Source organism: Hippocampus zosterae, chromosome 9 (genome assembly GCF_025434085.1).
Source record: "Hippocampus zosterae strain Florida chromosome 9, ASM2543408v3, whole genome shotgun sequence".
Taxonomy (NCBI): Eukaryota; Metazoa; Chordata; class Actinopteri; order Syngnathiformes; family Syngnathidae; genus Hippocampus; species Hippocampus zosterae.
The window spans coordinates 21,904,480-22,474,773 of record NC_067459.1 but is presented as its reverse complement, the minus strand read 5'-3'; the positions used below and the strand labels follow the sequence as shown (position 1 = coordinate 22,474,773).

The 570,294-nt window shown below is 45.7% G+C and overlaps 24 protein-coding genes and 6 long non-coding RNA genes across 66 annotated transcripts; 14 read left to right on the top strand and 16 right to left on the bottom strand.

Moving 5' to 3' along the window:
• Nucleotides 1-49,493: 49,493 nt before the first annotated feature.
• LOC127608116 (uncharacterized) lies at nucleotides 49,494-51,971 on the bottom strand. Its single transcript, XR_007964183.1, has 2 exons — nucleotides 49,873-51,971; nucleotides 49,494-49,838 (listed from the first exon to the last, which is right to left on the bottom strand). It is a non-coding gene; the product is annotated as an uncharacterized LOC127608116 (long non-coding RNA).
• Nucleotides 51,972-52,007: 36 nt separating this feature from the next.
• tfap2c (transcription factor AP-2 gamma (activating enhancer binding protein 2 gamma)) lies at nucleotides 52,008-67,246 on the bottom strand. Of its 4 annotated transcripts, none has more exons than XM_052076989.1 (8): nucleotides 67,082-67,246; nucleotides 63,820-64,329; nucleotides 63,070-63,121; nucleotides 61,072-61,143; nucleotides 59,176-59,398; nucleotides 56,306-56,424; nucleotides 54,166-54,307; nucleotides 52,008-52,834 (listed from the first exon to the last, which is right to left on the bottom strand). In XM_052076989.1, the coding sequence occupies exons 1-8, from the start codon at nucleotides 67,109-67,111 to the stop codon at nucleotides 52,546-52,548; spliced, it is 1,437 nt and encodes a 478-aa protein (XP_051932949.1). In that variant the 5' UTR covers nucleotides 67,112-67,246; the 3' UTR covers nucleotides 52,008-52,545. The 4 variants fall into 4 exon arrangements, with proteins under 4 accessions (XP_051932949.1, XP_051932951.1, XP_051932948.1 ...); XM_052076988.1 differs by lacking the exon at nucleotides 67,082-67,246 and adding an exon at nucleotides 65,034-65,487 and having other exon boundaries at nucleotides 52,009-52,834; XM_052076991.1 differs by lacking the exon at nucleotides 61,072-61,143 and having other exon boundaries at nucleotides 67,082-67,240.
• Nucleotides 67,247-68,693: 1,447 nt separating this feature from the next.
• rtf2 (replication termination factor 2) lies at nucleotides 68,694-82,019 on the bottom strand. The gene is made up of 9 exons (XM_052077016.1): nucleotides 81,839-82,019; nucleotides 81,481-81,575; nucleotides 80,908-81,001; nucleotides 80,685-80,824; nucleotides 80,075-80,153; nucleotides 72,968-73,078; nucleotides 72,443-72,497; nucleotides 70,158-70,223; nucleotides 68,694-70,019 (listed from the first exon to the last, which is right to left on the bottom strand). Exons 1-9 carry the CDS (start codon nucleotides 81,905-81,907, stop codon nucleotides 69,817-69,819), a joined length of 912 nt encoding a protein of 303 aa, XP_051932976.1. The 5' UTR covers nucleotides 81,908-82,019; the 3' UTR covers nucleotides 68,694-69,816.
• Nucleotides 73,841-79,102, top strand: gcnt7 (glucosaminyl (N-acetyl) transferase family member 7). 2 transcript variants are annotated; one of them, XM_052077001.1, is made up of 5 exons: nucleotides 73,841-74,023; nucleotides 76,386-76,620; nucleotides 76,739-77,471; nucleotides 78,172-78,267; nucleotides 78,715-79,102. In XM_052077001.1, exons 1-5 carry the CDS (start codon nucleotides 73,980-73,982, stop codon nucleotides 78,939-78,941), a joined length of 1,335 nt encoding a protein of 444 aa, XP_051932961.1. In that variant the 5' UTR covers nucleotides 73,841-73,979; the 3' UTR covers nucleotides 78,942-79,102. The 2 variants fall into 2 exon arrangements, with proteins under 2 accessions (XP_051932961.1, XP_051932962.1); XM_052077002.1 differs by lacking the exon at nucleotides 73,841-74,023 and adding an exon at nucleotides 76,247-76,286.
• Nucleotides 82,020-86,734: 4,715 nt separating the features above from the next.
• Nucleotides 86,735-123,991, bottom strand: LOC127608117 (uncharacterized). Its single transcript, XR_007964184.1, has 4 exons — nucleotides 123,944-123,991; nucleotides 117,257-117,406; nucleotides 88,490-89,882; nucleotides 86,735-88,319 (listed from the first exon to the last, which is right to left on the bottom strand). It is a non-coding gene; the product is annotated as an uncharacterized LOC127608117 (long non-coding RNA).
• Nucleotides 90,364-109,634, bottom strand: wnt4 (wingless-type MMTV integration site family, member 4). Of its 2 annotated transcripts, none has more exons than XM_052077008.1 (6): nucleotides 109,133-109,634; nucleotides 95,444-95,525; nucleotides 94,946-95,099; nucleotides 94,682-94,813; nucleotides 94,018-94,160; nucleotides 90,364-92,981 (listed from the first exon to the last, which is right to left on the bottom strand). In XM_052077008.1, exons 1-6 carry the CDS (start codon nucleotides 109,207-109,209, stop codon nucleotides 92,511-92,513), a joined length of 1,059 nt encoding a protein of 352 aa, XP_051932968.1. In that variant the 5' UTR covers nucleotides 109,210-109,634; the 3' UTR covers nucleotides 90,364-92,510. The 2 variants fall into 2 exon arrangements, with proteins under 2 accessions (XP_051932968.1, XP_051932969.1); XM_052077009.1 differs by lacking the exon at nucleotides 109,133-109,634 and adding an exon at nucleotides 108,368-108,636.
• A 29,846-nt stretch (nucleotides 123,992-153,837) lies between the features above and the next one.
• svbp (small vasohibin binding protein) lies at nucleotides 153,838-155,912 on the top strand. 2 transcript variants are annotated; one of them, XM_052077028.1, is made up of 3 exons: nucleotides 153,838-153,963; nucleotides 154,316-154,441; nucleotides 154,527-155,912. In XM_052077028.1, exons 1-3 carry the CDS (start codon nucleotides 153,889-153,891, stop codon nucleotides 154,611-154,613), a joined length of 288 nt encoding a protein of 95 aa, XP_051932988.1. In that variant the 5' UTR covers nucleotides 153,838-153,888; the 3' UTR covers nucleotides 154,614-155,912. The 2 variants fall into 2 exon arrangements, with proteins under 2 accessions (XP_051932988.1, XP_051932989.1); XM_052077029.1 differs by lacking the exon at nucleotides 153,838-153,963 and adding an exon at nucleotides 153,984-154,228.
• Nucleotides 155,913-156,419: 507 nt separating this feature from the next.
• On the bottom strand, nucleotides 156,420-159,638 carry fbxo2 (F-box protein 2). Its single transcript, XM_052077021.1, has 6 exons — nucleotides 159,522-159,638; nucleotides 158,783-158,846; nucleotides 157,714-157,840; nucleotides 156,995-157,087; nucleotides 156,733-156,871; nucleotides 156,420-156,657 (listed from the first exon to the last, which is right to left on the bottom strand). The coding sequence occupies exons 2-6, from the start codon at nucleotides 158,817-158,819 to the stop codon at nucleotides 156,523-156,525; spliced, it is 531 nt and encodes a 176-aa protein (XP_051932981.1). The 5' UTR covers nucleotides 158,820-158,846; nucleotides 159,522-159,638; the 3' UTR covers nucleotides 156,420-156,522.
• A 1,241-nt stretch (nucleotides 159,639-160,879) lies between these two features.
• On the bottom strand, nucleotides 160,880-183,028 carry LOC127608074 (integrin alpha-5-like). Of its 5 annotated transcripts, none has more exons than XM_052076957.1 (30): nucleotides 182,666-183,028; nucleotides 179,147-179,271; nucleotides 178,144-178,244; nucleotides 177,550-177,673; nucleotides 176,778-177,038; nucleotides 176,522-176,647; nucleotides 176,361-176,405; nucleotides 176,189-176,232; nucleotides 175,942-175,998; nucleotides 174,708-174,760; nucleotides 173,759-173,967; nucleotides 173,049-173,240; nucleotides 172,915-172,960; nucleotides 172,718-172,831; nucleotides 171,669-171,724; nucleotides 171,256-171,413; nucleotides 169,012-169,149; nucleotides 166,931-166,998; nucleotides 165,533-165,683; nucleotides 165,269-165,361; nucleotides 165,023-165,102; nucleotides 164,625-164,705; nucleotides 164,434-164,539; nucleotides 164,061-164,219; nucleotides 163,849-163,953; nucleotides 163,106-163,219; nucleotides 162,536-162,637; nucleotides 162,322-162,444; nucleotides 161,702-161,808; nucleotides 160,880-161,325 (listed from the first exon to the last, which is right to left on the bottom strand). In XM_052076957.1, the coding sequence occupies exons 1-29, from the start codon at nucleotides 182,854-182,856 to the stop codon at nucleotides 161,725-161,727; spliced, it is 3,306 nt and encodes a 1,101-aa protein (XP_051932917.1). In that variant the 5' UTR covers nucleotides 182,857-183,028; the 3' UTR covers nucleotides 160,880-161,325; nucleotides 161,702-161,724. The 5 variants fall into 5 exon arrangements, with proteins under 5 accessions (XP_051932917.1, XP_051932916.1, XP_051932920.1 ...); XM_052076960.1 differs by lacking the exon at nucleotides 160,880-161,325 and having other exon boundaries at nucleotides 161,410-161,808; nucleotides 176,522-176,567; nucleotides 176,778-176,823; nucleotides 176,977-177,034; XM_052076959.1 differs by lacking the exon at nucleotides 160,880-161,325 and having other exon boundaries at nucleotides 161,413-161,808; nucleotides 176,778-176,823; nucleotides 176,977-177,038; nucleotides 182,666-183,027.
• Nucleotides 183,029-186,063: 3,035 nt separating this feature from the next.
• On the bottom strand, nucleotides 186,064-193,390 carry bin2b (bridging integrator 2b). Its single transcript, XM_052076984.1, has 13 exons — nucleotides 193,276-193,390; nucleotides 192,876-193,046; nucleotides 192,096-192,176; nucleotides 190,172-190,226; nucleotides 189,718-189,812; nucleotides 189,009-189,104; nucleotides 188,702-188,809; nucleotides 188,550-188,635; nucleotides 187,825-187,900; nucleotides 187,650-187,732; nucleotides 186,861-187,452; nucleotides 186,590-186,682; nucleotides 186,064-186,356 (listed from the first exon to the last, which is right to left on the bottom strand). The coding sequence occupies exons 2-13, from the start codon at nucleotides 192,969-192,971 to the stop codon at nucleotides 186,246-186,248; spliced, it is 1,572 nt and encodes a 523-aa protein (XP_051932944.1). The 5' UTR covers nucleotides 192,972-193,046; nucleotides 193,276-193,390; the 3' UTR covers nucleotides 186,064-186,245.
• Nucleotides 193,391-193,987: 597 nt separating this feature from the next.
• Nucleotides 193,988-204,114, top strand: txnrd3 (thioredoxin reductase 3). Its single transcript, XM_052076983.1, has 16 exons — nucleotides 193,988-194,346; nucleotides 194,590-194,650; nucleotides 195,547-195,656; nucleotides 195,840-195,947; nucleotides 196,071-196,143; nucleotides 196,769-196,888; nucleotides 197,016-197,158; nucleotides 197,551-197,666; nucleotides 198,979-199,204; nucleotides 199,289-199,381; nucleotides 199,561-199,637; nucleotides 200,723-200,879; nucleotides 201,043-201,150; nucleotides 201,591-201,686; nucleotides 202,613-202,747; nucleotides 203,178-204,114. The coding sequence occupies exons 1-16, from the start codon at nucleotides 194,230-194,232 to the stop codon at nucleotides 203,238-203,240; spliced, it is 1,803 nt and encodes a 600-aa protein (XP_051932943.1). The 5' UTR covers nucleotides 193,988-194,229; the 3' UTR covers nucleotides 203,241-204,114.
• A 1,622-nt stretch (nucleotides 204,115-205,736) lies between these two features.
• On the top strand, nucleotides 205,737-216,534 carry LOC127608099 (carbohydrate sulfotransferase 11-like). The gene is made up of 3 exons (XM_052077012.1): nucleotides 205,737-206,387; nucleotides 212,559-212,644; nucleotides 215,687-216,534. The coding sequence occupies exons 1-3, from the start codon at nucleotides 206,294-206,296 to the stop codon at nucleotides 216,527-216,529; spliced, it is 1,023 nt and encodes a 340-aa protein (XP_051932972.1). The 5' UTR covers nucleotides 205,737-206,293; the 3' UTR covers nucleotides 216,530-216,534.
• Nucleotides 216,535-217,397: 863 nt separating this feature from the next.
• On the bottom strand, nucleotides 217,398-226,199 carry LOC127608090 (solute carrier family 41 member 1-like). Of its 6 annotated transcripts, XM_052076998.1 has the most exons (11): nucleotides 225,194-226,199; nucleotides 222,870-223,034; nucleotides 222,720-222,791; nucleotides 222,227-222,371; nucleotides 222,008-222,154; nucleotides 220,938-221,082; nucleotides 220,785-220,864; nucleotides 220,186-220,320; nucleotides 220,008-220,055; nucleotides 219,907-219,917; nucleotides 217,398-219,322 (listed from the first exon to the last, which is right to left on the bottom strand). In XM_052076998.1, exons 1-11 carry the CDS (start codon nucleotides 225,323-225,325, stop codon nucleotides 219,158-219,160), a joined length of 1,245 nt encoding a protein of 414 aa, XP_051932958.1. In that variant the 5' UTR covers nucleotides 225,326-226,199; the 3' UTR covers nucleotides 217,398-219,157. The 6 variants fall into 6 exon arrangements, with proteins under 6 accessions (XP_051932958.1, XP_051932956.1, XP_051932955.1 ...); XM_052076996.1 differs by having other exon boundaries at nucleotides 219,907-220,055; nucleotides 220,938-221,058; nucleotides 225,194-226,197; XM_052076995.1 differs by having other exon boundaries at nucleotides 219,907-220,055; nucleotides 225,194-225,611.
• Nucleotides 226,200-226,806: 607 nt separating this feature from the next.
• Nucleotides 226,807-229,681, top strand: ppp1r3db (protein phosphatase 1, regulatory subunit 3Db). The gene has a single exon (XM_052077018.1). The coding sequence runs from the start codon at nucleotides 226,918-226,920 to the stop codon at nucleotides 227,812-227,814; it is 897 nt and encodes a 298-aa protein (XP_051932978.1). The 5' UTR covers nucleotides 226,807-226,917; the 3' UTR covers nucleotides 227,815-229,681.
• A 53-nt stretch (nucleotides 229,682-229,734) lies between these two features.
• Nucleotides 229,735-253,411, bottom strand: phactr3b (phosphatase and actin regulator 3b). 3 transcript variants are annotated; one of them, XM_052076978.1, is made up of 13 exons: nucleotides 253,125-253,411; nucleotides 246,284-246,442; nucleotides 246,104-246,178; nucleotides 245,823-245,963; nucleotides 245,394-245,588; nucleotides 245,089-245,296; nucleotides 243,961-244,151; nucleotides 242,717-242,870; nucleotides 232,347-232,402; nucleotides 231,031-231,092; nucleotides 230,780-230,920; nucleotides 230,617-230,693; nucleotides 229,735-230,286 (listed from the first exon to the last, which is right to left on the bottom strand). In XM_052076978.1, exons 1-13 carry the CDS (start codon nucleotides 253,231-253,233, stop codon nucleotides 230,271-230,273), a joined length of 1,584 nt encoding a protein of 527 aa, XP_051932938.1. In that variant the 5' UTR covers nucleotides 253,234-253,411; the 3' UTR covers nucleotides 229,735-230,270. The 3 variants fall into 3 exon arrangements, with proteins under 3 accessions (XP_051932938.1, XP_051932937.1, XP_051932939.1); XM_052076977.1 differs by having other exon boundaries at nucleotides 245,394-245,642; nucleotides 253,125-253,407; XM_052076979.1 differs by lacking the exon at nucleotides 253,125-253,411 and adding an exon at nucleotides 247,999-248,202 and having other exon boundaries at nucleotides 245,394-245,642.
• On the bottom strand, nucleotides 233,658-237,326 carry LOC127608119 (uncharacterized). Its single transcript, XR_007964186.1, has 6 exons — nucleotides 237,211-237,326; nucleotides 236,870-236,954; nucleotides 236,363-236,532; nucleotides 236,107-236,276; nucleotides 235,937-236,021; nucleotides 233,658-235,851 (listed from the first exon to the last, which is right to left on the bottom strand). It is a non-coding gene; the product is annotated as an uncharacterized LOC127608119 (long non-coding RNA).
• Nucleotides 237,324-240,133, top strand: LOC127608122 (uncharacterized). Its single transcript, XR_007964189.1, has 2 exons — nucleotides 237,324-239,070; nucleotides 239,554-240,133. It is a non-coding gene; the product is annotated as an uncharacterized LOC127608122 (long non-coding RNA).
• A 617-nt stretch (nucleotides 253,412-254,028) lies between the features above and the next one.
• Nucleotides 254,029-256,502, top strand: acot8 (acyl-CoA thioesterase 8). The gene is made up of 6 exons (XM_052077007.1): nucleotides 254,029-254,234; nucleotides 254,430-254,566; nucleotides 254,867-255,092; nucleotides 255,394-255,551; nucleotides 255,666-255,857; nucleotides 256,034-256,502. Exons 1-6 carry the CDS (start codon nucleotides 254,053-254,055, stop codon nucleotides 256,150-256,152), a joined length of 1,014 nt encoding a protein of 337 aa, XP_051932967.1. The 5' UTR covers nucleotides 254,029-254,052; the 3' UTR covers nucleotides 256,153-256,502.
• A 494-nt stretch (nucleotides 256,503-256,996) lies between these two features.
• Nucleotides 256,997-257,796, bottom strand: LOC127608114 (uncharacterized). The gene is made up of 2 exons (XR_007964181.1): nucleotides 257,646-257,796; nucleotides 256,997-257,553 (listed from the first exon to the last, which is right to left on the bottom strand). It is a non-coding gene; the product is annotated as an uncharacterized LOC127608114 (long non-coding RNA).
• A 194-nt stretch (nucleotides 257,797-257,990) lies between these two features.
• ift52 (intraflagellar transport 52 homolog (Chlamydomonas)) lies at nucleotides 257,991-262,460 on the top strand. Its single transcript, XM_052077003.1, has 13 exons — nucleotides 257,991-258,986; nucleotides 259,070-259,157; nucleotides 259,315-259,444; nucleotides 259,546-259,621; nucleotides 259,709-259,780; nucleotides 259,886-260,012; nucleotides 260,095-260,178; nucleotides 260,313-260,381; nucleotides 260,464-260,618; nucleotides 260,703-260,790; nucleotides 261,939-262,047; nucleotides 262,133-262,278; nucleotides 262,356-262,460. The coding sequence occupies exons 1-13, from the start codon at nucleotides 258,868-258,870 to the stop codon at nucleotides 262,398-262,400; spliced, it is 1,308 nt and encodes a 435-aa protein (XP_051932963.1). The 5' UTR covers nucleotides 257,991-258,867; the 3' UTR covers nucleotides 262,401-262,460.
• Nucleotides 262,461-263,396: 936 nt separating this feature from the next.
• Nucleotides 263,397-270,220, top strand: mybl2b (v-myb avian myeloblastosis viral oncogene homolog-like 2b). The gene is made up of 15 exons (XM_052075606.1): nucleotides 263,397-263,660; nucleotides 264,749-264,845; nucleotides 264,944-265,015; nucleotides 265,486-265,578; nucleotides 265,652-265,872; nucleotides 265,965-266,094; nucleotides 266,194-266,268; nucleotides 266,368-266,571; nucleotides 267,726-267,992; nucleotides 268,076-268,218; nucleotides 268,294-268,393; nucleotides 268,870-268,980; nucleotides 269,284-269,391; nucleotides 269,486-269,614; nucleotides 269,732-270,220. The coding sequence occupies exons 1-15, from the start codon at nucleotides 263,578-263,580 to the stop codon at nucleotides 269,858-269,860; spliced, it is 1,962 nt and encodes a 653-aa protein (XP_051931566.1). The 5' UTR covers nucleotides 263,397-263,577; the 3' UTR covers nucleotides 269,861-270,220.
• Nucleotides 270,221-271,061: 841 nt separating this feature from the next.
• rpn2 (ribophorin II) lies at nucleotides 271,062-278,596 on the top strand. Of its 8 annotated transcripts, none has more exons than XM_052075385.1 (18): nucleotides 271,062-271,145; nucleotides 271,443-271,633; nucleotides 271,770-271,865; nucleotides 272,244-272,419; nucleotides 272,506-272,581; nucleotides 272,682-272,816; nucleotides 273,327-273,503; nucleotides 273,593-273,711; nucleotides 273,897-274,002; nucleotides 275,118-275,209; nucleotides 275,290-275,404; nucleotides 275,474-275,668; nucleotides 275,751-275,837; nucleotides 275,926-276,021; nucleotides 276,291-276,366; nucleotides 276,890-277,019; nucleotides 277,520-277,618; nucleotides 278,049-278,596. In XM_052075385.1, exons 1-17 carry the CDS (start codon nucleotides 271,133-271,135, stop codon nucleotides 277,569-277,571), a joined length of 1,932 nt encoding a protein of 643 aa, XP_051931345.1. In that variant the 5' UTR covers nucleotides 271,062-271,132; the 3' UTR covers nucleotides 277,572-277,618; nucleotides 278,049-278,596. The 8 variants fall into 8 exon arrangements, with proteins under 8 accessions (XP_051931345.1, XP_051931343.1, XP_051931346.1 ...); XM_052075383.1 differs by having other exon boundaries at nucleotides 271,106-271,216; nucleotides 271,443-271,637; nucleotides 271,774-271,865; XM_052075384.1 differs by lacking the exon at nucleotides 271,062-271,145 and adding an exon at nucleotides 271,186-271,216 and having other exon boundaries at nucleotides 277,520-277,612.
• Nucleotides 278,597-279,189: 593 nt separating this feature from the next.
• ghrh (growth hormone releasing hormone) lies at nucleotides 279,190-281,845 on the bottom strand. Its single transcript, XM_052077319.1, has 6 exons — nucleotides 281,719-281,845; nucleotides 281,399-281,506; nucleotides 280,770-280,868; nucleotides 280,130-280,234; nucleotides 279,881-280,005; nucleotides 279,190-279,804 (listed from the first exon to the last, which is right to left on the bottom strand). Exons 2-5 carry the CDS (start codon nucleotides 281,473-281,475, stop codon nucleotides 279,888-279,890), a joined length of 399 nt encoding a protein of 132 aa, XP_051933279.1. The 5' UTR covers nucleotides 281,476-281,506; nucleotides 281,719-281,845; the 3' UTR covers nucleotides 279,190-279,804; nucleotides 279,881-279,887.
• Nucleotides 281,846-282,680: 835 nt separating this feature from the next.
• cdk5rap1 (CDK5 regulatory subunit associated protein 1) lies at nucleotides 282,681-288,937 on the top strand. Its single transcript, XM_052076088.1, has 13 exons — nucleotides 282,681-283,054; nucleotides 283,120-283,223; nucleotides 283,308-283,342; nucleotides 283,444-283,544; nucleotides 283,969-284,179; nucleotides 284,257-284,381; nucleotides 284,480-284,706; nucleotides 285,304-285,401; nucleotides 285,726-285,781; nucleotides 286,612-286,742; nucleotides 286,828-286,977; nucleotides 287,620-287,760; nucleotides 288,629-288,937. The coding sequence occupies exons 1-13, from the start codon at nucleotides 282,766-282,768 to the stop codon at nucleotides 288,743-288,745; spliced, it is 1,785 nt and encodes a 594-aa protein (XP_051932048.1). The 5' UTR covers nucleotides 282,681-282,765; the 3' UTR covers nucleotides 288,746-288,937.
• Nucleotides 288,938-289,009: 72 nt separating this feature from the next.
• On the bottom strand, nucleotides 289,010-432,793 carry LOC127607617 (lipopolysaccharide-binding protein-like). Of its 2 annotated transcripts, XM_052076107.1 has the most exons (16): nucleotides 295,544-295,613; nucleotides 294,728-294,841; nucleotides 294,167-294,281; nucleotides 293,962-294,093; nucleotides 293,726-293,881; nucleotides 293,569-293,632; nucleotides 292,078-292,138; nucleotides 291,755-291,846; nucleotides 291,491-291,667; nucleotides 291,324-291,383; nucleotides 291,075-291,242; nucleotides 290,089-290,156; nucleotides 289,929-289,971; nucleotides 289,797-289,860; nucleotides 289,504-289,580; nucleotides 289,010-289,419 (listed from the first exon to the last, which is right to left on the bottom strand). In XM_052076107.1, exons 2-16 carry the CDS (start codon nucleotides 294,828-294,830, stop codon nucleotides 289,378-289,380), a joined length of 1,422 nt encoding a protein of 473 aa, XP_051932067.1. In that variant the 5' UTR covers nucleotides 294,831-294,841; nucleotides 295,544-295,613; the 3' UTR covers nucleotides 289,010-289,377. The 2 variants fall into 2 exon arrangements, with proteins under 2 accessions (XP_051932067.1, XP_051932066.1); XM_052076106.1 differs by lacking the exons at nucleotides 289,010-289,419; nucleotides 289,504-289,580; nucleotides 289,797-289,860; ... (1 more) ...; nucleotides 290,089-290,156; nucleotides 295,544-295,613 and adding an exon at nucleotides 432,783-432,793 and having other exon boundaries at nucleotides 290,904-291,242.
• LOC127607592 (band 4.1-like protein 1) lies at nucleotides 299,933-340,648 on the top strand. Of its 4 annotated transcripts, none has more exons than XM_052076048.1 (25): nucleotides 299,933-300,093; nucleotides 315,751-315,860; nucleotides 316,155-316,322; nucleotides 318,938-319,042; nucleotides 320,666-320,708; nucleotides 321,675-321,750; nucleotides 322,037-322,255; nucleotides 322,532-322,619; nucleotides 322,694-322,846; nucleotides 323,380-323,477; nucleotides 323,977-324,152; nucleotides 324,232-324,452; nucleotides 324,635-324,670; nucleotides 325,303-325,347; nucleotides 326,774-326,923; nucleotides 328,045-328,131; nucleotides 328,319-329,674; nucleotides 332,893-332,943; nucleotides 334,370-334,732; nucleotides 335,039-335,167; nucleotides 335,997-336,050; nucleotides 336,167-336,262; nucleotides 336,393-336,473; nucleotides 336,547-336,657; nucleotides 336,731-340,648. In XM_052076048.1, exons 2-25 carry the CDS (start codon nucleotides 315,822-315,824, stop codon nucleotides 336,734-336,736), a joined length of 3,951 nt encoding a protein of 1,316 aa, XP_051932008.1. In that variant the 5' UTR covers nucleotides 299,933-300,093; nucleotides 315,751-315,821; the 3' UTR covers nucleotides 336,737-340,648. The 4 variants fall into 4 exon arrangements, with proteins under 4 accessions (XP_051932008.1, XP_051932007.1, XP_051932009.1 ...); XM_052076047.1 differs by having other exon boundaries at nucleotides 324,229-324,452; XM_052076049.1 differs by lacking the exon at nucleotides 325,303-325,347 and having other exon boundaries at nucleotides 324,229-324,452.
• On the bottom strand, nucleotides 341,991-420,339 carry LOC127607596 (contactin-4-like). Of its 3 annotated transcripts, none has more exons than XM_052076063.1 (23): nucleotides 419,931-420,339; nucleotides 411,074-411,212; nucleotides 403,509-403,641; nucleotides 402,475-402,650; nucleotides 396,763-396,858; nucleotides 389,560-389,763; nucleotides 388,695-388,797; nucleotides 386,877-387,061; nucleotides 383,806-383,945; nucleotides 379,261-379,390; nucleotides 377,519-377,669; nucleotides 361,854-361,981; nucleotides 354,784-354,959; nucleotides 353,227-353,347; nucleotides 351,537-351,695; nucleotides 350,824-350,973; nucleotides 349,685-349,755; nucleotides 348,127-348,361; nucleotides 347,786-347,901; nucleotides 345,152-345,338; nucleotides 344,931-345,043; nucleotides 344,672-344,840; nucleotides 341,991-343,751 (listed from the first exon to the last, which is right to left on the bottom strand). In XM_052076063.1, exons 2-23 carry the CDS (start codon nucleotides 411,126-411,128, stop codon nucleotides 343,660-343,662), a joined length of 3,090 nt encoding a protein of 1,029 aa, XP_051932023.1. In that variant the 5' UTR covers nucleotides 411,129-411,212; nucleotides 419,931-420,339; the 3' UTR covers nucleotides 341,991-343,659. The 3 variants fall into 3 exon arrangements, with proteins under 3 accessions (XP_051932023.1, XP_051932022.1, XP_051932024.1); XM_052076062.1 differs by having other exon boundaries at nucleotides 411,074-411,216; nucleotides 419,936-420,339; XM_052076064.1 differs by having other exon boundaries at nucleotides 353,227-353,344; nucleotides 411,074-411,216; nucleotides 419,936-420,339.
• On the top strand, nucleotides 349,721-357,218 carry LOC127607651 (uncharacterized). Its single transcript, XR_007964110.1, has 3 exons — nucleotides 349,721-350,027; nucleotides 354,803-354,893; nucleotides 357,071-357,218. It is a non-coding gene; the product is annotated as an uncharacterized LOC127607651 (long non-coding RNA).
• A 17,229-nt stretch (nucleotides 432,794-450,022) lies between the features above and the next one.
• On the bottom strand, nucleotides 450,023-506,309 carry chl1b (cell adhesion molecule L1-like b). 7 transcript variants are annotated; one of them, XM_052076051.1, is made up of 28 exons: nucleotides 506,143-506,309; nucleotides 480,295-480,483; nucleotides 478,201-478,218; nucleotides 477,311-477,419; nucleotides 476,970-477,160; nucleotides 476,481-476,603; nucleotides 475,995-476,165; nucleotides 475,754-475,783; nucleotides 475,490-475,601; nucleotides 475,237-475,418; nucleotides 474,783-474,914; nucleotides 473,376-473,516; nucleotides 473,001-473,112; nucleotides 472,384-472,550; nucleotides 472,141-472,306; nucleotides 471,932-472,056; nucleotides 470,599-470,700; nucleotides 470,151-470,348; nucleotides 469,872-469,942; nucleotides 469,079-469,301; nucleotides 466,376-466,491; nucleotides 465,942-466,146; nucleotides 465,715-465,837; nucleotides 462,566-462,745; nucleotides 455,615-455,746; nucleotides 454,887-454,959; nucleotides 451,611-451,942; nucleotides 450,023-451,287 (listed from the first exon to the last, which is right to left on the bottom strand). In XM_052076051.1, exons 2-27 carry the CDS (start codon nucleotides 480,401-480,403, stop codon nucleotides 451,738-451,740), a joined length of 3,516 nt encoding a protein of 1,171 aa, XP_051932011.1. In that variant the 5' UTR covers nucleotides 480,404-480,483; nucleotides 506,143-506,309; the 3' UTR covers nucleotides 450,023-451,287; nucleotides 451,611-451,737. The 7 variants fall into 7 exon arrangements, with proteins under 7 accessions (XP_051932011.1, XP_051932013.1, XP_051932012.1 ...); XM_052076053.1 differs by lacking the exon at nucleotides 506,143-506,309 and adding an exon at nucleotides 505,021-505,041; XM_052076052.1 differs by lacking the exon at nucleotides 506,143-506,309 and adding an exon at nucleotides 486,937-487,165.
• Nucleotides 506,310-532,570: 26,261 nt separating this feature from the next.
• On the top strand, nucleotides 532,571-569,478 carry cntn3b (contactin 3b). The gene is made up of 23 exons (XM_052076065.1): nucleotides 532,571-533,065; nucleotides 538,255-538,392; nucleotides 540,447-540,582; nucleotides 546,064-546,239; nucleotides 548,418-548,516; nucleotides 550,295-550,498; nucleotides 550,637-550,739; nucleotides 551,669-551,853; nucleotides 552,698-552,834; nucleotides 554,034-554,163; nucleotides 554,661-554,811; nucleotides 556,730-556,857; nucleotides 557,280-557,455; nucleotides 558,638-558,755; nucleotides 559,395-559,553; nucleotides 560,339-560,488; nucleotides 561,253-561,323; nucleotides 561,691-561,925; nucleotides 562,275-562,384; nucleotides 563,228-563,414; nucleotides 564,089-564,201; nucleotides 564,283-564,448; nucleotides 565,617-569,478. Exons 2-23 carry the CDS (start codon nucleotides 538,338-538,340, stop codon nucleotides 565,706-565,708), a joined length of 3,081 nt encoding a protein of 1,026 aa, XP_051932025.1. The 5' UTR covers nucleotides 532,571-533,065; nucleotides 538,255-538,337; the 3' UTR covers nucleotides 565,709-569,478.
• The last annotated feature ends 816 nt before the right edge of the window (nucleotides 569,479-570,294 follow it).

Genomic DNA, 570,294 nt, shown 5'->3' with positions numbered 1-570,294 from the left:
TTGCTACGATTTTTTAAAATTCATTTGTGCTTACTCCAAGTCACCAAATAATGCAATTAATTACATTTTATTTGATAAATTATTTTAATCTTTTTTCAAAAAGCTACATTCATTTTAAAATAATTAAGTGATTATTACATCTACGGCTAATGTCAAATGTTAGCGAAGCATCATTAATAGTTTTGTTTATTGTTCCACGTTTTTTTGCGATTCGCAGGCTTGCCTGATCCACATCTGCCATTAATAGCACAGGTACTAAGAATGATGGGTCACAGGATCACAGCTCCAGTCACTGTTATGATTGTTTACATGACAACACCTACGGCCAGAAAGTCATACACGGGAGACACCATCAAACTCACATTCATTTTACATTTGTTCCACTGCACCATGTAGTCATACTCCCTGCTTTCTTTCATCTCCACTCTCGGGCTTGACAGTAATTAAAGGTGCCCCCCCCCCGCCCCCCCACCACCCACACCCACCACACAAAAAAGGGCTTCTCACCTGGAGAATGTAATGTGGCCGCAGGCTGTTCAGAATAAGTGTAGCGCAGTCAAGAAGCTGAGAAGCCATCACGTTCAATGTGTGTGTGTGTGTGTGTGTGTGTGTGTGTGTGTGTGTGTCTGCTGGCAGCACATGAATGCAACACTCACTCACTTTTGCCTACAGTCATGTTCATCAAATCAATGTTATTTGGCGCACTGTGTTGACACTCCTCTACTCATCAATGTGTGTGTGTGCGTGTGTGTGTGTGTGTGTGTGTGTGTGTGTGTGTGTGTGTGTGTGTGTGTGTGTGTGTGTAGCTCAGTCGAAAGTTCACTCTGCATAACCTATCCTTAGTGTTATATTATGTCCAGCTTCCTGCCTTTTCGGCACTGCACGGGCCAAAAGAAAACATTGGTAGCTCAGGTTATAATTTATCAACGCAAAAAGTGGTCAGGAGGAAGTAAAAAACTAAACAGGTGGTGCAATGAATTCATATTGAAATTTGGTGTCCTCTTTTTGTCTTTGTTTTTTCTGAATTATTTTTATTTTCACAATATGCACCAGCTTTTGCCGCAACAGTCCGGCAAATATAGAAATTCTACACACCCCTGCTGCAATGCTAATAGTTGTGATTAAAAACTAATGAAGTGACGCTAAATAATTTCAGAAACAATTCCACCATTGATAAGACCTATAAACTACGGAGACCTTCAAGTGACATGGAAGGATAAAAAAAAAATGTATTTATTTTTATTTTACACTGGAACGCCTTTTTATAATGCGCGTTTATGTAGTTCCCGGTCATTTGGGAAGTTCATAAACGTGCATTGAAAAATAATAAGGAAAAAATAAAAATATAAAAACATACATTTTTTTGGGGGGGGGAGGGGCTGCTTTTCTTTCATGTCACTTTAGGGGCTCCAGATGTAAAGCAGTAGCAAAAATGTCAATGAAAGAAAAATGTATCCCACGTCAATGTTTGCTTGGCTGACACGGACGGATCCCAAAGTACCGAGTCCACAGGAGGCCATTGCAGTCAGTCACTGCGTCAACCCAACCAAACGGAAATATGAGGTTGCGTGATGTGGTGATACTTTGATGGTTGGGCCTTGTTTACGACACACCATGATGCCCATGACGGTCGACTCCAATCATCCGTTGGCTCATCAGACGGCAACAGATGTCAAGTCAGGCAGAGCAACTGTGTTTCATTAGCGTGGCTAAAATGAACTGACAACTGTCTTCCAAGCGTTTCTCTCAGTGCTCTCGCTCAGCTTGAGCCCGAGTGTTTGAAACTCAAAATGTGAGTTTGAAACGTGTTGAACATGGAGCGATGATTTCATTTGGGGAAAATAAATGCAAAACTACAACAACAACAAAATGCACATGTACATGAGGCGAAACCTGCCCACGACTTCCGCTAACAACCCAGGCTAAAGTTAGCTCCACCGATACATACAAAATTGCATCACTCCAGCGACACTTCCGAGAAGTCTTTTTTCATTCAAATGTTTCCCGTAATGATGACTATTGATCAACGTAGGTTAGTGAGTAAATCTCTATCGTTTCGTAAACCAAGAACCCTTTGTAATGCACTGTAATGAGTCGAAAAGCATTATTTTAGTTGAATGTAGCGTAGCGTTATTGTTGTTAAGGGCAGTTGGCTGTTGTTGTTTTTGTTATGTGGACATTGGCACACAAGGATGATCTCATAATGACAATGACAGGAAAATCGTCCTCGTTTGAATGTCATCTAGAGTCCCGTTTGAATTTCGTCCCAAGTTCTCGTGTGACGCTCTTGCGGTCCACGCTGCTGCACAACTGTGGTGGCAACGCTGAGTCCCATAAAAATCGTTGTCTTGATTGCCTGATCTGTGCCCCCATCTGCTCCGGTCTGTCATTTGTTCCAGCAAGTCTCTGGGAATACCGACCACAAGAAACCCCCTCAAGGGGGTGGTTGAGGTACCAAACATTAGGACTACATTTGATGTCGACGCGCAGTCAAAGGGGAGCATAGAGACGCATGCAAATGAAAAATGAGGGAGAAAAAGCTGAATGGATGGAGTGGAAATGTGTTTGTAGTATGCACCGCAGGGTCCTTCGGGACAAACGCAAATTGGAACAACGTGATGGGGGAAATGGGAGATTTAACAAAACAGGCCTTCGTTTGTGTCCACCAAAGCTTTGATTAATTTCAGGAAGCTACGCAGCATTTTTGTCCATTGCTGTCGTTTGTTACAGCCACTTACTGAAGAAGCTTTTACATGACATTTTTGTCAGGTATGCTCGGCGCAAATGTTATCAACTAATTTTGTTCTTAGGTTCCCTCTGGTTTTCTCGCCCTCTACCGGAGACCATAAACGTGTTCGGGATCAAACGCCAGAGGACACAGCTGTGGGTTTACCTTATAATTAACTTGACGTTGCTCGGATCATTTTACAACTCCCTCCTTGTGAGAGCTGTTACAGTTGCAGTTTGGCATTTCAGGCCCTTCACGGACCAACCAAAAGCTGGTTTATGGGAGTAACGTTTTATGACAGTTTTGGAGAACCCGCATCACCAAACAGTGGCTTTGGTCGGTGGCCATGCTGATGCGTACAAAGGTTTGTTAAAGCGTGTCTTACAGGATGATTATAATGAATGCTTTATTACCTCTGAATTTCTTTTTTTTAATTCAGATTCTGGTCTTAGGCAGGCCACAGCAATAAATAGTCTAAAGGACCTTATTCATTCATTCATTCATTCATTCATCTTCCGAGCCGCTTGATCCTCACTAGGGTCGCGGGGGGTGCTGGAGCCTATCCCAGCTGTCTCCGGGCAGTAGGCGGGGGACACCCTGAATCGGTTGCCAGCCAATCGCAGGGCACACAGAGACGAACAACCATTCGCACTCACACTCACACCTAGGGACAATTTAGAGTGTTCAATCAGCCTGCCACGCATGTCTTTGGAATGTGGGAGGAAACCGGAGCACCCGGAGAAAACCCACGCAGGCCCGGGGAGAACATGCAAACTCCACACAGGGAGGCCGGAGCTGGAATCGAACCCGGTACCTCTGCACTGTGAAGCCGACGTGCTAACCACTGGACTACCGGGCCGCCTCAAGGACCTCATTGGTAAATATATTTAAATCGACATTTCATTACATTCCCGCACAATAATTTGTTGACTGCGAATCGGCGGGTGTTCACTGTCGACGTGAGGACCATAGCTGGTCTCTGCACACGCAATTTGTTTCGTCATTGCGCAGCAGGTCAGACTGCAGGTGACAGGGTTAAACCTTTGACTCCGACACTGGGTCTGACCCCGCCCCCCCTGCCCCCCCTCCCCACCAGCCCCGCCCTGCACGCTCGAGGCCAGAGCGGAGAGAGAGAGAGAGAGGGCGGGTGGGGGAACGACTCATGCTGAGCCAGAGATTCACATCGGCAATTTGAGCTGTCAGCCGGCTCATGAATCACCTGGCTGGGGCGTCATTACTCAGGAAGATTTATTGGAGACACATAGGCCACATTTTCATACTAAAGCGGCAACTGGAGGAGAGCCCCCGGGGGCCTGAAAAGATAGCGTGAAAAGTTATAGATCTGAGTGGTGGTGATCATGTCAGGAGATCGGAACAGGAGCCAATTCAGGCAATTAAACAAATGTCGATAATGGAGTTCACCCATCTTGTCCTCAAGCAATCGCTCGATTTTGGTGACATATGTGACAAGATTTCCAGATCGCATTCTCTTGGACCAACGCGATTGATGTGTCGCACATGTTCTCACTTTAGGCCGCAGCAGCCACATGATCTGATGTCGGTTACCACAGGGGTCTTGTTTTGGCACATAAGAACGACTTCATTGTTTTGCATGACAGTGGGCAAACCTTTGACAGATACCAAATTGATCATATTTGAATCCAAATGGAATCTTTGGAGCTCGTTATTCGATGAGGTGGCCTTAGCACTCATCTCATACCGGTTGACTGGGGTTGCAGATTTACAGCAGAGGAAAATCCAATTTGCAGGTGGAAACGGAACGACCTGTCATGCAGCTCAAGGCAAAGCCGAGGGAACTCCGTCATAAAATGAAGACGACAAGCAAGTGTTAAATCCTAAATGTGATGGCTTCAGTCAAGTGTTGACCCTCTTTTCTGATTGAGACTTGATGCGCTGTCAACTCACAAAATGAGCTCTCTTTCGTCATTACAATAAGTAACGGGGCTGCTTATATTTGTATTATTACTACCGACCTGATTTGAAACCCGCGGTGATCCGGAGCCCCAAATCTCCCAATCCTAACACCTCAAATCCAACCCATTATCCAAATCCATGAACCTGAACCTAATCTGCAACCCTAAACCCCATCTTTGACCCGCCACCCTAATCTCCAAACCTAACCCAAATTTGTGACGGTGAGCCTAATCCTAATTGACCAAAAATCCAAAACTGACCCCACCCTTAACCTGTAACTCATAATGCTTATCCTAACTTTCATCTTCCAACCTTTAAAGTGCATTCCGTGTGGTTTAATATTGTTGCCATGGCACTGGTCCTGACTGAGGTAATTACAAAACACAACATTTTAAACACACAAGCAACCTCCCGACTTCAGGAACCAGTCCGAGCACCTCCGAGGCTACTTTGCGTTAATGAGCAACGTTTGCTTTTCACCGTTCAAATGTCCAAGAATTAGCTGCATTACGTGTGTCACGGATTGCCATCATCCACCTGACAGCTGCACTTAAACTTTTCACGCCTCTAATTAACTCATTCCTGTTCCAAAAATCGGAACCTGTTAGTATTAATTAACGCTAACAACTTCTCTGGGTCAACCAACAAGTGAACACACACACACACTCTTATAAACAAGGGCCATATATAACTGAGTCTGTTTTAATTCTTCACTGTTTTGTACTTTCAGAGGTTTAGGCCAGTTAATTAGGCGCAGTAAGAATGAATTTCCGTCGACTCCCACGATGCGTTTTAAAGTCTAAACGTAACTGTCGAGCCAATGCATTGAGTGTTTCATGAAACCGCTGTGAAACACTGTGAAGGTGTTGCCATGGTAGCCTGAGAAGCACAAATGAAACTCTGCCCATGCTGTTCAGTTCAACATGTCCAAATATACTGACCATTGGTAATCAATAATATCAAAGTCAGGTTGGAGCATCATGTGCATCCTGCAACAGATGGTGTTAAACCTTTAAAAGCCACTCGTTTGGCCTGTGTTCTACTATTGTATGGAGCTACAACATGCATCATTTGGTGATAGTGACGTTCGGACAGGAAGGTGTGGTATGACTTGGACCCTGTCGCATTACCAATGTGTGTTAATGAGAATAAATGTTGATTTTGTCATTTGAATTTACTTGAAGAATGACACTGATACCGTCTGCGCAGTCACACACTGCACCCAAAAGGCCTTCGGACAATGTACGTAGCAGACTGACATGTAATAATGATAGCCAAAGACAGGCCTGTCTGGAAACGTTGCCCTCTAATTATCCAGTGTGTGGCTAATTTGAATTAGCCACGTGTTGTGCCCTTGAGAGCCAGAGCCATCAAGTTGCACTTGCGAACACTAGTTGGCCAGAGAACTGGGAAACTAGATGAGGACATCGTGACGTAGTGATCGAACGAATTGAGCGAGGGCTCATTTATTCATATGGTTGTCATTGCACTTTAACACACTTGGGATTCTGATTGACCTTAACGGATGTCAAAATAGCGTTGCTTCATCAGTGTTCCCATTTGACTCGGGTGTGTAAAAATTAACATGGTGAAATCAACTCCACGCATTTCACTCAACACATTAACAAAATGTCCCTATTAAATGACAGAGGACCAAAGATGGAGCCCTGGGGCACACCTAACTAAATTTTTTCCAACTATCCGCCATCTATTCCAGAACCTATATCACAGGTGTCAAAGTCAAGGCCCCGGGGGAAGATCTGGCTCGGCGGATAATTTTATGTGGCCCGTAAAAGCAAATTTAGCATGTCAACTTCCATGATGCTTGCTCACATTTGAAACAAAGTTTCTCAAATTTTAAGCTTGTTCCCAATAGCCCCTTTCATACTGCTGATACATCATTTATTCACCAGTCGTTTTTAGATAAAACTCATTCAAGCGAAAGATGTTTGAAGTGTGCATTCATATAGCAATTGCAGCTTTGCAAAATGAGACGAGATGAAATGAGATGGTCATCGTGTCCGTCTTAAATGGCATGAACGGCTTTCAACATGAGCAAGCAATCTTACATGAGGGAGTGATGTACTCACAAATCCAACATCGGGAGCTTACATAATGGCCAGGAAAAAAAAAAAATCTTGCAGCCTTTGTGACTCACAGAAACATAAGTGCACATGCAGTATCTCTTTACTCATTCACATTTCCATTTAATTTCTCCTCTACTGGAAGTCCGTTGATGTGCATCATATCTACATGACCGATGACAAAAAGCTGGCATGTCGTAAGAAAAAAAAAAAAAATCCATCCTCTGACATTTCTCCCCGCTTCATATCATGCAGTGCGGAGCGACGAGTAGAAATGAATCACGCGGCAGATTCAACTCGGAGTGACATTTCAAAGCTGGCCCGCAGTGATCCACCGACAGATTCACGGGCATCGACGCCCAGGAAAGCGCTCGTCACCAGGGCTCTTCGCTAATCGTGTCACCACACTGATATGTCATTTTAAAATAGAAGCCTTCTTTTTTGTTTTTTTTGTTTAATTAAACATCATCCAGCAGACCGTAATAATTACAGAGAGACCCACCCATATCTAAGATTAAGATTAAGAAAACCTTTATTAGTCTCGCAATGGAGAAATTCCAGATTCACAGCAGCAAAGTTATGAAAGGAAGAAGTAGAACAACAAAAAAATAGGAGCTGCTGGAAAGGCAGCCACTCTCACGGCGCCATTTTGAAGTCAAAATAACAAAAATAACACAACACACACACAGAACGTCGTGCAATCTTCACCACTTTTCTGCATACACTTTGTTGTCTGAAGCAGTTATAGATGAAAGAGGAGAGGATGAAAGTGTCCTTTCACCAGTGGATCAGAGACGCCATGCTGAAAAATGTGCACACGTCTGCTACAAGCAAAGTTTTGAAAGCAAACACGAAGCTGTAGCGTCCATTGACGAAAAGAGATTAGTTCACTTCTCCTGTCCCACATAATCCGCTTCAAACTCCAAGCCGCGACTCCCAGCTCCAAATCTGCATCGGCACTCCGCGCCAACGCTCCTTTCTTCTCATCGTCGGCTATGACTATACACTTGGCGGCAAACATATTAATGAACCGCTCAGTGTGCATAATCATCAACCTTAATTAGCCCCCTTTAAAAGATGGAGAGCGAAGATACTTGAGTTTAGTTTAGTTTCATACTTTTCTGTTTTTAAGACTTCAAACGACAACATGACACCCCGTGACAGACTCACACTAATTATCAGAAGCGGTTCACACGTTTCACCTGTTCCGAGCAGATGCGTCATTTGCATGTGCGGCAAGGACGTTGACGACTGTTATTCACACGGCTTCTGTCTAGGCTCCGCGAGATTTACAATATTTTGCTCACAAACAAAGAACAATGAACTAATCACCGCATTCTCACCTGCGCCGTCATTCTGCCCGATGACAGCGGCTTGCTTACTTCGTTACTGCCTCGCGGGCAAAGCAATGACCTTGTCAAGGCAACAGAAAGGTGTTCGTTGCCTTGGGGGGCGGGTCTTCGTTCACGACGACGGTTTCACAACTCAAATCCACCAGAAATGACATTTTGTCGGCAGGAAACCTGAGACAAAGTACTTGTTGAAAGAAACCTTTTGCGTATCATTAAGTAAGAAAGGGGATCCATTATACTCATTAAAAACATTGCCATGTTTGTACTATCGACGTGTTGTTGTGCTGTTCATTTGAAGCAATAGGAAGTAAAGCAGTTTTATTGATTGTTTATTTTGTACAAACATTATTTCCGCGGGTAACTTCTTTTTTATATCTAAGCGAGGGTGACAAGATAGAACATATTTTTTAAAAAATGTAATTTCCGAGGGGCGGCCCGGTAGTCCAGTGGTTAGCACGTCGGCTTCACAGTGCAGAGGTACCGGGTTCGATTCCAGCTCCGGCCTCCCTGTGTGGAGTTTGCATGTTCTCCCGGGCTTGCGTGGGTTTTCTCCGGGTGCTCCGGTTTCCTCCCACATTCCAAAAACATGCGTGGCAGGCTGATTGAACACTCTAAATTGTCCCTAGGTGTGAGTGTGAGTGCGAATGGTTGTTCGTCTCTGTGTGCCCTGTGATTGGCTGGCAACCGATTCAGGGTGTCCCCAGCCTATTGCCCGAAGACAGCTGGGATAGGCTCCAGCACCGCCCGCGACCCTAGTGAGGATCAAGCGGCTCGGAAGATGAATGTAATTTCCGATACATGGAAAAAGGCAAAGTTATAACTGCTAATTTTACGAATTTCCCTCCCTGCATTTCCGAAGCCCAATAAAAACAAACACCCAGACAAATTATCCTCATATGTTAATGCAATCATCATAGCCTTAGGAAGATTTGCAATTGTGCCTGATTGGAAAAAGCTTCCTCTTGGCATTGGGAAGAAGTCGAGTCAAGACATGTTGCAATCTCTCTGAGTCTCTGTCCTTAAGAAAGAAGAATGCAACCCCTCGCCGCTGAACGCCAGACTGCTTAATTGCTGCAAGGGAAGTCACAGTAGAAGGCCGCGGCAACAACAGCAGGGCCCCCCTGAGGGCCGGGATCATTTTCATCATCCCAACCGCTCTGTTCTGCTCCCCCCCCCCCCCCACCCCCCTAGCGCCCTCTGGCTTTTTCACCAGCCCCACCAGTGCCTCGTTTTCACTGGAAATTCTCTGGCTGAGCTTCTGACAGTCCTGTCGGCAGCTGCAACACTCTCTCTCTCTCTCTTGTAACATTAAAGTGGATGTGGTGCAACGATCGCGACCGTCGTAACACCTCGGGGATCACAACAGGCACCTGACTAGGACTCAAAACCAAAGTCCCCTTTTGATTGCTGGCACTACCCCTCTGACACTCACAAATGAACTTTTTAGAAACCGGTGGGAATTTTTTGAATCACTTTTCAAGTTAGGGCAAATTCATACCATTGGATCTTGACTCAGAAGTCCATTTTCCACATCTTTTCCACATCGTAGGCACGATTAGTCTTGAATTGTGGCAAAAAATACTTTGCAGATTGAATGTTTGTCAAAGGTGTGATACAACAAACTAATACTGACGTTTTTAAGCATAGTTTCCAGTGCAAAGGTTTTTGGCTTCCAAGTCAGACGTTGCGTGAACCCATGAACTTCATACATAAATACGCAATGTGAATCTCGCTGCCTTTTCACCAATTTAAATTACATTTACTGACAAATCATTGACAGGCGCTCACGGAGCTGCGTGGATTTCATCTTTGGCGTTCCCCCCTGCGGCCGTTGGCGCCGCTGCTGTTTGGCCTCGGGGCCCGCTTGCCACTCACTCGGGAAGATAAGAAGAGTCCAAATGATGGGATCCACATACAAGTCCGCCCGATAGTAATTGTGCTGTTTTAAACTGTCAGCTTGTCAAAATGTTTTCCTATGGTAGTCATGCAATAATCCTCGGTGTAAATGCGAAGAGTTCAAACCAGCAAAAAAAAAAAAAAAAAAGGTCAAACTGAATTGTTTTCGCGCTACACATTACCTATACCCCTAAAAAGTAAAACTCAAAAATAAAAGATCTAAATATAAATAAATAATATATATATAAATAAATATAAATTATAAATTTAAATAAATATAAAATTATATAAATATAAATAAATTTATATATAATATAAATAAATAAAATAAATAAAAGATATTTTGAAAAAACGCTTTTATTTCAGAAGAGGACATGTGTGGATTTTACTGCAACTATCGTCAATCCCAAGCCTATATGATTTTTTTTTCCAATTGCTTCTTATCTTGCAAGACCGCAAATAAACATCAGCAGTTTTAACATGGAACCAAAAATAATTTAAGCCAAGCTGTTCACCAAAAAACTGAGCTGCTCGCTTTTGCGTTTGAAATTGTCGTCGTGCGTGTGACATTTTGCGTTCATGAATAACGCTTAGCCCGCATTTCGATTTTCAGACGTAGCGTTACACGTGTCCTTTGCACGCAACACAGCATTTCGTTTTGATTGAAGTGATGCATGAAGTTGTTTTTTTTTCCTCCCTCGTTCTTTGTTCATCCTTGGCTCTCTTGCCCGAGGGCCCTCTCTTGTGTGATGCCTATCACAGTGTTTATGGTAAACAACAGCTGAAAAGGGGGTTTCATCTGGCCACAGTGCATTCGTTAGCCAATCACAAGGGTAGTGGAGGAGGAATAAACCAAGCCAAAAGTCCCCCACAAACTGACTTTTTGTTTAAAACGATAACATCAGAAATGATTAATATGATGCAGGAGTGTTTCCTTCGGTCTGGTTTGTACTTTGAATCTTCCAATTGCATGAGAAATGACAAAGCAACTGCACGCTGAACTAAATCTTTTTTCAATTCTATTCCAATTTAAAATTTCTCTTCATTTTCATACAATAGATTTTTACAGTATTTCTTTTAGTTTGATGTATACTATACTGTACATTCTAATGCAATTTAACTTTTTTGGCATACCAACGTTACATTTTGAACTAAATTAAAATTGTTTTTTAAAATCGAATTCAATTTTTTTTTAATTCCACTTCCAAATTGTATTTATCACGCACATTCAAATTCTGTGAAACATTTTTTTGTTGTCCAACTCCATCAGATTCATTTTTCTCTCTCTAACAGAACACATTCATTTTTGAAATGACGATTATTATTGATTTATATTTTATATTAGCTCCACCTCCCAACTGTTTTCACATTTACAATCGGTATTAGTCCATATTGTGCACACGCACGAGGCTCGTTAAGAGTTTCTTTGGAGTCTTAATACATACTAAGCGTATTTAATTCACCAAAATGATGTTATGCAGTATATTTGCTGATACCACAATTCCACCCTCTTGCACTAGTTACACGTCTACTGCTTTGGCAAACTGGATTGTATTTATACTTCTTGATATCTATCCATCTATCATTTGTAGCTAGCTACAATTCTAGCTACCTATCTAGCTAGCAGGCACTTTAGCTAGCGGGCTAGCTAGCTCATATGACGTTGTTCCAATTTGTAAAACACAAAAATTGCGTTGGAGCTTTCCAATGGTGTATTTGAAGCACACGACAAAACGGGAAGAGCTGGAGGCTGATGCGCTCCCGCTCCAAAACGGCGCGTGATTGCCTCCGAGCACCAGTAAAGAGAAAGTAGGTGAGCAGAAGAGTCATTAAGTTACTGCTTGTTGGAGCGGAGAGCACCTCCCTTTAGGCATTCACGCTTTGCTCTTTTTCCATAGTTCTCATGGGGCCCCACTTGGTCAAAGGCACAAAATCGCCAAATAGGTACATTTTCAATGCACAAATTGGCCTTTGCGGGGTACATTCGCAATTCATTGAGTGTCCCAGTGTCAGGTTTTTTTTTTTTTTGGAATGCCGTTGTGTCTCAAGCGATCCCCAACCCCCTTCGTTTCGCCTTCCTCACACACGCTCGCACGTAAACTGAAATATCGGTGTAGGTCCTGGGTAATTAAAAGAGATGCTCATCTTTGTGACCTCGCCACACCCGCCACTTAACCTGGCATGTCGTCTGCATTTTGGAGCCCTGCCCAGCCGTGGGTGCATGACAAAAGAGAAGTTAACAATGTTTGTGTGTGTGACAGTGAGGACAGAGAGGACAGAAAGGTTGTGGGGGTACCTGCAGAACCTTTCGACCTCTTTTCCTGAACCCTTTTAACACTAAGTAGGGCCTGGAATTCCACACCTGCATGCTTGGGGTTGTGGTCGCATTCTCAAGTCTTCCTTTTATAACGTTGCCATGGCGTGAATGGTTACGCAATATGATGCGAAGGGATTTGCAAAGTTACATTTATGTCGCCTCGGTGCTTTGTGTTCTTGCTTTCAGTTATTTCGAGTAAAGAGACAATGATTGTGGTTTTTTTTTTATTATGCTGATTTCAATCCGTTTCGGCAAGTGACAAGACTTATCAAAAGGGTCGAGACGGATGAACGTGTTTATGGGCAGCGGGACAAGCGGTATTTTTTTTTTTCTTCATGGATGGATGGACAGTTCTTAAGGTGCCATTGCTAATGTTGGCTAATGTTGTATGTAAATTACATAAATGCATATTCATGTATGCATGAAACAGACAGATCTTCAGTATACATATTTGTGTTTAATTAAAATGCATGAAAATTAAAAAAAATTCTGCATGAAATTTGTAGTTTGTTCATTAGACAGGCTGCTATTAGTCCGAGTTACGCAACAAAAATGTATTTCATTATAAAGTAAATTATTTTGGCCACAATTCACTTTGCTACAGTATATAAAACGTTTTTTTTAGATCCATCCATTTTATATGCCACTTGTATCTACATGTAACATGTACATTAAAAAAAATACACATTGAGGTCTTAATATTTATGATGAGCATTTTTTTTAGACATGCTGTCAACATTCAAGAGTGTGTCGAGGTGGCCACCAAAACATTGTGCAGTCATGTACATAAAAAAAAAAAATCATTCATGTCTAGTTTACAAGCAAGGTTCTTTATTGTGAATTTTTAATGACTCAATTGAATGTGTTAATTTCTATGATTTATTATTATTGTATTATTAGTATTTAGAAGTGAATTGAAGATGAATGTGCTGCCACCCATCAACACTTGGGGGCTCTCTTTCTTTCAAATTCTTTCTACTGTCAAGAGAATTTTCAGCAATGGACTGTTTTGATCTTGTTTTGATCTTGTTTTTCACTTGAACCCATTGTTTTTTAACATACACTTCTCAGTGGGTACCAACAAAGTGTCCATAAACAAATATGGAGGGGGGGGGGGGATGTGTGTGGCCTGAAAGGGATTTTTGCCGAGTGTGAAGGAGGAAGGAAAGAGGGAGAGAATTCGAATCTCACTCTTGCCTTTGGGAATTCTCGAGACATTTCCCCCCGCAAAGAAGCCCGTGGCAAATTGGCATCGCGGGCCAGCCGCTTTTGGACATGGGCTCTGCGTGATAACAATTCGTGCAGCCGCAAGCCGAAGCGCTTCGCGGTTATGGTTATTATCAAAGCGAGGCTGCTGACAAGAAAAGTCATCTTTGATGCATGCCATCTCTGATTGAGTTGACGCGCGCCCAAGCTAACATTGGCGCTGGCAGGCACAGCGCCAGTCCTCAGTGTTCTTGCACTTTCGCTCGTCAAGTTGCAGTCTCAGGTTTAGAAAAAAAAAAGAAAGAAAGATTGCATTTTCTTCATTTTTAAATTTGGGTGTTCTTCATAGTCGCAACATTAGTGGTTGTCAAATTTCGACAATTCAAAACTAAATTTGTTACTGGCGCTTGGCCCTCCTCTGTTAAAGGGTCCCCTAGTGGTCAATTTATTTATTGTATTTTTTATTTTATTTTTATTTTTTTAATGTAACGTTTCCGCGATTGACTCTCACAGCGGCAGGTAGCACAGAATGCACCACCAGACTGGGTCACAATATTGTATTGGTGGGGGCAGGGGGGGGATATGAGTCGAAAGAACAAGATGCCGGTTAATTGGTTTCCTCTGTAGGCTCTGCCTAAGAGACACATTGGAAAATCTTACGCTTTTCATTTTTTATTTTTTGCAGTGAAGTGTTTTGTTTTGTTTTTTGGTAGCACGTTTTTACTGTGTGAACACTCCAAAAAAATTTTTTTTATATCCAGACCATCTGATGTCTCTAAAAGATTTCCCCCGAGTGACTACCCTGAGTCCTAGGACAGAGAGTGACTTTAAGTGTACACGTTAGACGGCTTCAATATTTTCAATCCCCCAAACTGTCAAGTGGTCAGCAAGACGTCGGACGTCAAGTGTCAAAAGCAGCGACTCGAGGCGGGCTTTGATTCTTCCTTCATGCACACACTGCCGCGGAGGCCGCGCGGAGCAGCGTTAGGGCAGGTTACACTCTCATGCTCGCTGTAATTCCCAGTGACAGCGCCAACGCTGCGGGCCAGGCCTTCACAAACAGGCCCCACGGACACCGACGCGCTCGTTGTCGCCCCCCCCCCCCCTCCCGTCTGGCTCACCCGTTGCCCTCGTATTTGCTTTTACCTGCCACTGGTCGGTTGGTTTCCTGGCGCTTTGTTTTGTTGACGTAACTCGCGTGATGCTTCGAGGAAAACAGCGGACCAAGCCCTGCCTCAAATGGCAAAAAATCCTCAACATTTTCTTTAAGCACTGAAAGAGAATAGGCGAGTTTTGTAGTGAATAACCCCCCGAAAATCTGCATATAGGCGTGAAAATGTGAAACCACAAATATGCGGGGTTCACTGTAAAGCGCTCCCTGCTTCTATTGCTGTCCATATTGCATTTTTTTTTTGTAAACAATCTTTTTTGGGGGGTTTTCACAGAAGAATTATTTAAAGGAGAAACACACAATGCACTTTCAGCAAGAGTTAAACACAATCACAATGAGCAAAGTCCCCAGTGAGCTGCTGTTGGCCACAGCTCACAACTCCCACCTAGACGCTAGCTTGCAATTTGTGTTCAAAATCGGCATAGTTACAGTGTGTTTATAAAAAATGTCTTTAAACATACATAAATGTGTTTAAAATGTGCGGGAGGTAAATTTTTTTTCATTTTTTGGGGGGGTAGGGGGGGTGGTTGGTATGTGTCTTTCAACGTCTCGATTTTCACCAACTGCAGGTGGTTCTGCAATAAACGCGCAGATATATACAATTTCATCCTGGTGAGGTGACGGATGGCTCCAAAAAATTATTTACAAAAGGCTTTACAAAACTCGGTTAAAGATGTTCAAAATCAGTAAGCGTCTCTGTAGCGGGATTTACTCTGTCCGGGTCCACCGCAGTTGACCCGCGCGCCAACCCGAGGGCAAGTGTTTGACTCCGCATCGCATGACAACACAGCTTTTCCGATCTGATTAAAGGCAGAGTGAGTCAGAGCTAGAGGGCCTTGAATGTTCCCTCCCACTCTCTTTTTTTTGTTGGTTTTTTTTTTCCTCAGAGAAAAAAAAAAAACGGGCCATTCGGAGCTACTATCAACTCCACTGTCTGGTCAAGTTCACTTTGCGGGACGTGAGGAACTGGATCCTTAGCGCACAGAACACCTGAGGCGCTGGAGAGGAATTCTTAATGTCAAAAATGAATATGCAAATACCACCAAATGTCACAACACGTGTCTTAGTCATGCTATGATCCGAGGGCACCAGGCCGGGCCGCGTACGAGACGCCCGAAGAATCCAAGCCCTACCGCCAACTAGCGCGAGATGTCGGTCCAGGAGCCAAAAGCGCACAGATCCGAGAGCAGCCCCAAAACATTTATCGTGATACATGCATCGGGAGTCACGTGCTCATCATAAAAGCCTTCTGGCGTGTTTCCCAGCAGTCTTCCTGTTTTACCGCCGCTTACTAAAGCAGAAGGGCGTTGGGGTTGGGGGGGGGGGGGGGGTCCAGAGGTGGGGGGTGCAGATGCATGACAGCATAACTGATTGTAAAACGAAGACCTGTACGCACGTCGAGGAACACACCTGCGGGAAGTCAGTTTGAAGACCGTAACGGTTGCAAAGGTGGAAATGTTTCAGGACCTCCGTTGAACTTTAGAACAAAAAACTAAACATCACACAACAGTGAAAAGGGATTTCTACTTTAAAGGGGAAATGCTATGGACTTGATTTCTTGGATGGAAATGCAATATTTGTATATACTGTATATATATATATATATATATATAGCAGCCCGGTAGTCCAGTGGTTAGCACGTCGGCTTCACAGTGCAGAGGTACCGGGTTCGATTCCAGCTCCGGCCTCCCTGTGTGGAGTTTGCATGTTCTCCCCGGGCCTGCGTGGGTTTTCTCCGGGTGCTCCGGTTTCCTCCCACATTCCAAAAATATGCATGGCAGGCTGATTGAACACTCTAAATTGTCCCTAGGTGTGAGTGTGAGCGTGGATGGTTGTTCGTCTATGTGTGCCCTGCGATTGGCTGGAAACCGATTCAGGGTGTCCCCCGCCTATTGCCCGGAGACAGCTGGGATGGGCTCCAGCACCCCCCGCGACCCTAGTGAGGATCAAGCGGTACGGAAGATGAATGAATGAATGAATGTATAGATATATTTATTTTTTTTATTTTTTTTGCCAAACCTACTAATTAAAATTACAACAAACTACCAGATAAATATTTCTGAAAATGTGCCTGTGAGCGAGCCGAGCCGATTGGCACTCCCGTCTCACTTTCATGGTACAGTGGGGCTATTTCAAGTTTCTTTGCCCGTGACTGGCGGGCTCGGCCAAGTGAAGATCCAGAGTCACTTTCAAGCGGCTACACTCCTTGAAACTGGATTATGCATTATGGAGCATGCACGATCCTCATTGGTGCCAACACCACCGTTCAAATGTGGAAAAAGGTAAGCAGAGCTGCACAGATTTAAGAAGTTGGCTTCTGCTAAACGGCATGTGCTTAATGGCTTGTTGGACGACAATCATGAGGATGGTGGGGTTGTCTTTGGTCATGTGTGCATGGAACACATGCACACGGCGAGTGGATGAAGTGCTGCCTTAACGAGTGATAAGTGTTTTATTTGAATCGGGATAACTGGGGGGGGGGGGCATTTTGAAAAAAAAAAATCACGTTATTTTGTATCATAGAACCATGGTCTAATACCATTTTATCTTCATGCTAGCACACTGCATCCTTTGCCCTCTACTTGTTCTAGATAATAATAATAATAATAATGATACATTTTATTTATAAGCGCCTTTCAAGACACCCAAGGACACTTTACAATATAGATGAGCTGACAGTCACATTTCAGGATCATTATATGATAACACAAATTCCAACAAAACCCCAAATTTCAACATCTGCCCAGAAAAGTGACTGTTTTGTTACAGTATGTACAGGCCTTGCACAAGCGCACGCAAACACACACACACACACACACACGCAAAGAGTTTAATGAAAACACAGTGGATGGAAGTCATTAGTGTGGAACAGAGCTGAGAGTTAAAGTTGGGTGGGGGGGGGGTGCATGTTAAAAAGTTTGCTAAATGCCCTCATAAACGCACTCTTGTACACCAAAACACAATGATCCCACTCTGTGTTTTCATGTTCTGTTGTTCTTGCCGGGACATGTAAATGACGGACATCAAAGCACGTCTTGGGCCCCCCCCTCCACCCAGACCCCCGTTCTCCCACCGTCAGCCCGACTTGGCTACGCTCACTCTTCATCTGGTCCTCATATGGGCTTCATTCGCCCCTTACTGCAATCCAGCCCCAAACTATTTCCTCTTTCAATTTCCAGGGGAAGTCGTTAAATGCGTTCTGAAGCAAACAGGCCTCGTTGCGCCCGTCCTTCTTTCTGTCTCGGCTACTTGATGCACGGCGACTCACGACAGATAAAAATATCCGCTCTGTGTTGCTGAGATATGAAGAATTGCCGCGGTCAGACGAGAGCCTTTGACCGCGCCGTTTTTGCGGAGCATTTTGTTTCAATATTTGCTGCGACAATCTTTGACGTTGGAGTGCTAAAGTGGCTTCACGTATGTACTGTTGCGGAGCCTTCTTGGACACTTTTAGCCACTCAAAGCGCTTTGGAATGTCACCTACCACTTTCACTGGTATTGCTATATCATAATAATACAATGATATGACAGGCACAAAGAAATGTATCGTTACATACATAGATCAATGAATACATACACCGTGTATAAATACATATGGTCTAAATTTCAGTCTAAACCAGCCAAGTTGCTTTTTGTGCGAGATGTACAGTATACCAAGCAAGCTAGCATTTGAACCGTTTTCTTTAATTACTATTTGAATATCAGACGAGTTGGAAGATTTTCATCAATCCGATTTTGTACTTTTTCCAATCAGGTGGTAATCTAGCTATTTATTAGCATAACAACTGCTAGTATGGTAGCATTATGGCAGAATTAATACTTGACTGCCCAGCAAGCAAATGTTATGTAATATAGTCATTCATTCATTCATTCATCTTCCGAGCCGCTTGATCCTCACTAGGGTCGCGGGGGGTGCTGGAGCCTATCCCAGCTGTCTTCGGGCAGTAGGCGGGGGGCACCCTGAATCGGTTGCCAGCCAATCGCAGGGCACACAGAAACGAACAACCATTCACACCTAGGGACAATTTAGAGTGTTCAATCAGCCTGCCATGCATGTTTTTGGAATGTGGGAGGAAACTGGAGCACCCGGAGAAAACCCACGCAGGCCCGGGGAGAACATGCAAACTCCACACAGGGAGGCCGGAGCTGGAATCGAACCCACGACCTCTGCACTGTGAAGCCGACGTGCTAACCACTGGACTACCGGGCCGCCCTAATATAGTCATGTATATATATATATATATATATATATATATATATATATGTAATATTTATGAACCAAAGGTTAGGTTCAGCAACAGGTGAATGTTTTTTTTAGCTATAAAACAGAATGCAAAGTAAAAATTAGGACTACAAAAAAAATGTATTGGTTAAACTGAAAAACTAAAAACGACATGCTCAAAAATCTGATGTACTAGAAAAAAGGAGAGACAAAATCAGTGTCAAAAATAATTTAGGGGAGACATCAAGCTATATGTGGTTGAAATTTGCTATTGATCATTGTTATTTTTGATCGGACTTAGCAACTCATATTGCAATCTTGCTGTGTCTCGGCATGTTAGTATTTTATCCAAATCTATCCTGTGATGTTTTTATTTTAGTTTTTTTTTTTTTTCCCCCAGTGACATAAAATGTTACCTGCACAATTTCTTGATTCTATATTCATCCACACAAAGAGAGGAATGAGGTTGACTACCATCTTAAGAAGGGATGTGGACGTGAAGACGAAACAGTGAAGGGGCTGTGGAGCATCCTCACAGTGCGCACGCACGCACACACACACACTGCTTCTTTGTCCCAAGCACACAGTCATGTGGGAAATCATCCCCACGGGGCCTTAAACGCATCATCTGAAGGACAAACCAGGCCAAGTTCCCTCATCCCTACGCTCCCTCCTCTCTGCACAACAATGTGCCCGCTAACCTTGCTATCAGTGGGGAGGAGAGAGGAGAGCGGATCTATTAATCTGCCTCCCCCCACCCCCTTCCTCCCTGGTATGATGGCGGCAGAGGCGAGACTGGAGGTGGTATGTAGCAGGTCTTCAATATAAGTCGCGATGACAGGTGTCACTGGGTCTCACGGGTGGACCTTTGACGGGTGTCCTGCTCACTTACAATCCTCACTGGGGCACTTTTCACAAGTCACACACTGATGAGTGCCAAAAAAAATTATATATATATACCTTATATATATATTTTTTTTTTTTCTAAACAAACGAACAGGCGATAAGCAGGACTCGTCAGAGTCTGGGATCCCATGGGAAGAAAAGTCTCAAGCGTGCAGGCGGAGCACACGGCCCTCCAGCTTGGCATTACACACACGCCGGCTGCCAAGCCAGTTTAGCCGAGTGCAAGAGAGCCGCACTGTCTGCGAGCTAAAAGAGGCCCGTAGCTCCCCAAATGCAGTGGCTCACAGTCGGACGAGCTGGAAGAAACTCACAGGCACGTCCGTCTTGGTTAACGTGAAGTAGAAAAAGAAAGGAACTTAAAAAAATAATCAAATAAAACCCGATCGGGGCACACAGGTTGTTCACACTCTTTGAAACAGGGTGTTTTAAGTTTGTTTGGTAAAAGGGGGGGGGGGGGGGTTAAGGGCCTCAGTATCTCAATCAATCAAGGTCTCTCAATCGTTGCCTTTACCGCTTGCCATTTTCATCTTTTCAACATTGTGTCATTATCTGCTCAGGCTGAAACAGTTCTTGGAACAAAACGGGGCGTGCTGATAGATATCTGGTTTGAAATGAAGGGAGAAGTCAAGTCATCAAAAAATAACTGTGCGCCGAGACAAAAAAAAAAGAAATCTGTAACCCCGTGCTCAAGGAAAGTACACATACCTGAAATGGATTTACGGACCTGATTAGCTAGCTTGCTCAGCTGACACCGCTTTCCTAAAAAAAAAATAATAATAATAATAATAATAAAAAAAACACGATCCCCTGAATAGCTCCATGTCAATACTTCAAAGAATATTTTTATTCACACAGACTTTCTTTTCAAATATATTTGTCCACCTAAAAATATCACCTCCGGTTACACGTAATGTGCATGCTGTTGCGCATCTGACCTGATAAATATTCATTCATTCATTCATTCATCTTCCTAACCGCTTGATCCTCACTAGGGTCGCGGGGGGTGCTGGAGCCTATCCCAGCTGTCTCCGGGCAGTAGGCGGGGGACACCCTGAATCGGTTGCCAGCCAATCGCAGGGCACACAGAGACAAACAACCATCAACGCTCACACTCACACCTAGGGACAATTTAGAGTGTTCAATCAGCCTGCCATGCATATTTTTGGAATGTGGGAGGAAACCGGAGCACCCGGAGAAAACCCACGCAGGCCCGGGGAGAACATGCAAACTCCACACAGGGAGGCCGGAGCTGGAATCGAACCCGGTACCTCTGCACTGTGAAGCCGACGTGCTAACCACTGGACTACCGGGCCGCCCCTGATAAATATGTGAAAAAGAAATAGCCGCATACGTTGTTATCATGTCTCGTATTCATTATTTTGACGTTGAATTCAAATGTCTTAGCGATGAAAATGAAATTGGCCTCACTGTTCCAATATGTTTGGGGGAAAAAAAAACGTTTTGGTTTTAAGCTCATGTAGTCTGTGTGGGGGCGGCCTGACTGTTGATCAGATCCTGGCCATGACAACGTTTTCTTTCGACGGTGACCCCCAGCAGAGAAACACACACCCATGAACGCCCTCTTTTGTGGCGGCGACACAGAGGAAAGCCCGGCCAGCCTCCTTTTATTCTCCCGCCTTGACTCGAGGAGGCGAATGATTGCAGGCCCGGTGCGGTGCGTCTCCTCTCCTGGGAGGCCCTTGCGTTCATCCAGTGAGAAATCCTGACCATTTACTAGAGGCCAAGCCTGTAGTGTGTCAACACTCTCACACAAATACGCACACACACTTCACTCCTCCCTGCACTGTAATATCTCACTCTCTCTCGCTCTGTCTGTCTCACACACTCTCGCTCTCCACTGTCGAAGCCCCGGCCCACCTTTTCACACTGCGGCTGGCTCAAAGGGAGGCTGGCGGCGGATGCGAAGGGAGTGGGGGGGGGGGGTCGTGTTTGTTTAAGCGCGCCTCTAAAAAGCGGGAGGGGAACTTGTTAAACGGCCGTCCGTATGGCCCCGCTCAGCACAACAGGACGCGGCGTGCAGGGCGTGGACGCTGCAGTGCCCCACCGGTGCTGATGTGTGACTGAGGGCCTTTTAGGTATCACCATCACACTCATAACTCTTGAAATGCCACAGAAGTTCTCTGACGTCGTGGCGTGTTCGTGCGTGTGCGCGCACAGCTACGAGGCGCTACGTTCACTTGCGTGAATGTTTCCATGGAAACTCATTCTATTTTGGTATTTTTTTTAAGGCCACAGTCTGTCCGGTTGACTGAAACGATTCACTTTTGCGTTCCTGTGTGCAGCCGTGTCTGTTTTAAAGGAAGAATTGCATCACGAAAATGTTTGAATATATATTATACATATATAATATATATTCATTCATTCATTCATTCATCTTCCGCGACCCTTGATCCTCATTAGGGTCGCGGGGGCTGCTGGAGCCTATCCCAGCTGTCTTCGGGCAGTAGGCGGGGGACACCCTGAATCGGTTGCCAGCCAATCGCAGGGCACACAGAAACAACCATTCGAACTCACACTCACACCTCGGGACAATTTAAAGTGTTCAATCAGCCTGCCACGCATGTTTTTGGAATGTGGGAGGAAACCGGAGCACCCGGAGAAAACCCACGCAGGCCCGGGGAGAACATGCAAACTCCACACAGGGAGGCCGGAGCTGGAATCGAACCCACGACCTCTGCACTGTGAAGCCGACGTGCTAACCACTGGCCCACCGGGCCGCCCTATAATATATATTATTTTATATATATATTTTTTTTAATTTCCAATTTCCGTTTGAAAGCTTTTTTTTTGTGGAAGTACTTTTTTTCCCCATTTTAAAATTGTAATGATTAATTGGGCCAGACATAATTTAGGAAGAGGGAATATAAAATCAATGTGTGCGGGTGGAAAACCAATTTTTAGTAGTAACTAGGAAAGGTTTGAACCATGTTCAGCCACGGCACTTTGCCAGGAGCGGTGGCGCTGTTATCAGTTTGAGCTGAGCACTACGAAGTCCAGATGAAGTGGAGAGTCAAGCGATCGAGTGACACTTGATGAGTACTCGGTGACTATCGGAGCAGTCAAAATGGTAATCTATGCTGCTTCATGTTAATATCGAAGTAAAAATGTTGCGCTTCACCTTTCAAGACTTTGGGCTCTATTTGCGTGACCGGCACGAATCCCACTCGAGCGCAGGTCAGCCGATTTGTGAGGGGGGTGTGGGGGGCTGCGCCACTGTGGGAGTAGTCACTGATGATCAGGATAATTATCAGGCTTGTGTAAAGCTTGTTTATGCCCAGCCCATCATTTGAATCAGGTGTGTTTGAGGAGGGAGACAAAACAAGTCTCGATATAGCACAAACACATGTGCGCCAGGAAGTGGCCACTTGGAGCTCCGCCCACCCATCCTCAATCACTCTTGTCACTGATGCAAAAATCACCACGGAAAATAGAGCCACTCGTCTTGAGATTAAAATAAAACTTGCCAGTGCAGTAATGTGAAGAGCCAAAGACTGGATTTACTTCGGACGCCCCAAATAATGAAGTGCACTCCTGGGTTCACAAAAAGCTCTTCGGCATGATTGTTCTTCTCTTATTGCACCTAACATTTTGAATGATATGTTGACGAACGCATCCACAGCGAAACGACGTCCGGTCACATCGGTTTGACAGATTCAAGGATAAGTGAGCCATCAGGGTGTTCCTTGGTGGATCGAAGCGTCCACGTGGAGGGCGGCCACTGAGAGTAAGCATGTGTTTCGTTGTTTTTGCATCTCATAAGGCATAGCTTGTTCACGCTTGAATTTGCGTGAGGTCCGCGGGCAGGAAGACGCCTTTTGTCACGCGCGCGCGCTCCGTCGCAGACTTCTGGGCGCCATCCGCGCTCGGGATTCCTTGTAGGATCCTCAAGAATTGGGTTACTAATGACCAAATTGTTCATCTTAATGAGGTCGTCAAGTGGTCATTGTCTCAAAGCAATTAGGCGCGCCGCCTGCCCGATACGTAGCATGCGTACGGCTGAATGGAGACAAAAAAGAAAAAAGGGGGGGAAAAAAAAAAGTCGTGATTCCGACGAACACGGCCAATTGTAATGTGCTCATGCGTGATACTCCATATTCTATTCCTCTGATTTTATTTTTTTTTTAATTGAGTGTTTTTAAACAACCTGTGGGTTAGCCTCAATGCTAACCACTGTCACATTGCGCTCGGGTTGCCCAAACGGGACATTTGCATTTATGAAGATTAAATTAATCTGTTGATCCCCCTATCTGTCTAATGAGCAAGGCATCTCGTGGTGTGTGTGTGTGTGTGTGTGTGTGTGTGTACAGGCGTGTATGTATATGAATTTGCGTATGCATGAAAAAGGACAGCTTAATTAGAGGGAAACTGCGCCCGGGCTCCCCCTAAAAAGGTCACACTTGGCCAGAGGCTTGAATTCATTCTGCTGTTTGACGTGCCACAAAGTGACAAGTGCAATGACAGATTTTATTTTTATTTTTTTCCATTTTATTTCATCTGGGCAAAAATAAATGAATAAATAAAAGACGAGCGAAAGATCTGGAAAGGCATTAAAGGGGTATTTATTGGGTCGGTGTACTTGGCCATTTGTTCCTCTCATTAATTTAGTGTGTTTGTTTGATGGCGCCTAGCAACATAATTTTTCTCTCTTATATATATTTTTTATATAGATATAACATTATTTTCTTGGGTCAATCTGACCCAATTCACTGATTCAATGGCATCAGAAATGAACAGACGTCTGAAAGTTACACATTTTATTTGTCAGGACTAACCCTCCTGGTATCGTCCTTTCTCAGGAACAGAAATAACCTTGATGGGTCATTTTGACCCGCATTATTGTCCAAAGTGTCTGAAATGAAAACGCAGCATATATAAAGATATATAGATATATCTATATATATATAGTATATATCCATCCATCCATTTTCTGAACCGCTTAATACTCACTAGGGTCGCGGGGGGTGCTGGTGCCTATTCCAGCCGTCTTCGGGCAGTAGGCAGGGGACACCCTGGATCAGTTGCCAGCCAATCGCAGGGCACACAGAGACGAACAACCATCCACGCTCATAATCACACCTAGGGACAATTTAGAGCCTCCAATCAGCCTGCCATGCATGTTTTTGGAATGTGGGAGGAAACCGGAGCACCCGGAGAAAACCCACGCAGGCCCGGGGAGAACATGCAAACTCCACACAGGGAGGCCGGAGCTGGAATCGAACCCGGTACGTCTGCACTGTGAAGCCGACGTGGTAACCACTGGACTACCGGGCCGCCGATATAGTATTTACTGTATATATAAACACAGCATATACCATATATATGTTGTTTATATCTCATTATTTCAATTGGAATTTACAGGTGAATAAACAAATTTTCATTCAAATTTTCAAAAGTCATTCATTATACGACTACGACATTTACTTTTATTTTTTTTTGAAGGGTTAATTTGACCCACAACTTTAGTTTCATCATGAGAAAGTACATCTTTTTGCAACTGTAAAACAAATATACTGTAACATAAATGGCTGGCAAGCAGTTCAGTGTGTGTGTGTGTGGGGGGGGGGGGTATCCCGCATGCTGCCCTGAGACGAACAGGATGGGCTCCGGGTAGCCCGTGACCCACGCCAAAATAAAGCAGTTCAGACAATGGATGGATGGATAGATAAAACAAATAGATTTGACCTGCAGTTTAACCCGATGGTTAAATATCATCCAATTACAATCACAGCGTCGAGAACTCTGAATTAATGACATAAAATGTCAAACTTGAGTGTGTGAAAATAGTCCCTTTTGCGCTGCATTTTCTGCAGCTGTCAAGTCTCATTGCCGCTGCTCCACTTCACAGTTATTGCTTCCTGTCTGGTCTCGTTATGCAAACGAGGCCAACCAGAAGGGCGGGGCCACGTGCTGGCGTTTGCTCGCGATGAAGCGAAACTAACTCAAAGTTCAGCCTGAGTCAGAACAGACGGCGATGAAGAATATTAGTGTGTGTAAGGCAGATTGGAAGTATTCGTTTCACTCTGCATTTAGTCTGTTTTCAGGGGGGGGGGGGGGGGGGACTAATCACCTCACACGTCTACTGTGGGGTCCATGCTGAGTCAGGACGTTTCGACGACTTGGGTCTGACCCAAAGTGTTCCGACCAGGTGAGCGGGAAGCAAAAGGTGTGCGCTGACAAAAACAATACAATCATGTCCCTCATATGTATTTTCACTCATCAGGGCAGCACTTCATCACCAAGCCGCCGAATCAAACTTTGCGTCGCTGTGAACCGTGCATATGGTGTGAGCAGCTGACCTGACGCAAAATGCAAATAATCCCCAAACATAATTCGGAAGCCGCAAGCTAACTGTGCTAATGCTAATTGTGTGCAAGACGATAGCTCTGCGTCGTTATTGGCGGTGTTTTGTCAATTAACTTGCGTTAGAAGACGGCCCAAGTCAGAACGGTTTGCATACCGATGCATTTTTCGACAGATGCAGATAACAAAACATATATATATACTCGGTTGTTTAGTTCCACACTTGATCGGTGGGCAAGGACGGCAGAGACTCAACTCATTGTAAGAAAATAATGATAAAGTCACTTTTACAGACCGTAAATCTGAGTTCACCACACCCTAAAATGAAATACTCAACGTCAGGAGTCGTTTCCATTTAGGACAGACAATAACAAGAAGCAAGGAATGACTGGACCCGAGGTTCGGCTTTGTGTATTTAGGAAATTCCGATGATGCACAAAAACAGCCCACCGATGCATTTTTTCCAAGGTTCATGTGCACTTTCAAATGCTCTCATTCTCGATTTGCTGTCAGTCAGCCTGTTTGTGTGTCTAAGTCGGGCCGCCTCTACAAATAATAATCATCCTACGTGAATTGCCTCGCACCTTAAAGGCGAGGCGCGGGACAATAGAGAGCGGGTTCGGTATTAACAGATTTCAGAGCAGCTGTTGTGGTGCGCGCCCGTGAATCAGGACGAACCAAATCCCTGCCCGGGACGAGCTAACCAAACCACAGCGTCTCGCTTTGTTTGACTCCCATCTAAAACGAGGCTTGTGCTGACACTGACGACGATGGCGAGCAAACAAGCGCGCGGCGTAAGTGACACAAAGGATCCAAAAGATAAACATGTAGCATGTAGCATTGAATAAATGGATTAGACGCTCGCCTTGACAAAGTACCTTTCTACACCTTGGGGATTTCGCCGTTTGCTAAGCGTTGACTGCCACTCCCGGCCCCGCTGAATAGATTCCGAGGAGACGGGCCCGTGCTGAATGACTGCTGTAAGTTTCCTTAATGCGCTGCTATTGTCAGCGGTCACTACATTTGTTTTATCAAGGAGACACTCTCACACCATGGCGCTGGATGTGCTTGAATATGCTTTTCAACACTTGTTTCCTGCTTTTGAAAGCACCAATCTAGTTATTAATGCACAAAAGTACAATACACTGTGGTAACGCAGCACAAACGCAGCAGAGGATAAGTCGACAGAATCACCTCCATCCCCCACCCAAAAAATAAAATACAATAAAAAGTTGCATTCTGTGCATTTTTCTTCCAAAAACGCTGTCCTTTGAAATGGGAAGAAAAAAAATGATGGCAAGGAAATAAATGGCCAGAAGAAGGAAGTGTGAGACTCAATTATGTTATATGCTAACAGGCTCGCTAGCGTTAGCCATCCGACCAAAATGGGTGGTACATTCATTCTACCACTGCCGCTAGCGTTAGCCATCTGACCAAAATGGGTGGTACATTCATTCTACCGCTGCCGTGAGACTCAATAGTGTTTAATCCTAACCGTCTCGCTAGCGTTAGCCAGCCAACGAAAATGAGTACATTCATTGTATGGGGCTGCCATGAGACTGAATTGTGTTTAATACAAACCGTCCCGCTAGTGTTAGCCAGCCAACGAAAATGAGTACGTTCATTCTATGGGGCTGCCATGAGACTCAATGGTGTTTAATCCTAACCGTCTCGCTAGCATTAGCCAGCCAACGAAAATGAGTACATTCATTCTATGGGGCTGCCGTGAGACTCAATGGTGTTTAATCCTAACCGTCTCGCTAGCGTTAGCCAGCCAACGAAAATGAGTACATTCATTCTATGGGGCTGCCATGAGACTGAATTGTGTTTAATACAAACCGTCCCGCTAGTGTTAGCCAGCCAACGAAAATGAGTACGTTCATTCGATGGGGCTGCCATGAGACTCAATGGTGTTTAATCCTAACCGTCTCGCTAGCGTTAGCCAGCCAACGAAAATGAGTACATTCATTCTATGGGGCTGCCGTGAGACTCAATGGTGTTTAATCCTAACCGTCTCGCTAGCGTTAGCCAGCCAAAGCGCAGAGAGCTGCGTGTCACCTCTGGATTAACTGTCAAAGCGGGAATGTGACTGACTCCTTAAGTTAATTAGAGTTAATAAGGTACAGTTCATTTTTTTGTATGGGAATGCGTCAGCGTTGGCAGATGATCAAAGTGCGAGGCAGGTTATAGCACGTCACAGTAAAATATACATTATCTCCACTTTAGTGGGAATCTGACAGTTTGGCCCGATACGCTACATATTATTCTGAGCGATTATCATGTGGTGTGTGGTGTGTTCGAGGTGCGTTTTCCTCCCTAATCTGCTTGGAAAATATTCCGGGCAGACGCAAATGGAAACCGATTTTGAGCCGACAGACGTGCTGCACAAAAACGTATCTTGTAGCTGATTTTGAGTTGCCTTGACGGGTCGCAACCCATGTAACGCGACATACTCGACAATTGGGAATCGGGCATCGAGTGCACTTCACCGCCACGACGACGAAAGTCTGCCATGTTCGAAATCTTCATCTTGCCACATAGTATGACAAGTCAGAGAAACGTGATACGCTTACTTATAATGAATGTTGCCTGTAGGAAAATGAACACAAACACACACCTCCTACCATACAAACGCACACACACACACACACACACACACTGTCCTCTTTGAAGTGTAGAACTGGCAATAAATTCTTGGGCTCTTTTATGCTCGTTCCCATTTCGATTAGTGGGGTTAACAAGCCACTGCAGCTCAGGCTAATGAGACGACACCCCAGAGAGGGGTCATCAGAGGTGGCGCTGGATTAAGCCATGCATCCTTCATCTCTGCCCTCCTAGGAAGTCATCTGTGAGAAACGACAACGGAAAATCCCAACAGGGACGCTTGTCTGCCAGTACGCGGGACGCCTTTCACGAATCCATCGTCGTACTGACTAACGCACATTGTTCATATACCTCTCCGCTAACATGGGGGCCCCGTGCGACCAATCCCGCTGGGGACAGATGGGTAGACATAGAGGGTGTGTGTGTGTGTGGTGGTGGTGGTGGTGGGGGGGGGGGGGGGGGGGCTCATTAAGGCAGGATGTAAGGATGTACCAGGATGCAGTTAAAAAAAAAAAATCCTTGGCTCTCCTCAAGAATCACACCCCTCTCCTTCCTTCTCTTCATAGAGGTCCAGTAGATCACTAACAGATGGGGGGAGGGGGGTCATTCGGAATGAATCATCCAACAGAACTGTTTGGTTCACTTGTGTAGGACAGATTATTTTTTATGTGCATTTTGGAACAATTAAAACAATGTGATTTTTTTTTTTTGAGAAACTGAATATTGGTGGTTATTTGTACAGCAGCAATCCCCGATATTTCTTGCGCAATGGATCGGTTTGACGTCAAGCAATACAGCCGCTACGTGAGGCTCTTTTTACACTGGCAGGCCAAATGTCCAGGAATCATGACAAGGATCCCACTCGTTTATATGTTTGATCCACTTAGCAACAGGACCCAAGAAAAACAAAAACACAAAAGCTGCTGCTTTTGTGTGAGTGTGTGTGGCGACGACTGTAAACAAGAAACGCAAACATCTTTCATCTTTAATCCATCACAACCCAGGGCACTTTCTCAACAAAAAGATCGTTTTCCTTCCATTCTGCAGCATCGCACACGAACACGCAAGCAGGAGGTCTCGGCTAGACAACGGGAGCTTTGTTCTTTCCAGTAACTACACTGCGGCTCGGAGGGCCCGTTTGTGATTTAATCGGATTATTCTGATGGTCTCCTAATACGGTCATGCCAAAATATCGTTTTGTCTCTCAGCATGCCGCTAATTCACAGAATTTTCGATTCAACACTTTAAAAAGCTACATACTGTATATTTACAGGGCGGCCCGGTAGTCCAGTGGTTAGCACGTCGGCTTCACAGTGCAGAGGTACCGGGTTCGATTCCAGCTCCGGCCTCCCTGTGTGGAGTTTGCATGTTCTCCCCGGGCCTGCGTGGGTTTTCTCCGGGTGCTCCGGTTTCCTCCCACATTCCAAAAATATGCATGGCAGGCTGATGGAACACTCTAAATTGTCCCTAGGTGTGAGTGTGAGCGTGAATGGTTGTTCGTCTCTGTGTGCCCTGCGATTGGCTGGCAACCGATTCAGGGTGCCCCCCGCCTACCGGAGACGGCTGGGATGGGTTCCAGCACCCCCCGCGACCCTAGTGAGGATCAAGCGGTACGGAAGATGAATGAATGAATGAATGTATATTTACAATGTGTTCAAAAACTGGAATGAGTTTCAATATGATTCGGGCATTTCTTATCTTTACGCTCTAAAATTTCATTTTGTAAATTTCCTACACATTTATTTTTTGCTTGCGTGTTTTTGTTCAAACATTTACAAAATTTTAATTCTTTACAAAATTCATTCTCACTGACCTGCAACAAGAAGTAGGTGACTGACAAAAGTATAGGAGGGAACCATGACAACAAAAAGATGATTGCGATGTTCATTTTTGACTTTGAAGGCCAATTTTCCCCCAAAATGTGGGGAATGGGCTCATTTAAAACCCTCAAATCAACTTTCTTGGACCAAAATAAGAAAAGCAAGACAACTGACTTTCCTTTTATGTATATTGGTAGACATCAAGTATATTGTGTGCCTGTTGCCTGGAGTATGCAAATTCCCAACTTGCATGAAGGAGGCAGCGAGACAAAGTAGCTTGCGGGCCCCCGGTGGACATTTGGATAACCATCCTAATTGAATTAAAATCTTCCTCACCTACTCGGAGGCTAGAGATGAACACCGCTCGCCAATCGGGCTCTTCCAGGCAGCTAATTGAAGCCCTGGGTGCGTGCGCCAGCCCGAACAAAAACAAGCTTGGGGGTGCCTCTAACACGCCCCAGGGGGACTCCGCTTATAATTGGTTAATTCGAGGCGGGAGGGATAACGAGGACTTTGATGATGTCCTTGTGGCTCCGAGGGCCACGTGTTGGTATGAGAGGCCGGCAGGAATGGGATTTACGACTGCCTCTCATATAGTACGCACGCACACACACACACACACACACACACACACACACACACACACCTCAAATACATGGATACACACAATAGAAACATTCACCTCCTGTCTCAGAGACTACCGAAATGCTTTTTTTCCGGGACTTTTTTTTTCCTCATGCGTCGGAGTGTGAGACCATCCTTTCGATCCCGGTTTCATTGTCGAATTTTAGAGTCGTGATGTTTTTGCCACATGTGATTTTGGTCTTTGGGTCCTCTCCAAAGACGGCCTCAGCGTGTTGTTTTGCAGACGAGGGTTGCAGCGGGCCAGAGGGAAGGGCAGCAGCCATGTATAGCGCTCATCTCCGTGATACTCACAGAAAGAGACAAGTTTGTAATTTGCCCTCAGATGCAACACATAATCGGCCGGGCTACGTGTGGGGCGAAGTGAGAATGCTCCGCTATAAGTTACAAGTGCCTCATCTTTTTTCTCGCAGCTTTTGTTTTCTGTAACAAAAAATACTTTCGTGAAATTACATTTTTTTGTCATATGAAACCTTTTTCGCCCCTTAAATTAAACGAGTAATAGAAAAACATTTTTTCATAAACTTGGGACTTTTGCTTGTGGTTTTGTCACATGAGGGCAAAAGGTGGACTGAAAAGCAGTGAAGCCGGAGCGTTTAAAAAAAAAAATCAAATGAAAAAACATTCAAGAAAAACAACCAAGGCTGGTGGATTCACCAAAGAAAGAAAGTCTATTAAAAAATAAATAAAAATCAAGTGCAGATCTTGCCGCCAGCCCGCGGCAAGGACGGCAAAGACTTCATGCGAGGCGACAGAGTTCGGATGGACACGCCGACTGTCGTCGCAAACAGTCCTGGCGTGCGCATATGTTTCAACGTGCACACGGGAATGGAGCTGCGTGCGCTTGCGCGCCTCGGGCCCCTCCCTCGCTGGTGCGGGTCAGAGATGCGGAGGCAAAAAACAGCCAGGAAGCGCAAAAAGAGACACGAAAGCTTTTTTTTTTTTTCCCAATATCCTTGATTTCAATTTTTATGTACGAGAATGCTCCTTGTCCTCACTTGTAGCGCAATTTACACATACCCGTTACGACTAACGACGTTAGTCATCAAGCAAAACCATTCGTCATTTTGGTGCTACCAACCCACGCGTAGTTTTGATGCGTTAAAAACATTAACAATACTCGTAGTAAGAAATCTGCTCTGGTCAGGCAATGAGAGCGTCTTACTCGTGAGGACTACAGACAAATTAGTCCGTGACGTTTTTTTTGTTGATTGAAATCAAATTTGACAGCTAAGATGTCATTCTACGAGTGCAAGAAGTGCATTGCTTCTTACACTGAATATCGGCGAAACATTAGAAAACATTAAAATGGCTTTCCATTAAGCCTTTTGAGCATTCATTGAGGAAAAAATTAAAATAAAAATAAAAAGAGTAAAGTCTTTCTACTATTGCACGGAATCTTACGCGAGAGGGCAAAGAGCTTCCGAGTACATGGACCTTAAGTGGAACATTCAATCACCAAATGGAGACAACGGTTTTAAATATGTGTGAAATCGGTTGCCTTTGCCACGTCTTTCTTCGCTTGTGTGTGTGTGTGTGTGTGTGCGAGTGTGTGTGTCCTCAGAGGTACAAGGCGAGGCGTGTCACAATTCATTTGGCCACGACGGAGCCAGGCGGCACGCTGCCATTCACTTCGAATCAAGCGCACCCTCAGAGATGCTGTGTGGCCTGGGGTGTGTGTGTGTGTGTGTGTGTGTGTGTGTGTGGCGTAACCACACACACACACACACACACATCTCCATCACCCCACCTCACTTTGCCTCGCAGACACACCAAACACAAGGTCCCCAACACGACTCATCACCCCGCCTCAGGCCCGCTCCTGACCTGCCTGGGTGCTCGCACACACACACACACACACACACACACCCGAAGTTTCCTATCCCAAGACATACGCTCACACTTAAGGATGTCACGGACCAGACGAGTCCTGAATCATCTTTTGACTTTGCCACTTCCTCCTTCCTTTCTTCTGTCCTTCCTTCCTTCCTTCCTTCCTTCCACTTTCCCCACCTCTCTCCCTCCTCCCATTTGGGAAATTTCAGGGAAAATAGCCAAGAGCCAGATTGGAGGTTGGCTGCCTCTTTGCATTACCAGCGAAGATAAATATTCCCAGGATGACTCCCATTACCCGGAGGATGTTTATGTGTGTACATGCTAACCCTAAGCCCTCCTCCTCTGCTCTTCCTCCCAAAAAGAGAGAGAGAGAGAGACCCACACCCACTCACACGTTGTCTACATGAAAGCCTCAACATACGATGGACAGAAAAAAAAAAAAAAAGCAAAGGCTCACACCGTAAGACAGGTGTGGGCAAATCGGGTCCTCGGGGGCCGCTGTCCTGCACCGTTTGAGATGTCCGCCCTCTTCCAACAAACTTGGAGCTTGCCGATGCGCTTTTATGTCACCCGTCTTTTGAAATAAGACTTACTAAACTTACTGTACAAGATTCAACGAACAAAAATGGCGGCCCAATAGGCCAAATAGACCAAAAAAAAATCAAGAAACCAATTCAATCATGACCCTAAAATTGAAAACTTGGGGTCAAAAACAGACGCATGTCACCAGTTGTGGGGTGGGGGGTGTGCACTTTTGCAACCACATGATCCCAGTGGTTGAGTTTTGCTTCCCCCCCGGTTTAAACTCCTCCTCTCCTTTCTTTGTTTCCCAATCAAGTTGTTTTTGTTACCAGGAATAAGTTGGAAATGATGAAACGGTCCCTCGAAGTACGAAAACGAGGATCCGATTGTACGTGCACCACAGCGCAGATGACCTGCCCTGTGAAAAGAGAGTTTGAATCCTTGGTCCATTCCGTGGCCTTTCAGGAGGCGTTTATAAGAAAAAAAATTCACCTTCATACCGCATGAGAAGACGGGAACAGCTCGCCCACGCGCGGTTCTCACGCTGCCTCGCCGTATACGTTGACTCGCGAGCGCAACACGGCGACGCCACGTGCGGCATCCCAAGAATGGTCATAAAGGAGACGCCCAAGTGCTGATGAATGCGCGCCACAAGCCCACAAACCCGAGCACGCCACAAACAATTTGCCTTTGCCGTCAGTCAGATATGTCAGAAAACAGGTCAGGGTTCAGGTTGGTTGACATGCTAAAGCAAACCAAAAAAAAAAAAAAAAAGAGATACACAATACAAAAGTTGGAGTGTCCCAAAATTGGAGGCCGATTTTTGATTGTGCTGCAATTTGACGATTTTTTTATTTTTTTCTTAAAACATTTCTTGAGTCAAGTCAAGTCAAGAGTATTTCTGGAGCACTTTCAAACAGCCATCGCCGCATACAAAGTGCTGTACATGGAGCGATTTAACATACACAATAAACAGTAAGACGGCGGCCCGGTAGTCCAGTGGTTAGCACATCGGCTTCACAGTGCAGAGGTACCGGGTTCGATTCCAGCTCCGGCCTCCCTGTGTGGAGTTTGCATGTTCTCCCCGGGCCTGCGTGGGTTTTCTCCAGGTGCTCCGGTTTCCTCCCACATTCCAAAAACATGCGTGGCAGGCTGATTGAACACTCTAAAAATTGTCCCTAGGTGTGAGTGTGAGCGTGGATGGTTGTTCGTCTCTGTGTGCCCTGCGATTGGCTGGCAACCGATTCAGGGTGTCCCCCGCCTACTGCCCGAAGACAGCTGGGATGGGCTCCAGCACCCCCCGCGACCCTGGTGAGGATCAAGCGGCTCGGAAGATGAATGAATGAATGAATGAATGAATAAACAGTAAGACGAATCGGTAATAAAGGCGGTATAAAGCACCAAGCAGTAAAATCAAGAACAAATCTAAGTCATGCTGAGTCCAACGCCAAAGAATACAAGTGAGTCGTATCAATGTGTCACGTCTGTTGCAACTGGAGCAAACGATGACTTGCCTAGCTTGCGTAACAGAGTCTAATTTCTAGCTTTAATTTTATTTTGAAACAAACAAATCAAGTCAAGTCAAGAGTATTTCTCGAGCACTTTCAAGCAGCCATCGCTGCATACAAAGTGCTGTACATGGAGCGATTTAACATGCACAATAAACAGTAAGACAAATCGATAATAAAGGCGGTAGAAAGCACCAAGCAGTAAAATCAAGAACAAATGTGTTTGGAATGAACAAAACGACGCTGTCACGTGAGGAGCAGAATCAGGACCCAGAAGCAGACATGACACGCGAGTAAAAGTTTTTGGCGATGAAAATATAACAAAGTAACTACAGAGAGCAGAGCTGGATGCAGAAGACACGGAAGAGAGCCGACGTTCGGCTCGAAAGCCCGTCGCACTGACAACGTGTCACTGACTAATCCAATTTTAAATACTGGAAGACAGAATTAAAGGGAAAATAATAAAGGACCGTCGCAACTGCAGAGTGATTGACACATCAAGCAACAACCAGGCACAACATAAATATTAAATCCACCATTTTTCTTTCCCTTTGGAGTCAAAAGTCCTTTTTTTTTTCCATTACAAAATACGGGTTTGGCTCGCATACCACAACAACAACAAAACTGTCTATTATTTGTTATTGTTGTTGTTGTTGTTTGCATGCTGCATCTTGATCCATCAGCCGCAGTGGCTGACCTGCATGCAGCAAACGCACGGCATCAAACGGAGGTGAGCCGAGATCTCAGTGATGAGACCGACCCCCCCCCAAAAAAAACCGAGACGGTGCTGCCCCGAAGCTCATCCCGAGATTACACCTGATTGGCCGAGGCGGTCGCAGCAATTATTTCAATTCCCTTCAGATTTGTATCGTCAAATGGAGAGGCCCGAGCGACGCGACTTCCTTCCTCCGCGACAAGTTCCAAGGGAACTCGCAGGAAATGGGAATCAGATGGCGATTAGAACGTCGCGAGGGCCTGCGGTTGCACCTCGCGGGTGCCGGTGACCTGCGGACATGGGGGAAATCCGCCCAATGCGGCGAAAACGCCTTCTACAAAAGAACTCGTCTTTGTATTGGCCTTTTTTGTATTGACTTAGATTTGTTCTTGATTTTACCGTTTGGTGCTTTCTACCGCCTTTATTAGAGATTTGTCTTACTGTTTATTGTGCATGTTAAATCGCTCCATGTACAGCACTTTGTATGCAGCGATGGCTGTTTGAAAGTGCTCGAAAAATACTCTTGACTTGACTTGACTTTTTTTGGACATGAGCGTGCTCAATGTCTTGATGGAAACATATTGTTGTTTGTAAAGATGAATTGACATTTCGCTTAATTTCAATTCACCTGCAAATAGCGTCAAGGCTCCACCGTGCCTCCGAAACGCTTTACCTCGTCTCTCCTTACATTCCATATCATGGAATGCTTTCAGTGAGTGATCCTGACAGGAGTAAATAAAGATGAATGGGCCCTAATTCCAAACTCTTGGGATTCTTCAAGTGTTCAACCCCCCCAGCCCCCCCCTCCCCCCAGTGGCGTGAAAACCCAAGCGAGGCGGTTGGCCCAAGAGCGCTAAATGATGAAACGTGTCGGAACAAGACAGATATTTTTGAGCAGCGCATTTTTTTTCCTCCTCTGTTGGAGACGAACGGCTGACTGTTTGGACCAAACACACACACACACACACACACACGCACGCACACACACACACACACACACACACACACACACACACACACACACACACACACGAGTATGCGAGCATATGTTCAAGCGTACACTTACACACGCGAGTGTAATCACACATTCAGTCTTGTATTCATGTTTGCTCATGCATGCAAAAGGGCAAAGAAAAAAAACCTCACCCCCCCTGCCCCCACCCACCGCCACACACACACACACACACACACACACACACACACTCATCCGTACCCAGCACCTATTTTGTTTACAAAACCCTTTGACAGAAATCAAAAGGAATGGATCCAGGTGGCAAGGTGCTTTGAGACCTGATCGAGACGTGCGTTGCGAAGACACTCGAGTTACTTGACCTCGAGTGTCTCATCCCAGCAACAGCGCACACAGTTACTCCCCCCTCCCGCCCCCCCCACAAACAGGTGCCAAGTCGGCATCGTGCGCCACGTAGCACGCAGGGCGTCAAATTTAAGGCCCATGAGCCAAAGACGACCCTGACGTCATATTTTATTTTTTTTTTAGAATTTATCTGTCCCGTTAACGCTCGGCACCATTTTTACGTGACGGCAGTTCAAAATTAGCCATAAAAAAGAACCGAAGGCCGAACTGAGGCAAGCGGACGTTTCTTCTTTGTGGAAGCTATTTCGCTAGCCCCAAGTGAGAATTGGAAACCACGTCAAGTGTTTCAATGACGTATCGTCACAAAGATTTAGCCTGAGAAGTCCTGGGAAGAAGCGAGTTCAATCTCAAGACGAATCAAATTCAAGCTTCGGAAAGAAAAGAAACGCAGCTCAAGTCTTGAATCTCGTCGACCCGAACCAGGTGATTTTCTTCCCAGTTGCGCGCATCCGATATCGTGTTTGATGAGGGCACGTGGTCCCAAACTGCCACCAAAGTCAAGCACCCGGCTGAAAACGTCTCGTTTGTTTATAGAGCTGAGGGACACGCTTTCAAAATCTACGATTCCTAAGCACAACGTACATTTGGAGGCCACGCCGAGCGACGCGGCTCCTCCTCGGACGCATGGCGGGACGCGGCGAAGAGCAGCGGTTGTGCACTGTAAACATGCTGAGATAAGAGCTTTTATCGCCGTTCCATCTCCCGCATCTGCCACGGGCTCACGCTCCTTCTCCCTTGCGTGTCTCCTTTTGTGTGTATTGTGATCGCCTTCACGTGCCAGTTTTGCGCAGCGGTGGTTGCGTCAGCACAACGGTTGCCTGCGTCGTGGAAGTCACGCACATTTAAACTCGCTCACCCACTTTTTTTTTTTTTTTTACTCAATGCCGGAGAGGCAGGTGCGTTTTCGCTGGCAACGTCACACCAAAAAAAAAAAAAAAAGGGAGAAGATGCTTGTTTTGGACCTTCATGCTTCATGAAGCTTCATATTTGCTGTAGCCGCAAACGCATCACGAGATCAAAAACACGGAGCGCTTTATTCAAATATGTCCGACTGGTTCGAGGAACAACGCGCCCAAATGTACACAAACGCAGCCTGAGGACATTCATTCTTCACCTTGTTCTTCCTTCATTCAACATTTCTGTCTGCAGTTCAAATCAAATGAGTTTTTCTCTCCGGGTTTGAAATGAATTAGTCGAAATAATTGTACCAGAAACAAAGACTAAACAATTGACGCAACATACATCTGAATATTTTTTTTTTCTATCGTGGACAAAGACATGCTGGTAAGTGCAAACGGTCGAATACGATCAATTTTGGTGTTGGATCACTTTCATTTTCACCAAAAAAAGTATTTAAAAAAAATCAGAAGTTGTTAGCCGTCAACAGTTCGCAATTCCAGCATGCGATCAGAGCTGTTGCGATATTTCTTTTTTTTTTTTAACTATTACTAATACTTTCATTCACCGATGGCGCTGGCAAAGAACGGGAATCTGGAGCGCCGGGAGACGTATTTTAAAATGTCACACGTCAGCTACGACAGGGATGTTCCTGCAAAAGTGCATCCCGTGCCTCTGTTTCAGGTCTCCCACGTAAGGTAGGCATTCATTTCCTTTTCACAAACTCTTGCATCTACTATATTTTTCTCTTTCGTTCCTAGCCGTTATGCTGGTCGTTGGGCACTCCTGATGTCCGACACGAGATTGAGGGCCTGATGAACGAATGCATTGCGCATGCAAAAAAAAAAATAAAGTATATAAATATATAAAATATAATAATAAAAAATATAATAATAATAATAATAAATCTATATATATATATAGATTGCGCGTCGTCCCGCACACGGTCTGTCCTTCCGTCTATGCCTTTTCAAAACGTACCTACTTCACCGCGCCGCCACTGCGCCGCTCAGGCAGTGGCTCACTACGATCGCGTGGGCATCTTAGCGAAAAAATGTTGTCTACCCACAAGCATTGCAATGAAATTGTTAGTTATTTAGTAGAGCTAAACATCTCTTTATTTTCGCGATAAGCAATGAAGATGAACAAAAAGTTGAACCAAGCAACAACACTTTTGTGGGCCGAAGGCCCACCTTACCAGCCTTCCGCAGGAACTAGCTGATGAGTCGCCCGGAGGGCGGCGAACCAGATAGTAATATATAAAACAATAAAAACAATCAATGCTCATGCAAAGAGGTAAGACGAAATTCCAATGGATGATTTTGCGTCTTTAACTCATTCACTCCCAAAGACGTTTTTAAACGTCTTTTCAGACTTGGTCTAGAATTGGCTGGTACCGAATGAGTTAAGTAGCGCATCCAAAAGGCGGGTGCAGACAAGCAAGCAGAGTGGCATTGGACATTCCGGAAACCAAAAAAAGATTGCAACATACGCTCCAGTCAGCAATGACATTTCGGGTCATCTGAATGACTAAAGGAGCAGATGGAGCCGGACGGTCTCAAGAAGGTGTCATGCCAAAGCGCGCAGTGTGCACAATCCGTTACGCAACTTGGCGCCCTGCATTTGTGATCGTTCGTGAATAGGGGCACGGGAAACACACCCAGGAAAAAATGCGGCGAATCTCAAAAGGCAACCCCCCCCCCCTTCCCCTAGACAAACCCCATCCAAAACGCCATAAACTGCAACTTGGAAATCCTGTCACTGAAACTGAGACTTCCCACTTCTGGTGCGACTTTCCAACAAAATAGTATACCTGTCGGACATTAGTCCGCCGATACGGCAAACAATAACCCCGAGCACTAAAAGTAACCCTAAACTCGGGGTAGGCAAGACAGTGGCGGTCCTGCTCGTGTCCCTCCAGTCTCCGACCTCCAACCTAAAGCTAACCCTCACCCAAAACCGTCAAATCGCATCTTTGACCCCTCAACTCTTCTGGGATGACACCACCATGACACAACAACTGTAGTGACAACCTGGGACTTTTTTTTAACTTTTTTCTTTATCTGTATCCGAGGTGCAAAGTGTTACTTCCAGTTGCTGAAGTGTGTCCTTTTCCCACAGCGGGATGAGTGCATCTCCCTTTCCACACTCAGGCACGCACACACACACACACACACAAAAGCTGCGCTGCACGCTGCAAACAAGTCTGGACCAGCTTTTGTATCTCATCCTCCTCTCTGGATAAACACATGCAGGAAATGCGGTTTCACAACATACTGGAAGCATTTGCCGTCAAAGAGCTCCATTCAAAGCGGCTTTGGCTTTGCGTGTTTCGCTTGAGATTTTTCTCTTTTGCTGTGGCACCGGCGTAGACTTTTTTATTTGCCTGCTTTCGGACCTCCGAAATGCACAACTGAGATGTTTGACTTTGAACAGTCAATAACAGTGAGCAACACCAAAGTCATCATTCATCCGCCGCCTGTCTCTCATTAATTTGTCAGCGAGTCATTCTGAATCTCGTTAGATCGTAATCAACGGCGATGTTAATTTCAAGCACGTGATGGCGCCCCCCCCCCCCCCACGTACCCACACACGCCGATTTTTCTCCTCCCGCGACAAAGCGGCTCGGCTGCCTGAAAAACTGCCCCCTTACGAGCCATCGACAGACGGCAAGGAGTGAAACTTTAATCCGTCCCGAGTCGCTACCTCGACGACATTGTACGCTCATTTACATTAGACGGGACCTCCCCTCGCCCCCCAGCCGCCTCCCTCTCTCATAACAAGCTAATATCAGCTGAATTCTTGGGATGAAAAGTATCCTGTACCTCTCAGTCCTTGGGGTGGTTTGACCAAATCATATCACAATGCTTCACACTCCTGCTTGTTCCTCCTGATCATTTGAATGAGGTGTGTCAGGCAGGGAAAAACTGTAAAGCGAGCAAGACCGCGGCTTTCTCGGATCGCGGTTGCCTACCGCAGCAATAAAACAACATGCTTGCGTCTCTCTGGTATTTGTCCAGCCGGAGTCAAAGCACCTGAGGCCAAAGCTGAAATGGCGGCGTGCAGCTGTTTAGCGACTGACAGCCACGATAATGAGCTTTACCTTTAGTTGAACCGTGCAGACCCATGGCCGCTGGTACACACACACACACACACACACACACACATGCTCCCGAGCCCGGTGACTCGGAAGTGTCGTATATTAGTGTCCGGAGGTCAAAACTTTCTCGAAAGCAAGAGGATTGGAAGGCATCCACAAGCTAGGTCTAATGCTAACCCCGACGCTAAAGCTAACCAGACGTGGGTGGGCACAGACTACATTTACCCCATTCTACCATTCAAGCCTTTGGGATCAATCGCACGTGTCGCGACACACGTTACTTTTACGTTGGTGATTTTGTTCAGACGTAGCATGATTTTTACTCGGTTACATTGAGCTTTATTCCACTTGCTCCCTTGATTTGTGTACGTTCTCATCAAGTCTTTCCGTACAGTAAACTGCAACCCACCGCGGTTTTCCGGGTTGGAAGCAAGGTTTGACTCCATTTCATTCAGGAAATGGAGGCAGTTGGTCATCGTTCATTGACTTTTTTTTTTATGATAAGTCGTTTTTGTCAAGTTTTCCTTGCATTATATGGCTCTCAACAAAGTGCCCTTTGTTGACACGACAAGTCAAGTCAAGTCAAGAGTATTTCTCGAGCACTTTCAAACAGCCATGGCTGCATACAAAGTGCTGTACATGGAGCGATTTAACATACACAATAAACAGTAAGACGAATCGGTAATAAAGGCGGTAGAAAGCACCAAGCAGTAAAATCAAGAACAAATCTAAGTCATGCCGAGTCGTACGCCAAAGAATACAAGCGAGTTTTGAGGAGGGCAAGTCTTATTTCACTCTTCAATCGCTGTTGCCGTTGTCAACCACATTCATCCTTTTGTTTCCTTTTGTAGTAAATGTCAATACATGTGTGATTCTTTACACTTTTTTTTGTTGTCGTTTTAAAATGTTTGCTGACATCGTATTTTTTTTTTTGTTATACGAGCGTCTTGTTCACCTTGCCTTGTCAATAAATCTCTTTTCTAGAATATTCCTAATCCCTGGTTTTGGGCCCACATTTTTTTTTTTTTTTTTTTTTTTTTGCCTACACGCCAACACCTTAATTATGGCACAGTCACTCAAGTAGCCGCACCCAAGCCTCTGCAGCAACACACAGAATCAACGTTTTCCAGGTGAACAATGTTTATGAAAGGCAACAGAAACAAACAATGGAGGAAACAACTGCGTGTGGTTCTCAGCAGAGGCACAACATTGATGTCATCACATTCAAGTTTTTGACAATTAAATCACTTCCTACCTTAGTGGGAGACTTGACGCGGAGGCACTGATCCGGACGCTCTTTTGCAGCGTGTTAAATGAATGAATAAAACCTTCGTAGCACACGTGAAAATAAAATGCTTCCCCTGGCACTCCAGATTCGCTTCTTTTCTTTTCTTTTTTTTTTTTGCCAGTGCCATCGGTGAATTGCAGATGAAACATACTGAATGAGAAGGGGGGAAAATAGATAAATCGTACCAGCTCTGAGTGCAAGGTGCAATTACGGACTGATGACAGTTAACAACTTCCGGTGACGGAGGTCCTGTGCGACCGTAAATTAATGGTAACCTGCTTTTCTTTTTTTTTATTTTATTTTATTTTGTAGGTACTTTTTTTGCTAACGTAAAACTATTAGGAGGCGTAGGGTGCACGAACACCAAAATATATAAAATTAATAACACTCACACAGGCACGCAAATATTTTTTTTCTTAAATACCGCCCCCCCCCCCCCCCCCCCCGCTCTCCCCCTGCGGAAAAACTTGGTCCGCACCCCTGCCTTACACAGTCACTGTCAAAAGAATGTCCACGTTTCAGCCTGCACTCTCAAGAACTTGATGCTTGGTGCTTGATAAAACAATAATAATAATAATAATAATAATTTCGGACCGGTGAGCCTTTATTGTGCCGAAAGAAGGAAATACTTTTTTTTTTTTAAAGTTGCTGCGTACCATCCAGTGTGTCGCAAACAACAACAGCATCGTCAGAGCCGCAGAAGTGGATGACAAAGTTCGTTCAACAGGATTTGCACAGTTGCTATCTTATGACCAGCAGCGTGTCCGTAAATCCTTTGTTAACGACACAAGTCAACATGACCGATTTCAGATTTCAAGGTCTGCAGCGTGGTGACATACGACACAAGTGAACGGTGGTGAGCGTGACCCAAACTGCGCAGCTCTTGGAGCACTTGGAGTCTTGTGCTCGCTGTTATATTATGTTATATTATAATTATTTTTCTTATATAACCCAATTGTCATCATGACAGCTTGATTTGATTTATTTGATTGCTTTTATGCCTATATAATCATGGCCTAATTAATCACAGAACCGAAGCACTGGCTTTCCTAAAAGGAGACAGAGCACATGAATCATTGTTCACAATTTAAAGCAGTTACAGTCAGTGCGGAAGAAAAGAACAACAAAAGCATTTTCGCTCGTGGAGCCAGCACTCCAGACAGGGTGCAGATTCATGGATGTGGTGCAAGCAGCAAACCTGGCGGCAGGTGTTTTGCTCCAGTGGTCGTCGGGAACATGTGTGAGGTCCCCATGAGGATAGAGTCAGATGCAGACAGATCAATAATCCCCCCCCCCCTGACCCCTCCCCGATAATCTCTGATCCTAACGCAGTTGACATTGATAGATAGATAGACAGAAAGATAGATAGATAGATGTCTATATATATAGATAGATATAGCATGTCAGAATAAATAAAGGGAATTGTTTTATTTTGTTGTCAACACAAAAACAATCTGTCAATTTTCATGGACGATTAAATAGATTGAAAATTATTTAATCATGGGCGTGTGAAATTCTGAAATTTTTACATTGATAAATGATTAATTAGTTATCAAAAATAATTATCGACTAATTTTATTTGATGCGGCCAACTTGGGTACTTGTCGATGACATTTTTGGGTGACAGTATATCTTATTTTATTTTATTCGACTGACTTTTTTGATACATAGACGTGTTGTTTTTTTATTATAATTGCTGTTATTATTCTTTCCGTTTTGATTTTGGCTGCTTGAGTCCCGATGGAGTCACTCCCCACGCCCTCGGATATAAAAACAGCCTGGTGGAGGTCTTCCTTTTTTGTCCAGTTTAAATAAGGTACTTGTGGATGCTGAGATGAGGCGGGCCCGCCTGGCAGACGATGATGTCACGTTTGACAGCATCCTGGCAGGAAGATGACGCACACGGCGAGGAGGCCTGCAAAGAGACGCGCATTCCCTGAGAACCCACAACATCTGTTGTCTGTGCGCAGAGGAGGAGAGCGAGAGCCGAGGGGGGTCCGGTGCTTCACTTGGCCACTAATTTGTTGGAGAAAAGAAATGACCCCCAGCACCCCACCCCCCTCTCAGCTCCCTTCAAACAAATGCCCCGATTCCCCTCCTTTTGAAGCCCCTCCAGACTCCAGACTCATTCTTGTAATTTAGATTAATTTCTTCCACAGTTTCCTCTGGGATTAGGCTGCGAACCCATTTAGAAAGCCCACCCCCACCCACCCAAACCCCAACAGCGCAGCCCATCCCCTCGCACCTTCCTCACCACAATCACAACAGTTCCTTTTTTTTTCCCCCCACCCGAGCCCACACTGATACCCCCTGGCATTCATGTGACTAGTCAGTGACGTTGCCAGTGATGGCATTCGGATTGGACAACGTCATTATCCGTAGAGCTTCGCCGTGGCGTGACATGTAATGTTTGGATGATTTTTTTTTTCAATCATTTTTGAAAATAGAAAGAACAGCAAAAGTCATGAAATGTAGACAATGGAGGAGAATCTTAATCATAATGCCCATCACTTTACATTGCTGGCATGGAATAGTGCTTAAAAAAAGTTTACACAACCGTGGTGAAATTATTTACAACAAAAAAAAACACCCCATTAAATTACAACATAAATTAGGAAAAATTTACATCCGGGGCAAGCTAGCAGGGCTAAAATTCTGTTTTGGAATTGAATATTCACAGTAACTGCACTTGCTCACAACAGACATACAAGCACACACGAACTTAACGAAATTAAACTCATCAATAGGTTGATTTTCGCCGAAAGAACGAGATCCCGGTTACAAGCGGCCGAAATGAGTTTTCTCCGCAGGGTGTCCGGGCTCTCCCTTAGAGATAAGGTGAGAAGCTCGGTCATCCGGGAGGGCCTTTGAGTCGAGCCGCTTCTCCTCCACATCGAGAGGAGCCAGATGAGGTGGCTTGGGCATCTGATTCGGATGCCTCCTGAGCGCCTCCCCGGTGAGGTGTTCCGGTCATGTCCCACTGGGAGGAGACCCCGAGGAAGACCCAGGACACGCTGGAGAGACTATGTCACCCAGCTGGCCTGGGAACGACTCGGGATCCCCCGGGGAGAGCTGGAAGAAGTAGCTAGGGAGGGGGAAGTCTGGGCTTCCCTGCTAAAGCTGTTGCCCCCGCGACCCGGCCCCAGATAAGCGGTAGATGATGGATGGATGGATGGATGAATAGGTTAATTTTTTTAACTTTTAACTTTTTTTAATTTACTTTTTTTTGAAATACTAAACCGATGAACATGAACGTGATGACATGTTATGGAAAAGTGACTTTTTAATTGTATACAAATTTTGGGTGCCTTCAACCCAGTTGAGTATGAAAAAAAAAATGCCACAGAGTAAATATAATATAATGTCTGTCTTCCCATTCTTCAAAATGTGTCGCGGGCATGTGCTTCAGAATATCAAATTGACATGAAAAACGACGCCCGCGGCAAATCTCTCCACCCATGACTCAGAGGTTCGGTCGGGTGAAGATCCTCCATTTTCAAGCTGACGCCAGACGGCGGGTGAGCGATGTATCTGGATGCAGGCGTGGGATAGGTCACTCTAGTTGAAATGCCAGATTTTTGTGGATTAAAAAGAATCGAGCCAAGATGAAAATCATTTCGAAATTTGAATATCACTGTATTTACTTAATTTAGTACAACTAAAAGTTTTTTTTTTTTAACTAGTGAGGACAAAACGCCGACTCGCACATGAACATTAAGATAGATATCAAGCGGACATAACAGATCCTGAAAGTCTTACCATAAGGTAAGGAAGAGCCGAGCGAGCGCAGACGCCAGGTGTTTCACCTGTGAGTCATGTTGCGGGGGCAGACAGGACGACTCCGAGGGGAAAGTCACAGCTGGAACAACGGCAAGCACAGGAAGCGCAAATATAACTCCAGAATTTCTCTTTTGGAGACGCCACTGCGGAATGTCTCAGAGTTGGAAAAGTTCCATTTTGAAAAGGAACTGAATGCATGACGTGTGTTGCTTCCGAGCAAACAATGTGACATTTAGTCAGGCTTGTCAGCTGTGCCTTCATGGTGAATTGAGAAAAAAAAAAAAAAAATTCAAACAACCCAACGGTGTCATGTGCTACGGCCTCCCTAACGAGGAGGATCACTCGGTTTCACAATAAGAGAGAGATTCTTTTGTATGACGAGTAAATGTGACGGCAAAACTCCACAAGTCTGCGCTTGCTCGCGCTGCTTTTTTGTTTGTTTTTTTTCCAAGTCTTCGTTTTATTGGGTGAGTCACAGTCCAATCATTCCCACAGCGCACACCTTCTTGCAAGAATTTGGAAAAATGAATGATGAGGAATGGGGTGTGGGTGTGTGGGGTAGGGGGGTGCGGGGGGGGTGTAAACAGGTGCACGTTGCACAATGGTTAATTTCATTTTTATTTTCAGTTAGATACATGAGGAATTAAAAAAAAAAAAACGGAAAGAGTCGGGAGAGTACTCGATCGCTACTTTGGGGGTTTGGTTCTTGCGGCTCCAATCTGTGCCGGAGTTTTGTGACCATAATTTCTCAAAAAGGAATAAAGAGTGAAAAATATTTGGAGTCCCAAATGTTTGGTATATTTTTTAATGTACTGTAATGTAATGGGGCGGCCCGGTAGGCCAGTGGTTAGCACGTCGGCTTCACAGTGCAGAGGTACCGGGTTCGATTCCAGCTCCGGCCTCCCTGTGCGGAGTTTGGATGTTCTCCCCGGGCCTGCGTGGGTTTTCTCCGGGTGCTCCGGTTTCCTCCCACATTCCAAAAATATGCATGGCAGGCTGATTGGACGTTCTAAATTGTCCCTAGGTGTGAGTGTGAGTGCGAATGGTCGTTCGTTTCTGTGTGCCCTGTGATTGGCTGGCAACTGATTCAGGGTGTCCCCCGCCTACTGCCGGAAGACAGCTGGGATAGGCTCCAGCACCCCCCGCGACCCTGGTGAGGATCAAGCAGCTCGGAAGATGAATGAATGAATGAATGAATGAATGAATGTAATGTAATGGATGAAAAACCAAGACTATTTCTATTCCAAAACAAATTAAATGTAATCGAATTTCAGCAGGTCAAGGGAGACCAAGAACTACTGTGGCATGTTGTATTTACAGTGAATATTATTTACATCTCAATCTGTCAGTCTCTCGATGTCTATCTACACTTCTTTCTCTATCTCGAGTGCTCGATCTATATCGACCGCATCTCTCTCTATTTGTATATCTATGAAATGCTTCTCAGGCAAGCAGAAATGGGCTCCACGTCCACCCAACTTGCATGTTATCGCTATCAACTCTTTTACTTAGTACAAGTTGATTGGCCATCGGTCTTGTAGTGGTTCGCTTAGCTGACTTGCTGAGTGGAGCTGGCGTGCGATCACTCAGCCAAGTGCCGATAGGTTCACTCACTCAGTCACCCAGAAAACTTATCGAGAGAGCTTTGCTCACTTGTTGAGCTCAACCGGTCATCAAAGGGAGGCCTCCCCACCCACCACTTCCACCGATACTTACCGTACGTCGTCGTCTTCCCGACCACCGCTTCCGCCTCCCATTATCTGATCTCGAACACGAGACAAGCAGTCAACTGCTGAGACAGCCATGCCGACACTTCTGGTTGGACAGGTTCTGAGGGGAGAGGCTCATCCTGCCAACGCTAATGGCTGGCTAACACGCCTTTGGCTTCTTTTTTTTTTTTTGGAACCAAATTGCTACTTTCAAATGGAGAGACTGTTGAGTGCAACTGACAGGCATGCGAATGAGCGGTTTCTCGGCGCATCGAAAAAGGTCAAGGGTCAATGTGACCTGCACTGTTTTCAACCAGCTTAAAGATTCAAAACCATCATTTAAATTAGTTTTATCCTGACATTTTTTTCCCGTTTGCATAAATTCTGGCGGGATGGTGGTGGACTAGTTAGCATGTCGGCCTCGCAATGCGGAGGTGCATGGTTTGATTCTGGCTCTGGGCCTTTTTGTGTGGAGTTTGCATGTTCTCACCGTGATTGCGTGGGTTTTCTCCGGGTACTCCGGTTTCCTCCCACATTCCAAAAACACAAATGACAGGTTCATGGAACACGCTCAGATTGTCCATAGGTGTGATTGTGAGCGCGAATGGTTGTTCGTCTATTTCTGCCCTGCGATTGGCTGGCAAACAGTTGAGGCTGTATCCCGAAGACAGCTGGGAAAAGGCCAAAGCTGGATGAATGGATAATTTTTTTTTCCCGATGCGCTTGAAACTCTTGGTATTTGTTTGCTGTGATGGTTAAACATGATGCGGGTCACACTGACCCGCAAAAAAATGGTTTGAAACAAAGGTCAAAATTGCTTTAAAATGGGTCGATTTTTTCCCCCCAACATAATGGGAGCATTAAAACGGGTCACTTTTACCTCCATCATACTCGGTGGTAAAAATGGGTCAGTTTGACCTGGAATTTAATGGGAGGGTTTAACGGTTCAATTTTACTCGCAGCATGTTTAAAATGGGGGGCCGTTTTGGCCCACAACTTAACAGAAGTAAAAACGGGTGAATTTGACCAGCAACATGATCAGATTAAAATGGGTCAGTCTGACTCACCACATAACAGGAGGGTTAAAATGGGTTATTTTGACCCGCTATGCAACAGAGGGGTTAACTTTTACAGGAGAGTATAAAACTGTTCATCCCTTCACGGCTCAACATGTTTGACCACCAAAACAAGTAACCTGAAATGGGTCGGTTTGACCCACCACATAACAGGAGGGTTAAAATGGGTTATTTTGACCCGCTATCCAACAGACGGGGTAACTTTTACAGGAGAGTATAAAACTGCTCATCCCTTCACGTCTCAACATGTTTGACCACCAAAACAAGTAACCTGAAATGGGTCAGTTTGACCCACAATGCGACTGACTGTTCGAAGCAACTTTGCAAGCCCGTATTTATTATTTGTCAGCTGGGAAACCATCACATGACGCCTGCAAGGAGCGAAGAATGCCTTCCCATCCCCCGCCCTGACTTTTGACTTATAGAAACACGTGACTGATTCCTTTCGGCAAATAGCGTTGAAAAGAAGCATGTGAGTCACTGTCAAGCATCAGGCTGGAATCGTATTTATTTTTCCTGCTCTTTTTTTGGTTTTATCTGTACATCATTTCCAAAATCCTAAAAGTATATCCTGCCCGCTTGCTAACCTCTCTACTCGATTGAAAAACTAACCCGTTTATTATAAAATAGGTCATGATAAAAATCACACACCAAAAAAAAAAAAAGGGACCATTATTTACACACACACAAAAAAAACAGCCCATTAAATTACAACATAAATTAGAAAATATTTACAACCATGGCAAGCTAGTATGGCTAAAAGTCTGTCTTGGTATTTAAATTCTAATTAGAAAAAATTATTTACAGTATATCCACTTGCTCACAACACTCACAGCACACACACGCACGCACACACACGCACACGCACACACACACACACACACACACACACACACACACACACACACGCATGCTTACAAGTGCACACACATAAGTAAACTCATCAATGGGTTGATTTTTTTTTTAAATACTAAAATGATGAACACGAACATGTGGTAATAAAACAAATTGAATACATTTTACCAGGAACATATTATGGAAAAGTGACTTTTTAATTGTATGCAATTGTTGGGAGCCTTTGGCCCAATCGAGTGTGAAAAACACACAATCAAAAAAAAAACTACCCCCGCAGCAAATTTCTCCGTCTCATGATTCAAATGATAGGCTGAGTGAAGATCCTCCATTTTCAAGATGCAGCCGGGTGGAGGGTGGAGGGTGCTGGGGGGGAGGGGGGCGTATCTATTTGCATGCGTGGGATGGGTCACTCTCATTGAAAGGTCGTTAGCCTAATAGGATGATTGCCAAAGGCACTCATTGCTTTCAGAAAGCCCAATAAAAATATACCAGTGTGGTCTATTGCTAAAAAAAAAGAAAAATTGTGCGTGAGTGTGTTTTCCAAAAGCATTCAGATATGACTTAGGCAACGCTATTAGGCTAAGAAAGCGTCATTCAACATGGTGGCGATGAAGTGCTGCTTCCTCGAGTGAAAAAGTATGCGGTCGTTACAGGATCTTGCATGCACTTGATTTTCAGTTGTTTTTTTTTTTGTTTTTTTTGGGTCCCCAGACACCACTCGGAGTAGTAACAAAAACCATTCCCGCATTGGCACACCCCACAGTCGAAGAGTCAGGGTGAGAACAACATCGGACAGGACAGCCCTGTCAAGTGTAATCTGAATCCATCTTCAAAAGGAGACATTGTGTATAAAAGTGTGCTCTATTTTTTTTTTTAATCCTTTGTATAATTTGCCAAAAGCACATCCCAGACACGTTATCAAGACACATGGGAAAACCTTTTAAAACATTTAAAAATCAAAAGAAAAGAAAAAAAAAAGAAAGAAAGCACAAGGTCTCCTTCAGGACAGTATGGCCGAGGAGGCTTCTGTTGTGTGACCCATTCAGACAGCACAAAACAACACCGGGCTCCTCCCCACACAGTCGGACAAACAAAGGACGAGCATTACTCACAGAAAAACGGTGGGCAATTGCATCCCTTTCTTTAAAAAAAAAAAAAAAAAAGAAAGAAAAAAAGTCCTTTTGCGAGTCCGTCGAGACACAGGAAATCAGAGGATTTGCCTCCAGACGCCACTGAGGAAGAACGGGGGGCGTGTGAGGGGGGGTGCACAACAACTCGAAATGATGTCCTCTTGATGGGGGAGGAGGGGAGATTGGGCAGGGGGGGGGGAGGGTAAAAACAGCATGCACGAATCCTCCAACCCCCAAGTTGCCCGGCAGGTTCCTGGAGAAATGTGTGTTTGGAATTGTTCACTCCTTTGCTACTCCCGAATCACTATTTGTGGACTTTTATAAAGTGGACTACTGTATATAGTTTTTTTTTTTTTAATCCATTCAAAATTGTTTAGGGATTTTTCTACAGTGGACTGGTACAGTTGGTGGGTAATAAATATTGAACTAGCAAATAAATTATAACACCATATTGTTGCAAGTTGAAAATCCCGAAAATTCACCTTTATCGGCGCAATGCATCGTGGGATGTAATTTGATCATCGAGGGTGCATCGTTGGTCACATGACTACTTTTCAAGATGCACTGAGGGCATTTACTTAGGGCAGTTTGGTCAAAATGATAGTCCGGCGGCATGGAATAAAAAGAATAAGGTCCGTAACACTTTAGATGCAAAAAAAAAAAAAGTACATTTACCACTAAAATATCAATATCTGTTGACACAACGGTGAATAAACATCATGCCGACGTAAAAACGGTTTGCTCCACCTTCTGCTTGATGTCCAGCTGCGATTTGTGAACATGAATCATTAATGATCCTCGAGTAACCATTTTGAAAAATTGCCAGCTTATTATTGTTTGTTTTTGGGGGGGGGGGGGGTTCCTCCTTAATTTGGAGATGTTCAAAAATTGTCACTGCCTAGGCGTGCAAAATTAACTCTCCGACCAGACAAGTAGCCTTCAACACTTTCAAAAAGCAAATGACTGGTTGACATTGTCTTCCCAAACTCATTTTCAAAGGCCTAAAAGGCTTTGAATGATCTTTTGGTGTTTTTTTTTTAAACGATGAACCGAGTGAGCAATGTCATCTGCGGCTTTCATCTGCACTTAAATTAGCATTGTGTTTCCTACTGCAACAAAGTTACACCACAAAACATCCTGACTTTCGATCTTGAGGCGACAGAACGCCTCCAGGCACCCGCGGGAATGACAGACCAAGTGCCCCAGAGAGTTAAGAGATTTCTTTTCAGGCTTTTTTTTTTTTTTGTTCACCAATTAAAATTGATTCAATGGGATCCATTTGGAAAATGAATGCGATAGGGCACATTTTGCCCCTTGCATCCCTCCATTTCTCTCTAAGTGGCTCTCGGAAGAATTTGGCCACCTCGATGGATAACTTCCGCTCACGTTCAGAGAGTGACAGAAAATGGCCATCTCACTATCTCGTGCATTAAATTGTGATTTGGGAGCGATTTTGACCACAGCCATGCAGGAAAGCACAATATTGTAAAGGGGCAGCCGGTGTTCTCGGAGTTCATGGGGAAAAGGGGGCCGGGTAAGGGGTTGCGGTCTCATTTCCTGTGCTTGTCCATTTTGTCTGCGGATTTGCCGCCGCCGTCGGAGGCTCCCTGCGCGTCGGCGCTCAGGTACATCTTGTCCACTTGTTTGAGGGCCTCGTTCAGGTAGTTCTGCAGCGAGGTCATGGCGGCGCAGATGGCCGGCGAGCCGAAGCCGTGGCTGATGAGGCTGAAGTGGGTCAGGCAGCCCTGAATGCCCGGTTCCAGGATAGGCGCCGGACGCGAGTTGCCCAGCGGGGAGCGGTCTTGGGTGAGCAGGTCGGTGAACTCCTTGCAGATTTGCCTGCGGGGAGTTGTGAAGAGGGGACGACAACAATTCAGTACACGTTTGGCTTCTGTACGTTGTTATGCAGCCCAGTTACTTTTTGTTTTGTTACTGAAAAAGCTCCATTTGTCATGTTGGAAAAACAAAAGGGCATGGTTGCAAAACCAGCTGTCACCCAAAGATTGCATAGTCACGATTATCTGTAATGGGACAAAAATCTTTCTTTTTCGAGATATTATACTGGGGGCGGCCCGGTAGTCCAGTGGTTAGCACGTCGGCTTCACAGTGCAGAGGTACCTGGTTCGATTCCAGCTCCGGCCCCCCTGTGTGGAGTTTGCATGTTCTCCCCGGGCCTGCGTGGGTTTTCTCCGGGTGCTCCGGTTTCCTCCCACATTCCAAAAACATGCATAGCAGGCTGATTGGACGCTCTAAATTGTCCCTAGGTGTGAATGTGAGCGTGGATGGTTGTTCGTCTCTGTGTGCCCTGCGATTGGCTGGCAACTGATCCAGGGTGTCCCCCGCCTACTGCCCGAAGACGGCTGGGATAGGCTCCAGCAGCCCCCGCGACCCTAGTGAGGATTAAGCGGTCCAGAACATGGATGGATGGATGGATATTATACTGCGTACATGAGGGGAGGTGCTTTTTGAAAGCTTTTGAAACTTGGCGGGAATCCAAAACACAAAAATATTTTGACAAGAAAGCCGCGAATCTGCGGGTGCTGAATTGCAAATATGAAGGCGGTCGCCTATAGTTTAAAGTTGTAATATCACCATTCACCACTAGATGGCAGACATGTTTTCAATGTGCATAGGGCTAAACATTTTTTTTTTGTGCTGATTTGGAATGATGTGCAGGACTAACGTCGTACCTGAATAGTATTGAAATCTTGAGTGAGTTGAGATTTTTGTGGGGAAAAAAAATGATTTCTTGCACTTAATGTTGGTTTCGTGTTGAGCAGTTTTGTGCCAACCTTGAATGGTTTGAATTTTGATGCAAGAGACTACTTTGCACTGGTGGGAAAAAAAATACAGCATGTGCTTATTTTGTTGTTTGCTTGTTGTTTTCTGAAGTCGCCCATTCTACATGATGCACGAGATTTACTGTATTGCTGCGTTAGATTTGTGAACGACAGTCAACAATAGCGGGTAGATGGCAGCTCAAACTTTGACTAAACACAGCATTAAAACCTGTGGAGTCTCTAATCACAGCTCAGACGATATACAAAAAAAAAAATTTGGCCTTCCTCCTTGAGATCAAGAGACAAGGCTGCAGGGAACCGGCAAATTCCATCAGCATTTCGTGAAAAAAAGTGAAAGGGAATATGTCCGCGCAAAAGATGACAACTCACTTGGCGGCGAGAAGCATGTTCTTGCGAGAGTTAACCTCGTTTCGTTCCACATGCGGCCTGCCCAGGTACTCAGCGATGGCCTTGGCGGGGAACTCTGTCTCGCACACGTAACCGAAGTCACGGGCTAAATGAACAGCTTCACCTGAGAGGAGAAACAGAAAGGGCTGCCGTCATGGGAAGAAAGCGCGCTAGGTAATGCACGGCATCAACAGCCGCGGTGGCGCACGAGGTGCAAGTCAGCTATTGGCTCCGAGCGCTTCGTTCTTGACGCTTTAATGTCAGCCGGCCCTCCCGGCGAGCGGCGCAGCAGATAACAAGGCCCGATTCAACTGGCGAGGTCCTGAAATAACAGCAGGCCTCCAGACATGTTCGCCGCGCAGTCATCGGACTTTTTAATCAAAGTGAAGCGAGCGAGAAGGCAAGAGGCCGAGCGTTCTCGTGATCACTGTGGGACGAAGATATGACTGGCCTAAGTTTAGCACAGAGAGTGACGAGGATGTGTTCGCTTTTATGGAGGGACTTGGGGGCAAAGAACTGAATACTGAAGCATATTGACTGCGTGTCAGCTGAGGGTCGGACAATCTTATGTCAGCTTGAGTAGCGGCAAAACATGTCGGAGACAAACTGCAGGCCGATGACTTGCACCTCCGTCTGTCATCGGTTACTGCGGGCCGCACCTTTGAGCAAGGCACTGAACCCCAAACGGTTTTGTGTCCCCTCTGGGCTGGGGCACTGGCCAAAGACATGAAACTAAGATTTTTTTTGGTATTCATTAACTATTACTGGGGCGGCCCGGTAGTCCAGTGGTTAGCATGTCGGCTTCACAGTGCAGAGGTACCGGGTTCGATTCCAGCTCCGGCCTCCCTGTGTGGAGTTTGCATGTTCTCCCCGGGCCTGCGTGGGTTTTCTCCGGGTGCTCCAGTTTCCTCCCACATTCCAAAAACATGCGTGGCAGGCTGATTGGACGCTCTAAATTGTCCCTAGGTGTGAGTGTGGTGAGTGGTTGTTTGTTTCTGTGTGCCCTGCGATTGGCTGGCAAGGGGTTCAGGGTGTCCCCCGCCTACTGCCTGACGACGGCTGGGATAGGCTCCAGCACCCCCCGCGACCCTAGTGAGGATCAAGCGGCTCGGAAGATGAATGAATGAATGAATGAATGAATAACTATTACTGCATTTGTCGAAACATTTGACTGTGCACTCTCTCATATAAGAATTTTAAGTGCACACCAAATGATTTTAATTTTGTGACTGTTTCGCCCAAATAATATTTGTTATTTGTCATGATTATGAGTGTAGTGTGCAAGAAGTAGACGGTCAAAATTGCTAGTAGAAAGTCCATTCAGCCAGCCATTAACTGAGACGCTGATCCTCATACTGCATGTTTTTGGACCGTCGGAGGAGGCCGGAGTACCCGGAAAAAACCCACGCAGGCACTTTGAGAATGTGGAAACGCCACACAGGAAGGCCGGAAGCCCCAGACCTCTGCGCTGTGAGATGGACGTGCTAATCAGTCGATTACCATGCCGCCGCTAGTAAACAGTAAGCAGTAATATTTTTTGTTCTTTGGGGAGGATAAAGAATATATGACTGTGAGAATTATTGTATTACCGTTCTAATTGTGTGCCTCCGCCATTTGTTTAGACATCTGTTGCTCAAAAGGTTATAATGCCATGACGTTGATGCAATTCGATCGCGTGTCGATGGCGTTTTGCATTGTTTAATAAGTGACTTAACTAAGGCAGGGCTTTCTTGTTTGGAATACAGCACATTTGTAATTGTCTTTGTTTTGTTTGGTTCAAGAGTCTCTCTGGAATAGTTAACATTTTTTTTGTTATATTTATGAATCCAGTAGATGTATTTCTTTATGTATAAAGAGGCTAACATGCATGTTTTTAGAATGTGGGAGCAGGCTGTGTTTCGGACAGAGAGTCACCATGTGTTGAAGAAGTTGTTGCTGTTTTTATTCAATTGCTAAGAATGCCAACGATGAGAGGCATTTAGCAGAGCGGCATTTAGACACTAACGCAAAGCGAGAAAAGATTGACGTTCCCACATTCTCGCTTTATTGGAGCGACATTCCGGCCCGAGAGTAATTACAGCGGACGTGGAAGACGAAGCAGCAGCAGAGTGATGCGGCGCACCTTCCACCAGTGAGGTAAGTAGAGTCACGTTGGCCGCCTTCCTTCTTCCCGCTGGCAAGTTGAGCCCAATTTTGTCCAGTTTCTCTCGCAATGAGCGTCCGCCGTTTTTCGACTTGGCTCTGTGAACACACACACACACACACATACACAAGCCACAGGGTAAGTAACCTTCAGCCGAACAGCAGAGCCAGCTGACGTTTATAGACATCTATTGACGGTGCATTGATAAATGAACATGACATTTAATATTCTACTTTGTCTGTTTTTGAACGGATTCCATCGAGCTGGCCATCCGTTTCTGAAAACGGTCATCCTCATTCAAGTCGCCGGTGAGCTGGAGTTTATCACATCTGCCTTTGGGAGCGTGAAACAGGGTAACACTCCAGACTGGTCATCGGCCAATCAGAGGACACCAATCGACAGACAACCATTCACACTCACATTGACCAATTGCCCATTAGTCGTCAGTTAACCTAAATGAATGTGTGGACGTTATCGCAGCGGATGTTTAGCAAGAGAAGCCAAAACAGCCGTCAATATACTTGGCGGTGTTCCACAGCCGAGTATGTTGACCAACTTCCCTCGTGAATGTCAAAATGTACTGAACAAGATTAATTGCATGTATTTGCTTTGGCCGAATTACACTATGTCCTTATTGAATGACAGAGGACCAAATATAGAGCCCCGAGGCGCACCTTATTGAATGACAGAGGACCAAGAATAGAGCCCTGAGGCGCACCAAAAACAATGTCGTGGGTACGCGGGTGAGCCCGAGCCCATCCCATGTAACTTTTGCCGAGAAGCAGACTACTCCCCTGGACTTGTCACACCGATGGACAATTTAGTCTTCAATTAACCTAGCATGCATGTTTTTGGAATGCGGGAGGAACCCAGAGCACCTGGAAAAAAAAAAGAAAAAAAACATGCAAGCAAGGGGAGAAACCAGAGCAGAGATTTGAACTGTGAGGCAGACATGCCTGGACTGATTCCAAGCATTTAATTAAAAAAATGAGAACATAAAGAAATGGAAATAACCTGCCAGTCAAGGACCTTAGCGTCTCGCCCATGCGGGATCTATTAAACGTGATTACACGTAAATTAACACGCTCTTTTGTTGAAGTGAAAAGGCCACGAAGCAATTGAGCGGTAACAGCGTGTGCCGTTCGCGCAAATAACGCAACTCCCTACGACTCATTTTCCGCATGAGTGGTAGTCCAGCTCTTGCTGTGAGATGGGCATCATCCTCGGTGTGTGTGTGCAGCCCTCACACCCTTTCGCAGTCCCTCCACGAACAAAAGCCCCTCCTCGTGCCATATGACCTACTTCAAAATGCTTGTAAATTGCAAGCATTGTCAGTGTCAGCAATAACGCGAGGCACATGGGAAGGAGCAAACGTGCGCTACAAGCACAAAATCTCCCATTCAGGGGTGTCTCGCATATAACCGGACTGTCCGACATGCTCGCATACACACACACACCGTACAAACACATTTTATATGTGGCATAAGTGGCAGACTACTCCCTCTTATCCAGCCCAAAGTGGTCATTGTCTGTGGTGGGGTGTCCCTCAGAAGAAAATTCACGGCAAACGACATATGCCGAATTCGTTTCGTGACCGCGCTTGTGACTCAATATGCTTTTCGCAAATCATCTTTTAAAATGAAAGGAAATGCCATTAATATGTTTCATTCATTCATTCATTCATCTTCCTAACCGCTTGATCCTCACTAGGGTGGCGGGGGGTGCTGGAGCCTATCCCAGCTGTCTCCGCGCAGTAGGCGGGGGACACCCTGAATCGGTTGCCAGCCAATCGCAGGGCACACAGAGACGAACAACCATTCGCACTCACACTCACACACCTAGGGACAATTTAGAGTGTTCAATCAGCCTGCCGCGCATGTTTTTGGAATGTGGGAGGAAACCGGAGCACCCGGAGAAAACCCACGCAGGCCCGGGGAGAACATGCAAACTCCACACAGGGAGGCCCGAGCTGGAATCGAACCCGGTACCTCTGCACTGTGAAGCCGACGTGCTAACCACTGGACTACCGGGCCGCCCTAATATGTTTCAGTCTCCCAATAAAAAAAGAAAATAACCTACAAAAATGTTTGTAGTGTAGTGTGTTGTGAACAAGAGTAAAGAAATAAGCAGGCTATAATACTGCACTTTATAAAAACTGAAAATAATAGCATCGAATGTGAAAAGGTTTTGCCGCATTTTAGGAGGCTTTACTTGGCCACCTAGGGGAAGCATAAAACAGACACGGAAAAGAGTTTCACAACTCAATAAGTTGTCCATGAGTAATTCGAGTACTCACTATTGTTTCTCGAGGAGAAAGTACAGTTTGCTACGAAGAGCAATTTAAATTTAGGGAAACAATATTACGATTGATCTGAAAATAAAGAAATGTGTTCTTTTCTCTTGTTCATTTGTTATTGTTCTTTTGACCAAGCAAAACATTTGTTTTCATTTCTTTGGCCTGAAAACGTGGTTATTTGATTTACTTCTCAGAAGGATAACCGGAAACAAAATATTTGATTAGCCGCGACTCTAGTTTGCTGTACCATGTCTGCCTGACATTCGGTAGATCCTGTGCTTGAATCTTGGGCTCAGATGTTCATGTGGAGACTTTCCACGTTCTCCGGCTTCCTCTCCGATTACAAAACCATGCGCGTTCGGTTGACTTGTTTGCCAACATGTGCCCTCGGGCTGACTGGCAACCAGTCCAGGATCTATTCCAATTCCCTTGCCTAGCTGGGCTCCAGATCACGACTCGAATGAGGACAAGCGCCACAGAGTATGCATAGATGAATGATTTTGTTTTTGTATGACGGCAAAACATATAAGTTGTGCAAGGTTTGCTCTCTGACCTGCGTAAAACACCTCCCAACAGCGACGCGTTCAGGCACTCGGGCGGCGAGAGTCGCCTCTGGACCTCGGCCACCGTCACCTTGTACTTGGAGGTGGAGCTCAACAGCGAGAGGCGACCCGGGACGGAACAGAACACCTCCGTGGGGTTGGACACCATGCCCAGCAGGGACTCCTTCTGGAAGGGGAGGCCCAGAGCATTGCCTTTCGGGAGAGTCACCGGCCCTGGGGGAGGGGGCAGGGGGGGGAATGTGAGTGACGTCCTGAAGATGAGACGGGCAGAGCATTTCGCTCTTCATCTAAACCGTCTTCATCATGCGGCACAAGATGTTTTCACTCCAATTTAGAAGGAAGTGGCTCAAATGTACATGGCAATTCTCACACCCAAATAAAAGCAGTCTGAAAGACACACATTTCATCAAAATGCACAAATGCAGTATTGTCCTTCTCCATAATTTCCAAGCCGCTCATGTTAAAGTGTTCTATTGTAATTTGAGCGGCCAACACGTCACACACAAGGCCGATGGATTGTATTTTCACCTTTTTTATTACATGGAGTGGTCAATTATTTTTTGTGTTCATATATACAGTATATATACTGTGTATATTTATATATTTATTTTTTCTTTGGTGGGGGGGTTCAAATTTGTGGCAAAATTGGGACGTGCATGTTACCATGAAAAGGTTTTCTTCTACCGTAGTTTCAACGTTAGTCTTGAAATGTGTGATTATCATTCATTGCAATTTTATTTTTTATCTAACTCACCTTAAAAAATATACAAATAAAAGTCTTGCTACATGGAAACGATTTGATGGGGGGGGGGGGACAAAAAAATGCACATTTTCCTACCGAAAGATTCCATTTTGCAGCTGTTTCAAAGGCAGACCGAAATTAAATGATTTGTAGTAAATTAAATACTCTCTCAATCCAAAAACTTGGTCAAAAAATTGCTATCAAAATGTTATGACTATTTTACACGTATTTTCATGATGCGGGTCATGTGTTAGTGTTCAATGATTTGATAATATTTGCAAACCGAACAGAATATAGTCTGTTCGGTTTAGCATGATAGTCACTTTCTTCCATGATTTCAAACTCAAGTTGTTGTTCAAAATATATGTCACAACAAAAAAAATGCAGTGGACATTTGGTGTATGGCAACAATGAGTTGATTCTATGTTTACCTGCATATGAGTTTCAGTCATTAGGGAAACCTTAGCTCAAAAGTGACACCCCATGTTGTTTTTATACGATTCAGCCCAAATAGTTTTTTTTAAATAACCTCAAATATATGTTTGTAAGCAATGAGACTAAATGTAAAAAATATTTTTAAAAAATATTCCTGCAACAACACACTCCCCAAACATGGTTGGCAATTTATTTTTCCTTGAATTCACAATGAGATTAAAAAAAAAAACGACAGTATCCCAAAAATAAAAATAAATAAATAAAAACACTCCACCAAAATGGCCGACAAGTTGTGAGGCAAAGGCGTTGCTGTTTATCTTGCTGTGGGAATGTGACGGTTTGTGGTTAATATTAGTGGCTTATGTATATATTTTTCATTTTGTTTGAATTGTACTAATAAAGGTTGGGGCAAAAATGCAAGTTACGAATAAACGTAAATGCAAAACAGTTACACAACCAGAAACTCTGGCTCGCTTCAATAGCCATAAAAACAGCAGTTTTAAACTTGGGCTTGCCAATTTCAAAAGCCAGGAGGGCCACCGTCCACAAATATGTACAGTACAAATACAGCCAGCCAGCCATCTACGTAAGCTGAAGTTCTTAGCCATCCTTGAAGACGAGAAAATGTGTGAGCACTGACAGTCACTGGACACACAACCACAGCACAGCACACTAACAGACACCACAAAAGCGAGGCGACAATCCTCACCGGCAAGGATGCCCCCCTGATAACAAGTCCTCTGTACGCGATCAAGGCTCCTGGCCCCTCGCAGTCCTAATACTGAGACAGAAATCACAAGAGTCACACATGTGCCTGCCTGCCTGCCTGCCTGCTCGGGGGAAGCCTACTTTGCCCACAGCGTGCCCTCGAGTGTAAGTACGGGACATGATGAGTCATCACTACTTCCTGACGAGAAATAGAAAGTCCTCCCCACTTTTTAAAGATATATTTATTTTTTTACATCGTTTAAGAGGTGTTCAAGACCAATATGTCGTCTTGGCCTCTCTACAACATCCCACAGGGGAGACATGTAACATGAAAAACAAATGTAACACGTGAATCGGTTAATATTCGGGCTGAATGACAAATCTGGGACACTTCGTAATTTACACTTCAAAATAGACTAACCGGGTTTATTTTTTCCATAGGAACAAAGGAATAGGTAGGGTTGTGGAAAACAACATTTGACCAAAATCAAACTATTAAAACAAATTTGAAACGTGAGTTTTGTTTTAAAATCCGTCAGGGATACGACACATGTTATGAATCAAGTTAAACTTTCCAGACCGATTTTGAGGCGTTCAAACCTCCATACTATGTCCTCTATACCAGTGGCGCTCAACCTTTTTTAGGTCACGGACCAGTCGAGATGAGTACATGCTGAATGCAGAACAGCAACCATTGAAAAAAAATGTTTTAATTCAAAGTATACAGTCGGGGTTGTCACCAAGTCGACTATTCAACCCGACTTAGAACTGAAGATCTTTTGGATTTCACTATCAACAAAATCTATGATTGAATGACGTCACTATTGGCGATCCCAATAGTTTTGTTTTTTTTGCACAAGTACCAGAACCAGTAAAGGGTGTAAAAAAAAGCCACGCTCAAGCAGCATTTTGAACAACTTCTCGTCCGAGAGTGGGGAATTGTTTTGACACTCGTGATAATTTGCAAACATTGCAAATTGTCATCATGCGGAACAGGTTTCCCCGTTTGGCCCAAACTGAGGAAGTGGCAATCCCAATGACAAGCTCGGCAAGTCAAAGGATTGTTCTCCCCTGGCTGGAAATACCATCACGCTACAGTGACGAGCCTTCGCCCTGCCCATGTGGAGGCAACCTGGGTTCGTTCTAACGACCGTCATTTAATTTTTTGTGTAGGTCTTTTTTTTTTCCAATTGACTGTTTTAGCCCCTCCCCCCACCTAAAATACACGCAATGTTTTTTTGACAGTGTCATTTCCCTGTCAATTCGAAGCGCGTTCATTGTGACGCGAACGCAAAACCATTGTCTCTTCTGGTGATTGACGTCATCAGCGGAAAAAGTCGGCTCGCCTGCCATTACTTTAAAAGTCTGTTGATGGAACTGCTCGTAGACGGCGACTGACAATGTTGCGGGGAATAGCAAACGGCCTCTTTTTTTTTTTTACGGCACGTTTTTTTAAGCCAACTTGACACCCAAATGGGATGAATCACATGCGACTTCGCGTTGGGTTGACATCTGGCGTGCAGAAAACGCCAGATAAAGAAACGGCATAAAAGCATAAACGAGCAGCAACAAAAACATGACGCAACACATCCATCTTTCTCTCTGCACGTAAGTCTACGATTACAAGCGCTATTAGTCAACGTTGCAGTGGCCGTGACTCAAAGCCCGTTTAATGGACTCCCGATGACAAAACATTGGGGAATTAAGATCCTTAATCAAAACAGTTCGTGTCCCAACAAATTACTAACCTGTCCTTCACATGCGAGCCCGGTGCCGCGCCCCGCACGGCCCGGCCCCAAGTGGGATCAACTCGGACGCTCATTTCCTGACGCAGAACCGAACGACTCAAAAGACGAGCCGCGGACTTTTGATTTCGACATACTGAACTCCTGATGTGCACTTTCAGCAACTTGTTTGTGGTTAATCCTAAACGAAGGCGTGAAGCCGCGGATACGAGCCAGGCGGGAGAAGGGTCCGGTTATTTCAGTTGGAAACTCACCTTTTTTGATGACCGTCTGATCCGCCATGATAATACCGTGGTCGTCCACGTGCTGATAAAAAAAACAACATAAAGAGAAGTAAGATGGTGAAGGTATTTTGCACACATTTCCCCATGCAAAAGCAACACCGCAAATATCGGCCTTAAAATTTAATACTGCTTCATTTTGGGAACGCGGAAAAAAATACGCGTTTGTACTTGCTCAAGTGCGTCAAAAAGGTTGGGCGCCACTGGTATAGACGACATAGTATGGAGGTTTGAACGCCTCAAAATCGGTCTGGAAAGTTGAACTTGATTCATAACATGCGTCGTATCCCTGACGGATTTTAAAACAAAACACATGTTTCAAACTTATTTTAATAGTTTTGATTTTGGTCGAATTTTGTTTTCCACAACCTACCTATTCCTTATGTCAACGGAATATTAAGACTTGACGCTTAGTGTTCATAGAAGGATAATCATTCACTAGGATATCGAGTAGAATTACTGTATTCCCCTAGAAAGGGAACATTTTTGATGCCGTTGTTGGGTTGCTTTCCAAATGATAATTTCGAGGGGTGAGGGTAGGTGGGAATTTTGAAAAGGATTAAAATCAGGGCCAAAATGGAAAAGTTCCACGTATACCGTAACTTCAAGGTTTTTTTTTTTTTTTTTGCTAAAGGTTTTCACTATTAAGCCCCCCCCCCCCCTCCCTGCCCCCCAATCCACGCTTGATAGTGTCTTGCGAAGTGTGCGGGGCGCCTCACCCACCTGCACGTCGTCCATGCCGTGGCCCTGCATGTCGTGCATGGCCATGCTCTCCCCGATCACCGCCGCCTCGATGCCGTGGGCGTGCTGGGGCAGCAGCTCCGGCCGGCGGAAGCCTTCCCTCCGCACTCCGGACGATCCCCCTCCTCCTCCTCCGCCGCCTCCGCCTCCTCCTCCTCCGCCGTCCAAGCCGAGGATCTGGCCGGCCAGGCCGCTCCTGCCGTGCCCCGCCAGCCCCTCCTGGCCCTGGCGCCCCGGCCACGACTGCTGCTGGTGGTGGTTGGACGACGGCGACTGGTGCAGGGAGTTGATGTTGAAGGGGTCGCCCAGGTGGGAGTAAGGATCCCCGGACTGCGGGTAGGAGATGGGCTGGTAGGGGGGCGGGAAGTAAGGCGGCTGGAAGTCGGAGCTGGCCGAGTGCGAGAGGGAGGGAGGCGGGCTGTACAGGTGCTGGCTGACCGCCGGCAGGTGGGGTAGCCGCGGGTTGCCATTGCTGCTGCCGTCGTGTCGCTCCTGGAAGATGGAGGGCCACTTGTTCAATTTGGGCAGTCAAATATTTTGGGGGGGGGGGGGGGGGGGGGATTCTACTCCCAACACGAAAAGCGCTCCACTTTGTTGGATTAACCGTCTATTATTGTTTGTTTTTGGTTTCTTTTTAAATAGGAGCAAATACCAAAAAGGTTGGGATATCACGGTTTTGAATTGTTTTTCTTCTTCCTTTACACGGTGCAAAAATTGGGGGACGCTGTATGTATTTTCGCGCATTGATTCAATGTGCCTTCCCTCCTGGCCGCCGACTCGATGGGATTTTTTTTAAAAAGGCGCAATTGTGGCAAAACCAGGAAGCGCTAATCATCGAAATACGAATTTCAAAGGCTGGGTGGCTCTGGGTTTAGACACAATTTCATTTTTCCCCCAACGAATGGGAATATTGCAGAAAATATGAAATGTACCAAATCGGCATCAACAGCACCTGCACCTTTAAATTCCACAACCGCAGCAAAAAAACAAAACATATGTCAAATTGCTTTTTTTGAAAAGGTCCAAACCCAAAGGCACTTATGGCCCATAAAATATCGTATTTGCTTTCTTATCCGCGCTTGTCTGATTGGCGACTAGTACACGAAAGTATACTTTAATCTGAAAAGTGAGTAACAACTTCCTACTTTTTCTATTTTCACTGTACTGTGCGACAGCCGAATTGTGCTCGAACTCACCTCGCAGTCATCCTCATACTTGACGTTGTCTGCTAATTTCCACAACATGACAGCCCGGGGATAAAGGGCTCGTCAGCCCCGGAGGAAAAAAAAAATACAAATAATAATAATACAACACACACACGCGCGCGCGTGCACGGTGAAAAAAAGGCTGCGTTTAACGTCTCGGGATTAATCCAGTTTGGGAGTGAAGATCCCGACGAGCGTCTTTTCTAAAGGCGGAAACAGTGGCCCGCGATCCGCAAGCCAACGGGAGATTGTTCCACGGTAAGCCAGTCAGAAGGAAAGTGAACAACAACAAAAAGAGTTCTCTCGTCGCCTCGGCGGCGGCGGCGGCTCGTCGCGTCTGTTGAGGAACGGGAGGGAGGCTGCGCATTTAGCAAAAGAAACTTGACTCCCTCTGATGGACGAAAAGAGCGCAGACGCGCACATCAGGCACAGGCGGGTTTTGCAGCTCCCCAAAGTCTGCACTGTCGCTTCGGGTGGGCGTTGCCCCGCTGACTGACGTCACCGGGAAAGAAACATTCAAGGAAGCGGCCTCTGATTGGCTGAAAAAATGGCCAATCGGAACTCTGTGCGCCTATACGTTTCAGAAAGGGGGCAGAAACTAATTGACAGCTACTTCTAACTTCTCATATATTGCTCTCTCTCTTTCCCTTACTCTTCCTTTTTTATTTGACAATTTATGATAAAAACAGTTAATATCACCTCAAATCATTTGCCAACTGAATAACTGTCATTTTCACTTGCTGCTTCACAATTGGAAATATTGTTTGTGTCTTTTTCTTATGGTGTACTTTAAGTTTTCTTTACAATATACGTCAATGATTTTTTATTTCAGGATATATTGGTGTCAAAGTTATACGCCTTAATTATTCTATTCTGCGTTTCGAGATACTGTACAACGTGGGTTCGTGCAATTGATTGAAATTCAGCAAAACCGTCGGTTGGAGAGCCTCGATTAAATAACGAGCATTCACGTTGTTTTAAAGACGGACTTGGTGCTGATTAAGAGACTGCTGAAAAAGCTGCAATACGCCCGAGGGGAGCGAAAGCATGCAAGCATTATTCGCCAACCACGAAGCTCCTTGAGCTCATTTGCATTTCTGGTGGAGTGCGGCGAGGTCCGACATGATTTGAAGCTTGGCCATGCAGACCTTTTTTTTTCAAAACGCATTTTGTTGGATTTAAAAACGTCCAAACTGCTGCACATGTGCACGATGAAATTTGGGAGAGAACAGCCGGTGTCGAACAATGCATGCGTACAACCCTGAATGCATGCATGGGAAAAGCAAAGATGCTCGAGATTAACTCAAGTACGAGTTGATTAAAATGTTATTTTACGTCAGAGTGGACAGAGGGGCGACTTAAAGACATTTAATCACGCTTGACCTCACGTTTTGAACGCCAGTTGTTGCGAGCGCGTGTGTGTGTGTTTGTGTGTGTGTGTGTGTGTTTGTGTGTGTGTGTGCGTGTTGTGAGTGAGGCCTTTCACGACATTTTGAATATCCATAATCCATTAAAAAAAATACATAGAGGATGGCTGTGTCTTATTTTCAAGCAGCCCTTTTATGCATAAATAATAATAAATTGTTTCTTTTCAAATACCACACTCGGTAATTATGGGGGGAAACGAGCATCAAGAGATGTTGACTAAAATGCACGTGCACGTATTTTAAATGCGATTATCGTTTCATTATTTTTTTTTATTTAGACTATGTTATTCTTATTAGCATAGTGGCGATTTTAAGTATAACGGCTGCTGCGGATTAGAAATCACTGCTAGATTAATGTACGTTGCGACGATTTCACAACGGCATCGTTCCGGAGCAAAATAATTGTATTTCATTCATTCATTCATTAAAAAAAAAGTATGCTATGCACTTTTTTCAAACAAAGAAATCGATACTTAAAAGATAATTAAACGCACACTCATAAACAGCTCAATTATTTTGGAGGTAAAAAAAAATTAAACTCAAATGCAAATTCGAAAAAAAAAATATAAAACGTTTTTAAAAAGTGAATCGGAGTCATTTGACGTCACTCACCCTCCAGTCGATCCTGTCCAGCACAGACATCTGCAAGGCTCCAGTCTCGGCCAGTGAGTGAAACACACGCTATCTTCACATGCTTGCAGCTCCTCGTCACCTGCTCACTCGCACTGCGCATGCGCCGCCCACGAGGACAACACACCTGAGCAAGCAAAATCCAAAACATCGATTACCCGCAATTCCCAATATTTCGTTGCACGTGTGTATATGATTTTCGTTGTTTTCTTCATCTTTAAACGAAGAACATTCGATTTATTCCAAAATATAGAAAAGCTTGTAACTTGACAATGGTCAGTCATATGTATCAATATAATTTTGGATGACTAATATCAGTCATATGATGCATGAATTGTCTTTTATTAATCCGGAAAAAAGTAGGCCATCACATTGGGTGAAATCACTCGCAGGGAAATTTCAAGATGAGGTCGCTCCAACCTCCACCACCCCCTCAGAAAACCGCATCGCCTCGGGGTGACCCAAAGAATCGGCTTTCAAAAGCCAAGCAGGCTTTTTTTCCCCCTTCTTTCTTTTTTTTAAAGCACCAAAAACTCCTCCTGTTATCTGATCTTGCAAATACGTTGGCTAATGAACACATCAAAGTGTCGTCACCACGCTGGGCTATTGGGTGTCCTCGAGAAAGAAAAAAGAAGCTTACTTCGGTGAACGCGCCAAACTGTCATCTCATTTATACGTAATTGACAAATTGAACCCTGGAAATGACGCCAAGAACAAAAGGAATGTTAAACATCGATTTGAGTTACGACGGTAATGGTAAGATATATGCGCTATCAAATAGTGTGCTGTTACCGCATAGTGTATGTTTGTTATCCTGCAGGACAAACCAATGGGCACCGAATATCGGTTTGAGCCCAAAGGTCAGTCGAAAGATTCTGAGGATGGTTCCTTTCAGGGGGCAAAAGATTATGGATTTAGTAATTTCCTGTTTATTGCCAGCCCCCTTCCTGAAAAAAACAAAACAAAAACAACACTTATAAATGCAGCCGTTGCCTATTATTGACTCAATATTAGTGTTTTTTTTTTTCAGTTTAAAATGATGAATAGAGACAAACATGATTGATAAACGTATACAATAGAATAATTACCCGATCGTAAACGTTTGGATGTCATTGTTTTATTTGCTGAAAAATAAAAATATAAATCCCACGGCAGTGTGTCTTACGTGTCTTGTTGGGACGTTTCAATCTGGCCTGCAGGATGAATTTGAAAGTTAAATAAAGTACTGCAGCGACCCTAATCAAAACGTTTGATATGAATAGAAAACCAAAGGGTCCAAGTGGCAGCATGTGTGTGTGTGTCGGTTATTTAGTCTGTCGTTGGGAATAAACGTCTCGGATAATGAGATGGATGGGATTGATTGAAGGGGACCTATTTTTTCACCAAGGACAGTGCGACAACTACAGACTAAAAACAAGCCTCTGCTGACCTCTTGTGGTTGCATTGGCACATTGCGAGTTAGCTCTCAACGTATTTCACCGTCCAGTACAAATTTCATCATGAAGGCCGTAAAAAAATAAAATAAGAATAATTCATTTATTAATAGGCAGCATATGCTATTGCAAATCAAAAATTTTATTCATGGGACACAAACTACCCAGTAGGTGTTTATTTGTCTCTCTAAAACAACAAGTGAATTCCATATTACGCTCACATTTACTTGCGGCTTTTCTGACACGGAAAGGAAGGGAAAGGGACGTGACATTATTCGGACACTTGCTAACAAAATGCGCCAACACAAACGACGCGCCTCCCTGTTCAAGGATGGTACACAAGAAGATCCCGAGCGATTAATCTAGCTGTGGTGTGGTCGAAAAGGTCGCACGTGGGGCCGCTGGCATTGGAAATATCGGTGACCGTGTTGTGAAAGATGAGATGATCTGAAAGCGTTTGCTCACCTGTCGTGACTTGCACACAATGTGCCACTTCTTTCCAAATCCATTGGGTTCGTTTAATGGGACCCTCTCCAGCGAAAAGTCATCCTGGAAGGCTTTTCACAAAGGTCAAGGGAAAGAAGCGCCTTGGTGAGCTCACACTCACACAGTGACTTGACATCGGACGTGACCCCTTTGACGGCATCCTAGAAAATCACAATGACTCATGTGGTGCTTGACTGCTACCCACGTGTGTGGCATCTGACACAGAATAGCAAAAATCTGTGTATAATTAATGGCCATGATCTGAGAGGAAATTTGATATATTTAGAGAGAGGGAGAGAGATTTTTTTTTTCCCCGGTGAAAAAGCCGAAAAATCTGCAAATTGGTGAAACCACGCATGCCGAGTACACAGAGCTCCACGGTCGTCCATAAACAGGGTGTTACATATTGGATACACACAATTCAGCAGGTTTTTCCCCCTTTAGTTTACTCCAAAAAGTACATTTTTTCAGATCGATACGCGAGTCAAGACAGGTGAGCGAACACTAAGTAATATCATGTATGTGCTGTGTGGGGGGGGGGGGGGGGGGGGGAGCACTGAAGCTTGGTCAATGCTGCTACTGAGGAAAGCAGAAGAAAGCAAAACACTCCTTGCATAATTCTCAAAGCACCTGGATGGGAGGCGGAGGAAGGGATTCATGTGTGAGCAGCCTGGGGAGCCATGAAAACTGTCAACAACACATCAAGAAAAAACACGGAGGTGCCGGGCAACACGCTCGGACCGAGTTGATGTGCAGCCGCACAGGTGCTGGCGTAGGTCGCGTTCGTGTGTGCGAGAGCTAGAAGTGGTATGGCGTGTGGGTGACCCAATTGGAGGTTTGGTCTTTGGTGCGCTTGGCGGAGCTGTGAGTGGTGAAGATGGACTTGAAAGCTTCCGACTTCTCCTCCATCTCTTGGATGGATCGCTTGGAGGCGACCGACGAAGGCCCGCCGCCATTGACGGCGCTAGAGAGGCGCGAGGCTCCCGAGCCGCCCGCCTGATCTGTGTGGGAGAAGAAAGGCCCCCAAAAAATCCAAAGAAATAAATAAATAGTGATGAGATGCTGCAAATGGAACCAAAAATGCGGATTTTGAATCGGATCGAGCCAATAGAACAGGTTGAAATTTCACAGATCGCTACCTGATTGGCTGCTTTCGCCTCCATTTTCCAGAGAGCACTTTTGCACCTTGTCCATTTGTGCGTCATCTGCAGAATGTAAAGAAACACAACATATGTTTCTACTTCTTCTTCAAACAGCGGCACCTTGAGACGACGGGAGACGAGCTTGCAGGTTTTGAAATACGAGCTGTGATGTGATGATTTACTGCTCAGTGGTGGCAGTGAAGTTAACACGTGCCGTTTGAAGCCAAATCCTCACGTTTTTCTGTATCTCCGTCATAATAGCTCAGGGCTGAGGGGGTAATGACCAATCACGGCTCACCTTTTTTCTGAGTTTGGTCACGTGACGTTTGGAAGCTGAGCCGTGATGCACGACACAATACAAGGCAGAGTCAATAGTCACGGGAGCGATAAGAGATAATGAGGGATGAGAAATAATAACTGAAGTGAGCACTCGGTTGAGCTCGGACCTCCACCGCGCAAGTATCATCGTGGCCACCTGCCTCCAGACTTGGAAAAATCCTGAAAAACAAGCTTCCTGTTCCGAGCCAGAACCCTGCCGAAAAGATGCGCAAATAAGCAGGAAAAGTCATTTTTGGTGTGGGAAAAAAAATAATAATAAAGAGCTGATAAATGTATTCAAGTATTGTATACAGACATGTAGGGTCCGCATTCAATCTGACGTGTTGCTAAAGCCACAATTAAAAAAAGGTCAAGAGAAGCCATACGTCTGCAGGAAGAGGAAACGGCGAACACGTGGCCTCGTTCCACTGAAACTCTCTTTGTGATTGGAGCTAAGCAAATAAACTGCAGGTGTTTGGCAGCCGAGAGCCAAACAGGAAACCACAGCGGTGGCGGCGCCGAGGAGCCGCGAGGCCTCTGAACTCAAACACGACTCTCTTTATCTCCTTACCTGGATATGTTCGTTTTAGCTCGCTATTGTAAAACTAGCAAGGCTCAAGCTCCTGCAGACATATTGCCTGCGCGTTTTTACATACTCGGCCAATAACGACGAGCAAGCGCAGTATTGATATTGATGCGGAAATGATGAGCGAGGTGTTAGGTCAGGGTGCGGTCAGTTTGATGAAAGGCATTTGAATACATCAACGTAATGGCCCGTCAAAAGCCAACCCCAAATGAGCATAGAAAATTGTTTGCGGCTTTGTTTTGCAAATTTGGGCACGAGGTGAATTTGAGCTTCTGATTTAAGGCTCTGTTCCCACTGCAGCTCATTTCAGATTTTCTTTTTTTTTTTTTTTTGCGCAGTGTGAAAAGTACAATTTTGATTTCTTTTTTTTTTTTTTTTTCCAATTCCAACCCGTGCCTCTTTTGTTCCGTATGCGTTTATAAATGGGACAGGTATGCGACATGTCTGGAGTATGAAGGGCTCAACCGCAGGCATCGGACTTAAACGTCATCGAAAGCCCAATATGCGTCTTCACATGGGCGGGGGAAGAGTGCTCAGCTCGGGAGATGACTACTGACAAGGATGTTAAAAAAAGCGGTTTGTTTGTACACCGCTTCTTGTTTGTTTGTTTGTTTTATTGTTTATTGAACATAAAACATATACAGTAATAATTTGACAGAAAATAAGGTAGATAAAAAAAGTAAAAAGAAAGAAATCAGTCTTCATTCAACACAGTTATTATGTTCAAGGGAGTAGGATGAAGTAAAAAACTTATCTAGTCCTACCCCGTTATGTGTTTATATCTACTAAATCATTTTTATATCAATCAGAAAAGAAAAAGTAAGAAGAAGTCTCCATTAAGGCTCATACTTTACCCTTAACCGTGATATTTTTACAACTTTTGGTTTGTATCGGGATTATATACATCCTCACCCTGGCACTCTTGTGTCAATTTTCTCTTGTATTCATAATGGCTATTACAATACCTTTCTCTATTTATCAACTTAGTTCTGATTTATCATTATATTTAATGTTTAGAATTTATCATTCTAACTCTGATTGATGTAGGTTGTTTGTACTATTTTTTTGAATTTGTTTTTGAACTCAGCAAGCGATTTACTCATTTTTAGGTCCGTTTCGAGATTATTCCACAGATGAACACCTTTGCTAGATACACTTCTTTGCTTGATGTTTGTTCTTGTTTTGAGTTTTTTTGAAGAAGTTGGTACCTCCTAATTCATAGTTGCTTACTCGAATTTCGAAAAACTTCTGAATGTTTTGGCAGACCGCTTCTCACGGTCTTTGTCAGATTTGTCAACCGTCCCGGCCTTTTTTTTTTTTTTTTTTTTTTAAACAAACGGGGTTAAAATGTAGCCTGGGTCGTTTGTGTCACACAAACCTTTTGACTGTGATGGAGTGGACACACTTTCAGCAGCTTTGCTCTTCTTTGATTTCTGTTACAAAACACACACACACACACACACACACGGACACGCAAAATGCATTCATGAGAAACCAGACTACAGACAGTATACATTTTAGTCCTGTACACTATCAAATATTTTTACAACAGGGAATCCTACTGATTATCCTGTCAGATAACGATTGGCTTTGCATTATTGCTATGGCTGGTTTTATCTCTTAAGAAGAAACAAACTTCATTCAAGTTGGACAGAAATGCCCTCCACCGATTTTACTGGCCCACCGTGATTCTATCGTTGACAATTCTAACCGCACACTTCGGTCACGCTCGGACCTGGCTGCCCTACTGGAAATTAAAAAGTTACGAACAAAAAAAATAATAAATCAGTGGCCAAAAGGAAGAAGTACATTGAATAAGCTAACGGTGTCTTGTGTAGGCGAGCACTGTGTCATGTGTGTGAGCCGAATTGTGCTTCGTTTCTGGATGTGATGCGGAGGTCACCTTAGTTTTGGCTTTGGCTCGCCTCTCCTCCATGTTCTCCCTCAGCTTTTCCACCTCCTCCTTTGTCCCATTGAGCACGACGACGTCCGCACTCTGAAAGGGGTCGCCGCACTGAATCCCACACAAAGGGCAAAGGACAGACACGGACCGCGTTACACCAACATCAGACAGTCGCCACACTAAATTCCACCGAAGGATATCTTATTATAAACCGTGTGCATGAAACCAAGCGCAACACGTTGCTGAAAAACATCCAGAAAAGCGCAGCGGCACTTGCCAAATAATTCCGCAGCCTTTTGTTTTATCTTCAAAACCCCGCCAGAGATACAATAGAACAAACGCGGGTCGGGGAAGTGCAACATGACGTGCGCCGAACTGATAAGTGTTAGAATGCGGTCTGACTCAGAAGACGGCAAGACAAATCCGTCGTCCGACACAAATATGGCAGCTCAGAGTAAACCGGTGGGAGGGCAGGGCCGGTTTCTATTGTGTCCCAGGAACACGGGCCCGCTGGGTGTCAACTGTTGCCATGTGCTCTGCGCAACACAGGAGGGATCATGTCAGAAGCTGAGCAAGCACCAAACAAACTCCGGATCGCAGACAGACAGACAGACAGACCGGTGCGGTCGTCATCAACGGATTGGCAACGAGATGCAGCGGGACTGAGGACACGGGCGCCTCGAACTTGAACTAAACGGAAAACATCTGAGGGGGGGGGGGATGCAAAGTCGTGAGTAGGCGACCATGTGTGGGATGATTGGATGAAGGGATTGTGTGCGAGTGTGTACGCGCAAGGTGTCAGTGGGTGTCGGGCGTGGGTAACCAAGCTATTATCTTGATCTCGCGGGTGGGCGGGGGGGGGGGGGGGGGGGGGGGGGGACAAGTGCGTGAGCTCATGTAAAGAGAGAACGTTCCATCCCACTGTTAATCATCGCAGCCGGCAGTCGACTAGATCGACTGCTGCTTCAGATTTTTCTTTTTTTTTTTTTTTTTAACCCTGAATGGACGACTCATGAGTTGCCTTGGTGATGAGGAAAGTCAGCTGTCCTGTCTGAGGTAACATTTTCCCCCCACATTCTTGCAATGTGTATTTTACAATGCATTTCAAACTGAAAAAATAAGAGTCCATCACATGTGAGATTGTTTCATTGACACCAAACGCTAGGCATTGTGTGCTCGGACTTTGACTTGCAAATAAGTTCCTATGTTGAATTACTGGCCGCTCTTATGGGAATGGAAGCCCAAACGGGATGAAATTCGTTCATATCAACTTGTATCGTTTGACTTGGCATTTGGATTTGAAGTTGCAGTGTGGCATTTAAATGATTAAATGATCGTTAATTTCGGACGGTGAGGATGTTGGCTATGGAAATACACGCCGGTAAAGCTTTTATTGGCAGAATATCGTCCGGGCACCAATTAGTTACGGACAAATGGCTGCGGTGGTCAGACGTGCAAAGATACAAACGATTCACAACATATTTATCTCATCGGAAGGGCGGTACCGAAATTTATGGTGTGGCATCGGAACTTTGGCATGTCGGCTTCACAGTGCAGAGGTACCGGGTTCGATTCCAGCTCCGGCCTCCCTGTGTGGAGTTTGCATGTTCTCCCCGGGCCTGCGTGGGTTTTCTCCGGGTGCTCCGGTTTCCTCCCACATTCCAAAAACATGCGTGGCAGGCTGATTGAACACTCTAAATTGTCCCTAGGTGTGAATGTGAGTGCGAATGGTTGTTCGTTTCTGTGTGGCCTGCGATTGGCTGGCAACCGATTCAGGGTGTCCACCCGCCTACTGCCCGAAGACAGCTGGGATAGGCTCCAGCACCCCCCGCGACCCTAGTGAGGATCAAGCGGTTCAGAAGATGAAAAAGGATCGGAACTTTGGTTTCTTCTGAACCGATTCTTAGCTTTCATCAACTGGTGCTCTGTGCATCTCCACAAGGTCTCCAGTAAGGTGTGTTTGCGTCAAGGAAGCAAAGTTTCGCTGCGGGTATGGGAAAGTTGTAGAGCGTGACTAAATATGGGCGACAGACACACTTCACTCGTATGTGCAACATCTTTAAAAACACACACAAGTGCATAATGTTTAAATATAATGTGTTTCCTTCCCTTAAACTCGACTCAACTGTATTTAGAGCACTTTCAAACAGCCATCGCTGCATACAAAGTGCTGTACATGGAGCAATTAACATATACAAGAGTAAAGCAATCAATCAGGAACAAAGATGGTAGAAAGCACCAAACAGTAAAACTAAAATGATGGTGATCATTTTTCTCAACACCGGTCGGTGTAAATGTTTTTTTCCTTTTCTCTTTCAATTGTGAATTGCACAAACAAACACAACGTATTACTATCAATTCTTGCCTTGGCAATTCACTCACTTTAAACATTACCAATTCACTGACCATACAATAACATCCTGAGTTGTATCGTGCTTTCACAACAGCAGCAGCTGTGACAAAGCGCTTCAGAAAACAGTTTGAGGTTTCAAAAACAGTTGATTATGGAAGATATTTTCTTTCGGTTGGCTCGCCGCCACCACCACCGTACCGCTTTTCCCGCACTTTCGGAATTCAGGGCACCGCGATGGAATCCACTCCGCAGAAGCCACGCTAATTCGAGCGCTGTCCTCGGATCAGAAACTCCGCAAAACACTGGTCTGAAATGGGCCGACAGCACATCAGCGACGGAAATAAACTACAGTAAATATGTCAAGTAAATGTAATCCCGGCGGCCCGGTAGTCCAGTGGTTAGCACGTCGGCTTCACAGTGCAGAGGTACCGGGTTCGATTCCAGCTCCGGCCTCCCTGTGTGGAGTTTGCATGTTCTCCCCGGGCCTGCGTGGGTTTTCTCCGGGTGCTCCGGTTTCCTCCCACAGTCCAAAAACATGCGTGGCAGGCTGATTGAACACTCTAAATTGTCCCTTGGTGTGAGTGTGAGATTGAATGGTTGTTCGTCTCTGTGTGCCCTGCGATTGGCTGGCAACCGATTCAGGGTGTCCTCCGCCTACTGCCCGGAGACGGCTGGGATAGGCTCCAGCACCCCCCGCGAGCCTAGTGAGGATCAAGCGGTTAGGAAGATGAATGAATGAAATGTAATCCCCATGTACTGCGAGACGTTATTCACAATGCTCGACTTAGAAAGAAAGTGACTTTAAACTCAACGCGCGGAACGTTCAAGCCTCTGAGTACACTCACTGCACAGAACGACACACTCTCCCCCGAAACATCTCTTTCGAGCAACCAAAGATTACGTCTGGTCGCGTTCAGGTCCCCGTCAGGAAAAAGAGAGCGAGAGATCGCGTACAAAGTCACAAAGGTGAAAAACGGCACCTCTCATTTGCCGACGCCCCACTATCCTACATACTTGTCCTTCTTCCAGAGCACTCACAAGGCTTGTTCCAATTTGGCTTTGCAGTTTCCGTGGCAACGGCGCAGTCAAGATGACAACGAGGTCCATCGTGCGCCAGTTAGGCTGGCTCAAATGCAGCTTCTTGCTGTGCCTCGTGATGAGCGGCAGCATCTTTTGGGTTCTCCGCCTGACGGAGTCGCCCGCCCCGATGCTAACGCCGTGCCGCCCCTTCTCTAACCGGTGTCGAGATGCTCTTCCTGACGCCGACGCATGGATAAAATGGCACCGGCTTGACTGCCAGGTACGGGGGGCGCGGCTGTGAGCTAATTGATACTTGGAGGTTTCTTATGACATCAAATGTTATCCGAGTTCTCGTGCCGTTCCGTTGTTGAAAATCGCGCGTTTGCCCCTCTCGACAGCTGCAAAGGTACGTCACGAACAAGAAGCTTCGGTGCTCAAGTCTGACGCGAGACCTTCACTTTGTCACGAGAGCTCTGAGCCACGAGGAGGAGGAGTATCCGCTGGCATTCATCTTGACCGTTCACAAAGAGCTGGAGCTTTTGCTACGGCTGCTGCGGGCCATTTACGCGCCCCAAAACGTCTACTGCATTCACGTGGATGCAAAGGCGCCACAGGAGTATCGGCTGGCCGTGCAGAATCTAGCGGGCTGTTTTAAAAACGTCTTCCTGTCCAGCCGCAGCGAGACGGTCACCTACGCTGGCTTCTCGCGCCTGAAGGCCGACTTGAACTGCATGGCGGATTTGGCCGAGTCCCAGGTCGGCTGGAGGAAGGTGCTCAATCTGTGCGGGCAGGACTTCCCGCTCAAGAGCAACCTGGAATTGGTGCGCCATTTGCAGAGTAAAGAGTGGCGGGACAGGAACATGACGCCGGGGATTAAGCAGCCGGCGCATTTCCGAAGACGGACAAATGTCCGATACGGGGAGATCGGTTCGCGCGTCGCGGTCATCGGAGGGAACAAAGACCCGCCTCCTCACAACCTCCAAATATACTTTGGGTCCGCCTACTACGCACTCACGAGAGGTTTTGTCAACTTTGTTCTTGAGAGCCCCAAAGCCCGAGACCTCCTGGAGTGGTCCAGAGACACGTACAGTCCAGATGAGCACTACTGGGTGACGCTCAACCACGTCAGAGGTAAACGAGAATGCGTATCAGGTATCCGGAGGGCGATGACATACAACGCCAAGTGATGAATTGAAGTTGACCCAGAAACTTCACGGCATGGCTTTATTTATCCCTTTTTATTAAGGTGTGTTGGGATTCAAACCGCAGAACTAACTGCGAGGCAGACACGCTTCCCACCAGCCAACCGTCGTGCCCATAGTTGAGCGATATAACGTTTAGTTCATGCAATGCAAACATAAGACGTTAAAGCTTCAGTGAGCGGCTTCGGTCGCTAGCCTCGAACTCTGCATTGCAACACTTGTGAGCTTGACGGAGGCCAGCGGCGTCAAACTCATTTCCGTCGCGGGCCACGTTGCAGTCGCGGCTTCTCTCACAGAGGGCGGTGATGCCCGCGACTGCGTAGAAATGTTCATCACTTCCAAGCAGTCATTTCCGGCACGTCCCTTTCAGCGCGCCGCCGCTGACCGAAAAAAAAATAAAAAACGACTCTTGGCTTTGATTCAGTCACAAATTAGATCAAAACATTGTGACCCATATCGCTGCGTGTTTCAACGCCCTCTTCCTCTATTTCTCTAGTAACTATTGTAAAAGTCATTCAATTCAAAGGCGACCTACATTTTCGGTGTCACGGTGATGAGATATGTTCAGCTTCCGCAAGGCGACACGACAATCTGACCCACTCTGCCCGGTTCTCTGTTCCCTCTAAAAGAGGCACCAGGCAGCAACGTGGATGGTGGCTGGGAAGGAGGCATCCGGGCTATCAAGTGGGAGGATCAAATAGGAAAGGCGCACGACGGCTGCAACGGTAATGTACAAAATTAAAAATTTTTTTTGGGGGGGGTGGGTTCTATTTTGGGCGGATTCGTTTCTTGAAACTGACTTGTCTGCTGTCACGGAAAAAATGACATGGCCAACTGGGGGCAGTATTAATACAGACATACAAATAAACAGCTCTTACTACTCGGTCTGCTTTTTTGCGTAGGTTAAAAAAAACACTCCTGAGAGTATTGTCATATATCATCATATAGTCGCGAAAGAAAATATATTGATATCATGTGTCAAAATGCCGCTTTTTGAGATGCGAGTTGAGCTGAGCTCATTACCACAATACAGTGCTGCCATCCCACATTTTTTGGCGCGCATTACGAATACCCCAAAAATTATTCCCGGGTCTGAAAACACTCATGGCAAGCTCCGAGTGTATTCGATTTTTTTCTGCATTAGAGCAAAAACGCCTCCTCTTCTTTTCCAGGCCGTTATGTGCGCTCAATCTGCATCTACGGAGTCGAGGACCTGCCGTGGCTCATCAGGAAAAACCACATGTTCGCCAACAAGTTTGAGAACGACTTCCTGCCAGAGGCACTGGACTGTCTGGAGCAGTGGCACAGGAACAAGTTGCTGAGCCACGCCAGCGTTCCCATCGAGTCGTCATGGCTGCTGGCCACACCGAGCGACAGTCACCGTGACATCGCGGCGTGAGACGCTGTCCCCGGGGGCACGGTGGGGGTGACAAACGCAGGAACTGAAGGGGTGATGCGCCCATTTGCCTTGTACATTGCTTATGATGGTTTCAGGGAACTTCTTGTTCAGTGTACTTTGGTGAAATTGGAAGGTTGCCTGCTTCGAAAGCGGACTATATCTATATATATATTGCGCGTCGTCCCGCATGCGGTCTGTCCTTCCGTCTGTCCCTTTTCAAAACGTACCTACTTCACCGCGCCGCTGCGCGCCGCCACTGCGCCGCTCAGGCAGTGGCTCACTACGATTGCGCGGGCATCTTAGCGAAAAAATGTTGTCTACCCACAAGCATTGCAATGAAATTGTTAGTTATTTAGTAGAGCTAAACATCTCTTTATTTTCGCGATAAGCAATGAAGATGAACAAAAAGTTGAACCAAGCAACAACACTTTTGTGGGCCGAAGGCCCACCTTACCAGCCTTCCGCAGGAACTAGCTGATGAGCCGCCCAGAGGGCGGCGAACCAGCTAGTTCTACATACAGCACATTTGACAATAAAGTTGTACTCGACTAGACAACACTCGTTTTGCTAATAAACGCTGCTAGTTAACAATTAGCACTGGCTCATAGGCGACGTTCTTTAAAGACACACGTTAGCTGATGCGTGCGCGAAACAATTTAGGGAGGAATGCAATCGTGGTTTCAAGCAGCAGTGTTGCGACCCTGTCTTTCGCGTGAGAGTGAACACACGTTGATTTGCTCTTAAGCCATCGGGCGTACTTTCTTTCCAGTTCGGGAACAAAGCTCACATATCAGCAACAGCTGCTCTTTCACTGCAAAACGGCTTCCCTTGTGTGTGCGCGTCACTTTGATGTCTATGTGTGTGTGTGTGTGTGTGTGTGTGTGTGTGTGTGTGTGTGTGTGTGTGTATATATACATAAATTCAAGGCATTGTTCTGAAAGAGCTGAAGCTTAATAAACCTACGCAGTTATGTTTAAGAATACATTCGAATCCAGTAAGCCATCTGACCAAATGGTGCATGTTACTGCAAATGCTGGATGCCTATACATTTCTGTTTGATGGGTGTTTTGTTTTTTTAACGCATATTCTAAATTACAAAACGTCATCGGCTACAAAGGAGAAATTGCATTTACCTTGTGGCAGATTTCGGTCTTGACTTCCTTGAGGGCGCGGTCAGAGAAGACACAACCACACGTGCGCAGATAACAGAACCTGACAACACAAACAATATTGGCAAATTTAGATCCCGCCATTTCCATTTCAAGTGAGACGCTGCGATGCAGATGAAAATTGCATGTAATAAAACCAAGAAGCATCAACACCAGGCAATGGCAACTGTAGTAAACGATGACAATAATACGTGGGCTGATTGACCTCAATATAACTCCACTGGGATCCAATATTTTGCTTATTTAAGGATGGTTAGATACAATATATTTAATTACCAAAATAGTTTAGAATTTTACGTGTTTGTGTTGTTTGAGCAGACTCGGGTGTAGATGCTGTAAATCTTCGATGTGTGTATTTTGATGACGCAAAGCTCACATCGATGAATAGCCAATCTATGCATTTAAGTCGCCCTCACATTGGCAGACGCTCAACATGATGGAAGAGGCTAGTAGACTGAGATACAAGTCCCTGCTTTGTTTTCTCTTTGCACTGTCATCGCCTATCTTCCACTTGTGCCACAGATCGGACTTGAAGCATGGAAGCGTGAATCCGACTTCAGCTCGTTTTCCTTACCTGTGCTTGCCGTTCATCTCGAGTCCAACAACGGGGCAAATAAACATTCCACAATGGATGTCCTCGTATCTGTCTCCTTTCGTGTTCCATCTCTCTCCCCCCCACTCTGGGTTATCGGTCAGGTTAAGTTCTCTAATGTCCTGCAGAAAGAGATGTACAAAAGGATCCCAAAGAGGGGTAGTAAAGCTCAGCAAGTGAGAAAGTAGACAAAACCTAAACATACCTTGGTTCCGCGGATGTGCGTTACAGCATCAGTGTTGGGCCTCTCAGCAGATTTATCCAGAAGGTACTCAATGACAGCATCTTTGTTGTAAAGCCTACAAAAATACAATCACTTTGTCTTAAGTGGACTCAATGTGTACTTTTTAGCGCTGTAGTTGTGTGTGTTTATATTTTTTTTTAAACAATGATCATTATGACACCTCTTTGGCCGGTGCATCCTTGGATTATTCTGTATGTAAGCAGGCGACAGAAAATAGACGGATGCAGGCTATACGACAGAATAACAAGTAGTAAATGAGATACTGTAGTTGTAATGTATGTATTTAAATATCCTCCACTGCTCAATATCATTTGGAATGAATAAAATTAAGAATGTTAAATTCTATCTTTTGTCATCTTTCATTCCATAGTTTTCGGTGGTAATGGAGATTTTTTTGCAGTGGTATATGGTTTCATGATTGGTATCGAGGTGATGTGTACCTTAACACAGGGACAGCATCAACAGCCAACAATCTGGCATTTGGTATTGTGAAAACACTCCGTATTGATGAACAAATACGAGGACATCACTGACCTTCCCAGTTCGCAGGAAACGATTGGACGTCTGAGTTTCTCCTGACTTAGGGCACAGTGCTTCCATTTGGCGGCCAACTCTGCATTTTTGTCAACCTGCGGGGGAGTTGGAAGACCACTTTCAATAGTCACACAAAACATTGAATGGACGCGCTCAAATCCGGCTAATGATGACGCCTAAATCACATTACGAAAGACAAACAAACCAAAAACTAAGCCAAGTACGTCAATTGCTTCCGATATGACAGCAACGGCAAAAAGCATTTTGGCGTTCGGCACTAGCTAACTAGCAGTTAGCAACCTGGCAATTTTGTACAGTATACGTAAGCGAGTGCTTAAAAAGAAGACGCGGAGCCAACCTTCTCGACTTTCTTGGGACCTTTCACCAACTCGTGTCGTTTAGGAATAGTTCCACCATCGCATCCCATTTTGGAAGCAGAGTGGAGAAATCTGAAATATGTCGTCGAAAATGTCAAATCGGGAAAAAAACAACAAACTGGGAGACTTCCTGAATTGAAACGGATATCCGGATCCTTCTTCTTCTTCTCATCCTTTCTCGGGCAGTTGGTAAACAACGAAATGGTGCATTTCCGCCACCTACTGGTTAATTGCGTGGACCAGAATACCAAGTCCGACAGCACGCTCTGGTTCCTGTTGATTTTAAATGCCGAATACAACCAAAGGTACATTTGTTTGGACCAATGTGTTCATGACTAAAAAAACGAGCTCATAAAAGTTGAATTCAGGATTTGATCGAGGCATTTTCCAAAGATGTTCTTGAAAATAACCAAAATCATCAAACAAATTGGTACAAAGCTATGACATTGCACTCATGGCAATCACATTTTTTCTTCATAATGCGAGTAGAGTGGCATTTTTAATAAAAATTGCAGACCATCCGCGATTTGCCTTTTTTCTTCCAAGATGATTTTTTAAAAAAATGATCAGCATCCAGGTAAGAAGAGTCCCTTATCAATCGCATTATTTAAAATAATTATTTTATTTTATATACTGTATATAGATATATATGTATATATGTGTGTGTACTTTTACGAACCTGCAGCAGTTTAATCACAATTTCTGCTTTGATCAGACACAAGTATCTGTTCTTAAATTTAACTCATTCACTGTCAGTCCAGTTAAAATGGATTTTTGCGTCTATAGTAGCTGTCGATGGCAGGGAGTTGAGTACAGAGTACTTTTGCCACCTCTTCAAATCTGTCAAGTCAGTACTTGTGGCTACACGATCTGTATTTACTACAGCACAACATGAGAAATTATCTTAGAATACTACACCCGTTCAAAATGGAGTTGCACAAAGTTTCAGTCATTGGCGTTGTGAGTAAGCACATAAGTGCGTGTGACGTCACATCACGTGAGGTGACCTGCATCGCTTGGTCAACGATGTTGAGCTGTTCTTCTCCTCGGGCGCTAACCTCCTTTACCCGCACAAATCACTGAGGGCTCCACACATTCCTTGCGTTTCTCAAGTGCTGTCTGTCAGCACCTTCTTCCACTAAAGAGACACTGACAGCCATTAATTATCACACGGGCTGAACCAAGGGCATCGCCGTCTGCTGTGTCTCTGTGTTATACGTCTCGTGCACACATTCGTGGAAGGATAACACCTGGCCTCCATTGGCCTTCATCATGTTTGACAAATGAGTCTAAATGTTTTGTCCTCTGGGAGAATCCAATCACCATTAAGTCTGCTCACTCAGCAGGCTCCAGACTCTGAAACTTGCAAAAGTGGCAGGGCATGGCAAGCTGATTAAGCATTTTTTTTTTCATGATCATACGAGTGTGCTGAATTGTACATGTGCTAATACGCTTCTCACCCCTTCACAAGTACGAGCATGAGAACCAGGTGGGCATTTGTTGTAGCCCCCTGTTGGGCAGGCAGGAGCTTTTGTTTTAGCCTGACTTGCGCTGAGTCCCATTCTGGCCGCCTATCGTATGGTGTTCCACAGGGTTCCATTTTGGGGTCCGTCCTGTTTCCATTGTTTTTGCTGCCCCAAGGTTCCAGTTTATGAAAAAAAAAAAGTATTTCCTTTCACTGCTTTGTGGATGACAGTTGTAATTTCTGTCCCACTAAACAAAACAAAAGACACTCTTCCCTCAAGGCCACTTTTGTCTTGTCTGGACGAAATCAAAGCCTTGATGGAATTAAACATCTTAAACTACAACGAAAAGAAGGTTATGCTGATTGGTCCCAGTCGCCCTAAAAAAAATCTTTCGTTATGTGGGTTTTAAAATGGACAATGATTTTAAAATTCCACTGCTAAATTGGTGCTTTTGTTAAATCAAGCTTTATTGTTTCTTTTATCTTTGGCAGCTAGCTAAAGTAGAGCCTGTGTCTTCACAACAACACTTAGAAACAGTAATGCAAGCCTTCATTACTTCTCAGCTGAATTACTGTAACACACTTTATTTTGTCTTCATCCAGGGGAAGGGGAACAATAAAGAAAGCAGAGAGGCGGTGGGCCTACGACTCCAGCGTCATTAACTCTAACCCTAACTTGTGATAAAATTAAGAATATTTAAAACCGGGGCTGCGATACAAATCACCTTTCGCAATAGGGCGCCTTCATTCGTCGTAGCCGCCTTAGTTATTTACAATGCCGTGACCAAAAGCCATTTGTGGCTTACTCCTTCCACCGTGGCTTGAACAAACCGTCAAGCCGCTGATATTCGTATTTGTTCAGCTGCATTTACCTCGGTGAAAATATGAAAGTCCACTCACTATCTCCACCCATCTCGCGGTGACCTGTTGCTGCTCTCTCTTAGAAATTACACGACCGCGAGTTTTGTGCAGTCCAGTACGTTCGGCTCAGCAGCCAGGTGGCCATCAGGTGACACTTTTACTGGTCACCGCAAGGATAATTTTGACACGGCCGATTGCTGTTGACTTAAAGATACATGTAATGCACACACACACACACACGCACGCACGCACTCACACCTTCTCCTTTCACCTGTAGCCACGCATGCCTTCAGGTGTACATTTACTATCCAGGTGTGAAAGCAAGGTCCTTTGTAGTTCATCTGAAATCTGCGTGGTGACAGACATACGGCTATAACATAAGTCGAGAGTGTGTATGTGGAGGCAAGGTGACTGGCATCCTCCATCTCAGCATGCAGAGAAGAAGTTACGGCAGGTAACGCCCCCATCAACATTCTGAAACAACTTGTCACTGTCACCCTTGAGACATTCCTTTTTCTCGCTCTGATCAATCCTAATCTCTTCTGTGCAGGCTGGGATAAATGTTGCCCTAAAAGCCTCGAGATGGGGGGCTTTAGATTTATTTGCGTATTGACCTCAAAAGGCCCAGCCAGTATACTTGGACTAGTGCGATTTACAGACCCGTTTGAAATTCACATTTGTTATGTCAGAAAGTTCAACGGGGTAGGCTTTGTTAGATTTTTGACTTTGGTCCTGTTCAAGTCTGCCATTATTCCAAACTTGGCAAAGTCCGCCTTATATATTATATATATAATATATATATATAATATATTAGGCGGACTTTGCCTATATATATATATATATATTCATTCATCTTCCTAACCGCTTGATCCTCACTAGGGTGGCGGGGGGTGCTGGAGCCTATCCCAGCTGTCTCCGGGCAGTAGGCGGGGGACACCCTGAATCGGTTGCCAGCCAATCGCAGGGCAAACAGAGACGAACAACCATTCGCACTCACACTCACACACCTAGGGACAATTTGGAGTGTTCAATCAGCCTGCCACGCATGTTTTTGGAATGTGGGAGGAAACCGGAGCACCCGGAGAAAACCCACGCAAGCTCGGGGAGAACATGCAAACTCCACACAGGGAGGCCGGAGCTGGAATCGAACCCGGTACCTCTGCACTGTGAAGCCGACGTGCTAACCACTGGACTACCGGGCCGCCCTCCGTTCTATATATATACATGTATATATATAGGCGGCCCGGTAGTTCTATATATATATATATATATATATATATAGGCGGCCCCGGGCCTGCGTGGGTTTTCTCCGGGTACTCCGGTTTCCTCCCACATTCCAAAAATATGCATGGCAGGCTGATTGAACACTCTTAATTGTCCCTAGGTGTGAGTGTGAGCGTGGATGGTTGTTCGTCTCTGTGTGCCCTGCGATTGGCTGGCAACCGATTCAGGGTGTCCCCCGCCTACTGCCCGGAGACAGCTGGGATAGGCTCCAGCACCCCCCGCGACCCTAGTGAGGATCAAGCGGCTAGGAAAATGAATGAATGAATATAGAACGGAAGGGTCTGTTTTCAGAAAATGCAAATATGAATCGCATTGGAAGCGAGGCCATGTTCATTTGTGTCGGAGTGCAAATGCATCCTTTTGCAGCTGTCACGGGACGGAATTACTGTTTATTCTGCATTATTTTTACAGATAATTTCCAAGATACCAAAAGTACAATGAGGTTTACACAAATTGATGATGTAATAAAAGCATGCAACCATCCATTTTCTATTATTGCGTATGCTCTCAAAGGTCAGGAGTCAGCTTGAGCCTACACCAGCTGACTTTGGGCCAGAAGCAGGTGACGCTCGGGACTTGTCGCCAGATCATCACAGCGCCCGCAAAGACAAACAAACAGTCACTCGCTTCACACCTCTGGACAATTTGGTTTCTTCTACCCAGGCGGTCATGCTTTTACTTGGTGAAAAATTAACACTCGCCTGGCGATTTGAAAGGAATTTGTAAATGGGGCACGGTGACACATTTCAGTTCATATCATAGTTTAAAGGTATGCATATGTCAAATTACACTGGAGTTGGTGAAAATATGCCTTTCTGGCCCTCTTTTGCGAATCAAGTTTGCTTGTGGCTTATTCTCTCAAGTCCCTTTATGTGTGCAGAAGTGTGTGAATTCCTGTGGCAAAACCAGCCTCCAAACAAAGATGTTTTTCGTATTAAACTAAATTGCCTCTGATTGCTGTTCATTGCTTTGCTTACTCTTCTCACAGTTTGTCGGTTTCACTCAGAAAATGGGCTGAGAAAGCAACCAGAAGGGACGGCTTGTCATGCTTGCTGGTCAAACTCAATTCAAAATCTACTTTGGTATTGCAGCGTTTAGTCAATGCAGAATGTCCATTGACCATGAATACCATTAATATTATTTGACATCACAATAGCAGTGTAATATGCAATGCTAGTTGTGAACACTTGTGACAACATGTCATGTTTTGTGCATGATAGAGGACTCAAAAGCAGGTTGCACTGGACAAACACCAAGTCCTGAAAAGATCCAAACCGTCACGATTCAGACTAACCGAATTAAGTTTTGGAACCCAAAAGTGAAGACACCAGACAAGGTCTCCGAAGCAAAAAATATTTTATAATGTACAAAATTCGCACCGACAAAGTAGTAACATAAAGCGCTGGTCAAAAGAAGGATCGGGGAAGCACAAAAACGAATAACTAAAGCGCTTGCACAAAAGGCAAGAGAGGAAAACACGAACCGAGAATACAAACGAAAAAACAATGAATCAACTACACGCAAGAAAAAGCCAAATCACAACACAAAGCCATACTTACGCAATAAATGGTAAATCACGATCAATAGTAAAGACTCTTTACTAAAGAGTCTGTGGGCGGGTAAGCAAGCATCAAGGCATAAACAGTACTCCGACAACCACCATTCAGATTGTTGGTCCTTAAATACACAGTTCCTTCATTGAAAGATTGGCAGCAGGTGTGCAGGCAGAAAGTCCACTCAGTCTGCCACCTGCTGGCCAGGCCAAGGACAGGAACATGACACACAAACTCTCAGTCACAACAAAACACAAGGAAAAAAAATACACCACGATCACAAATAAAATAACGTGACAGCAACAGAAACAAATCAACATGACATGCTGTCTGTGTCAAAGTGGTCGGCGTGGCGGCCCTTAAGTAGGGCAGGTGATGATGATGAAGCTGATGACAATGACAAACAGGTGCGGCACTGGAGGAAACGCCCTCCGATCCCGCCAACTCAAAGAACAAAATAAACACAACCATGACATAGCATTAGAAAAACCATCCCGATTGATGAATAACGCCAGTCGGTGGATTTCAATTTTATTGCTCGGTCTGGATATGATGCAATGAACAGTTTTAACCCGAATTTGTAGAACTGTGTTTTATTATCATTATATTATTAAGGAAACGTGTCCGTGCGCACCGCTCCAATTGTTTCTACGAGTGTGGTAACAAAGGAGCAAAGATACCAGAGAAAGAAAGCCGAGAGGGATAAGATGGAGGGTGCGTGGGTGCGGGGAGGGGGGTAGGTGGGAGAGCTGGAGGAGAAAGTAGTGCAACTGTCATCACAAACAAGAACCATCTGTCTCATTTGTGTAACTTGTTTTCTTTTAATATGAGAACTATGCCTGAGAAGATCTCGGAGTTTGAGAGGGGCCAAGGAGAAGGCTGGTTTAAAGCCAGTCTTATTCTGGAGTCTAAGCAGTTGGCATTAATATCCAGCCAACCTGCGCCGTTAACCCTTCAAATGCTGCACGGCTGTTCAAACGAGTGAAATACGGCTCGCTTGTGCTTGGCCTTCCTGGTTTTGGCCTCAGCACTGAAACAGGGGTGCCACCTCTCAAGTAGGACGAGGGTCATGAACTAAAGACATCCACTGTAGCAAGGGAGTGCAGAAAGTTTAACACATGGGGCGGGGGAAACGCTTTTCACGATAGTCAAATGTGCTCGTGGACCCGGTGTGCTAGTAAGCCATGGGCGGCTGTGCTCACACCCACAACGGTGGAAAGCGTCCTTTTTTTTTTTTTTAATGCTCCGGCTTGCGCACACCTGGGAAATTACAAGCACCCAGTCGAACCTTCTCCCGACCTGAAACGGTTTTCACGATTTTAGTCAAATGTGCTCGTGGACCCGTGTGCTAGCAAGCCATGGGCGGCTGTGCTCACACCCACAACGGTGGAAAGCGTCCTTTTTTTTTTAATGCTCCGGCTTGCGCACACCTGGGAAATTACAAGCACCCAGTGGAACCTTCTCCCAACCTGAAACGGTTTTCACGATTTTAGTCAAATGTGCTCGTGGACCTGTGTGCTAGCAAGCCATGGGCGGCTGTGCTCACACCCACAACGGTGGAAAGCGTCCTTTTTTTTTTTTTAATGCTCCGGCTTGCGCACACCTGGGAAATTACAAGCACCCAGTCGAACCTTCTCCCGACCTGAAACGGTTTTCACGATTTTAGTCAAATGTGCTCATGGACCCATGTGCTAGCAAGCCATGGGCGGCTGTGCTCACACCCACAACGGGGGAAAGCGTCCTTTTTTTTTTTAATGCTCCGGCTTGCGCACACCTGGGAAATTACAAGCACCCAGTCGAACCTTCTCCCAACCTAATTTACGCCGTGCGTTATGAATTTGCGCAGGTGATAGAGCCCGGCATTTTCTGAAAGTCTGTGCCAACACACACACACACACACACAATCAGTGTGGCCACCATCCACCCACGTCTTATGTAGGCCATCTTGGTGGCTTAATGAAGGACAGAGCCGAGCTGTTGCTGTTGTCGCAGACACACTTACCGCAGTGGGGGACCGCAATGGAACCTCTGAAATTCAAACGTATTGCGGAATATCATGTGCGTGTGTGTGCGCGTGTGTGTGTGATATCGACAGGGGCAGAAGGAGAAAAATCTTGTGCCATGTGGTCTGCATTTTGATGAAATCCCTGTCTATCCCAGTGTAGCCGCCTCGGTTCTTTCATGAATCCGACGAAGGCCAGAGAGCGAGCGGCTGCCCCGCTTCTTCCAAATACCACTTGAATATGGACAGTGTACGTGGTTTTTGTGGTCACATGGTGTGATATATTGACACAAACCACATTGAGGTTATATAGCGCGCGGCGTCGGAGTTATGAGTGCAGAGAGCAACCTTGGCTGGAATGCACCTCGCACGTGTTGCTGCGTGCTAGTATGAAGAAAGCCTCAATGGATTGTTTTGTTTTTTTGTTTTTAATTAAAACACGTAGACAGTGGAATGAGATCTTACATTTCATGATGCATGATATCCAAAATATGAAATTAACTGTCATGTACCGGAGAAATTTCCGCAGTTGTTTTTGCTTTATTTATGCGTGTGCGCCCCCCTATTTCCCATATTTGGATGATGTCAGGCTCATATTTACAGGGCAGCTTGTCAGTCACGTTAGCATGAATCAGATTTGTTTCTTTTCACATTTTTAAGAGGCCCGATTCCAATATCAGGATAGCTAATTCCACCATTCATTCATTCATTCATCTTCCTAACCGCTTGATCCTCACTAGGGTCGCGGGGGGTGCTGGAGCCTATCCCAGCCGTCTCCGGGCAGTAGGCGGGGGACACCCTGAATCGGTTGCCAGCCAATCGCAGGGCACACAGAAACAAACAACCACTCACACTCACACCTAGGGACAATTTAGAGTGTTCAATCAGCCTGCCATGCATGTTTTTGGAATGTGGGAGGAAACCGGAGCACCCGGAGAAAACCCACGCAGGCCCGGGGAGAACATGCAAACTCCACACAGGGAGGCCGGAGCCGGAATCGAACCCGGTACCTCTGCACTGTGAAGCCGACGTGCTAACCACTGGACTACCGGGCCGCCCCTAATTCCACCAAAGCGCCAAAATTGTGTCCCACGCGTAAATCCTGATGTCACGATGTCAGTTAGGTTCGTAATGGTCACAGTGACTCAGAAACATATTTGAATGCTTGTGACGTTTTATGTCAAAGTGGATTGGAGATCCAAACAAAACGAGGGTGGATCTGTGATCTCGGAGGTACCGCTTGATGCCTATGAAGCATGTCTCAGGTCTTTTTTGTCATCACTTTTCTCATACGCTTCCTTCATTTTGCATACAAACACACACACACACACATCCGGTTGAAAAGAGCAGTCAGTGACAACATATGTATTTGACACAGCATATATTCAACATAAACAGACATTCATAGGCAGTATAATCTTCAGTGTATAAGTCTTTACAGGTCTACATGATGATTATTATAATGAGCCCACATTATTATGATAGGCAAGCGTGGCTTTTGGGTGGTACAAATTGGCCATATGCGGTCACACGTGCGATGCTGCGGCGCGGCGGGGGGGAGGGTGGGGGGTGGTCTTTATGTGCGGTTGGAGAGAAAGTGCTTCAGTCATCATGCATGGTGAAAAAGGCTCAGCAACCATCCGTCAGACGACGTCGACTTTTCGTGGTGTTTGGTAAATATGCTTGGGGTTATTTTTTATTTTATTTTTTTTTAGATGTGTTTACATTGGCCTTTAGGAAACGAGGGAATACAAGAGCAATGTGAAAGCCAACGTGGATCTGGTGTTCGTTTTTCTGTGTCTGGCAGGATGAGGCCACAGTAGCGTGACATATGAATTCCAAAAAGAGGACCATGACCTGATGAGGGATCACCCTCCGAAAATTTTGCGTTCTTTAAATCTTTTTATTTCAAGCAATAGTTCTTAGGAATCTCACCTAGAACCAGATCCAAATGCATTTTTTTTCTAAGGAGACTACATCTCTTTAAAAAAAAAGGGATCTGGATCCAGGCCATTTGATGGTGTGCAACCACAATGGGAATGAAAATGGGAATGAAAACACCACCATTTTTCTTCAGTGCAACTTTGAAACCAATCATTCATTCCAAATCTGATTTTCAGGGAGATTTGTGAGCAAAGTGGGGAACGGTTGTCCTTGAACAAAGGTGTGCTCAAAAACAAACTGACATCCTTGCATCCTTTCATTTTCAGTGCCGCTGCGGGATTGGCTGTGGGATTCTGCAGTTCAGATTTGGGGACCCATCATGAAATGACAGTTAGGACGGCAGAAAAAATCGTTGGCACCGCCCTACCCACTCTTGAGGACTTGCACACTGCAAGAATCAAGACAAGGGCACGGAAAATCCTCCTGGACCCCCCGCACCCTGCCCACCACCTTTTTCAGCCACTCCCCTCAGGCAGACGCTACAGATCCATGCGCACCAAATCCAGTAGACACTTAAACAGCTTCTTCCCTTTAGCCATTAACTCCTTAAACAGTCACTGACGTAGTCACTCTTCTTGTACTACAAAATGGTACTACAAAACTCCTGGTTACTCTAAAATGGTTCAATGATTTTGTTGTTTACGATGATACTAGTGCAGCATGTTATACCGGAGACAAATTCCTTGTGTGTCTTACATACTTGGCCAATAAAGATGATTCTGATTGTGATTCTGAAAAAAAAAACTGAACCAAACCGTGCCGCTCGGTGTAAACGGGGTCTATTAGCTCTCCTTGCCATTGATCGGCAAGGATCTTTTTGAGCGGGAATGAGTGCTTCCGAGTGTTTCTTTTTTTTTCCCTTCCGTTAATGCTGGCGCTTTTTGAGTTTGAGAGAGAGAGAGAGACAAAGTCGGCGATAGTGGCTTTCGCGTGTCATTCATCGTCACCCTTCGGACAAGAATCACGTCGGCATGTGAAATGTGTAAGTAGAGCAGCGTCATGAAACCGCATCCGACGAAGACTTAGATCAGTGCAGCCATGCGCGCACGGAAAGCAAATCACATCAAGTCCATGTATGGCGGATTCAGTCTTTGCGATGTGTCTTTTATGGACGTGCAGCACTCCCATCGAGTCCCCGAAGCAGCAGCAGCAGCAGCAGCAAGGACAGATGGCTGCCAGCCCCCCCTCAAGACCCCAAAACCCTTAACGCCACCCACCCATGGATGCTGTTTGTCCCTCCTTATCTCCGCTAGACTGCTCGCTCCTTCTTAGTCAATCGCAGATAAGCTCCTCAGTCTCAACAAATAAGTTAAACATCACAAGAAGGCGCAGAGGGAGGACGACGATTGACAAGACACAAAGAGCATGACAAGGAAGTGGATGCCGGCGCCCTTCTCGGATGCTCGTCGCGTTTCCATTGGCGAGCGTTCGAAGCTTTGGTCCTATCCAGCTGAAGGAGGCGCTTCATTCATCCTCCTGTGTGCTCTCGAGTCCCGATCAGGAGCGCGAGGCATCTGTTCCGTTCATCAGCAGGACCCGTTTCATCATCGGCAAGTGTGCATCTCCTCCATTTTGCGGCACTGCTTGCACTTGACGTAGCAGCACCAGTGGAACTTACAGCTGCACCTGTCCACCACCTCAACCTGTTGCGTCTGAAAACCGCGGCCGCAGCACATCAGCTCGCAGCCGTCGATGGCTTTGGAGGTTCGGTTACACTGGCGCCCCACCGTGCCCAGCATACCCGGCGTGCGGGGGTCGTGGTCGCAGAAGTCCGGGCTGGGTTCTAAGTAGACCAGATCTTCATCGGTGTGTGGTTTGAACTGGGAGTTGCGAGGCACCAGGACTTTGGCGGAGCCCATTTTGCGCTGTTCCACCTCGGTGGCCCCGTCAAACTTCTCCTTGATGACGTTGCCCACTTTGCGGAAGGGGGGCATCGCTTTCCAGCAGGTCTTCACCTCGCACGAGCCCGACACGCCGTGACATTTGCACTCCACGCGCATGTGAGCCAGGATGGCCTGAAAAAAATGCCACAAACTTGATGCGCTTGGCGGGATGGTTTCATTCCAAATAGGACAGCGCAGAACAAACATGCTCACTTGACAGTTTCGCAAATCGTAAACCATGAGTGGAGATCAAATGCAAGCGCTGTACCCAAGAGTCCATCTTTACAAAAATAATGCTCATTTTGGATTGACGCCAAAGTCCATCCAGCGTCCATTTTTTTTTCATGCCGCTTATGTCCACTAGGGGCGGGAGTGAGCCTGCCTGTCCTGATTACGGACGTTGTCGTTTTTGTAGAACTGTGCCGCATCAAACCGAAAGCCCTTTATTCATTCATCTTCCAAACCGCTTGATCCTCACTAGGGTCGCGGGGGGTGCTGGAGCCTATCCCAGCTGTCTTCGGGCAGTAGGCGGGGGACACCCTAAATCGGTTGCCAGCCAATCGCAGGGCACACAGAGACGAACAACCATCCACGCTCACATTCACACCTAGGGACAATTTTTAGAGTGTTCAATCAGCCTGCCACGCATGTTTTTGGAATGTGGGAGGAAACCGGAGCACCCGGAGAAAACCCACGCAGGCCCGGAGAGAACATGCAAACTCCACACAGGGAGGCCGGAGCTGGAATCGAACCCGGTAACTCTGCACTGTGAAGCCGACGTGCTAACCACTGGACTACCGGGCCTTTAATTAATGTTAATAATAGTTTATAGTAGTTTAATAGTTTAATAGTTATAATTATATAGTAATAGTTTAATTAATAGTTTAATGTGGTAAAATGATTTCGGTACACCTCTTGTGTTTGACCACGTAAGATGAAACAATAAAACGTTGATGTGTGACAATTTGACCATCTTTTTTTCTTTTTTTTTTTTGTGCAAATAGACATTAATATTGTTCTGAACCTTACAGACTCCACTTCTACAACAAAACGCGGCTTTGACGAGGCTGCTCTACAGGAATCTCGTAATGACATCGTAATGACAAAACCCAAAGTTAAAATGAATAGATGGCCCAAGCACGACATGCGGTGAGAGCCCCCGAGTTACCTTCCTGCCGGCCTCATTGTTGTGCAGGTTCATGAGGGCCCGACTGGAGGACTGGCCTTTACTCCTCTCCCTCACATCCACAAAGGACTGAGAAAAAGCCACTCCGTAAGCAATGTTGTCACTGCATCCCGACCACTGGAATCCTGTGACAAGACATGAGAAGATCTTTTTTTATTATTTTTTTTATTTTTTAATAGCTAACCCCCCCCCCAAATAGGGTATCAAATGACACTGAAATGTCTGAGGTGATCCTCATAGTGTTGAACCAGCAAACCATTCGCCACAAGTCAGCAACTTTGCATTCTACTTATAAGAGGTCTCATTGTTTTGCCGTCTGGCTCCAACCGCAGTCTGACACCAGCGCAACACTGAGTCAGTGATAATAGGCCCGCGATAATCACACAAGCACCACTTTTAGTTCATGCACATTCAAGCAACGGCATTTATTTACTTTTTTTTTTTCTACTTGACTTGTTATTTTTTTTACATAGCTACGGCTTTATCGTGGAAGAATTAAACGACCTATTTTTCCCCCCGTCGGATGAATGACAAATGATGTAGAACAGATGCTCTCTTCAAATATTGGAAGTATAATCGACTGGATGCGTTGTTGTGCTTGCCAATTTTTTTTTTAATTATTATTTTGCACGCGTGTGATACGCACCCTCTGGACTGACTCCGTGCACGTTGTGGTCACAGCCACATTTTTCGAGCTCTCCGCTGCTGCAGGCCCTCGTGACCGCAAACGCCACACTGGCTGCTGAGATGGCATACACAAAGGCAGCCTCGCGGGTGCCTTAAAAAAAAAAACACACACACGCAGTCACATTGACTCATAATGCACAGAACGCACAAAAGACAAAGGTGTTGAATAAATGTTGTAATGAATAATTGCATCGAATGACTTGTCACGGCTGTGCTTACTTACCCTGGGTGACCACTTTGCCAAACACGGGCATGCTCTCGAGAGTGGAGCAATTCCACCGACGGTTACGGAACTGGAACTGACACTCGTCTATCGCCAGCTGAGCGCCGCGGCGCACCGCGTCCATCACCTCCACGCTGCGCTTGCAGATCTGAACCTGCAGCGGAACAGAAGGCGCGTCAGCGAGGTCAGGGCGCATTGCGCAAAATGCTTTTTCGGGACAAAACATCAAAACGGGAAAATAATAATAAGTGGCTCTACACCAGGGGTGCCCATTAGGTCGATCGCGATCGATCGGTGAGCTACGATCGTTCACATGCTAACGGGTCGATCGCAGGGAGGTTGGTTGATCGAAAAGTAGATCGTCGCTCAAAAAAGTTTTGGGCACCCCTGCAACACTGATCATTTTGAAAGGACACCCCTTGAACCAAATTAGGAAGTTTGTATTTCATCGCCGTGGTGTGACTGAACACCGTTTTGCCGTGCCATCGTTTAATGCACCTGTCTGTGGATGAGGCCTCGTAACCTCTCGCACGTCTCCTCATCCCGGATGCTTCCGACTGACGATAGCTTGGCCAGGTACCTGATGGGGGGGAAAACAAGAGAAATGATGGCAATGATTTGACTTTGTATGAACGAGCAACACCGTGTCGCAACACTGCGCTGACACGATCGAGCGAAAATACGTGAAAATACAGCCAGCGCGTGGTGGTTTTAGCTGGCAGTTGGAGTGTTAAGCGAGGATCGCGTGACTTTGCTAAAAAGCGCCGTTCACATTCGGTGGGGCAAGGCTCAGTTCCCATGATGTTGTGAGAATGTTTCGGATGAAGGTCTGGTTGGTGAGTACACTGTGAGGAGCGAAAGTGCTTTATCACAGACAGCACCTCGAGGCCAGACAGGTCAGAAAGATATACGGCATACACTCACATGCGCGAGCGTGCGCACGCACAATTGTGGACGTGTGAGAAAAATGGCATCGGTTTTGATGCCCTGACCGCCGACAAGCAACCGCAACTCACTTCACTCTCATATCTCCAGGCCCAGCTGCGCTTCACAGAAATAGGCTTTCACCATTTCCGACATCGAATTCCGCTTTGAGGTCGGGGCCTTGATTCTGTACTGTCTAAGCAGCCCAAAGGTTCCCGACATGTCATGTTTGATTGCTTGTTGAGTCTGAAACGAGTCCACTGCCATTGCGCACGTGTTTAAAAAAAAGAAGAAAAAAAAAGCTATTTTATGGCCAGAAGCAACACTTTGAACGATCCAAAAGTATGACAGGCAACGATGATTTAGTTAACTTTTTCTTTTTAATCAGGAAAACACAAAAACTTAAAGTATGTCACTTCTTTAACATTTCAATCATTTGATGACTCAATCTTATCTTTTGTTGTCAAAACCAGACGTTAGCAAAAATACCCCCCACCCCAAAAAAAAAAATTGCTTTAGTATTCGAGTTGCTTTTGAGACGAACGCACACAAGTGGTCCTCCAACGGACTTAAATGCTCTTATTCTGCCGCAGGACAGCCTACCAGGTTTTCCTTAAGGTCTCTGAAGCCCGTTTTATGAGTCCTGGGTTATGAGTTCCCAGGACCACACGTACCCTCCGCAAAGCCCTTGCGTGTCTTTTTCAGTGGAATAGAGTGGCGCATCGCCAGAGCTTGGGAAATTCTGCTGAAATGATTCAAAGCACTTTACTGGGATACTCAAAAAAAAAAGCAAGAATTTCAATTTCCATAGTCTGTAAAAAAAATAACAAAATACCAAAAGAAAGAAGACATGAAAAGAGAGAAAAGAGAAAGAATGATTGGGCGTCAAGGTCAAGCATGGTTGTTGTCTGGGCCCAAGTGTCGGGAGGCAAGGCAGGAACTCAAAACAAAATTGAGTTAATTTGTTTAGTTAACTCACTAATAGAGTTAAAATTGAATTAATTTTCCAAAAATTATACAAAAGGCCTGGGGAATCTAAATATACTCAATTCATAGAAGTCCAAATAACAGCGCAGCCAATCAAAATACGAAACAGAGTTAGAGAAGGGAACACGTCAGGTACACCAAAAAAAGTCATGAGACAATCAAGCCTGAGCAGGGAATTATATTCGAACAAACTGACAAGACAACACGAAACACCTGGACAAGTCGCCAGTGGCTTAAGGAGCTGATTGGTAGACATAAAAGTGACGGAGGGGGGTGGGGGGAGGGAGGGGTCTGATGAGGACACATGGACAGAAACCTAATGAGACAAACATGAAAAAAAAAACACAACAAAGTAAATATATTGGGAAAAAAAACAGATCATGACATTCAAATTCTGTTTCACCATCAACAGCAGTTCACTTTTTTTTTCACTTGTTGTGACTCCGTATTTTGTCCCTTTTACACATCTACGGCTATCGCGACTCATAAATTATCACCGTAGTTAATTCCGTTTCGATGAAAACGACAATTTGAGCCTGAATTGGATTTCCAACATTTCTTAACGGGCAAGAAAAAAACCCCCAAAAAAACAAATGAGAGAGCAAGCAGTTTCCCCATCGCCCTTTCAGAAGTCTCGGAGGTCAAACACCTCCTTTCTTTCCAGGTCCCCTTCTCATCTCATCCTCTCAACAGCGCAGATAATCCTCCTCTCTCGCCGCCTCTTTGAAGGCCGTTGCCCGGCCCCAACCAGACAATGTCCGTATTCAGCACTCATCACGGCGATAACCTCGCTCCCCTGCTACTCCGCAGCATCTCAGCCATATCCACCAACATACAGTCCACACTCGCAAGTGACCTCGCGGTGACTCACTTGTTGTAGATTGACTCGGACCGTCTTCATGATGAAGACGGACACAGTTTCCATGATGGCGCTCTAGTATGCAACCCGCACCAAGCATGTTTCTTGCTGGCTTTGTTTCCAGCATGTCAGTGGGTTGAGTTTGACGGCGGAGGACGGCTGACCGCTTCAGCATTAGACGCTGAAAAGCGTGAAAAAAATACTCTATGGAGCAACTTTTCTAATCAGTGATTCCATTTTGAGGAGCAAATTTCTCATTTCGAGGAGCATTTTTTTTCCTGGTTAATCCCATGGATTTGAAGCAAGGACTATTTTTTATGATGTAATAAACCCGGCGACAATGTCATGAATGTTGACGTGAATTCTCTTTGATATGATCAACCATTTTTAGTTCTTAAATTCACATGATGTGGAACAGCAACCTGTATTGTCTTGTCTGGAAACATAAATTGAATTTGTTGTCCAGAGTCCAGAAACTTATCCGCCTGCATTTTTCCTGTGCTAAATTGGATATATGCGCAACTTGAACATGGTTCCAGTCAGACATCTGCAAATTACTCGTTTTCCTAAGCACTTGATTCCCGTGTCTGGCGAATGCGTGTCAATCTTAACTCATTCACTCCCAAAGACGTTTATAAACGTCTTTTCAGACGTGGTCCAGAATTGGCTGGTACTGAATGAGTTGAATAGCAATTAGCAAGGCTTCTGCGTCTCCCCCCCCCCCCCCCACCATCGCTTCCTTCGTGAGAATGGTTCTTGTCTCGATTAGCGATTTAGGTGTGACTCCGTGCTTAACTCATTCACTCCCAAAGACGTTTATAAACGTCTTTTCAGACTTGGTCCAGAATTGGCTGGTACTGAATGAGTTCACCGGACTTGTAGGCAGCCGGCCGGCGCTTGTTGCGAGCTAGCTGGTGCGTCGTCAGTAAGAATCATTTTTCTCAACCCAACTGACATGTTTCAATAATGTCGCTCTCATGTAAATCGGTTGATTCGGGCAAATGACAATTCAGGGACAAATAAAGCTGAAAATGTCATCTCTTGTCTAATACCGAGTCCATACAAATGAAGGGCTCGGCGTCAGTCTTCCGATTCTTTTAGAAAGGATGGAGAAGCTTCTCATGCGTGGGGGGGTTTTAAATTTTCTTCTTTTTTTTTGTTGGTTAAGTCATGGGAAAGGAACAGACAGACCTTGAGCAAGCGTGTTTCATTTTCAGCCCTCCGTCCTGTTATCTGCTCATTCTGCGGCGCGTACCCTTGCTTCCCTTAGACGAGGTTAACAAAACATCTCACCCAACAGGCAGAGGAGTCAACCCATAGAAGGGCAGAGCAACACACACGCACACAGCGCCAGCTCACGTCTCTACCCCCCGTCTCACACTCCCTCTTTCCTGCATAAATCCCACCGGGCTAAACCCAGTGGAGCCGGCGCTGTTGCGCAGGCCGTGACGCCTAATGCAACGCAAACACACAAGCGCTGTCCGTAGATGCACCTCGGGCCAGGTGGAATGAACCAAGCCTCCCACTTGGAACCCCCCGCAGCCTTGTGAAAATAAGAGATAAATCCAAACAAGGGAGACTTTATGACATGTTATCTCGGACAGAAAATACTGACAAGGATGAAACTGGTCGCACATCGTGAGAAAATGACTTTGTCAAACCCTGACTCGACTGTTCACCAATAATTGTGCAATAATATTAAGATGGGCGACTCATATGGAACCGTTAAGGTCCAAAATATGTCCATGCCTCTATTTTGTAAATAATTTTGCCTGTTCATGGCCGGACTGGATCATATCTGTGCGGTTTTGGGTGAGATACCATTTTCTGGGTGTAGACTGTGCAGGAATGTAAGAGAGGGTTGTTGCTGTTGTGCAAGTTTAGCAGGAGTGACTGCAGTCAAGGTTTTCTTTCTGGAACTTTCTCCCATCTACGCTCAGAATGGTCACAAACCATCCATCCATCAATTTAGTATATTGCTTGTCCTCATTCGGATCATAGAGCATCACCCAAGCAGAAATTCAAACCCATGAGGTCAAGATTGCCAGTCTGACATGGTAACCATCGTCAACCTGCTGCCTGGTCACCAACCCATCGTTGCATTCCTTTGGTTAGTTTTTTTTTTTCTATATATTTTTTTGCATTACTTTCTACACTCTGACTTTACAACTGCTTAACTATCTACACAACACCATTTCAGTCTACCGTGGTAGTCGCGCAAACCAAATAATAAACAGTCGGTGGAACGGCAATGCCGTTGTTAAAAAAAAAATTGCAATGGAAAAAAACTAAACAAAAAAAAAAAAAATTTAAAATTATTAATCAGAAACTATCAGGCCCAAACAAATCCAGAAAGTGCAGCTAGAGATAATAATAATAATAATAATAATAATAATAAATTTAATTTATAAGTGCCTTTCAAGACACTCAAGGACACTTTACAACCAGCGGCCGGAGTTCATTGCGTATTTGGGTCACATGACCCTCCTCCTCCTTTTCATCAAAAGAAAAGCCATAATTTTGAAACAATCCTCCTGACAAAATGTGCTGTTTTACTGTGCGCTACATTACCGAGTCATACTGAAACCTGTAGAGGGCGCTATTTCACTAGTTTATTGTGATCCTTGCTCGTGAGCTGCTGTGTCATCTGCCTTGATCAAGTCTCCTCACAGGAAGACTCTGCTCTATGCAGTAGTTCGTTTAAAAATGACCTTCGTGGAGCTGAACGAATGTCAAGTGTACGGGCGAGTGTAGAAGGTCAAAGGGCATTGGAAAAAGTACCTTTTTCCAGTCACTTGTTGAAGAAATACCAATGGTTGAAAGTCAGGCGGTGGTGAATGGGCGGAAAAATGTGAGGCAACCCCGATACTATGGTAATATGTTTGTTTGTTAGTGTGTTTATGAGCTTACACGTGTGTCTGGGTGTATTTATATGCCGGTGGCTCCACTCGAGCTCATTGCCCCCCTAAAAATAACACGCTCTGCCAACACCACAAGCCTCACACGCAGAAACACAGACACGTTCACACATCCACCGTTTCATGCCAATTTGGGAAAAAACAAATGAAAGACGGGAAAATCCACGGACTAACCTTTCGCCCGGTATCAGTGCCATCACCCAATAAGGCTCGGAAACATTGTGTGCATGTGATCGGTGTGCGTGTGCGCGCCTTTGCGTGCTTGAGCCTACATCGACCGTAGCCTGCTATCGAGACAAAATGTTACTTTTCGTCTCGCACATCGGGTCGGAATTGAAAGCGGATGAAAAGGTATGTCAAGGTGATATCGCAAGAACACCGTCCGTCATGTTGTAGTTCCATAGGAGACAGCAGCTGATTGTTTCGAAATGCACTCTTTTGACACTTGACAATTTCATTGGAGAACGTGAACTGGGATATGATAGGATGGTGGAAATTGTGATTAGCACGTCTGTTTCACCCACGGTCGCCGCTACCAAATTGAGACCAGATGCAAAATTGTCATTGTGTGCCCACCGAAAGGCCATTTCTCCATCCATCCATCCATCCATCCATCATCTACCGCTTATCCGGGGCCGGGTCGCGGGGGCAACAGCTTTAGCAGGGAAGCCCAGACTTCCCTCTCCCTAGCTACTTCGTCCAGCTCTCCCCGGGGGATCCCGAGTCGTTCCCAGGCAAGCTGGGTGACATAGTCTCTCCAACGTGTCCTGGGTCTTCCTCGGGGTCTCCTCCCGGTGGGGCATGACCGGAACACCTCACCGGGGAGGCGCTCAGGAGGCATCCGAATCAGATGCCCAAGCCACCTCATCTGGCTCCTCTCGATATGGAGGAGAAGCGGCTTGACTCTGAGCCCTTCCCGGATGACCGAGCTTCTCACCTTATCTCTAAGGGAGAGCCCGGACACCCTGCGGAGAAAACTCATTTCGGGCATTTCTCATGTCCTGAAAATCTATTTCTTTGGGGGCATGTCCGAGTAATGATTCTGCTGACGAGGCAAGGACATTTGTGACGGGTTTCCGATCACGTCTGAATGAATAGACCAATGTCAAAAAGATCATTTTGGCATTTCTAGAGCAACGTATCCAACGTTGGCGTATGATTTATGCACTGTACTATAGATGCAATGGCTTTGGCTTTCGCTTGCAGTTATCCTGACAGCAGACGCTTTTTTTTTCCTTCCCTAAAATAGAAACAATATCACAGTATTTCATTGGACCTTGGACAGATTTGAGACACCTTGTGCCAGATGGAGCGAAGAATCCCGAGAACATTAGAGAGCTGACGCTGGCGTTTCACAGTAGGTGCAGTTGTCCATTTCTTTCATGGCTTAGCAAAAGAAGAAAAAAAAAACATGGCTGAAACTGACAAGCCTGGAATTTGCCAAAAGCCATAAATCTTGGAGAATGTCCGTTAGATAGCAAAGACGGAAAACTCGGTCTCATTTTTTGCTGGTAAAGAGTCCTCCAATAGTACCAAAGTATACAGCGAAAAATGACAAGAGTCAAAACTTTACTGGCCCTTTGATGAGCCCACATCTAAATCCTGTTGAAGGAGTTGAAACGTGTCGCCTGGACATACGGTACCCTTCAAACCTGAGACAGTTGGAGCAGTTTGCTTACAAGAGACTTTAATTTCATGGACAGCGCAACTATGACGGCGCACAAATGCTGGCGGATCCAGAATTCCGTGCCGGCGCAATCCTCTCTGCATATTTTTGCCAATATGGCCGACCGGTCTCCGCCATGTTCGGAATTGTTGGAAATCTCTCTTCATCTCGTGAAAAGGTAACATAAAAAATTGGGTGTGGAGGCGGACTCCCAAGTTCCCACTTCACTCAATTAATTACTTTCGGAACGTTTGTCCGATTTTTATTGCTCCCCTCAACAGCAAGGCGCCCGCAATTTGCAACGTTTTCAGCAGGCAGACTCTGTAAATCGTCGCTCGTGTCACCAGGCGAGTACTCATCTACCTGATTTATTCATACGGTCAGATTAGGGGAGCATGTTATTTGTACGCAATTAACATGATGAGTTGAAAGAGCTTTTCTATCATGTCAAAGACTCGCATTCATTCGCTTGCGAGATGTGGAAACGTCCCGGCTTGTGGCATTGCGATCATTCATGCAAAGTGGGCAAGTTTGGACACGCACCATCGAGCTTTCTATTTACACAGTTATCACACATGTGTAAACTATGTGTTGGACACATATTTGTATGGATAAAAGCATATCTGTGTAGGAGGCTAGAATACATATTTGGTGCTCGCCTCATCACCGCTGAGTCTCCTTCATTAAACGTTTTCAATGGTGGATGGGGACGAAACGCGGGCAAAGGTCACGAAAGGGTCAGGCATGTGTTCGCACACGAAGGCCGGGGCGTATCGATGGGAAGACAATAATGCGCATTCTTGTCCTGTACCGTCCTCCGCGGCCTCTTATGAGACATGATGAAACCGAGAATGTGCAGAATGAATTTAGTTTCATTCAACTTTATTTGGATGGCGCCGTACCTACCATACAAAATGCAACACAAAAGGGCTTCACCTCCCGAAACGGAGCTGCAATGGAGAACCCGGCAGAAACAAACAAGTACTGAAAGAGGACGCAGTAAAGGCCTGGAACATTATTTCAACTGAAGAAAGCAATGGTCCGCTAAAATCGCAGGCTCGATGCAGAAATTCCAAGTCCTTAAAGTCCTCAATTGCCCTTAAAAAAAGAACATAGTACAATCAGAGTTAACGTCACAGGAGAGAAACTCCTCGCCAGCACCAGACAGTTGGAACGGTGCGCGGCCCAGCCGCAATCAGCTGTTTGCAGCCGCCGTACCTACCATACAAAATACAACACAAAGGGCTTCACCTCCCGAAGCGGAGCCGGAATGGAGAACCCGGCACAAACAAAAAAGAACTGAAAGAGGACGCAGTAAAGGCCCGGAACATCGTTTCAACTGAAGAAAGCAACGGTCCGCTAAAATCGCAGGCTCGATGCAGAAATTGCAAGTCCTTAAAGTCCTCAATTGCCCTTAAAAAAAGAACATAGCACAATCAGAGTTAAAGTCACAGGAGAGAAACTCCTCGCCAGCACCGGACAGTTGGAACGGTGCGCGGCCCAGCTGCAATCAGCTGTTTGCAGCCGCCGTCGCCGCCTGAGCCAGCGTCGGCCCACCTTCGTCGCCACCAGAGGGTGTGTTATGTCTCCCGAAAGACTGGCGCACTTCTCCGCCGAGTGCCACGATCGTATCTCCTCTTTCAGCGGGCGGCCGCCTGCTCTTTTTCCCCCCGCTGTCGGTCCGATCTGCCCTAAACTAATCCTCGTCCCGATCTGGTCATCGTGAGCGATTCCCCCGCCGATTCAAGCGTGCCATGATAATTGCACACCCGGCGGTGACAAGAGGGCTTGAAATAACATGTCGCAAACCTCATTGCATGTCATGTGAATGCGAACAAAGTGTGAGGCGCCAGCGTGTGCTGCCAAGGTCTCCGCTTTCTCTGGTTACCCTGCCATCTCTTTCGCACCTCACCACCCTTATACGGGACATGCGCTTGACTGTCCCTACCCACAACACTTTGGTGCTACGAGTAAGGAGCGTCAGAGTTACCTGCTATCCGTTATCTGTATTTGTCCTCATAGTCATGTTTCGAAACATGCCGACAGTTTTCTTGCCGTGCAGATTGTTCGGAGCGTTCCGAGTCGGGTACTGAATAAAAACAATAATATGGAATATTGCTGTCCTTTAGCATTGTTTAGTACACCAACAAGTTGTAATCATGTCAATGATTGGCATCCGGGTGTCCAAACTATGGCCCGGGGGCCATTTGCGGCCCGTCATCCATGTGACTTGGGCCACAAGCTTAAGTCAAGTCAACAGTATTTATAGAGCACTTTCGAACAGCCATCGCTGCATACAAAGTGAATAAACATAACATAAAAGCTTAGTTCAAAAAGGAATTCAATCTTAGAGGCAAAATAGTTTCTTGCGCCCACGCTATCTCGGGTTTTATTATACCCCCAACCCCCCTAGCTAAAACATTGATCTATGATTTTCAGTTGCACGGGTTATAGATCTTCTACATGCTGAAAATGTATTGAAAGACTATGGCTTTGTCACGTTTTGTTCATATCACAACAATCTGGCATTTGAACGTTGCCGTTTCAATCCACCGTCGAAAACGTGCCACACCGAACTGGTGCAGTTCTTGGCAATAAATCCCAGTAGGATCAAATGTATCCTATAGTGTTAATGAACTCCTCAGTATTCATTTATTTCACTTTTTTTTTAATCGAGATCATCATGATTTATTTTTATTTATTTTTTTAAAAACACACACCGTACCTATAAAAATGCCTCTGAGGCCTCTTGGGTTATGTTCTTCTCTCTGTACGACTGGAGACCTAAAAGGACAGGATATTAATTTCCCTCCGGATCCCATAACTTTTCCTTTGCTTCGGAGCCCCGTACAGCTGTTGTATCCAACTTGAAGACTCCTTTACTGCCCTGCGTTTGGTTGTTTCTGTTGCATGACTGAAATGAGGCCCCACAGGTCCAAATTCTTCACCCAACACAGCTGTTACCTTATATTAGGTGGGCCCGGTCCACCTAATATTTACACCCCGACTGTAAAAACGGGCACATTTCTTCCACAGTAAATCATGATGTTTTTGAGTGAGCTCTACTGCCAGTACATTCTCCGAATCGCGGTGCGAGGCGGATGCGCACACAGACAAGTACACGATCAGATCAGGTGGTAATTAGCGGGCGTGTGCCACCATTTGCATAGACCCCAAATTGCACTTCAAGAAACGCACGGAGGTTGCCAGCCCATGACAGGAGAAAGTGAACGAAGCAAGAAAAAACAAAGGGTGATGAAATTGATGAGCGACTAAATGTGCATTATTTCGTCGACTTTGCCAATTTGTAGTCTTGGCTGAAGCTTCGTTTGAGCGACGTCCCTATCCAAAGTGCGATACAATATCAGCCTTCACACACAGCGCGATTTGCTTCCTGTTACTAGATGCGTTTTTTAGATCATGTAATCAGGAATGTTCCGTGCCTCAGGAAGTTTAACAATGTGCCGAGTCGATCAGTAGCGTTGCTAAGCAACGGAGGGGAATCCCGTGTTGTTCATTTTGTTAAAAAGCAAGGTCGTGACGGACGTTCACCACGGTTCATCGGAACAAAAAGCCTTTTCAATATCTTGTGGGGAAAAAAAATCTGGCCGTTATAATAAAGCTTACGTTATAAAGGTGTTTGTTGTAAGCAAACTCGGCTAATGGAAAAGGAATGACATGAAATCGGGACTTTGAAATGTGTCAAGATAGCCTCGGTCCGCTATCTTGACGCATGCCGCCATTCTTTCTGTTTTGCATGTTTGATCATTTTTATGCTGTTTTGAGGTTCCCCCATGACCCTCGGTGCACCAACAGGTGCCATGTTTCTCAACCGAGCGAACTGTGCAAAAGTGGTAGAAACAAAGACAGTTCTCAGGACACTTTTAGTCGACCTCCTGAACTCTGTTAACCACTCTCTCATAAAAAAATTATAATAATAATCTAATATAATAATATATAATATATAATAATATAATATATTAATCTTCATCATCTTCCGAGCCGCTTGATCCTCACTAGGGTCGCGGGGGGTGCTGGAGCCTATCCCAGCTGTCTCTGGGCAGTAGGCGGGGGACACCCTGAATTGGTTGCCAGCCAATCACAGGGCACACAGAGACGAACAACCATTCGCGCTCACACTCACACCTAGGGACAATTTAGAGTGTTCAATCAGCCTGCCACGCATGTTTTTGGAATGTGGGAGGAAACCGGAGCACCCGGAGAAAACCCACGCAGGCCCGGGGAGAACATGCAAACTCCACACAGGGAGGCCGGAGATGGAATCGAACCCGGTACCTCTGCACTGTGAAGCCAACGTGCTAACCACTGGACTACTGGGCCGCCCAATATAAAATAATAATAAATAAAGCACACATGTATGTTATGTGCAGTTTCAGTTTTTAAATGTCCATCAGATCCACAACTTTTAATGGACGTGGGGTAAAATATTGGAGGTCCTGTACAATACAATGACATTTTCTTTGTGTGTGTCATTGTTGGTCACTTTTGGAAAAGTTATAGCAAATTTCAGGGTGAAAGAAAGACTTGTGTGTATTTGTCATTAAATTTGTCAAAATGGATCCAATACGTAAGGCAATAGCTCTCATTTCTATAACATTGATCGATCGTGAAAGGAGTAATGGTAAGCATGCATTGACCGGCTCCTTGGTGCTCACAGCGTAGACCAGGGGTGTCAAACTCATTTTAGCGGCGGGCCTATTTGGAGTTACGTCTTCCCTCGAAGGGCCATTATGAAAATGATTAGTTGGACACAACAAATGAATAGATTACTACTTTCGAAATCAGTCGACAATTATAATATTTTGTTCAAAAATTGGTCACGTGAGTAGAAACTGGGCAAGAAAATTATCTGAAAATCTCAACGCTATTTATTACACATGACAATTGGACATTTTTGTACAAATTTTAGCAAGTTGACACACATGGTTTGCTTTCACGGACCAAATAAAATGACACGGCGGGCCGGATCTGGCCCCCGAGCCTCGAGTTTGACTTGACGGCAACTGAATCGCAGCTAAATCAGATGACAAAAAATTCAATTTGGTGAGTAATGATATGGAGGCCACAAATATAAAACAATCAAGTTGGGGGCGGGGGGGGGGGGGTCCGTGCGAGCTGATTGCACCATCACGCCGCTGGGCCGCGGAGGTGAAAATGAAGCTTCGGCGCGTACGCGGTCCACGCAGCCATCGCGGCGAGTAACCCCATCGAGCAGACTGCAAGCAGCTCCGCGAGCCTGCCCGTACACGTCTGCTGTCACCACGCCATTAGTCACAAACTGCACAATTAAAACTCCGCACTCGCTCGCTCGCTCGCTCGCTCGGTGACAGACTTCAAGGTGTTTGCCAAAGACTTTCGCGCGGAACTCCTTCTTCTTATAGCGGGTCCGTATGCGAGCGGCGCTCTTATCTTCGTGTCAACATCAACTTTCAAGAGTGCGAGCGAACCGGGAATAACGAATGGCACTAAAAGTCACGCACCCTGCCGTAACATGTTCTGAAAGTGGATGGGAATCGTCAGCAAGACCGAAAGACAGGCGCGCTTGGGGTGAAGGGTGGGAGGGGGGCTGCAGTGAATTTCGTGCAATTAATTGGCAAAGGTTCCTCCCTTAATGATCGACCCCGCTCGTAAAAAAAAAATGGATATGGGAGATCAGAGGTGGTGGAATCGAAGCGCGAAAATGTACCGAAGTGCGGAGGAATGCAGGAATGCCACCTCACCATCCCATCCGCCTCCACCGCGCGCAGGCGGAGCAGGCACGCACATGCGACCCGAGCGGACACTTCGCAATTGCGCAACGCAAACTGCGGAAAACAATCTTCGTTTTTTTTTTTTTTTGCACTTGATCGCTGTTCGCTTCTCATCTTCTTCCAGAGCTTGATTGCAAATTCATTTCACGTCGCGGGGTATCCTAAATTACAAAATGCTTGTGGGAATGCGTGACTTTTCATATGGTCAGCGACGCCGCCTTTGTCCATTTTCAGAAAAAAATAAAAAAATAAACATCCATAAATAAACGAAACTTTAACAGACGATCTTCCACTCACATCAAAGTCCGCGTGGCTGGCCGGGCTCCCAACAAGTGAAGAAGTGCTCTTCATTCCGCCATTTACGTGACGTTGAAGATTTGTGGCTTTAATTATCTGCTGTGTCTTCTTCATCGGTAAGTTTATCACACTCTTCTTGAAGCGTTAAGAGTTATCGGCGTGATGCAAGAGACGCGTCTCATCCATTCTGCAGCCAATTATCGGAATATACGAGTTTCATATTGTGGCTTGCAAAAAAAATAATAAAATAAACCGAGTTGACATTTGCGAAGACATGCACGCTGTTTTTTTTCCTCGAATAGTGGAAAGTTTAAACTGTTTTTATTTTATTTTTTATTTTTTTGCAGGAAGGGTGCATGCGGAGTTTTGCACTATTAAATCTCAGCGTTTGTGTTAGACTGAGCAACCCCCCCCCCCACTCCCCCACACACACACATTCTAATGAAGGCAGGCAAAAAAAAGTAAGAATACATGAGGGGAAAAAAAAGAAAAAAAAATCACCCGAGTTGACATTTGCGAAGACGTGCACGCTGTTTCTTCCCCCCCCCCCCCCCGAATAGTGCGCGCAAAGTTTTAACTTTTTTATTTTATTTTATTTATTTATTTTTTGCAGGAAGGGTGCATGCGGAGTTTTGCACTATTAAATCTCAGCGTTTGTGTTAGACTGAGCAACCCCCCCCCCACACACACACATTCTAATGAAGGCAGGCAAAAAAAAAAAGTAAGAATACATGAGAGGGTGGAAAAAAAGGGACTGAAACTTACAGCCAGTTGCTGGCATTGGCGGAGAGGAGCGCACAGCAGAGCATCAGCACGCAGCGCAACACGCACTCCTCTGTCATCTCAGCTCGGTGGGGAGGAGAAGGATCGTCGAGAGTGGAAATAATCCCGTGATGGAGAGTGCTTGTCCTGGGCTGGGAATGAAGGGAAACGTCTGCGACACGTTTGGGACGTGGCGGCTGCTAATCCATCGCATTCGCATCCAGCGCTTCGGCCATGGCCGCACGGGCGCGCAGCTTGGCGTCGCGTCGGCACGCTTCTCCCGTCCGTCCGCGCCTCCACTCCCGCGGGGGACCGAGGTGGATATGGCACGTTCTCAACAAATGACGGTCACACTTTGGACGAAACGTCACCTGCCTCGGACGGCACATAAGGGGACACTCGCCGCGCGGCTATCCTCTCATCGGGGTCCCTGAAACGCACCGCACCGCACCGAGCGCTCCAACTACGAGATCCACGACAGACGCCCACACCTGAACGCAATCACACACACACACACCTGGCTCTGTGTCGGCGCCTCTGGCAGAGAACGGAGTGTGTGTGCTGACTTTAGTTGAGGGGCGGTGCGAGGATGTGGAGGTATGGCAGAGAGAGAGATGGGAGTTTTTGGGTGCGGGGATGAGGGAGGCGGGTTCATGAGCCGGTGTGTGTGTGTGAGTGTGTGTGTGTGTAAGTGAAAGCGAGCGTGTTTATATGAGTGTTGGAGAGGAGTGGGGATAGCTGGGGAGGGCATTAGTGAATGGCTGTGCTATTGCATCCTCCCAGGAGAACTCTAAAACACATAGTGCCGACTACACACACACACACACACACACGCTCACACGCACGCACGCACGCACGCGCTCCCCAAACCACTTCTTGGCAGCAGCTCACGCTCGCTGTCACACACTCTACCAAATTTTCTGCGGTCAACAGGCTATTTAAAAGCTTGGCTGCAAAACGTCTGCGTTCGAACCCTTGCAAATCCCAAACAACATGACAAATGCGAGGGACACTCGTGACTGACGTGAAACGTATGGGGGGGGGGGGGGGGAAGAAGACAGTCCTCGTGTGCCGCCGCCACATGTATGTGAAAATGATGAGCGCAGATGAAAGACGTTTTGGTGCTGCACTGTGTTGGACTCATCATGAGATTTCTTGCACCTGAAACGCAATCGCACACACCTGTCAGTCTTGCACTCACGTGGTCATGAATGCATGAGTGAAAATTGTCATCTGCATCGAATGCTTCAGAGAGATGATGCTCGTGCTGCCAAGGCGACCGTGCAGATTTTTTTGCTTCACGAGTAGTTGGAAGCGAGCCCATGCAGCCCTCACCATCTCCGGGGTTGGATGGTCAGTGGTAGCATCGTCTATTTGACTCCACCCGAATCGTTTGACTGTTGTTTTTTCTTTCTTTTTTTTGTGGTGCTGTTTCTATAAAGCAACCAGCGATTAAAATAACAGTAGCATTTTTTGGGATATTTTATGTCAAGAAAAATGATGCTCTGAATCTGACCGTTGAATCAAAATCAAAATGCTGCATTTTACATCTCTAAATGTAAATGTGTCATCGTGTCGTGCGCGGAGGGCATTTGCTTTCACTGCTTTTTACAATAAAATGTTGACGTGAGTCGAATCATGACAAACACTAGAAGCAAATGAAAAGTGCCAGGTGAACGTTCACGTTGGTGGAGACCAAGTTTCCAAAGCAAACACGGTGAAGAGGCATTTAACTGTTATGCTGCGCATAAGATGCCAACAGAATTGTAGATTACTGTAAATCCAAGTGTTGTGTTTTTGGATGAGCGAAGCACTTTGGGAGTTGTCTAAAACTGCCCTGCCTTGCCTTTAAGATAATGTCTGTACAAAATATTCGTTGTTTTACATCCAACCAACTTCAATTAGGCTTAATCCGGGAGCTGGCGCCTGTCCCATCTGACCCATCGGACTTTAGTCCGTCCACAGGAAAAAAAAAGGCAGTCTGGTATTTGCATTTCTACACAGCCTTGAAAATTGTTTGAATATCTACTTCAGTGTAGCTTCATGGCCCAAATAAAATGCAACGAGTCGTCAGAATGATTTGCTGGCTGAATGCCGAAGAAGGGGCACCGGTATAAATACGTGAGTACAAATATGATTTATTTTTCCAAAAAGAAAGCACTCCAAACTTAGAAATGCTTATTTTGTGACACCTCGTCAAATTGTGAGAATATTATTTCAAATGCTGAATTGTTTCTTTTTTTTTATTCAGATAGTATGGAATAACATCCACTTTCTAACTTTGGGAAAGTACAGATGAATGTGAGCAGCAGCCACTTCCCTCTACCTGAAGTACACGTTTACTTTCATATGAGGCTTGTGAGGGTGCGCGAGTGTGTGTGTGTGTGTGTGTGTGTGTGTGTGTGTGTGTCTTATTTCACTTGCTGGGTGCTGGGTTTGAGGCAAGGAGCTAAAATACACCCCACTCTGATGAGAGACTGCACAACCGCACGACTAACACTAAAAGACACACACACACAGCACAAAACTCGCAAAGCTAACTGTACCGCTGCTTGGCCAACAGAGGGCGGGAGTGAGCAAAGCAGCCCAAATGATGAAGAACGAAATTCAATCGGGCTCCTTCATCATGGAATAAATCTGTGTGAGAAAAATGTGTCAAAGATGGTAAAACAAGAAACTCCCATATTTTAATGACCAGCAAATCTGCGACAGAGATGCTGAGAGTCAAACTAAAAATGGCAGGTAGATCGATGGATACATTGTGCACACAGACCTGGACAGAGATGATGATGGAGAATACAGTCGATGTTGCATTTTGCAGTAAAGTGGTGCTTTGACTTAAAAGTTTGATTAATTCTGTGAGCAAATTTTTTTTTCCCCCATTGATAAGAATGTTATGTTTCTGTTGCACATTAAAAAAAACAGTACTGCATTGTAAAATGCACACATAATAGAAGACAATGGAAAGATATAATGCTGAAAGTCTCTCTCTGTCTCTCGCTCTCACACACACACACACACACACACACACAAACACACACACACACACAACGGCAGGTACGCAAGATGTCCTGCAGGTTTTTTGGTAAATCTCACCATAGACTGGTGCCGTTCTCTTCCAAATAACGGGATCTTCTCAGTTACGATATCAGATCCAGATGTAAATTCCTACAAATAAAAGCTGGAATGGTGATAATGACGAAATGGTGTCTCATATTCATCGTTTGAAGTCAAACACAAATGGTTTGAATCTACAGCATAAAAAAAAGAAAAGAAAAAAAGGAATTGGACCAACTCTTCCAATTCCTTCGGAGGGGAACTTCACCCTGTAAGGCGGCCCACGTACACACATAAACAAGCACTTCTTTGTAAATTCAACACATCTAGATTTTAAAAAATAATAATAAATTCATATAACCTTTATTTAGTGAATTAAGAATCCAGTTCATTCCATTCCATAGACTGTAATTTTATTTTTTTTGGAGAGCAAACGTGTTTTCCCCCCTTGAAAAAGAAATCTTATTCCCTTTCCCTGACACCACAATATTTTATTGGTGTCTCCGAGGGGGGGCGTGGCCAAGCGAGTAATGTCTCAAACTCAGATTTTGGCTCCAGTCGGCCGTTTACTGTGTGGTGAGTTCCTCGCGATGGTCTTCTCCATGGCCCTTGTGAGTCTTTTCATTTTGCATTTGTGCGTTTGACTACTTTTCCTGTTCAACAAATGGCCGAAAGTGCATCGACAACTTCTTTTTTTTTTTTTGTGGATCTGAAAGTTGCTAACAAATCAAGTTTTCGGCTTGCAAAACATCCCCCCAAGTGCAAAATCATTTCTGAGGCTGTGATTTTCAATAACATAACTGTATTCGTCCGTATTGGGGGTGTGGGGGTTCTCAAATCGTCATTTTCGGAATTAATAGCGCGCGTTTACAGCAATTGTTTCAACTTCTCAATAGACCCCCGAATGATCATCTGCTGATTATCGTTTGTGTGTGTGTGACCGGTAAAGAGCGTGAGGACACGGAGGGGGTCATGAGAGAGAGAGAGAGGGGGTCCGAGCAGACGCGTTACCCTATCGACCTCTCATCGTCACGGCAACTGGATCGGGCACACATCGCCGGCACAAAAGGCATTCTGGTAAAGCGCAGGCTTTATATTGCCGTGGGGCTTGGCACCCCCGGGCCATCACCCCGGTAACATGGGCGCCTCTCACACCTCTAACATTTACTCGCCCGTGAGACACACAAACACAAGCACACATTCACATGTACACACCAACAATACGTGCACACAAGTTAAGAGTTATGTCACTTTTGACAAGTCTCTTCCTCTTTCACTTTCTGACCTTTTCCTAGTGTCACTTTTGGTCTCCTTTGCAGCATGCGCTCCGGAGCCTGCGGAGGACCACTGCCGAGTCGCCGTTCGGCACCCGCCGATCCGCATAGTTTGGGGGCTCGTATTCTGGTTTTGGTTTAACCGTCCGACAGCGCATTTGGATGGGAATCAATTTAGTGCAGATTTTTCACAATTTCACACTCAAACTTTTCTGATGGCCTCATGGGGCCCAAAATCCCCGGCCAGAAGGAGCTCAAGTGACTGAACCAAAGGGACGAAGCTTCAACTTGTGATGCTTCGAATTGCTTCGCAAAGATTCGCTTGCTGTCACCCAAATTCATCGGATTGAAATCAGAGTCCTCACTCCCCTTTTTCTGCCGTGCTGTGTGTTGTACAAAGCGTGGAGGTACTCATTAGCTAGGCTTGTTGTGTCCTCTGGCCCCCCCTCCCCCGCCCCACCAACAACGCAAAGGTCAGCGGGTCAAATGCCCTTTGACCTGCCCTTCCCTCGCTTTGTTACCCTTCCTGCTCATCCTCCTCTTGTCTTCATCCTCTGTTCTCCTTCTTGGAAAAGATGCGGAGACTTTCACTTGGTGCAGTGAGGTAGAAGAGTGTGAGAATGAGTCGCGCGCGTGTGTGTGTGTGTGTGTGTGTGTGTGTGTGTGTTGTCAGGGGTTAGGTCAGTAAATGAACAGCTGAGAGAGGTGATTTAGTCTGTATAGAAGCAGCCCAACTGTCATAACAAAGACACAATCTGACAGCGGCCAAGCAGAGACAAAGAGGAGTCCCTGGCCCCCGGGAGGCATCCAAAGACACACGCACACACACACACACACACACACACACACGCTTATGCAGACAATAGGGAGTCAACAGAGGGCTCCCAGAGGTCTTGTGAAGGTCTAGGGGCCAGACTGAGCTTGGTTGAAAGGCCCAAAGAGGTGTCCATTACAAAGCCTGTCAGACATCAGCAGAGCACCGCAAGTGAGACCTGTCGTGTCATCCATGAGCGGACGCCATCAAGCGCCGGTCTTAAATATCATGCCCGTAATCGAAAGATATTTTCTACTACTGTGTCACCGATGGCGTGACGATTCACTGCCGTGCCAACAGCGCGGCTTCAGGTCCCGCTCTGGGCCCTAGCGTAAATGTGAGCGGTGACGTTGTGCGTCTCTTTGCCCTCCGCTATTGAGTGGCGACCATTCGAGGGTGTCGTCTTTCACCTGAAGTCAGCCGGGGAAGCACCCATGGTTTTTATCCGTCACAAATCTGACTCGACTCACTCTTTTAAGTTTCAAAGCCCGCGACCCGTTTCGAAACTGAACTTTTATGGTCGACCTTGCCTTCAGTGGAAAGACGGGAAGCTTCTCCCTGCGACCAATCTGATAAAGAACCGAACAACGGCGAGATAAGGAGACAACTTCCCCACAAAAGTGCTTCACCAGTTTGTTAAATGGGTGCAAAAAAAAAAGTCCAGAAGCCAAAATGAAAGTGACCATTTAAATTCAGATGAAGCGCTACGTTGTTAGCACGTTGCATCACTTCACATTGTAACTAATCATTTATTCTCGCTAAGTAACGCGGGGAGGTTGGAATTCATCAGCGGTGGGCAAACGGACAACAATTCATATGCGATTATTGCTCCTGCTTCTGGTTCTAATCTCAAAATAGTCATTTCATGATGGATGAATGAGTCAGCATTTTACAGAACGGCGGCCACGTACCGCGTGATGTTGCGCAATCGGGCGCAGGGCGGATCTAAATTTAGGAATTGTTCGGCCTTGGCAAAAGGTTTGCGTTCTCCAGCGTGCCATTGGAGTTTCATTATGTTTTAAAAAAAGCATCCGTCTGCGCGCTCCGTTTTGTTCCGTTGTCTTTTTATTGCACGAGAAAGTGGGCCGGCTTCCTTTGCCAAAGCCGCGTTCCAATAAAGTTGTCAGATCCAATCACTTTGAGAGCTTGACATATGAAATACTTTACCCGCAGCCCCGGTAAGCATTTTCGTCGCTCCTCATTTTCAAGCAATTCGCCGACTCGTATAAATGACGTTTGGATTCATTTCGTTTGCCGTGTTTAATTCGGCGGACACGCTGTGGCAAAAGAAGGACTTTGTTGTTGATGGTGTGAGCGAGAGGAGAGTATTATGTCTCTGGTGTCCCACCGCAGTGAAAGGCCAAGTGTGGGCCCATCCATCCTATTAGGTTGCGATTAATCAACCTTTTCTTCAGAGTCGAGGAGCGTGATGTGGAGAGGCACAGAGCCTCCTGTAATCCATGACCACCGCCCCCCCCCTCCGCCGACCCTTTCCTCCGCACCGCAACCCATCCACCTGCTGTGGCTTTGTCTGTGGCTTTGGCTCCAAGCAAAAAGCCGGCGCTGACCACACAACTAACACGACTGCATGCACTCGAGTAGGCATGAAGGTTGGGGGAAAGGGGGCGGGGTTTTGGGGGGGGGTCTCCGTGCAAAGTTGTCCTGGTGATTTTGTCCGACTTTTGCACACAACACGTAAAACCGCGGTGTGAAAACAGCAGTCGGCAGCTGCGGGCCGTTGGGGCTCGGAGGCTTTCTTTTTTGCCATCCAAGCCAATGACATTTGGTGGGCCCCCACTCAAAAAACACACACGACAGAATTAAATTTTGTTCCGGCTTCTTGTTTTCTTAGGGCGGTGAACTGCGTCATTTCTCAGTGTTGCAAAGACACGGCCAAAGCGTGTTTACCGCAAGTGTGCATTTTTTTTGGGGGGGGGGGCACATGCACACAAGCGACCAAATAGACGTTTTAATAAAAGTGATTTACTCGTGCCGACCAACAGGGAAACCATAATGAAAAAAAACCCATTGAGAGTTGCGCCGCTGATTGTCCCCCAACAGGTAGTTTACTTTTGATTTTTTCAATCCGTCCCAACCTGAGGGGAAAGACAATACAATACAATACATGCTGACTTATATAGCGCTTTCACAACAGCGGCAGCTGTAACAAAGCGCTTAACAAAAATGTATAATCCAAAACAAAATTGGGCAATTACCAATTCCTAAAACACCTTGCATTGCCATAAATCTACTCACCACATGGGTAAAATGTTTGCATTTATTTGTTATTTAAGTAGTACTATTGGAAGCATTAGCATTCAATTTTAGCATTTGAGCAAGAACGGCGTCTTATTGCTCCGGACCTTGAAACTACATGGTTGTGAGAGTTCAGCGTTTTTATATAAACAAAGCAAACGTAGCTAAAGAGTTATAAATGGCACTTACACGTGAACGGAAAACAAAGGGCCAGGTTAGCTCAAGCTAAGTGGCTTAGGCTAATGTCAATAACAATGCTAACGTTTATGACAATCGCGGCAATTATAAACAACATTATTATTTTTAGAGTATACACTCTGGAAGTGTAGCCTATACACCGACCCCTCTCTGTTTTCATAAGGATAATAATAATAAATAGTCGCACAACAACGAATGTCTGTTCAGGCTGTCCGAGTAATTTGGCAAAACGGACTGATATCGCTCTGTCAGCTCTGTCGTGTGCTCGCCGTTTAACCATTGAAAAAAAAACAAACAAAAAAAACCAAACATCTGTGCCATCAAGCTAAATGACAGAAACATCCACAAATCAGCCAGTCCCTTCATTGATCATCACCTTCCGAGCCGCTTGATCCTCACGAGGGTCGCGGGGGGTGCCGGAGCCTATCCCAGCTGTCTTCGGGCAGTAGGCGGGGGACACCCTGAATCGGTTGCCAGCCAATCGCAGGGCACACAGAGACGAACAACCATTCGCACTCACACTCATACCTAGGGACAATTTAGAGTGTTCAATCAGCCTGCCACGCATGTTTTTGGAATGTGGGAGGAAACCGGAGCACCCGGAGAAAACCCACGCAGACCCGGGGAGAACATGCAAACTCCACACAGGGAGGCCGGAGCTGGAATCGAACCCGGCACCTTTGCACTGTGAAGCCGACGTGCTAACCACTGGACTGGGCTGCCACGAATAATAATAATAATAATAATAATAATAATAATAATAAACACACACAAGCGAGGTGAAGTTGCACCCAGAAAGTTTTGAAATTTCTGAAGCGTGAGGCAAGCCTGCTGCCCTTTTGCACAAATATCAATGAATATTTGTGTCATCTAAAAGTAGGCGCATGACTGATGCAAGGGCGGACGCTGCCGCTCCCCGCGCCGCCGTGTAACTTTGTGTTCCCGCTATCGGTTGGCACACGGGGCCCCTTCCATTTCGATCTTTGATGTCTGAGGTAACAGCTCTGGCATTCCCCGTCAGACTCACACCATGGAAAAAAAACGGAGCGTCAGTCAGACGATCCCCAATTACCACGCGCACACACACAGACACATGCGGGCGCGCGAGGCACGCGCACACACGGGGGTGGGGGGCGGGGGGGGTGGGGGCTAATATGTGTCATTCAGACTTTTTGGCAACAAATGTCGATATTTTTCCTTTTCTTGCAGTTTTTGTTTTGTTTTACTAATGCTGCTCATCGGCCCGGTAGCCCAGTGGTTAGCACGTCGGCTTCACAGTGCAGAGGTACCGGGTTCGATTCCAGCTCCGGCCTCCCTGTGTGGAGTTTGCATGTTCTCCCCGGGCCTGCGTGGGTTTTCTCCGGGTGCTCCGGTTTCCTCCCACATTCCAAAAACATGCGTGGCAGGCTGATTGAACACTCTAAATTGTCCCTAGGTGTGAGTGTGAGTGCGAATGGTTGTTCGTCTCTGTGTGCCCTGCGATTGGCTGGCAACCGATTCAGGGTGTCCCCCGCCTGCTGCCCGAAGACAGCTGGGGTAGGCTCCAGCACCCCCGCGACCCTAGTGAGGATCAAGCGGTTCGGAAGATGAATGAATGAATGAATAATGCTGCTCATGGAAAAATATATTTCGGGATAAACGACCGAGTGATACATTTCAACGTCACAAAAAGGCATTGATAATGGGGGGGCCTCCTTTTCTTTGATGAGAATCTGAAAATGGGAAATCACCCTGCAATCTTGGACTCGTGGGCGCACAGGAGCGAGCTCAGTCGGAAAACCGCCGGGCTCCAGAGAGAAAAGCCATGCTAGGCTCTGCCGGGGTCCTGTCGGTAATCCTGACACACGCACGCACGCACACACATGCACCTACAGACCGCCATTGCCAGGGTTTGTGGATACGACACACCTTCACTGTCTCGGTTACTTTTTCTCTCTCTCACTCTTGCTCCCTCACGCACACACGCGGGTGTTGTATAACCGACTGTCCGGGCGTTAAGGCCGAGTAGAGCTACTGGCGACAGGTTGGATGGCTGACTAAGCCTAATCATACGAGGGAATGTTGTCTGGGGCACCTGACCATCCGACCTCTCGCCTTGTGTTTGTTTGTGAACATACTTCTTCGCTTCCATGTATTTTTTTTTTTGCAAGGGTTGCGAACTCCCAAAGAGGGCACTCATAATTGGGGATTATCACCTTGAAATGGCAGGAGGAGAGGTGCCAAAGGAGGATTGGGCTCGTCTGACTGGACGGGCAGTTGCTTGCGATGGTGCTCATGAGTCATTCAGATATGAGCGAGGAAACTTGGGTTGGAAATTTGGACGTGGCTGCTTAGCATCCAACTGTATTATTTTCATCTGCAAATCAAAGCTATTTAAGGATCATGAAGTGATTTTCTCTCGACTGGTTCAGGTAGAGATCAGGGGCAGTTTTTTCTTATTTGTATATCGTCTGAGGGTTTTTTTCTCATATAGGACATGTGGATATACTTTTATTCCCCATTATAAGCATAAATCTAACCAACTGTTATGTTTCTTTGTTCTTGTAAAATGATTACAACTTGATAGCAAAATTCCATATTTTTTGCCCCCCCCTCAATAACGACGTCGCGTGTTTGGCTCCGGCCAGCATGAAGAGGACCATCGGCAGGATCAAACCATGCTGGTCAACCTTCCTGGGTGACTTCTGAAGGAATATGCTAAGGAGCTCAAAGATATGCTCACCAACATCAGTCGTTCCTAAGTGTTGCTAGGCAACGACAGTAATTCCTGTTTCTAAAAAGCCTCACGTATCCAGATACAATGGCTGTCGGACCGTAGAACCGACCTGCATCAGGGGTTGAGGGTGGTCTCAAAGTGGCCACTTCGAAGTGGTCAACTTTGACATCATCCACAAGTGGAGATCTTGCAGGTCCGTATAATCGAGAGGCTAAAACGCAGAATATAGCAATGTGAATCAATCAAACATTTAGCTTAACCCGTGCAAATACTGTTGTGATGGCTGATGTGGTCTTTGTGAAGAAGAGCTTTCAGGACAAGCTAGGGTCTGTTACCATTATAGTAACACACACACACACACACACACACACACTGTGGCATATACAGTATAGGGCATTGCTATACTTTGTCTTTTTTTTTTTAAGTTCCAGTACATGATAACTATCTGGATTTTCTCTCCTGCAAGTCTCCTTGACATCTGCTAAAATGTCCTGATTTTGCAGTCTTCGCATGACAACAGCCAGGCCTGTCCGCAGTTGAATGGGGAACGATTTTGGACGCATCCTTGGATTGAGTCAGATGATGCAGACACAGTAAAATGTCTCTGCAGAAGCAAACAGTCTGGTACACTCACTCGACGTTGGGGTGGAAGCCATTAGTGTGGTTGTAATTTAAAGCTTGCACACATCAGGTTGCAGGATAAGTAAGACGGTAGGCCACCACAGCTCCGCTTTGAAGAAGTTGCATTGTGGAGACATACTCCACCTGATATGATCGCTTATCTCAGACAGGATTCTCGACAGCTTCGGATGAATGTCGCCGAAGTCGTAGAATTCAGAACTCGACCCAAAATTATTTATTGAATGTAAGTATGGTTAGCACATCCACCTCACAGTACAGTGTTCCACGGTTCGATTCCAGTCTTCGGCCATCCTGTGTGGCGTTTGCATGGTCTCCCCGTGCCTGTGTGGGTATTCTCCGGGTACTCTGGTGTCCTTCCACATTCCAAAAACATGCACGGTAGGTTAATGGAACACACTAGGTTGTCCCTCGGTGAGATTGTGAGTTGTTCGTCTACATGTGCCCTGCGACTGGCTGGCAACCGGTACAGGGTGTCCTCCGCCTACTGCCCGAAGACGGTTGTGGTAGCGCGCCGGCGACTCTCGTGAGGAGAAGCTGCACGGATGATGGATGGATGAATGGATTAATGAGGCAAGATCAGTAATCACATTATTGCGATCCATAACCAAGACAGTGATCGTGATTTGTTGCAACATACACTCCGGGGATTGAAGACGAGAGGCTTTGGAAGGTCAATAGACTTTCACACTTCATCTTTTCACTGCAAGCCTTTCAACATATCCGGATGTGACGGCATGGCGAGGTAGAGAGCCAGCCTTATAACAGATCTTCTCCTTCCCTGAGAAGTTGACAGTATCATTGCAGAGTTAAACGGGGATTCGAAGATGAAAGCCCAGAGGACATTTTAGGGGAGGATGACTGGACGTGTTGGAGTCATTCTTGACTCTTCATGGAGATGAGTCGGAGAATTGGATCAGGCAGCACTTTTTATGTGATTGTAGATGTTCAAGGAGAAAAGGAGTACATTTCGAGGATGGGACTCATGTGACGTCTATCAGAATTCATGTGTTCAGTCGTTAATTTTTTTTCCACGTTTTGGCTTCTGCTTTTGGTTCAAGAAACATTCAGCCGGCCGCTGCAAAAAATTCCCTCTGCGACCGGGCTCAGCAATATGTGGGCTGGGGATGACGGCTGGCGTATCGCACAAGACAGATCCGCCATGAATGTGCGACATTTCACCATGGCAAGAAATGTGAAATTACTAAAATACACTCAAGGGCTCTGTATTTCCGTGCCTCATTTGGCACATTCTGGGTGGTTGGAGTCCAGAGAGAGAGAGCGAGAGAGAGAGATCCATGACAAGTCTGACTCAAAAATTCCATGTAACTGTGTAAAACGGGAAACTGACTGAAAACGTAAATCCACCCGGCCATCCATTTTCTATTCCTCTTCTCCTCAGTAGGGTGGCGGGCTTTCTGGAGCCAATCCCAGGAAGTCCCAGGAGCCTATCCCTACCCTGAACTGCGGTAGCCAGCCAATCGCCGGGCACAACACGTAGACGAACGGAAAATGTAAATGCCAGAGCGAAATCTCCATAACTCCTCCATTACAATTCAAGCAACGGTGTTCTCATCACCCAAGAGCCAAAGGACCACCCGTTATTCCTCTGCCCCATGGTCAAAATCTGTCGTTGCCTCGTCCCCTCACCTATATGGTTCTGATTAATCACACGACCAGTCATCACAGTCTTCCACGGGCTCCAGATGACTGTCTGGTGCAAAAGGGCACGAGGCAATAAGATCCAGATGCGTGATCGATAGTGGACAGACAATTGTTCATAAGCTATGAGGCATTGTGGTTTCAAGTTTCAGATATATGGTCCCATCCACTGTCCACGTCTGTCTCGTGGCTGCGCGGGGGTGATTAATGTGACTCTGCTGCTGCCAGCGTGAGAGACTCAGGCACAAAAGAGAATATTGTGTACAGCACGTACGAAGACGTTCTTTGATAGGTATTGGAAAACGCGCTAAAGACGGGCTAAGACGGGCTTGGTGACATTCAATACAATACAATACAATACATGCTGATTTATATAGCGCTTTCACAACAGCGGCAGCTGTAACAAAGCGCTTTACAAAACAGTTAACAAAGTAAAATAATAAACACAACACATAACATAAAACACGGACAGTCGTGCAGTCCTAACCACTTTTCCGTCACACGCTTTGTTGTTTGAAGCGGTTTGAGATGAAAGAGGAGAGAATCAAAGTGTCCTTTAACCAGTGGATCAGAGACGTCATGCTCAAAATGTGCACACGTCGGCTACAAGCTAAGTTTCAAAGCCAACAAGAAGCTGTAGCATCCGTTGACGAAAAAAGAGATTGGTTCACTTCTCCTGTCCCATGGAAATCCATTTCAATTCCAAGCGGCGACTCACGGTTCCAAATACGCATCGGCGCTCTTCGCCAACGCTCCTCTCTCCTCATCCTCAACTTCAGCGGCCATCCATCCAGCCGCACCAACGCCGACTGTCCAACAGCGCTGACATAGCCACTGAACAAATCGGGGTTGTGAAAAATGCTGCCCATTGCTGGCGCAAAAAACACAAGCGCCCCAGGTCTGTCCAGCACCGACAGTCAATGGCGCCGACATTCCTCCCAATCAAAATCTGTGCTGGTACAGGCGTGCTGCCGAGAAGGCGCAACCACCAAGCACAGATACTGCTCCTTTGACGAATGTCGTGGCCAAAAAGCGCTGAAAACAGTCCATATCAGGTCCACACAATGAAACAACAAACAACATGTGACAAAACAAAAGACAAAAACAGCAAAAAAGAACAAAAAAGCAAGGCTCTTGAAGAGCACTTGCCGAAGGCTGCCTACTCGGGCGCCATCTTGGAAAAAAAAAAACGATTGAATGAGTACATTCAGCAAATGGATCAAAAGCCACACGGGCAACTGGTGCTGGGTGGCCGGTTCGGTCATCGCTCCGGGTTCTGTCAGCCATGGCGTAACGTAAATCACACGGAAAAGTCCACCCGAAGCACACCCGCATGCCTGCAAACGTGATAAGCCTCTCGTTTGCGCCACTCTCGGCTTTCCTGGCACCTCGCGCTTGCTTCCGTCTCATCCCCCGGCGGCGCTATGCGGTGTCTCTTCCAATGACTCATTTTTGCCGGTGGATCAGCGAGCATAGGCCGACTCCCTTACGGCGGGGTACTGCACTCCATGTTATGGCTGCGCGGTCATATGCCGAGCAGATGTGCTTTTATGGAATATCTGGGTGGCTCGCATCGTAGCTTTTGATAAGCAAAGCATCACATCTGACTGCAATAAGTACAAATTGTAGATTTGACTTGTAATGAATCTGCCCTGTTTGGCATAGCCTAATAAACACTACGTTGTAAAGAGGCCATCAGAAAGATTCATGGTATACAGTTCAGCTATTGCGACAGCAAAAAAAAAAATTGCTACATTTGAAAAACAGCTTTTTTCTCTCTTTACGATAGACCTCTTCGGTTTGAATCTCATTCCTCTACGTAACGATGTGTAGGTGCCTTCAATTGGTTCATTCATTAGAACACGTCATTTGATTCGGTATTTATTCATTCATTCATTCATCTTCCGTACCGCTTGATCCTCACTAGGGTCACGGGGGGTGCTGGAGCCTATCCTAGCTGTCTTCGGGCAGTAGGCGGGGGACACCCTGAATCGGTTGCCAGCCAATCGCAGGGCACACAGAGACGAACAACCATTCGCACTCACACCTAGGGACAATTTTAGAGTGTTCAATCAGCCTGCCACGCATGTTTTTGGAATGTGGGAGGAAACCGGAGCACCCGGAGAAAACCCACGCAGGCCCGGGGAGAACATGCAAACTCCACAGAGGGAGGCCGGAGCTGGAATCGAACCCGATACCTCTGCCCTGTGAAGCCGACGTGCTAACCACTGGACTACCGGGCCGCCGATTCGGTATTTAATGTCAACATAATTTTTTTTTTTTTAAGCGTTCCAGGTCGACACACCAGATAGACTCGGTCAAGCCTTTCGTGGGGGATTACAATGGCAGGTTTTCTTAACAATGCATCCAGCCGGAAAATAGCACTGCGTTCATGTCATGTTGAATTTCTCTCCCAAATTGAATGACACGCCGTCTCACACGGACACATACCATCGGCGTGGGAGGCCGTTTCCAAGTGTCCACCTCACAGTGGTCGACTCGACATCCTGCACAACTGGAGATTTTCTTGCAGTTCCTCAGACGCGCACTTTGCGCACCTCCACCTCCTGCCTGGACTCCAGCAAGTCACGTCGGGTGCCGAGAGGTGCTGCTCAGGCCGGCCACCTGGTTCAATAATGCGCCAAGGTGCAAGCGTTTTTGCGAAAACATGCGGCTGTTATTACAGATACGGCATGTTCGAAGCAAGTGGTCCAAACCTCTGCGCTCCACTGACCCAAACCAAATGTTTTGCCCGAAGCCTGTTGGACAATCAAGTTTGCGCATCTTATAACAATATCGTTACAGCATATTTAAAACATTCCTTGAAATAACAATACTCTATTTGACAAATTTTTTCCTTGAAATCATCTGGAATACCTTTGAATGACTTTGCAAAGGCTTTATACAAATTCTCATTTTCATGTGCGTTGGCACCCGCATTTTTTTTTGTGCTTCGTTTTCAACTTTGCTGCAAAATCGAGTCAGTGTGTAAAGATACCGATATTTTCACAGATACAAAAAATATATATATACTGGGTGCGAGTGTGTGCGTGTGTGTGTGTGCGTGTGTCTGATATTTGTATGGGTTGCGGTTGACAGTGTTACTAGCTGTGGGTGTTTTGGCTGAGTGTGTGTTTTGGCTTGTGTGCGGCCTCAGGCAGGGGGGGAAAGGAGGTGAGGGTCAGTATGTGTTTTGGGGTCACTTTAAGGGTCTCGGATGGAATTACCAAAAGTCACCTCACACATTCACACACAAATCGACCGGATTCGTCATTGTTGTTGGTTACGTTGGGCCATCGCTGTTTTAACGCTATTCCTGGTGTTTGTTTTATCTTCGAGGTGGTAGCCGCACTTGCATCGGGAGCTTGACGGTGTGCGTATGCGTACACGATGTGCATTTTGCCACCCATGACAAGGCTCGACTCTGCCGCCGGTCACGGAACTCCTTCGAGCTTTGTCATCTCTCCCACCGGCGCTTCACAAACAGCCCAGATGTTGAACCGCTGAGGGGTTGTTGTTGTTTTTTTTTTTTGCGCGTGGATCCCAGCGTGTGGGTCAGTGGCGTTTTGGCATTGGCAGTGCGCAGATGCGCGATTTTATCTGTGCGCTTGCGTCTTGGTGGAAGTGTGTGCGGTGTATGTGAGTGTATGTGTGTTTTGGGCCTGCGGGGCAGATTTAGGATGACTGATGTGTTCTGAGTACCGCTGAGTGACACCCGAGACACTTTGCCGTGCAGATGGATATCACTCAATACATCGGCAATACGGTCTCTGGCTCTCTCCTCTCTCTTTCTCTCCGATACACACACAAACAGTGACGTGCACACATACTACACGCACGCACACCCACTCGCACACTGAAAAACACAAATCAAATGAACGGGAAACAATGAGATAGGATGAGACAGCGAGCCCGGGGAAGGCGGGGTTGGACATGCATGTCAGGTCGGAATGTGTGTGTTAGGCAGGTGAAAAATGAGGAAGCTGTTTTGTAGACAGAACGAGTGTAATTAGTACCACACACACACACACATACACACACACACACACACTCGCCCATCTTCCGACATTTGGGGAGGTCTGGGCTCATGGCGGTGGCTCACGGATTTATTGTTTGAAATTCAACACAGGCACAGAGGTGCCTGGTTTAGTTTCACTTTGTTGTGTTTCAAGTTCGAAACGCAAAAGGAAAATCAAGGTTGTGAGATGTTTTGGATTTTGAAGTCGTCCCATTTCTGCTCTGCATGAAAACCAAAACGGCATCCATCCATCCATTTTCTTACGCTTGTCTGGGGTGGGGTCGCAGGAGCAATAGCTTTAGCAGGGAACCCCTAGACTTCCCTCTCCCCAGCCACTTCATCCAGCTCTTCCCGGGGGATCCCGAGGCGTTGTGGGAGACATCGTCTCTCCGGCGTGGAGTGGGTGGTCCCCGGAGCCTCCTGCTGGTGGGACATGTCCGGAACACCTCACCAAGGAATCGTCCAGGAGGCATCCTAACCAGATGCCCGAGCCACCTCATCTGGCTCCTCTCAACGTGGAGGATAGACGTACAGTATAAGCTAGATTTCTTCGAAGAGCCTGCAAGGTTCTTTTTACCGTTTGACTCGCACTGGTCCATCTCAATAGCTTTTGCAGGGAAGCCCTAGACTTCCCTCTCCCCAGCCACTTCTTCCAGCTCTTCCCGGGGGATCCTGAGGCGTTGTGGGAGACATCGTCTCTCCGGCGTGGCCTGGGTCGTCCCGGCAGCCTCCTGCTTGTGGGACATGTCCGGAACACCTCACCAAGGAATCGTCCAGGAGGCATCCTAATCAGATGCCCGAGCCACCTCATCTGGCTCCTCTCAATGCAGAGGATAGACGTACAGTATAAGCTAGATTTCTTGGAAGAGCCTGCAAGGTTCTTTTTACCGTTTGACTCGCACTGGTCCATCTCGGGGAAACAAAAGTTCCACGAGACTCTGCGATAGGATATCAAGAGGAAACTAACGAGTTGTTGCTGAAACGTGTGAACTGGTGTTGATGAATGAATTCGACTTGTACAGGCTTACTGGCTTCCGACAATTGCCGCGCGTTGTGTTTGGTGCGTGTCAGACTGTGCTATTGTGTCAACAATCCCGAGGCGCACCAAAAGCCAGACGGCCCGAATCAGAGTGAGAGAAAGAGAAGGCGGAAGAAGTTACTAATTCGCAACAAATTGGCTCCTGTTCAGGACACGCAATCTCGTTGATGACAGACAGTCACGGGAGCAAGCCCGCCTCCGATGTCCTTTCGCTTTCTTCTTTTTGCTATTTTTCTCATTTGAATTACCGATTGTCTCTTCCACATTCCTGCACAAGTTTTCTCCTTATGCGATTCCAACCGGGCCCGGCCAGGTTGCAGTGATACCGCGGTGACACAGGCCCATTCACGGGCAGACACCCGACACTGAGCCACTGCGCTCTCACACAGATTAACACTGGCATTTATCCACAGCTCTTATATCACGCCTCCCCTCGCGACCACACCACTTTACCGCAATTCTCAGCTTTCCCCGCTAAATTGTTGTTGCTGGTCAGATTGTACAAGACATTTCAAATGATAATCTCCTGATATTCTACTTTTGGAAATTTCTAAAAGTTTCTTGCATTCCTAGGCCAAAAACATCAACACCTTCTGAGTACACTAAGCGAGTACGTACGGAAAAAGGACGAGTATTTGTCACAAGGAGAGAGGCTGGAATTCCACTTCTTTGGTGAAACGTTAATTATTTATGCGGCGTTTGCTGGGTCACTTTGAGCTGCGGAAAATGGGAATGAAAATATTTGAGTGTGAATTCTCTCTATGGCTCATCACTCTGTGTCTGTCTGTTAACACCTGAACCCTCTGCTCAGATCTTATCTCTCAATCATTGCATGGAGCGCATTCCTGTTAACCACACACACACACACACACACACACACACACCTGCATGTTCAGGGCAAAACATCAAAATATGAAGCATTGCTCGCTGAGCAATCTCGGGTTACTCTCACTCGAGTCTGCGCTCAGACTTCTTTTTAAGGACCTCTTTTCAGCTATTTCAAGGTCTCTTTGGACATGTCAAAATGTTTTTGGTCCCTCTTCTCAGTGTTGAAAAAGGTCCAAACCTCGACGCTCCACTGACCCAAACCAAATGTTTTGCCCGAAGCCTGTTGGACAATCAAGTTTGCGCATCTCAGAACAATATCGTTACAGCATATTTAAAACATTCCTTGAAATAAGAGCACACTATGTGACAACTTTTTCCGTGAAATCATCTGGAATACCTTTGAATGACTTTGCAAAGGCTTTATACAAATTCTCATTTTCATGTGGGTCGCGTTGGCACTAGCATTACTTTTGTGCTTCTTTTTCAACTTTGCTGCAAAATCGAGTCAGACTTCTTTTTAAGGACCTCTTTTCCGCTATTTCTATGACATTTTTCAAGGTCTCTTTGGACATGTCAAAATGTTTTTGGTCCCTCTTCTCAGTGTTGAAAAAGGTCCCCAAAAGCTGATACGCTCACATTCTCGCTGTAAGCGAGCTCAACGCTTACAGCGTGTGTGCTTTTTGTACAGACACACATATACGTGTGTGTGTGTGTGTGTATGTGTCTATATGCCACACTGTACTGTATTTGTTAATCACATGTGAGTCTTAACGGCATTGCGTGGGAACTACCACCCCATGGCTGACAACTTTCACTTACATGAAAGCTATTTCTCTGTTTGGTAAAACAGACACACACACACACACACATACACACACACACACACAGACTCACCCACTCAACTGACGTGACTGATGAGTAGCGGTATTATGGTAATGGGGACTCCGTCGGGCTACCTGAGACGAATTTGACCTGAGCTATTCATACTAGCTGCGGTCCCTGCAGATTTACAGGGAAATGCCCTCAAGTTAAAACATAATCCGACCCTTCAGCACCTTCTGCTTTTGCATGCATCCACGCATGCACAAGCACACATCAGCGCTCGCACACGCACACACGCACACATGCACACACATTCTATTTTTTTTTTTTTTTTTAGCTGAAAAGAATTATGGCACAAGTACATCTGATTCCTGCTTTGTGCGTGTTTTTCCTCTTGGACTACTGTTGCAACTCACTTTGTTAATTTTGTGATTTTTAAGTTGTAATGTAAAAAAAATAAAAATAAATAACAATTCTGTAAATTCAGGTGGCCTGTGAATGAAGCTTGAGGGGTTACTCTGAATAAGCAGAAGTTTAAGTCCCCACAAGTGATGCATATTTAGATGGATTATGACATTATGCTTCTCTGGAATGCGACCGTGCTCTCACACTGGTCCACTCATGTTGTCAGAACATTCAAATATGATCATTTCTCCCTACATTTGAAAACAAATGCAGATATTTTTGACCCCTTGTTTGTATTTCAGACACATAATTGATGTGGGATTTATTTGTGCCTTTGCACCTCATGAATCCCAAATTAATGAAATAGATGTAGGTGGGTAGTTTTTTTTTCCACGACTGCAGCATACTGAGAGGTGGTATTTAAAAAAAAATCGAAATAATTGGTGTGACTTAAGTATTCTCTTTGTATCTCCTTCGACAATCTGGTCGAGCTCATCTCCACCAACTTACATGGGAATCGCACTTTTATATGTCTTACCTCAGGGTTGGAAAAACGCGCCTGTGAGTCAGCTTCCTTTATTACGGAACTCATCACGAAATGTTTAATCGTTGTGTGTCTATTCTGGCAGTTGCGATTAAAGATGAAAGATGTTGTGGCAGCCTGCATCAAGGTCTGTCTGCTTTGTTTAGGCAAAACTGAAATAAACTTGGCCCGCCATCCCACTTGGTTCCATTTGGACCCATAATGTGAAATCCCTCTCTCATGATTTTTTTTTCTTTTGAACCCGTTTCTAAATTACCATCATTGGCACACGCGGGCATACTTATCCAATAAACAAACAAAACTGCAATCAAAATCCGTGACATGTTTACGACTGCGGCACTTCTTGTTGAAGCGAGAGAGAACTGCAAGGTGTTGCGCAGCTGCAACTCATTTCTGTTACATTTCCAAGGTGCCAAAATTAAAGTGATGTTCAGTAAACACAATCACATCTGCAGCAAATTAAGCAAGCTGGGGAATCTAATTGGATTGTGGTCAGCTACTGATGAGTAAAACGTTCTGCTTTTTTCCATTCTGTCTCGAATTGACCTTTCGGGGCCTCTGTCCAGAAGTTTGACAATCATTTCGGGGTTATTTCACAATTTCCAATGTCACTTTCAACAACTGTGGAAGAAGGAAATGGAAAGCGGTGGGGGTTCACTTCATGAGATCTAAAGCTGCCAGAGGTTGATTAAAAACCAATGTTAAGGAGACCAAAAAGAAAAAAAAAAAACAACAACAGCATTGACTGATGATATGAGCCATAGACTGGATAGTTTAAGGCAATTCGTGGGTTTATTTAAAGTGGCATGTGTTCTTTTTAAGGTGTTGACTCTGTATTAAAGGGTTCAATAAATGTTAATGTATTGTGGCTAACCAATTCGCACATCCACCTCACAGTGCAGAGGTGCAGGGTTCTCCCCGTGCCTGCGTGGGTTTTCTTCGGGTACGTGCCTGGGTGGGTTTTCTTCAGGAACTCCGGTTTCGTCTCACATTCCAAAAACATGTGTGGCGGGTTCATGGAACACTCGAAATTGTCCCTAGGTGTGACTGAGAGAGCGAATGGTCGTTCATCTATGCATGCCCTGCGATTGGCCATTTGTTTTCCTGTCACTTTTCTTGGACCGAGAGATGAAAACCAATTTAGCTTCAAATGATGATTGACACCATTTTTCTAAAAAGCTTCGTACAACAAAACCTTACATCACATTGATGATTTAGAAATTATGTAAGTTCATTTTTTTTCCCCCTGCAACTTCATTACGTTCGAGAAAGACCCACCATGTAAAGATAAGTGCACACTAGCCAGTAGCCGTAGTCCATCGTCTGTATAAGTCCAGACACGGAGAGAAGGGATCCAGCTGGACAGTAAAGAATAGAACGGGGGGGAGATAAGATACAGCTGGAGCCAAGCACTTAGCACAAGGTCTGACCCATCAATGTCTTATCACTGTACGAGGCATAAAAAAAGATTACGTGTGTGCCCCTAAATTTATGATAATAACACTGCAGGGACATATGGTGAGGAACATATAAATAATTCACAATCTAATTAAAACTATCCATTTTATAGACACGTTTTCTGTTTCGGTAACCTTGACCAGAAAGAATTTATTTGCAGTGAAAAGTGGAGGAAATTTACAGGTTAAAAACTACATGCCGAGCACTCCTTCTTTTTAGCGAGTTTCACGCATGCCTGACAAACATTTCGGGAGTCCCTGACGCAATCTTCAAATGTTGGGAGATCCCCAAAGCCTGAGTTTATGTCATTTTAACTTGATGTAAAGCCACAGAAAAGGGGTGAAACAATCCCATGGTGTGAGATCAGTTGAGCGGGTAGCCTATTAGATGTGACCATGATAACCAATCACTGATTCGTGAACCGCTCATCCAGGAATGCACCCAAACAATGCGCCCCGGCGCCATCTTGGTGGAAAAATAAAATTGCTGCATGTTAGCTTCAGTTGACAGTTCGGGGACATGGAAATCCTGAAGCATATGGAAGTAATTATCACCGCTGACATTCACACAGTGTCCTTCTCCATCACGGAAGAAGAATGGGCCAATTAAGCCAACGCACCAGACGAGTCACTTGGGCTCCAAGTTCACCTGATTTGGCCCATGTTGCAATAGCTTGTGACTTTTTTTTTTTTTACATGGACTCACGTAGTATAACTTAATACAGCCCTTACCAAAATCAGGGTTAGGGGTTAGGGTTAGGGTTAGGATTAGGATTAGGGGTAGGGGTAAAGTGTTAGGGTTGGGGTTGGGGTTGTGTGTTATTGTTAGGGTTAGGGTTTGTGTTTGGGTTAGGGGTTAGGGTTCGGGTTCAGTGGTTAGGGTTAGGGTTTGGGGTGAGGGTTAGGTTAGAATTCCGGGTTACGGTTCCAGGTTAGGGTCAGATTTAGGGGTTAAGGTTATGGTTAGGGGTAAGGGTTAAGGTTCGTATTCGGGTTAGGGATTAGGGTGAGGGATTAGAGTTGAGGGTTAGGGTTAGGGTGAGGGTTGGGGTTAGGGTTAGAATTAGGGTTAGGGTTAGTGGTAAAGGGTTAGGATTGGGGTTAGGTGTTAGGGTTTGGATTAGGGGTTAGGGTTCAGTGGTTAGGGTTGGGGTTAGGGTTAGGGTTAGGGTTAGGATTCAGGGTTATGGATTAGATTTGGGGGTTAGGTTATGGTTAGGGGTTAGGGTTAAGGTTCGTATTCGGGTTAGGGATTAGGGTGAGGGATTAGGGTTGAGGGTTAGGGTTAGGGCTAGGGCTAGGGTTAGGGTTAGGGTTAGGGTTATGGGTTAGGGGTTAGTGTTAGGGTTACAGTTACAGTTGGGGTTAGGGTTTACTGTTAGGGTTAGGGTTTATGGCTTTGAATATGTTTTAAAATAAAAAATATATGTATAATTTGGGCAACTCCTCTTTACAGAAACTCATTCACGTTTCTCAGAGACTGACGAGGCCACCCCATGACCTTAATTAATCTGCTTCTTCTTTTATCGGTTTCCCCGGCAGTACATTTTGAGCCAATGACATGCTGCAGGATCCATCCACGACCCATCTTCAGCGTTTTGCCAAGCAATCTGGTTTTCATCCAAGACTTTACTGTACATGGCTCCATTCGTTGGCCCCTCCGAGCAGTTAAGTCGCCCTGCACCCTCTTGAAAGCAAACCGTCCCAAAATAATCATGTTTCCACCACCATGCTTGACAGTGAGGGTGTTGATGCCAAAGAGCTCAACTTTGGTTTCATCTGACCACAGAGCCGTTGCAAGCAAGCCTCCTCTGAGTCATTCAAATGTTCATTGGCAAACCCAAGACGGCTCTTTACATGCGAGCTGGCATAACAGCGCAAGATTTCAGCGCATTGCGGCGCGCTCTTTTCTTGGTGACTGAGGTCCCAACACCAACCCTCACCCTGAGTAACCATCACCAAGGAATCGGATCGCTTTGGTTTTTTTGTTCTTCTTCTCCGTCTGTCTGCTTCTTTACCCCCATGTCCTAATCCTCCTTCCGAACATGTTTAAACCTGCACTCTCCACTATTTCATGTCAGTTAATTTTCAGCGGTGTTGACAGGTGGACGCCGTCCAAGCAGAGAATGAATTATGTGTTTATGTATGTATATTCATGTGTACGCTTGCATGCATATTTTCTTGCGAGTAAGATCTTCGATAAGGAAGAGAGGAAAAAGCCAAATTTTACATTTTGAAATGTACATCATGCAGCAAAAGTGCTTCCAAGCCTAAAATCCAGATAGTGTGTTTGTATTGCCAAGCTGCATGCAACTTGCAACTGTTGCGTCTGAATTTGCTGCTCCGGATTACTCGATTTATTCCCCGTGGAGTTCCTAGCACTGTGGGAAAACCCGAGGCATGAGTGTGCCTGGGAGCATGTGTGTATTTCTGGCGGTTTCAACTCGGTGAGAAAGGTGCGCTTGTGTGGAAGAAGTCGACCCGGTACAGACAAGGGCACAATACATCCTTTTCTCTGTCGCGCGGGTCCGCGGAGTCATATTAAGCTGGATCCCCATACGGCGGTGGTGTTGTTTACACATGCGGTAATCAATACCGGCTCATGTATGTGCTGCCGAATTATGATTATTACTCCAAACGTGTATGTGTATTTTTCTTAACCTTGTCCTAAAATTTTTAATTTGTTCTTAATCAATATCTGCCCTGCTTGATGTCCGCTACAGCCCCCGTCTTTTGTCGCAAGACGATTACATCGTTCAGTGCCGCATCTGTTACAAGATGCCTGGCCATAATTGATTTGTTTAAAAGGACTTTGACAAACAGAAGAATAAAGGCTGCAACTGCCTGGCCCGGGAATAGTTGCCAAATCTCCCAGGAGTCCCTGTTCAAAGCACTTGCGAGGAAAATGTGCCTTCTTGTGTTTGTCTGTTTCTCAAGCCATAAGTCTCTGTCATGTCAAGCTTGCGCGACTTTGTTGGGTAGTCGGACCTCCTGTGTCGGTCAGGTAAACGACAAACAATTCCAGTCATTTCCACCCCCATCTGCTGCCGCCCATAAATAATGACTTTGATGGCATGTCACTGAAGAATCACTTGCAGCAAATAAAGTTCCTCTTTTAACCACCAACGGTTCTGGCATGAAGATGTTCTGTCCATCAGGTTTTAGATTCAAGATTACGTAGCCAGGTTGCCCGGTGGACCAGTGGTCTCCCTGTATGGAGTTCTCCCCGGGCCTGCGTGGGTTTTTTTCCGGGTATTCCGGTTTCCTGCCACATTCCAAAACATGCATGGCAGGTTAATGGAACGCTCACTCATGAGGATGTTTGTTGGCCCACTTTTGATCAATGGCAGCAAAGTCCTGATCATGGGATAGCTCCAAAACAGTCCTCCAAGGGCATTCTACAACATTGGCATCCAGCCCCAAACTGACACTGTAACTGCCATAATGGAAAAAGGTTGGCAGAGGAAGGAAAAACTGCAGAACAGGTCACAACTAGGAAAGGATCAGGGCAGATGCGGAAGGACCTTGACAAGATCAAACCAAGACTTTGCCTGGTACGACCGGTAACAGTTTTCAATCCCAGATATTATCTTTATCGGTGTAGCTATCACCGAAAGGCTCGAGTGGGCCCCCTGCTTATAAGGCGGAATGAGAGCGGTGCTCAAACTGAGGGAGAGGAATGGTTCACCAGTCATTTGATTTACGGCCACCTTAATGAGTCTCTCTCCCTCGTGTTTGCGTCTTAGCGTATCACCAGAGTAATAAACGCTCTCACTCAAGTAACTCCTTACGTTCCCTCCATTTCTTTGACTGACATGTAGGCTAAACTCTTAAGTGACACAACAAACTGCAAGAGGGAGTTTTGCCAGTCACGCGTGGGGTCCGGTTATCGAGGTCACTCACTCATTTTAGTCAGTGTTGCCCTCGGCCAATCACTTAACTTCTAACTCTTAAACGTTAAATGTTGTGAAATTGTTCCACCGATTCTGGTCCTTGGTTCTTGAAATTCCAACTGGAGATGAGATTTAGGGGCAAAATTAAAAGAGTCAATGAAGGGATTTTTTTCCCAACACAATGAGAGGTGTAAATTATAATCTTAAAGGTATAATGGAGATCAACTGAGAATCCTGCACTGAAAATAGTCTTCATGACCAGTGTGTGCGCACTCGCGTGCATATTGGCTGTTTAACTTGGCTCGAGCATCTTGTACGTCATGCCAGCCAAGAAAGACATTGAGAGCGACCTCACACCACACCGATGCTGAATGTGCAGCAGTTTCCTTCTGCTGAGTGGCCCGAAAACCTCACCGAGCCCGAATGGTGACCTGACTCACCCTCCGACACTTGTCTTGCATAATATTTTCCCCTCTGTCCGCAGGTATTGTGCTTGCTTCCTCAAACCTGTTTTATCTTATTGCTTCACTCTAATACGACAGCCGTATTGCAACAACCTGAACCACCGTGACAAATGAAAAAAAATAAAAGTGAGACAGTCGCTTACTGCCTCTTTCTAATTTTATTAGGGAGTTGTCGCTCTCTGGGAACAGATTTTCAAAAATTGGGTATAGGCTTTTACTGAGCTAATTTTTGTGACATGTACTGCGGTGTCGTCGGATGTTTGACACAAATATATATAAAGTACATCGACTAATCAGGTTGATTTATAGAGTGCATGTACTCATGCGGAGATGGATCTGTTTAAAGAGTAATCTAAGGTATGCAGCTCAAGTCCTCTGTCATAAATTCTCAGTGTGGCTTTTAGGCAGAAGGACCTCACACTAAGGAGGGCAGTGAAAAATTGGCTGCGCATTTTAGAGAGCTGTAATTGAGCAAAATCAGTTGAACAATGCAGAAACGTTTTATTGGAATCCAGAGCCCTATGACAGACAATTATGAATTATGAATTCCCATTGTGGATGGATGAAGTATCCGTCTGTCTATGTAGCTAGCTAGCTAGCTAGCAATCGTACATGTGTTCTAAAAGCTACTGTTGCAGGTTTTTTTCTTTTGTGGTAAGGTTAATTCAGGTTGGTTGGAATACAAATCCCCCCCCCCCCCTCCCCGCCCGCCCCCTGCACCTAGCCAGCCTCCCTCAGTGAAATGAGTCTAGAACCGCCACTGCCAAAATGGACAGCTGGTTGTTCAGAAGTGCCCAACACTATAATTTTTTGGGTTGTGACCTCACTCTCAGAAACCTGTGGGATTTTTCTGGCAAGCTTTATCAGTCACAGCCTACACGCTAATGCCTCATCTTGAAGGGGTAGAACAAATTATAAATCCTTGTGGTGTCACTCAAGCTCAGTTCGTTTAGGCATATGCCACTTGACTTTGGGGGCGAGAAGCGAGGCACACCCTGGACTGAGCCCCGGGTAAATAAATATTACTTAAAAGCCTCGGATGAAATTTTTTTCTCAGGATCCTTATTGGTGCATTAAAAAAAAATTGAAGTCTGAAGGACAGCAGATACACTGCCTAAACTAGCTCAGTGGTATATACTTCTGAAGAAATAGCCATTGCGCGGGCAGTGGCATTGAATGAAAATGTTCTCCCACAATGACACCTCCGATTCCCAACTTGAGATCTTACTTGGGACCTTTGCCCACTAAAGCAAATCAATTCAGAGAAAGAAAAAAAAAACATCGAGACCTGTCCTTCTTTTCTCATCGCAACACAATCACCTCTTTAATTTCTTCCTCCTGCTTCCATTGGTCATGACTTTTTCTCTTTTTTCTTCGCCCCATCAACCTCCACCACCATTGCTTTCCTCTAAAATAAACTGACTAAACCTTCTTGTGAAACTCAATCCTCCATAGCACAACACTGAGAGAAGTACACCCCATAAAAGCCCTTGGGGCTTTACTCACTTCAAACACGGGCAACGATTAAAAGGTCATGTCTGTTTACTTACAAGCCTCTCTGTAGCTCTTTAAGTTCCCAACACTTCCTAATTCAATTACTGAGGGAAGCTGCAGTCGAGTCAGAATCTTTACCAAACGCATGACGCGCAAACTCCCTCAAGGTGAATTTGTGGGAATGTTGCGAGTTTAGATATGCCTCCATTTTTAGCTGTTGTTGTTTTTTTTGTGTAGTTGTTGTTGTTAATAATTAAGGAGGTCAAACTTCATCAGGGTCTACGTTTGCTCGACTTTCCGGTAAACTCCCGGTCACCATACAGAAGGACTGGGCTTTGGATAGCTGGGTTAATTGCTCACCAAATGTAATTTGCAGTTCGTTGAACAGACGGCGGAGGCCCGGTAGTCCAGTGGTTAGCACGTCGGCTTCACAGTGCGGAGGTGCCAGGTTCGATTCCAGCTCCGGCCTCCCTGTGTGGAGTTTGCATGTTCTCCCCGGGCCTGCGTGGGTTTTCTCCGGGTGCTCCGGTTTCTTCCCACTTTCCAAAAACATGCATGGCAGGCTGATTGGACGCTATAAATTGTCCCTAGGTGTGAGTGTGAGTGCGAATGGTTGTTCGTCTCTGTGTGCCCTGCGATTGGCTGGCAACCAGTTCAGGGTGTCCCCGCCTACTGCCCGAAGACGGCTGAGATAGGCTCCAACACCCCCCGCGACCCTAGTGAGGATCAGGCGGTTTGGAAAATGGATGGATGGATGGATGAACAGACGGCAGTATGGTTCCTGAGTACTACCAACGTGTCCGTCCAGAAGCACGGCTGCTGCGCCCAATCGCTCTGACCTCTTTCCTGCGGGTGCAGCCTCTCGTGTGTCCTGAAGCGACGACTGTAATAGAAATACTTACTCAAGTCGGCAACATTCACTGAGCTGTCACGCGCTCTGTGCGTTGTGCGGGGAAGGCGTGAAGAATGCTCCCCAAAGAAATCCGCGACCGCACGCAGTTTGATGCTATTTCTTATACATGGGAAGGGGGATTAGCCCTGAAGAAAGCGTAACGACACTTGCGCTCCCACACTGGGAGTCGCAGTTCCAAAGGCAGTAGCGGTCGGTCCTCAAATTAGTACAATTTATTGCTTTACTCCACACCGCGAGTGTAGAGTGTACACTGATGGGTGTAAACGTATTCCTTGGCCGCGTTTCCATTGTTTTGAAACAGTAAACTCCAAAGCTGTTTCCGCCACGCGGCGTAGACGTGAGATGGCAACGGCTCAATTAGCGAAGCTATGTAAAGTGCGCATACGGTGTCGATTATTATTCCGCCCATACCACCGTGCTGGATGGTTCGAAAATGCTGAGTATAAAAATGAAGGACGCAGCCACCTCAGAGCAAAGAAGCGGGAGCCTTCCAAATGCGATTCTGAATATCTATATATATATTGCGCGTCGTCCCGCACGCGGTCTGTCCTTCCGTCTGTCCCTTTTCAAAACGTACCTACTTCACCGCGCCGCCACTGCGCCGCTCAGGCAGTGGCTCACTACGATCGCGCGGGCATCTTAGCGAAAAAATGTTGTCTACCCACAAGCATTGCAATGAAATTGTTAGTTATTTAGTAGAGCTAAACATCTCTTTATTTTCGCGATAAGCAATGAAGATGAACAAAAAGTTTAACCGAGCAACAACACTTTTGTGGGCCGAAGGCCCACCTTACCAGCCTTCCGCAGGAACTAGCTGATGAGCCGCCCGGAGGGCGGCGAACCACCACCTTACCAGCCTTCCGCAGGAACTAGCTGATGAGCCGCCCGGAGGGCGGCGAACCAGTTAGTCTTTTCATATTTTTCAAGTATGTATGGCCCTTACCATCCATCCATCCATCCATCCATCCATCCATCCATCCATCATCTACCGCTTATCCGGGGCCGGGTCGCGGGGGCAACAGCTTTAGCAGGGAAGCCCAGACTTCCCTCTCCCTAGCTACTTCTTCCAGCTCTCCCCGGGGGATCCCGAGACGTTCCCAGGCCAGCTGGGTGACATAGTCTCTCCAGCGTGTCCTGGGTCTTCCTCGGGGTCTCCTCCCGGTGGGACATGCCCGGAACACCTCACCAGGGAGGCGCTCCGGAGGCATCCGAATTAGATGCCCAAGCCACCTCATCTGGCTCCTTGGCCCTTACCTTGCAATAGATATCAAATATACACTTAGTCGACCAGAGCTAATGAAAAACCTGTTTTAGAGCTAGACCGGCTATGGCGGAGGAACGTCTGTCTTCAAGCAGCCCTTTGTCGTAAGGGCGACGCCAGGCCCAGATTCAGCGGCGGGTTGCGGCTAGCATGCACAGCGCCAACAGCCCGCAACAGCTGAGAAAACAGCGCTCGTATGTAGCTCGGTGGGACGCTTGCATGGTTCATATTAGCATAGCGGCTGTTTATGCTGTGCGGTAATAACAGCAATGGCAAATCTGCCACATGCAGTAGGCTATCCTCCGCGTTGAACAATTGAGTCGTTTTTCCCCTCCTGGCATCAGCAAAGTGATTTGTTGGTCACAGTTTTCATTCCGGATAACCTTCCTGATGCAACCTTTCCATTTAACATGAGACAGCCCCTGGGCGACGGCCCCTTTCTGGGCGTTTGCGGCAACCAACCTGCGCCGACTGCACGGACGGCAGCACTAGCAGCGCATATCCTGTGTTTAACAATATTAAAGCCAAACCAAAATTATTTGGCCCTGCAGGCGAGTGAAACCACAGGCTGTTAACCTCTAGCTACAGGGAATCACACGCACGCGCGCACATACCGCTCGGCAGTTTTGTAAGAAGGAACACACAGCGCAGGAAAATGAGGCTCAGGTCGAAAGATCTTGGCACATGTGGGCTGTGCAAAGTGACGCTGGCGTTTCTTGCTGACCTGTCCTTGGGAGCGTTGTCGTCGGCCTTGGGTTGCTTCTTCCGTACCATTTATTGATATGGAACTGTTTCCACCTTCTCATTTGCATCAGAAGGGCGCGGTGCGACGGTGATGTAACATTCCGGGCCCAAAGATGCTGTTTAAAGGGACTAAAGAGAGGGACAGAGGAAGGCTGGTTTGTCATTAGGCTCTCCACACTCATATTTAGAGATTATCTGCAACACAAATTATGCGCTGTTATTAAAGTCAATATTTTCATTGGCCTGACGGGCTGAGCTTTTTCAGGCTGTCTCGAACGACGTCGGCAGAAATTGATGACAGTGTTAAAATGTCGGACGATGGAGAGAAGCTTGAGGGTTGCGCCCAACGTTAACCGTTTATCAGAGAGAAACACAGCATAAAACGTCTCCTGTGCTGAAGCTATGAGCACACTGTGGCGTCTCCTGACACTACCATCCATTTTGAAGGCCTGACGCTTATGTATGGACACACCTTAAATTCAGAGGAGCCAATCAGCGGATCGTATGTGCTGACGCTTACCTATGGACACACCTTAAGTTCAGAGGAGCCAATCAGCGCATCGTTATCGCCGACATGCCCTGCTCTGCCTGCTCGTCTCCAGTTCGTCAAACATTATACACAGTCGGCGCTGCTGCGTCCTCTGCAATACATCTGTTCGTGCACGCAAATAATACACCGGATAATTTTAACAAGCAATGCGCAGCTTATAGTTCAAAAATAGAAAATGTATAACGTAAAAAAAATCACTTTATTATTTTATACAATTTGCCGAGGGTCCGGACAGAGGAGGCCCGACAGAGTAGGTTGGCGGTCCAGTCGTGGATCGCGGTCCGCCAGTTGAGGAAGACGGGTCTACTTATTTAATTGCATATAATAATAACACAAACAACAAAATGGGGAAATGCTGCCTTGATCCCAATAGAATCGTAAATATACGCAATATAAGTGCGCCGCGTTACACTCAACACAGACATTCACACACACCAAACCAGATGAGGTCAAAGCTGAGTGATTCATTCATGAGGAGGTCCGGGGGGAGATAGGCTGTGCCCCGCGTCCTCATAAAGGACAATTTATTGCGTGTCCTGCGGCTCGTCTCAGCTTTTGACAGCTCATGACCTGTATGACACATCTATCTCTGTCTCAACTGGAAGCAGTCAAAATGCAACTTAGCAAAACGTTCAACCTGACCTCGCCACAAGAGGTTCCCATTTATTGATTGATTGAAGACCGTTGGTTAGTTTGTTTACCAAAAGGTGTGTGCGTGTGTGTGTGTGAACACGGAGCGGCAGCCCATACCGAATCACTGCCTGGGATGTCCCTTCACAGGCATGGGAAAAGAACGACACTCCTCATGCATCTGTTACAACCAAAGAGCATTTGGGGTAGGCTGCACCTTCAAAAATAAAAAATGAAAATAAAAAACAAGAAAAAAATACCGGATAAAAGCGGCCGAAATGAGTTTTCTCCGCAGGGTGTCCGGGCTCTCCCTTAGAGATAAGGTGAGAAGCTCGGTCATCCGGGAGGGGCTCCGAGTCGAGCCGCTTCTCCTCCACATCGAGAGGAGCCAGATGAGGTGGCTTGGGCATCTGATTCGGATGCCTCCTGAACGCCTCCCTGGTGAGGTGTTCCGGGCATGTCCCACCGGGAGGAGACCCCGAGGAAGACCCAGGACACGCTGGAGAGACTATGTCACCCAGCTGGCCTGGGAACGCCTCGGGATCCCCCGGGGAGAGCTGGAAGAAGTAGCTAGGGAGAGGGAAGTCTGGGCTTCCCTGCTAAAGCTGTTGCCCCCGCGACCCGGCCCCGGATAAGCGGTAGAAGATGGATGGATGGATGGAAAAAAATACCGCCTCGTCAAAAACGAATAAACTTTCAATTCAACACAACGTATTCAGTATTGTCTAGTACACAGAAATCACTTAAGTACATGCAATAATAAAGAGATTTAGGGTTTCTCAAAGTGCTGTTGAGAGGTGCCATATGAATCTCAATGATCATCATTATCAAGATGATCATCTGGCAAACATTCGCAAGACATGTTTTCTTCAGCCAGCGAGTTACACCGATCAAGACTGAAAGCCTCGCAGAGGTCCGGCCAACTTTTTTTAATTGGCTCGATCTTTCTCAAGCCAAACGTCTGCAATTACTCAAGAATTATGGCTTCGCAAAGCGCTGCTCGTGAAACGCTTGATGAAGTGATTCATGAGCACGTTAGTCTGACGTGAACACAGGCGTGACATTGCGGAGCACACGTCAATGCAATCAACAAAAATGTGATCAAATATTACAACGTAACCACCCATCCATTTTCTGAAATGAAACATCAACATTTGTCCAAGTGTCAGAAAAAAAAGAATAAATGGTAAGAAATGGCACTGTCTCGAGTCACCTCACATTTTGGCTTTTCATTTTCAAATGCATACCTTGGTTGCTTTCATCGATGCAATCTTTTAAAAAAATGGATACTTTTTCAGAATCAATCGGTAGAAGTTTAATTTCCTGGTACGAAATGTGTGTTTCTCTCGAAATGTGTTCTCATGATCATATTTTTTAATTGTGCAGAAAAACAAGATCCCCTCCTGATTGTTGCTTTGAGCGAAATATTTGATGAATGTCCAATCACTTCTGACGTGTTGTCTGAGCGGTTCCAGTTCAAGCATGCCTTGGTTTTTTTCTTTTCTTTTTTTTTTAATGTTTATAGTCAAAATGCCGTTTATGAGATGGAACCACATGATATGTTGAACGTTGCGCACTTCTGCGAAACACCGCCCGGATTTCAAACCACTTGGAAAAAAAAAAATGTTGGAAAGCCCAGACAGCTCTCACAGCTATCGCTCGCATCAGATGCTCGATGATTTATAGTGACTCACAAAGCACGGCTTGCCCTCATGTTGACGATTGCCTTACTGTAAACTGCATGGTGAAAGTAAAGAGGGGAAGCGGGGTGCGTTGGGGGTTGATCACGTTATTTTGAAATGACAAAGCACCCTTCAAACTCGCTCCCATCAAACACTCTCCAGTGGCATCCAATTGAAATTGATCAGAACGGCGTTCTTTTCGCGTCAACGTTAGCAAATGACATTGCTCTTTATCACTCCCATATGAAAGCGCACCTTTTTCTGAGCCCATATCTCAAGTGAGATACCTAATGTTTTGAAAATCTGGCATTTGTTTGAAAATAAATAATGGCCCGCTGTGGAGAGATGAAACGACGATAGTTCCACTACCGTCACAGGGTGAGGGGAAAAAAAAAAGCTGCTCGTCTCCATTCTTTTTTTTTTTTCTGGGAGGATTTGCGCATGCATCTATCCACCAATTTTCCATCCAGCTTATCTCCCTCATTATAGGCCAGGCGTCCGTGGTCCCTCCCATGTTGCAGCCACCTATGGTTTTTCTGGAGCTATCGGAGTTGTTATCTTGTGGCTTTAGAACTTGACACTAGGGGCTGTGGGCATGCCTCAATGCCAAAGGCCTCTCTGTTTGTGTGCGTTTGTCTCAAGCTGAGATTGAATGAGTGAGCCCGCCTGTCTTGCACACACTCACGTCCCCACTCGGAGTGCCCGTTTCACGCCGAGCGCCGTCAATTCGCTTTATCGGTTCATTTGCTTAATAGGCCCCCTCGCATTTCATGTTGAAGTATTTATCTGGGCCTCGTCCAGCCGACTCTGCTATTGCGTGACAGAGCCGACAGTCAGCAAAATATTGCCCATCCAACGAGCTTTGCAATCGCCTCCTAAGGGACCAGTTATCATTTTCTGCAATATATTCCCGACGTTGCTTTTTATGACATGATGCCTCGGCTTCAGCTCGTGTGCAATCGCCACCTCACATTACCGTTTCACTGATCGAAGATGTTTTCGGATGACCGCGACAAATAAGTTTGGGGAATGCGAATGCAAACATGTTTTGTCCAGAACGTCCGGTCAGGCCAGCGGTTCGGGTGAAAGCCGGGCCAAGAGAAGCTGGCTGAAGCACCTCCAAAGGAACCGTGACTAACAGGAGACGTCTGCGCAATAACTGAACTGGCGGGCCGGGAAATAAGAACATCGGCCATGTGTGTTTGGCGCCCTGTGAACATAACGCAATTATCAAAATATAAAATAAGAGCCGAACCTTGATTAAATAGATGAATTAGGCGGCAGGGTCATCCATTTGTGTCACGTAGCAAGGTTTCGGTGGACCCCAAAAAGCAGGGTGTATTTGAAGAAGTGTATTGATAAAACACAGAAAACTAAATCCAAAACAAAACGAATCCAAAGTAACAAACAAACACCATGGCAGAAACTAAAAACTCTCAATAACAAAAACATGACCAAAACATGACTGAAGCTAAAACATAATAATTGACTAAACATGACGGTAGTCCAGTGGTTAGCACGTGGGCTTCACAGTGCAGAGGTACTGGGTTCGATTCCAGCTCCGGCCTCCCTGTGTGGAGTTTGCATGTTCTCCCCGGGCCTGCGTGGGTTTTCTCCGGGTGCTCCGGTTTCCTCAGACACATTCCAAAAACATGCGTGGCAGGCTGATTGGACGCTCTAAATTGTCCCTAGGTGTGAGTGTGAGTGTGAGTGCGAATGGTTGTTCGTTTCTGTGTGCCCTGCGAATGGCTGGCAACCGATTCAGGGTGTCCCCCGCCTACTGCCCGAAGACAGCTGGGATAGGCTCCAGCACCCCCCGCGACCCTAGTGAGGATCAAGCGGCTCGGAAGATGAATGAATGAATGAATGAATGAATGAATGAATAACATAAAATAATAGAGGGCTGCCCGGTAGTTACAGTGGTTAGCACGTCGGCTTCACAGTGCAGAGGTACCGGGTTCGATTCCAGCTCCGGCCTCCCTGTGTGGAGTTTGCATGTCCTCCCCGGGCCTGCGTGGGTTTTCTCCGGGTGCTCCGGTTTCCTCCCACATTCCAAAAATATGCATGGCAGGCTGATTGAACACTCTACATTGTCCCTAGGTGTGAGTGTGAGTGCGAATGGTTGTTCGTTTCTGTGTGCCCTGCGAATGGCTGGCAACCGATTCAGGGTGTCCCCCGCCTACTGCCCGAAGACAGCTGGGATAGGCTCCAGCACCCCCCGCGACCCTAGTGAGGATCAAGCGGTTCGGAAGATGAATGAATGAATGAATGAATGAATGAATGAATGAATGAATGAATTAGATGGGCGACTGGTTAGCACGTCGGCTTCACAGTGCAGATGTACCGGGTTCGATACCAGCTCCGGCTTCCCTGTGTGGAGTTTGCATGTTCTCCCCGGGCCTGCGTGGGTTTTCTCCGGGTGCTCCGGTTTCCTCCCACATTCCAAAAATATGCATGGCAGGCTGATTGAACACTCTACATTGTCCCTAGGTGTGAGTGTGAGTGCGAATGGTTGTTCGTTTCTGTGTGCCCTGCGAATGGCTGGCAACCGATTCAGGGTGTCCCCCGCCTACTGCCCGAAGACAGCTTGGATAGGCTCCAGCACCCCCCGCGACCCTAGTGAGGATCAAGCGGTTCGGAAGATGAATGAATGAATGAATGAATGAATGAATGAATGAATGAATTAGATGGGCGACTGGTTAGCACGTCGGCTTCACAGTGCAGATGTACCGGGTTCGATACCAGCTCCGGCTTCCCTGTGTGGAGTTTGCATGTTCTCCCCGGGCCTGCGTGGGTTTTCTCCGGGTGCTCCGGTTTCCTCCCACATTCCAAAAATATGCATGGCAGGCTGATTGAACACTCTACATTGTCCCTAGGTGTGAGTGTGAGTGCGAATGGTGTTTCGTCTATGTGTGCCCTGCGATTGGCTGGCAACCGATTCAGGGTGTCCCCCGCCTACTGCCCGGAGACGGCTGGGATAGGCTCCAGCACCCCCTGCGACCCTAGTGAGGATCAAGCGGTACAGAAGATGAATGAATGAATGAATGAGTGAATGACTGAAACAAACATGACATGACATAAGCCAAGAGCAAATAATTATCTAACGACCAACAGGTGTGCAGCTGCAGGGAAAAGCCCCACAGTGCCACCTGTTGGTCACAAACCGAAACATGACAATTTGTGCTGATTGGCTGTTATATTAAAAGACTCTTTTTTTCGTGGCCTAAAAATCACCCAATACAGTTTAAAAAAAAATGTACTATTTACGTGGCCTAAAAACGCTCGGCACAGGACAAAATCATTACTTTCCGGTTTTGTTTCGTCGGGTTTGAGACGTCACAGTGCGCAATACTAACGTCATCTCCTTGTATATCGTGATGATTGAATGTTCATTACATCAAAGAAAAAGAAGAAATATGTTCACATGACTGACATGAGTTCGAATTAGGTCTGAATCTTATATTTACTGCCTCTTTTGTACGTTTGGCATTTTTTGCAGTAAATCGTCTTCGGGACCAAATCTACGTCCGAATCTGTAGCAGGGGTTGAAAGTGAGCCCGTGTCATCCACGGCCCATTTGTGCTGCCTGGCGGTGACCCAGGCCTGTGTAGCTGTGAAATCGGTGTGACTCTTGTTCTCTGTGGGCAGAGCGTCGACATTCCAGGATCTGTCACGCTCCCATCCTTAAGTAAACCCTGCTGGTGTAGTCGTCCGCTGGAAGCAGCAGCAGCAGCAGCCGGCAGAGCCGCCGAGTACGTACGCATTTACGGCGAGCGTTGTGCGTTTAGTTAGCTTCGACGGTGTTGACATGGCCTCCCTTGAGATGGCTCTAACGGAGCAGACATGCACGGATACGATACGCTCGTCTCCTCCAGATAATGAGCGAGAGACTCAACAAACAAAAGAAAAACAGAGACGACGAGTACTACTAAACTTGTAGGGGCTAAAAAAAATATATAAATGACTTGTCGCGCGGAGGCGGGATGCCGTCGCCTCTTGCCCTCACTAATTGACTTGACTTGTTTGAATTATGAAATGAAATTAGGATCCGTGTGTTTATTTGCGCCCCGTGTGTGTGCAGCTGCTTTATGCTACAGTCATTTCGACAAAGACACCCGTTTGTCTCGGAGTACATAATTCTTTGTGTGTAGGCTCGCGTGTATATGTTTTGACAGCTGGCTCCAAGCAGGCAGCGGCGTGTCCTCAGACGTCCCGCGGAAGGCGTCACCTTTTGACCTCAGGCGTCAATCTCGCCAGCCCACACGCTGCTGCCCAATTCAGCCGCAATTTGACCGGTCCGAGGCAAGAAAGTCACGCCGGCCAAATTTAAGGAGCGTGTGCCACAGAAGGAGTTGGACCAGATTTCCGAACCGAGTGTGCCTCGAGGCAGGTGCAATTCGGTCCATTTTGGCTTGGCTCGTGGCGGCCAAAATTGCCCCTGAAACGATCATAACAGGTCCATCCATCCATCCATCCATTTTCCAAACTGCTTAATCCTCAATAGAGTCGCGGGGGGTGCTGGAGCCTATCCCAGCCGTTTTCGGGCAGTAGGCGGGGACACCCTGAACTGGTTGCCAGCCAATCGCAGGGCACACAGAGACGAACAACCATCCACGCTCACATTCACACCTAGGGACAATTCAGAGCGTTCAATCAGCCTGCCATGCATGTTTTTGGAAGGCGGGAGGAAACCGGAGCACCCGGAGAAAACCCACGCAGGCCCGGGGAGAACATGCAAACTCCACACAGGGAGGCCGGAGCTGGAATCGAACCCGGTACCTCTGCACTGTGAATCCCACGCGCTAACCACTGGACTACCGGGCCGCCCTCATAACAGGTCAATAAAAAAAAATCATCACCGCTCGTCGTAAAAGTATTCTCACGATAGATTCTCTTGTCATATTTCCGTGTGGGTCGCTTCAGCCAGCTGAGCGATCCCCCCCCCCCCGGCCATCAAATCCTGGCTCGCAATCACAGTGATGCTGCGCTTGTGGCAAAATTGCTGACGAACCAGCGCGGCGCAAGCTGTATTTTGCACAGCCAGCTCTATCTGTATCAGACCTCATACCGCTCGTGTGTGTGTGTGTGTGCGTGTGTGTGTGTGTGTGTGTGTGTGTACGGGCCAGGATCTGAGAATACGTGTATTGTTTATCGTGTTCCTGGTGTGTGTAGGCAAGCAAGCGGGGGAAACTTAAGCCTAGCACAGGCTGGTAAGCTTGCTGTTTTCCACAGGCTGTCCCAGACAGAAAATTGGGGAGGGGGAGTGGGGGGGGTCTAAATTGCACTCGCTGAGAGAAGAGAACGCCGCATTTGTCTCCCTGCGGTGTGTGTTAGGCACGTGTACAGTAGTGGAGTGTGTGTTGGGCTAGTGGAAGGTGCTGCGTGGCATATGTTTTCTCTGACTTGGCCCACTGTGGGCTGGAGTAGCCTCGCAGTGACAAGCTCTTTAAGGGTTATTATTGATTCTATCTAGACTAAACGGCTTTCACTGTTCGCTGGAACGTAAACACGAGAAACACTGGCCCTGTGTGCATTTGTGAGGGCGAGATTGTGTGTGTGTGTGTGCGGATGGAGATTTTCACTTGAAGGTGAGCACGCGGGGAGACGAGACGGTAAAATGCTCCCGAAAAATGATTCGGCCTTCTCTCCACTCTGGCTAGAAACAGATGACAAATCGAAAGATGAGGATGAAAAGCGACGACGCGTGAACACCCTCGCATACCGTAATGTTCAAAAGTAACTGGAACGCGCAGAGAAAAAGTGGAGCGGACCTTCAATCGAGAAATAGAGAGAGAGATGTTAGGGTGGGGCCAGCCAGGCAGCCACCTCACACCTGAGACATGTCAGCTCATCACCTACCTGTTGCCTATCTGCTCGATTCCTAAAAAATAAAGACGGCCATGCAAAATAATGACTCTTTGGGAACGTCCAGACATTTTACTCACTTTGGTTGGCAGCGGTTTCGACATATGCACGATATCACAGTTCATAAGGCGCTTTAGCTCCCGTCGCCTGCGCTGCGAGTCGAACCGTGAACGCTGCTGTTTAGAGGCTCTTCTCAGTGGAACCTTTTCATTCATTCATCTTCCCAGCCGCTTGATCCTCACTAGGGTCGCGGGGGGGTGCTGGAGCCTATCCCAGCTGTCTTCGGGCAGTAGGCGGGGGACACCCTGAATCGGTTGCCAGCCAATCGCAGGGCACACAGAAACGAACAACCATTCGCACTCACACTCACACCGAGGGACAATTTAGAGTGTTCAATCAGCCTGCCACGCACGTTTTTTTGGAATGTGGGAGGAAACCGGAGCACCCGGAGAAAACCCACGCAGGCTCCGGGGAGAACATGCAAACTCCACACAGGGAGGCTGGAGCTGGAATCGAACCCGGTACCCCTGCACTGTGAAGCCGACGTGCTAACCACTGGACTACCGGGCCGCCCCTATATATTAAATATATTATATTAATTCATTCATTCATCTTCCGAGCCGCTTGATCCTCACTAGGGTCGCGGGGAGTGCTGGAGCCTATCCCAGCTGTCTTCGGGCAGTAGGCGGGGGACACCCTGAATCGGTTGCCAGCCAATCGCAGGGCACACAGAAACAAACAACCATTCACACTCACACTCACACCTAGGGACAATTTCGAGTGTTCAATCAGCCTGCCATGCATGTTTTTGGAATGTGGGAGGAAACCGGAGCACCCGGAGAAAACCCACGCAGGCCCGGGGAGAACATGCAAACTCCACACAGGGAGGCCGGAGCTGGAATCCAACCCGGTACCTCTGCACTGTGAAGCCGACGTGCTAACCACTGGTCTACCGGGTCGCCCCAGTGGAACCTGATCGGTGCCAAAACAAAACAAAAAAAACTGTGTGCGCTTGTGTACGTACCCGCGTACTCGTAACTAGCCATCTCATTGCATGGTGTCGCTGTGTGGCGGCCAAAACAAATAGGCCTAATGAGAAGCAACACTCGGGACAGAGAGTGAGAAAGAGAAATGGCGGCAAAAAAAAAAAAAAAAAACGAGCGAGGGGGAAGGGAAACACACTGACCCGCTGTTTGTCATACGTCGGGCTTAAAGGATCCACTGTTCCACTCTGTCCTATGGCACGGCCATCACCTTCATCCGCCGGCCCTCCTTCCTGTCCCAGACTTTTAGCCCCTCTATTCACCGCGGGTCCGAGTAAGCGGCCGAAGGGTTGAACGAGGTGACTGACGGCAATTAGAGGTCAATTTGTAACCATGGGGGGTGAAACACGTTGCTGTTATAATGCAAACAAGTTCTTTACCGCAGGATTTAAGCGTGACGCCGGACGAAAAAATGACAGAACGGGATTGTGAGCTCGTTACAATGTAAACAAGCCGCTAATCGCCCCAAGCCAATCCAATACCGAAGAGTGGCTCGGTGGGGGCTGCTTTATCTGCTTCATAAGAACGAGTATTAAGTTGTTTTTTTTTGGGGGGGGGGGGGGGGGGTCAATCAGAAATGAGTATGGCGGGGCAACAAATGTTCTTGTCCAGGGGTGCCCATTAGGTAGATCCTGATCTACCGGTAGATCTAAGACAGGTCCCAAGTAGATCCGAGGAGTGTCGAGAAGAAATAAAACAAACAACCATTTGTGTGTCTTTGTAAATGTTAGTAATATATTTTTTGTGTTAATATACACTGCACACTAATCAGTCTCATTTTCACTAAAAAATACAGTATATATTTAAAAAATAAAATAAAGCAGGGCGGCCCGGTAGTCCAGTGGTTAGCACGTCGGCTTCACAGTGCAGAGGTACGGGGTTCGATTCCAGCTCCGGCCTCCCTGTGTGGAGTTTGCATGTTCTCCCCGGGCCTGCGTGGGTTTTCTCCGGGTGCTCCGGTTTCCTCCCACATTTCGTTTCTGTGTGCCCTGCGATTGGCTGGCAACCGATTCAGGGTGTCCCCCGCCTACTGCCCGAAGACAGCTGGGATAGGCTCCAGCACCCCCCGCGACCCTAGTGAGGATCAAGCGGTTAGGAAGATGAATGAATGAATAAAATAAAGCAGGTAAATCTTTAATTTTTGTGTGCGCGCGCCGGTACGGGTAGATCCCGGGAGGTTAGTTGATCGAAAAGTAGATCTTCGATCCAAAAAGTTTGCGCACCCCTGTTCTTGTCAGATGCAAGATCCAAATTGTCTGACGCATGCAATTCCCGGGACAAAACACAAACACAATGTACAAACATTTAACAAAGACCGTCAAATCCTATTTGGGCCTCTTTGATTTTGTGTGATTTAAAAAAAATTTTTTTTTTTTTAGAAAGCTCCTCGTTTCGCTTTCAGGACCGACGGATGTTCAAAGGAATGTTTGAGCCCCGACTCTGTTGATGCGCAGCACACAGCGGCGCCGCCGCGACGGTAAGAGCACCTAATTCATTGTTTCGAGCACGGCTGGGGTTTGGAGATGACATTGTGGACCGCCGCCTTATGAAAAAACGAGTCTTCAAAAATCTGGTTGCTTTCATTATTCAAAACTAATAATAAATAATAAATAATAATAGGCGCACGGTAGTCCAGTGGTTAGCACGTCGGCTTCACAGTGCAGAGGTATCGGGTTCGATTCCAGCTCCGGCCTCCCTGTGTGGAGTTTGCATGTTCTCCCCGGGCCTGTGTGGGTTTTCTCCGGGTGCTCCGGTTTCCTCCCACATTCCAAAAACATGCGTGGCAGGCTGATTCAACACTCTAAATTGTCCCTAGGTGTGATTGTGAGCGTGGATGGTTGTTCGTCTCTGTGTGCCCTGCGATTGGCTGGCAACTGATCCAGGGTGTCCCCCGCCTACTGCCCGAAGACGGCTGGGATAGGCTCCAGCACCCCCTGCGACCATTCGACTATTTGGCTTGAAACTGGATCTTGAAAAGGGAGGCTTATGTCGGCGCATCCGTCGTTTAGGATGGTTCTGACCAATGAGGTATCAAAGACACGCACCGCGAGCAATGAACCGCTTTGAACAGCGGTGTAGGAATACTTTGTCCCACTTTGTACATATTGTAGCCCAAAAAAAGGGCAGACTCTGGGCCAAATATCAGCCGGCATTGGCCCCGGGTTCGCCAATGAGGAAAAAGCAGCGCAGAAAATGGACGGATGGCTGATCCAAAGCCAAGCGCATCCCCGTCGTTGTCCTCGCGTACAGTAAGTGCAATGTTTACGCACAGTTATTTTGGGCACAGTCGCCACAGTCATTTATTTTTAGTCACGAATGACATGTAAATGTCCACGGGGATTTGTACACAGCACACTTGGCATCTGAGAATGAATGCCGCGTGTGTCCGTTTTGGTGGTGGATTGGCGAGGCCAGTCGGAGATTGTGGTGTTGTTTGTGTGCTCAGGGCTGCTGGTGTGAAAGAGCAGTCAGAGCTTCGCTCCCCCCCCCCCACCCCCCCAGCAGCAAGAGTTTAATTTAGAAGGATAAAGCTCCTAACTCACACTCTGCCATCTCCGTGGCCCGTCTCCCCCGCACCTCATCGCTTCCACCCTCACCAGGACGTCTCTACCACCACCCCCCCCCCCAATCAAATCATCACTCTACTCTTCTCAACTAACAGTCGATTGACTCATTGGCCACGTCAGCAGAATGTAATGAGATTTCATCCAAGAGGGTGTTGATCTCATTTGTGACAGCGATAGCATGTCTGTACTGCAGAGAAGCCATAATAAGGAGCGCACACTGCTGGAGATGCCGTATGCCAATTCCTTTTCAGAAAAAAAAAAAAAATCTAGGCTTCAGCTACAGTGGGCTATTTCATTTTGGAATTGATGAAATTCAATGCTCTCAACTGCATTCAGTGGCTCTAAAAGGAACTGGAAGAGCTCCGGTGAAGGCTAAAGCGACAGCCGAAACCGTTTGCTAGGAAAGAGTTTTTCTCTTCGTCCAAAAAACAAAAACAAAAAACAAAAAGCAACAAAAAAAAAAAAAAAAGATCATTGTCTGGGGGAAAAAAAGAAACCTTAAACCCAATGAGCATCGATATATCTTACTGTCGGGAAAGTGAAAGAATTCCAAAGTGGCACAATGCGGATATGCGTGATGGCAGTGAAAATATGTCAGGAGCGTATCGAAACAAAAAACATAAACAAATTATTTACAGGAACTGGTTTCAGAGGACAGCACTGTGGCATTTCGACGCTGCTCTTCCAAGAAACTGCTTGTCACTCAAATGCGGCGGTTGACACAGTGACGTCTTTCACTTTAGGTTTTCTCTGAGTGCGAGGCATTTCTAACCGCGAGAACCTGCAATTACCCAATTAGTTTGCAACTGAACTTTGCTCCGCGCCACATTTACGTCCAATGGATGTAGTCAGTCAGTCTGGAACTTGATCAAGTCTTTTAATCAAAGTCAAACTGAGAAATCTATTTTGATTAATAATACCAACCAGGACATTTTTACTTAATCTGGAATCTAAAATACAATATTTTGTGATTATTTACTGTATCGTAGTCAAATGTGCTGCTCAACAAAGATCTGCCTTTATGTTGACCCATAATGCTGCAGGGGTAGTCGTTGCTCTGACGGTTGTTGGCAATGTAGTTTGCAGGATATTATTCCAAGGCAGTGCAGTCTCCTGCAGTCAGAGGATAAATCCAGGTAAACCGTTGGTATGCTCCACCATAAATCCTATTGTGGTACAGCACTGCCAGAGGGCACATATGCACACATTTAGACTTCAGCAACACCAGCGAAAAGAAATGGCAGCTAAGTTAGTTCTGAAAAGACGTTTTTAGCTGTTCTGTGCGCTCTAGTGAGTATTTTTTTTCTTTCTGTGACTGGTGAGAGACTCACTCAATACTTCGAGGATATAGTGCATAATTTAGAAACACCGCGTATGTACTTCATGAGGTTAAAACAATCTACCCTTTCAAACGTGAAATTTAAGGGAGGACACAACAGCGCGGGGGAAAAAAAAGTCAAATCGGTGAAATTTAAGTCAACTGCAGATATCCGGTTCGAATGACGTCACATGACAAACCTCTGAGTGAACCATTGTGCGAGACTGACATCTTGTGGTCAATTATAAGCAAACGGTTTTTTGTTTTCGTTTTTTTTAAACGAGTACATGTTACGGTGGTGCTGCATTTCAAAACGTAATATTCAACTTAGGTTTGTGTGTTGTGATCATCACTGAAAACAATGACACAGATCTGTACAGTGCAGTGAGATAATTTTGTGCTTCCGGTTTTCTTCAATCCTCTATCAACGATCACTAAAGCCTTGTGACATTTATTGATGTCCTTTTTCTTTTGGTATATTCGATATTCCTTCATCTAAAGTTCAAATGTCTGGTAAATAAAGGCCACATTGAGCTGTTTACGGCGAGACGATAAGCAGCAGTAGGCGGAACTCTTACGTTGTTTTCAAACCAGACGGACTTGTTTATGTGCAACACCTGCGTAACAGCTGTTTTTCATTCATCGGCGTCACTCTTTGGAACCGTTTCAGCAAATCTCCATGTACGTTTGCGTTTTTCTCGCCATTGCATATACATTTATGTGTCAATGTGTATCAGTCAGCTCTTTGTCGTGCAACACTATCCGCGTTGTCTTGCATTAGCAACTGAATGTTAGCTGGCTAACATTCAGGTTCGCAAACCAGCCAAATAGTCTGTGTGCGAGTACCAAGTGTGCGATTCCGACGGTGGCGTGACACGTGTTTGTGTGTTGAGACGATCAGATGGATGTTTTCCAGCAGCAAAAGATACATTCATCGCGTATAATTGTGTTTAACCAATCGTAGTTTAGAGTTGTTTTCATTTTGCTTTTACATGCCGAGTAATATTGTTAGCTCTCTATGTTGCTGGAACAGAAAACAATCAGAATGGAACCTGCTTGCCGTAAGGACAAGCCAAAGCTCAACTCGACGCCAACTAGAGGAGACCGATCCAAACAGAAATCTGCACAGCAGGAACTCAAACAGCGACAGAGGGCAGAGGTGACTTCCATCACGGGATGCAGGTATTAGTTCTGTCCAGCGATCTGTATTGTAATTAACGATCTACTATCTCACCTATCTTCAGATATATGCCTTGAACAAGGTGATGACTGAGCTTGAACATCAGCAGTTTGAGACCTTTTGTAAACAGATGCAGCAACAAGGAGAATGATTTATGCTGTCTGCGCTGCCTTCAATAGCGCTTTTCTTGGATGAACTGAGGCGGCGGGTGGTACTCACAAATATGCCTATGCCACACTGGGGACGTCATGGTATTTCCTTCCTAAATCTGACACCAGCATTGGACAATCCGTCTGAATCATCGTCAAGCTCATGTAATTGAACAAATTACAATCATTATCATCTGAAAAATAACAACACTCCAGCCATTATTGGGGGAGGGAGGCACACTCAAATGCATGATCGGGCCCACTCCGTCATCCGCAAGGGGAGACCTTGCAGTTTACCTGCCAATGTTATGCATGGACGCCAGGAGGTCTATTAGCTACTCTCTATCTGTGCAAAATCAAGCAAGATACCTAATGGAAGAGAAACCTACCTATGCGCACTGTTAGACAGCACTAGTCAGCACTCTGCTTGGCAAGAGAATTGAGCCCAACGTGTTGATTTTACGGCATGGTGGTTCGTGGAAACATTGCAGGGAAAATAGCACACAACTAAGGCAACTCCGGTGAGACTAATGTTTGCCTGATTTCAGAGGTGTTCCAGACCTCAAATTAGGCGGCCTCTCAATTTTATATGAAGTAATAGCCCTGCCTCAGGTGGACCCAGGATTGCCCTTCTTCCCCAAAACGCAAACAATGAACGACAAAGTTATCCAGAAGTGGTGAGGTTTTCTCTTATTGAATCGGGTGATCGTCCTTCAGAATGTGTTATCTTGAATATGCCCTGGAGTATTTCTCTTCTAAATGTTACGTGCATTGTTACCGTAGTATGGAACCGATTTGAGAAGGGTGAGCAGCGTTGGATATGATGTAATATTTCACCTTTGTTGAATTGGTTACAGTGAGCTATTCATTTGTGTGGTATGTGCAGTATGTCTCTATTCTCTGAGCAGGAGACCTTGGGGCAGTGTACAGCGTAGACTGTATTTTTTTATTTTAATTTTTTTTTTAACCTCTTCAATTCCCGAAAAAACACCTCATCCGTTTGAATCCATCCTCTGCATTTCAAAGTGTCCGGTATTGTTTGAGGCACGAGTGTTCTTCATCAGTATGTTGCTGTGTCAGTATGCTTCGAAGGTAGCTTCCTTTTAAGAATTTTTGTCTCGAGCATCTTTTTTTTTCATCAAGGCATTAGATTGTCTTTACTGATGACAAATGGCTTTCAATCTGTCAAAAAAAAAAAACAATGATGACATAAACACGCTGTATTGCTCTGAACTAACCTGTACCCGGGTTCGTTTTGTGTTCAACATTTTGTTTTTATTTGAATTAAAAAATCAATCCACTATCCAAGTTTGTTTTCTGCAGTTTTAATTGAGTTAATATTTTCAAATGAGGCAACACACAACACTCAGTGGCCATAACCGATACAGTGTAATGAGATTCACGTACCTTGCTGTTAAAAAAAAGGTCTTTATGCTCATTTTTCTTGACAGAAATGTGCCACGCTTTTTGTTTTGTGGCCGAGTAGCGCGACACTGCGTATTAGCAACGTGACCGAGACGACGACTATTATTTGAAACAATGCCGTATGAGCACCGTAAATAAACGACAGGAATAAACATACCAATTTTTTTTGGGGGGGGGGGGGGGGGTTCCCCCCCCCCCCCCCCCCCCCCCCCCCCCATTTGCAATGTTGATCTGATAGCGGATTGAAAACAACTTTCATCACAATTATGTACTGGATCTCATTAGATTGCACTTCAGGGGTCGACAACAACAATGCTTCATAAAGCTTCACCCGGCATACAAGTTGGAGATGATGCATTTTGTAGTTTATTCAATCTACTTGGAATATAGTCCGTTTGTGGATTTTATGACTACTTAGAAGCCTGCACCGGCACTCTAACCCTTCAAAAACGGCAGTAAACTTTCCCCGCCTAGCCTGCCTGTTGTCTACACCTGAACAGTAACAGAGCTCCCAGTAACCCTGACTCCAAACCAGCCCTCCCAGTACTTTGTATCTTGCCCTCCGTGTTCAAAGGAGATGAAACGGAGCCCGGCACCATATTCCGAAAAGGTGTGGCTGACCTGAAGATGACACAGAATGACAACACTTGTTGTCGGAGAGACACGCGGATCGGTACGGCGTCGCTTTCAAGTCACCTCTTTCCATGAACAGTCGTCACACTCGGGGTCGAGTGTCACGGGTTCGGGGCTGAACTCCTGCAGGACCACGTGATTCTCATCCAGCAGACACGCCGTTATTTGGTAGGTGCAGCCACAGTCCTGCCTTCCACAGTACCTGTGTGAGATTTGTCAATCGTTCGTCTTTATTATAGTCTAGTTAGTTCTGAATGCGGACAGTGTATCAGTATGCCGGTTAGCGGTTGAGTGAGGATATCTATTTGTTTTTTGTTTTTCTCACCAGTCTTTCACCGATACGACGGGTTGGGCGTCCAGCTGTTCACAAGTGAAACCTTCTTCAAGCAAGTCAATCACTTGTCTCTTCAGGCAAAGCCTAAAGGATCCACACAAGAAAAAGACTCCCTTTAAGATAAGATAAGATAATACCCCATAATGCAGTTTCTTGCAGTCAAACTAAAAATCACGTCTGCCGAGTCAAACACCAAAGATTAAAAATGAATTTTGAGACCAGTTTTCAAGATGGGCAGCGAGGCCTATTTCAAGATTTGAAAACAAATAACAGGATCTTCAGAAGAACTCTTAAAATGTAGATGGAGCCAGGGGAGGGATGCCAGAGTCGGAGTTATGTGCTCCCTCTTTCGAGTTACCAGTCAAGAGGCGAGCAGCGGCAGCATTCTGGACCAACTGGAGAGGCTTCATGGAGGATTGTCTGACTCCAAAGTCAAGTGCATTACAGGCGACATAATCAGTTGGGTAACTAGTTAAAAGAACCGCCATCACGTTTCACATTATTTTCGTCCTAATTTTCAGTTGGAGTCACTTATGACAGTTGTGCTGTCGCAGTACAACTTGCCTAACTTGCCTATCGGCATCTTTGGGTTCCGTTGCTCGTCTGTGACAATGTGAATCTGCACGTCAATGTTTGCCCGTCTCCAAATGGGACTCTCATTGCACTCACCAAGAGATGCATATGAAGACAAGTGTGTCATTCACACTCACTCGAAGGAGGTTGCAAAGTATTTCATCACTGCCGTATCACTGAAGTCATGGCCGCAGTCTCCCGGCATGTCCTCCACAACCCACTCGCTCCCGCCGTTCTCTGTCAGCTCCCAGAATTCCAGTTCCTCTGGGAGAGGGGAAATACGACATGATGTCATTCAGTCAGTATGTGATTGAGCCAACACCCAGCAGAGGTCAAATTCAGTCCGAGAGTGGAATTCGCTCCAAATTAACCCTCGTAGTGCACCGCTTGCGATAAATGTAAAATGATGTCTTTGAATCAAAGGTAAAGGCATTCAGAAAAAGATGAGCGAGCTGAAACTTATGGAAGGGTTCTAAAATGGCCTAAATTTCATGATGTCACCGGCTGATAATTCTCAGGCATTGCAGCAATAATAAAAAAAACGTTTTGATACCTTAATCTTCACAATTTACATATTTTGCACCATAGAGACCCATTATAATTCATATTTTTGAATGCATCGTAAACCTAATGTGTATACATGCATTTCACGCAATTTTTACGTCAATCGCTTTGTTTTCGCTTGGACAGACGTAAGCATGCCACATTGTTGGGTTGAGGTCATTCCAATTTTGCAACTTTAGGTGGCGTCAGAGGATCGCAAATGAGTTTGCCTTTTTGCAGGAGGCTTCAAACCAATGCATTTTACATGAACACGTCCGGTCGGGATTGTTAGTAGGGCTTGGTTGGGACCCCCAGACACAATTTTTTTTCCCCTTTTGCAAAAAATAAAGAATAAAAAATCCCAAAGAACTAATAAAAACTATATATGTATGGATAGCACAGATGCCTCTGAACATTTTGAGTGTTTGAAAAAAACACAAAATACATCATTACAAAAATTGTAAAATGCGTAACTTAAGGCCTTTTTAATTTGGAGCACACAAGGGTTAAGCTTGCAAAATGTTGCTTAAATGCCAGAACGGCCATTCACCTCATCAAAATTCATTCAAATTTGGGGTTGAACTTGTCAATCAGTGGCGTGGTTTGTTCACTTGCCACATTCTCAAAATCTCACCCCCCACTTTACAGCCGAAGATAACTTACCTTCACCGTTGGGATTCTTTATCAGATTCTTGGCCATGATCACGGCGGACTAACCAGGCAGCGTCTGGACAGAATAAAAAGCACTTCAGAAGATGCACTCGCATTTAATCTCATCCGAAATGAATGAAATGCTGCAAACTATTTAATTGATCACCCAAAAAGAAACACGACGACTCGACAAAGGACTTTTGACTGAATGCGGCCTTCGATCCATGCTTGGTGATTCCTTTATTCGTTAAAATGGACTATGTGGTTTTAGTAAGTTTGGATCCAGGGAAGTAAAGTTTCTAATTTGGTCTTGGGGTGAGTAAGTAGACCCACAGAAGGTTGACACGGGATGCCTGGAATAAACGGGCGCAATCTTTGGTCCCGCGTTGATGAAAACACTAATGCCCAGTGTGCTGACTCACTGCACAACCCATTGAGCAAATGTAAAGCCGCCCTGATTCCGAGCTGAATGGGGATGGGGGGGGGGGGGGGGGATATCAGTCAACCGAAAAGCACCGGGGATGAGTCATAGGAATCAGCGTCCGTAGATTGGTCTTCCACTTTGCATTTGCTCCTTTGGGATTGGTGTTGCTAAAAGTAAAATCTTTGAGTCGCGTTCTCTGAGGTGCCAAATAAGCAGCTGAGTCATCCACCCTTGATCATGCAAGCGTGATGCGCATAGCGACCGAAGAAGGGCGCGTCCTAACATCCGCTCCAGAAACCATTTCTGTAAAAACAGCACGTTACTCACGGCTCCAAAAGGGACGAGTCTGGCGTTCCGTCAGGACACCGGAGCTCCTCTGCAGTGAAGCGTTCTTGTGCCAGCTGGACTTTTTGCTTTGGGGTGGGGGGGGGGGGGGGCGTGCAGGCAGTGGGTCTCGGCAGAAACACACGCGCGCATCATCAGCAGAAATGGGTCCACCTCAACAAGTCGCCGCGGAAGTCAACATGGTTGCAACAATAGCGTTTACCGGTTTGATTTTGTGTTTGTATTCGATTGAAAATAGGTTGGAAAGGATTTGCACGTGGCTGTTTTTATTTACGTTTTACCTAGCGGTCAAACTTTGGGGTTGGCGAATTTCATCATCGGTGGCATCTGTGCGTCAATGCCCTACAAAAAATAAAAAAGTTGTGACAAGTGTAGAAATACAGGGATGGGTACACAAAATGATACTTTATTCTGACACATAAACACCACACACCGCGATAAACACAAAGTGCCTCCCAATATGGGAGAGGAAATTTCAAGTTCAACATTTGCAGTTTGTTCGGGATTGTCCTGCAGGCAGCACAGTACAACATTTCACAATCAACCGACACCAGGGCATAAATAACGACAGCATTATTGGGATGAACTAACAGCAAAGAAATACCAAACTGAAGCCGAAATTGCAAAATGGACTGAATCGTTTTGGAGACATGAAATACCAGAGCATGTGCACTTTTTTGTTTGCGTTTCCTGGACTGAAACATGTCTTGAGAGGACCTTTCATTCATTCATTCATCTTCCTAACCGCTTGATCCTCACTAGGGTCGCGGGGGGTGCTGGAGCCTATCCCAGCTGTCTCCGGGCAGTTGGCGGGGGACACCCTGGATCAGTTGCCAGCCAATCGCAGGGCACACAGAGACGAACAACCATTCGCACTCACACTCACACTCACACCTAGGGACAATTTAGAGTGTTCAATCAGCCTGCCATGCATATTTTTGGAATGTGGGAGGAAACCGGAGCACCCGGAGAAAACCCACGCATGCCCGGGGAGAACATGCAAACTCCACACAGGGAGGCCGGAGCTGGAATCGAACCCGGTACCTCTGCACTGTGAAGCCGACGTGCTAACCACTGGACTACCAGGCCGCCTTGAGAGGACCTGTGTGTCTCATTTTGGTGAGCAGACACACAAAGAGGCATTGACAGTCGCCTGGTGAAATAAATTGTTTAGGAAACTTTAAGGATTAGCAGATTTTTTTTTTCCTCCAAGACTCCTGTCATTTTGAGTGTAATTTTTAGAGGGGAAGTCCACCCCAAAAATGTTGATCATATGTTCTATGTACCGGTAACTCCACTAGTCTAATCACGACATTCTGATTAAACAGGGCGAGCTGACGGGGTAAACATACATGTTTTCGGAATATGGGAAGAAGCTGAAGTACCGGGAACTTCTTGACAGTGAAGACGCGCAAACCACGATAAATGCAGATTTGTTCACGAGCAGACCGGAAAGATTTTACCAGCAAATAGCCTTGTAACGTGATTATACAAACTTCATTTTGGACACTCCTGACAGCGGGCACCGCCCACTGCATTCACTAATTCCGTGCTTGGCGAATATCCAACAACTTTCCATGATGAACCAAAATGTGAAACTGAATGGAATGGGACCGCGTGTCCAAGCCAAAAGCCCTCCTCCTCATCTTTGTGGCTTATATTTTAGTGCAGCACCAGGGGGGCGGGTGTAGTCCAGTGAACCAACAGTTCCTGCTCATCATTAGAAAGTCTTATGAATTAATAATTTAGGAACGTAAATTATTAACGTAACATATTTCGGTTGTGTGGGCGGCCCGGTAGTCCAGTGGTTAGCACGTCGGCTTCACAGTGCAGAGGTACCGGGTTCGATTCCAGCTCCGGCCTCCCTGTGTGGAGTTTGCATGTTCTCCCCGGGCCTGCGTGGGTTTTCTCCGGGTGCTCCGGTTTCCTCCCACATTCCAAAAACATGCGTAGCAGGCTGATTGAACACTCTAAATTGTCCCTAGGTGTGAGTGTGAGCGTGAATGGTTGTTCGTCTCTGTGTGCCCTGCGATTGGCTGGCAACCGATTCAGGGTGTCCCCCGCCTACTGCCCGAAGACGGCTGGGATAGGCTCCAGCACCCCCCGCGACCCTAGTGAGGATCAAGCGGTTCGGAAAATGGATGGATGGATTTCGGTTGTGTTGAACAGCTGCTCCATCTTGGATTCAGGCTTCTGACGATGCCTGGGGTCTGAGCCGGGCCTTCTCCATGGTGGTACCATATGGATCGGACCTTTTGAAGAAGCCCATCTAAGGGGGGTGACAACAAATGAACACGTTAAGTCTCATTTGAAACAAAATATGGCCTCAGGTGAATTATATTGTCTCTCACTTCAATCGGGTTGCAGTAAAAACATTCAGTGTAACATGGAAAAGTAAGCGTCACGAATAAATCGGTTTGTGTTCAATTGAGTCAGCTCCAAGTGTCTGCAACTGGACAATATGTACTGCCTATCATGTCGGTTCATGTGACACTCAGTTGTGTTTGTTTTCCTTCGAGAATGTCATCTCACGCAAACATCATAAGGCAAAATCACAATTTCAAATGAGGTGAGATTTGGATGTTATAGAATCTGAGTTCTTTAAAAAAAAATAAATAGTCCCTATGTGCCATTAGGTGTCAACTCAGCGCAAATATTATGTCTGAGCACAAATGAGGCGATCTCGAAAATTGAGTAGAAAGACCACACACAGGAAAGAATGTCTATTTTGGCCTGGGAACACAAACACTTCTCCGCAGATGTGATTTGTTCAGATTATTACCTTGTACAGCAGAAATATCAGCAGTGAGAGTAAAAGCAGCCCAGCTAGAACAGCGAGTATGATGATCCACACAGGAACGTAGAACAGGCTGTCCGATTTGTTCCACAGCACGGCCGTCACCACCTGGGCAACGGAAAGCCATCGCTCAGCCAAGTCGACACAATGAAACTGAATCTCACGACGGCAAACAAAAGAAGCTGTCACGAAAACTGACCTTTTTAAATCCAGATTGTTTGAATTTTGGAAGAATGGAATAGGGCATCTTGTCCACGGTGAAATGAACGGAGCACTCCAAAACAAACTGCCTGTGGGCCCTCTGACAACAAAGAGAAAAGATACACATGAGCAACTATTAAACTGTCACCCTGTAGTGTCGAGCACTAAATCTACTTTTCTGATACACCGAGTAGAAGAGTGCCCCAAAGATCCAAATCTAATCTTGTTGTCTATGTGGGATAGCAGCGCTATTGCTAACTAACGCTTTGTGACATTTTTGGTTTTCATAACGCTTATTCACACGTGAGGACAATAATCTCATCAAAAAAAAATCTTCTTTCTTCTTTCTAGCTACATTCTTGCTGCTGGAGGCTGTAAATTTCCCCAGTGTGGGACAAATAAAGGATATCTTATCTTAAATGTCTCCTGTAGGCGATTCATTACATACGGTGTGAGTGGTCACACTCTCCGCCAGAGGGCAGCAGTTTTCGTTTTTGGGTCTTCCTCATCGAGTCTTCCCATGAAGGAATTTAATTAGGTTACCCGGTTGAGGAAATTGTAGACTCACCTCGAGGAAAGTCTCTGCCCAAAGTCTCGAGTGAACACTCAGGATAACGCTGGATCCTCTCTCCAGCGGCCCAACGTGACACTCAAGGCGCCAGCACTCCACAGTCGAGCATGTCTGTGATGGAACGCACGTGACCGTCAGTCACCAATACTGGACTGTATTTATTTCATCACGTAACTGAAGGACTTGTGTGGCTAATGATTTTTTTTAAAAGTCTATTCTCTCTGATGACATCTTTAATGTGGCTGAACATCACAAAAGATGGGCAGTGGAAAAATAGACGTCATGTAGACCGCGCAACAAGCAGGCAGCCCAGTAAACCTCAAAGATAATTAACTTCCTCCCATAAACACAGCAGACAGGAGCCCATGTGGACCATGGCTCGTTATATTCCCATTTCCAATGTTGATTGCAACAATCACATGCAAATGTGAAGACCTCGCAAACACAGAAGCGTTGCTCTGGTTTTGGCCTCAGTGACTCCACTTTCAATTGACATTTGTGTGAAAAAGGCCATGCGCTTAAACCTTCAAATGCAATACAGACTAGCTTAAAGGACACCTATCACACAACCTCTTCTACATTTGAAAACGGTCCCCAGGCGTCTTTGTGAAAATTCTCTGGCATGCTGTCAAAATACACAAACGGCTTTATTGAATGACTTTTCCAAGCCTTCTAGTGACTCATCTTCAAAAAAATTTTGTTTTTTAAGCAGCAAGAAATAATCTCGTTGTTGTAATCACCAAGTTTCCTTGTCCAGTCATGGGACCTTTGTCCTCCCTCTTCCGGATGCGATGCTCCAGGCTGGATTCCAACGATGAGGGACTCCTTGAAGTTGGAGACTGAAGCTGAAACGCATGAGGAGTCATTGGCCATCGCACGAAAAGGCCCGCTGCACGAGCAGGATAGTTCAAGAGCATGGCCGATATTTGGCGCGAGTCTGGCCATGTCTCACCTTGAGTTTCAGTGCATTGAGGGCGTGCTCTGAGGAGCAGCTGAGTGGCCCCTCGGTGAGCACCTCCACGGGGTAGAGCAGGTCATGGCTGTGAGTCCTGAGAGGACATCTCACCTCCAACGTGCATTGACTGACAATACTGGGGCCGCTGTTGACCAACTGAGAAGAAAGAAAAAAGTCATTTTGAAGGTTGCAGGAGAACCCCACAAAAGGGCGCGCACTAAAATCAACTGTTGGCGGAATTGTGGCTCTTCATCAACTTAAACAGTTACGGTAAGTAATGTACAGGATTTGTAAACAAGCAGCGTCTATCCCGATAGCTCTTTTTTTTTTTGCCATCGGTAAGCCTTTGAGGCTGGAAAATGTGGGAGACCTCGTAGATCTGTTCAAACGCAGGGCCGATGTCCTGTTCGTCCGTCAGAGTCTGACGAGCAACCCAATTGGGGGGAGGGAGGAAGATTCTGTCTGGCCGGGAAACACTGCAACAGACGTAAAATGTCAGCGCCGCCCCCCCAAGTCAAGACGGCAAAGAATGAATGTATAAAACAACGCGAGACGTCTCACCCCTGCAGAATAATGTCAGCCATCGCAGCGACCTCCAACTGGAACCGAACGACTTCACTCTCCGAGTTATTTGCATTTTTACTAAAAGACAAATAAAAAACGGGCAGGGGAAGAAAAATCTGGGATTGATTTCACTGATATAAGCATTTGAATGATTGGCAGTAATAATTGCTGCTCCCATGAAACAAAAACTTTGGAGGCAGGCACCGAAATAAACTTTACCACTGAATAAAGAAGAGCGTGTCATGGTTTGATGAGTACTTTGGATTATGACTGCACTTGTAGCCGCAGCGTTTCAAGGGCAACGTAAACGGTGCAATTCCCAGGATTTTTATGAAGCTGTTTATAATTTTACTGTGAGAAATTCAGGTCCTTAAAAAAAAAAAAATAGGACCAACCTTCTTAATTGGAGCTCAAATTCTACAGTGTTCTGAGTGTCTGCGAGTCTGGGAACAGTGAAGCGGAGACCTGCCCAAAACTAGGAAAGAAATATTTATGATTAATCGCAAGACGGAATGACACACGGTGTATATTACCCGTGTGAGTTCTCTCCGCGCGGCGCTACAAAATAACAACTGGCTTTGATTTTTGTTGTTGTGCAAGAAAAGAAATGTGGCACATGTGCAAAGTCGATGAGCTCTTACACTCGTGCCAGGTTTCATGGGGTTTCCCAGATCGCATTGGAGGAAGCGGGTCTCGTTTTGGGCCTCGTAGCTGCACGTTAGCTGACTCAAACTCTGAAATGGAGACACGGACAAAAAAATGGAATTGAGAGGCGGAGAAGAAAAGCAAAGGGAGTCACAAAAACAACCCCCCCACAAAAAAACAAACAAACAAACAATGAAATACAAAATGCAATGTCATCAATCCTGACAAGTAACTTTTGACATTGTCGTTGCCTTGCTCACCGCATTATTGCGCGTTATCCCGCTGTAGTCGGCCTCTTTAGGAAGCCGGACGTAGAGCTCAGCCTCGTAGGCTCCGCCTTCTCCCTCGTTTCTGGCATTGAAGGTGAGGCTCAGGGAGTTTTCGTCACCCAGGTAAACTTCTTTTCGGTCACTGGGTGATGAAAACACATCATCAACATCGTTCTCATTGTCGGCACGCTTGAAAGTGAAAAGTTGAGACGCCGACTAGTTTCATACTTTCAAGTTTCCAACAAACACACTTTTTTTTCTATTTTGCCAAAAGCTAGTCTTGTGAATCTCACTGAAAAAGTTCCTGAAAGCCTCTTTAACGATTTTGATTAAACCATTTTAACCCTTGCTCTCTGTAAACATGCGTGTTTTTTGGCAAAAATCAACAACTGGTATTATGCTGATTAAGATAAGAAAACATAAGAAAAGCTTTATTAGTCTCACAATGGAGAAATTCCCAATTCACAGCAGCAAAGTTATGAAAGGAAGAAGTAGAACAACAAAATACAGGAGCTGCTGGAAAGGCAGCCACTCTCGCGGCGCCATTTTGAAGTCAAAATAACAAAAAAAAACACAACACAACACATAGGACACAGACAGTCGAGCAATCTTCACCAATTTTCTGCATACACTTTGTTGTCTGAAGCAGTTATAGATGAAAGAGGAGAGGTTTTGAAAGCAAACACGAAGCTGTAGCATCCATTGACGAAAAGAGATTAGTTCACTTCTCCTGTCCCGCGTAATCCGCTTCAAACTCCAAGCTGCGACTCCCAGTTCCAAATCCGCATCGGTGCTCCGCGCGAACGCTCCTTTCTTCTCATCGTCGGCTCCTCATTGATCATACCGGGTGAAATAACTTTGACACGCAATGCCGACAAGCAAAAAGCACTCTTGCAAGTTTCCAGTCTTGGCCGAATGTGTTTTCTTGGCCACGGGGTCTTGTTTGAATCATTATTCTCTGCAGTGCGCTACCACAGTCCAAGTGGACCATGACTTTGTTCAAATCAAATCAAATTGGATTTATGTCGCACTTTGCAGATGTTAAAAATGCAACACAAACTGCTTTATGGAGATAAAAATAGAGGGGGGGGGGTTCCAACACCCCCTCCCCACCCACACAGGGCAACAGTGTAGTGTAACGCGTTCAAGCACATGCTTGTGGGAATGGAAGAACATGCGCGCGGGCGAATACGTCCTTGAAAAGACAAAATAGGGAAATCATGCGTCGCGTGAACAACAAACGCTTTTAACGGACGTTCTGTACGATATGCGCCTCGCACGCAACCATTTTCTTGTCCTCGCTCGGTGCCACGGCTGAGCTGGATCAAAGGCTCGCGTTAAGTTAATCGCCCAATCAGTTCAAGTCATCGAAAAGTGATTTCCTCTCACCCGTAAACTGCCAACTTGAGGTCAGGGACGCAGACGTTGTCGTCTCCACAATCCAGCTGAATCTGGGCCTGAGAAAGCGGGGGGGGGGGGGGGGGGTGGAGTGGATGAGAGGGGGTGGTACAGTTGAAACGTGAGTTCATGAAAGGACGAGCGCGGATCACGGCTACACACATCGGGCGACACACATCATAGCCGCAATCCGAAAAACTGCAGGGGGGGCGATAAAGAGGAGCGTGCTTAGGGAGGGAACGCAGACAACAGGACCAAGGAGAAGGACAATCAAAGATGATTGCAATCCGAACAGTGATTCCATCTTTGAGGGAAAGCTAATCTTTCCCATAACATTGGGCTTTCCCAGTGCAACGGATTACTTTTTTTTTTTTTTTTGTTTGAATTTGCCTCTTTTTCTGCCAACAGTCCGTCTCCGCGTCGGACTGTGCTGTTATTGTTCCCCTCTAGCCTCCCAGCATATGGGAGACATTAGATTCCAAGAGAAGGCCGACGGATCAGCCTGGCAATAGTTAAAATCATCTCGAGGAAAAAAGAAATTCACTTTCAAGTCTCTGCTTTTATTTGCACTCAAGGATATTGGCCATTTGACACCAAACACGACAGGGCGGCAAATACTCACTCCCATCATCTCGATTTTAATCCTTCCTTGTTGCCGTTGACCTTTTAAACTTTTGCCAGGTGAGCCACGTTTGCCGCCGGCGCGACCGACCGAAGTACGCGCCAGAAAACAACGATCACTCACTGATAGTTTATCGGTTCACTCGGCTGACTTCTGAGTCCGGTCGGGTTCCCGCTTGGGGACAATCTGAACGTGTCAGTCAACAGATGGATGCAGAGCACGCTTAATAGATTACCTTATGCAGCATATATGCGGTTGCATATATGCTTATATCTTCCATCCATCCATCCATCCATTTTCCAAACCGCTTGATCCTCACTAGGGTCGCGGGGGGTGCTGGAGCCTATCCCAGCAGTCTTTGGGCAGTAGGCGGGGGACACCCTGAATCGGTTGCCAGCCAATCGCAGGGCACACAGAAACGCACAACCATTCGCACTCACAATCACACCGAGGGACAATTTTGAGTGCTCCACGAACCTGCCACGCATGTTTTTGGAATGTGGGAGGAAACCGGAGCACCCGCAGAAAACCCACGCAGGCCCGGGGAGAACATGCAAACTCCACACAGGGAGGCCGGAGCTGGAATCGAACTTGGTACCTCTGCACTGTGAAGCCGACGTGCTAACCACTGGACTACCGGGCCGCCCTGCTTATATCTTATATTTTATATTTAAATCGCATTCTGCACTGTGTACAGTTCATTTTAAAATATATTTTTTTATATTGTTTTTCCGACTTTCTTCCCACCAAATCGTGCTGCCGTAAATTGGAAATTACTCCATTGCGAGATGAATAAAGGTTTTCTTATTTTATCTTATAAATGGAACACGAAGAATATATTTCATCCACAGGCAAGATTTGGCTACGCGTGGGTCGTGAGTCTTGCCTGCAGTAAAGCAAAGAACACGTACGGTCACGCGTCAGCTCTCGATGGCCAACATGAGGCCATCGATGCTTGGTGTGCTTCCGATCACGGGTAAACGACTCTGAAGGCTGTCATTCCTTTTCAAGTGAAAGGATGCAAAGAACAAAAAAAAAAAAAAAAACAGATGACTTTGATTGCGTTTCCTTGAATGTTCCGGCCAACATGCGCACGTGCTGACACTCCGCCTTTTGCCTCATGGAGGAGAGCACTTGGCAACATGAACAAGTAAACCACATGCAGATGTCTCAAAAATTGAGCGCCACCCCACCCCAAACACAGGTGGCAGGTCTCCCCTTGTTTTTTTTTTTTTTTTTACAACAAGCCAAGCTCACTAGTCCGCCATCAAACTCCATCAAATAAATGCGCAATGGGGGAAAAAAATGGAAATCGTTTCAACGGCCATATACTTGGATTTTAGAACGCAAGGTATTTTATTCATCCCCACTTACTTGGTCCAGTAGACCTTGACCTGTGTCCTCGTGGTCTTGTTAAATCGCATGGAAAAATATGAGAAACGGTACATACCTTCTCCTCTATGAGTTGCTCCGTGTGGTAATTCAAGATGGGTCTGAGGCCATATTGGTCTACTGGGGCTTGTGGATCCAGGCGAAAGGCCAGACTGATGAATATGGGGGAGAGTTTATCCCGAAACTCCTCTTCTGCCTGACACCAAAGAGATGCACTCGCATGAGGAACAGATTGTATTCTTTGGTGTTCGACTCAGCATGACTTAGATTTGTTCTTGATTTTACTGCTTGGTGCTTTCTACCACCTTTATTACCATTTCGTCTTACTGTTTATTGTGTATGTTAAATCGCTCCATGTACAGCACTTTGTATGCAGCGATGGTTGTTTGAAAGTGCTTGAGAAATACTCTTGACATGACTTGACTTGAGGGGGGGGCTTAGCTTGCACCCATCGCAATGAGAATCGCTCGGGATGTGCTGCACGGCGATATGGAGAGATATACATGTACGTAAATATGTACCAGATTTATTGTACGTGCGAGTTGCTGATAGGTAGACGTAGACAACATATCCTTGCAAATCGACATACTCTACCTCCATTTTTATCGTAGATTATTGCCTAATCGGATATAAGGACAGTTGCCGTACTTTGATATCGGCAGCAGATCGTCAACAACGGGGACCTTTGTCTGTTTTGGTTTTTTTTGGTTGTTGTTTTGTTTTGTTATGAGAAGCTAGTCGCTTCCTCCGTCCGCAGGGATGTCAGCAAAGAATGCGAATCCAGAAAGGTGCAGAAAAAGATACACGTTGACTGACAGCGGAGGGGACGGTTTGCCACCTGCAGCTCAAAGCGTCTCTTATCCCGTCAAAGAGCAAGAGACGGGCACTTGAGTGCTTTTTGTCGCTGGCGACGTTTGATCCGAGCGCCGCTGAGTGAGGAGATGATTGGTGCTGTGCCGACGTCACCTCGGCATTCGCTAAGAAGCGCCTCTGGAAACAAAACTTCTCTCTTCGGAAATGAGCTTAACCCCTCCCTGAAAGGGAATGACATTCACCCGCTGATGAAGAGGCCGGCTGATTATATGACGAGATAGAGAAGGCCCCATTTTTATGTAGTGGATATTTTGAATGCCATTCTCACGAAAAACTGGATTCGAATCAAGCTCCTTGGGGTGGGGGGGGTGGGGGGGGTCCCTTTTCCTTCAATGGGGCATGGCAAGATTTTCTGAGCATAGGGAAAAAAATGCTTGCAAAAATGCTTTAGGTGGTACTGCGTAAACAATACAGATGTTCGACCTTTACGCCATCTCAGTTACGCAGTTCCGAGAGGAGGCAAGAGATGGACCTCGAGTAAAATGCGATGCTGATCCAAAAAGGATTGTTTGGCATCAGTGGAGGTCTACATTCTACTGAGCGCAAATTCCATTTTATTAGATGGCCTGTTCACGGGCATTCTTCTTCCTGAGCTGGACCGGACCCAGCCCACATTTCTTGGAGTGGCACCAACAACAACATCAAGTCAAGACTGTTCTTGGAGGATGACCTTGTGCTTCATTCGAGGTCTTTGGAAGACATTGGCCCTGAACTCATTCACTCCCAAAGACGTTTTTAAACGTCTCTTCAGACTTGGTACAGAATTGGCTGCTACTGAATGAGTTCAATCCATTTCTGGGGTGGGCTTTTTTCTACCACACCATGCACACTGATTTGTTTGAAATACTCCAAGAGTAGGGGCGGCCCGGTAGTCCAGTGGTTAGCACGTCGGCTTCACAGTGCAGAGGTACCGGGTTCGATTCCAGCTCCGGCCTCCCTGTGTGGAGTTTGCATGTTCTCCCCGGGCCTGTGTGGGTTTTCTCCGGGTGCTCCGGTTTCCTCCCACATTCCAAAAATATGCACGTCAGGCCGATTGAACACTCTGAATTGTCCCTAGATGTGAGTGTGAGTGCGAATGGTTGTTCGTTTCTGTGTGCCCTGCGATTGGCTGGCAACCGATTCACGGTGTCCCCCGCCTACTGCCCGAAGACAGCTGGGATAGGCTCCAGCACCCCCCGCGACCCAAGTGAGGATCAAGCGGCTCGGAAGATGAATGAATGAATGAATACTCCAAGAGTTGAGTCCGAATTAAATACTTGTTAAAATGACCATCAGGCCAGTTAATATTGTGAAAACAAATTAGCATTAGCGCCGGTGCTCGTCCGTTTGAATGACGATGCAATGGTGTATATTACCACGTTTCGGCTTCGCCATGCCGTGCGCCCTCCCCTAAAAAAATTGCGAAAATGAATGAGGATGACTGACTGACCCGTAGATAGATCCTGGTGTCATGGCACTGGCGATGTCCGTTGGCCAGACTGAAAGTCTTCACCAAACTGGGCTGCTGACTATCCAGGAACAGGGTCCTCCTGACGGATTCCATCTGGCTCTGCTTCGAACTGTCCAACTGAATTTCCACCAGGAAGTCTAAAAACGGGCACAAACACGGCCCGGCAGGGTCAATTTGCGTAAAAACGCACACACGTGGACATGTAAAACAACAAACACGTTTCTTGAATGTCGGAGCCCAACAGGTTAGCCTCCGTTGACACAGTTGCACTTTTTTATCTTCAGGTTAGCGGCCAGTTTGACCGCAGTTAAATGCGGCGTACTTGAGGGCACACAAAGAAAGCAAGACGGTGTAATCGGGACCATCTGTGCGCTGGCGTGTGCGTTTTTCACCTAGATGAGATGGGAGATGTTTTCCATGAGCCAGCAGGCAGAAAGTGACGCCGGCACTGAAAAATGAAGAAAAAGACAATTACACACAGCGACGGCGTTATACTTTAGCATAATAATAATAATAATAATAATAAATTTTAATTATAAGCGCCTTTCAAGACAAGTCTTATTTATGTTTTCCTGTGTATTTTTTTTTTTTACACCCCACACCCCCCCAAAAAAATATGAGGGTCATTTTTTTTTTTTTTGTAGTCCACCCGTTTGCCTAATTCTGTGTTCGGCTTCCTAAGGCTTAAAGACGACTTTTTGGGACGCTCGTTGGATTAAGTTTCCTCTTCCTCATCTTGCTCTCAGAATGCCGCGCTTCTGCATTTCTAGTTAAGAACGACTTGGACGGGAAATCGGCAAATTCATTTGACGTTCTCGTGAGGGGAAACTTGAAAGTACTAAAATAGAAGGTGTTACATAACAATCGTCATATTTTCCATGTTTGCTTATTTCCAGACTTCTATTTAAACACCAGAGCTTTTGGTTGAAGAAGTAAGTAGGACTTCCACAACAAGGGAACACCCCCACACTATTTACGTGTAATTGTGCTAATACTGTATTCGCTGCATGTCAAGGTTCAAAGCAGAGGTGTCCAAACCATGGCCCCGGGGCCATTTGCGGCCCTCTGTCTATTTTTCAGTGGCCCCCGGCATATAGTAAAACTGACTTTTGACACGGCCACCAAAGAAAGACAAAATAAAGATAATTTAATCTGACTACCAAAATTTGTTTCTTTCATTCAACAAGGCTTTATTTTTGAGCATCCCCAAAATCTTGAAAAGACACTTTGCTTATTTGCCTCATCGCCTTTAACAGAAAGCTGTGATCAAATTCATTCGAAAATACAAACTGTCGAAAATACTAATTTTTGTGACTCCATTGATTTTCGCGTTCAAATTCAAGTTGAATTTTCAAAAGGCCTTTGCGTCCAACCATTTTTTTTTTTAATAGGAGTCAATTTGGACATCCTCCTTTTGGAGGAAAGCAGTAGGTGGTCCTACCAAGACACAGAAGTTGTTCCACTCCGAGTGGGAAGCTCACAGAGCTTCTCTTCTTGGTTGAACATCGTCGGATGTACAGTGAGAGATGCACTTGCAGTCACTATTGGTCGAGATCTGAGTGAAGACACACGACACAGCGAACAAGAAAACAGTTAGCAGGTATGAACCTATCCCAATGGCATATGCTTTCAACGCACCGGAACAGCACGGATTTGTCAGCCCCAAAAGCACCGACAAGTAGGTCTGCAACGAGAGAACATTTGAGAAAGAAAGTGAGCCATCCAAGAAGGGAATTCTGTTGAATATGGCCCAGAGAGTGGAACGCAGGGACCTGGATAGCCATTTAGATCCAGATCCGTGTTGCCTCGTAGCGCAAAACCAAAGTGGGAGGGGAAGGAGCTGGAGGCCCATTGGCCACAGAGAGTCTGAGTGGGCGTGTCCTTCAAGCCCTTGGCATCGCCGCGGTAAATCAGAACCAGTCCCTGTTGCTCTTCTCCTCCGTAAGGACAGCCGATGGCCATATCTGAGGAGCACACGAGATGAAGCGGCTTGTTGGTTTTTTTTGCTCGTTTTACGCAATTACCACTCTCGACACAACGGGAAATTTGCAAAGCAGCTCGCGGTGAGGACCAGACTCCACGTCATGCACGAGGACTGACTGACAATGCGTTTGGAAGAAAAACAAGGAACAGAGTCGTGATCATTTGCTGCGTTTGGTGTGCGTGATATATTTGATCGGGCTTTCCGTGAAGTCCCTGGAACAAAGCAGCATACCGGTTCTCGAAAACCAACGTCCAAATGATTGCATGAGTCATAAGCGCAGAGAAGCCTTCCACATTGAGCAGATGACATAAAAACGGCAACGATGCAGCGCTCTAACGGATCGCAGAGTCTGTCCGACATGGATTTTATGTTGAAGACAGAGTAGGGATTCAATTTGAAAATTGACACTTTTATTTTGAAACCCACTGATGAGCTCCCACTCACAGATGACGGTCAGACTTTGACGTAAAGAGCAAAGACGTCGTTTGACGCCGGTACCGTTAAATCCATCCTGGTCGAGGTCCCCCAAAGGCGCCAGCGAAGAGCCGAAGCGGCCGAACGGCTGCCGGCCGACGAGATGCGGTCGGCCGGGCTCCAGCTGCAAAGGTCCCTTCTGGAGGTAAACGTAAACTTTGCCGAGCTCCTCCAGCCGCCCGTTGGACCCCCGACTCATGAACATCGGAGCGCCCACCACCAGGTCATCTAGTCTGGGGAGTAAGTCGGAGGAAACTTACACGTACACTCGTCGAAGATGCGGGTGATATGAATGGAGGGACAAAATTTGGGGGGGAAAAGATTGAATGAGGGCGGCCCAGTAGCTCAGTGGTTAGCACGTCGGCTTCACAGTGCAGAGGTACCGGGTTCGATTCCAGCTCCGGCCTCCCTGTGTGGAGTTTGCATGTTCTCTCTGGGCCTGCGTGGGTTTTCTCCGGGTGTTCCGGTTTCCTCCCACATTCCAAAAACATGCGTGGCAGGCTGATTGAACACTCCAAATTGTCCCCAAGTGTGAGTGTGAGTGCGAATGGTTGTTCGTTTCTCTATGCCCTGCGATTGGCTGGCAACCGATTCAGGGTGTCCCCCGCCTACTGCCCGAAGACAGCTGGGATAGGCTCCAGCACCCCCCGCGACCCTAGTAAGGATCAAGCGGCTCAGAAGATGAATGAATGAACGAACGAATGAATGAATGAATGAATGAATGAATGAATGAATGAATGAATGAATGAATGAATGAATGAATGCATGAATGAATGAATGAAGATTGAATGAAAAATACGAGGCATTGAACCGTGGGAAATTGCCTTCATGCTTGACCTCGGTAATAAAGTCTTAACTTTAATTTCTTAATCCCATCTTGAATTTCTCTCCGTTTCCTCATTCCCCCCCCCCCCCCTTTTTCCTCTTTTTCGCATGTTTCCAACATCTGCGTGCAGTCACTCCATGTACTCACCCGTCATTGTTGATGTCGGTGGATGCCACTGCGTAGCCGAAGTAGGACCCCATCTGGAAAGCATTAAAAACAAGACTCACTTTGTCTCTAATTACATCACTCTGCATAGATTTCTTTATTTTCTCTCTGTGTCCTCTCCTTTTGTACCCTCTAACTTCAACCCTTTAAATCTCTCCATCCTACAATGCCCTGGGGTGCCCACGTCTGCGTTTTCAAGCAGTTCGAACCTTTCGAGCTTCTGTAAAGATGAGAAAAGGTGGCGCTGGCTTGAGACGCTGAACTCATTTAGCTCTGCTCATTCGTTTCAATTTCATACTTCACATGACAAATCGCGGGTTGCATTTCATCCCCGTTTGATTCGACTCGAGGTGATTTGTTGTTTTTCTACACACGAATCCGATTAGAGGCCGCGGTGAAAGAGAGAGATTGACTTACTGTCGCCAGCATGCGGAGCAACTCATATGGGGAGGGGGGCGGGGTCAAAGGGCAAAGGGCAAAGTTCAAAAATCTACAGAGACATCATATGACCACCGTTTCACTGAATTCATATCCGTTCCGTGAAATATGACCAGCACTTCCTGGAAAGGGTTGACACGAATGTTGTCTGGATGCGTCCTCGAACTTTTGAATTTTTGTCGATTGTTTTGAATGCTAGATCTAAATTGATCAACAATTCCTCAAAGGACTTTTCACAATGGTGTGAAAGTAAGCACCCACCTCCGTTGTATATTCAACAGTAGAAAGTTACGCTGTGACCAAAAAAAAAAAAAACTGACACCCTCATCGGCACGCAACACCGAAGCAGTTCAAATTCCACAGCTCTGAGTTCAAAGCGGGTCAGAACAACGGACGCAATCTGCGGTTTCATCCGCCAACGAGGGCTCCGGCCCGAGGTATTTTTGCAGCTGACTTGAAACAATTCGGTCCAGGAGACAGAGCAGAGAATTCACCCGCAGAGAGTCTAGCGGCCCCAACGTCACACCGTTCGTCACAACACTTCATGCAACGCTACTTGATGTCCCACAGACGGAAAATACGTGGTCTTGCATTCAGCAACACGATAAGTCGAAATAGGAATCGAAATGTGAACCACTGAGGGAGATGCGGCGGGACGCGCAGGTGAGCAGGTGCACGCGAGAACAAACGGAAGGTGCGCGGCAGGCTTATTTGTAGAAAAATCCACAAGGCGTACCGGACGGAAACTTGCTCGAGTTGCGGCGGGAATTGTACATACTTGCTCTCCTGTCACGTTGAGCAGTGAGCTCAGATCCCCTGCGTTGAATATGGACACCTACGAGACAGATATCGATGACAAATTATTGCTCGTGAGGCCGAAAAGAGATTCAGATGGACATCTGAATCATTTATTCGATTCACGAATCGAATAAATGAATCAAATAAATGATTCGTGAATCGAATAAATGAATCAAATAAATGATTCGTGAATCGAATAAATGAATGCATTTAGTTGTACTCCTTACTAAACCATACAGCATGAGTCCTTTCGGAACTCCCGTGATGAAATCTGCAACAACGACAGTGAGTAGCAACAGGTTAGACATACTCAGTCCTTTGCGTGGAGCCTAAGTACTTTTCAACAAACCCTCCGCCCGCGCGTGTTTTCCGACTCGACGCCGTCGACGAAACGCTCACCTTCCTCATCATCCCCACTGAACTTGCCAGAAGCCACGGAATAACCTGTCGCGGGATGAGGCACATTTGAGCGGGGGTCGCAAAACACCCTTGCGGCAGGCTTCCCGTCTTTCCCGACGGAATCGCAAAGAAAAATAACGACTCAGATCGGAATTCCTTACCCAGGTAACTGTCGTCGTAGCTTCCCTGCACCTGTCCTGTTTGAATCTGCCCAGCAACCGACAGTAAAAAATATGAAGGGTAGTAGGCCTTAACAATCTCGTCTGGCGTGGCCGATATCAGCTGACCTAGAACATCGTCGGGTAAAATGGCTTATCGGGCATTTCAACGACGGAAGGCTCGTTTCAACCGGTGAGTTTTCTGATGGATTTCAGTTAGTCTCTCTCTTTGAAAGATATTTGCATTCCGTGCGCTCACCTTGCCAGTAAAAGCTGCCCGGTCCACCAAGAACAACCCTTCCGCCCTGATACACGGAAGAGCAGGAATTTGTGAGAAACCAGGTTTCAGGTTTTGGTACCAGCCAAAAGTTACAACCAACTCTTGTAGGCCTTGAAACTCGGTTGAATCTCCACCGGCAAACAATGACTTTAGGATAAAGAACGAATATTGCTCTTACCTTGGTAAAGTCGGCACTAAATCCTCCTTGACAATAGCCCTGTCCTGCGGGTCCATGTCTTTCTGTAGCCAAAAGATAAAAAAAAACAAATTTCCCCCCACCCCCACCCCACGCCGTCGTCCTGTTATTAAGGTAAGTAAAACGACATGTTGACACAAAGCTTGTGATGATGTCAAAATATTGCATCGGGGGGGTTGCAATCAGAAAAAAAATCAGAGTTACGCGGCTAACTAATTTATTTGGACAATCATCACGCGCTCTTCTCAAAACATCACATTCATGACCCAAGTTAGTGAGCGCTCGGTTTATTAAGCTAGGCCAGTAGCGGTCAAGTCCAAATTCAAAGTGAGAGCAGCAGGTAAGTACTGTGGAGGAAAGTTGTTGTTGTTTTTTTTTTTTTTTCAAAAAAAGCTTCTCATTGGCTGCGTGGCTGCTCGATTCTAACCGTACAAGGAGGAAAATCATTGCGTCAAGTTGAGTTGAGTGTTTTCCCGCTGTACCGCAATTGCACACTAACACATTCTTTAACTCACCCGGGTTTTAATTAAAATTGCTAATGTTGTAGTACCTCACCTGTTCGACAGGGGGCGTACTCCACAAATGATTTGAGGCTGTCCACAGAGAGGTAACAAGTTCCCGTCATATCAGCAAGGGGTATGTCATGTTCGCTCCTCCAATAATACCGCGGAGCACAAGCCTGAAAGGCAAAGATAGCATTTTAAAAAATAATAATAATCCAAATCAGGGTTGGTTCTTTCTTTTTCTTTTTTTTTGTTGATACAGAACATCCGGATCATCGGTTACGTTCACATTCTGAAATATCAGTGGGCAGATTGCAGGAGGAGTATCATTCGAAACAAAAGACCAAATGGATGTCTTGGGTGTTCATGAGACATTTTCACACAGCATTTCTTGAAAATAGCAGCATTGGCAGCGTAAAAAAAAAAAAGTACAGCAGGGTTTGATTCGCCTGTCTCCTGAACTCATTCGGTGCCAGCCATTTTCAGACAATTCTCTACCCTGCTGTGTGGAAAAAATATATATAAATGCACGAAGAAGTACCTGGGACTGAATACCTGGATTCTATCCACGATTTCTTTTGAAAGTTAAAAAGGCCCACAAAGCTCAACTACCGAAGTAGACCAGCCACGGGAGCAGGATTCTTACCAGAATATTGTTGCCTTGGGAACGCACAGTCGCTCCAAACCACTGATGCGACTTGAACTCAACTTGAGTGTTCTCGTTGTTTATGTAGAAATACTGATCACCTATAAAAAGTCATAGAAGCACAAAGTCATTCAAAATCAGTGCAAAGTAGTCAGCGTGTCTCTTGTATAACATTTTCTGTCCCCACCCCCCAAAAAAAAATTTTTTAATCATATCACTCAACAAGCAGCCATTTAAAAACCGCAAAGTGAGTGCGCCACGAAGCCAAAATGTACAAATTGTGCCCAATTGGTGTCATGTGGCTCGTTCATCTTCCAAGGTCTGAATGCGGAAAAGTAAACGGCAGCCAATAAGCGAAAACTTGTCAAAATGCATTCTGCCTGACAGGAAGTGTTGCATACATACAATATGGCCTGAGTGTGTAAAATAAGGGAGAGCCCGTCATCCTCCAGTGCTGGCCCTTAATGGCTTCCTGCCATTCTGCTGGAGGCGATTATCGTTTTCGTGGTGGGGGCACAGCATCCGGGGTCCTTCCCCCCATTGGTGACTCGAGCCTAATTTGCGCTCAACACTCAGCTGGAGTCCAATTGGAAGCCGCGGTGGTTGTGGAAACACAGGCGGACATAATCCGTCGCCATCGAGCCTTGATCCAAACACACCGGACTGACATCAAAGAGCGGTTCTGATCCAAACACAACGACCGGATTAGGGGCTTCAAAATGGCAGGGTGCCACGCTCCCGACCTGCGGCTAATTCAAGACGCTCCCATAAGTCTTTCGAAGAAATGATCGCACGGATGGCTACACACAGCTGAGTTGACATCATGTCCGTTCTCTTTAATGCTAGCATTAGCCTACATGTTGTGTGTACTTGGAAAAGATAAGTCAGCGCTTTGATGGTGATGCTGGCTAAATATGATCCTGGAAATACTCGCAGGTGGTACTTTCCCATGTTGTGAAGGTGAAGTCACGCAATGTCGGCTTAATCGACACGAACACTCTACCGTTCTGGTCAAAGTTGATAATGCTGCAGTTGTTTTGGCTCCAGTGGCACAGGAAGACGGCTCCTCCTTCGGCGATTCCAGCCTGGCTGGTGTTGGCTTTTGGAGCCCCAATCAAAAGGCTCACACTGCGCAGCGGAGAGGAAGAACAGAATCACGGTGCGCTGAAGAACCGATTCAGAAGAGAAACATCCCTCACATACGGAAGAGTCATTTTGATTATTTTCCCATTAGCAATCAATCATGAGTTTCCTGGATTTTTCCATGACCGCGCAATGTTCATGAAAAAAACATTAGCTTATAGGTAGAGAGTTTGAATACGTCGACCATTTCATTTGATCGTGTAAGGTCCTACGTGGCCGAGTCTAAAACAACAAACAGGTTACGTGATTTCATGGGTTCACTTTACAAACCAAGTAAAGATTTGAGATTGCTGATATAATGACTGGCCACATCATTAGGCACACAGTCTAATGAGCTGTACGAAAAAAATTAACATAAAAAATTAATTTGTCTATGCCATGATAATAATGATCAGTTGTTTGTTTACTGAACATAAAATATACAATACTGCAACAAGTCTCGGATATTTCCTTTCGGGCTGCTCAAGCACACTTGACACTATACTGTGTCCAAGCACATGCGGGTTACGGGGTCACTCTTGATGGCAAAATGAAGCTTCATGAAGCACTTGCTGATATTCTTTTTTTACTCCTTGCTCTTGGTTTGAAGACAAAGGCTAGCTCAGAGTCAATTTATGACATCTCCACTGCAACTGGAAAGCAAGAGTGCCATCTCGAGGCGTCAAAAAGGATCACAAGTGTTTCATGAAGCTTCATTCGTCCATCACGAGCTACAGCCTATCGCGGCTGACCTCGGAGACAGAAAAATAACCAATAACCAAAGGCTAGCTCAGAGACAAACACATCATCCAATGCTTCCATCCTAAATTTCCTAAAGTGAATAGCACAACTTCCGATAATGGTGCCTTATGACGTTAACAGAGATCAGACAGGAATCTGGACTCCCAGCCGCCCATCTTCCCGGAGGAGCCGGAATACGAATTGAGTCATTTTAAATAGCTTCTGAAGCTCGCTAGCTTTACGGCATCAGGATAAAACCTCTCATTTATGAGGAAGAGACAAAAACATATTCATCGTGAAGTCTTTCAAAGTAATCCGCTATATGCTGCTGTGCATATAAAGGTCCAATGCCGCACCTTTGTTTTCTTTCTTTTTAAAAATAAAAAATTAAATAATCATTAATGTTCTTTTGTTGGGGTTGCAAGAGAATTTGGGTGGATGCCATTGGATGTCATTTTGAAGGGGAAATTGGCTCACTAAAAAGCAAAATGTGAACACGCTTTGCTCCGACTGCTCCGCTGTTCTCCTTAATTTGACATTGAAACGAGCTTTCCTGTGATTGGCGGTTGTCCATGTGGCTCTGATATGAAATTTAGCTAGCCGTCGGCAGAATTGTGGCAGCAGCACAGTGCCACAGGCCCAATGGAGGACCATTTTTTTTCTCCATTATTTTGGGATTTTTTTCCACTTCCATGGTGACACCCCGCGACCTGTGCGTGCGTACGCGTGTAATGTGAAGGAAGAGTGACAACCATAGAAAATGGACATCGAAGTGACAGGACAACACCAAAATGCGTCTGAGCCACTCAGTGCAACGGGAACAATGCAATTCATTCCATATCCGTTTTCCAATTGATTTAAAACATATTAGTTCTATTTGGTGGTTACTATTTGAGTTCTTTTTTTTTTTACACTTTTTAGTTTAGTTACTTAGGAATGGTGTTCTTATTTTGATTCAGTCAGCCAAATTGCTCCCGCTCCAAATAGTTTCTTGTCAAGTTTCAACAGTAGGTGATGGCGCAAATGTTTTGATTATGTGACCAACAGGTGGCACTGTAGCGCTCTCCCTGCAGCTACACACCTGTTTGTTATTATGTAATTAGTGCTTTTAAAGGACTCCCAGCCCGACCACTCATTGTCGGGTCATTGTTGCTGTTTGCTCTTGGCTACTGTCATGTTTTTTGTTGCTTTTTGTTTGTTGCTCTTTGCTACCATCATGTTTGTTTCAGTCATGTTTTTTTTCCTTCAGTCATAATTTTTGTTTGATACTTTGGACTTTGTTTGTTTAGGATTTAGTTTTCTCTGTTTTAATACAATTTATCAAGTAGACCCCGCTCCCCTCTTCTGCCTGCTTTTTGGGGTCCACCACCACCACCACCGTGAAACGTGACAAACATAACATTGTTGACACGCAAAATTATTATTCCCTGACCTAATTCCAGTCCATTGAAAATGCATGAAAATCAAGATGGTACGATTTGTAGCCCAGTGTGGGTCTTGGCTTCCTTATTACTACTTCTATCATTTATTTAAGCTATTTTAGCTCCAAAAAAAAAACATAACTACATCTGAGTCATGACTTGGATGCGTCTACTGCAGCAGATGCAACTTATTATCCTCTTGAGTTGAATAAAAACATTCTACTTTCCAACAACAGCTGGAAAGCAGCCTCTTCCTGTTGTGCTGTTTACCTCGCACACTGCAAGAATGGTTTGATTCACATTGGACGGTCACGAGCTAAATCATTCCATGTCAGCAAGCCACCAAATGCATCTCATTCAGCATTCTCAAAATTACCGGTAGTCCACACCAGTCAGCCCTCTTACATGCCTCGTCTGGTCAACTGGTAGAGTTCATCAGAAAAAAAAATATATGTGTGTACTGTATATATGCCCACGAGTCCGCACACACACAACAGCACAGTTGCACTGTCTCAATAAAAAAAGAAATCCAATAGTCATTCCGCTAAAAGAAGCTTCATATCTGCATTGTGGCCAAATCTTCAATCGCGTTCATATAAGCATTTGTGTGTCAAAATATTCAACACATACTCACATGCGCACCACAGATGTCTAAGTACCATCAGACAAAGCTGAGACAAACCCGAGCTGACTCCTAAATAGTGATTTCATAATCCCGATGATGTACAACCAGAGAATATTTAACTTTGACTTTGTCATTCTCGCCCTAAAAACGTTTCAAAATTCGAACAAAACGTAGGCAAGGGAGAGGCTAATGACTTGCTTCTCTGCACTTTCAACCAGTGCAACATTACTCACAGACAGACGTGCATGTCTGTTTCCAATCACTCTTGGACTGGAATCTGGATTTGCGCGTGCGTGAGTGTAAATGGGCGCGCGCACCGAGGGCGCACGTGTGCGCATAAAGGACAGATCCCATTCCTTTCAACTCGCTTCACTTTGCTAAATCGTTACTTTTGCTACGTTCATGAGTGGAAAAGTGCGTGAAAAGACATTAGTCACATGCAATGAATGAACAACGGTGAGACAAACAAACAGAGGACAAAACAAAAACAAACAAAAAAATCACAACCGGATGACAAGAAACTGTCATAGAAGCTGTTCGACTTTTCATATGCTTTAAACACGGACAAATCTGTCGATTTCCTACAGCTGATGAAATAATATAGAGTCTTAACCTGGATGAGTTGCTGCTGAAGAACTCCACCGAATAGCCAAAATAACTCCCCCGTGGTCCGGCGAAAACGACGCGATTCTCCGTGTCCAGATTAAAAGCGTCACAAAAGTGGCTCAGAACCACAACCACCAGCACGGCCAATGGACGTTTTCTCCATAGCCGCGTAAATGGAGGTGCAGAAAAGGTGCCCATCTCTCCTTTTGTGCGTCTGTTTCATTGAGTCTCTGTAGCGCAAAACACATCATCCGAGCTCGTTCTGTGCGCACCACACTTTGGTTCTGACCATCAAGTGATGTCGCGAGAGCTCCTTGCAGCTCGATCGGGCACCGTGCAATGATCCAGAGAGTCAATGGTGAATTGTGGAGAACGGCAAAGTCAAAGAGGGAAGGGCCTCAATGCGACTGCATTTGGGGTGGAGCTTCTCAATGACACCATGGACCGCACAGAGCAGCTTTTATATTTTAAATCAGGCATGTCCAAAATCCGGCCCGGGGGCCAAATCCGGCCCGCGGTCGAATTTCATCCGGCCCTCGGCCCCTGTCATAAAATCAGTGCCGTCTGGCCCGCAGGTTGGGCGCAATGGAACACGTGTTGCATTGACTGAGGTCTCGTAGACTGGTGAGTGATGTTTCATAGAGTACTGCTTCCCTCTAGTGGCTAAATGAGTAATATCATTCACTAAATGAGTAATAGCATTTAGACACTAGAGGGCATCACTCACGAGTTAACAAGACATCACTCCGTGTTTATATTGACTGATATGTCATATTTCAAATGATCCTTGCAGTTGTGGATATGTGTATTGCTTGTTCATTTCCCTGTTGTTCGAGTCAAAGGTTTTGTGACTATTGAAAAGTCATGGTGATACATTTTATGTTTCAAATCAATCAATTTGCACTCAGGAGACTTCCGTTTAAGAAAAAGTCAAGTGAATAAGCAGTTGCATGTGATATACCTGTTTCAAATGAACCAAAAGAAATTCATAAGATAAAAATGGAAATGTGAAACAGACTGGCTTACTAAAATTTGCTGAACAATATTGTTGTTCAATGTAAAGAATGTCAGCCAAGGTCGGCCCCCCGACATTTTACCACATAAAATCTGGCCCCCTTGGCAAAAAGTTTGGACACCCCTGTTTTAAATGATGGATTTTAATGTGGGGCGACCATTACCATCATTATCGGATTTAGGTACACTTGAGACCAATTCAACAATCCGGGGTTTGGTGCTGTTTTTTGTTTGTTTTTGTTTTTTGATTCCTGCTCAACCTTATTTTTCTCAAATGGACAAACTGTCTCTCAGTGCCCACTTTACAGATCTGTGATCTCCCTGGCTTACTTTGCTGCATCATCCGCCCATGCGCTGTAATCGCTTATAAATGTGTTTGCAAGCCTCAACCTGCCACAGGACTCGTGCAAAACAGTGTCGCCATGTTTTTCCATTTTGCATTTTAAAGACAAACAAATGTTGAATGTGCCAAGTGTGACAATTATTGCAAAAAATAAAAAATAAAGTGTAAAAAATAATAGTTGGATTTCAGTTGCATTTCATCGGATCATTCATTTTTATCTCATCCTCATTTTGCCTTGTGAAATTAAAAAAAAAAAGAAGTTCTTGTCTGATACAGGGGTGAGAATGCAAATCTGATGACTTGTTTTTCGTTCCGCTTTTCTTCCATGAAGAGTAGAGAACAGAAAAGGCACAGCAAGAACATATTTTGGGTCTTGGCTGGAAAGACGGTGAGTAAACCCGGAAAGCCCAGAGGAATCCGCCTATCAACGGCTTTGTTCCATCCTGTCGGAGCTGAAGGTGCAGATTGACAGGTGATTCATGCATAACTGGCGGGGCAGGATGAAATTTCGAACAGATTATTTCTGACTGTAATTGTTGCTTTCGCTCACCAAGTCCTAAATCTTGTCCTGGGCGTTACGGTACCCTAGCTATAATGAGAGAAGATCAACATTCCCAAATGATGACAGTGGAATCAACACTGTTTTTCAGTTATTTGAAAAAAATATATAACACATGTTGGTGTGATTCTTGGATATTTCCTTTCGGGCTGCTCAAGCACACTTGTCCATATACTGTGTCCAAGCACATCCGGGTTACGGGTCACTCTTGATGGCAAAATGAAGCTTCATGAAGCACTTGCTGATATTCTTTTTTTTACTCCTTGCTCTTGGTTTAAAGACAAAGGCTAGCTCAGAGTCAATTTATGACATCTCCACTGCAACTGGAAAGCAAGAGTGCCATCTCGAGGAGTCAAAAAGGATCACAAGTGCTTCATGAAGCTTCATTCGTCCATCACGAGCTACAGCCTATCGCAGCTGACCTCGGAGACAGAAAAATAACCATTGCCACCGAAAGTGAATCTCGCCCTCTATTAACCTAAGAAACATGCTGTTTTTTTTTTATGTGGAAGTCGAGGTACCACTGAAAAAAAACAACAATACAAAGCATAATTCTCATCACTGCTTCACCCTTCCTCCGACATGACCGACACTGCGCACTGCAAATCGCTCGGCCTGAAACCCAAAGTTGTTAATTGGACCAACAGGTAAAATCTTTCCGACAGACCATTGTTTCTCTTTTTCGATTCTATGAATAATACTATCTTGTACTGAGGGATGTCATTTACTGAGCATTTGTGTATTACAGGCACAAGATCTTCGCCATGGTCCAAATCCCAGCTGGGTTGGTCCAAATAAACTACAGTTTAGCAAAAGTACACTCGTGTTCTTTCGTCGTATGTGCGGACAAGCATTTTAATGCGGGTAGAATAGTTGTTCGAGCAGTGTGTCTGTTGTGAATGTAAATAATCTAGGCAACACTTTTCAGCAATTAACAAGACCAGAACCGACACTTCCGGAATTGGGTTGTGGCTGCAGGAGTGACGATAACGTAACACAGATGTTGGCAGTACACACGCCTCCTGTGGGACCCGCAAAGCGTTCGCCGGCCAGATGAGTACGGTAACTTAATCCCTGCGGTGTGTCGTGGATTCCCAAAGACACCCGGTTGGTTTTGGGACTTATATGGCTGACATTTATTCATACCATTGATGACAAAGCCTAGTGAGACCTTGAAATTAAGACTGGCAATAGAGTGGAAAATGAGTTTTTGTAGGACAGCGTTTTCATTTGAGCTTTGCAACTGGATGTCCACGAATTGTTCAGGTCATGTGACTCAGCTTGCAAGTAGCCACCCACAGACCAGATAAGCTTTTCTTCAACTTGACCTTTATTGACAAATATTACAAACTGCATTTAGAAAAAAAAATTCACCGTGTTTCATGAGACGAATAAAAATACAAACACTGAAAATGTTAAAAAGGGTTCACTTGAGTTATCCAAAAGTCTACAAAAATTCACATCAACTTCGCAGTTAATTTTTTTCCCCCCCACAAGTTACAACATCAAAACATGCGAAGTATTCACAGAGGACTTGGAAGATTTGTTTGTGCAGCTTCCACACCCAAAACAATTTGGACCATTTGCTCTCGCTCGCATGTGTGTGTGTGTGTGTGTGTGTATACACATGAATCACTCAACTACTCATGGGAGGAAGGAGCGAACATCAAGTCAATCTTTCTCAACGGGCCCAATGAGGTCTTCTGAGAAAGTTCCAGCGTGATTTTCGAGATCTCTGTGCAGTTGCCAGCTCTCCTCCCGAACTCCTTTCAACAGGCCTTCCTGTTGCAAGACACAGACATCATCCATAAACACGACACACTTATCCGATATCATGTTTGTGACTCTCATCTGCTCATCCGTTTCAATTGCCAGCAACCCCAAAAAGCAATTAAGAAAGAAAACAATGAAATCCTGCCCATTCAGAGCTTTCTTTGCGGTCAATTAGCTTTGACGGCTTATAATGTTGTGAAAGGAAAGAAAAAAAAATAGTTGACAAGGATTTCGAAACAGACCTGCTGCGTGTCGGCAAACACCAGAATTATTTCTCCCTGTTCACACTGGAGCTGGCCACCTTCAGACGCTGCGTGGCTCTTTAGCGCCACCCCCTGGTGTTGAGGTACAGGTCACATCAGTCAACATTCAGGACCGCTGCCTCGAATTACACAAATCCAACGTCGTCGCTATTCGTTACTTCTTTAAAATTCTCATTCTCCAAAATAAATTCTGCACGGGGATGAATGACGAGAACAAAAACGACACGGCAGCGAGGCGGCCTCTTTCTACCTTGTACAGAAAGCCAGGTGGGAAATGGCCGTCGCAGTCATCGCGTGCGCCCGCCGTGTCCTTGATGTCCGATGCGCCTTCGATCCCCTCCCGTTGCTCTCCGGCGGGCAGCGGAGGACCTTTCTCCGAGCGAAAAGATAGACGAGGGGCAGGAACCGGCGTCGTATTGGTTTTGGCTTCTTCCTCTGATGGCGCTTGGCTTGCACTTTCCTCCAGTTTCTCCGCGCCGGAGTCATCCGGCGGATTCGTCGATAGTCCGCCGACCGCCTCCGCCTCCTCGAGACTTTCAGTCGTCGCGCTCGGTTCACCGGGCTCGCTGACGCACACCGACTGCCTTTTGGGTGTGTTGGTGCCACAGGAACTCAGGTCAGACTCCGAGGATTGGCCGCTTTTGGTCGGGACGCTAGCATCCTCGACGACGACGATTTCGCCGGCGTTGCTTTGAGTTTGTGGCCCAGGAGAGGTGGGTAAAGCGGTTTTCCCGTTTTGGGCTGTGGAATGGAGTGACACGTGATCAGATGGGAAAGCTGTGTTGCACGGGATAGGATTGGAGATCACCAAGGACTTCCTCTTCTTTGACTTCCCTGCGGGGCTGTGCAAAGATAAACCGGCGTTACTTTTAATAATAATAACAATAATAATACATTTTATTTATAAGCGCCTTTCAAGACACCCAAGGACACTTTACAATAACAAAAAACACAAAACAATACGGGTTGAGCAGCGGCAGCCAAAACTTATGGACTTTTGAGGACTGTTGTTGGACTTTTCATATTCTTGGCATATCACCTGCTCAAACCCTTTATGATGAAAGCTTTTCCGGAGTGCTGATCTTCGAGTTTCTTCATCACGTTGTACAAATCCTTGTTCAGCTGCACAAAAGCACAAAATGTTTGAAAGACAACTTTGGTCTTCTGGTCAAATATTTCTCGACAGCACTGTGAGAAAAATGGCCTCATCTTACCACACTCATTTCTTTATAGAAGACATCTCTCAGATTGGAAACGTTTTGGAAGACTGTCACGTAGCAACCGATGCGGCTATAGACAAACAGATAACATTTATTTGTCAGTCAGCTTATCCTCGTGACATCCGTTCCGATATACATTCTGAAAACCTGACTTGGGAGTCGCTGACATTCTTTTTTCTGGGGGTATTGAAAGGCGATGTCAAATGGGTATGACCAATTTCAAGCCATTTTCTGACGGGCGATGTAACATTAAAGAGTCGCGATACATTTTAAAGAGTCGCGATACATTTTCTCAAGAGTAATCAATGAGTTGATTGTCAAAAGCTGTTTCAAGTTAACATTGACATAATGATTGTCTGTCTGTCTGTCTGTCTGATGCCAAAACTGACAGTCGGAGCAGGAAGAGTGCACATCGTCATCATCATGCTGGCAATAGGGAATCTGCATGGAAGTATTCTCCGAAATATTCATCATACAGCACACATGAGGAATATACACACAATGTTTTGATCATTCCGAAGGTGGATGGTTTATCGTAAAATTCTCCGCTATTTATGGTTTAGCGACACCAAATCGGCTGCTGTGAAAAGAGCCGAGCTATAAAAAATATTTTTGATGAAATGTCATATTTCTTTTAGTTTCAGACAGTCGAAAACCTGCCGGAATACAAGAGAAAAAAGATGAAGTGTACGCCCCCCCTCCCCGCAATACAATCATACCTCTGATATAGAAGAGGTAGCTCCTCCCTCAGCTCATTATTGATCTCTTCAAAGACAATCTGGGCTTTGTTGAACTCCTCCTCTGCCTAGTAAAACAAGACAGATTCCACAGCGCATGTGCTAAAGTCGTGAAAATATCTCCCAAAGACTACCTTCGCTATTTTAGCATCATCCTTTTTCTTGGCACCCTGCAGCGCTTCCACGTGATGCCGTGATGAATCGTAGTCCACCAGCTTTCTGCCACGCTTAGCGACTCTTTCCTGAAAGCCAAAATGTTCATTTTGTGTGTGAAATCAGTTTTGCAGGCAAAGATGATTAATTACCGTAATTAATTCAATTCAAGATAATTAATTACCGTAATTAATTCAATTCAAGATAATTAATTACCGTAATTAATTCAATTCAAGATAATTAATTACCGTAATTAATTCATTTTAAAAAAGCAGATACAAAGGATACCTTGACCTCTGGAAATTGGCTTGTATAGTTTTCCATGGTGCGCACAATCTGGTCATTCATTTTCTCCTCATAGTCGTTCCAGAGTAAATCTTCACTCTGAAAGATTTCGGATGAGCTCAAGTTCACTTTGGTGCTACTGAAAACTGGTTTAAACAAATAATGAGAATTATTTCAGACTGGGTCAGGCCACAAAAAAGGCAGAAAGTGCGGAGGATACACATTTACGGATAAAACCCAAAAATACGGTCCTGTAATGTAATACGGTACTTGTACGAGGCCGTCATTTGCCAGAGTCGCTTCAGATCATTCAAGAAAAGCAAAATCATGAAAATACTCAGGCGGCCCGGTAGTCCAGTGGTTAGCACGTCGGCTTCACAGTGCAGAGGTACCGGGTTCGATTCCAGCTCCGGCCTCCCTGTGTGGAGTTTGCATGTTCTCCCCGGGCCTGCGTGGGTTTTCTCCGGGTGCTCCGGTTTCCTCCCACATTCCAAAAACATGCATGGCAGGCTGATTGGACGCTCTAAATTGTCCCTAGGTGTGAGTGTGAGCGTGGATGGTTGTTCGTCTATGTGTGCCCTGCGATTGGCTGGCAACCGATTCAGGGTGTCCCCCGCCTACTGCCCAGAGACGGCTGGGATAGGCTCCAGCACCCCCCGCGACCCTAGTGAGGATCAAGCGGTATGGAAGATGAATGAATGAATGAAAATACTCCGATAATGACGGCGAGGTCCTCCATTCCGTTCCACTCGGCTTCGTAGACGTCTTGCAACGTCTGAGACAGCCGCTTCGATGTCTCGTGCACAGCTGTGGAAATGGGAATAGATATTGGATCATTAAAGTCACTTTGTTTTCAAGGGTCGCGGCAATGTTTGGCCCACAACGAGAAGGTCAAAGCCACACTTGCTTCCTGACCGGAGCTCACGTAGTAACAATTAACAATAAGCAAACCAGCGGTTAAACCGTTTCGTCAAAACAATATCCCAGAGGCCGAGGCTGTTTTTACTTTTCTCTGAGGCAACGCAGACATCATTGCAAAACAAGCCGCAGGCTCCAAGAATAGTTCAAATTCACTTCCCATTTACTCACGATCGTCCCATTTCAGCCGAACGTCTCCGTTTGTTCAAAGAACGGACTGCAGATAAATTAATGCTCGGGAAACTTGCCTTTCACAGCACTGTAGTAGGCCTTAACATCTTTAAGCAACCTGTTTCCATCGACCTGTGTGCAGACAAAAATAAGTGAGAAAATGAACCTCCATGAGTTGCAAGCTAGGCACTAATGTGCACCTGGTGATTTATTTTCAAACACTTGCAGGGAGGATTTCTGTATACTTTATTGCAAAGCACCCTTGCTATCTAAAGCCGCTAATACAGTCACGGCAAATTAATTCTGCAGACCACAAAGTAAAAATAACTCGTTCAAATAAAAAGTAGCTAGTGTGATTTCACTTCACAGTGCACCTTGGTATCGTTTGAGCTTTTTTTTCCGCCAAAATCAGAATAAAATGTGAGCAGAATAACATCACACACACACACAGCACTATTTTGATAATGCACATTAATATACAAATACATACACACACATATAGTGTATATATATATATATATATATATATATATATATGATAACCTTTATTAATCCCACACTGGGGAAATTTGCAGTCTAGGCGTATATATATATATATATATATATATATATATATATATATATATATATATCCATCCATCCATCCATTTTCCGAACCGCTTGATCCTCACTAGGGTCGCGGGGGGTGCTGGAGCCTATCCCAGCCGTCTTCGGGCAGTAGGCGGGGGACACCCTGAATCGGTTGCCAGCCAATCACAGGGCACACAGAGACGAACAACCATTCACGCTCACAATCACACCAAGGGACAATTTGGAGTGTTCAATCAGCCTTCCACACATGTTTTTGGAATGTGGGAGGAAACCGGAGCACCCGGAGAAAAGCAGGCCCGGGGAGAACATGCAAACTCCACACAGGGAGGCCGGAGCTGGAATCGAACCCGGTACCTCTGCACTGTGAAGCCGACGTGCTTACCACTGGACTACCGGGCCGCCATATATATATATATACACAAATATTTAATAGGATTTACTGAACCACAATTAATATAATTTGATATTTTTTCTACCACCATTTATATGTCGGTGTACAGTGTGCAATTGCAACCATGGACTGGTGTACAAAAATAAATATATATATATATATATATATATATATATATATATATATATAATATTTTTTTTTTTTTTTTTTTTTTTTAAAGGGGAGGGCGACAACAACCTTTTTGTCCCAGGTACTATTAATTGTGGTGTAACATCTCCTTTTAGATGCAGTGTGGATGCCACCCGTCGGACCAAAGGCGGATGCCAAACCAATTATGGAAACCAATTAGTGCCTCCTAAACTTCAAAATTGGCATTAGAAGGACGAACAACTAACTTTCGTTTGCCAACTTCACAGCATGTGTGTCTGCAAGATGACACTACATTGAAGCCCTAAAACATCGACAGGTTCTCTCATCGGTGCTGTAAATTCAAATAGGACACCTCGATGACAAATATTCTGAAGTGAAAATCGTGTTGTTAGCATTCAACATCCTTCCTGTTGCTCAATGGAAAGTAGTACTTCCAAAAACATTTGAATGTTTCCAGTGAAAGCGCTTTAAGGAACTGGAGTCCCTTCATACTCATGACTTAGCCAGCAAGTGAAGAATAAAAATGCACACTTTTGGATAGGTACAGAATGACTTTGTGATAGTGGGAAAAAACAGCAGCTTTAATTAAAAGGACAACAGATTTTATTCCCGGTAGTAGTACCAAGATAAAACGTTTTGGAGCTCATTTTAGGATACAAAGTAGCAAAAAGTAAGACGGTATTTCTCGACACCATCGCAGGCTGTGTAACTTGTCGCTAGAAAAAGTTGAAAGGACAAAGACGGTAAATTGTCTTTTATCTAGCTTTCACATTACGTAACAATAATAATAATAATACATTTTATTTATAAGCGCCTTTCAAATCCAAAGCCTAGACGGAATCCAAAGCATGTGGGCCCACTCTATGTACCTGTTGTTTGTTGAGGTTCTGCAAGCAAACCTCAAAATGTTCATCCTTGGTCTCCACGGTTTTGCCCAGTTTTTGAAGGACCTGCGTGACAGGAAAGTTGAGATTTTAACAGAATTTATTGGAATTTGGAAGAGTTGATCTGTCAAGTTACTGTCACCAAAGTATATATCGAACACTGTGCGTGTCTCTGCATCATCTCAAATGAATATTTAACGGCCAAAAGTGTTTGTTTCCCCCGCATTGCTCATGACCGTCACCTTTCAATCTGAAACAAAGCATCTGACCTCTCTGTCTGAACCACTAAAATAACACTGCGTCTGCAAAGAGCACACAGTAATCCACCAAAGCTTTGGGGGCGTTTGCTTCAACCTTGTTCTATCAAACAAATCAACCTCAAACTTAAGTCTCATCGAGTTCAAACAGAACGCAGAGGAACTTCACAATCAGGAAGTGATGGCTTGTGTGTTGGAACACAGCTGTGCCGTACTGAACAATGCTGTGATGTTCTCACACGGATCGAAGCGAGGTAAGGTCGATTCTGAACGAGTGGTTTCGTCACTGCAATTAAAAAGACAATATCGTACCACGGGCCACAGCACAGAAAATGATCACAGCATATTCCAGACACAACAGCAAATATTTCACTTGCTACTTTTGCAAAAACTAAATTAAACTATAGTACTTTCCCCTGAACCGCGATGCCATCGACACAATACTGTACAGCCAAGTATCGTATCGAGATTCGACACATTGGACAACTACAGTTGTACCTCCGCTCACCATTTCTTGTGCGCGATTCAATGACTTCTGGACCCTTTTGGCAAGGAATCCAGCACCGGCCTGCAGGTTCGGACCCGTCTTACTATTCTCGGCCATGGTCCTCTCCGGTTCGCCTTACAACGGTAGAAAATTGCCTCGTGTGCTTCCTCTTGAAAGACGACGTTCGCTTGCCTTGTGAGTGGAGGCGGCGATGGAGGTGGAGCAACAAGGCAAATGACACACACACACACACACACACACACACACACACACGAGTTTAAGTGAATTCCTGTACATCACTAACGGCCTGTTGTCACGATGGAATGTCTCTGCATGTCCCGGTTTGTTGAAACCACAATGTTTGACGTTCATCGTTGCAAAAGTAAAGTTGGCTTCAACCTCCACTCATCCATCCACTCACCTGAAAAGCATGCGCGTCGATTTCGTCCGTCCGATGAAGCGAAGTGACGCAAAAAAACCAAGCAGAGCAATAAATTGTCAGCATTACATTCAAAACATACAGAGAAAACTCGTATGCTACTTGTTTTCAAGTTTAAAAGAATAAAACGCGCAATAGTTGATATATATATATAAAGCTGGATGTTTCATGGTTTTCTTTTTTTTTAATCGATAAATATTTTATCTATCCATCAAGCAAATACAGGCCTATACATGCATGTATAGTTTATAAAATAAGATAAAATCACACTAACTTATTTAGCCTGTATAATAACGTTTGTCAAATATTTTACGCTCGGTATCATTTGCAAGATTTCCGTCGAAGAAATGCCAGAGGTTAGTGCCTGTCATTTGTCATTGCGTATTCTGACCAACAAACGGCGCCAGATACCAGCTATTCACCTGTTGCCTTCAAGGGTGTTTTTGTTGTCGGTTCTTTTAACTTTATGACACTTTCCTCCAACTGATGTTTTTTTATGACAAACGTGTAAGTGAATCATATTCCACGTTTATCTTATGCGAACATTTCGAGGGAATTTAATGTCGTCGCGCTTTTATGTCATGTTGCACGGCAACCCGGTGACGTTTTTGTTAGATGGGTTGGTTTTGAAAATCAGGATTAGCCGTATGGGCGGAGTCATTGTTGACAAACGTATATCGTGCAGGACGGTGGACTACGTGTCACAAATCGAGCGCACCACACAGATGGCTATAAACCAGTGGGAGCAACGTTGGCGCATTCAGGCGCGGTTTGGGCTTTTAGCGGACGCGAAGGACAGTCCAGCGGTCCGGTTGTTTGTCAGCCTGGTCTTCTGAAGAAAATCTCAAGAAACTGCGACATTTTTTCTTGTACTTTTCCCTCCGTGCGCATCGGCCATCTACTGACGGCGTGGACGGGAGTATTTCCACCTTGAAAATGCCTCCCATCGAAAATGATACCGGGAAGAACGAACTTAAGAGTCGGATACAATCGCTTATTGACTCCAGCAGAGTGGTGGTCTTCAGCAAAAGTTATTGCCCATATTGTGTGACGGTATGTTATTTGGTTTTATCGGGACCAAAGTTGATCGTGTCCTATCGATTTTGGAAAGCTCTACCGCGAACTAAACGGGCTTCGTCTAGTTTCTGGCATGTACCCCCCACCACCACTCTTGTAATGGAAACGTTCACATGTCGAGTTAGCCTGTACCACCGTTCATTGCCGATTGTATTTATTCATTGTTCCTATTTCAACTCAGACTCGGCTTGTGTTTAATGGTCGTGTTTTGCTTTCTAGGTAAAAGACTTGTTCAAAGAACTCAAAGTGGAGTGCAACGTGGTAGAGCTGGATCTCATGGGTAAGATCCATTTCCTCCTGCGGATCCCTACTATGACTCAGCATCTTTGGCACTGCGCGCCGCGAGCCGAGGCACGAGCACTTAATGTGAAAGGGCGTTTGATATTTGCAGCGTATTAACGCCTCAAGCTTGCTTAACAGTGGGCCGGCAAGTTCAAAAGACTGATGATAGTTGTGGGGGGGAGACACCAAAAAATGACGACTGCCTATAAATAATTCAAACGCTACGCGACTAAATCCTATCACGCTTCTAAACACAGTGACGCTTTAGCCGCATTTCTAAACCAAACAGCCTTTTTTACTTCCATTTATTTTTCTCGGTAGCATTCTTGTTTGTGGAGTCCTTTCCAACTCTCTAACGGGCACATTTTCACAATTAGCTGGCACTTTGGTAGTTTCACACCCGTGTACAGTATTGATGTATTTGTTGATTTGTTGACATAAAAGGATATGATGGTCAGGATACAATTGTTTTGACCAACCCATCAATTACCCTTTTTTTAAATTGGACTAGACAGTGTTGAAAGGGGGATCTGACTCTGTGGGCAACTTCATTTTTAATTACCAGTAGTATTTGTTAGAATTAGACATTGCAGTAGCATAGGCGTCAAACTCAGGTCCTGGAGGGCCGCTGTCTTGCATGTTTTCCAAGTCTCCCTGTTGAGCTTGAGAGCTTGCTTATGATTTGATCATTTGAATCAGGTGTGTTGCAACAGGGAGACTTGGGAAAACATGCAGGACGGCGGCCCTCCAGGACCTGAGTTTGACACCTATGCAGTAGTGCAATATAAACCTTAATTTGGATGTAGGAGTTTGTCTCCTGTTTTTGTTTGTCTGTGCTGCACAATTATATGTTCAAAACAAATTGGTATTCAAGACACTTCTGTTTGTTTTCAGAGGATGGAACCAATTATCAGGAGATGCTACTCGAGATGACTGGACAAAAAACTGTTCCAAATGTTTTCATAAACAAAACGCATGTCGGTGGCTGTGACAAGACAATGCAGGTAACATATTTTGAATACAATAGTTTTTTTGGTTCTGTTTTTGTTTTTTTACACTCGGCTACAGTGGCAAACAATTAATGATCCACAAAAAACACAGCTGATAATTCCAAGAAAATGTCATACTGGTTGTGCAAATTGCTCCTAATATACCATCAATATTAACTGTGCTTGCGTGTGCGTCAGGCCCATAAAGACGGCAGTCTGCATCAACTGCTGAATGGACAAACTGAAGCGTATGACTATGACCTTATTGTCATCGGAGGCGGATCTGGTGGACTGTCCTGTTCAAAGGTTAGAGCCTTAATTGCAGCGCAGTGAGTGGATGTCACTTTTTTTTTTAGTTTTCTGAGTGGAACTAATAGCTTCCAATGTAATTTCGCTCTCTCCATTTCCTATTCATTTTGTCTTTTGAAGGAAGCTGCGACTTTGGGGAAAAAAGTAATGGTTTTGGACTTTGTTGTTCCCACACCAAAAGGGACCACTTGGGGTAAGATATTTCTTCAAAGCTATCTGTTTGGGAGCGACACGATGGGTGAGTGGTTAGTACATCTTCACGGTGCAGAAGTGCAGGGTTTTATTCCGGGCCTTCCTGTGTGGAGTTTGCATGTTCTCCCCGTGCCTGCGTGGGTTTCCTCCGGGTTCTCCAGTTTCCTCTCGCATTCCAAAAACAAGCCTGGCAGGTTGATTGAACACTCTAAATTGTCCCTCAGTGTGATTGTGAGCGTGAATGCTCGTTCGTCTTTGTGTACCCTTGTGAAAACTGAGACAATATTTGAGTTGGTCCACTGCATCCACTACTTTGGGCCGTTCTACAATACATTGCATGTGTGTTCTGTTCGCTCTGTTATCCCAAACGGTAATTTGGTGAAGACGCAGCAATCTAAATATAATAGAATATCAAGTAGAGGATTAAATATGCGCTTTGGGATAAAAGTCTTTGATGTTATATGGTGAAAACGGGTTTTTTTTATTTTGTAATAGACACCCATCAAAATGTGTTTTGCTACGGCAGAATTTAAATCGATCGCCTTCTTTTTTTTTCTGGCGATGATCTGAGACCTCCAGGCTGTGACTACGGTACGTTAATGTGGAATCTTAACTGTGGTTATCAGGTCTAGGTGGAACCTGCGTGAATGTCGGCTGCATTCCCAAGAAACTGATGCACCAGAGCGCCTTGCTTGCTACCGCCATGCAAGACGCGCGCAAGTTTGGCTGGGAATTTGATGAAACTGGTAAGCCACTTCAATTCCGCTGACGACCAGAAGGAATGGAGAGCCTCTCGCCAGCAGCGGTAAAACGTTGGCGCTCTCCTCGTGCCACCGCCGCTCACTATTCTCGCCTTGTTCCGTCTGCGGTCAGTCAAACACAACTGGGAGACGATGAAGACGGCCATTAACGACTACATCGGCTCACTAAACTGGGGCTACAGGGTGGCGCTGAGGGACAAGGACGTCAACTACGTCAATGCCTATGTGGAATTCGTCGAACCCCACAAGATCAAGGTAAGGCGTCGATCGTCGGGCATTGCGTTACGACGGCTTTCAGAAATGCGTCGGTTTGGAATTGAGCAAAAAAAGAAGCTGCCGTTTGAATCGGCTTGTGTTTTATGGCATTCGTGTCATGGATGGTAAAATTCTAACATGGATTCACCTGAATCGGCTGACAAATGGTCACGGCGAAATGTAAATCGGCTCTGGTTTACAACAGAAGTAAAAGTCCCCTTTTGCCTTGTGTGGCCTGGAAGTCGCTTTCGTTTTTAGTTGTCCGTGCTTTTGAAAGCTTGCGGCGGTTCTAAATGTATTTCACGCGCCATCCATAATCGACGATGACATCATCGACGATGTTGTGCAAGCTTTCCACCAGCAGCCAAGTATTTAATGTCATTCTTCTGCAGGCATTAAACAAGCGAGGAAAGGAGACGTTTTACACAGCGGCTAAGTTTGTCCTGGCTACAGGTGAGCGACCACGCTACCTGGGAATACCTGGAGACAAGGAGTACTGCATCACAAGGTAAGAGCTCCATTTTATATTTCTTCATTATACATGAACACTGTGTGAATACTGAATACTGTGTGGGTTTTCTCCGGGTGCTCCGGTTTCCTCCCACATTCCAAAAACATGCGTGGCAGGCTGATTGAACACTCTAAAATTGTCCGTAGGTGTGAGTGTGAGTGCGAATGGTTGTTCGTTTCTGTGTGCCCTGCGATTGGCTGGCAACCGATTCAGGGTGTCCCCCGCCTACTGCCCGAAGATGGCTGGGATAGGCTCCAGCACCCCCTCGTGACCCTAGTGAGGATCAAGCGGTTTGGAAAATGGATGGATATACATGAACATATTGCATTTGGACCACGCGCTATGGCAGAACCACCCCCGTCCAGGTCCAGTTCAGCATGTTAGGGGAGATGAAAGCAATTTTCTCCACGGGGCCAAGGTGGCTTTATCTCAGGACATCCGAACCCTCTAAACCAGGGGTGTCCAAACTTTTTGCCAAGGGGGCCAGATTTTATGTGGTAAAATGTCGGGGGGCCGACCTTGGCTGACATTCTTTACATTGAAAAACAATATTGTTCAACAAATTTTACTAAGCCAGTCTGTTTCACATTTCCATTTTTATTTTAATTTCAACAATCTTAAGAATTTCTTTTGGTTCATTTGAAACAGGTATATCACATGCAACTGCTTATTCACTTGACTTTTTCTTAAACAGAAGTCTCCTGAGTGCAAATTGATTGATTTGAAACATAAAATGTATCACCATGACTTTTCAATAGTCACAAAACCTTTGACTCGAACAACAGGGAAATGAACAAGCAATACACATATCCACAACTGCAAGGATCATTTGAAATATGACATATCAGTCAATATAAACACGGAGTGATGTCTTGTTAACTCGTGAGTGATGCCACCTAGTGTCTAAATGCTATTACTCATTTAGTGAATGCTATTACTCATTTAGCCACTAGAGGGAAGCAGTACTCTATGAAACATCACTCACCAGTCTACGAGACCTCAGTCAATGCAACACGTGTTCCATTGCGCCCAACCTGCGGGCCAGACGGCACTGATTTTATGACAGGGGCCGAGGGCCGGATGAAATTCGACCGCGGGCCGGATTTGGCCCGCGGGCCGGACTTTGGACATGTCTGCTCTAAACGTTGTCAACCGTTCTATTTGCCTTTCGCCCCCAATCGAAAAACATCAACAGCTAGTCTGACCTGCTTGGCGAGTTTGACAGCTTCCCCCCCCAGGCCCCCTTGCGTTAAAGCAGCAGAGCAATTCACTGCCGATTTACCCGATGAACCTTTTGTTTTCCCCGTAGCGACGATCTCTTCTCCTTGCCGTACTGCCCCGGGAAGACCTTGGTGATCGGTGCATCTTACGTCGCCTTGGAATGTGGCGGCTTCCTTGCCGGCCTCGGTCTCGACGTCACCATCATGGTGCGTTCCATTCTCCTGAGGGGCTTTGACCAGGAAATGGCAGACCGTGCGGGTGAACACATGGAGGAACATGGCATCAAATTCATCCGTAAATACGTTCCTGTAAATGTGAGTCGAGACAATTCTTTATTTTTGTAGCATTTATGTTGCTGACAATTCAACGGCAACAAATGAACCGTTGGTGCTTGTCAGATCGAGGAGTTGGAAGCGGGCACTCCGGGCCGGCTGAAGGTGACGGCTAAATCCACGGAGAATGATGATGTCATCGAGGGAGAGTATAACACTGTAAGTCCGTCGGTCTGCTTTGATTTTTGGACATACTTTTGCTCTGTCTTGACAAACCTGTTTTATTGGACAACAGGTATGCAAAACCAAAACAAAAACACAGCTGACTGTTTAAAAAAAAAGGATGCGGGGATACCTGTGGATATCCATCAACCTTTCTACCATTCTATGGTCCTCAGGTGTTAATAGCGGTGGGTCGAGATGCGTGCACTGACAAGATTGGCCTGGACAAGATAGGGGTCAAAGTTAACCCTAAGTAAGTTTCACCTTATTATTTTTTTAATTTTTTATTTTTTTGGTGACCTGTGCCTTTAAGATGCACGCTGGCGAGTCATGATGAGTCAGCAGTTGTCATGGTCACATGTCTCTCGGTAGTATAGTGGGAGGAGGGGGCCTACTTGGAGTAAAAAGATTAGTTGGAACAGCAAAAGTCGTGCTCGGCCTTTTATTTTGAAGGACAAATATAGAGCCGAGATTTCGATCAGGTGTTTGGAAGCCCCGGCTACACTCTTTGCGTGAGAGCGCACGGTATCTTACCAGGGTCTGGGTGAATGTTTGATTCCAGTCGGCGTGGAAAATGTCATCGGCGTATTTGACCAGCTGGTTATGTACATTCTCCAAACGACTCATAAGTAGTTGCTGTGTAATCATTACATCGTTCCAAGCAAATGTCCTTAGATACAAGCAAACGGCAGACTTTCTGGTCGGCTTAATTGGGAATGTTGTTTGATTTGTTCAAAAATAAGTCTGCACGCCCTGTGGTTTAAGTATATGGTCTTAAATTGTCGCATTTTGTGAGGTGACTCGTCATTTTCCTCAGTTGTTCCATCTGCTGCTGTAACGTAATAAGTCTTGCGGAGGCAAGAATTTGTGCTTTCTTGAATTTGATTGGAAGGGACGTCATTTTGGCAACTCGTTTGATAATGTGGACGTTTACTTTGCATACATTTTGGATGGGCTGGCTGCTTGGGGCAAGGCAGTCAGCAGGGATTAAGATCACATACGGCAAGCCTAAAAGGGAGCTTTGAGTCATGCTTCAGTCTTGTGACGCTAGTAATGCTGCATTTCGATGAAGCCGCCAAATAACGCTAAGGCTTGCGGTGGTTAAAGAATTCTGCTACGTGCGCCATCGGACTCACATGACCTTGGTAGTTCAGTGTCTTACTCTTAGCTTTGAGTCAAATAACACTAGACCGGAGCGGCATTGTGATGACTTTGGCCTGTTTCGAAACGGTTGTATGGTGACCAAGTTGTCATTATATGTCTAATTTTAAGGCCAACAAAAGAATCATATTACAAAATGACAAGTTTTTTCGCTGCCGTCTTCTTGCGACTTCCAAGGAACGGGAAAATTCCCGTCAACGACGAAGAACAAACAAACGTAGCTCACGTCTATGCCATCGGCGACATCTTGGAGGGCAAGTGGGAGCTGACGCCGGTTGCCATCCAGGCCGGAAAGTTGCTGGCGCGTCGTCTTTATGGAGGTTCAACGGTCAAGGTGCGCGCACGCGGTCATCAGAAACTGCTTCTTTGTTTGAATTGAACAAACGCAAGACTGTGAGATAAAGGAAACGTTGTCTGATCGGTTTGAAAATGTTTCCCACATTGTTTAAAACCTGGGGGGTAAACAGTTGCCATATGACTCGAACTGTCTCTTTTAGTGCGACTACATCAATGTTCCCACCACTGTGTTCACTCCACTGGAATACGGCTCCTGCGGTCTGTCTGAGGAGAGAGCCACCGAACTGTACGGGCAGGACAACCTCGAGGTAACCTTGTCGGGCACATTCATTCATTCATTCATCTTCCGAGCCGCTTGATCCTCACTAGGGGGGTGCTGGAGCCGATCCCAGCTGTCTTCGGGCAGTAGGCGGGGGACACCCTGAATCGGTTGCCAGCCAATCGCAGGGCACACAGAAACGAACAACCATTCGCACTCACACCCACACGTAGGGACAATTTAGAGTGTTCAATCACGCATGAATACGCCTGCCACGCATATTTTTGGAATGTGGGAGGAAACCGGAGCACCCGGAGAAAACCCACGCAGGCCCGGGGAGAACATGCAAACTCCACACAGGGAGACCGGAGCTGGAATCGAACCCGGTACCTCTGCACTGTGAAGTTGTCGGGCACAGTCAAATGCTATTAGCATGTTAGCATTTCTTTGCTTGTTGATGTAGACTTGATTTTATTCGGTCCTATTCAGGTATACCACAGTCTGTTCTGGCCTTTGGAGTTTACCGTGCCCGGCAGGGACAACAACAGATGCTACGCCAAAATCATCTGCAACAAATTGGATAACGTAAGACTCGGCTCCGACGACTCTCCTCGGTTGTCAGTGGCGTTTTTTTTTTTTTTTTGCTCGCCCTTGCGTGCGTTGTATGTGATGCAGATACCTTGCGACTTTGCAGAGAGGAGTAGAAGCAGACAGAATTTCGGAATCGTAAGAGAGGCGCCCCGGAGAAAGTCTTTCACGGGGGAACTAGCTAGCGACGCAAACGAGCTGATGATGGCAGCTAGAAGCAGAATCCAGCCGTTGTACAAATGAAGAAAAAGGTGATAGCGAGCAAAGTCAGGAGAGTGCAGTCTTGAAGGTTACGTGGCCGCATTTGGTGAATTGTGTTCAAAATGGCGCAAGCTGTACTTCCTGAAGAGCTTTAGGAAGCCATATTTCAAGATGGTCCGGGGTTTTTTTTCCCTCTAACAAATTCACCTAAAAAAAAAAAATAAAAAATTGACTCGGAAAATAAACCGCCATTCATTTTCAACAATATCAATCCGATTTTGAGCAAAAAATTCCATTGCAAAATCTGCTGAAAGTGACCTCAAATACCCTACCAAGTTTGTTTTTTGTTTTTTTGGGGGGGCGGGGGCTTTCCGCTGACATCCAGACTCTAATAAATAAGATAAGATATCCTTTATTCGTCCCACACTGGGGAAATTTACAGCCTCCAGCAGCAAGAATGTATGTAGAAAGAAGTGAGAGAAAAAAAAATAACAAACATCTTTCAATTAAATGCAATATGAACACAAAATGGATAAATTGCAGTACTATTTACAATTTTCCTTCACATCATTTAATTATTATTATTATTATGATTTGTTATTTTTTTATTCATCAGCCTGACAGCAGTCGGTATAATAAGGAAATAAGTGTCAATCTTGTGACTATTAGAGAAACTTGCAACGGAGGTTGTTTTCCTGAGAGATTTGTTTTCTAACCTACAGGACCGAGTGATTGGCTTTCACTACCTGGGTCCCAACGCAGGCGAGGTAACGCAAGGCTTTGGCGCCGCGATGAAATGCGGCGCGACCAAAGAGCATCTGGACACTACCATTGGCATCCACCCGACGTGTGCCGAGGTAAAACGCACAAATGACCTTTTTTTTCAATCTGAAAGCAATCTTCTCCATCTCGCTTCCCAGATGTGGTTGACGCGCTAGTTCCCTTTGTCAACTTTTGAACAAAAGCTCCTTCAGCATGATGCAATTTTGTTCCGGTTTATCGGAATGACTGCAACAGGAAGTGGTGTGAAACGGTGCATTTCAAAATTCCAACACGATGACTTTCGTAGCCACATCCATAAAAGAAAGAACACTGTTGGGGGGGGGGGGGGGGGGGGGGAGTGCATTGATCAATTTGCTAATTTAACATTTTTCAAGTAGCAACTGCCATACCCTGGTCATTGTGGAGATATAATTTGCTGCTTTATGAAAGACTTGAGATCATGTCTCTATGTGGAATAGGAGCAGGACTTCCATTGTCTGAGTTGTCTCCATTCCCCGCCCGCAGGTCTTCACCACTCTGGACGTGACCAAAAGTTCCGGAGGTGACATCACCCAGGCTGGCTGCTGAGGTTAAGCCCTGCTTGTTTAGCAGAATGCTCTCACCGCGGTCCACCTCGCCGCCATCTTGTCTTAGCTTCCAAAGAACCTGAGCCTTCAACTCCCAACCGGTGCCTCTACTGGGCCGTCGTTTCTCAGGACAAATTATACAATGCGGCCAGCATCTGGATAAATACAGATGCTTGATTTGGGTTTCGTGGAAGCTAAGGTGCAGGTGCGAGCTCACTCTGGTTGAGCAAACTTGATCCGAGGGCATTCTGCTGAACAGCGGGGTTACTCTGCTGAAAACAAACTCCTGGGCTCTCTATTTGTGACCTTCTCAGAGGAGCACGGACAGCCATGCACGTCACTCTTGTGACGTGTCTGTGTGCGCCGGAGCTGTTCTTGATGTCCTTGCCTGGAACCCAAAATCTTTTGGTGGGCAGGGATTGATTCACCTCTGCAGAAGTAGCTCATAGTGTCCCAACCCCTTCATCCAAAACCTTTTTTTTCACCCAACCTTGTACTAGGCATGCTAGAATTTGTCACGGCTCCAACAGAATTAATTGCCACCCACGACAAAACCCGTTCTGTCGTCGATACTTGGTTAATTTAATGCGTCTTTTACTACATTAAACAGTGTTTGTAAATGACTGCTTGCCAGGTGTACTTATAGGAACATTATGTGGAGCGCTTTTGCACTGCCCTCAATTCCTGTGCAAAATTTACATTACACTCTTGAAATTATCTAAATTTACACATAATCACATAAAAGTCGATGTAAAAGATGTAGCCACTCTTGGGTGACCAATCTGTAGATCTCTTGTGATTTTTGTACGGTTTTTTTTGTGTGTGTGTGTGTGGATGCTTACGTTTCAAGGATAAATAAATCTTTTTGACAATGATTCGTTTTTAAATTTTTTTTTACCTTTTGTATGGTTATCAAGAAATTCTTTGTGTCAATACAGCCGTAGCTTGTCATGCAACGCACAGGTACGAGTGGATCAAAAATAACCCGTTTAAGTGAGCCGGCTATTCATATCCAACAGATCTGAGAGCAGGTGTCCTTAGGATGTGCGTGTTCTATACAACCTTCTCAAGTGATCAGTAGAATCGCCGCCGGTTGTCAGATGTGAGTGTTGAATGAAAGCTTTCATTCAACGCTCACATCTGACAACTGTGTCACCTGCATGGGTTGCCATGACCAACCGTGCTTTTGAAGGGTTTCTTTTATTTAGCCCGTTACCCATTTTGATGAGGACAATCTCCGATGAGCTCATTCAATGGAGTTTGTTATTCCAAAGGTCTGTTTAAAAAAAAAAAAAAGCCGAAACGGGGCCAACTGGTTACGTCCTGGACAGGTTCCAGCAAGAAGGCTGCATGTCAGTAACGTGCAGGTGATGAACAACAGTATTATTGCATATTTATAGACTGTTAACATTACTATTCATGTCTGGCCTTTCGAAATGGGCTTAGAAATTTATAGCATTCGCGTTTCATCATAACAGTAACTTTACATCCAATCTCTTGCTTTAAGAGTTTTATATGCATTGGTCCCTTCCCAGTCGAATTTCCCGGCAGGTCTCGTGAGCATTTCCTGCCCTTTGAGAACCATTAACCGAACCTGCTGACTGACACTCAATTGTGTAATCAAGACTGCAGTTCAGAGCAATCCTTGTTTCACTCTGACTTGCTGTTTAGCCCACACTCCTTATCACTAGCACTCTTGAGTCACTGGGGAGTGCCACTCTTGCATAACCTAACGTGACATGTTTAGTATGAGGTAAACATGACTCGACCATTCTCCGCTTTGTTTTTGTTTTTTTTCCATCGATTGGGGGCTTCAACAAAAATATGGTGCAAAAATAAGTTATTCGTACCCGTTAGGTGGTTCAAAACCAATCAATTTCAGTTGAATGTTTTGACCAGTCAAATTCAGTCATTTGGACCAAGGGTTTCATCTTTTCTACAACTCCAAGTTAGTCATGCCACAATTACAACTTAATTTCTGCTACAACTACCCATTTATTTTCAACAACTCCCAAGTTTCACTTGCTGCAACTGTGACACTTGTTTTCTACATCTACAAATAACCTTTGCACTAAATTTACCGGGACAGTTGCAGTTTAGATTGGCTATAACGACAAATTGGTTTTCTCAAGATATACACCCTTGCCGTTCTCACCAAATTAACGTCCATAATTAACGCCACAAGGTGGCATCGCAGGACCACGTTGCCTTGGTAAAACTCGGGTACACCCAAATCAGGACAGGGTAATATTAACAGGATATATATATATATATATATTTATATATGTGTGTATGTACTGTATATATATTTATATATGTGTGTATGTACTGTATATATATTCAAAACGTTGAAGTCGAACTGATACGCAAATGTGTATCCTGTGTGCATGTAGTTACAGTTGTCACCGGAAAACAAAATTGTTCAACGTATCAGTTTCAAAATAAAGGCGCACGGTAGCGTCTTGTGGAAACAGCCCAAATGGTTTAATTGCTTCATACACAGGAAAAGAAAACCCGACATTACCATTTTATCAGGCAGTCGCTCTAGTCCCGAATTGGCAATAAAATGTAATATCCAAACGGTGTTGACAAGAACTCACCGTAGCTTCTCAAATCAGAAATGAGTTCTGCGTTTCCAAACCATGTCACGCTGTGACCGGACTAAATGGCGATGTGAGCGTTTTACTTGGAAAGGTTCCACAGCTGTATCCGCCCTGGGGAGGGAAGGGTTAACTGGGCACGGACCCTTTGGAAAGAACTGAAGCCACCCGGGCGTCCAATGCACCTTTGAATAAAATGCCTCGCCTTCTTTGACACTCGTTGAAGCCTTTTACTCGGACTGTCTTTGGTACCGGAGTAACCTGCTCTTCCGATCCCGCGTCTTAATCTCCTGCAAACGCGAAGATGTACTGCAAGCCAAAAGCAGCAAAGGTCAGAAAGACGGATCGATGTCCGTGATCAAGTAGACAGACAGCCCGTCCGAACAAAAACACCTTTTTGCATGAACGCCGGCTGGGATTGGTCGTCAACTCGGTCTCCTCCCGAGGACTCAGGATGAGGAAATCGAAAATCATTCGAATGCTTTTTGCTTTGAGTCTAGGATGCTTCTTGATGGTCATTTTCTATTTCAACAGCAATCTAAAACCAGGTGAGTAGAACAAGGGCATCTCTCTCTCTCTAAAATATGTGTGAAATGTTGGCATTTATGTACACAGTTTATATATGTACAGTAATACATATACATACACTTTATGTGTATGTTTTGATAGTCTACACAGTATGTATGGTTGTCATGTCATTGTATATATGCTTAAACATCCTTTATGTATGTATATATGTATATGTACACACACATGTATGTATGTAATCCGTATACACACGTGGACAAGATTATTGGTATCCTTGTGTTACTAAAAGAAAAACACACAGTGGTCATAAGAATAACTGACAAAAGTAATAATTAACACGGAAATTACGAATATTAACTAGAATAAAAAAAAATCAACTCATGAAACAAAGTGGCAAGGTGGGTGACTGACTACTTTGCACATCTGCTCCACAGTTCTGAGCCCGTGGGTTCAAATCTGGGCTCTGGCACTCCTTTGTGGTCTTGGCATCTCATCATCGTGCTTGTGTGGGTTTTCTTCGAGTGCTCTCGTTTCCTCCCACATAACACCCCCCCCCCCCCACACACACACACACGGTTGATGATATGAACACTCTGAATTGTCATGGCTGTTTTCTCTATTTGTGCCCTGTGATTGGCTAGCAAGTGGGGACCAACTCGGGGTGTACCCCGCCTCTCACCCAATGACAGCTCCAGCACTCCGGCCACCCTGTTAAAGTTTATTGATTTATTTATCCTGGCTTGGAACCGACAATGGCTCCATATTAGGGGAATTGGCCGGGGAATCAAACCCAGGCTGTCTTCCTGAAAAGGAGCAGCATATACTTCTGTATTTTATTTATATGTCACATACTGTATATATTATGCAATACTGTGAAATTTATTCTCTGAGAAAATGGCTGGGGGGGGGGGGGAGTTTTCGTAACTGGAGAAAAGCCACAAAGTGGTTTGGGGTAGACAAAGAAAAACCCAAATAAGCCCTAAAGTTGAGTTTTCAGGGTGATCCAAGGTGGAATTGAACCTAAAGACCCCCCCCCCCCTCCCCTGTGAGGCAACAACCCCTCAAAACCATGCTCGGACTTGAACTCGGTGTATCTGAATGAAGAGGCCGTGTTGTGCAATAGGCCACTTGGACTTTGTATATTTTCCTGTCGTTCTGGTTGTAACCCGGTGTGTCACAGGAATCACAATTTCTGAAAACTTTTGTGAAGCTACACACTGCTAATGCTGATCTTTACACACACACACACACACACACCAAAAATGATGCACAGATGCTATTTTGCGTCAACGTTACCAAAGCGCCCCAGAGAGCCCTTTTTCGAGACGCAAGACAGCTGCGTTCATGCTTTTCATTTGGAATCATTGACGTCGCTGCTGCGGCTGTTGCTGTTGAGCAACCTCCAACTGGCTCCCAAAGCGGCTCCTAAAGCCGCAGCAACCCGGGTACCTGCAGACCCCAATTGCCGGCTGTTGACTGGGAACCGTTCGTAGCCCGAAGGGCACGCCCAACACCGCTTAGAGGTCGTTCCCGAGTTGGGCTGACGTTACTGCTGCTCGTTTGGCTCATGGGCACCCACGCTTGGGTTTTACACTACCTCCACTAAACCAAATCCAACGTAGAACCATCCAAACACGTTTATGGCCTAGAAATACGATGTAACACGCAGATATGAGGCGAGGAACCATTTTATTTGCAAACTGCCTAGCGGAATGATGACTGTTTCCTCAGCTGGGCGGGTAAATGCTAAAAGAAGTTCCAGCTGGCAGGTTGCGAGATTTGCCTGAACCCAACCTTTTCCAGGTCCTTTGGCCACGCACAATGGCCTCATTCAGACATACCTTGCAATATACATTCCCCCCGCTCCCCAAACCCCTCATAAAAAAAGACGTATGTATCCCATGCTGGTTGGAGGGATGTGGGCAGGGAGTTTGTGCTGAAAATGTGCAAAGTTTAACATGGGGCGAGAGTTATGTGTACAGTTGTGACAGATCCTGCCTCATGTGGTGCGCAAGAGCATACCATGCTGTCAGCCTCATCCCAAAATAGGTTGCTGCGCTTATGAAGTACTCTTTTTTTTTTTTTTTTAATGTGTGTGGCGAGTGGAAGCTCATGCATTCAATTTTGTAGTGTGCCAATGAAGTCAGTAACTATATCTAATCTAAAAGTCATTTCGTTTGAAAGCTTGAATGTTTTTTTATGACAGTTGTATTCAAAAATGAAAGGGTCTTTATGTCACTGGTCTCCAACCATCGGTCCACGGGCCGGTAACGGGCCGAGACCCTTATTGGTACCGGGCCACACATAGACAGACTAAGATCTTTTTTGCGTGCGTGTGTGTTTGTTTGTTTGTTTTTGCTGAGCGTCAAAAACAAAACAAAAAATGTAAGTCAAATTAAATAATTACCTAAGAATGAAATGGGCGGGCGGCCCGGTAGTCCAGTGGTTAGCACGTCAGCTTCACAGTGCAGAGGTGCCGGGTTCGATTCCAGCTCCGGCCTCCATGTGTGGAGTTTGCATGTTCTCCCCGGGCCTGCGTGGGTTTTCTCCGGGTGCTCCGGTTTCCTCCCACATTCCAAAAACATGTGTGGCGGGCTGATTGAACACTCTAAATTGTCCCTAGGTGTGAGTGTGAGTGCAAATGGTTGTTCGTCTCTGTGTGCCCTGCGATTGGCTGGCAACCGATTCAGGGTGTCCCCCGCCTACTGCCCGGAGACGGCTGGGATGGGCACCAGCACCCCCCGCGACCCTAGTGAGGATCAAGCGGCTTGGAAGATGAATGAATGAATGAATGAATATATATATATACATATATATACATATATATATAGGCCCGGTAGTCCAGTGGTTAGCACGTGGGCTTCACAGTGCAGAGGTACCGGGTTCGATTCCAGCTTCGGCCTCCCTGTGTGGAGTTTGCATGTTCTCCCCGGGCCTGCGTGGGTTTTCTCCGGGTGCTCCGGTTTCCTCCCACATTCCAAAAACATGCATGGCAGGCTGATTGAACACTCTAAATTGTACCTAGGTGTGAGTGTGAGTGCGAATGGTTGTTCGTTTCTGTGTGCCCTGCGATTGGCTGGCAACCGATTCAGGGTGTCCCCCGCCTACTGCCTGGAGACAGCTGGGATAGGCTCCAGCACCCCCCGCGACCCTAGTGTGGATAAAGCGGCTCGGAAGATGAATGAATGAATGAATGAAATGGGCGTACATGTCCAACATAAGCATTTTATTTCCATTCATCAAACCTTCCTTTTGTTCACTTTTGGCATCATCTGGAAAGCAAATTTAGTCTCACTTCGACTAAAGCTGCCAGAGAACAGTTACAGATTCAAATCAACTGCCTGTCTTGATCTTTGAAATTCCATTAAACGCGTTTAAGCAGCAAATCAGATTTTACACTGACAAGCGAAATTATACTTTCATTTGACAGAATATGAGACTTGGAGATATGGAACATATCTTTTTGGGAGACCAGATGTGGTTGCACCGATTTTGACATTTTCGCCAAGATTAAAGAGTAAATAGTCCGTGGTGCGGAAGGTGATGAGAAAATAAAATTCTGATGAATTAATATGTCATCAGTAACCTTGGAAGAAAATATAACCCGTGGTTCCGAGTATATTACCGGTGTGCCTGCCATATACTCACTTCACACATTCCTTGCCTGGAGGACAAGGAAGTTAAAATTTTAAAAATACGTTTACTTTCCCATAAATGCCCCCCAAACATTTGCAAGAGATGACATGTTGCATATGCATGCAAATGGTTTGGAATGTTACATCTGCATACAATCTTCTACACATCGGGACACACGCGCCACATGCTCGGCCTTCGCACTCACACCCTTAAAACACACACATTTGTGGCTAAAATGAGCAGACTTTCCCTTGTACAGTGTCTCTCTCAGTTAAGCGTTTTGGCAGGAACGGCCATGGAGAGGTGAGGGAGAGGGGGGGCTTCTCCCGGTGGGACCACCACCCCCCCCCAAAAAAAAACAAAACAGAGGTCCGTTTATGACTGAGAAGGGACTAACACACATCCTCTTCTATGTATTTTGCATTGCCAAAGTTCCTGTTTCTGAAAAGGTCGAGAGGAATGCAGAGGGAAAGGCCTTTGCGCGTTTGGGTCTTGACAAGACTCGAACCAATACGAATGCGCCTTCCTTGCAATGCTCTTTGGGTGAATCTCAGTGCAACGGTGGGTGGGATGGGTTGGGGGATTTCAGAAACGGCAGATATACTGCAGTCTTGGGGAAATGCATTCCACGCCCAAAAATTGGAAAAATGAAAATCCACCCCCCCCCCCCCCCCGCCCATAAAAAAAAAGGAGATAGCAGTGCCAGTGTTAAGGTGCTCAGGCAGTGGTACCCAAGTCCGGTTCCGGCGTGAGCCCTGTCCCTATCCCGCCTGTTTGAGATGCCTCCCTCTTCCAACACACCCGATTCATATCATCAGAATTGTTATCAGGCAGGGCGGCCCGGTAGTCCAGTGGTTAGCACGTCGGCTTCACAGTGCAGAGGTACCGGGTTCGATTCCAGCTCCGGCCTCCCTGTGTGGAGTTTGCATGTTCTCCCCGGGCCTGCGTGGGTTTTCTCCGGGTGCTCCGGTTTCCTCCCACATTCCAAAAACATGCTAGCAGGCTGATTGGACGCTCTAAATTGTCACTAGGTGTGAGTGTGGTTGCGAATGGTTGTTTGTCTCTGTGTGCCCTGCAATTGGCTGGCAACCGATTCAGGGTGTCCCCTGCCTACTGCCCGGAGACAGCTGGGATAGGCTCCAGCACCCCCCGCGACCCTGGTGAGGATCAAGCGGCTCGGAAGATGAATGAATGAATGAATGAATGTTATCAGGCAGAGCTTGCTGAGGACGCTACGGTAATTCAACTAATTCAAATGTAAACCTTTCACCAGTTCTTTCCATTGTGGAAAGGGATACAATTTCGTATTGCATGAGTTTGACAGCTCAGGGGGCATTTAAAACCGATTTGCCCTCCTGGAGCTTGTGCTGACTGCACTGAATCTTGTTTTATAGGGGAAAAAAAAGTGCATCTCTTTTGATTGAACGCAAGTATGAATGAGTTCATAACTCATGAGGCAACTTATTCTTTCCAGTTAGCTGTCAGCAGTGGATTGTTCCCCCCCCCCCCCCCCCCCCCCAAGTAGGTCATCCTAAAGTATCCCTTTCACTTCAAAATAAGAGCTCAAAAAATAGCCTCAAGCTACTGCGAGTACTGTAGTTTTTTTCTTTGTTTTTTTTTTTGTTCTCTGCATCCAAGCCACCCCTGTGCTCATTTTCAAAGGGAAAGAGCCCCCGTTTAAATGTATCCGTCCTTTTCCCTCAGTCCAAATTTCAGTTGAACATTAATAGTTGGGATTACACTTCTGGAAATTGCTTTGGCCTGTTTTCATCTTGCAGATTTCCCTAGAAGGGAGCTCTACCAGGTATAATTTTGTTTTTTGTGCGCTCACCATTACAGTTTTGGCAATGGTGTGTTTTTCTTCGACTTCAAAAAAAAAATCTAATAGAAATTGCAGCCCAAAAAAAAAACTATATTGTTTTTCCATGTCTATCAATAAAAACATGATGGTGTTTATGTTACAACATACCTGCACCCTCCCCCGTCTCATAATTTGCTGGGGCAAGTCCGACATTCTCATCTTCCGCCTGGTTCAAATAGCGAAAGCAAAGAAGCAAAGGCAGATTGTGCCAAAGCCAGCAAATCCAAGCCAGAAATTTGACCCGCGTGACCTCTCATGTACATTTCTCGACACAAACGCCTCCGCCACCTGCCTAGCTACCAATACCTCTCCATTGAGATATGATTTTTTTTTTTTTTTGGTTGTTGTAAACAAAATCAAAGTCAATTTTCCATCCCGCTCTGAAATATGTTTTATTTTTTCATATATAAAATATGGGGGAAAAAACGGATGGTTTTTTTTCCATATTTTATTATTTTTTTTGCTGTCTCTAATCCCACATAATTCATATATGGTGTGAGCTATAGACTTTAAATGGGAAGTCTTTTTTTTTTTCTATTGTTACACTACCAGTGTTGCGAAAAGCCACATCCTAATTTAACTTGATCGGCATATTTTCCTCACGTGGATCTACCTGATGCTTTCGCTCCACATGTTTTTTCCATTTTGGTTCCTATGGCATATTTTAATGACTGGTACTTTGTTTCCATCCCAGCCTCAGCCTCGGAGCAACTTGGGGAAAGAAGCGATGGGCAGAAGCCCAGGAGGAGTCCCCTGCAGACACTTTATGGCGGTGACCAGGTAAGTGTCACTTCGCGGGCTCCATCGCAGCCGCTAAAAAAAACGCTTGGCTTTTCATACACGGCATAACACGGAGAGAGCGTTCTCGTGAGATACGTGATTTCAGTGGCTTCCACGCTATCAGCAATTCCAATCGCCTAATGTGTCGAGTAAATAAAAAAAAAAAGGGATTACGTTTCAAATAATTGCCTCATCAAAGTTGTTTAATATATTTTAAAGTGAAATGTATTGAGGTGTTAGCATTAAAAGTCTACGCATGTGCCTGCTTATCTTCCTTCCTTTTTTAATTTTTTTTTTTTTAATGAATCCCAGAAACATTTGCCTTCACAGTGTGAATCCCGCGTTAAATATCCGTCCCGCTGTTTCCGCTGATGCGTTTGCTTGAGAGCACGCAGCTCTTGAGGGAGATTCAGATTCCTCCGCTAAGTTTCAGCATTTCCCGCCCAGAACATCCAGTGCTCGCTCAGTGGGGCCAGTCGCTCAGGACTCAAGTGTCCTCTCAGATGCAATGAACACAACAGAAATCTTTCGAACCAACCCCCCCCCCCCACCCCCCACCTCCCTCCACCCCCTTCCACTCTGTATTAGGAAACGAGCCATACTTCCATTTCAGCAACTCCCATGATTTATTGCCACAATTTTATTGGGCTCCTCAGTAGCTACAATTGGGCCCGGTACTGAGAACGGTCGGCATCATTGCTACCAGTGAAAATCATGCAGCATTTATCAATTCCATTCAGTATTGATCATGTCTATACAATTGATTTGTCTTACGGTACTTTACCTTTAATTATGAGTATTAAAGACTCACTTGTATTTTTTGGCGTTCGACTCAGCATGACTTAGATTTGTTCTTGATTTTACTGCTTGGTGCTTTCTACCGCCTTTATTACCGATTTGTCTTACTGTTTATTGTGTATGTTAAATCGCTCCATGTACAGCACTTTGTATGCAGCGATGGCTGTTTGAAAGTGCTCGAGAAATACTCTTGACTTGACTTGACTTATGTGCATTTCTAAATATCATCTCGCCAAACAGTTTTTTAAAACAGTTTTTAGCCCCTCCCATATGCTTAGTGTGCTGGTTAAACAAATATTAAAATGTACAGTATGTTCATCTCTTTTTTTTTTCTTAAATATAAGCGTGAGTGTGGTTGTATAAGAACCCGTGCTTTTGAATCTGAGTCGTGCATGTTTATGTAAAAAGGCTCTCAATGTCGAGTTTAGTCTCGGTTGTATTTTTCATGCCAGTCACTGACACATTTATACTTTTGTTTCGGAAAAAAAAAAAAAAGAGGCTCAAACATCTTTGCTGAATTAGCTCGGTGACATTTATTGATGTGTTTGACTTGGCAGTGTCAAGTTGCAGAGAAAGAAGAACTCGGCGGCTTTCCTGTGGGATTTAAATGCAAAGGAAAGAAAAAAAAAAGCTGACTTGGGACTTTTAGATGCATAGTATAGAAGGCACGGGCGGTGAGATTTATCTTTCATTGGCATATTCAGTGTCATGCTGCCAATTTCATTTGAAATGACCTTATTGTGCTGCGCTCTCGCGACACTTGACTACGTGCGGCTGGACAGACAGCATCCTTTTGTTCCAATAAAAGGCAAACGTGCGAGTGCGCTCAAAGGGCGAAAGCAGTGTAGTGGGGATTTTTTATGATTTTTTAAGTGGGTGTACGCGATTCTGGGATGTTCTACATATACATACAGAACACCAATCACAGGCTAAAACACCAGTTGAACGAACATTAAATTTAATGTTTTACTACTCCCAAAAAAAAAATCCTTTGCACTAGGAATGGGCCATAACATCGAATTGATATATGATCAAATATGAACTTATTCACAACTTTTCAATGAACACATTAAACTCGGGGAATCAATGTATCTTCCCAGGAAGGCATGCATGACACTCACAGTGTCATGAAAAATTGGAGGATTCCCAAGTGTTGACATCGTTCGACTCGGCATGACTTAGATTTGTTCTTGATTTTGCTGCTTGGTGCTTTCTACCGCCTTTCTTACCGATTCGTCTTACTCTTTATTGTGTATGTTAAATTGCTCCATGTACAGCACTTTGTATGCGGCGATGGCTGTTTGAAAGTGCTCGAGAAATACTCTTGACTTGATTTGACTTAGGCATTTGGAGATAACGTCAAGAAAAAGATGCTTCCAAACAAACCATTAAATGATTTAAATCAAATGACTCTACTTTTGGACTCTTTTGGAAACAAAAGAAGTGAGATGTGCGCAGATCTTGGCATGGCAGTCCAGCAGGCTAAAAGCAAATGAAAGAAGTAAATCGGTTGTTTGTGTCACACCAAGGACAAGTTGTACTTTTGAGAGCGGCGCGTTACGACACTATGAATGTTATTTTAACGGTTTGAAACATAAAATGTATCACCATGACTTTTCAATAGTCACAAAATCTTTGACTCGAACAACAGGGAAAGGAACAAGCAATACACATATCCACAACTGCAAGGATCCTTTGAAATATGACATATCAGTCAATATAAACACGGAGTGATGTCTTGTTAACTCGTGAGTGATGCCCTCTAGTGTCTGAATGCTATTACTCATTTAGTGAATGCTATTACTCATTTAGCCACTAGAGGGAAGCAGTACTCTATGAAACATCACTCACCAGTCTACGAGACCTCAGTCAATGCAACACGTGTTCCATTGCGCCCAACCTGCGGGCCGGACGGCACTGATTTTATGACAGGGGCCGAGGGCCGGATGAAATTCGACCGCGGGCCGGATTTGGCCCCCGGGCCGGACTTTGGACATGCCTGTTTTACATGTTGCAGCACAGGCACTCGCCCGCTTTACTCCAATATCAAAATACCGGCTGCAGAATTGCACGTTTCACGCTAACAGATTGCGCGTGCTCTTGCTTAGCGTGTTTTTGGTCTACTAAGATTACGATCTTTTGCCGAGATCCCAAATAACTCCTACTAGAGTGTTCGTTCGCTCACTGAAAGGTTACAGTTTTTTCTAAAGAAAATGTTTTTCTCCGCCCCGCCCCCTTTTGTAGGCCGAGTCAGCAGTACAGGCCATCCATCAAGGCCGACGGGAGTTTTTAGAGGAAGCCTGCCGCTCCTACACCCGAAAGCGTCGCGTCCTTATCCCGGAAGACCTTAAGCACGTCATCGTGGATGACCAGCACGGTTTGCTGTACTGCTACGTACCCAAAGTGGCCTGCACCAACTGGAAGCGAGTACTCATGGTCCTGACCGGCGCGGCCGGATCCCGCCGAGACCCGCTGGAGATACCGGCGAACGAGGCCCACGTCCCGGGAAACCTGCGCACCTTGTCCGAGTACTCGGCTTCCCAGATCAACCAGCGCTTGCGCTCCTACTTGAAGTTTGTGTTCGTACGCGAGCCGTTCGAGCGGCTGGTGTCCGCTTACCGCAACAAATTCACGCGGAGCTACAACACGGCTTTCCACAAACGATACGGCACCAAGATCGTACGCCGGCACAGGGCCAACCCGCAGCCGGACGCTCTGGAGAACGGCCACGACGTCTCCTTCGATGAGTTTGTGTATTACCTGGTGGACCCGGCCACCCAGATGGAGGAACCCTTCAACGAGCACTGGGAGCGGGTGCACTCGCTGTGCCACCCCTGCCTCATCCACTACGACGTGGTGGGCAAATACGAGACGCTGGAGCAGGACTCCAGCTACGTGCTACGGCTGGCCGGCGTGGAGGATCGGGTTCGATTTCCTGCCTCGTCCAAGAGCGCCAGGACTACGGGAGAGGTGGCGGCGCAGCTTTTCCTCAACATCAGCCCCTTCTATCAGAAGAAGCTGTATAACCTCTTCCGCATGGACTTCCTCTTATTTAACTACTCCGTGCCGGCGTACCTCAAGTTGTGACGAGCCAGAGGCCAATAAAGCGTACGATCGCCGACCAAGTGTGTACGTACTTTTGTTTGGCGAACCGTTGCATTGTGGGAGCAGCCGAGTTCAACCCAAGGTGAAACTCGCGACTAATTCACATTGGACTGTAAAGAGTGATCAAGCGAGTACTCGTCTGTGATTGTGTGAGCAATTTCGTTTCCGATTTGACGTGTTTCCCCCCCCCCCCCCCCCCCCAACAAATGTGATTTGTCTTTTGGAGAGGGGTGAGGTGACATCGCAATAGCACAATGAATGTTTACGATGGCATTTGGAATGTTTCATACGTGCCTTTTTGACGGTCAATCCCCCAGAGAAAATAATTGTGCCTGTGTTTCATTTTCGAATGTTGTTCGAAAAATTTTTTTTTAATTTATTGTGCTATTTTTTTTTTGACTGAATTGCATCATATCAGCCCCCAAAAAAATTCTTGGCATCATTCTCAAATCCCGGATACAAGCGGCCGAAATTTTCTCCGCAGGGTGTCCGGGCTCTCCCTTAGAGATAAGGTGAGAAGCTCGGTCATCCGGGAGGGGCTCCGAGTCGAGCCGCTTCTCCTCCACATCGAGAGGAGCCAGATGAGGTGGCTTGGGCATCTGATTCGGATGCCTCCTGAACGCCTCCCTGGTGAGGTGTTCCGGGCATGTCCCACCGGGAAGAGACCCCGAGGAAGACCCAGGACACGCTGGAGAGACTATGTCACCCAGCTGGCCTGGGAACGCCTCGGGATCCCCCGGGGAGAGCTGGAAGAAGTAGCTAGGGAGAGGGAAGTCTCGGCTTCCCTGCTAAAGCTGTTGCCCCCGCGACCCGGCCCCGGATAAGCGGTAGAAGATGGATGGATGGATCATTCTCAAATAAATGTCACCCAAGCAACACAATTTATTGGATGATGTATGACCGCAACAGTAGAGCATGACAATCCTAATATTTAAATACAATTCTAAACACAAACCTAAAAAATAAAAAAAACGTTTGTTTTTTTAAATACATCACACAGACGTGCATCAGCTTTGAGCAAACAGTTCAAAGAAGTGTGTGTACGCTCAAAACAATCCCTTTATTGACACAATAGTCTGAAACCATTTGGGTTTGTCATCGAAAAATGACTACGAGCTTTGCAGTTGATCTTTTCTTTCCAGGTACTTGCATCGACATTTGTTGTGCTGTTTAAAAGAACTGACCAATATTTTATGCGAGTTGATATTGTGGAACCTGTGAGTGACTGTGGAGAGACAACCACTCTACCACTGAGCCATCCTGACGCCCCCCCCCCCCCCCCATGACCTTTCAGATACTTTTGTTTTGAACTGAAAATCCGGTGTTCCTTTACCAATGCTATTCTATGGAAAACAGTAAACGCCCGCAACCAAAAGTGGAAATGTTGATTCTTCTTGTCTCATATTCTTCTTTTCACGTCAAACTCAATTGTTTTCGGTATACGCAACTATGTCAGGCTACGAATTGAGCGAGCAACTACGGAAACGAGTGCGCAATAACCTTATTTTGCGAGCGTTTCGCCACCTTCCACAATAAACACGTTGTGTATTCCACGGATTTTGGATTCGTATTAAAGTTGAGGCAGTAACTCTGAGACGAGCAAGACCAAACCAACTCTTCAAGTCTGACCTCCCCACTGACAGTCAACGGCAAAATAGTTCTGTGAAGCGCTTTGTTACTGCCCAAGTTGTTGTGAAAGCGCGATATCAATAAATATGTATTGTATTGTAAAATGCTCCATTTTCCCTTCCATCCGGTAAATGTCTTGTTGTGAAGTAGACCGTCATTTATACTAATGAGATATTTGTTTCTAGACACATTTATACTTGCGTTGGTTATTGCGATCGACTCTTATACAGCATTATTTTTCCGTAAGTAGATTAGCTTTGAAATTTAAGGTCAGCATCTACAAAGCTACGGTACTTTGAGTCGCGTGTCGGAGTCTACGGACCTAAATAGCTCTATACCAAGGCCTCCGTGACAACTAAAATATTGTCTCACATATCGTATTTTCCACACTAAAAGGCGCACTGGGTTATAAGGCGCACCTTCAATGACCTGGCCTATTTTATAATTACTTTAATTTATTGCATTATAACATGCAATCTACAATGCATCCACTAGATGGAGCTACGCTCAAGGAAACACCAAGAGAACGATCAGATGTCAGTAAAACCTATTTAAGAAAGCAGTGACACAGTTCACTTATAACATTGACTCGTTAATGTTGAACTTTCTTGCCCCTGCTCTATTATGCTCTATTTCCGTGTTCAACTGTGAAACCGATCGTCTTAGATTTTAACTCTGCGGTGTACGCATGTCTCTAGCAAGGAGCCATTTTGGGGTCGACATATTACCGGAATGGCCATACACAAGGCGCATCGGGTTTTAAAGCGCGCTGTGAGCTTTTAAGAAAATGGAAGGCTTTTAGGTGCGCCTTTTAGTGCCGAAAATACGGTAATTAACCGGCCAGTAGAAAGTGCGAGCATTACTCAACACATCCTACCGAAGGATGGCTTACATCACCCAGAAGGTAGCTCACTAACTCGAAAGTCCCGCATGATCGTACGGGTCCCAGTAGATCGATGCTGTCGATCAAATCCCGACCCCTCAAGAGCTGATCTGGTGAATCAGTCGGAAGCTTAGGGCCAGAAAAGCCGTTCCCAGCAGGTCACCCAGTGCTGTCAGGTAGGGGATGGAGAAGTTGTCTGGGTCCAAGCCCCTTCGCCACAGCCACCTCACCATCAGGTTGGCGGCGTGCAGAAGAATCACCACCTGGTCAATGACAGCAGCGATCGATGATAAGAACTCTCGCCAGGAGATCCTCAATTTGTTCGAGTCTGCTGTCAGATGTCGGTGGGGGGAGGGCGGGGGGGGATGGGGTCTCGGCAGCACATCTGTCAGGTTTATGGAATTACTGCGTCACCTATCAGACGTGAACTAAAAACTCGATGGGGGGAAGAATTTGTCACGTTTATGGAAATTCACCGTGGCTTGGAAAATATCTGTCAGTTCTAAGGAAGAACACCAGCAAGCATCATACGAGATGGTCTGAAAGAGCAAAGCATCAGACGAAACTTGGTCACAACGAAATGACATGAGGAGAGATCGACACTCAACGAGGTCTGAATATACGGCAGTTGTTGGTTTGTTCATGCCCTTCTTCAATTTAATTTGGATTATTCACATATCGCTAACACCGCACGTGACGCTAACACTGTACGTGACCTAGCATAGCATTAGCGGTACGCCACGTTTTTATTCATAAGTGTTACAATATGGAATACAGTGTCAATGTATTATTGACTCCTATTTCAGCAGAAACTAGAATTCCGCTGAAGCAGTATAAAGAATCTCACCTGAAGCAGCGCTGCAGACAGGTAACAAACCACAAAGGCAACCGTCATGGCCGCGTGCCCCGCCTGCGCAAGATGGATCACGTAGAGGAAAAGAAGGTGACCTGGGACGACCAGCATGGCTAGGACTCTGGCTGACTTGGAATTCAGATCTGAACAGATTCAGGAAGAAAAGTAACTCGATTTCGCTTACCTATACAAAGTGGTCAAAGTGCAATCCTACGACAAACGCACACAAACACATTTGTCAGTCAAGCGGCACGTATAATTGCCTCTCTTCACCTGAAGAAAAGAAAGTAGCAAAGGGTCCAGGACAGTCCGTGGTGATTTTGAATGGTAGAGCTCCAGGAATGCTCCAATAGTGAAGATAGGTAGACATCCTGCTGGCCTGAATGGCAACCAGATTTCCTCCAACACCTACATTAAAAGAAAAAATGTAACTCTAAATATAGCGATATCAGTGTTAGCCATCGAGAGAGCACTGGCTTACACCAGAGGTGCTCAAGTCCACACCTGAAGAGCCCGTATCCAGGCTTGGAACTCACATGGCCCTTTTCCAACGCACTTGTGCTAGTTCCGGGCCAGTGCCCAGGTTAGCACCAGTTCTTTCTTACCCAACCACCGAAATTGGCTCGAAGGTGCCCGAAGGTGCTTGAAACTGGTGTATAAACTGGTCTCAAGTATTTGTTGGACCAGACCGGCATTCATTCACAGTGCACATATCAACAAACAGCCGTTCACGCTCCGATTCACAAGTCATTCATGAACTTTGGATGCATGATTTAAGAAAATGGGAGGAAGACAGAGTACCCAGAAAAATACAGCATGCACGTCCGCGAGAGAATGCAAATTCCACACGGGAGCGATTAATCGCTACTGACCATTGATAACCGGAGTGAACACGGCCATTCCTTCGAAGTTTGGATTGCTCAAGGTCTTATCCAGAATCAGGCCACCCACACTGCACACAACACGAACCAAACCAATGGCACGATCTTGTCCGAGAAGGAGAGAATGTCAAATTGGCCATTCACCTGCTGAGTGACATGGCCAAAATAACGGGCTGCCAGCCTGACTTCAGGACTTCCGCGATGGGTGGAGACCGGCGGGCAACGAGGACCCACAATGGCGCAAGGAGCAGGAAAAAGGCACACACTACAACAGGCAGGTACCATGTGTCTGGATGTTTTAAGAGCAAAAAATCTCATATCACATTCTCTTTATAAATAAACAAACAAAAACCAGTGCACAACAAATCTCATGAATTTTCCCTGGAAAGTTTTCTGGGGAAGCGAGGCGTCAACATTCCATCCATCCATCCATTTTCCGAACCGCTTGATCCTCACTTGGGTCGCGGGGGGTGCTGGAGCCTATCCCAGCTGTCTTCGGGCAGTAGGCGGGGAACACCCTGAATCGGTTGCCAGCCAATCGCAGGGCACACAGAGACAAACAACCATACACGCTCACAATCACACCGAGGGACAATTTAGAGTGTTCAATCAGCCTGCCACGCACGTTTTTTTGGAATGTGGGAGGAAACCGGAGCACCCGGAGAAAACCCACGCAGGCCCGGGGAGAACATGCAAACTCCACACAGGGAGGCTGGAGCTGGAATCGAACCCGGTACCCCTGCACTGTGAAGCCGACGTGCTAGCCACTGGACTACCGGGCCGCCCCTATATATTAAATATATTATATTAATTCATTCATTCATCTTCCGAGCCGCTTGATCCTCACTAGGGTCGCGGGGGGTGCTGGAGCCTATCCCAGCTGTCTTCGGGCAGTAGGCGGGGGACACCCTGAACCGGTTGCCAGCCAATCGCAGGGCACACAGAGACAAACAACCATACACGCTCACAATCACACCGAGGGACAATTTAGAGTGTTCAATCAGCCTGCCACGCACGTTTTTTTGGAATGTGGGAGGAAACCGGAGCACCCGGAGAAAACCCACGCAGGCCCGGGGAGAACATGCAAACTCCACACAGGGAGGCCGGAGCTGGAATCGAACCCGGTACCTCTGCACTGTGAAGTCGACGTGCTAACCACTGGACTACCGGGCCGCCTGCATCAACATTCCCGCATCCCCTAATTGCAGTCTCACCTCTGTAGCAGAGGAAAAACCTGCTGAGCGCAGCGAGCAACGACAGAGTGATGACGTCGCCCAGGCTGGCAGCGATGGGCGTGGCTACGTTATCCGGGTTGACGCCCACTCTCCTGGAGCCGATGATCACGGCCACCGTCACGAGGCCTGCTCGTGTTGCAAGATCATGACCGTGCGGTTATTTTGGGATGTGTCTGCATCTTCCGCCGGTTGTCTGACCTAGAGACAGCGCCGCAAGGAAGGCTGCGGTGACGCTGCTGGCGCACAGGATGGCGGCGTGGACAACATCCACTCGACCTCTCGTCAGGCCCCCGAGACTCACTGCTGCCACAGCCGCCAGGAAACCGACCACTGTGGCCTGGACCTTCATGAGAATACATTGTGTTACCTTTTTCCACTATTTTTATGACAGTGAAACTCCTCTACAATGAAACCTACATGATTTCGTTGTAGAGGAGGAAACTCCTCAAAAATGATGATGCGCGGTGAAAGTATTTCTATTGAGGTCAGGGATGAATGGGGTGATACAGTGAAACTCCTCTACAATGAAACCTACATGATTTCGTTGTAGAGGAGACTCCTCTAAAAGATCATGTAGGTACCGCGCATCATCATTTTTGACTTCCACAAGGAATGGACAGATGGATACCCATAACCGGCCTTATTTGAACATATTGAGCACGGTCGAATCGGCATGAGAAGCGTTTCTCACCTGGATGAGAGCCAAATTGCAGCACAGTGTTCTCCACTGCCGCTGAGGTTCCTCCAGCTGCCCGGTGTTGGCCTGTACGTGGAAGCATTTTTGCAAAGCAAATTTGGGGACATGTTACATTTGTTCTACAAGACAATACATCCTACGCACTGTGGATGTCAACATTTTTCTTTGTGTGTCTGTGTGTAGAATTGTGTTTGCGCTCACTGCTGTCGACAGTCTGGATGCCAACGTCATCTCCAGATTCCCTTTCAGTCCCACCAGGGCTGGAACCAAGATAAAAACCTCGGAGATCTCTTGAAAGACCGTCCAGTGCTGGAAAAGAAACGTCGCAAAAAATAGAAATCGCATGTCTTTTTTTTTTTTTTATTAGATGAAAATTGAGCGAATCGTGTCTTTGTCAGTTCCAAGGTGACTTGGATCATCGGTTAAGCAGCCTGAAAACCTTCATCTGCTATTATTAGCCAAAGTCTGCGTTCTTGTACAACCTTTGCAGTAGGCTAAACGCAAATGAATTTGGTTAGCGAGGAGTCTGCCAATCCTGTGGAGATTTTCTCAATTCCGATGACGCACGCAGGTCGCAAAAGTACTCAAACTCTGTACTTAAGTAGCGGTTAAGAATCTAGCTAAAGATTCTGGCAAAATTCAAAGTACCGTAATCATTCAATTTATTTACTTCAGTAAAAGTCATGAAAAATACACACTGTAATATACTTACGAAAGTGGAGGTGATATTTCTTTATTTTATTTTTGCTGTCGTTCATATCCGGTGCCCATTTTGCTAACATCGGTGCTATTATCGAGCGCTTCAACGTATGCCCTGGAAACAAAACTCCAGCGCCGGACGGGTCATCGCCATGACTGCTCGGGTCTTGACTGAAAATCTTCTTGAAACTAACCCCCCCCCCCCCACACACACACACACACACACACACTTTCTCTCTCACACACACATACACGGGCACTCCTCACGCTTCACTTTTGAGTAGCCGGGCGGCTGAGGCCGAGCGCTGGAAGCCTGGCCTGTCACGGGGTCTAAAAAGGGTCCATGTCCGGTGGGACAAGGACATCCAGAAGACCAGGAGCTTCTTCTCAGTCCTCATGTGCCCCTTGTCCTCCGTTTCCGTCCACAGCTCCCTCTCTTGGGGAAGCTGAAGCACCTTCCTCAGTTTCATCAAGGAGGGGGGGGGGAGCAAATCACAGGAAAAGGTGCTTCGGGATGGAAAGGTCAGTCACAAAGTCCACGATGAAGGAAGAAGAGAGGCAGAATCGGAATGTACCCGTAGCGGGGAGCAAGGCTGCGGATTGTGCGCTCACGATGAACAGCACTCTTCTATCTCGGCATTCCTCGTCGCCTCGATTGTTTTTCAGAGGGTGCTGCTGTTCTGCCGCCCCCCACCCGTGACTCTTTGCGTAGCCCCTCCTTCCTCTGCTGTTCAACGTGCTTGGTGGTGGTGGGTGACGCATCTCCAAGCAGCAGGTGCTCTACCTGTCCCTGACACGTGCTGCAGCAGACTTTCTCTCTGACGGAGGGGTGGCGCTAGGGGGGGGGGGGTTAATTAGTTCATCAGTATGCTCACCTTTTGAAAAGTACCATGACTTTATTGAGTAGTGTTGACCTTTTTTGTAAACTGAGGGAGAGAAATCCCGCAGTGCCCCCCCTCCACCCCCCGCCTCCCACACACACACACACACACACACACACACATTTCTCACATACACACACTCAATATGACTCAGCTAAAATGTTGACTTTGGGACATGGGACATTGCCTGAGTGGTTCTATGTTCTCTGCAGCGCCCCCGTCTGGCTTCTAGCTGTAATTGGAATAATGAGGCTGCAGAAGAGTGGCACAGTTACACAAAGTCTTGGACCACGGGACAAACGGCGTAGCAAATGGATAGAGTGATGGATATCGGACTCAAAATGTCATTTGATATCTTCACAATCCTCCTCGCGTAATTATTTGTCTATCGGGTGTAATCTTTATTCCATTTAGGATGGCGGGCTCTTTTGTCGGAGTGTCAAAGTGTATATTTGACTGCGTAAGTTGTCCTTGTTTGCACGGAGCGCGGTCACCCGCAAGGTCGCCGCGACCGCCAAACAGCTGAAGCTCACAAATCAAATCTCGGCTGGTCAAAGAGACAAGTCACAGACAGCGACGCAGAGAACACGGCGACAGATGTTCACGGCTCGCTGAAGCCCGCTAGCTGTCTCGAACAAGGAGTTTGTTTCAGATGACAAAACAGATGGAAGCGAGACTTGGATTCGTTTGGCACAAAGTGAGCAAGTGGCTATCTTTGGACCGGTATCTTGGGTCCGCAATGAAAAAAACCTTACCCAGCAAATGCTTATTGATCAAAATGTGTCATCCATGGAAGTGTATTCATGATATTTTCAAGTTCCATCCAAGCTACCGATGATATTGCAATTCCATAGCCAACAAATGGCTACAAAATTGGGTGTCACTGACCTGCACTTGGTCCAGCAGAATGCCGGCCGTCACCATGCCGAGGCCAGCCAGCACAAACGACGGCATCACCTGCAGGCAGATCATCCGGGAAGATTCCTTTGGTGCCGGAAGGGGGAATTTTGCCTCAAGCATGACCGCGGCATGAGCGCGGCCTTAACCTTGCGGGCTAACTTCCAAAATGCCGACACCGGTGACAGATCAGTTCCCTGCTCAGGTTGTCGTACCGCAAATTGCCGCTGTCACGGTCACCCGTGGGTGTTGCCCACCTTTTGCTCCAAAGTCCGCTTGGGCAGGCTCCAGCTCCCCATAAAACCTGAAACAAAGAAGCAGATTGGAAAACGCGCAGATGAAAGGATATCTGTGTATGGACAGTATGTCGGCTGACAATTGGTAAAAGGAGCTTTTATCACACCGTCATACAATCGTTGAACAGTTTTTGATCTGGATGGATGGATGGTCAGGGGGCTGAATTTAGAGAAACTGCCTCCTTTCTTTTTTCTCCTTTTTTTTTGTTTTTTTTTTTGTTACTTCGGATGTTTTGAGACTTTTTGGATACTGTCTAACAAAAAAGTTGGCATAGTGAGACCATTAAAAACCTTTTAGCGTTTTCAATAGATAGTTTTTTTCAATTTTCAAATATTTTAATCCGCATGTATGAGACGCGATAAAAAACTTACACATCAGTCCTTGTTCATTTCATTTTGGACAATAAAGTTGTACTGGACTTGACATGCTTTTGTGCTTTCATCGGGAACAGCCCGCATGGCTGGAGGTTTCCTTCTTTTGTTATTTTCGTAGCTGACGCAGTTAGGAAGGGGCGTTTGCGCCGTTGTGGGAGTGATTCTTTCCCAGCAAATGAAGCCACACTCTGCGATCCTTTTAAATTCATTCCGGGAGAGGTGCACAGTCCTCACACCTGAAGCTTAAACTGACTCGCTGGAGTCGCTGCACAAAGCGCATTTAAAAGTGAGCACTCGGAGACCCCCCCTTCAACCCCTGATTGTGCGTCTATGTGTGGCAACCCCGGTGCGGAGGTTCTGTTTCGCTTTTTAAATGCATGTAATTGCCGCTGCATTGCACGCTGAAATGAATTCAACTGCTAAAAGCAGCAACTGAAAGATACATTCGTTAAGAATTAGTGACTGGTCTGGTCCATCACAGGTCCAAAAATATTTGTAAATGTTGGTCATTGTTTATTAATATTTTGGGTTGAGAGACCAAAATTCTGAGGACCTTGACAATTTTAATGTAAACGAGGTTTCTGACTTATTTCCCCAGATGAAATACGGGCTTTAGTCATTGCCAGACGGGATGAAATCACCGCAGGTAATACAAGAGAAGGAAGGGGCGGCCCGGCGCTATCCGCTATAAATATTCTCCCTACAGCACCTCCCATCCCCAGGAAAGGTGTCAAGTTAAATGCGAGGGGCCGCGCTGAAACTTTGCAATCTATCGCCGTTGTTTCCGCCGAGTCTCTTGTTGGAACTACATCATCAGCTGCTCTTGCCTCGCGCTTGTTTTTCTGGATCGGGTTACATTTTTGTTGCCGACTGAATTGGGACTGCCGTTTGCTACCTTCACTGCATCAAGCGGAAAAAAAAGGTCTGTTGTGCATTTCTTTGCGTTTGTGACCGTGATTGAAATGCGGCTTCGTGCGATCCCATGACCTCAAAGTGAACGTTTGCTGTCTTATCTTGCCATGTCCGCTCATTCACGTAACAAGGATGGACGATGCCGGCGAGAAACGGAGACGCGACAATTCCGCCGCGATGGTCGGCCCGAGCTGGATGGCCGTCCCTCGCGCCGCCACCATTCATCTTCGCTGCATTTACGAGCCCAAAGCGCAAGCCCCCAAGGTGCCGGTTTTGATCCGTCCTCCGGGCCCGAGACCTCCATCGCTACAGCGGGACTCAAATGTCAGCGTGACCGCCGATCCGCCGACCAAGACTATCATGAGGAGACGAGCTCGGTCTCTTCCGTCACCGGCGGAACGGAGGCGGGAGCTCAGGAGCCAGCAGGTTCGCTTTGTGGACTCCCTGGGCCTGGATTTAGAGGAGGTGAAAGTGTTTAAAGTTCAAGAGCGACCCCTGATACCCCAACATGTCATGTTCCGACTACTGATGAGCTCCGAGAGGGCCTTCGGGAAATCTCTGGAGCTGTCGCTGCCTCACTTTAAACCCTGTTTCCCGGAGAACTTGGGCGCTCGAGCCGACTTCCTGCCGCGTGTGCGCGCGCAAGGCGTGTGTCTGGAGCACGTCGTGTGCTCCGAGCTGGGGATTGCGGGCACCATACAAGTCCTTAATTTAGACTATGAGAAAAAGGTCACAGTGCACTACTCTTTTACCAACTGGAGAACATCCACGGACACGGCGGCCTCCTGGGTCTCAAGTGGGGCGGAAGGGGAACGCGATTCTCCGGGGACCGACGTCTTCCGATTCCGTCTGCCGGTGCCGCCTTTCATTTTGCTGCCAGGAGCTTTACTGGAATTCGCCATCTGCTATCATGTCAAAGGCTCAAATTATTGGGACAACAACAATGGCTGCAATTACAAACTGACTTGTCATAGTTACAAGGTGACCGTTCCAAGGGAATGCGAGGACAGTATGCTGCATTTTACCTGAGCGACCACACGAGGGAGCTATTGCACATGTATGGGAACGCGGCTGTTGGCAGTTTCACGATTCTGTGAGACGTTTACTGTACATCGACTCAAATACTCGACTACTGTGGCGAGAGGCTGCCTTTTGACTAAACACATTTCCATTTGAGGCTGTTCAATAGATCATATTATTCTCTGTACAGCTTTTCCAATTAGCCTAGGCGCAGCATGAGAAGAAGTTAGCTGAGGGTGGACGTGTGATGTGATTTTTTTTGGGCGTCACTTAAAGTTGGATAAAAAACTGCCGAGAATCACCATCCATGCAGGGCGACAACTGCGACTCGGGATATTCCCTTTGCACTCACAAGAGCATCCCTTTGTGTCGTAGCCCTCCGCAGGTTTCTGGCTATTGCAAGGTAGAAGACACCTCACCACCTGCCACAGTGGACACTTGTGCTATTCATGACTCCACAGAGCGAGCCGTTACAGTGACTGTACAGCAGAAATTTAACCCGAGCGGCCATCTGTCAAATTCGATTGCCAGGAGAACACTGTGAATCACACAAGACGTGTGTGCTGATGTCAAAAATGAAGCATAAACTGCACAACCAATGGAAATGTTGCCATACGGGATGGCCCGTTATATCGACGTACTATTTTTGCTTTTTTTCGTGGCCTACAAACACACAGTACAAAATTATTGTTCTGTAATTTTTTTTGTAGCATAAAAAAAAGCTTGAAACTGAAAAGTTTGAACGTTGATCCAAACGTACCTTGTTGGTGCTTGGGGGGAGGACAACAGCGTGTATCTCGGCCCCCGTTAGCCATTTTTTTTTAAACTTCCATTAGATACCATAAGAAGGGCTTGGCAAAAAAAATAAAAATAACCACAACTGTGAACTATAACAAAAATAGCATGTTTGGGAGGCATATTCAGAACTAGCATCTCATTAAAAAACGGACATAGATCGGAAAAGGTAAAAATGACTTTTGAGCTTTTTTTTTTAACCTCCATTAGATACCATAAGAAGGGCTTGGCAAAAAAAAAATAACAATAATTCAACTGTGAACTATAACAAAAATAGCATGTTTGGGAGGCCTATTCAGAACTAGCATCTCATTAAAAAACGGACCTAGATCGGAAAACGGTAAAAATGACACACTTTTGAGCTGTGAGCTTCCAGCGATGCGAAGCTCATGTTGATGCTTTCTATTACGTTTGAAGAATACTGACGCCTGCTTTTAGTCTACTCGAAGAGTGTTTCTCTGTAAGAGAACAGCGCAAGACCGGAAACATGTCACCAGTCTCAATTTGTTGATGGCAACATCAATAAAGGTTTTTTAAAAAAAGGAAAAAAACAGAGCGCCATTGACTGGCCCTGTGCTAAATTGTGGCTAATTGTGCAACACTTTTAAAGGTACTATACAAAGGGGAGGGCGGCCCGGTACCGGGTTCGATTCCAGCTCCGGCCTCCCTGTGTGGAGTTTGCATGTTCTCCCCGGGCCTGCGTGGGTTTTCTCCGGGTGCTCCGGTTTCCTCCCACATTCCAAAAACATGCGTGGCAGGCTGATTGAACACTCTAAATTGTCCCTAGGTGTGAGTGTGAGTGCGAATGGTTGTTCGTCTCTGTGTGCCCTGCGATTGGCTGGCAACCGATTCAGGGTGTCCCCCGTCTACTGCCCGGAGACAGCTGGGATAGGCTCCAGCACCCCCCGCGACCCTAGTGAGGATCAAGCAGTTCGGAAAATGAATAATAATAATGAATGAATGAATGAATATACAAAGGGGCATTTTGACTGTACCAGAAACTATTTTCTGCTCTACTTTTGCAGTGACGGGTTGTATTCCATTCCAAATTTTCTGCAGGCATGTGCACCTCTGGCTATTATATATCAATAATGATTTAAAAAACACGATTGAAGTCCACCGAACACACAAATCTTTCTTACAAATTGAAAACCTGTATTGTGCGGACAATAAATAGTGCTTACAAAGGGAGTTTGTCTCGTACGCAGACAAAGTTTTTGGATTCAGAACATTGAAACTCGTCAGCGACTGAACCAGTGAGAGTCAGACACAGGACAGGGAGGGGTGACGTCTCAAACAGCAGTGGAATAGTGCCACCGGGTCACATGCACCTTTGCCCCACCGTCATGGCATTGCAAATAAGGATTTGAAAAGAGTCACTTTACCACCCCGCCTCCAGAAAAAAAATAAAAAGTCTCCGAGACCGTGAGTCTTCCCCGTTCCCCCGACAAGGTCACACAAAGGTCCGCGAGATGCTCCCGTGAGTAGATCTTGCTGGCGTGTCGTCTCGTCTTACTCGACGCTCCATTTGGAGAGACATAGCCTCTAAGGTTTGCTGGACCCAAATATCAGGACGCCCACTGACTGTGGGCGGGTACACTGGAAGACTCTGTGCAAGGTCTTCACTGACTGAACCAAAATATCAGCAACTCTTCACAGAAGAAACCTTGCTAAGGTCGGTGGAACCTGCGGAGGTGACAGAAAAAGAAGGATGAGTGGGTGGGTGGGGGGTCTTTCATCAATCAGGAGCTCTATTCTTAGCTCTGAGGTCTCATAAAGCAGCCGCTGCCTTTGTTCAAGAAGGGGCTCTTGCGTGAGCACCACCCCAAATAATCCGCAAGCTATTAAGCACCAGAGATTTTGTCCTGAACAAGCAAAAACTGAAGATGTGACCTCTTTAGGAGAGGGAGTGCAAAAAAAAAAAAAAAAAACTAAATGTGGCACCAAGCTGCGCACACGGCGAAAGGAAAGCACATTGGATTTATGATGTCACGAGAGCACCGCCGGCGCACAAACCTCGTCAGGTGTTTGCTGGAAGAATGAACCTCCATCTCTGTACTTTTGAACTCGTTCAGTTCTTTACGGATGGCCGCCTGCACGACAAAAAAAGAAAACAAGGCTACTTTTCGGGGAAATATGATTTTTTTTTTAGGATTTTTTTTAGGATTTTTCGAGCTACCTTGTCAGCGGCTGACAGTCTGGTCCAGGGCTTGTCCGCCCGCCTGTCGTAGTCCTGAGCTTTGGCCACTTCCACATAGTCACTGAAACGAATGAGGATCTTTCTGTGCCGCAGCTCATCCACGGTCGGCCGCTGATTGAGCTGCGCAAAAACAAATCGGGAGTCAGCCGTGCCGCGAAAGGTTTTCATCTTCACCGTTGGTCTGAACGTCTTCGTGGCCGCCTGTTGGGAGAGAAACTGCGGCGGCGTACCTTTCTGTTCAGCCGTTGCTTTATTTCTCGCCTCTCCTCCTGCTCGGTCAGATCGTTTCTTTCTGGTTGTAAGAAAGCCAAACCAATATGAGGACAACATTCTAATTGGAGTCATATTGAAGCATCGGAGTGCCAATGTCAGCACCTGGCGGTGGTTGCGCAACTGGTTAAACGGACGATGACTAATCAATATGGTGAAACAGTTGCACCCCAACCAAAATTTGGCTCTTGCATCCTACGAAATGTCCGACTGACTATTCAAGGAAGATTCAAGGTGGGATCACAGTTAGCTCAGCAGTGCAGTCGAGATGAATTTGGATCATTTGGAGGATTTTTCCCTTTTTTCATCGAAATCATTTTCAAAGGAGCTCGTCCTTGGCAGGACATATAATAATAATAATAATAATACATTTTATTTATAAGCGCCTTTCAAGACACCCAAGGACACTTTACAATAACCAAAAACACAAAACAATATGGGTTGAGCATATTGTAGGTACCGTAATTTCTCTCACAGTGTGTGCAGCAATTTCAACAACACATGATAAAATCATATATATATATATATATATAGGTATTTTTTATATATATATATATATATATATATATATATAGGTATTATATATATAATAAATATGTATGTGTATATATATAAAAATAAGTATGTATATATATATATATATATAAGCATATATATGTATTATATATATAATAAACATGTATGTATATATATATATAATACCTATATATATATGTATTATATATATATAATAAACATGTATGTGTATATATATAAAAATAAGTATGTATGTGTATATATATAAGAAATATGTATGTGTATATATATATATAAATAAGTATGTATATATATATATATATATATATGTTTACATGAGTGTACACTTATACATGCACAAGTTTTGATCATTTTGTCAGAATTGGTCATTGCTCATATTTTACTGTTTACCGTATTCTGTAAATGATGCCATGAAATATTAAATATGAAATATTTATGAAATCAAATGAAATATGTTTGAAAGTGCTCTATAAATACTGTTGACTTGATGGTGAAAATAAAGTGTTTTAATCCTAATACCCGTATCTGTTGTTGTCATTTGTGCCGAGCCCTTATTGTGTACCTAAAACTAATTCGAGATGATTTCTTTTTTTCCAGATTCACGTTAATGGCACGTCGTCATAATTATCGAGCAGGGGGTGACTTTGGCTTCCCGGTGCATTCTCGAGAAAGCACAAGCTCAACGCGGGGTCATCGATCCGGATATACAAAGACTTTGAAATGATTGTTGCAAACTTACGCTTCAAGATGTTCCGACTCTCCAGCTCCTCCACCGCGGGCCGCTGGCTGAGTCTCCTGCGAAAAAAGACCAGAATCACGTTCTGGACCATTTCGCTGCTTGGTTCTCTCGGTTCGTCCAGCACTTGGGGCTCCTAAAGCGTCCTCCGAACGGCACCTCGCTTGGCTCTTGAGGCGTTGAAGAATCCACATCGGAACAAACTCTGGGAAAACGCCTTTGAGGGTGGTGGGGGGGGGGGGGGGGGTCGCGTCCAAATCACTCCACGAGAAAACACCCTCCCAAAAAAGTTTCGGCTAACATCCCATGAAGAGGACACTTCAGCCAAGGGGAAGTTTTCCAGTGGATGTGCGGAGGATGCTGAAGGCGTTCTGAGGCGCAGCACGCGCCGCTTCCTTTGTAGCACACTGGGAAGGGGTGGGACGGTCGCACACGCATGCGCACTTTTGGCCACGCGTCGCGCTGCATGCATGGGGTCGAATAGTTGCGAGGGGGCATCCCGAGGGAGGCGGTTGGACGTGCATTTGATCCAACTGCAGCGTCTTTCGCCGCTTGCCAGGAAGACGGCGATGACGTCACCTGACCTGACCTTTCAACAAAGCCCAATCAATCGATCGCGACTCACGTGGCGAGCCGTTTCCAACCTCGCCCGAACTTTGGCATTGCACACGGCATTGCGACATGAAAACGATTGTTGCGTTGAAAACAAATCACCGCTTGATAAATGGCGGTTTGGTGGAAATACGTTGATTAATTCACGGCGTGGGGGGGTTTGGCTGTTTCGGTGACAGGAACAACAGGAAGCTTGTGAACTTTGGTTCCACTTGTCGTTCAACGCAAAAAGCGATGATATAAAAAGAGGACAAGAGTTGAGCTCATCATAACAACGTCCTTAAATCAAATAAAAAATAAATCCGATTTTATGTTGACCACCTCTGCTTTCACCAAGAAATTAGCGTTTTTTTAATGTGAGCATGATGTCTTCTTTAGTCTTAAAAAAGTTCCATCACATGCACCGTTTTTTTTTTCTTCATGTGAGCTGTTTTAAAATGCAAATGATTGACATGTAGTATAAGACAAGCCATTTCTTTGCTTGAAAACAATTTACTGATTTGTTCTTACTTTTATCTTTAAATTGGGGCAGCGAGGGGGGGGGGGGGGGAATCAAATGACGGCAGTGCTGGAAACTCTTTGTTGAGAAATGCCAGAAAGCCAAACTCCAAATTTTCAGTTCACTCGCCCAAACTAAAATTGTATCTAAGCATGCTGCCTTGATATTTCGATATCACTCTTTCTTATTTTTATTTTAATCAAAAGCACATTTTCAGATTGAATGAAGACATTTGAACTCCAGACAGACCAGGCCAAAGCCAAGATTCAAACCTACAACATTTTCATTTAATGGAATGCAAACCACCACCTTGGCGTGGTCCCACAGCTGACGTCTTTCTTAACGTGGGCGGAAAAGATTTGTGATTTCCAGCAAAAAGCGTGATCAATAATCCTCTCGTGTCTTCACATCTACAAATAACGTGCGTCTTATAAGTGACGAAAAATCTCTTCAACCTGAAGACAAACACTCGACTGCACACGATTATTTGACCCCGGGGCATCATCAATGTGGTGCGGGGGGGCGGGCGAGATGACGATTCGAAGGGCTCATGACGAAAACAGGACGTGAAAAGATTGTTCTTTCAATAAACACAATTGACATGGAAAGGGGGCGGCCCGGTAGTCCAGTGGTTAGCACGTCGGCTTCACAGTGCAGAGGTACCGGGTTCGATTCCAGCTCCGGCCTCCCTGTGTGGAGTTTGCATGTTCTCCCCGGGCCTGCGTGGGTTTTCTCCGGGTGCTCCGGTTTCCTCCCACATTCCAAAAACATGCGTGGCAGGCTGATTGAACACTCTAAATTGTCCCTAGGTGTGAGTGTGAGCGTGGATGGTTGTTCGTCTATGTGTGCCCTGCGATTGGCTGGCAACCGATTCAGGGTGTCCCCCGCCTACTGCCCGAAGACAGCTGGGATAGGCTCCAGCACCCCCCGCCACCCTAGTGAGGATCAAGCGGTTCGGAGAATGGATGGATGGACATGGAAAGGCTTCCCACAAAAGCCCCAGCGCGATTACAGCAGGCGGATAGAAGGTCATGAATCAAACGATGTTTTTCCTCATCTTAGCTGGACGGCAATGCAAAAACGTGAAGGTGCGTTTGTGCTTCGAGATGCATTTCGGACACACGAAGCCACCGGCCAGCGAGCGCCAGAAAATGGTGCAGTGTGTTCAAGCTGTGGCGGGGGGTCCGATGTCAGAACAAGTCAAATGGTGACAACTCCCGCGGCTTGACACGGATCCTCAACCACAATCCAAAGTGCCTTTTGCGGTCCACGTGCCACTCCACTAGAATAGATTACGCGCCACTATTTTCTGCATGCTGAGTCAAAACGACTGCTGTGAAAAAAAATAAATCAATCAATCTGAAATCTCTCATGAAAGTCTCGCGCGCGTATTTATTCTTCTCCTCTCTGCCATCTTAGTCCCGAGCTCGTGCGCTTCACGAGAACTGGTCCACTCTGCTTTCACCCTGTTTGTGAAATGGACTCACCGGCATGTCAAAGGAATGAGCTGCTCGGAACGGCAACGGCTGATGGGAATGTCAGGCCGTTGCGAGCCCGCGAGAGCCGGGATGATTCAGGCTGCCGCTGCCCACCGAGGTGTGTCCTAATGCCTCGCGCTTTCCTCCTCACTGGCACACGGCCCGAGGACAGAAGGGGTGGGTGGGGTGGAAGGGGGGTTGCCCTCGGATGCAGCTGAATCTGCGTGATCCCAGACCAGACTCGGAGACCACAGGCCGTCGCGGCGAGTTTGGGTTGAGGTGCCAGGAAAAATGAATCGTTCAATCCCGGCCACCCGAAACCGAAGACCGTTGACCTGGAAGTTTTGCTTTCCAGGGTCACAGATTTGCTGCAGCGTGTCTGAGCGTGTTCTTCTGTTTCATCATCACAGGCCGACTGTTCAGAGAGTTCCCAAAGGTCTCCTGTCCTGATAGGGCGCATTCAAAGAGCGACACGTGAGAGCTATCAAGCGGTTGTTAATCCACGCTTGGATGTTTTGCCCTTTGCCACACGATCACAGATCGAGTCGGGAATACCCCCCCCCCCCCCACCCCTCCACGTGGGCTCTCCACTGGGAACAAAAGCGTGCAGGAGGTGACTTCAAATAACTACCTTCAGCTTTGAACACATGCTCGGTGTTTTAAGTAAAGCGCATCAGTTCGTTTGTAGACGAAAAACAGTTTAGAGTCTTCAATTAACGTTGCGATCGCCTTTCGGGAGCATGTGAGGAAACTGAGGTGCTCGTCGAAAAACCACGCAAGGGCAAGGAGAACACGCAAAGGTGAAATTTGAACGCGTTCACCTTGAGATAATTTCGATTTTTTTCGTTTTCTGAGTGAGCACATGTTGCTAAATTCAACACCGACTCAACTGTGCAAATGCAACCTCAGCTACGCGCACCTAGCGGCTAACAGGGTAGACTGACAACAACAACCAAATCCAAGCAAAAATATATCGGATTCCCTTTGCATCATGCTACGCGCACCTAGCGGCTAACAGAGTAGACCGACAACAACAACCAAATCCAAGCAAAAATATCTCAGATTCTCTTTACATCATGCTACGAGCACCTAGCGGCTAACAGAGTAGACCGACAACAACAACCAAATCCAAGCAAAAATATTTCGGATTCCCTTTGCGTCATGCTACGCGCACCTAGCGGCTAACAGAGTAGACCGACAACAACAACCAAATCCAAGCAAAAATATATCGGATTCTCTTTGCATCATGCTACGCGCACCTAGCAGCTAACAGAGTAGACCGACAACAACAACCAAATCCAAGCAAAAATATATCGGATTCTCTTTGCATCATGCTACGCGCACCTAGCAGCTAACAGAGTAGACCGACAACAACATCCAAATACTAAGCAAAAATATATCAGATTCCCTTTGCATCATGCTACGCGCACCTAGCGGCTAACAGAGTAGACCGACAACAACAACCAAATCCAAGCAAAAATATATCGGATTCTCTTTGCATCATGCTACGCGCACCTAGCAGCTAACAGAGTAGACCGACAACAACAACCAAATCCAAGCAAAAATATCTCGGATTCCCTTTGCATCATGCTACGCGCACCTAGCGGCTAACAGAGTAGACCGACAACAACTAATTCAAAGCAAAAATATATCGGATTCCCTTTGCATCATGCTACGCGCACCTAGCGGCTAACAGAGTAGACCGACAACAACATCCAAATCCAAGCAAAAATATATCGGATTCCCTTTGCGTCATGCTACGCGCACCTAGCGGCTAACAGAGTAGACCGACAACAACAACCAAATCCAAGCAAAAATATTTCGGATTCTCTTTGCATCATGCTACGCGCACCTAGCGGCTAACAGAGTAGTCCGACAACAACAACCAAATCCAAGCAAAAATATATCAGATTCCCTTTACATCATGCTACGGGCACCTAGCGGCTAACAGAGTAAACCGACAACAACAACCAAATCCAAGCAAAAATATATCGGATTCTCTTTGCATCATGCTACGCGCACCTAGCAGCTAACAGAGTAGACCGACAACAACAACCAAATCCAAGCAAAAATATATCGGATTCTCTTTGCATCATGCTACGCGCACCTAGCAGCTAACAGAGTAGACCGACAACAACAACCAAATCCAAGCAAAAATATATCGGATTCTCTTTGCATCATGCTACGCGCACCTAGCAGCTAACAGAGTAGACCGACAACAACATCCAAATACTAAGCAAAAATATATCGGATTCCCTTTGCATCATGCTACGCGCACCTAGCGGCTAACAGAGTAGACCGACAACAACAACCAAATCCAAGCAAAAATATCTCGGATTCCCTTTGCGTCATGCTACGCGCACCTAGCGGCTAACAGAGTAGACCGACAACAACAACCAAATCCAAGCAAAAATATCTCGGATTCCATATATATCGGATTGCATCATGCTCATAATGAAATTGACGACATTTGGCCAGCCCCCCCCCCCTTCCATCATTTGACTGCCTTGAAAAGGCAGCATGGCAATAAGTGTCACGCGAGATTTCGCCAATCGCGCCCGTTTGCTAATTTGGCACTGGAAGAAGAGGAAAATCGTGGTGAGTGGGTGCAGACGCTTTCAGACTTTTTGACATTTCAATTAGACGGTACTCGAAGCTGGAAGCCAGAAAATAACCCCGCCGGATCACATTAATTGCCGCATGTGAGTGACAACATATAATTTGGAGTTCCTTTTTTTTTTTTTTTTTTTGCTCAAGCCGTACATAGTACGTCCAGGATACGCCATCTGGCAATTACGCCTCTCCAACTGCATTCCAACCTCTGCCACCTACCAACTTGTCACTGGAGAGATGCCCGAATGTGACTCTGCCAGAATGGAGACAAAGACATCTCAATCGTTTCGTTGGAAAAATACAACAAAAAAATCGCCGCACGCTGTCATATAGACAAAAGTACAAGAAGACGTTTCCTGTACTTTAAACAAAGTGCGTGACAGGCAGAAATTTTCTGCAAGCGAGCCGGCTCTCATCCCACTGCTGGCCCAGTGGTGAGCTTGACTTGATTTAGACACCCCGCGGTGATCCAGTGATGCGGAACTACCCAAGATGCAGTTTTCGTTCTGCCTCGCCTCGGCCATCTCGTCCCAACACCGAAGCAAGCTAGGGACATTGCCGGAAGTTGTCGGGTTGCGCCGCTAGTTGGTTAGCGAGAATCAAAGCGATTCCAAATTCCCCCCCCCCCCCATTGGGCCTGACTAATATAGCCACGGTGCACTCAGCTGTTGGCCGTCCAATGTTTGGCTTTATTCACGGACGGCAGCTGTCATTAGTTGCTCAACGCTTTTCTCAAAGCAGAAATCGGTCTGGGAGCCACAGACGTATTCCATTACTGGTTTCAAAATCTTGAACGCCACTTGCAAAAGGAACCGTAACCGAAGAACAGCAGCGAGGCATTTCCATCGACTTTGGATTTGCATCTCGAAGAGAATATTAATCACCGCGCACGTCATTAGCGCGGCACCATTGCTCAGTGTTAGCGGGCCGGCCCATTTATAGCAGCTCTATGAATTTGTAACATGGGATGAGAATGGAGCCATTTATCATGACGGTTAAACGTCAGTAGATATCTGCAAGATTCCCTTTGCGGAAGAGAGAGAGAAAGAGAGAGAGTTCAATCAGAGGGGAAACGGGCCGGGGGGTTGCAGTCGCTCATCAGCGGCGAACGGGCCCCAGAGGCGAGCTGGCCTGCGATGACGTACTTGTACAGAGGCCATTGATTACGGCTAGTGCCTCTGCGGCGTTTGGCTAAATTTAGAAAGAGAGGGTTCCCTTCCGCTGTCGCCGGGCGGCCCGCATCAATGAATGCCACAATCGGTGGGACAATTGCATCAGGAAATCAATTCATTTGAAAGATCAGTCCCATTTCTCCCCCCCCCCCCATGCATTTATATCGCCTTATTCTCTCATATCTTCTGACATAAAAGCTGGCGCTCCAAAAGCGAAAACGGGTCAAAGCTGACCCTGACCTCATGCCTACCCCGAACCCTGCGGCGGCCTGTCAGTCCCAGATTCTGATCTTATCTTAGACATTTACAACGCTGCATGACTAATGTGGGGGGACTTGGTTCGAAATGCAACAGTAACCACGGTAAACTTCCATCCATCCATCCATCCATCCATCCATCATCTACCCCTTATCCGGGGCCGAGTCGCGGGGGCAACAGCTTTAGCAGGGAAGCCCAGACTTCCCTCTCCCTAGCTACTTCGTCCAGCTCTCCCCGGGGGATCCCGAGTCGTTCCCAGGCAAGCTGGGTGACATAGTCTCTCCAGCGTGTCCTGGGTCTTCCTCGGGGTCTCCTCCCGGTGGGACATGACCGGAACACCTCACCGGGGAGGCGCTCAGGAGGCATCCGAATCAGATGCCCAAGCCACCTCATCTGGCTCCTCTCGATGTGGAGGAGAAGCGGCTCGACTCTGAGCCCCTCCCGGATGACCGAGCTCCTCACCTTATCTCTAAGGGAGAGCCCGGACACGAAAACTCATTTCGGCCGCTTGTAACCGGGATCTCGTTCTTTCGGTCACGACCCATAGCTCATGATCATAGATGAGGGTTGGAACGTAGATCGACACGGTAAACTTCTCCCGTTTTTATGTGGTCCCTTGACTCTTTCTCGTGTCATTTCCTAAAAGCGCCACTAAGCAAATACAAATTTACGTCGAAATTCCTCACATGCCTCAGAACATTCCCAAGCGTGCGAATTTTCACACCCTCATCGGCGCAATCCGGGGTTTGGTTTGTAAATTAACACTCGGGTGTTAAGTTCATGATGTGACCGGTGTTATGTAACATCAGGCGGTCCCGAATGCGGCTTTAAATCGGAATGGCGCCTCCATTTTTGTGTCAATCGATATTCCACAGTACCCGACCCTTTCAAGCACTCAACGACTGTCTGTATAATCGCACAACCGATGTCATGTCTTTGTTTATCGTACTTGCTGTCCTTTAGCCGCCGTTAGCCAAACGACACACAAGCCACCATCACACTTCCCTTTCCCTCGTGACACGTAATCGATCGCTTCCTGTGTTTATGGAAGATGTCTTTACATAAGTGGCCCGTCGCCAGAATAAAACGTATCCGTTATCCTCTCGATCCGTCGTGCGCTTTCACGGCTGACCGAATTGCTCTCGTTGGCAAATTCCCCTAAATACGTCCACGATGCATAATGCCGATTGCGAGATTGTGCGCTGTTCACATAAGCGTGGGCGGAGGGAACACATGGAATCATCACGTCACACGCTTCGGATGCACGCGCAGTTCTTGGCGCCATCCAGATGGACACCGAGCTGTGAAATGCCTTAGGTGAGGGTGTGCGAACACGGCACATGGAGACGTGCGATGCCAGGCTCGGGAGAAGTTCACAGGCGCTATTTGTCAGCAATGTCAATCATTATTTCTTCGTGCACTTTGTCTCGTGAGGATTCCGTCCATTTGCTTTACTTTTGTGTCTGCACTCATGATTTATGACCACGGTCGGGTCAACTCTTCCAAGTACTGCACTCGGATGAAAAGATAAGGACAATTATAGCGACTTGTATAAAGTCTAGTTCTTGACGACTTAGTGGAAAAAAATAGAGTTTCCTCGAAATACGAACCCCTTTCCTGGTTTTACATGAATCGCTTGTACTGAGCTTCTATTGTAAGAATGCGTCTTCCGTTTTTTGGGACAGAGCACAGCTCTGTTCAGTGTTTTCATGACGTAAGCCGCGGCTGCGTCAGCATCTAACGCTGACCAGCCGCAACATTTAGTACGCCGGCGCAATCTAAAGGGATGCAAATGCAACAGATGTATCGAAAGGCCTCGAGGAAAAAAATAGATCCGATTCTGAAGCGGGTGCTACATGGTCTTTGGTGCCATTTTCTTCCCGCTTAAAAGTTGGCTTTGGAAACCAGCACGCTACCCCCCGCCGCGGCTGCATTTGGCCAGACGTGTGAGAGAAAATCCCAAATGGCGTCGCCGTTCACACCGCTGATTTCTCTGGGATTGACTCCCATTCAGTGAACCCGGGGATAAACGCGGGTGCGCGTCTCTATGCGCCCTCCTGACGGACTTGCGGCCGCTTCAGCCTAGATTAGCGGCTGGAAGCAGGTCAAACGTAAACGAATGCGCTCTTGAGAGAAAAGCGTGGACATTTCGCTTTAAGCCTTGGCTTCCGATTTAAGCAAAGGTATGAAAAGCCAGTAAAATGTGAGAAGCCAAGAAAAGGCAGCTATCACGGTTGCGTCCAACTTGATAGGATCACAATTTAGTTGAGGGGGAATCCATTTTTTTTTTTTTACTGCTGGTGTGGTGGGTGCGCTTTCCCCATCATTGTGTAACCCCCCCCCAGCCTCCAAGCACACGCTGTACTACTTACTCACTAACAAACGAACCTGATTTGACTGCAAATCCTATTAAAGCCTTCATGGCAAAAGCGTACTGCCTTTTATGTAACACAACATTCAAGATTAGGTTTGCATTCCTGGATTTCTGAAAATCCTCTTGCACCCTGCGTAACCTTTGACCCGAAATCGATACGACACAAGTCCAACAATATACACCTTTGTATGAACAATTAGAACTAAACCTAATCGCCAATGGCTTCTTATGCAATTAACCTCACGCTGATGGGATTTAAACAAATCATCGTCACTTTCAGTCAAACAAAGAAAGAGAGAGATGGATGGATGGATGGATGAATGGATGAATGGATGAATGGATGGATGGATGGATGGATGGATGGATGGATGGAGAAACAGAGATAGATATAGAGAGACAGAGAGAGCAAACGATAGATAGATCGCTAGCTAGTTAGCTAGCTAACTAGATAGATAGATAGATAGATAGATAGATAGATAGATAGATAGATAGATAGATAGATAGATAGATAGATAGATAGATAGATAGATAGATAGATAGATAGATAGATAGATAGATAGATAGATAGATAGATAGATAGATAGATAGATAGATAGATAGATAGATAGATCGCTAGTTAGCTAGCTAACTAGATAGATAGATAGATAGATAGATAGATAGATAATAGATAGATAGATAGATAGATAGATAGATAGATAGATAGATAGATAGATAGATAGATAGATAGATAGATAGATAGATAGATAGATAGATAGATAGATAGATAGATAGATAGATAGATAGATAGATAGATAGATGGATAGATAGATAGATAGATAGATAGATAGATAGATAGATAGATAGATAGATAGATAGATAGATAGATAGATAGATAGATAGATAGATAGATAGATAGATAGATAGATAGATAGATAGATAGATAGATAGATAGATAGATAGATCGCTAGTTAGCTAGCTAACTAGATAGATAGATAATAGATAGATAGATAGATAGATAGATAGATAGATAGATAGATAGATAGATAGATAGATAGATAGATAGATAGATAGATAGATAGATAGATAGATAGATAGATAGATAGATAGATAGATAGATAGATAGATAGATAGATAGATAGATCGCTAGTTAGCTAGCTAACTAGATAGATAGATAGATAGATAGATAGATAGATAGATAGATAGATAGATAGATAGATAGATAGATAGATAGATAGATAGATAGATAGATAGATAGATAGATAGATAGATAGATAGATAGATGTATTATTATTATTATTATTATTATGCCCCCGGTGACACACAAGGGGGGAGCATTAGGGCTGCGGGTACTGCAGGCAAGCAGATGCGGTGCCACAAAAGCCACTCACTTGGCCAGCTTCATCTCAATCTGTTGACGGATGGCCTGGCGCTCCTGGTCACTGCGGACAGGGAAGATGTTGCGGTCCTCCAGTTCTTGCTTGCTCGGTCGGTTCCGCAGCTTCACAGCCAGAAGCTCCTTCCTCATCCTGCGCGGGAGGGTCCCTGCACACACACACACACGGGTGAGTGAGGTCACCCACAAATGATCCAAAAAATATATTTTCATCACACCACTCGGAACTATTGTCATTTGCCCAATGGGGTCATTTTTTTTAAAAATACGTTGAAGAAAACACGACTCAGCCTGTTTCCATTCTCCTCTATCTTGACCTCTCGTTATGGATTACAATTCATTCAAACCAGCAGTGGTGGGCTACGTTCAATTCGCTAACAATGTTTACTTTAGCGAAGATGCACAGTTGTCCAATTCAAGCTAGGTGGAACTTGCAGTAAACACATTGCACTTTAGCTTCTTTTCCGAAAAAAAAACAAACAAAAAAAACTGCTTCCTCCCGGCTTGCACTTCTTGCTATCTGAGTCTTATCGTGAACCCACAAAAAAGTGAACCGTGACATGGCAAGGGGGCAACTGGAAATTAATAATTACGTAGGAGCTCTGTAAATCAGTCCCCTTTGCCCTCAATTCGGGACACGACAGGGCAGTGAACACATTTACATTAAAAAAAAATAGCGTCACCGCCGAAGTGCTCCTCCCTCGTCGAGTTCGGTTTTACTTCCTCCCACGGCGCTGCGGGTCCAAGGAGTGACTCACTCTGCATGAAAATCTACAACTGGGAAGGCAGCGGTTTTCCTCAGTTGGTTTGTCAAGCGTTTCACTGACTGCTCGTCTTTGGAACTTTCAACAGTGTCACCGCTTAGATTAGATTTAGGCCGAAGATTTTTTTATTATTATGACTCCGCCGCAACATCTCAAAATCCAAAGCGTATGAAAGCGAGGACCGCAATGTCATAATGTGCGACTGACGTGCATATCGCACGCAACTATGACAGCAAAGTATGACACGCATGTTCACCGCAAGCGGCTGCGCACTACTGACCCGCACCCCCACTTAAAAATTAGGCCACCGCCGCGGATGTTGGCAGGCCACTCAAACCGAACATGACTACGTCCGCCGTCCGTGTAAATCCTGCAAACATCAGCGGAGATTATGCTGCCTCGCCGTTCAGTGAACATCCGCAACGAGATTAGAGCGAAGCCCCCTCCACCCCCCGTCTGTGGTTTTGAGACGTACCAGAGATCACAGACTCGTTCCAGCTGTCCTGGTCACTCAAGTACTCATCCAGACGCCGATTCTCCTTGTTCTCATCAGATTGCTTCTTGGCCTCCGGCTCTCCAGCGGGCTCCCTCTCTGTACTGGAGGTGCGGGAAAGGCGGCCATCTTGTCGGCGTTTGGGTGATGGGCGCACTTCCTTCATTTGGAAGCTTGAAGTCGAAGAGAAAATGACAGCGACGAGACGGATCACCAACAAGGGGTCACCGACGCGGGAGTCCCCATGGGGCGCATGAGTCGCCACGGGAAACTGTGACTTTCTTGGAAAACTTTAGGAGTGCAAACGCTGGCAGAGATCGATAGAAATGTAGTGTTGCGTATGTGTTTGCTCATTGAGGAAATCATGAATGATTGGCGTCTTGACATTCATGATTAGCATTGATTTTTCATATTAACTTTATCAGAGGTCATTTGAGCCAATTTATTTGAACCTCACCCTTTCATGTCTTAAAAACAAAGTTGTAAAGGTCAAAGGTCAGATAACAAAAGATAGCTACGTTCTACATTTGTAATCTGTCCCAGAAGCTCAGAAGCCGGTTTCCATGTCAAGCACAGACACTATCTTCGATAGCGATGTAGTTCAGGTCAATGAGGTCAAGGTTCAAACTAAAATATGCAGGACACTTTGTCCCCGCCGGTGACTCGGTCAAAGACAGACTGTCAGATGAAAAGGTAATACACACTGACACTGTCAGAGAAGTATTCCTTTAGAGGAGTAATTTAACATTTTGGGCCTAGAGGTCAGCTCAGTGAGTTACACACACATACACACGAGCGACCGAAAATATGATCTCATTTTTTAATTATTCTTTTATTTTAATGAAAAAAAATGTCTCACACCCTTGTGATTCCCAAATGAAGTTTCATCAGTTTCAACATGTTTTCATTCAAATGCGAGATACATTTTGGGAAATATATGTTTGTTGTTCTTCTTGCTAAATATGCTTTTCCATGACAGCTAAAGCAAATGAATCACAGTGTTGCCAAAAATCTGCAGTTATTTTGTATGTAACAAACCAGGAAGTTGGGTCAAGTTGATATATATGGACAGTATATGTGTGTGTGTGTGTATGTGTGTGTGTGTCCAACCTGTCTTGTCTGTGTTTGGTGGCCAGAGCGCGGTGCAGTTCCTCGATGATGCAACTGGGGGGTAGTTGAGAATGGAGCGCGCCAAGGTGGGGGGAGCCAGTTGGGGTGGACATGCGGCCTCTCAACAGGGAGCCATGGGGGTCTTTGGGAAGCGTGAAATTCCTGGGCAGGGTGGCGGGAGATTTTTTCACTCGCACCGGTGGCGCACCTGGGAAGGGGATACCGGAGCCATCGTCACACGTGAGCGTCGGATGAACCCGAAGGGGTGCACAAAGCCCTTTTTTATTATGAATACGTCAACTCACCGTCTAGACTGCCCAGTCTAGTCAGCACTTTGACTTGCAGGTTGTGTCCAGGAGGGGTGCTGGCACGTCTCTGAGGATGGACCGCTTCCTTTCGGCGGTCAGGAGCCTCCGACTTGGAACGCTCATCACCGGGGTCTCCGCTTTCACCCTGACTGGGATCTCCCACTTCCTTGCACTCCTCCAGTCCATTTTGCACTAAATGTGGCAAAATGAATTCCGGAGTTCCATTCGAGATGTGTCTGTCTCCACCTAGAGGACAGTTTCGGTCACTACATATGTAAAGCAACCATCAATCTCGTTTCAATCGCGCTCGTTACATTCCTACACCTCATCGGAGTCGCCGAGGAGCTGAAGCCTAAATCTGAAGACGAGCAGCCAAAGCGGATTTTGTAGGAAACCCTATCGGCAGCGGTCTCTCTACTGCTTTACCTGCTAAAGATTCCAGATTGTGGCTCGGGTCTTCAGTGGCGCTGCCCAACTGTGCTCTGGGCTCCTCATCTCGCTCATCTCCATCTGAGTGGAATGGCGTGTCCTGGTCTTCGCCATTACCGCCACACGCAAGGTCTGAATCTGCATGCGAGAATGATATTTAATGCTCGACTGCATCATTTGGAGAAACAAACGACCTGGAATAACCTGGAATGTTTGTGTGTGTGTGTGTGTGTGTGCGTGCATGCATGCGTAAATATATCCACGTGTGCATTTTGCACCTGTCTCCATCTTCCCGGAGTTCTGTTTGAGGGGGTCATCTGGCTTCTCTCGCACAGCTGCCTTTTTCTCCACCACTGCAAAATAAAGCACTTATCAAAAATAGTCCAGTGATGGAACCCAAAAGTGTCGATGTGCAGTAGAAGTGCCAACGCCGCCATACATGACAAGTATTGGCTCACCGGTTGAGGCCTTCAGCTTCTCGTTTTTCTTTTTCCTCCATTTCCAAGGCTTAAAGATGCGTCCCAGATTTGCCAGCTTACTGTTGCGTCTCGCAGGTGGTGTGCGAACCCCTGATAGCAGGCAGCCGGACTGCAGCGCCCTCTGTTGGTCCATCACATCTTCAAAACAAGAGCAAACAGAGGAGCAGGTAAAGTTGCTGTTGCTACGACCAACGCAATTGGCCGAGACCTCGGCATGGGAGTGCCGTGTATGTGGGTCACAGGCTGTACATGCTAAATAGATTCAAGACTAAATTTAGAGGCGGCGCGAAGGATGTAGGGGGGCTGGCGAAAGACAGAGAACTGCATTGTTGATGTGAGGCTCGGATGGTTTGAGGCAGGGGTGGATCACCGACTTGTGAGCTGTGCTCCACAAGAGGATCGATCACGGTGATGGAGACTCAAGTTGACTGAGACCACTTGTGTGGTGCTGCAGCGAACGGCAGTGAGAGCACAGTTTCTTGGACAGAAATAGGCCCTCCTACACAGTCTGGCGCTGACAAGATGCCGACACCTCAGGGAGCTGCTGAGCCGTGGGCTGCGCACATATCGCTCCGTGAATTCTTCAATTCTCCATCAGCGACTTCTGAATCCACAAAACCTGCTCAATGGTCCCCAAAGAAACCGCAAAAGCATGTATGCTCGCCATCCCCAGCCACGTAAGAATTTTCAGAGGACTATTCAACAGCATGGCAACTTTGCAGCATTCAATATTCAATATTCCAATATTAAATGATCGAGTATCAACGCGGGTTTTCTTTCTCCTCCACGTTGAAAACTAAGCCATTTTTTTGAAAATGAAAACGTGCAAGCTACTGACTGTTCCAGCTGACTGTTCCTGCCGACACTCGCAACACTAGTGCACGTACATGAAAATGAAAAAGACAAGATCAATCAGCGCCAATCGTCTCAGATCTGCGGGCATCAAATAAACGCTCCGACTCTCAGTCATATAAGCTCCTCGAGTACCAACAATCAGAAGCGGGTCAGCTGCACCAAGTAATGTCTGCCTCCATATGATGTGATGAGGAATTCAGGTCAAGCGTGCAGTAGCTATATACGGCGCGCGAGGGGGGTGGGGGGTCAGGCTGCCGTTGCCATGGTTACCACGCTGGATGCTGCACAAAAGGGCCCTGGGAGGCAGAGAATCACCACGGCATGAGGAATAGGGAGTTGCTGGGTGGATGGGAAGGCTGTTGCCACACAGAGGGACAGAAAGCTGCAGCCAATCACAATCCAGCATATCATGATGCATAATGCAACCCGCTGTATTTTTCATTTGCAACTTTTCTTGAAATATTCATTGGGAACTCTGAGAGCTGCTTGTATTCCTCTGCGAGCACACCGAGGACTAATAAAACACCTTTCAAGGAATAGAACATGAATGCTAGTTGTACTTCTACTGAACATCCCATCCCGCACTGCAATTTCTCGCATTCGGTGGTTTGGGATGATTGCTAGCCCAAAGCAACATCAAAAACTAGCATTCTTTTGTGGGAACATCAATCAAAAAACGCAGACGTATCACAAATGGAAAAAGCGCTGCCAAAATGCCATGCATGAGCAACTTCACTCCCCCCCCCCACCCATTACACCCAACAAGAACCTGTTTGGATGAGTAAATTAAGCCTACATTTATTTTGAGCAAATTAGCGTACTGTGAGGATGACACTCACGTGCAAAACGCTGCGCCGCTTTCCTCCCTTTAGGCTCGCATTTAATTCCACCGTCTCCAAAAGTGAACGGAGGAATGAAGGAATACAGCTGAAACGTGCGGAAAAGCTGCTCTCGCGGCGATGGGGGTGCTCGGAATCAGGAGTGTGTAAAGTGGTGGGAGGGTGAGCGGGAGCGCCATGCGGACCCCGCCCCGCCGGACAGGAGGATGAGAGCAACTAAAGCAGCACAAACGCGCGCCTACACACACACACACACACACACACACACACACACACACACCGCCTTGGAACAGAGACTGCAAAGATTGGAGAGCTTACTGAAGTCAGGTTACATTCATAAACAGTATTGCTCAATGCTGAAAGTCTCCAAACCACACCTTCAAGTCAGTTAGTCGGTTCTTTTTGATGATGTCCAATGGCGTATCAGCATATCTGGATCAATAGTAAGATTTGTGAGTTTGTGCAGGCGTATCTAACGTCGCGGTCGGTGATTGTTTCGAAATGAGCCGACTGCCTTCGCCTCGTGATCAATAATTCAGACGGCATTACGAGACGTGTAAACAAAAGCTTTGCGGTTGCTTATCGATCTTCACAAGGGGCCACTCAGATATTCACGGCAGGACAACTGAGTACATCACAGAAAGATGAAAGTCAATGGCTGGATTTCTCCTCTGGGATACGAGGAGTAAGCAAAGAACATAAACAAAGCCAAGGACTACTCTGTGAACGTGGATTTCATTCAATATTCACTGGGCTTGATTGAAAAACAGTGTGCCAGATGTTGTCAGGAAGAGAAAAAATGACAACGGGTTCATTAAAACGTGGACGAATAACAACAATTAACACTATGGAGCTAATTCAACATCCATCCATGTCACTGCCTTTCCAAAATGACTGGGCAAGAGTCAATCACAGGGCACATATCGAGACGGACAACTACTCACACTCAAAATATATATTTAGACTTAAAAGCCACACATTTTAGAATATATATACAGCATGTAAACATTGCTGAGACAAATGCTGTTGTTATTCTGTTTTTGTGTCTCCAGCAGGTGGCAGAGGAGGGCTTTACCTGCAGCATGCACACCTGCTGCACATTTCAATTATTCATTCATTCATTCATTCATCTTCCGAGCCGCTTGATCCTCACTAGGGTCGCGGGGGGTGCTGGAGCCTATCCCAGCTGTCTTCGGGCAGTAGGCGAGGGACACCCTGAATCGGTTGCCAGCCAATTGCAGGGCACACAGAAACGAACAACCATTCGCACTCACACTCACACCTAAGGACAATTTAGAGTGTTCAATCAGCCTGCAATGCATATTTTTGGAATGTGGGAGGAAACCGGAGCACCCGGAGAAAACCCACGCAGGCCCGGGGAGAACATCCAAACTCCACACAGAGAGGCCGGAGCTGGAATCGAACCCGGTACCTCTGCACTGTGAAGCCGACGTGCTAACCACTGGACTACCGGGCCGCTAACATTTCAATTAGCCATGTATTATATATTTTGCCGAAATAGCTTTTGTACCAGACTTTGGCAACACCCAGATGTTCACGGGAGGACATCTTAAATGGGATCTTCCAATATGCCCACCAACTCAATCACTGGGTCCATCTCACGCATGCTACCGCACTCCAGATGACGCATTAATGGGGCAAATACGATCGCAATTCCGCCATTGCAAATGCCAGCATATAAATGGCAGACATGCACATGTAAAATGAATTGCATGTGTTACCAGGGGAAACATTTGAGGAGAGTACATTAAGAATTCACAGCACAGGATGAAATGTTAATAACAAAATGAAACCCCTAAATGTCAACAGAGTTTTTTTTCTTTTGTCTTCGTTTGAGAACCCCTTGGTTAAAAATGTTATCAAAAAAAATTAACAGCAAGTATTTTAAGACCGAATGTGTGGTTGGCCTTTGCATTGATCCCCGACTAAGCATTTTATTGGTCCGGGTTAACGGTGCGTGTGTGTAACACGTGTGCTTGTGTGGTAAATATGTAGCGGGGGCAAAGGGATGACACCATCCAAGTGACACATGATTGCATGTCATTCAATAAACGCAATTACATCCTGTAATAGTCGCTGATTCAATTTGTACAGATGGGCAAGCAATTGAAACTGTTCCATGGTGACTTATGTATGCTGGACAGCGATCCGCTTTACGAACTGCTTGACTCTTGCGGGAGGCGGTAGGGTGGGGGTGGCAATCACAGCCAGTTCACGTAACATTGTGGCTGGAGCAAAAAAAATAAAAATAATAATAACATAAAATGGCGGCCCGGTAGTCCAGTGGTTAGCACGTCGGCTTCACAGTGCAGAGGTTCGATTCCAGCTCCGGCCTCCCTGTGTGGAGTTTGCATGTTCTCCCCGGGCCTGCGTGGGTTTTCTCCGGGTGCTCCGGTTTCCTCCCACATTCCAAAAACATGCGTGGCAGGCTGATTGAACACTCTAAATTGTCCCTTGGTGTGAGTGTGAGTGCAAATGGTTGTTCGTTTATGTGTGCCCTGCGATTGGCTGGCAACCGATTCAGGGTGTCCCCCGCCTACTGCCCGAAGACAGCTGGGATAGGCTCCAGCACCCCCCGCGACCCTAGTGAGGATCAAGCGGCTCGGAAGATGAATGAATGAATGAATGAATAACATAAAATAATAGAGGGCTGCCCGGTAGTTACAGTGGTTAGCACGTCGGCTTCACAGTGCAGAGGTACCGGGTTCGATTCCAGCTCCGGCCTCCCTGTGTGGAGTTTGCATGTTCTCCCCGGGCCTGCGTGGGTTTTCTCCGGGTGCTCCGGTTTCCTCCCACATTCCAAAAACATGCGTGGCAGGCTGATTGAACACTCTAAATTGTCCCTAGGTGTGAGTGTGAGTGCGAATGGTTGTTCGTCTCTGTGTGCCCTGCGATTGGCTGGCAACTGGTTCAGGGTGTCCCCCACCTACTGCCCGGAGACAGCTGGGATAGGCTCCAGCACCCCCCGCGACCCTAGTGAGGATTAAGCGGTTCAGAAAATGGATGGATGGATGGATAAAATAATAGAGAGAAAAAAACAATATAAATAAATCAACAAAACGATTCAGCAAGAACTTCTCATGTCATCGAAAAAAAATGATAGTCATTCAAACAAATGTTGTTTTCTGCATCATGAAATTGTTAGCATCAAAAATCAAAGATATTAGGGTTATGTGTGTGTGTGTGCATTTCTTTTTTTTTGGGGGGGGGGGGGGTAGAGCACAATTGCACAGGTGTGCATATGTGTGTCAATGCCCCTTAGCATTATGGGGAAAAAGGCTATGTTTCTAACATTTGGCTTACATCTTGCGACAGAAAGATGACATGGAGAAGAATCAAAGGAGGGAGAGCGGCTATTTTGAGATGCTGCGTCGCCCCCGTTCGCTGACTGCATCCGGCGCATTGTTCGTGTGCACTCTGGCAACAGAGACTGCAAGCTATGCACTTTCCTCCATAGGTATCTTACCAATTCTACATATCTTTAAGTATTTTAGCACAACCCTAGTATATGTATACTTACAATTTTTCAATTTACTATTTTTTTTCCAGGAAACAGATGATCCGAGCCCCAAAAAAGTGCTAGCACTGCCACAGAAGCATGAGCTCCAAGCACAGATAACGAAAGGATCGCACGTGACAACTTCAGAGCTGCACCATTTTTCTTCACCCTTTCCGCACAAGTCATTAGCTCCAGATGAAATTTGCTGCAGTTCTACTGGAGGCTCCCTGGGAAGTTGATTTACCGTTAAAAAGGTGGAATGATGCATCGCAGGGCGATCCTGCCACTTTCACATTATGTAACCAAGACAGCGTTCACAACGTGTCAAGTACCGGATTCAAAATGGAGGGCACAGACTCAATATCGAGTGCTTGAACGGCCTTTTCTTATCCGTCCTTGGGCATGCAAAAAAAAAAAACAGAAGCAAACCTTGTGGAAGTGCTCGATTCCACCTGCTGCACATCTCACCTACACTTGTACGCATGCACCACTTACAGGAATAAGCACGGACTGTACTTATAATGAACTACCAGGCAATCAACCATTCAAATGATAATTACAGTTTGGTGTCTGAAATGAACCTGACGTGTTTTGTTTTGGGAGTTTGGAAAACGCTTGAGTCACTGGAAACCCTAAAGCCACACAAGCATACAAACGGGCATTTCTGCTTTCTCGTTGAGACGCGCCACTGTCCACAGATTGATGCCACTGAAGCAGTTTGTGGAGATGCAACTACCAAAAAGTCAGGGAAACCTCAAGAGCAACTCAGTGTGTGTTAAGGGCGCAAATTGCAGAAAAAAATGTCACGCTCAGTCTGTGTTCAAACTGTTCAAAGCGGTTGCTGTTTTACACTGCGTATTCTGGGGTAAGATGTCCGGTCAGTGGAACAAACACATGACAGCTCACATTTAGAATGCCAAGTACCGCCCCCTGCCATTTATATCACCATGGAAACTGGCAAATACACAAGGAGCACTCTCATCAGTTTCAACTCAACGTATTGCAGGCCACATGAGATGGTAGCGTTTGCTCTCAATCTATAAAGCGTGTAAACCAAATAATACAACAAAATGTATCTTACCTCGGTGCGTAACTCATGATCATCGTGACTCATGCGCAAGCGGCCCGAACGCCATATATTAGTGTATTAGTGTTATTGGTGAAAAGAGATTAATGGATGAAAGCTAGCGAAATATAATTAAATAACCATAATCATTATTACTATTATGATTATTATTGTGATTATTAGACTATAAGTGTGGGTTTGATCTGCAACCTCGTGCATTCCAGTATCACTACAAGGAGACATCAGTCCAGTTGTGACCGGATGGCGTCATACCAGTCGGACGGCTCCGCTTCTTTTTTCTGCAAAGTATAATAAATACGCTGCGAAGTGCATCATGGAACTGAAGAAGAACGGCTCAAACAAAGCGGGTGAAAATGCCGGGTAGAACGTGACGCACGCTCTCCGGTGTGACATGATACGGTCGATGTGTCGACGCACCGCAAAAGATCCACAACGTAAAGTTACGTTTCCGAACCAAGCTGCTCAAGAAGACCGAGCTAGCGGAATCGCGCGAGTGCCCCCCGACTCCCCTCTTCTTACCTGCATGGTGCGCCTCACCCAGGCGGACCTCGGTGGTGCTACTCGGGTCACTCTGAGATCTCCCTCGCTGGAAAGCGCAATCATCCCCCAGGCAGTCAGATGATGCCATGTTTACGAGAATAATGGCAAGGGAAAGATAACAGTCGCGCCCACCGCCGGCCAAGGTGAGTGGCCGGCAAGTGGTGCAGACGATGAAATAATGCAGCTGGACTGCTGCGATGCTGCGGCTTCTGGTCGTCGCTGAGAAGCAGCGCGGAGGAAAGTCATCACGCGCGTCGCATATCGTGCCGCCTTCAAGTACCGCTCGTAGAGCCCCAGCTAATACTATTAACCACTTCTTGTCACGATTATTACCCGTTCTGTCTAGCGTATAGGACAAAATTGCTGTCTTCAAGGTTTTCTTGTGAGGAAAAAAAAAGCAGAACCAAAACTTCGATGGAGGACTTCGATCGGGGCTCATAAAGGCCACTTTAGAATAGTCCAATAGTCATTTATTATTAGCGTTTCTTCTACGGTACAGATGTCCAGATGTTGACTTGTGTTTCAAGAGGGGTTACGTGAAAGTCAAATATACAAAATGTTGCTCTGAACAATTTTGCAGATGCGCGGGAGATTTTGAGTCATGGGTGGATTTTGATGACGTGGAGATCGAATGCGAGCAACCTGAGCGTCTTTAATGCAGTTGGATACAGATCCAATTTACACACGAAAGACGCTCGGGTTGGACTTGAACACATTTTAATTTTACTCTTCACGTTGCATTAAAAAAAACCAGCAGTCGCACTCACAAGACACGTACGGGAAAATGTTTTTAATTTAACCTGAAGTGTGCTACGCAAGTGGCTACACAAGGATTCACGGCAAGCCTATTCGAATGCAGCCAAAGTTAACCTGGACCTGCGTCACAGGCGGAAGTGATGTCATTAACATGGCGGAAAAAGAAGTTGATCGCTCATCTACTACTGATTCTACAAGAGCCACTTCAAAGCACTCTTCTGAAGATGAAAACACAAAATCCGAGAGTCCTGCGCCTGAATACAACCAGAATCTTCGAAGTGTGCTTATTACCAAAATTTTAAACGTGGAGAAGCTCGACGAAGACCTGTACAGGTAGCTTAGCTGTGGGCCAGTACGTCGTACGTTGACAGCCGGAAGTGAACATGCCACCTCAAAAAGTGCTGCATGCATGCAGTTCATTCAGCGCACTTGTAGTACTGTTGAATACGTGCTCAAACGGCTTGCCTTGAAACATGTTAAATGACTTCACAGTATTTCGGTTGAAATGTTCTTCCTCCCCCTCCTCAGGGGGACACATCACTGGGTGCCCCAGACTCAGCGTTTATTTGGGGGACAAATCATCGGTCAGGCACTCGTTGCTGCTGCCAAATCTGTCAGTGATGATCTGAACGTCCATTCCCTCCACTGCTACTTTGTACGAGCAGGTAATATGTCACCTGGCTACGTTCACACTACAAGGGATGATGCGGTTTGGATTTTTATTTTTTGTTAACCTTTTTTTTAATGTACTCATTCACATTTCAAAAACACCTGAGTGCTTATCTGAGTTTAGACCTGCCAGTTAAAGGCCGAACATTCTGTCGAGCATATTATTTGGCATGAATGAATAAAACTATTAAAACCAGAGCGGATGACATATTTCTATTTTTTTTCATCTTTCTATTCTTTGTTCAATTGAGACACTTAGAGTTCGCTCCCAGCTGACCTCTTGTGTTTTATGTTAGGAGACCCTGAGGTACCAGTATTGTACCAGGTAGACCGCACAAGGGATGGTCACAGTTTTACAGTGCGGTCTGTGAAGGCGATCCAGCACGGGCAGCCTATACTGATCTGCCAAGCATCCTTCCAAATGTTACAGCCAAGCCCATTGCAACACCAGTTCACTATGCCAGTGGTCCCGAAGCCTGAAGAGCTCCTTACTGTGGAGGAACTCATCCAGCTTTATCTCAGGTAGAAAACGTCAGTACAAATCCAAGTTTAAAAAAAAAAGTGACTTCCGGAAGGTCCTGTGTGAAGTGTTTCCAAATCAATGTGTCACACAAAGATACAATTTAGTTAAAATGCAAAAAAGTGCATGTCGTTATTGTTTTTCCCCAACTCTTTAGCTGACATTAGATTATATGACCTACATTTGAGTTTACAGTCTTGAAGTTGCTCGCAAAATGTGAATGTAGCCTCACTGTTGTATTTTTTTTTTTTGGCAGGAAATAAGTTTGATTTATCGTCTGATTTGTCCAATTGACTCTTGCAGTAAACCAGGCCTGGCTGAAAATGTAAAACAGGGTCTTAGCAAACTGCTGGCAATTGAAGTGCCTATTGAGATTAAGCCAGTCAACCCTCCACAGTTTTCCAGGCACGCTGTGGAAGAACCAAAGAAACTCTACTGGGTGCGAGCCAAAGGATACATTGGTAAAGTTGTCTTCACCGGTTTGACGATGGCGGTGATGATGACCAAAGCGATTGCGATGTTTGGTGAATTGAAAGGGGAACTGCCTTGCACTTCATTTGTGTCTTCTTGCACAGGTGAAGGCAACATGAAGTTGCATTGCTGCGTGGCTGCCTACGTGTCAGATTTTGCCTCTCTGGCGACTGCAATCCTGCCTTACCCCAACTTCAGGGTCAAGTTCTCCGCCTCGCTGGACCACGCCATGTGGTTCCACAGCACTTTCCGCAGCGATGAGTGGATGTTGTACGAGTGCGAGAGTCCATGGGCAGGTCAGCATCTTTGTGATTGCTTTCCATCCAACTGCTCCCCAGATGTGTTTGAGAAGACACAACTGCATTCCCTCTTTGTCATAAATGTTGCCGCAGTGCTTTAATCTATGTTACGGACTTGTGTTAAGGATATTTAAATTTATATTTTGGTATATTTTAAATTTGTGGTCACACAGGGGACAGTCGAGGACTGGTTCAGGGCAGACTGTGGAGAAGAGACGGGACGCTGGCTGCCTCTTGTTCGCAGGAAGGCGTCCTCAGGGTCAAAGAAGTTACTGAGCGGAGCAAACTATAGGTGCCTCTCCCACACAGTTGTATTTATTTTTATTTATCTTTATAAAAACTGAGGTTTTTTGATGCAGTTATACTTTTATTTCCACACAATAAATGTGGATTTTGATTCCATCAAGTTTACTCGGACATTAACGTATCGCATGTATCGAGTTGGTAAGTGTTCATCAGGGGCTCCCGAAAGATAAGATTTGAGATGGGACAATGCGTTTCTCGTTGTACCACATTTGGCAGATTTCAGACTTGATTTTCATCACGTTCATTTTACTTGTCAATGAGTTTAACACTGCATAATGCCTGCCGACTTATGTTCTCCAGTTCTGAAAGGCAGAAATAAATGAAATCCCATTACAAGTATGTCTGAAATTGAACTTCCTCGGCAAGGCAAGTTGTGCCTACAAATGTCACAGCTTTAAAATGACAAAATGGCAATTTTAATGGTTCTGCACGTAGGTCCGGGCGATGACTGCAGTGGAATGTAGCACACAATAGTTGTTAATTGGACAAAATATGCAAAGCACATTGAACACGATACCTTCAAAAGTAGCATCATTAAAGTGAGGCCTCGTTTGATTTTTTTTTTTTTGGTCCCTTGAAGTAAAAATTCAACACCCAGACAGCTTTCTATCCTTCAAGATTAGCGCACCCTTTTCAGTGCTGCAACACAATGAAAGCTTGACCTTAACGCAGCAGTCTTGTTTTTGATACCCTGTAATAGATCAGTTTGACGAGAGGTTTTGAACCTCTGATAAAAGTTGACAAAATTTTCCATGCTTATTCAAATTGAAATGAAAAAAAAGGGGTGGCATCAGTATTTTTTTTTAAAAAAAAGACGATTCATAATCAACTCAAGCAAATAGCAACTTTTATTACCACTTGTTTAAAAATCTTAATTTCTTCATCACAATTTGTAGACATAAAAGGAGTGCATCAGATCAAGGAGAAACTTCTGGTCTTGAATGTGGTCCAGATTGCAGTTTTGGACTCCACAGCTCCAAAGGGCTCGACTCGGTCCGAAGTTGCGGGCTACTGCTGTCCGGTTTAATCACGGACACATCCAAAGACATTCGCGAGGCAGTAAGGTCAAAATGAGCCTTTTCTCGCTTATGCAAGAGGATGTAGGGAGTGGATGAATTGCCCTCTAACGGCAATAACAGGCGACAATTTTCCAACTCGTGGCCGTTCAAGTCATTGGGGAAACATGGCTGAGACAGAGATGCTGGATCAGTCGACGTGCTAAGAGAGGTCTTGATCAAAGGTTTGACTTCGGAGCCATCAACTAAACCATCAAATGAAACACTTGATTTTGACATTTGGCCCAGTGACAAAGTAGAAGGCAAACTCTGTTCTCCAAAGAATTTTCGATCAAGCTCCGATGGCGAAAAGCAGTCAACACTGCTCAAATCTAAAATGAAGGGGGGAAGAGAGGAGGAAAAAAAAAGTGAAATCTCTGGATAGACCGATTCAGTTTATAGTGGACAAAGCTGTCCGTCTTACCTTTAGGAAGAATTGATTTTTCCATTTGTCCTCCTTGGCAGCCAGTGAGTGAGTGCGTTACGAACCTCGGGCGATTTTTAAACTGGTGAGAATATTTGCTAATTGACCCAGCTGGAAGCAGAGCAAGCCATTACGAGGGGGTGGAGAACATGGCCCAATCCAAGTGCTTTCTATAATGAGTAGAGAGGAATCACACTTATATGGGCAACGTTTGATTTCTTTTTTTTTTAGGGACATGACCCCACGCGCATTGAGTTTTACATTTTAGGCATTAATCATTTCATATTTGATGGGGTACTGAAAATGTCCTCCCAATTCTATATATTTTATTCAAAATGTTATATTAACTGTATGGAATGACCGTTGTGTATTCATTTGTTAGTCAGTTTAAAGAGTACACATTAACAAATATTCTTAGGAAACTAGGCTGAAAGGTATTTTACATACTTCAAACATTCGTTTGTGCAGCGTTCATGTTTTTACTTAATAGCGTACCGCTGTTGTACGGAAGCCCAGAGACGACCAGGCGCTAAATCTGGGTTGGCTATTTGGGAAATTACATGCACAACAGTCTATGGAGAGACGGTTTTTAGTTATTCTTTCGCTGTCTGAAGATGTGGCGTGTTAAACGCTCTTAGACAGATTGTGATTTTGGCTCGTTTTCTGCCTTGCGTTCGTGCGTTTTGTGTTTTATTTTGGCTGAAAAGTGTCGATGGCATCTGACAACAACCGACATGAGACGACGACGAAGAAGAAGCGGTTGCTAAGCTAATAGCGTACATGGTAACCGGTTTCCCCAACAGTTGACTCGAAACAATCAACTATTTGGGATATCTACATTTACCAATTATTCACGCGTTGGCGTGAACGAAACTGTATCGTCGCTGTGTTGATAATGATGTTTGTATAATTGCGTAGACACATCGGTGAGGAGCATCGGGAGCTAACGTATGCTAACTTATTAGCCTCTAAGCTAATAATGTTTGACATTTCCGCATAACAAATCTGTTTTTTCAACCTGAAGCTTTTGCCTGCTTTTTTTTCCTTGCGGAATGTTTACGAAAACAATCCAAACAAAGAAAAAGTTTAACCTTCTCTGGCGGATTAACGTGCTAACCTGATGCATATTATATAGCAATACAGGTTTTGCTGATCGATATTTACTCGTAGATAAATAGATTCTCACATAGCGAATGCATAGTGGTTGAATCTTGTATTTATCATGGAGAAGGAACAGCACAATACTGTTGTCTTCAACGCCTCAAAAAGAGAGTTGTTTACCACCAGCAATGGATACAAATCCATACAGAAGCACATTAGGACTCAGTGGAAAATCCAAAGGTTGGTGTGGCAGGCTTTTTGTCTTCTGTATCAAACTACTGGCTGGAAATGAACTCTTTTTCTCTGATAAATGACTCTTGCAGTATGAAGGAAGAGTTGTCATCCGACAAAATGAAGGGTGTGAAGTTGTGGATAACTACAGGCCCGAGAGAGAAGTTTACAGCATCGGAGGTTAGATTATCAAATGAAAAATTGGTCATTGATAACGGAGTAAACAATGTTCTGTTGTGGGGGGAGGGATAGTAGAAAAGATTTAAAAAGGTAATATAGTTGTTGCTTGATATGCATAGACAGGATGTCCTACTCCTGTTGTCTTGTTGTCTTTAAGCTGGAAGTACTGAAACACTACCTGGATGATGGAGGCAATATCCTGGTCATGCTTGGGGAAGGAGGAGAAAAGAAATTTGACACAAACATCAACTTTCTCCTGGAAGAGTTTGGAATTATGGTTAATAATGGTGCGTATACATATATTCTTATTTGTCACTGTTGCAATTGTCGCTTGTCAGTTGATGTTGTAGCTACTGAGGTGTGGTTTTGTCGATTTGCCATACGACAGATGCCGTTTTCCGGACCAGGTACTACAAGTACTATCATCCGAAGGAAGCACTTGTGTCTGACGGTGTGCTGAACAGGTGTGCTGTGTTTGAATATACAAATGAATGTTGTCAATATCAGCTTTATTTATTTCAACTCACAACGTCGGCATCATTCTTGTTTAGGGAGATCAGCCGCGCTGCTGGCAAAACAATGCCAGGAATGGCTGAAGATGACAATGTTGGAAATAACACACAGTAAAGGATTTATTTTTCCGATAGAATTCTTTTCAGTCGAATGCTCCATTTGACCTTGAAAATAAATGGATCAAATCAAACTGGGCCTTTCTGTATTCACGCAAGGGCTCTGTCATTTGTGTACCCGTACGGTGCCACACTGAATGTGATGAAGCCGGCTGTGGCTGTTCTTTCAACTGGCTCCATCTGCTTCCCCCTCCACCGGCCTGTCGTAGCCTTCTATCAAGGAAAGGTCAGCACTCTAAATCGTCATTGTGTAACCAGTACGGAAAATACTGACAGTGTGCCGTTGATGTGATGTTTCATGTCTTCAGGGGACGGGCAGATTGGTCGTAGTTGGTTCCTGCCACATGTTCAGCGATCAGTTCTTAGACAAGGAGGAGAACAGTAAAATCCTGGTGAGTATGGCTGTGTGCGTCCCACATATCCTCAAAAGAGCAGCCTCCACTATTGGCCGCACTCAAACTCCTCACCCGCATCTCCGGGAGAAAGATTACAAGCGGCCTTATGCCGTGTTACTGCGTCACTCTAGGGTGTCGTTCTCCAGTGGCTCATGACGGATAATATTCAGCTGAATCAGATTGATGCGGAAGACCCAGAGGTGAGTCTGTGCGATTCAGTGGGAAAATACCCGTGACGTGGCAAGAAGAGCATTGAAAACTGCTGCTTTGTCTCCGATCTAGATCACAGATTACACCATGTTGCCACACATTGGCTGTTTGTCGGAGCAGCTCACGCAGTACTTCCAAGAGGGCGACGAAAACCCCAGGGACTTCACTTCCCTTCTGGATGTTTCCTTTTTCAGTCTGTCGACAGATACCTTACCCCAAGTGCTCAGGTAAAATCGGAATGCGTTTGGGAGCATTACGGCACTGCAGACTTCTTTCGGTGTTTGCCTGATGGGGTGCCCCGTTTTCCACAGCGTGTATAAGCATCTTAACGTCAAAGATGAGCCACTTCAGCTGATCGCACCGCAGTTTGAGACCCCCCTGCCTCAGTTGCAACCTGCCGTAAGTACCTGCGCTGCGTCTTTCAAAAACAGCCGTGGATCAATGACACTGAAGTTGTATTTCATGACTTAAAGGGGAAGTCAACCCCCCCCCCAAATTTTCTTTACAGGAATATTTTCTGTGCGCCTGCGCTTGTCTAACCACTGCGTCTTGATTCTTGTTGCGTTTGTGGAATGTGAGTGAAGCAGCAAAATCCACCGGTTTTTAGCCATCTCGGGACGAGGCCGTTTTGCAACTTCTCAACTGAAGTTGACAGAAAGTGTCGACTGCAAGTGGCAAATAATCAGAATGTTGTGTTCAGTCGAGCAGGGCTGCAAAATTGTCAAGAACATTTTGGGGTTCACTTCCCTTTTAATAATTCAATATACCTGTATACTTGAATAAAATCCCACATCTGAACAGTTTTTAACCATTATGACAATCATCGCCTCCTCATGCATGCCATGTTAAGTTAGGATCCCTAATTTTCAGGGTCTATCAGTTAAGGTGTGGTCGCTGTGGATTGATTCTTCGATCCACAGTTATGCAACCCTCACTTTTTCCACTTTCTTGATCTCAGGCGTGCTCATTCATCAGACACAATGCACAATGGCTGTGCAATTATAGGTCTCTGTTCAGTGTGCTGATGCTAAAATTATTTGGTGCAGTGACCCGTGTTTACAGACGAGTGTGCACAAACTGCTACTTTACAGCCACTCAGAAGGCACAGCACCGTAACTAATTAGCACATTGGTAACATCAACAATTGTCTAACAACAGCGCGTTTGTGTCTGCGTGTCAAACGCATGGATGTGCAATGAGTCAATTTGCTGGTTAAACGCGACCACCCCAAGGAGATTAAAAAGGACAACTGCTTCTTTGTTTGTGTGGCGCTTTCACACCAAAGAAATATCAAGACTACACTGGTACTGATCGTGCTCCAGTCTAACCCCAAGCCACTTTTCATTCCTTCAAATTAATTTTATGGAATTGGCTGCCTATGCGATTCTTATATAGTTGTGAGTGTGTACTTTGATTACGTCGATCTTCATTAATTGACAGAATAAAACTGAAAAATGTAAGTTCATTTCCTCTGAAGTGAGTTATGTCATATAACGCGTTGACCACGGCAGCAGATTTTAAAACGTTTATTTTTATCCACCCTCCAGGTCTTTCCTCCAATCTTGAGTGATTTGTCCCCACCAACTCTGGACCTGTTTGATTTAGATGAAGCGTTCTCTTCTGAGAAAGTGCGCCTGGCGCAGCTCACCAATAAATGCAAGTTTGGTCTTTCAACTAAAAAGGATGGACAGCTGATGCTTAAAGGAATAATGCTGACATTCTTACCTGGCTCTGTTTACAGGCACGGATGACGACCTTGAGTTTTACATAAGGAAATGTGGTGAAATCCTGGGCGTGACTCCCAAGTTGGACAAAGATCAGAGGGATGCCAAGCACATATTGGAGCACATTTTCTTCCAAGTTGCAGAGTTCAAGAAACTCAATCAAGTGCGGGCATTTAGAAAAAGGACACGTACTGTACATACATTTAAGTACTCAACTCATTATAAGTTGTTGTCTTTCAGGAACATGATGTCAACACTGCGGGACCACGGTTCACCCCTTCTTGACTGCATCAAAATGACTTTGAATGTTCCAGAATTTTTTAATAAACACGATCAATTACTCTAGTAATGTTGCCGTATTTGTTGTTGACCTCAAGAAGCATCGTCCATCCATCCATCCATCCATTTTCCTCACAAGGATAGCGGGCTTGTTGAAGCCCAGCGCTCTCCAGGCAGTAAACGAGGTACATCCTGAACTGGTTGCCAGCCAATCGCAGGGCACACAGAGATGATCAACCATCCGCACTCACAATCACATCTATGGACAATTTCGAGTGTTCCATTAACCCGCCATGCATGTTTTTGTGATGCGGGAGGAAACCAGAGTACCCAAAGAAAACCCATGCAGGCACGAGGAGAACGTGCAAACTCCACACAAGAAGGCCAGAGACGGAATCCAACCTCGCAACCTCTGCACTGTCGGGCCGTCGTGCTAAATAGTCGTCCACCATGCCGCCCTACAAAAGGCCCCTTTTTTTTAACCATAATATTCTATGTACATTAAAATGCAAACAATACTGCACAGTATTATCAATATCAAAGTATTATATCAATATCAAATACAATATCAAAATATTGTAAATTTCCCCAGTGTGGGACGAATAAAGGATATCTTATCTTAAAGTAATTGTTGATTTCCATAAGCCCTTTTGTGTTGAACTTTTGGGTCATATTTATCTGTTGCCTTAGGTCTGCGGACTATAAATACAGAGGCGCTTATAAATAAAATGTATTATTATTATTATTATTATTATTGAGTTGTTGCTGTCCAACCCAAAAGTTATCAGTCTTCAAAATCAAGGGATTATCACATGTTCCCAAATTTTTTTTTTGTTGAGAAATCCGGTATTAACGCATGTTAGTGATGCAAAATCCACAGGTTGACAGCTCCATGCTACTAGCGTTATTATAAAATGGGAATCGAGCGTTGGACGACATTGCGTCGGCGCGCATATGTACTGCGCATGACGTCACCATCCCTTCAACGTCTCCGGAAGGGCGCGAGATAGAAATCCAGAAGCGCGGAGAGACAAGACAGGCGGGCGGCTGCGCGCGCGCGGGGATCTGTTAGCTGCCTCGGTGCTACGGATTTGCGCAAACCAGCACCAAGCCTGGAAACAAAATCAACATCTGGTCACTTCATAAAAGCAGTGCATCCCAAAAACATTTTTTTTAATTGCACATGACGTGTAAAGGGCAGCGGGACAAGCCGTCGGATCGACAACAACTGAAGAAAAGGGGGGAAATGTCCTGGTGGCCGCGCGGGTAAGAAGCCGATCGTTGTTATTGAAATGAACTGTATATAGTCCACACTATTTCTCCGACAAATTGTACGCGTGGACGTTACAAATAAGACATCGGATTGACTCCTTCCGGATTCGTTGGCTTCTGTTGGAGCATATTTGACCTCAGTCACTGCAGTTTAATGCCGCCTCTCCCTTCCCTGGCCCGGACCTGCACGAACCAACAGGCTCCAGCGTTGCACATTTCCTGCTTTTCCTTCGGAGTTCTTGTGTGGGTTGACGGAACCCAAATACTGTAATCCGAATTTTAGCCTCCACGACGACTCCTTAATGAGCAGTCATAATTTAACCGCGGACGAGAAATGTATCTAAATGTAATCGAGCTAGCGAAATCAAACGAGTTATGTTTGTTTCCGAGCTAGCGAAATCAAACGAGTTACTGTATTTTTTTTCCCCCATCCGCACGACTTTTCCACCCTTTACTGCCATCGCCCCCTCTGAACGGTGTTTGATCCATTTCTTTGATGTTCTTAGAAGATTTGGGCCAGATGAAGCCACCAGATTCTCCATAGGACTCTGGCCTTTCTCACTTTTTAATATCTTTCGACGTAACAGAGCAACCCGGTGTTATTTCCCAACTATTAAACATGAGGCGATGCAACACTTGCTTAAGAAAACTGGCATTATTTGTATTATGCAAGCAAATGTTAGACCCATTTCAAAAGTTACCTCTCATGTCAAATATCCTTGGGAAAAAAAAGTCTTGCACTTCAAGGCATTCCTGGATAAACATGACATTACTTGAGCTATTCAACTCTGATTTTAAAAAGCTGCCAAGCAGAGAGTTTGCTTTATTCAGAGTTTTGTCCGTGACCGAAGTGCAGTGTTGGCCACGATATCTTATTGGCTCACAGAGCTGCATAAGATTCTGAACATGTGATTTCTGCTGTCATTTGGTGTTCTATAAGTTTTTTTTTGTGTGTGTGTGTTTCAAAATTATGTTCCGCTCAATTGTCTTGTGTTCAATTTGTATTTATATGCAGCGCTTTGTTTCACGGCGGCGTTCTTAAAGTGCTGTTTAATGAATGAATTATGATTATTTATTTTTAGTGAGGAGGGCGAGGAGAGCCAGCATCCTGACACCGATTCGGATGTTGCCGAGCAGAGAGATGGTGGCAAAGTGAAAGTAAAGTGGACACAAGAGGAGGTGATGTGACACAACGTTGATATTTTTTGAATACATTCGCATCATGCTGCAGAATTTAGGCATCTTTAGTGAGACGAAATATTCTTGATCACCTACAGGATGACAAGCTAAAGGCACTGGTTCAAAAACTTGGACAGAATGACTGGAAGAATGTCGCCACCCATATACCAGTGAGTTGTTTTTTATTCATTCATTCATTCATCTTCCGTACCGCTTGATCCTCACTAGGGTAGCGGGGGGTGCTGGAGCCCATCCCAGCCGTCTCCGGGCAGTAGGCGGGGGACACCCTGAATCGGTTGCCAGCCAATTGCAGGGCACACATAGACGAACAACCATCCACGCTCACACTCACACCTAGGGACAATTTAGAGTGTTCAATCAGCCTGCCATGCATATTTTTGGAATGTGGGAGGAAACCGGAGCACCCGGAGAAAACCCACGCAGGCCCGGGAAGAACATGCAAACTCCACACAGGGAGGCCGGAGCTGGAATCGAACCCGGTACCTCTGCACTGTGAAGCCAACGTGCTAACCACTGGACTACCGGGCCGGCCAGTTGTTTTTTAATATTCTTTCAACCAGAGAGAATATTTAACCAATGTGTGCAAAGTTCTGAATGACTTGGGTTCTTTCATGTTTAGAATCGCACCGAAAACCAATGTCAACACCGCTGGCTTAAGGTTTTGGATCCCGACCTAATTAAAGGCCCTTGGACAAAAGAAGAAGATGACAAGGTAGGTTGTTCTTTGGTTCCCCGTTTGACGGAAAGATACTTGCAGGTCACATTCTATGCTTTGTGTTCCTCAGGTCATAGAGCTTGTCAATCTCTACGGTAACAAACAATGGAGTGTCGTCGCCAAGCATCTGAAGGGCAGGGTCGGGAAGCAGTGTCGAGAGCGTTGGCACAACCACCTCAACCCCAGCGTGAAGAAGTCTTCATGGACAGCCGAGGAGGACCTCGTCATCTATAAGGCTCACTGCGTCCTTGGAAATCGCTGGGCTGAGATCGCAAAGCTCTTGCCCGGAAGGTACCGTAACTTTGCCGTGCCGGGCGGTTTTGAAATTGCTGCCGTTTTTTCAGAGGCGCGTTGACATCCTCTGCGGGAATGTTATCAAACAGGACCGATAACGCCGTCAAGAATCACTGGAACTCGACAATTAAGCGCAAAGTCGAAATGGGCTTTTACTCAAGACAGGATTTTAAACCAAGCGAGCTTGAAGAGCTGCTCGCCCATGTGAAAGATATGCAGGTGAGGTGTTTTGTTAAGTCGTCCCGTGTTCGGTGTAACGAATACGTTATTACACATTTATATGCAGGATATTCATGACTGTACCCTCCTTATGTTAAGTTTTTGATGATGGAGATTCCCACTTCCTGTCAAGATCATGCTGACCCGGATTCAGAGCAGGAAACGCACACCTCAGTAAGCACTCGCATGAGTTCATTCCGAATTACGTCTGTCATTCCACAAAGTCCGTCTTCAGTGTACGCAAAATGCTTTTACCTTCTTCACACCTTGCAGGAAATGTCCGACTTAACCACCGTCAATGGTGACGACGAGGCAGGTCCTTCCCGGGTTGTGCCCTCTCCAAAGGACACGGCAAGTCTTTTGTCCGAGGGGGACAACGCAGGAGAGATGAATTGCACGAGCTGGGTTGTGGACCACTCTGGATTTCTCTCCCCTGCGGGACCTATCCTGAAGGAGGTCCTGGACATGGTGGACGGGGTAGGAAAAACTTAACATCCAAGCAGAGCGCCCGCATTTGAGCACCGTGTTGGAAGTACAGGGCTTCAAATTCCCCCGTGATGAAGTTGGACTTTTGTTATTTACGGCGTTCGCCTTTAAGAAAACCTTTATTAGTCTCGCAATGGAGAAATTCCAGCAGCAAAGTTATGAAAGGAAGAAGTAGAACAGCAAAATATAGGAGCTGCTGGAAAGGCAGCCACTCACGCGGCGCCATTTTGAAGTCAAAATAACACAACACATAGGACATAGACAGTCGTGCAATCTTCACCACTTTTCTGCAAACACTTTGTTGTCTGGAGCAGTTATAGATGAAAGAGGAGAGGATCAAAGTGTCCTTTCACCAGTAGATCAGAGACATCAAGCTGAACATTTGCACACGTCTGCTACAAGCGAAGTTTTGAAAGCAAACACGAAGCTGTAGCGTCCATTGACGAAAAACAGATTAGTTCACTTCTCCTTTGACATCGCACTTGTTGCTGTTTCACATTTATTTCAGCCTTTGAATTTAGATTAGTCATTTTCAGAAATTCATTCATTCATTCATTCATCTTCCGAGCCGCTTGATCCTCACGAGGGTCGCGGGGGGTGCCGGAGCCTATCCCAGCTGTCTTCGGGCAGTAGGCGGGGGACACCCTGAATCGGTTGCCAGCCAATCGCAGGGCACACAGAAACGAACAACCATCCACGCTCACATTCACACCTAGGGACAATTTTAGAGTGTTCAATCAGCCTGCCACGCACATTTTTGGAATGTGGGAGGAAACCGGAGCACCCGGAGAAAACCCACGCAGGCCCAGGGAGAACATGCAAACTCCACACCGGGAGGCCGGAGCTGGAATCGAACCCGGTACCTGTGCACTCTGAAGCCGACGTGCTAACCACTGGACTACCGGGCTGCCATTTTCAGAAATTATTATTATTATTATTATTATTTCATCAGAAATAATACATAGCGGGTAAGAGTAATCAACAAATACATACAAAACTGATTTCCACAAAGAATCACCCAAGGAGAATTAGGCCAGTCTGGAGCAAGGCATCATTTCAATGCAGCACCGACTTTGGACCTTTGCACAGCGCGATAGATACTGTTCATCAATTTTGGGGCGCAAAATGCTTCTTTTGTTTGCTAGGACCCCGACGGCTGGTGTAACTTTGCAGCATTCGACTTACCCGAAGAGAGCCACAGCCCAGAACGCCACCAGTTCCGTCTTGAAGGCAGCGCCCTGCAGGAGTTAAGCAAAGGCAGCAGAGGCGAACTCATACCCATCTCTCCCGGAGGGATCACGCCTCCGTCCATATTGAGTCATCGAAGTCGGCGACGCTTGTCTCCTGATGCTAATAGCTTAATGACGCCAAAGAGCACGCCAGTCAAGATTTTGCCCTTTTCACCCTCTCAAGTGAGTCATCTTACTCTGGCTACGTTGATTCTGTCGTCCGTGAAAGTCAACGCGTGCGTCTTGATTTCCAAACGTTGCCTCAGTTCCTGAACATGTGGACGAAGCAGGACACTCACGACCTGGAGAACCCGTCGCTTACATCCACCCCGGTGTGCAGCCAGAAAGCCATCCTTACCACACCTCTGCAGAGAGACAAGACCCCGATCAATCGAAAGGAAAATTCTGCGTGAGTCCTCACATCTGGTGACCTACCGTCTGCTATTTCTTTGCGTCAAGTATTCACAGTTTGTCTTTTGTGTAGGTTTGTTACACCCAACCACAAGTCCGAGCTTTGCACGATGCCACGTACTCCAACGCCATTCAAAAATGCCCTGGAGAAATACGGCCCTCTGCAACCTCTGGTGAGGTTACGTCTCTGGGTGACCGCAATGTCAACTGAAAGCTGTTCCGAGATCCATATGGGGTCATTTTGACATTTTTGGGGTCTTTTTCATGGATGCCCCAGGCTTATTTCAGCAAAGCAAAGCCAAACCACATTCTGTACGTGTTACAACAGCACGGCTTCGTAGCAAAAAAAGTGCTAGCACTAGAAAGAATGTCCTGCCAGTAGTCCAGACCTGTCTCCCATTGAAGAATGTCCTGCCAGCAGTCCAGACCTGTCTTCCATTGAAAGCGTGTGGCGCACAAAACATGACAACTGGACTGTGGCGTGACTGAAGTTGTACATCAAGCAAGAATGGGGAAGAATTGCACCGACCAAGATTCTCTAATTAGTGTTAATTAATTTCGGATTTTTACAAGCAATTTACAAATGGCCAATTTCCAGCCTGGCCAACATATCAGGTACTGTAGAAAGTTTTCTCTTCTGTTGTCTCAGCCTCAGACTCCGAACCTCGAGGACGACATTAATGAAGTGATCCTGAGAGATGTGGGTATTGACTTGGCGGTTCAACTTCCAGCTGTTCCTGAGCAAAGACGCAAAGCTGTGGTAACTGTGTAATGCTCTCATATGCGGACCTCAGATTTGGCATGAATTTGAATGCGATTGCTTTCTGACCTTAGCCGCATCCCAATGATACGGTGCTCTCTCTATTTTTACTTCCTCACACAAAGATTTTTCGAAAAACAGTAAATATGTGCAGGTCATGGCTCAGAATCTTGCTTTAAATTGATTTGTCTTGGCCTTATTTTCCTGCAAGGCTTTAGCCCGGCCTTCTTTCTCAGACATCTTTAATCCAGGCAGAAAACTGAATTGATCATTTGGACTCATCGATTGGATGTTGTTCCCCAGCATCGCCCTCCGATGAAGAAAGTCCGGAAGTCATTGGCACTTGATGACTGCCAAGTGATGCCCAAGTCCAAACGCAAATCCAAGACCGAAGCCAAACATTGCATCAAGGTGACGACTGCGAAGGAAAATAAACCCCATGCTATTATCCTGCAATTCTTTTTGCCTTCTGCATCATTCATTCATGGTTTTTGTTTGCTCGCAGGAAGAACCGTTGTCGGTTGCCGAGAGCGCCTCTTGTTGTCGTAAAACCCATGAAAATATTTTGGATCAGGGATTCCTTTTGGGGCCAAGTGACAGTGCTATCTTTCCCAGTGCGGTGCCCCCAATTCCGGCAAGTTTCATCTTCAGATAACTGATGTTTTGTTGTCATTGTTTTTTTTTTTTTTCTCCCCTTGGAAATGTATCTGATATCGCCTAATGCGTTGGCCATCCTTTTCTTTCTCGCTAGATGTCCAAAGAATGGGAGGCGGTTGCATGCGGGCAAACAAAAGATCAGCTCATTATGACGGAGAAAGCAAGGCGCTTCCTGCGCTCCTTAACATCGCGGACTCCAAACAGAGCTCTGGTCTTGTCCTGAGACTATTTGCACCTTTGTACCAAGTTGTTACACAAACACAGCAGAATGTTCTGTTGTTTGCGTTTGAAGAAAAGTACTGTATGCGCCTTGTAAATGTGATAACATGTTGGAACAACTTACGAGTCGTCCGCATGTTTACATGATGGCTTAAATCGAAAAACTTCTGCAGGAACACATTAAGATGTAAATGCTTTTAGATATTGTCGAATTCTAAAGGCCATTTTAAGGCTTGAAATCGATATAATTGCATTTCATTAGAATTGCAGTCAAACAACTTTGTAAATAAGTAGTTGAGCATTCAACTAGGATAATCATGCCTGGATTATTTTGCAATAAATGAAAATTATTTTACAATGCAAATGTGTGCATGTGTCTAATTTTTTTTTCCTTCATTGCTACACATAGGTTTCATTCATTCATTCATTTTCCGAACCGCTTTATCCTCGCTAGGGTCGCGGTGGGTGCTGGAGCCTATCCCAGCTGTCTCCGTGCAGTAGGCGGGGGGGACCCTGAATCGGTTGCCAGCCAATCGCAGGGCACACAGAAACGAACAACCATTCACACTCACACCTAGGGACAATTCAGAGTGTTCAGTCAGCCTGCCATGCACATCTTTGGAATGTAGGAGGAAACCGGAGTACCTGGAGAAAACCCACGCAGGCCTGGGGAGAACATGCAAACTCCAATACCCCGCCCCCCCCCCATCCCCTCAAATATTCTGAGTTTTAAAACGTCTTTTTCTCCTGCTTTATTTAATTCTCAAGTTGGCAGCGCTTCATCAGCAATGATGCATTGGTACATTTTGGTGAAGAATACATCTGAAAGGAAGTTGTTGCATGTCACAGTAGAGTACATGTTGTCAAAATATTCACTTTTTATGCGTAAAATCCATATTTCACCTTTGGATGAATACACAGGTATTTTGTCTGACTGGTCATGATTGTAGTGATGGTAGTGCAATACGGTTGTGCTTTCATTTTGTTTGTATCTTTTGTCTTGTAAGTTGGAAAAGCTAATTAAGTCTTGAACAAGAAATAAATATTTTTGAGCAGGTTTTCGTGACTTCATTCTCGTCTTGTTTCGCCTTTAAGAAACAAATCATTGTGTCAAATATTGGAGACAATCTGTGTCCTTTCATGACTTGCGGAACACTTATGAAAAGTTGACTATTATTGTGAAACGCAAATCGGAAGTCACTTCGGTCTTGCCGGGTCGAACCGTGCTCCGGAAGTAATCGTCCCTTCTGGTGACGCTGCATTAGACTGCCTTGGCATGGAACTGTTCAGTGAGTGAATGAATCGTTGCTTTGTCATACCTTGAAGTCGTTTTCAATTTATTTAATGGCCATCCAATTAGGTATGCGATGAGGTGCTGCACTACGCCGACTAAATGGGAAAGTCGCTCACAGGCGTCTGGATCAGAGTGCCGCTTCCTTACTGTCGTTAGCTAGCTTTCGCTGTGTAGCGAACGTCTGCAATGGAAGCGCGACCAAATGAAAAGCATCGTTGTGTTTATGAATTCATATCGAAACGTACATGATCAATGCGGTGGAGGGCCAACTTTTATTTGTGTGTGTTCACAGGGCTTTTCGGGTTGGTGCTCCTCAGCCTGGCACTCGCTGGAGCTCAGACGCTCACCCCGGGTCACTACCTTTCCCTGGCCGATATTTCTCGACTTCAAAATCTCCTAAGCGAGCCTTTCACAGACCTGGAGTCGGCCTACTACTCTGTTGTCGGCCTCAACAAACTCGGAGCCACTGTTCCTGATCACGAGGCACGTAAAGCCTTTGGAATCCTCATCTTTGATTTTTGGCCACGTCTCGCCTGACATTATATACTCATTACTGCTTTGAATTTTCTTTATTTTTTTTTTTTGCCTTGATCTAAATTAACGAATGGTTATTTTATAGGAAGTATGCCAGTTCCTAAATTCCCAGCTTGATCCCACCAATGTCGATTCAGTCTTCTTTGCTGCGGAAACCAGCCAAGTCATATCTGGATGTGAGGTATGGGCACATTTGCCCCCGGGCTCATTATTTCACAGATTATGCCTTCAGGATGTCCAGAATGTGGTCATTTGAATTTTGCAGGTTATTTTTGTACAGCCATATTTGGTTCTGCTCCTGAATAAGAAAAAATGGGAAACGCAAATAAATCGTCTCCCACTTAGGAGTTGTCTTCTGTCTTAAAGAGACAACTCAAAGCACCACATCGTTTGCCACTGACACAAAACTACAAAACCCATTTCAGACACCACTTTTAAGTTGTATAACGTTAATGTGGCAGATGCAGTGTCGGTTCCGGTGATGTTCTTTATCAGAAAACCAATGATGGAATGCAAACTATTGGCGACCTACCGGTAATCCTTTTTTGTCACTGCTTAGATTCATGTGACCAATGAAACCCGAGATATCCTTATGGCTGCTGTCAGTGAAGACTCCACCATGTCTCAGATTCACCGGGCTGTGAGCTCGCTTAGCTCTCTGGGGCTTCCTCTGACCTCTCAGGAGGTCGTCGGCGCGCTCACAGCTCGCATCAACAAGGAGGACAATGTCGTGGCGTAAGTTGGTTTGGGGAAATGCAGTAGTTGGGCTTTGGATGTGACCGTTTCTTGCATCTGATTATTTTGTTGTTGTTTTTTGACAGCATTACCTTAGCTCTGCAAACAGCCACCCGCCTTTCTCAGCAGGCAGAACTTGGAGGAATACTTGAGGAAATTGAGGTGAGGGCTTTAACATCCACCAGGAGGCGCTGTGGCACATGTCTTTGTCGACACACCAAGTGTGATTTCTTTCTTTCTTTTTCTTTTTTTTAACTCGCAGGATCTGACAGCACGTTTAGATGATCTCGGTGGTATCTTCCTCCATTTTGAAGAGGGGCTCGAGGCCACTGCCACGTTTGTAACGGCTGCGTATGCCCTGTCAGATCATGTCGATATGGAGCCACCATTCAAACAGGTAGGATTTATTTTGACTGTTCTTTTGTTTTGTTTTTCTTTTGTTTTCTGTTGTTTTGTTCTTGATTTTACTGCTTGGTGCTTTCTACCGCCTTTATTACGGATTCGTCTTACTGTTTATTGTGTATGTTAAATCGCTCCATGTACAGCACTTTGTATGCAGCGATGGCTGTTTGAAAATGCTCGAGAAATACTCTTGACTTGACTTGACTGTTTTATGCCATCGCTAGACACAGACTGATCTAAAGGAGGACAACCTTATAATTAGAGCAGTACAATGCATGTAAAAAATATAAATATTTTTAGAATTGTATTCATCATAAGCCAACTAACCACTTATTTCTTAAAGTAATCCGGTGAGATTTGACTCAACACATCTGAATGTGTTTAAAAGAATATCCACATTAGGTAACAATTGGTAGCGTAAATGTCCTGGACTAACGACCAGCGCGGGCCGAATGTGGCTGCAGGTTGTCACTGAAATTATTTGTCCACCTTCTTCTTTCTACAGGACCAAGTTATTCAGCTGGTGAACTCCATTTTCAGCAAGAAGTCCTGGGACTCTCTGGCTGAGGCCTTCAGCGTGGCAAATGCTGCCGCCACCCTCTCCGGCAACCGTTTTCACGTTCCGGTGGTCGTCAACACTCACGGCCCGCCCACCGTGTCGCACAGGCAGCCAACCCTGCAGGTAGAAACGCGGGACGCCACCAGCAGTACCGGTCCGCGTTGCCCCGTTGAGTTACCTGAGTCGTTCTGTTTCTCTCGCTCGTGGCCCAGATCCTCGTCACAGACGTCATGTCTCAGCCTCTGGCCTCAGCCAGCGTGCAAGTGGAATCTGCGTATGCCGTGGCTTCCAAGAGCATCATTCTCGGCCAAGCGCCATTCACTCTCAATGAGTAGGTGTCCAGAAGAATGATCTCTTTATCCCCCAAACTTCAATCCACTGTTCAGGTGGCATTTTCTTTGACATGAGCGCCTTACATTTAGATTGATTAAACGTTTGAGTGTTAATTATGTTAGGATCAGTAATCTACGTTGGACCTCAGATCATTATTGTGTAAAATGTGTATTTGCTTTTCAGTGGCATCTTTGAACTGAACTTCATGTCCCAGCAACCAGCCAGTGGATACTACCAGTTTACGGTTTCAGTAACCGGTGACAGCCGCTTGATTGCCAATCATGTTGAGGTGAGAGTTCAGGTTCCATTGGGCTTTTATTTAAAAAAAAAAAAAAAACATTGGGATCCTGAGATTTGGCTACAGTTTCACGGGCCGTGACTGAAATTCAAAAGATTTTTAAAAGATGAATGCGATTTGTGGCTGTCTCATCTGAATGAGTTACTTTTGGAAAATTTACAAATTGTACCCCCCAAAAAATTAATAACTGACCATCCACCCCCCTCCCCCACCACCACCTTTGGAAAAAATGTTTCTCTCAATGTGTGGACAGTTCATTTAGGACAGTTGATGCTCCATTATTCGAGCCTCTGAAGGTTAGCCTGTTTTGAGGGAGTGGTCCTTTCTTAAGAAAATGGGTGCCGGCTCACTCCGTTATGTACGGTAACTAAATTCGATGGGCGGGGGCACAGCAGGGCGGCTCAACGGGCCAACGGCTTGCGCTCACGGAAGCCAAGTCCAGTGCCAGGGGGTGGAAGCAAGCGCCCGTGACCACAATAAAAGTACATTTTTCATAATACAATACAATACAATACATGCTGATTTATATAACGCTTTCACAACAGCGGCAGCTGTAACAAAGCGCTTAACAAAACGGTTAACATAAAGCAAAATAATAAACACAACACATAACATAAAACACGGACAGTCGTGCAGTCCTAACCACTTTTCCGTCACACGCTTTGTTGTTTGAAGCGGTTTGAGATGAAAGAGGAGAGAATCAAAGTGTCCTTTAACCAGTGGATCAGAGACGTCATGCTCAAAATGTGCACAAGTCAGCTACAAGCTAAGTTTAAAAGTCAACAAGAAGTTGTAGCATCCATTGACAAAAATAAAGAAAAAAGGAGATTGGTTCACTTCTCCTGTCCCATAGAAATCCATTTCAATTCCAAGTGGCGACTCTCGGTTCCAAATACGCATCGGCGCTCTGCGCCAACGCGCCTCTCTCCACATCCTCAACTTCAGCAGCCATCCATCCAGCCGCACCAACGCCGATAAGATGCCCCCTTTAGAATCATCATTTGTGTCCGGCCCTAACACAACTTTGATTATTCCTCGCTTGAAGCATCGGGGGTTGTACACGTGACGTAATGTGACTTTTTTGTTGTCACGCCATTCATGCGCAGCTCAAAGTGAAAGTGTCGACGGAGGTGGCGGTTACCAGTATGGACCTCTCCGTGGTGGATAAGGACCAGAGCATCGGCACAAAGACGACCAGGTGGGAAATCGACGCACGCTACACTTTTTTACCTTCCGCCGGGGACTCGACGACTTCATGTTGTTTTTAAAACGAACCAGGGTGGAGTATCCTTCCAAAGCGGCGAGCTCGTTCATTGCTGACAGTCACCAGAACTTTGCCATGGCCTTCCAGCTGGTTGACGTCAATACCGGAATGGAACTTACGCCCCATCAAGTACGTCACCGATAATGCGGGTCATGAACTCTGTAGCTCGGAAATTGATTTTTTTATTCCCTCTCGCAGACTTTTGTCCGGCTGCACAATCAGAAAACTGGCCAAGAGGTTGTTTTTGTTGCCGAGCCCGACGCCAAGGGTCTGTACAAGTTCGAGTTGGACGCAGCAGAGCGCAAAACGGAGTTTGCGCTCATCTCCGGGACATATTCCCTCTATCTCATGGTTGGCGACGCCACACTGGAGAACCCCATCTTGTGGAATGTGGTGAGTCCTCGTCATGGGACGGCAAATCACGTCTTGCCGATCGCGCCCGACGGTGACCTTCCAACCGCCGGTGTGTTCAAAGGCCGACGTGGTGCTGAGGTTTGCGGACGAGGACGCCCCAGTCAGCATTCAAGCCAAGACTCTTTACGTCCCCAAACCGGAGATCCAAGTAAAAGCCCGTCCTCCGTAATTGCTTTTCCGAATGACTAATCAGACATCCGATTAGTAATTGTGAACGTTCTCCCTGCCCTGCGCAGCACTTATTCAGGGAGCCCGAGAAGAAGCCTCCGACGGTGGTTTCCAACGCGTTCACTGCGCTCGTCCTGTCTCCCCTCCTGCTTCTGCTCATCCTGGTAGCAATGCACCTCCTTTTCGTATTGTTATGCTCAGCAGGTAAGCTGATGGCAAATGTTTGCGATGGAGCCGAGTTACCGCCGGGCGGGCGACCACCAGTCTCATTTTTTCCTTAAGAGAAAATGGCTCAATGGTTCTTTTGAATCATTGAAGAACTGAAGATCAAAGAGAATGCTTTCAAAGTTTGAATATCAAGCACAATTTTAAGTACCCCCCCCCCCCCCCCCACTCCAGAATGATACAATTGGAACTCTCCTCTCCTTTGCAGTGGATTAAGCTCGGGGCAAACATTTCCGACTTCAGCTTTTCTCCCAGCACTATTCTCTTCCACGTTGGACATGCAGGTGGGTGTCGCTTTCAAACCGTAAGCATTCATTTTTGTTTTGGACCAATACGCCCCCCGCCCCTCTTCACAAAATACCGATGTATTGCTTTTTGTCGATATAATCTCTAAGCTCAAAACCACGGGGGACCGAGCCTTCTCTGTCGCCGCCCCCACCCTCTGGAACGCCCTACCACAACACACCCGCAACTGTACTGACCTCCAATCCTTCAAATCATCCCTAAAAACTCACCTGTTGCGCTATGCTTTTAATACCTTTTAATCTCTTTTACCAATTTTCCTTTTGTTCATCCAAATGTGCTTTTGTAAATGATGTATGCTTGTTTTAAATGCACATTTTTATCCTGTCTTTTTATGCTCTTGTAAAGTGTCTTTGAGGGAGATGAAAAGCGCGTTCAAATAAAATGTATTATTATTATTATTATGGGAAAACGGCGGATTTGCACGATTTAAAATTACCACAATGTTCATGTTCAAATGTTGCCATGATTTGATTTATTATTTTTTTTTTTTTGCCTTTTCAGCTCTACTGGGCCTGATGTACGTCTACTGGACCCACTTGAACATGTTCCAGACGCTTAAGTACCTGGCAATTATCGGCGCTATAACATTCCTGGCCGGCAATCGCATGCTGGCACAGAAAGCAGTGAAGAGGTAAATGTGTCAATGGTGTGGTTGGCAAAAAAAAAAAAAAAAAGATGCCTTCAAGCGTTCCTGATCCTTGAGAGAGGGAGAGCAATCATTCCTTGAGATGTTAAGTAGCGGTACTCTAGCGCTCTGAGGCCTCTTGAGAGTTCTTGGGTCCAAAATAAGCAAAAGTGCTGTCCTTGTGGCTTGGCCCGCAACGCTTTATCACCGTGCCAGGCTCTCTCCTTCCTCAGGGAAAACACCTTTCTGCGAGAGAAGTGGTGTGAGTGGGCAATTTGTTGTAGAGCCCAGCAAAGCAATCTAAGTGAGCAATTTGTCACTCGCGGCGATGCGCGGAGATCTTTCTTTTGCTTCTCCCTCCCTCTTGGTGGTCCTCCTTTTAATCCTTTTCAGACAAGTATCCAACTCCAACTAATGAGTTCTCTTCGAGGACGCCCTCGTTGCCTGTCACTGTCCTCGTTGGTCTCCTTTACCCACGTGCTGCTATCTCTTTACTGCTTTTACAGGATTGCCGCCGAGCAAAGTAGTAGGTTGGCAAAGTATCGGAGCCTTCGATAAAGCGGCCCTTTTTGTAGCCAAAGAGCTGGTTGTGCTCCCAAGTAAGGGTCATTGTATCTGCCGTTGCATCCCTTCTCATGGCCGCCAGCATGCGTGGCAAGTGTGCCGCTCTCCCGCTCACTCATCCTCATTTTTCGCCTTCTCATGTGCTCGCCAACTTGCCGCTTTGCCTTGCCCTTCTCACTCCCGTGAACATTGCAACCGCCGAATAGTCCTCCCTCCATGGTTTTGACACTCTGACCTTTGCCATTTGGTTTTTATTTTTATTTTTTTTACATGATCTGATCTCGGATTGGTGTGTTGTGAGCCCAAGTCATCCACATTGTTGGCATTGTTTTTAGTTTTATGCATGTTTGGCCTTTGGTTTTCACAGTCTTCCTGATTATAGTTTAAAAAAAAAATAAGCCAGTGTGTTTTGCTCCTGAAGAGAACCTGAGTGAAATCACTAAATGTGCTCTCTCTCCCCCCCCACCACAGAATTGAGAAAAAATAAGATACAGACACTGAAGCAGCACACTTTTCCCCTTCTTGGAGTCGGACACCAATACATCCCCATCGCACAGCATAACAGTTGAAGAATACGTTGCTGAATGGAAGGAAATTCAGAAAAAGTTCAAAGGTCTTGGCGATCGGATCAGTTCTCTGCGACTGCTGCGCTGTGTTGACACGCTGTTGATCATTGCACTTCATCTTCCTGTGAGATTATTTTACTTCTTGTACAACATGCCAGTGTTGTCAGTGTGCTCTGATTTTTTTTTTTTTTTACTTTTGTTGTTTCTTGGTGGAAGTCATTATTGATCAATTCTTTACACCTCTCTGCAGTTTTTGCTCGGTGTGTCAAAGCTGCTCATAAACCCGCCAGCACGTCTGACGGCTGATCCTCACTCATTACGACTTTGCAGTACTGTTTTTGAGTGTGTGTCAAGGTTGAGCTTGTTTCGTATTTCATACAATTTGCATCCCCACGATAAATTGTTCAATTTGAGGGCATGTTTTTTCTTAAGAAATAAAGACACGGAGGTGAATTCACTTGGTTTGTCTTTTGTCGGTATGAAAGCACGCATGTGTCGATCAAATAGATGCCAGCTCCTTGGGGGTTGTCCCGAAAAGAATTCAGTCGCTCTTTGACTGCGAGTAGACAAAAGCCACGAGACTGTTTTCTGACGCCAATCTGGGCAGCAGATAATTGGGAGCCAAGGTTTGAGCCACCGTCCCTTCAGATGCTGGACAGGTTACTTCTTGAGCATGTCTCGAGCAGAAGATCATTTATGAGAAAGTGAATTGTTTGTCAAAGTTATTTGTATTTTATTTTTCTTAATTCCATTTCCTTGAATTTGCCCCTGTGAGGGAGAATGACCACAATCGCATACGGTCCCGGGACTTTAGTCGTGACGGTACTCCAGAATGTGTGTATCCCAACCTTTATTTACTAAAAATTCACGTCGTCAATGTGAACTGGGTGTATTTCGTCAACCCCAAAGCTGTTGCAGCATTTTGTCGAATGGATGGCAACAGGTGCATTTAGAGGTTAGTTGCATCTTCTGCCATCTAGCGGAAGAGCATGAAATTCATCTCATCTCATCTTCCGAGCCGCTTGATCCTCACTAGGGTTGCGGGGGGTGCTGGAGCCGAACAACCATCCACGCTCACACTCACACCTAGGGACAATTTAGAGTGTTCAATCAGCCTGCCATGCATGTTTTTGGAATGTGGGAGGAAACCGGAGCACCCGGAGAAAACCAACGCAGGCCCGGGGAGAACATGCAAACTCCACACAGGGAGGCCGGAGCTGGAATCGAACCCGGTACCTCTGCACTGTGAAGCCGACGTGCTAACCACTTGTCTACCGGGCCGCCTGAGCATGAAATTGTTGAGGGATTATTTGTAGAAAGTCCTCATTTTTAGACCACTTTAATGCAATTGGATCATTTCCCACATCCAGCAAACTAATCAATCAGGGCATGCAAATGTGCCACAGCGCATTGTTTGGGAATCACCGTTCTAGATGTTACTTTCCTTGCCGTGAATGGGTGGATCATATCAGTCGCAAGCATGTTCCCGGAACCATATTGTGAGTGCTACTGGAGTTTCCTCGTAGCTTCAATGAGAATTAAAAATAGCATTTCGTATTTTTTGTGTAGAAATGGAGGTACGAGTAAACAAGCAGCGATGGTTTTGTGAATGAGCACATGCTTCTTTCATCCTTATTTGTTTGTCCTCTCTTCTCCGCAGTCTGTCGGGAACAAAGAATTGAGTTACTGACACGTCGTTCCGTTCTCTGCTTGCTGCAGAGTGTCGCAACTGCTTACCTGAGCCTCATGGCATTTCATGAAGTCCTCTGTATCGCTGATTGCTCCGGATGGAAGTCAGATCTTCTTTGTAGGTTCCTTCGTAGACATCGGCCTGGCGTTTCATATAGCTCTCACTTTCGTCTCTGCCAAAAAAGAACATCAGTGAGTCACGGGCACACAATGGCCACAATAATATCTTCCGTTGTGCTTTCACATGCCGGATTTGCACACAGTCTCAATGATTTTAATTCCCCAGGTAAAACCTACCCGAGACGTTTTCCCATGATGGTCTGAAGAAACTTCCTGGCAGATATTTGGCCCAAGACTTTCCTGTAACTGTTTGTAAAGATGGCGTCAGCATGGCGACCCAAGCTGAAATTAGACAAAATGGACGCAAAACATAAAAATATGATGCATACTCCCCGAACATCCATTATCACAATTTAAATTTGACAATGCAAACCACTCATTGGCAAAAATAATGAGCAGGCAGTAACCGGAAGAGGAAGGTTTTAGACAGGCCAAGACCATTTATGGACTTAAACCCAGTAGAGCATGCATTTTAACCGTTCAAAGTGAAAAATACCAAAGAGAAGAAAACGCATCACAAAAGAAAAAAAGAAAAAAAATGTAAATAGAATCACATGCTTCATGCAATTATTGCTCGCAAAGGATTTGTTACGAAATATGAAGTTATTCCTAGGCCCGTTACAAATACGCTACCTTCTACGTTATGTTCCAGATCCGAATATGAATACCTGGAATTAAAAGCTGAAATGCTCTTCTCTTCTCAAATTCATAAAATCCAAACATTTTCCATCTACAACAAAAATGAAGGAATTGGCCTCTCTGTCCAATGCTTCTGGGGGGGGGGGGGGGTTAGGGGGGGGGAGTGTGTGGTACTGACCGTAAGTCTGTTCTCTCTTGGGCAGAACTTGTGTCTTCCAGCTGCTCTGGATTCTTTAGCGAAGATGTCATCAGGATGGATGTGTCCCTCTGGCCAAACCTGAGAAATACAAATTAAGCAATTAACAGCCAAAAAAAATAAAAATCACTGCATTCATTCGTATCAACGATTCCTGTCAATTTTTTTGATGATGTAAACATATTTTAGACTAAGAATATTTCATAAAAATCTTGCAGTTGAAAAAAAAGATGCCTCATTTTGCAACTAATAGCAAGATTAAGGTGTAAATACAGACATCCTGACCCTTTTTAGCATAACTATTTCAGGGGGTGCAGCGCTGACATGCAATTGTGTTTAAAAAAAAAAAAAAAGAATGAATAAATAATAATCCTTTGCTACAACAGGTTGGCAAGTATCATCTCTTTGCACTTTTACATAAAAAAAGAAGACATATGATCTACCTGTTTATCTCATCCATTTTCTTCATCTCATCCATTTAAAAAATTAAAATGTAGATACAATAATATATGAATGGAAATGATAATCCAACAACACCCATGTGATAGTCATGAAAGGAATTTGAAATTGACGCTGTGCATCATTAGGGAGATGAGTTTGGTACTGCTTACCTGATGGAGGGGTAGAGTGCGGATCCTGATGCAGAAAGGAAAAGGCAATAAAAGAGCAACAATGCAGCTTTCTCCATCACAAAGGTTGTCTTGCAGAAGAATGGCGAGCTTGGGGGGGGGGGGGATGACAGCAGCAGAAATTAAATTAGAAAAAATGCTGAGACTCAACTTTCCTTTCCATGAGCGGCAACTTCTCTGCAACGGGAAGCTTATGGGTGCAGAATTGAAAAGACAAACACTTCTACATCTTCAAGATTACCAAAGCAGACATGACACTATTATTATTAGTATGATTATTAAAATGGCTCCCACTGACTTACCTATATCTTGTGTGTGAGTCAGGAGAGTTCTTGCCGTTTCCTTTATGCGTTGCTACTCACTCTCATTATCTCTCACGACCACAAAATACTGCAAGACTGAAGAGGTTTTCCCAGCATCCATGGTCAGTTTATACTCAACCTCGCAGTCACTCCCACATCACACTTGATCACTCCCCCTTCTTGACTTTGCATGCTCGCTCTCTGAGGCTCTCATTGTCACACTACTTTTGAAATATATTGCTAGGCCCATACAGGAGTATTTTGTTAAGACAAAAAGTACAGGTTCAATGAAAATAAACAGTATTAAATCAAACAGGGTTATCAAAACTATGCCTCAATGAATATAATGTTTAGGTTGACACCCGCTTTTATTTGTATTTTCCTCAGTGGAAAATAAATAAATACAATATAACTTGATTGAAGCAATATGAATTGCTTCATTTTAATCCTAACCTTTAACCTTAAACCAGCTCTAGTCCTACGAGCACACGCATACACACAGAAACACTATCTATCTATCTATCTATCTATCTATCTATCTATCTATCTATCTATCTATCTATCTATCTATCTATCTATCTATCTATCTATCTATCTATCTATCTATCTATCTATCTATCTATCTATCTATCTATCTATCTATCTATCTATCTATCTATCTATCTATCTATCTATCTATCTATCTATCTATCTATCTATCTATCTATCTATCTATCTATCTATCTAGATATATACACATTAAACAATATATAAATTTATATATAAATATATATTTGTATATAGTGAGAGAGAAAGAGTTTTTGTTTTTTGGGCGATCGGGGGGCATATGCAAAACAAAACTCAGTTTAAACCCCGATGGGAAGTTCATGAGTTTTAAACGCTTACTCTCATTTTAATTTGGCATTTGATCTAAACACCGGAAATCGAAAACCTGCTACAGGATGATGAAGGACAGTCGTACTCGACGGACGTTAATTGCAGACGGACTGCAGGGGGAAACATTTGTGTGGCGGACAGCTCCGACTGCAAGAGGCTAACAAATCAAACATGAAACAAATTAGGAATTTAACTCAACTCTTTTCGTCTCCCAAATGTTGGACACCTTTCAGGTGTTTACAAGTCAGATTGTTCTGTAATTCAACCGGCAGTGTAGTTAGTGCAAGGGAAAAGCGGGGAAGATCGGATCATTTCAAGACTCGAATAACTTCCGGTCCAGGTTTTCATGATTTCATCCGAGAACTCCCTGGTCATGAAACCACATCAACTTTATACAAAGAAGTAGAATACCAACACGAGTATCTTTCTGCTGACTTGGAGCTGGGGAATGCACGAAAGGGTAATTTGAAATCTTAACGCTACTTTGGAGGAGGATGTGCAACCCAATGTTTTGTCTTTTTACAGTCTATTTTGAAACCTATGGATGTCAGATGAATGTCAATGACACGGACATTGCCTGGTCCATACTACAGAGGAGCGGATATCAACGCACGGGACATTTACGCGAGGTAGGGCTTTTAGTTATTCACGGTTTTAACACCAGTTAACGACTTAGTCAATCATGACTCATCTTCTGTCATCTATATCCGCAGGCAGATGTGGTCCTTCTTGTAACGTGCTCCATCAGGTATAGCCCATCAACAAATGATCGCGATTCCCATAAATGTTAGCAACTGATTGCTTATCTATCGCTTTGTGATTTGATTCAATTTCAATCGTGTGTGACAGAGAAAAAGCCGAACAAACCATCTGGAACAGACTGCAAGAGCTGACAGCCATGAAGAATAAGCGCCGTAGGAGTCCAACGCCAATGAAAATTGGCATCTTAGGTGTTGTTTTTTCCCCCCCCCACCCTACAGCAACATTATATTTATTATTATACTGATTTGTAAAACTGAAAAAGTGACAACACTTTTTTTTTCTTTAAAGATTTAAACTTTCAGCAATGTCGAAATGATCCCCGCAGAATCATGTTAATTGTGTTTGAATTTTCACCACGTCTATTTTTGTACCAACTCACCCGTTGAGGTGTCAAGTACGGTATACATTCTGTCTCCCTTGACCTCAAGTAACTTTTGGACTAACACTTCACACATCCAAACTATGATGGCTGAAAAGAGGAAGTAAGGCACTCCGGCTAATCACGCAATTTGCATAAAATGCAAAATATCGGTCAATCAGATCAACGGTATAACTAGCGATATGTGTTGGCCATGTTGTTCCAACGTGGTTTGCGTGCATCTGTCGATCAAGGTTGCATGGCTGAGAGATTGAAGAAGGAGCTTTTGGAACGAGAGAAGCTCGTGGATGTCCTGGCCGGGCCAGACGCCTACCGGGATCTTCCCCGTCTGTTGGCGGTGGCCGAGGGAGGTCAACAGGCAAGCAACGTGCTGCTTTCGTTGGAGGAGACCTACGCTGACATCATGCCCGTCCACCACTCTCCTCGGGGACGCAGTGCCTTTGTGTATGTTTTGTCCACAGGAAAACATTTCCTCGCTCGTTTGATTCCTTCACATGATCTGCTCCACCGATGTCCCGCAGGTCCATCATGCGGGGCTGTGACAATATGTGCACTTACTGTATTGTTCCCTTCACCCGGGGCCGCGAAAGGAGTCGACCTGCCAGCTCTATTCTCGAGGAAGTCCGTATCCTCTCTGATCAGGCATGTGAAAAGTTGTTCAAATCAAATGGGATTCGGACGTGGAAATATTGATTCGATTGATCGGTGTGGAGTTCGATGTGCGTTGCCTTTCCTTCCAGGGAGTGAAGGAAGTGACATTGCTCGGTCAGAATGTCAACAGCTACCGAGACACTTCTGATGAGACGTTCTGCGGTGCCATTCCGACCAGGCTGAGTCGCGGCTTTAAGACCGTGTACCGCCCAAAATTGGGAGGCATGCGTTTCTCTGAGCTGCTGGACAGAGTGTCGCAGGTCGATCCCGACATGAGGATCCGATTCACGTCACCTCATCCGAAGGACTTTCCTGATGAGGTAGCTTAGAGTTTGTTGTTTCACTCTGGAACCTGCTAGCCAGTTATGAATGTTTTTTGTTTTAGTTTTTTCCTGAATAATTTTTTGCAATTTATATTTTTTTTTTCTAAAAAAACATTACCGGTACCCGAAAGCCATTCTTCTTAAAACAGAAGAAATAAAAAAATAAAAAATAAAAAAACAAGAAATATTCCAAAAAAGATAAGAAATACTCTGAAAATAAAAAACGAAGAATTTATTTTGAAAAACGGAGGAAAAAAATTATATAACTCTGAATTTTTTTTTTCCAAAAACAGAACAGATTTTTCCGCAAAAGAGAAGAAAAAAATCCATAAAACAGCAATAAATATATTTGAAAAAATATAACAAAAACCTTCAAAAATTACTCGTACAAACGGGATTTTTTTAATCAACTGAATGCTACATGTTTCTTTCTGTAATACAAAAAAAAAGTTTTTCTCCTGTTACTGTAAACTTTACCTTTAAGTCAACTCTGAACTCCATAGTTGACTGAGGATTGATCAGCTTTCTCATATCTCCGCTCTGTCTTTGTGCGCGCGCATGTGTGTGTGTGTGTGTGTGTGTGTGTGTGTGTAGGTTTTGCATCTGATTGCGGAGCGAGAAAACATTTGTAAGCAGATCCATCTACCAGCTCAGAGTGGGAGCAGTCAAGTCTTGAAAGCCATGCGCCGGGGGTGAGTCACTATATTTACAATTGCAGGAAAATGTATGCACGCCCGGTTTCTACATCACTCATATTACCGTCAGACCTTTTGACAACAATAAGCTCCACCAAACCAGATGCTCCGACCTGCACATTCGTTCTCTTGAGATCCTACCACAACATCTCAGTTGGGTTGAGGTCAGGACTCTGACGAGCCTCGAATGCATATTTTTGTCTGCGGAAGTCATTCGGTTCTAGAGTTACTTTTCTTCTTTGGGCCGCTGTCCTGTTGCACAGATTTTTTTTGTTGCAGAAATCCAGATTCAAATGATGGTTCTTGTTCTACAAATCGCAGGTACACGAGGGAGACATACCTTGAATTGGTGCAGAACATCAGGAATGTCATTCAAGGTAGGCGACAACTCATGACCCACTTTTCATGCTGTCGGCGCGGATGCGAGTATGAATGGTCGTCTCCGCGTCAGCGCCGACACTGTCAGGTGATCAGCCTCGACCGGGGGGGACGTGCGATTTAATTGATGGGCTGCGGTTTTTTGAGAGTGCTACTTTGGGTGCATTTCCCATCGGCTCTTAAAGGTTCTGCCAGGTGCCCATCCACAGCCGAGGTTTCCCTCTGTCATCTGGAATAGTCTTTAATTAAAAATGGTAATACTGTATAGTACAGACTGAACGAGTTCCACGAGTGAAGGGGTGCGAAACTCATTTTTGTCGCGGGCCAATAGTTTATTCAACGATTGAAGTCACTGTAATGAGGGGGTTTGATAACAAGAAAATACAAAATCTCCCCTATTTATTACATATTTATTACATATGAGAATTTGAAATTTTGCTACAGATTAATTTTTTTGGTGGGTACACCAGCACAAAGTTAGGTGCGACCAAATTTTCCGCTGCGTCATCTTCAACTGCGTGGCTTTAGCTGTTCACTCCCTTTTTTGAACAAAATGACTCTTTAGGGAAGGTCAGACATGAAAATCGCTCACCTTTTGGGGACATTTTCTCTGTTGAATTCCAAACAGCTGACCTGCCTAAATTGTGGCGATGCGCTGAAAATGAAATGTGTGTGTGCGCAGGACGGGAGGCGTGAACAGCTTGCATCACTGTTTTTTTTCTTTTCTTTTTTTGTCACGGACAAAGGGAGGAAGTGGTTGTCCTTAGAAGATATTCAAATTTTTCGCAGTTGACGTCACGCATCATTTGTGTGTGTGTGTGTGTGTCAGGCGTAAGTCTCAGCAGTGACTTCATCTCGGGCTTTTGTGGCGAGACGGAAGACGATCACCGGCAGACCTTGTCTCTCATCAGAGAAGTAGGCTACAACATCGGATTCCTTTTTGCCTACAGCATGAGAAAGGTGAGCAAGTCGCAGAAGTGACAAGCCGCCACCGTAACATCATCATTCTTTGGAATTTGGTCTTTTTTTTGTTGTCCGTCTTCAGAAAACCCATGCGTTCCATAACCTTCAAGATGACGTGCCGGTGGATGTGAAGCAACGTCGGCTGGCGGAGTGCATCGCTGTGTTCAGACGGGAAGCTGCGAGGGTCAACGCCGCTCTCGTTGGCAGCACGCAACTTGTCATGGTGGAGGGGGTCGGTCAAGTACTCATGGCCCCCGTGCATAAGGCTCAGTGTGGTCCTGTTTTGGTTTCCTTTTTGTTCTTCTGTCAAAACCGATCCCACTTTTGAATATATCGCTCGTTTGATCCAACAAAAAGCGTCAGAGTGGGCGGCGCTCTTTTTAACTTGAAGTGTCGTCGATAATTGTTCCGTTGCAGTAACACAAGCCAAAGAGTTTGAGGCATTTCCTGCTGAAAATCGAATCAAGTACGCGATACTTTTCGGCAGTCTTGCCAGGGGAAAGTGTGTACTTCGAATAGCTGGGCATCATTTGGTCTCATCAAAAAATGTTCTAATCGCAATGTTCTTTTTTCAAATATTCCGACTGCGTATCAGTCATTGCTTTGTGCCAACGACAGTCACTGCAAGTTTTTCCATATTCTCATGCTGCATTCGAATGATATTGTCATCCGGAAAGGAGCCCTCTTTTTTTTTTTCTTAATTTGCAAAGCCAGCAGATGTTTTTAGAACCGTCTAAATTGATTTGCGATGTGTAACAAAAGCTCACTCTCCGCGCAAGGCGCACATGTTGTACTGGGTTAACGTAACCTTACCGAGCAATAATGCTCATGGCGCCATTCTTTCATTTTTTTTGTTTGTTTGTTTGTTTGACAGGAGAGTAAGAGATCTGCCAAGGAGCTGTGCGGCAGAACAGATGGCAATATGAAAGTGATCTTCCCAAGGGAGGATGTTGCTGTTCATCCTGCCGACTCCAAGGCGGCTGCAATCAATGTTGGAGACTACGTGCTAGTGAAGGTGAACACCAGTGCACTTAGGTCTGTTTTAAGGGCTGTAGACAAGGTGGTGGGTCAGGCTGGGGGGGGGGGGGGGTGTCACAAAACCCGCAGACTTCCGCTAGAAAGCGGGGGAAAAAATTGTCAGTAAAAGCTGCAGGAACATCTGGAGTGGCAAGTGCGTGCCGACTCCTACTCGGTGAGTTGTTTAAATGTGACTGGACGCAGGGTGTGCACACTTGTGCAACCACATAATCTCAATTTTTACTTCCCATCTCGAAATTCATTCATTCATTCATTTTCCGAGCCGCTCGATCCTCACTAGGGTCGCGGGGGGTGCTGGAGCCTATCCCAGCTGTCTTCGGGCAGTAGGCGGGGGATACCCTGAATCGGTTGCCAGCCAATTGTAGGGCACACAGAAATGAACAACCATTCGCACCCACACTCACACCTAGGGACAATTTAGAGCGTCCAATCAGCCTGCCATGCATGTTTTTGGAATGTGGGAGGAAACCGGAGCACCCGGAGAAAACCCACGCAGGCCCGGGGAGAACATGCAAACTCCACACTGGGAGGCCAGAGCTGGAATCGAACCCGGTACCTCTGCACTGTGAAGCCGACGTGCTAACCACTGTAACTACCGGGCCGCCCCCATCTCAAAATTGTTTCTTTTTTTTTGGTATTTGGTATGTGAGCTTTAAAAATAGACGGGAGCTTGATGCCAAATGATTAAGGCCCCAAACTGTTTCGCTGCTTGGTGATTTGATCGCAATTGTCAACTCGTAATAATCTAGGTTTGATAAGGCCCATGTATCATTTTTGTGAGAGACATCGAGAGAACCGTGAAGGATTTGAGTGATCAGCAAACGTCCCCCTTTCGTCTTCTGCAGATCACGTCGGCCAGCTCGCAGAGTTTGAGAGGTCAAGCCTTGTGTCACAGACATCCCTTGATCCAGTCGGCGCTTCCGTCCAGCCATTCATACGAACATTTGCCCCGCCATCCGTGACTGCCGCACGCCCCTTCCCGTGATGGCCGCTCTTGACAAGTCAGGAAACAAACGACGATCTTGTCGCAAAGGTACTTCAACTATCCTGGTCACTTTTGGACCACTGAGTCCCTGTTGATCTCGTTTTGGATTGTATTCGGTTTGTGTTGCGCAAGTTTCAGAAATTTACTCGATGACAATGGCTACTATTAATAGTATTGTATGGATACCCGTGGCAGTAAAAAAAAAAAAAAAAAAAGCCTAAATTACAATATCAGTCAACCAAAAGGTACAACCATGTTTGTATTAGCTCAACATATTTGTCCACTTACGTTGATTAACGAGAATAAAAAATAGGAATATATATATTTTTTTGCACATCTAGAACAGATCAAATGTGTGATGATTTGAGATTGACAGCGAGTTGACGGTTAAACATTTTCATCGGGTAATTAAAGGACTCTCGGCGTGTAGGAGCTCAGAGAGGTAAGGCGGGGCGAAGCCATTTCAAGATGTGAAAACGGATCACGGGAAACTTTCAAAGAACTCTCAAATGTAAAGAGAAAGTGGAACAAATGTTGAGCAATAATTTTGAAATGAAAGCTGGAGATGCGGAGGATCTCTGAGTCATTTCCGTTGTGGATGTCACTCCGTCACCCTGTAAACTGAACATCTGTCCCAATCAGAATGTAGTCCTATGAAATAAAAAGAGACATTTAAAAACGTCGCGGACGATGATTTCGCCACTAACTTTTTACGGAAATTGCACTCGTTCTGACCTTCAGGATCTGAAGGTCGGGGTTGACGAGCTTGATCTTCCCAATGGTGGGGAGCGGATATCCCTTTGCAAGTTGAACTGCGGAGCAAGGCGTACATTCATATCACAAGACAATAGACATAAAAAAAACGCCCCGATATGTTAGTTGATCTGTATGAAATGCCCAAAATGTTCATATGAAGGCCTTATTTGGTCACTTTGTCATGACGCGATGCAAAATTTCTGATCCGCGGTTGTCGAAAACGGCTCCGTGTGTCATCGGGGAGCAAAAAAGCTCATTTGGTAGCCACTTACCATTCACTTTTGGAATAACAACCACTTTCAGGACCATGTTCAGGATGTTGTCAAGCGATTTGACCTGTAGCGTCACTTCAGGTTAGTTCCTCTCACTGGTTTGGACTAAAAAATTGGTCATTTGCATCTTACCCGAAAGTCTCCCACATAACTTGTCCTCAGGGTCAGCTCCATTCTGTGCAAAAAATGAGGCACAATTAGACTGTGACGTTTGTCCTCGCGAGGAACTTTTAGGCCCACCGTTTTAAGAACAAAGAGTCTTTTTTTTTTTTTTTTTCTTCCTGGAACTTACTTGTTGAGGGTCACGATTCCGGTTAGCATCGTGCCACGAACAAAGATGCCGGCACTGACGCTGGTCTCCTGTAAGGGGAAAATGAATACAAATGAAGAAAGTTTTGTTTTCGATTATTCATTCATTCATTCATTCATTCATTCATCTTCCTAACCGCTTGATCCTCACTAGGGTCACGGGGGGTGCCGGAGCCTATCCCAGCTGTCTTCGGGCAGTAGGCGGGGGACACCCTGAATCGGTTGCCAGCCAATCGCAGGGCACACAGAAACGAACAACCATTCGCACTCACACTCACACCTAGGGACAATTTTAGAGTGTTCAATCAGCCTGCCATGCATGTTTTTGGAATGTGGGAGGAAACCGGAGCACCCAGAGAAAACCCACGCAGGCCCGGGGAGAACATGCAAACTCCACACAGGGAGGCCGGAGCTGGAATCGAACCCGGTACCTCTGCACTGTGAAGCCGACGTGCTAACCACTGGCCTACCGGGTCGCCCTGTTTTAGATTAAAAGTCACAAAATTCGTTTTGCAAAAACGAAGGCCTCAAACGGCACTTCAAAAGTGTTAAATCTCAGCTCCTGCAGCCATTGATTCAATCAAAGCACCATTTATTGGTAGGCTGCCGCTTAGCCGTTGAGCACCAAGCGAGGTTAGTTGAGCTCTCCAAGGGGGTCTGCATGCACACTCTCAGGCCCCCTTGGAGAACCAAGAGCTGAGTGTATGCCCATCTTGTCACTCGGAGTGACTCCAAATCACTTGTCCTTTTGACTCGGGGGGGGGGGGGGGGGGGATGCTATTCAGCAACTCCTCAAGATGGTAATGTGGACCATCATTGGGATTGTTTCTGGCTCCTTTGCAGGAAAGCTGAATCACCACTGACAATACCCATCACAATACAAGCATATGTGTATGAGGTAAAAACAGGAGTATGAAAAAGTTGACATATTTTCAAAAAGATGACAGTAAAGAAAAGTTTCTGACGTGCCATGTTGAGGACAAACAGCGGCGTGAGCGTGCCGTTGGCTTGGATGGCGTAGGCCGTCACTGTGCTGGCGGCTTGAATCGTGGCGTTGTTGCTCTCCATGGCGACGATGGGCGTTTCCGACGTTTTTACCAGCAGTTTCATCAACAAACGCGGGAAAGATTTGGCAATCTGAAAGTTCCGGGCATTTATTTTTTTTGACAAATCACTTCCTGCAGCCCGAGTTCATCGTTTTGCGAGATTGACTGTCACCTGGGGGATGAACACGCCAAATGTTCTGGTGTTGAGCCTGATTGGGGAGCTTGGAGGAATCTGCGGCGATGGAGCGACAATGGTTACACATCAACATGAAGGCACGGAAGTCGACACGTTTGAAATGAGAACGCCGCGGCCGGCCGGGGGGGTGGGGGGGGGGGCACCATGTCATCGGTGATGTACAAGCTCAGGGCTCCGGCGCTGTGGTAGACAAAAGCCGCAGAGTTGGCGGTGAAGGCGGACACGCCCAAGTACAACATTTTCTCGTCCTCGGGTGGCAGAGAGAAGACCACAGCGGGGAACGGAGTTTCCTGCTTTTTCTCGATGTTGTAGAATTCCCCCTAATTTCCAGAAGAGGGGCAATCCAAATGTGCAACTCCGCCTTTCAAGTCATTTCAACCGTGAGACGCGCGCTTTTTTTTTTTTACCTTCAAGCTCAAACCGATGGAAGACTTGACGATTGTGGGGGCGGCGACCATAGAATATTCAATCTCCGCGTACTTGTCCACTTGTGCCAAGACTGTAGGAAAGAATAAAAGCGCTTGAAAGCCGTTCAGTCCCAGCACCGCTCGGCATTCGCGTGCAATTCAATCTGCGAGAAATGCCAGTTCCCACCAAAGTGCGCACGTGTGTGCTTTTTCCGATTCGAGCGCAACAGAGAATATGCTCCCAAATCTTGTCCGTCGCTATCATCAAATGAAAAGTGGCGTTAAATGACATATTCACCCATGACATGAATAGGCTTGCTTACCATTGAGCGTTTTCAACTGAGGGTTCAAATCAGTCACGGCGTCGGCCACCAGGGGGCAGATCTGGAAAAAGTCAATCAGGGTTTCCGATTCTCACTCCATAAACCGATTCGCTTGTTTTATTGGGAAGATGTGAATCCGTTTTAAGGTTCTCGTCAATGTTTTTAGATTCAAAGTTGACGATAACTGACAGGAAGTCATGTGTTAGAACTTGACTATTAGGACAAAAATCATTGAGCTGCCGCAGTCTCGTAACGCAGCTCAGCGCGTCGGTCGGCAACTTTCATCAGTTAAATTTTGAAATGAAAACAGGGTTCGCTTTCTAATGGAAACCCAACCACTCGAGCTAAATCCTCCCAAATGTTTTCATTGCTCAGCCACTCAAGCAAATGAAATTTGGATCACCGCCGCCCTCCGAACATCATATCCATCCATATTGCATCTTCATAAACTGTGCATTATGCGTTTCGTTTAGCTTTCTGTAAAGTGTGAATGGATGCAATTATTTCTACCACGGGCGGCCCGGTAGTCCAGTGGTTAGCACGTCGGCTTCACAGTGAAGAGGTACCGGGTTCGATTCCAGCTCCGGCCTCCCTGTGTGGAGTTTGCATGTTCTCCCCGGGCCTGCGTGGATTAAAAATATGCATGGCAGGCTGATTGAACCGCCTGATTGATCGAGCCGCTTCTCCTCCACATCGAGAGGAGCCAGATGAGGTGGCTTGGGCATCTGATTCGGATGCCTCGTGAGCGCCTCCCCGGTGAGGTGTTCCGGTCATGTCCCACCGGGAGGAGACCCCGAGGAAGACCCAGGACAGGCTGGAGAGACTATGTCACCCAGCTGGCCTGGGAATGACTCGGGATCCCCCGGGGAGAGCTGGAAGAAGTAGCTAGGGAGAGGGGAGTCTGGGCTTCCCTGCTAAAGCTGTTGCCCCCGCGACCCGGCCCCGGATAAGCGGTAGATGATGGATGGATGGATGGATGGATGGATGGATGGGCTGATTGAACACTCTAAATTGTCCCTAGGTGTGAGTGTGAGCGTGGATGGTCTCTGTGTGCCCTGCGATTGGCTGGCAACCGAGTCAGGGTGTCCCCCGCCTACTGCCCGGAGACGGCTGGGATAGGCTCCAGCACCCCCCGCGATCCTAGTGAGGATCAAGCGGCTCGGAAGATGAATGAATGAATTTCTACCACGTTCCGTCCTTCCTCCAGGCCAATATGCGTCGCCGTATAGGGCCAAATCAGCCCCGTCAACAAAAGTTTCGATGAAAATACATAAACTGTCACACAAAAGAGGAAGAAAGATTAGATTGAGGAAGCAGATATGGTGGGAGGTGATCTGTGTGCGTGCGTGTGTGTGTTTTAATGTTCGACATGTAGTAAGCAGGTCTGCTTCCCAGTTTTGTGGTTTGGGGTTTGAATCGCTGATCGGTCCCGTGGTATTTAGAATTTGCATGTTGTTTCTGTGCGGACGTGAGCGCTCGGGAAGTGCTCACCTTTTTTTGTAGCGCATCGCGCAGCCCCTTGTTGATGAAGCTTCTGAAAAGATTGTACAGCCAGCTGAAATAAAAGAGACGCCCCCGATCAATGAGTCACTTCTTGTCTCGTTCAACAGTAGTGCATAAGAGTGCCTTTTTTTTTTTTTCCTGTTACCTGGCTCCGCCGTGGAATTTGATGGTCACGCTGCCGACAGTCGCCGAACAGTCGAGGTTACTGACCTGGGGTCGCCCCGTTTCATCACTTTTGACCGCCACAACCGAGCTGACGGACAGCCCCGTCACACTCAAATCAAAGGAGCCGCTGTCCTTCCTGTTTTGATGAAACGCGACACTGCAGCAGCAGGCGAAACGAGTGTTTTGGTGAACGGAACAAATCTTTTCACCCCTTACAAAATTCGCCGGTATTTGACCCTCCAGTTGCCCTTCATATTGATGAAGGCGTTCGCAATAGACAGTCTGACGCCGGTCGCGGGCACCAGGTCCACAGTAGAAGAAGGTAATCCCGCCGCCACTGTTTGCATACTGGAGGGGGAATTTCATGCTAAAGTGGGCGGCACGACGTTTGGCAATCTCCATCGGAGCAGTCGATTCTTACTTTGACAAGGTGTACTGGACCTTGCCGATGACGGATACTCTCTCTGTGCCGGATATATCTGGGATTGTTATGCTTCGGAGTTTCTTCTGGATGGAAGCGATCCCCAGCTGCCTGCCTTTTAGAGGAAGTCGTCATCAAACGCGCTGCTTTTTGTCATTCATTCATTCATTCATCTTCCGAGCCGCTTGATCCTCAATAGGGTCGCGGGGGGTGCTGGAGCCTATCCCAGCTGTCTCCGGGCAGTAGGCGGGGGACACCCTGAACCGGTTGCCAGCCAATCGCAGGGCACACAGAAACGAACAACCATTCGCACTCACACTCACGCTTAGGGACAATTTAGAGTGTTCAATCAGCCTGCCACGCATGTTTTTGGAATGTGGGGGGAAACCGGAGCACCCGGAGAAAACCCACGCAGGCCCAGGGAGAACATGCAAACTCCACACAGGGAGGCCGGAGCTGGAATCGAACCCGGTACCTCCGCACTGTGAAGCCAACGTGCTAACCACTGGACTACCGGGCCGCCTGCTTTTTGTCAGCCATTGATTAATTTGCAACCCTTACCATATTCAATGCCCTTATCTGTCAGTTTGACCTTGACTCCAGGACTGGCGCCCGAGGTCAACTGACTGAAGGCGAGCAACGACAGCCAACACCACAGCAACATGTTTCGTTAACCTTTTGGAGGAAAAAAAAATGGAGAGGATCAGTAAAATCCCCAAGCACTACATCAACGCTTCCCTTTTAGAGGCTATTGTTCTCCACTCATAGTTTACACGAACATCCATTCCAACTTCTCTATTGCACATCCAAACGTTTTAATCCGATAATTTCAGTGAATGTTATTTTTAACAGTCGCAAACGTTTTAATCCGGGAATTTCAGTGAACGTTATTTTTAACAGTGGGCGGCCGCTTTATGGTACGGATTCAAAACCAAAAGTCGGCCTTTACAAAGAACATACTTTATCGTGTACGGAGTCTGTCGAAGTATAATTTGAGTGGAATCATTCAAATTTAAGAAAAAAAAGTCACGTTCACCGCGGCTGACTGAAAACACATGACGACTTAAAATCAAATTAAATCAGCAGCCAGCATATTCAAATTAAAGGCCACGCCCATTGACCGTTTTGTAATGAACAAACGGCAACACGTTTCAAAAATAAAACATACACAGTACATGCATGGCATATAATGAGTCCCGCTATTTTTTTTTCCGGAATGTCAGCGCTTACGTTTTATGAGGAATATGAAAAGGCCCACCAAGGTGTCATCATTTGCGCATGCCATCACTACCATCCCAAAAATGTAAGATCTTTAAGACGTACAGCTACATAGCATACGTGCTAAACCGGGATTAAGCTGTGAGAGCTCACACTGACCTGAAGTCGCCGTTAGCCTCCGAGACCGAGACAGTTCCTCCCGCCGTCTCGACTTGCAGCAAGACTGAAAGTGGAAGGACAGCACGTGCTGCTAATTCACTTATTGAATCAGGAACTGGACTTGACGACGGGAATGTCCCAGAAGGGGCAAACAATGATAAACGTTGTATTTTACATGGTTGTGAAATGGTCAAGACAAAAAAGCCCCAAATTTCCAAACCATCAAAGGGCCATTCCTGCCACTGTTGACTTTACAGGGAAATAACTTCAGCTTAAAAAAATAAAATAAAATAAAAATAAAATAAATAAACATTTGGAAGGGCGGCCAGGTAGTCCAGTGGTTAGCACGTCGGCTTCACCGTGCAGAGGTACCGGGTTCGATTCCAGCTCTGGCCTCCCTGTGTGGAGTTTGCATGTTCTCCCGGGGCCCGCGTGGGTTTTCTCCGGGTGCTCCGGTTTCCTCCCACATTCCAAAAACATGCATGGCAGGCTGATTGAACACTCTAAATTGTCCCTAGGTGTGAGTGTGAGTGCGGATGGTTGTTCGTTTCCGTGTGCCCTGCAATTGGCTGGCAACCGATTTGGGGTGTCCCCCGCCTACTGCCCGAAGACGGCTGGGATGGGCTCCAACACCCCCCGCGACCCTAGTGAGGATCAAGCGGCTCGGAAGATGAATGAATGAATGAATGAAACATTTGGAAGATGAACTTTAAATCATGTAGACCGCATGCTGAACTTGGATTCAAGTACCGTTGCAATTTTTAAAATTATATTTATCCATTGCTTGTATCATATTTATAAAATGTTATGGCTTCATTTATCTTGACTCTGTCCTCTTTTGCTCATTTGTTGTATAATTATATTGTTGTGTTGCGTTTGTCGAATTTATATTTTGAACAATAAATAATACATTGAAATGATTGAGATTTTATTATAATTAGTTAGTTTGTTGTCGATACAGTACCGGCTCATATGTGAAAGATACTCATCCCTAATTCAATTTTACTCCATGCCATTCTCGCCACCTTTGATACGGTGTATACCGCACAAAATATCAATACCGTACTACCCTGGTTGTACCTTTGCATTGTCAAAACCACCGAATATCTCCGGCAGTTTTTCAAGGAATCGTTTGTACATTACACACACAGTACTTAGTGCTTGTTTAACTGTTAATCGTTCAAGCCAGGGAATATTTATCAACGCGGTGGTATGTATGCTTTCGTCCATCACCGCTCAAGGAGCTGTCTTTCGTCTTTTTAGTCTTGAATCTGGCTGGCTTTGGAAGTGGAGCTCGGGAAAGAAAAATGAAGTGCAATGACGACCTCTAGAGGCGAAGCGTACAAATTCATGGCAGGCCCATGTTATCAAAGCTGACCTTGCAAGCACTCAACATCCGCCTTTGCCTGCTACAGATGACGGGAGCATACAATACAACACCCATTTGTATCGTAAAATGATAGGGGAAAAAAAGTCAAAGTCCATTAACTCATTCACTCCCAAAGACGTTTTTAAACGTCTTTTCAGACTTGGTCCATTACTGTATGACTAATTGATCACCTGTGGAATTGAGAGCACGGTAGACAGTTTACTGAAAATGTATTTAAGTGTAACAGATTGTGCTGAATGAAGAGCTCAATCAAGGAGAATGTCCGTCCAAGATGGTGACGCCGCACGGTACGTTCAAAATGGCTCCTTCAACCAACTCCGCCACTAGCGGTCACTACCTACTCACCTATTGTAATTTCCAGGGTCAGAATAATCGTGAATCGGGTCAATGCGTCATTGCACTTATTCACCAGTTTGTGACAACGTTGACATGGATGGGAGGCGTCTCCGATTTTTCTGACGTCCGTAACGGAGGGCTGTGGATGTTTTTGGACAGATGAGTGCCAAGAAAAAAAATGGTTCAGGATGTCACGGCATGTTTCCTGCGCAGCTGCGTGGGAGCTGCTTTGCCTTCTGCACTTATCAGAACTACCAAGCATGCTGGGACATGACCACTGACCCTTGCTCATGGTGGTCATTCACGTGCATTTTAAAGGGCAGATATAAAAATTGTTTTGTGTCGTCTTTAAAACGGTACCAAAATGTGGAAAAGGCCATGTTGAGTATTTCAAAAAAAAAAAAAGATAATGCGACTTGTTCAAGTGTCTTCATAAATCAGGGGGGAATGTCACCTTGATGAAAAAAAAAACCCCTGTACTGTTATGATGATTTTTTAAAAAAGAGTTTATTTATTTTTTTCAAATAAACCATAAAACAGTCACGTTTTAGCCACAGTGCATTCCACCGCCATGAGTTCATGTGACGGTGGAACAAATGGAAAGAAGGAAATAGCCCCGTCCGGGTCAGCAGATAGCAGGGAAGGACAACAGGGTAAAATCATCGGACGGGGAAGGGACAGGATGCTGCTGATGTTCTTTCAAAAGCACTCCGAGTCAGTAGCTGGACCCACTTAATCATTACAGTCCATTCCAAACTTGATCACATCAGTGGGACAATTGCTTGTGAGTGTTTTGAGTGAAACGCAGCTGAATGCAAACAATGCCTAAAGCAGAAGAATCACATTGGTACTTTGGCCAGAACCACAAGATGAGCTGAAGAAGGAAAATTCAGAAATTCAATATTTTACTCTTTGGTATCTTCTGCAGGGTTTCTAACCCCGCTGCAAAAGGAGGAGAGAATTGAGGAAGAATCGGTTAATCCTGAACACTTGTTAACATTCAGTTTGTCACGAGGTCGTGATGAGATAGGCTTCCACTGACGGAACGATTGGGAGATTTTTCGAACAAGCAGCAGGCCTGTTGTGCAGTTTTGTTCCGCTGTGCAGTCTGATGGCATCTCATTTCAAAAGACAGAAACTTGCATACACATTTTTCCCCTAAATGTCTTCACAAATCGACTATAGGCTCCGAAGCAAATGCCAAACTGTCTTTGAGGCAGAGGATAAAGGACATCATTGGCCGACTGAAAACAAGTTGGAGGAAGATGATTCCTTGACAAATTGGGGGGTTGGAGGGGGAACAAAATCAGGGATGATCTGCAACAGCGTACCACTTCAGAGAAAGTCAAGAAGGTGATTTTCGTTGCTTACTTCATTGATTTGTGCTTCACAAGGACCGTAGAGGAGGCTGTGCACCTGGCAGAAAGAACACTTGCCACCTCAACCGCTGCTGAGCAAAATCAAAGAAGCAGCACTTCCGCCTCCACTGCCCCTTCTACTGCTTCAAATAAGTCAGGCAAGTCTTTCTCCCGCCTTCTGGAAAAAATACAGCAGCAAAATATCAAAGTGTTGAAGGAGAAGCTACGCAACATCAGAGGTTGGATTTATCTCAGCCTTGCAGATCCTCCGCGCGCCGCCGATAACAGCTCAAACATGAATCTGGATGGAACGTTTTAATATTAATTGACTGATACAAAGAGTGTCGCGTCTCGCATGGACTCTATTGAGATGAAACCTGTTGAAACTTGACGTCAAGCTGCTCTATGCCTATGGAACTCACTCCCACAACCTGTCAGCAACTCTGACTCATTACAAAACCTTCAAAACTCTTATCTTCAAATTGGCTTTTTTAAAAGTTCGATATTATCATCTGTATTCGTGTTAGTCTTTTTTGTGTATTTTGTTGTTGTTGTTATTGTTTCGTCGCTTATTTTGTCACGAATCTGTGATTGTCCAAAAGCAGCGCTGTAATGAATGACATTTTCTTCCTCTCTTTTGCCATTGAACTCTCAAACGTTGAGCCGCGGCAGACAGCGCCACCTGGCCGCGGGCGGCATCACTACCTGCTCCGACGGCTCACAAATTTGCTGCACACCGCCTGCAACCGGTGACTGGTATCCGCACAGAAATGTGAGCTCTTCACAGAGTGGCCCTTTTCTTTTCCCCTGCCCGCAAAATGTGACTGTGGTCGCGGTGATCTTTTGTGCCGCTAAATCCAATCACTCGTGAAGGGCAATAACACGGAAGGTTGTGATGTTTGACTTGGTGATGCAATCAAAGGGAATGTTCTGACGACATAGCGCGAAATGACAGAGGCCCCTCTGATGTAATGTGGGCCTTTTAAAAAAAAATATTTAATTTAAAAAAAACGGGGGCGAATGTCAGGACAATGAAACAACGGAATTGCCATCTCACGGTGCGCCACGATTTTCTCACGCATCCGGATTATACAACATTGTTTGTACCGTGATCTTAATGTGAGTACTTGCTGGTGACGTATAAAAAAAAGACGGCAATGAAAGATTTGTGTTTTATGTATTCCGCGCAACTCACAAACTGAATGCTTGCGTCGTTTTCCTTCGTGCCTCCCTCCATCTGACAGCGTCTCTCTCTCTCTCTCTCTCTCTCTCTCTCTCTCTCTCTCTCTCTCTCTCTCTCTCTCTCTCTCTCCCTCATTAGGCTTTTTTACCGGCAATACACGCAAGCACGTAACTCACGCTCCCTTTTCTTTTTGCCATACCGGAGGAATAAACGCTGTGGACTGACTTTGCAACATAGACCCTGCTCTCCTCCAGTCCTCTTCACTGCATGTGATTCTAAAAAGGTATGTTGAATTCTTTTTTTTTTTTTTTTGCCCTTCCTTCCCAACGCGGGCACGTCGTCATAAAATCCGCCTCGATTGTGTAAAATTGTCTTTCCCAAACGATTCGTTCGTGTCAGCTGCTCTCTTATTTACGCGTGATTTGAGCCACTGCCATATTGCGATGTTACGGTGTGCTCGTGGTTTTGCTGCGATGGCACGGAACAGGAAAATAAGGGCTACGGCGCTTTGGTTAAATGACCTAATAACGCTTGTGGACTTTGACTTCGCTTGTTTACCGACCTCTGCTGGAGGAAGCATGACATCGTGGGAATGAATGATGGTGCTGTTGGGTAGCAATGAAGGCGCGTTCGGGGAAGGTCTTTTTCGCCAGCCCACTCGGCCTCGAGTAGTTTTGACATAATCATTGCGGCGCTTTCGCAATCTTGCAAGGGTCCACTGTCATGAGCAAGTTGCGTGCATCTTCTCCGATCAGCTGTTTCCGCGTGTGCCTAAGCCTGTTAATTACACCCGCCCACAGGAACACACAGAAACGCTCACTGCACTGCTGGGACATGCACGCAGTACGGCGGAGAGGAATTGCAATTGCTGTGTTTGCCTACATGCTCGGGCTTGTCTATGCGTGAGGTCCATTTGCTGTCTTGTTTGCTTATTTTTTGTTGTTGTTGTTGTTGGAGTGCAACAAAGTGGCCTTTTCTTTTTCGACATACAGTACCTCTCTATACATGTAGCTGCTTCCTGCTTTGAGGTTGACTTGAGCTTAAGCAGAATCAGAATCAGAATCATCTTTATTGGCCAAGTATGTAGAATTCACAATTTGTCTCCGGTATAACACGCTGCACTAGTATCATCGTAAACAACAAAATCATTGAACCATTTTAGAGTAACCAGTAGTTTTGTAGCACCATTTTGTAGTACAAGAAGAGTGTCTACGTCAGCGACTGTTTAAGGAGTTAATGGCTAGAGGGAAGAATCTGTTTAAGTGTCTACTGGATTTGGTGCCCATGGATCTGTAGCGTCTGCCTGAGGGGAGTGGCTGGAAAAGGTGGTGGGCAGGATGCGGGGGGATTTTCCGTGCCCTTGTCTTGATTCTTGCAGCGTGCAAGTCCTCAAGAGTGGGTAGGGCGGTGCCGATGATTTTCTCCGCCGTCCTAACTGTCCGTTGAAGTCGGATTTTGTCCTTTTTTGAACAAAGGTATTGGGACACGTGATTATTACAACAAGTGAAAATGGTCGCCTCTTAGCAAGTTGGAACAGCGGCTAAGTTGATGAGATTTTTATTTTAATTTTTAACATGAATTTGATATGTGCCAGTTGGATGACCGACAGAGTAGCATCTCTGCCTCGCAGTTCTTGGGTTCAGGCTTCGAGTCCCCCCCACCCCCATGTCGCTCCAACATTCCAAAATATGTGCATGTTCGATTAATTTAGTACTTTCAAGGTATGAATGTGAGTCTGAATGCTCAGGGTGGGAAGTGATCAATCCTGGACTTGATTGAGCGTCCAATCAAAACTGCCAGTGACATGCAGCCCACAAATGTTGGACGCTGACACGGATCTTTACTCTCTACCGGAGTGCCTTTGATGTTGAATGATTCATTTTGTTGGCCAATTGTGTTGCTGTTTGACAACAACACACACACACACACACACAAACTCACTCAAGTGCGGCACCAGTGTGCATTTCACTCGTGCATCTAACAGTCAAGAAAGCTGTCACCGGCATCTTTTCTGTATCTTCAGGATCTCGGCGTGCTTCATGAATGAACACAGTGTAGAGTCAAGTCAAGTCAAGTCAAGAGTATTTCTGGAGCACTTTCAAACAGCCATCGCTGCATACAAAGTGCTGTACATGGAGCGATTTAACATACACAATAAACAGTAAGACGAATCGCTAATAAAGGCGGTAGAAAGCACCAAGCAGTAAAATCAAGAACAAATCTAAGTCATGACTTGAGATTTGCCGCGGATGTTTCTCTGGATGACAGTGGGAGGCGACTGTCGTTTTGTCTATGCAGTGCTTGAACACTCGCAAAGCACTTCATTTGACATTCAAATGATGACATGAATGGATTGGCTTTCGTTTTTGCCTGCACACACCAGAACTTTGGGGTTTGGGTGCGGAAGGGGTGGTTGTGGTGGAGATGGTGGTGGGGGGGTGTCTGCGTGCAGCAGTCATTCACTGAAAAGTAGTTGTCGACGGGCCGACATGCGCTGAAATGTAATCATTGATGGAGGGTGGGGGTGGGGGGGGGTGCAGTGGACTCTTGCTGCGGGCTAATACGGCTACATCACAATCTGCCATCATTATCATTTGAGTCATTTTCACCTTTGCGTCTTCTCTGGCAGTGAAGAGCAAGCTTCTGGATTTGACCATTATGCTCGACAAACTGATAAAGTCATTGATCAGACAAAGGCCGGACACTTGCCAGAGAGGGTCCGGGGGAGCAGAAGTTTTAGTGATCATCTGACGGATCGCGTCCGCTGGCTTTTGTTTTTTGTGCTCAATGAAGATGCGTTCTGACCTGCTGGGATGACTCATTTGTCGCCAATCCGTCGTGTGAACACACGTTTAGGATTTGCATGATTTCATTGTTTTGAATCAACGCATTCCACTTTCATTTGGCCACCACAGACGTCTTTTGATATTTTGGTTTGTGGCGAGTGATGAACAGTCCCAAGTCGCGTTAATGATCTCGAGCCGAAATTCTGCTGTTGATTCCAAACTGGATTCTTTCATCTTGGCTAAGGTCTCTGTGCTCGACTTATAAGATAAGATAAGATAAGATAAGATATCCTTTATTCGGATTATTTCATTCACTTTTTGAATGCAGGTTCAAAAAAAAAATCTCTTTGTATTTTTAAATACAGCTCCAATATCAGATTTAATTAGATTGTGAAAGATGACCTCATGAAGTACCCAGTGAGTGTATATCGCCATGTAATTGGGTGCGAATTTGAAATTGAATCATGCCGAGAGTGAAAATGAATGTCGAAGCCCCACACCCTCCTACCCCCACCCTACCCTTAATTTTTTTTCCCCCCACTAGCTGCGTTCTGATTGTAACAGTCAGTCTGCTCACTGGATTTTAAGAAATTCATCCTTTATTTTTTACCACTGATTTCTCCACACAGCATCATTATTTTTTTTTTAGTTATGGGGGTGTTCTGAAACGTCCCCCCCAAGCAACAGCAGTGCTCAGCTATTCTGATGATAAGAGTGAGTCAGCAGGTTCCGGAGCCCAATTCTCCTTTCTTGTCGTGTATACCGACAGTCTCTTTTCCTGCTGCCTGTGAAGAAAGCCCCTCAGATTCTCTCGGCTGTTGTTCGCTGTCTCTGACATGGTGTCGCAAAGATGCCTTCCTTATTTCCCTCCCTCCCTCTCGGGAAGCTGTCCTGAAACGAGCTGATGTGACTTTGAAAGGACAATGACCTCCAAGAAGAGTAAAATTCAGGACTGTTCATGTCCGTTGTGTGATGATGTCAAATGGAGCAAGACTGATATTTCGGTCAGAGCACTAATTCTTATTTACCTCAAACAAATATGTTGTCGAGGGTTACCGGCATCATTGTTTGCTGAGGATGATGAGACACCCAGCAGGTGACTCCCAGTCCCGTTTGGCCTGTCGTGCTTCTCAACTTGTCAGACCGGTTGGATAACGCTCGCGAGCCGGGGTGCCACACCGTGTGTACACTCAATTGTGCTTTCAGAGTCTTGGTTGGGCATGTGGATTTTATTTTCTCTTGACCTTTTTCAGTGAGATAATATTCCAATTTATTTTTCATATCTTCATAGGGGGCGGCCCGGTAGTCCAGTGGTTAGCACGTCGGCTTCACCGTGCAGAGGTACCGGGTTCGATTCCAGCTCCGGCCTCCCTGTGTGGAGTTTGCATGTTCTACCCGGGCCTGCGTGGGTTTTCTCCGGGTGCTCCGGTTTCCTCCCACATTCCAAAAATATGCATGGCAGGCTGATTGAACACTCTAAATTGTCCCTAGGTGTGAGTGTGAGCGTGAATGGTTGTTTGTCTCTGTGTGCCCTGCGATTGGCTGGCAACCGATTCAGGGTGTCCCCCGCCTACTGCCCGGAGACGGCTGGGATAGGCTCCAGCACCCCCCGCGACCCTAGTGAGGATCAAGCGGCTCGGAAGATGAATGAATGAATGAATAAAATAAATAAAGAATTGTATGAACCTGCTGAAATTGTTCTGGTTAAATTGCAACCCATTCTATTTGCCCCTCAATATTTTTTGTCTGTGCTACTTGTGAAAACGGCGGGTTAATTTGAAACAATTCATGTCCCGACTACTCTGTCTGTTTTGTTGTTGAGGTCCGACCAATAAATCCTTTTGTCGACCTCAAAGTGGTCGCCTTCTCAGAGTTATGATCTTACAGGTTGGCCCTTTTCGACCTTGTAGCATTTTCATTTCCGAGCGGTGCACCTTTCGACGTTACACAACAGAGTAACAGCTCCGTGTTGACGCCTGCAGGATTGTATCTTCTTGTTGCGATTTTTTTTTTCCCCCTGCCAAAACTGGGGCCTCATATATCAAAGCGTGCATTGTAATCCGACTGAAAGTGTGCGCGATCAGCACCTTGGCGCAATTTTCCCACGCTAAGCGCCGCAGGTTTGCATCGTTATCACCAACCTCGTCGCATCCACATTCAGCGATGTAAAGCGCATCCGTAGATTTGTCAACTGTTGCTGGCAGTCAATGCGCTTGAGTCATTTGCCTTCAATTTCATCACGTCATGCCATGCTGCAATTTAGTAATAGCTAGATAAGAAAACAAATATCCCAAAACACATTTTACACTGTCCCCATCATGCCTACTGCGACTCGATATGCTTTACGCTTCAAATTAACTCGTTGAGATGCCCAAATTCTCGTAGGGTCTGGCCCTGCTTTATATGCCGTATGCAAATGGGCACTCCTGCACACATTTTATGCACTTGGCTAATTTTGCATCTTCACTCATCCTCCTAATATGCTTGTTTGGGGAATGTAAAGATATCGACCCGCAGCCCCGCGCTATTAACTCCTGACCGTGAAGCGGACAAATTTGATAGGATGACTTTTGTAGCTTGACGCAGCTTAGTGTGGTCCTCTTTTGTCTTTATGCGCTAAAACCTGTGAAATATCAGAAAGAAAAGTCACTGTGGGCGGCCCGGTAGCCCAGTGGTTAGCACGTCGGCTTCACAGTGCAGAGGTACCGGGTTCGATTCCAGCTCCGGCCTCCCTGTGTGGAGTTTGCATGTTCTCCCCGGGCCTGCGTGGCTTTTCTCCGGGTGCTCCGGTTTCCTCCCACATTCCAAAAAAACATGCGTGGCAGGCTGATTGAACACTCTAAATTGTCCCTAGGTGTGAGTGTGAGTGCGAATGGTTGTTCGTTTCTGTGTGCCCTGCGATTGGTTGGCAACCGATTCAGGGTGTCCCCCGCCAACTGCCCGACGACAGCTGGGATAGGCTCCAGCACCCCCGCGACCCCGAGTGAGGATCAAGCGGTTAGGAAGATGAATGAATGAATGAAAAGTCACTGTGTGATTTGACCAATAACCTCAGCTCGAACTGGATAAATGTATTATTATTTTTTTTGCAACACTAAATCATACATTGGGAAGTAAACTGAGAGGAAGAAGAAAAATCTACCCTCGCACGTCATCTGTTGCTGTGTGCTGAGAAGAGCCTGCATCCTGTACATCCTTCTAACCAAATGCTGCCTTTGGCGACTCCATTTTTATATTCATAACCATGGCAACAGTGGCCCCCTGTTTGTCTGGTCAGTCGTCTTGCTGTGTGACGGACAAGGGACCCTTCTCTCTCCTTCAAATACAAAATAGCCGTTGTCCAATTTTGGACCATCTGATTTCACAAATGTTGAAACATTTTGTCTGACTAATAAATGCACCAAAGTAGCCAAACTGTGACCGGATTTTAAATGAGGATTCAAATTTGAAATGTCAAGAGACAGAGAGTGAGAACGAGAGACGGAGAGAGAAAGCGAGAGAGAGGCTCACAGATGATTTGTTCTCCCTTGTTATGATGCGTTATTGTATTTTTGAAAATATTTCCTTGACACTAATTCCTAAGTGGGCGGCCCGGTAGTCCAGTGGTTAGTACGTCGGCTTCACAGTGCAGAGGTACCGGGTTCGATTCCAGCTCCGGCCTCCCTGTGTGGCGTTTGCATGTTCTCCCCGGGCCTACGTGGGTTTTCTCCGGGTGCTCCGGTTTCCTCCCACATTCCAAAAACATGCGTGGCAGGCTGATTGGGCGCTCTAAATTGTCCCTAGGTGTGAGTGTGAGTGTGAATGGTTGTTCGTTTCTGTGTGCCCCGCGATTGGCTGGCAACCGATTCAGGGTGTCCCCCGCCTACTGCTCGAAGACAGCTGGGGTAGGCTCCAGCACCCCCCGCGACCCTAGTGAGGATCAAGCGGCTCGGAAGATGAATGAATGAATGAATAATTCCTAAGTTCCTATTTCCCAGAGTTTTGGCGCCCCCTTGTGGCATTGCAGAAAGAAAACACACACACTGTTCGAGACGTCAACAATTTCTTCCCCAGTTCAAATCAATTTTCGCTGACACATAAGATATGTTATCAAAAGTGTCAACAAAACTCCCATGGGATTGAATTGTTCTCTCCTCGGTGGATTAAACTTGACTTGTTGATTGGGGCTTTTTTTTTTTTCCTTCTCTCTCATTTTGCAGCTCCGTACCCAACAGACTTAAGTGTTGATGTGTCTTTGTCATCCTTGGCTTGTAATTATCCGTGCCCCCGTCAACTTGACCCCGAAGAAGAGAGAGCATTTCACTTCAGTTCTCAAGTGTTAGCGGCCACGGGACCGCCGACCGGGAAACCAAACGTGAAGGATACTTGAATGACGTTGTTGTTTTACGTTTGCTGCCATGTCCACAGTCGACATCGGTACGTGTTACGCTTTTCATATTTTTCACATTTTGTCGTCGTTTGGAGTGAAGAAACATTTTCGACAGCTCTCAAATCGTTTGCGATTAAACTTCACTTGTGGATATTTTATGTGATGAAGGTGAAGAGTGGCCGTCAAGCGACCTTGAGTGGTGACGGAGGAAGAAAGCCACTTTTGGTTTGTGCCCACTTGAGTTACCTTTCGGTTGTCCATCCAGGCGAGGATGGAAGGGTCATGGATTTGCAAATGTCATCCATTAATTTTTGACATACCTTGTGGCTAAAATGCAAAAGCATCACTGGGAGTTTATTTTTTTTTCCTGCTAAGATGGATGCACGACTGAATGGGCTTTCATGTCCTTATACGGCGCTGTGAAAGCATCTCCAATGCATCGTAACGTCCGAACCTGCAGTGAATTTTCTTTTTTTTTTTTCTGCCTTTCAGTACTCATGTGTGTGTGTGTATATATATTTTTTTCACCTAAGCCCCCTTCAGCCTTCACCCGCCGTGATTCTTGTATTGATGTGAGGTGGGGGGCCGACCGAGAGGAGACATTGAATAAACATGGTGAGCGCGTAATAGCCGTCCATTCCGTTTAGCCATCGAAACAGACGCCGGCGAATGTCACGAGCCAGAAGCCGAGATCAATGTCGGCTTTTTTTTTGTGTCTTTTGTGTCACCGTTAATATTTGCTCAGAGAATGTCAACCTATCATAGTGTGGACATTCATTCATTAAAAGTCGTGTCACTGGTGTTGAGTCAACGTCTCCAAAACAAAAGATACCGCAGTCAAAGAAAGCATTTCAGATGCCAGCGACGATCAAGGGCACCTCGACAGTGCTCGGGGAAGCAGACTTGCATCTCTCCAAGCCAAGTCGTTATCATTTCTGCATTGACCGTCCAAAGATACAAGTAGGACAAAGTCACTACTTTGAAGTGGGAAGCCATCCATTTTTTCCCCCTTCGCATCGAGACACAAAATTGGACTTAAAGGTGAGCGTCAGAGACACAAGGAGCGTGTCCGCCCCGCGGCAAGCATTTTCCACTTCCCATTCCCGAAGGTCCCGAAGGTGATCAATCGCTCACATTTAGGCCGGGGCTGATTTACGGATGTGAAGAAATTTGGCTCATATATGATTGGAGGAGGGCGGCCCAGGAGTCCAGTGGTTAGCACGTCGGCTTCACAGTGCAGAGGTACCGGGTTCGATTCCAGCTCCGGCCTCCCTGTGTGGAGTTTGCATGTTCTCCCCGGGCCTGCGTGGGTTTTCTCCGGGTGCTCCGGTTTCCTCCCACATTCCAAAAAATATGCATGGCAGGCTGATTGAACACTCTAAATTGTCCCTAGGTGTGAGTGTAAGCGAGGATGGTTGTTCGTCTATGTGTGCCCTGCGATTGGCTGGCAAGCGATTCAGGGTGTCCCCCGCCTACTGCCCGAAGACAGCTGGGATAGGCTCCAGCACCCCCCGCGACCCTAGTGAGGATCAAGCGGCTCGGAAGATGAATGAATGAATGAATGAATGATTGGAGGAATGAGGCGTCCTCCGTGTTTTTCTACATCCTTGAACTTCACGTTCCATGCCTGGATTTTTATATATCGCGGCGCTGACTTTACAACACTGCAACACTCGCTATCATGTCTATCAAGCGCTTGTTATTCTCTTGCCCTCTGCAGCGGTGACGCATCCGCTCTACGTAATATTCAGTATGTGCAACCGTGGATGTAAGTCTTGACTAATTAGTTTTTCTAATTAAGCAAGCCTCCTCGCTGCCCATCTTTAAAGCCCTTCTCAAAACTCAGTTGTATTCTTTGGCGTTCGACTCAGCATGACTTAGATTTGTTCTTGATTTTACTGCTCGGTGCTTTCTACCGCCTTGATTACCGATTTGTCTTACTGTTTATTGTGTATGTTAAATCGCTCCATGTACAGCACTTTGTATGCAGCGATGGCTGTTTGAAAGTGCTCCACAAATACTCTTGACTTGACTTGACTTCTTCAGGCCACAAAGTCGTTGCGACTCAGTTGACAAAAGTGACTGCAGTTTGCCTCAGATGAGAGTCCACACTGGATTCACCCACTATGAGTCCCGGGGGGGGGGGGGGGGGGGGGGCAGATACCGAATTGTGTTTGCCTGCAAAGGGCGGACAGACTTGCTGCTCGTCACTTCTTTTTTTTTTTCTCACCGCCCTTCATACCGGACTTGTTGCAAATTACATGTCGCGCGGGGGAAATATGTCAAGTCATTTGACTGAGCGCACACTGTTTACTGCCTTGTAAACAGAACACGCGCACACACACACACACACACGCACACACACACACGCACCCTTAAGTGGGAGGACAGAAGTGACTCCATAGAAATATAGGGTAGTTTGTGTGTGTGTGTGTGTGTGTGTGTGTCCAAGTGTAATTTCTAGCAACATGGTCATGAAATTCCAAGTCTGTGGGCTGCATGTGGGTTACTTTTCCATGGTGGACAAGCTGAGTTTTCCTTAGTGTCTCTGAATTTGTGTCTTTGAATTCTGGAGCAACTTCCCATTACCAAACTGCTTGTTTCCCTTCCTGCCATGGATCAATCTCTCTCTCACTCTCTCTCTCTCTCTTTCTCTACATTTTAATGCGATGAGTGATGCATTTGTTGTTGCCCTTCCTTGCAAGGCGTATTGTTTTGCCAGAGGCTCTAAAGCGATCTTCGACAAAGATCCAAAAATGCAGCAGAAGCACATCTGAGCCCTCTCTGCAACAAAAGATGATCACACTGATTTGAGGTTTCTATCAATTGCTGTTAAAAAAATATATATATTCAGGTACAGTGTATATATATATATATATATATATATATATATATATATATATATATATATATATGTATATATATATATATGTATATATATATATATATATATGGAGTTATATATATATATATATATATATATTCCTATTTGCCTTCATTTTATCATGACGCAAGTAATCGGCGACAAACTGTGTCCGATTCTTCAGAAGCAAGCACCCGCCCGTCACTTTCTCAACACCGCCTGTATCTGAACGCTAAGTACACCGAATAAGAGCTTGATCTCATAATTAGTCTTCACCTCACATTTTGTAATTACGGGAGAGCGTCCCACCGAGATCGCTGCGGAGCCGGCTGAGATATACACTCGCCTGCATCGTCCGCGTCCTTGATATTCGTCATTGCAGAAGGCAAAGGAAGAAGAAGATGAAACCTCTTTGTTTTCATTGGCACTTGATATCATGATATCGCGTTGTTCATGTAAAGCAGGTTGGCCTCCGTCTATCGGAGGGGTCCCAGTGAAGGTCATGTAAGGTGAAAGGGCCCCCTTCACACCCGAATGGCAAAACCTCCTCACAGAGAGACATTGACGACCGCACAGGCCTTCTTTCTGCAGCTGCGTTCTCTTGCACGGGGTTCTGTGGCGCCCGTTTGCGGGCAGTGCCATATGGTGTGGCTGCGAGCCACGTCGTCCCGCTCCAATCGGGCCATGACAATGACTCGGGGGTGATGCCGAAGGCGCTGTTGGTGTTTGGCGGAAGTCATCTCATGCTTGCGGCTCGGTCCGCTCGGTCGCGATGCAATGTGTGGCGTCCCCTGTTTCTGTCCTGCCGCCATCGACGTCCTGCGATATTTTGCATGCATGTGGAAGAGCGTTACATAGCAATGGAGAGCGGCGTGAAAAAGCATCGCGGCATCGCTTACATATTCTGCCGTGTCCACGGGCTCTCTTTGGACCGTGAACAAGATTAGGACCAGAGTGTGTGATAAGAGAATAAAACAAAATACAGCTCCCCACTTTGGGAGTGCGTGCCAGCTAATTGCTGTTTGGCCCGATAAGTAAAGTTGAGCGACGATATGACGACACGCCACCTGATTGATCCGTCAAGTCAAGTCAAGAGTATTTGTGGAGCACTTTCAAACAGCCATCGCTGCATACAAAGTGCTGTACATGGAGCAATTTAACATACACAATAAACAGTAAAACGAATCGGTAATAAAGGCGGTAGAAAGCACCAAGCAGTAAAATCAAGAACAAATCTAAGTCATGCTGAGTCGAACGCCAAAGAATACAAGTGAGTTTTGAGGAGGGCTTTAAAGATCCGTGAAATATGATGTCATATTTTCATTTCATTTCATTTGTTTTTGTTGGTGGGAATGAACAGAGTAGCCCTTTCAAGCTATTTTTGTGGGTCAGAAATGAAAATATTCCAAGATGTCATTCAGCTTTGCTCTGATTGGGTCTCTGTCCTCCTTAATTTCCATCCATCCATCCATCCATCCATCCATCATCTACCGCTTATCCGGGGCCGGGTCGCGGGGGCAACAGCTTTAGCAGGGAAGCCCAGACTTCCCTCTCCCTAGCTACTTCTTCCAGCTCTCCCCGGGGGATCCCGAGTCGTTCCCAGGCAAGCTGGGTGACATAGTCTCTCCAGCGTGTCCTGGGTCTTCCTCGGGGTCTCCTCCCGGTGGGACATGACCGGAACACCTCACCGGGGAGGCGCTCAGGAGGCATCCGAATCAGATGCCCAAGCCACCTCATCTGGCTCCTCTCGATGTGGAGGAGAAGCGGCTCGACTCTGAGCCCCTCCCGGATGACTGAGCTTCTCACCTCATCTCTAAGGGAGAGCCCGGACACCCTGCGGAGAAAACTCATTTCGGCCGCTTGTATCCGGGATCTCCTTCTTTCGGTCACGACCCATAGCTCGTGAACATAGGTGAGGGTTGGGACGTAGATCGACCGGTAAATTGAGCGCTTCGCCCTTTGGCTCAGCTCCTTCTTCACCACGACAGACCGATACAACGTCCGCAATTTCATGGGTTAAAAAAAAAGCTTTTGGAGTTCTTCATATGTGGGTGTCTCGGAGCCTCTCTTCATTGTGTCGTGTCCGTTCGGATTCTGCATTCCCAGAATTGTGCTGTGTTCGGTACTTTTAGTGGAGAACGGCATTGTCAAGTCAGCCGTAGGTTTTGTACACGCCACAAACGTCTTTGCAACCTTGACTGAACCCTGACAAATAATCAACATTCGCTACGTTAGCTTTACACTCACCGCAGAAACTTATTGACGGGCTCACAGCACGTTGCCGTACTCATAAACGCAACTGACAACAAACTCATTAATTAACAACAGAACAGGTTACTGTTCTGTACACGCCGCCCGGAACAACTAGCTCAACGCTAACCGGTGCGTCGCTAACAGTCTGTCGTTCTCTCTTTCTTCCACACTCCTGTTGCCTCCACCGTCTCCCTGGACAATAAAAAAGAAAGACAGACCTTGTAAACAAGCTCGCTACAGTGTTTTTCATGCAATTTCAATGCCAGTACACGCACCGTAGTACTCTTGCTAGCAGTAAACCTGTTCGCTCAGCCATGTACTTTCACACTTGTCTCCACATTTGCTTTCTGTACAGTCTGGTTTTGTCTTCCCGTGTAAGCTAGCGTGCATGCACTATGCTCCCTCAAGCACAGTAAAATAGTAAATTATTTCTGGTTATGGAGCGGAACCCATAAAAACATGTCATCTCGAGTAAAATATGGGAAAAGGACTGCTGAAAGTTACACAATGCCTGACTGAAACGTTCTAATCCTACAGTTGCATCATGGGAGGTAGTTCTCTCTTTGCGGTGCAGGACGTAACCGAGAGTAACTCCAGGCGAGGCACTTATTGTGACAACGGGCAAGTGCACTCAGCGATTGTACAGTAATTAAGGAGATCGGAATCAGAGATCGGAAAACACCCGCACAAAACCACAAAACCTAACAGTCCCGTTTGCCAATTGTTGTCTTGAAAAAAACAAGACCGCTCTGAAAGCCACGACTAAAATTGTTTTGAAAGAAAACCGATCTCACCCCTCAACTGGTCTGTCGGTCAGAACTGTGTGTAGCCTCAATGAAGATTGAAGTCTTACGGTTACTACAGCGTAATCGTCGATGTGCGCCGTATATGGCAAGCAATCGACTTGTTGGATGTGGCTTTGTATGGCGAGTTCTTGTCCCGATCACAAACTCCCCGTATGATTTGCGTGATCTATTATGCCATCGATCAGAAGAGCTGTCACATATCAGATAGAGCCGTTGTCGCATTTTAGGGAGTGTCAGAGCTATTTACAAGCGCTTGAGATGTTGAGAGTTTACTGCTCAGTAAAGTAGCTGCTTCCCGATGGAGTACATTACAACCTCTCGAAAGGCCATGTGGGCCACTACTAAGCATCTTTCGTGGGCAGTGAATTTGCATTTGGAATCACAATAAACTTTACGGCCACCGTTTTTCATCATGCTTGAAAACTGGCGATTTAAAAGCCGGTCAGCGAACAGCTGAGAACAGTTGTCTCAACTGGTCCATGACACAAAAAAGGTTGGGAAGGCCATTGCCTTACAGGCCCCGGGCCATCAGGCCACCGTTAATGTCGGTCCCTGTGGCAAACATTTAACAGCAATTCACAATTTGTGTGTGCAAAATTATCTGCTAGTAATGTAAAAATACACAACTTCAGAACAATTTTAGCAGTTGGACGTGAAACATTTGTAAGTTGGATTGGACTGTACATTAGCCAAATTATTTTATACTTTTATTACTAGTCCAGGGCATCAGATCTGAAATAATGTTCACTCGCCTGACGTGTGTGTGGGCATCGAGGGCTCGGTTCCCAGTCGTGATGGTGTGAATGTGGGTGCGTATTGTTGTTCGTCTCTGTATGTGCCCTGCGACTGACTGGCGACCAGTTCAGGGGCTAGTCCGGCCGATGTCAGCTGGGAAAGGCTCCAGTAACCCCCCGCGACCCTCTTCAGGACCGGCGTTGTTGGAAATGGACGCATGGATAATCTCAGGGTAGTAACAGATGGTTAGCTGCTATGTTTGCCTCAACCTATCTGTATTTCCTCAGCTATAATGCGGTGCTAAATGCCCCTCCAGCGTTGCTCAGTGAACAATGGCAATGCTTCTTCAACATTAGCTCAATCCATTTCTTTTCGCTATTTCTTAAAACTACATTTTTTGCCCAGGATGAATTGTTCCCCACCTTTCCGCTTCAGTTTTTCTGTCTGTCTAACCACTGAGGAGAGAGATGATCAGGTGTGAGCAAAAAAAAAAAAAAAAAAAAAGTGGCTGTGCGGTGCTGTTACCATGGCAACGAATCCTCCGAGCCGAGCCAGTACTCTTCCACGGGCATGCATATGTGCATACTCCCCTCCCCGATGCCTTCCCTTCATCCCTATCTGCCTTCATTGACTAATGCACACCCCTTAATTAAACTGGAAAGCCTGTTCTTATTCCGAAGGCGCTTCACATCTATCATATTGCTGTTCCTTCATAACACGCTGCTGGCAGCATTTGTAAGGGGGCCCTCGAAAGATGCTCGATGTTGGGCCATATCAGCGACACAACTGGAACGTGACATTCATGACACGTTGCTATTTGGAAATCTCCCAATGGTGCCCCCGACAAGTAGGATTGATGTATAAAGGTACAAGAAAATGACGTGAGGGAGTGGGGAGGGCATGGGCCTTCTTGTTGGGGCCCCCCTTGGGTCTAAAAATGCCCCTTAACTCATTCACTCCCAAAGACGTTTTTAAACGTCTTTTCAGGCTTGGTCTAGAATTGGCTGGTACTGAATGATTAAAAAAAAAAAAGTATGTACATGTACTGTATGTATATACAGAGGCACTTTTTGTTTTCGTTTTATTGCCCCCTTCCTGATATCTTTTTTTTAATCAATAATAGTACTATCAGACAGATAACCGAAGTAAATATAAAATGCCGTTTCAAAGGGCAGCTTTTATTTCTTCGTCAGAGCAAAACGATCCGACCCTATTTGTGAAAGTAATCGTTCCCCGAACCTCATTAATCAGGCATTTACTGTAAAGGGCGATGAGTCTATCGAAGGGCTGATTTGGCTTGGAAATGAGCCAGATGGCCTTTTCAAGCTATTTGCGCTGGTCGAAATGATCTGTGATTTTCAACAGGTGCTTCTCTCGTTTGTATTCAAGAAATTCAATTGTAAATAAGCTTGAGAAATGTCGAGAATTTGTGTCAGACATCATTTGATGATCAATAAACGACGGCCAAGTGTTTCGTTTCATGCTCAACGGTCTGCGCCTCAAAACTCAGACAGCCGCTGTACTTGCACTGGCGTTCGCCAACAAAACAATCCATATCCACAGTGTCAAACCCAGTGGGGGGGATCTTGAGAAGTACAACGTAATGCACATCTTTATTTTGGTGTCTTGGACACAAAAATTCACACCCATAAGAAGAAATATCACATATGATATTCTACACATGCAGTCAAGTTTGTCTTCAGAAGATAATAGCAATTTGATTTTTTTTTTGTGCAGCAATGTGTGTTTTGTTTGTTAATATTTGTCAACTGTTGGCATGTGAAGCCCTTTTGAGACATTTCTATGGGTGAAAAATAACTCAAATACATTTGACTTGCCCTGACTTGATTTGAAATTGAAATTTTATGGAAAAAAGGCGCTTATAAATAAACTGTATTATTATTATTATTATTATTATTATTATTATTATTATTATAAAATGGATTCCGTTTCCATAAAATTTTAATTTAAATTGTAGGTAAGCAAGTTTCTTCCCCACGATTGTATCTGCTGAGCATTCTTCTCAAAAACCAACAACAAAGAAAACTGCTCGTATTTGTTCGACAACAATTTGCCATCACGCATCACATTTTTGAAAATGTTTGGTATTTGTTTGTGTTTGCTGAAGCCCCCGAGGTTTGTGCTGAGTGTCCAGGACAAGCCAGGAGTCCTCCCAGACAGCAGGGGGCAGTGGCAGACATGCAGGAGCCAATCTTGGATGGCAAGATGGCAAAACAGGTGGGATTACTACCCCCCCCCCCCCCCCAAACCTCTTCTCATCACTTAGGACATCAGTATGGAATGATGCGTCTTTTTCTCATGTCAATTTTTTGTAGTTTTTTTCTAGGAAACGAGACTTTTTCAAGCGAATGCCAACATGGAGCTACTCATTAGCTCCATTTCCTTGATTTGTGTTTTTTTTCCTCCTTGATATTTTATTTTCAACAATAATAATAATGCAATATCGGATTTAATGTTGTACCCTTGTTGTGAGATTTACAATGTCTTTTCTTCACTTTCATGTCTCTAAAGGAGCAGAATTCCAAGCCTCTGGATGAGCAGAGAGAAAACGATGACACATCTGAGAAGACGTCCTCGAATAAAAACCTCAAATCACCACAGAAAGGCTCCAAAAGACATAAAACGACACAGTTTAAAGTCGGGCTGCTGGATATGTCAGATTACAAAGGAGAAATCGAGGTAAGTGACAATTGAGCAAATCATGTCGATAACACATTTAGTGTTTGGCAACTCAACTGCATTTACGGAGTACTTGAAAACAACCACTGCCGGACAAAAATAATGAACACAACAACAGACAATAAATTAATAATAAAGACAGTAGAAAGCACAAAACAGTCAAATTACAAATCAAGTCCCATGCTGAATCAAAAGCCAAAGAATAAAAATGAGTTTGAAGACGAGTTTGAAAGACGGGCAGGGAAGGTGGCTCGCCGAATGCTCAGTGGGAGCTCGTTCCAAAGAGAGGGAGCGGCAACGGAAAAGTCTCTTCAAAAGAACTCTGAAATGAGCCGGTGAAATGATGCCAGAAAAGGAGTCATGTGCTCCCTCTTAGAGTACCAGTCAAGAGGTGAGCAGCAGCAGCATTCTGGACCAACTGGAGACGCTTCATGGAGGATCGTCTGACTCCAAAGTCAAGTGCATTCCAGTCATCCAGCCACGGTGTGACCAAGGCAGGAATGACCGTTTCAAAGTGCTCTTCAAAATGTCTTTAGCCAGCTGCCTAAAATGGAAGAAGCACCAAATTTTCCAATTTCAAATCGCTGTCCACTTTTTTGTCTTCTTTTCATAGCAATTCAAGGAATTTAGTGCCGTCTTCTATTTATTGCTCCGTGTGGGCGATTGATTTGTTCTGTAGGAGCGGTAGTGGGCGGACGAGGGAATACGAGGGATGAGGACAAGCTGACAGCTCATCGTTTTACATTTTTCCTTAACACACGACAAAACATCTCCTCTTTGCAGATCGAAAGTGTTGCCACGCATGCATCTGTTGTTTTGGTTTTAACTGTGCTGCTGGAGTTTACTCCGGCAGCGTATGAAATGACATTCATCACCTGCTGGGAAGGGAAGCTGAAGCCAGGGCACAGCAAGCGGTTCTGTGAATACACACGCACACAAAAACACATCCACGTGAATTCTAGTTCAGTCTGTTGATGAGTTGCTACAGTATATCATGCTGCTACGAAGATAACGCCGCCATTGCATTGTGGGAAAGACAAACAAGCTCATGGATTACCGATAACAGTGGCAAGACAAACCTGTACTGATTAGTCGAATGTATTAAATGAACGTGGGCCAGTATTTTTCAAAAGCCTTGCCGTGTGCATTCAACTGTTCATTTTTGCTCTTGCGCGAGTAAAGCGCACGCGTCAGGAATGCGACACCTTGGTCACCTTTTTCTTTGGCACAGTGAAAACATTCAGAAATTGCTTTTGGGTGCTGTCAAACACAGCAAGAGTAGTTTGCACCGTGCTTATGAATGCTTTTGCGTCTTGAGTGCTCGTTAATTTTTTTTTCTCTTTTCTAGTCCTCACAAGGGCGCGTAAAGGAGACTTAGTAGTGCAGTATCGGTATTTTAATTCATTCATTCATTCATCTTCCGAGCCGTTTGATCCTCACTAGGGTCGCGGGGGGTGCTGGAGCCTATCCCAGCTGTCTCCGGGCAGTAGGCGGAGGACACCCTGAATCGGTTGCCAGCCAATCGCAGGGCACACAGAAACGAACAACCATTCGCACTCACACTCACACCTAGGGACAATTTAGAGTGTTCAATCAGCCTGCCATGCATATTTTTGGAATGTGGGAGGAAACCGGAGCACCCGGAGAAAACCCACACAGGCCCGGGGAGAACATGCAAACTCCACACAGGGAGGCCGGAGCTGGAATCGAACCCGGTACCTTTGCACTGTGAAGCCGACGTGCTAACCACTGGACTACGGTATTTTAATTGTAAAAAAAAAACAAAAAAACATCTATCTAGCGATGACAAAGCTCCCTTGGACGTGACATTCCTGCACCTGTTCTGAGTCATTTCAGCACACTGTGACAACCCACCTTTTACCAACGGCGCGCGCAATCTCTTTGAGTGAGTGCACCTGCAATTTAGCGGCAATTATTTTGTCGTAAGTCGTTGGCTTACTTAGTAAATGTCTTGTTAAATCGGGGCCTCGATGTTTAGCTCCTTCATTAATGACCTTCCTTCCTCACCGCTTACCCGCCTTGCGCAAAGCCACCCGCCGAGCTGCTCTGAATACCAAAACCATTTGCTTGGCTGACTTCAGTAATGTGGGAGGAGTTACAACGCACACGACTGCGAGAGCTGTTGCATCTCATCTGTGCCGACCGCCAGAGGGGGCGCCTAACGGCACGCCATGTCTCTAGTGTTGCTCGCCGTCGTTTGAACGTTCACTCGTCATTAGTGGCTCGCCATTTCGAGTGCTAGCGGTGAAATGTGAAGAATCGCTGCCTCGCATTTACAATCTATTGGTTGCCTTGGCAACACCATGATTCCCACATACCCTTGACACACTGAATGATTTCTTCATTGCGATGATCCAGAAACTGTGCGCTGAGGTATATTAATGTGCTGTTGAGAGATTATTAGGTGTTCCACAGGGTTAGGTCTAGGTTGATTGGGACACCAAGGTAGATTTTTGTTTTTTTGTGAGGCAAACTTGAACCTTCCGGACAAGTACGTTTGTAAGGCATGCCCGCTGGACCGGTGCTGCCCTTGTTCACATATTGGAGGACATTTGTTCTATTTGCGCCGACATTTGAAACATTTGTCATTGCAGAAACACTCGAAAGGACAAACGCTGATCGACATGGTGTGTGAGCACCTGAACCTGTTGGAGAAGGACTACTTTGGGTTAACCTTTGCAGACACAGACACCCAAAAGGTCAGAGAATTACTCACCATAGTATTGTCGGAGGCGATTTGAATGCATAAACATCAACAAGGCAATCGGTATTCCTCTCGCTTCTTGGCTGAGTTAACTTTTGCCACTGTGCACTCTCCATCGTTTAGGGATGAATGGAAAATGTAAATGTTTCATCAGAATCCGGGGCCATTTCTGAAAATGTGCACAGCTGGCGTCGAGATGAAAATGCTTCATTGAACATTTGCACGATGCTTGTTTTCAATTTTGCTAAACAAATGGAGCCCAGCTATCCAAATATTTTTTGCCGGGTGAACTTAAACTGATGAAACCGAGACCTACAGAAATCAAAAATCATTGGGCCATGTGGTCACTGCACCATACGGGAAAATGGAAGACAACAAAATTCGTCCACCTTTCACAGCTAAATAGCTTCCAGTCAATAGGGGTAATAAGCAAATGTTAGTGAGACATGTTGTCAGACTGAACAAATAGGATGAATACCAAAGACCCAAAAAACCCAAATGAAAAATGAAAATCACATCGCTGCTCGCTGTAGTGTTCATCTGCGAGATCACATCTCGGGCTCAACTTTCATGCGAGGAGCAGACTGAATCTGTGCAGGGGCAAGTTAGCCCGAGTGTTGATATTTTTGCAGAATTGCAGCATGGCGCATTAAAAAAAAAAAGTGTTTCGTGCCGTTGTGGGTGTGAACACAGCCGACGTGATTCACCACCAATCACCAAGGGACTCATTTTATTCCTTTCAAATGTGGATTGTACTTGACATAAATTGGATTTGTTGGAGTCTAGGCCCACAACGTATTAATTAATAAGCATGCACAGAGCTGGCCTCCTTTCATAAAATTACATAATCGTCGTCACCGCGGCGAGCTGAGGGAGCCTTGCTGTCTGTTCATGTTGACTCAGTGGTAGGTTGGCGGTTTTGACAGACATTGGCCTCCTCAAAGGCAGGTATGCTATTGCGCAACCGGCCACGGAGGACGATCCTTCCCTTTGATGGCGGAAAACATGACAAGACCCCAGTCACCGTCATCTACGCGGAGAGACATCTTGACAGCTCACTTGTTGTGACTTGTTGCACATTGCCTCGTGGATGACTGGATATTTCCCATTTCGACAACCGAGGGTTGAACTACGGAAGAATTAAGAGAAAAAATTCAAATTGAGCGAATATCTGGAAAAACAACGAAAATAAACAAGTCTGAACGTGAGCTTTCTTGTCCTTGTAGCATGTAGGTTGAACGAGATTTCCAATTCGTGTTCTTTTTTTTAAAAGATTATCTTCCATTGCTTTCCCATTTGCTATATGAGTGTGCAGTAACATTACTTTTGGTCAGTGGGCCCCAATGAGCTCTTTCTAGCGGCTTAATCACAAATCGCGCCATGTACAATTTGCAACACGGAACGCATAATTAGACACGATCGGAGCAGCGGGCTGAAGATGACTCGTTTCGCAAAAGAAAGAAGAAACGGATGCGTTCGTTAAAATCGCCTCCAGCTCAGCTGCGGAGAGACTTGCCTTCTTTTTTTAAGCAGTCATTAGAGCAACAAACATGGCCATTAAAGTCAAACATGTCACCGGTGTTCGCACTACATTTCCTGTCCGCCTTCTGTCTTCCAGAACTGGTTGGACCCCTCCAAGGAGATCAAGAAACAGATGCGCAGTGAGTTTCTCATCCAGGAAGTCGTCGGGATGATGCACATTTCACTCCACAATTTGCAATCGATGAACAAAGTGATGGCAAATTCCGCATCGAAGTTAGTCTGCTTTCACGGCAGACTAAGAAGGAAATCGGAAAAATGCCATTGGACATTTCTGGCCACTCTCATTGCGTTTGATCTCAAACGGAGTTTGGCCGCTTGGTTCTTTTGTCTTTCGGCCACGATGGAGAAGAGCGGTGTCATGGGAGACGAGGAAGTTGACGTCCTCTCGAGCGATTTGCGCCGACCCACTTCTGCCATGGTGGCTTCGTCGTCTTTATTTTCCACTTCTAAGTAGAGGCTAAGTCGGGGGTGGGCAAACGTTTTGGCTCGGGGATTGGGCGCGTTGACTTTTAAAATTTGACAGAAGGGACAGGTCAGCACAAACTATGGTTCATAAAAAGAAAATGCATTTGTTGACAGTCCATATCAAACATCAACAGAACAAAAGCATGAACGTACTGTATTAATATACTTTTTTTAAAAGACAACAGCGTTGTTGATGACCTATTTTAGCCTGTGCATTGCTGCAGATGGGTTGTGATCAGACCAGTAGAAGTAGAGCGATACAGAGGTCCAAGGTGGTCGATAAGATCCCCACCCCCCCTGTGTTCTGCAACTTCAAGTCAATGCGCCACCTGTCGGTGAAATGTCTGTCATTACAAGTCCAAATAAAATGAATGCAATCATTCGCATCGAACCTTAATTGTGGACCAACCTTCGGTGGGCCGAATTAAAAAGACCAACGGGCCGGATGTGGCCCGCGGGCCGTATTTTGCCCACCTCTTTCGTCTCTTGTATCGGATCGAATTGGGTTACGCGGGTGGAGATGAGGTGTGAGGAGCGGCGTCCATTCTGTGTTTCTTTCAGAAATGAGGAAGGGCAGACGTGATGGTCCCGATTTCTCAGCTCTCGTTCTCTCTCTGCAGACGCGGCGTGGCACTTTGCCTTCGTTGTCAAGTTCTACCCTCCGGACCCCTCCCAACTCACGGAGGATATTACCAGGTAGTGTCTTAAGTCTGGTCATTGAAGGAGAAAAGCAAGCAATGCTTTGCCATTTCTATCGAGGTACCGTAGCAGTAGTTGACGTTGTTATTTCCCCACACCGTCAAAGCAAAAGCAAATCCCTCATTCCTATTTAAGGATTAGAAGCGGAGCGTTACCACCAAGCCAGGATTTACTGCGCTGAATGCACGTTGGAGCTTGCCTTTCCTCCGCCTTGTTTGACTGCCAAAGCCTTCCCCTCTGCCCCCCCCCACCCCCCCACCATTTTTTTCCTCTCATCTGACAGATACTACCTGTGTCTGCAGCTGAGGGATGACATGATGTCAGGTCGGCTGCCGTGCTCGTTTGTCACCCACGCCCTCCTGGGCTCCTACACGGTCCAAGCTGAGCTCGGCGACTATGATCACGACGAGCATGCGTCGGATTATGTCAGCGATTTCCGTTTCGCTCCCAATCAGACTCGGGAGCTGGAGGAGAGAGTGATGGAGCTCCATCGAAACTACAAGTACATGTCCCACACACTGTTGGATAAATCTCACTTCGGTTCATCAGGCTAGAATCATTTTCAAGTAGATTTTTTTAATTTTTTTTTATTTCTCCTCGATGTGAGTTTCTAGTTCGACTATGTCATTTGTATGCCGGCACATTCCAAGACGCTGCTCTAGATTTTGGACTGAATACTAAAATGCCGAGCAGCTGCGAGATAAGCGCTTTCCAAATGAAGACTGCGAAGATCCCTATTGATGTTGGTCACAGGATTTTATTTTTTTCCTACCCGCAGGGGTATGACTCCAGCGGAAGCCGAAATTAACTTTTTGGAGAATGCAAAGAAACTGTCCATGTACGGGGTGGACCTGCACAACGCCAAGGTTGGCCGCATGAATTTATAAAGCCCGACGTTGCCGGACGCTTTCCACCCATTGCCGTCTTGTTTGCTCCGCAGGATTCCGAGGGGATCGACATCATGTTGGGGGTCTGCGCCAACGGCCTCCTAGTGTACCGCGACAGGTTGAGGATCAACCGATTCGCTTGGCCAAAGATCCTTAAGATCTCCTATAAGAGGAGCAACTTTTATATTAAGATCAGGCCCGGAGAGGTACGCAACCTCGGCGAGATGAATTAGTCGGGCTTGCAACGTCATCATAGCAGTATCGAAGAATACTGGACCGATATTGATGTATGTACAGTCGCTGTAATTCGCCTCAGACGGTCATTTGGGAAAATGCCATTGTAAAACAAAATGTACGTGGCGAATCGCGCCTTTGCCTGGTCTACATTGTGGCCTTCACACCATCTCCTCCATCCTGAAAATCACAATCTTAGTTTGTATGCTCCGGGCCCAGTCAAGTGACAGCCCCAGACAGCAAGAAAGAAAGAGTCCCTTCAAGTGAGCCGCTGCAGCTGCAGCCATGAAAACATGAAAAGCTCTCCTGCCGACTCCTAAACATGTGATGTTCTTCATACTTTTGTTTTGGCTGGATGTAGCAGAAGGCACTGGATTATAATTGCATTGACGGGCAGCTTTTTTGAATGTCACCGCAACGATTTCGACTGATTTCGGTGTCAGTGAAATTGTTCGAAGAAGAAGCAGCTCAAGTCCCGCTCACCCTTTTTGTTCCCTTTCTGCAGTACGAGCAGTTTGAGAGCACGATTGGCTTTAAACTTCCGAACCACAGAGCCGCCAAAAGGTTGTGGAAAGTCTGCATTGAGCATCACACCTTCTTCCGGTAAGAATCCAATTTGTGAAGCTGTCTCCTTCGGTGTCCTTTAACCCTTAGCCGTCGACGGTCAAGGCGGTCGTCGCTTGACAGGCCCGACAAGTTCCATCGCGCGGAATTTGAGAATGAGATGACGGAAAGCTGTCTGGATCATGATGAATCTTTTTACTTGCTGCTCGTTGGCTGCTCCAAAGACGACATGAAAAGAATAAGTCAAGTCAAGAGTATTTCTCGAGCACTTTCAAACAGCCATCGCTGCATACAAAGTGCTGTACACGGAGCGATTTAACATACACAATAAACAGTAAGACGAATCGGTAATCAAGGCGGTAGAAAGCACCAAGCAGTAAAATCAAGAACAAATCTAAGCCGGAAGAGCCCCGTGGGAACGGACCCTAACCTCCCGCCGTCTTTTGAAATCTTCTCTGGAAGAACGCCTTGCTGTCCTGCCGCCCGTTTGAAAGTAGATGTGCTGGAGATAATCCGAATGGGGTTTCTGCTTTCACAGGTTGGTTTCTCCGGAGCCTCCCCCCAAGGGCTTCCTGGTGATGGGCTCAAAGTTTCGGTACAGTGGAAGAACACAGGCTCAAAGCAGACAGGCCAGCGCTCTCATAGACCGACCCGCCCCTCACTTTGAGCGGTCCACTAGCAAGAGGCTCTTGCTCTCCAGAAGTTTGGATGGAGGTAAGAGGGTCATCTCATTGAGGTTCGCGTGCAAGGTTCAGGATCTCGTTGGGGGTAATTCAGCTCTCCTTACCAGCAGAGTTCTCCCGGCCGGTGTCGACCACGTGCGAGAATCACGACGGCCTCTTCCGTCGCGCCGTCATGGAGCAGCGTGTTCTCCGCAGCCCCTCTGTGGACGAGCAGGAAACTGAGCCGGAGCCCAGTTTGGAACAGGACGAGGACGATCCGGACCAGGAGGACACGGAAAGAGACGACGACCAGGACGGAAACGTCACGCCAAGCAAGAAGAAAGAAATCAGGGTGGGTCAGAATTCCTTTTTGCTCAATGACCACCGCATGAACGGCAAGCCAACGTCTCGTTGGCTTTGCCCGATCCGTTCCTTTGACTTCTTACTTGACTTTCTGATCATGTTGGTGAAACATTCAAACACGTGACTTGTTTCTTGTTCCTGGCTTTCTTGCTCCCACTCGCTGACCGAAAGGAGGAGGCCGGGTCACCGGTTGACAGTAAACAGGAGGTACATCACCTGTCCATTGAGTCTCTTGTCCGTCTGCTTGGAACCCTTCGAACAGTTCGGCCTCGATTTACGGCTCCAAACTCATCCATTTCCTTTGAGCACTTGTCCTCAGTGGCTTGTTTGGTGGCGAGAGGCCAGGTACAACCCCGGAATGGTCTCAAGCCAATCACAGGGCACCTTCAGTATAAACCAAACAACCATTTTCTGTCACCTTCACACCAATGGACAATTTCAAGTCGTGAAGGAACCTAACGAGAAAAGTTTGGGAAGATAGGAGGGAGCTCGAGTATCATGAGGAAGGGGGTGGGGGGTAAAAATGCACAGGGAGAAGGTGCTAACTCCACATTGGAGGGCTAGTGGAAGAAGCAAATTTGAATCCGAAGTCTAAGCTCCGGGGTTGCTCCTCTCGTGCCGATATTTCGCTCTCATTTGAGCTTTTTAGAAAGTAGCATATCGTCGATGTATTGACACGTCAGCTAGCATGGATGTTAAATGAAAACGTGACGAGTGGCTTCATTGAGCTTCCCTTTCTGTCTGTCTGCTGTTTACGCCGCCTTCCCTGGCCGTGCCCTCGTGACCTCTGTCCACTCTCTGTCTACCTTGCTTGTACATTGTCCCCTTCTCCAAATCAGCAGTTGGAGGAGGACGCCACCCCGCAGCACAAACAGGATGTACAGGTTCACTTCTTCAACTTTTTCCCTTTTGGCTTTTTACGTGTGCGTGCTGCTCTCCTTCAGCCCCATCATCCGGTTTTGCATGCGCATCCTCTTTCACGATCTGTCACGAGCCGATGATGTGAGGGAGCTACTCTAGCATCTCCCTCACTAACACCGAGACTCTTCCATCACGCTTTGTGTTCGTTATTATTGGCGGGCTTGGTGGTCATCCGAAGTTTGCCACACACTAAAATGAGTCCAACCGACCTACCTTCTGACCATATCATCAGGCGCTTCAAAGTGGTCGTCGTTTGATTAAATGACTTCGACTGAATGCTAAAAAAATAATAATAATAAAAAAAGCACGGTTGTTTAAATTGTGTGATTTACAACACAAACCTCTCAACTCTATTTCTAGAGCCCTTGAAAACAACCGCCGCTGTCTACAAAGTTCTGTACATAGAGCAAATATCATATTTCCAACAATAAATGAATAACAAAGACAGTAGAATGCACAAAAAACAGTCCAACTAAAGTCGAGTTTGAGTCATGCTGAGTCAAAAGCCAAAGAATGAAAATGAGTTTAAAGACGAATTTGAAAGATGGGCAGCGAGGCGGCTTGCCGAATGCTCAGTGGGAGTCTGGTCCGCAGACCTGAGGCACCCAGCGGGTGTTGGAGGATCTCAGAGAGGTAAGGTGGGGCCAGGCCATTTCACGATTTGAAAAACATTTGATAACATTTTTTAAAAAATGGTAAAACGTGAAGGAGTGTCAGTCAAGAGGCGAGCGGCAGTATTCTGGACCAACTGGAGACGCTTCATGGAGGATAGTCTGAATCCAAAGTCAAGTGCATTCCAGTCATCCAGCCGGGCTGCGACCAAGGCATGAATGACTGTTTCATAGGAGGGGTTTTACTTTCGCCAGCTGCCTCGGATGAAAGAAGCCGGATTGAACAACGGCAAACCGATTGGAAAGAACTGCAAACGAACCATTGATGATGAGTGAGGCAGTGAGAAAAATGACCCAAAAAAAAGTAGGATCTTCTACCACGTTTTAAGTTTTAATCTTTCTCGGCCCGTGTCCTACCCCCCGTAGTTTAGTGGAAATCGGTTTATGGAGGGATAATCACTGAACACACATCATGACAACAAAAACCAAATCTCGGTGGAGAGTAAGTAGCCATGGATGAAAACAAATGAAAAAGTTCTTCAAGCGGATTAGAGGACGGATGGATGTGACGTTTGAATGATGATCATTTGAACCATTTTATGAAGTTGCGACTTCCTGGCCATTCAGCAAGTGTGAAATGACACAACCAAGTGAATATTTCATGCACCGTTTATTTTGGTCAAGTTGTAATCATTTCACGCGATGAGTTGATGACGGCCTTCTTAGTAATGTCTGCCCGTCTCTCTTCTCTCTTCTTCTTGGGGTGTTTCGCCTCCAGTTTCTGGATAAGTCGCAGGATGTGCTGCTGAAGCATCAGGCCAGCATCAACGAGCTGAAGAGAGCCCTGAAGGAACCCAACAGCAAGCTGATGAGCCGTGAGAAGCGTCTGTCAGCATCATCGCCACCCAGCACGCCGGAGAAAAAAGCTGTGAGTTGGCGCTTTGGGGGCGGGGGGTGGGGGGGGGCACGTGGTGAAGAACATTTGGAATGTCCGGAACGACACTGTCTTTTGCAACTTGAGTGATTTTTTTTGTCCATTCCAAAGAGTATTCATATTCCAGTCACTGTCCCGGCAGAAACTGCCTTTTCAGCTTTGTCGTCTCTCTCGTTGTCTTGGAATCATTCAAGGTTGTGTTCACCGATTTGTCCTAACTAGCTTCTTCCGTGCCAAGATACGCTGACCAGTACTGTCGACTTAAAGGGGGCTCACCGTTTTCCAAACTTTTCACACTACTGTATTGATTAAGAAGTGAGCCGTTTTGTCTATTGTGCATTCTTATGGAAGCACGGTAATTTGCAGGTCCGTGTTGATCTCAGTTGCGCCTTACAGGAACTCGGAAGTAGTCGAATGCGAGGAGCTCAGCGTCCTCACCGCCCGTACTGTCTCTGTCATCACCAAATGATTCATGTTGATGCCGAAGCAACAGTCTCAAGTGTGTCGTATACACTCTAGGCCTCTCACTATGGAATATATATTTTTTTATAAGTATCGATTATCCAAGCGATTCATTTTGGTCGCCGTAAAGGTTTTCTGGTTCCGTTTATTCAGCCAAGTATCGTCTTTTCTTTTAGGTGTCATTTGAGGATTAAACAAAACCAAATCCAAAGTCGACGACAATGAAACAATACACTGTATCATGAGGCCTTTTTCCTCAGTGGTTGGGCGGCAGAAAATCAAATCGCAGCTTGCAGGCAGACAATTGATAATGCTCGTAGGAACATTTTTTTTTGGAGCGGAAAATGTCATCTATATTCCGTCTTGTTATTTTGCTTTAGAGAAAGACGGGTAATGTTCCATTTGAGCGAGTCGAACGGATCAAGTCTTGGGGCCATATTTTTGTTGGGACTTTCATGTCTGAGAGTCGTTTTGGGCCATCGCTTTGGAAGTTGTCAAAGAAAGGATCTGTCTATCAAAGACGTTTTGGATTTCACTTGCCTAATGTTCTCACGATACGTTTCCGTTTCAAGAGCCAGGTTTCTTTTCTCTCAGTCGCAGCACTAATGGCTGTTCTTTCTTCCCTTTTGACTGACATTTCTCGTACCGGCCAGTTGGGGGCGCGAGCGGTGGGGAAAGACCCCGTTAGCAGCCACTCTGTTGAGGGCTTCACCCAGAAGACTCTCACCACTTCACCTGAGGTTGAATGTTTCTCCATTTTGCTTTGCGTGACCACGTTACACCCTTCATACCATTTGTCGTTTGGTGCAATCAATTCCATGAATCCAGAAACATGTTGACCAAAACTGCCATCATTCATGGAGATTGTCTTTTTTTTTTGTAGCGCTATTTGGCTTGACTAACTTTGTTTCATCTATACCAACGTAGGGCTCTGAGGATTGGGTATTGATAGAACCCCAAGAAAGTTATCATCAAGACCATGACTGGGAAGTGCAAGATAATGACACATCTCTCACATCTGATTCCCCTTTGGACAAAAACAAGCAGGAAAAAGAGATCACCGTTGCCAAGATGATGCATATCGAAGTAACAGAGTCTGACAGAAAAGAAATGAAAGGCCGCATTGATGAATTTCCGGCAGCTGGATGCTGTGGACCCACTAACAAAGGTCGTTTTCAGATTCAGCTATCGGCGAACGCAGACCGCTGTCAAGAGAAATCTCTCGGCAAACAGTCTGAAGCCTCGAGCGCCAGTTTGGCCCTGGGCTCGCATCAGAAGAAGGAACAAACAACTTTGGCGCAGAGACCAAAGAGGCCACCTCAGAGCTTAAACCTGCGAATGCCTCCAGAGCTCATCCACGAGGAAGGCGCGAGCGATTCCTCTGGAAAAGAAAATGAGGACTTTGACTTGGACAGCAATTCAGACAAAAATTCAGAAACAGAAACTCACCGGCAATCAGCAGCGCCGGCGTTGCCCAAAGGTGGCAAAGGGCCAGAAACGAATCGGCCTTTCGGAGTCGATGAAGACGTCGGCGTACCGGAGGACAGAGTGGCAGGACAAAGCCAGGACGCTTCCAAACGAAGCTCGAACCGGGTCGGGCCGTCCGAAATAAACGGACCCGGCAAGCTAGACCACGAAAGTTCATTCGGCAGCGGAAAGGGGGAGGGTCTCGCGAAAGTCAGAGCAAAGGGCTTTATTGACAATAAAGAGTTAGCAGAGGTAAAACTGCGACAGGTCAGGACGCACGAGAGGAAGATTAGTAGCTCTGGAGGAGAGGAGACCGAGAGTCTCATTGGAGAGCGACGTCCGAGGGCCGCGCTCCACCGACTGTCAGGCGGCCATCAGTCCGAAATCACCAGGATCGTCCCCCTAAAGCCGGAGCGCTCCAAGAGCATCGCGTGTCAGGAGGACAGTCACAGGGACAGGGACAGGGCAGGACAAGATGAACAAACACGCGTCTTGCGAAGAGAATACCGCTGGTCGGTGGGTTCTCCGGAGGGGTCCTCAGATCTCACTTGGACTGAGGTCTCCAGCCTCCATCCGGCATTCGAAGCCGATTTGGAGAAAATCGCCAAACTGGAGCATCCCGACGACAGTCCTCATCCCTGCCCGGGGTTCTCCGAAAGTCCCATGTTTGCGTCAAAGAACGCACCTCTTTCGAAAACGATTCCTCCAGCCCCGCCGGTAAAAAGCAAGAAGGCCCGGGAATCGGGACTGATCCTGCGGAACAGCAGGAATGCCGTCAGAGAGACGAGCCAGGAAGCGGTCAAGAAGAGACACTCGGTAACTGTGCTCGGCTTCTCGGTCGATGGAAGTAAAACATCGCATGAGCTTCTTCAAACATGCACGGCATTTTATTTTCTTCTTCCATTTTCGGCGCCTCACAACGCAAAAGACATTTTATCCATCGTCACTCAATGTGAAGGCCCGTCGAGATGACGCTTCCTTCATCTGGATGGCGTGCGAGTGCCGCATTTCATTCACCGCACGCCGCCCCGTCAAAGCCGTCACGCCCGCCTGTGAATTGTGGCAAATGCAAATGACTACGAGGTTGTTTTTTTATTTCCTCCATCCTCAACTCAAAGAAACTACAGTGGAACCTCCTTCTCCGTCGTGTCGTTTTGTCTGCTGTAGTTGACGTCCTGTCATCCTTGTTGCCATCGCTTGCTCTGTGGTTGCATCTAAAAAAAAAAGACAAAAAGAGAAAAAGCAGCCGTTCTAGCGAGGGGCTTGATCCTCTGGGTGCTCGTTGAGTCTTTGAGGATTTTTGGAGATCTGACGTGACGTTACGCGTGATGACAATTTGTCCTCCTGCTTTTTACAAATTTTTTTGGTGCACTTTTACCCACTTTTTTTTTTAACAATCAGTCAAATTGCAGTGCACTGACAAAAGGTGTGTTTTAAATCGACTTCTGTGTCAAGTGGTTGCACAAAATAAAATCATCTGGATCCAGATGCATGTTTAAAGTAGATGTCTCCTTAAAAAAAAAAATTGTATCCCATGATTTTAGGAGTAGACTATGCATGTCCTTAAAAAAATAATGCACCTGGATCCAGGTGATTTTATTTGGTGCAACCACTTGACGGAATAAAAATTTTCAATACGTGTTCAACCTTGCAGCCGTTCAGCTTTAGAGGTTCCACTGTAGCAGAAAATTCAAGCTCATATTCTATTGTTCTGATAGCTCCCCCCCGCCCCCCGACTCCCTTTTCCCAGTTTCCACTGCCTTGTCAAGCTGAAATGTACCTAAGAGAGGTCAAACGAAGTTACTATTCACCAAGAGCAATCTTCCTAAATTACAGATGATTGCAGTGTTTTGGCACAGTTTAAAGAAAGTACGACATTGAAATAGATCGAGAGGATTTGGGAAAATTAAAAACCCAAACAAATCTTGGATTTTTTTCGTGAAGCGTTAATCTGTCATTCTCTCGAACCTGACCTGGATAACAAGATGATAGCGCACAGGTTCCTCTGTTGGTCGGCACTGAGCCGCCAGACAGACGCACGCCTCTCTTGCAATTCCCGCTTGGTGCTTTCATTCAACTGCATCATCAGAAGCGTGCGCGCATTTGGCATCGTCGTGAAAAAGTGAAGACAAGCGTACCTGACGCCGTTTTTTCATCTGGGTCCACCCTTTATCCCACATTGGATTAAACAGGCAAGGGAACGTGTTGCATTGGCTCCCACCGTTTGCAAACAAGCTCACGACAAAGCATTGATCAAATCAGAATCAAGAAAATAAAAATGCAGCCCGCTTGTCAACACGTCGACCCGATCGAGCGCTCGGTCATTTTGATGTTCAGTCCCTTTTTTCTCATTGTAGAATTCGCTTCATGTGCTCTGCTGGAATGTGCTCGTTACACATTTTGCATGACTGTCTTGTCCGTCCTTTATTACAAGTACACCTGCATGTATTTTTTTTTCTAGTTTGCATAAGACGAAGGCATCTCCTCCCTGTATGCGCAACAAGAATTTGCAGTAGTAGTTCATTCATTCATTCATCTTACCGTACCGCTTGATCCTCACTAGGGTCGCGGGGGGTGCTGGAGCCCATCCCAGCCGTCTCCGGGCAGTAGGCGGGGGACACCCTGAATCGGTTGCCAGCCAATCGCAGGGCACACATAGACGAACAACCATCCACGCTCACACTCACACCTAGGGACAATTTAGAGTGTTCAATCAGCCTGCCATGCATACTTTTGGAATGTGGGAGGAAACCGGAGCACCCGGAGAAAACCCACGCAGGCCCGGGGAGAACATGCAAACTCCACACAGGGAGGCCGGAGCTGGAATCGAACCCGGTACCTCTGCACTGTGAAGCCGACGTGCTAACCACTGGACTACCGGGCCGCCCTTGCAGTAGTAGTGTATGAGCAAAAAAAACATGAAGTTGACACACATCATTTGCCTTCGTGGGCCACATAAAATGATACGGCGGGCCAGATCGGGCCCCTGGGCCTTTAGTTTGTCACATGTGTAGTACAAGTGCGTTATTTCCATACATTTTATTTAATTTTTTTTTAGCGAGAACAGTGCCAACAATGTAAACAAAAGTCCTTCCCCGGTAGAAGGCTATATTGAGTATCGTAGTTCAAATCAAAGTGGAAAAATGAAATGCAGACCGGTCCATCGCAAAACGACTTTGCATTCTCCTGGCGAGACAAGGGATGCGGGATCTCCCTTCCCGACCTGGACCCAGAACCAGAAGGTCGACATGGGCCCAGGACCAGCCCCGCGTACCACAAATAACGCAATTGGGTCTGACAAGTCAGCAGATGGATGCCGTCAAGGCACCTGACTTGAGTCGTGTGGATGTCAAGGTCTGTGGCGAATAGTTCCGCAGGAAGTAGTCTGCAGCGTGCGCGTTATTCACGCCAACTGTTCCCCCTTATGCAAAGGAACAGCGGCGGCCCTGCTTCTGGGTTGCTGCCCTCCTGCGCCCCCCCCCCCCCCCCCCCCCCCCTCAACTTCTCAGGGTGTACTAGGCTCACCTAGCGCTAAAAGTTGGCTTGGGAGACAGTTTGTGATGGCTGGAGGAGATTCCCCCGACATGCTACCATGGTGGCGAGGGCAGTGCCCACATGCAAAACGCGCCCTCTGAATCAGCCCAAAAAGAAAGATGGCAAGATGAAATTGTCTGTTGCCAGTACATGCAAAGCCATTCCTGAGGTTATCTGTCTTGAAAACGGATTGTTTTCTTAATTTTATTATTTTTTTGGTCTGTCAAATCAGTTTGCATTGTTTTTGTTTTTACTTTTTTCTTTGTTGTTTTTGTTGTTTTTTTTTAAACTGGAGAGGTGAATACACACTGCGATGAATGTGAGTTTTCAAGCTCATGCACCTTGCCGTCATCACGATATGCACATTTCAAGTACGGTATATTTGTAGCCGAGCCAGTTATGTTTGTGCCGCGTTCATCTCTTGCTGGGTTTTTTTTTTCGGGGGCCTGTTTCCACTTCACCTTGTCCTAATGTGCCATTTCTTCTGCTTCCACCTGCAGGAGCCCATCTCTGCTCCCTTTGTTTATGATGAGCCATTCATTGATGCCAAGGTTATTCGTTTGTATTCAAAGTTGTTTTCACGTGTTCCGCCCCTCATCTTCATCCCTTCGCTTACACAATTTCCATGGAAGTACAGCAGACTCCTTCTGTAAGGCTAAAAAAAAACAAAAAAAACCCGACTTGTCGCCGAGGAAGCCGCTTCCGTGGGAGGCGCGCATTCAAAATAAGCCGTGTGGTATTTGGCTATTAGTGTGATCAATGCGCAAGGTTTCCTTTGATGCTTCACATAAAAGCTTCGTTTTACTTCTTTCCTTTTTTTTTGGGCTGTCTGACTTTTTAGTTAGAAATGTTTTTTTTCGTATTTGCTGTGCTCATCGCAAAGTGATGATTATTTTAAAGCGAAGACTATTACCGCGCCTGGCTACAGCTCAAACACTCAGCAGCTTAGAGTCGGTGTTCGTCGAGCTACAAAAAATAGTTCCTCCAGACGAGGGGTCACCAAACTACGGCCCGCGGGCCGTATCCGGCCTGCGGGCACATTTGAACCGGCCCTCTAACCCTCCTGTTGTCCTCGGGTCAAAATGACCCGTCACTGTGTTTAAAAACGCCCCAAAACCCCCCTAAATAACTTGACATTTTATGACTTTTCCTAGATTGTCCCCAACTGCAGAAAAATTGAAATGTTTTTATTCACATTTCCATGGAAGCTGTACAAAAAAAAGTACAAAGGTGGTCTTCGGGGCAAAATGACCCATGACGCAAATAGGGTTGAAATCAAGGTCACAAAGTTATTTACACACCATAGAATGTTTCAGTGTTTTAGTTGTGTTCTCAGATCAATTAGTAGAACACGTGAACAAGACGGTAGCAGACATAAACAAGACAAGATAGGTGGCGTTCTCGTAGATGGCAGAGCTCTTTTTTTGCAGATTTCAAGGGGCTATAAAGAGAGAGAGTTATTTAGTTATTATTTATTTCCTGTTTTTTTCTGTGAAGAACTCAGAGAGGGTTATTTAGTTGTTATTTATTTCATCAATAGTGTTATTATTTGTTTCCTGACTTTTTTTTCTGTAAAGAACCTGGAAAGGGGTATTTGGTTTTGTGTGGCTTTCTGGGAAACAATCAATTTTTTAAGCTCCCCTACGATCGTTGATGTTACAAACTGACACCGCCCCCCCAACCCCCCACCCCCATCAGAGAAGGGAAAAGTTATGTGGCCCTCACAGGAAAAGGTTTGGGGACCCCTGCTCCAGGCTCTGATACTTACACTGGCCGATACGGTTTCTCCGGATTTTCCCCAAAATAGGTTTTTACGGCGATTGCGCATTTCGGGGCTTTCTTTTCAAACCACATTCACGTGTCCGCGGTGTCGGAGCCAAGCATGAGTCGAAGCCCATTCCATGCCATGGCCATCATCAGTCTGCAGTTAAGAGTCTGCGATCTGAGAGCGGCGACTCTGTATCTGTACCCCTCCAGAAGGAGCTCGGTGACAGGAGGCCGCAGACCATTGCGGTCCCAGAGGAGGAGCAAGAACAGGACACGCTGGCCTGCATGAGGGAGAGCCATCTTGGCATTGAGCGCAAGTGCTCCAGTATGACGGTCAGCTCCACATCCAGCCTTGAGGCTGAAGTCGACTTCACTGTCATAACAGACCTCCACTCCTGCATGGAGGACATTGTCACCAAAGGCGGCTCCTACCCGGGAGAGAAGGAGCGACAGCCCGAGGTGGGCCGGGAGGACTTTGAGGAAACGTCAAGGTTCTACTCTGCGCGTCTTATGGGCCAAGTGGACAAATGGCCCATAGAGGAGGAACTTCCAGAGGAGGGACTGTATTGCGAGGTAGATGGATGACTGTTTGCCATCTTCATCAGCATCACCTCGTGGATTCATCCCGCTCGACCGGCTACCCTGCTTTCTTGTCGTTTTCTGTTCGACTCCCATGCAGCAGGTTGACTTATTCATACGTCGTCGTTCATGAGTTTTAATTCACTTTATTTCTTTTTGTTTTTGTCTTTCCTAAGGATCCCTTCCCGTTCCATTTCCATTTTGTTGCAAGCAAACAACCCGCATTGGATAACCAAACACATGACTGAAGCTAATGTGCGCAACATGTCTTTTGATCAGAACCCGTTCTGTTTTTCACAGCCCCCGGTGGCGAAAAGAGAGCCCAGTGCTGTGTCTTTGGCCCAGAAGTTAAAGAGGGCCGACTCCAAGACAGAGTCTCACACAAACGGTTCCGAAGTTCAAGCGACCGTCACGCCTGTCTCACCCCAGGTAAATCATTGCCCGCGCATTCGTATTGCTTCTGCATGTCTGCATCTCATGTCTGCTCTTAGACCGAAATAAAAGTGGGCTATCGGAGGATGACTTTAAACACGCCTTTGGTAGTGACGTCCGTGCAGCTCACTGAGAGCCCGTCACGGTCAGTCATGAGTTGCATATAATAGTAGAGAGTAGTCCAATCCAAAAGTTGGCAGCAAAATTCTGGCGTAACCTAGTTCATAATGGGAGGTATCGATTTCAACAAGGCAGCCCGGTAGTCCAGTGGTTAGCACGTCGGCTTCACAGTGCAGAGGTACCGGGTTGGATTCCAGCTCCGGCCTCCCTGTGTGGAGTTTGCATGTTCTCCCCGGGCCTGCGTGGGTTTTCTCCGGGTGCTCCGGTTTCCTCCCACATTCCAAAAAACATGCGTGGCAGGCTGATTGAACACTCTAAATTGTCCCTAGGTGTGAGTGTGAGCGTGGATGGTTGTTCGTCTCTGTGTGCCCTGTGATTGGCTGGCAACCGATTCAGGGTGTCCCCCGCCTACTGCCCGGAGACAGCTGGGATAGGCTCCAGCACTCCCCGCGACCCTAGTGAGGATCAAGCGGTTCGGAATATGAATGAATGAATGAACGATTTCAACAATGTACCAAAGAATTGACGCAGTAAATGCTCAGACTCGTATTTCTTCTGCCATTGGCAACTGACTACACAGCGGCCTGAATTCGGCTTTACAAAATACTTGTCCCAGTACATACCTGAAGAGAAACCGTTGCCGCAAAACTGTTTATCCATGTCAACAGAGGAATATGTCTGAAGAAGACTTGTATCCTCCCTACAGAGATTTTCCTTCAGCCGAGATACTCCGGCGAGCGTGAAAGAAAACGGATCGCCGGTAAGCATTTGATCAGACACAAAATGGCTCCATGGCATCAGTGAGATGTGGAATGTGCGAATGAGCTCGCTTGGCTGTGACCCCTTTGCCACTTTGACTGCAAATGCGTTGCGTAGGTCAAAGCCTGCACGAAAGATCACGAGTCCACTGGATCGCCACTGTTCCTCGCCGCAGAAAGCGTCACCACTGCGACCACAACGCATGTTACCAAGGTAATCCCTGAAGAGCGAGTAGACCGCCACCCTTTTGTGGGTTGTGGTTGTGGTCTTTGACGAGAGCGATTAACAACGAGATGTGAGCAGCCTCCTTCACGACACACCTCTTTCTCCACACATGCCGCAGACGGTCAAAGGAGGCTACTCAGAGACCAGAATTGAGAAACGAATCATCATCACGGGAGATGACGACGTGGACCAACACCAGGTGAGGAAGGGCGATTGTCGAGGAATTCCTCACGGTCAGCTGACCGAAGAACTTCTTGACCCCCTCCGCGCAGGCCCTCGCGATGGCCATACAAGAGGCCAAGCAGCAGCACCCCGACATGCTTGTGACCAAAGCGGTGGTGATCAGGGAAACGGAGTCTCCCACCGAGGACCCACAGCAGAAGGTAAAAAAAAAAAATCAAACAAATACGCAAATGGGACACGATCGCTGATTTTGATCTCGTTTAATCTTGACAGTCCTGATTGGCCAAAGTGGCTCCAGAGGGGGGAGGACACATGCGGACCCGCCCCTGGTGGGAAGTGGACCATGTCGTCCTCCCTTGAGAACAGACTGTCAAGCAGTTGGAACCAATCCCCCTTGTCCTTTGAGACAAACCTGCCGTGACCCGCCCTCTGACCCCATCCAGACTCCAGTTTCTGCGGGCAGTGCAAGGAAGGATCACCTGCTTGAGGATGATTTGGTTTGACCCAATCATTTGGGGTCACCGTTTCCTTGTTTGGATCTCATCAATGGTATTTAATTTTCATGGCACGCACTACGGCCACATTGCCATCTATTTCCAAATGATTCGCTTCTATACGACGATACATGAGGATCCCGTACATGCGGCCAATGCTTACCTGTAGGGACTCGAACCCGGTGTTGCGATATAAGTAAATATGTACATTATCAGATTATTCTAGGCTGCATGATTCAAATGCCAAAAAAAAAACAGCAGAGGCGATTCTAAAACAAGCGATGATACAAATGGCCTTGTGTTAAAACGGAACGTTGATCAGTCCGCTAAGCAGCGAAGGCAAGGCGGGACCGAGCGATTAGTGGCGAAATGTCAAAAGATCTTTGGGCCAGCGGACGGCGGAGACATTTGGATGATGATGATGGACGAGGAAGAGAGACGTTCGGGTTTGCAATCAAAGCCCTTTCCTGCCATCGCCATCAATGCTTTGTTGAAATTGCTCTTTTTTGGGTGTGGGATTTTTACAGCCAATTTATTACAAATGTATGTTTCGGAGGGTTTATGCTATTGTTTTTTTTTTTTTGTGTGTGTGTATGTGTATATTTGTTTTTTAACTCTTCTACTTGCAACGTAAATGCTGTCTTAGGTTTACACGATCCATTATCGGAGAAATGTCATTCTTGTCATCTTGGGCGTTTTCAGGCTTTTGGTTGTAAAAATGCTGAAATGTCACTCTTGAAGGTCGTGTTCAGTGCCGTAAGTGACAGCAAATCGTAAAATGTTACTTTGCCGAAAATGAAAGTGTTCCCTGGCATCACAGGATGTACCGTGCATGGAACTAGTCACCACACCCCCTGTTCAATTTGCCGACTCGAGGTGATGTGACGGAGAAATGATTTCAAAACTTTCACCACCATTCATGTGACCGATAACCAGTGATGGACAACTGAAACTTTGTCAAGCACTCGCGATCATTTTTGAATCCTCTTGATGGCACTGTTAATTTAAAGACGGTGGAAATGTCCACCGACCAAGAGGAGTTAAAGAGAAAAAATATCATAAGTGCTTCATAAAGCTTCATTTCCCCTCCAATCTCTGCAAGATAATCAAATATTTGTGTTTGTCTTTTTGAGAGGGCAAATAACAACTGAAATAATATGGTTGCACAAGTGAACGGCTGATTAGTCGGCTTTTTCTGATATTTTTTTTCTTTTGAGCTGAATCCTGAAGGTTTTGCGCTAGCACTAAGTGCTGTTTTGAACTGTTCCTAATTCTTTTCACAATGCCTAAGGCCCCTGTTGCAGTTGAAGAAAAAACAACCCCAGAGCATGTGCTGCCACCGCAATGCTTCACTGTCGCTTAAGTGTTGTTTTGGTGATGAGCAAACAAACCTTTTGAAATAATGGCCCAAAAACTCTTCAACCTTGGCAGCCCAACGAAATCATGCGGGAAAATGTATCCAATGAAAGCTAAAATTCCAAAGATGCCCGACACGATCTCTAAAAGAACTGAAAGAGTAAAGCACGGTGGCCGCAGCCGCGTTATCTCCAAACATCACACCAACCCGACACTTGAACAGGTGGTATGTAAACTTTTTGTAGTTCGTCGGCAGTTGTTTACGTTAGCAACTTGAGGGCAGCGCAAAGGCCTTTAGACATAGCGCCGATATGCAGTGCTATATCCTAGAATCGCGTGCCGCGGCACAGTGCTGTATCGTGAGAGGTCGTCAGGAAAAAAAAAAAATCTCGACTACGATGTATGTTCATCTCTTTGTGTCAGTGACACACAAGGACAGACAGAACAATTAAATGCTCCTCCACTAGATGGCAGAAGATCCTTGATATCTCTTACTATTTCAGTGTGAATTCATTTGATGATATCTTGGTTTTGGTTGTGTGCCAGAAGATTTTTTTCTCATGTAAAATATGTGCCTTGGCTTGATAAAGGTTGGGAAACACTGTCCTTGAAGGTATTGTGGCATTTTTAGGCCTTATCAAATTTGTGGTCTTGTAGGGCACTTCAACAGCCTGTGTCAGAGTGGACTACTAATGACAAATGCTAAAAAACAAACAAACAAACAAACAAAAACCTAAAACTGTTTTGCTTTGATGCTAATCATTTGCGTTGGGCTTCAAGTAAAATTTTGTGTTAGAAGAAAGATGACGTGAGCGTGAACCAAAACGGATGATTGCAAAGCTGAAAGAAATGAGTTGACTTTTCAGGGTCGAGGAACTAACGAACAAAATATTTGTGTTGTTCTGAATATCAAACTCAATCGTCGGTAGTGTAGTCGTTCCAATAGCAGGCTTCAGCATCTGCTGTGGGACTGATCCGACTCAACGCTCCTTTCAATTCGACTTGTGATCAAACCATGCGGGGTACCATTCCAACGTTTCACTTGCTAACTTCCAGGCCCTCGCAAGACCCGGAATTGAAGAAATGAGACATGAAATGGAGGGATGTTTCACGAGGTTTGCATCACAACTCTTGATAGGTTTGCATTGATTCATTCAAGCATATTTTCGTTCATTTTTTTTATTGGATCCAATTTCTGTCAACTTCAAAGTCATGGTTCTGAAGGTATAGTCAAGGACTTTGGCGTTGTATTCATCGCAGTTTTGGTTATGTGGTCTACGCCCGGCCCCGGTTCAGAAAACTCATCGTGTCGGCTTACCTTTGATACTGCACTACTATGCATTGCAATCATCTACATCAATTCTCTGGTTAGAGTCTGAGCCATGTTAGCTGTTTTACTGTCAATGTTGATCTTGTGCTACTTGGTAAGCGAAGCAGTGCGCTGCTAGTGAGATTTGCAATAAGCAGCCATTTTTCTTAGCTGTTTTCCAAAGGGAGAAAACTGTGAACTGTCATGCATACTGAAACATATAAAAAAGCTATAGCACACAATCAGTGACAGACCCACCATAGCGTTTGTGTGTGTGTGTGTGTGGGGGGGGGGGGGGGGTCATTTCTCAAAGTCGACATCCTTTCGCAAGACCTAAAACTTGTCAAACGCAGTTCATACAGTACATATAATTTAGAGGGTGTTCTACCAAGTTGCATCTAGTAAAGGCAGCACTTGAACCGTGAAAATAACATATTTGCTTTAAAAATGGACATACTACTGATGGGATAAAGCTAGTGGTGAGAGGCCACAAACTCATGTTATCTATTTATAAAGATTCCTATTTCTGAGTGTTATCCTGTAAACTACGTCATGCTCGATTTAGGCTTTAATGCTCCAATGAGTGAAGGGATGACAGATGATGTTTCAATGAAAGGACAGCAGCGCTTTCGGACCGTCTATGGAATGTCACATTTACGGCTGCCTTATATTTGGGGTCGTACTCCCAAGAGCCAGAGGCCCGCTTGATATGTGCTGATGATCGAGGCAAATGACAGTTCACGCTGCCTCCAAAGCGCAGTAAGGTCTGCAAAGGATACGGCAAGATGTGCATCTTTCGAAACTGGAACTGGATAGCATTGGGTAAAAGGCAGAAATGAAAATGAGGTAGAAACCAGCATTAGTACCACGATAATGGGAATGTACTTTGCTTAGTCTGACGCATCAGGCAAACGTCACCTTCAGTTCTCCAATGCTTTTTTTGTAATCCATCCCTCTAGTGCATGTGCTGTATTTGCTTTTGGGCGAAAATGAAAAACATACATGCATAAATAAAGGACTCAGTATGGTTCACAGTATGTTTCTGATTCTCACATAAGAGATGAGTTTCAAAATTGCTTGAAAAGACCCCACAATTTATATACATACATACACATATATATGTAACAAGACCATCATAGTTGTGACCCTCGTCACATATATATATACTGTAAATATATATGTATACACACACACACACACACACACACATATATATATATGTATATATATATATACAGTATATCTATCTATCTATGTACGGTTATATATATATACTGTGTATATATAATTTTTTTTGTGTGATGCTACATTGCCCTCTTGTGGTTCCATCGAGCGGGTGCAGTTGAGAGTGTATTCCAAACACTCCTGTGAGTTTACAGCCCCACCTATAGCATTTATCAATACTTAATCCAGTACGAGGAAGAGCTGAAAACTTCAAAAACGTGAGTTTATTTAACAATTCACTCTTGGTTCAAAAGACCATTAGTTGAACTCATATGACTTAATAAATTTGTTTTTGTAAATTTTCCCCAGTGTGGGACAAATAAAGGATATCTTAAAGCGGTATGTTGGAGTTGTATGTGAAGGACATGGAGGGTTATATTTTTTTTTAATCGGTTTACTTTTATTCATAAATGGTGCTGAATGAAGCTTCTTGTGTCTTGACAGGTAAAAGATTAAAGTAGTGGCGAAGGTTACGCGGCAACTCATTTTTTTTGTATTTTATTATTAAGCTTCATTTGCTTCTCCTGTGCTGCATGTAAAGAGAATGAGAGCCACCACGTCCACTGGGCGGGATGCAAAGTTGGCTGTGGTCACGGCTGCAAACAAACAGGTGCAAACAGCCATTTCTAACTACACATTTGTGAACACAATAAAAGGAAGAAAACGCCTCCCATGTGCACTGTTCGACCTCGCTTGTATTAGACTTTATGCTGGGCACGAAAATAGGATCCCAGCTGTTTATCAACAATCACTTGGATCATTACTGATTGAGGAAAGAACCAACAGAGTCTGGTATGTTTTTTTTTTTTTTTTTTTTATAAACCAATATTGTTTATTAACACAATATAAACAACAAAGCAAGAGAGGAAACCCTCGTTTTTGAGCAGACAGGACATGTCTGAGAGGCTGACTTGGACAGAAGCATGGGCTTAACGCCACTGGTTGTTAAGATGTCAGGGTACACGTACAATATACACCAAACTCTACCGTGCATGAACCGTATGAATGCTGCATGGTCCTGAATCAAAGTCACTTTGTTAGGAGCCAGAGGATTACGTATGCACAGTCATGCTGAGCAACAGTTAGCAACAGAATTATACATAAAAACCAAGAACGGCATCATTTTTAGAAACTTTTTTTTCTGGGGGGGGGGGCGGTCATATAAATGATTTGAAGTGTACAAAACAGTATATTACATATTCACTGATGCATGATTCTGCGCGAGAGAGCCAGTAGCTGACAGTTACACTCCTCTAAGAGCTACATACAGGCCGTTTAGCACCTCTGCACAGCCGTCCCACATGGCATCAGCAGACGATGAACGGGGAAAAGGAAAGATCAGCAGCATTGTCATTTAGCATTGTCTTTCGAACACACAACTAGAAAAATGCACGAGGCCTCATATTGCCAAAATCCCTCAACTGAACTCAGCCGCCTATCAACGCGCGCCCCCTCCCAAAGCTGACAACACTGGCGCCTGTCAAAACAGCAGCATGTAAACATCACTGCGGCTGCATAATAGCTCTACGATTCTACTGTCTTCAATATACATTATGATAAGTTAAGGCTGTTGAAGGACCTGAGGATTTTGAAGTAATGATGAGGCACACAGAAGGCAAAGAATAGCTATTCACACTGGGCTAACCCAAACAAAGGGGAGCAGGGGTCCGACCACCAGGGAAGAAGACGACCCCAGAAGCGATAGCACTCTGCTGCTGGTGGCAACTGTCACAAAGATGATGATGACTTTTTTTTTTCTTTGACTTGAAGATGTGTTCAAATACCAAAGAGGACTGGTTCTAAAATCTTTTCACGCTAACCCTTTTTTTTTTTGCTCAGATGGACCCCATATTCATGAGCAAAACAGTTCTGCCATGAAAGTGGATTCCAAAGGTGTCGTGAGGTGCGTCTCAAATTATAGCAAATGTGTGTAACATGATTGGATCATTTGTTACGAAAGTCCCGGTATTGACACACTCACTGTATGTAGTGTGTAAAATACACATTTTGTCAATTACTTCTTATCAAAAGGACAATTATTTTATTTGCGTTTGAAACCTTGTTGTTGGGTTTACGTACTTCACTAGTTGAGAGTGACAGCAAAATGCAGCTTCAAATTTGCTTCATGAACCAGTTATTGTATTTGTGTTTTTTTAATCCTCTAGATGGCACTGTTGGTTAAATAAAGGGTTTTAAGAAATGGCAAGTCGGGGAGCTTTCAGCCCAACGTTGAACGGAGTGCCATCTAGAAGCGTCCAACAACTGGTTTATGAAGCTCATTGGAAGCTTCATTTTCCCGTCACAACTGGTTTGGTAAAGCATTAGCATGTTTTGTTTATGGACAGAGAGAGAGAAAGAGAGAGAAATGAAAGAGAGATGCACGTCATCTCATTTGACAGAAAAAAGATTACCAAGCGGTCTGTTTCGCCGTCAAAGGTCATTCTTCACCACTTAGTGGGAGATTTAGATCTGGTATCCTGTTAATTGCCGAGACAGCTGGGGGGAAAACATGTATATAAAGCTTGGAATGCCATACAAAAAGATGCACACACAACATTTTGTTTCTCCTCTTATGAAAGCTGCTTTGGTAACAACATGGTCATGACATCTGTACATCTTCCACTTGTGGCCAAGGTACCCCAAAGAAAACCTTCCCACAATGTCCCAGCGGCATGTTTTGTATTCCTTATTTTCCTCTGCATATTCCTTTTGTCTTTAAATCAAAATGAATAGGTTGAGTTACACCACCAGAGAGGTGCGCCTGCGTTCCGACGTAGACTGTCTCCACTTCAGTTGCAAGGTCTGCCGGGAGCTGTTTGTCATAAAGATGTCCGCGCCGTGAAAGACAGCGCTATTGTGCTGAGGGCTGATAGAGTGGAGACCTTGGATGCCGAGCCGACTGCATTGGGACCTGAAAAGGTCATGAAAAGATAAAGACCAGCAAAATACGCCGAATTTTATTGATCTGATAAAAAAAAAAACGTCTCAACTCTCTCTTTTATGTCCTGATTAGCATTATTTCTATTTGTTTATCTGGGAGGATTGTGCAAAAAGACCGAATCTTACTTTCTGTGTAGAGGTGCGGTGAAAGGGACGATGAAGAACATTACGGTATTTGCACAAATAATCGTTAAAAATGTGAGAAACGAATGAATCTAATTTCTGAAATTTGGGCAGAAGCGGGTCTGAATTGATGTGAGACATAACTGAAACAGTATTGAAGCCAGGGAGGGGCAACTGGCGGCCGTTTTTGCTGCTCTATGTCGCATTTGCGCTTAAGCTGAAGAGAACCTTTCCAGAGTTTACTTGCAAGTAGAACGACCTCCATTCATTTTGTGAACACCAGGTTTTGGTTCATACCGCTTACTCCTGACGGACAAATGAAGCTTCATGATGCACTTGTGATCTTTCTGGACTCCTCTAGATGCCACTCTTAGTTTAAAGATGCCGTGGAAACGTAATCAATGGAAAATATTGATTCATGAAGCTTTGTTTTATTCCATTTTTCCCCCCCAGTGGGAGTACTAATCAATGGAAAACATTGCTTCATGAAGCTTCGTTTTATTCCATTTTTTTCCCCCCCAGTTGGAGTACGAACAAATTGAAGGTCAACTTGCATTTGACTTTGAAGGTTGCGCTGCATTTTGCCGTACAATAATTTGCTGTTCCTTTTGGTGTTTAAATGACGCCGGGGTCTCAGGCGGCACTTTATTTCGCCCGCTCTGCGCGCTCCTCCAGATGATGATCACTAATCTCTACTGTTCAGGCAGTCAGCAGGGGAGCGGATAATGCCGCCTGGCGCAGAGGACACAAAACGAGCTCTCCACTGACCTGCTATCCTCGGGATGGTGATCTGCCGACTACTGCTGCCTTCTCCTCCCTCGCCAAACGGTTTGATCTGGATGATATAATCCTCATCAGTGGGCAGGGAGAGCTCCACCGAGGTGGTGTTTGTCTCCATGACATTGGGATGGCTGTGTCGGTTCTTTTTGTACAGCACCTTACACAGTTAAAACAGGCCATGAGTTCAAAAATAGCATCGTGATGAAGACGACCAGTAGACCCCCCCCCCCCGTCCCAGCATACTTACTTTGTAACCTGTGACCTCCGACTCATTCTCCAGGGCTTTAACCTGCTCCCAGTTTAATATGATCTTTGAGTTGGATGTGTTCCACATCACTTTACCAGGAGGCTGGCTGGGTGCTGAGGAAAAACAAACGAAAAACAAAACCCAATTGGCCTTTATTTTTTCATGCCAAATAAAAGGTGGAGCGGATTGCGGTCCTACTCTCAGAAGACTTGCTTACGTACGTGGTTTTTTGGTGGTGACGTTGACGGTGGCGCTGGGAGGTCCGGCACCCGCGGTATTATACGCTCTCACCGAGATGTAATACGTAGTGCTGCCTCTGACACCCTGAATAATAGTTGATGTCTGATTTCCCACAGTTCTTTGCACACTGGCTGTGTCCTCCTTTTCTCTTCGCTTCCAGTACCTCAGCTGAAAATCAACGAGGTAGAACAAATTGACTCTAACACAGACGCTCGCAAACGGTTTTTGCGACAACACCCTGTCAGCAAAATGCAAGCTGGTCGATGGCAAAGCAAGCGGACGCAAGATGCCGGGGCGTTGTACCTTGTGCATCTCTTTGCCATGCCCGGCGTGATCCACATGCGTCAAATGGACAAGTATGATAGTTTAAGCCGAGTGATGTGAAAAAAAAACTAATCAAAGGAGCAAAATATTCAACAGTTCCCAGCCAACAAGCACTGATAACAGGTTTTCTTTGTCACCCTGGTTGTCAGCGCGGAAACGGCGGACATGCTTCACGTCCCAAATATAATTTGACTTTCCTTGTGAGAACGGTTTGCTCAAACCCTGCTCCTCTGTTGACTTTAAGTGGTCAACAATTTATATTCCTGCCACTTCATGCACTCAGTGGAAGAAAGTAGCTCCTTTCTTCACATCCTGGGCTGCAGAGGATCCAAATTAAAATGACAATGGCTAAATGGGTGTAAGGGGCAGCGCGTGAAATGGTGTTGCTCACTTCAAAGTGAAATCTTCTTTTCCTCATCACATTTATTTCCAAAACGTAAAAGTCCGCTCGGAAAAACCCGATCATTTCGTGCCAAAATGTAAATATACATTTTGGGTGTTCTTTATTAAAAAAATAACAATAAATGATAAAGGCTTTCGAGCACCTCCACAGGAAATATCAAGGCTGTGGGAATGATTTCAGTATGATCGATCACCACTAGATGGCAGGAGTGGCTTTGATCTGATCTTGGTCCACACGGTGTGAGTATGTGTGGGTGATAAAGTATCCGATCCTAAGTGGCGGGTGGAGTGCGAAAGCGGTGCGATGGTGAGAATAAAGTTCAACGTTCACGAAAATTTCATGCGAAGTTCATGCATCAGTAAAAAAAACCGACCATGAAGTGTAAGGTGTTTTTAGCCCGAAAAAAACGACTATGTATACTAAGCCGTTTTTAGACGAAAAAAACGACCATGTATAGTAAGGCGTTTTTTGCCGAAAAAAACGACAGAAAAAAAACGATCATGTATAGTAAGGCGTTTTTAGCCGAAAAAAACGACCATGGATAGTAAGGCGTTTTTAGCCGAAAAAAACGACCATGTATACTAAGCCGTTTTTAGACGAAAAAAAAATGATTATGTATAGTAAGGCGTTTTTAGTCGAAAAAACGACCATGGATAGTAAGGCGTTTTTTGCCGAAAAAAATGACCATGTATAGTAAGGAGTTTTTTGCCGAAAAAAAACGACCATGTATAGTAAGGCATTTTTAGACCAAAAAAAACGACCATGTATACCAAGCCGTTTTTAGACGAAAAAAAAACGACCATGTATAGTAAGGCGTTTTTTGCCGAAAAAAACGACCATGTATAGTAAGGCGTTTTTCGGCCCAAAAAAACGACCATGTATAGTAAGGCGTTTTTTGCCGAAAAAAACGACCATGTATAGTAAGGCGTTTTTTGCCGAAAAAAAACGACAGAAAAAAACGACCATGGATAGTAAGGCGTTTTTTGCCGAAAAAAACGACCATGTATAGTAAGGCGTTTTTAGACAAAAAAAAAACGACCATGTATAGTAAGGCATTTAGGACCAAAAAAACGACCATGTATAGTAAGGCATTTTTAGCCCGAAAAAAACGACCATGTATAGTAAGCCGTTTTTAGACGAAAAAAAACGACCATGTATAGTAAGGCGTTTTTTGCCGAAAAAACGACCATGTATAGTAAGCCGTTTTTAGACGAAAAAAACCGACCATGTATAGTAAGGCATTTTTGCCGTAAAAAACGACCATGTATAGTAAGGCGTTTTTTGCCGAAAAAAACGACCATGTATAGTAAGGCGTTTTTAGACGAAAAAAAAAACGACCATGTATAGTAAAGCGTTTTTTGCCGAAAAAAACAACCATGTATCCTAAGGCATTTTTTTGCCGAAAAAAACGACCATGTACAGTCAGTATAGTTTTTCGGCTAAAAACACCTTACTACACATGGTCGTTTTTTTTCGGCTAAAAGCGTCTGACTATACGTGGTCGTTTTTTTCGGCTAAACATGCCTTACTATACATGGTCGTTTTTTTCAGCTAAAAACACCTTACTATACCGTCATTCATTGAGTTATGTGGGCCGAGTGTACGTGCCGTGTCAGCCCCAGAGCTGGGGCCAGACCAATTTTGCTGACTGGGAAGAAGGGAAAAAAAAAGGTAAACCCCAAAGCCTTGGGACATCGCTGGGGCCATTATGCATGCAGCAAGCTATTATCTCCTAAGCCCAAAGTATTGTACATTAGCCTAAGACATTCATCAATAATGAAAGAGAACAAGATTCAACTCTCCCCGCACCTGCACACAAGCACACGCGCGCATCGAGTTGCAAAGCATTGAAAGCAGACATAAAGCGTCAAGGAGACACACTGTTTACCTCGTAGCCCAGTACTCTTTTCTTACTGGCATTCCAGGGAAGAGCTTTCCATGAAACTTCAATCTGGGACGCTGAGAGGCTCTTAGCACGAACCCTCGTGGGTGCTCGGCCGGGTTCTGATGTTGAAGATTTCAGAAAGACTTTAGAAGTAGCTCTCAGTTTCGACGATCACTCCAATCGGGAACATTCAAGGTGTTTCACTGTTATTCCCCCACGTCGCCATTTCAACACGCATTTCCTCTGGACCATAGCCAATACTCTGACCGGATATAATGTACATGAAGAGCCGCACAGCTGAGCCAGCAAAACATTCCAAGTAGGACGCGAGGCAGGATTCTCACCTTCCTCGGCAGAGTAGATAGTCGTGACGTGTCCGAACGGACCTTCTCCCTCGTTGTTGTACACGCCGACCTTCACCTGAAAAGGCGAAAAGGGCTGGACGCTTTCATTTTTGAAGATGTATTTGGACGTCTCTGCCGAGGGCACGGCAGCCTGCATCCAACCCGTGGCGCCGTGGGGTCGAAAAGCCACCACGTAGCCGAACCCCGCTCCATTTTGTTGCTCCTCTGGAACAGGCTGCGACAAAAACACGGCAACTCAAATCACATTTCAGCCTCTTGATGCTGCCATGTCAACGTAATCCGCCGAGGGCCTTCAGAATCAGCAGTGATGGCCCATTTCACTTGAACAATATAAGTCCGTTTCTTTTGACAAAAGGAAAATGTAAGATGATTCGGATTTCAAATCTGTCCTGGCATGTCTACGAGGTCCGAGAGCTGGCTCTAATTGAGGCAGCATTCTTCTGTGCCCTGACTGCTTGGTCAGAGCAAAACTGACACAGCCACATGAAGATATTTCATAAATTGTCTGATTGACTGTGAACTGCTCCACATGAACGTATTGTGGAACACCGGAGTGCTATGGTATTGCCTTTTTGTAAAATATTGAATGTTTTGACAAATGTGACGTGATCGTGGTTGGATTTAGAACTGGGTTCAGTATCCACTCCTGGCCGAATACGTGGACCCTAATTGTGCGTTTCTCCGTGCCCCAAATGGTTAAACAACAACAACAAATACAAATTTGTGGTTCATTAAAAATTTAAAAAAAGAAGAATAACTTCCAAGTATTCAGCGTCACTGATAATCAGGTGGAATTTAGAGGACTGCATCAAAAGTCCCCCGTATGCCAACACAGCGACACCTAGCGAGCTGTTTGAACAACAATCACACGTTCGGCTACCGAATTGTGTTCACCGAGGAACGGAAAAGTCAGATAGACGGAGGAAATGTATCTAACGACGGTGCTCCAAGCATTTAGAGACTACTTTATTCATATTCATGTCACCTGAATTACTGTATAGAGGTGCTAAATAGAGAATGCACAAAGAAAGACAATTGTGATATCCGGTGGCGTCACGGCAATCGGGTTTGCCGCAGGCAAGCAGTGACTTGATTTTTTTTCTCCTTTTCTTTGGATTTAGTTTCGGTGTGCGAACTGGAGACCAAGGCGTAATTCCGCCATTTTGGCGTTGCCTGTCAGAAGCTAATTTCAAGACCGCATCGGAGTCGAAGCTTCGTTGAAGCAGATGCCTAAAATTAAACTCGCGCGGAATGAAATGTGAGCAGTGATTGTGAAGAATTCCACGGCGGGGGCTCGATTGCTTGAAACTGTCTGAATCCTCACAAGATTTAAAGGCTACCATTTGGGAAAAAAAGGTTAACAAGAGTATATTTGATTGTCTTTTCCAAGTGAATTGAATGATCTTTTCCAAACCATAAAACAATTTCTCCTTTGCGCTGACAGCAAGTCGGTGCTCTCCATGAGAGAACACACACACACACACAAACGTCGTAAAATACGACTCCGGTATGACACGTCCCTCGCGTGCTTGCTTACCTCCCATGTGATCACTAATTCCGAGCGACTCCCACCGCCGCCGCTCACACTAGCTGGAGTGACCTTCGGAGCTGCAGGAATATAAAACAAAACAAAAAAAAGAGAGAGAGAGAGATTGATTTAGCCTTGCTGACGTGATGCTGAAAACTGACACGGAGCAATGCTCAGCGTGCAAGCGCAGATTAAGACATTGTTTTTAAATCTGGGGGCTGTCTGGAAAATGAAATGTTGATCTCGGTTCTGCAGATTGGGCAACCTTCCATTTGTTTGTATTGCCATTTCCTAAATATATCATACAAATGGATTAAATCCCATTTGGACTTTTGAAACAGATCCTGAACAGGTATTGCTTTACCATCACACTTTGCTTTAATGTCATGCAAGCGTAAATGCAATTCACTGTTGGGCAACAACGATGAAAGATTTTGACAAGTTTTTGACATTTAGTCCCTCTTTAAGTTCCAACCTTGTCACACTTTACGTGGCGGAACACAATTTATTCATTTTTGAAGACCACTTCTCTGCGTCCAGATGGTTTGATTTTGTGCACCCACTTGACGAAATCGAATTGAGTAAATCCAACAGTGAGCAACTTGCACAATATTATATGATGTACTTTTTTTTTTTTTGGTGGTCTTAATTGTTTGGAAACAATCCCATGAGAGTGAGAGGATGGGGACAACCTGGGCTTATCATCAGTATGCTGGCAAAAAAAAAAGTGTGTTGAATGGACTCCATTTTATTTTGCCAAGTCGTTGCACACAATGGAATCATCTGGATTTCGATGTATTTTATGATGCGTCATCGACGTCACAAATGTAGCTCAGGCCAGATGATTTTATGTTGCGCATAAAATGGAGTCATTTCAACACACCCTTTTTTTTTCAGTCTTATCGCAGAGCCGTTACGGTTGGAGAATTGCGGGGGAAAGAGCTGGAGGCAGCTATGTGGAAAGATACCGAAGAACCATTACACAAGCCCTGACCTAGTTCTGGAACATCTTTTGGGGGTTCGGTCTGTATGTTACACTTTTGACTATACTTGGACAGGACGAAAAAAAGGATCGTTCAATGACTTGACCAAAAAAAAAAAAAAGTCACTTGACAAAAGAAGAGACAGGGAGAGAGCTCCTCACGTACAGGTCCCCTTTGTCTTGGCTTGTTTGGATGGCTGGCTGGGTTCGCCGGTCCCGATGGCGTTGCTGGCCAGGACTCGAAACTCGTAGTCCACCCAAGGGCTCAGGTCAATCACAGTGGCTGTCAGACGGTGGCCCCCGACCACTTTGGGAACTGCAATTGAGCAAATGCTGCCTTCCGTATCAAGACACCTTGCACAGGTTGCATCATCTTGAAATTTGAAGACGCAGACGCTGAACGCAGTCGGCATTGGCCGGGTACTGCTGTCCGCTTCACGTTGCGTCTCAACGCATAATAAATCAGTGACATAAACTAATCAATGAGGCTGATCCTTCCTTTTCTGGGGTGAACATTTCCTTAGTTCAGAGAATATCAGTGGAGCGAGGTGCTCAGCATGCGCTACACATCATTACTGCGGCCAGGCGTGGTTACTAAGGGCGCTATCAGGGAGGATATGAGGTGCAAAACCAAATCCATCAGCGCGATCATTTGACATCAAATCTGCGCCGGCTTTATCATCGGGGATGGAATTCATGTTGGAGGATTCCCAGGAGTCTGATAAAATGCTGGCCAGTGGTCACGCTACAATAGAGCCCCATTTGGACATGAGGGGGGGGGAGAAATGACATCTCGTACATTTTCACCGGAGAGCCCGAATAAAAAACAAGCCCCTCGGTGAGATTGGAAGAGGCCACGGCCGGTTGGTGAGAGCTTACCTGTGGAGACAGCCTGCCACCCGAGGGAAAAGGGTGTCCTGGCCTGGATGGTGTATGCGGTAATTGGACTGTGATTATCAGCGCCGGGCCTCCAGGATAGAGCCACTGTGGTAGCTGTGATTTCTTCGACTTGGGTGCCGCTAGGGGAGCCCGGGGGACCTTGCGAGACGGCATAATCGGGGCGAGGAGGAAGCGGTTAGATGGAAAGAGGGGAGAGCAAATGGAAATGAGGAAGCGACTGTGAGATGAGAATGAGAGTCACGTTGCTTTTTTGGCACCTACGGCCACGGTTAGAGACAGTTGGGAACTACTCGCTCGAATGAAAATATTTAAAACCGAGAGGAGAGAACTTGCCATTTTCCCATTTCATTTGTGAGGCATAGGGCGCCCCCTGGGTCTCGTCCACTCTCCTCAACCGTTGACCAATCATTATTATACATGTTCTTTGATTTCTCCAGTGCCTTCAACACCATCCAGCCCAATTTGCTGGGAGGCAAACTGCAGAACGCCGGAGTGGACCACCATCTCACAGCATGGATCATAGACTACCTCACAAATCGGACGCAGTACGTGAGATTGCAGAGCTGTGAGTCGGACCGGCTTCTCTGCAGCACTGGAGCGCCGCAGGGGACTGTTCTGGCTCCATTCCTGTTCATCCTCTACACCTCGGACTTCAGACACGACACTCCAAACTGCCACCTTCAGAAGTTCTCCGATGACTCTGCGATTGTTGGCCTCATTACAGAAGGGGACGATCGGGAGTACAGGGGACTGACAAAGGTCTTTGTGGACTGGTGCCAGCAGAATCTCCTCCAGATCAACCCTAGTAAAACTAAGGAGTTGGTTGTGGATTTCTGCAGGAAAAAGTCCTCACCAGCACCGATGAACATCCAGGGTATGGACATAGAGAGGGTGACCTCCTACAAGTACCTTGGTGGACTGGTCTACAAACACGGACACCCTGATTAGGAAAGGACAGAGCCGACTCTTCCTACTCAGGAAACTGAGGTCTTTTGGGGTTCAGGGGTCACTCCTTAAGACGTTCTATAACTCGGTGGTGGCCTCGGCCATCCATTATAGCATTGTCTGCTGGTCAGGCAGCATCTCAGCCCGGGACAGAAAGAGACTGGAGCGACTGGTCAGGAAGGCCAGTTCTGTCCTGGGTTGCTCCCTTGACACTCTGGAGGAGGTGGGCAACAGAAGGATGCTAACTAAGCTAAAAGCTACGATGGCCAGTCCCTCCCACCCCCTCCAGCCCGCCCTGACAGCACTTGGTAGCTCCTTCAGCCAGAGACTGTTACACCCGCGCTGCAAGAAGGAGAGATACCGACGCTCGTTCCTACCGACTGCTGTCAGGCTGATGAATAAAAAATAACAATCATAATAATAATAATAATTAAATGATGTGAAGGAAAATTGTAAATAGTACTGCGATTTATCCATTTGTGTTCATATTGTATTTAATTGAAAGATGTTTGTTGTTTTTTTTTTCTCTTTCTCCTTTCTTCTTTCTACATACATTCTTGCTGCTGGAGGCTGTACATTTCCCCAGTGTGGGACGAATAAAGGATATCTTATCTTATCTTATCTTATTTCTTGCACAAAAGCATTTGAGACACGCGCCGAGGTACAATTTGGAATATCGACAGAGAGTGTTAAAGTGGGAGAGGATGCTTTTCGTTTCGCTTACCTCTCACAACCAAGTCAACGGCAACAGAGAGGCTGTCCACCTTCGTCTGCACGGCGCACGTGTATTTCCCGGCGTGCCTCAGCTGGATGTTTCGAATCATAATGTCTCCCGCTGCATGCTGCTGCCATTTCAAAAAAAAAAAATGGATAAAACGTCACACGTAGACACGGGTACGCCCATGGTAAATCTCCTTACGCTGAAAATTCAACCATCCAGCCGCGTGGGAGCACAAAGCTCATTTCCACGTTTGACTGGGGGGGACACAACACCTCAAATTCCCCCATCAACTTTTCAGTCGCGCATTTTCTGCAAGGACACCCAAAGTATTCGTCCCTGCGACTTTAATGACAGAAAACGTACGCGCGTAAAAAGCTTGCGTCTGATGGCCGCATAAGGAGGTGGCTCGGTTACAAGAAGCAGTTTAGGTCTTTAAAGGGAGCAATTCCCACCTTTTCAATATCACAGAGTGGCGCCGAGCCGTTCCGCTAATAAATTGGACACAGAGGAAAGCCGCGGCACAATGACGGGAACAATTCAGTGAAGTGCTTTTGTCTGTGTACTGGCTGTCGACTGCAATCTCTCGGCAACGCAACACTGCCCCTTGTTTATTTATCTTCAAGTACAATAGCTGAATAATAAGAAGAGAATTGATCGGTTCTATTCCTGGCTTTGCTCTTTTTTTTCCCTACATTTTCTTTTTTTTTTTAGAATCAGGTGAGACTTTCAAAAAGAACACGAGACAGGATAGGCGTGTAGTGTGTAGTGCAGACACCGCCTTTGAAATACTGTACAGCATTGCTCCCAGAGTCTGGATGGAGGATGGGTATGTACATTTCAGAAACAAACAAAACAAAAAAAAAAAACTACAGGCAGCAATTCTGGCTGTAAATAATACACTTTATACATTCCATCTGCACGGTGGCTAAATTTGTTACGACTATGCTAAAAGAGGCCAAATAGAAATGACCAATGAATCCTCAGTTCGACAACCTGACCTCTATTTGATATCATGCTTTGTAGAGGTCAGAAACACAATTCATGTCTTTTATAGAGCTGGCACATTGCAATTTAGGTAAGTGCACCCACACGTTGGTCTCCTTGACGTCTAATTCCTGTATTCCACTCCGGCTATTGAAAGGAAAGATTGCGGGAAGAAACCAGTGAGGAATAATATATTCGAGTTTGAAACGAATTCAGTCGCAGTGTCGTAGGATGATGCACATCAATGGATGCAAATGCAACCTGTTGCGTTGCATCCATTTGTTCATTGTGTTGTTGCATTTATCTACATACCATGCGAAAACGAAGCATCATGAAGCGCTTGTGAGATTTCTAACTCCTCTACGCGGTTCTCTTGGTTTAATGATGAAGGCTAGAGCAACGGAAATTCCCACTGCATCTCTAAACCAAGAACACCCTCTGGAGGAGTAAAAAATGATCACAAGTGCTTCATGAAGCTTCATTTATCCATCACTCCCATTTATCATAAGGCATAAATTCACTGTCTTAGGCTAACGTCATTTCATATTCATCATAAAATGTGCCTGTTTAACTTACGCCGCCCACTTTTTCAAAGAATCCCCCATGGCTTCCGAAGTGGATGAGCTGCTCATTGAAGAACCAGGTGAACGTGAGGTCCAGTGAGGGATCGTGGCTGACTTGACAAGGTAGGACCACACTCTCCCCCACAGTCACGTCCAAGGTTGCAGGCAGAGTAGTGATGACTGTGGGCTCTGGAATAAAGAATAACAATTGAAATGTTACACGGAAGAGGCTATTTTTACAGGCCGTGCGCCATTATTTACGACGGGAAGAGAAGCTGCTTTCGCCAAAAGCCCTTCTTTCCATCACCTACATGAATGTGTCATGGTGTTAATAGAGAGATAGAAGGGACTAAGCGCCGAGCACAAGGAAGAAGCTTGCAAAGCTACCATAGCTGCTATTTGTTTGAGCCTCAGTTGAAGTCCGCTGGGATTTGGAGACGTGTCTCTCCTGCATTCAGACGAGTCACAGTGAGTCACTGTCAACACAGCCTTTAGCCTGGAACTCCTCCTGATATTCCCAAAGCACGCCGCAAGAAAAACAGTCAACACCGGTGACTCCTCGCCGTTCTCTTTTGGGAAATTGCAGGGCAAAGCGCTGGCATTGCCGGGGAATAAGGCAAGCGTCCCCGAACTGCACTTGGTCAAATGCGGAAGATGAGGAGGGCGGATGAGAGGGAGAGGTTTTCTTCATTAAGTGAAACAAACAACCCCCCACCTCCGGTGGATGCTGTGATTACTTTAAATCGCTACCCAATCTGCATACAAGATTCAGTTTAACTTCTCTAATGATCCTGGGAATAGTATAGATTAGAACGTCCAGGCAATGCACAGCCCTCATTGCCTCTTTATTGTGTTGGCCTTTTAAAATCCACAGACAAATGCAACCCCTTATGCGGTATTTACCATGGCATTTATTGAATCCCTTTTTATTCCCCAACAAATTTATTCGCTCCACGAGACCAGGGTTGACCAGTATTGAACGGCAATCTGTTGAACTTTCACCTCATTTTGGAATAGCACCTCAGAATAGCCCCTCCCATGCACCACTACATGATATGTTGCAATTTTGTTTACATTTAAGTCACTTTCAAAAGAAACATCCCAAAGTTCTTTAGATTGAAAATGGAACCGTTTGGTCCATCACTCCATAAGATTGTGGATTTGGTCAACCGTGCTCCATTTCAAGCAAATAACAAAACAAGCCAACTTATTTGGTGCTTTTAGTAAATGAAGCAATTGAAGCAGCACCTAAAAGCAAACGTGTCAGAAGAACAACATGCCAGAGCTTTGCGGTTTGCATGGGAAACGCTCGAGGGAGAGGAGTGGGCGGTCATCAATGTCAATAGAAGATATAAAGTTCGGCACTCTTGCCACTCTCCCAATCTAAAGACGACTCCAACCAACCCCTGAAGTGAACAGGCACCATGCTCTGCCAAGTTTGGACAAAATCAGTGTGCTGTATTTAGATACTGTATGTGTGCTTTATTATTTTTTTTCCGGAATCTAGCTCACAGACAAACAAGTAAACAAAGCAATTGCATCGAGACAAAACAAAACCCTTACTGTTGCACTTACTGTCAGGAATATTTGACTCTTCTACCTACGCAACTCGGTAACCTGCTATAAAACCCTTATTTGCTTTTTCATCTCTGCACTGGGATTGTTGTAGCTGTCTCTTCTCTCACATGAACTGCTCCCATCACAGTTTGCATAACCCGATCGCTATAAGTAGCTCAAGGGATTCACTTTGACAGATGAGGACAATGGGCTGCATTATTGCCCTCCTCTGTCACCAGTTCTGGCAGATTATATGGAAAGAGAGGTTGATTGATTTTTCTCAAGCGTGATGCCTTGTAGAGGTGATATTGTTTGGTCCCAGTGGCCCTTGTACATTCCATCCTGGAGACTCGGCCCCCCTGTCTCCTTATCTTAAGTCAACAGTCTCAAACTTGGGCTTTAAACTGGGGTTTGCAATCTTGGAACGACATAGCGAATCATCGCTTTCTGTTCTTTAAAAAAAAACATCTAAACATGCTAACTTAACTAAAACATCAGTTGTTCTGTCTCAATCGTCTGAACTTTCTTATGGAAGCAACACTATTAAAAGCCTTTATCTGTACTCCCCAGACCTTGGTCCTTTCATACAAAGAGATGACCATCTACAAATCAGTGTGACAAGCTTCACTTGTATCACACGTTCATTTCCCATTTTCAGGTTACGGCTGAAGGTTATTGTCCCTTTTAATTGACTTCCTGGCACCTTCCAGATAATTCTACAATTTCATTGGTGTTTCTTATAGAAATTTCCTGGACAAAAGCTGTGAGAGTAGTGCCATCAGGTGGAACAACTGGGTGGCTTAAGTATAGAAGGAGGTCAGCTTTTTTAAAGATCATACCATAGCATTTCATTCGGATTGAAGTCTGTACTTTGATGAGCTCACTGCAAAACTTTCATTTTTTTTTCTTTTTTCAGAACCGATCATTGTTCTGCTGCAGAAACCAAGTGCGATTCAGCTTGAGGTCACGAACCGATGGCGATAGATTCACCTTCAAGATTTACCGGTAATGAAGAGAATTTATGGTTCCATAAATCACAGCAAGTCATCCAGGCCCTGAAGAATCAGAGCAGCCCCAGACCGTCATACTACTACCATCATGTTTGACTGGAGGTACAAGGTTCTTTTTCTAATATGCTGTGTTTAATTTAAACCAAATGGAACGAGACACACGCACTTGCCAAAAACTTCAACTGTTGTCATTACAGAATATTCACCCCAACATTTTGGGAATAATTCAGGCCTGCAGTTCTTTCCTTTGTGACTTCCTGGTTTCATATCTGCTGTGCTCTTAGGAAAATCCTGGAAAAGATCACCAGTGCTCCATGTTTTCTCTATTTCTGAATAATGGCTATCACCGTGGTTCCCCGGAGCCCTAAAATTTTAGGAATGGGCTTTGTAACCCTTTTCAGAGTAATAGATGTCAATTACATTATTCCTAACCTCCAGTTTTTCTTTGTAAGATCTTTTCAGCAACTTTGCTTTGTCAGACGGGTTCTATTTCTGAGATTTCTTGATTTAATGAATACAATTGGAGGTCATCAGGCTTGGTTTTGGCCAGTCGAAATGAGTTCAGCTCTCTGAAAACTATGATTAGCCACAATTAATGAAGAATTCACAGGGTCGGATCGCATTGAACAGTATTCAAATTTCTTCTTTTTAATCTTGTTTTGCTTCAACCAAGCAACGTAGCCTGATCAACACTCCACTATCGCAATCATTCCCTCCTTGTCCATCTTATCGATTCCACATGCATATGCCACTCGTATGGTTACAGTGCATGAACAGCATAAAGGATTGGTGCATTACAAATTGGAAGGGGTTATAAATTTTGCCTGAAATTGATCTTTTTTTTTTTTTATTCGAGCTGGTTTCCATTACCGACCACCACGCACGCCTTTACATCTCAATAGTAGGTCTGGCCCATCTGACAAAATCCTGATCCCATAATAATTTTTTTCTTATCATCCGATCTTGATTGTTATCACAATTTCTTTTCATCGTGTTTTGAAAATGCTAGTTTCAAAACATCTGCACTGAAACTAGAGAGTGGGTCAACATCTGAATGACTGTATGTAGAAAAATACACGACAACACAGTGAAGGGAGGTGGTGTAAAAACGATCGGGATATAAAGCATTCGCAAAGAAGCTACATGCTCCATTTTTGTGTTTTAAAGACAAAACAACAACTGAGATGGATGAAGACAAATCATTTCTACCCCATGTTAAACAAAAGAAAATGTGACAAGACAAGGTTGATTCCGATTGCTTGGTGTCCCGCATATTGATTAAGTGTACTGTGTACTAATTGGCAACGGTTCAAGCCCGGCAAAATCTAAATTCAGCCGGCGGATATCTAATCAAATGCAATTAATCTAGTAATATCCCCCTTGTGTTGGCATAATGTGGACATTAACAAGCCTCATTTATTGTGACTGCTTCTCCTGAGCTGTTTTCGAGGTGACTCCTATTCACAATGCTTCCTGACAGGTATTTTTCAGCATTCATATTAGGAAAGTCAATTGGAATATCATCCTGTCATCTCCCATAAGAGCTGCTCCCAATACACATTTGCCCCCCCCTTGCCCCCCCCACTAAATAGGTTTCCAATTCTCACTCGAATAACGCATGTAAATTACCCCGTCACATTGATGAGACAAGATCGAATGTGACAGAAAGGCGTGAAATCATATTGGGGGAATATTTGTACATCAGCTGCAGAAAAAAACGCCTGTACATATGATGATGGAAAAGCCGCGGAGGGGTGTCTAATAAACCCTGACTCTCTGATGAAGCCAAGGCCGTAATGGCGGCATCTATTTATGCTGAGAAGACATTACCAGGCACCCTACCTTGCGGCTCCATCGGAAAATCACACATGCAGACAACAAGCTGAAGCTGCAGGGAGAGCAGCAGGTCTCAACCTGCCCGCTGGCTGCCCGAGGTTGGAAGCAGTAACACCATCATATGATGGTCTTGTGTGAAATGACAACAGAAATCATGAGAAAAAGGAATTACATGACGATTCTTTGCAAAACACTGCAGCGCATTCTCGAGCCTGACTTTACAAAAGTTTTCATTTTTGTCGGAGAGCTCACAATTGGGTGTGGGGGGATAGGGGTTGGGTTGGGGGGAATGTGTGGTTGTCGGAAATCAACGGCAACGTGCACTCAAAGCTCTCTCCCACATTCTTGACTGCGGCTGACTTCCGAGCATTCATAATGCATGAAATCTGTGTTTTATAATTCAAAGGAGAAAAAGGAAACGCGTCTCGATTTGAAGTCATCTCCGGATGACGCGGAAGGACCGGAATATTGGCCAAATTAAATGACGGGAGGTGGATTTTTGTATCAATGATATTTAATATTTATGATATAAGATTGGCGATTCCCAAATTGGAATGAAACAAATGGGAAGATAGAATTGATGCTGTCATCATATGCTTTCCACATGATACACTGTCAAAGATTTCACAGCTTGTCCTAGGAGACAGTTAAAAGTTATACGGGAGAACAGCGACATTTTTTTTTTCTCCTTCCCTACTGAGTGAAAACAACAGTTACGACTTTTCACCACGCTTCCCTGCCTATCCTCTAATTATTCATTCATTCATTCATCTTCCGAGCCGCTTGATCCTCACTAGGGTCGCGGGAGGTGCTGGAGCCTATCCCAGCTGTCTTCGGGCAGCAGGCGGGGGAGACCCTGAATCGGTTGCCAGCCAATCGCAGGGCACACAGAGACGAACAACCATCCGCGCTCACACTCACACTTAGGGACAATTTAGAGTGTTCAATCAGCCTGCCACGCATGTTTTTGGAATGTGGGAAGAAACCGGAGCACCCGGAGAAAACCCACGCAGGCCCGGGGAGAACATGCAAACTCCACACAGGGAGGCCGGAGCTGGAATCGAACCCGGTACCTCTGCACTGTGAAGCCGACGTGCTAACCACTTGACTACCGGGCCGCCCTCCTTTAATTATAATATATAATTTATTCAGACATCTTTCAATGAACACATTTCCATTTTCTGACCGTCTGGTGATTTATCAGTTTTTGCACAGCCAACTGGACTCAAATTTGCCACACAAGTTTGCCGATCTGCTTTGGTGAGTCTTGACACATGGGTGAGAGAGGGACCAGCAACAGAACAGGCTCGATCCCCTCTGAGCCTCAGTTTAGTTCTTGGTACTTCTAATAATGTCTGGTCCACAGACCTGAGGCGCCGGGCAGATGTGTAGGGGCGGATGAGCTCAGAGAGGTAAGGTGGCGAGAGATCATACAAGCCGAAAAAGAAATTCCCCGAAGCTAAAGATTAGGAATCCGATAAATCCCAAAATAAGAATGACAAGGAAGCTCGAAGCAGAACAAATAATGTCGTTATATTTGAACCAGCAACCTCGGCCAAAGCGGGTCATGGTCAGGCTATGGTTCACTAAATATGTTGGCAAGTCCCCGACAAACTCTAGGAGGTGATAACACAATCCCCAGTGGAAACAGTGAAGAAACTCAGCAGTGTGCACAGACGAGAGGCACTCAATGCACAGCACTTTATACCCAGTTGCCATTCATTTTTAATGAAGTGTAATAAGTCACAGCACCAGAGCAGGAAAGCAATCCTCATTGCAGACGATCTAACGACATGAGGTCTTTTTCCACAACAGAAGATCCTCAGATGATACCGGAGGCAGTGGGGTCGGGGGCGGGGGGGTGCATCGTGATTTCAACACCTTTGCAAACACACATTGCGAGGTGGCTCTGCCTCACGTGTAATGACAGCTCTGCTCTCCAGACACAAAAACGACCAATTAAAAAGGTGAATTCTGGTTTCTGTGTGGTGGTGTGTCTCTCTCTCTCGCTCTCTATCTATATCTATACATATATATTGAAAGTTCAGCATACAGACACTGTTACAAAAAAATTGTTCCCATTCACACGGAGCTGCAAAAGTGTACAGAGAGACTGTTGTTTGGATATTGTGCCAGTCGCACAATTGCTTGTCCTCCCTTCTTATTCCAAAACGTATTTTGAGTACTCTGTATACCGGTTGGCAACATAGTTCAAAGCTGGGAACGATATCGCTAATTTACACTTTGGGACTCGTCAGCATTTCCTCTCTCGGAAACGGCACTGTCATAGAACTGAGCAGCAAGATGGGATGGATGGGCGGATGGATGAATTAATATATGCAGGGAGGACAAGAGAGATGGATAGATGGCCAGCTGGGGGCAGTATCGTGCAGATACACAGTATATGAAGACAGTGTTAGTCGTTCTATGCAGAGGATAAAGAAGAGATGCCTGTGAATATTTGTGTCGTGTCAGTCTGAGTTGCTCCACAGTGTTAGCATTAACGGAGCAGATTTTTAAGTTATCTTATGCTTAGCTTGACAGAAAATGTTAATCGGGAGTGGCAATAAACATCCAGAGGCCTCTGCATTATATCTTGAAAAACCCGTTAGTCATCACTTGTATCTGAAAGTTCATAAAGCCCAAGTTGTGGTGTACAGGAAATGGAAATGGAAATTACCTTTAACCGTGACACTTCCTGTGCTACTAGCCACACCAAACTGGTTCCTGGCCACGCAGGTGTAGGGTCCAGCATCTGATTTGCTTACGTTCCATATGCGAAGATTACCATTATCCAGAATGGAAACCCTGGGGTGAAAATAAACAAACGGTGTGTTGAAAAAAAGTTATTCTTCAAGTACAGCGTTGATACAAATATATAACACATCTGATACATTACATTTCAAAGACTCCTGTTATAAAGTACAACAGATATCTAATTCAAACATGTATCTTCTCAGTTAAAGAAAAGAAGAATGGGTTAACGGCTTTGCCGGTAAATAATCCGACACAGTACTTTAAGAAATGGCAATGCATGCCCTTTATCCAATGGCCATGAGCGCTCTTAAAAAGATCAAAAAGCCTGAAAAAAGTGGATTTTTTTCTTCATGATAGTAATAGAAAAGACCCCCCCAAAAAAAGAAAAGAAAAATGCAAAACGCGCCCTTGAATACCACATTGTGTCAACTCAAAGGGAGACCATCTAATATTCAGCAAGTTTTCAAAGTGTAGGCCTGCATGCAAATTGCTTCAGCCTCAAGAAGAGGAAAATGATGTGTGCCCACAACACCGTTGACTTGAAATGACAGTGGAAAGAGTGAGTCCAAAGGACACGAGCAAAAACAAAATGTTTCTTGTTCAAGCTAATGACAAGGAAAGCATGTGACCAAAATCTGACAACTATGAAATAAACTCGAGCTGAAGTTGCATTTTCAAACTGCATCGAACAAACCTCCACCTAGAATTCCCCTTTTTGTCCAAGGTAGCCAAAAATGGGCTTGCCGCAGCTGCCGGGAACTTAACCATAACCGAGCCATAAGAAAAGACTCGGCGTAGGCTCAACATGCAAGGACAGTGGAACATACATGGAGTTCATAAATCTTGACTGACTGTTTGTCTGTGTTTGTTACTTTATTTGAAGACAAAGAAGTCATGAGGTCAATGTAAGAATTGTTCAGTTGCAACGTGCCAGTGGCAGCAAAAAATGTTGTGGCTCACCCTACATTTCACTCTCCCTTCTCCGCTACGGCCCAGACAAAATGTCTCGTCGGGGTGCCGAGATGTTTCCCATTTCCATCCTTGGGGAATGCCAACGAAGGGGCGCGTATCAATAATTCACGGGCCGAGATGAACACGAGTGCCATTCCTTTCATCGCTGTCTGGCACAGTTGAATGGACACAGGGAATATCCGTCCTATCCGCTTGATTATTTTTGAACAAGGTGACATGGCGAGTGAAAAACACAGGTGTGTATTTTGGGGGTAGGACGGTGCGGTGCTGATCCTCCTTGGGATGTGGCGAGATGAAAGAGACACAACATCAGTCACAGAGCTGCCGTCAAGGCCACTGTGAAGTGGAAATCACAGGAAAGAGCCCACCCCAAACGTAAAACCAAAATTTAAAAAAAGCCTGCTTTTGTTATTTCCTTAAATTCTCTTTGTGATGTCATTAAGAGATGCAGGCAACTTCACTCCCCATCAAAAAGACACTTGAAACCTTTGATATGATTTTTCACTCGACATATTGTACCTTTCAAAAAAATATATACACTGATAGATATAATATACATATATATATTTGTCATAAGAGGGAATTGCCACAGTACCAATAGCAGGTCCCGAAAACGCACAACTATTGTGTGTTGACAGCTTTGAACAAAGCGTACTTTGGCGCTCTCTCAGGCCGCCTGTTCAAATAGCAGAATCATGTTTGCTCACTTGGTGCAGAAACACACCGACTTGGCAAAGTACGGACGCACCCTCGTAAGGACTCAACATGCAAACAATATGCGTAATCACAAATGTGAGCGTTTCCGAGCGGGGCTGTTGATGAATACTCATTGACTTTGATATGCCGTGGCTGGCTGGCGGCGTGGCCGCAGGGTGCGGGCATGTGTGTGCACCTACTTAATTAACAGGGAAAATAAACCGAGAAAATAGAGGTTAAGATTCTATCAGTGGAATAACTCAGCCATGACACCACAGGAAGCAAGATGGTCACACGCTTGTCTGTGAATTCGCCAAATCATTAGTCCGGGCGAAAACCTTCTTCATTCACATCCTGGCTTCAGTGCACGGACACACGGCTTGCAAAATTAAAACGTTGTGCTCACGCGTTGACGAAAATGCATCATTCGTTTTTTTCTGCAGAGATAACTCAACTCAACGGTATTTGTTGGAGCGCTTGAAAACCAACGGGATGGCTCTGTTTTAGACCAACTGAAATGCAGTCTCCCCTCATCGTGCGTGCTGCGAAATAGGCCGGCGAAAGGCATAAATCAAATCCGGCTGTGTAGCACAGTGCTGAAATGCTGAAGTCCGCTCAGCTCACCGCGACATGGCAAAGTCTCTTCCATGTGTGTGGTTCAAGCGAGGTTATTATCCAACCAAATGCCACATTCTGCTACATCAAGGTCAAAGGTCAATTAGATATCTACTGGCAAGCGTGGAGCTGAATTTGCTGTTCTTGCACTTTCGGTGAACAAAGAGATTGCCTGATGCTTGTTTAAAAAAACAAAAGAAGACATACGGACATCGACTTGAGGCAATTTTTCAATTCAGGTGTAATTGATATTGATTTTTGCTGGAACTGCATCTGTACCAATGACTCTTATCCTTGTTACACGCATCATTAGCTGCAATGAATGAGGCGAGCATAACCACCAGACACCTACCAGAAATCACCAGAACACCAGAAATCTAACGTTTAAAAAAAAGAGGATGTCATATAAATAAATCAATCAATTAAAAAACAAAATGGAAACGATGAAGATCAACTGTGACGTACGTTTTCCATGAAACATTTTCGGTGACTCAATGAGGCTGCGGTATAAAATGTTCAATCAGCACAGGTCACCTGGTTTATAGGAGCCCAATTAAGAGTTCAATGAAGAATAAAATAAAATTAAAACACTACAATACACGACTATCCATCTTTTATTTGTATTTGCACTTTCACAACATCTGCAGGTGACCATTGATAAAGCGACCATTGCAGCAACACCGTATCAAGGTGTCAGTCAATGCTTGACAATGTGCCACGTTGTGACCACAGTTGAAAATGTCTGACAGTGACTAAAGCGAGGAAAGGGAGAATGAAGTGTGCCCCCCCCCCGCTCCCTTCCCCCAATGCACTACCCACATTAGCAGTGGCTTATGTACGATCAATAATTGCATTCATTCCCTCTTCATAAACTGTCCTCTTTGAAAACCCAACACCAGAGTCGTACGCGAGGGTATGCCGGAGTCGAGCCCGGCTGATGTCGGCCGAGTGGGTGGGCTCATCACGGAGTATTTTTGGTTCCATTTTTTTTTTTTCACCGGTCTTGCGACATGCTTGTTCTGTTCATTTTCTTGAGCGAACCGCTTCTTTCACTTTTATGAGCGCCGCACTTCTAAGGATATGCAAACGATTCTGTCTTGAGCTTTGTTTTGGAGCAGCGCACACCACAGTTGTGACAGCACGGCAGCACCCGAGGCCGCAAATACGAATGCTTGATTCGAACAATCCTTTGGGGAGAGTCATGCAAGCAATAATCCCCGACTTTATGTAATGCTGATGTTTTTTACAACCCCCCCTACCCCCCCATCCGCCCCCCACCCATTCATTAAACCTTAACTACCGGTAATTCATTCTGGAAAGTGGTCGCTGCGCAAAAAAAAAAAAAAAAGTTAAGCCTCAATACTCATCAATCTAAGCTATAGCTTTTAATTTAAGTGTAAACAAACCATCGAGGGCAAAATGTTGTGTCGAGCTTCATGACACAGGCTTCATTGAGAATGTCCCACTTCGCTTCAGCGGAACATTTTGAGATGGCGCCGCTAATTGCCTCGCAAGGACGCGCAGTTTATCGTCCTGGGCCACAAAGGGTTTGTGGATGTTCTGCCGAAGGATTCTTTTAATCACAAATTGCTCTCTCGCTTCACAGATATTCATCTCTTACGTGCCGAGGTATTCCTTGAGGAATAAAGAGCATGCCCGGGTTCCACAGGAAATTGTCAGCGGTAGCAAGATGGATTACTCTTGCTGCGCTGGTGGATTCTCGCTTTGAAAAATGATATGGGCCAAAGTCTCTCCGATAACAACAATCCTAGCGAGCGGCACAAGGAACACAGACTGACCTTATCTCGGCAAACATCTCGCAACTCATTTTATCTCATGTGCCGGATTAAGAGTTTTGTCAGTCAGCATAAGACTTCCAAAAATGTTGTTCCGAGAATAGAACTCCGCAAAATGCAAACCACAATGTCACTTCGTAATGTATTTGTACACCCTGTACACACACACACAAACACACATATAAATACATATATATATATATATTATATATATATATATATATACTTCTTCCTTTCATAACTTTGCTGCTGTGAATCTGGAATTTCTCCATTGCGAGACTAATAAAGGTTTTCTTAATCTTAATCTTAATCTTAATCTTTTCTTAATCTTAATATATATATATATATATATATATATATATATATATATATATATATATATATATATATATATATATATATATATATATATATATATATATATATATATATATATACATACATATACACTGTATGTGTGTGTATAGGGCGGCCCGGTAGTCCAGTGGTTAGCACGTCGGCTTCACAGTGCAGAGGTACCGGGTTCGATTCCAGCTCCGGCCTCCCTGTGTGGAGTTTGCATGTTCTCCCCGGGCCTGCGTGGGTTTTCTCCGGGTGCTCCGGTTTCCTCCCACATTCCAAAAACATGCATGGCAGGCTGATTGAACACTCAAAATTGTCCTTAGGTGTGAATGTGAGTGCGAATGGTTGTTCGTCTCTGTGTGCCCTGCGATTGGCTGGCAACCGATTCAGGGTGTCCCCCGCCTACTGCACGGAGACAGCTGGGATAGGCTCCAGCACCCCCCGCGACCCTAGTGAGGATCAAGCGGTTAGGAAGATGAATGAATAAATGAATGAATGTGTGTGTGTATATATATATATATATATATATATATATATATATATATATATATATATATATATATATATATATATATATATATACAGTTCATGTTTAGATATATGGAAGTGTCAACCCATATATCTGTTTTGTTTTTATTGTGTTTTCTGGAATGTGTAGAGATTGCTGGAAGAGACCAGTCCAGAGAGTGCCCACAGAATTGGAAGCAACAAATTCAACACAATTTCTTGGGAGTTGAATAATTAAAACTGCTCTACTCCATTAGCAGAGTTAATTAGACAATATACTGTAAGTGGGTGCCAAATGTCACAAGCTCCTGCCTTGATTACATTTTTTTTTTTGCTTGTGAATCACTGCGACACTAGTGAATGAATTCCTCGATCTGCATCTTGAATCTGGTTCTGTCACCAAATGCCGAATCCATATGCTCCCCCGTTTCCAAGGCGTAGAAGAAGGAATCAAATATGTATCTCTTTTGTCATCTATTTTTATGATCATTATTTGACTACACTCTAGCTCCTCAAGCGCTCCTTAATGATTACAAGAGCTGCAACTAATCATCTGATTTTATGAGCAGAGAAAGCTCACCGATTAAAGCAGGATGTGCAATAAAATAGCTCTTGACAGTAAGCGAATACAAACATTTGCATCAGAAGAAAAGTTATTGTTGATTTACAGGGGATCTAACGGGACATTTCGTTTTTTTGAGGCTGACTTTTTTTTTTGGGGGGCGGGGTGGGAGAGAATAAACCCTTGAATCTGCTACAACATGGAAGTGCATGCTTGCGGGCACCCATGATGGCGTGTTTGCACCCGCCAGCTCGTCTCATCCTCAGCTTGCTCCCATTTTCACTCAGGGGACCTTGTGAGCCATGTGGCTACAGCCAAGGTGGAGAATTGTTGGCAAAGGTAAAAATCGAAAAGCTACAGTCAGCGATCCACGGCAGCCGTTGGCGGTTGTAAAGCTTTTCCTCCATGCGACGTAATGAACAAGTCCTTCTGGACACATACGCTTTCAGTGTTTTAGGCCTCACAATTCTCTCCCTCGCTGCAAACCTCCACTGAGAGAGAGGCGGGACTCCACTTTATGAGCAGATGTTCTATTAGACTCCAGATGAAGCAATTAGAGATTTGATGAGGAGAAAAAAAAAAGTGATGAGCAAGACTTAAGTGTAATAAACAATGCGAACCGCATGCGGGCTAGGAGTGAGCGAACACTTTGGACTGCCTCCTGCGTTAGCAAGACGCGACGGGTTGGCCGTTCAAATTCGGCATTTTATTCAGCAGCGTAGAATACATTTCAGTGTTGACCAGTCGCATGTCTGCCAATCCAAAATTTGCATGTCGGATATCCAAGGGGATTGACATTTCATTGCTCGGATGCAAGTATTTGGATTTCCGAACAGGCCGTTCAATAATCAAATGGCGTGGGGGAGACAGAACCAGGCGACGTATTTCTGAGAAGATTTTTTTTTATTATTGCGGAATAAGAGCGTCGCTAATTCACCAAATATCACCCTCACGTCAAGTTACGTCACCCATGACTAGACAGCTAGGCTGTGTGAAGATCTGCCATTTTCAAGAGCGGATTAAACGGAAGCCCTATCCTGTCTAAGTCCAAAGGTAAGCACAACGAAGGGAAAGTAAAGATTAGCAATAAAATGAAAGCATGATCAGCATCTGAAATACAGAATATACTTGCAGTACTCGGTTGTCACGGTGACAAATGATACAATACAAAGGACATTGGCCACTTAGTACAGAGTGTGGAATGAGACGTGGCTCATTTGCACAAAAAAAATCAACCCGTCTTGTAAATTGATATTAAGTGTGCTGCATTTCATGACGGATTGCGTATTTCGACCAAAGAATTACACACATCTTCAACGAAGACTACTGGGAAATGTTGCAAATTGCGGCAGCGATGCATAATGTCTCCTTTCAATCTTTCTTCAAATCAGACAAAACCAACAAGGAAAGAGGGCAAAATATGGCGTACTTAAATGAATGAATGCAAAGTTTGCTGCTCTCCTGCCACCGATTCTTTCAGGAGAGCGCCGAGCAGAACAGATGGCCTCATAAATGCTGATCACTCGACAAGACATTTCATCTTTTACGTGACCATCATGACTATTTGCGCTGCCAGGGGTAGAGGGATGTACATTCAACAAGAGGGATGGCGAACCTCTGGGTCATGACGAAGGATGACGTCCGACCAATTTGGCACAGAAAATGGATCTCTCTCTCTTTCTCTCTCGACATCCTGGCCTCTCTTCACTTTAGTGCGCAACTTCCAATTCTCACATATTTAAAGATATTATATTCATTCATTCATTCATTCATTCATCTTCCGCACCGCTTGATCCTCACTAGGGTCGCGGGGGGTGCTGGAGCCTATCCCAGCTGTCTCCGGGCAGTAGTCGGGGGACACCCTGAATCGGTTGCCAGCCAATCGCAGGGCACACAGAGACGAACAACCAACCACGCTCACACTCACACCAAGGGACAATTTTGGAGTGTTCAATCAGCCTGCCGCGCATGTTTTTGGAATGTGGGAGGAAACCGGAGCACCCGGAGAAAACCCACGCAGGCCCGGGGAGAACATGCAAACTCCACACAGGGAGGCCGGAGCTGGAATCGAACCCGGTACCTCTGCACTGTGAAGCCGACGTGCTAACCACTGGACTACCGGGCCGCCCTAAAGATATTATAATCATTCAAATAATTAACTTATGGGCGTGCATGGTTGTTCGTCTTTGTGTGCCCTGCGATTGGCTAGCAACCAATTCGGGGTGTCCCCCCGCCTACTGCACGAAGGCAGCCGGGATAGGCTCCGCCCCCCCCCCCCCCCCCCCCGCGCGCGACCCGAGTGAGGATAAAGCGGTTTGGACGATGTATGAATGAATGAACATGCAAAGTGGAAAAAAAGAGCATTTTTGTCATCTGTCATGTTTTTGCATCGATTGAGCAGAGAATGTCGGTGCAGTTGGACTGTCTGCGATGGTTTGGCCGTAACGGGCACAGACGTCCCGGAAGAGGAATGAGATTTGGTGCTGAAAAGTCAAGTCAAGTCAAGTCAAGTCAAGAGTATTTCTGGAGCACTTTCAAACAGCCATCGCTGCATACAAAGTGCTGTACATGGAGCGATTTAACATACACAATAAACAGAAATACGAATCGGTAATAAAGGCGGTGGAAAGCACCAAGCAGTAAAATCAAGGACAAATCATGCTGAGTCGAACGCCAAAGAATACAAGTGAGTTTTGAGGAGGGCTTTAAAGATGGGCAGCGAGGAGGCTTGCCGAATGTTCAGTGGGAGGTCATTCCAGAGAGAGGGACCCGCAACAGAAAAGGCTCGATCCCTTCTGAGCCTCAGTTTAGCTCTTGGTACCTCTAACAAAGACTGGTCCACAGACCCGAGGCGCCGGGTTTCAGGTGTGTAGGGGCGGATGAGCTCAGAGAGGTAAGGTGGCGCGAGATTATTCAGAGATTTGAAAACAACTCTAAAATGAATGGGGAGCCAGTGAAGGGATGCCAGAGTGCGAGTTATATGCTCCCTCTTACGAGTACCAGTCAAGAGGCGAGCAGCGGCATTCTGGACCAGCTGAAGGCGCTTAATGGAGGACTGGCTGACTCCAAAGTACAAGGCATTGCAGTAAATCCAGCCGGGATGTGACAAAGGCATGAATTACTGTCTCAAAGTGTTCATGTGAGAGGAGAGGTTTTATTTTGGCCAGTTGTCTAAGGTGAAAGAAGCTGGATTTAGCAAGTGAAGCGAGAGAGATGACTAAATGAGAAATGTAGACATTTTTTGGCACGTGTTTCACTCGCCAATGGAAGGGCTGCGGGCTGTTTGAAAACTGCGGTTGCTTGATTACTGTCAAAGTCAGCTTTGGAGCTGACGCGGGTTTTGCTTCATGCAAACTGCGATGGCGACGTCTGTGATCCCAGCGTCCTCGTGTCGGTCTTGAGACTTCAGTCGTTTTGCTTTCGCGAACAGCGAAGCTTCAAACGACATGTGCAACGGGGTGCAATGGAGCTCTGCACCTCCCGTAGGCGCCGTGCCAATATGAAGAATTGGTCTGGATGTTTATGATTGTATTTTTTTTATGATCATCATTTTCTGATTTGTTGAGCTGAGACTCACACCCCAAATCCCCTTTTGGTGTAAATTTATCATTTAAGCAGCAAGTCCTAAATCAACTGGATTATCAATTGTGCTATTGCCCAAAACGCCTCATAGCGCAAAAGAAAAAAAAAGAAAAATATAATTTGATAATAGTGGCCCGGTAGTCCAGTGGTTAGCACGTCGGCTTCACAGTGCAGAGGTACCGGGTTCGATTCCAGCTCCGGCCTCCCTGTGTGGAGTTTGCATGTTCTCCCCGGGCCTGCGTGGGTTTTCTCCGGGTGCTCCGGTTTCCTCCCACATTCCAAAAACATGCATGGCAGGCTGATTGGACGCTCTAAAATTGTCCCTAGGTGTGAGTGTGAGCGTGGATGGTTGTTCGTCTATGTGTGCCCTGCGATTGGCTGGCAACCGATTCAGGGTGTCCCCCGCCTACTGCCCGAAGACGGCTGGGATGGGCTCCAGCACCCCCCGCCATCCTAGTGAGGATCAAGCGGTTAGGAAGATGAATGAATGAATGAATGAATGAATGAATGAATGAATAATTTGATAATAAACGGGTGAATGGTGAACGGAGTCCAATGAAAAGCATATTTCTCTAAATTCGGTCAAAAGTAACTTACACAATTTGGCGAGAACGCATACAAACTTTGTACTTCAGATGTAATTTTGTTTTTGCAGTACGTTACGTGAAAGCATTTCGATTTTGTGTACACAAGAGCTCCTCCGGGAAACGTCATTGATAAGTCAACATTGATGGTTGAAGCCTTTCCAGCTAACCGTGGAAAGGCTTTTCAAAAAAAGCTGCGACTGCGGCACGTCCTTGTAGCACCTCACGACAGTCACTTGATGGTTTTTGATGTGGGAACCAACACTAGCCCTCCCCCCTTGTGACATATCAAAATGGCGTCTTACTTTTTTTTTTTTTTGGTGGGCTTTATGGCTGACAAGGCCCAATTACAAACCAGACCCTGCTTTGCACTCTCAGCCGCTTTATTCCAGCTGATGTCATCTAAACTGTGTCCCTGTAGGTTTGTCTGGGTTAGATAAGACCCCCACCCCCCTCCCCCCGCCCCCATTACTCCACTGCAGCGAAAATGGGAAGGGCTGCTGCTGTGAAGATGGATTGCTCAACTGGTGACACTGGTTCCCCCCTCTGCCGGAGCCACTGTGGAGTGCGAACGCCATTAAGGCAATTAATCTTCAACAAAAGGGGCTCACTGCCACCACATGTGGGGTTAGCAAGTTGGTGTGCAGGTGTAAACTCAAAGTCTTGCACAGGCAGAATCTCTGTGTGTCAATGGAAATTAAGACTCATCTTGTGAAACGTGGCTGTAGTTTGCAGTCATTTGGGATAATTTTGTTTGTTACACACGTATCGACACTGGGGGCGGGAAAAAAAAAACCCTTTGGTATTTATTGGCTGTGCACAATAATATCATTTGGTTCCAGTCATTTTATGAACTTGATATAGAATGTATTTGAAAAAAAATGTATCTTGATCCAGATGGTATTTCGTGCAGCCGCTTGACAAAATAAAATGGAGTCAATTCATGCCAGAGAAATGTCGTGACAGGCAGGAAAACTTCAACACTTTCCCATTGCATAGCAGGAGGTCCTTAATTGACCTGCGCATCCACTTTTTGTGATTTGTGTTTGGCGGTGACACTGGTGAGATTTTTCCCAAAAATATTTGCCTCGGGTTGGGAAACACTGCTTCCGGGGAGAGAAAGCAAAACGATTGTGTTCAAAGAATCCTACGGCTTGTGTCGAGTGAGGCATTGACTATCCGCCCCCTCCCCCAACCCACTCACGCCCCAAAACATTTCATTTTAAAAACACAAATGCGTCTAATTTCAAAGAAACGGCATACTTCTTAACATCTAAAGCGCAGCAGGGAACGCAACAAACAAATGCGCCTAAAAAACTCCTCTACAGAATATTTGTTTGCTTTTATTTAGAACCTCGGCTAGCTTTGAGAAGAAAGAATGCAGCTGTAGTTGCCATGGCAACCATCCAACTTAAGTGGTGAGCGATAAACTCCTTCCATCCATCCATTTTCTCTCCCGCCTGTCTAGCATTGTTATCTCGGCGATATCGAGAGCAAGCACGCTCATTTAATCCGAAAATATGACCGTATTTACCCCGACGCTTTTGTTTTCTGCTTTAATGGATATTTGAAATAGTATGAAATGAGGAAAAAGGGGGCAAGGAGAGTCACATGCAAACACTTCAGTTCTCACCAAATTAACTTGTGTCACCTTCCAGGGAAATGCGGACTCTCTGTTCATATTATTTTATTATTATCACGATGCGGTGAGGGAGGAACGTGCAGCCAAGCCGTCACAGGTGAGCGGAGGTTCATCAGAAGTAAAACCGCTGTGCAAAATTTCCATCACTTTGTTTGACAAGCAACAACACCGCTTTGGATGTATGCAAAGCCTGGCAAGACTCCGCGCTCACGGAGCACGGCTGTCCGAGTGGAGTCACGCTTGCGTGCTGGCACAGCAATCGGATTACCCCCCGTGTGCAACGAGGCACTCGGGCCGGATGGCAAACAAGAGGGCAGGTCACGTCTCCCCCCGAGATTGAACGTGCGAGAACCTCATGATGGCTGAGTTATTTGTGAAATTTGGAATTTCATCAGATGTTTAAAAAAAAAAGGTCTCGCCAATTTCGCATCCCCATGAAGGTGAAAGTACTTGATTAGCACTTTGGATTGAGTTAACAGATGGCCGCTTTGGCGGGGAAAAGGCCATCAAGCACAACTTCGGCCTCCTGCTGTTTTTCCACTTTGCTGCTCTGCAAATGTGCTCACACGTCTGAGGACTGCATCACAATCTCCCCAGGATGACTTTACTGTTTGATGGTTTCTAAGTCATGTTATTATTGCGTGAAAAAAAAAATATATAGATGTAGTTGTTCAAACCTGGTGTACTTGACCCTGATTCCCTTCTTTCAATGCCAGCCAGAAAAAAAAAACTGCCAGCCAATTTAGAGCATTTTGGGCAATCTTTCAAGGCTCTGCCACAGAAACACAGAAACTCTCAAAGACTGTCAAATGAAAGATTTGACCCTCTTGAGTTTCTTTCTACCTTATTCCATTTTTTAGTAATCAGAAAAAGGAACATCGGGCGGTTTCACCCAAATCATCGAATCTGGACCCAAACTTACAATGAATCACTGGTGTCACAATTTAATCTTGGACAAAACGGCTATTTAGGCTATTTAATAGTAGTAGTATCCAGTAGTGTGTGCGCGCGCATGGGTTGGTATGCGTGTGTGTATGTACATGACATCATCGCTTCTACTTCTAAATGTAAATAATCTGCATCATCTTCTCTCTCTTTTCTTTGTAGAAGGTGCAATGTAACATCCACTTTGATAAATCACAAGCTGCTGGTAAAGGTCTAATTTCTGGAGGTCTGCCACGTTCATAAGCATCAAACATAGTTTTGATACATGGCCACGTCATTCAAAAGAGACCAAATGCCAAAATCTGCTGGCCATAGATTTTTTTTTTTACTCTCCTAACTGAATGATCAAACCAGTGTTGGGGAAGACTTTTGTCCACCCATTGCCAAAATAAAACATAATTGACGGGAATTAATGTCGCCAGCACACCTCATTAGGATTCCAGTTGACACCATTTTAAATCAATCGCGCTCAGAGTTAATCAGAAATGTCATTTGTGTACGTATTTAAAAAAAAAAAAAACATTTCTATTTGTTTAACGTTGTTTAATGTTGGTGGTGTGTAATCGACCGACACAAATATCGGAAAGGACCAGATGGTGACGAATTGAAGTTTGCGCTGAATGTTGGAAGTGGTCATTTGCATATGCACGAGGATCCTGGATGTTCACGCGTGTGCGTTTCAGCATTTTACATTATAGTCATGATAACAGAGCGTCAAAAATTAATTCCTCTCCAGTAGAACTAATGACATGTTTTTATCCTTATCCTCAGTGAAATGGTCTCAAAGGCACGTTTAAGCCCCAGTCACCCTAATTCCGAAATTTCATCATCCAATTTCAACCTCTCCGAGTGGAAACATCCATATAAATCCAGATGAACGATGGATAAGGGAAAATAGGTTAAATGCTTATTTGACTAAATTGGGTTTGGAACACTATGCAAATGATGATGGGTTATTAATACTTTCTTTTTTGATCGGCTGGTGACCATTCCAGGGCTTGCCTAGCTGAGAATATTTACTCCTTGAGAAGCTGAAAATTCCCAGATTTTGGAAATCTTTTAATGAAAGAAGATCTCGCAACCACTAAGCCGATTTTAAAATCATTTTCAATTATTCATTCATTCATTCATTCATCTTCCGAGCCGCTTGATCCTCACTAGGGTCGCGGGGGGTGCTGGAGCCTATCCCAGCTGTCTCCGGGCAGTAGGCGGGGGACACCCTGAATCGGTTGCCAGCCAATTACAGGGCACACAGAGACGAACAACCATTCGCACTCACACTCACACCTAGGGACAATTTAGAGTGTTCAATCAGCCTGCCATGCATATTTTTGGAACGTGGGAGGAAACCGGAGCACCCGGAGAAAACCCACGCAGGCCCGGAGAGAACATGCAAACTCCACACAGGGAGGCCGGAGCTGGAATCGAACCCGGTACCTCTGCACTGTGAAGCCGACGTGCTAACCACTGGACATACCGGGCCGCCCATTTTCAATTAATTATTTTAAAAAATATATTATTATTTTATTCATTATTTTTCGTCGTGCGGTCCCATTTTTGTGGAAAATGTGCATTAAAAAAAAATAAACGGTGCGTTGAATTTACCCGATTTTATTTCATCGGCTGGTTGCACGCAATCAAATGATCTGGATCCAGATGTGAAGCACCCTTTGTCATTCATGTTCATTCGTTTTGCTCTTTAACATCTCGTCCAAAAGAATGCCCCCCCTGTGTGGGGTTGTCCACTTTTATGATTGTGGAGCGACAAGCCGCCAAAGTCTTTTCGCAGACACATTAAAGGACTCCAAATGGTTCCGTTGGGGGAGTTACGGTTCAGGTTGGTGGAATGACTTGTCTCGCTCGCAATTTGGGGAGAGAGTTGCTTGTGAGGCTGCGTGATCTGTGTGCGAACAAGCCGTTGACTTTCCTTCGGTGAAAGACGCAAGTGCCGTAAGGGTAAAAATGTGTCACCTCGATCCATCCTATTTTCCACGTTGCTTTCACCACCGAGCGCCAATAAGACGGACGGCGCCCGAGCGTGTAATTTCAGGCTGCATTTTTGGAACGGCATTGGTGCGAAACACAAACTGCTCTGCTGCTGTCGCCGTCTTAGATTCGATGACTGCCACCAGTCATCATTTACTGACCGTCCACCATGTCACAATGCCCAAAAGCAAACCAACATGTGCGGCGATTTGTTCAACATGACGTGCTTGGGCAGCGCTGTTTATGCCGCCAGATTTGAAAACAAAACAAAACAAAACGATTTCCATTTGAAAGACAGCGACGAGATGAACTGTGGCGAGGAAGAAATGTGTTCATTGTCACTTTGTTTTAATGAGCCGAGTGTGTCTGCACCCTTGGAATAAAGAATGTAACGCTTTGAGCAGATGGCTGATAATAAATGGTTGGTGATAAAAGGTATACTTCCATGGAAACGAGTCTGATTGATGTGAGCGGGTCAAAATCTAGCGGCTAAATTGGCCATTAAACTACGATTGTGTTGGTTTTTCATGTAAAAATGTGAATGCTGAGCGGTGAGGCGCATTGGGAGCTTTTGGGGAAGCTTGTTGTCGTACTATGTTGTACAAACCACTGGTTTGCGAACATTTAGTTTATGCCCGAGTTGCCGACGATATCGAATCGTAAAATGTAAAATATGTGGTGCTTTTATTTTGAAAGTTCGGCTTTTTATGCGCACACGTGTTCCCTTTCCAAAAATTAATTGCCCACCCCGAGTATAATACTGTACGTCATTTATGGTGTATGTCTACATGCAATGTATTTTTTTTTTAATAAATTTGAATTTTTGAATAAAAATGTAAGTTGACATGCGTTCCTTCAGCAGTGGCAAGCAAGCACAATGAAGGAATACAGATGATGTTCAACATGACAACCTATGAAAACGTAAAGTCTCAGTCGTCCTGTCAGATGTCAGTCATTCCTTGATTTACTGTAAAATTCACAAAACGGGGTATGTAAGCCGAAACCCCCCCCCCCTCAAAAAATAAAGTTGACACATTTTAGGATTCGGCGGCTGGACTGCCTTATACAACGGCAAGGTCAATAGCCTTCAACTTGAAGGCTGCATCGTCGGGACGATGACGTATTTCAGGCATCGTGACGACTACCGCTTGGGTGGAGTGCAAAAAGTGCAAGGATTTGATTTGAAAACAGGATGACGCTTGGAAAAAGCAAAGCATTTCCTTGGGAAAAAAAAATGCACAAATACGCCACATCATTGGTTTCACGGTACGGATTTCACGGTGAAAAAGAAAAGGAATGTCACTTGGAGGCAAAAAGTGTGTGTCGTTGTGTTTTCAGGGTAAAAAGTGGAGCAGTTACCTTTGACTTTGTTGGAGCACTTCGCTGCCCTTCCTCCAAGAGATCACACCCCACGGAGACATCTTGGGTTTGCACTCAATGAGCATATCTCCGCCAACCTTGACCAACGTCTGGCTCCTCAATTGGTTGTGGGAGAAATCTGGCGCAACAGCTGAAGCACGAGGGCAAGACGTGTTATTTCATTTCTAATGATTTTTTTTATTATTATTACATTGCTATTACTATATTATAAACACTATTACATTAGTGGTCTGCTTTCTCAACAATTCATCACATAAGCACACCAATTTCTTTTTTTTTGGATCCATTTCAATTCGAGAGATTGCACCTTCTTTGGTGGCATCTCCCCCCCCCCCCCCCCCCCCCGACACCGGACTTTCTTTTTTGTGGTCACCGAGCTCTTCAACGAGGTTTGGATTTGTCCCTTCTCTCAGATGACAGATGTTCTGCTTTTTTTCCTAAATCTATTTTCAGGCCCGATAACAGTAAAGCAAGTTACAGTCTCGGCCTTGAGTTTGCGGTGAAGAAAGCGATATCAATTATTCCCGCAGAGGTTACGTCTTTCTTAAAGTTAAGGCCATAAAATGGAAAGAAAAACACACCACCGCCACCACCAACTTACAGTGGACATCACATACCTTGGTGCAAAAGAGAGCAAGTGCAAATGTCCCAGTTTTGAAAAATAAAAGAAACAATACACCCTGCTGTTCACAGTGAGCTCCCGTTGAATAACAACGTGAGCGTTATTTTAGTCTTTTGGGTCAAAAAAAAAAAAAAAAAAGCTCACCCGTCAACAGCAGCGCACGTATACAAAAACCTTCACATACACACCTACTGTACGTCTGACATTGAGAGTCTGAAAGCAACCTAACAAGCATATTTTTACCAACGGAAAGAATAAGCTCCACAATCTGAAGTGAATTTCAAAAAGCGAGACCTCCGATTGAGGGATTTCACCTTTAAATAGCTCAACTCAACTCAACTCGGCCTTGCGGTAAGTTGAAAGAGTTTGCGCGGTCTGACGCCAGTCCTTGACATTTTGTTCGCAGCTGCGCCGCTGCACTCTGTGCACGGACTCCAATTATCCACATGGTCGGAATGGCCTTGTTGAGCCCCGGCAGCCCCCACATCGGATGTTTGTCATATTCATATTCACGCGATTGACTTGATCATATCGAACCAGCAAAAGTCACATGAAATCCGATATTATCAAGACGGCTCTCAAACAACACAGAGGTCGACGGTCTGAAATCGGAAACGAGAGTGCATTTCTGTACGCGTCTTCGCCGGCCTGTCAAATCCGCTGGAGGACTCGTTTCACACTTGCAGTCTAATTGCTGCCACAGCAGACATACACGCAGTATGACAAAAGTGCGCGGCTCTGGCCATACTCAACTTATTTATAGCAAAGACTGAAAGAGGACGTGCAAAGGCAATTTTTTTTATGTGTGTGTGTGCGCGCAAGAAGTAGCACACTGACAGGCCTGCAAAAGTTACCATAAATGAAGAGTTAAAAAAACAAAAAAACAAACAACAGGCTATATTATCTGTTTATACGTCTAAGTTGTTTTCGTATTGACAGGAAGTTAGATTCAAGTACGGTACATGACTATCGGCGAGACGGTGCCCAATAACTGAGAGGGCAAAGGTCATCTGGTAAAATGGACCCAAGGAAGAGGCTGGTGCAAAAAAGAACCAACGCATGCACAGGCGCACCCGCAGCCACAATCGCACGATCTTACCTATAACTCGTAGTTCGGCGTTGGAATAGACCTCGCCGTACTTATTCCCGGCGACACACTGGTACATTCCCGTGTCCGACAGGGTCAGGCGACTGATCGACAAAGCCCCGTCGCTCACCTGAACGCGCTCCTGCGGACATATAGACGCATGCCATGAATGCGGCGATTTCCCACAGCTCATCTACATAAAAAAAAAACAGCCACGGGGGCCAATGAATTATGCTCCGAAAATAACAGACGTTGCAATAAATCTCCGGTTTCATCACTAATGAAGGGGAAGGCTTGGGTGTAGGGAGGCAGGCTAGCAGAAAATGACCCTAATCAATCTGCATGTTTATGAGAGCGAAATAAAGCCAAGTCCTATTTATATCAGCGACTGCACCACAGGGCCCGTTTCCCCTCCAGCGGGAGGCTGATATATCCATATCGGAACATTGCTCATTTGCACCCTGCACTGCATTGTGGAAACCGGTGTACTGCTCCAGATTTACCTTTTGGGGAGGTGGGATGGGTGGAGGGGGTTGGTACAGCATTTTTTGTGGATATCTGCCACTTACTGCATTTTATTGGGTCAAAAACGAAAAAAAAATGTACTTGTGTCAGATTTTCGCCCGTGTTACCATCCTGCATCGTGAAAATTCATTCATTCATTCATCTTCCGAGCCGCTTGATCCTCACTAGGGTCGCGGGGGGTGCCGGAGCCTATCCCAGCTGTCTTCGGGCAGTAGGCGGGGGACACCCTGAATCGTTTGCCAGCCAATCGCAGGGCACACAGAAACGAACAACCATTCGCACCCACACTCACACCTAGGGACAATTTAGGAACACTCTAAATCAGCCTGCCACGCATGTTTTTGAAATGTGGGAGGAAACCGGAGCACCCGGAGAAAACCCACGCAGGCCCGGGGAGAACATGCAAACTCCACACAGGGGAGGCCGGAGCTGGAATCGAACCCGGTACCTCTGCACTGTGAAGCCAACGTGCTAACCACTGGCCTACCGGGCCGCCATCGTGAAAATTATGTTGAAAATTCTTGACACGTGCCGCCTTGTATTTATTTTGATCTTTTAGGACCTTGGTTTTGTTTGTCTGCTCGCAGGACTTTTGCACTCAGTCGATGAAATATCAAAGAAGATTTTCATGAAAAGAGATGACCGGGCAGGATGAAATAAAATCCTTGAAGGATCAACCTTATGAATACTTCAACAGTTTTGATTTTGATTAGGGGTAAATTTTTAATGCTCATTTTTAGGGTTTGCCTAATGCTGCCCTTTAGTTTGGATATTGAATTGGGGCTCACACAGACTGCAGGCTCTTAATTGGACTTCAAGTCCTCTCTAGCAAAACAAGCGACAGTTGAGAATACAAAAAAAGGTCGAGTGACTCACCGAAGGTCAATCAACTAATAAAGTATTGGGAGACAGAAAAGCTGTAATTTGATTTGTTAGAGGCGGCGTGCGGAAGCAAGACCAATTAATATAAGACAGTCACGAAACATAAGGCAGAGGCCAGTCGGCAGCAAAACCAAAAAAGGAAAGAAGAAAAGCGGCTCGCAGAAGTCATACTTTTCAAGGCAAGGAGAGTGATAGATTTGTTCTTGATTTTACTGCTTGGTGCTTTCTACCGCCTTTATTACCGATTCGTCTTACTGTTTATTGTGTATGTTAAATCGCTCCATGTACAGCACTTTGTATGCAGCGATGGCTGTTTGAAAGTGCTCCAGAAATACTCTTGACTTGACTTAAAGTTGCATGTTGCCATAATCCTTACCTTGGTCAATTTTATTGATTGTCGAGCAGCTTTCCCTTTGCAAATAGCATTTTTATTCATTTGCCGTTGAACGAAAACATTCTCTTGTCTACTTTAGAATTCATTCCTGTGTGCCGTACGGTGCGGTGCTGATGACGACGCCCCTTCTTGAGGGCAACCACTTGAAATGCCATCCACAAATATTGTTGTTGTTTTTTTTTGGGGGGGGGGTGGTTCTCAACTTGCCACCCATTGTTTGCGGTGCAGCGTGCGTGGGGGCGGCGAGTTCGTTTTGACTGTGAGCGATCTTGCACAAACTCTGACCCTTCGCTCTCGCTGTGCCTGCGCAAAGTAGATAACGGCGCACACAAATCACGGCGTGAAGGTTGCTGGAGCAGGCGTGCCCGCGTGTGCCAGCATCTTTCGTTTATTAATGAAAAAGAAGATTGCTTTTTTTTTTTCTTTCTTTGTTCGCCTTATGATTTAGTACTTACAATATATAAATCCGGATATCCAGAGATCACAGATTTGGAGAATAAAACAAAAAAGAGCTTTGCTCATTTGTAAGATTTGCATTCCTGTAGTATCATTCACAAATGGGTGTTGAATGTACAAAACACGTCGGGAAGAAAGACCGTGACACATTTTCTTGCTTTTCTTCATCGGGACACGAGAGGAAAAAAATAAGCACGTAGCAAACTCGAACACGTCGTCGGGTTTGAAGCCGACTTCAATCCTGATGTGAGCGCCACTGATTTATTGATGGAAACGCGAGACAACAGTTGTGTCCATCCTGATGACAAACACTCGAGGAAAGATTTTCTGCCGAGGCAGAAAGCAAAATCTCTCATAAAGAGCAAATGGAGCATCCTCTGACGTCTGCCTCTTTTGCTGTGTGTCACTGACCTTTCGCCGTTCCATTCATTGCACGTCTGCGGTTAACGGTGGCATTTCAAATCATGTAACACCTTAGCTGATAAATCCATTCAGCCGTGCAGGCTGAATAAAGTCATTTTGTGGCTATTTTGAAGGGGCTACTTCAAGAAACACTGGCCTATTTTATTCTTTTTTCCTTCATGAAGATTTCTTTTTGTCTTTGCAGCAGTGAAGAGATTGTGCTTTTGCTGTTGTTATGTAATTGAAATGATGGGGAATTTTAATGCACAGTTTGTATCTTTAAGACCGACGGCTCTTAGAAAGAAATGGACGGTCAAACGGGTTGTTTTTTGCAGAGTACAGTACTGTTTGAAAATCTTTTGGAAGGAGATTTTTTGGGCCACCGTTTTTTTGGGGGTATTTTTGATCTTTTATCGCAAAGCACATCATTATATCACCTTATCAAATATGGTGCACTTCGCTGTATTTAATAGAAAACAATGATCGATCTGGGTGGCCCTGTAGTCCAGTGGTTAGCACGTCGGCTTCACAGTGCAGAGGTACCGGGTTCGATTCCAGCTCCGGCCTCCCTGTGTGGAGTTTGCATGTTCTCCCCGGGCCTGCGTGGGTTTTCTCCGGGTGCTCCGGTTTCCTCCCACATTCCAAAAACATGCGTGGCAGGCTGATTGAACACTCTAAATTGTCCCTAGGTGTGAGTGTGCGCATGCATGGTTGTTCGTCCCTGTGTGCCCTGCGATTGGCTGGCAACCGATTCAGGGTGTCCTCCGCCTACTGCCCGAAGACAGCTGGGATAGGCTCCAGCACCCCCCGCGACCCTAGTGAGGATCAAGCGGCTCGGAAGATGAATGAATGAATGAATGATCAATCTTCAGGTATTACAATAATAATCATTATTAGTTGAGACTGTTTGAACACAAAAAACAAACAAATCGTGGCTAATTTGACATCGAACTTATTGACACCCAAAAAAACTATAATAATAAAATGCGACTGTGGCTAATAAAAATACGCTGACAGATACGAGTGGATATAAGGAGTTCCCTTCCCCCCCCTTAGAGATATGGCGAGAAGCTCAGTTATCCTGGAAGGACTCAAGGTAGAGCCGCTACTCCTGCGCATCGAGCAGAGCCATTTGTGGCATCAGGCTACCCCTCCACCATGCCTCCTTGCTGAGTTGTTTTGCAGTTTGGACGCCCAAGGGAACACCCGGGATTCAATGGAAAGACGAAATGAATGGATTTTGTCCGGCTTGGGATGGCCTTGGGATTCAACCGGGAAAAGCTGGGGCACGGGGAGAACATGCAAACTCCACACAGGGAGGCCGGAGCTGGAATCGAACCCGGTACCGCTGCACTGTGAAGCCGACGTGCTAACCACTGGACTACCGGGCCGCCCAGATCGATCATTGTTTTCTATTAAATACAGCGAAGTGCACCATACCAGTGACCACTCCGCTCAGACAGCTGCCTCCCCGAAAAAAAGCGATTATTCTCACATCTATCTCCATGACTGAATAAAGATGTCGCAAGCAGACGTTTGCGCACGCCGTTGAGTATTCACCATCACCGCGAGCCGTTTTTTATTAGACAGGCTTCGGTGCGCGTGGGGTGCCAGACTGGGTTCATTTCCAACAGCATGTATTACAATCCGGCGCTGATCAATATCCTCTGGTGTGTTTGTGTCGCCAGTTTTGCATAATGAAGCAGCTGTTTATTCATTAGGTAGACGCCGCAGCCGAGAGCTCCTGCGGTTGATTTACGGATTGATTTGTAATGTAAAAAGCACGAAAGCGGGTACCTTTGTACCCCGGCAGTCCTTTTGGAGACATCTGCTCTTTGTAAACGGAACCGAAATGACGTCCTCAGTTCTACAGCGACACACATTCTCGCATGGCTCACCTCTGCAGGCACTAGGTTCTCTCCATTTTTCATCCACCTGTAGGAGGGCTTCGGCTTTCCCGTGGCTTTACATTGCCATGCCAAGGAGTCATCGATGAGCTTTTGGACATCTTGAGGTTTCTCAATGAGATGTGGCGGAGCTGAAAAAAACAAAACAAAACAAAAGGCTAAAGATTTTGGTGTGTGTGTGTGTGTGTGTGTGCATCAGGGCCTGTTTGTGCCATAAAATGTAAATGATAGTGTCATTAATTACAAGAAGAGAGTAGCATTTTCCTGTCTCTTGCAGGTAAGGCTCGTTAAGAAAGACGTGCACTCGTGGGAAGACAAAGCAAGTGCGACAAAGCTCTCGGTACGTACCAGATGGTGTGTAGGTCACGTTCCTATCATTTCTACCTTCTATTTCACAAAGCTCACCGAACGTCACTCTCAAGGACTGACATTCATTCATTCATTCATTCATCTTCCGAGCCGCTTGATCCTCACTAGGGTCGCGGGGGGTGCTGGAGCCTATCCCAGCTGTCTTCGGGCAGTAGGCGGGGGACACCCTGAATCGGTTGCCAGCCAATCACAGGGCACACAGAGACGAACAACCATCCGCGCTCACACTCACACCTAGGGACAATTTAGAGTGTTCAATCAGCCTGCCACGCATGTTTTTGGAATGTGGGAGTAAACCGGAGCACCCGGAGAAAACCCACGCAGGCCCGGGGAGAACATGCAAACTCCACACAGGGAGGCCGGAGCTGGAATCGAACCCGGTACCTGTGCACTGTGAAGCCCACGTGCTAACCACTGGACTACCGGGCCGCCACAGGACTGACATTTTGGAGGGTTTTTTTTTTCTGTAGCCATAAAAATCCTGCTCTAATTGGCTTCTATGTCCCAGTATTTATCTTTCAAAGATGCGTGGTTAAGGCAGAGAGACTTGTATTCACTCTATACACGCGCGTGGCCACACGCACACACACATAGTGGATGGAACTGTCATGAAGTTGTGTGTGTGTGTGTAGGGTGAGGGTGGGGGGGGGGGGCGGCGGGGATTTACAGTAGTAATCCAGAAAAAAAATCAAAAAAGACATTTCACTGCTGCCGCACAACAGTGCGTTGGACTATTTCCAATGGAGTCAAGCTGAATTCTGGCAGCATTTGAGAGTTCACAAAACCCGAGTCTGCTGAATCGGGCCGGACCAATCAGAGAGTAGCAATGTTTTTTGGGCGGGGGTGCCAAAAAAATTGCTCTGTTGACTATCAGCTTGATTCAAAACTCAACGTCATGTTCTTAAAGCTGGCTTGATCCGTATATTTACTTTGAACCCCCCCCGGCGACTGTTACTCAATGGCATGATGCCATCTGTGCGAATCACGGAGATAACAGGTATCAGTTGGTCAAAGCAAGGCGCATGATGGCGACATTAGTCCCCGTCCTTTATCAAGGCAGATGGTTTGCCTTTGGCTCAGTTCGATATTTCCTAATTAGAGGGAGTTTCTCCTTGCCGCCATCGCCTGGTGCTTGCTAACACAGGCTTCATTTGAACTCTTCAGTTGTGAGGCGTGAAATTCGACATCTGCTTCATACGTAAAGCGCTTTGAGAAATTTACCGTTGCAAATTGGGACTAAATATTCGATATCTTCAAGAACTGGAGGGAGAGTACGCTGGCGCATTTGAGTTGCCGCTTCCCTGTCCAAAAATTATTTTTTTATTTGTTAATAATTTCATTTCACCAGGACTAATAGGCATTTTGTGGCCAAAGCTGGAACCTGGACAGGCTTTCACTTGTCTCTGTTCCACCCTCCCCCTCCATTTGTCTATCATGGCCATCCTCCATGACCACTTTTGGCCCCGTTTTGCACATCAGCTTCGGTTGTAGGCTGCCTTGTAATACAGCTGTGCACCTCCTCTGGCTCAACTATTGGACACTTTCTCATCCCCAATGCATCGACCGACAATTGAAACTTGTCCATAATATTTAGCCAAGCTGGACAGCATCCTGCCTCTGTAGACACAGATTCCTTCACACCCTCTCATAAAAATAATATATATATGTGTGTGTGTGTGTGTGTGTTGACAAATAAATAGTGGCCACTGTTTTCATGTGACAACGTGAATGATTACGAATGTTTTAATCATGAGCTAGCGTCGAGCACTCCCTCCATTTATTTCCCTCTCAGCGGCAGACTCACCCACTTTTGCAATTTGCTTGGATGAACAAGATACACCTTATCGATTCCCCCATTGGCTTACACTGCTGACAAATGTCTCAAAAGCTTAATTCAAAGCAGGCTCAAAATAAGATTAGAGATTTTTATCACCAGGCTGCAGACAGTATGAGAGGGAGAGAAACAGAGGGAGACAAAAGACATCAAAATGAAAAAGGACCCACGGTTCACTCTGACCAGCCACTGTGGATCATGGCGTGCTCCCGGCTTGTGCAAGGGAAAATGGCCGGGAGCTTCCAGAAAATGTGGTAAACAATGGTAAATTGCTTCATAGCCCAAATAAGTTCTTTCTGTGACAGCTCACACACTTGGACTTGGGGGGGTGGGGGGGGGGGGGAGTAAATAAAGAAAGTGACACTTTGAATGAAATGAAATGCGTGTATCAAACTCAGTTTTGTCGTTCCACTCACACATGCAATGAGTGAATCCACTGACCCCCTTCCTGTCATTCCAGATGCTTTGGGGAAGATTATGTCCCTGACATATGTGCCACTGGTCTATGTAGAGAGCATTTAATAGCTTTTATCTCCAGTGAAGTTGGAAGAACGTCACTCATGATGCCATCTGGTGGAACCCAACATAAAGGTCGCCATCAAGGTCGGAGGCAAGGGCTCAGCTTCATCCACATAAACTCATTTTAATCTGGATCAAAATATTAAGAGGCATCATGACTGGTGGTCCTTAATCATTTTTGATGCGGCGTTAAAACGCACCTCTCTCTCTTACATGAGACGCGGACCGCGCGATCGAGTGTTGCCGCCGCGCCGGCCATGCAGGACTGACCGATGAGGGCGCGCGCAGGTCTGCGAATAAGGTACGGACGCGCCGCCGCCGGATCAGCGCAAGAACCTACCGTAAAAAGAAAGCTTTCCTTTGACGGTGTTCATTCCGCGGGAATTCTCAGCGACACATTCATAGGTGCCGGCGTCCTCCTGTTGGAAATATGGAATTTCCAGAACGGCACTTGCTTTCCTTATGTCCACTTTCCGGGGGAAAGGAACGCCGTCCACCTTTCTCCAGTTGACTGAAGGAACTGGGCTGGTGAGAAGAGACACAAAAAAAAATCTAAACCCTTCATTTTTTTAATGGAAGCATTCATTCATGAATCAATTCATGCTCAAAAGTGCAACATTGTTTCAGAGCCAAGAGCATCGGTCGAAGGGGGTAAAGCAGGGCTGTCCGGACTTTTTCGTTTGAGGGGCCGCGTAGACAAAAATGGAAATGTAAACACGGTCAAGTCAAAAAAAGCAATGATATGTCGTTTGTATCGTCTAGTTCAGTGATCCCAAACCTTTTTGTTGTCACGAATCGGTTGAGACAAGTACATGCTGTTCGCGGTGGCCGCCGAAAAAAATGGATGGCCGCCGCAAATGGCCCCCCGGGCCGAAGTTCCACTGTGGTAAAGACATCCACGACTATTTCAAAAATACTTCTCTTTTCACTGTATCTTAAAACATATTCAAATCCAAAGAAGGAATACGTACAGCACGCGTCTGCTGTTTTGTTTCATATTGCACATCTATTGTTGCCATATATTTAAGTGACTTGTTTTTGGCATTTGTTGAGTGAAAATTAGCACGACAAAATGTATCTCACACAGTTGGCTTGCATGGCACCAAAAAAACAACAACAAAAATAATTGGAATTTATGTTGCAATAAATGACTCAATTCAAATGTCCATTCATGGTTTTTTTTCAGGTTTCTGAATAGGACGAGGGCGGCTCGGTAGTCCAGTGGTTAGCACGTCGGCTTCACAGTGCAGAGGTACTGGGTTCGATTCCAGCTCCGGCCTCCCTGTGTGGAGTTTGCATGTTCTCCCCGGGCCTGCGTGGGTTTTCTCCGGGTGCTCCGGTTTCCTCCCACATTCCAAAAACATGCGTGGCAGGCTGATTGAACACTCTAAATTGTCCCGAGGTGTGAGTGTGAGTGTGAGTGGTTGTTCGTTTCTGTGTGCCCTGCGATTGGCTGGCATCCGATTCAGGGTGTCCCCCGCCTGCTGCCCGGAGACGGCTGGGATGGGCTCCAGCACCCCCCGCGACCCTAGTGAGGATCAAGCGGCTCGGAAAATGAATGAATGAATGAATAGGACGAGACTATGACTTATTGTTAATGTTATTTCTACATTGCAAACTGAAAATGACAAAAAAGCCCCTCGGTATTACGGCATTTGATTGTAGATCCTTGAGTTGTTTTTTCATTTTAAAAAAAAAGAAAAAGAAAACAAGACTTCAATGTAGCAGCCATCATTTGGTTGAAATAGAAGGCACTAAAGAACACAACCCATTTAGCTTTTCGATGGCATTCGGGGGGATTAAAGTATCCTTGCTCACACTTAGCATGATATTCCCACAAAAGGTTTAAGGGCTTATAAAGTCTTTCATTCCCTGCTGAATTTCAAAACTGCCGGAAATATCCTCTGACCGCGGCGGGTTAAAGTCCGGCGTTTTAACTTTGATCATATGACCTCGCGCTGCAGTCTGGGATCCATTCGACGCTATTTTCAAAACGCTTTTACGCGCAGCCACGGCGGTCAGAAGTACCAACCTTGGCTCGAAATGCCTGAGAAATAGCAGTTAACACGGAAAAACAAACAAGCGCGAGACTTTTGAGGAATGTTTTTCCTTTCATGTTGCGGAGAAAATGTTGAGTCTGATGCAGGTGTTGCCTTACTTGCCCAGCGCAAAGCATTCCAGCTTCACAGTGGATCCTTTGGCGACATGAACCATGTCGGGAAACTGGACTTCAATCTTTGGCTCATATTCACCCATAACACCTGCAGGGAAGTTGCAAATGTCATTTTTTTTTCGTTGTTGTTTTTTTAACACGAGAACATAATTTCAACTGACAAGTCGTGATCGTTTCGGTGGTTTTTCTGAAAAACTCTTTTGTATGCCGCCTCTGTTTTCTGTATAATGAAATGTTCTTCGGTCTCCAACTGTGATCTGAGCAACAGAAACCCGCTTTGCTCACATCGCTGACACAAAAAGCTCTTCCATTGGAAATAATGAGAACAACGACACCAAATAACAACCCGTCAACACAGAGGTGGTTCAACTGTGATGACTCAAGGACAAGTTCAGCTTTTGTATTCCCATGAGGCTCATCTCGTGCTGTTGTGAGCGTGTTCCGATTAAACCCCATGGGATTTGCCAATATGTCTCCCAAGTATCCCTTATCGTTAAACACCCTAATAAACACACACACGCACACACTGAGTTATCCAAGTTTCCCCACTTTCATGTTTAAGATCAAAACCCACACACTATGACTAATCCTCTTTGACTCACACCACCCATGAGAGCACAAACTGGGTGTGATCAGAGCACTGCGATCTCAAACTGATAATGTGCCAACCAACCCATAGGCCAAAGACAACGGGCAGCACCGCGTAAGGGAGGCCCTCAAAACCTGTGATTGCAATGCCATACAATTATATGTGCAAAGAGCCCATTCAAAAGATCTAGAAATAAATAAACAATATGCACAATATATAAGTTCATGTGTTTGCGTCATGAGCAAGCGCATATTACCATACCATCATTACGGAGCACAAGTGGGGTGAGTGGGCCCTGGACTCGAGTCTTTGTGACCGGGTGGGTAATGACACAGGTGTAGTTGCCCACATCAGAGGGCTCGACTTTAGCGATGTAGAGATTCCCCGTCTCCTGCGAGATGAAGCGACGTGTGTCCTGCTCCACAAACGTTGGGTACTCATTGAAAATCCAGGAGAATTCCAGATCTGTGAAAATAAAGATCATTTTTTGGGGGGGTGATTTAGTGACATTCACTTTCACAATGGTATGGTCACCTCTCCACAGCTTGACAAAGACACATGAACAACACAATGAAATATGAGTGTGGGGGTCACTCAAGGGTCAATCTTAGGTCCAACACTTTTTCAATTACACTGTATGTGCTTGGGGAATTACAGATGTCTCAATGTTTTGTTTTCATATTGATTTATTTCTCTGTGTGTTTCTTTTGACCACGAGTCCTTTCAAAAATGTACTTCTTATCAACACAAGCAGTCGAACACCTAGGTTCTGTATTTGCACCTGTTACTAGGGTAGGTTTTACTTCCAAATGCAGATGTCACACACTCCTCACCAACAGCTGTCTCCCTGGCAACTACCCTTTTTTGCTTCTCAAGCACGGTGAAATGCCACGGAATATGAAAGCACCCTGGTCTATGTGACGTTAATGATGGCCCTGCACCATTTCGGTGTCGTGCGAGTGACAAGCCAAGCACGGCAGGTAAAAAATCATTCTATTCATTCAACAAGCAGACTAACTTTCAGTCTGAGAAAACTTTATTTGTCTTGATTTTGCAATTGTGGGATTTTCGGAAAAGCAAAACAAAGCCTACTCTGGCATCCCTTCATTGGCTCCCCAGTCATTTTAGAGTTATTTTCAAGATCCTCCTCTTTGTTTTCAAATCTCTGAATAATCTCGCACCACCTTACCTCTCTGAGCTCATCCGACCGTACATACCTGCCCGGCTCCTCAGGTCTGTGGACCAGACATTATTAGAAGTACCAAGGACTAAACTGAGGCTCAGAGGGGATCGAGCCTTTTCTCTTGCTGGTCCCTCTCTCTGGAATGACCTCCCACTGAACATTCGACAAGCCTCCTCGCTGCCCATCTTCAAAACCCTCCTCCAAACTCACTTGTATTCTTTGGCGTTCGACTCAGCATGACTTAGTTTTGTTCTTGGTTTTACTGTTTGGTGCTTTCTACCGCCTTTATTACCGATTTGTCTTACTGTTTATTGTGCATGTTAAATTGCTCCATGTACAGCACTTTGTATGCAGTGATGGCAGTTTGAAAGTGCTCGAGAAATACTCTTGACTTGACTTGAATGGTTCTCTTAATTACATGACTTTAACTTGCGGTCTCGTCACATTTACCCGCTGTCATTTTACTATTCAACATCTTATGAATGCTTTGTACATGCTGCATAAAGTCTGAATACTTTAGCATAAAGAATGATCAGGACGCATCAAGTTAATGCAGTTTTCTGCACCATGAGACATGCAGCAGATCTGGTGATGTTAATTTAAGAGGGACATAGCACTTAATACTAAGCATGCATACATTCATTCATCCATCTTCCAAGCCGCTCGATCCTCACTAGGGTCGCGGGGGGTGCTGGAGCCTATCCCTGCTGTCTTCGGGCAGTAGGCGGGGGACACCCAGAGCCGGTTGCCAGCCAATCGCAGGGCACATATAGACCAACAACCTTTCGCGCTCACAATCACACCTCGGGACAATTTCTAGTGTTCCATTAGCCTGCCATGCATGTTTTTGGAATGTAGGAGGAAACCGGAGTACCCAGAGAAAACCCACAATCAAAACTTGCACCTCTGCACTGTGGGTGTGTGCATATAAATGCATTTTTCCCCTAATTGGGTTGCCAATTAGTGTTGACCGCTATGTCCCATTTACCCTGTAGCGCTTAATAACACCTTGCTGTTTTTTAGCGGGATAGATATTCCACAAGCAGTCGGGTAGGTGCCCTTTTCCTTCGTCATCTCGCTAATGATTGAACATTTAACGCAGCACGATGCAACAGCTCAGGCGGCAAAAGGGGTACAACCATTGCACAGGAGGAAATGAAGCAGCTGATCCTCATCGTTTGGGCCTATAGGGATTAGGATTTGGTCGCAGTGCATGAGCAGAAGAACACAGAGTGATGATGAAGCAGATGTCCATTGGGATGAAAGGAACTTGAAAGCAAGATCATGTTGTGCGGGGATATTTTTTTTTTCCTTCTCTCCAGTGTGCTGGACTATGGTTGCACCTGCCCTTGCTCCCAAATGAATACACGGCACAACATGCACAGCACGATAGCATGAGAAGAAAAACAAGCTATGGCAAACAAAAACTCAGATTCAATGCATTTTTTATCAACAGAATCAAACGTTCTTCTTATTCGGTGCATCTACCACTGATGTGTCAAACTGCATAGACCAAAAAAAAGATGAGAGGGGAAATCATGCCTCGTCTTTTAAGACATTCGGGTAATGGTGATTATATGAGCCAAGCATGAGTTGAACAGTAAAAAAAAAAAAAAAGATTGTGCTTTCAGTCTTGAGTGCTTCTGAGAGGTCTGCGAATATTAAAAAATAGAGGTCAGAAGCACAATGTCCTCAACGTGGGTCCAAACAAAATTCCTCCGAATAAAACATTGTTTCATATCGTGGTGAGCAACTTCGAGAGAGAGGCCTTGAACAATCGGAGTCTGAACAAGCTGGAACTGACTTTCATCAAGGTGGGAGGCCCAGCTTTATTCCTGGTACTTTCAATTTAACAGCCTTCTTCAACACAGAGCCTAAACTTGTTCACTAAAAGTTTTGAGACACTTATGACTGCCGTCTGCGGTCTGATTTCCAAAGTTGTACATGTGAAACGAATGACAATTACGGTGACTTGCAACGTGGATGCGTTTGCGCGCAAACATGGAGGCCGCCACCAGGGGAGGAGACAAGAACGAGTTTGTTGCCGGAGACGATGGTGACCTTTCATCACTTTTGTGGCATTGATCGAATGAATGAACGAACGACGCCATTTCCGAAGTGAAACCGAAAAGAAAAACTTCACATTAATAAAGAAAAGCGAAGCGGAGACACTCTTACTCTGGGGAAGGGCTGAAAAAGCTTTGGTGTGTCAGTGAGTACACGATTGTCATTTGTGCTCCCAAACTCCTCTGATCTACTGTCTCCTTCACAAGGCTGGACAGGATTTCAATGTACCATGTTTATAAAGCCTCAGGTAGCGGCAAAAAAAAAAAAAAAAAGAGAGACAGTATTTCACAAAGGAAGCAAAGTGATTTCAGTCTTGAGTGCTCCTCAAAGGTCTCCGAGCGTTATCAAATGGAGGTCAGAGGCATTACGTCCTCAACGCGAGTCAACGTAAAGTCACATTTGCGGTCCATTAATGCCTTGGAAGGAGACGGAGCCAGACGGACTCGCGCTTTGTTGCCACTGATCCACGATGACAGCCAGAGGGGAAATCAGACTACCACTGGGTGAGGCAGGCACCACCATATCAAATGTGCCTTGCACAATGTATTGAAAACTCAAATCCAATTCATGCGAAGCGCATCACACCCTGACAAATACCAACGCGTTTGCACAAGGTGAAGTAGAGAACCCCACCGAGGTCAGGCAGGAGTGATTCGGATCGGCACCGAAACACCTTTGAAGAACCAGACCGCTGCCAAAAGTCATGCTAGAGTGGAGCATTTTTATTATCCCCCCCCCCCCCCCCATTGTAAATAAGAAATGTTTCTCAACCGATCGACCTGGTGGCTGGCACATGGGCCATTTAAACATACAGTGCACTCCGCTTAATAGAACACCGCTTAATAGAGTAATCCGCTTAATAGAGCAAAAGGCTCCGGAACGGATTTGCCTAATGCAATTTCCTATAAAGATACTCCGCTTAGTAGAACAGATCTCCGCTTAATAGAACAGGCCGTAAGCAATGAACATTGTAAACTAGTGGTTTTCGAAGTGTAGCTATCGCGATACTGTACCACTATCGCGAGAAAACGCGGTAGTTCTAGCCGTATACAGTAACAGGTAGCACGCGTCACTCCACACATAGACACACGCACGTCACAATGGCTTCAACTTCATTCAAGAGACGAGGGCTATCACCTGCGGATAAGAAGGACATACTCAGACGATACGATGCATTGCCGGATTCTCAGAAGGTACGCCCGCGGTTTCCAGGACTTCCCTCTTATCCAGCGCATTGAGAGGGAAGTCAACCGCAAAATTACGGACTCCTGTTTCCAGACAAAAGTAACGAAATTTTTCTCGTGATTTGAGATGTTTGACTGAAGTTGATTAAAGTTGTTGTTTTGTTGTTTGATTAAAGATATGGACGTCCACAGTCGAAATATCTCTTCTAACTCGTCAGCAGGGGTTTTTCTGCGTGCATAACTTGGTCGTCGACGTGTCTGAAGGTGTACCTAATAAAGTGTCTCCGGTTAATAGAAACTCTGCTTAGTAGAACAGAAGCGCTTCGGCCCAATGGTGTTCTATTAAGCGGAGTGCACTGTACTGGCATTTTTTTATCTTTAAATACACGGTCTATCTGCGGGGAATCCTATCGTAATTCATAGAATAGCTGAATGATGCCAACACAATTTCTCCAGTTTGTAATATTGACTTAAAGTGGAATCTCGCAGAGAAAACTGCCTCCTCGAGCCGCAGTACATTTGGAAGGTTATTTTATGTGTTCAAAGCCGTCAAGGTGCCGTTGCTATTTTCAAACGTGCAGCGCAGGCACAAGTCTTCTGGGATGGAACATCCACGGGGGCCCTCGAGGATTTCTTTCTCTCGATGCACAGACAGCCTGAGGAAATTACATGAGATTGAAGCCCAGCAAGTTGGATCCACACGTGTGTACGGTGTCACCGCCAGAATGAAACAGGTGATACTTTCCCCTTTTTTTTTTTCTCCTTCCTTTCACGAAGCAGAGAAGAAGCGCTTTGTATGTTTTCAACCCCATCACTTTGCCTGTCATACCCCACACGCAAAAAGAGTGCCACAGTGAAGTGTAAACTTAAAATAGGCTTTAAAGGAGATTTAGGAGGGCTGTCAATCAAACGTCCCCCCTCGGGGAAATGCGTTCGCGCCCCCACTCAGACTCTTCTGTGACCTTTTCATACATGATTAGGAACTCTAATCAACAGAGTGTCACTCCCTGGAAATTCAGCATCTCCCATGTCATGGCGCTATCCTGTTGCCGGCTGCCTGTCACCATGAGAACTGTGCTGGATGATGTCAAAACTGAAAAGCTTCCAAAAGCGCTGTGGGGGGTTGGGTGGGGGGTGTTTGGAGTGACAGTGATGTGATATTTTTACATCGGGAAAGGCATGGGAATATGACTGAAAAGGGATTGGGACGGATTGATAAAATATGTCATTTGATAATCAAAATGAATAATCCTTGGGTTGGGGGTCGGGGGAGGGCGGGGGGCGGCAGGGTTACAATGGTATACGTTGTGTAATGATGAGTGGAACTTATTGCTCTATGCATTTTATGGATGACAAAAGGGGTAAATTCACCGCTTGTAACTAGGTTATTGTTTTGTCATCAGCAATAAAATATGAGCATCAAAGTCCCTCGCCTGCTTGTTATATCGTTGCAACGCCCCCCCCCCCCCCCGCCCACATCAAGCTCATTTTCTGCGGATATTGGGCCAAGAGGCCAAATTTCATAAAACTCAGCAATGTTCTACTGCTGATTAGTCAAGAATGGTCAAGGCTGCAATGAAACTATTTTCATTTGGTCGATTCAATGTATAAGTAATCGTAAAGCACAATATACGGACGGTCCTTATAAAAATAAAATGCAACGGAGCAAAGTCGCTCGTGGGAGTGATGGCGTCTCAAAGCACTAATGTTTTTTTTTTTTCCCGTGCTCAAGGGCCACTGCTCAGCATGTGACAAACATGTCCCGCCTCCAACATAGCCGATTCAAATGATCAGTATCGTAATCAAGCTTCTACAAAGCGTGCTGATGAGCTGATTGTTTGAATGAGGGTTGAGTGTCGGAGGCCGGATAGGAGGGTGGCGGGACTAGGGCAACCCCCCTGGTTTCATTCATTCATTCATCTTCCGAACCACTTGATCCTCACTAGAGTCGCGGGGGGTGCTGGAGCCTATCCCAGCTGTCTCCGGGCAGTAGGCGGGGGACACCCTGAATCGGTTGCCAGCCAATCGCAGGGCACACAGAGACGAACAACCATCCACGCTCACACTAAGACCTAGGGACAATTTAAAGTGTTCAATTAGCCTGCCACGCATGTTTTGGGAATGTGGGAGGAAACCGGAGCACCCGGAGAAAACCCACGCAGGCCCGGGAGAACATGCAAACTCCACACAGGGAGGCCGGAGCTGGAATCGAACTCGAAATCGAACTCCGGTACCTCTGCACTGTGAAGCCGACGTGCTAACCACTGGACTACCGGGCCGCCCCCCCCTGGTTTAGAGGCTCAAAAAGGCCACAATGCAGAACAAAGCCTTGCTTTCATTTCTATCAAGAGCAACTCGGCAGAAATGGAGAAACAAGACGAAACGAGGACTTGGCTATTCCATTCACACACATTCGTACAAGATGGCGAATAAGGCCGTAGAGCAGATGTGACTTCCTGCGCTGAGCAGGCAACACATTTGAATTCCCTTGAAATGGGTGGCACTCTGTCACCATCCCCACTCGTTTTCCATCTCTTTCTTCTGTCCGAACATGTCCCTGCCGCATGGATGGGCACATGCTCCATCCAGAGGCCAGGGCGGCTGTCTGCCATGCATAATGTGTCCTCTGAGACCTCCCTTCTGGCGGGTGGGAAGCCACGAGAGCCTTGGGCTTGCCACCACGACGGGAAGGTCTGAAAACAGATGGTCCTGAACAGGGATGCGCAGAGGTTTCCCTTGAATGTGCCACTCATTCAGTGGGATGTGAGGGAAATGCAATGAGGACTTTGAAAATGGCGGTGAGTGGGGAATTTGGAGGAAAATATTTCCATGTCAGTTAGCGCAACATTGTGAGAAAGTGCAGTTGTCGCCTCTGTTGATTAAAGAAAATAAAGCATCATGAAGAATTCTGTAACTATTGAGCGATATAGTTACCGTGAAATATAGTTACCGTGAAATGTGAACTCAGAGCTGGGGAAGAACACTTTTGCTAAGTTTGGCTAAATCAAACACCACAACATTGAATTTTACCTCCAGAATGTGGCGGAGGGCCGCATAACAGAACCACTCCTTGACCTTCTCGGACTGAAACGGAACTTCTTCTGTGGGTTTTGAAGTTTTCCAGGTCTGAAAAGGACACAAAAAAGAATTAAACATAAGGGACTTTCGAAAAGTATCAGAACAGTGACGAATGCTTCCCTTAATTTTTACACTCGACACAAAACATTTTTGCTTGCCGGATAGGAGACAAGAGATCAGCGACTTTCATTTCAGAGCATTGTATTAATTTTGTAGATACAACTTGGAAGATGACTATTATTAGTTTGTCTGGAAATACAACTTCAATTTGTTGTTCAGCTTTCACAATGTTCCCTTCTTCATGCTTGTTTTGGCGAGAATGTCTTGCTTGAGTGCAAACAGTATGATTCAGGTGTTCATCTGTTTTTTTTCACCTCTAACATTTGAAGTTCATGAGATGTTTTCGCTCACCATTTCCCTCTCGCGTCTCACTCAAACAAAAGCTTCAAGTGGCGCACATTTTGAGAATCTCGATGAGACATTGTGTTCCAACGCCAAACAAGCGCACACTTTTGGAGTATCGGCACCGCTTGCTTTCATCTCAAGGCCTGATAGAAGGTTAGATAAAAGCCTCCCGAAATAAAGTGGACAACCACAAGCGACATCGACTCGCAAAACAAGAGTTTTTGGGGCGATTTGGGGGGCCAACATCAAAGCTTGGGGATTTGTCAGGTGTGTGAACGGAAAACTGATTTTTCCCGGATGCATTCGGAACAGACATCATCCCACTTTTACTGGTTGGCACAGAAGAACAAATGGCCCGAAGTTTTGTAAAAAGAAACAACTGGCAGTTTTCAAACCCAAACCTATTTCTAATCCGTTGACTTTCCATGAAGAAAGTGCCTCACAATGATTAATGGCCTTGCAACAAGTAAAAGTGATGTCCCATCGGAACACATTAGTATCAGTTACTGCTAACCGTGTCTGACATGACAAATTATGTTCCAGATTAGGTTGATGATCACATTTTAGATGTAGATGCATCACTCTCTTGCTCTCTCTAATTCTCTGTGCATGTATGTATACATATATGGTTAATTGAAACCCTTTCCAATAAAATGGGCGCCAACATTCATTCATTCATCTTCCGAGCCGCTTGATCCTCACTCGCGGGGGGGTGCTGGAGCCTATCCCAGCTGTCTTCGGGCAGTAGGCGGGGGGCACCCTGAATCGGTTGCCAGCCAATCGCAGGGCACACAGAAACAAACAACCATTCGCACTCACACTCACACCTAGGGACAATTTAGAGTGTTCAATCAGCCTGCCACGCATGTTTTTTTGGAATGTGGGAGGAAACCGGAGCACCCGGAGAAAACCCACGCAGGCCCGGGGAGAACATGCAAACTCCACACAGGGAGGCCGCAGCTGGAATCGAACCCGGTACCTCTGCACTGTGAAGCCGACGTGCTAACCACTGGACTACTGGGCCGCCATTGGCCGCCAACAACGATGTGTAATACAATATGAACATATTTAGATGCAAAAACAAGAACATGTAATACAGTATAATCATGTCGATGAAAAATACGTCGATGTAGTATGAACAAAACGGTTAATCTGTCGGCCTCAAATTCTGCCACGGTTTTGTTGCCGTTACGGATGATGATCAAAATGGTTGACTGCCAATTCGTACTCTCTCTCGGCTGAACTTGGTCTGGGAGACAATGAGTCCATCAGTGGTGCTGCTCAGCAACGGAGGGGAATCCCACGTTGTACATTTTGTTCATAAGCAAGGTCGCGGCGGCAAGTAGCTTCCCAGCGGTTCATTGTAACAAAGACCTTTTCACTATTTCGTGGGAAAAATCTGGTTGCCCTAAAGGTGTTTTTATATATACAATATATAGCTAAATAGATAGCTAGATAGATAGCTACTTAGCTAGCTAGCTAGCTAGATATATAGCTAGATATCTAGCTAGCTAGCTAGCTAGATAGATAGATAGATAGATAGATAGATAGATAGATAGATAGATAGATAGATAGATAGATAGATAGATAGATAGATAGATAGATAGATAGATAGATAGATAGATAGATAGATAGATAGATAGATAGATAGAGAATCTCGCCCTCGAGCTCTCACTGCATCGTGCCAATCAATCTGTATTAGTCTGTCGAAGCAAGTGTCTACGTCTGCTTGCTAATAAATGACATGACAAGCATTGACGAAGACGACAGGCCCTCTACTTAGTATTCCTCCCGGAAGAAGTCGATACGTGCCCTCTGTCGTTTCCAATTATCAGACAAGCAAAAAAATGATGACAATAACAGGTGAATTATGGTCCGCTCAGATGAAAACTCTGAGGTCTGGCCATTTGTAGACGAGGCCACTGATATTGCGGCCGCCATGTTTGGGAGCCAGCGCCAGTGGGAGAGTCCATGCAGACGCTGTTGATTGTGATGGCTGGCTTCCACAACGAGCGCACGACAGTTGCATCAATTGTCGGGCTCTGACCTTAGCAGCCTTCAGCTGCGTAGTCAGAGGCACTGGCGGACACGTATGGGCCAGTGTCATGTGTCTTCATTATTTTCCTTGGTTTACTTTAATTAACTGCAGCGCATGACTGAAAGCAGAACATTCAGGCGGATAATTTAAAGGGCAGCCGCTAATACACTACCGTGTCATGCCATCCTTTATAGTAAAAGGAGACCCCCCCCCCCCCCCCCTGCAAAAGCACTCCTCCCTGGAGATGATACAAATATTTCAAGAACTTCATTTCAGGAGCACGTCTTTAATTTGGAGGAACTATTCTTTCTTTGCCGGTTACTCCCAGGGGGTCTAAGCACAGATTTGATTAAAAAAAAAAATGCCAACGTAACAGGGGCGTTAAACGTAGGGCTGCAGCGATCGAATATTTTAGACTGAGAATAAGCTCTTGAATACTGTATGGAAAAATCTGGTATTACGCCGAACTAAAGGTGATTATTTTTGCTTGTTTAAAGAGCAAATATGAATATAAAAAGAGAAAATAAGCACTTATCGACGGATGACCAATTGCAGAGCTGTTAAACTACAAAAAATCATTCACCATTTATCCAGAATAAGAATCTTTAAAAATTAGCCTCCATGTAAAAAAAAAAAAATTAAGTGGACCAGGATACGAGTGAGCGCTCAAAACGGTCGACGACATGAAATTTTGATTGATGTTTTTAACGATTACAATCAAGTGTTGCGATGCTTCATTCCCCAAAGAAGATTTTGAAAAATTTTCTAACTTTGGCGCGCGACCCTCGTGCGGAAAATCCCTTGAGATAACGATGGATAGACAGAATGTGTCATCGACTTTCCGCCCACAGTGGGATAGGCTCCAGCAGCGCCCCGCGACCCTGTTCAGGATAAGCGGTTTTGAAAATGGATGGAGGGATATTTGACCTGATTTTGTTGTTTTGTCATCCTGTTCTCGATCATAATTGTAAGAGCCACTGTGGTACAATGACGTTCCGTGACTGTTTCTTTGTCATTTGTAAAGACAAGTTCGAGAGGATTTCATCTTGAATCGGGGGGGGGGGGGGGGGGGGGGGGGGGGCTGGGGGGTGTCTTGCCCTCACAATACAACATCTATACAAAATAGCAACATGAACAAAGTCTATTTTCTCTCTCGGCGGGTTTATGAAGAAGGAAAAAAACAAAACGTGATCTTTTTTTTTTTAAACGGTGTGGTGTCGGAGCTCCAGATGAGTTACTGTGAGCATTACTTGCGTATTCAGGAGAGCAAAGTGCTTTTGGGAGCACATGCTTTGCCTTCTAAAATAGTCCTTTGGGTCAGGCTGTGAGGCATCCCCTTTAATTAGACATCAGAGCAGTCTTAATCTTGTTGCTGGTGACTAATTGTTGCAAAAGGCCTTCCTGGTGTGAAGTCCAAAGCGATTTTCACACCACCGAACAGGAGAGGTTTCATTCAAGCCGCGATGTTTTGGGAACGGCGCTGTACTTCAAAAGCAATACTGACGGGCCAAACACAACTTCAACCCCGGTCAGGGAAGCGATCATCATGACCAGACTGTGTGAAATTGCTCTGCCGTCGATTGTTTGAAAGAGTCAAATGCGGCGTGTGTGTGTGTAAAACGTTCTTTTTTTTTTCAGCAGAAGACAATGATATTCCACGTGCAAGCGCGCAGGTTCCAAGGTGATTCTTTGAAATTGGCCGGCTTCCAAATACTTTGCCCTCTTCTTCTCCGTGCCACCAACTTTTGATGGATGATGCTACTCACAAGGGTTGTGGCCGTCTACCTCCTGAGGCTCGGATAAATGATGGGCGCTCGCCGCTCGATACTTGCTGCCCTTGATTAGTATGTCAATTGATCGCAGTGGCTGATTATGTAAAGTGCTACGCCACTTACTCATACAAACGGAAAGTTTGTGGATTCATACAGTGCAAAGTAGATTCTCGGATCGGCGGATGGCAACTGTTATCGTACGGTTTAGCTTCAAAAGCCATCAAGAAGGATGCAAGAAGGAGAGATACCGACGCTCGTTCCTACCGACTGCTGTCAGGCTGATGAATAAAAAATAACAATCATAATAATAATAATAATTAAATGATGTGAAGGTAAATTGTAAATAGTACTGCGATTTATCCATTTGTGTTCATATTGTATTTAATTGAAAGATGTTTGTTGTTGTTTTTTTTTCTCTTCTTCTTTCTACATACATTCTTGCTGCTGGAGGCTGTAAATTTCCCCATTGTGGGACAATTAAAGGATATCTTATCTTATCTTATCTTATCTTATCTTATCTTATCTTATCTTATCTTATCAATAACAGAATAAAATGTACTTGTAGCCTTCTGAATCCCACCACCATAATTTTGATATACTGAATATATTTTCTTGTACATGAAGCAAACGTTCCAACTCTCATCTATGGTCACGACCCATAGCTCGTGACCGAAAGAACGAGATCCCGGATACAAGCGGCCGAAATGAGTTTTCTCCGCAGGGTGTCCGGGCTCTCCCTTAGAGATAAGGTGAGAAGCTCGGTCATCCGGGAGGGACTCCAAGTCGAGCCGCTTCTCCTCCACATCGAGAGGAGCCAGATGAGGTGGCTTGGGCATCTGATTCGGATGCCTCCTGAACGCCTCCCTGGTGAGGTGTTCCGGGCATGTCCCACCGGGAGGAGACCCCGAGGAAGATCCAGGACACGCTGGAGAGACTATGTCACCCAGCTGGCCTGGGAACGCCTCGGGATCCCCCGGGGAGAGCTGGAAGAAGTAGCTAGGGAGAGGGAAGTCTGGGCTTCCCTGCTAAAGCTGTTGCCCCCGCGACCCGGCCCCGGATAAGCGGTAGAAGATGGATGGATGGATGGATGGATGAAGCAAAAGGTCCTGAATGTCCAACATGACATTTTACACCCACACCCACACCCACACACATCTTTATGTTTGTCACTGCCCAGCTCTAGTTGAGTAGACGGATTTATTTTTACATGCTCCATGTACAGCACTTTGTGTGCAGTGATTGAAGTTTGAAAGTGCTCTATAATTATAGTTGTTATATGAGGTGAGGTAAAATGATGGGCCCCGAGCAGGTGTCAAAATGAGCTCGGCGACATATGTGGCGCTCGTAGTTAAACGATTTTAATGTTGATGCGAACCCACTTTGAGTACGGTACGGTTGGCTGTATTTCTTTGTCGATCGGGTGCTCCGAAACTAGCATTTGAGACTCACATGCAAATTGTAGACTGGCCTCTCGACTGACGATGGTCCCGAAAGCGTTGGAGGCGAGGCACTGATAGGTTCCGGCATCTTGGTCTTTGTTCAGATGGCTGATTCTGAGGTTGCCTCCAGATAAACTGAAGTGAGATCCAGATTTGGGTTTGAGTTCTGTGCCATTAAGTTTCCATCTAAAAACAGAAAATACAATAAATAAAAAATTTAAATGACATGAACTTCATCACATGTATTCATCAAATGCTGCTTGTCTGAACCACAACAAGCCTTTCCAAATTTCATATTAGTAAGAATCATCAGAGTATATGATGGACCATAATTTAAACACACGTAAGGTTGACCATTTTTGTCTCCACGCTCTTTTCAATGTATTCATCCACATACATTACACGTCTGACACACTACTTTTGTCAATGACAACCCAGATTCACTTCAAAGCAGTGTAGGAAAGAAATAATTTACGCAGGTCGCTGCCTCGCAACATTATGAATATGTCAACCGGTGTAAAGTGCGTTATTTAATAACTATTTACAGAGATTAATGCGGGCAAGCAGGCAACAACAGCAGCTCCACTTTAAGGCACATGCTTTATGTAATCATGCAACAGACCGTGCACACAGTGGCATAAATACAACACCATCTGGCTTATGAGGCTTTAAATGATGGGCAGGCTGTTCATTTTGTTGAGACTCATGCCATCATTTGTATTCATCAAAGAAAGGAAAATGACTAATATTATTTTGCCCCCCCCTCCCCAAAACAACCAAACAACTATGAAACAATGATATTATCCAGTCGATGCTATGAAGTAGCCTGCTGAGAGTGCAAAGATGTATATTCATGCTAAGTTATTAGCCAAGAAACAACGTATTTATGTGATATTATTCATTTGTCAATGCCCAACTTATCAGAGGTGGTCATTCCGTCCATGGAACTACGTTTTTGTTTTTTGGGGGGTTATTTCCAGGGGGCATCATAACCATGCCATCGACCCGAGTGTCCACGGTGCTTAGTACGTCACCGCCACTCACCGATACACCGGAGGTGGGCTTGCCTGAGCTTCACAGCTGAAAACCACCTCTCTGCTCTTCTCCATCGATTCCACAGGGTACACGATGCTACCAGGCTGTTTGGTGAAGACCGGACTCTGGAGGACGGTGCACACTGGGAGACAAAAAGTCATCGTATTACAAACACAAATGGTTCTAAACAGGTTTCGGATGTTTTTGTCTTTTGACTTGCAAGACCATGTTCATTCTTTTATTGTCAGTGGACTCTCCAGAAAGCAAGCCCTTGCCACCGACAAAACCCAATCTTATATTCGTATGATCCCTGAAAGAAACGGCATTTCTCCTTCTCCTGACCAAGTGACGTGACATTTTTTTATAGCGTGTCGTGGCATGTTAACCTCTGTGATTGCTACAACAAATGAGATGGAAAGTCTCTCAAGTATGATTTGTTCTACGATGTATCTACAGGTGCTATAACTTTAGGAAATAAGTACAACGATCAGCACCATATTTAAAATTAATGCTTCATATCACTAGGGTGAGTTGCTATTGAGTTTTTACACACCGAAATATAACTTTAGGGGGAAATGGTCCAGTGTTGGAAGTGTATGCAGCATATATATAGACAGTATTAAACAGGTATATATATGAAATAGGGCGGCCCGGTAGTCCAGTGGTTAGCACGTCGGCTTCACGGTGCAGAGGTACCGGGTTCGATTCCAGCTCCGACCTCCCTGTGTGGAGTTTGCATGTTCTCCCCGGGCCTGTGTGGGTTTTCTCCGGGTGCTCCGGTTTCCTCCCACATTCCAAAAACATGCGTGGCAGGCTGATTGAACACTCTAAATTGTCCCTAGGTGTGAGTGTGAGTGTGAATGGTTGTTCGTCTCTGTGTGCCCTGCGATTGGCTGGCAACCGATTCAGGGTGTCCCCCGCCTACTGCCCGGAGACGGCTGGGATGGGCTCCAGCACCCCCCGCGACCCTAGTGAGGATCAAGCGGTTAGGAAGATGAATGAATGAATGAATGAATATATGAAATATATAGACATGTACTAGCCGACTTGATTCTCATGGTAGAAAGTAGGTCAGAGTAGGCCAGCCCTCCACCCTGCACCTCAACCAGGCTTCCCGATGGACGACACACACACACTTGCGACGGGCTATTCTTTTTTTCCCCCCCCTCACTGTAAAAACATTGCTCATTTGCAGATTCCTCTGAGGGGGAACAAAGTGAGCTCAACTCAACAGGTTAATGCCATAGGGAATATATTGCTACTTATCTTGCTGTTTTTTTTTCTCTCTCTCAAACATGGTGAACGCTGTGCAAGGAAATGAAAAGAAGCTTTGAGCTATACATCATTCGCTTCAATAGCTTTGGGACTTTCTTGCATTTCATTTTCATTTTAATTCATTCCGTCCAATTTCTTTATTCATGTTGATGCATGACAACATGCATATGCACTGACGGGTGCTTCATTTAACATTTGAGGCTCATTCTGATCTAACACACCCTCAGAGTATGAATCTGAATTGAATTGATTGCCGTTCTCAGGGAACGGTATCATCCACAGCTATTTGTTGCAGTCCGGTAGTGCACTTTGCGATGAAAACACAAATCTATGACCTTTGGTTGAGTCTAATATTTTATGTATGAGCATGTATTTGCATATAAATCCGTTGTTCGGGTTTTCTGTTACATTTTGGTGAAATTATTGATATTCAAGACTGTCTCGTGTGTTTTTTCGCAGGGCTGAATGGAATACGAGCAGGTTTGCTGCCATCGACTACATAGGGAAACGCTTTGCTCTTTGTGTACAGCAGGGGGTGCTGTGCAGCAAAGATCTGTAATCTGCCAAGAAAAAAACAACCGAAGAAGTAGAAGCAGAGGACAAGCATTTAAAGACAGGAGTAGATTTGCAAGATACTTGGATTAGATTTTCCCCATGGCCACAGAGATGGATTCTGATCCAGGTAAGCCATTTTAAATGTAATTAAATTAAAGCTTTTGGACGTTGCAGGAGTTAAAACAGCTACAGGCAGCCACTAGTATCTGTGAAATGGATGTCAGTTATGTTTGTGTCTGGGCAGACTCACAGGCTGCATGACGCACTGGCGAACCGATGAAATTTACCGACGAAAGCATGGTCAAAATAACATGACGAACTGACAGACAGACAATTGCAGTTTTGTTCGGCTTGAAAAAAAAAACTCGGACTGATGACGACTGACGGGTACCCAGGTTGAACCTTCCAACCCTCCTCGCATTGACAAAAACGGATGCTGTCCGCAAAGCCCCGCCCCTCCACCCCTCATCGACGAATACATTTTGCCGCGTGACGGCTGCTGTACACACATCACACCTCCCACCCTCGTTGAGAATATTCCCGGGCCGATTTTTGGGCCCAATACTTGCTTCATTTGGGTTCATTTGATGCATGCTTTCTTCTGACGAAAGGCAAGTTACAATGTTTTGCTATTATACAACATGAACATTACATCATGTGCGATGACTGTCCGGAGGGAAATGGCAGAGAGACGGTCAATATGTAGCCAACGTGTAGTCATGAAAGAGCTCACGTCAAATTTAGATACGAGCTCGTAGTCGTGTGTTTGATTTCACTTGTGTCTTTGAAAGTGTTTTCACTCATGAGGGTGTTACAGAAAGTAGTGAGTGAGAATGCTTACATATGAGAGCAGTGCGTGTGACAGCTGTTTTAGCGTATAAGAACAAGAAATCCACTCGTGTAAATTTAGTCATAAGTGTAAGAGCTAATCTTAAATTACATTTGTCCCGAACTGCTCCATGTATTAATATTGAGCAGAACAGTAATCCAATTGCAGCAAAGGTAATTTGCATATTCATGAGAAATCCAACTGTCTCTTGTGGATGGCAATTTTGACCAAAGGGACTGCCTTTAAAAAGGGCGTCCTTTGGTGTTTCCAACACAAATTATCCATTAGCAGTAAAAAAAAAAAAAAGATCAAATATTATTAAAGAAAAAAAGTGGTTCAGGACCTTCTGTCTGTTTGGAAAAGTAATGACTCGCCCACCACCAGTTTACTTCTGCGAACCTTATTGTGCGTGCTTTATATGAAGTGTCCATTATTGACAAACCTTCCTGTACAGATTGCAGAGCCATCATGGAACCCGTGTTAAGGGTTCACTCGTGCAATATATGTGAGGAGTCAAGTTAGGACAGAAATAAACGGGGAGTTGATTGTTTCATCACCCTCTAATGACAATCATTTTGAACGTCACCTTGTTATTTTGCCTCTCCTAAAAACTCCCCAGACATGCGACACGTGTACAAGTCTGAGCACATCTGATGCAACACCACTGATGCAACACGAGACTTCAGCACTGGTGTGAAGCCAGGTAATAAAACGGTGTCTCTCTTTGTACGGCAATATTTTCTGTACAATAAATTCGATGGAGGCCTACTAGTCTAAATACGGCATTCTGATTAATATGAATATGAGTTAAGCAGTAAAATCCACCAGGTTTTTTTTCATCTGGGGGGGGGGGGGGGCATTTTGCTACTTGTGCTGCGATTGTTTGTTACCTGAACCCGGAACAACTGTGAGGTAATTTTTAGTCAACAGCCTTTTGAACATTTTGAAGGTTTCACGAGCCGGTCAGCTGTTGTTAAGATACGTCACAATGAAGCATTGACTGCTCCGACGAAGGGTGAAGTGACAGCCGAAACTGTCAACTAGAAAAGAGATTTTCTCTTCACTAAAAAAAAAAAAAAAAAGAATTTTCTGGGAAAAAAAAAGAAACCTTAACCAAATTCAAAAAATAAAAAGACAAGATGAATGTCATGGCGCTATGATTGCCTCGTGATTGATTGGCAACCATTTAACAATGTACCTTACCACTGATCAAAACTTGGACTACAGTTCACCTAAAAATCGTACGAGGAACAACGGATATATGAAAACAGATTTATCATCCCTATTACTAAAATGGAATGATGTCATCTAACAGTGAAGTTAAACTTGAATATATTACTGAATATGGAGCCACTGCTCTGATTTGAAAAATGAAACATGTAATTTAAGATTCCACCCGTCCCCTCCTTGACTGTCTTCATATATTATTTCAAACGGTTTCATAAATGTGTTTTGTATATACAATCCTGGTTCATGTGCACACACAGTCTGTTATTCAAATTAATCATTGATTTCTTGGATGTGGCAAAGAGAGTGGGACGGAGAGGGGCAACGTCATAAAAGGAGCTTGAAATTTCAGACGACATACGCGCATGTACATGACTGCCTGTGTTGCTCGTGCACAACAACAAGGTATTTTCGACTTGATTTGATTCAGAGAAGCGATGAATAAAACATGTTTTCCATATGCATATGAAAGGGAGGTGTTGACAAAGCAAAACAAAGATAAATAAAGATGTGGGGCCGGTGGAAAAAAGCAAGCGGCGAGATCTTTCTCCTGAACCTGCTCCGAATCCCTAACACTGCCAATTAGCCGGGGCTCGACTACAAGCCCATCTGGGGATGTCTCTTAGCCCCCACTCTCCCTGACATAATTGCTTCTCCTGAGGAAGAACAGGTGAGTGCACCTTAAGATGTCCAGACATGCTCTTCAATTTGAGGAACTAAACCCAAGCTCTTACTAATGCTGCCAACCAAGCAGATTTCAACTTTCAAAGTTAAAGTATTAAAATTAAATGTGGAAAAAGGTTGAGATGGTGAAGAGTGGAATGAATGATATGCCGCTGTAGTTTTATGCGGGTATTTCATGAGTGGCAACAAATGCTCAATTGATATTTGACAGCACGAGCAATTCTTAGTTTGCAATAGCAGCAACGAGCCACATTACTGTGAAACAAATGAACTTGTTTGCACAACGATGCAAGAATAATCAGTTACCGCCGTACTCACGTTTTTTTTTTAATGACCAACAAGTGCTTTTTGCAAATGTTCATTGACCTTCCATCACCATCATAGGAATAAAACACCGTCATAAACCATTTGATGTAATTATGACACCATTGATGTCATCATCATTGTATTGATCATCTATATATATATTGCGCGTCGTCCCGCACGCGGTCTGTCCTTCCGTCTGTCCCTTTTCAAAACGTACCTACTTCACCGCGCCGCCACTGCGCCGCTCAGGCAGTGGCTCACTACGATCGCGCGGGCATCTTAGCGAAAAAATGTTGTCTACCCACAAGCATTGCAATGAAATTGTTAGTTATTTAGTAGAGCTAAACATCTCTTTATTTTCGCGATAAGCAATGAAGATGAACAAAAAGTTGAACCAAGCAACAACACTTTTGTGGGCCGAAGGCCCACCTTACCAGCCTTCCGCAGGAACTAGCTGATGAGCCGCCCGGAGGGCGGCGAACCAGCTAGTTACATGATAAATGCAAAAGATGTTTCCGGATAGCGGTGAGCAACATGTGCATAATGTATAGAATAGTGTAACTTGATAGTGATTGCAATCAAGATCAACCAGGTTTTTGCTCGCTTCCCAACACACCCTACGTCAGACTTACACGACCACCCGATGACATGCCACTCGGCTTATTCCCTACAGACGTGAGGAGAATCCGGCAGTGGATTAACCCCTGAAAAATCACACGGCCTGACATTATCCCGAGGCGCTCACTGAGGGGCTGTGGCCACGAGTTGACCGAGATGCTAACAGACATTTTAATCACGCTCCAACTAGCATCTGTCCCAACCTACCTACAGGCTGCCTTCATCATCCCTGTACCCAAGACCTCCACAGCATAGATCAAAAACTCAATCGACATCACTGCGGACCCTCACCAGTAGGCCTACGGGAAGAATGATTCCAACTCATTAGTGAGATATACTGCCCTCACCCACCTGGAAAGCAGGAACTTCATCTTCATATTTCCACCTCCTCTTCCTCGATTTCTTCTATGCCTTCAAAACCATCACCACACAGAACCTGGTCTGAAAGTCCTTTCCTGGGGAACCGGGCGCCTTGACTTTCTGAACAACAGACCGCAGATTGTCCGGACCCACAACACAGTGTCATCCTCCATTATCTTCTGCACTGGCTTCTTCAAGGCTATGTGCCGAGCCCCCTGCTGTTCACACTACTGTATTGACCTGTGACTGCTGTGCGAAATTCTGGAGGTGTCATATAGTGATGACCGACACAGCGGTAGTGGGAGACATCAGCAACAACAATGAGTCTGAGGACACAGGGAGGGAGAACATCTGGTGCAAAGATGACAACCTTTGTGAAGAAGAAGAAGAAGAAGTTGATGGTGGATTTCAGGAAGGAGAAATGGGCCCCTTGCAGTGGCAAAGAATAGTTTATAGATTTCCATCCTGACCTGTACTGCATATTTACACTGAGTACGTAGTGGGACAGATGGGCTACTTCAAAGCCTTGCGGCATTGTGGCCACGGGGTCTGTCCGACTGGCGACTGTCAGGTGACCTCACACTTGCAGGCTCACTCCAGGCTGCTCACCCTGTCAGTGTGAACTGGCCTGGAGAGCTCAGGGCAGCGCCATGAGAAGAGACCTTGACATACAAGGCCATCTGACATGAATGTCGACCTAAGAAACGCCCTTCGTGGGCAGTGATACAGACACACATCATGAGCGCATCATTTTTGATTGCACTTCTAGCAAAATTCAGCAGCGTTGCTGTTGTGTGAGACGACACGCATGCCCTGTATATCCACAAGAACAAGATTATCATGACCTCAATGAACTCTTTAAATGTATCATCTGTGAAAATGTTTCCTCCTTGATTGTGTTTACATGAAAACGTATCAGTTTGTCTTCTTTTCTTATTTGTGATGACGGCAGGCTCGAAATTGTGTCGACTTTTCCCCTGCTAGAGGCAGACTGTGACCCGCTCAGTGTGTCCAGTGTTGGAGTGACACACGGCTAAACGGCTGCACAATTGCCCCGGCCGGCTATCCACTGTGTCTCATCATTAGTGCTCTCCCAGCCAGTGTTTAAATCTGCTATGCTGCTCACAGAGCCATTTCCATGAAATCTCGGTCCAATTAAATGTCGGGGAGGATACCGAAATTGAGTCCAGGAGCAATCTTCATCACTTTTGTTCTCTACTACATATCTTAAGACAGTACCTCGATTCTCATCAGTGCCTGAATATTTTAGGTAAACTCTACTCATAAATATCCCGTGAAAATGACTTGGTGTTTACTTTCCATCAAGATTCCCGGGGCAAGTTTGTGGTTGAGTTGCAGTTGGTTTTGTAAAATGGGCTCACGTGATTCCAGCTAAAGTGTGCTGAGGGGATTTGTTGAGTAATGCTCTTTAGCATGAGGGTAAGTTAACCCCAAATGTTCTTGAAAATTGTGTTTATGCGCCTTCACTCGTCGAAATACTGCATTCTGATTCATTTTGCGTTTGGGGAGTTCAGCAACAAAATCCACCCATTTCTATCCAGCTCAAGGGGCGGCCATTTTGCCACTTGTTGTGGACTCACACTAACCAAAATGGAAATTACATCTTCAATCTTATCAGCTGACCCAAATACACAAAAGCATGACTTGCAATTCACAAAGGCAGCGGTGTGCATCAAATGTTGTCAATGTGATACCTTACCTGCAAGGCTCGCCATGAGTGACTGCAGGACCAGGAGTTTCCATAGTAACATCATCTTCAATTTTAAAGGGTCAAGGTGGTCTCACATGCAGTCACAAATATATATGGAGTCCTATTTCCACCTTTCCGCCGTATCAACCTGCGCACAAAATAGACGGGTGTCACGAGCAAGATGACAATATACAACATATTGCATTGATCAAACTATAAATTGGAAAGTGACATCATCCGTCACGAATTCAATTCATGTTCAATTGGTATGTTTCCGTTCAGTCGTAACTGACCACCAATGACATTTCCAATGTTATGTTTCAATGATGGGGGTGCATGGAATGTGAAAAGCCCTCTCTTTCTCGTTGTTGAATATGTAACTCTGGAAAACAAATATTTGCCTTTACAAATTGAGAACAGAAGCATCATATTCGTGTTCAAGTTTAAAGCAAAATAAGATTCACGCGACGGGTAAAACACTGTCGTCAAACCCTCATGTCACACGTTTGCCTTCCTTGTCAGCATCTTAAAAGTCGGACATATACTGTATGAATACGCCGTTGCCCGTCTCGCAAGTCACCTTTCTGGTCATGCGCTATCCAGGTGAATAGGACTAAAACAAAACAAAACAACTTACTGTCATTTCATTTTTTTTCATGGTTACTCCCACCGTGATACGGCTGACCGGAGCGAACAACAACACAGAGTGTGAGATCAAAACTAACCACTGTCAAGCACATTGCAAAAGGACCAGAAATTATTTGAATGTGCCATTAAACATTAATTATGGATTGTGCACCTTGCAGCTCAGACCTCCATGCGCCTCTCGAAAAGATGCCTTTTATCTTCATGCATCATTAAGAGGCTTGTCAGAGTCAGTCTTTGCTACATCAATAGTGCAGGGCTGGGACTTACTCCTAGAGAGCATTCTCTTTTTTTACGCATATTAAAGTGTGTCTGATAAAAGCAGCAAGCTCCAGGCCAAGAATAATAATGACTAGTCAGTAAGTGAACGAATCCTTTTAACATTGCCACCCGACGTTAATTTGAGACATGCGGTCAGTACAAAACATTGAGTGAAACCTTCATGGCGAGATGGGAATAACAAATGCAACCCATGAGAATGCTTGTATGTTCACGTAGGCAACATTCAAACAAAATGAAATTGGAAATTTAATGTTGGATGACAGAAAATGGTCATGTTTCTTATTCCTTAAAACTCCGCAAGAAGGTACTTTCACCCTCAACCGCTTTGAATCGTCCATTTCGAGAACTCGCGTGAAAGTCAAGTCAAGTCAAGAGTATTTCTCGAGCACTTTCAAACAGCCATCGCTGCATACAAAGTGCTGTACATGGAGCAACTTAACATGCACAATAAACAGTAAGACAAATCGGTAATAAAGGCGGTAGAAAGCACCAAACAGTAAAATCAAGAACAAATCTAAGTCATGCTGAGTCGAATGCCAAAGCATACAAGTGAGTTTTGAGGAGGGCTTTGAAGATGGGCAGCGAGGAGGCAGATTCATTTGACTCGTCCTTGCATCTAGCCGAGTGCTGCTTTGATGGAAGTTTTTTTTTATCCCAGGCAACATACAGTACACAGTTGGTGGTACACAAAGCCTGTGTGAAAGTGCTTTTACTTCATATTTCTTAACCATTTCACTCAAAGAGTTGCTGCTCCAACGTTCCACGGCAAATGGAAATCGCACGCAAACTAGAAAATAATTCAACCCTTTTCGAGAATTTTGAAATAATCTATGTTACTTTACGAAACCTTCTTAAAAGACGAAATGGTATTACTTCCCATAGTGGCTGGAATATGGGATACTCATACTGCAAATAGGTTTGTACTGTAAGGCGTTTGTTCAAACTGGTCTGTATCCTTTCGTTCAATCTATTAATTCCCTCCCTCAAATTTGAATTTTAAAGACATGTCTGCTCTCTTTTGCCCATGTACAATTCATTAAACGGAATTAGAATTCATGCCTTTGCTCCACATTCACAACAGCATTGAATATAACAATCACCTTTGTATTTATTCATTCATTCATTCATCTTCCGAGCCGCTTGATCCTCACTAGGGTCGCGGGGGGTGCTCCGGCCCGGGGAGAACATGCAAACTCCACACAGGGAGGCCGGAGCTGGAATCGAACCCGGTACCTCTGCACCGTGAAGCCGACGTGCTAACCACTGGACTACCAGGCCGCCCCTTTGTATTTATTCATGTCCAATTACCTGCACTGCTGCTCCGTCTCATTATCTTGTGTTCTACAACTGTCCACTTCGGCTCTCGATTTACCGGTTGATCTACGTTCTCGCCTTCACCCAACAGTCACGAGCTGCGGGTCGCGACCAAATAAACGAGATCACAGATACGAGCGGCCGAAATGAGTTTCCGCTGCATGACGCCTGGGCTGTCTCTTAGAGATAAGGTGAGAAGCGCAGAGGGGCTTAGAGTAGAGCCACTGCTCGTCTGTATTTTGAGGAGTCAGATGAGGTGGCTGGGGCATCTTATTAGGATGCCTTCCGGGTGAGGTGTTCCGGGTAGCTCTCACAGGAAAGAGGCCAAGGAGATGACACAGAGCATGTTGCAGAGACTATTTCGCGCGACTGGCCTGGGAATGACGTTGCCGTCAGAAAAGCTGGTTGAAGGGGCCCAGGGAGAGTCGAAAATCTCAAATAGCAGCTCCCACGACCCCACAACCCCGGTAAAAAAACAAAAAAAAAATTGTACCGATCTAAAATAAATGAAATTCCTCCACCAGTTTTTTTTCTACTTTAAAAATCAGCCTATATCACTCACCCCAAGGGACCTCTGCATTGACTGTCTTGCCATGTGATATTGTATTCAGAGATCATGTGAACGGTCAGTTTCATTGATTATTTTTGAGTCTCAACATGTGAAAACAGATACAAATGCCCAGACTCAACTTCCCCAAAACAGGAGACGATTTGGGCACTGACCACGTAGTGTAGCCACATTAGGAGTGCTACGAGTACAACTGAAGCACCACAAGTCTGTCTTAGCTGAGGTGAGGCCGTGTTCATTTCTTTTTTTTTTTTAACATGTAGTTATGTATATCTTGATATCATACTAATTTTAATGGGGCAATTCAATTTATGCTGGACCGTGTATGTTTTTGTAGCCTGCCACACAGAGAAGTCGACTCCACACAGACGTGCAGGCATGCGAGGAGAGATGTCGGAGTGTCGCGGGGCAAAAAAAAAAAAAAAATGCATTTCAACCTTGAGCTGCGCTTGGGTGAGATTCAGCGGCTTGGTCAACAGTAGTCAAGGTGTAGACGAGCACCTCTCCAACAGCAAGTGGCAATTGATTTTTGTCTGCACTCAAAATCCTAACCCTTCGGAAAACTGATGTTAAACTGAGCTGTAAACAGACAAAAGGTTACTCCATGCAGTGTGTCTCTTTTCCATTGCAATGCCATCCACAGATTAATTCCGACCCCGGAGCGCAGTAAGATATTCCAAATCTCAAATATATATATTCTGAATTACGACATCACAATTATCCAGCTCATTTACATGATATCCTTCCACACTGAGTCCCAACTCCCCCCCCCCCCCGCACGCCCCACCCCCCCACCATGGGGGCTGCTGGACGACATGGTACTATTATGTGAAGGACAAAAAGCGCAAGCACAGTTTAGCCTCAGCTAACGGTGTTAGAAGAGAGAAGATAACAGCGTTATCGTAAGATCACGTGCAGATACACCCATTTTTGGCAAAATGGTCGGCCAGCCACCAGCCATGTGGGAGAGTGCGATGCATCAAAACGAGAGAAAAAAAACGGGCTAGAGGAGCGAAGCAGCTGGACCAGGTAACGCCACAATGGCATTGAAATGGCAGACTTGTCATTGGCCCAATCAGTATGTGGGTCAGGATGAGGGTTGGCGCACTGCTTGAAACTGAACCGACCCAAAAATGACCTAATTTCACCATAGCAAGAAATATGCTTTTTGTGATTCGTCATCGTCGTTTTTTTTTTTGTTTGTTTGTTTTATTTTCCTTCTGGAATTATGATTCAAAGTGAATCAAGGCACCAAGCAAAAGCGATACAGAAAATGAATCGCTTTGCTTGTCAATTAGCAGCGAAAATAAATATTCTCCTGCCGCTGCAGTATAATAACACTGAGAAAATGCGGTGAGTGGAAAGATCTGCAGTCTTGAAAATAAAAAATGGTGGGGGCTCATCTGATTGCAATTTTGTGTGCATTCACCACTGCAGATAATAATTTGACAAACCACGTATTTCAATAGATTGACAGCCAAAAGGTTTTGGCTTCAAATATGTCTTAGCTCAGTGGTGCTGGTGAGGAGTTCCCATGTTCCGCTCCATTGTTTTTTCACCGCGTTCCTCGACATCTAAGTTTGATTGAAGACTCTGAGGTGTGAGTCTAAGTTCTCTGTTGTCAAAACTGCCATACATCCTTCAGTGCGGGGTGGAGTACTATGAATCTCTGGGGTGTCATCCTTAGGAATCCATTGCGTGTGTCCTACGGAGGAACAAATAAACCCCTCTGCAAGCATTTGTTCATGAGCCTGAAACCTCGATGTCCGTAAATGACTAATCTGTGAGTCACATACAGTCAGACATTTAGGTCGGGTATTTCCATATTGGGGGGGGGGGGGGGGGAACACCATCCACTTTTCCGTAGTTGGATGTGAGTCTATGTACGACGACTGCTCTGTGTTTCCGTGTGCCAGTCCCCCGAGACCCAGCTGCGGTTCTTCACATCTTCAGAGCGTCGGCTTCATCAATCCAAGTCTTATTATGGACTTACTCCTCGTATGCAGCGCTATTGCCACTCTCACATTGCAGCGGTGCATCTGCCGAGCCTCCAGTATTCTTACAATACTGCCACAGCCCAAGCTACCCATTCATCACAAATATGAAGTTATTTCTTGAGATGCCGCACACCAGTCCTCTCCTCTGCATGCACCAATTCACCAAGAGCAGGGGTGGCCAAGTGCAGTCCTTTGAGAACCACCACGCCCCCTATATAGACGATTTTAGATGCCTCCCTCCTCCAACTGAATCGGGAATGTAGGAGGAGGGAGAGATCTAAAACCGGCTAGATGGGAGCTCTCAAGGATCGCACTTAGGTACCCTTCTACTTTGAAGTCTCCAGTCCTGCGCCTTTCCAGCCCTGCGTACTCATCTTTAATAAAAGCCACTTTGTTCACTTCCTCACATCGCTTGTTACAGTACTTACTTTACCTGGAGCTTTCATTTGTGGGTTTCTCCAAATTTCATATACTGATTTACATGTAGGCGGCCCGGTAGTCCAGTGGTTAGCACGTGGGCTTCACAGTGCAGAGGTACCGGGTTCGATTCCAGCTCCAGCCTCCCTGTGTGGAGTTTGCATGTTCTCCCCGGGCCTGAGTGGGTTTTCTCCGGGTGCTCCGGTTTCCTCCCACATTCCAAAAATATGCATGGCAGGCTGATTGAACACTCTAAATTGTCCCTAGGTGTGAGTGTGAGTGCGAATGGTTGTTCGTCTCTGTGTGCCCTGCGATTGGTTGGCAACCGATTCAGGGTGTCCCCCGCCTACTGCCCGGAGACAGCTGGGATAGGCTCCAGAACCCCCCGCGACCCTAGTGAGGATCAAGCGGTTAGGAAGATGAATGAATGAATGAATGATTTACATGTTTTATGGAGTCTGCCGTCACGTGACTGCACATTTCCATAACCTCAAAATTCAAATAAAACTAAAATCTAAATGTGTGCCTTTGTGAATTATGGATCTAAATAAGCGTGACAGGAAGTTTCTGGGGGGCAAAATAGTTTGCCTTTAGCAAGGAAATGCATCTCTGCGGTTCTCAGACAAGGAAGATAATTCAAACGTGCCTGTGGAATGAGGGTTGGAAGCTGGGGGGGTGAAAATGCCTGTGTGTCCCTGATCCAGAATCAACAGAAAACAAAATCATGTGATGCGTTGCACATCGTGAGAAGCGACCACGAAACAGTTCTTGTGATTTCTAAATATATTTTGGCTTTTTATGTGAAATGAAGATGTTTGCAGACCTTATAGCAGTCAAATTAATAATGCAGCAGTCCCACAGCCCAAATCCCCCCTTCTGAAGCGAGTTGCTGTGGGAAATCTTATAAAGCACTCAATTAAAGCCAGTCACAAGGACATACAGTACAGTGTGCAAAGATGTTTGAATTAAATAAATAAGAATTTTTAAAAAAAGCATTCGAGGCTGAGAAAATCTGCGGAGACGCTGCAATGCTTTGTAACCAAAGGCCTGCGAGTTACTGAGCATCATAAAGCATTTTAAAGCAATAGATTCGTTTACAAATGGGGCATTTACAGAACCGATGGGACTTTAGTAAATGGGTGGAAAATTGTCGTTATTCAATGGGATGACCCGAATCGTTTACCTCTCGAAACAGATACAGACTACAAGATAATTCACACAGCAAGCTGCGCTTTCAGCATAACAAATCACAGCAGTTTGGTTTTCAGTGGCAGGAAGTTTCAAACCCCCCCCCCCCCTTTTTTTTTTTAATACGCTTCGGTGAGTCAAGCCATTCTTCAAATCCAAATGGCCGCATATATTTGTGATACGGTGTATTTTTCAGACTGTTTTTCTCCCTCCTACCGGCCAGTGTTTCGATTCCACCTCGGGGCTAACAAGAATGGCCCGCTGCAAATTGCAGCTAATCAGAGAGAAGCTATGGAGCGCAGATGAAAAACGGTTTTCAGCTAGCAAATTGGTGAGCGTGTGAAGGCCCGCAAGACAAAAACAAAAAAACAACAAACACCCATCCTCTCGCGTGGCATACAACAGACTTTCTCGACAACCCTGATCGGTTCTACTGCAGATTTCACACGTATGAACTTATGGTTCAAGTGCCATCGTGTGCACGGAATTGATTGTTGTTCTTCGGAATTGTTGAAGAACAATTGTTCACGTTGATGCCGTGGTTGTCGGCAGCTGCTGAATGCACCTGAAAAAGTAACTTGAGTCAAGTAATCAAATCAATCAAATAGCCAATTTGCAATTTAAAATCGAGAAATCAACAAAGTAACTCAGTTAGTTTGTCACGGGAACTGCGGCAACGCCGGTGTCGAAGCAATCAAAGTCAAACGAAGTGGATTCATTGGCTGCGAGCAGTTGCGCTTGATTCCGTCTCATCTCACTCATTTTCAGGCTCCGTATAGCGTTTCGTCTGCTCTGTTAAGTTGAGCTCGGTATTCGGATCGATGCCGTGCTTGTTCCACTTGCCAGAATTATTCTGCTCAATGCAGTGTTCTCATTGAAGGACTTCAGAATCTTCTGACCGCCCCACCCCACGCTCCTCCCCAATACATTCATTCATTCATTCATCTTCCGAGCCGCTTGATCCTCACTAGGGTCGCGGGGGGTGCTGGAGCCTATCCCAACTGTCTTCGGGCAGTAGGCGGGGGACACCCTGAATCGGTTGCCAGCCAATCGCAGGGCACACAGAAACGAACAACCATTCGCACTCACACTCACACCGAGGGACAATTTTGAGTGCTCCACGAACCTGCCACGCATGTTTTTGGAATGTGGGAGGAAACCGGAGCACCCGGAGAAAACCCACGCAGGCCCGGGGAGAACATGCAAACTCCACACAGGGAGGCCGGAGCTGGAATCGAACCCGGTACCTCTGCACTGTGAAGCCGACGTGCTAACCACTTATCTACCGGGCCGCCCTTCCCCAATACATTTTATCTACTTTTTGCGTCAAGGGAGAGCTGGAGCCCACCCCAGCTGGCTTTGGGCTACAGGCGTGGTACACCCTGGACTGGCGACTCGCCAATCACAAAGCACATAAAAATTTTAAATCAAATAAAAATAAAAAAAAAAATAGCTCTCACACCCACACAACAATTTAAATGAAGGAAAAACCAGTCAACTGCTTCATGTCTACACTTTGAAAACATCAGCATAACCTTCAGTTTTGTCGTGCGATATCACAAATGTAACGTTTGTGGTCACGCTCAAAGTGGAAATTCTTCGAAAACGATGCCGTTTGTTTCCGCTCCAATTCAGGGAGTGGACGCAACAGATTGCGCCGTTCCTGCAGTTTTCTGTCAGCCGTGATGATTTCAAATGAACAATGTGGGCCCACTATCTCAAATTGCTGGTGTGTGCCACATGCTCGGACAGAGTAAGCATCGCGGAACACATTACATTTGACTGTGCAGGCTCATCCAAAACATCTTTTTCAGATAATATTTTATTGCAACTGCTTTCCTCGGTCCAAAAAGGTGCTGGCTGTTTTTTACAAGTTGCAAGAGTCAAGAGCCACGGTTCCTAAATCGCTGTTTACTGTTTGCCGAACCACACCCCGTGCAAATTGCGCGTTCTACCCCAAACCGTCTCAACTTAAATGAGGGTGTGTGTGTCAACACTCGGCTTTTCGGGGATGCGTTTGATGGCATCTGTGAACTCACACCGCACAGGATTGATATCTGAGCTCCAATTCACTCCCTGTTTAATCCCACCCTATCCTAACTACCGGTTGCAGTATAGGTGGTCAACATCGGCGGAAAGGGGATCTGAAAAACTGCGGGGATTATAATAGGGAGGGTCCACCGGCGGGGGGGATTTACTAAACATCTGCACTAGACGCAGATTACTTTACCCCTCCCGCCTCCCCCTTAACTTTCAACATGACAGTTTGTGAATAAAGTGGACGGGCATGGATCAGATCAGCAGAAAGTGGAATTCAGACAAGGCAATTGTGTCCACAAGAGTTCTCTCTCATTTGGGTCGCATTGTTTTCCTTCGAATGACACCACATGTGAATCAAGCGGATGACGACACGCCGCTACGATGATCAAAAAGGAGAGAAAAATGTCTCACCCACCTGCTTTGGTGCCAATTTGGCGCAGCCTCTCGACTTAATCCGTCTCGGACATCGCCGCCGCGTGCACACAAAGATCCGCCCGCGTGACTCGGCTGCGCGCCGATCTTCTTCCTTTCTGCGTGCGCGCTACGTTTGACGGGCGGTGTGGCTCTGCGTGACGGCACGGCTGCGCGTCTCCATCCCACTGCCTCCCCTTCTACGTCCGTTTCTCAGAGCGTCCTCAGAGCCAGCCGGGGAAAGTGAAGTGCGTCGCTTGTCCTGAATGCGCCGAGGGGGGGGCGTTCCTCCCTTCCTAGCAGGCAGGAGCGGGGCGCGCGGATGGCGGCCGGTGGGCTTCGGAGAAAAAGAGAGCGAGCCCCCCCGTCTTTTGAGTCTCCCCGGACCAGCCTCTCGATGTACCCAAGCGGAACAGACTCCCTCCCCTCCTTCTCACACGCCACCTCCCCCCCCCCACTCCCCTCCCCCTGCTGATCCTGGGATGCGAGTTGCTCATGGACCACTTTTAGGCTGCCTGACAATTGTCGCTGCTGTTGATATGAAGGGTAAACGGTGAGGTGCAACACCTAGTTAGCGTGTGTAGGCGCTGTTCTCTCCTGCTTTCTGGGTTCCTTTTAATAGGTGAACCAAATACACTGAGCATTGTTCTGAAACGGGGTGCGCGTACAGAACGTCATGCTGTTTGAGGTCTCCCACATATTGCGACGCATTGTCGACTTCATGCTACTTTCGGAAAGAGCGACTGTCTTTTGAACTGTACATTGAAACATAGTCATTTAATTCATTCATTCATTCATTCATTCATCTTCCGTACCGCTTGATCCTCACTCGGGTCGCGGGGGGTGCTGGAGCCTATCCCAGTTGTCTCCGGGCAGTAGGTGGAGGACACCCTGAATCGGTTGCCAGCCAATCGCAGGGCACACAGAAACGAACAACCATTCGCACTCACACTCACACCTAGGGACAATTTAGAGTGTTCAATCAGCCTGCCACGCATGTTTTTTTGGAATGTGGGAGGAAACCGGAGCACCCGGAGAAAACCCACGCAGGCCCGGGGAGAACATGCAAACTCCACACAGGGAGGCCGGAGCTGGAATCGAACCCGGTACCTCTGCACTGTGAAGCCGACGCGCTAACCACTGGACTACCGGGCCGCCAGTCATTTAATTGTGTATTCTATTTTTATTTTTTAACAAACTGTCACGTTGCGTGGTGGTGGTGGACCCCAAAAAGCAGGCAGGATGGAGGAGAAGGTTGTACTTGAATAATTGTATTGATAAACAGAGAAAACTAAATCCAAATCAAACAAAGTCCAAAGTATCAAACAAAAATCACGACTGAAGCTAAAAGCTAACAGTGACCGAAACAAACACGACGGGAACAAACAAACAACGAGTCGACAATGAGTGCTCGTGCAGGGAGTCCCTTTTAAACGGCTAACGACATAACGATCAACAGGTGTGCAGCTGCAGGGAGAGCCCGACAGTGCCACCTGTTGGTCACAAACCGAAACATGACACAAACAGAGCGGCTTGCACCTTTTTGATGCGTTTAACTGTCACAGACGTCAAAGTCAAGCCTCGGGGCCCGGATCATGCCAAAATGTTTCTATTTCATGTTTCTCGCCGAACGGATTAATTTTTGCTAGCAGTTTTGCTAAACATTTCCTCTAACCTACAGCAGACATTACGAGCAGCCCCCTCACAAGTTCCATTTTTTTTTCCATTAATTGAATGCGTGCTTTACAATACACAACAGGACGAAAACTAACCGAATCCTGATGGAACCAAAAGACATATTCGTTGGGTGTATCACATGTTTAAATATGATTCTGGACCTTTGCTCCCCACCATCTCCTTACACGGTCCTTCTGTCATGATAGTGTGTCGCACGCATCCCATGGGACGCATGAACCGCACGTCAGTCTGTCTATGATGTGACAGTCTGAGGTGAGTGTTCACTTAGATCTTGGCTCTGCTCATGTCAGCTTTCCTCATGCCTGTAAGATTTCTGTAGGAGAATTGTGGACTTCTTTTTTTTTTCTTTTCTTTTTAATGAGTGGAATTGTTTTAAATGGTCCATTGATTAAGCTTGCTTAGTTAGAGCGAGAGAAATGAAGAGCACCAAGTAATAGAAAAATCAATTGCTGCATGCGTTGCGGCGCAATAATCCAAAGAGAAAGAATATATTACGTGACGCGATGTATGCTTCAGACCAATATGAACGGCATCCCAGTGGACGGCGTGCCCAGCCCAATGGCCTTCTCACATCGTGAGAAACGCAGATAAAACCAAATGACTGAAAATGTCATTTCACACGATGGACTCTGTGCTATCTGACTTTTTTTGGCAAGAGAGCGCCAGCCACCATTGTGTCCCCAAAAATCAGTTGCAAAGGGATTGGTGCGTATTCGGGATTGAAAGTCTGTCCCTCAGCCTCTCCATCCAGCCCAACCCCTACGAGCGCAGAGCAGCATATGATGTAGAGCAGACACATCATCTCAGGCAAGCCGGGTCTCATTACTCAGGCCGTATTTATCCATCCTGGCTCAGGAAGTCTGAGTTTATCAAGGCTTTTTATCGATGGCTGCGTGGATCATTACAAGGGATGGACTGTATTTCCTGTACGGTCATAATGAAGTCATGCTTCTGCGGCCATTCATCAGCAAGCGTGGTTTGAAAGAAAGGCTCCATACAGCCTTATAAAAATTTTTTTTTCCTGCGTGCCGTTTTATGCTTCAAAAGCCTGCTTTAACCCTTGGGTCCTTCAAATGAAAAAAAAAACCCCTAAGTTACGCATGTTACAATTTTTGTAATGATGTATTTTGTGTTATACAAACAGTCCCAACCAAGCCCTACTAACAATCCCGACCGTACGCGTTCATGTTAAATGCATTGGTTTGAAGCCTCCTGCAAAAAGGCAAACTCATTTGCGATCCTCTGGCGCCACCTAAAAGTTGCACGATTGGAATGACCTCAACCCAACAATGTGGCATGCATACGTCTGTCCAAGCGAAAACAAAGCGATTGACGTAAAAATCGCGTGAAATGCATGTTTACACATTAGGTTTACGATGCATTCAGAAATATCAATTATAATGGGTCTCTATGGTGCAAAATATGTAAATTGTGAAGATTACGGACTCAAAACCTTTTTTATTATTGCTGCAATGCCTGAGAATTATCAGCCGGTGACGTCATGAAATTTAGGCCATTTTAGAACCCCCCCCCATACGTTTCAGCTCTCTCGTGTTTTTCCGAATGCCTTTGCCTTTGATTCAAAGACATAATTTTACATTTATCGCAAGCGGTGGACTACCAGGGTTAAAGTACGCCCGTCAAATAACCTTGTGCACAAAAATGTACACACAGTTGTGACAGCCTGCTTTTAACCCCACCCCCTTTGTAAGGTTACATGATTTCAAATCATCTCGTGCACCTGTCACCGCGTTGCCAACTCCTGGGGGTTTGGATCCAAATTATGGGAGCGCAAGCAAGTGTAAGAACCGTGGTTCAGCACTTTAAAGCTCATTTCAGCATTGCTGTCACTTTTATGTTCCACTGCTGCTGTGCTGAGTTTGGGCAAAATAACAAGACAGCAACACGCAATGTACACAAGAGCAGGGGGGGAGGAGTGCTTTGTTGGATTAGAATAAGCATTTATGTTTGACCTCATGGGCATTCGGTTTTTGAGATTTATATACGCGCACCATCCTGGTTGAATAGGAAAAAAAAGGTGACAAATTCAACACAGACCGCCTTAGTCCGTAGCGTATGTGAAGGCCACTGTGAGACGATAAAGAGGAAAGACAGTTAAATCTCCATCCATCCCCTGTTGCAGCAGAAGAAGAAGGAGGAGGTGTTTTTATGGGATGTGCCGCAAAGCAGAAAATTAGTTCCCGAAAAAGTCATTAGCAACTTACTTGTTTTATAGGGTGACATACCCTCTTGTGAGCGTGACTGCGCATGCTTTTCTTTGCCTTTTTTGGCCAACAACTTAAACAAAGACAACGGCCGCGGGCGGAGAAATATCGCGTACAACAAATTAATTTGCCAATAGAATGAGACACATTACAAATTACGCAGCATGAAATATTCAGACGCATCAACTAGTTGCTTGTATGGATGTGAAAGCATTCTAGCAACGTACAGAGAGATGCGGAAACAATGTCGAGCGACGATTTCGAGAGAAATTCAACATTTGGGCCCCAAACGACGGTGATGTCTGCGAGCGGGACGGGACGATTTAACCTTTTCTAAATGCAGTGTGTCTATGTTTCATTATTTCGGTTAGACTCTAGTACTCATGCCGCCTGCATTGAAGACATATTCAGACACTTTTATTTTTCTCTGGAAAATGTTCCTCAACTCCATATTTCCAAAACTTTTAGGGGCATTAAACTTTGGAGGCTCCACTGTAACGAAAGAAATAAGAAGGTGAGCACAGGGAGAGGGAGAAATGTCGTGTTTTTAGTGATGCCAGCCCCCATCGCTCACTTGTGATGTACCGATCTTCAATTCACCGACGCGGCGCCTCTCATCTTATCACGCCTTAGCAGGTGCAGCGTTCGAAGAGCTCCCTTGTGTGTGCGCTAGAGGACATGTGAACAAGGATACGCGGAGGGTAGGTAGCGCTCACGTTGGGGACGCGCTGTAATATGCTGCGTACAAAGCTGGTTCAACTTCAAGGTCAAGTTGGGTGTGGCTGCAATCGCGCGTGAATGGATCGACCGTCCAAACCGGATGTAATGGCCTTCTATAAAGATATAATAGATATCCCATTAAAAGCAAACGTTCCTGCGTTCCTGCAGCAAGATTAAGCATAGGGGAAAGCACTCCCCTACCCCCACCCCCCCAAAGACTTCCTCAGCAAAGGCCATAACTTTCTCCTGATTAATAATTTACACCAACAAATCAGCCACCACAAACAATAAAGGCCTTCCGACAACTCTTCAAGTGTATTGATTACTCTGCTTTACATGTTGGACCAAATAGATTGACGTGGATTCATGGGACACAATTATTATTTTTATTATTATTATTATTATTGTAAGTAGAAGTGCTGCAGTGATTTCTTCCATCCATCCATTTTCTGAACCGCTTAATCCTCACTAGGGTCGCGGGGGGTGCTGGAGCCTATCCCAGCCATCTTCGGGCAGTAGGCGGGGGACACCCTGGATCAGTTGCCAGCCAATCGCAGGGCACACAGAGACGAACAACCATCCACGCTCACCTAGGGACACCTAGGGACAATTTAGAGCGTCCAATCAGAGCGTCCAATCAGCCTGTCATGCATGTTTTTGGAATGTGGGAGGAAACCGGAGCACCCGGAGAAAACCCACACAGGCCCGGGGAGAACATGCAAACTCCACACAGGGAGGCCGGAGCTGGAATCGAACCCGGTACCCTGCACTGTGAAGCCGACGTGCTAACCACTGGACTACCGGGCCGCCCTGCAGTGATTTCTTTCTCAACTCATTTCATTGGAAAACGATTCAGAAGTCAGACAGAAGTCCCGCTCATGGACAGAAAGAGGAGTGGATTGGCAGGCGGGGGGGAGACTTGTAGCATCTTGCACGGATCACTGTCTTAACAGTCTGACCAAGATTGTGTCATCGCCGTAGTCTGAAATTAGATGGTGAAGCTGACTTGGTGGTGTGACTGACAGACCGATTGGCAGGCTGTCACGGCAGACTATGACAGTAAATTTGATCTGGTTTAAAAGACGAATTGCTGAGAAACACATTTGAACTGCATTGTACGGAAAGCAGTTTTTTTTTATGTAATTCGTTAGCAGTTTTTTTTTTGACGGCATTCCATCCATGTTTAAGTGGATTATGCAGCTTTCACCCGCGACCCCGGTGAGGATAAGCGATTTGGAATATGGAGATGTTATTCTTTTTTTCCCCCCACACTGTGTCGCAAGTGCACGGTCAAGTACAATTTCCTCTTAAAACGGAGGGGCAATTCATCATGTGGCCATAAGCATCCAGCAAGAATGAAAAATGCGCTTCTCACACTTTTCTTCTTCTACTTGCGAAAAGATTCAATTACCGTAACCACGTACAGCTTTGTCCATGTCACACCCCAATCCGCAATCAGCCGGGCGCCGGTGCATTCATCACATTTGTTTACAACACATTCCTAAAACATGGCTTGCTTCTAAAGTCAATACACATCCTGAGTGTATAATCAACACACACCTAAATAAATGTGTTTTGTCTTGGGAAAGAAAAAAAACAAGAGGCTATTAAGTCACTTCACGCAGTCCAAATTCTTCTCAGGAGCAAAGGTCTGTAGATTCAGAATAGATGGGCTTGTCAAGATTGCAAAGGGGATCCATCATGATGTCTCAAACAATAGATTGGCCGACTGTAAGGGAGCCCCCCTGCCGGTTCGGCCACGAGTCACCCAAGGAGGATAACCAAAGGAGAGAGATTGCACCCCAGAAAGTGCCTTCTTCTAAGGCAGCCTCAGTAGAGTGGATAAGAGTCTGATGTGTGAGCGATGGCCCCTGGTATAATAAATAGTGTAGTGATGTTTTCATTAATCAATATATATCGTTGTATTAATGATTATTGTGTTTCAAGTTTGTGTATTGCATAAATGCTTGAATAACATGTTTTTACTGAAACTCTTGAGACACATCCTGTTATTGCCGAAAACTCATGATTAAAACGCAGAAGTACATCTGCTGATAGTATGTGGAAAAAGTACAAAACAGGATGTTCTCATAAGATATGCCACTTGGTTACACAACAAAAGTAATGTGGCTGGGGGGAAGTGAGAATGGCCACTCACCCCCTCCCTAGCACACATTATAGAATAAAAGGAGGAGGACCGAGATCATTCGGTAGAGTCTGCTGTGGGTAGCGTACGGACGCCCAGCTCGTATTGAAGCTCACTCTGCTGAGGGTGTTGGCTCTCCACCCTAATGGCATACGGTAAGAGTTCTTTAGCTTCATACAACTTGTTTGAACTGTGTTATCATTTCTGTATGGGACCAATAAAGTGCCTATCGTTGGTAGCCAGAAGTGTCTTGTCGTTATTTCTGAGTGCCTATCTCCGACGATCCTTTATAAAACTTGATATTCATTCAAATTGAGTATCAGAAGTGTTTCAAAACAGCCCCCAAGGAGGCATGCGCTCGGCAACTGGGAGAAAACCCATGATGACAAACAAAGCGGGCAGTGATCATTCTTTTTTTTTTTTTTTTAACCCAAAGAGACGCGCAATACCTGCACCTAATTAACCATCATTTGCCAGGTCCATTCAGTGGAAAACATTGGCGGCTGTAATCAGCTTTCCGCGGACATCTGATACCGCCGCTTGCCGGCAGCAAACGGCAGTGATTCTCAACGAGGTGCCGCGGCGCACCGTGAAAGACAATCAGCGGTGCCGCCAGAGACCATCCCTCGTTGCCAGTGAGCCGTCCTGACAGACAGAGCAATAAAACGCTCTTCCAAGCGACAATAATCCTGTGAATTCGTCTATTTCCATTCATAGAAGAGAGTAACAAAGCCTTCGTCGTATGTCATACGCGTGAAACGCAGCTACATTTCGCTGACAGCATTCGGAATGCACGGAGACGGAGTGACCAGAGGCCCGTTGTTGTGCCATTCAACCGTGCGCGTCACCTTATGTCGCAGCAGTGCATGAGAAGGCACGGTGACACGCTGCGGGCTTTCTCTTCACATTCCCTGGAAGATGAAAACACTCCTACTTCTTGTGTGGCAAAGTTTTGAAGGGTGGGACGACGTCAACCAGGTCGCGCTGGTCTTTTCATGAACTACACGACTGTCTGTTATCGCAGATGGGAAATGGGCAGAGCACTTTAATGTTAATATTGCAACACAATGTTAAACCTCATTCTCAGTTTGCATGCCGAAACCTGCTGAAATCGTCATGTAACCCTTTTTTTTGGGGGGGCGGGGGGCGCATTGCAAAAATATGACTGCCTACATCAGGGGTGCCCATTAGGTAGATCCTGATCTACCGGTAGATCTAAGACAGGTCCCAAGTAGATCCGAGGAGTGTCGAGAAGAAAAAAAAAAAACAACCATTTGTGTCTCGTACATGTTATTAATATATTTTTTGTGTTAACATACACTGCACACTAATCATATTTTCACTAAAAAATATTTTAAAAATAAAATAAAGCAGGAAAATCTTAAATTTACGGTGGCGCGTGATTACGTCACGGGGGTGGGGGGTGGGGGGGGTAAGGGTAGATCCCGGGAGATTAGTTGATCGAAAAGTAGATCTTCGATCCAAAAAGTTTGGGCACCCCTGGCCTCCATCAATATGTATATATTCATGCATTCAGACATATAATGGTCGCTCATTATTTTTGGGCATTTATTTGAACGAACACATTTTTTTTAATGAGTATATTCAGCGTTCAAGATCATGCAAGGGTAGACCCCCGCTTTAGCCGTGGTTACGCTCGGCTCCAGCTCACCGCAACCCCGTTGAAGACGAGCACTGTGGAAAACAGCTCACGTCGCTCCATTTAAAAACATATTTTATTCTCCCCTCCCTTCCTCCCAAAAAAAGTCCGCCACTCATTGCACACGGATTTCATGTCGTGTTTGAGTAAGGTGCCTGCCGTCAATTTTATTGATGAACCTGACTGTCCTCTTCTTTCATCCACACTAGAGCAACCCTCCATACAATTCAGTATTGCCCTGACATATTCCAACACAATCTTAGAGGTGTTCGGGTGAATGGGGAAAAAAAAAGCCTCACTGCATCTCAGACTTTAGACCTGTTGATTAAAAAAAAAATATAGAGCCACACTGCCAAAAAAAAATAAATCCCCAGCTTCCTTTGCACACTGTTTGCTCCTCTCACAGTAGTGAGGCTGTGATGACTCCCCAGTTGGGAGGTTTACAGCAGGCTGTGATGGTTACAGCACCAAAGTGCTCATTCCCGATGGGAATCGTTCAAAAAGGGGAACAAGCTAGACGCAACTCTCAGAGGTCATTGAGGGTCCCCTTGGCGGCTTACGGGATGATTACAAAAATAAAATTATAAGAAGAAGAATACATTCATTTTTTTTCTCCTTTGCGCTACAATTTAGACACGGTCTGAGGACGCGTCATTTTAAATTGCTTTGCGGCCACTAAACTGTCAGATGCGCACATTGACCAGCTGATAGCTCAATATTTTCTGTTGATGTCTCTCTGGCTTTAATTGTGATTACTCGACAATTGCTTTGCATTTCATAAACTGGAAAAAACAGTTTTCCGCTAGTTGGGGAAAAAGTCATTTGGCTGCAAGAACGAGGCGCTCGGCGGCGGAGGCTGCCAAACAGATGAGAACAAAAGAGGAGGCAATCCCGCGCTCCAGAAACGTTGGAAAGGACTGGAATTTGCTGCCCTCAATGATCAATAACCGAAGTCTGACGGCTGATGTGTTTCCAGAATACACCGTTGCCTCACGAGTGACCACTTTGGCCCTCGTTTTCTCCTACGTTCCCCTTTTTCATCTTTGCAAGTATTAACGTAAAGGCAGGCAAAGACTATAAATGACATTGACAAATGGCACCGGCATTTTACCCGGCACCGAGTTTTGCAGGCCGAACGCCATTTTCACCCCGTCGACTGTTCACACTTGGTTGCTTATTTACCTTGCTGGTGTAGATTACCCTCTGCCATGATAGCATTACAGGATCATAAGAATTACCTCGGCACCGCATTCGAATAAGAGACTCGAGGCCTGTTGGTATTATTGATATTGGATTTCTGTCACTGAAAAGTATGCTCCGTATTAGTAATTCCCAAAGTGTGGGGAACCGGGTTGTACATGGCTTACTTCCTGTGTGTGAAAGAAACCCTGTGTGAGTCAAGTTCAGTTCTATTTCACATTATAGAACAATACAATTAGCCCGTCTCATTTGTACAGTTCTGAATGCACTGATCTGCAAAGGTTTTGTGAAATGCAAACGTCCCCATGCGGCTTGTTGAAGGTGACTGTGTTGTCGGAGCAGCGGTTGGCGAAGAATTTTTCTTCAACTGCTTTGATGGCCACGCACAATTTAATTAAAAGAGCTCCGAGTCAAGCATTTCGGTACAAAGAAAATATGAAAACATGCTAGAGCCGCACTGGCAGGTCCTTGGAATTGCATTGCATTGAATAGCTGCTGATTGAGTGCTGGCAGAAAGAAAATAATAATAAAAAATTCCGCCAGGTGACAAACAAAAATATTTGTATATTATTCATTCATTCATTCATTCATCTTCCGAGCCGCTTGATCCTCACTAGGGTCGCGGGGGGTGCTGGAGCCCATCCCAGCTGTCTTCGGGCAGTAGGCGGCGGACATCCTGAATCGGTTGCCAGCCAATCGCAGGGCACACAGAAACGAACAACCATTCGCACTCACACTCACACCCAGGGACAATTTAGAGTGTTCAATCAGCCTGCCACGCATGTTTTTGGAATGTGGGAGGAAACCGGAGCACCCGGAGAAAACCCACGCAGGCCCGGGGAGAACATGCAAACTCCACACAGGGAGGCCGGAGCTGGAATCGAACCCGGTACCTCCGCACTGTGAAACCAACGCGCTAACCACTGGACTACCGGGCCGCCCTTTGTATATTATATTTATAAAAATATGTAAAGAATATTTGGGTGTGCGTATTATGGCAAAATATGTATCTTCTTCTCTACCCAAGTTAATGATCGGACATCAATGGAATGCAAATGACAGTTAAGAGTCGGGTTAATTGGCATCGCCTTAAACATGTTTTGAGGGATTTTTGGGGCGGGGTCATAGGCTCGAGTCGCTCTGTGCCACTTTCCTTGGATTGTTGCCGAATACACGTCACATGTTGATGAGCAGAGCAAAGCAGCACAAGACTCTTCAGCCCACCGAAGGTAAGTCGCAGCTCCCTCCCTCATTGCTGCCATTCTCAGGAGATATCTATGAATAAAGGATTAGCTCCCCAGCTGCGAGTCAAGCTCTGACTCTTGCAGTCGCTTTACATATTTAGGGCCAAATTCTGCACGAGCAGAACAAGCAGCTTAAAGTCATGGATGGGGGTTTTTTTTCTCCTCGCTTTTTTTCAAGTGAGGCTGACTTTTGGCGGAGTGCGGTGATGTAAGTTTCGGAAATTCTTGACATGCCTGCCATCTTACCACACGGCTGTATTTCACAACACATGTCAAACTACCGGCATGTGAGCTAAGGGACAGAGTTGATTATTTCGGGGACTGCGTTTTCTTTCACAGAACTTCCGATTCTGCCTTTTGAAACGCCACCAAGTCAAAGTGCTGGATAGGTGCCCTCAGTGGCAACACCACATTTCAAAGGAATCGTAGTTCTACCATATACCTGCTTCCAACGAAATAAAGTTTTGACGGTGATACATAAATTGCTGTAACGGGTCTCAAACTGAGACGGCGTGGGGGCAAAAATGGCAAAACACAGGAATATGTGTTACATACAGTAGGCAAGATGGCAACTTATTGAATTGCAAAGTCCATTTTCAAACACTGTCATGTTGCGTAAGTGTCACCGCATGGTGTGCCACTCAAGGAGGATAACAAATATTCATTCATCTTCCGAGCCGCTTGATCCTCACTAGGGTCGCGGGGGGTGCTGGAGCCTATCCCAGCTGTCTTCGGGCAGTAGGCGGGGGACACCCTGAATCGGTTGCCAGCCAATCGCAGGGCACACAGAGACGAACAACCATCCACGCTCACACTCACACCTAGGGACAATTTTCTATTTAGGACAAGCCATGTAGATAATTAAATGATAGCTCTTCATTTTCTGGCTGTGGTTTGTTTGGGATTCTACATTTTCTAAAAACACGGCAACCAATCAGCTCAATGGATCTCTGCTTTACTCAGGCAGAACGCCCGATGGAGTGGGACGCATTGATACTCCAACGTGGATGGAGATTGTGACAGTGGGATAAAGAACCTTCCAGAAGAGATACTCACCGTAACCCCGTCATGACCCTTCTCCGGGAAGGCCAGGTGAGTAAATGACAAACAGGTGTCTGTACGCAGGTTTTACAGATTTTGCCTGGATTACGCGGATTAGCAAAGATCACCATCGGAAAATCTTTGCTCGGTGCAATGGCCGGCCGAGAATCTAAACGCGTTAGCTAAGATGGATACAAGAAAGAGATCCTGAGAGACTTCAACTGTCTTGCTATGCATTAAAGTCTTACGTACCGTCAACACAGGCAGCCAAATACCTCTTGGCGCTGAACATCTGTTTTGGAACGTGGATGAGGATTCGAGTAGGCTATTGTTAGCAATGACAACCAAAATCCCCCCCCACCCCCCGACCCCCCCAGCGGGAAAGCTCTGCAGCTCGCACTCCGGGCCCTCTAAAAAGGCTGCGACGTGCTTCACCTGCATAAGAGGTTAAAAAAAAAGAAATAAATAAAAGCCTAATTATGCCTCAATAAAATCTGTGAATTCATGTTTTCATTGTAATCGTCTGCGCTGTGCTTTATCAGCAGAAGCCAGCAAGAACCAGTCTGGTAGAGATATGAGTCAGGCTCTTGGCAATGGTTTTGTTGACCGCACTGTCATTTGCTCTCACGGCTTCGTATTCGGGCCTCGCCATTTTATTTGGCTCGGTGGACTTCACGCACGCAATTAGGATCTTTCAGAACGGTGCGAATTGCACTGCCGCCCCACTGAAAATATTCAAGCAATCATCTTTCCAAAATGTAAAGAAAATAAATCAATTGTGCTGTTTACCTTGAACCTGAAGGCCGAGCCCTCCACCTTTGAAGACTCGTTTCAAGTTCGACAAAGTCAAAACGTGAGCAAGTGTCCAAGGGACCTCCGATCTCATTTGATGACAATATCTCGCTTGTAAAATTATATCAACCTGAAGTCGCTTCAATATAAGAAGACATGAAGTGACTAGTTGGCTAGCAAGTCTCTCGTTACAAATGCGGCGAGATTATTATACCGCAGTCAGAAACAGTAGCTCCTCCAATTGTGGTGCCTTTTGAGACCTCCGTGCTTCCGCTTCAAATAAAATGAGGGCATGCATGAGAAAGAGGCAAAAAAAAAAAACCCTTCTTATGAGAAATATGCATATCAGGTGTGCCATGAAAGGCGACTGGAGCAGGCGCCTCACCAGCCAGGCAGTCTTTGAGTGACAGAAGGATTAACAGTTGCCATAGCAACAGCGACTTCATTTTCCAAGGTCAAAGAGTCTCCTCCTCCCCATCAAGTTACTTGAAAGTCTGCGGGATTTCCCTCTTCTGTTTTACTCGGTGTGGGGGGTGGAGGGGTAATATAAAAACATAAAACCAAACTGAGCAAGTAAGTATGGTAAAGCTGCAGGAGTCGGTTTTAGGGGGTTTTTTTTGGGTCGGGGGGGTTATTCATTCATTCATTCATCTTCCGTACCGCTTGATCCTCACTAGGGTCGCGGGGGGTGCTGGAGCCCACCCCAGCCGTCTCCGGGCAGTAGGCGGGGGACACCCTGAATCGGTTGCCAGCCAATCGCAGGGCACACATAGACGAACAACCATCCACGCTCACACTCACACCTAGGGACAATTTAGAGTGTTCAATCAGCCTGCCACGCATGTTTTTGGAATGTGGGAGGAAACCGGAGTACCCGGAGAAAACCCACGCAGGCCCGGGGAGAACATGCAAACTCCACACAGGGAGGCCGGAGCTGGAATCGAACCCGGTACCTCTGCACTGTGAAGCCGATGTGCTAACCACTGGACTACCGGGCCGCCATTTCGGGGGGGTTAATTGTTACTAAATCATCCTACCATGTCAGACCGATGTTGCGACGGAGAAAAAAATTACCCCTTGAAAGCTTGAGTATCGCCAATTTGCGTTTTAAGTTTACGTTGTGATTGCGTCGCTTGAAATCTCATTACTATAATGACACTCGGCACTTGAAAATTGCGCTAATCTGTTTGTTTTTGCAGGTCTTACACAGAATACGCGCATTTAATTCAGATTTGATGAATCGATTAGCAAACGTGAAATTGTTCCTTTAATTGAGTCCCGCCGCAGGTAAATCAATACAAACATATTTGTCTACAATTACAGCTCCGAGTCACAGTTTAATTTGAAAACTCCAAATGCTTTTATTTTTCTTTTCCCAATGACGCAAATGACGGCAGATGTGCATATGCAACAAAGCAAATAACGAACAGCGATGGGAAAGAGAAGAAAAAAAAACACGTGGGGAGTGAAGTGTAATCATTTGCTTCAGCGGTGTGTTTATTCGAAGAGGTCACAATACCGACCGGCCACGCTTTATCTTGTCACTCATCATTATTGATTGGGTCCCCACTTTTTTAACCTTTGGCCATTTTGTTTGCTCTCCTTCACAGCGTCTTGTCATCCATCCGCCCATCAAATATGGTGGCGTTGATCAATAACGGGATTAGCTAATGGCTTTCTTTGTGAGACTCTACATTTGGTTGTTGTGGAAACTCACCGAAGGTCCTTTTGGTCCTCGCAATAGAAGACACTCGTTTTTTTTTTTGCCATCTGCTTGGTTCTGTGATGAATTGTTTTTGTCTTGTGCGCCGTCTTGATTCCTGAGGAAAAGATCATCGACTGGAAATCAAAACTCGGGTGTCATAAATATCCACGTAGCCCAATACTTCAATCAATATTACACGATCGATAGATCTCAGCCGTCGGCGCGGATTTCCTTTGAATTCAAAGATGAATCTGCAACTTGTGGCCTGGAGAATGTGAATTGTTTTCAGAATGGAATTGTTATTACTTCGGTGTCAGGTAAGGTAACGGCATTTCATTTTCGGTCAAAAGGTATTCGCCCGCAAGTTTACTCAAGCAAAGCGGACTTTGCGTCACGGGAGCCTCTTTGGAGGCTGTCTGACAAACGTCAACTAAATTTCAACCTTAAACAAATGCACCATAAACTTATAAGGCAGAGTTGGGCACGGTACGGCCCTGCGGGACACCTTTGGCACAGTCTCAGATCAGCCACTGCAGTGTTTATAATGCTTGGCATCCACGGGAACAATATCTTTTCTTGGTCACAGTTGAGAAATTTAAAGTATTTTCTCGTGATCCCCGCGGTTAATTTATGTGCCCTAGGAAAAAAAACAAACAACAACACACAATGGGTGAAAATTATTCTACCCCGCTGATGGTGGTTGCAGGTGTTGCGTCGGCCAAATGAGATAAAACCAAGCTAATGATGCCTGGAAGGGAAACAATCTGACCAGATAATTTCTTATTCCATAAAAGCCTGATATTATATTTTACATCAACACCAGCACAAACGGATATTCAGAAATATAACATGCAAGGCGCTGATGTCAAAATGTAAGAGGACACTTAACTAGAGATGTACAGGCATTAAAAAAAAGGGTTGGGGGGGTGTGTCCTGTGAACTCTGGGGAGCCATGTTCCGCTTCATTATGCTCTGAAAATTTGGTTAAACATGTGGAATGAGAAATTAACTCCAGCAGCCTTGCGAGAGTCGATTTAGATTTGCCGCCGCTCTCTTGTGTTGGGGGCATACGCAAACCTGGCATTAAGCATTGCGAGCAATTCTGCAGAGACGTCACTCCAATGTCATATTTCATCATTTACGAAGCCATCCAACGGTCCAATACGTTCAAACAGCGGCAAAAGCTGCTCAACGGCCAATCAGAGCACGGCTAGTTAAAATCTCCGCACGGGAAGCAATTCAAAGTTCTCCATTTTTACATTTCAGAAGCATTTGTTCTGAGCTCTTCTGGTCTCACACATTGTTTCCATCTTCAAGAATATTTTTGTGAGCGTGTGTGTGTGTGTGTTACTTCATGCTAGCTGGGCCAATTTGTTCAAGGTGCCATGCTTCGATGAGCCCTTTGCCCCCCGCCCTCATTGTTTTATCCATATATCAAAAGGAGTCTGCGGCCGCAACATTCTGTGCGGTTTGTGGATTGGGAAGCAATAGCCGATATATTGCAGTAGTCTTGCCAAACACTCAAATTCGAATTTGTGACGATGAACCATTCGTAGCTGTCACGAGTAGTCTGGTTACATTCAATGGATTCAATAAAGTTCCGAATGAACAGCAATAGCATCTCATTCAACGCAAATGCATTTGCGACGTGAATTCAATTGTCGGCTTTCTGAGATGCAGCCGCACATGCAGACCATCAATCAGTTTTTTTTTTTTTTTGCTACTAGCGGGGAGTGTAACATATCACACACTCACTTTTGAATTGAAATGACAATAAGATTAACTTCATTCCCTTTAATCGGTACAGAGATTGATGTGACCTCAAAGAGGGAAGCAGTCTTTTGCAATTCAATGATGTAAAAACTGGTAGGGGGTTTCTCCGCAGTCACCTGAAGATCGATTGCAAAGAGACCAAAGTGAACCGGCATCAAGACCGTCAAGGTATTTGGTGAACGGAAATCAATTGATTGAATGGCGTTGCTAACGAAAGCTTCTTTTAGGGGGGGTTGGAATGTTTTGCAAAGAGCACAGTTAAGATTCAGCCCGAGATCCTTCCAACGGCTTAAAAATGTATCCTTTCAAAATTCAGCCATTAGATAATGATGCATCACTTTTTATAACAGACTAATTAATTATTCACACAGTCCCAACTATAAAAGCAGATGAATTAAAAACAAGCAATCTACAACCTTGGAAATGATATGCTAGCAGAACATATCCAGGAAATGTGGACTGAAAAGGAGGAACTGACGGACAACAAGGAACACCTGCGCAGGACACAAAGACTTGCGGGGAGCTCATTGGTTAACGCAAGGGACCCGCATGACAAGAACAGGTGTAAGCAAAAGCAAACGGAATCTCAGAATCTAACAAAATAGAGCTTCTGGGACAAAAAAAAAAAAAAAGAGTATCTGTGGTGTCAAACTTTCGAATAAATCACACGTGGAAGTGCAGACAAGTCAAAACGTTAAGTTCAAAGCAAATATAAAGACATCCATATTGCAGACTGAAATATGGATGGATAATAGAAATTATTATTCTTTGGCTAACCATGTAAAAAAAAAAACAATCCCCCCCCCCCAAAAAAATATATATATAAATAAATACAAACTAACAGCTGTCCATCAGAAGTGTGTATGGCCAACTTGTGTAATTGGATTTGGTAGCGCTGGAGGTCTCCTGACCTTTGCTGAGAATCTGCTTGTTTCAACTCCATGTATGGGTCACCCTTGAACCCTTTCAGTGTCAAAAAGTAAGATGACAGCGAAGAAGACAACCCCTTACAGGTGAGATTGCTTATTTGTAAAGGGCCGCCTGCATGGGATTGACCTGTGTCAAATTGATGGAAAGTCACTCACGTACACTACACAGCCATCCAAAATCAGGTCTGACACTGGGTTAGGTCCAAGAAGTTACTTTGATAACTTTCTACAAAAAATAAAAATATAATTCTGAAATACGTCTTTCTTCCTCAGAGCAAATATTTGAATGAAGCCATTTCTGTACACGAGCGGGAAAACGTCAAGCTCAAGGGAATTTAACGAGCCAAAGTGTTAATGGTCATCGCATGAATATTTAAATGTTTCCAAAGGTTACGTCGCCTGCAGTCCTTCAAAAGGTTATTCAACCTTCAGTCAGAGGACTCCAAATAACATTGCTGGCAGCCAAATATTATAAGAAGAAATTCAAAAGCACCCCATAATTTTGTTCCAGTTTTAAAACTCTGTGTGTGTGTGTGTGGGGGGGGGGCATGCTAAAAAAGGAACCGAGGGTCCGGTTAGTGATCTTTTTGTGATCAAACTGGAAAACGTGGTGAACGCCGTGACTATCGTTCAGGAACACACAGGAGAGAAATTGACACAAACAACTAATGAATATATCTGAATTGTAATCATGAATAATGCAAATCATTATTTACTAATACATATTTTATTTGCGCCTTTGCTTAATCGTAGAGTAACATATTTTTCCCACATCAACCAAAATTGTACATTATCACCAACCAGCACTATGCATAAAGATAAAAACAACAGGAAAAAAAATAATAAAAAACTGAATGGCTTTTTTCTGTCCATATCAAGATAAGCTCGACTGAGACGTGGGGTAGGATATTGATTTGAATATGACTAACGCCGGGGCCGTTCTACAAATCACATCGAGCTCCCAAAGCCGGTTTGTTCCTGCTCAGTTGCTTTTGCTATCACAGCTCGCACATGCACCGTCTGCCGCCGCTGCCGCTGAGAGCTCAGGCGGCAACGCGTCTGGTCGCTGTCCAAGCCCAGGCCACAATGGAACGGGTCAGAAATGGTCAAATCAGCCGAATGGGAAGTCAGGCCTAGAACATGTGCGAGGGATTTAACGTTTGGGTTCATCAGATAATGCTTTCAACGGCTCGCGTCTGCGTCCAAATCGGAGCAAATATGAGTCATTAAATATGGCCGACTGGTTTCAAAGCGGTCAACCAGAAAACACAATGGATCAGATCCGATTGTCTGTCATTTTTCACTTGCGAAGTTGCGAGTTTACTGCCGCAGACGGTTGCATTGACGCCATACCAGCTTGAGACAAATGCGTGTAAGCCAGGGGTGGGCAATTATTTTTTGCATAGGGCCACATGAGAACCAGAAAATATTATGGAGGGCCGGATCAAAAGGGTGAACTAAATTCGACATAATATTAATTGGATTTCTTGATTTAAAAAGCAGTATTTTGCATTTTTTGGCACATTTTTCAGACTTTAACAGTACATTATTCCGTCGTATCGAACGCGATTTGCTTGACTTGGCGCTACTGCAGGCTTCCGTATTGTCTCCCCTTTCCTCCCTATGCTCTGCAACTTCAAGTAACTGTGCCACCTGGCGTTGAAATGCCTGTCATTACAAGTCCAAATGAAATGAATGCAGTCGTTGACATCGAACCTTAATTGTGTACCAACCTTCGACGGGCCGAATTAAAAAGACAAATTGGCCGGATTTGGCCCGCGGGCCAATGTTTGGCCACCTCTGGTGCAACCCCTTCGGCGGTCTGCCGAACCAAATCGCAAGCCAACACCACTTGGCCAAATGGAAAACTTTGACCTCCATCAAGGGTTCCGTGGTGCAAGTCTCCCACGACTTCCTGTTCGGCGTTCCTGCCAGGTACCAAAAACATCCATGATCGTAAGATCCTCATGGGCTAAACATCACGTCACGATCAGTTGTTTAAAGAGTACCTGTTTGGGGTCAGAAGGGAAAACGTATCTGGTTGTTCAAGAAAAAATTTCCTCCAGACCTGTTTTCATCTTCCGCTGGTTGTACCAAAGCAAGCCATTTGTGGAGACGCCACGACAGCGAATGCTTGCCTGCAATGGGCGGAGCCATGTTGATATGCATTTTGCACTGTAAAGATGACAGTGGAAGTGGACTTCAGGAAGACTAATGCTGATGGTGTCTGCCAAAGCTCATGGAGATCCTGATGCATTCTTCGCAAACTCCGAAATCGCCCGTAGGAGTGAGCGCGAATGGTTGTTTGCCTCCCTCTGTGCCCTTCCGTGGTACTCAGGTGCGCCCCGCCTGCTCCCCATAATTAACCGAGGTAGCCTCCAGTTCACCTGCGACCCGAACGAGGTTTCGAGAATGAATGGATGGAAAGGAATCTTGACGCTAAATCCCAAACCCAGAAGCTATTTGCCTTTTGCAATGTTGGTCAAGTAGATCAAGTGGAGTTAAGTTAATTTTTTTTCCCTCCCCACCGCATAGTGTTACATTCCTTTGATTGACCGAGAGACAGCCTTTCACTCCCACAATCACACCCGCAAGCGATTTCATTTTCAGTTCATCCAATATCGCGAAGGCCCACGATTAGAACCGCTCACCTTAATCTACCCCCAAAATTTCCTAATACTGTGCTGTCAACAAATAATAATTGTCATTGGCATTCTTCATGCCGTGACTAAATCGGTGCATGTCCTGTCCTGCTATTAGAAAGCGCAATCAATATGCAAGCAGCAGAGGAGCGCCTCTGAGGGTGGATGCTCAGGACAATGCTGTGATTGTCCACTCACACAAAGTAATGAGATCATCTCGGGTGAAGTGATGCCGAAAATAAATCTTCTCCTAACGGCGCAGTGGCCACCTTTCTCCTGGACCTTGTACTCCAAAGGCCGTCCATTTGCCATCACATCGTGAGGCCTTTTTGAAAAGATCTTGACAGCCAAGATGCAAGACATCAAATATTCCGATCGCACTTAACGCCAACAGAAATTGTTGCCCCCAAAGCTTCATTGTTGTCGTCACAGCAAAGCGGTGGGCGAGTGGTTAGTGCAGAGAGAGCAAATTGTCCCCAGGTGTGAGTGTGAGCGCGGACGGTTGTTCGTCTCTTTGTGCCCTCCGATTGGCTGGCAACCGGTTTAGAGTGTCCCCCGCCTACTGCCCGAAGACGGCTGGGATAGTCTCCGGCATATGCCCCGCAACCCCTGTGAGGATAAAGCCGATCAGGAAATGGATAGATGGTTGGATGTTAGCATCACATTAACAGTTTGAGACCCCTTTTGCAACTTTAGACCCCCCCCCCCCCCCAAATAGTCTTTAAAATGCCTCTCAGCCTGTGGAAGTGACACAGTATTGCCATTTTACACGGACACATTCTCATTGCAAACTGCAGCTCTTGTGAGTGTAATCGTGTACATTCAGCAATATAATAGAACGTCATATTTTATTAACAATGGAAATGAAAAAATGTTTTTTAGCTGAGATTGAATGACTACTGCATTTGATTGGCGAAAAAAACAACAACCCAAAAACAAAACAAAAGAATCGTCTTCAGAATGAAATCAAGACGCACTCCCCATCATGAAATTGAAGCTTAAGAGCAGCGGAAATCCATTCGACTTTATAGGATGCGTTCCTGCTGCCCTTATCTTCATTTAAGGCATATTGATGAAATGCTCCTCGGAGATGCCGTTGCAACCAAAAATAAATAATTCACTACAAAGGACGAAAAAAAAAAAAAAAAAGGACGTGCCATGTGGCGGTGAAGATAAAGCTTAATCTATCACGGGGAAGAAACATCTTTTGAAGGTCTGAAATAATTACAGGCGTCACAAGCTATTTTCCGCACTTGTGAGTGTACGACTTGTCTTGGAAACGTGATGTCTCGAAGAGCTGGGCCGTATTGCCCAAATAAGGCCGCGAGAAATATCGCAGGTGCCGGGGGTCAGATTACTGACAGTGCCACGGGTGATAAAACTAACAGAGTCTGGCCGGAGGGAGACACAAGCGTTTGACCTAAGTGTAAGGGGCACTGCGCACCGTCCCAAAAAAAAAACGATCTGACGACGCCAAGTTCCGTGTTTGTGATCACTGAATGACTGACTCCAGTCAGGCGCTTTCGCAAGAATGGGAATTCTTAATTAAGGGATTCGTTTCTTGTAATTACCGACTCAGCATGACTTAGATTTGTTCTTGATTTTACTGTTTGGTGCTTTCTACCGCCTTTATTACCGATTTGTCTTACTGTTTATTGTGCATGTTAAATCGCTCCATGTACAGCACTTTGTATGCAGCGATGGCTGTTTGAAAGTGCTCCAGAAATACTCTTGACTTGTCTTGACTTAATTACCGCTAATCTGGTGGAGCATTCAAGTGCTACGTTGACAACTTCCTGATATTGAACAACTTGGGCAAGTGTCGAAGAGCCAAGTCATCATTAGACACATGCAACGATATGAGCGAAAAACGGTGATAACGACGCTTCCCGTTTGTCATTGTCTGTCAGCTGTCGTTTCCGATGACAAAGGATCGATTTCCGTGTCGCTTGAAGAAGAGCAAGCACAAAGAAAAGCTCATTTTGCTCTCTGACCTTCCGGTCGCATTTCAATCAAATGGTCTCAAAATACCCGCCTGACTCAGGGGTCGGGTCAGCAACATGGCGCCGCATGAGTGAAGGCGGGTCGTTTTCGATAAGCGCCGTTGCTCACCAGTGATGGAGTGTTCCTCGAAATGAGGTAGAAGTGATCATTAAAAAAAAGTAATAATCATTAAACACTGTCAGAAATGTATTGATTTCCTCCCTTCTATTCATTTATTGAGAAATCATTCATAAAAGGACTGTGTTCAGTCATGCGCTCATAACAACAAAGGTCCACGGAAAAAAAAAAAAAACGGTGTGTTGAAGGTACAGTACTGCATTTTATTTTGTCAACCGGTTAGATGAGACTATACATCTGCTTCAAAGTGTATCTGGATACACCGGGTGAAAAAAAATTCAAGTGTGGATACTTTGGGGCGGGCGCTTCCGAAATCAGCCAATTAAGAGCACCGAAATCAGGGTGCTCTTAGGCTTTTGCAATGACAATTTCGAATGAGGCACCGAGTTTCCTCCTACTCAGCGTGAGAAACAATTCAGAAGACGGGCAAGATTCTCAAATCCTTTTTTTATAGCCACACTTTTCGACCAGAATCCGATCTGACCTGTTTGCGACATGAGAGACACCCGAGCCCCGGCCGTGTCATTTATGAGCCGCCTCAACAAATTGCTTGATGTGGCGGGGCAGGTGAGAGCCTTTCACTTTATGGCTGATGAAGCTGCGAGGACAGCCTTCTTGAGCTTTTCATTTTTTATTTTCCCCCCCTCCTTGAAATGATCCCATGAACTTGCTTTATTTCAACAGACGCCCTTTCCGGATCACGTCCAATCAGTTGACTTTGACATACGGTCGGTCGTTGGACTCCATTCAAGTCGTTGAAACAAGGTTGGTGGAGTTACAAACCTTTTTTTTTTGGGATGTTGACTTTAACAGCAATGCAATGACCATCTTAAGAATAGATCTATATATTTTAAAATTTGGCAGAGGAAGGGGCGGTGGCTGTGGCCGCTGCAGTTCTAGCCTGAACAAATTATCGACGTGTCCGGTGTAGCTTCTGTTGGAACCTCAAATCTCGCTTTTGTTCTTATTAAGTCTCTGGAAACGTATTTGCGTGTTAAAACAACATCCATTTTTTCCATCTAATTGTCTCTGTGGGGAGAAGGGTCGCCATGTGTGTCGAAAAAGCGGGCAACAAACATCCTGCCAGAGACGAACCGGAGCAAAATTGTTACCGGAGCAAAACAATATGAAACCAGGGAGAAAAAAAAACAAACTTCTCCTTTCTTTGATAATGTACAGCATGGAGCGTCGGCGACATCCTGCATTTTTTTGCAGGTCCGACCATCGGGTGATGCCCCAAATTCAAAATTGTGGAGAGGAGAATCCAGCTTCTATTTATTGCTTTGAAAAGGGAAGCTCTTCAGTCAGGGGTGTGCGAGTCAAAGAAGGCAGTGAGGTGGTTCGAATCCCCCGCTGGAAAATTGCCACCCCCGCAATGTTGCCGAGGAATCTCCAACAAGCAGACTAAAAATACACACCGGGGAGATGAAACCGTTTTTGTTTGCGTTCCCGTCTGGAGCGCAGACATTTTTTTCTTCACGCCGTGTTCCAATATGGTCACTTAAGCGTGCGCTTCAGTCACATTCCTGTTGTGATAAATACACAACACTTAGCCATGTGCATATTATGCAAAGACAAAAGCGCCGCCGTCTAAAGATAACAGCTGCCAGGGAAATGGATGATTGCAGAAGCACTTGAGGTTGCTTTCGAATGAGAAACTAACACGAGCGACGGTAATTCTAAATAAGAACGGAAAATAATAGCATCTAATTTCGCTTCGGGTTCAACCCTGAGTTGCCTCTTCTTGTCTCTGGCCATCTTGTTCGTCATCCGCTCGAGCTCAAGCTATTGCTAAAAGTCTTCCTCTTGGCCTCAGAGCTGGCCGTTCCATAAGCAGCCTCCTTCTCGTAGCGATCTCTCCCCGCTGTCTAGAGCGTAGGTGTCAAACTCAGGTCCTGGAGGGCCGCTAACCCTGATCGCATGCAGAAACACGGGCGGAGGAAATAGAAGCAAGAAACATGTCTAGCTGGAGAATCGGAGATGACAGAGGTGGGAAGACCGCAGCTCATTAACAGCAGCCGCTTGGACTGCTCCCAGGACTCAGCCAAGGGAGTAAGAGCCAACTCGCTCTATTACCCAGGAAGAGAGACACTTCTAAGGGGCATGACCATCTGGAACACGCGTTCACAAAGCTTTTTCCTAAACAGCATTTGAATGGGAGGCAGAGCCCAGACTCTTCAAGTGGTAATGACAATTAGGTGACACAGAACTCGATTGGTGTTGGCATGAATGGGCAAAAACGCTCCCGGAATGGATGAAACTAATAGGTCTGAAAGATGGTTGCAGATACTCTTTCAACCGGTGAACTGTTTTTTTTTCATCAAAACAAAGGCATTCATTCATTCATCTTCCTAACCGCTTGATCCTCACTAGGGTCGCGGGGGGTGCTGGAGCCTATCCCAGCTGTCTCCGGGCAGTAGGCGGGGGACACCCTGAATCGGTTGCCAACCAATCGCAGGGCAGACAGAGACGAACAACCATCCACGCTCACACTCACACCTAGGGATAATTTAGAGTGTTCAATCAGCCTGCCACGCATGTTTTTGGAATGTGGGAGGAAACCGGAGCACCCGGAGAAAACCCACGCAGGCCCGGGGAGAACATGCAAACTCCACACAGGGAGGCCGGAGCTGGAATCGAACCCGGTACCTCTGCACTGTGAAGCCGACGTGCTAACCACTGGACTACCGGGCCGCCGGTTCAAAACAAAGGCAAAAAAATAAAATAAAAAACACGGCAAGGTCTTCTTCCTCCTGTCAGTCAGCCTTGCGGAAATGTCAAAATGTAGTCTCCGGTGTTGAGATGACACTCGTCAAAGGCCAAATGGCAAAAGGTATGAAAAATTGATATACGGCAGGAAATAGACTCTTGGTCCAATATAGTCACGCTGACCGTGTGACACGTGCAGTAGGAATCCAAATGATAGCCGAATGAATTATTCACTCAACCGCCAGGCGCTATCAGAAGCCACAAAGTTTGCCTTGTTTAAGGAAAACATCCCAGAACAAAATTAATGAGAAAATGCACACAGAATAATGACGAGCCCCGAGGCTGATCTTGCTTTTTTGGTTCTAATTATAAATGCGAGATAGACGGACGGCTGCGCGTGCCGATTGTTGATTTTTGGTTGAATTTATAACAACAAAACAAAACAGCAGCAAAGTCTGATGAAAAAAAAAAAAAAAAAAGTTGAGTACCACTGCGCAACCGCGCTGGCTTCCATTCTCAAGGCAGATACGTGGACGGCAATCAAAGAACGGCGGAAGGCGTTACATTTCAAATAACCCAGGGTGCATTATCGGCACTTATTTACAGTGTAAGCGCTGCTCATTAATTTTTAAACGAGCCCTTAAAGTCTGTCTAACGGGCAAAGTTGGCAAGCAAAAGCAAAAGAATGAACTACCGCTGTTGTTGTTGTTGTTTTTGTTTTTTTTTCCCCGCACTCACGATGTGAAATCTAGTAATGGCGCTGAGCAAAGTGCTCGCAAATGCATTATTAATGAACCAATGTCGTAATATGGGGGCGGCCCGGTAGTCCAGTGGTTAGCACGTCGGCTTCACAGTGCAGAGGTACCGGCTTCGATTCCAGCTCCGGCCTCCCTGTGTGGAGTTTGCATGTTCTCCCCGGGCCTGCGTGGGTTTTCTCCGGGTGCTCCGGTTTCCTCCCACATTCCAAAAACATGCGTGGCAGGCTGATTGAACACTCTAAATTCGTCCCTAGGTGTGAGTGTGAGCGTGGATGGTTGTTTGTCTATGTGTGCCCTGCGATTGGCTGGCAATCGATTCAGGGTGTCCTCCGCCTACTGCCCGGAGACGGCTGGGATAGGCTCCAGCACCCCCCGCAACCCTAGTGAGGATCAAGCGGTTAGGAAGATGAATGAATGAATGAATGTCGTAATATGTAAAGGTCAAGGCCGCCGTCTCAACACGGTGTCGTTTTTCATACGAGGGCGTCGCTCCGTTCGGCGCATGACAATCACGGTGGAGATGAAATGAATGTTGACTTAGAACTGCCGAGACAGCTGTCTTGTCAGAGCAGAGACTTTAACGTACGGAACAGCTTGTGGACCTAAAGCCGATGCCACAACGGTGAAAGAAAAATCACGTCAGTGTCATTTCGTCATCCGCGGATTCCGCGCCCGCGTCAGGCGGATTACATGCTCGGCAACATCCTCGCTCCTCTCGGTGGAAGCGATGTTGTGACAAAGTACACCTGACTGCTTTCTTGAGGTTGTTTTTTTTTTCTTGCTTTGTAATCACATTACCCATGCATGTCTCGTTAATTGCCCGCATTGCTCAGTGGCCTCCGGGCTCCCGCTGTCGCAGTCCTCGGGCGACCGCGTGCCAAAGCAAGACCTCGAAACAAAGTAGCGTCTGCGGTTAAAATGATGGCCCGCTGAGCAGTCGCAAATCATTGATGAGGGTTCGACGATTTCAAACTGAGAATTCTCCGTGGTGTATTTCAGACTCATAAATCAAGTTTGCTTTCAAACCTCGCAGTAACATTCAAAATATTTTATTGGATTGGGACGGTGGGCAAACGCTTTAATCAACTTAACTGTAAGCCTGGAAAACTTTAAAACACTCACTGCCGTATACAAAGTGCTGAACATCGAGCGAAAATAATTATTAAACAATACACTAATAACAAAGACAGTAGAAAGTCTCTAAAAAAAATCAAACTGAAACTCAAGTCTCACGCTGAGCCAGAAGCCAGACAATAAAAATGAATTTAAAGAAAAGTTTGGAAGATGGGCCGAGAGGGGGCTTGCCGGACGTTCAGCGGAAGCCAATAAAGGGATGCCACAGTAGGAGTGAGGCGCTCCCTCTTACGAGTACCCCTTAAGAAGTGAACAGCGGCATTCTGGACCAACTGGAGACGCTTCATGGAGGATTGGCTGACCCCAAAATAAAGTGCATGACAGTCATCCAGCCGGGATGTTGAGAGCATTCATTCATTCATTCATCTTCCTAACCGCTTGATCCTCACTAGGGTCGCGGGGGGTGCTGGAGCCTATCCCAGCTGTCTCCGGGCAGTAGGTGGGGGACACCCTGAATCGGTTGCCAACCAATCGCAGGGCACACAGAGACGAACAACCATTCGCACTCACACTCACACCTAGGGACAATTTAGAGTGTTCAATCAGCCTGCCACGCATGTTTTTGGAATGTGGGAGGAAACCGGAGCACCCGGAGAAAACCCACACAGGCCCGGGGAGAACATGCAAACTCCACACAGGGAGGGCGGAGCTGGAATCGAACCCGGTACCTCTGCACTGTGAAGCCGACGTGCTAACCACGCCATGTTGAGAGCAATTTATTTAAATTCCAATACATACATACTTTTGTATTTTCATTTCATGTTGAAGGTTTACCTTCTTCATGAAAAAAAAGCCCCCATATTTGTGGTTGAATAGTCAGGAAGAGCCAAAAACATCATAAATACAATATACGTAGATCTCCCTCTTCCAGTTGCTACGATAAATTTTCTCTCTCGTACTTTTTTTTTTTTTAAATCATAATCTGACTCTCCAGTGACGCTCTAATTAACCTAATTTCATTCAACCCGCAAGCAGTGATTATCTACTTAACGCACCCGTTTCACAGGCACTTAATAAAACCATTATTTTGTTTTATGCCTCATCTTTGGGCAATACGGCGGCTATGCATACAATTAAATGTTATTCTCCCAGAAATGTTTTGTTGTGTATTTCTGTTTGGTTCTTCTCATAACAAAGCTGGGAGAATCCAGGTGGGGGGGGGGGGGGGGGAACTTAAAAAAACAAAATATTAAAAGACTTCTGCTCATTTCTAAAGTGAGTGACCTGCAAGCGCTATATTTCTAAGACAGCATCAGAGGGAATTGGTGCTCCCCCTGCGCTGGCATCAATTTTCTTCACGTGCCGCATTTGGTTTCACAAATGTAACCCTCAAGTTTTCATTTGGAGAAAGTCTCCAGGATCCTAATACTCCCTCGTTTCAGTCAAACATCTTTTTCCTATCTCAGTGGCGCAAATAGTGAGGCATGACAATCATCCAGCAAGAGAGCATCCCATTCCAATCATCCATCTTATGATCCGCTTGATCCTCACCAGGGTCGCGGGGGGTGCTGGAGCCTATCCCAACTGTCTCCGGGCAGTAGGCGGGGGACACCCTGAACCGGTTGCTGGCCAATCGCAGGACACACAGATACAAACAACCATCTGCGCTCACACTCACGCCAAGGGACAATTTCGAGCGTTCAATCAGCCTGCTGTGCATGTTTTTGGAATGTGGGAGGAAACCGGAGCACCCGGAGAAAACCCACGCAGGCCCGGGGAGAACATGCAAACACCACACACCTCTGTAGTTAACCCTTTAACACAGTAGTTAAAGGGTGAGAATTCATGGAAAATTGCTTGTACGCAACCAGTGGGGCCAAAAGTAAGTACAAGCCGCATACTTGACATTTCCGTTTGGACAAATACCTTCTTCAATCAACCAATTTTTGGGTGTAGTTCCAACTCATCTCGGTTACAGATGGGCTGGAGACAATCCCGTGTCGACTTTTTGACACTTTGTTTTGCAAGAAAATAATTGCAAGAATAATTATGACAAGACTACTTCTGATTATTTGCTTCTCATTAGAAGTCCCCTGACAAGCAACTTGATTACAAATTTGGTTGGCGTAATCTTCAATGAAATTCCAGCATGTGAGACATTTTTAGAGTGACACCCAGCCCTTGGACTAACGCGGAAGTAGATGAGATGAAATGACCCCAACTAAAATGAAGCCTTTGCTTTGTGCTCAATTGAACATCCTTTGTAATTGGAAGCGTGCCTGCTTTCAGAAGGCTCGTGCTGACGCCCCACAAAAAAAAAAAAATGCACAGCGGTACAAAATTACCATTTAAATGAGAAGCTGTTGTGTATTCTTTCTTTTGTTTTTTTTTTGTACAAACATCATTATCAACCACCATGTCAGACATAAAATTACAATGTGATGATTTTGGCTCAAATTATAATGAGAACGTAAATGATATGAGCCAATTTTCTTGCTGTTTTCCGTCATTGAACTTTTTATGTATTTTGTATGCTCAACTCTTATGGTGCCGTTCAACAATTTTTGGTTGGACTTGTCCAATTTGCTTACATTTTTATTTTCAGGGTGTCCCCTTCTTTTCAATACGCCCTTTGATTTGTGCTCGCCTGTTACGTGTTCCTTTCGCCGAAACAATCTGATTTTGTACAATTGGTATTTTGAGTCACACCAAGAGACTGGCAACGTATTTACTCAGTCGTTCATCTATTGCGGCGTGGTCCTCGTTTAACTTCTTTCAGACCAAAACACGGTTTGCTTTTCTCTTCACCCGCCAGCGGTTATCATGTCCTGACCAACTGGTCGCCTGAAGCACTCTGACAATAATATATTTTGAGTCGGAATTTTTTGCATGTACAGTAATAATAATAATACTACTACTACTACTACTAATAATAATAATAATATTAAAGGGCGGCCCGGTAGTCCAGTGGTTAGCACGTCGGCTTCACAGTGCAGAGGTACCGGGTTCGATTCCAGCTCCGGCCTCCCTGTGTGGAGTTTGCATGTTCTCCCCGGGCATGCGTGGGTTTTCTCCGGGTGCTCCGGTTTCCTCCCACATTCCAAAAAACATGCGTGGCAGGCTGATTGAACACTCTAAATTGTCCCTAGGTGTGAGTGTGAGTGTGAGTGTGAATGTGAATGGTTGTTCCTTTCTGTGTGCCCTGCGATTGGCTGGCAACCGATTCAGGGTGTCCCCCGCCTACTGCCCGAAGACAGTTGGGATAGGCTCCAGCACCCCCTGCGACCCTAGTGAGGATCAAGCGGCTCGGAAGATGAATGAATGAACGAATGAATAATAATAAATTTGATTTATAAGTAAAACTTGTCAAGCAAAAGTGTCCCTTACCGACAACCGAAGGCTGCGTTGTTGCAGTGTCACGGCTTGGCTATCTCGGGGAGATGTGACTTGTGAAGTGAGAGGCTTAGTCCATTGCCTCCTGTCAATCATCCGACCTTGATTACAGCTCACACGTTCTGGTCCAGTGCCGTGCTGAGTCCGTCGCTTTGATTTCGCGCGATTGTTTTGACCAAAGCCAAAGGTTACAAGTCCATAATGTTTCTGTCACAAAGGAAATATTAACAATCATCATCCATTTAAAAAATAATCAGATCAATGGATGCCAGTTTTGTCTCGTTTATTATACGTACATAGCTGCAGAAAGGGGGCTTATGTTTAATCCACACTCTCATCTTCTGATACTTATGGGGGTAGCAATGTATCAGAACAGAGATGAGTCAACAGGCAAACAATTTGAAAAATGTAAGAAAAGGCAATTCAATACATCAAAAAACACAAATTAATCCTCCGAACATGCAAAATGGCAGATTCTTTTTTTTTTTGTGTGTTCTTTTAGAAAACAATGCTATGGTGCTAGACTTGAAATAACAATGGAGGCGTCAAATGCAACAAAGTGTCTCCTTTCGTCAACACATTGTCGTAATATTTTTCGAAACCCTGAAATGATGTCATTTGCACAAAAATACATGTTCCGATTTGGAAATCACCTATTCTATACATTCATCGTGTGGCATTTTGTAAACTGGGCTGTTATAGCAAACAAACGATCATGAGCAGAGTCCCCATGAGACATAATGACAACATTTTTACTTCTAACAACCAAGAGGCTCTGGACTCCAAAATATTTATGATGTCCAGCAAAATATCTCTGGAAAATAAGTTAATAAGTAACCTTTACAGGCAGATCATATTTTGAATATAGCTTATAAAGAAAAGAAAAACAACCCCACTGATCTTACAAAAGAATACATTTAAACTGAAAAAGTGTTCATCAAAACAACACTCTTTCACGACTAAATGCATCACAATGTTCAGCATATACGCAAAAGCGCCATCAGAATCACGGCATATGCGTATGGGCCCCGTATGCCTTCGGTGGGCGCATGTGCATGTCGGAGCAGAATTCATTGACAAGACGTCTTGTGGCTGCTGTGCTCAAATTTGCATTAACTCCGCCCCTATTTCCTCGATAAACAGGCATCCATTTGACGTCATGCTTTATATTATTATTTTTTTGTTGGCGTTGTTTTTAAAGCTGGTCCATCACTATTTGTGCGTATACAACGGGTGAGCAGATCCAAGATTATTCACTAGTACGCACAAGTAAGGCCTAATAACAGATTTGCCATTTAAATGTGTGTGTGCACGAATTCCGCAGAAATTTGGGCAGTTGCACTGTAAGTCACTGGCCCATCGAGGGTAAAGTTTCCGCAGGGAGCTGAGTTTAGAGTAGATCCCATCACAATAATTAAAAACTAGGCCTCGACATTTTATTGGAGTCATGAGAATGATTAAAAAGACACTCGTCACATACAGTATATAATAAACACAATATATATAGAGAGAAATAATATACACACCTGTGCTATTCGCAAAGGATCAGGACCTGCACCACAAATAGGGAAAATCTCCCCCCCCCCCAAAAAAAACCCCACTGATAAACACTACATCTACATTTCCTACAAGAAACATCGGAAACTCGAGGGGAACATTTTTTTTCAGAACCCTCAACTAAAAAAAAATAAAATAAAAAAAAGCGGGACGGGCACAAAAAATGAGAATCTGCAGGTGGTGAACTGCTAATGTGCAAGAGTCGACTGTATATAAATACCCGGGAGTATTTATTAATGGTCATCGAGCTGCAACCAAACAAACAGAAAATGAAGATGGCAGTTCCATTGCAATGACACATTGCATTTGCCACGGAACGTGTGCTCCGCATCACTATTGCGCAAGTTGGCTTGCATCGGTCCCCGCTGCGCAGGTTTTAATGAAAAGAGTGTGCGCGCTGGAAGATGGATGCAAGTCGGGCTCCTCACGCCAGGCTCTGAGCGGTGGCTTTGATCTCAGATGACATCCTCTTCTCCTTACGGCCCGCGTACTCGCCTATAAAGGAACCGTCTTCGTTGAAGTGAGTGTCTTCTTCCGCATAGTCGACCAGGCTGTCCCCGCTGTCCCCCGCTTTGATCTCTTTGCTCAGGGAGCGCTGGCTGCCTTTTAGTGGCTTCTCGTCGTTGTCACTGTCGAAGAAGCACACCGTAGTTACATCTCCGCCACGGGGGGGGCATCATATTCACAGAGGAAAGGCTTCCAGTGGTTGCAGTTTCGGATTGTCTGGAGAGAATTTATTATGCTTGTGCCCAGTGTGTATTCTCTCCTAAAAATAAAATGAGAATGAATCGAAATGTGGAAATAAGAATTTAAAATTATGAATCTGAAATTATTCATCATTCATTCATCTTCCGTACCGCTTGATCCTCACTAGGGTCGCGGGGGGTGCTGGAGCCCATCCCAGCCGTCTCTGGGCAGTAGGCGGGGGACACCCTGAATCGGTTGCCAGCCAATCGCAGGACACACATAGACGAACAACCATCCACCCTCACACTCACACCTAGGGACAATTTAGAGCGTTCAATCAGCCTGCCATGCATATTTTTGGAATGTGGATGGAAACCGGAGCACCCGGAGAAAACCCACGCAGGCCCGGGGAGAACATGCAAACTCCACACAGGGAGGCCGGAGCTGGAATTGAACCCGGTACCTCTGCACTGTGAAGCCGACGTGCTAACCACTGGACGACCGGGCCGCTCTCTGAAATTATTGATTGCTTTATTTTGGAAGCATGGAACTGCCAAGGTGGAGTAAAACGTTTGACTCTCTCTCCCTCTCTCGATACACCTTGTCAGTGATCCATCTTTATAGCTAGCTGGCAATCCATCTATCATTCTATCTAGCTAGCCGGCAATCCAACTATCTAATTAGCTATCTATAGAATGTTGGGAAAAAAACACTACTTATTAAAAGCGACAGCAAAGCAATAATTTAAGGACTTACATAAAATTTCTCATGCAATTTAAGTGTGAACTCATGAAGTGAAACGCACGGCACACCAAGACACTTTTTGCCCTCTGCATTTTTTGCTTTGTAGATACCACAGATTGGCAAATTGCAGTCTACTACGACCATTGCAGGGGTAGCCCATCATGAGTTGGATCACTCCAGGATTAATGAAACGTGCAGGAATAATACTGCCCTAGAGAAGAGCTACTTTCAAACACTGATTGCTTTCAGCTTCCTGCTGTGTACTGGCCAGTCAGTGCCCAGTGCCATCAGAACAGGAAATAGCAGCATTTCAACACTGCAAGGGCTCCCTTCAGAAAGCAATGTCTATTTAAAAAAAAAGTGCACACTACACCATAGGCGTTTTGTGATTTTTTATTTTTTTTGTAGTTTGAGGAAGTGTTGCATAATTTTGCGTGCGTATAGCAAAAACTGCTGAAGGTATTTTTTTGTACAACAGCCTTGTTTCCACCAAGCAGAGCCAACTTAGCCACAATTTATTGAGCTCGATACTACCAATCCACTTCTTGTGCATTCTAGTACAAACAAACAAACAAACAAACAAAAACTAATTGTTGCTGTATTTTTTTTCCCACTGCAGCCATCCCCAAAACAAGTAGTTACTTGTCATATTATAGCGTTTTCACAGCCTCGATATTGTGAGCAAACCCGGTAATCGTTACCGCCATTTGCGATGCGGGAGCTTGCTTTAGGTTGAAGTTATCTTAATAAGGAAAGAAGTATCGTGGGCCAGACAGGCAAATGGCAGGCCGCTGAATGAGTAGATGTGTGAAAGTGAACTGCTTCTTCCAAACAGCAAGTTTAAAAGCAACTTGGAGCAATTCGATTGGAATACGAGGTGACTGTTTGGACTGTATTAACCGGAGAACAGATTCATTCATTCATTCATTCGTTCATTCATTCATTCATCTACCGAGCCGCTTGATCCTCACTAGGGTCGCGGGGGGTGCTGGAGCCAGCTTGGGGTACATACAGTGGGTGTCCGCGGTGTAAGCAAAAGAGTTGCTAATAAAATATTCATTCATTCAACCGTATTCTGACCCCTCAAAAAGCGACACGCTTCTTCTCATTTATTGGTGTTATATTCCTGCCCCCCCCTTTTTTTTTTTTACACAAGAACTGTATTTACTGTAATTGTGACTTTACTGCCGTGTCTATTAGTGTGTAAGCTTAAAAGCAGGCCCGGGGAGAACATGCAAACTCCACACAGGGAGACCAGAGCTGGAATCGAACCCGGTACCTCTGCACTATGAAGCCGACGTGCTAATCACTTTAAAAAAAAAAAAAAAAAAAAAAAAAGGGAAAAATAGGAGCTGCCCAAGTCATACAGATGAACGGAGCTAACAGCAGGCAGCCTGCACAACCTGCATCTAAAGTGACATAAGCGAGTCATCATATGTACCGTATATCCAATCACAAATCAACCGCTGCATTTTATTTATTTATTGATTTTGCTGCTGACGCCACATAGCATGGCGACAAATTACATGTAATTACATGCGTGTAAATTGACATAAATTGGCTCGGGTTACTGTGTCACCTTGCACTCCGGTATTACACAGGTCTGATGCTCTGTCCTATTTATATTGCTACGTTCGCTATGACAACACACAATACAGATCCGTGCTCGGCGTGGCAGTGGCAAGCTGAAATGAACTGTTGGTGGAAACAGGGCTTGAGGATAAATTGAAGAATGGCATCCTCCATTCTGCGGTATAACGCTGATATATATTATATGCAGTCAGAATTCCTCCCTCAAGCTTTGTCGTCAGAAACATCAAACAGTAAACTGTTGTTGTTGTTTTCATGTAATTCTTTCCGAGCTCTCATTGGTCACAAACTGCCTTGTGTGTAAACGCTAGACGATAGCTAGATGCAACTACTACTGGAACCCAACTGATGTGCAAACGCTACGGCTGCTTATCACGTACGTTCCAATTCCCCCGGCAACATCAAATTTCTTCCGCAGAAGAAGTACGAGGCTCCGTGTCAGCCTCCCGAGTGTTACGTTCTCTTTGCAGCAATAGGGGAGACATAAAGAGCAGCACTGAGATAGGAGGAAAGAGACCACGCCAAGTTTTCAAGCGCTGCTTTGAGGCTTACCTGTATTCGCAGAACGTGTCGTCATTCATACCCTGGGACTCCACGTCTGGATGAAGGTCCTCCTTTTCCTTTACTGCTCGCAAAATGAACAGATGATATCAAACATACGGTATGCTCGAGAGAACTGCGAATGAAAACCATCGTCTCACCACGCGCTTTTACAAACCACGCTCGAACGCTTGAAGGCAAGTCAGATAGAGATGTTCTTTGGGTGTTCTTTGTTAATGTCGACGTAACATTTTCAACAAAGTCGTATGCAGGGGCCGCTCCACAAATAATACCGATTTGAGACAATAATAATGGGGATTTAATGAGAAACAAAGAAGTGAGCTGTGTAGCCCTTTTGTTTTCATGACGGGCGAATGCTACCCTGACACCGACCTGATGGCCATTAGCTGTGAATAATAAAGGTAATTACGGACTCTCGACATCCCAGTAGAAGAAGACCAAAAAAAAAAAAACGTAGATAACCATAAAGCCTGTGTCATCATTAGCTGCACACGAACAACATGTGCGAGTATTTGCATCTTGTCCCGCTGTGGGCTCTTCGCTGCAGGAAGAATCCGAGCGTGTAAAATATGCCTGCCTTAAAATGCAGGAGATTTCCTATCACCACACAACTTGTTCTACAGAAATAAGATACTGTATTTCTTTCTGCGTTTACTTCCGCGCTTATCGGCAATAATGGGAGGTGCGATTGGCAAGTGGCCGCGTGCGCTGGCACATACCTGAATATTTTCCTCCTTTATTCCTGTTGACAAAACAGGCGATCAGCACAATGAGGGTGAGCAGAGCAATGGCGCACAGCAGGCCAATAAACCAGCCCTGGTTAGATATTCCGCCGTGGATGCTGGCAAGACCTGAGGAGAGGAATACTTCAGTGACTTTGACACGCCTTGACCTTTTTATCGGACGGCTTGATTGAATGTTTACATCGACGGAGCCTATCAGATGCACAAGCGGTAGTCCGGTGATGGGAACAAATCCAATATTAATATTAATCAGCTAATTCGCCTGTCTAATTAATCAAGTATGGCAGACTATACAAATGGAATTCCTTGATCGACGCCGCCAGATTAAATCCTTCTGAAAATGGAGGCCCACGCTCTGCAAGGACACACCTGCAGTCGGTTCGAAAGGGGAGGTTGTTTCAATGGCCTGATTTTTATTTTTTTTTTCTCTGGAATCTTTGGTTTGTACACATCCAGGAACTTAGGCCGGTGCATCAGCCAGCAGAAGTGCCTTTGAAGAAGAGCAGCAAACATGTCAGAGTAATAACCCGAGTCTGAAGAATGCCCGAGACGCTTACAGTGATAGTCATCCCTCGCTATAACACGGTTCACCTTTCACGGCTTCGCAGAGTACCCGCAGAAAATCCACGCAGGCTCAGGGAGAACATGCAAACTCCACATGGGAAGGCCGGGGGCCCGAAATCGAACCCTGCACCTCTGCACTGTGAGGCCGATGTGCAAACCAGTCGGCCATCTAATTCTTTCATTCATTCATTCATTCATTCATTCATCTTCCGAACCGCTTGATCCTCACTAGGGTCGCGGGGGGTGCTGGAGCCTATCCCAGCTGTCTTCGGGCAGTAGGCGGGGGACACCCTGAATCGGTTGCCAGCCAATCGCAGGGCACACAGAAACGAACAACCATCCGCACTCACACTCACACCTAGGGACAGTTTTAGAGTGTTCAATCAGCCTGCCTCGCATGTTTTTGGAATGTGGGAGGAAACCGGAGCACCCGGAGAAAACCCACGCAGACCCGGGGAGAACATGCAAACTCCACACAGGGAGGCTGGAGCTGGAATAGAACCCGGTACCTGTGCACTGTGAAGCCAACATGCTAACCACTGGACTACCGGGCCGCCCCTTCTGAAATAAACTGAAAATAAATATGTAAATAAATAAATAACATGACTACGTCGCGGATTTCACTTCTCACGGGTTCTTTTTGGAACGTAACCCCCGCGATAAATGAGGGATTACTCCACACAGGCAACTACCGCCAGAATACTCAAGTTTCTCTTGGCTTTGGTGCAACACTTGCCGCTCTAAAGCAGAAATGTGGACTTTCTTTCACGACATACTGTACATATCTTGCAAACATGGCATTTGCGTCAAGTTTGTCGGTTGGGGATCACAGCAGAAGGGTGCGTTCACACCCGGAGCCGCTTTTTTTTTCGGTGTAAATCAGCAGTGTGTCAACACCACGTCCGTGTCTCCCCCGAGTCAACTCATCCTCGCCTAGCAAAGAATATCAGCCAATAAATTAGCACACGTAAAACCGCAAACGGAGCAAAATTATTCCGTAAATAACTTCAGAACCGCATCATGTAGGCTACAATACACCAGCAAAGAGCCAAGTGCACTTCAAAAGCACAACTGGACCACATCATCCTCATTTGTCCAAGAAGACATGCTGCTAGCAGACATCCGTGTGGGCTGCTAACTGCCAAACCAAAGACAAAGCAGACTTTGATTCAAATCACTAAACCCGGGGTGGGCAATTCATTGTGCAAGGGAACAACATGAAAGAGTGGAACACTTGCAGGGGGCCTAGCCAACGTGCTAACCTCAACTTTGTGTGGATTGTTTTAAATTTATTTATAAAAAGCAGTTCTTACAAAAAGCCTGGGTCCAAAATACTGTCGTTGTGTGTGGCTCGGGTATTTATTGTTGGAATTAAGAAACAATAAATACCATTGCAACAAATTTATTAAAATGACATCTTTTACCCCTTTAGCGCTTTAGCAGAAATTTGTGTCAGTCAGGACTCCAAAATTAAGAGAAATGCGGCAAGTATAATATTGATAATGACGTATAATGCCGCTGACCAGTGACTAGTGATGACTTAGAATACACCCAAGATGTACGGCAATGTGAATGAAACTTGAGATTTGTGTACCGTATTATGAGGCCAACTTTTGGACCTATTACCGCCACTGTGCAGGAAACAAGAATGTTGCTAACTTTAGTGCAAATGACAAGAATGGTTCCAGTCTCTTTTGTGGGGGAAAAAAAGCTAAATATCATGAAAACGCATCCTAGGTTGGCCACACTTCACAAACGACTGATGGCCGCGTCAAACTACACAAGTTTTTGGTCGTTCATGACGCCGTGCTGTCAGACTACCGCATAAATAAATAAATATCATTCTGTGTCACACTACATGTCCGGACCCCGACGCGTCTGTCAAAATTCAGGTCTGTCGGATGAGGCGGTACAAGCAGCTGTCAAAGTCACGTTGAGGCATTACGTGTTGTTTCTATGTTTAGAAAAGGCTAAAAAAAAACTGGACCTATTCCTAGATGATGTGGAGAGGGCGGCACGGACGGTCAATTCTCCAAAAAGAATTCCGAATTTGTTTCATGGCACCACGTTTGCTCATCAGCTCCTAGCTTTGCAGTTAGCAAACATAGCATGTGTTGAAACGCTACGCATACTTTCCAATATTTCCCTCTGTTGTTCAAGTCACTTTTAAACTACCGTACACAACATGGAGATCGTGTGCGTCACATCCCGTCTCTTGTCTTGAGGAGGAGAGAACCGATCAAAGACGATCCCAAAAATTTAAATCTCGGTTTGGAAAAATAGATCTGAGCACAGAGAGTGCTGGGCAAACAGATCTGCCGCTGTTCAATACAACGACACACGTGCTTGGGAAGGTATTGAGCTGGCGTAGGATCAGCAGGCTACCAGGTACTTTTTAATCAGTTTATTTGCGCATTTGCATGCTGAAATTCAGACGTTGGCCTTTTGCAAGTCAACCGGGGAGGAACAGCATCCAATAATGTAGTGAATGATGTGCATCATTAGTATGCCTCGACAGCAGCTGTCTGAGCAAGTCGACATCAATCCACTTCATTTCCCCGTGGCAAACATGCAAATCTTCCGTCGTGCCTTCAGCTTGGGTGCTTTATTTACTCAGGTGATAATCCAGCACACATGGACACCTGCGTCCGTGTTGCCCATCCCAACCAGTGCAAGTGACACTCTTTGACTAATGTTGATGGATTAGTCTGCGACAATGGCCCTTCCAAATCATTGGACCTGCACAATGAATTTGACTAAGATCAAACCCTGAACTAAAAATATCCTCAGGCTGTCTCCTCTGTGTATGTGTGTTTCAGGTTGCGATAAACAAGCAGCTGTGCAGACAACAGGGAGTTGTCCTATGAGATGCAGCAGCAAAGTCAAAGGGGACTTTTGGAAAAGGTGACACCACCAAAGGTTCTGATCCGACGAGTCTCAACAGCTCCCGCGTAGTCATTTATCGCACGGGCCTATAAATATCACCCTTGCCCGTATGCGCTCACAAATCCCTAGCACGCCCCCGTGGACATTCCTCCTCATTTTCTCTCCGCTCAGAAAACCTGTTGTCTCAACACAGTACTGCCGCTTAGCCGGCCGGTCAGGTGACTGTTGGGTCAATACGCCGCCGTGTCGAGCGGGGGACCAAGGCCCGAGAAATCAATCACTGACAATTAGATGTGTTTGTCCCGTTCAGACGACGGCACTCCCCAGCTACGCTGTCTGGCTAGAATATAGATCGCGTGTCTTTTGAATCACCGTGGTGCAGCAGGGGAATGAAAACTCTATTAAAACCGACTGATCAGTTGGCGGCGTGGCTTCCAACTTATGAACGGCAAGAAATCTTGCAGGGAAACTCGTTAACGTGCCGACGTTTGGAAATTATTCAGAAATCGCTTTTAGCGAAGACAACAAAAGTCAATTATTAATTCGGCGCTGCAAATTGCTCGTACAAAACTTTGGTTGTGCACATTTTGAGCGTGACGTCTCTGATCCACTGTTAAGGGACACTTTCGTCTCAAACTGCTTCAAACAACAAAGTGTGGGACGGAAAAGTGGTTAGGCCTGCACGACTGTCTACGTTTTATCAGAATCAAAATCCGAATCCGAATCATCTTTATTGGCCAAGTATGTAGAACACACAAGGAATTTGTCTCCGGTATAACACGCTGCACTAGTAACATCGTAAACAACAAAATCATTGAACCATTTTAGAGTAACCAGTAGTTTTGTAGTACCATTTTCTAGTACAAGAAGAGTGTCTACGTCAGTGACTGTTTAAGGAGTTAATGGCTAGAGGGAAGAATCTGTTTAAGTGTCTACTGGATTTGGTGCGCATGGATCTGTAGCGTCTGCCTGAGGGGAGTGGCTGAAAAAGGTGGTGGGCAGGGTGCGGGGGGTCCAGGAGGATTTTCCGTGCCCTTGTCTTGATTCTTGCAGTGTGCAAGTCCTCAAGAGTGGGTAGGGCGGTGCCAACGATTTTTTCTGCCGTCCTAACTGTCCGTTGAAGTCGGATTTTGTGTTATGTGGTATTTTACTTTAACTGTTTTGTTAAGCGCGTTGTTACAGCTGTTGCGTAGGCGCTATATAAATCAGCATGTATTGTATTGTATTGTATTGTATTGTTTCAAAAAAATCCCCTTATGGTTTTGATGCTTTATTGTGTCCGTATGTGTTGAGGTTCGACCTATGGAGGACTGAGTGGATTTGGTCATAAGGGGCTTGCGAATGCTTGGAGATGAGGGAGAAGCTGATTTGCCTGAAAAGAAGCATAGACCTTGAGTTTATGCATTCAGTCATTATTCCATTTCGAGTGTTGGCATGCGTGTTTTTTGAACTGAACCAGACGAGTGACTATTCAGCTAAAGCGTGAGAAGGAATTTGAATTCTGAATGTCATATTCTTTGTTGAGCCTGGTCGGATTCCCCCTCCCCCCACTCATTGTGCACCTTGGAGGGTCTTACAAATTTGTGTATCGCTGGAGACAACAACGGTTGTGTTAGCATTTGTATACATAAGAGAATGAATCATCCTTTCGACCGCTAAATATCATTCATTCATTCATTCATCTTCCGAGCCGCTTGATCCTCACTAGGGTCGCGGGGGGTGCTGGAGCCTATCCCAGCTGTCTTCGGGCAGTAGGCGGGGGACACCCTGAATCGGTTGCCAGCCAATCGCAGGGCACACAGAGACGAACAACCATTCGCGCTCACACTCACACCTAGGGACAATTTAGAGTGTTCAATCAGCCTGCCACGCATGTTTTTGGAATTTGGGATGAAACCGGAGCACCCGGAGAAAACCCACGCAGGCCCGGGGAGAACATGCAAACTCCACACAGGGAGGCCGGAGCTGGAATCGAACCCGGCACCTCTGTACTGTGAAGACGACGTGCTAACCACTGGGCTACCGGGCCACCCCGCTAAATATCCATCCATCCATTTTTTTTCATCCGCTTTTTCCTCACGAGCGTCGTGGGCATCAAGGTGTGCCCTACGATTGGCTGGCAACCGGTTCAGACTACTTCCCGTAGACGGCCAGGATAGGCTCGAGCATGCTTGCGACCCTCATGAGGAGAAAGTGTTTCAGATAATGGATGGATGGGTGGAATAAAAACTTGACAAATAAGGCGTTCAGAACCATCCCCAAAGTTCTGGATTCCTATTCGTATTGTAATTAGCTCTGGCGCGGCGTGTGATTGTACGCGTATGTGTGAAATGGCCAGGCATCTACGGCGCTCTACATAGCGGGGCCATCGGCAGGAGGGAAGAGTGGGAGCTGTCGGGGCGGAAACAGAAGAGAAAGAAAGACTAGAAAAGGGACAAGCAGATGCGTCGCTAAGCAGGCGTTCAAAAAACATTCAAACATTGCATGATCAAAGGTTCCGCTTGAAGCAAAGCACTTATGCGCAGCATGACAGCGAGTAGACAACAACAACACCGCCACCAAAAAAAAACGGTGCACTCTCACAAGGCGCTAGCCAAAACTTACACTTTTAATACTTACTGTAATTGTTACACGTGCGGTGATGTAAAGAATTGAAACATAATACAGACAAAGAGAAGTCTTGTGATCACCTTGAACATTCAAACAAATATTCACAGACACGGTAGACAATGATGCAGTTTTTTTTTTTCTCTTGGCGGGATTTGCAGCCAAACAACAAAAACTTTCATGTTTCATTCTTTCATGAATCTTTCAGGCAAAGCGATAGGAAATTAAAAGCGGCGCCCAGTCATCGAGAATGCCCGCCATCTGTTGGTCTTGAAAGTGAACCGTGCTTCCGTTTCATTTCCTCTGTAATTATTCACCGCCGCGGTCGAGTCCACGGATCGCCTTCGCGAGAGGTGCGCGCCACGTGACGCTCGGCAAATGATATGTCGCGACAAAGAGACAATTACATGCTACAAGCCGGATCATTATTGCGGACTTACCCGGCGTCTCTTTTCATGATTGCACAATTCATTATCTGAACCTTCAGTTACTCCCCCGCTCAAAGCAATTTTGTTTCTTTTACTGATTGTCTCATAACTTGCACTTTCCTTCCAATCAATAAGCGTTTGCTCTGGCAGTGACAAATGAAAAGCCACGGATGCAGACGTATTAAATTGTTTGTCCACAAATAGAACTTACGGGGACATAAAGAAAAGCTTGGCTGCCCAGTAGCTTTTTCCAGTGAACAAACAACCCACCCACCCCCTCTCCCTAAAAAAACAAAACTCTTTGTTGCGCGCCTCACCAAACTAAAACTTATACTGAACCGATTCTGTGCCATACCTCCAATATGGTCGTTGCTTCTTAATGTAACACCAAAACACAAGCAGCGCATTCGCAACGGCGCCGTCGCTTCCCTCTCAGACTTACTTGCTTCGAGGGTGGTGGTGCTCTCCTCGCTGATAACGGGCCCGCAGCCCACCGTGGTGCAGGAACGCAGGTGGAACTTGTATTTGCTTAAAGGCTCCAAGTCCCTCAGGGTCCACTTGGTCGTGGCGGGTTTGCTGATGTCGATGGTCTGCAGTTGCCCGACTTCCTCTGTGTTGTTAACTACAGTCCGCGATGAGTTGACAAAACCAACACACACACACACACAAAAAAAAAACACGTGACTCTTGGAGAATTGCCCCAGAGATCATAATAAATAAATAAATTAAATAATAATAATAATAATAATAATTAAATTCTGGGGGCGGCCCGGTAGCCCAGTGGTTAGCACGTCGGCTTCACAGTGCAAAGGGTTCGATTCCAGCTCCGGCCTCCCTGTGTGGAGTTTGCATGTTCTCCCCGGGCCTGCGTGGGTTTTCTCCGGGTGCTGCGGTTTCCTCCCACATTCCAAAAACATGCATGGCAGGCTGATTGGACGCTCTAAATTGTCCCTAGGTGTGAGTGCAGATGGTTGTTCGTTTCTGTGTGCCCTGCGATTGGCTGGCAACTGATTCAGGGTGTCCCCCGCCTACTGCCCGAAGACGGCTGGGATAGGCTCCAGCACCCCCCGTGACCCTAGTGAGGATCAAGCGGCTCGGAAGATGAATGAATGAATGAAATGATGTGAAAGACAATTGTAAATAGCACTGCGATTTATCCATTTTGTGTTATATTGCACTTAATTGAACGGTGTTTTTTGTTTTTTTCTTCTTTCTACCTACATTCTTGCTGCTGGAGGCTGTAAATTTCCCCAGTGTGGGACAAACAAAAGGATATCTTATCTTATAAGAATGCTCCACCTTAAAATGACGAAAATGCTCTTTTTATTGAAGTACCTTTAAGCGCTGCAGAGTACATTTCACAACCAAGTTCTATTGGTCGAATGTATCCGGTAAAAATGACTTGACATCTCAATGTTTTATAAGTATTTAAGTATTCATTCATTCATTCATTCATTCATTCATTCATTCATTCATTCATTCATTCATTCATTCATTCATTCATTCATTCATTCATTCATTCATTCATCTTCCGTACCGCTTGATCCTCACTAGGGTCGCGGGGGGTGCTGGAGCCCATCCCAGCCGTCTCCGGGCAGTAGGCGGGGGACACCCTGAACCGGTTGCCAGCCAATCGCAGGGCACACAGAGATGAGCAACCACCCACGCCCACACTCACACCAAGGGACAATTTTTAGAGCGTCCAATCAGCCTGCCACGCATGTTTTTTTTGGCATGCGGGAGGAAACCGGAGCACCCGGAGAAAACCCACGCAGGCCCGGGGAGAACATGCAAACTCCACACAGGGAGGCCGGAGCTGGAATCGAACCCGGTACCTCTGCACTGTGAAGCCGACGTGCTAACCACTGGACTACCGGGCCGCCGTATTTAAGTATATAAGTATTAATTATAATTAATAGTAAATAATTATATAATTATATTAATAAGATAAGTATTAGTATATAGTACCCTTTTTTTTTTTTTTTTTGGTCCAATGATCAAAATTCCGCCGTGAACACAAAATGAACTCGTCTTTCTATCCGAACAGGGATATCAAACTAAAAGTGTGATCACAGTTTCCAATTAAATGACATATCGGGCAGATCTGGAAGCGATTTGATATGACGATCGGAATTTTTTCCGTTGCGTCTCCCGTGTAGGCGATTTTGTTACGGCGGAGCTGCCAGTGAAACGTGTGAGATGCAAAGGCATGACAGGCTGATATGCGGGTGGGGGGGGGGGGTGTGTGCTCGTAACAGCCGCTCCTTAGCTGGAAAGTTCACGTGTGCCACTCACGATACCTTGGCAGCTGGCTGCAGTATTTGCCGACATTTTGCACGCGGCTTGCTTCAAGGGGGACTTCAACGTAGTCACACCTCGATGAGCTCACCGACTTGATCGCTGAGGCACATTGAAAGTGTCCTCCCCCCCCGAAATAGGCTGTGGCATTTGGCCTTCTTCCCCAGCTGCCAAATCCAACTCAATTAGCGAGGAAATGTGGCGACAAGATGAGGCTGGAAGTTCCTCCCGAGCTTTACTTTTACTTGTGTTTGAGGACAGCGGTGTGTGTCTACTTGTGCACATCCTGTTGGAATTGTGAGCGATCTCGGCGATGCCCCCCCCCCCCCCCCCGGCGCGAGGTCGGTCAAACGCAACCCGAGCCAACTGAGACATCGTGGCCTGGCTCTGCAGAGTGATTCCGCAGACATCACCCGGACGTCAAGCCGACATGTTTTCCGATGGACACTTTGTGACGTCATTCCGACCCGAGTCCCATTCACGGGGCACGGCGATTTGCGTTTTTGTGTTGGGCCCTAGTGTGACACGCCGATTCCCAAAATGCCGCATTGGTTATCAAGTCAAGTCAAGAGTATTTCTGGAGCACTTTCAAACAGCCATCGCTGCATACAAAGTGCTGCACATGGAGCGATTTAACATACACAATAAACAGTAAGATGAATCGGTAATAAAGGCGGTAGAAAGCACCAAGCAGTAAAATCAAGAACAAATCCAAGTCATGCTGTTATGTGTATTGTATTGTATGTGTTATGTGTTATGTGTTATGTGTATTCAATTGCTTCCTTCCTTAAAAAATGCAAACAGGCCAAGGATATTCATTCATTCATTCATTCATCTTCCGAGCCGCTTGATCCTCACTAGGGCCGCGGGGGGTGCTGGAGCCTATCCCAGCCGTCTTCGGGCAGTAGGCGGGGTACACCCTGAATCGGTTGCCAGCCAATCGCAGGGCACACAGAGACGAACAAACATCCACGCTCACATTCACACCTAGGGACAATTTAGAGTGTACAATCAGCCTGCCACACATGTTTTTGGAATGTGGGAGGAAACCGTAGCACCCGGAGAAAACCCACGCAGGCCCGGGGAGAACATGCAAACTCCACACAGGGAGGCCGGAGCTGGAATCGAACCCGGTACCTCTGCACTGTGAAGCCGACGTGCTAACCACTGGACTACCGGGCCGCCCGCCAAGGATATTAACATTATTAATCATCGAAGGGGGAAATTCAATATTTTCTCCTTGTGAGATTATATCTGGGTCACTTATGATGAGGAAGAAAGCGGGTAACGTACTTAGCTGATACTCTAAGAGATATCCTGTCAGAATGCCATTGGGCTCCGCTGGTGGGGCCCAAGCCAGAGAGACGGTGTGCCTCTGTGTTTCTGTCACCTTGAAAACTGGATTTTTCTCAGGGACTGCGGGGGGCAAAAAAACAAAACAAAAAAAAGTCATCAACACGGTAAGCAGTTGACACCAAAATGTTCCTTTTGTTTTTTGTTTGCTATCGTGGCGTCCTTACCGCCCTCCGGGGTCTTGAAGTTGACAGGATGGCTGCCGGGCCCGTTGCCGCGACCGTTGAAGGTCATGACAATGAGACTGTACTCGGAGAAAGGCTGGAGTCTGGGCACGATGGCGTGGTCGCGGTCGCCAGGTAACGTCAACGTGTGTTTGTCTCCGTGGCTTTTTTTCAAATCCAACAAACTGCGCAAACGCCACCAGTTGATCTGGACGCAACGAAAGAGACGCTCGGTGACACGTCGAAAAAACATCCGACAACACAACCCCGTTACGGGAGGCGCACGGATGTAAATTGTGCCGGGGAAGATGTGTAAGGTACGGCGGAAGAGAGAGAGAGAGAGCGTTTAGCGTTTAGCGGTTAGCGTAGAGCCAACCGTTTCGAGCGGGTCAGGGTCATTCCTTTTCAACTGTGGCGGAAAACAAGTGAAGTATTACCCTGTAGCCTCCCAGACGTCCGTGCAACTTGTCCTTGTTTACACGGGTCCAGCTGACCTTGACCACTGAGCTGTTCATCACCAACACGGCCACATCGTCCGGCGCGGCCGACGGAACTGCAAAAGCAAACGCAGGAGAAAATGACAACACGGACGTCTCGAAGACGAGAGCTACGCACGGAGAGCTCTCGCGACCAAATCCGATTGACATTCATCACAAATGGAGATCAGATAACTCGGGGATGGGTATATCGGGGGGCGTGGGGGGAACACCCAACTATGGGGATGGAGGAGCTCTACAGTCAGCCACACAAAATGTCTCGCTAACATAAAAAGGTGCATTTCTCTTCTGTCTCATGACCTGTGTTGGTCTCCTCGAGGCAAGTCCAAAAGAGAGCTAAACACACAAAATAGAGGCGGTTGCTTGTCTTCACAAAACACAAAAGAACAAAATGTTCCGAGCCAAACGCGAACGTTTCACTAAAACGTGACTGAATTGCTGAATACGAAGCGCATGAAAATGACTTACTCGAGGCGAAGCGAAAGGACTCATTCAGATATAAATCTTCCCCTTTTGCGTCCTTTCTTTTGATATTAAAAGAATAGATCACAAAACACACTGACTATGCGAAAATTAACCGTTCAATATCTAGAAAGCATATGCGCCGATGGCAGGAATTGGGCGGGGGGGGGGGGGGGGGTGATGGCTCCCAGAGGGTACAAATTGATTTAAATGTAAAGTTAGATTTCGAGCAACTTCTCCCATTAAAAAAAATAAATAAAATAAAACAATTCTAAAAATCTATGGTCACGAGCTATGGGTCGTGACCGAAAGAACGAGATCCCGGATACATGCGGCCGAAATGAGTTTTCTCCGCAGGGTGTCCGGGCTCTCCCTTAGAGATAAGGTGAGAAGCTCGGTCATCCGGGAGGGGCTCCGAGTCGAGCCGCTTCTCCTCCACATCGAGAGGAGCCAGATGAGGTGGCTTGGGCATCTGATTCGGATGCCTCCTGAACGCCTCCCTGGTGAGGTGTTCCGGGCATGTCCCACTGGGAGGAGACCCCGAGGAAGACCCAGGACACGCTGGAGAGACTATGTCACCCAGCTGGCCTGGGAACGCCTCTGGATCCCCCGGGGAGAGCTGGAAGAAGTAGCTAGGGAGAGGGAAGTCTGGGCTTCCCTGCTAAAGCTATTGCCCGCGCGACCCGGTCCCGGATAAGCGGTAGAAGATGGATGGATGGATGGAATTCTAAAAAATGCTAGTTTGGGCCCCTCTGTTGTAACCTCACAAGAGAGAATTTGTCTTGCACAACACGTGTTGAGCTTCAATTGTAACGTTTTGACAGAATCGTGCAATCCTAAACATTTGAAGTCATTTCCACAAACGGTTTTGCGTACGAACGTAGCGATGAACACGCATGCGAACGAATTCAAATGACATTTTGACTTGTTCTTCCAAATGGCCGCTCCGATCCAGCTGATTTTTTGGCAAGAAATCCTGGGCTGGTTGCCCAAGTCAATCACACGGCACACGTAACCCAACACCCGTTCGCATCTATGGGCAGTTTAGATTGTTCGATTCATTTATCATGCGGACTATCAGGAGAGGGCGGCCCGGTAGTCCAGTGGTTAGCACGTCGGCTTCACAGTGCAGAGGTACCGGGTTCGATTCCAGCTCCGGCCTCCTTGTGTGGAGTTTGCATGTTCTCCCTGGGCCTGCGTGGGTTTTCTCCGGGTGCTCCAGTTTCCTCCCACATTCCAAAAACATGCGTGGCAGGCTGATTGAACACTCTAAATTGTCCCTAGGTGTGAGCGTGAGCGTGGATGGTTTTTCGTCTATGTGTGCCCTGCGATTGGCTGGCAACCGATTCAGGGTGTCCCCCGCCTACTGCCCGGAGACGGCTGGGATGGGCTCCAGCACCCCCCGCGACCCTAGTGAGGATCAAGCGGTACGGAAGATGAATGAATGAATGAATGAATGAATGAATGAATTAGATGGGCGACTGGTTTGCACATCGGCCTCACAGTGCAGAGGTACCGGTTCGATTCCAGCTCCAGCCTCCCTGTGTGGAGTTTGCATGTTCTGCGTGGGTTTTCTCCGGGTGCTCCGGTTTCCTCCCACATTCCAAAAACATGCAGACTGATTGGACGCTCTAAATTGTCCCTAGGTGTGAGTGTGAGTGCGAATGGTTGTTCGTCTCTGTGTGCCCTGCGATTGGCTGGCAACTGATTCAGGGTGTCCCCCGCCTACTGCCCGGAGACGGCTGGGATGGGCTCCAGCACCCCCCGCGACCCTAGTGAGGATCAAGCGGTACGGAAGATGAATGAATGAATGAATGACTATCAGGAGAAAAGAATGTGGCCGCATAACTTTGTATGACGTGGTCGTTTTGGTCTTATTTTCAGCCATATTGAAGTGCCCTGTTCTCGAGTAACCATTGAGAGTCATGCTAATTTCTGGAACAATCACATCATATCCCTTTGTTTACATTTGCTGCGAGGCGGGAGATAATAAAAGCCGCCGCCCGCAGCTCTTTGAAACGGAACAGGGAAAAACAGTACGAATAACCGAAAGCCAAACATCCTCCAACATTCGCGATTCGCCCGCAAGCAGCGCCTCCAACATTAGATACCGCCGGCTGTAAAGATGATCAAAGTAAGTCGAGCAAGTTTCCAACCCGGACGAAAGGAGTGAATACGCACAATCTTCGCCGGAGTAACCGGTCACCACGTTTGGCTCGGGGCCCCAACCCTGATTGTTCCTGGCTTGGATCTTGATCTCGTAGGGCACAAAAGTGGGCGTGTCCGTCACCACAAACGAGTGTCTCTTCACGATGTGTTCCTTCCAATCCTCCTCCAAGTCCTGCCGCCTGTAGCTCACTTTGTACTCAAGACCCGGCCCGTTGTGTTCGATCGGCAACAAGGGCTAAATCAAAAGAAAAAGAAAGAGAGAGCTGAGCAAAACAATGAGGGTTGCCATTTGAACTCGGCTTCCCTTCTTGTGTAAAATGTGTATTTCTCTTCCCCTATATCACTCATTCCTTTTCAATAAAAAAGAAAAGTCAGTGCTTGGAGCGCTCGCAGTGTGTTATCTTGCCATCTATTAAAACAACGGGCTGAGTATCCTGCTCGAGCTCGAACATAATGCAACCTATCTCTGAATAGAGGACATTCTGCCCGAAATACAAAGAGACACGAAAAGCCACAAAGGAACATCATGAACAAAAAGGGAGGCGGGTGGAGGGGGTGGGGGGCTCATCAGTCCAAGATTCCGAAAAGGCGAGATTTGTCTCGCCGCAATAAAATGGGAATATGAACCTTCTCTTTCTCTCGGACAGCTTTCAATGGATCCTCATTCAAATGAAGATCAAAGCCAAATAATTGAAAAATAATTCATCTTCCCCAAACTTAAAACGTCGCAGATGTGAGTTATTCACACAACTAGATTGTCTGCAGGGTAATAATACAACCCTCCCGCCCCCTACTCTTTTCTTACCTCCCAGTTGATATCCATTTCATGCGGCAAATGACCTTCGATTTTGATATTTTCCGGGTTCTTGTCAGGGGCTGCGGAAAAGAGTGAGTAACGATTTTCTCAGAATTGTGAGTGTGAAAGAAATCTCAAGTGAAATACAAAGTAGGCACACAAAGGAGACGATTTTCAACAGGAGTGGAATCAATTATGTGTTTGAATGTCGGCAGCTTTCGTGGCCCCGGGGCTCCTTAATCCAAAAGTATAAAGTCGACTCAACAACACACGGCGGGCGCGTCGGACCTGTCGGAGGGGTTTTGTATCTCTCCGTGGGCTCGCTGGGAGGACCCCTCCCGACACCGTTAACCCCGGCCACACGGAAACGGTAGTCGACGTGACCGTGTAGTTTGAGGACGGCCGAAGCGTGATTGCCGGGTACCCTGAGCAGCTCCTTCCAATTTCCAGGCTCCCACTGGCTCTCCTCGTATTGAATAATAAACTCTGTGGAAAGGCGGAGAGAGACAATCAGCCCGGAAGCGTTTCCGGCTCTCGCCCAAAAAAAAAAAAAAATCTGATCCAACCACCACAGGGGCCTCCAGCTCTGGGCTTGCGTGTTCCATAGATGCACTGATCACAATTGACGCTTTGGTGGATCAATAATTGACACACGCTAAAATAGACTTGTGCTAAACACGAACAACGCACTTGAACTAAACTGGAACAGAAAACGATGCACGGCTTTTCCTTTTACCTGTGGTCGAGCTGTTGTGATCGTCCCCTGGGGTCCATTTCAGTTTGACACTTTTGGTCTTGTGTTCTGACAGGACCAAGTGCTCCGGTGCATCAGGGACATCTGAAAAGCATCACGTGAGTTTTGGAGAGGAGGTGGGGGAGGGGGGGTGCGGGGGCAGGGACATGGATAGATCATAGACGCATCGATCCGAGCAGGAAACAAGGCCAAGGCATCCATTTTCAATCAAATTATCCTGACAGTGAGCAGATGCGGAATGGCCTGCGTCACTAAAATGCTTTGCGGTGCTGTCAAAACGACACTGGCAACAGTTTTGGTTGAACTCATTTTGATTTGAGTACGCTAAGTGGTTCCACGCAATAAAATCATCTGGATTCATTCATTCATTCATTCATCTTCCGAGCCGCTTGATCCTCACTAGGGTCGCGGGGGGTGCTGGAGCCTATCCCAGCTGTCTCCGGGCAGTAGGCGGGGGACACCCTGAATCGGTTGCCAGCCAATCGCAGGGCACACAGAGACGAACAACCATTCGCACTCACACTCACACCTAGGGACAATTTAGAGTGTTCAATCAGCCTGTCACGCATGTTTTTGGAATGTGGGAGGAAACCGGAGCACCCGGAGAAAACCCACGCAGACCCGGGGAGAACAGGCAAACTCCACACAGGGAGGCCGGAGCTGGAATCGAACCCGGTACCTCTGCACTGTGAAGCCGACGTGCTAACCACTGGACTACCGGGCCGCCATTCATCTGGATTCAGATACTTTTTTTTTTTAAATCAACCGATTTAAAAATGTATATCTGGATTCAGGTGACTTTATTTTGTGCAACGACTTGACAAAATCAAAGTGAGTCAACTCCCCCCCAAAAAAACGTGTTTGACTGTAGAATTTACTCAATTTGATATCCTCAAGTTGCTGCACAAAATAAAGTCATCTGAAACCAGATACATTTTCTTTACGTCGATGAATAGTCGATTTATAAATGTATTTGGATTTAGATGACTTTGTGCGACGAATGGAGTAATTCAACAAAAACTTGGGTCAGTGTAGAATAGACTCATTTTCATTCCGTGAGTTGGCTGCACGAAATAAAATCCACTTTTTGAAGTCTGCTTGAAAGTGAATTAAAAAAAATTGAGTCAATTTGACACACCATTTTCAACTGCGCTTACTTTTGCGTGAAATCCAGCATTTCACGATTAAAGCCGTATATGCCGTGACCATGGCTGAGGCTCGCCGACATATTGATCTGTTGTCAAATGTCATCGGGTGAAGATGTTCTCAGGGTTTCCTGGGCCGGACAAGAAATTATATTTCTACGCTCGCTCACCTAGCACCATGAGCAACGCCGACGCCGTGGCGCCATCCGCCGGAGTTCTCGCTACACATTTGTACACACCCTGGTCCCCGTGGCTTACGTTGAAAATTTGAAGGTTGCCGTCCTCTACAAAGTATCTGTTAACAATATTGATGAACAAAGAAGCGCTAAAATGACAATTTTTTTAGCAACGCAGTACAAAATTGCGGGAGCCGACCGACCTTGAACTCTCGGTATCATTGAAGCCCAATTCCGCGTCGTCCTTTTGCCACAGGAGCCGAAAGTCGTTGATGAAGGACTTGTCGTATTGCGCCAGGCATGAGAGCTGGGCCGTGGTGCCGATGAGGACCCGCTGGTCTTCCGGAGCCACGGTTATTCTCGTGGGATCTTTGGTAAGTAGGGCACTCTTTTAGTTGCCTCCGACGACCGGCCGCTACGAACGCATCCGTTCTAACGGGTCCTACCTTTCACGTAAAGCGAAGCTTCGATGGCAGATGTCCCTTCTGTGTTTTTGGCGTAACATGTATACTGTCCCGTGTCCTCTTTTTCTGCTCTGTAGATCTCCAATGAGCCATTGTCATGCACGGTAAATCTCGGCCCCGCCAGCGATTCAGAGGACTCATCCTTGCTCCTGGAAACGGTCAAAACGTTTTAAAAAAACAACAACAAAAAAACGTGTCAACTTTTCAGAAGATCCAAATGATGGGGATCATCATCATCGGGCATCATAGAACAGGTTCTGCTATCATCTCCTCCAATGTTCTCCCGAGTTGTGCATAGTCAACTTAGTTGCCAGCTAAACTGATGGTATGTTGATGGCAACGTGACGACATGAGGTCGTAAACTTGCAGGTTGGATGATTGATCGACACGCGGTCATTGCTGTTGCTTCTTAACGGCATGCTTTGTCATTTGGGTTAAGGTCAAATACCGCACTTAACAAGGATCGGGGACCCATAAAAAAAATATGCTGGCAAGAAAGAGATTTTCATGGAGGACGGCCAATGCCGAGTGCATTCAGTGGTTGAGATCTACCGCCCCCTATTGTTGAGAGGAAGAATTGCACGGCCTTTTCCACTCACCAAGTGATTGCGGAGGGCGGAGAGCTGAAGACATTGCAGTGCATCATCACTCCCCTCCCTTCGACGGCGGTGTAATCCTCGCCCTCCTTTGTGAGAATCATTGGCGGCAGATCTGCAGAGCGGAAGATGCGGATGAGAAGCGGTGCGAGCTTGCGACGCCAAACGGCGCTGCTGCGTGAACAAAAGAAGGCGCGGCATCGAGCTGCGGCGCGGTGCGGCGGCCTCCCCGCCTGACCGACTCTCGAGTGCAAAGTCATTGAGTAATTTTCATATCCACATCCGCGTCGCTCACTCGCAACGTGCGACTTGGCACTCATTCAATATTGTCAAGCTCGGAGACTGGCTTCAAAGTCAAGACATATCAAAGATACGCACTCATGACCATGATGTTTGCGTTCGCAAGGAGGGTTCCGTGTCGGTTCGACGCTTGGCACTGATAGACCGCGCTGTCAGATGCTTTGGCGTTGTGCAAAACGATGGTGTCGTCAAACACCTTCCTGTTGGCCGCGGGGGCTTCTGCAAAGTCAGATCAAAGGCAACTGAACACAACAACGGCACTGATGTCAAGGCGGTTGAATAAGCAGGAAAACTTTGGTGCCCGCACTTGTTGGGTTTTTTTTGTTTTTTTTTTGGTTGTCGTTCACTTTACATGATTGGCGCATGCCGAGAGCTACGTCGGTGTTGGCAAGCAGAGTACGTTCTGATGCCAGCGTCATGATTGCCACTGCCAATAGTTTGGCTCGTGGCCCAATCAAACAAATTCCTTGTTAAAGGCATATTTGAGGCGGCCCGGTAGTCCAGTGGTTAGCACGTCGGCTTCACAGTGCAGAGGTACCGGGTTCGATTCCAGCTCCGACCGCCCTGTGTGGAGTTTGCTTGTTCTCCCCGGTCCTGCGTGGGTTTTCTCCGGGTGCTCCGGTTTCCTCCCACATTCCAAAAACATGCATGGCAGGCTGATTGAACACTCTAAATTGTCCCTAGGTGTGAGTGTGAGCGTGGTTGGTTGTTCGTCTCTGTGTGCCCTGCGATTGGCTGGCAACTGATTCAGGGTGTCCCCCGCCTACTGCCCGAAGATGGCTGGGATGGTCTCCAGCACCCCCGCGACCCTGGTGAGGATTAAGCGGTTCGGAAAATGGATGGATGGATGGATGGCGTATTTCAATCCTGTTCACGACAGACAGAGCAAATAGTCAAATGTTTCTCCGTTTATTAAGTTTTTAAAAAATTATTATGATACTATCATCTAGTTGGTTGGCACGGTGATCGGCACATCCGCCTCAAGGTTCGATTTCGATTCCGACCTCCCCTGTGTGGAGTTTGCATGTTCTCCCAGTGCCTGCGTGGGTTTTCTCCAGGTTTCCTCCCACATTCCAAACACGCGCGTCGGGTTAATGGAACACTTGAAAATGTCTGGCTGCTAACCAGTCACACCACACCGGGTGTGCCAGCGACCCTTCGTGAGGATACGCGGATTTGAAAATGGATGGATGGGGATCATCTTGTTGTTTGTTTGGGCAGTTAAAAATAGCGCCTTTGGATACCATCTTTGTATCCCAGTCGAGAGATTTCAGCTCAGGACGAAGGTGAAAGTATTTGAAAGAAGACTCCGCCCATCCCCCTGAGCATGGGAGAGTACACGAGCATTCCGCGCAGCTTTTTTTTTTGGCACTCTCCTGCCCTGTTTTCGCGATCACGCGGCAAGTTTCGGAAAGTGTACGTGAAGCCACACAAAGCTGCTGCCCAATAAGACGAGTGGGGCATGAAGATGCGTGGGGGACGAACCATGCAGAGGCAGCCCATTCACCCTCCAAGTTATCGTCGGTTGCGGAGTCCCGGTCGCCGAGCACTTGATGAGCACGTCGGAGCCAATCATACTGAGCTGACTCTCGGGCTCCAACTGCCACTGCGGAGGTTCTGCGAAGACACACAATCAGGGTGATTTTGATCAAACCAAACGTCGCGGTGACATTAAGCAGCTACGAGGAGACAAGAGGGGAACAGTTGACTGCATTTCATCAGCCTTGCACGAGAGCCCCATCGCAAGAAAGCGATAGTCCGCTTTTCCAAACGTAACAAAACTTGACTCCTCGGTTGTTTTCCAGGTGTGACGGGACGATGACAACAATTTCCCTGAATCCCATTCCACACTGATCTTTTAACAAGCTGCCGATCACCTTGTTATGAAACTGCGTATCAATGAAGATCTCAAAACGTCATCGCTGCTTATTTGATGTACCTTCAACGGTGACTGTGAAGTAATGGACCACTTCTCCATGTTTGTTCTTCGCCTTGCACCTGTACTTGCCGCTGTCTTCTTGTTCAATACTTGGCACAATCAGCAGCTTTCCATGACTCTCCAGTTTGGCTCTCGTTGGAAGCTTATAGCCTATTTTGATCCATTCCACCTGCGGAGTGGGACTGAGAGAAAGATTCATATTGCTGTTTCGTCTTCTTTCTAATCAGTCTGGCATACACGTGGTTGAACTCACAATCCCTCAGGAATGCACTCCAGTTTCAAGTCCTCTCCCCTGACAAGATGTTTCGCTGTTGTGACACCAGAGGGCGACATAAGCGAGGGCCTCCGCTGCATGATGGCATTAGCTATTGGCACATAGAGCAAGGAGAGGAGAGATGATTATTACATTCTCTCTCTCTCTCTCTCTCTCTCTGTCTCTCTCTCTCTCTCTCTCTCTCTCTCTCTCTCTCTCTCACAAACGTAAGATGACAATGTGCACAAAACGCTGAAAACTCACCAGATTCAGGACTCATGCCTTGACTTTTTTCTGAAATGTGGGAGGATGGGATGGGAAAAAAAAAAACAAAAAAAAGTGGATGCAAAATGAGAAATACCACTGAACTCACAAACTAAAACCAGCGGGATGCATGTGAACACGACGGATCAGCACCGGCGCAGGCGGTTTAATGGCCTAATATGGAAGCGCAAATAAATCCTACCGATTAAGGAGGAAATAGTAGCAACAATAATGCACCTACTTGTCTTGACAACGACCGACATGGCTGTCTTCTGAACGATGGTTCGTATACTCGGGAAGGCGGCGACGCAACAGTAGTCCCTCCTGCTGTCCTTCTCCTCCGCGTGTGAAAAGTACAGATCTCCATTCAAGCCCATTGACACCCTCTCGTCTTGCTCGATATGTTGGAGGTCTGCACGTACCAAATATTCACACGTCAGTCGTTTGTTATTCGATAATCAAGAAAATAAGGAGACAAAAAGCACGGAGTGGACTCGTGCATGGACTTTATGCTAAATTCATTTTTTTCGGGGCAAACTGTGCTTGAGTTGACAACTGTGTGCTACTAGTATGACTAGTGACACTATGACTAGTTAACATCAAGCTCTTCAATGTAGTGGGAAAAGTACCGTATACGGACTGTAAGTGGAAAGTGTGAGCCATCGTGACGCTTGGCGATGATATTTGGAGAGGCTCCGTCCGTATATTAGTGAGTAGCACCACTTACTGATAGTCATCCAATAGATCTGCAGAGGGGGTATTCCTTTGGGCGGGTCACAATTTAAAATAAAAGGCTCGCCTTCCTCCACCACAACAGGATCAAGCATTTCTTTTGGAAACTTTGGGACATCTGGAGACAAAGTTAGACAAAATCCTTCAAAATAGTGTCACGCACGGGGTCGACACAACGAGCAAAGCCTTGACGTTCTCCCAAAGATGGCTCTGAGAGAATACGGTGTTTTGCTTTTTCCAAACCGGAGTGGTCAACCTCGGAGCTCACGATGTGCTTCGAGTGTGCAGGAGCAAAAATACAATTGTTTCAAATCTGATGGAACGGGCTCAAGGCATCGGCGTATTTGTGATGTGCTTCAAAGCTTGCTGCCACAACAAATTGACTCACAGGCGAGCGGGTCAACTGGCTCAAATCATTTAGCTCTGAAAGAGCACACACACACGCGCATACACAAACACACAGGGAGTTGTATGCGTTACTCACGAGGGACGATGAATTCAATCTCCTTCGATGTGGCCGTCCCCAGTTTGTTCGAGGCGTAACAGAGATACGTTCCCTGGTACTCTGTCAGGTTGCCGTTATTGGGTATGACAAAAGTCCCGGAATCCTCTTCTTTCATCAGACGGGGGTCGGAAGAGGGGTCAAATTCTTGGCCGTTTCTCATCCATCGGAATCTATATGTTGTGACATAGCATTGCCTTCAGCTGAGTTTGCCCAGTGTTGATGCCGAGAACCACAAAGTCAAAATGTGTCCCAGTCTGGGCAACGTGTCATTATTTTCGGGCTTTCCATCAAGCCGAAGCCATGCCAATGTCGCTACTCACTCCGGCTGGGGATTCCCTTTAGCCTCGCACGTCATGGGATAACTCTCTTCAAACGGGAAGGCGATCAGGGAGCTTGGCGACTGGGCGGTGATGGTGGGCAGCTGCTCAACTGGGGACACAAACCAGAAAGCTTGAACATTGGAGTGACTCGGAAAAGGTCCCATGTTTGAACAGTGCAGGTTTTAGAGCTGGTGTGTTGTGTTATTGTTTGAGTCATGGATGGTTTATATGTATCTGTACCATGAGGCATAAGTGTACAATGGAATATAGCTATTTAGGCAACACAACAATAAATTGAGGCGGCCCGGTAGGCCAGTGGTTAGCACGTCGGCTTCACAGTGCAGAGGTACCGGGTTCGATTCCAGCTCCGGCCTCCCTGTGTGGAGTTTGCATATTCTCCCCGGGCCTGCGTGGGTTTTCTCCGGGTGCTCCGGTTTCCTCCCACATTCCAAAAACATGCGTGGCAGGCTGATTGAACACTCTAAATTCGTCCCTAGGTGTGAGTGTGAGCGTGGATGGTTGTTCGTCTATGTGTGCCCTGTGATTGGCTGGCAACCGATTCAGGGTGTCCCCCGCCTACTGCCCGGAGACGGCTGGGATGGGCTCCAGCACGCCCCGCGACCCTAGTGAGGATCAAGCGGCTCGGAAGATGAATGAATGAATGAATGAATGAATGAATGAATGAACAATAAATTGAGAGTTGCAAGGTATTTTACAAGATAAACACACAATCGCCACAATGCTTAACAAAAACAAAAAAGGCTCAACGTGAAATGGGATGGGCCCTGCTCAAACATAAGGCGGTGTGTTCCACATCACGTGTCAAGAGATGAACAACTGAGATGGCAACGGAATTCAAACAAAGTTACAGTTTGCTGGAACAAACTTACTGTTGACATGACCTAAAACTAGAAAATCCAAGCGCAGCAAGTGGGAAGAATACAAACAAAGCAAAAAGTAGTTGGGGATTCATTCCTTTTTGTCACATGCGATTGCCCCTGAAGACAGACCCCCCCCCCCCCCCAAAAAAAAGTTCTTTTCATTTTTAGAAGAAAAATAAAATGTTTGAACTGCTCTTTATCGAACCCTGCGAGACCGCCTTGAATAATTCAGAGGAGGAGGTTTTGATATGCGTTTCCAAGGAAACTCAAATACCCACAAACACAAACGATACAAGAAACATGATTCAAGATGGATAATGGCAGTAAATATATTCCATTCACACAGTGCTTGATCAAAGTAAGCGTACTCTGAATTATTCAACCGCTTTCCTTTTTCCCGATGAGAATAGATTTTTTTTTTGCCTTTTTGTTTATGATAGTACACAAACGCAATTGTAAGAATTATAAATAACCTTTCCTTGCAGAGTTGCTACGCGGTTAGCACAGATTCCCCACAGCACCGAGAATGAGCTGCAAATTGGAATTCATCTCAGCTCAGGTCTTCCTGTGTTCAGTTTGTGTGTGTGTGTGTGTGTGTGTGTGCGTGTGATTCTCGTGTGGGGGCGGTCGCCATGGTTCATCTTCCTCCCACATAAAAACGCTCCAGTGAAGACTCGAGATTGCCTGTAGGTGCAAATGTGACCGTGAATGGTTGTCTGCCTACGTCGGGGGTCGGCCCTGTGATTGAAAGGTGGCAGCTGAGGGTTTAAGTACCCGACCCCGAAAGTCAGCCGTACCATCCCTGCAAATCTGCACATCTCTTGATCAACAATTCACTTCACTGTCAAATAGATTTGACCGCTGCGTTATTTGAGATGGTGATGTCAGCTAGTGCTTCATAAACGGGGGGGGGGGGAAAAAACCAGATGGTCACCCCAAGGGCATTCAATGAAAAAATATATATATTTAAAAAAAAAAGAAAAAGAAAAAAGTTGACATTTTGGGTGTCACACAGCAATAGTTTTTCATAAAGTTCCCCCGTGCATGTGCTGCTGTACTGTTTGCGTTGAGATATTCGCGTTCGACTCAGCATGACTTAGATTTGTTCTTGATTTTACTGTTTGGTGCTTTCTACCGCCTTTATTACCGATTCGTCTTACTGTTTATTGTGTATGTTAAATCGCTCCATGTACAGCACTTTGTATGCAGCGATGGCTGTTTGAAAGTGCTCGAGAAATACTCTTGACTTGACTTTCACAACACCCATGCCAGCGTCGTTAGCCCTTCGATGATGTTTTTCCTCATGCAATAGCATTAAGCTAGCAGACTTTTAATGGGCAAACCGGCGTGCTCTTGGTGAAATATGCAATATGTAAACTTCAACGGGGAAGGGCAACAAACAGCTTGAGTGAAGCATCTTTTTGAAGAACTTGTGATGATCTGCCAAAGCACCGCTCGCCGTTTTGACACCGTCGCAGCCACCGTTGTTAGCAACAATGTCGAGACCTTGGCCGAGGGATGGCTCATACCCCTAAAAAACTTGAGTCAGTCTTGATTATTGTAGGTCAGCTGTTGTATATGGAAAAACAAAAAAAAATCAAGTCAAGTCAAGAGTATTTCTCGATCACTTTCGAACAGCCATCGCTGCATACAAAGTGCTGTACATGGAGCGATTTAACATACACAATAAACAATAAGACGAATCGGTAATAAAGGCGGTGGAAAGCACCAAGCAGTAAAATCAAGGACAAATCAAGCTGAGTCGAACGCCAAAGAATACAAGTGAGTTTTGAGGAGGGCTTTAAAGATGGGCAGCGAGGAGGCTTGCCGAATGTTCAGTGGGAGGTCATTCCAGAGAGAGGGACCCGCAACAGAAAAGGCTCGATCCCCTCTGAGCCTCAGTTTAGTCCTTGGTACTTCTAATAATGTCTGGTCCACAGACCTGAGGCGCCGGGCAGGTGTGTAGGGGCGGATGAGCTCAGAGAGGTAAGGTGGCGCGAGATTATTCAGAGATTTGAAAACAAGCGCAATTGTTTCTGTGTGGTTTTTTTTTTCTCTTTATTATTTCAAGTCCTGCCTTAAAAAGTAAAAGTTGCCACTAACCTTCCAGCGGGATCTCAAGGGCTGCAGTAACATGAAAGGCACAGATAAAGGTGACCGGGGCAAGAATGGCCGCCATTGTCCAGCTTCTCTGGAACGTCATGATTTTCATTGTTGATCTTGGGCGTCAAGAAACGAGCGGGCCCTGGTGTTTCCTCAGTTTTGCTCTCTGGTGTGGTGAAGAGGTGGTACCTGTGAATAGAGAGCAGACGGAGAAGCCCCCCAGTGAGTCCTTCCCCCCCACGTTCTGGCCTAAGCCCAGACAACAACAAATCCCCCGTGACTGAGCGCACGCCCGCTCCCTCTCGTCAGCCATGCAGAACCAGGCACACTCAACATGTTCATTTGCGGCAACAGGGGCGCTCTGCTCAACATGTAAATTGCGAGGAAATATTCACATCAAAGTCTCCTACCTAACCCACTCGAGTCAAACGCCCACACACACAGAGCAAACTCCATCGCTCGCCTCTTACTTTTTTTGGTTTGATGTCGAAACGCCCGTAGACGCATAAAGTGGATCTGCTTTTGGACGATAAAAATAAAATAAGGACACCTGAAAAATGTGTTACAGTGTGCTATAATCGTTTGAAATGTTAAAATCAAGCCGTCCAATTCACAGCCTCTGTGATTTAATCAAATAACTGAGTGATAATAAAGCTTAGGCGGCCCAGTAGCCCAGTGGTTAGCACGTCGGCTTCACAGTGCAGAGGTACCGGGTTCGATTCCAGCTCCGGCCTCCCTGTGTGGAGTTTGCATGTTCTCCCCGGGCCTGTGTGGGTTTTCTCCGGGTGCTCCAGTTTCCTCTCACATTCCAAAAACGTGCGTGGCAGGCTGATTGAACACTCTAAATTGTCCCTCGGTGTGAGTGTGAGCGTGAATGGTTGTTCGTCTCTGTGTGCCCTGCGATTGGCTGGCAACCGATTCAGGGTGTCCCGCGCCTACTGCCCGAAGACAGCTGGGATAGGCTCCAGCACCCCCCGCGACCCTAGTGAGGATCAAGCGGCTCGGAACATGAATGAATGAATAATAAAGCTTTGCAAAATTAGCATGGGGCAACATGTGCGATGTTGCCGCCTGAGGACCGTGAAGCATCGTTCAAATGTTCTCTAACAGTTCGCAGTCCAAGTATTGCCTGCAATCGACATTTTTTTTTCCAGATCTCGAAGCCCTAATGAGCACATGAGCGGTCAGAGAGTGGAAAGAGAGAACTTTGCCTGCTTTAGTGTCAACCCCTCCAGGGTGCAATTGGCTTGCGCAGGTTGACGGTGACCCCGCTCACTATATCATGTCTGAGTAATTCGTTTACCAGGTAACGCCGGGAAACCCGGGAACACTATTTTTTATTTATGTATAGGGATATTTGCAAAATGCCATCAAAGTAAAGCCGTACATACAAAGATCCAAAGTAGCCGATTTATTTGTATTTCTAAAAAAGTAGCAGATTTGTGCAAAAGAGTTGCTTTGTCAGCTTGGGAAGAAGCAAGAAAAACTGTCAAAGTCTTGATAAGACGCTGGGCACGTTAGTCACAGCCGAAATGGGCGAATAAATTGCAAGGAGTGAAAGCCGTACTTTGATGGTGACACATCTACGTTAAGACAAAGTGAGAAAGAAAAAAACAAACCACGACAAACTCATTCCTGCGCAAGTCAAGTGCAATTCCATGTCTTGACGGACATTTACTTGCACAAATACGCGTCACTTTTGTAAAATAAATAAATCATAAATAACAATAGGCGGCCCGGTAGCCCAGTGGTTAGCGCGTCGGCTATACAGTGCAGAAGTACCGGGTTCGATTCCAGCTCCGGCCTACCTTTGTGGAGTTTGCATGTTCTCCCCGGGCCTGCGTGGGTTTTCTCCGGGTGCTCCGCTTTCCTCCCACATTCCAAAAATATGCATGGCAGGCTGATTGAACACTCTAAATTGTCCCTAGGTGTGAGTGTGAGTGTGAGTGCGAATGGTTGTTCGTCTCTGTGTGCCCTGCGATTGGCTGGCAACCGATTCAGGGTGTCCCCCGCCTACTGCCCGAAGACAGCTGGGATAGGCTCCAGTACCCCCCGCGACCCTAGTGAGGATCAAGCGGTTCGGAAGACGAATAAATAACAATGCAGTGCTTCCATGGAGGACCGGCCTCGACTCTTTGACTGTTATAAACTACAACCGAAAACTGCTACTGTGACATTTTTGTTTGCACGACAACAAGAGATTTGAGACACAAAACTGGAACTTTTTAAGAAAAAAAACAAACACTGCAGTATTGTTCCTATTTACATTTTCACCCACTGAAAAAGGTGTGTAGTTTTTTTTTCATTTTTTTTTTCTTAAACATCAGGAGTGTGTCATGTGCCGTTTGCATTTCTCAATCTGCGATTGAAGAAAAAAATCATTCATAACGAACCAAAGACCAAGGGGCGAGATTCAATTAATTCTGTCCAGACGCGTTCTCCAATGACCAGGCGCTCTGATCTGAACAACCATTCGTCAAGTTAATGGTATTAACTCGGGGGCCTCCTGGGTCGATACGACAATTTCAACCAGCTTGTGACCCTCAGATCCACCCACTTATATCAGCAGCGGGGATCAGGGCTCTCGGTTAGCCTTCCACGCTCAATCGCAAGCCAGTGCTTGTGACTTCACCTGGAAGTAAATAGCAGCGTTTCACTTGCCCGAGGCATTTGTTTGTTTTTCCCACACGTTTTGATGAATGCTATTCCATACCGAATAAAATCAAAAGGTAGAAGCTTGCTCTCGTGGGCGCACGCTTTGTTCAAGAGGAGGAGGTGCGATTCCCCCCAAAAACGTTTCTTGAGAACGAACGCTGCCATCTGGTCATGGGAGGTTCGCAAAGGACTTGAGTGGGGTGAGTGATCATGTCGACGTTGAAGTCACGGACGTCTACGACGCACATGAGGGGTCCCCTAAAGCTGGCCTGATTTAAAGACCCAGGGGTCTTCTTAACCCTCCGCCGCCCCTTTCAACAGCGATCAGAGCCGCCGGAGATTGATGAATCGGGCAGGAGGGTCAAAAGTGTTCGCTGGGGGAAGGCCAATATGAACCCGAACTTTGGGGAGCCAAGACTCAGAGGGGACGGGTGCACTACGGGAAGGGGAGGCAAATCCAATCACTTTTCACCGTTTGGAAAGTCGTGCTCTTGAAAAAAAGGGTCAGTCAAGATCCAGAAAGAGGATTGAAATGCAGACAAATAACTTTTTTGTTCTGCTCATGGGCGCCTCACTCATCCCTGAGTGCATCAAATAGACTCGGCTCAAGTGCAGACTTCTAACGGTTGGTCGTGATCCAATTTTGTCTGTATTTAAAACTAAAAAAGTCATTTTAGGACAAACATCAGTCCAAATTGTCATCATGAAACAAAATATGAGGTTGTCATTTGACACCAATTTTATGTAGCTACAATACAGGCTGGCGGAATGTCAAGATTGTGACGGTGCAAAAAACAATCATGCCCACAAAAAAACAAAACAATCGGAAGCGTCCCGTGGTTTTCGGGGGTTGATCTGGTGGACAGATGACAAAACTGCTTCAAGCGGTGTAGCTATGACGCTTGGGCCTTCGGTTGTGCTGTTCAACTTTTTCCTTTGTGTAGTCCTCCGAATGGATTTGGTAACTCAAGCATTCGGCTTCCACATTCCTCCATATCACGCGGTGAGGTGGTTATATACTTTTCTTGGCTTCAGGCTTTTGATGGTGTGACATCCAACCGCATTTTGACATATCTGCAGCAAATTCTGCATCTCGATGACTGACTCAATGACTTTTTGACTGTTGGAAAAAAAAATTGGCAAACCCCGTTGGATATTTTTGGCAAGCTTCATTCCTTATATCGCGGCCATCTGGCCTGCCCTGGCACCTTGGCATTGACCCTCAAACACAGTGCACGTTTTACAAAGTCACCAGACTGTATCACGGCTCACTCCATCGGAAGATCACACAGAAAAGTTGCTTGCGTAGGGAATTCGGCACGCTTGTGGATTTGTTGCCGAGGGCGGTGCGGGGTCCAAGAGAAACCATGCAAAGTTCAGATCGGTAGGCTCTTGAGCTGGCACCATCTGCTGCTTTCTCACATAAAGACAACAGACGGGCCACGTGTGGACCGAGTGTAGTTTACTGTCAAAGCCTGTAATAGGATTAAGCAGCTCACTCACTATTTTGTCAGGATGGATTAAAATATTGCCTTTGATTAAAACCAGCGATGGAGCTCCACACGCTTCTGACAGTCATTAGAATTAAATTAAAATCATTAATCATAACTTTTCTTATCTTTGGGCGTGCACTGTGTCACTGTGTACAGAAACCTGCGGCATTTCTTTATCCCCTCGCCCCCCCGTACCCCCAAACAGTCTTTCCTCTGACAAGAATAAGCGCAATCAATTTGCTACTACAAGCTTGGCCATGCAAGTCATCCATTATTAAAAACATTATTGGTTGCGCCAAATCTGAAACAAGACACTAAATGAGATTGGGAAGTGGGAACAATATTGTATAATTTGCTCCTGTAATTTTGCTGCACTTCAGGAGCGTGACAGTTCAATTATGCCACCATTAATATTTCATGAGTGTGTAGCATGAGCAGGCGGAGGGCACTTTTAGGACTGTCACAGGAGGATGAGAGAGAAAGCGATGGCGCCGGCACTCAAAAAATGAGGCTCAGTTGGAGTTGGATAGAGAGCTGATGCACCAGGGCACCGAGGGTCTGCGACCTGTCTGTTCTGGAGCAACTAATGAAGTCTGACCTCCCTGATCCAAAATGAACTCAGAGTCCAGAGAGTTGTCACAATACAGGAAGAGAGAGGAAAAAAAAGTGAAGACCAATTATATTCTCTTATTTTGATCATCAAGCCTCCACAGTGGTGGTTTGAAATCAGATTTTTATTCATTCCCCTGCCATGCTCATAACTCAAAACAATCATCTTTTCCCATGAAATGGAATGAGAACGTCATTGATTCGCTCCAGCCTTCCTCCATAATACAACAACAATGGTTAGCATGTATATTATAATGGGGAAAAAAAGGCGCACTTCTTAATGTTGTACTTTGTAAAAACATGCAGTAGTGACATCATTCAGTAGAATTAAACAAAATTACAACTCTGTTAAAAAAAAAAAATCTTTCACTCCCTTGATTTTATGTTTAGTTTGACATTAACCTTCAACTAGGGGTTGCAATATGCAAGCAGATGCCTCTTCTTTTTTTTTTTGTCAAACTGTTGCAGGTCGTCTGGTGAGTTGAGTTCCCTGCCACCATACTGCACTCGTATCTCAAATTGTTTGCTTGCAAGCAAACCACTTTCAAACTGAATTATGTAATCTGCTGTTTTTGTTGAGGTTACATTTGGTTTTGTTCCTTCATGTGCCCCTGTGTGTGTGTGTGTGTGTGTGTGTGTGTGTGTTTCTGGCGATGGTTTGTTATTTTGGTTTCCTGTGGTTTGTAAACTTCAATTAGGTTTTTTTTTCCCGGTGTACTCCTGTTTGTATTTTTGTGAAATACATTTTGCTCAGTCCATCCGACTCCTCCTGCCTCCCTGCTTTTTGGGCTCCTCCAACTACCACCTCGCAAACGTGACATAATCTGATTATTTCCGCATCTGCTGTCCCTCCTCTGAACCTGTTCATATGTTTAAGCTCCGGGGAAGGTGTGCCGGACCTGTCTGGATCTCGTCTTATGACGAGTTCATCATTTTGCTTCTGATCTGGCGTCTTTGAAGCCCAGCAGGAGTGCCCCCTGCCCAGGACAGTCATCACAACAGGGAGAGATGAATTAACTAATTGGACTGCGCTGACTGGAGTCGTAATTTTGTGGCAACAAGCACAGGGTTCCTCTCACTCCGAATTTCTTCACTTGTTTTGACGAAGGCTGGCAATTTGCCCTGATCTTGCTACGTATGCCACAGCGGGACATGATTAATGGCACTTGTTTCTCAAATCCACAAGACGAAAGATTGTATTTCAGCCATTCGACCAGGCTTGATTTCTCATATGAATCTGAACAAAAAATGAGGGAAATACTCTCCGTGAAGAGCAGAATTACCAGCAAAACAAGAGTGTCGGTGTTATACTTTACTGCATGAATTTCCTGTTCTGTTTCCGAGCAAAGCATCTGGACAATGTTACAGCGGGTACGCTGTATGATCCGGCGATCAGAATATGTGGCCTACTTCTTGTTGTAGGGTCAGGCTGAGGTTGCGTTGAGACAAATCCAATGGAATGATTACAAGACCAGACAACTCAGGATTTATAATGCACTGTAATTATACCGAATACTGAAGGTTTATAAACATTTCACAACTGAATATTAATGGTGGTTGAGGTCTTTTTTTTTTACGCATCAATACAGAAATTGTCTTCATAATAAGGTGTAAAAGTATGTATGTCGACTAGCAAATGACACATTTATCCCTGTCGAAGATGACAAACACACTAGCAGAAATATTTAATGGGATGGTGTAAAAATGTGTCATTTTTAAAATGTTGTGACATTCAGGCAGCAATATTCCAAAGGTAAGCGTCATGACTTAACTTTTTTAATGTTATTCGGTCGGTTTACAGTCAATTGCAATCCGGTTTTGAGCTGCTCAAGAGTTGATCTCGAAAGAGAACACAGAACACATGCAATCTGGTCTATATACTTACAAGTGACATCATCCTTTGCGCAGGTCCCCATAAGGCATGTATACATTCCTTCCAAACGCAATAGCATCCAGTATAAATAGCAAGTATTTGTAAGTAAGTAAACAGGCAGAAGAATCAGAGCTGAGCTGTCTCCGAGTTTTGTCAGCGAGGCTTGATATGGAGGAACGTGAGCATCGAGGACCCTGGTCACATATGTTGCCTAAAGCCTCCGGCTTGGTTAAGACGCTCATTAAGCCTTTGACAATCAATCCCACAAAGCCTCGTGTAAAAGACTATTCACATGGAGGGGACAAAGGAGCGGTGGAATGCAACTTCCACTCCCCAAGCCGTCCTTGGGGCACACAACTAGAAACAAAGCTGGATAAAAACATCATCATGACAAGAGTGGCTAAAATGAACTGTTAGCGGTGCTGCAAAAACGCATACGAACAATAGCTCGATCTTTTTGTGCATTACAAATAGTGATGGCGACCACCAAAATACATTTCCAGGCATGAAAAGACGCCACATGTGTTCTCCAAATGACTAACAGTGATTTACTCGAGTGTCTTTTCTTTTGTTGTCGAATGGAAACATACGGGTGCGAGCTGAAAAGATGAATATGATGACATTTATTTCCACGCGCCGTATGTACTGTATACGGCATACCTGCTACATCCAATCTCTTAAAAGGCAGCATTATTTACACAAACCCACAGAATCAAAGGGTTAGCAAATGAAATGGAACGGATAGACCTCAACTATCTTCAAGTGAATATTTTGGAAAATCCTTCCATTGTCATCACCGCTGATCCTGAACAAGGGTGGCAAGGGGAGGAGCCTATCCTAGCTGACTTTGGGCAGCGCAACACCCTGAACTGGTCGCCAGTCAGTCGCTGAGCACATAGAGAGACGAACAACCACTCGCTGTCACATACACGTCGTAAGGGCTCCCCAAACTTTTCCCAGTGAGGGCCAAATAACTTTTCACTGTAGAGGGTCAGTTTGTAACAAAAAGTGTGATGATCACAGAGGTCTTTTCCATAAAGTTACACATAACTAAAAGTTAACCTTTTAGTTCCTGGACAGGAAAAAAAGGAATCTGAAAACAAATAATAACACTCTTAATGAAGTACATTACAACCAATTAATTATTCTCTGACCTAATCTTTTTGACATTATTTATTTGATAAGGGTATGTCCAGGAGTTGCTTTGTTATTTTGGAGCAACCGATTTTGGATGGGGCACAAAGGTGGAATCGACTGTAACGTTTTATGCATGTACAAGTCTCCATCACGTGGCCGGATTGAAAACAAAATGAGAATGCATCTCTGGTATTGTTCAGGGGGCCGGGCAAAATGTGGAGGCGGGCCGTAGTTTGGGGACCACTGGCGTTAAGTATTCATACTGGTCTACTCTTTGGAAAACACACACACAGTTTGTTGCTCGTCAAGAACATTGAGTCGCGAAACAAATGAACTAATCGAGCGTTTTTCGACTTTTGGCGTGACACAGAACCTGATTGTTCTACTCCGATGAACAGGGAGCTCGACTGAAAAGCCACACTGAAGGACTGGGGTGACTGAAAGCTCGGCTGAAGTGCTGAGACTGTTGATAAGAACCTTCCACCTTGAAAAGCTAAAGCACTCTCCCACAGCAAAAAAAGGGGGGCAATGGGGTGGGGGGGGGTTGAAGTGCACCCAGTCTGGATGATGAATGATGGAGGCACTGGCCTTAGATTTTAGTTTTACCAAGGAGAAAGGCAGCAGTGAGATAGGGGGATGGTTATGTTTGAATTATGCTGATGTGACTTGTAGCCGCAGTGGAAATGCAACAAAAGCTTGCTTGCCTTCACGGATCTAGCAGCCAGAAAGGTAAATTATTTCTTGGAGCTTTTTACGAGGTTGATGGTTTGAAATATGCAGCATTAAAATGATTTATCAGTGGATAATTGATGTTTGTGTGCAATCCCCCCACCACGATAAAATATTCCGGCTTCCATGTCATATCTTAACATGTCGAACAAATCCCGTCAGCGACACCGGATCTGTTGAAGGACTTGGTTTTTGTTGTTGTTGTTTTGAGGGGCGGGGTGCGAGGGGACTCGAATGAGTGCACTCAGCCAAAGTCAGTAATGGAGAGCACTCTTGTGCAATGCCATTGGCAGATCCTCAGAGTCCACGAGCACTCATGTTGCCACAACAGGATGGAGCTGTCGTTGCAGTCACAGAAACACAGGGAAGCCTTGTGAACGCGACACAAATGCTGGGTGCCCTGAGGGCTGGGCGGTCCTGCAAGGCCGAGCCAGATGGGTGGCCACCAAGACAGGCACTTCCGAAACGCTTTGCGCAGTCACGGCAGGCACCTGACAATATCCAGGACACAACCCCCGGAGAAAGTCCCCACTCAAGTGCCAAGCAGAATTTCCTATGGGATAGTATCGACCGACCCGACTTCCAGTCCATACCTACCTGTACATGTTTGAACTCAATTAACTTTGTTTTTTTTTTTTTGGTTTTTCATGAAAAAAAAGCTATGTCTGCAGTCACCTACAGTCCCCATTCTCTGTGCCGTGGTTTAATGTAATCTTACCCCCTCCTCACCCCCCCAAAAAATAATCTGCTCTGCTGCCAGAGTAAACGCTTACAACATCTTTAATTTGCGACATGCGTCTTATCTCCGTCCAGCAGCGATCATGAAATGTTATCAGACAGCTACAAGATGGAAGTCTGCAAATGTATCATTCTGGTGGAATTACAATAATGCTCGCTCGACCTGCTGTCCTACCTCAGGATAGCAGGAACCCAATAACAATACAAGTATTTTTTGGGCTCTCGTGTCACTCTTCTGGACCACACATTTCGGAGTTGAAAAACTAAACGTGCATGGAAGAACGAGTGTACAGAATCAATATATTCTTCTTCTGGAAACCAGAATTGTCAGGGCATGTTTTGCATTTGCCTTTCAAGGTCCTTTAATTTTCCATTCTGATCACTGATGCACAGATGAAATACTCTCCCGTGCTGCCTCTTGCTTCTTCCTCGTCTTGCTTGTTTAATACAAGACCCTGCGTGAGTTCACAGTTTGCAAATGACTAAAACTATTGTAACTAAGCAAGCCCGTGGGATCGCTGCGTTTGTATTTGCGCGGTCCTCTTAATGATCCGTGACTGTCAATGAAAAACAGGCAGAATTCCAGCACTGTTGGCCTTTCATCTGCTCCTCAATTATTTCCAGATCGGTGTTGACGGCGGATTTATTCAGTGCGGCTCAAGCAACCATCGAACAAAAAGCGCTCTTCAAAAGCCACAACAAAAACACCTTGCGCGCCTTCGACAACGGTTCACTTGCAGAACATGTTTGCTTAAACTTTCAACGTTTTCCCCAGAAGAGGAAGACAGAGTACTTCGTCCAGACAAGCATGACAGACTCCTGCATACTCGTTGGAGCACCAAAGATGGTGCGCTTGGTGAGGGTGATGGTGGCGGCGATATGCACTCTTGATACAGCACCTACTGAACATCCGCAGCATGTAACCTGCAAAGCGGTAAAGAATATCTTGGAAATGTGTCCAAGTTATTGTGGATCTTGTATGGATGAAATTATATATTTCATGCCTCTGTCTCTCTACTCAATACTTCTGTAAAGTCGTACACATTTGCCTTGTGCGTATGAATGATGCCATGAGGCCATCTAACTAAAGTCGCCTTGCCTTCGAACTCAATTCGGGTTGGTATTATTGGGGTTTTTTTGGAGACTGGATCAATATGTTGTGTCTCCAGCTGGCTCAGTGAGGTCACTTTCACAGTGGAAACGGCCTCTTTTAGAGTGTGTACACAGCTGACAGAGAATACGGAGGCAAACATGAGCTTCAAGATGAATGCATCAAGATAACGGCAATGCTGCGGAGTCAAAGCGGGGAGGCATGGTAACGGCTTTGGCTGTGCTCGCCATCCATACAATAGTATGTGCAACCTTATATTTAGAGTAGGGGATCGCGATCGACCGGTAGCCCCTTGAGTGGTGCGGAGTCACTCTCGAGGGGTCTAGTGGGAAATTGGAAAAAAAAAAGGATTTGTGTGTCTGTATGCACTTTATAATTATTATATATTTTTGTGTTAGTGCACACCGCACACCAAATCATCCGATCAGGTTCATTTTCACCCAAAAAGTATTTAAAAAAATTAACTAGAATAAAGAAGCAGATGACTTTCAACAGCGGCACACAATCTGCATCAAGTGTAAATTTTTAGAGGTTGGCAGTCTGTGTGGAATGTTCTTCAGCTGCCTGTGTGAGTTTTCTTACGTTCTTAATCCCGTTTCCTCTTACGTTCTCAAAAACATGTGACATTAATTGTGTGACATTGATTGTAGACTCGAGTCATTAACTGGCAACCAGTCCAAGGTGGACCCCGCCACTCAAAGTGACGTCACGCTCCACCTCATCTGCGACAGAGATGATCGATATGCACTTTGAGCCATTGGTAGTGCAGCGGGTATGCAGAATTTTTGGGGGACATCTTAATTTAATTACTTCTCAACAAAAATAGAACCAGCTAAGGAGGACGATCGTTTCCATCTAAAGTAGCTCGGCTGTCAGAGGTTTTGAAGCAAACACTGCAAAACCTTCCTCCCCTTAATCCTGTTACGCCAACAAGGTTTAATTCCAGCCAGAAAACAAGCTTTTTCCTTGTTATGGTGACATAACAAAGAGAAGCAAATCTGACCAGTCACTTGAACTCAGCCTTATTTATAATAAGCAGTAAGGATCTAACTGCCTTTTAAGGAGTGTCCTCCAGGCCCCTTTGCTCCCACACACATCCTGGGTCAAGCCTTCAGGACCGCGACGGATAAGAGGCCCGTCACACTATCCGGCTAATCCCGCAGTGGAAATTGTCGCTGGCATCCGTCTCACATGAGCACACAGCAGGGGGTGAATGGCAGACCGATATTTTAGACAATTTACTGATTGTGTGTGGAGGGCGCTGGGCGCGGTCGCGTCTTTGTGGGGGGTTTCACACCGACAGCATGTCAAAAGACAGACGGGACGACTTTTCATGCCTCTTTCTCATTTCCATTCAGGAGCTGCATAAAGGCGACCCAGGGAGGTCTCTTTTAGACAGCGTGTGGGCTAATAACAATTGTTAAAATGTCATATCGTCTTGTTGGGGCACGCTTAGAATCACAGATTTTACCTCGTTGTCATCAGAAGAATCATAATAGTCCGTTTATATTTGATGTCCATGCTTTTCACGAATGAATATTATTGCTGTGGGAACACTGTAACGATGTACTTCTCAAAGCATCTCTTGATAGCCAATTAGCTCATGTCAGATCCCGTAGCCCGGAGGCACATTTATATTAAATGTCAACAACCAAACGAGCGTTATGTGTTCCTTCCCGGGCCATTTTATCTGTTACACATACAAGTTAATTGTCTGGCTCTATATATATATATATATATTTTTTTTTAAATGAAAATAACGGGCTGAGGATACTTGGTATTCATGAAGGTAAAGGCTAATCAAAGTACGGCTCATTAGACATCAAGAAACAAGTACCTGGCAGACGCCCACAACTACAGTATAAAAATACATCCATAAGAAATCAAAGGCTCCCCAAGGAAAGTAGAACGGTCACAAGGGCAAAATTGTCTGAGTTGCTTGTTCAAGTTGGAAATGCTCATATTGTAACTGGAAAAAACAAAATAAAAACAAAAAAAAAAACAACATATTCATCGCATGCTTTTATGGCACTTGTAGTCCTGCCATACGATTGATTGCTTTGCTACAGCCCAAACTTTGCATCACTCAATGGCTTGTTTGTGAATATTGCTATTAAGTCAAGAAGGCAAAGTGTAAACCAAGCAGAGCAAAACATAAACTTCACTCCGAGGCAAGAAGTCAGCAGGAGATTTTAACTTATAACCTGTGACCGCAGGACTCAGAAGATTGCGGCTTATGCACAAACGCGACTCCAAGCAGACTATTCCAGAAAAGTTTCCCTCTGTGATGAAATATGGAACAGAATGATTATCTTGGACTTGGTTTCCCAACAAGAGCAGTGTCACAATATCATGAGTTGGCATAGCCTCAACGAGCACGGAAGGTGGAAGGTTACGTGAGCTACAAAGCTTGCACCTTTGTTAGCAGGTAGTTTGTCAACAACTTGACATCAATACAACATCGCCTGTGGAAAGTAGCATTTAACTTTACAGCACATGCTAGCTTCTCAACAGAGGCTTCATTGTCTCAATACAAAATCTCAGTATTCAACGTAGCGATGCATGCTAGCACGCTTCGTTCACTGAGCGAGGAAGAGCCAGGGTTACATGGATGGAAACAGTCTGCCTTGTTTTCATAGTTCTCCTGTTAAGTAATAAGTCAGTCTCTTAATGCAGTCACAGGCCAACAGCAGTTGGTGCGGACCATCTCGTGTCACGAAACGGGCACCCTTGTAAATGCGTTAAGACTTGAAGGCAGTGCCATTAGCATTTTGGACACAAATGAATAGAGGCATTTGTTCCCGTGTCCCCTGAAAGACTCTATTAAAGGAAGGTTTAGGAATTGCTCTGTGTTCAACTTTGTCACGTTTGCGCACCACAGTGTGAATCATTGGCAAGCCAATCATGATGGCTGATTTTGCATTTGATCATTTTTCGCTTTTTATGAACTCCTGCCTGCGAAATTTGAAGAGCAGTCAGAATTTGTTTTTCAACAATGCTCCTATCGACGTCCATCTGTTGTGCTTGATCTGCTCTTGATCGCCGTTTCTGCTATATTGAGCTACATTGACAGGCATTGTCAATTTCCATTGGAAAGAGAAGGCGCAGTGAGCTCTGATTCACAAAACCGGTTCAGTCAGGTTCCATAAACCCAATTAGAAGTTTCATTTAGAAGTTAGATTTAATTAGAAGTTCCTCGCATTTCATCTCCAGACACACATGAGTGCATGTCTTACTGAATACGCTAGCGTGTACTGCTCATCTGTGCCCAAAGGTTACTCTTGTATTTTTGGATATTATGTATGCATAATTAAGAAATTCTGAATATAGTTAGCATAATTCAGATGGATTCATTGACATGAAATAGCTTCCTTGAGATCCACAAAATTAACCACGATCTCTTAGCAACTGTACAACCATTTGACCCAGAATGTGTAGCAAACTCAGAAAGCCAATTCTGTTTCAGATCCAAATGGATGCACTGCTGGGGATTCCGACCCTGACTCTATATGGGTGACTGATCCCTATGGACGATGAGTATTGATCTGTATCAGGCAGGACAGAGAATAGCCACAGGGCTGATCATCATCAATGACGCTCTACTTACCACAATATCATCAAATTCAATTGGCAAAGATTGAATCCTGGTGTCGCTAGGGATAAATAATTGATACTACTTGATATGCCCTTGTTGGTTTTTTTTTCAGTGCGTCTTCGAGAACAAAAGCTGGAGCCAATTTGCCATGTTTTCAAGTGCAATGGAAGGAATTAATGAGCTCTTGTGTGTCACGATAAGGCCACAACGATTTCTACCAACTATAGGAAAATACCAAAGGCTCTGAGGGGCACATTATGTTCAGTGGCTATGAAAGCATATTGATTGATAAAATTGTACCTTGAGAGAAGAGAGAGCAATGTACCTAAAACTAGAAAATGATTTCAGGCTCATTGACAAATGAAATGTCTATTGTCTTTTTGGAAACAGACGGTGGAAAGCCTATCTAACCGTATAACAGAAAAACGATGGCCACGTACAGCATTTCACGTTGCCTGAATAAATAAAGAAACGTGATGAATGCGATTGTCTTAACCCTGTATTGATTTTCCAAATATTGCATTTTCACGCCTTCCAAAGGATAAGAGGTCATCCATCTTTTTGAAAGACGGTTGCGCACTTTTGACTTTACACCGTTTAATGCAGAAATATTTTATGTCAAATGTGCTGATGAGGCTATTTTAAATCGAAAACGAGATTCGCAGGCTCCACATCCACAAGCCATCAATTTTGCCAGGCCCATCCCCCACTTAAGCAGCGCTTCCCGCGTTTCCTCCCATCTATCCCCGACTCAATATTTGTTTCCCCACTCTTAAAAGAAGATAAATGAGGACAAATGACCCAATTAGCATCCTTTGTTGAGCTGGAGCGGTTTTCAAGAGGGTGTTGCAAATCACATTTTTCTTGTTTGGCTCCTTCACGCGACAGCTTTACCGTGTCTGATATGAACTGTGAATTTGCCCCAATGATCTCGTTCACACCATCAAGTCTCGGGTGAACCATCTGAACGTGCCGAGACAGCACTACAGGGACAGCCATTACTGTCCGAAGCGGCGTAGCGCTAATGATGATGGCTGTGGATTTGCTGCCGTCTGCATTATGGGTAGCACAAGTCTCTGACGTTGGTCACATGAAATGGTCCTCAACATCTTTGCGGATGCATTTCCTCAGCCAATGCGGAAACCAAAGAGCACTTCATGCGGTTTTCGCTCATGAGAGCACATCCTTTTCACGATCAGGAAAACTGATTTGATGTAATCTCGTTTTTTTTTTTTCTCACCAGTTTCCCGTACTTGTAGTGACAAGGTGCGAAAGCCGACAGTTTTGACCTTAACACACCACCCCAGGGAAGCATTTTGAGGTTCTCCCTTATTATTCGGTAGCATTCTAGAATTTTGCAGAAAACTGATAAAGTACAGTTTATGAGTCTGCTAATCTGTATTTTTACAAACAAGCTGCTTATACTGTACTACAGTGGTCACCAACATGGTGCCCGTGGGCACCAGGTAGCCCGTGAAGAACACTTGAGTAGCCCGCCAGTGCCTGGACATTGTGATTTGCTAGTAGAAATTATGATTTAAAAATGCAAACATTGGCAGTACTGTGAGACATTTCGAAACACGATCAAAGTCTGACAATTTAAATCATCAAGTATTAAAAATAACACATCCTCATATTATTGAAGGTATTTTGGACAAATATGTTATTTCAGACGTGTATCAATTTGGTAGCCCTTCACACAGTCGGTACACATGAAGTTGCTCTCACCCTCAAAAATGTTGGTGACACCTGCTGTACTACATGTTCATGTTTTTACATCTCTCAATGCTCAGACTGCCATTTTATTGGAAATGGTTAGGCTCGATTCTACGTGTCTCGATAAAGATCTTCTCACAAAATTCTGTTTGTCACTTGAAAACCTGACAGATTTGTTTTGAAGTCCAGTATGTCACACTGAATTCAACAATATATGTCCAAAAGCCATTTTTTCTCATGATGCTTTATTCTCCCCTTGTGTTGTTTTGATGTACACAAAACACAGTTATCCTTTGAGGTTATGCCAATTTCTGTGAAAATCAACCACATGGACTGCAGAAAAGCAAATATGTTTCCTCTCTTGCAATAATTCTTTCCAACCCCCAGGATGCGTCAAAAGAGAAGAAACCAAGTTGTTTACTTCAAGACTGAGATAACTAAAGACAGTCGCGAAAGGCCCCCTTTCGTGTCTATACAGCTTTGCAAAACTTTGTGCCGCTTGTCATGTTTGACAAATGTTTATGCTTTGATATGTTATGAGCTGCAGGCGGATCCGACCACACTTTGGAGTCTTGCTGGGATCCGTCCTCGTCGTCGGTGGTCAAGCAAAATGAAAGCCTCAAGGAATAGAGGGGCCTCCGTGCGCATTTGTGACATTGGCCTCGAAGGCACGCCTCCACCACTGGTGTGCTACATGTGGAGCCATCTGTGAATTTGCGACGGGGAACACTCTCTGCTTGTGGATATGAAGCTAATGTTTCAAAGGCGCTTGAGTTACACCACGCAGGACAGCCAAGGGGCCGATAAAGCACCAGCTCGACAAGAATACACACCCCGGGGGATTCAAATCTTTGAACTGAGTTGCCAAAGGCTTGACCTCCACACACACTAAAATGGATAATCGCAATTCCAAGGTGCGGATTCGGCTGGGGCGAGCAAGTTTTAGAGAGGGATTATTGAGGGGTGAAATGGTTTTAAAAAACAGCTCTGCATTTGTTTTCCATTTCAGAGGGCAGACAGCCATGAATTCTGAAACTGTCAGGAAAGTGACAGGCCTCAACGTTACGAACGTCAATTATTTTCGCTTTCTGAAAGCATCTTGGAAAACACAGGGCGGAATTGTCACTCCAAAATGCGTGTGCCCCTCCTAATTTACTGTGACCCCTACTGAGACAGTTTTTTTTTTTAGGGGCGGAAACTGAATGAATTATAGGTGACATCATTGTCATATAAACCAGTAATTATCCTTTCAGTAACACAAGGTACATTTGTTCATATCTGGCGGGACTTCACACCTCACAAATTACTTCCACATCCCTTCCACACCCTTAAATTGATATCATAAAAAATAATAATAATAACAATAATATGACACATTAAATAAGCGCTCATCTGCTACAACTTTAGATCCTTGCACAAAGTAATGAAATCTTTGCTGGCCCAACGCCCCAAATAAATGTTGGTAGAGTTTAAAAGCAAAATTTCAAGCCCTGCTTTGAATATATATATATATATATATATATATATATATATATATATATATATATATAAAAAAATCCTCATCTCACCCCTCGGGTGGTGTCCGTCCCTCATTCAGCTCGGGTCCTCTACCAGAGGCCAGGAAGCTTGAGGGTTCTGCGCAGTATCCTTGCTGTTCCCAGCACTGCACATTTCTGGACTGAGATGTCCGATGTTGTTCCCGGGATCCGTTGCAACCACTCATCTAGTTTAGGGGTCACTGCCCCGAGTGCTCCGACCACCACAGGCACGACTGTCACCTTTACCTTCCAGGCTCTCTCCTGCTCCTCTCTGAGCCCTTGGTATTTCTCGAGTTTCTCATGTTCCTTCTTCCTGATGTTTCCATCACTTGGGACCGCTACATGCACTACAACGGCTTTCCTCTGCCCTTTATCTATGATCACGATATCTGGTTGGTTCGCCATTACCATCTTGTCAGTCTGGATCTGGAAGTCCCACAGGATCTTCGCTCTGTCATTCTCCACCACCTTCGGAGGTGTTTCCCATTTTGACCTTGGGGTTTCCAGTCCATACTCCGCACAGATGTTTCGGTATACTATGCCAGCCACCTGGTTATGGCGTTCTATGTAGGCTTTCCCTGCCAGCATCTTACACCCTGCAGTTATGTGTTGGATCGTCTCAGGTGCCTCTTTGCACAACCTACACCTTGGGTCTTGTCTGGTGTGGTATATCTGGGCCTCGATGGCTCTGGTGCTCAAGGCCTGCTCCTGAGCAGCCAGGATGAGTGCCTCTGTGCTGTCCTTCAGGCCAGCCCTCTCTAGCCACTGATAGGACTTCTTGAGATCAGCCACTTCAGTTATGGTCCGGTGGTACATCCCACTGCACTGCGGTTAAGTCTGACTAGGTACAATTGAAGCTGCATTTCTGAGAAAATTTATCACCCGATGTTTTTGCCTATACAATGAAATAAAATGTGATTAACGAGCTGTTCACTGAATATTAATTCTCTTGCTGTGCAAGCGAATTAAGAGGCAAAGTCACTGCCCTAATCTGTCACTCATTCAAGAAGTCAATCATGGAGCCAAGAAGTCCATTTAAATGCAAATGTGACAACAAACTTTTTCAAGGAGGTGTGGAGCTCCTCTCTGAATCACTCCTTTACTGTGCGTGCCAGGAAGATGACACACCTCACAAAACAAAGGAGGTTTAGACATCGGTACAGAAATACAATTGCGTTCAAAACGTGTGTTATACGTCACTCAGAGGCTGATGGTAGCATCACAGAGTTGGATCTGGCTAGGATTTGTCTTTGCTGGGCTATCTTCAATCCCTTTATTTTGGCCAGTTTTCCCGAACAAAAGTGGTTTATGCTAGCATCCCTCTGTGGAGTAACGAGAGACTTACAAAAAACAAACTTCACTGTTTGGGTTGCAGCAATTTGCTTTTGTTTTCTTGCTCACGGCTCTGACAAGATGATGCGGCCGAATCTTTGAGTAGCACTGGAAGAGAAATGCTCATGTAGCACTCGTAGCTAGCACTAAGTAGGGGATGTTTGAAAATGACCTTTGGATGTTTGTCTTACATTGACAATCACTTGCATTCTTTGGCGTTCGACTCAGCATGACTTCGATTTGTTCTTGATTTTACTGCTTGGTGCTTTCTACCGCCTTTATTAGCGATTCGGCTTACTGTTTATTGTGTATGTTAAATCGCTCCATGTACAGCACTTTGTATGCAGCGATGGCTGTTTGAAAGTGCTCGAGAAATACTCTTGACTTGACTTGACAAACTGCTTATGAATGTTTTTTTAAATTAAGCAAAGTACTTCTAAAAATGTCCAAACATGTTGCAGCAGTGCAGTACATTTTCCGAGCTCTGCTACACAACCCAGCCAGCGCGTTCTTGTTAGTAAGCCTTAAAACAATCCTCTCTGCCAATTAGGGTGAAGAGATTAGGTCACTGGTTGTTCATGAATTCTCCAATAAATTAAATGGGTCAATGGGGCCGCATTTACCAAAAAAAATACGGATTACAGACCTGGTTCAGGTGGTAGCCCAATTAGCAAATTGACCACTCGGCAGGTCGGCTTTTGGTTTCGTGAGTCTAATCACGCTTGATTTGCTCACTAATCTTCGCTTTGGAAAACCGTGTTGTGTTAACATGTCACTGGGCGAATAAACAGCCACTTACGATGCAGAACAAACACCAGCGCTTCAAGTTCACAGCAAATGAGCATGGCCGACACAGGTGTGCGCCTGTTTGGGGCTTCTCGCCTTCCTCTTGCAGGGAGCACCACGTGTATTAATGAGATCCCGGGGGAAGCATCTATTTTACACCTCATGTCAGGCCCATTGTCACAGCACCTTCACAATGACATCACAAGTTTGCAACCTGGTTCAAATGAATGACAACCCTATGTGTTTCCCACCATCAGGGAGGTTGGTGGGGGGTGGGTCTTTGCACATAATACAGAACCACACCCACTGCGTTTTCAGTTTTCGCACAAAATGACAATCGTCTAAACAGTCTACCGATTTCTTCTTATTCCTCCCAACCCGGAAGAGCTGGACAAAACTGGCTGGGGAGAGGGAGGTCTGGGCTTCCCTCGAAAGCCGCCGCCCCTGAGACCTGACCCCGGATAAGCGGGACACGATGATGGATGGATGGTAATAGTTCTCAAATGAATGTCAGAAATGTGGAGTGGAATAATTTTGTGATTCAACTTGGTCATCATCATATCTTGTCGCGTCAGTACTGGATCCATTGCTTGGCAGCATCACTAGTGTCTAAGAGGTCTTGATCGGTGCAGGTGGGCCCCAGTTCACAGTCCCGAAGAAAGTGCTCCATTGTTTGTATTGGGTGGCCACACGGACATTCACTGCTGAGTGAGAGTCCCCATTTATAGGCGTTGTTCCGAGTCTTGCCTACTCTGGTTCTAGCTCTATTTAATGTCACCCAGTTCCTTCTTGAGAGGGCTGTTCCACTTGGAAGATGTTCGTTTGGGCTTTGGATTGCACCATTTAGTGCAGAGCTGTCCCATTCTCTCCATTTTTCGAGCCTGTGGTTTGTTGACTGCTCAGGATCTAAACTATGGACAGTCATAAAGCTCTTTCTGGACTTCAGTCTGGACTTCAGTCTTCTTATTGATTCACTATGACCATCAACTTGGTGATGACAATGAACAATTTCATCAGAAGGGTGTGTGAACAATCCGAGGCCTGTTTAAGTTCCTTCCTCTGTCACATACGTCCCTCCCTCATGCTTGATGCCCTTCACTTCCATGTCCCAGGGGTCCCCTTGGATCCTTACCCATGAAGCAACACACAATACCCTTCACGGAACACAAAGCTAGTAATACCGTTCTCCTCGGTTCTATTCTCTCCATTTGTCACTTTTATTCCCGTGTTCATTGTGTGCCTTCCCTCTGTATGCGGGAATTGTCCCAAAGCGAACCTGCAATTGAAATGGAAATTTTTGCTTTAACCAGTGACTTAAGGGCGATGGCTTTTTTACTCATTTGGGCATAGCTGTCATCTTTGGTGCTCCTTGGAGGTTTTGGCGGCAGTGTCCCACAATGTTTTTTACATGAGCATTGCATTTTATGGACATGAGTCCAGCATTGTCATAGTTCTGTTTTGAAGTCTTAGCTGAGCCACGACACCAGGGGTGCCCAATACGTCGATCGTGATCGACCGGTAGCGCGTGGACTGGTCCCAAGTCAATCGCAAGGCATGTAGGGGGAAATGAAAAAACAAAAAGCTCTACACAGTCGGATCTGAAGTGCTTTCACCAAGTGGAGCCCTTTTTTGTTGTTGTTATCTAGTATTGATTTAAGTACATTAAATTGGACGAATGAACCCAGCGACCTGGTTCGATTCAAAAATGGAACACATTTTTTGCAGCATACAATATTATGCAGTTGAAGTTCCGTTCAGGGCGGCCCGGTAGACCAGTGGTTAGCACGTCGGCTTCACAGTGCAGAGGTACCGGGTTCGATTCCAGCTCCGGCCTCCCTGTGTGGAGTTTGCATGTTCTCCCCGGGCCTGCGTGGGTTTTCTCCGGGTGCTCCGGTTTCCTCCCACATTCCAAAAAATATGCATGGCAGGCTGATTGAACACTCTAAATTGTCCCTAGGTGTGAGTGTAAGCGAGGATGGTTGTTCGTCTATGTGTGCCCTGCGATTGGCTGGCAACCGATTCAGGGTGTCCCCCGCCTACTGCCCGAAGACGGCTGGGATGGGCTCCAGCACCCCCCGCGACCCTAGTGAGGATCAAGCGGTACGGAAGATGAATGAATGAATGAGTTCCGTTCATGAACACCATTTGCCACAAGATTCATTTATGAATCAACATTTTTCCCCCAAAAACAAAAATTTGAATCAAGCCATTACAGCGCTACAATGATCATCTTGCCTACTTATTAGTTGAATTTGGTTGATGGTTTATTTTAGTCCAGACAATTGTCTTTGTTTTTTATTTTTTATTTTTTTGGGGTGAAGAGAAAAGGCGGTTATTGCGCAGCCTTGACCGTATCAAGGGAGCCTTATTTTGAAGGTTTCCTGACCCAGTGAAATGTTTTCAAGACACGCCAAAAGGAAGCAGTGACAGCTCAGACGAAGCCTGAAGTGACAGCCGAAACTGTCAGAGGTACGAGTTTTTCTTCTTCACCCATAATTTAAAAAAAAAAACAGCCGGCCTAAGCGCATGTGAGCATGTCAAGCCGGGAACCTCCAACCAAGCTGCCAACCTCCTCCCGGTAGACAACCCACCCATGACAGCATCTCTGGACGTTATGTTGTGAAAATGTGCTTTGTCGCACTGCAGAGTTTACAGTTCTTCATAAGAAACAATGAAATAAAAACACAAAGAGCTCACTGCCGGAACTGCAACGCTTTCTTGAGCTTCCTCAGAACATCAATTTCACTTTCTCGCGAGCAATACCGAGGACTAGTTTCCAGCAAAAAGCAAAAATAACTGAAATACGTAACGCCCGGAACAAATTGTGAGAGAAAGCACACACAACGTGATATCGGGTGCTTCACTGTTAACTGTGCTTCACCGAGACATGGTTCATTAAGAGAAACAACTTGTTTTTGCCTCAACCCATTTGGTTTGTGAACAGTTTTATGAACTGAGGTTCAAGTGTCAACAACTGGACCAACAGATTTGTTTCTTTGTTTGGCAGCATAATACAATTTTTCTTAAATAATAAGTGAAGCGTAGAAATAACAAGAGCATGACCGGACAAACAACATTCTGATTAAAAATCTCTGAAAAATAGCCCGAGGTATGAGTAAATAATGTGGGGATTTTGATCCGTGCACAAAGTACAAAAATAAGAAGAATTGTTGCTTTGCAAGTGGTGAGCTGTGAGCTGTGTAAAATGCTGGGTGAAAAAAATTGTCAGTACCCCAAGAGAAGCACTCAGGCAACTGTGCATGCACATTGAACATGGCCAGCCACTCACTTTTTTCAAGGCATGCTATTCCAAGCTGTGTGGAAAGTGCTAAAAAAAATAGAATGGCATTGAACTCACCGCCAGTGCCATTGATTGTGTTTGTGTTGCGCAAGAAACCATTCATCACACTCGGTGGCCTCAATTACACAGCAACATGTTACATAACAAGTAAACCTTGATTCTGATGGCCGCCACTTCCAATCCCTCCATTTCCTCTTTTGTGGAGGCTGCAAGAAAAAAATGATTCTCCAGAACCCCCGCAAGTCTTCTCTGACCCACTCCGCATTACAAAAAATGTATTCGATAGACATGCACGTAGCTTGGAAGCAGTCGGGAGAATTCGTATTTCATCTTATCGAACACACTCGCAGTCCTTTTGCAAATATGGACTCTATAATGGAGTCCCTTTGCGAATATGGTCGGTGCATTTCATGCGAGATGGCTCTGCTATTGCGAGGCATGGAAGCACTTGGGATCATGGGTCGCCGCCGGAATTGCTGCTAGCTCTGGAGCCCAAGCTGAACCTCAATTAAGGTCAGGCTTCTCGCCAGGTGCCACATGTCACTTGATATTGCCTGCCAATCACATGGGGAGTCCTTTTTAAGATTGCAAAACCACCTGGTTCCAGCGATATGTCCTACGACGAGCAACTTCGATTGGCAGCAAATCATGCACGCCATGTTTACGCCCACGACGGTGCACACCATCCTTTTTAAAATATACTGTCTTGCACGTAGCTGCGCAGATACCAACACTCGGTCTAACCCGCCTCTGCGCCAACTTACACAGCTTGTCCGGCCAGGCTTGTGCCGGTCACAAGAATATTCTGATATTTCCAATCCTTGCTGCTAATTGATGTTAGCTAAGGACTTCCCCTACCACTGCTTCCATTTGACAGGTCGAAAATTTAATAATCTCATACTTCAGTTTGTCTTTCTGAAGATAATGTTATCTTGTTATGGATCTTATAAAGTCAAACATCTGATTATAAAGAATAAACCATTCTATATGGTAAGATACGGTACATTATCTCATCTCGTACTATCAATGTGCACTCCTGGGTGAGTAATTTTACTTCCAACAAACACAAAAGGTGTCCAACACTGGTCTACCGATATTATAAACCACGATGGGAGGTGATTTCACGGTTGCCATGGTGATGATAGGGACACGGAAGTCGCCTTATTACAAGCCGTTGGATCATCCGCATCGCACCACATCATTCTTGCTTTCCATACGTGTATACCATCAAAAGCGTTGAATACAAAGAGAAGGGGGAATCTGTTTCTTTCTCATACAACGTGACGCATGTGCGAGAGCAAACAGACACACACACACACACACACACACATCCATGCACCCACACCGACTATCATCACAGGTGCGTCTGTTGCAAGGCAAACACGATCCTAACAGGTGAAGCCTGCTTTCATCTCCCATCTTCAATGCATGTTCACCTTCAGAGGCCTTTTGTGAAGTTGCGCAATCACCAAAATAAAGAAAATAAGACACGTTTGGAACGCGAGTCTTTGTGTTTTCGAGTCTGTGTGTCGTCTGGCGCAAAGAGAGTTCCCACAGTGGGAAACCTCACCGATGCGGTCGGAACGTCGATGTTTCCTGACTTCGAAGGAAGCATTTGAAGTACATTCGCAGTCGACCGAGTGCACCAAGCGCTAAGATATGAAAAACGAGCTTGTCCGCCGTTACAAAGGATGTTCTGTTTGCCGCATTCTGTGATCTAAGCGATTAAAAAGCATGAAAGGGTCCATGAAATGCATCAGGTTGGAGCTGCATATTAAGAGGCCGGAGACTGGCCGCCACGGGCTCGTTGGGAGATGCTGGACACTTATTGCCCGTCCAATTACTGGCTCCTGCTCAAATTGTTTGGTGAGAAACATTTGACCTACTTGTGGACACAAAGCACCAGTGCCCTGAATAGCGAGAGGCTGTGCACCGTGTGTGATGACGAGTGCTATTACAAGCCCATGGCGTTGGCTTACACATTCAATTCCAGGACCCGAACAAATTCTAATCGCGCATGCGCGCTTACACGTGTGCGTCCCCGTTCGTAAATAAGATCGACTTTGCTTGAAGAGCAGCTCGAGATAACGACATTAATTAATGTCAGGCTGACCTTCAAAAGGTTGACGTATGACGACGTTGAGCCGCACGGGGTGGGCTATGTTAGCTTTGTTCAATTTCTGGAAAAGAAAAAGAATGGAGACTTTGAATATTGTGCTTTTTTAAAGGAATTGTGGGTGATGAGAAAGTGCAGTAACATTGATATCTGATATGAGGTGATCACTGTTAACCAAATGAGATGCATCCGGTCTATAAATTCATCAAGGCCACAAGGTCAGTATACAAAAGCCACACATGGACAGAGCCCCATCAATTACTTCGAGCTATGAGCAAAAAGCACTGCCCCAATCTAATCTAATGTCTTTTTTATTCACACAGTCTCATCGGTCATTATAACCTTGTAATAAACGTGTGATATTTACAGCCATGGCACGAGTGGCGACGGGGAAGTACAATTTAAAAGTGTGTCTAATCCAAATTGCCTTCCCATTGATTGTAGCTGTGATGTTGGAACTTCTATGATATTTTGCCAATGTGATGACAATATGAACTTCGGACTCTTATTAAGTGTTGATATGAGTAAGCGGATTGATTGTGACTTCATGATCAGGAGTACACAAAGAGTGATGTAATACACGGTCCCGAAGATCAAAATGATCATCTCGGCTCAGAACTACACATAAAATATATAATGTCCTGTCAACAAGAGCTAACATCAGCTTTCAAAAAAGTTTTTCATTATTTTCAAGAGGCAAAAATATTGACCCATATGTTCCATATCGTCACTTTCCCTAAAATATGAACAAAGTGATTTTGTCTTTTTTTTTTTTTTTACTTTCAGAAAACACAAATAACGCAACCAAATACCGACGATATTATTTGTAGTCCTAGTTTAATTTAAGGGTTGAATCACCTGAACTGCGATGTAGCCGAATTTAGCAGAAGTGAGCAGCATTATGAGGAGCTGTTTAAAGTAGCAATAAATAAATAAAAAGGTCAAATATGAGGACATTCATGCAGCCGGCCGACTTTAACAGTCGTCACAAGTGCTCAAATTCCAGTAGTGTGAGAGCTCCCATAAAGTGCAACAACTAACAAGTGCCCCTGGTTTTCAAAGCATAGTCACAAGCATTGTTTTTTGTTTTTTTGGAAAAGAATAATTCTTGAAACTAACCTTCAGGTGCAGCATAAGGCAGACCTTCACCAAGTTGGATAAATCCCCCGAGCCAAGGCGTGCAGATGGATGTGCCGTTTGCCCGCCTTGCAGTGAGCGGCTCTGAGCTATGGACCAACCACCCCTCCTCCTATCGTGGATGCTGCTTGTGCCACTCCCCCCCGCCTCTGGAAGAAGAAAAAAAAAACTAATAGCGGTTTCTTCCTCCGCCTCCACAAAGACTGACTCAAATAAAAGCGGGGACCCCGTCGCAGTCAATAGGTTTTAGAAAAAAAAAAAAAAACCATGGCAACACCGAAAAAGCACTGGGCAACTTCCCCACGTCGTGACCGGGTTAAAGCCCCCCCACACAACCCCACCCCCGAAAAAAAAAATACAGTGACAGCGACGTTACGCTTAAGAATGAGCAGGTCTTACTGGCTGGAGATGCAGTGAGGTCAACTCACTGCGTGAGGATGCTGCTCATTTGCAGAATGAAGCGAATATAAAGGCGCACTTACAAGATAATGAGATCAATACGAACTCATTCAGACCTACTTGTCTGCCAATCTTAAAAAAAATGAAATCAAAAGAATAATCCAAAAATTGCCATTGGTTGATCTTTGAAGTGGTGGACTGGGATCAATGTAATTCTGTAACTCCGTTATATACACCAATACAATACAATACAATACATGCTGATTTATATAGCGCTTTCACAACAGCGGCAGCTGTAACAAAGCGCTTTACAAAACAGTTAACATAAAGTAAAATAATAAACACAACACATAACATAAAACACGGACAGTCGTGCTGTCCTAACCACTTTTCCGTCACACGCTTTGTTGTTTGAAGCGGTTTGAGATGAAAGAGGAGAGAATCAAAGTGTCCTTTAACCAGTGGATCAGAGACGTCATGCTCAAAATGTGCACACGTCGGCTACAAGCTAAGTTTCAAAGTCAACAAGAAGCTGTAGCATCCATTGACGAAAAAAGAGATTGGTTCACTTCTCCTGTCCCATGGAAATCCATTTCAATTCCAAGCGGCGACTCACGGTTCCAAATACGCATCGGCGCTCTTCGCCAACGCTCCTCTCTCCTCATCCTCAACTTCAGCGGCCATCCATCCAGCTGCACCAACGCCGACTGTCCAACAGCGCTGACATAGCCACTGAACAAATCGGGGTTGTGAAAAATGCTGCCCATTACTGGCGCAAAAAACACAAGCGCCCCAGGTCTGTCCAGCACCGACAGTCGATGGCGCCGACATTCCTCCCAATCAAAATCTGTGCTGGTACAGGCGTGCTGCCGAGAAGGCGCAACCACCAAGATACTGATACACAGATACTGCTCCTTTGACGAATGTCGTGGCCAAAAAGCGCTGAAAACAGTCCATATCGGGTCCACACAATGAAACAACAAACAACATGTGACAAAACAAAAGACAAAAACAGCAAAAAAAGAACAAAAAAAGCAAGGCTCTTGAAGAGCACTTGCCGAAGGCTGCCTACTCGGGCGCCATCTTGGGAAAAAAAAAAACAGAAACATACATGAGTATGATAAAAAGCAGTGGCAAAACTGCACCTTGTAACAGACTGAAAGTAGTTTGAAGTAGTTTGTTTCTCTCAAACTCGATTACTACTGACACACCACCGTTGTGAAAAAAATTCCATTCTAAAATTCCAGTTTAGAGGCAAAATAACCGCTTCCATTTTGTGCTCTATGGCTAATTTATGAAGACATCCCATTAATTATTTTTGGGGGGGTTCTGAATGTGGAGATTCGGCTGCTCAAAGGAAAACGTTTGGACGCCCCTGATCTCCCCGTTTATTTCTGCCGTCCTGTCGTGACCATCGTTGACACAAAAGTGGTGATGTTACACCCGAAGCAGCTGTGAAGTGAATTCACCATTTTGAATTCGCTCACAATGTGAGGGGACAGAAGCAGTAAGGTGCGTTTTTGTGTTGGGCCCCAATCTCGCGGAGATCTCTCAGCGGAATCATTGTCCCGTTCGATAACTCTGAAGGAGATAAGGTCACCATGGTAACCTCTAAGTGCAGTCTTATCCTCACATCTACTCAAATTCAGCTCATTGAAATCTTTCAGCCTTTCGGTAATCAGCTCATTCTTCTTAAAGTCAATAACTGTTTACCAAACATGTTTTGTGTTTTTGCCGTCCAAAGCAAATGACAAGTTCAGCGTTGATTTCCAGGTTTCTATCAAAAAGCTACGCAATTTAGAAGGTAGCAATGGTATATTTGTGACAAAGCAGCAGATTTTTGGAGCACCTAAACAGATGAACGTGACATCGATAATTAGCTGCTTATCGTTTGCGCCCATAAACCGCCTCATCTGTTGACTGCTTGCTTTACGCGTTGGGACTGCAGTGCATTCGCCTATACAGCAGTATATTGCTACCGGTGTTGCATCATGCCAATTGATCGCAACACCGGTCAGCTAATAGTCTTCTGAAAGGGAGGTTTGATTTCCACCGGGTCATTAAAAACTCGTTGAATCTGAAGAGCCTTCGGAAAAGGTCATTGAGAAGTCAGTTGCGCGACTTCAGTCCCTTTGAGAAATTGAGTGGTTTCCCGGTCTAAAAAAAAATGACGTGGTGGTTAGATGTTATCACCGTGCTCGTAATAAGAGGCTGACTTTCCATCCTTCCTGACTCCCTGAGTCACTGTGATCATTAGCCAGTACCGGATGGAGTTTGGGGCATAAATGAAAATCCCTCAATGGGATAATTCAGTTGCTTTCAGGGAAATGTGGGTGACATCATTTTTGCCTGGAACTGAATCTAGTACAGTATCTACTTTTCAATGCAGATGCGAGTGCCAGGCAACAAGGATTGTCATAGCAACTAGAGTATGGGTGCACAGGCATCAATGAATACAAATGGTCTGAAAATCCAAACTGGCATTAATTCTTTGGTTTGTTGACAGTCAGCTGATTTGCAAATGATGTGACGTGGAGACCAGATCGCTGTCTAATTATTTTCTGTAACCGCGATTATTTCACTAAAGGTTAAGAAAATTTGCACAATATAATCGATGACATAAGGCAAACTATGAAGATATATGGGCGGCCCGGTAGTCCAGTGGTTAGCACGTCGGCTTCACAGTGCAGAGGTACCGGGTTCGATTCCAGCTCCGGCCTCCCTGTGTGGAGTTTGCATGTTCTCCCCGGGCTTGCATGGGTTTTCTCCGGGTGCTCCGGTTTCCTCCCACATTCCAAAAAACACGCGTGGCAGGCTGATTGAACACTCTAAATTGTCCCTAGGTGTGAGTGTGAGTGTGAGTGCGAATGGTTGTTCGTTTCTGTGTGCCCTGCGATTGGCTGGCAACCGATTCAGGGTGTCCCCCGCCTACTGCCCGAAGACAGCTGGGATAGGCTCCAGCACCCCCCGCGACCCTAGTGAGGATCAAGCGGCTCGGAAGATGAATGGATGAATGAATGAAGATATATACACTTCTACTGGCAGCGTCTCTTCATATCGTTTTCATCCTTGGCACCGCAAAAAAGGAAACGTGATGCGGGGGTTCTTCTCCAAAGAGTGGGAGTGAGCATATTGACTGGATTCTAAAACCTGATTATCGTTATCATAATCGGATTGAAACGATTACACTGTGGATTGAATGGGGCATATACTGTATGTAAAAAGATACTTTTGCCAGCTTTTCTTTCTAAATGGCGTTGAGTGCTCTCAACAGATCCAATTAGATTTGCTGAGCATCTGTTTGCTTTTTTTTCCAGGACGGGACTCTCTCGTGCATCCCTCATGCAAGTGCGAAAGGTTTTACCGGAGCCTGAGGTCTTCTTTCACCTGGTAAGGACGTACTTGCTGAAATCTATGGTACCGTGAACATTTGCAATTGTTGTAAATGTGCTTTAGAGGCTTTCATACGTTCTGCTGGTCTTTGGGAGATTCCCTCTTGAGCATTCGCTATTCAGGCTCCCTATTTCAGAATACCCTGGACCAGAGGCGCTGTACGGAGCGACGACCAGGCGAAGTGAAATACTCGAAGAGCTGTGGTACAATGGCTTTATTAGCAAACATACGATACTTTTTTCTACCAGCAAGGCGGACCTTAGCGTAACAAGCGTCCAGTCATTGGATCAAGCTCGATTCCGGGGGCGCTAGCTAAGCCGGGGGCTGTGATTGGTTGGTAGCGAGCGGCAGCGGGGCCGCTGATTGGCTGATCAGTCTCACAGTACGAAATTCAACTGTCAGAGTCCTCAGAGGGCATTTGTGGTTGCTACAGCGCTACCTCAGTAGAAATGTTTGAATGTTGACTTTGTGAAGTTTTCTACTCTCAAATTGAATGAAAGCTTTAGGGTCTGTTTTACTGCCGCTTCCCCGCTCTCTTGCTGATTTTGGTCGAACGCTGGGGTGATGAAAGATTATCATGCCACGAATCATCGCTGACCGTTGACATGCTCTTACCCTCAAGCGGCACATTGCTTAGCTAACATGTTGCAGATCAGATTGAACATTTCCCACTGATGACTACAGGGATAGAAACAACTTGGAATCATAGCACCACTCCCCCCCCACAGACAGGGCAGGCTGAGAAGAAAAGAATGAGCTGGTGCCATTGAAGAGCCTGACAACAGAGGCCAACTCTGTCAAAGGTGTCAAAGTTCACATGCGGAGAATGAATGCACCCCCATTGGTTTGTTTCCGTGCACTTGTTCTCTCTCTCTCTCTCTCTCCCGCCCTCTCTCTCTCTCTCTCTAGCTGTCTCTTTCTCTGGATCATTGAAACGCTATGGGACAGAAATCCCCACGCTGATGTCTGCTGGGCTGCATAATGAGAATAAATGAGCCGGAAGTAAATAAGGAGGCTGTGTGTTGCTCACCACTCCATACCAGTCACATATAGCCTTTCATCAAAAATGAAGATGGATTATGTTGGCAAAAGGTCAGAACAATAGTACAGTGTTCTGTGAGGGAACCCCGAGAACAGCCTTTCAAAAAAAATACAAAATAAGAGACTTGTTTAGCAGGGTCTCACAAGCTATTTACGTATTTCTTTCTTTCTTTATTTTCAGAATTATTTGTCGCATTGCAAGTTAGCCTCCATCTTGGACAATTTCTTGGAGGATTATTAGGTGGCTTTTCATCCACCTGTTTTTATTTGTATTTTCAAGAATTGCGACAATAAAACCTGAATGGAAACGCTAGAAATTTGAAAAACGCAGCTTCGTTTGGCACATTTTCATGAAATTCACGTCAAATTTTGAAGCCCCATTCGTTCCATCCAAAGGAATGCCGTATTGAGCTTCCCCATTGCTCATGCGAGTTGTCTTGTATCCGTCTTTCCGAGACGTAATTAATGTCAGCAGCAGGTGGGGATGAGCGAGTTTTCCTTCGGCAGACCGCGCCATGTGCGGGCGCTCTCTCTGGAGAGGTTCGGCTCCGCTGATCGGGCTTAATCATACGCCTTTGCGGAATCATTTCCTTTTTATGAGAGCGACAAGGGGGCATCCCCATACGAGATATTTAGTCGGGTGATTCACAAGTGTCTGGCGGCTCCAGGCTGTATCAAATCTGTTTCCATAGCAATCCACATCTTGCCGTTCTAAAATGCGATCGGAGACCGGTGCCAGTGTCTGTCAGTCATTTTGTGAATGGACGAGTGGGGAATACGCTACCCGCCGTCCGACCGTAATATAACTGTCACACACTGTGATAAAGATGAAGCGTTCTCATTAGATATGTGCATTTGTGTTTTGGCACACTTGTCTTTTACAGCTAAGCGCGCTGTTAGGAGATAATTTATTCCGCAGCGCATAGATCCATTCCGCACATGTGTCGTCTTTATTGTAGAGAATACAGAGACAAAACAGTACAATGGGAGCTGGCGTCAGTTCATCGCCGTGCGTATTTAACCAGCCGGGACAAGATCGGCCTTTGCAGCTTCTCTTTCATTCACTGCGTTGCTAATCTAAATTTAAAGAGGAAATCATTTGCCGAATGCAATTGCCCATGTTGTGAAAGACATGAATGAGAAGAGAAATGAGGCCTTTCTTCTGCCGTGGAATGCGATTTTGAGAATGACATTTCTGGGGAATTGGATGAACACACAGGCGGCCCGGTAGTCCAATGGTTAGCACGTCGGCTTCACAGTGCAGAGGTACCGGGTTCGATTCCAGCTCCGGCCTCCCTGTGTGGAGTTTGCATGTTCTCCCCGGGCTTGCGTGGGTTTTCTCCGGGTGCTCCGGTTTCCTCCCACATTCCAAAAAAACATGCCTGGCAGGCTGATTGAACACTCTAAATTGTCCCTGGATGTGAGTGTGAGTGCGAATGGTTGTTCGTCTCTGTGTGCCCTGCGATTGGCCGGCAACCGATTCAGGGTGTCCCCCGCCTACTGCCCGAAGACAGCTGGGATAGGCTCCAGCACCCCCCGCGACCCTAGTGAGGATCTAGCGGCTCGGAAAATGAATGAATGATAAAGATGAATGGATGAACACAATGGCTGGCTGGATTGTGCAAATAGTTGTCTTCAAACGAGTGGGTCCTATATGCGACATGCCCGATCCACTAAGACACAAGGATTGCCATATTCATGTTTCTGAGTTATTTGAATAGCCGTGAGAAAGACGTAAACATCACCAATCTCTTTGGTTCCCGCACTGACCAGCATCTCTGACTGTAAGTAAGACAGTTGGCAATGTTTGAAAGAGAAACGATGCTCCAGAAGAAGGCGCCGGAGCTTGTAATTGTTCCCATGGGAGAACATTGGGGGTTATTTTGTCTGTTTCAATGGAATGATTTCAGGAGCCTTCAGAGGCGTGACTAAAACATAGGGTAGCCACACAAACGCTACCCGCAGGGGGACAAGAAGGAGCAAGTGTTCATAAGCTGCAGAGGAGCTCACCAAAGGATTGATCATTTCAAACCCAGAATCAAGACTCAAGCCCTGGAGCTATTCAGACGAGAACAATGGGAATCAACTGAAATGCATTTTTAATTTTTTTTACGTTTCATTTTGCTCTTGGATATTGCAAATCTTAGTCCAAGACAGGATGTTTTTGTCTATGACTACATTTCATAGCCTCCTAGCTCGCTACTTGCAGGATTGTTGGCACCTGCGCTGAGTCGGGTCTCAATCAAGTTACCATTCGATACAGTATTACACAAGATCGGCATTTATAAATACAACGCAGATTTTGTCTGGTGTTGAAACGTGAGTAGAAAGAGCATCGGTTGTATACTTTGATTTGGATTTTTTAAAATAACCTCCAACTCCATTGTGCTTTTCAGGTAAACACAATCGCATCAAAACATTCAAATGTTCAATTAGGGGGGAGGGTGGGGTAAGTGTCTTACCTCAGCCACATCTGGAGCGAGAGTGGCCGCAACTCGCACGCATCCCAGCTCACATCATAAATGCACATCTAAAAAAACAGACAAACAAAAAAAAAATAAGATCCAGATGCAATCACGAGAACAATCATCGAAGCGCTTTGGGGAAATGAAGAGTGTATTGTAAGGCGCTACGTTGCGTCCTGACTCAAGAGCGCTTATTCCTAGTGGCACGTTTTCTTGTGCTAATTGACCGCGTGTTCTTTCCTGTTGCCGCATTCGGATGAGCTATGCTGGATCTTGTTATCTGTCGAATGTGGACACCTGACCCCATCTCGAGCAGGTGGGGGGGGGGGGGGGGGGGGGGGGTCGGGGAGGAAATCGCACGTGTGCCGTCAAGGAGGTGAGCGGCGGTGAACCAGGCCTGACTGATGTCACTTTGACAGAGAACAGAAAGGCCCGTGTTGCCGGGAGCTGGGAGCCAGACAAGCCAGCACACCAAGATCCGCCCCCCCCTCCTTTTGCTATATTAATGGAATTCACCTCAAAGGACTCCCCCCCCCCCCCCCCGCATTTAATTTGTGTACTCAAGTGCTGAATTGATTAGACCTCATTATTTATCCAATCAGATGAACTTACACTATAACATTCCCCATCTATTGTTGAGAGGAGAGACGCGCTATAACCACACAAATGCAAATAGTCTAAACATACAACAAAAACTTTCACCTGGAGCGTGAAAAAGGACAACTGGCTTTGTTGCCATGGAGATAAAGGCCTACGTGGAACACAGGAAGTTAATTAGCAATCTGGCTGCAACTCATTAAATGATGTCTGGCAGCGCCGAGCGGTTGGCAGTTTCAATGTTTGAGGCCGGCTACCGGCACGAAGGTTGAACTATTAGCGCTGTTTAAATGCTTGAATGGAATTTTTAGAAATCGTAAATATGGTCAAATCGGGACGGACCACATGCTGTTGTCTTCACTGTCATTACTGTGTGCAAAAAAAAAATGTGTTGGTAGCTTTGGGACAGACACAAAGAGACCCCCACTGAAAAATCTGTCACGCAGACACACTGGAATTAGTTTGCATGCGCCTCCACAAATACACGGAAGAAGATGCTTGATGCTCTCTGTCTTGCAGCTTTGTTGTGTCTCTGGGGATCAAGGGTGGAGCATGAACAGGGAGAAAACTGACGTCACCTTCCAGACAGCTTCCATCTGAATACAATACAATACAATACATGCTGATTTATATAGCGCTTTCACAACAGCGGCAGCTGTAACAAAGCGCTTTAGAAAACAGTTAACATAAAGTAAAATAATAAACACAACACATAACATAAAACACGGACAGTCGTGCGGTCCTAACCACTTTTCCGTCACACGCTTTGTTGTTTGAAGCGGTTTGAGATGAAAGAGGAGAGATTCAAAGTGTCCTTTAACCAGTGGATCAGAGACGTCATGCTCAAAATGTGCACACGTCGGCTACAAGCTAAGTTTCAAAGTCAACAAGAAGCTGTAGCATCCATTGACGAAAAAAGAGATTGGTTCACTTCTCCTGTCCCATGGAAATCCATTTCAATTCCAAGCGGCGACTCACGGTTCCAAATACGCATCGGCGCTCTTCGCCAACGCTCCTCTCTCCTCATCTTCAGCGGCCATCCATCCAGCCGCACCAACGCCGACTGTCCAACAGCGCTGACATAGCCACTGAACAAATCGGGGTTGTGAAAAATGCTGCCCATTACTGGCGCAAAAAACACAAGCGCCCCAGGTCTGTCCAGCACCGACAGTCAATGGCGCCGACATTCCTCCCAATCAAAATCTGTGCTGGTACAGGCGTGCTGCCGAGAAGGCGCAACCACCAAGATACTGATACACAGATACTGCTCCTTTGACGAATGTCGTGGCCAAAAAGCGCTGAAAACAGTTCATATCAGCTCCACACAATGAAACAACAAACAACATGTGACAAAAGACAAAAACAGCAAAAAAGAACAAAAAAGCAAGGCTTTTGAAGAGCACTTGCCGAAGGCTGCCTACTCGGGCGCCATCTTGGAAAAAAAAAGAAAGAAAAAAAGAGAAAAAAAAGAAGAAAAAAAAATCCCAAACATCATTAAACCACCGCCAATGAAAAGCCATTCGGAATCACCAGATGAGTTCCAGAGATTGTTGTCGGAGGGGGGGGGGGACATACGACAGCACACGCTGCAGGTATCAAGCCAAATGCTAATGCTCTCTCTTCATTATTGCCATTGACCGCTTTCATTGTGGGACCTGATGAATCTGCCAGTTGAGTCCATTCGGCAGCGTGGTTTCCTGTCATGATGTGTGACAAGTAGATGACTTCAGCGTGCCCCCCGGGCAGCTGCGCGGGGATGCGGTATCGCTTCCTCATCACACAAAATAAAGGGCGACTTTGACGGTATCATCTCTGAATCACACACCCCCACCCCCCTTCACACACACACACACGAGAAACATGCAGTCACTGTCTCATTGGAGGAGACTTCCATTTCCTCAGTAATTGAGTTTTGGTCTTGCCTCTCACAGGAAGCGCAGCTGAAGTAAGCGCACCCCCAACCGCCTCCCCGCTTGCATTTGAAGACGAGCTCGTGTCTAGTTCTCCGTTTCCACTTCCACCGTAATTACTTACGACAAAACTTATACATATGAAACACGTGTTGATTTCATTTACATTTTTTAAACTCATCTTAAACCACATTTTGATTTGTGGCCTTTTGAATCAGCATAACATGTATTTGTACTTCATGTGTAGGAGCTATTTAAAAAAAAAAAAAAGCTATTTTCAGCCGTTTTCGAAAAGTGCACAACAAATAAAGTCGAGCAGAGTTTCCTTACGTCTGCTGGGATAGGCTACAGCTCACCATGACCCCATCAGTGAAAAAGCATGTTGAAAATGGATCGATAGATTGATTTTGTCCATTGAATTTAACCCTGCCTGCCTATTCAGTCAAACTATTTCAGTTTGACATTTCAAACATACATCCGTCCAGTGTCGTCCAGTGTTTAAGAATCATTGGATTTAAGGTAAGTGACGTGAAAGTGTTTCACTGTTCTGTTCTGTTTCACTCAACAAACAGAATGGACGGTTAAGGCATCTTGCTTACTTGTCTTTCATAACACTGGAAGCTGACGTATGGAACTCAGTCTCGTAACATCGGGGGAAACCATACGTCACTTCCGGTCCCCTCACCCAAAGCTGTCCCACTGCAACAACTCAATCTAAGAATATACTGTATTGTTACAGAAAATAGATCAAGTAAGGAAGGAAGGCAAAAAGAAAGAAAGACAACTTCCCTCCCATGCTTTCAAAGATGCTGAAGGTTGTGCGCTGCTGCTCTCTGCTGGTAGAAATGAGAGTTGCATTTAACCAAAGTTTCATCTCGTGTTTTTTTTTTTTTTGTGATTCTCGGTCGCCCTCTGCAGACCATTTGGGTTTCTCTAAATTAAAACCCAAACAAGGCATCCAGGTTCTTAAAAAAAACACGCACACACACAGGTCGGAGCGTCACTTCTACTGTGCTTGTTTATGATCACCAATCGATCCCACGACGATGACAGCAACCAATTAAAGCGACCTGGTGTATAATTCGGCATAATTATTTTTTTTCAATGCTTTTCCTCAAAGAGGGAAAGAGATGACCCACCGATTAAAAAAAAAAAAAATCACACCAGTCTTTTGAATTTCACGTTCTTTTCAGACTCCCCTTGACTTTGAGCTCCCCTTGCCACTGGGGTATTGCATTATTTCCCCGGAAAATTGTCTCTTGAATATAATTAAGGTCCCATTTTTTCTCCAGCGTCAGCAGGGTGATATTGCGCGGGGTCAATAGACCACTGATTTAACAGCAGGAAGATGAATCGAGGAAGCGACTCCTATTCATACTCTTGAGCAAGGGGCTTGTTCTTACAAGCGTAATTGCCCCTGCAGCAAAGATATAGCTGCCCCCCTTACCCCTAACCCCCAAAATATAAAACACATCATCGATCAACAAGACTTATAGGTTAGGTGTGACTTCATGAACTCCAGCAGCATCCTATTTGTCCGTAGCAATAAGATTAAATACAGAAATAAATAAATAACTCGCAAATATATATTTTTTCCCCAGTGCGGTTGCAGGACTTGGCACAGTGGAGTGGCTCGGTAATTTTTGAGTAATTCAACCTGTTTTTATTAATGTTCTGGCAGGCAGGTTCCACCAGGGAATTACAATAGTGACGAAAACACATGCTATTCGAGGCTGAATATATTCACTTTTTTTTTTTATGAAAAAAAAAGACTGCTTTGATGTTGTGGGAGTCTGAATTCAAACATGCAATGCATGTGAATATACTTGCCTTTGTGCCACCTGCTGGTTTGTATGAATTCGATTTTTGCCCTGTCTGTCCACCGCATCTTCAGACTAACGCGGCCTCCTGCCATGTGTCAACGCCAGTCTGATCGTACACCCCACACACCATCTGCCATCAACCTTCTGAATGGGCTTCCGGATCGCTCCGGTGGGGAGCAAAACATGGCGCGCTTGCCTCGAGACGTAATGAGCATGGCACATGTAACATAGTGAGTATGGCACAAAAAAAAATGTGCCATCCATGAAATACTGCATTATTTTTCAGTTGTTATGGCACTCCTCCACATCGTGAGGAGCCAGATGAGGTGGCTTGGGCATCTGATTCGGATGCCTCCTGAGCGCCTCCCCGGTGAGGTATTCCGGTCATGTCCCAACGGGAGGAGACCCCGAGGAAGACCCAGGACACGCTGGAGAGACTATGTCACCCAGCTTGCCTGGGAACGACTCGGGATCCCCCGGGGAGAGCTGGAAGAAGTAGCTAGGGAGAGGGAAGTCTGGGCTTCCCGGCTAAAGCTGTTGCCCCGCGACCCGGCCCCGGATAAGCGGTAGATGATGGATGGATGGATGGATGTTAAGGCACATCCAACAAGAGTCCCTCCGCTCCCTACGGTACCCATGCCGAGCGCTCGGTGACGTTTCTCGAAAGAACTAATGAACCGCGAGAACAGCACTGTAACCGAATGAGGGTTGAGGTCGACATAGCAATTTGCTGTTGCTTCGGAGGTAGTCTCAGATTCCCATCAAAGGCAGCTCGCTTGTGAACACAAATACAAACGCGACGCTTGTTATTGCTCCCATTTCTCATGACCCCAACTCCAAGATCTACCAAAGGCGTTTTTTTCTCGCAAATACTCTTCACAGGTCAGTCTAAAACTGTGCAAGTGATCAGCCATCGACCTCACTCACAGGGGTGGCATATCAAGACTCTGTTTTGACAGCATGATGATCGCACAGATGTGCCTTTGGCAGCCACGCTTGTGTGGCTCTGTCACAACTCAAGACGGTGAACATAGCAGCCTGTGGTAGCTATCTCAAAGTAAAAATGACACTTTGACCTCAAAAAGTACTCGCACCAAACTATTTCATTTACCATTTACGTAGCCCCCCGGTTGTCACACATTTCACGAGAGAGATTATATTTCAGTCGGTCGGCGTCCCAGTAGCTTGTAACATATCGACAGCAGAAATTGTGACGCCATCTGACCTTTCCACTGGAGAATCTTAATGCGTCGCTTTGCATAAAGTCCAGGGAATCGTAACGGGCACTCGCTTCAAGGCGAGCGATATGGTTAAGGTGGCTTCATTTGTAGTCCGGACTTAGAAGGATGAATATCTCCTGAAGGGAGTGTCAGACTCTTCAGAAGTTTCAGGGAACACCAAGAGTTGTGCTTGTCACTTTTTTTTTTTATGGACAGAATTTCTAGGCGCAGCCGAAGCGTTGAGGGGGTCCGTTTTGGGGGCCTCAGTATTGCATCCCTGCTTTTTGCAGATGATGTGGTGCTGTTGGCTCCTTCAAACAGGGCTCTCCAACTCTCACTGGAGCGTTTCGCAGCAGAGTGTGAAGCGGTTGGGATGAAGATCAGCACCTCCAAATCTGAAACCATAGTCCTCAGTCGAAAAAGGGTGGAGTGCCCCCTCCGGGTCGAGGAGGAGATCTTGCCCCAAGTGGAAGAGTTCAAGTATCTTGGGGTCTTGTTCACGAGTGGGGGCAGAAGGGAGCGGGAGATCGACAGGTGGATTGGTGCAGCGTCTGCTGTGATGCGGACGTTGTATCGGTCTGTCGTGGTGAAGAAGGAGCTGAGCCAAAGGGCGAAGCGCTCAATTTACCGGTCGATCTACGTTCCAACCCTCATCTATGGTCACGAGCTATGGGTCGTGACCGAAAGAACGAGATCCCGGTTACAAGCGGCCAAAATGAGTTTTCTCAGCAGGGTGTCCGGGCTCTCCCTTAGAGATAAGGTGAGAAGCTCGGTCATCCGGGAGGGGCTCAGAGTCGAGCCGCTTCTCCTCCACATCGAGAGGAGCCAGATGAGGTGGCTTGGGCATCTGATTCGGATGCCGCCTGAGCGCCTCCCCGGTGAGGTGTTCCGGTCATGCCCCACCGGGAGGAGACCCCGAGGAAGACCCAGGACACGCTGGAAAGACTATGTCACCCAGCTTGCCTGGGAACGACTCGGGATCCCCGGGGAGAGCTGGACGAAGTAGCTAGGGAGAGGGAAGTCTGGGCTTCCCTGCTAAAGCTGTTGCCCCCGCGACCCGGCCCCGGATAAGCGGTAGATGATGGATGGATGGATGGATGGATAATCACGATAGAGGTGAGCAAAGTTGTGCAAATATTGACCAAGTCAAAAAGGTAGCTTGAAAGTCATTTGAAAAGACGTCATAGGGATTGGCGGTTCCTGGTCATTGTCATGGTAACAAAAGCTGGACTCAATATTGGCATGAGACAGAACTAGCAATGCAAAAAACAAAAATGTAACATTTTTGTCCGATAATGGATGGGTGTCAACTTTTGAGCGGATGCCTGGAAAACGGTCCAGTATTCTTAAGTCCACCTACATCGACGCCTCATTCAACCCGATGAACCGTTTTGAGCGATTTATCGCTGTTATAATGTTTATTCAGGCAAACATTTTGTAAGTCTCAGATCGTGGCGCCTAACATGTCAGTCCGACAAAGGATTTTTTCTTTTCCTTTCACCGAGGAAAGTCTCCGCTTAAGGTACCGGGGAACCTTTGCGGTATTTTCTGCCAGTTGTAGTCACCAAAAGTTGAGCCAGCCAGAGTTTGATGAAAACTTCTTTTGATGTCATACCAACATGTCTCCCTGAAATAGCAAGCGTACACTGATGCTGCTGCAAATATTTAATGAGAGTGCGGTGGGTGAATATTGGCCACCCTCCTTTAGCCTCACTAATAAGGCCAGCAGAGGTCTCAGTTATGACACAAGCAAGCCCAAGTCTCAAGAGCTGCAATCTTGTGTGCAGAAAGCAGCACTGCCTGACTGGAGATGCACCAGGGAAGGATGTTGACAATCCCCAACCTCATTAGAGGGCTAGTCAGAGGCGTCTTGTTGCAGTGCAATCTTGTGGAATGTGCCTACACGCAGGAAGGGCTCTGAAGCCCGCCGGTGCATTGTTACCATGTCAGGCTGGGGGGTGAAGCCAAAGTCTGCTCGTAGCGCTGCACTGTTTTGACATTAATTGTCCTCCCACAGCAAACACGCTGAGGCTCAGTGCCAGCAATTGAGGATTTGTTTTATGCCATTTTTTAAGGGGGGGGGGGGTGGATTTTAATATGGAAATGAAAATCTCTTTTAGTATGTATCTGTTTATAGACTCAGGCGGCCCGGTAATCCAGTGGTTAGCACATCGGCTTCACAGTGCAGAGGTACCGGGTTCGATTCCAGCTCCGGCCTCCCTGTGTGGAGTTTGCATGTTCTCCCCGGGTCTGCGTGGGTTTTCTCCGGGTGCTCCGGTTTCCTCCCACATTCCAAAAACATGCGTGGCAGGCTGATTGTACACTCTAAATTGTCCCTAGGTGTGAGTGTGAGTGTGAATGGTTGGTTGTTTCTGTGTGTCCTGCGATTGGCTGGCAACTGATTCAGGGTGTCCCCCGCCTACTGCCCGAAGACAGCTGGGATAGGCTCCAGCACCCCCGCAACCCTAGTGAGGATCAAGTGGCTTGGAAGATGAATGAATGAATGTCTAGAGTAAACTGTGAAACACCTACAGCAACCTTTTTTAGTCTGACAAGACCAGGCTCCGCCCACCCTAATTCAAAGAGCTGACATTGTAACGGTCACTTAGTAGTGATGGGAAAAATTCAGCTTCCTGATGCACGGGTGATATTTTCGACTCAAGAAGCAGGAGGGAAAAAACAAAAAGATGATCTGACACAATTTGACTGGAAATGCACATTTCAGTCCATGCCTTGTCTAATACAATTGAACAAGACGTGTTTCAAAGCCTCACAAGGAGAACAGCTTTTTACTCCCTCTATATGATTTACTGATCCACGAAATCCAAGCAGAGCAGAAAGAGTGGGGGAAAAAATGAGTCTCCAGGACACTTGATAGCCCACATCAATGTTGGAACCAGGTTTGTCTGACAGGCAGAATAAAAAGCCCTGCCAGGAGCCGAGAGTCAGACAGTGCATCACTGCACTGCAGTGAACAAAGAGACTCGGGGATGAGACTTACTGCAACTGTACATAGCACACTCAGACAAGGATCAGGCTCTGGAGCAAGGTCAGTGTCGCATGATGCACTTGGACTAGTTCGCATTGAGGTGAAGAGCATTTTCAACAATACGACTACGGTATGTCTTATTTCTACAGCTCATGGCACTTCAACTCTTCATCATGTTCAATTCGATAACAGGACAAAACCGAGGCAGGCCATGGTGATTCACATGAATGGTGCAAACCAGGTGTCAAGCCCTGGGGGGGGGCACCCGAGAACTCCGACGCGACTGGTGAGCTCTCACATTGGCAGCTGCAAACACGCAATTAAAATGACATTCATCTCTCAGCTCACTTGCCTTTGACAACACGCATGCTCCACAGTACTCCGAGTCTCAGTGAGGGGAAGTTTGTGAAATCCCTTCTTCCCTTGGAGAGAGTCGAGGCAATAATAGTCACCTTTCAGCACTTTTCGTTCATTGAGCAGCTAGATTGAGCCGGCATGGTACTACAGTAGCGTCTCCTATGAAACGAATACAAGTATTTTCATCTTATCAAGGTCAAATGACCTCACGTAAGTTGAGCGCTAGCCGAACTAACCATAAACACTTGATTTTCCTTTACAGCTAGCGCAATAAGTCGCTGCACAAACCATTCCTCATTAAAGGCAGGCAGTTGCGGTGGGATAGTTCATGGGGGTTAGCAGAGTCCAATAGCTAACAGAATGTATGAGTATGGCAAGGTTACCACATGTTCATGCATATTTTCACGCCTGGCAATACAGACATATCCGCTTGTCCTGTAATTGCGTGACGGTATGATCAGAATTTGCTTCATGTAGCACATTTATTGTACATTAGACAATAAATGGGACTTAAATGTTTTATAGGGTCTGTTAGAGGTCTCCGTTTCCCACCTCACATAGTTGTTTCTGCTTTCTGGATGGAAGCCTACACTTGAGCAATAACTTACAGTTTAATTTAGACAGACAGCTAGCTAGCTATAGCTAGCTAGCTCGATAGATTGTGATATGTCTGTCTCTGCAGAAAAGGCTCAAAACAATGGGTTCTGACCAAAAAATGAAGAAATATTTCTGGAGAGCGAAAATGATGAAGAGTTGGCATTCGGAATGGAATAAAGCAGGCTTAGCTTGCCTCTTCGGAGTTTGACTGATACCATGCCAAAGAGGTATCGACCAGGCAACTTCAAATGAGGCCTGAAGTGAGAGGAGTAGAGGAGGCCGGTGCAACAGGCTTGGCTTGGGTCTCAGCCAGTTCTGCGAAGAGGTTGTTCCAGGACCCCAGATGGAAGAATCCAGAGTGAGAGCTGTGTTCCCAAAGCTCAGTCCATCACATGGGAGGAATCAACCAGCTGGGCGGCTTTGAACCATTGTGAATCGTCAGCCCTCTGTCACTGCACCGCCGAAAATCAAAACGTGGTCTTCCAGATGGAGAGGCAGACTATGCGCAGTATGTCGCTGGTGCAGTCGCCGTCACAGACTCATCCCTGTCACCAGTGTGAAGCAGCATGTGCAAATACGCAATCATAGTTAGTACAGTGGCTCTTTCAAGGCTGTTGCAATCTCATTATTGCCAGTTTAAAAGCTGCTCGGATGGCAGGCGTTTGCCGACAGAATTTCCTGAAATATCACACCGCAGTCACACCGAGATCATGTTGACCTCTTGACGAGAGCACTTTTGAGAAGCGCAATAATGAATGCCCAGAAGCGAATCCTCTGCTTTGCACTCGAACGGAGTGTGCAGCCCTAATATTATGCTGAGACCTGCATCTGCCTCTTGCGGTATTTGTCACCGCCGCGTCAAGGGCGCCATGCGCCGTCGTGACATGCTGTGTATCTGTGTGTCTGCATGTGTGAACGGTTTGGTGGCCCAGATTTAACGAGGCACGCCTGGCCCTCATGTATAATCGAAGAGAAGATTATGCGTTAATTTAATGGCCCGCCTGTCCCAGGTGATGTCAAACACCTGGAGAGGTCTTTCTTTACCTGCCGCATAAAATGTATATAATATCACATTCAGCTTCGAGGAGTAAAAACGAGTCTATATTGAAAAAAAAAAACAGTAGAGACTCAAGAAGTAATTAAATTATCCATCCATCCATTTTCCGAACCGCTTAATCCTTACTAGGGTTGCGGGGGGTGCTGGAGCCTATCCCAGCCGTCTTCGGGCAGTAGGCGGGGGACACCCTGAATCAGTTGCCAGCCAATCGCAGGGCACACAGAGACGAACAAACATCCACGCTCACATTCACACCTAGGGACAATATAAAGCATCCAATCAGCCTGCCACGCATGTTTTTTGGAATGTGGGAGGAAACCGGAGCACCCGGAGAAAACCCACGCAGGCCCGGGGAGAACATGCAAACTCCACACAGGGAGGCCGGAGCTGGAATCGAACCCGGTACCTCCGCACTGTGAAGCCGACGTGCTAACCACTGGGCTACCGGGCCGCTAAGTAAATTATGAGTGTACAATTTTCATACAGGGTTCTGCGCAGTATCCTTGCTGTTCCCAGCACTGCATACATGATTCGATCCATTCACGAACAACATCCTGGCTAAAAAGATGAGCTTTTGCCCAAAGTGATAGAAAGGTTGGAGCTTTTCGGAAGAAAGGATGTGCTGGCCTCAATGGGCTTTTCTAAAGTGCTTCTCCAAATGTTGAGGACGAGTTTTCATTTGTCTGTTTGAGAGCTCATTTCACACTTGTGTCCGCCATTCAAGAGTGTAAGAATGTTCCGGCTCCATTAGCAGAACAACTGGCAGGTGCGGGGGTCAAAAGCTCCCAGGCTGCGTGGGACACACACACACACTCACCGGCGTGGAACACTCATGAGAGAGACACACTCAAACAAAAGCAACCACTGAGAAAGCTGGTCACCTCTCGATGCTTAAAAAAAAAGCATTCAGGGTTACATTTTCAAAAAAACAAAACAAAGATTTCTAATCAAAAAATCGGAATGGTGACGAGCATGTCGGTGTGGTTAGAAATACATTCTTCACCGTACCGGACATTAGCGGAGCCATTACAGGAATAATAACCAATGACAATGCCAAATAAATTGGAGAGACGCAATCAGAGAGGAGGAGAAATGAATGATGCATTCTCAATTAATCCTCTATTTTAAATAATGATTTGGCAAAAATAAATAATGAGGGCTGGGAATTGACGCTCTCTCTCGCAATTAGTTGTTTCATTTCTAAATATAATTTGGCTTAGTAGAAATGTCATGGCTGTGATTCCACAGTGTCTGTCTCCAAAGGTCATTGGAAAGGTTCTGCCACATCTTTTTCTTCTCCTCTTTTCCTCCCCCAGCCTGAAGTTCATCAGCAAGAAATCAACATTGATGTCGTGCCGACGCCCTCCCTGAATTGGGCTGCCGGGTTTTTCATCCGGATGTTTGATGAGGCTCAATTCGAAATCAATACAAAATGTGTCCAATGACATAAATGTCCCGAACTGCTGGGGTTTTTTTTGTCTTTTTTTGTTGTTGTTTTTTTTTAGCATTCCTCAGCTTTCATTGTCCCTGTCCCAGCTTTTTTGGGGAGGGAATGTATTTCAGGCTTTTTGCCTTTATTGTGTATTCCACTGAAGACGCATGTTCGGGCACATTTGCGATGCAGAAAAAAAATACTTATAATATTCATTCATTCATTCATTCATTCATTCATTCATTCATTCATCTTCTTAACAGCTTGATCCTCACTAGGCTCGCGGGGGGTGCTGGAGCCTATCCCAGCTGTCTCCGGGCAGTTGGCGGGGGACACCCTGAATCGGTTGCCAGCCAATCGCAGGGCACACAGAAACAAACAACCATTCACACTCACACTCACACCTAGGGACAATTCAGAGTGTTCAGTCAGCCTGCCATGCACATCTTTGGAATGTAGGAGGAAACCGGAGTACCCGGAGAAAACCCACGCAGGCCTGGGGAGAACATGCAAACTCCACACAGGGAGGTCGGAGCTGGAATCGAACCCGGTACCTCTGCACTGTGAAGCCGACGTGCTAAGCACTGGACTACCGGGCCGCCCCCAGAACTTAATTATTATTATTATTATTCATTCATTCATTCATCTTCCGTACCGCTTGATCCTCACTAGGGTCGCGGGGGGTGCTGGAGCCTATCCCAGCTATCTCCGGGCAGTAGGCGGGGGACACCCTGAATCGGTTGCCAGCCAATCGCAGGGCACACATAGACGAACAACCATCCACGCTCACACTCACACCTAGGGACAATTTAGAGTGTTCAATCAGCCTGCCATGCATATTTTTGGAATGTGGGAGGAAACCGGAGCACCCGGAGAAAACCCACGCAGGCCCGGGGAAAACATGCAAACTCCACACAGGGAGGCCGGAGCTGGAATCGAACCCGGTACCTCTGCACTGTGAAGCCGACGTACTAACCACTGGTCTACCGGGCCGCCCACTCATAATATTCAGTAGATTAATTTCCATTTGACCGTCTAAGTTTTTCCGACGTTCCTGTCGAAAAGGTTTATGATTTAATGCCGCGTCGTCTAAAATGGCAGAAACGTGATGTACTGCAAGTCATAGAAAGGTGTAGCAATAACATCACCGACACTGATTTGTTCGACTGTAACACTTGATCAGAAGCGTGTGGGCTGGGGAAAGGTTCACTTGGAATTTTGCGGGGGTGGGACTTCTTCAAATCGGCCAGCAAAGACGAGTTTTGTAGTGCGCCTGCGATTCATTCCTGGGAGGCATTTCAGTGGAGCGAGGCGTGTCTCATTCAAATGATCCAATAAATCGTGACTATGTGAACCAGTATTTAACCATCATGAACATGTCACACGCGTCAGGGAAATAGATTTGGCCGGAGGGGAAAAATACCACAAGTGTTGAATTTTTCACGAGTTGTGTGAGACCTGCACGATGCATATTGTATGCGCTGCGCCTGAAAATAAAAGTGGTATCCGAACAACTTTTGTCAGATGATTGATACAGCTTGTCGAGCGACGAGATGTGTAAAGTGCGGGGAGGGAGCAAATGCACAGCAAATGCAGAGGTAGTACGCTTACAAAAGATCACGCCACGCGTCAACGTCGGAAGCTTCCTTTTACATCAGCCTTCACGGCGTCAATTTCGCACGTCAGTGCAAATGCTTGGTGGAATTGCAGACGTGTCCTCAAAAATGGGTTTGAAATAGGTCAAACGGGTGCACGGTCCTGCCGATTTAATCCAGGCCACTCTACCTTGCGGCGGCAGTATAATGGTCAGATTCCTGATAAACGGCGCAAGCGTGTCAGAGGCCGATCTCGCCTTCATGCTTGTCTCTGTGAAAATCAAGCTCACTGAACCCTACTGGAAAATGAATCGCAGCCCTAAATGCATTTTTGTTCAACAAATAGTGCTCGGGTTTTCAAATCGGAAACACAGTCAAAGGAACAATCAACGTGATGTGTGGACGCATCCGTGTCTTTATCAGAATGAAGTTGGACCTCAAAGACGACGGTGGACAGTGAATTCAGAGACTTGCCTGTAGACACATTTGACGTGTTTGAAGATAATCAGGGCGGCCCGGTTGTCCAGTGGTTAGCACGTCGGCTTCACAGTGCAGAGGTACCGGGTTCGATTCCAGCTCCGGCTTCCCTGTGTGGAGTTTGCATGTTCTCCCCGGGCCTGCGTGGGTTTTCTCCGGGTGCTCCGGTTTCCTCCCACATTCCAAAAACATGCGTGGCAGGCTGATTGAACACTCTAAATTGTCCCTAAGTGTGAGTGTGTGTGCGAATGGTTGTTCGTTTCTGTGTGCGCTGCGATTGGCTGGCAACCGATTCAGGGTGTCCCCCGCCTACTACCCGGAGACAGCTGGGATAGGCTCCAGCACCCCCCGCGACCCTAGTGAGGATCATGCGGCTCGGAAGATGAATGAATGAATGAATGAAGATAATCAAACGGAGTAGTACAGAATGATGGAGACGTGGCATTACACTGATTTCTCCTTCCTTGGTTTTATTTGGGATATGGCCTAAAATGGCCGCCTGTGATGGGCTTGGGCTTCCGGCATAAATAGGGGAGCGCTCTGTAAAACCTTGAGTGACTTTGTTCACACGGGTGGTGTACTGTTGCAAGTTACTTCCGCTTGCAACACCAAAGCAAAAGAATTACAGTTGGCAACACTGGCATACGAGGCGATTAAATACATCACGTCGACCGACACGGTGTAACAAAAAATTTGTGTCAAGTTTTCAAGGGTAAGTCAATGCCAAATTTTCTTCCCAGTAAGTTCTATGTGGCCCTACTAGTCCAAAGACGGCATTCTGATTAATATTTAGTTGGTGGAATGTGAGTTAAGTTGCAAAATCCATGCCCATCTCAGGGGGGCGGCCATTTTGTGACATGCTGTCGATAGAAAATGACATCACAGTTGCTCAGGGCTGAGGCAACAACCAATCAGGTCTTATGTCCATGAAACAAAGTTTATACATCACTGCAAGCACTTGTGTGTACTCTACTTTTTTTTTAAAGACTAAATATTGCAAGGATTTATTTATTTTTTTATTCTAATCATGATCGACTCGGATTTCCGGTGACTGAACCATCGGATGGGGAATTGGAATGCTGAAATATTTATGAGACGGTTGCATATTCATCGAGGGGTTCTTTGTATGTGCTCATGTGGTCGTTCACAACATGTTCGGAAATTAAATATTAATGCATTTAAGTAAAAAGGACAGTTCGGGGCGAGTGCGCATGTGTGTGTGTGTGTGTGTTCCTGTGCACACACACGGGGGAGGAGTGAATGGTGAGCTCTCGGGGCTGACTGGTGTGGAATCTCAAGTTTGTTGAGCCTGTCAGATAGGAGATATGAGAATCACCTTCGTATCCTCTCATTCACAGATATTGCAATCTGTCACACACCCCTCTGCATATTTCTTGCAATGATGCAAGCGCAGTTCATATTTATGTATTCCTTGACATCCGGGAAGCCCTTGTTTGACAACGGATGATTTAGTTGCGGTCCTTTGGGTTTTCACCAAACGTCCATTGCACCCGTACCACAACCTTGCTCGCGGCACAGGCTTTGGATGAGCCCGTTCGACGGAACGATCCAGAATCATAATACTATGAAATCTCACCAGGCTTTGTGATAACCAAACACTTGTGACGTGTGAACATACTGGCAATGTCAAACTTGCATGGAATGGCAATTAGTCCAATGTTTATATCCCCCCCGACGTGGGACAGTGGTGCGGTACACTCTGAACTGGATGCCAGCCAATTGCAGACAATTAAATGATCTATCCATCCATCCATTTTCTGATGCACTTTATCCTCACAAGGGTGCTGGAGCCTATCACAACTGTCTTTGTGCAGTAGGCAGGGGACACCCTGAACCGGTTGCCAGCCAGTCGCAGGGCACACAAAGACAGACAACAACTATCCACGCTCATACTCACACCTCGGGAAGATAATTCCAGTCATTTTCTTTTGGAAGCATATATACATCAAAAATAAAGGGGGCTCGGTCCACCACCTTGGGTGCCGCATTGCATCGGGCAGCCAGCTCTTGATAAGATTCTGACGATGACCAGCAACGTTCTTGTTGACAGAGTGATTTAGGCAGGAGAAAGTCAATGCTTTCTGGGAAGGACAATTTCAGAATAAAATACAACACTGCGTAAAGGTTAATGGAACCTCCGCGACAAATTTCGTCCGCCTCGCTTCTGGAAAAAATGGAACGCCGCTAACATTGTGTGATCTCCTTGATAGCAGGGATTCATTTGCTTTCTTGCAATTACATTTTTTTTTCTTCTTCTCCTTCTTTTAACTTCTTCCACTTCCACCTGCTGTCAAGTCATTTGTCAGGTCGTACCCACTCTCAGCAAAAAGAGCTCGTCTTATTTTTACTTTGGACCACAAAAACTAAGTGGCCCAGTGCAACAGAAAATAAATAAAATGCTAGTCTTGCCTGTAGATGTTGTTCTAGTCCCGAACTTGAGAGAACTGGCAGTAACAACAATGAGAGCAGGACAGTATGCTGCCAAGCCTGAAGCAGAAAAAAAAAACCTTCTCTCAGTCAAAGCGATATCTCGCAGGGGAGCACAGCTCAGCTTGAGGTGAATTTCCTCTTTCTGATCACTCTGCACCTGCCTTTTCTTCCGCTCGCTTTTCTCCTTGTGCAGATTTTAAAAAACAAGTTCATCTCTCGGTATGGAAAGAGTAAGACTCTGCAAGGTTGTATGCATTAGAATTGCCGTTTTGGAAAGTAGGTCAAGTGGCATTTATTCAAATTCCTCCCAAATATCGAGCAAAAGCCCGGAAGCTAAATGCTTTTATTCATTGACAAATACGTTCACTCTGTACATTTGCAGCATTCTATTTGTTCCAGGTTCACCGTGTCAATCTTGAATACGAGCGATCTGATGCACTAGCCGCTGTACCTTTCAGAGGAGGGGAGGCAAAGCTGTTCTCATTCTCTGCTCAACTTTTTGTTCGGCATGATCTTTAATTTTCTTTTTTTTTTTAAATTAATATATTCTTGTTTTGCTTGATTTATTATTCTTTTAATACATATTGATTTAATTGCTCTTACAATAACGCAGCTCAACTTCTTGAAATGATGTTGCGCTTTCACAACATCCGCAGCTGGAACAAAGCAAAACGTTAACAATAATACAATCATGACAAATGAGCAATTTCATCACATCTATGTGACATAAAAAAAATAGAGAGCACCGCATAATGTTGGCAAGCGCACTTAGGTTTCGGATTTGGAGGTTTGCGGTGGAATTGCAGGATTGGAGGGAGGTGAGCGGCAGGGGCGTAACAAATTGGAGGCGGGGGGTGGGGTGGGCGTTCGGGGGGGGGGGGGTATTGCCAACCAGGGATTAACGCAAACACTCGCCAGCCTGCCGGTGGCGGGTGAATTGAATCGTTGGCAGGGTAACTCCATCACTCCAAGTTTTATATTTGGACCCACATCTATAGCCCCCCCTCCAAAGAAGAAAAGGCTATGATTTGATACACACGGGGTTCTTCTATTTTAAGCGGTGCATCATTACTGGCTTTGCGGTACTGACGAACGAGATGCGGGTTAAGTTGAGTCTCCTTCATGAGAAAGCAACCACACAGGGTGGAAAGCAAGACCTTTCGGGTACAACCCGTACAGTGGAAAAGGAACACAAGTTGAGACCTCTTCTTCAAAGTGGATGCGCATGAAAGGACGTTAGGGGACAAAAACATAAAAGGGTTGAACAAAGGCAAACTCAAAAAACGGTCCAGTTGTTCACATTCCATCCATTCTTATATAGCACTGGTCCCCACAAGGTTCGTGTGTGTGTGCTGGATCCGATATGAGCTGTTGTTGGGCAGCAGGCGGGGTAAATCTTGAACTGGCTGTCACCATCCATTCTTATATAGCACTGGTCCCCACAAGGTTCGTGTGTGTGCTCGATCCGATATGATTGCAGATTGCAGGGCATACGTCGGCAAATGATCATTCACACCCACAATTGTATCCGGAGGCATTTTGGATGTGGCTAGCCAGTCGGACACAATTTGGCCAACAGTTTTGGGAAAATTGTGCCTCGCGGAAGTCATCCAACCCGTAAGCCTCTCGATGTTAGCATATTACGCAAGACTTGAACACACATCACTTTGAGCTCAGGACAAAGCAGTCGCCAATGCCACCATGGGTGGCAGCAGTGGTGCCAACGTGTAGCCACTTTGTCTCTGTATTCAGCATTCTTTCCATCACCTCAAGTACCCACCCCCCATGAAAAAAAAGCACACAAAATGCGACAATTCTTGCGATTTCTGACACGCTGCACCGCCAAAACGAAAACATTCAGTTCAAACCCTTGCACAGTGGCTTTGAAATTCACTCAAATTTGAAGGTGACCATTGCAGTGTCTTGAATTCGATTTTCTTGGTATGCGTGCACATGGTCGACATTGCGTGTTCATGCGCAGACTTAACTCGCGCTCGGTTACTTCATGTGTCCAGGGGGTGTGCACTTGAAGAACTCGGCTTTTAAAACCCAGATAGGAGCGGAACAATCAACAAAGCTTTCAAAAGGGAGATTTCACTTACTTGCATCATGAAAATAATTTAACTGGAATTAGTTGCCACGATGGGAGTGAATTAAGCTCCCATGTTCCCCCCATTCTCACTTGAGAGCAATTCCTTTTCACCTTCTCTAAAAAGAAAAAAAAATAGAGAATAGATATCGTCACTTGATTTAAGACCCTTTTATTGTCATCAACGCACTTGAATGTGTCTTTCATTGTATTGGACCTTTGTATTTAAATTGTGCTCAGTAGCTTACAGCGCCTCAGCAGTGAAACGGGCTGTGGGAGCAATGAGGGGAGTGTGCCTGCTATTGGGAAAAAAATAAGCCTTTTGCTTACAACTTGAGCAAGAATCCATAAGTCGCTTCTTGTTGGCATAAATGGACATCAAGCCATCTGAGAATCTTTGCGGAGATTGTCCACAAAAAAGAACTAGAATTCATCCAATGCGTCATGTGGCACTTTATTTTATTTTATTTTTTTGTATGAGCAAAGTCCTCAAATTTCCACTCATGTGGCTCGCGCCCAATCGAGTAAGGGAGCGCGAGGTGAGGCGGGTGCTGGTGGCGCATTCCGCTGCCGCAGCACGCACACACGCAGAGTGTTTCCACGCGTCGCCAGTGGGCGCAAGTTTCTGCGCCGCGCACAAAGAGGAGAGGAGAGAAGAGAGGCAGAGGCAGAGGCAGATCCCGCCGTGGGATGCGCGCATCGAGAACCGCCGCTCACTGGCACCGCTGTCCTCCCTGTTTATTGGCCGCACCCGGCGGAGTGACGATTGCTGGAGAGGATCGAGGAAGGGCGGCCGTTACCCAGCGGCTGTGAAAATCGCGGCTTGCCGGGACGGGGGTGGGCGGATTTGTGGAGGTGGACGCGCACCTGCACGGAGCAGGATCGAGTCGAGAGCACGGAAATAACAGCTGCGGGCTTCCAGGCGCGCAAACGCTTTGCGGCACGCGAGCGGATACTGGAATTACCGTCAAAGCGGTTTCATCGAGCGGAAGCGATAGCGTCGCACGGAGAAAGTAAGTATTGATTATTAATTTGATCTATTGACACTGAAAAGCAACAGCAACAAGAATATGCCAAGTTGGCACGCCATCCGTAGCGCGATGAAATGGCAAGTCATTTCACCCGATGTCATCTTCAACGCTGGGAAACTAAATGACTCCTGCGCAACGTCGCTCCATCGGGGGCAAAGGGCGCGGGGATGCTGATGACTGCGTTTCTGGACGAGGGGCGAATGCTTTGGATGGTCCTACCGGGATTGAAATGGATGGGGGCTCATTTGCTTCGGCCGGCGCCCATTCCAGACGGCCGCTCGGTCGCGCGGACAAGCAGAGAGCAGCGGGGCTGAAGGAAAAGCTGACAACTTTCTTTATTTTTAGAAATGGTGTTTTGCCCGACTTGAGGTATAGCCTGTAGTCGCAAATTGTATTCGGGTCTTGCTGGCTACTTTTCACACGCCTCATGCACGACATCTTTCTATCTAATGACCCACTCAGTTGCGTTGCACCCGAGCATTTGCAAGCCCGCTCTTCTCTTCTGCAAAGGATTCGTTCCTCAAGAAATCTCAATATTTACCCAAGCTGATCTGTAGACTTTGGCATAAACCCAGACATGGACCAGGACAGAAAAAACAGCATATTCAAAGCACCTTCATTACCCAGATTGAATTATAATGCTTCCCCTTGACATTGGTGTTTATTTATAATTTCTTTGCACATCATTTGACGATATCAAGCAGCAGCTAAACGGGAGGCGAAACATGTCTTTGAAGCCATGCAGCGAATTATTCCATAGCCCGGCAAAAATCCCGCATGCCACTGCAGACGTGCCTTTTTTTATAGCACAATACGCTTTGCAAAGTGTTCGGCAGCGGGTCAGAATCAGAATCAGAATCATCTTTATTGGCCAAGTATGTAGAACACACAAGGAATTTGTCTCCGGTATAACACGCTGCACTTGTGTCATCGTAAACAACAAAATCATTGAACCATTTTAGAGTAACCAGTAGTTTTGTAGTATCATTTTGTAGTACAAGAAGAGTGTCTACGTCTAGAGGGAAGAATCTGTTTAAGTGTCTACTGGATTTGGTGCGCATGGATCTGTAGCGTCTGCCTGAGGGGAGTGGCTGGAAAAGGTGGTGGGCAGGGTGCGGGGGGTCCAGGAGGATTTTCCGTGCCCTTGTCTTGATTCTTGCAGTGTGCACGTCCTCAAGAGTGGGTAGGGCGGTGCCAACGATTTTCTCCGTCGTCCTAACTGTCCGTTGAAGTCGGATTTTGTCCTTTTTTGTGGCGGCCCCAAACCAAACGGTGATGAAAAAACCGTGATTGATTCGATGACTGCCGTGTAGAACTGTCGTTCTACATGGTGAAAGGCCGACAAACATTGCAGCCACTCGGAGACGCTGCCAGGTGGGAGAAAAGTGAGGGGGATTCCATGTGTGGCACTGGCTCCGGAAAAGATTATTTTTTAAATTTGCAGAATTTACCGCAAGTGATCACACGCGGCTGGAAATCCCTGACAGCACTCCTGCCGCCATTCTGAGTTTGTTGGAAACTGAAAAAATGATTTGGAAAATGACACCAAGAGAGTGTGAGGAAAAGGTGTGTTTCTTGCCGGCCTTCCTTGTGCGCCAGTTTGTGGCTGCATCAAGGTCCAGGGGGGGGGGGGGGGGGGGGGGAGATGTGCTTGGCTGATGATGGGGGGTTGAGAAACGGTTCACTGCTTCCTCTGTCTTTTAGGTGCGCTCGCTCCCATTCTGAGTGTCAAGCAGCAACTGAGCGTTGCGGCCACGCCGAACACAGGAGGGAGCCGCTTAGGTCATGCGTCTGTCTTTGAGAAAATCAGTACACTGCATGTGGAGATGCACACTCAGCCGTCTAGCCAGCCGCGCTGAAAACAAAACCAAAAAAATAAACGAAATAGGGTGCGTTCAGTTGACTCCGTTTGATTTTGTCAAGTGGTTGCACGATAGAAAACCAACTGGATCCAGATCCACATTTAAGTCGATCCGACATCCACTTGAAAATGTATCCAAATTCGGATGATTCTCTTGTGAGCAGCCACTCGATGAAATAAAATGGAATCGATTCGATGCACCGTTTTTTTTTTTTCTTCCACCACGGGGATTTGAGGACAGGTGTGATGTGGCCCAGTTTCCTGGTGTTTGTCAGGACTCTGGCGGCGGCATTTTGGATCAGCTGAAGCGCATGCGCGCGGGTGTCCTTTTATTCCAGTAAATATAGCTCATTTCATTTTCACACCAGATGTTTCTAGGATTGCATCATGGCACGGCGTTCGTGCTTAGGATGTACTCAATAACGCGTAAAGCGACGCTAACCGTGTGCCTTCGGTGAGTTTTTCCAGGTTGTTAATATTTGAGCTTCTTCTTGGGAGCAGGGGAAGAATTCGTTTTTAAAAAAAATTTCGATTTGAGATGCATCACGGCCGTTGGAATCAGAACTCGCTGGGCCGTTGATGAGGCGTATGACACAATGAGTGTCAAACAATTAGTTATTTTCTTTCATCATGCTTTCTGCTGAAGCCGAAGGTGTGAAACACCGACATTCAAGCGTGCCTTTATTTGGGAATGACTCGAGTTATTTTTCCGTCACTCCCTGCATTATATGAAGTGGGCCGCCGCGCAAGTCTTCAATCGGAGTAAATTAAGAGGCATCGGCGCACGAGTGACTGTGAATCCTCATTCCGAGGCAAAGCAGCTGTGCGCCGCATCCCTCGGTGGTGGAGGCCTACCTTCGACCCTTTTTTTTTTTTTTTTTACGGAAGGATCGAATCAAGATGGCTGCGTCCTTTGAAAAGACAAGAAGGACTCATTCAATAATGCTTGGAACCACTTGCGATTTGCACAGAGGCCGGATACAAAATCTCGACATTTGTATTAACTTGCATGCAGTCGTAATGCAGTTCGGCCCGAGCGTAATACAGAAACCCCCCATCCTTTTCCAACACCGAGATTCGATTCCTTTGCAACAAAGCTGCCCTCAAGGGGTCCGGAAGATGTCGGCGACCAATAACAACAAGCCAAACTAATCAACTTTCATCTCATTTACCGCCAGACGCATTTCCGCCAATGATTCCAATAAAGTGCGCGAATGTGCAACGTGTCGCTGCATTCTGTACTGCAATTTTGTGCTTGTCAATATATTGGAAAGCCGCCCCCAAAAATAATAATACATTCTAAAACCACCAATTGATTCATGTGTCAAAACCCAAATTGCCTTCGAGAAAACACAAGTCGTACTGTTTATTCAAACGCGCTCGAACTACCTTCTTCATAAGCGTACAATTTGGGAAGGAACTCTATATTTATTTGTCTTGTTGGACAAATATAGCAACATTGAAAAAAAAAATAATAATAATTCAGACTCCCCCAAAATCCAATGGCTCCAAACAGAAACTGTTGAGTAATGTTATCTTTTTTTTTTAATGCTAAACTATAACTATTATATTTATCCTTGAATTTCAAAATGCAGAAAATAAAAAAAGATATACAGTAAAGTTCATCAAGCATGTTTGTATTTCTTTTTTCCCCCCATTTCAAATTATATTCATTTTCTTAAAATAAAATGTACAGATTGAATACCATGTTTGATCATTTTCAGACTTCTTAGAATATGCCAGAGATTAAAAAATAAATAAAACTCCGTTTGGCATTCTTCATTCCTGAATGGTAAAATGTTGAGATTGAAATCCAAAGAGCCCGGTCGGTCTGTTTCATAAAAAAACAAGCGATCGAAGAGCCCTTTTTCACCGCTGCATTTTGCAAGCTCGCCATTGGCCGAGACGGTGTGCCACTGAAAACAACAAAATAAGAAACTTGCAGCCAAAGTTATTCTGGGAGATTTTTCTGACCACAACCTGAGGCTGTGTGAACTGATGGGTTCGCAGTCGGTGCGCTGTACTTAATATTGAGCCGCTGAGGAATTCAGCATTTTTTTTTTTTTTGGTCCGGTCAAATCCAGAAACCGTGTAATTCAATGCGATGGGTTTTCAGAGTCGCGAAAATGTCCAAATGGAAGCGAATCCACTCTTGCTGTGACTGCATTCGCGTTGCACTATGGGAACAGGTCTCCAAATGATCATTTGACAGTCGACGATTTTGTTGAAAAATGTGAGCGGTAGTGTTTGGTGTCTATTTGAGGAATTCCTAAAATAGCTGCGGGTTAATCACCACCACCACCACCACCACCACCACCACCACCGGGTTACCGTTGTAAGGATGAGGGGTCGGGTCGCTTTCTTAATCCTGAGAGGCATATCAGTTCCCACTTACTGCGATGTAGGTCAAAGCTTGAGCAAAGCCCAGTCTGTGCTACGCAGATCGCAGTTGCGGCCGGCAAGGCCTCATGTGCGCACACAGCGGAAAACCGTGAACGACTATTTAGGTCATTGATTGCTTGGTTGGGATGCGGTTGATCTGGTCTCCGCGGTGGACGGCCCGTCGAAAAGAGACTTTGAAAAGTCATTCCAAACTTGAGCTAAGCGGTGACGCTGTTTATTTCTATTCTGTTTCTGGGCACTTTGGAATTTACAAAGTCGCCCGATTGCGGGTTTATTTTGGAACCTGTCCAGCCTTATCCGGTGACGGTCCCCGGGCCGAAGCAAGACCGGCGTTGCTTTGGCGGCATTCGGTGGAATCTTGGTGTGAGTTGAGGAGCTTCAGTTGCGGATTTTTGCGGACATGAATGGAGTCTTCTGGCTCTGATGCGAACGTCAAACTCTTTGTTCAAGAGTGAAGTGGCGTTTTGCAGAGCGCCGCCATACACAGTCTGCCAGCTCCTATTAATAGTCAAATAGGGAGAGAGAGTGTGTATCTTTTGAGGTCATTCATTCCCTTCCCCACTTCTCTTTTAAGCCGGAGATATGAGCTTGTTAGGCGGGGATGAGAAACACGCAGAGTCGAATCAAACGCACCCATTAAGCAGCCGTTTCTTCTTCAGCGCCACCTGCAAATTGCTATGACGGGTTGCATCCCAGATATTTGCTCCAAATGTTGCTTCGGGCTTGCTTGAGCCTCACTTCCCTTTATTTGGACTCCGACATAACAACAACTCATTTTGCAGTACCATTTTTATTTTGTTAGTTATTTTTCTTATTGGCAGTCAGGGGGGCGGGGGAGGAGGGAGGCTTGCTGTATTTCTAAACAAAATGTCATCTTTTAATCACCTCTCTAATTGCTTCCCTTCAGATTGAAACTATTTTTCTCTCAAGGAGAGAACTCCATTGACAAGTACTTGGATGAGAGTCCCATTAGCCCTGCGCTAACTAAAGATGGTGTTACCATGGAAACAAATTGTACTTCTATCAATCACGGGATGCCTCGCAGGTAAGAGATTTGAACACATTAGTGCTGTAAGACACTCTTTCCACTCTTCAAAACAAAAGTGATGATTTTTCCGATGCTTTTATTATTTTTTCTTCATTCTTTTATGTAGCGTGCACCTCCAAAGTGGATTTTCCAATTAAAAGTCTTACTTTCAAATGTCGACCTGCAATATAAAGTTGTTAATAAGTTAGAAAGCTAATTAGCGGCGCTGTAAACAACCCCGAGACGTCTCCGATGAGAAAAGACTGAATCAAATGCGGTCTGCTGTCCTTTGCGGTCCCTAGAGGACCGTCCGAGCACGCATAAGCAGCAAACAGTCAGGAGTCCAATCGCTGTTGCTGTTCATGGACTGTCGCGATCATTAACAGGAGCCACGCGATGAATCTCGCCAGTCTTTTCGGCTCGATTCAACACGGGTTCTCTCTCTCTCTCTCTGCCCTTGTGGCCACGTGGGACTTGAGAGACCAGCGCAAAAATAACAAGCTTTCGGCTTGCAAAATCCATTTCGTTTACATCAAGGGTGTCCAAACATTTTCGTTTGAGGGCCGCGTACAGACAAATGGAAGGATGAAAGGGCCACTTTTTTGAAAAATCCGCCCACTTTATGAAACACACTAAAGTCAGTCCCCAAAGCAACTCCAACATGTTTGTCGTGTTTCATTCATTTCATCCGCTTTCTGTTAAAGGCGTTGAAAGAAAATTTGGTTTTGGAGTTGTCCAACAGCCCTCGATCTCACCGAGTAGATCCGGCTTTGACTTTAACAGCAGCCGAATCGCATCTCCACATTCAGGGCACCCAAAAAAAGAACAAACTGAAGTCAGGTGACCATTTTTCAAACGGTTGCTTGAAGATCATGACTTTGATGTCTTCATAAATCAGCCATAGACCACAAAGCGCCCCTAAAATCGACTTATCTTGCTTCACTACAGTATAAATTGTGTTATTCTTTTAATCATGAATGTTTTATTTTTCACTTCGGTAAAAAAAAAAACAAAGTTCTATGGCGCACACCCCCTTCTCACTCTGCTCACCTTCTACTTTTTTAACAAACCTCGCAGCCCCGTGCCAAATGTCATTTCCAGTATGATAACTTTTTTTTATTGATCATGACACGGGCCGCTGAAAAACGGACGGCGGCCCACAAATGGCCCCCGACCCGTATTTTTGGACCCGCCCGATTAACACGCTCATGTGAGTTCATGTGACTAGGTTCTTCCGTCACTCGCCTTGAAAATCATGGCCGCTGGTGATGCTTAATATATCGCTTGGTTTGCGATGCTGTGCGTCGATGTTCAGGAATGATGCACCCCTCAGAGGGGCACCTCTTGAATATCGATCAATCCTTCATTTGCAATGCAACGGAACGGAAGGGACTATTTGGTTTTCGATCAAATGCACCCGGCTGAACCACGCGCGCGACGACAAGCCACATGCGGCAGTGTGTGAGCAGCCGGGCAGCAATTAGTGCTTCTCTGCCCGCCTGAAAAGATGCGCTCACCCATTCGGCCCCTCGTTATGCGCTCGCCGAGTCGGACACACACGATCCGACTCGCCTTTGCTTCCGAGGAATTTATTCTGGAGACCCCCCCCCCCCCCCCCTTCAGTCGTCCTCACCCTTTTGCTTATGTACTGTATTATTGCGATGATTCACGGGGGGTCTGAATGCTACTCTCATGTATACAACACCAGTTAAATTCTACCGAGTGTCGTGTTTTCCCATTTACGTAAGCAGTATATGACTTATTGCCAACATTTGTAATTATTTGCATTTTGAAGCGCGCGGGTGATACCGCAGAGCCAAATATGTCTGCATACGCAGCACAAGATAAGCGGTATGCATTTTCCTCGCTGCAAGATAAGCAAATAGTAGACAGGCCATATTATGGGAATAGTCCAAGTGCGTTTTTCCTTAGAAATACCAACCAGGTTCAAAGAAGCGATGGAGGGGGGGGGGGAACAAAAAACATTGCTATCATGCTATCATCATTGCTATCATGTCGTAATGGTCCTCTCAGTCTTTGTGAGTGTCACAATGTTTGGCTTTGTGTGGCAGCATTTCCAGACGATGTCAAATTTCAAGGGCCAAGATTGAGGGCGGAGCCAGTTGACCTCGTTTTGCCGATCAACTCGCCCAACCAGCAGGCCACCATTATTTGTGATGCGGAAGGGAGCCCGACTCCGCAATACAGGTAAATGACCTCATCAAATTGACGGCGCCCGCTGAACCCAATCTGCTTCATGCCGCACAATTACACGCATCCGATTCCTCTTCAGCGCTTTTGCGATGTCATGACAGTTCCGACGAGGCGCCAGATAGAACGCAAAATGAACCTTTGAGGCAGGCATTTCCAAAGTCCGGCCCGCGGGCCAAATCCGGCCCACGGTCGAATTTCATCCGGCCCTCGGCCCCTGTCATAAAGTCAGTGCCGTCTGGCCCGCAGGTTGGGCGCAATGGAACACGTGTTGCATTGACTGAGGTCTCGTAGACTGGTGAGTGATGTTTCATAGAGTACTGCTTCCCTCTAGTGGCTAAATGAGTAATAGCATTCACTAAATGAGTAATAGCATTTAGACACTAGAGGGCATCACTCACGAGTTAACAAGACATCACTCCGTGTTTATATTGACTGATATGTCATATTTCGAATTCCTGTTTCAAATGAACCAAAAGAAATTCTTAAGATTGTTGAAATTAAAATAAAAATGGAAATGTGAAACAGACTAGCTTACTAAAATTTGTTGAACAATATTGTTGTTCAATGTAAAGAATGTCAGCCAAGGTCGGCCCCCCGACATTTTACCACATAAAATCTGGCCCCCTTGGCAAAAAGTTTGGACACCCCTGCTTTGAGGTCATCTGGCCAAATCGCAACTTTCCCAAATGATTTGGATAGTCAAGGTGAACCACGTCTCATGTTTAGGACGCGTGCGGGAAACCTGCTAATGCTACAAAACAGCGCAGTCCATGCTTGTTCTCGAAATTTCACCCGATTCAAATGATCAGCAAGCTCCTAACGGGATTCTGCCTAAAAAAGATGGTGGTGGCGGTGTTGTGGGTGATTGTGTTTCGCTGCTTGGTCAGCACCCCAGCGAGCTAGAGAGCGGTTGCGCTCACCTTGTGAGTGACATTGCTTTCAAGACAAACAAAGGAATGTTTTGCCGAAAACAAAAACGGGGGATGTGGGGGGGGGGGGGGGGGCTACCTAGACCGGATCACTTTGACCACTTTTCAGATGCATTTCACAGACGTGGTTTGTGAGCCTCTCGGCTTGAGTGGCTCGTGCGCGCTAATGCAAGGCCGCTAGCATTCGGCAAGTTTTGTTGATCAAGAAATCTCAACAGTGTCTTATTTCCTGCTCGTCAATATCGTTTGAAAAGATGACTTCCGTTAATAGAATGCATTTGCATGGCATAAACGCTTTTTCAAGTCAAGTCAAGTCAAGAGTATTTCTCGAGCACTTTCAAACAGCGAATCGCTGCATACAAAGTGCTGTACATGGAGCGATTTAACATACACAATAAACAGCAAGACGAATCCGTAACAAAGGCGGTAGAAAGCACCAAGCAGTAAAATCAAGAACAATTTTTTGTTACCTTTATCCGATCAAATCTGTTTGCACTTTGTCGTGCACAATTTAACAGCATTTTTTTTTGAATGCTCAATAATGTCATTTGGTTCGATTTGGCAAAGTTGTGCTTGTCATCAGCAGACATCCTTCGAGGTTCTCATACCGCGTGAACATTTTGACTCGCTTCAAGTTCATGGAAAATGAAATCCGAGATGTTTTTCGAAATACATGATGCGTGTTTAAGGATCTTTGCGGGAAACGTGCAAGACTGAGAACTATGAAATCCTGAATTGTTTTTCAGCATACCAAGTTTACGCACGGTGGGGGAGGGGTTATTTTTTTTCAACGGACGGCGATATCACGATGACACACGAATGCTTCTACTGTTTTACATGTTCACGTTTTTACATCCTTAAATGTTCATACTGTGTCATACCTGTGCTCGTTCCTACCGACTGCTGTCAGGCTGATGAATAAAAAATAACAATCATAATAATCATAATAATTAAATGATGTGAAGGAAAATTGTAAATAGTACTGTGATTTATCCATTTTGTGTTCATATTGCATTTAATTGAAAGATGTTTATTGTTTTTTTCTCTTTCTTCTTTCTACCTACATTCTTGCTGCTGGAGGCTGTAAATTTCCCCAGTGTGGGACGAATAAAGGATATCTTATCTTATTATACGCCGTAATTGGCAGCCATTTTCTTGAAAATTTTTACAACAAACTACCGTCGTAATTTTCAGATTCGTTGTAAGTAACGAGAGTTTGACTGTACAATTACTGTTTGTTTGCATGTGGTGGGGTGGGGCGGGGGGATGCAGTATTTGGACGCCGCATTGAGTCGAAAGATATCGCGTTGTGGTTTACAAGTATTAGCACTCGCAATCGAAGCTCCCTCCTCAACCATTGTCGATACCGCGAGTGTCTGCTGAGGAGCCCCGACACAGTCTCTTTTTGATAAATAGTCCGGTGGAGCCACGCGGCGTATTCCAGAGCTGCGAGCTGGGCGTTATGAATACACCTGTCACTGTGTTTACCATGAATCGGCTGGAACGCGAGATCAAGGACACAGCAGTGATTGGAAATGGAAAAAAAATAATAAAACGGAGGGTGGAAAAAAAAACTGGATGGTCTCCCATCATGGAATGTGACTTCAAGCAGATTTATGGCTTTGGCTGTGTTTATGGCTCTGCACCAGGCGTAATTACAAGTGAGGGTGTGTAAAGATGAAGATGTTCCTTCGGAATTCACTCACAGCACTCGGGCAGAAATAGACAGGCGCCAGAATGATCTAAGCCGCGATCCCTTGAGACGAGGGCCTGCATTTATCTGCGCCAAATGATCTTACGTTCGTTCGGCGGTAGGACTCTTTTGGCCTCTGTCCGTGCATCTCCGTACATGCCCCGTAGACGCTTGATGCTCCCCTTTGCTCATAAAAGCTTTCCGACTCGCTCGAGCATTTGTTGTTATCAAATCACGGTCACATCATTCGGCCTGCGGATATTTGCAACCGGTTCAGCCACGTAACGCAAGATGCGGTTTTGAGGTCTGCGTGTTGACATGACCGCCTCAACAACCTCCGACTAACGGCCGTACATATTGTCGGTTGGTTTTGCGACTCGGTGTCTTTTCATGAGGCGTAAAGCCGCAAATTTTACCTCGCAAACTGCGAAGCGAAACCGTTTATTTTAAGTCTTGCAAGGATACATTGCCCACCGAGTTCCTTTTCAGGAACAAATATCGCGACACATTTGGCCTCAAATCTCACGTCTTAAGTATAGTTGAAGACTCGAAGAGTAATCTGGCGCAGTGCGCGTGCGTAAAAAAGTCAATGGCTGGCGCGGTCTCCGCGGATGTCTGGCCCGAAGGAAAGCCAGAGGAGACGGTACAGTCGACTACCGTACAGTCCCCGGTCTGTTTGATGAGACTTCATGAAAAATGTATGTGAAAGCCAAGGTTACGCCGAGGTCACTACGGAGGCTCAGATGTGACTCCGCCTACAGCAGAACTCAATGAAAAGAGGAGTGTTGGACTTACGGTAAATTCCCCTCGGACCGAAGCCGTATGGCGCCGGATCCAATACAAAGTGTCTGAGCTCGGCTTTCGCGTACTTTAAAGGCCTTACCTGCTGTTTTATGAAAGCATTAGACAGGAATGAAAACAAACCCATGGAAGATTTTTCTAAAACTTGGTGGTGGGCTTGCCTGCCACCACCGTCTTGAAAATCACTCCTACTGAGTGGCTGCAGCTTTAACCTTGTTTAGCACACAAAGGAGTGTGCTAAACGACAGTCGAACCTCGTTACAACGTAGCTCGAGGGTCAGAACGAATCAGTACATTATAACGGTCGTTCGTTGTAACCGTTTCCAATAAAATGGCCGTCGACGGTTGGTGGTAACGAAGGCATTTTATAATGACGTTTACGTTAGAAAGGTCTTCGTTGCAAGCGAAACGGGGAAATGGAAATTGGATGGCGTGAAATCGGGACTTGTGAATGTTATAGCGGTGGAAACGTTAAACGGGGTACCTTGAAATGAAGTTCGACGGTACTACGGTACAAACAATGTAAAACATAGGGCGCCAGGTTAAATGTCCATCAATGTCAATGTCTAAGCGTGTTTCATTTTCATGTCATCGTTATAGAGAGATCTTTTTAGGGCTGTAACTCTGCTTTGACAAGAAGGCTTTAAAAAAAAATCATATTGTTTCTATTCATCCATTCATTCATCTTCCTAACCGCTTGATCCTCACTAGGGTCGCGGGGGGTGCTGGAGCCTATCCCAGCTGTCTCCGGGCAGTGGGCGGGGGACACCCTGAATCGGTTGCCAGCCAATCGCAGGGCACACAGAGACGAACAACCATCCACGCTCACACTCACACCTAGGGACAATTTAGAGTGTTCAATCAGCCTGCCATGCATATTTTTTGGAATGTGGGAGGAAACCGGAGCACCCGGAGAAAACCCACGCAGGCCCGGGGAGAACATGCAAACTCCACACAGGGAGGGCGGAGATGGAATCGAACCCGGTACCTCTGCACTGTGAAGCCGACGTGCTAACCACTGGACTACCGGGGCGCCCCATATTGTTTCTAGAATATACAAAATTGGTCCAATTAAGTCAAGTCAACAGTATTTCTCGAGCACTTTCAAACAGGTACGCTGTACATGGAGCGATTTAACATACACAAAAAACAGTAAGACGAATCGGTAATAAAGGCGGTAGAAAGCACCAAGCAGTAAAATCAAGAACAAGTGTCTGCCACAGATGCATCGTGCAGTCCAATGTGTGTTTTGTCATCAGTCAGGCAGGAAATTCGCCAAGCATTAACTGGTTTTTAGGCAAGCATCGTAATCTCTGCCTGCACTTTTGCCCGGAAGACTAAAATAAGATAGATCTTCCCCCCCCCCCCCCCCCCCTCAATGGCATTTGAACAACTGCAAGGTGATGCCTCAGCATTTGCACATAACAAAACTGTCGTCACATTTTGACAGCAAGACTATTTTAATCTTCGTCGACCTAAAACTAACAAGCAAATACATAATATAATTTTTTTTAAGACAGAGAAAAGAATCGTTCATTCCAGTGCAGTCTGAAGGTCGTGAATAAGGTGCATCGTGTGTGCAAAATGTCGACAGTACAGACCACACAGTTGAGGGAATGCGATGCACAAAGTTTGTTTTCAGAGATTGAATCAAAACGGTCAATACGAATTTCTTGAAAAAAAAAAAAGTCCATTCCAACGGTTTTGACTTTGGACCACTCACGGCAATTCAACTCAAAGACATGTTGAAGACTGACTGTGGGTTCCCATTTCTATAGAACAGAATTTTCTTTTCATCCCAGACTGACAGATTTCCGATCAAATATAATTACAAATATGGTTAAAACATCAATTTTTAAACTAGCTAACCAGAATAATACCGATGTGATTAAAACTGTAAGTATTCCGAACACTAAATTACATTTTACCCCAATGCGTCTGTGACTGTACATGTGGGCAGAGCAAGAAATTGATCCTTGTGATAAATACCGAGGTTGCATCTCCAGGGGAGCTCAGCATGATTGTGTTTGCGTTTTTTTTTTTTTTTCCAAGCTGGTCACTCAACGGAACACTCATCGATCTTGAGAATGACTACCGGCGTCGCATGTCTGGAGGCAGCCTGATCATTAGCAACCCGGACAAGGACCGAGACTGCGGCATTTACCAGTGCAAAGCCTTCAACGCCATAGGGGCCATCCTGAGCCGCAAGGCGAGCGTCCAATTTGCTTGTGAGTATTCAAAATCTCCCGCAAGACTCTTGACACACTTTATCCGGATGTCATCGGCGTGCGGTTGAGGTCTTCTCGAATGTATCATTCAGATTACCTCCGAAGAGAGATTCGAGCGGGCCTGATGGCCCTGGAATGAAACGCCAGATGGAGCGAGCGCTGTGGGAAAAGCAGCCTCTGAACTTGATTGATTTGTATTAGCGCTAGCGGCTCCGACGGCATCAAGGCTCAATCAAAACGGACACGTAGTTTGCCGAGTGATCAGGGAGGCTCTGTGATCCAAACGTTAAAGGGGAGCAGACCGAGTCACGTCGAAGTGGAGTAATAAGTTGTCGGCGATGTGAATAGCGGTCACATCTTAAAGATTAGATGAGGGGGGTTTGTTTGTTTATTTCTTTCTTTTTATGACATCGCCACCCCTTCAAGGCGGTCAGAAAGTAAGGTGCCGTAAAGGAACCGCTCTGCTCAAGATCTCGGACTATCGATTATGTCCCAAGGATCCAAGGACGCTTTGACTTCGTCTCACAAGCTGGCCCGCCCTTATCCGTACAGTCCTGTAATGAATCTTCCACACGGGGGGGCTGGATGGAGAGCAATGGCGCTTGACATTTATCGTCTGCCAAATGTACAGGGAGGGAGGTCTCAGAGATCAGCATGGCTGATGCACTTTCTCTGTGTAATGAGGACAATGCTCCGAAGGAGAAATGCGGAGCCTCCTTTCCAAGTAGAGAATTTGAATATCGGCGTCGTTTGGATGTCGATGATAAATGATGATGATCAACTTTTCCCTTCCAAGCACTTCCCACCTTCCTTTGATATCAAATTCAGTCTCGGTTGAAATCGTTCCGTGGATGCCGGATTTGTCTTAAGCTGGTCTCGAGTTTGAAAAAAAAAGTATGACATCAAATGTGACAAAATATTCCAATCTGCAGTTGGAAATAAGTCGACACGAAGATGATTGTGTCCTTTATGAGTCTGTCATCCGATGTTCCACATTGTTTGTGGTCAATTTAACTGCATAGTCAAGGCACCGGCTTGCTTGCAAAATGCGTATAAGGACCAAAAAAAAAAAACAAACTAAAAAGGCGAAAACATTATGCTCCAATATTACAAACTCTCTGACAATAACAACAACGGGTCAAAAATGTCGCAAAGGCAACGTGGCATCGAAAACACGTCGACTCTAAAAGCAAGACGGTGAGCCGAGCCGCACCCTAGTGCGGAATGGGGCCATTTGACCCCAATCTTTTTGATTCGGGCGATGCTCAATCGCCGCCGCCAACCGGGCGTGCAAATCCCGCCATTGGTCGGCATCGTAAGACGACCCCGTCATCGAAGCGGCTTGCCGAGTGCATAAGGAAGTCACCTTTGTCTCGGTTTGGAGTCAGTGTGACCCCCAGCGTCCTGCCGGGAGACTTTGCTCCGGTTGATTCCGTCGCGGTCATCAGAGGGCTGCTCATTAATCTCGCCAGCGCTCCGTCCCACTTCTCGCCATAATCTTCTCCCTCCTAATTTCCGTTATCGGTCACGCTGACTTTCTTTTTGTTTACGTTTGGAAGGCTTACGGGCAGTCCGTTCGCCAGAGGGTGCGGGCAGATTAGAGACTTGGACGACAGCAGATTTCCCCCGCGTCGCTCATGGAGTCAAGTCAGAGGTGCTTTATCATCCCAGGTGTAGGTTTTGTCTGCCCGAAACCGCTCATTAATTTGAAAGGGATAAGTCGCGCCGCCGGTACGGACGAGGGGAAGCTAATGCTTTTTAAGTGCGAGATTACACCACATTTAATAATGATGCTTCTTATGGCTGCTGGCAGCGCAAACTCATTTGTCATGCACGCTCCCCCGGTTGTTTGCTCAGTCCGCGCGACGCCTAATCTTTTTCCTCGCGCCAAACAGTCAACGTCATACGGCGATATCTCTCTCTTTCATCAGCACTCCAGATGCTTTCAAAGCATTACGGGCTGTCAGGAGAATGTCCCAAAGCAACCAATGATGTCCTATTAAAGTCCCCGCGGCTCAAAGTGGAACATCAAATACGCCGCCTCGGTGAATAAGCGAAAGCTGGGGGACGGAAAGCGCATGATACCGAACAGATAGTCCAGTGCTGTTTGTGATTTCAGATTTTTAGAGCTGCAATCTCAAGATCTCTCTCTCTCTTTTTTTAATCTCATTTCCTCAGATCTAGATAACTTCAAAACGCAAACGGTGAGAAGTACAGTCAATGTCCGAGAAGGTCAAGGAGTGGTTCTCTTATGTGGCCCGCCAGCACATTCTGGAGGTAATTTGCTTTTCCGTATTATTTTAGCCTTTTTTTTTTTTACTTTAGCCTAAATCCACATATCTTCTTTTCCTCCGACGGTGCGATGTGAAATGTCTTGCAAAGATTTATTTGCACGGGCTGAGGTACACCACCACCACCACCACCACCACCACCCACACCCCCCACGCGTTCTCAAAAGTCATACATCCGTAGTCACAAATTTACTGACAAAGCAATTCCAGAGCAGATTTTCTTGGCCTGGATTTGTCACGCCATGCTCTTTTGGCTGCTGCCAGTAGTGTTCTTGAATAAGTCAACTCGGAGACTTCACGGAAAAAAAACAACCATGTTGTTTCTGGAAGAAAAAGCCAACAAATATTTTTTTTAAATGACACGCCAACTAAAGATAATGCTGTTCCCCCCACCCCCCGCCCCGCTCTCCTCTCTCTCTCTCTCTCTGGGCATCTGAGCGGGGATGAACAATGGCTGATGCTGAAATTGTCTCTCTCATCAAACAGGGGCTTGAACATTGGAACAGCAATTTCCCACACAAGAGAAGCGTTTGTAGAACGGCACATTGTACAGCTGGTCTATGGGATAATGGGCCGGAGTCGCCCGTGTGAAATACACTTTGACAGCTTTCTTCTCTGACACGGGCTTATGCGCAGTTTGCCTGCTGTAACCAAAGCGCTATTCTGCGTTCTCACATTTTTAGAAATGACTGAAAGACAAGCTGTGGGAGCTTGCGCTTGCTTTCTTTTGTTGCCCGCGACTCGCTCTTTTTTCGTTTGCGTTTTGAAAGACGTGACACGGCCGTAAACTTCATTTGACACTTGCAAAAGCTCGGTGTACTGGAAACTCATTTCAAGTGCGCTGTTGAATCAAGAGCGATTTCAAGATTGCGCCTCACGTCATTTTGCCACTTGTGGGACAAGTACATGCAAAGAGATGATTTATCAGATCTGCTTATGGTCTGCTTGTTGAAGTGGCATTTTATAATACCACGATTCTGGAAGTCAGGTGCAAATCGCTAAGTAGCGCGCAAAGCGGTACCCAGCGTGGCATAAGCAAAATGAGACTTGAAACACATTTAAAATGGCAGCGTAAATAAGCGTGTGACGTATTGTATGTTCAGCACTGCAGTTTTTGATCTTCCAGTTATCGATGGCAAAACTCTTCGCTTTCTTGGCATCTGGGATCAGTTGAGCGCACTGTTCCGAGTATCTGTTTTATCTTAGCTGTTGATAGACTCAATGGTATTGAATCTATCTGGAAAACACCCTTCACCCAGTTGAAAACCAGACCAGACTGAAAGACCAGGAGAAGCTTATCCGTGCTCCCCCCCCCCCCCCCCCAGTAGATGGGATTACTGTGATGGTCTTCTGACTGGACTCCACTCAAAGGAGCATCAAACATCTGCAGCTCATTCAAAATGCTGCAGCTCGGATACTGATGACAAGAAAGAGATCAGAATGAATTAATCCAGTCCGAAAGACTTTACACTTACTCTCAGTCAGCTGTAGAATAGATTTTAAAATTCTGCTGCTCGTGTCCTTTTGAATGCATTAAAGAAATGCTAATTGAATATAAACCCAGTCGGGGCTCTGAGGTGAGTGGACTCATGTCAAATTAGAGGAGTCCGGGTTTCAAAGCCCACTGATGAAGCTGTATTTCGCCGAACAAGATGCAAGAAGTGACGTTAGCCGCAAGTATGACTGCTTTTAAAGCTAGGTTAAACCCGCCCCATACCTTGAATTGAGGTATTTTAAGCGTTTAAAACTGAATCTGTATTGCAGAGCTGACTTTTGCATGGATCTTCAATCAATATCCTCATTTCGTTCAACAAGACAGTCGTCGCTTCATCTCACAGGAGACTGGCAGTCTGTACATAGCCAAAGTAGAACCCTCGGATGTGGGCAACTACACTTGTGTGGTTAACAACACTATCACAGAGGAGAAGGTGTTCAGCTCCCCGACACCACTGGTCCTAAGAAGTGACGGTAAATATAATAATTCCTTTTTCACGTCCGCCAGTTGATCAGGTCTACTGTGCAGTATATCACCGCTGTCTCTTGGATCCTGCGTGTATTCCATAGCTGCAGTTCATTACTGATGTCCAAACGTTCTCCCTTTTGTAGGAGTAATGGGAGAATATGAACCCAAAATAGAGGTTCATTTCCCTGACTCGATTCCAGCCGCAAAGGAATCACTTGTGAAACTGGAATGTTTTGCACTGGGAAAGTAAGTCGGCATCATGGCGGCTCCGACATCACCTCGTCAATGCACGGATTAGCACGACTCAGAATGATTTAACCCTCGTAGTGCACCGCTTGCGATAAATGTAGAATGATGTCTTTGAATCAAAGGCAAAGGCATTCAGAGCTGAAACTCATGGAGGGGTTCTAAAATGGCCTAAATTTCATGACGTCACCGGCTGATAATTCTCAGGCATTGCAGCAATAATAAAAAAGGTTTTGATTCCGTAATCTTCACAATTTACATATTTTGCACCATAGAGACCCATTATAATTCATATTTCTGAATGCATCGTAAACCTAATGTGTAAACCTGCATTTCACGCGATTTTTACGTCAATCGCTTTGTTTTCGCTTGGACAGACGTATGCATGCCACATTGTTGGGTTGAGGTCATGCCAATTGTGCAACTTTTAGGTGGCGCCAGAGGATCGCAAATGAGTTTGCCTTTTTGCAGGAGGCTTCAAACCAATGCATTTTACATGAACGCGTCCGGTCGGGATTGTTAGTAGGGCTTGGTTGGGACCTTCAGACACATTTTTTTTTCCCTTTTGCAAAAAATAAAGAATAAAAAATCCCAAAGAACTAATAAAAACTATATATGTATGGATAGAACAGATGCCTCTGAACATTTTGAGTGTTTGAAAAAAAAAGAAAAAAGAATGTTTTTATAACACAAAATACATCATTACAAAAATTGTAAAATGCGTAACTTAAGTACTTTTTAATTTGGAGCACACAAGGGTTAAGGTTGCTTCGGCGTCGCGTTATTCATCTTCATATTTGTCATTCCATTCATGTTCATTTTGGAGCTTTTGAAAGTTGCTATGATCGTGAACAAGTAAGCTAAAAAAAAGAAAGAAGGACACATTGGTTTGAGGAGATATATTGTACAGCTGTTTTTATTTTCTGTAGCCCTGTGCCAGAAATCAGCTGGAGAAGAACAAGTGGAGTCCCTTTCCCAAGTAAAGTCAAAATGAAAAACTCAAACGCCGTTCTGGAAATACCAAATTTCCAGCAGGAAGATGCGGGAAACTACGAGTGTATTGCTGAAAATCGACGGGGCAAAAATGCAGCGCGGGGTCGTATCTCATTCCATGGTCAGTAAACACGCTGCTCCTTCGACACTTAATTCGCCAACAGATCATACAAAATGCCGCACAGTTCTACAGTTCTCGATAAGGATTTGCAAAGTCGCCCGTGTTTGCTCACAAACATTAAAGTAGGTCCTTCGGTGAAATACATTTCCATTCTTCGGCTTTTGACTCAGCATGGGTCTTGATTTTTAGTCGTGCGCTTTGCGCCGTATTTGTCGTTAATTTATTGTTTGTTGCCGGGTGAATTTTTTTGGCTCCGTGTACAGCACTTTGTATACAGCGCTGGTTGTTTTCAAGTGTTCAAGAAATAGTTGAGCTGAGTTTCTGTTAAACAAAGAGCCTGAAGGATCAGATCCAAAGTCCCATTGTTCCGTTCAAAGAGTCGGCTCCTTCGTGACGGTGTGTCGCGCAGTCAATCGGGTGTGCTGAGGGCAAACGTAAAGTGAGAAGGGCTGCTGAGCAAAGTTACACTTTTGCAGTACAAGTATTGTGTGTGTGTGTGTGTGTTCATGTGTGTAAAATTGACACAGCAATTGAGAGCAATTGAGAGCACGGCTGACAGGAAGCCCAATAAAATCAATACTCAGTTGGGAAACAGTACTTTACACGTTTACCTAGTTTTGGATCTGCATTTTTGCCTCAGCAAAATGACAATGTTCCCCTTTGAAAATACCATTATCGGTGAAAAAAAAAATGTAAATGGAACTTTCAATTTTGCGTACAGACTTTTCCGCCGCAACAGCTTACGATCCTTTTTAAAGCTTGTTGTTTTTTTTTTTTGTTGTCGCACTAATCCTTGATACTGTAAACACATGTTTGAAAAGGTAATCCTCTCATTTATTCCAAGCTAAACCTCACTGGTTCCAGACAATGGCAGACACAGTTCTGTCCATCCACCAAAAGCTGTTCTGGGAGTGCAAGGCTACTGGAAAGCCTAAACCGTCGTACAGCTGGCTGAAGAACGGCGAGCACGTGATCACGGAGGTAATGCAACTGATGGGGATTCTCAAAATTAGGGGAGTGATTCAGTCAATGAAGCAAAAAAAGGTTGTTTATATTTGGAAGTACGTGGATCATATAGGACCTTGCTTTACTTCAACTTTTTAGTTGGAGTTCCAACTCATTCCGAGAAATAATTTTGTACAACACAATGAAGTGGTAAACGCGATGTGGCCATACAGGGCCAAGGAATGGCCGGCCATCCTTCTTCGAAAGATGTCACGCGTCACTGCTGAGTCTTCACTCTAAACGTGTCACAATTAGTCTGTGGCATCGAGCACTTTAGCTGGGCAACCAAGAGATTGACCGCAGACGCGCCCTCGCGGCCGCAGCAATGCAGTCACTGTGGCGGCCCCTCTGGGGCCACCACTCAGTGTCCCAAAAGACCAAGATACGCATTTATAACGCAGCAGTTCTTCCCATCCTCCTGTATGGTGCAGAATCCTGGCCATTAAACAAGACCCAGGCCAAGAGGATCGACGGCTTTGACAGCAGGTCACTAAGAACCATCTTGAACATCAGCTGGCACCTCCATGTTTCCAACTCAGACCTCCGAAAACATACCCTTCAGCCCCCTGCATCCCGACTGGCCGCTCAGAGGCGCATCCGTTGGCTTGGTCATCTCCTCCGATTACCCCCGGAACACCCAACTCGTGCCATCTTCTCATTTGATCCAGCGACAGCCGGCTGGAAAAGGCCACGCGGCAGACCCTACACCAGATGGCTTGATGTCATCAGAGAAGATCTCAAACACCAGGGCCTTACCCTGGAGGATGCAGCGGACCTGGCCCATGACCGTGGTCATTGGCGGACCCTGGTGAAGCTGATCGGCTCTACGCACTGCGACGACCCAGCCGAAAGAGACTGGGCCCCCGCGTCGCAAGAGCATTATTATTTATTATTATCGAGCACTTTTAGGTCAACCTACGCCAACCGCAAATGACTTGCAAAAAATGCAGCTGTCTTAATCTATGATGAGAACGCAGGGGGAGCAATTTTTGTCCTCGTGCTTTCCAATATGAACATATGTGGAATGCCAGAGGGTTCCTCAGGCCTTTTTTTTCCCCTCTCCTTTCCCACTGACTCCCTCCCCTTATGGTGCACAAGTAATTGCTTTTGTGCCTTCGGACATGAAAGACTGGCATTGCAACGGATATGCTCAACTCATTGTTTTTCCTCCGCAGGGCCGGATACAAATCGAAAACGGGGCTCTGTCCATACCTACTTTAAACTTGTCGGATTCTGGAATGTATCAGTGTGTCGCCGAAAACAAACATGGCGTTATTTATTCCTCTGCCCAGCTAATGGTGTTAGGTAAGCTCGGCTCCTTCCGTGTGCTTTTATGCCGCTTATCTGTCTGTGCGTTTGATCATCGTCTCAGATAAAAACCAGCAGGAAGCTGCATCTCTCCCCTGCAATTAGTTTGCCCACTCATTTTATGCTCAGCGCCAGCTAAGCAGGAATCCATAAGAGTGTCTCATTTTCATCATATTGATTTGGAGGCTACAAGAAATACATGTACATCGATGATTTATATTAATGATTTATTTACAAGCTTGGATGACTTTCGTCGGACTGAACGTTATTTCTATTTGGGCTTTTTCTCTCTCTCTCTCTCTCCCTCTCGCTCTCTCTCTATTTATTGATTCATTTATTTATTTGTGTATGTGTTTATGTGCCCAGGATCTTTGTTATCTCTTGACTCGATACAAAGCCCACAATCATGGCTCAGTGATTCTTTTTGTTGTTGTTTTGTTTTGTCTTTTGTTGATAGCACCCTCACTTTTCCCTTTTTCTTCCCTCCCACACAGCATCACCTCCTAGTTTCTCTAAAAGTCCATTAAAGGCCCTGGTAAAAGCTCGCCTAGGTAGCGAAGTCATTCTTGAATGCAAGCCCCAAGCCTCGCCCGCAGCGATTAGCCTGTGGAAAAAGGACAACGAGATGCTGCAGAGAAATGAAAGGTAGGGTCTCAGACGGCCCGTTTCTTTTACGCATCTCATTCACAATCATTGTGTTTGAATCGTCCTGGGGACTATGTAGCGTGAGGGAGGGGGACGGGTCGCAACCCCGCCCCCGCACTTCGGCCCCGTGGCCAGGGTCCACGGCAGCGCGGTGGCCGATGGTGGTGGTCCAGGGGGTCTGCAGCACCCGAGGTTGGACCGTGGGTGCGCCGGGCCCGGTGTTTTATTTTGAAGGGTGGGCATTCCTTCATAACCCATGGGGATGGTCGGCTTGGGGATCCGGTCCGCCGCCTTGCTCGGCGCTTAACGCCAGGACTGCGGTGGATTTGTATACCGCCGGACGCGGTCCTGCGGGATTTTGCTGACCCGAAGGTCATTACCACTTCGCACCAACTCTCCAGTGCTGGAAAGTCCCGTCAATTCGGCGTGGAGGCTCCCTTACGGACTTCACTGCGATCCACTAGGAATTGGTGACGGTTTGATCCGCACCTTTGAGCCTAGGGATCGCAGATCTTTTGCGAAGTATTTGAATCGTATATATTGGGCATTTGTGTAGCGGCGTAAGGATGGTGCTAATGAGGAAGAATGGAAAGTTAATGAGGACTGAGATAGAGAACGGTCCGTCACTCTGGGAAAATTGCTCATCGCTAATACTTTACGACAGCATGCGACGCCCGTGTGAAAAGTGCTTGGTATGTGTGATGAGGATGGGCAGCCAGTCACGTCTACTGAAATAGTCAACAAGATAAGCTAATTGAATTGGTGCTAAAGATACGTGCCGTCCGCTTGTAGATTAGAGTATTAAAAAAGTGAGACTGAAGCTACCGCGCCTGTAATTAGACTAGTGCTCTGCTTTATCGTGACACGTAAATAGAGTTTGAGGTATATCATCTCAGACCGTCTTGTAGATCTTAATAACAGCACCTTGACAGACTCTAAATTCCATGCAGAAACGCAACACACTATTAAATTGGGGCCTGATTTGTTTTGTTGTTTGTCTGTCTGAGTGTTTATCGAGAACAGACTGAGCGTAAATTGATCAAATAAAAGACAGTTACACGGGCGTGAAGAGTCACTCCAAGCAGACAAGAACTACAAGTACGCCGGGGCATGAAAAGACTTTTGAAAAAAATTGAATACGCACATTTGTATTTCGATTTGAAGGGAAATACTCGGAGATAGAGAAGTCATACACACACACAAGGGAAAGGACCGATTTTGAAATACTCAAACATACTGTCCTACTAAATTGGTGCTGTTTGGATTCCTGTTACGCATCTTATTCACATGCGAGACTTGAAACGTTAAAAAAAATAATTTTGTAAGACAGCACGGATGCTCTTTTGTAGGTTCCGTTGGACGTCACTGTTGAAAATCGGTACAATCCTCAGCATGACTGACATTTAGTACACTATATGCAGTCTTTCAAGGAACACGCGCAGGCACAGGATGGGAAATATTTTCCCCAAAGGAAAGGTCCTTGCACTGCATGGGCAAAAAATAGCATTTGGACGACAAGCAGCGCGTCTGGATAAGATAAACAACAATGTTGACTCACGAGATGCTTCAGGAGTGCCTTTTAAGACATCTGTCTGAAACAACCAAACACCAAAACAGTGTTAAAAAAATGACACAAAGTAATCCAACACATTAAAAAAAAAAAGACATTCACTGGTTCATGAAGCAAATGTGAAGCTTCATTTTCCCATCAGTACTGAATGGAGCTCCGACAGTATCATATAATAAAGAGCTGCATCTGCCGACAATTGTTTGAATTGATCTTAATTCTTAATACAAATGAAATATAGACGAAGCTCATGACTGGTGATTTATTTCAAAGCAGAACAACCAAAGTGGAATCACCTGCATTTAGTTCTTAGTGTGGCAGTTTACCGTCTGACTGTTCTTTGCTCCGTAGAATGACACTCTTTTCCAGCGGAACATTAAAGATTACCAACGTAAGCAGAAGTGATGCAGCCAGCTATACGTGCATTGCTAAGAACCAGTTTGGGTCAGCAAGCACCACTGGAAGGCTGGTCGTTACCGGTGAGTCTTCTTGAAAGAACGCATCGCCCCACACCGACCCGTGGCTATTCCTCCCTCACATCTTTGCACTTTCGAGATTGTATGAATGATGATGGCGCTGGATGATTCCTCCCATACCTATTTAGCATTTGACAACCGGCCTCTGAGTCCAATTCCTCATCTAAATTTGGCATAGAATCTTTTGAGACCGTTTTTGCTCCAGGTTGACAGAGCTATTCAATGTTATAAAATGTAATTGCATTGCAAAGATGTTGTGAAACCGTCCCACAGACGCTCATTGTTTGTCTACGTACCCAACAATTGGCATGACTTCTTCCGAACTACAACGTGAGATTCCTGTTTGAAGGCCTCACGGTAGTCTTACGGGTTTGCCCATGGCACGGATAACACATTTTCATCGTCATCTGTTTCCCCATGCTCAGAGCCAAGCAGAATCACTATGAGGCCCACGAATATTGAGATTATTGTTGGCGAGAGCATCGTGCTGCCGTGCCAGATCGCCAGCGATCCAGCTCTGGACGTCTCTTTCTCATGGGCATTTAATGGCCAGCTCATCGACTTCCAGCAAGACGGCGATCATTTTGAGAGAGTGGGCGGGGTGAGTCAGCCCAAGCATTAAACTCGGCTACTGTCAGGCTACTGCGGGGTTAATTGGGGCATTGAGCGGCGTGCGCAAGGGGTATGCTGAGCAGCCCCGTCGAGGACTACTAAAAAGTGAATAATACCCAAGCTACAACACTTGTCGAAATAAGTTTCCATCTTCTGTAAAAGCCTCCATTAATAGAAATACAACAACAAGGCGTCTCAGGATTCATCGTGTTTGTTCCATTTGAGGCAGGGAAGAGTCAAAATACTTTTCACACCTTGTTTTCATCTTCCAGTGTTGCCAGTTCTTCAAAAGTACTGTATCGCATATAGATCCCCATTAAGGGTGATGACGGCCGACACGTTCCCATATCGGGTTCAGCCCCAGGTGACTCCTTTTTTTCCAGACTGATAATGCTTCTGAAAGATGGTGCATTAAAATGAGGACAGGATATGTGTAAACGCTTAGAAAGCAATCCAATGAAGTCATCAAACGCATGGCTGACAGTCGCCATAACGTGAATTTTGAGAACTATTGTCAAAATCACAAAATGATAACTCAGTTAAATGTTTAATGTACATCTATTGGATTTAGATACATGGTCAAGTCAACTGTATTTATAGAGCACTTTCAAACAGCCATAGCTGCAATAGATAGATGGATAGATAGATTAAAAATATTGCAGGACAAATGCGCTCCAGTACGTGCCGAGTACAAATATTTCCATTGATTAAATAAACACACTTGCTTGTATATTTCCGCAATCAAGGTTGCAGACTCTTTTCTTTGTCGCCATAAAAAGCAGGCGGCTAGTGTGGAATTATGCTTGCGTCTTGCACTGTACTCTTATCTTGCTTCTGCTTATGCACTTACAAGCTAATTAGGGCTAGCTTAGCAATTCACTAGACTGTGTTTGTTTTGTGCTTCCTATGAGAAGCTTGACGCCGTTTGTGGAGATGAGAAGCTGCGTGGTGGGATGAAGCCTGAAGGCTGGCCAATAGCTTTATGTGTGCTGCCTACATCTGCCGCGTCTGCTGTTGTTGTTTGAAAAGATGAAACCATTGATGGTCTCCGGAGACTCCGACTGTGCAAAGTGTCATAAATGTTGAAACATTCCCTCTCCGCAAACCCGAATGATGTAATAAACCCTAATCTCTTTCTGAACACTTGTTCGATATTCATCCTACTTTCCAGAGCGTGTCAGGGGATCTGATGATTCGAAACATTCAACTGAACCACGGTGGGAAGTACGTCTGCGTTATTGACACGGAGGTTGAGAATCTGTCCACCTCTGCCATTCTGGTTGTGAAAGGTAGCCAGCCACCAATGACTGTTTTTTTTTGTCTTTGTTTGATTTTATTGGATATCCGGATGTTTAGTGGGAAATATATATATATATTTATACTGTATGCACGCCGGCATGTGTGATTGGAGGCCCAGCTCAGATTGCCTCATTGGTATGTGCTCCGTGTGCAGGGTAATCTCTCGTGATTTACATTGATATTCATGCCCTCAACAAACCTTAATAGCGGTCCCAGGTGCTTTCAGGAGGTAATGTTTATCATAAAAAAATGAGCCTAATTGGTTCATTTACACATCCGCGCCGGTATGACGGAAAACATTTGAATAATGGAGCGGCACATCAAACAAGAGTACTGTGACTCCACAGAACATGACGAGCGGTCTCTCACTCTGCTCCTTATTTTGGACTTCACCTATTTCCCTCTTAGCTCATCCCGCTTTCAAAGACATGATCCCAAATCAATCTCTCTTTCGGTTCCCGGCGACTCCTTTTAGTGCCCGCACATCATACATAACAAGTCCCTTCATGCGCACATCAAGCACAGAGCTCTTAATTAAATATAGCATGGTGGGGCCTTGATGAGTTTGATGGCACGGCTTCTCGGAATGAGAGGGGGAACTCACCCTGCTCCTTGTCTGCTTGATTTAGGTCCACCGGGTCCTCCAGACAAAGTGACGGTGGAGGAAATCACAGACAGCACGGCGCAGCTTTCCTGGACTCCTGGAACAGACAATGGAAGCCCCATCACCGGTTATGTCATCCAGGGTCGCACTCCTTTCACTGTGGGCTGGCAGGCGGTGGAGACGGGTATCATCAAACATCACCTACTCGCGGGCTGTACTGATGAAGAACCTTTTTAACTCATTGATTTCCACCCCAAGAAAACGTGGCGCTCATTCGGAGCCAGGGCCACGGCTCTGCATAGTTAGTTAGTTCTTCTGGAAACAACAATTGTGCCGGAGTTCACCGCTCAACAGTTTGTGCAAAACTTCCGTGTGCACAGGCAGTCATTGCTCTACAGCTGCGATCGTCATAATAACCCCACCCCTTAACGTAGTTGGTGCCAGAGGCTGGCCCAACAAATCATTGGGGCCATCTGAAGCACCAGTTTCAATCACCAGAGCTCCAGCTACAGACAGTTTTCGGAGGTGAAAAAAAGCAAGAACTGGTGAAGACCTGTACACCGGCCCGGAACTAGCACTAGCACAAATGCAGTGGAAAAGGGCCATTTGCGGCCATGTCAAGTGAAATCAAATCTCTTCTGTCAAATCACATCACGGACAAAACTCTTAGCAGCCTTTAAAAAATTGGAATGGTTGAAAAAAATAATAACCAAGTAAATATAATTGTGGATAAATCTCTTTGTGCTCAAAGAAATTCTCATTTAGTGTGCGAAGGGTGATTCATGCCGTGGTCCCCTTTGTGGAAAAACACTATTTCTCCATTTTAGCAAGTCCTGCATAGCTCTCCATCTCTGCACGTTTTCAGCAATTGCCCAGAAAACATGTATGATGTATTTAGAAACGAAATCCTTGAATTGACTTTCCATGGTCTTCAACTTTTAATTCCTGTGTGTAATTTGTGAATTGCAGTGCCTGAAATGGTGAATGGTAACACACTGACCGCGACAGTGGTGGGGCTAAACGCTTGGGTGGAGTATGAGTTCCGAGTTGTGGCACGCAATAATGTGGGCCTTGGAGAGCCCAGTCCAGCCTCAGCCAAAACCCGGACAGAGGACACTAGTAAGTCAAAACACAACCGTTTGAACGCTGCCCTCCTTTGCTGGAGCAAACTTATCACTCATTTGCGTGTTATTGTTCCAAAAAGTCTTGTTTGAATAACTATAAAAATACGTTTGAAAGATGGGCAGCGAGGTGGCTTGTATAACATTCAGAGGTCATTCCAAAGTGAGGGCATGGGAAAGGCTCAAGCTCCTCTGAGCCTCCGCTTAGGTCTCGGTACCTCTAATAGCGTTTGTTCCGCAGACCTGAGGTACGTAGGAGTCCGCGGAGGAGCTCATACAGGTAAGGTGGGGAGAGGTCATTTCAAGATTTGAAAACAAATAATAGAATCTTCAAAAGAACTCTAAAATGTGCCAGTGAAGGGATGTCGATATAGGAGTGGTGTGCTCCCTCTTACGAATACCAGTCAAGAGGTGAGCAGCAGGATTCTGGACCAACTGGAGACACTTCGTGGAGGATTGGCTGCCTCCAGAGTAAAGTGCAATACAGTCATCCCAGCCCAGATGTGACAAAGGCATCAATGACTGTTTTAAAGTGCTCTTGAGAAAGTAACACTTTTATATCGTGGAAATTCAGTCAATTTTTTTTTTTTTTACGTCAACGCTGCGTTGAGTACTTCTGTCGTCTCTTGAATGATCAGATGGTGCGAGGGAAGTGAGATGTCTGCAGGGCGCCCGTCATGAGCTTCTGTGTACAGTTGAGTAGTTTGTTGTGTCTTGTGAGCTGTGTTGTAATCGCTCCCGTCTGGCCTCTCTGGCTTTCAGTTCCCGATACGGCTCCCACTGATATCGGAGGTGGAGGCGGCACCAAGTCGGAATTAGTGATAACATGGGAGGTAAGTCATCCATCAAATTTTTACCGTTCTCGCCATTGCTGAATAATAGCTTTTGCTTAATTGTGCAGATTGAGCTGTCCGGTTTTTTATGACCCTAGCCGCGTGAGACGCGTTACAGCCTTCCTTACCACATAGCCTCTGAGTGCCATCTCTCCTTGCAAATGTAGCGATGGAGAGCATTTGCTTTTTGAGGGGATAGCTAGAGAGCCAAACACGGGGGGGAGGGTGCGGAGAGGGGGGCTGCGAAGTGCTCTCAGCAGTGTGTCCAAAGGACCGATTTGTGCCTTTGTTGCGCAGGGACGCGGTCTGTGTGCTCGTCTGTCTGTATGCATTTTAATATCACTGCAGTTTTGTGTTTTGCTCCCAGCCTGTGTCCGAGGAATTGCAGAACGGCGAGGGGTTCGGCTATATCATCGCCCTCAGGCCCGCAGGCACGGTGACCTGGACGCGAGCCATCATCTCCACGCCCGGCGTTGCACGCTATGTCTTCCGCAATGACACCATCCCGCCCTTTTCTCCTTTTGATGTGAAAGTGGGAGCTTTCAACGACCGAGGGGAGGGGCCTTTCAGCTCTATCGCCACAGTGTATTCGGCGGAGGATGGTACGGTTATCCACCAAGAGCCAAAAGAAGAACTTGACCTTGAATCCTAATGTTCGGATGATGTTTACATCGCGGTTGTTTTTTTTTTCCATTTTAAACCGGGTATGTCAACCTTATATCATGTCGGTAGATTCGTGGAAATCCTAGCAGACGCATTCAGGGAGCTAGAGTGTTAATTGAATTTGCAGGGTAGCAGAATTCCCTGACGTCGGTTACAGATCCCATGAAAAGCGCAGGGGAAATAGCTTTTCTGTGAAACGACAGGTCCTTCCTGCATTCCCGACTTATTGCTGTTGGACTGTGAGGTGCCGAGCTTCTCAGGTTCTCACTTTGCGCTCACTTTCTCAAGTCCCCAGTGTAGCTCCGAAGAGGGTGGTACCCAGGATTGTGTCCGCAACACAAATCGAAGTGGTCTGGGAAGCTGTTCCAGACATCGCTGAAAGAGTGCTTGGATATGAGGTATGCATGCGCTCCACATTTTTTTATTTTTTTTTTAACACTTTCATAACGTTATTTCAAAAACCGATAACCACAAATAAAATCCCTCAACCTTTCAAGAATGAAAATAGCACCTTTTTTGGGGGGGTTATTTTGTCTGGTCTTCTTTCAATATTTGTCACCTTGTGGCCTGGTCACAAAGATCTCCAGTTGCCATGGCGCTGGGTACACCGTCTTGGCAGAACTGAGCTCTTTTATAGCTCCGAAAAATATTTTTCCCGAATCTTCATGTGGCACCAACAGCAGGGATTCAAAGATTTGAAGCTCACGCGTGTGATATTCATCGTTTAATTAGCACGGCCTTAGAATTGCAATGTAGTTTAATTACTTATTAGCGTGCCACCCACACAGTTACTATAAATTGCATCCCAGCAATGATCACACGGCTTTAATAGATTAAATAAAAGGAGGACTTCACGTCTCAACGTTACCATTCATTGGCTGCGATGATTACGACTTCATCCAAACATGTGACTCTTGATTTTGTCTGAAAATCAAGCACATTTTTTTGTCTTTCTCGCTTCCACAAGCCTTCATCAATCAATGTAATTTAAAACTGACAAAAAGTGAACCGCAACAACGCCAGCAAACAATATTCCTTTTCACAATTTCATTTAGGTAGGAATTTCATTTCCTCCGGTGACATAATCATACGTCACTGGCATCGTGCCAGTGCATTGGCACCGAGCCCTCTCTTATTGCCTTCATCACGGCTTCCTCCCCCCCGTTTGTCTGCACACGTAGAGATTTCAAAGCGGAATATTGATTTCAGCAATTCATCACAATCTGTCCGCCTTTAAACAGGTCGTTTACTGGGAGGACGACACCAAGCCTGACACTGTAGGCAAAGTACGCATCTCGGGAAACGACACCGTCGTGAACATCACGGGGCTGAATGCGAATACAGCGTACTATCTTGCAGTGTCCGCTTGCAATACGGCCGGCCCCGGGCCGCAGTCGGTGCCGATCAACATCACCACAAAGAAACCACGTAAGTAAAGCCCTGAGGGGCGGGGTGGCTGGATTAATTCCTTAACCGTTCTCATTTGCCCACGGGCTCTCCCGGCCCAATTGATGTCGTTACTCCTTTAAAATTATAAACCCACACCAAATTGTATTACGCTTTATTGAATGATGCTGGATGAGGACGGGTGACCTTAAAGGAAACGTCCTGAAATATCTCCGGGTTCTGGAAAGAAGGGTCTCTCTTTTGACTGAGTCACATTTATCTCTACAGCTCTTGTTCTTGATTTTACTGCTTGGTGCTTTCTACCGCCTTTATTACGGATTCGTCTTACTGTTTATTGTGTATGTTAAATCGCTCCATGTACAGCACTTTGTATGCAGCGATGGCTGTTTGAAAGTGCTCGAGAAATACTGTTGACTTGACTTGACTTAATCACAAACGGTGTTTGTCACCTGTGGGCGTGTGAAGCCGTGCAATTATTTTAGAAGTAAATAGCAAAACCTAGAAATTGCATCTCAAATGGCTCGGGAAGCCAATGCAAGTTGCTAAGTGTCGGTAGCAGTATTGATCTCTTCGATAAATCTTCATGAGGTTGTATTATCATCAATTGAGCACTAAGAAAATTATATTACGTATGCTTCTTTGAAGTTGAGAAATGCTGAATATATAAAGACCGACGGTTCCTCATCTTTATCCAGCACCTGACCGGGCACCTCTCAACGTCCAATGGTCCATGATTGGCTCCACGCTCTCACTGCATTGGGATCCTGTTTTAGCCACGGAAAAAGAGTCACGCGTCACCGGCTATATGGTGGGTTTCGGTTCCCCCGTAAAGTTCATCGCGCTTCAACATGAAAGGATGACGATCTTTGCCTTTTGTCTTCTGGTACAGGTGCTGCTGAAAAGACACCGTCACAACGATCTCAACTATTTTGTCACCAATAAAACCTCCGTGGAGCTCAGTCTGCCCGGCAATGACAACTATCTCATTCAGATCAAGGCCACGAGCGAGGGAGGTGAAGGTGCCGGCAGCGAGCCCGTCCACATCCACAAATTAAGTGAGTTGGCCCCTTGCGTCTTGCTTGCGCTTTGCGATTGAGGCGAGTGAGAAAAAAAAAGTCGCGAAGCGGCCCTCCTGCATCGACTTCTTTTGCTGTTTCTGTGCATGGCTTTCGTTTCCACACACTTGAACCAAGAACTGAAAAACTTCATCCTGAATTAAATAGACTCTCGCGCTTTGTTGGCACCATCTTATCGTATGTGCCGTCACGGTTCAAGGTTTGCCTTGAAAGCTTTTGCCGCAATCCACCAAACATGCAAGGCAGAAACAGCTGCAAACCGCACCGTACCGTACGCCAGCCTAAAGGGCAAATCATTGTTCCATAGTGTCCGCGGAGTAATCCGATGTCACAAAACAATGCTTGGGCCGACAGGGACACACCAACTACTGAAGCCGGCCGACAAAATACCACTAATAATAAGAATTGAACAATAAATAATTACTTGTGCATAGTGCTGCATTGGTGGTTTGCTAAAATGCTCTGACGGGCAGAAAGGGGAGCATTTTCTTCGCCGTAAAGTTGGAATACAGTTCTGGATATTTATTCCAAGTTAGTTATTAATAAGTGAAAGTCTCGTGTGCAGATAAAAGGTTGTGCCCTCTGTGGGTGTGTCTTGAGACAGTGAATAATTGGCCACAAAGCTGTTTTTCTTGTGCCGTGTAGTTGAAAAATGTCAATGTCAACGAGAAACTTGGCGAGTCGGTTTTCAAGTCAAGGAATTTCTCATTCAAAATAAAGAGCTCAAAGATTTCAATGTTGAAAATGGGAGTCGCGCAGTCAAAAGAAATGCTGAAAGCGAATTTAATGGATTGCTTTCGAGACTTATGCGCAAGTCAAGGCAAAGAAATGTCATTGATACGGTGCATTTCATCCGCAAGGTAACTGAATGTGCTTTCCATCATTAAAACGTTCAACGTTGAACATTTAAAAACAAAATACGCCAATGAAAGAATGTACTGTGCAGTGCAAGCAAAAGATGAAAGAAACGTTTTTTTAAAAAGGCTCCAAAAGAGTTGAAATGGAAGCATGAGTGGGATCCCCTCACCCCCCAAATAGTTTTTAAACTAGATTTAGTTTCAGATTTTCCAGGTGAACTAATCCAGAAACTAAAAACTCTGTTGTCTTGCTTTTCCGCGGGCTAACAAGCTGATGGTTTTGGTTCCAGGCATGGGAGCGCGAGGCTCAGGGGCGTGTTGTCCGAAGCCATCCAACCTCTCTGCAACGCTCATCAGCGCGCTGCTCTACTTTGTCTGGTGATGTCTACTCAGTCCCTTCAGTCTGCCTGTCCGAATTTTATCCCTCCACTGGCGGGCCCGGGGGGGTTCAGAGAGAGCACTTGGGATTCCTTCAGAAGGCACAACCGCTCAAGAACGCGTATCGGTAGAGACGATGTGACAAAGGTGTAAGAATTTGGGTGCATGATACCTGCCAGTGTTTCATTTGGACTTGGATTTCCTTTTCCTGGTTATCACATGGACATGACTGATCCGACGTGTCTATAAAGTATATGCCTGCCTTAAAATCCATTTGACACACGCACTCCATACCAAGTTGGGCGAGAGGCCGCTTGCATGGTGAAATGTTCATCAAGAAAATGGAAGATTAGTCAGTCCGTGGTCATTGTTTGCTTCTCTCAAAATGCAATTTTATGAGCCAGCGCTTTCACCAAATTCAATGTCGCGCCATCAAATAAATCGACAGCACTTAGTCGGTGCTGCGACACGGAAAGAAAACGATTCACTCGATTGAGGATCACCGTTTGAGACTGAAACGTAGCAATTGTATTGCTAATTAACCAGCTCTGCCCCACAGCCAAATATGTTTCGCTCCAATCTGTTGTCCGGCTCCGGACTTATGCGCCCCCCAGGCCCTCTCCACAATACCGTGAAAGATGTTGCTACATTCTCTCCGTCTCATACCCTTAAATAATAAATGTCCATCACGCTCAGCTAGCGAAAAGCTTGCTTTTCACAGAAGGGATATGCTACCATGTCGGACAAATCCCATGTCTATTCTGCTTTTTATTTTCAGATGCCCACAGTAGCCCCCCCCCCCCCCAACCTTTTTTGTGTCACGGACCGGTTGAGACAACCACAGGCTGTTTGCGGACCAGCAGCTTTTTTTTTTCCCCCATCCCTTTTAAATTGCAATGCTCCTGAAAACAAACAACGTTCATTCATTTGACGCAATGTTATTCTACCGCACAGCAAATGTAGAGTAAAATAAAATAACACAGTGAACGACTAAGAAATGGACCAATTAGGACTCGCAAACCAATGTTAAGAGACTCTGATTGACTCGAGTCGCGCACATTCCCGCCACAGCCGATGGGAGTACTTTTGCTCACTGCTCGCAGTGCTGTCTCAGTGCGGCCCGGTCCCAAATGGACCGAGGTCGTGTAATCGGTCCGCAGACCGCTGGTTGGGCACCACTGACCTACAGTGCAAGTACCATCATCGATGGTTACCTGGCCCAATGCATGAATGACAGTGCCTTCACCTGACCCCACCCTTCTTTCAGTTGCTCAGACTCGACATTGACATCACAGGCAAGTCATTGCCCACCTTTGCTTACGCATTTTGCATCACAAACACAACACTGGGTTGGAAAAATGGGGAGAAGGGAAATCGTATGACGTATATTGAGCAAATCTACTGACATACAGTAGGTACCGCCCAAAGCGGTTGCTTTCTGAAAGCGGTGGGTAGTGAGTGAAGCAGGTGACAGTTTGATTACAATCTACACGGTGAGCCAAGTGTTTGTTGAATTTACTCCGTTTTATTTTGTTAAGTGGTTGCACGAAATCAAATCGGCTACATCCTTTTTTTTCCAGTGTAGGGCTTAGGGTCCAAAATATACATTGCCCTGACTGCAAGTGCAGCACAAAGCACGGCTACCGTTTTACTCCGAAGCTCTTACCAGAATAAATGGCGAGAACCGACAAAGAAGGAGTTCTCTACCCTTCATCTCAAAAGACACTAAAGGGCTGCAATGTGATCACTGGAGTCTTCATGGTGCCCAGATGGATGTTGAACGATGCAACCGAGTGCCTTTGCTGAGCATGGGACTGTGCGCGCAGTCATCAGCTTTGAGGTTATCATCATCATCTGTAGTTTTTCTGGCTCCCGCCACTCCCAAAGTCACACAAAAAGCACACGCAGCTGATGCAAGGTGACTGCACGTCCCCGCTTAGCCATCTGAACAGGTGCGGGCCCGCCGCAAAAGTCCAAAAGGGCTGGCATAATCAGGCCTGACCTGTCGGCTACCTGACTGGTTTCATAAGGCTCTGCGCGTGTCGGTCAATGGAATATGGATTTTTCAGTTTTCTTTCTATTATTATAGCTGGCGTTTTTTGGAGTTACTTAGGTGATTGATAGCCTCCTTGACGTTCTCATTTTGTTCTGTTGCCGTCGACGATGTCCATTCACGAGTGCACTACTTGGCTCATTTAACGTGTGTGTTATACAATCAATGTTTCCTTAAAACTTTTATTGAAGGAGTTTTAGTGCAGTGATTTACATTTTTGGCTCATCGATTGTTGCGAGTATATCCTCAAAAAAATGATTGCTATTAGCTTACTGCGCTACATCACAATCGCGGTGACGTTATTTTTAAAACCCCTCCTACTTGGACACGCCAGTATCCTTCAAAATCGAAATTCTATGGTGAAATTCCTGAAAATTGTCCACTATCAACAAGTTTCTTCCACATATCTGCTGGAATTTTGGCCCCCCTCTTATTTTGCTAGCTGCTCCAGGTCTCTCAGATTTGAAGAGTGCCTCCTTACAACTGCCCGATTTGAGATCGCTCCACAGGTGTTCAATGGGCTTTAGGTCTGGTTTCATTGCTGGCCACTTTCAGAACTTTCCAGAGCTTTGTCTTTCGCCCTTTTGGGCACCCTTTGAAGCATGTATTGGGTCATTGTCCCATTGTGAGATAACCCGTGAGGGACATCCAGTTTTGTGACGCCAGCCCCTACGTCATGCCTCATAATTCTTTGGTTGTCTTCAGATTTCATGATATCAGGCATCAAAACATCCCGAAACTTATTGAGACAATATATGAAACCACTTAACTGTCATTTTTTTAGCAAGTCTGGCTCATAGCTCGTAGCTTGGCACAGTTAAAAATGGGCAGTGAGCGGCGCGGTGGGCATAAACAGCCGGCTAACTTCACAGCCAATCGGAGCGGCTCCTTTCATTAGCTTTAAACTTGGCGCAGAAGAGGGTGACGGTCCTTGACGTAGGGAAAGCAGAAATTGATTTTACATAGTCCATGTCGTAAGCGCCCATGTATTATCGTACGGCTGAGCTTTGTGTATAGCATTGAGTGATTGTAAATTCTTAGCGTTGTTCGAGCTCACAGGTTACCGTTTCTGGGTTTGACTTTGGATGAATGTGTCAACAGGATGAGAGAGCCGATGAGCATCACGTGCAACTCTCTGTCAGTTCCGAAGTATAACGTTAAAGTCTGGGGCACGAAAGCCACTGTGTAGTTACCCAGGATGAGACTGTGGGGCAATTGTGTTTTTCCGTCTGTTTATTTTAGGACTCGTTCTGCTGGAAAAGATATGATTTGTTGTTTTGTTTTGGGGTTTTTTTTTGGTGTGTTGTTAGTTTGTAGTACAAAATGTCTGTAGTCGGCCTTAAATCAGAAGGTGATTTCCAAACATCAACGGAAAGTGTCCTGATTTCAAAAAGCAGCAAGTGCACTCGTCTTCAAAGGGATGACATTGTTGAGGTGCTTGTGGCTCGAAAGTGTATTTCCTACAACTGTATATATTTGCATCTATTTTTCAAGTACGGCCACCCAAGACAACCTTATTGCTCTTATATAGTGTGTTCTCCAGCCTAATACTGCTGTATTAATCAATGATCTCTGTGAGATACTGACATGGGAATTTTGTATTTTCATATTGAAAAGTAACCGTTTTGTCTTGTATACTAAACTTGTGCATGGTGATATTTGTTTGTGAATTTGTGTTGGATTTTTCTAAATCGTAACTTAATTAAATTGTTTATTCCGGCGAGTGTTGTCTTTGCCTTCTTATGACAAACCTTTCATCTATACCACGTTTACAATGCAGTAGAAGTTGCCTCACCTGAATTGTGCACACACAGCACATAAAGTATGAACAACGAAAGGGAATTTGGCCAAGAAAATAGCTGTATGAACAGGGCGTATATGATAGCCGAGCCTTCTATCAAAGTAGAAGCCTATAGCTTGTTAAAATACGGAAACCGACTGTGCAGAAAGCAGTGATCTGGAGGATCTGCAAGAGGGAGTGCCGCACCGCCGTGGGAGTGATCACGATTGACTTCAATCATGGCCAATCAGAGCGGCGCCTTTGATTCCCCTGAAATGTGGCACAGAGACATTTTTTTTTCTCATGGAAGGTGCAAAACAAAAAAACAAAAAAAACAGTCAACAGCTGTAAAAATGTCATTTGATCCAAGAAAATAAAATGATCCCCAGAGGTTGAAGTCATTAGCCATCAACAGATAAGCAATTCGGCCATCATAACATTCCTTTCTATTCGACGTCAACAGCAGTGCTTCACCTTTTCCCTTGGCATGGAAGTGTGGTTCACTAATGAGATGGGTGCCTCTTTTTCAAGACGGCCAGGGAAGGCACACACAGAAGGGAGGCATGGAAATTAATCACAGGGCTTTATTAATGAGCTCATTTGTGCCCTTTGAGGCCCCGGGAACAATGTGAGAGAGCGATCGGCGCCAGGCGCCATCCATCACCTTGTGAACCGCGGACAACAGTGAAGGAAAGCGTTTCAAGGCAAGCCAAAGCACCAAAAGTAGCTCGTATCGAAGATAGCACACCCACGTCAA

Bases quoted from the DNA above. Each gene is read 5' to 3' on its own strand.
- wnt4 (XM_052077008.1), bottom strand. From the start codon at position 109,209: ATGACAGAGGAGTGCGTGTTGCGCTGCGTGCTGATGCTCTGCTGTGCG. The intron at 94,814-94,945 runs GTAAGTAAGCAC...TTTTTTTTTAAG, and splicing joins TGGCAAAGTGGTCACCCAGG to GCACCCGCGAGGCTGCCTTT. The intron at 94,161-94,681 runs GTGCGTATCACA...GTCTTGTCACAG, and splicing joins GCACGGAGTCAGTCCAGAGG to GATTCCAGTGGTCGGGATGC.
- ghrh (XM_052077319.1), bottom strand. From the start codon at position 281,475: ATGGAGAAAGCTGCATTGTTGCTCTTTTATTGCCTTTTCCTTTCTGCA. The intron at 280,869-281,398 runs GTAAGCAGTACC...TGTATTTCTCAG, and splicing joins GCACTCTACCCCTCCATCAG to GTTTGGCCAGAGGGACACAT. The intron at 280,006-280,129 runs GTAGGTTTTACC...CTTTTTTGGCAG, and splicing joins ATCATGGGAAAACGTCTCGG to AGACGAAAGTGAGAGCTATA.
- fbxo2 (XM_052077021.1), bottom strand. From the start codon at position 158,819: ATGGCCAAGAATCTGATAAAGAATCCCAACGGTGAAG. The intron at 157,088-157,713 runs GTGAGTGTGAAT...TGGATCCTTTAG, and splicing joins TACTTTGCAACCTCCTTCGA to GCTTTGCCTGAAGAGACAAG. The intron at 156,872-156,994 runs GTGAGAAAAACA...AATCTCACACAG, and splicing joins GTCGTATCGGTGAAAGACTG to GTACTGTGGAAGGCAGGACT.
- ift52 (XM_052077003.1), top strand. From the start codon at position 258,868: ATGGAGAAGGAACAGCACAATACTGTTGTCTTCAACGCCTCAAAAAGA. The intron at 259,445-259,545 runs GTGCGTATACAT...GCCATACGACAG, and splicing joins TGGAATTATGGTTAATAATG to ATGCCGTTTTCCGGACCAGG. The intron at 260,382-260,463 runs GTGAGTCTGTGC...TCTCCGATCTAG, and splicing joins TTGATGCGGAAGACCCAGAG to ATCACAGATTACACCATGTT.
- LOC127607592 (XM_052076047.1), top strand. From the start codon at position 315,822: ATGCAGGAGCCAATCTTGGATGGCAAGATGGCAAAACAG. The intron at 322,256-322,531 runs GTACATGTCCCA...TCCTACCCGCAG, and splicing joins GAGCTCCATCGAAACTACAA to GGGTATGACTCCAGCGGAAG. The intron at 336,263-336,392 runs GTAATCCCTGAA...CACATGCCGCAG, and splicing joins CCACAACGCATGTTACCAAG to ACGGTCAAAGGAGGCTACTC.
- LOC127608099 (XM_052077012.1), top strand. From the start codon at position 206,294: ATGAGGAAATCGAAAATCATTCGAATGCTTTTTGCTTTGAGTCTAGGA. The intron at 206,388-212,558 runs GTGAGTAGAACA...TTTCCATCCCAG, and splicing joins CAACAGCAATCTAAAACCAG to CCTCAGCCTCGGAGCAACTT. The intron at 212,645-215,686 runs GTAAGTGTCACT...CCCCTTTTGTAG, and splicing joins CACTTTATGGCGGTGACCAG to GCCGAGTCAGCAGTACAGGC.
- LOC127608074 (XM_052076957.1), bottom strand. From the start codon at position 182,856: ATGGGCACCTTTTCTGCACCTCCATTTACGCGGCTATGGAGAAAACGT. The intron at 175,999-176,188 runs GTAAGGAGTACA...TCTGTCTCGTAG, and splicing joins GACTCATGCTGTATGGTTTA to GTGTCCATATTCAACGCAGG. The intron at 162,638-163,105 runs GTGAGTCTACAA...CTTTGTTGTCAG, and splicing joins GGGCAGAGACTTTCCTCGAG to AGGGCCCACAGGCAGTTTGT.
- cdk5rap1 (XM_052076088.1), top strand. From the start codon at position 282,766: ATGAAACAAATTAGGAATTTAACTCAACTCTTTTCGTCTCCCAAATGT. The intron at 285,402-285,725 runs GTGAGTCACTAT...TACAAATCGCAG, and splicing joins TTGAAAGCCATGCGCCGGGG to GTACACGAGGGAGACATACC. The intron at 286,743-286,827 runs GTGAGCAAGTCG...GTCCGTCTTCAG, and splicing joins TTGCCTACAGCATGAGAAAG to AAAACCCATGCGTTCCATAA.
- cntn3b (XM_052076065.1), top strand. From the start codon at position 538,338: ATGGTGTTACCATGGAAACAAATTGTACTTCTATCAATCACGGGATGC. The intron at 558,756-559,394 runs GTAGCCAGCCAC...TGCTTGATTTAG, and splicing joins TGCCATTCTGGTTGTGAAAG to GTCCACCGGGTCCTCCAGAC. The intron at 559,554-560,338 runs GTATCATCAAAC...TGTGAATTGCAG, and splicing joins CTGGCAGGCGGTGGAGACGG to TGCCTGAAATGGTGAATGGT.
- LOC127607596 (XM_052076063.1), bottom strand. From the start codon at position 411,128: ATGATGTTACTATGGAAACTCCTGGTCCTGCAGTCACTCATGGCGAGC. The intron at 403,642-411,073 runs GTAAGGTATCAC...TTTGTCTCCCAG, and splicing joins ACTCATGGCGAGCCTTGCAG to TGTGCACCGTCCTCCAGAGT. The intron at 361,982-377,518 runs GTAACTGCTCCA...TTTTCACCCCAG, and splicing joins GTGCTCCAACAAAGTCAAAG to GGTTTCCATTCTGGATAATG.
- mybl2b (XM_052075606.1), top strand. From the start codon at position 263,578: ATGACGTGTAAAGGGCAGCGGGACAAGCCGTCGGATCGACAACAACTG. The intron at 266,269-266,367 runs GTAAGCACTCGC...CACACCTTGCAG, and splicing joins AGCAGGAAACGCACACCTCA to GAAATGTCCGACTTAACCAC. The intron at 266,572-267,725 runs GTAGGAAAAACT...TTTGTTTGCTAG, and splicing joins TCCTGGACATGGTGGACGGG to GACCCCGACGGCTGGTGTAA.
- svbp (XM_052077028.1), top strand. From the start codon at position 153,889: ATGTGCAACACCTGCGTAACAGCTGTTTTTCATTCATCGGCGTCACTC. The intron at 153,964-154,315 runs GTACGTTTGCGT...TTGCTGGAACAG, and splicing joins CCGTTTCAGCAAATCTCCAT to AAAACAATCAGAATGGAACC. The intron at 154,442-154,526 runs GTGACTTCCATC...ACCTATCTTCAG, and splicing joins AACAGCGACAGAGGGCAGAG to ATATATGCCTTGAACAAGGT.
- LOC127607617 (XM_052076107.1), bottom strand. From the start codon at position 294,830: ATGTTGCTGTGGTGTTGGCTGTCGTTGCTCGCCTTCAGTCAGTTGACC. The intron at 294,094-294,166 runs GTAAGAATCGAC...TTCCCCCTCCAG, and splicing joins GTCCAGTACACCTTGTCAAA to TATGCAAACAGTGGCGGCGG. The intron at 291,847-292,077 runs GTAAGCAAGCCT...TCTTTCCTACAG, and splicing joins TCAGTTGAAAACGCTCAATG to TCTTGGCACAAGTGGACAAG.
- bin2b (XM_052076984.1), bottom strand. From the start codon at position 192,971: ATGGCCGAGAATAGTAAGACGGGTCCGAACCTGCAGGCCGGTGCTGGA. The intron at 192,177-192,875 runs GTGAGCGGAGGT...CCTGTCACGCAG, and splicing joins TGAATCGCGCACAAGAAATG to GTCCTTCAAAAACTGGGCAA. The intron at 186,357-186,589 runs GTCTGTTTCGAA...GTCTTGCAACAG, and splicing joins TGTTTGCCGACACGCAGCAG to GAAGGCCTGTTGAAAGGAGT.
- rpn2 (XM_052075383.1), top strand. The intron at 271,638-271,773 runs GTAAAGCCTTTG...TTTTATAGGAAG, and splicing joins TGTTCCTGATCACGAGGCAC to TATGCCAGTTCCTAAATTCC. The intron at 277,020-277,519 runs GTAAATGTGTCA...CTGCTTTTACAG, and splicing joins GCACAGAAAGCAGTGAAGAG to GATTGCCGCCGAGCAAAGTA.
- acot8 (XM_052077007.1), top strand. From the start codon at position 254,053: ATGGCGGAAAAAGAAGTTGATCGCTCATCTACTACTGATTCTACAAGA. The intron at 255,093-255,393 runs GTAGAAAACGTC...TGACTCTTGCAG, and splicing joins CTCATCCAGCTTTATCTCAG to TAAACCAGGCCTGGCTGAAA. The intron at 255,858-256,033 runs GTCAGCATCTTT...GTGGTCACACAG, and splicing joins GTGCGAGAGTCCATGGGCAG to GGGACAGTCGAGGACTGGTT.
- LOC127608090 (XM_052076995.1), bottom strand. From the start codon at position 225,325: ATGCTTGAGGCAAAATTCCCCCTTCCGGCACCAAAGGAATCTTCCCGG. The intron at 223,035-225,193 runs GTCAGTGACACC...TTTCTTTTCCAG, and splicing joins TTCTGCTGGACCAAGTGCAG to CACTGGACGGTCTTTCAAGA. The intron at 221,083-222,007 runs GTGAGACTGCAA...TAAAACATCCAG, and splicing joins GTTTTTCCTCTGCTACAGAG to ACACATGGTACCTGCCTGTT.
- gcnt7 (XM_052077001.1), top strand. From the start codon at position 73,980: ATGAGTTGCCTTGGTGATGAGGAAAGTCAGCTGTCCTGTCTGAG. The intron at 74,024-76,385 runs GTAACATTTTCC...TTGGCTTTGCAG, and splicing joins AGTCAGCTGTCCTGTCTGAG to TTTCCGTGGCAACGGCGCAG. The intron at 78,268-78,714 runs GTAATGTACAAA...CTTCTTTTCCAG, and splicing joins GGCGCACGACGGCTGCAACG to GCCGTTATGTGCGCTCAATC.
- phactr3b (XM_052076977.1), bottom strand. From the start codon at position 253,233: ATGGCATCATCTGACTGCCTGGGGGATGATTGCGCTTTCCAGCGAGGG. The intron at 245,964-246,103 runs GTGCAAAATGCA...TCTCGCATGCAG, and splicing joins CTCCGGGAAGATGGAGACAG to ATTCAGACCTTGCGTGTGGC. The intron at 230,921-231,030 runs GTACGCCGCCGC...GTTTTTGCGCAG, and splicing joins AGCAACGGCTGAACAGAAAG to CTCAATCAGCGGCCGACCGT.
- txnrd3 (XM_052076983.1), top strand. From the start codon at position 194,230: ATGCCTCCCATCGAAAATGATACCGGGAAGAACGAACTTAAGAGTCGG. The intron at 194,651-195,546 runs GTAAGATCCATT...GTTTGTTTTCAG, and splicing joins GGTAGAGCTGGATCTCATGG to AGGATGGAACCAATTATCAG. The intron at 196,889-197,015 runs GTAAGCCACTTC...GTCTGCGGTCAG, and splicing joins CTGGGAATTTGATGAAACTG to TCAAACACAACTGGGAGACG.
- rtf2 (XM_052077016.1), bottom strand. From the start codon at position 81,907: ATGGGATGCGATGGTGGAACTATTCCTAAACGACACGAGTTGGTGAAA. The intron at 73,079-80,074 runs GTAAATGCAATT...TGTGGGATTCAG, and splicing joins AGACCGAAATCTGCCACAAG to TGCGGCGACCCCTTTCAGAG. The intron at 72,498-72,967 runs GTGACCTCCGCA...GTTTTGTAACAG, and splicing joins GAGCCAAAGCCAAAACTAAG to AAATCAAAGAAGAGCAAAGC.
- chl1b (XM_052076051.1), bottom strand. From the start codon at position 480,403: ATGAAAATCATGACGTTCCAGAGAAGCTGGACAATGGCGGCCATTCTT. The intron at 475,602-475,753 runs GTGAGTTTTCAG...ATGTGCCAATAG, and splicing joins AGGCATGAGTCCTGAATCTG to CTAATGCCATCATGCAGCGG. The intron at 462,746-465,714 runs GTACGTTACCCG...CGCGGACTGTAG, and splicing joins TCTCTTAGAGTATCAGCTAA to TTAACAACACAGAGGAAGTC.
- tfap2c (XM_052076988.1), bottom strand. From the start codon at position 65,081: ATGTTGTGGAAATTAGCAGACAACGTCAAGTATGAGGATGACTGCGAG. The intron at 61,144-63,069 runs GTGAGTTTCCAA...TTTCTGTCTCAG, and splicing joins TCAGACGGTCATCAAAAAAG to TATTAGGACTGCGAGGGGCC. The intron at 56,425-59,175 runs GTCAGAGAGCAA...GTGTGTTCACAG, and splicing joins TTGGGAGGTGTTTTACGCAG to AGCCAAGTCGAAAAACGGCG.
- ppp1r3db (XM_052077018.1), top strand. From the start codon at position 226,918: ATGGACGATGCCGGCGAGAAACGGAGACGCGACAATTCCGCCGCGATG.